At 39.2% G+C, this 562,420-nt stretch overlaps 4 protein-coding genes and 3 pseudogenes across 10 annotated transcripts; 5 read left to right on the top strand and 2 right to left on the bottom strand.

Annotated features, from left to right (window-relative positions):
* The first annotated feature begins 141,701 nt into the window (after positions 1 to 141,701).
* Positions 141,702 to 142,539, top strand: LOC140513945 (putative monooxygenase p33MONOX pseudogene; annotated as a pseudogene).
* A 77,503-nt stretch (positions 142,540 to 220,042) lies between these two features.
* Positions 220,043 to 436,570, bottom strand: ADCK1 (aarF domain containing kinase 1). 5 transcript variants are annotated; one of them, XM_072623681.1, is made up of 12 exons: positions 436,483 to 436,570; positions 379,407 to 379,620; positions 364,085 to 364,234; positions 362,734 to 362,817; positions 320,057 to 320,260; positions 274,182 to 274,340; positions 262,540 to 262,698; positions 251,205 to 251,321; positions 232,575 to 232,724; positions 230,299 to 230,496; positions 224,510 to 224,703; positions 220,043 to 220,951 (listed from the first exon to the last, which is right to left on the bottom strand). In XM_072623681.1, the coding sequence occupies exons 2-12, from the start codon at positions 379,575 to 379,577 to the stop codon at positions 220,780 to 220,782; spliced, it is 1,758 nt and encodes a 585-aa protein (XP_072479782.1). In that variant the 5' UTR covers positions 379,578 to 379,620; positions 436,483 to 436,570; the 3' UTR covers positions 220,043 to 220,779. The 5 variants fall into 5 exon arrangements, with proteins under 5 accessions (XP_072479782.1, XP_072479787.1, XP_072479783.1 ...); XM_072623686.1 differs by lacking the exon at positions 436,483 to 436,570 and adding an exon at positions 376,949 to 377,017 and having other exon boundaries at positions 379,407 to 379,433; XM_072623682.1 differs by lacking the exon at positions 251,205 to 251,321.
* LOC140513762 (large ribosomal subunit protein uL23-like) lies at positions 266,034 to 266,545 on the top strand (annotated as a pseudogene).
* On the top strand, positions 391,812 to 392,671 carry LOC140513761 (small ribosomal subunit protein uS2-like; annotated as a pseudogene).
* Positions 436,328 to 471,550, top strand: SNW1 (SNW domain containing 1). Of its 2 annotated transcripts, none has more exons than XM_072623688.1 (14): positions 436,328 to 436,485; positions 438,950 to 439,103; positions 443,996 to 444,157; positions 454,532 to 454,627; positions 454,717 to 454,823; positions 456,488 to 456,592; positions 456,705 to 456,774; positions 457,696 to 457,761; positions 463,135 to 463,251; positions 464,905 to 465,046; positions 466,435 to 466,531; positions 469,038 to 469,155; positions 470,558 to 470,721; positions 470,818 to 471,550. In XM_072623688.1, exons 1-14 carry the CDS (start codon positions 436,472 to 436,474, stop codon positions 471,014 to 471,016), a joined length of 1,611 nt encoding a protein of 536 aa, XP_072479789.1. In that variant the 5' UTR covers positions 436,328 to 436,471; the 3' UTR covers positions 471,017 to 471,550. The 2 variants fall into 2 exon arrangements, with proteins under 2 accessions (XP_072479789.1, XP_072479788.1); XM_072623687.1 differs by lacking the exon at positions 436,328 to 436,485 and adding an exon at positions 438,758 to 438,810.
* On the bottom strand, positions 471,547 to 477,455 carry SLIRP (SRA stem-loop interacting RNA binding protein). The gene is made up of 4 exons (XM_072623691.1): positions 477,307 to 477,455; positions 473,159 to 473,217; positions 472,015 to 472,122; positions 471,547 to 471,662 (listed from the first exon to the last, which is right to left on the bottom strand). The coding sequence occupies exons 1-4, from the start codon at positions 477,392 to 477,394 to the stop codon at positions 471,630 to 471,632; spliced, it is 288 nt and encodes a 95-aa protein (XP_072479792.1). The 5' UTR covers positions 477,395 to 477,455; the 3' UTR covers positions 471,547 to 471,629.
* A 67-nt stretch (positions 477,456 to 477,522) lies between these two features.
* On the top strand, positions 477,523 to 518,171 carry ALKBH1 (alkB homolog 1, histone H2A dioxygenase). 2 transcript variants are annotated; one of them, XM_072623689.1, is made up of 6 exons: positions 477,523 to 477,687; positions 482,392 to 482,500; positions 492,287 to 492,449; positions 509,287 to 509,377; positions 515,699 to 515,892; positions 516,917 to 518,171. In XM_072623689.1, the coding sequence occupies exons 1-6, from the start codon at positions 477,523 to 477,525 to the stop codon at positions 517,353 to 517,355; spliced, it is 1,161 nt and encodes a 386-aa protein (XP_072479790.1). In that variant the 3' UTR covers positions 517,356 to 518,171. The 2 variants fall into 2 exon arrangements, with proteins under 2 accessions (XP_072479790.1, XP_072479791.1); XM_072623690.1 differs by lacking the exon at positions 477,523 to 477,687 and adding an exon at positions 484,954 to 485,066 and having other exon boundaries at positions 482,390 to 482,500.
* The last annotated feature ends 44,249 nt before the right edge of the window (positions 518,172 to 562,420 follow it).

The following is a 562,420-nucleotide window of genomic DNA, read 5'->3' as shown; positions in this document are numbered from 1 at the left end:
ATTACCTTAGTTTCCTCACCTGGAAATTTGAGGGATTAAACTAAATAACACTAATTTAAAATACTATTAATAAATAACTAAATAATAATATTAAGGAGGATGATTACAGCCAAGAGTATTTTGGAGTATTGAAGTTTGGAAGTCTACTGTTCAGATCTCACTCCTGGCAATTACTAGCCATGTGCTCATGGGGAAAAAAAAAAATCACTTAAACATTTTGAGCCCTAATTTTCTCATATGAAAAATAGAGAACAGGAGTATAGAATACAGGACAGAGTCAGTCTTAGAGTCAGGAAATTTCAACCTGCCTCTGATACTTACTGGCTATATGACCCCTGGACAGGTCATCAAACATTTCTTTATTTTAGGTAACTCTCAAAAGCAATAAGTTGCAAAGAAGGTTAATATCTGCAATAAGAGAAGGAATTTCCTCACAAGGAGTTTCATATATCAATCAAATCCAAATATATGTATACATATATATATATATATATATATATATATAGAGAGAGAGAGAGAGAGAGAGAGAGAGAGAGAGAGAGAGAGTCCAAAATTTATATGGTTATCAAGACCTAAATCACATACCTCACACAGGATTGTTGTAAGGATAAAATAATTTATATAAATAGCTTTTGAAATTTTAAATTACTGTATAAAAAACAAAGATTATAATGTTTACGTAGGCTGTCCCAAATGTGTTAGTGCAGTATTAAGCTATTAGAGCTTAATTTCTAGCTATTGGAGCTAAAAACTACACTATGACGTTTGAGCCACATGTTTGAGTTTTTTTAAGATTTATACTGTTTCTTTTCCTCAAAATTTCAAGAAATAGTGTATTAGTATCCCTATTTTACAGATAAGGAAATTGAGGTTGAGAGAGACCAATGCCAAGGTCCTTCGCCTCAGAGATACTAACACTCTAAATGATCTTGTTCCAGTACTCCATGATTCTATGATATAAGGAACACAAGGATATCTATTGAGCCAAAACAAAAGAGAATTTGTCTGGACCATGTCTTCGTCCTGACACCTGTCTTGTTTGCCTCCCAAAAGCAGTTGTAAGAAATAAAAAGTACACATGTAGTTACTCTACACTGACTAAGAGAAAAGGAGAAGCCAATGATTCTACCATATCCTGCAAAGAATTGAGGTGATTTAGATTTTTCCATAGGCCAGACATCCCCCAAGGGGTTAAGGTTTAAGCAGCAATTGGAAAGTGAAGAAAGTGGCTGAAGGATGAATTCGATTCTGTTTGATCATTTTTTGTAAATGTCTATTAAGTGAAAAGGCAACTAAGATAGCACAGTAGATATAGCACAGGGTTTGGAATCAGAAAGACTCCTCTTCCTGAGTTCAAATTGGCCTCAGAGACTTCCTTGCTGTGTGACCTTGGGCAAGTCTCTTAAGCCTGTTTGCCTCAATTTCCTGATCTGTAAAATGAGCTGGAGAAGGAAATGGCAAAGCACTCCAGTATCTTTGCCAAGAAAATCCCAAATAGGGTCCAAAAGAATCACTGAAAGGAACTAATCACAAGAAATAAATAAAGATAGATAGATAGATGGATGGAAGACTGAATGAATGAAAAAATTTCACCAAAGACTTGGAATGCAAAAGGAAAAATGAAGCAGTCTTTGCCCTCAAGAAACTTACATCATACTAGAATGGAGATTTTAAACATTTTTGGAGTCATGGACCCCGTTAGCAATCTAGTGAAACCTTTGAATACTTCGCAGGATATTGTTTTTAAAGGCATAAAGTAAAATACATAGGATTGAAAGGAAAATAATTATATTGAAATCATGTTGTCAAATATTAGAATAAAAAAGCTCAAGGACATCATAATAAGAACCTTTCTACTAGAGAGATATAGCATGTCCACATATAAGAAAACTCAAAGCTTATACTAAGAAAATAGAATTTAATTTGAAGGGAGGGGAAAGGAAAGCTCTAACAGCTGTTGAGCTCAAAAAAAAAGACCTCATGAAGAGAAGAAAGTTTTGCTTACATAAGTGAGTGTGTGTGTAAGTATGTGTCATCTGTCAGTGTATCTAGGACATCCAACCTCTCTCTGAGAAATTCGGTACAAAGATTTTTTTTTCCCATTCTACCACTTCCCTTCTTATGCTAGATGGATTAATTTTGGTTTTTTATTCCATGCAATAAAAATTATCCATTTTATCTTTGGAAATTGCTTCTGTAGCTTACTTAGTTATATATCACCCTTTTTTGCTATCTCACGAAAAATTAGCATCCAAAATAGACTCCTATACACCAAAATATTTATAGTAGCAAATTTTATGTTAGTAGTAATAATAATTGTTTCTACAGTGATCTTTACGTGCCAGGCACTGTGCTAAGAATTTTACAATTATTATCTCATTTGATCATAACAACAACCTTGGGAAAGAATTGGCAACAAAATAGATGATCATCAATTCAGGAACGCCTAAATGAATGGTGGCACAAGAATGGAAGTGTGGCACTATAAGAAATAATGAATATGATGAATAATTAGAGCAGCTAGGTGGAGTACTAGGTACAGAACAGAGCCTGGAGTTCAAATCTGGCATCAGATGCTGGCTACCTGTATAAGTCACTGAGAAAGTCATTTAATCTGTATTTGCCTTAGTTTCTATACGTATCTATCAACTGAGAATAATAAGAACATCTACTTCTCAGGATAGTTATGAGGATTAAGTAAGGTAATAATTATAGAGCACTTAGCCCAGAGCCTGGCACATGGTAGGTGCTTAATATTTTTTGAGTGATTGAATAAAGAGAAGCATAGTAAGATCTATATGAAGTAATGCTGAGTCAATTAAACAGAGCCAAGAAAATAATATACAAAATAACATCTATGAAGACAAAAATATAACAAAAACCAAAAGTGAATGCTAAAAAATTAAAAGAATGTGTATGTTCCCAAAGAAAAGATATGAAGAGATAGCCCCACAGACACACCATCTTTTTACAAAATGAAAGATCTATTGATACTTCAAACATTTTTTATATATATTGACGAATTTTGTTGAATTTTTTCTCTTCTTTTTCTTTTTTGTCCTAAAAAAATATTATTACTTGAGAAGACTGTCTGGGAGCAAAGTAAAGGAAGGACATTCGGGATATTTCTGTAATGCAAAAAAATTAAAATATATCCTAAAACATTTCTTTTGCAAAAGGAAGAAAATAAAATATTGTAATCAATCAGAAAAAATGACCATCACAGGCACACTTCAAACAAATTGTGACATGGAATTTCATGATGAAAAATTAAAGCATGTATCAAAAATTTCCATATATACAGATATGTATGGAAACTGAGTTCAATACAAAATAGAATTTTTAAAAAATGAATGGCACAGAAATGAACATATTACACATCAAAAATATTTTTCAATGTAAAAACAAAAACACAGAAATAATATATCTGCTGTGAAAGAAAACAGTTTGCTTTTCTTCTAATTTTTTCCTAATAAGCTCTTTAATACTCAGGGCCTATACCCATTTTCAATTTACTATGGAATATAGTATAAGATGCTGGTCTAGGCCTAATTTCTGCCAGACTCTCTTCCACATTCCTGGCAGTTTCAACCAAACAAGAAGTGTGTCTCTAAATAAATTATGATTTCAAGTTTATCTACCACTAAGTTATTAAGTTAATTCTATTTCTTCAGATTCTCCTTTGTCTTATCTATTCTATTGATCTACTCCTATTTTTAAATTTTTTAAATATTTAATTTTTAAAATTAAATTTAAATTAAATAAAAATTTAATTCATTTTTTAAAAATTAAAACAATACCAGGTATTTTTGATTAATGTTATTTTATGACATAGTTTGAGATCTGGAAGTGCTATTCCCCATTCATTCCTATCTTTTTAATGACTTTTCTTAATATTTTCTTTTTAAAGTACTCTTTGTTGTATGAGATAGCTCCCTTTGAGAAGGAGGAGAGGATTGCATGAAAGGAAATTTGACAATGTAAAAATAAAAGATAACATTAAAAATTGTTTTTAAAAAGGAAAAAGTTCCACATAGAAAGCTGATCTGATCCTTGGAAGAAGCTAGGGGTGGCAAGAATCAGAAGTGAAGAAGGAGGACATTCCAGACATGAGGGATAGTAAGTACAAATGCTTAGAAATAGAAATATGGAATGCCAAGTTTGGGAATATATAGATGTGGGCGACTTTAGCTGAGGCATAGAATGTGTAAGGGGGAGGAACTCTGAAAGGATGATATAGGACCAGATTGCAAAAGGCTTTAAATACAAAGCAGAGGAGTTTGCATTTTTATGCTAAAGGCAATAGAACACGTTGGCCTTCTGGAATACAGAAGACAGAATGGTTAGCCCTATAGGTATAATTAAATTTGGCAATTATGTGGAGAATGGAGTGGAACAGAGAGACAGGAAGCAGAGAAACTAAGTAGCATAATACTGAAATGTCAGGAAGAGAAATGATTCGATAGACTTGAACTCAAGACGGTGTCCTGCAGAGAGTAGAGGAAAGCAATAAATGAAAAACTATGTTGTGGTAATAGAATAGAACTGACAACACATGGTAACTGATTGTAAGAGGGGACCCTAAAGAACCTAAGATGACAGATTAAAGAAAACTCTGAAGCCACACTTTCCCAACATTCCACTCCAAATAACTTTAACATAAACACCTCAAGTAGAGTTCTGGAGGGACAGAGACAACATCAGGGTTAGACATTTTTCCAGGCCAGTCAATTTAGGAGGTCAGAAGAAGAGATCTGTGACAGGGGTAGAGGTTGGTCTAGAGCCAATGTGGATGTAACACCAGCGACTAGACTAGGTGGTGGTAACAAAAGCAGGAGCAGCTTCAGGGGCCAGAAGGTAGGGGACCTCACAAATAGCCAAAAAAGGATTACAGAGGACCCTGGTATTAGCACTACATCCTGCTGGGGGTTGTTTGGCAACTCCATTGTCTATATCCACTTCCAGATAGAAGTTCCAGGATGCGGAGAATCACTTTCAGTCTTGGGGGAATGGGGACCCTTATGAGTATTATCACTTAAAGACCCAAGGAAAGGATCAAGGGCCACTCCAGGGTTCAGACAAGGATAGCAGTGACCACACCTCTAGTTGGATCAAATCACCTTGGAAGCATCCAAAATTCCCAAACCCCAGAACTAACTGCAAAAACAACAGTGCAAAAAATCCTAAAGCTTGAGACAGGACTTCTCCCCACTCCACCCCCCAAACACCATGAACAGAGTCCAACTTTCACATAAAGTTCAAAGTCAAAAAATAGAATAGGAAAATGAGCAAAAAAAAAAAAAAAGAACCTAACCATAAAAAGCTACTATGGTGACAGGGAAGATCAAGATACAAGCTCAGAAAAAGGCAATGATGTCAGTATAAGTAGAGCTTCAAAGAGAAAAAATGCAAATTGGACAAGTCCAACAAGAATTCCTGGAAGAGCTAAAAAATGTCTTTTCACCAACTAAAAGTGGTAGAAGAAAAACTGGGTAAAGAAATGAGAGTAAGGCAAGAAAGTTACAAAAAGACAATTAAAAGCTTGCTGAAAGAGGCACACACAAAAAAAAATCCTGAAGAAAACAACACCTTGAAAGAAAGAATTGGCCAAATGTTAAAAGAGGTACAAAATATCACTGAAAAAAATACTCCTTAAAAAGCATAATTGGCCAAATGGAAAAAGCTCACTGAAGAAAATGATTCCTTAAAAATCAGAATTTAGTAAGTAGAAGCTAATGACTCCACAAGACAACAAGAAAAATGAATAATTCAAATATTGATGAAATTGGGTGACTTAAAAGATGCAAAAAATCTCACAATAAGATGAACATAAAAAGACTGGTACATTGAGAGAGAAAGATAAGGTTGCTTTTTCAACATAAGATGTTTAAGATGTCTAAAATAGATCTGGGTGAAGATGTCTGTCAGGCAATTAGTGAAGCCAAAAAAGAGTGACAGAAGCAAGATATGTAAATTTGGAAATGGCCTACATGGATATAACAAATAAATCCAGGGGAACTCATAAGATTGTCAAATCAGCATATATAGCATGAAAAGAAAAGGTCCAAGAAAGAACCTGAGGATATCTACACAAAGTGGGTGTATCATGCCAAAAGGAGACTGAAAAGGAGTGACAGGTTAGCAACGAGAAAGAGTTAAGAGCAGTACCACAAAAATGGAGAGAGGAGAGAATGCCCAGGAAGAGGGGGTGGTCAGTGTCAACAGCCACAGAGAGATCAAAGAGAAGGTCTTTAAAAAAGCTATTTGATTTAGCAACTAAGAGATAAATAGTAAGCTTGGAAAGGATAGTAAGCTTCAAGTGTTGAGATCAGAAGTCAGATGGCCAACAGGGAATAAGAGATAAGGAAGCAGACCCAAGGTACTCAGATGACCTTTGTCAGGAGTTTAGCCACAAAAAAGAAGAGATACAGGACAACACTAGTCTCAAGTGAATGACAAAGAAGGCTTTTGAAGGATAAGAAAGATGGGGTATTTTTAAGTAAAAGGAAAAGCACCTCTGAAAAAAGGAAACTAAATTTAAATGAGCCTAGATGATAAAATGAACTGGATGGGATGAGATAGGATGCAAAGGGGGAGGATGGAATGAGTGGGTATGAGAGGAGATGGGATGGAAGGGGAGGGCAGGGGAGGAGGTAGAGTAGGATGGGATGGGATGGGATGGAAATGGGATGAGATGGGATGGGATGGGATGAGATGGGAGTGATAAGGATGAGAGAGAATGAAAATGGAGGGATGAGATAGATTGACATAAAGTACAGAAGTACAAAGGCTGCCCATGGCAAATAGAAGGGTCTCCAGACAGAGAATGAACAAAGGAAGGTTGGTATAAAGGGGATTGAAGGCATACAGCTAGAGAGAAGAGGCAACTCACAAACTCATATTTTCTTTTTTTTCTTTTTTCAGATAAATAGGAAGCAGCTTCCATCATAGAGAAGTAGTAAGAACACCTTGAGAAAATAGTCTGTAAAGAGTTCAGGTGATTAAACAAAGAAGAATACAGAGATTATTCTGAAGTCAAGGCCTGATCAAGCTTAGGTCACGCAGGTTTTGAGCTGAGGCAGCCTTAGGAATCTCTTCCTCTTGCCCCATTGCTTTTGGCAGTGCAGTAAACAAAATCAAAGGCAGAGGGCGGGGGTAACGGAGGAGTCAGTTTTAGCAAAACACAAGCAAGAAAAGGGCAGGAATTTCCATAGGAGAGGATGATATAAGTTCGGAAAGGTTAAAATGAAAAGGATCAGTATTTCAGAAGGAATAAATTCCAAGAACAAAATATGATAATGAGAGAATGGAAAAAGTAAAATGACTGGATATCGGAGAACTAAAAATGAGATTGCATGGAAGAGTAGAAGGATGAGAAAATGAGAAAAATAGAGATAAGAGTATAAGAATACTTAGGAAGAGGTCTGCTTTAGGTCTCTTAGGCCTACTATTAACGACCATCTCCATCACTTTTCTTACCACCCAACACAAACAGCACAATAGATACAGCACTGAACCTGGAGTCAGGAAGACCTGAGTTCAAATCCAGCCTCAGGCACTTACTAGCTGTGTGACCCTGGACAAGTCACTTAACCTGTTTGCCTGCTTCCTCAACTATTAAATGGGGATAATCACATATTTAAAGGGTTCTTGGGAGGACAAAATCAGATGATTTTTGTAAGCACTTAGCATAGTAAGTGGCAAATAGTAGACATGACATACATGCTTATTTCCTTCTCATCTTCATCCTATGTTAGTAGCTTTCAGCGTTTCCATTGTCCATATTGCAGTGCTCTCAGAATGGACAATAAGCTCCATCTATAAGAATCCACAACGTGAAGCCACAGCATCATAGGATTTGAACCTCTAAGGATTATAAAGACCATTTCAACTCTCTCATAATTCAAATGAGGAAACCAAGGCCCAGAAAGGGAAATGACTAGTCAAAAGTCACACAACAACCTGAATCATTCATTTGTGGAAATAACTACACGAGCATATACAAAACAACATGAAGACGTTCAAGCTTCACAAAGCTGACAGTTAACAAAAGCCCTGTACAAGTGACATTTCTTATTTGTGACATGCAGTAGACATAAACCTACAGGCCAATGCATCAATCACATAATACATGTACATACAGGAGAGTGCACATCAGCAAAGTACTCACTGAAATTAAATACAGACTACATGCAAATCCACTCTGTCTCTGCAGCACAGAAATATATTTCAATAGCAATAATGAAGGACATCATGAAAAACACAACAAGATCAACTGGAATGCTGTAAAGATTTTCCATTTCTGAATGATCTGACTATATTAATAATGCTTCCTCTGCCTCAACTGTCTCTTCATCCTGGAACATCATTACTCTGCACTAGCCCCCTGCTCCCACTGGCGAGTCCCATTCAGCAGCCTCCATTGTAGGGACAGCTCCAGGACAACCATGCTTCATCTCTCTCCCCTCTGTGCTTCTGACTCTACAGACCTTGATATCATGCACTTTTTTCCTCTCCTCCTCAGCTTTTCAACATTCTTCCCTTTATTTTTTTCACCCATTAGAATATAAGCTCAGCGAGAGCAGTGGAAGAGGACAATCTTTCTATTTACTTATACTTGTATCCTCAACACTGAGCCCAGTGACTAGCATATAGCAAGCAAGAAATACTTCTTTCCTTCCCTCTGGTACTCCTGATACATTATAAGTAAGCTTAATAATTGAGCTAATGATAGTGACACTTCTACCATGACATTCTGAGCTTTTGGATAGTTGAATACCAATAACCCATTGGCCAGATTCTGACTCCAAACTGGTTCTCTCAGTGACCCATGATTGTCCTCTGGCCCCTAAGACTACACAACTGCTGATTAGGGTAAAATGGGATTACCTCTGAGTTTAGACCTCCCTCCTTACTTAAATTGCACGCTTCAACAGTTTTAGTCAAAATTTTAGATTTTCTAGATATAACGTCTCTTCACTCCTAGGAACATATTTCTCACCAATTTCCTTTGCAAGCTGATCTTCAATATTTTGGGGCTGCTGATTTAATGGAATAGTTTTCATCTGAGCATTTTTTAATAGATCATTTTAATCAAGTGGATTGCTTGTTACAATTCTTTTACAAGTCAGATTTTGCTTAATAGCAACACAGTTTCTTCCTTAGTTAAGATTTCTTACATTTTGATCATTCCTATCAGGTTATCAAGCATCTCAAATATCCTCTGAATGTCAATTTTTTTTCTCAAATATTAGCTACTTGGCTTCAATTCTAGAAAACAAATGTAGACCTAAAGCTGTCCCTTATTTCCCTGGATAGCTTCCCCAAAAGTGATTTTCCCCCTCAGTTGCATTTGACACAGTTATGGCCAAAAAGTCCATAACTCAAACAGAAAAACAGTTCTAATTTCCATAATTGGATCTGTACAGTGTGGTTCCTATATCTTATCCTTATGAGTTAGCTAATGGTAAAGTCATACTTTCTATCTTCCCTAGCCCCATATATAACACTGGTTCTTGGAAACTCTGCCAAACTCATACCAAAGCGTTGCTCTTCTTGGTGCACATTTCACTGTTATGTAGTGAAGCCAGAGTTATGAAAAAAAGACTTTTGCTACTTTCTCATTTGTACTGTGCCAGTAGTGACCTTACATCTGATGGTCATGGTCTCTAGTCTCTTGTCCCCTGGACACTCTATGTGGAAAGTGACAATCTGCCATTACGCATCAAATAAGATTCTCTATAGGTTCTTTTCCTTGAGTCTAGCCAACCAGAGGTGATATATTGCTTGGCTTTTATGGTCCAAGCATGAGAAGATACCCTAAAGCGAGGCTGAGCTCAGTTTTCCCAACTTAAGGCATTTCTTGCTGCTTGGAAATCACAATCTGTTCCTAACAACTGTTCAAAATTTGGCACCTTTAGTTCAAAATCAATATCAATTCCCAAGTTTATCTTCAGCTCTCTAGGGTGTACCCTACGCTTGAGTATTTGCTTTATCCTGATCATATCTGCTTCCTCCAATTCTGTTACTCTATCAGTCTCTGTAGTTAACTGTCCACATGATTTACAAACTCTAAGGGGAAAGGAAGGGAATCAACATTTATATAATTCCTACTATGAGCCGGGTACTGTGCTAAGCAATTTACAAATATCTCACTTGATCCTCACACCATCCAGCAAGGCAAGTGCTAATGTCATTCATCAGTTGAGAAAACTGAGAATAAGAGAGGTCATGACTTAGCCAAAGTCACAAAGCAATAATCTGAGGTCACATCTGAACTCAGGTCTTCCTGACTCCGGGTGTAGTACTCTACATATTGTGCTACCTAGTCACCTCTAAAAGGCTTTCACTTTTGTGCTGAATGATAGATTGAATGAAATGACCATGTGCATCCTATGGTATTCCACCATGTCTCTAATGTCTTTCTAGGATCTCCAACCATCTTTGCCCTGTGATTTTCGGTTTTTCAGTCTTTAAACTGTACAATTCCAGCTGTACCTTTAAGCCTTTCTAGTATTATATATCTCCTTCTCAGTTGAGGCAGCTACTGATGTTATAGTGCTTCAGTCACATTTCAGACACAGATATCCTATGTTTCTTCTCAAGAGGGACATAAATCCTTTCTCAAGAAATCCTGAGCCAGGCCGGTGGTTCCACTGTAGTGTAAGACTGTATAATGGAAAGTCTAGAGGCCTATCAGCAACTGTTTCTGCTTCTAATCCTTTATATGGCTTTTTCTTCCAGAACAGTCTTGATAACCTCTCACATTGATTAACAGAGTTTTTAATCCTATGCAGTATCTTCTCACCCTCAGTGAGAGGGCTGATAATCAGTTTCCAAGTCTTTTTTTTTGTGGAAGCACTTAGGGTTAAGTGACTTGCCCAGAGTCACACAGCTAGTAAGTATCTAATGCCAGATTTGAACCCAGGTTCCCCTGATTACAGGGCCAGTACTCTATCCACTGCATCACCTAACTATCCCCCAAATCATTTCTGAAATGCCTGTCTTACTAGTAATTTTAGAAAGGTAACATTCTCAGATAACTTAGAGAAAGTAGATATGATTTTATCTTTCTTTTGAAATTGCTTGGTGAATATTTCACATTCTCCAAAGGATCCACATCTTGCAAAATACTCTTATTGTTTTTATTTCTTAGTTTTGGGGGCACTCCTTTAACTGGGTACTATGTATGGCTCTATTTGCCTTGCTATACCCTAGATATACCTTCAGATAAAACAGCTGAATTCCTCCTATCAACCTCCATACTTAAAATGGGTAACTAAATACAAATATTAATACTAGTAATACTAAATAATAATGACTAGATAGAAATACTTCAGTATTCAAAAAACTAAAGGTATCCCAAAGAAATGGGTCTGATTTGGAAACACACTGGAAAATTGACTATACTCAACCTCACCCCAAATTCCCAATATAAACCAACAATTTTCCTTGAGGGAATCCCTGAAATGTTTGAGGATCCAAGACCAAGAGTCTCAGAAGGAGAATCTCACCCAAAGTTCTTTACCAATAAAAAAAAAAAAAGCAGCCAAACACATCCTACCGGAGCCCTTACCATGGAGAAATTCATCCTGTTCCACTCCACCTAACTAAAGGTTCTGTCCTCAGAGAAGTAGTTACTATTATTCTTACTGCTCTAAATTATCTAATGATAAACTCAGTGTTGGCTGCTATTGCTGCTGCTGCTACTACTACCACTACTACTACTACTACTACTACTACTGCTACTACTACTACTACCACCACCACTACCACTACTACCACACCACTTCTACAACTACCACTGCTACTGCTGCTGCTGCTATAGCTCCTGAGCCCCCAGCAGTGTTTCACATTAGCAAATTAAACAGCTGACTCAAATAACTCTCACAAAAATCGTGGAATCTAAAGGCAAAGCAAGAATACTATACGATAATCAATCCATAATCCGAAGGCACACTTTCTGCCAAATCCAAACAACATAGTGTCCAAAAGGACAGGAGGAACAAATGTTAAGGTATGACAGAAATGTGGCAACACATAGGGAAAAATGTGGCTGAAATAACTCACAACTCTGTAACTGCAAACCTCAACATCCATTTTCTTTATTGGGGATTGTGCTCACAAAGTTTACTGATGCACTCTGTAAGGTATCTGGAGGCTGTGAAAATGGAATAGGTGGCTAGGCCAGACCAGACTGCTCCTTTGTTGGGTAGGCTGCTCTTCTACTTAATCAGGCCACATGGCTGCTGAGGCTCTCTGCTCCCCTCCCTATCCTGGGCCTCTTTGTGTCATTATTTTTATGCCATTTTTCAGCTCTTGCAAAAAGGGAAGAAACCTGAAAAGGTGCAGTGGCTAGAGATCTTGACCTAGACTGAGGAAGACCTAAATTCAAATCAGGCCTCAGAGAGTTGTAGTTGTATGACCCTAGGTGAGTGGTTCTTGATGCATGTCATAGTTCCTTGGCTACTTTGGACAGCTAGATGACTCAATGGATAGAGCTCTGGGTCTGTAATCAGAAAGACTTAAGTTCAAATCTGGTCTCAGACACTTCCTAGCTGTGACCCTGGGCAAGTCACTTAAGCCTGTTGGCCTCAGTTTCTTCAATTGTAAAATGGAGATTATCTCACAGAGATGTTGTGAGGATCAAATAAGATAATATTTCTAAAGGGCTTAGCATAGTGCCTGGAATGTGTTCAATAAACATCTGTTGAATTGTACAATTTGGGAGGTCCAGTAAGTAGATGTGAAATGTCTGGAACGAAAGGCTGGCATCAACCTGTGAAAGGTTTTTTTTAACTGGTTTTCGTTTTCACTTTTAAGTCAAACTTTGGAATTCATTTAATCCTAGAAGCAAAAAAGCAACTGACACTTTTGGAACAGGTGACATGTTTTCATCTGTGCTTTGTGAATCAATTTGTCCTCTAAGTGGAAGATAGACGAGAAAAGGAAGACACCAAGTTGGAAGATTTAAAGGTAGTAAATGGAAGAGATGATGGGGGCTTTGTGAGTGAAGAATAAAAAGCAGTGATGTGACATGTAGTGTGGAGGTAGAATTGTGCTGAAGAAAATAATTCATATTATATAGAATTCTGCATTTTTAAATTTGGGTCTGCCAGAAACAATTTTATTTAATCTAACATTCATCTATATCCAAGCTACATCTAGTTTAGAGAGGAAATGCTCAAAATGGAAGTCTCCTCATCCCTATAGAAATCTACCCCAAAACAATTTCAGGTAACATAAGTAGGAATCTTGAACCAGAAAAAAGATAATTTTATGTTAACTTCAAGGATTTGTCAAGTAACCAAGTTTGTTGTGGTTGTTCAGTCATTTCAGTCATGTCTGACTCTTTGTGACCCCATCTGAACTTTTCTTGACAAAGATACTAGAGGGGTTTGCTATCTCCTAATCCAGCTCATTTTACAGATGAGAAAACTGAAGCAATCAATATTAAAGTGACTTGCCCAAGGTCACACAGCTAGGAAGTATCTGAGGATGGATTTGAACTTAGATCTTTCTGACTCCAGGGCCAGAACACTATCCATTAAGTTGCCTAGCTGCCCAAAGTACTCAAGGAACTATAACATGCAACAAGAACCACTCCCCCAAAGAGATGAATAGGGATCCACCACCAAGAGATCTCTATTAAGAATCTAACTGAATATTAGTTAATTTAAAAAGTGAAAAAAAAAAAGGCAGTGAAACAGAAACTTCAAAGGCCTCAAGAGGTGGTATCCTTAATGGTCAAGCAGAGGCCACATGACCATTTCCAGATAGTGTATGATAAATGACTCTTGGCTCCCCACTGATCTTTCAAATTCTGTGTCCCTCAACAGAAGGAAGAGCCTTTACTCAAATCCATGCATCCATCCTGCCTCAATTTGGTGCCTATTGGCAATACACCTCCTAAAAATTTGCACATTTGACTCCTTATCTTTAAGAATTTTTCATTGACTCGGTAAAAATGTTTTAAGCAATTAAAAAGGAGATTATTGATAATCTTAGAGAAAATAGTTTCTGTTTAATTTCAGGTTCCAAAGTCAGATTAAAAGGGGAAGAGAAGTGAGTGGGATGGGACAAAGAGAAGGTGAAGAGCACAGGGAGCTTTTGCCAGTAGTTTATGTACATTGTCAACTATGAAAATAGTTATGATTCTAGCGGTAGTAATTTCAGTAGTTTATGTTCATAATAGTTCATAGTAAATGATGAAAAATATATACAACAGCTTGAAAGGATAGTGAGATTTCTTGAGCAATGAGAAAGCAGAAAAGAAACCGAAGGACAAGGAGAAATTGAAAAATCATGAAGAGATGGAGAGAAGGGACAAGTTCATAGAGTAGCTAGGAGAGGATGATCAAAGTCCCAAAAGAGAGACTGACCTCCCCAAGAAGAAGGACCTTTCTTTATTGCTCAAGAGAAAAGAGAATGCAGGATGTTAAAGTCATTGAAGTATATAATTAGGAGATTATGATAGACTACCTTGCAAAGTAACTTGAGGACAGTAGGTGGCCAGGTTTTGTTTTTGGAAGAAAATTATGATTAGGTTTGAAACAGGTACCCAGCTGCCTAAAGTCCAGATTGGATGGTCTTTACACTATACATACTGGGCAGCCTTGTAGCTATACCACTCAACCACTCACTTCTTTTCACTGGAGAGAACCCAGCATCTGTTTAGTACACTCCCACATACTGTTTTCACTGAGTCCAATACACTAAAGCTCCACAGTTAACTTTTACTATTGAGCTAATTTTAAGGCACTAAATTCCTATAATGACTTTATTTAGAATATTCTTTATTAATATAAGGGTTTGGGTACTTGGTCTCACAAATGCAGGGCAAAACAAAAAGCGTTAGTAGATCTTTTTTTAAAGATATTTACCTACTAGTCAGGAACAGATAACAATTTATGAACCAAAATTTTAAAATTATTATCCCATTTTATAATATAGCTCAGATGATCATATTGGAATTGGAAGAAATAACATACTTGATTCAAGATACAGAATCAGAGAAAAATTTTTAGACATGGCCAATGCAAGAATATTTTGCTAGATTATGCAAATTTCTTACATGGATGTGAAAGTAGGTAGCAGCTAGATAGTGCAATGGCTAGACCACCAGATCTGGAGTAAGGGGAACCTGAGTTCAAATCTGGCTTCAGATACTCATTAGCTATGTGACCCTAGGCAAATCACTGAATTCAATTTCCTCATCTATAAAATGAGCTACAGAAAGAAATGGAAAACCACTCCAGTAACTTTACCAAGAAAATCCCAGATGGGGTTAGTCCCCATTGGTTGACTATTGCTTGAATGAACTGATTGAATCAATCAGTTGATTGAATTGATCCTGATTACCTCAAAAAAAAAGTGGTTGGTTTTTGCTAATGAGGGAGAAGGATGGGGTAGGGTTGGAGAAAGATAAAATATTAATTAAAAATGAAGTTTAAAAGAAAAAGGAAATACCATACTTGGATGGCACTATCTCATAAACATTCTTTACAGACATTACCTAATTAACCCTTGCATAGCAATGACTTAAAACATAAATACCTTTCAGGAAACAATAACACTGTTTCCCCTTCAGTACTAAGGGTCCAAGAATTAGTGACTTTCCACTGAGGTGATTTCTGAGAGGAATTGTGATCTCACCATTTATTAAGCACCTTCTGTGTGCCAGAAATTGTGCTAAGCACTGGGGACACTAAAGGAGGCAAAAGACAGCCCCTACCCTAAAGGACCTCATAATTTAGGGAGAGACAAAATATAAATACATGCAAAGCAAGCTATATACTGGATAATTAGGAAATAATTAACAAAGGGAAGGCATTAGGATTAAATAAGATTGGGAAAGATTTCCGGAAGAAGGTGGAAATGTAGTTAGAATTTAAAGGAAGCCATCCACATCCACAGAAAGAAATATGGCGTCTGAATGCAGATCGAACCATGCTACATTCTCTTTTTTTGTTTAGCTGTTTTTTTCTTTTGCATGGCTCCTCCCATTCATTCTAATCCTTCTACACATCATGACTAACGTGAAAATATGTTTAGTAAGAACGTACGTGTACAGCCTATACCAGATTGTGCGCCATCCTGGGGAGGAGGGAGATGAACAAGGAAGTGAATGTTAAAAATTAAAAATAAATAAAATTTTTTAAAAAGAATTTCAAGAAAGTCGCAGATGCCAGCAGGTATATTAGAGGAGAGGGAGTGTCCAAGGCATGGGTGACAGCAGAGAAAATGTCTGGAGAGATGGAGTGTGTTATTTGGAAAACAACAAAGAAAGAGGCCCATGCTAGTGCATCAAAGAATGTCAGAGAGTAGGATGTAAGATACTGCAAAGATAGGAAGGGGATAGGTTATGAAGGTTATTATGCCAAGCAGAAGATTTTGTATTTGATCCTAGACACTCAAATGTAAAGCCCTTTACTTTTATTCAAAAAATCAGTTAGACAAGTAAAGAATTGGTTTAAAAAAAAACACTTGGCTGAACAAAATTTAATGTGAAAGGTATCAAGAGTTTTAGAAGAATATTATCTCAATGAGCAAACTGTGTAATATGAAGAAAAAAGCTGCACTTGTACTCCCGTGGTACCATATGCACCCCTAACTGACAGGACCCATTTAATTTTGTAAACGATACTGTAGGAAGGACACTGGGAAAGAGAGACAAGTCCAGAGGAAGGGAATTAGGATGGTGAGTGGTTTGGAGATGATGCTAAGCAAGCAATGGTTGATTGATGAAACTAGGAATGCTTAGCATGAGGAGAATAATTCAGAAAGGACACAATAATTCTTTTCAAATATTTGCAAAGCGATCATACAGAAGGATGTAAATTGTTCTTCTTGGCTCCAGAAGCTTTTAATGAGTGGAAGTTACTGAAGGGTAACTAGCAGCTTGATGTAAGGAAAAAACTTCATGTGAAGTAAGTTCGCCTTCTGTGGAGGTCTCCAATCAAAGCTGGGTGGGATGGTGTATAGAGGAACCCTCATCAGATACAATGGTCAATGCTTTAGATATGAACAGTGTACCCATACATACCCAGCCAAGGTTAATACAGAATACAGGCTGGATAAGATGACCTCTGAAAGCCCTTGTGAAACCTGAAATACTGTGAATTTTGCATTATATCAGCCTCATTAAACTGTTCCCCCAAAACTGACAAAGTGTTGAGACGAGACCAACTTTGTAAGTTCCCCTCTAGTCTAACGCTGAATGACCAATATTATTTCAACTCCCCTCACACCTAATCATGGCATAGATCAAACAATATTCTCTAAGTATTTTTGTAATTATAATAATGGCTAATATTTATATAGCACCTACTATGTACAGCCAGGTCCTGTGCTAAATGTTTTAACAATTATCACATTTGATCTTTACAATGACCCTTTGAGGTAGGAACTATTATTATCCCTATGTTATAGTTGGGGAAACTGAAGCAAAAAGAAGGTAAAGGATTTGCCCAAGGTCACAGAGGTAGTGTCTAAGGGAAGTTCTGAACTCAGGTCTTCCTAATCCCAGGTCCAGAATTGTATCCACTGCACCACCTAACTGCCGTGCACCTTTAAAAACAAGTGCTTAACGAATGCTCACTATTATCATTAAATCTCTCTGACTTTGTAGTGCTAGACTTTGAGGTAGACACTGCCAAGTATGACTAATCTCATTTAAGAGGGAAACTTATGCTCAGATATTAAGACTAAATGACTTATTCAAGGTCACAAACTCTCAAATGGTTATGATTTCATCTATTAAGGTATTCTCACCAAGCTATAAATAGCAGTCGATCAAGAATTTTTCATCCTATGTAAATGTCTTGTCTATTTCAACCCACAGGTTGATTAAATAGGCTCTCTCCCAATGTGCTTTTCTAAATCTCCCTTGAAATCATAAGGATACTGATGGGACTCATAAGCTATTTGTTGGTCATCCCCTGTACTTTGCACTATAATAACTCTATCACCTTTTCATATATTTCTTTGATATTCTTTTATTGAGATGATATCAATGTATTCAGATGGTATCAGCCTCAAAATTACATCTTCCGACCTCAAGTCTATTGAACATATACTGCCTTTCATTATAGACCTTTGGAGGAGAAAAAAAAAACCCTTCTTCAGCTTGAAAACTACAAACAGGACAACTGATTGCATAGAAATATCATTATGCAACTTGTACTCATCCTGCCTTTTTACAAACACAGACCTACATTGATCCTATTTCATCAATTAGTTTATATCTCTCAACTTTCCTCCCCTTTTCCCTTTAAATATAATTATTGCATGATTACAAAAAGCTGAAGCACAGCAAACTAAAAAAATTAGCAACATTAGGTCACTGAACTGAAGATATTAAGCACAAATCCAATCAATTCAACCCCATGCAGACAGAAGTATTATCCATTTAAGCTATTCCAACTATACCTAGCCTTTTATATCAATGAGATCGAATACAATATTATAAAGTAGGTTATCCATGGTTTCAAAGGGAAAACAGTTGACCTTGAATTAACGGTTTATTTTTTGAACTATCACGAGGTTTCTAGAGAAACTCCCATCCCTTCTAACTGCCTCTTCTTCAGGTGAGAATGGATGAGTTTTTCCAACAGTTTGGACAGCAGAAGGTACAGCAAAGGAAGACAGATGTACCACTAGGCAGTAGCTTAATTTTGATTTCCTCTCAAACCCAGTATCAAGGTAGCTGATCTGCCAAGAACAGGAGTCACATGGGATAGTTCCATATACTGAGGAGATGATCAGTACTCATCATCTTCAATGAGCATTTATTGAGTCTTCATGTGTGGGATGCTGGGTTAAGCACTACGTAAACATATATAAGAAACGGTTTCAGAGCCCAAGGAGTTTACACCAAGGAGGTAATATAAACATATGAAAAATGAATTATCAAAGTCCTGTCTTCTGGGGATATTTCTGTGATTTCCTAATAGCTTATGCTATTAGAAAGCAATTTTTAAAATATAAGCAGAAATGTTTTTTTCTGTAATCTCCTATTATTCTAAGTTATTTCATTTTGTAAAAACAGCTGAATTCCTATTCCTCTCCAATGTTGTACCTGTCACATAAAGAACATATAGACTATTTTAAAAATGCAATGCAAAATAAGTGCTAAGTGCCAAGGAGAGTAATGATTGTGGTTAGCTGGTAACACCATGGGAGCCTTCATGGAGAAAATTAGTCAATTTAGACCAAAACAAGAAAAACAGGACAGAAGAAACTTAAGAGACTATGGTAATTACAGCTAGAAGGAACCCTAAAGGACACAGAGTTCAAACCACCCAACATATAGATGAAACTAAATCACAAAAAGTGATTTACCGAAGTCACAAAGTAGTTTGTATATAGATATAGAGATGGACAACGGTTGGATGGTTGTCCTTCGTCTTGGAAGAGGACCAAAATGATATCACCATGATAAAGTGAAATTTCTGCATTCTGCTGTGGCTGATCAGACCAATACGAGCTTGGAATGCTCTACCACAGGTTGGGCACAGATAGGTCTTGTGAATATTTGGAATGGATATCCCAATTGCAGATCCTACATTTACTTTGTACTGTCTCAATTCTGCTTTGCTCAAAGAGCACAGCACCTTTTTTGATGTGGGCACACCATGCTGACCAGTCCCATGCCAGTGTCTCCCATGTTGCAGTCAAATTCAAAGCTCTTGAGAGAGTCCTTGAGAGTGTCCTTGTATCTCTTCTTCTGACCACCTTGTGATCACCTGACCCATGCAAGTTCTCCAAAAAATTGTCTTTTTGGCAAGCATACATTTTGCATTCGAACAACATAGACAGCCCATTGGAGTTGGACTCTCTGAAGCATAGTTTGAATACTTGGCAGTTCAGCTCAAGCAAGGACCTCAGTGTCTGGTACGTTATCCTGCCAAGTGATCCTCAGAATCTTCCTAAGACAGTTCAAATGGAAGTGATTCAGTTTCCTGGCATGGTGCTGGTAGACTGTCCATGTTTCACAGGCATACAACAATGAGGTCAGCACAACAGCTCTGTAGACCTTCAGTTTGGTAGTCAGTCTAATACCTCTTCTCTCCCAAACTTTTCATTGAGCCTCCCAAACACTGAGTTAGCTCTGGCGTGCATCAACCTCATCATCAATGTGTACATCCCTGCAAAGTACACTACCAAGCTAAGTGAACTTATCCACAGCATACAAAACTTCTCCATCTGTTGTAACCAATGGTTCCACAACTGTGTTTCCTTGGTGTTATTAGGTCAAAAAGTTCACCACCTTCTCAGCAGTATATACCTAAAGAATTGCTTTAAATATTTAGAGTAAGTTACTTATAGGTAACAAAGCTAGTCTGTGTCAGGAGCAGGAATTGAATTCAGGTCTTCCTAACTTCTAGGTTACCTTCCACAAAGTCAAGATAAAAACTGAGACTGACTCCTGATCCAAGGCTCTTCCCATTAAACCAATCTGCATGCATAAGAGATCATTTCTAATTAAAGATGGAGAGCGAGAATGTCCATGTTTTGGAGAACTAGTAAATTAGGCTGGTTTTTATGGAACAAAATAATAGCTAGAAATACAGTAAATAGAAAACAGATTCCCAATGCTATTATGCAAAGGGAGCAAAAGTAGTGCCCTAAAACTCAAATGGGTTTTGGGTGTTTTGATTTGGTGGGTGGAGGAGGTAGCAGAAAGCAGAGGAAAAAAAACTAAAGATTATTCCTTAACACTTATAAGAATGTTAGATCTCTATTAAGATCATAGAGCTGAAGGGACCTTAGGAGGCCCTTTATTTTACAGATGAGGAATCTGAAGGTAGGGGTTAAAAGATTTGTGGAAACACATGATATACTAAAGATCTAGGGTAGGATTTAAACCCCAAGTCTTTCTAACTCCAAGTCCAGTGCCCTATTGATTCATTCAGCTTTGCGTCTTCTACACTCTCCATTAAAGACCTCTACTCAGACCACACGACTTTCTCATTTCACTTAAACAGATATTACTTGTGTAATATAATTTACCTGAATTTGTGTTATTCCCCTTTCTAGATTTGAAAATTGAAACCTTAAATTCCAAAAAAAGCTACTATTTTATCTTGATGTATTCTGTTTCTTGATCTGCAAAATGGAGATGCATAAATGGAAATGCATAAAGTTCGATCTTTCAGAGTTGTATTGAATCACAATGTATATTATAGAATTTAAAGGATTTTCTAAATCATTGGATAAAATCCCCATTGCAACACTGGTACTAGTTGTTGATGTTGTATCCAATTTCTCCCATCTCTAATCCCTTGTAATAGCTCTCAAATTATTAAAGTCCATTATCACTCCTCTGTATAAGAAATCTCCATGGTTCCCCATTAACTTTTAACTAAAATATAACTTGTAACTAAAATGCAAAGATCCATCTGGCATTTAAAGACCTTTACAATCTGCCACTAAACAATTTTTCCAGGGTCACTACTCATTAAATCCCTGAACATACAACCAAAACTGGCCTTCATCTGATACAGGAAATTCCATTCCCTGCCTCTAATTTTCGAAGAGGGTACTCCCTATACCCTAATATTTTCTGCCTCTTGGAACTCTTACCTTTTTCCAGTACAATCCAATTATCACTTTCACTAACATGACTTTCCAGATTTTTACAATTGTTATCATCCCTCCCCCACCATAAATTGTGGGGGCAAGGGACACATGGTAATATTTAACAGCAGAACACCTCCTACAAATAGAACTTGGAATACTTCAGGACCTGCCACTATATCATTTTTGTGTCCACAGCTGGTAGCAGACTGCTTGACATATAGTAGGTAATAGATGATTGATGAAACTAGAGATATATTCAAGTAGTGGAATAAAAATGTCAACTACCATTACCATGTATTTCCCCCAGGGCTTAGCAAATGCATACTGTGCTTTATAAATATTTGTCGAACAAGTGAATGACTTAATTTTAAAAGAGGATGGAGAAGTATTTAAACTCAAAGAAGTGGATCAGCAAAGGACCTTGGGATATAAATTTGGCCAAATTACCACCATCTAATTTTACAAATGAGGAAAATGAGGTGGAGAGATTAAATGACTGGGAGAAAGATAGAAAAGGCAGTTTCTCCTTCACAGCTTAAGTCTTAGAGAGATCTGGTTACTTTTAGTCTAAACCCCTTGTTGATCCAGGATGCCTAATTTCCCTGACCAGCTCAGGAATGGTTAATTCATCTCCTAAAATCTATTGTCCAAGTGTTAGATTGCCCTTCCTTATGAACAAAAGTGGAGAAAGAAAACATCCAAGAGTCCCAATTGATTAAGGGGCACTTGGACTCATTCAGATACTTACTATGTTATAAGGGATTGTTAGGACAAAGTAAGGAGTACTTTTAAAATGTCATTTCCTAAGCCTAGAAAATTTAATTGTTTAGTTAGGGAAGCAGGACCCATACACATCAGTACAACTAAGGGGCTTAAGTGGGCAGTAAATAAAAACATGCTAACATCTAAGAATAAACGGACTTCTCAGAGCTGGGGTAGACAGTTATGACTTCAAGGAGATAGATCTTAAGGCTGGGCCTTTGGAGTTCCATAGGTGAATGGTAGAGTCATCCCAAATGGGGGAAATTTTAAGAACAAAGAAATGGAGGCAAGAATGCTGGTGGTGTTCAGGGGATGAGAAGTCCCCGGAATGGATTAAGTGAATTAGTGCCATGGTGTGGGACTTAGGATTTGAAAAGTGAAATTAGAACCTGAATGCCAGTCTAGTAGGGTTTGAACTTTATGCTTGAAGGCAATAGGGCTTGAAATCCTATTGAGCAAGACGATTGATCCCAACAACTCAGAAAGATTATTCCACAGGGCAGATTGGCAGTGAGAAGAAAAGAGAACAGAGGTGATGAGGACTTAAATGAAGGTAATAACAAAAGAACCAGACAAGGAGACAAAATAGCAGTCTTCATACAGGAATATCATGTGGAAGATTAAGAATTGGGTGAGGAGGGAAGAAGCAGCACAGAACTAGAAACAATTGTCACAAGTTTTACAGAGCAGAACAACTGTTATAAAGAAAACCTTCCTACTGTAACATACATTATAATAACAAAATGAATGCATTAGAAGGTAATAGAGTCTCAATCACTAAAGATCTTCAAACAAAGCTGAATCATAACGGTTTTTATTTATTACAAGGTGAATTGTAACTTTTTATTAAGTTTCAACACCATGAAGAAATTTCTATACGTAAAAACTTGCAAAAAACTGTATATGAAACTGAATTCTACCTCATACCACTTGCTTTAAATATATAATTCTACACTTTCATTTCAAAACAGTTCTACTTGTCATGTTGGTTGTTGAATTTCCCTTGTGTGATTTATACAAACTATTACAATAGATCTTTAAGACTAAATTTTTCTATTATCACATTATTATAATTCCCACCACCTTTCATTAACCTCCCTTTCTTTCTCCCAATTAAGAACACGAAAAGAGGGGTGGGATGAAATAGGAGAATTGAAACAATTAAATCTACAAAGTGGCCATGTCTAAAAATGTATGCTTCTTTTTCCATCTTACGTCCATCCCTGGTCTGAAGGAGGGTAATGTCTCTAGAGTACTCTCAGGTCTTTCTGGAGACTTGAGTGTTCAGAGTTTCAAAAGCTGTTTCTCTTCGCATTGTTGTTGTACTGCTTTGATTCTGCTTTATTTCACTTTGCATCAGGTCATACCACCCAGGATTCCGTGAAATCACCTCTCTTCTCCTATGGTGGAATAATATTCCATTACATTCACATCACAATTGGTTCAACCATTTCCCAACTGTCTAAGAAAGAGGATACCTAAAATACCTCAGATTCTACTTTCTACTTTTTAATTCCCACTTCAAGATCAAGAAAGTTTTTTCTTGTGACTCTTACCTTCTCAGTATTTTCCTCCTCCTTAATGACCTCCTTGTTACCGTTATTATTGATTTGAGTTTGATAAAGCTTCTACACTAAAACCCTTCAATCTCCTTTATCAATTTATATGCACTTCTCATGTATCCCAATTATGAGAAGTAGAAAGCCTCACCCTTCCTCCTTTCTGTTGCATTTATTTTACCCTCCCTTGGTCTCATCATTCTTAAAACCCTAACCTTAGAACTAGTCCACTCCCTCCAATATCCTCTGAAGCCATTTTTAAGTTTTAAAAGGCTACTTAAAATGTCTTCCTCCCCATTCCTCCCATTAAAATGTTAGCACCATACATATATCATGTGGCGCCTTCTAATTATTTCAATAAAGTTACCTTTCTAGATTTCTCTGAAGTCATGTGTTTGCATTCCAAACTTCCTACTCAGCTCAGGTCTTTCCATCAAAAATTCTTCAAAATCTTCTATTGTGTTAAATGTCAATTTTTTCCCATATAGGGTTAGGCCAAGTTTTGCAGGGTAGCTTATTCTTGGTTGTAAGCCCATTTCTTTTGCCTTTCTAAATATTGAATTCCAAGATTTTCTCTCATGGATAGTTGAAGCTGCCAGGTCTTGTGTGATCCTCACTGTAATTCCTTGGTACTTGAACTGCTTCATTCTGGATTCTTGTAATATTTTCTCTTTGACATGGGGGTTCTGAATTTTGACTATGACATTCCTGGGAGTTTTTATGTGGGGATTTATTAGAGGAGGTGACCTATGGATTCTTTCTATATTTATTCTGCCTCCTGGTTCTAATAAATCTGGGCAATTCTCTTTTATGATTTCTTGAAATATAGTATCCAAACTTTTTACTATATCAATATTTTCAGGGAGCCCAATAATTTTTATATTATCTCTTCTTGACCAGTTTTCCAAGTCAGTTGTTTTTGTCACCAGATATCTTACATTTTCTTCTTCAAGTTTTTCAATCTTTTCATTTTGTTCTAATATTTCTTGCTGTCTTATGGAGTCATTGATTTCTGTTTGATCTATTCTTGTTTTCAAGTACTCCACTTCTTGTCTAATATCTACCATTTTCTCTTCTAAGTTATCTATTCTACTTCCAATTTTTCCCTCCAGGTCTTTAATTTCACTTTTTATCTCTTCCTTCATTTCTTCTAGGAATTCACGTAGTCCTTGGGGAAAATCCATTTTCTCCTTTGAATTTACGTTTAGAGTTGTTATGGAATTGCTTTCTTCTTTTGGAGGATCTCTAGGCCTGATACTGGTTAATGTTTTCATCTTTAATGTATTTATCTCTCCAGGTTTAGTTTCTGAACTGAGGTTTTGTGAGAGGGCCATGTTTGATAAGCCACCCATGCTAAGTTTTGGAGTGACTTTACCGAGGCCGGGTCTTAACACTCTCACTTCCATGGGTTCTTGCACTGACTTCCACATCCTAGGATTAGGCCTTGTTGAATTTTTGAGGTTTAGAGCTGAAACCTCAGCACTCTAGCACTTTCAAGCTCTCCACTCCGGGGATTTTGCAAAGGAAAAAGTGCTTTTGTGGGGTATGGTCTACGTGAACCCCTTGGTTAGACTGGGAGATGTAGAGCCTAGTTTTTTGTTCCCACGCCCTTGTTTTCTAATTTCTGTATTTTCTTTTATTTGTTTGTTTGTTTGTTTGCTTGCAGTTCACAGGTGGAAGAAATCACTGACTTTTTGTTTCTCAGCTCACAGAAGACTTTGTGGATTGCTGGAGTAGATATGCAGAAGGTAGGTGGTCTGCCTTGAGTACCAAAATCCAGACAGCTGATTCTAGATGCTAACTTGTTGGAAATGTTGGAGAAGGAATTCTTGTCCAGAAATGAGCTGGCTTAGATGACCTCTTCGAACTATGAGACTCTATGATATATGAAATATAAGAAAAATTATAAAGGAAAAAAAAAGGTTTGGTGATCCGTCTGGATTTTTGGGTCAGGGCCAAGAAAAGAAAAATATCCAAGATGATGACAAACATGCAGATATTTCTAAAGGAACCTTCATTTCTTCTAGCATAAAATACCTAATTCATTTCTACTTGAAATGGGAAGTACAGTGACTATATTAATGCAAATGGAGAAAACTGAAATTCCTCAGAGTTCAACTGTCTTTTTAATGTTCTTTTCATTTATAGTATTCTAGTCATTGTGTCTATTTCTCATTTTAACTGGAAACATACTTGGTGTTCTTTTGCTAAAGGAAATTTAAATGCTACCTCAGAAAATATCTATTTCTGTCTAGAATAAACTTTGATAGACTACCACCCCTGATTCTCTCACTAGGACCTTGAGAAACTCCTACTATGAACCACCACAAACATTTTAGGTGCAAAAATATTCTTGTTTAGGTGTTAGGAGATGCAAATATATTTACATTTGTATAAATGTACATTATAATTATATACTGCACCTAATATTCTCTAACCTAAAACAAGATACTAATCCAGCTATCTAGCCTATGTAGCAGGCACTTCATGCTTATTTTATTGAATTCTCTTTGATCCTCATTCCATAATATTCAAAAGAAAACAGATAATGAAACACATCTCCCTCTTCTCAGAAGTGATCCCTCTCTGAAGAAATCTTAGTTACAAAGGAAAATTCAATGATGTAGAAAAAGTAGATGGGAGCAGTCATGTAGAAAATTATGTTAAAAATTAAAAAGGTATCAAAAATATTTTAAAAGAAATAAAGGGTCAAACATTTGGACTGCTTTATTTCAATCCTAAGGGTTTCCTGATTATAATGGCACTCTCTGTCAGGGTAGCTTCCACAACAGTCACAGGCAGAAAAAGAGATCGCAATCTCCCTGGCAGACACCTAACCTGGTAATACTTCCTCTTCTCCATGAGAGAGCTGAGTTACCCAATAGTCAACTGCAAGTCATATCATCATGGTCCTCTTCAAAAATCACAACCTGTGAGGAGACTAAACTTCCTGAATGGGGGGGACCCAGCTAATTGGGTAACTCAACTCATTCTCTTCCTCTCCTCTCCAAAGGAAAGTAAATTTTGGATCAACTTTAAAAGAATTCTGAAGGAAACTCCAAAAATACTCCCTTACTGGGCATTAATTTCTGCACTCTTTTCTCCATTCCTATCTCTGCTCCTGTCCCAACTCAATTCAGTCTGTGGTTTCCCACCCCCACTATCCAAAAAAACCTCCAAGTAAAAAGTAGAACTCCAGTCCATGTCTGTTTTGCCAAGTCTCCTCTACAAACACCTTTTCTTCCTCTCAGTTTGCAAGATGGCCCACATGACTCGTCCCAGCCCCAAAAGTTGCTCCTCACCTTCTCACTTCTCTGTCCCAGGCCCCTTCCTGACCTTGAACCACGTCCTTGGCCCTGCCTCAGTCAGCCCATATCCTGTGGGTTTGTTTGACTCCCTTCCCTTCCCTTTCCCTCCCTGCCTCCAAATCAAGACTAGATCTTTCTTTCAATCTCTCCACTCCAGGGATTTTTCAAAAGAAAAAGTGCTTTTGCAGGGTATAGTCTACATGAACTCCTTGGTTAGACTGGGAGATGTAGAGCCTAGTTTTTTGTTCCCACGCCCTTGTTTTCTAATGCCCGTATTTTCTTTTAATTATTTATTTGCAGTTCGCAGGTGGAAGAAAACTGTGTGCAGGTACACTCCATGAATGGAACTTTCACATGCCTGGTACTAATTTAGCAGTGGTATGTGACAAATTGTTCACCACATGTCCTCAGTCTCATCTATAAAATGAGATTGGATTGAGTGATCTCTAAGTATCCATCCAACTCTAAAAATCTTTTCATTTTATTTAACTTCTCCATCTACCTATTCCATTGTTAGTTAACATAGCTGGTCTAGTTTAGGCAACCCTCTGTTGTTGATGTATAAAACCAGGGCTGACTGAACAAATGATATAATGGAAGATTTGTTTTATCCGGCATTATCACTGCTCTGAATAGTCACCTCCCTATAAAGTACACTACAAAACTTACCTGGGGAAGAGACCAATCAATACCTCAAGTTTATCCCTCCACATCTATCTACTAGACCAGATGCTTTGCATAGTAATATAGACTCATCAACTATTTGTTCATGTTAGTGCTGTTGTAAGAGAGAAGCCTTTTTACTACAGAACTGGTGGATTAGGTAGCAGGCAATCTCTAAGGGCTGGTGGGGAAAGGGAGGGAGGGGAAGCCTAAATGTCACCTTTCCATAGATGATGTCTATGACTCATGCTATCCTTCAGAAGGTAGAAAAACAGCCCTCCTGGGCCCCTCTTGACTAAAGGGAGCTCAGTGCAGGGGCTAGAATTTATAGGTGATGAAGGAGATTGTTGAGAGTGATTTAAGAGGAGATTAACAAAAGCCTGATGTGGAAAGCCTGCCTCAGAGCCTGGAAGAAAGGATGGAGAGGCGCTGAAAAAAGCTGAAGGTTACAAACACTAAGAGAAAGGCAGAAAGGGAGAAGAGGAAAGAGTGTCAGAAAAAGTCCAGGAGAAAGCTGCAAGGAAGCACCATAGGTATCTCTCCATCCAACCTCACTTGATCTCACCAGCTCCCTTGGACTCAATTAATTATGTGCTGGTGATCTCAAACCTACCTTTCCTGCTCCAGTTTTTCTGCTGACCTCTAATCTCAAACTCCATTGAGCACCTCTCTAACTGGATGTACAATAGATATCCTAAATTCTTTATATGTCCAAAACAAAACACATTATCTTCAGCCCTAAATCCTCTAAACTTTCTTATTCCTAGAGGGATAACATGATTTCCCCACCCTATCCCCAGTGTCTCAGGCTCAAAACTTAAGGAGTCATCCTGCATTCCCCACTAACTCCCACCCTCTCTAATCCAAGCTATAGCCAAGGCCTATCAATTCTACCTTTGAAAGATCTAACACTACTCCCATCACTAGAATAGAGGCCCTTCATCACCTCAAGCCCTGATCATAGCAACAGCCTACCTGTGGATCTCCTGCCTGAAGTCTCTCCTCACTCCAATCCATCCTCCATTCAGTCCCCAAAGTGATTTTCCTAAAGCATACATCTGATTATATCACCTCCACAACTCAACAAGCTAGTGGAGTCAGCAAGGTGGTGCAATGGATATAGCACCAGACCTGAGGTCAGGCAGAGCTAAATTCCAATATGGCCTTCAGATGCTTCCTAGCTGTACGACCCTGGGCAAGTCATGTAACTCCATTGCCTCCAAAAACAAACAGATCAAAAGAAAAAAAGAATGCCAGCTTTCTGTTGCCTTCAGAAGCAAATACAAAATGCATCAAAAACCTTCAGAAATCTCACCCCAGCCTAATTATCCATTCTTCAAATACCATCTTTTATAGGAAGCCTTCCCTTACTCCCTTAATCTTAGTGCCCTTCCCCGTTAGTTATTTCCTATTTATCATGTACAGACCTTGCTTTGTATACATGTCTGCATGTTGTTTCACCCATTAGACAGTAACATTTCTTTTGCCTCTTTTCTCAATGCCTGACACATAGTAGATGCTTAATAAATGCTGATTCATTGATTGAGAAGTTGGCTTTAAGAACTCTGTCCAAGGTCTATTCATAAAGATGATCAGAGTTTATCTTTCTTATTGCATGTACATGAGAAAGCTGAGGGACTGGGATTTTTTAAGTGACTCACCCAAGTGCACACAGTAGAGGCAGAATTCAAACTCAGGTCTCAAGACTGATTTCTAAACCTGTCTGACCCACTATACCACATAGTTGTTTCTTGCCCTCATTTTTTGAGAAGGCTGATACCCAAAACACAAGCTCACCAGTCCAAGTTCACAAAACAGGCAAGACTACAATTTATAAAAGCTAGCATTAGGGAAGGCTGGTGAATAGAGCACTGGCCCTGGAGTCCTGAGGATCTGAGTTCAAATCCAGCCTCAGACAGTTACTAAATGGGTGATCCTGGGCAAGTCACTTAAACCTGTTTGCCTCCAAAGAGCTAGCATTTAGTTATTTTAAAGTCACAAAGCATTTCATATGTCTGTATGTATGTGTGTATACATATGCATATGTATACATATACATGGTGTATACACACATATATATAATATATATCTCTCTGATTTTTACAGCAGCCTACCTGTGAAATACTATTAATATCTTTATTATCATCTCTATTTTGTGGTAAGGATTGAGGTTAAGTGACTTAAAGACTCACACAGCTCTCTTAGCCAAGATTCCAACCTAGGTCTTCCTGATTCAAAGCCCAGCATCTGCCATTTTAAGGCTCTTCAATCTGAAACCAGTGCCCTTTTTCTTCTACCGTGATGAGTCATCAACCCTAGCTTCATATTATAGCCCTTTTAAGTTTTCCCAATTGTATTTCTTATAATAACCCAGTGAGGAAGTAGGGCAGATATCCCAGTTTTGCAGGTGAGGAATCTAAAATTCAAAAGGCATCAAAAACTTGTTTTTCAAAAAATAGAATTGAAGAATCAAAGATTTGGATCGGCTTATGTCATAGCCATACCTTTTGCCTTGCCCCTGGTTTCCTTACTACGCTAGTGGGCATCGTGAGTCAAGGTATTAGTCTCCACTTTCCCCATGTCAGGCAGAATTGACACAAAAGACCTTTATCCAAACAATATCACCCAATCCAACCCCTCTACTCCCAGTTGAGAAAGCCTTGTTGACCGGGAATAGTCAAGTTTAGGACCCTAAAGTGAAGGTGAGATTTAATTAGGTTAGTGACACAGGTCACAAGTTATAGCTCCTCTAATTCTACAGCCATTGCTGTAGTCCACTAAACCATACAAATTCTCCAAAGGAACCATGTCTGCCTTAGGAAAATCAAGAATAATCAATACTGGTTATCATGACCACCCGTCATATTGCTTAGCTAGAGTGGGTTCCATCCATACCAGTTTGGAGCTAAGTGGTCATCTCATCTCCCTTTGTTCTCCCCTATAAAAAATGAAAGCTTAGTCAGAGGGAACCCAGCAGATTCCCTGTGGGTTAAAAAGTATTTCCCCTGGGCATTAATACAACAAATATTATGTATATGACAACTTCAGACCTTTCTGGTAAGACACAGAAATAGATCTAGAAGCAAGCCAATAGAATAAGGAAAATAAAATATAAAATGAGCACAAGGGAGGAGAAATAAGTATCTAAATAGCACCTACTATAAAGCAGGCACCGGTGCTAAGCTCTATGCAAATACTACTTCACTTGATTCTATTAAAAACCATGGGAGGATAAGTACTGTTTATTTTTACAGTTGGGGAAACTGAGGCAAGCAGGTTAAATGACTTCCCAGAATCACACAGCATATTTGAACTCTAGCCTTCCTGTGTCCAGGTCTAGCTCTCTTCTATCTATCTTGCCAGCTAGCTGCTGCCATAAAACAATGTAAATGGAAAGGACAAGAAAACAGAAGTGAAAAATATTAAGTGACCTAGCTTAAATCTAAAGACTAGAGGAAATAAATGCTAAGTGGCAAGGAAATCTATGTGACCCAGTGGATAGAGCCCCAGTCCTGGAGGAAGGAAGACTCATCTTCTTGAGTTCAAATCTGACCTCAGATACTTAGTAGCTGTTTGACTCTGGACAAGTCACTTAACCCTATTTGCCTCAGTTTCTTCATCTGTAAAATGAACTGGAGAAGAAAATGACAAACCACTCCAGTATCTTTGCCAAGAAAAGCCCATCCAGGGTCACAAAGAGTGACAAAAAAAGAACCTTTCTTTGCAGAAGTGGATGCAGAAGTGGAATATTGCCCATGTTGTCAGATGTAATTGATCTGATGACATAAGATCATATGTAGATTAAGAGGGAAGGTCTCAAGTCCCACTCCTCATTTTACAGATCAGATGAGTGAGGTTGCACTTGGCTCTCACCCAAGTAGTAAGCATTAGAGGGGGTTAATTGTTGACTGGTTTTGCTGACCTCTTCATTGGTAACTTAATACAGCAATTAAGCACTTTCTTTAAAAGTACTTAAATTTATGAAAAGCAAAAAATGAGATGCAGAGAGTACCTAATTAAGTAAGACTGAGAGACTTGCTAGGATCACTTCAGTTTGGATTTGAACAAATATCTTTCCTGAAAAGCTGCTTTGTTGTTCCATTCTAAGTCATCTATTTGTTCTTCAGTCATTTTCGATGGTATCTCTAATTTTCTACAGAGAACTTAGCATTCTAGTCTTAATTGATATTCAGCATATTTGAACACATCTCATATTTTTCTACTGTTGTTCAGAATGTTGTGTCACTTCAGTCATGCCCAATTTGGGGGGATTTTCTGGGCAGATACTGGAGTTGGTTTGCCATTTCCTTCTCCCGCTTATTTTATAGATGAGGAAACTTGAGGCAAACAAGATTGATTTAATGACTTGCCCAGGGTGGTCTCAGGGTCTGAGACCATATTTGAACTCAGGCAGGTGGGCTCCCTGACTTTAGGCCTGACACTATCCACTCAGCCACCTATGTGGTTTTACTGTTTCTGACAAGTACAATGTAGAGAGAAATAGTGTCATTCAAGGTTTTCAACCAACAAGCATTTACGCCTGTAAAAATAATTTTCCTGCTTTTTAAGCAACTCACATTCTAATGAAGACAATAAAATGTGCAAAACAATGTACATACAAGACACAAAAAACATAAATGGAATGTAATCTTAAGAGTGAGAGGACTATACAAACTTCCAGCATGAGATTAGGAGAGCAGGTATGATGGTCAGCCAGTATAAAGGCCAATAAATGGGAAGAGGAGATGGGAGTGATTATTGGAAGAAAAAGCCTAGAAAGATACTAAGTTGAAAATGACAAGTTTCAAGAGCCTTACTTGTCAAAGGATTTTATATTTTCTCCTAAAGTTAGCCAAATACACCTACACTTTAAAAACATCACTTTGGCAGCTGTGTGGAGGATAGACTAGAATGGACAGAACTTAAGGAGAGAGACCAATTAAAAAGCTATTATTAACTAGTTTGAGCTAAAGATGATGAGAGCCAGCAATTGGGTGAATATTGAAGAGAAATACTGTACATTGTGAAAAGTAGATTTAATAGATTAGATATCTGGGGTGAAACTGAGAATAAGGAGTCAAGGATGACACAAGATAGTGAGCCTGAGCCACCAGGAGGATGGGTGGTGTCCTCAACAACAGGTAAAGTAGGGGAAAGAGGATGGGGGTGGGGAAGGGCAAGATAATTGAGTTCCATTTGGGACAATAAGTGTGTTTTCCTTTGTGTGTGTACATATGCCCCCAAGATGCCTATGCAACACATCCAGTTCAAGATGTCCAATAGGTGATTCTAGACTGGAGTTAGAAAAGTTAAAGCTGGGTGTATGAATCTAAGACATCTTCATTTGTCCATGGGCATTGACAGCGATTAACAAAAATGCTAAGAGGAAATAAGCAATAAAGCCTGGGACAAACCCAGGTCCAAATTCAAATGTGATCCTTTTCAGTTACTGAGTTTTCAATGCCATACATACGTAAGATTGGTTTAAGGAACATTCCTCCTATCCAGGAGAATAAATGAGATGCTTCATCTTTTGCTAAGACAAGTTCCAGATGTCAAGCCCTACTCTCTAAAGACTTGGTTTATATGTTCAGGTTGGATTTCCTGAACTGATTTTCCATTCTTTTTTTAAATTTAGTTTAAAAGGGATGGCAGGACAGTTGGAGGAATGAAATTCCGAATGTGACCTTAAAACAATACGTCAATTTTTTAAAGTATTTGAGAATAAAAGGATCTCCCCAAAATGCCAATCTTCATTAGCTGAGCTAATGAAGAAGAAATATCCAGTGTTATGAGAATCCCCAAAAGTACCTCACTGATAGGTCATTATGTCATGCCAGTCCCTGAAAACTGAGCAAACTGTAAAGATTTCCTGGTATGAATGCTTGTCTGGCTGCTACTTTTACGCAGGAATAGATCTTCTGCAGAGTTTGGCCAGGAATTTGGCCTTTTGAATTCACAGGGAAAGTCATGATTTCATTTCCATTTTCAAAGATGTAAGGAAATTTAAGTGTCTTAGAGAGTGAGAAAAACAGTAAGTATATAGAATGCTTTGAACTAGAATGAAACACCAAGAGACAGAAACTCTCTTTGTTAGCTAAAACTATTTGCTCTTGACAGAAAATCAGATTCCTTCAATTTGGTCCCAGGTTCACCTTCCCCTCCCCACCACCAACCCAAAGTCTCCAAAATAAAGCAAGACCGGATTTAGGTCCAAGGACAGACAGTCCGCCTAGAGGATATAGCTGGCATAGTGCTTAAAACACTTACCAAGTTATTCAACAGATTCCCACAATCTATTGTTATCCTCCTCCACTTGAAGCTAAGAATGGAAGTCTCACAGAAGTTTTAGAAGCAATTGTACTGGGTCCCTCAGTTAAGTGTTAAAAAACTGAACCAGGATTCAATTCAAAATGCTTTAAACTGCATTCAAAGCCCAGGTTTCAACACTCCATCCAAAAGTCAAGCCATTGAGCCTCCATATTCATTTCTCCCCTTCCCCCTGTACCCCAAGGCAAAGGTGTTAGCATTTGTCAGGTTTTGTGTGCATTGGTTTGCAAAAATGTGTGCTCTCCATAACATTGTAAACTCCTTGAGGACAGGAATTATCTTTTACCTCCTTTATTATCCTTAGTGCTTAAGGTAAGCACTTAATGTTTACTGAATAATAGAGATCCTCTCCCACCCATCCCTGGGTCAAGGAACCCTCCAAACACTATTCAGATGTCCTACCTGGGATAGTTTGGATTAAGGGCCACTTATTCAGTAGCAGGTTTTCTTGGCACAGATAAGGGAGTGGTTTGCCATTTCCTTCTCCAGTGAATTAAGACAAAAGGAGGCTAAGTGACTTTGGACCACAAAAGCAGAAGCTCTTTAAAATGAACAGACACTGATAAACCTGTCTCTTCATAGGTATGCAAATATTATCACAAACCCATTCGCTAGAGTTGAGGGGGAAAAACTGATCTCATATGCCAGTGGTTAAATCCTTTTGACCCTTATCTCTAGAGTAGGTTGTTTGGATATCTCTTAGAAATAGTGGTGGGGACCGCTTCTGGCATGGTATGCAGATCATACTGAACCCCACCCCACCCCCATCCCCCAGTTTGGTTCCTAGGCTAATTTTGCACTTGATGGTACTCAGAGAGCTGAAACCTTTAGAATGATCCTGGATCTGTCAGCCTCCATCATTTTCAACTGGGGCTTCAGGCTTCTACAGAACTGGGTTGCTTTCTTCAACACTGAGCAGCTCCAAGGAGCTCTTGAATTCACTGTTTTGCATTTGGCTCCCCATCTTCCCTCAGTCTCAAACTTGTTTCCTCTCAGTTCCTTTTTTCCCCTCAAGGCTTATTTTTCCCTCCCATTCTAATACTCTTTACTTACCTTTAACTACTCAAAAAGAGTGATCTCATAAAAGTTCCTCCTCTCTGATGTCACAGGAAGAATTCCTATTTCCTGTTGGGCAGATGGAAAATTGTTTAAACTCTTAATTTTTTTTTGATCAGGCCTATCAAATCATCGGTACAGAAAATTAATGTTTAATACCTTCTCTATAACTTAAACTTCCAGAATGTTGCTGGGCACATGGAAAGATTAAGTAACTTGCAGAAGGCCTTGCTCTTAAGAAGCTCAGTTATGTGTCAAAGAAACTCTAAAGCTAGTTTTATCCATTATTTCATACTGATAGTAAGAGGCTAGTTAAAAGATTATTGAACTGCAGGTCACCTCTTAATATTTTGACAAGTTTACCTCCAACAAGAACCCAAAAAACCAAAGTTAGGGGCATTCAGGGTTTTGTCCAAACATGGGGAATTAGAAGGGTACAAAATTTAGAAAACACAAAAATTAATGCATGTTCTTTAGTAGGGTAGGAAACTGGGGTAGAGGTGGGAGGGAGGCCGCTCAGAAACTGGGCAAGGTGTGCAAAGAGGTTCAATTTCCAGGTACCTTTGGGAGAAGAAAATTATGCTGAGATGCCTCCACTTTCCCTGATCCCAAAAGGAAAATTCCCATTCTAGTGTATGGGAGTCACCCCCATAGATAACCTTTCCCCCTTCCTCCTTTCTAAAGCAAATTAGCCCCTCTCACTCTACCCCTCTGGAAGCAACAATGTGGCTCCTCAGCACAACACTCCCAGTAAGGCTAAGTAATAATCCCTACTACCTTCCCTGGTAAGGTCACCAGTCTTTCTGGAGTAGGAAAAAAAAAATCTTCCAATTGAGATTCTATAACTAAAGCCACTTAGAGTAACAAAGTTTCATTCCCAACTGAATTTGTGTTACCTCTTTTACATGGTGAGCTACAATGTTCATTTCAGGGCATTATTTCACAAGCAAGTGGTAAAATTGCTAACTGGGGGTCTCAGAAATAAGACAGATCTTGCCTACAAAAACCTAAACCGTCTTTTTAAAGATAATTGGAATCAGATTCATAAGAAATTAAGTGACTTACCAAATTCAGTTCCCTCAAGGAGTAAGAACGGTGATTTTTCTGAGACGAGAAAATGGAGTAACCATCGCAAGACTTTTTAAAGCTGAAATTGACCTCACTGCCTTCTTCCTTAGACCAGGTAGTGTCTTTTAAGTCTCTGCCTCTCAGGAAAGGATGCCCTGCACTCCTTTCCCCCCAAAGAAATTCTTTCTCACAAAGTCCCCAGCTACAGGCCAATAGTCTTCCTAGGCTCTAAGAGTGTTACCCAATCCCTTTCACTTGTCAGTCTCAGAAAAAGGAAGGAAGATCAGATGGGTGTGTTTCCCACTCTGGGAAGGTTCCTTAAGCATCCCAGTAATAGGCTTAAGCAAAATGCCCCGCCCTTATTTGCTCTTCCCAAAATGTAAAATAGACTATAAGTTCCTCTAGGGCAGGGTGAGTCTTAGCTTTAGTATCTGCATTCTCCAGCTTGAAATAACTAGGAGGTAAAAAAAAATTTTAACTTACTAAAACTCCCTTAATAAATGCTTTTTCATCAACAAGCATTAATCAGGTTGACTGGTAAGAGCTGGGGCTAAGTACTGGAGACACAAAGAAAGGCAAGAAAACAGTCCTAGCTCTTTTGGAAGCTCACAGAAATAAAGCATAAAAATTTATTGGTTAAATATTCCTAATAGTACATTTCCCAGAGCAAAAACAGAGGGGGAAAGGCAGGGACCAGCCTTCAAATGGGGGTGTCTGAACACCTTGGGGTATTTGTTGTTCAGTCAGGCCCAACCCTCCATGACCTTGTTTAAGATTTTCTTTGCAAAGATACTGGAGTGGCTGCTGCTTCCTTCTGCTCATTTTATAGATGAGGAATCTGAGGCAAAGAGGGTTAAGTGAGTGACTTGCTGAAGGTCAAAGTTAGGAACTATCTCAGGTCGTATCTGAGCTCAGGTCTTCCTGACTCCAGGCCCAGCATTCTATGCTCTCCAACACCTACCACCTAGCTACCCAAAACCATGGTATATGGAGGTTATTTTATTGCCATGTATGTAACCATAGATGAGGAAGTCAGAATAATAATTTAGATTTATAGGAAGTGATGCAAAGGAAAAACCAAGAGAACAATACATAAAATGACTTATAAATAATATAAATGAAAAAAGGCATTAAATCTCATAGTAAATTCAATAACCAACCTTGTCTCTGAAAACACTTCACATCTCTAAGTAGAGAAGCTAGGACTCCAGTTAAAATATTGTGCTTACTATGAAATCTAGTCACTCTCCTGGTTAGTTTGGTTAATTGTCTTCCTTTTTTTTTTTTTTACAACGGAGAGTTCTAGGGGGAATATTGAAAAATGACTGTGCTAATAAATGTGTGTGTTTGTCCTTCATTGCCCAAGAAGACCGTGCCATCAGAGACATGATGACATGACTCGCACTTGTGACTTTGTTTTGAGTGAGGGAGGGCTGTGCAGGTCACCAGTCTCACTTCTCCTCCAGAGCCATCTGAATCCAGTGACCAGATGTTCATCAGGATGACTGGAGATGACCCAGGATGAGGCAGTTGGGGTTAAGTGACTTGCCCAAGGTCTCACAGTTAGTGAGTGTCAAGTGTCTGAGGTGAGTTTTGAACTCAGGTCCTCCTGACTCCTGCACTGGTGCTCTATCCACTGCACCACCTAGCTGCCCTGTGCTAATAAATGAGAGGCCTCAGGAAGACTGCAATTATATCCAATTAATGAATTAATTAAAAGGTGAGTAAGAAAACTGCGTTGGTATCAGTGGATAGGGATCTCTCAGTACTGAGCTTCTATGGCTGACCCCCACACCTGGAATTCTCTCCCTCTTCTCCATTCCATCTATAGACCTCCCTGGCCTCCTTAGATCCCCAACTAAAATCACGCCTGCTTCTTGGTACCAAACCCCTATTAATTCTAGTGCTTTTTTCTATTAATTTTTCCTATTTATCCTGTATATATTCTTCGTATTCATATCTTGTATATATGTTTACATGTATATTTGCTTCTTTATATATATTTATTTACATATTATTTCCCCTGTTAAAGATTGTAAGGTCCTTAATGGCAGGACCTGGTTTTTCGCCCTTTTTTTGGCCATTTTTTGAATCCTCAGCAATTGAGTAGGTGTTTAATAAAGGTTGGTTCATTGATTGATTGCTCTCTGTTAACCTGCACATTAACCTATCATACACTCACCTACCATTTGATACTCTTTTTACCCTCTCCCAGGTGGGAGAATAGACAAGTTTTTTTTGTAGTACAGTTTTGTACAACTCTGTGACCCCATTTAGGTTTTTGTTTCTGGCAAAGATACCAGAATGGTTTGCCATTTCTTTGTCCAGTTCATTTTTAGAGATGAAGAAACTGAGGCAAACAGAGTGTTGAGTGACTTGACCAGGGTCACACACAGCTAGGAACTCTCTTGAGGCCAGATTTAAACTCGGAAAGAGAAGTCTGCCTGACTCCAGGACCTGCAACTGTGTTCACTATGCCACCTAGCTGCTTTATGGTCATCTAACTTGACACCCAGAGATGAAAAGAGAGTATGACATCTCCAGTTGCAATTGGTCTAGAAAGTCACATGCGCAAAAGAAAATTGGGCACAAAATATTTATGAAATAAAATGGCACCAGACTATAGAGAGCCTTGATTCCTAGACAGGAAGTCTGTGTTTTAACAGTTAAGCAATAAGGAGTCAACCAAATTTTTTAACTGAGGAGTGAGACAGATCTGTGTAAGATTATTTTGGCAGCTGTGTGTGGAGGATGAATTGAAGGGGGAGAAAACTAGAGACAGCTAGCCAGACCTCAGACAATAAGCACTTATTAGGCACCTACTAAAAGCCAGGGTGAGGGAAGAGCCAAGAGCAGGCATGAGCAACAGCCAAGGTCATCATCCAACAGCCCTCCCTCTTGGGACCAGGGTCACCACATCGATCAAAGGCAATCTCTCCTTGGCTGACTTTCCAGCTGAGGGGGAAAATACAAATTTTCCATGTTATATGGCAGGAGGAGATTATCCCCCCAGGAGTTCGAGGACACCTCCACTATCTATCTCTATAAAGGTAAAGGGAATTGATTGTGCTGTGACACTGGGGGCGGGGGGGAAGGGGGGGAGTGTCTCTCTCTTAGTCATTGTTGCCAAAATTCTTACCAGCATCCTCCTTAATAGGCTGATCCTTCACCTGGAAGATGGTCATATACCTGAGAGCCAGTGTGGCTTCAGAAAGGGCCAAGGAACAGTTGATATGGTGTTTGCTGCCCGAGAACTTCAGAGTAATTCCAGGAGCAGAACAGAAGTCTGTACACAACATTTGTAGATCAGACCAAGGCCTTTGACACTGTTAGTCATGAGGGCTTATGGAAAATTATGTCAAAATTTGGTTGCCCAGAGGAGTTCATCAGTATTGTATGTCAATTTCATGAAGCCATGTTTGCCTGGGTTCTAGATAGTGGACAAAGCTCTCATGCCTTCCTAGTCACCAATGGAGTGAAACAGGGCTGTGTGCTTGCTCCCATGCATGATGTTTTCAGTCATGTTGTCAAATGCTTTCAATGAGGATGAACACGGTATCAAGGTCACCTACCATACTGATGGCAAGTTCTTCAATTTGAAAAGGCTACAATCCAAGACCAAAATGGAGGGAGTATTGGTGCAAGATTTTCTGTTTGCAGATGATTGTCCACTCAATGCATCCTCTGAAGCTGAGATGCAACAAAGTATGGATCAATTCTCTGCTGCCTGTGCTAATTTTGGCCTAATAATTAACACCAAGAAAACACAGGTGGTCCATCAGCCACCACCACACCATCTATACATGGAACCATCGATTACAACAAATGGAGAAATTTGGAATGCTGTGGATAAGTTCACTTACTTTGGTAGTGTACTTTCCAGGAATGTACACATTGACAATGAGGTTGACACATTCATTGCCAGAGCTAACTCAGTGTTTGGGAGGTTTCAAAGAAAACTTTGGGAAAGAAGAGGTATTAGACTGACTATCAAACTGAAGGTCTACAGAGCTGTTGTGCTGACCTCATTGTTGTATGCCTGTGAAACATGGACAGTCTACCAGCACCATGCCAGGAAACTGAATCACTTCCATGTGAACTGTCTTAGGAAGATTCTGAGGATTACTTGGAAGATAAGGTATCAGACACTGAAGTCCTTGCTTGAGCTGAACTGCCAAGTACTCAAGCTATGCTTCAGAGAGTGTAACTCCGATGGGCTGGCCATGTTGTTCCAATGCAAAATGTGCACTTGACAAAAAGACTATTTTATGGAGAACTTGCATGAGTCAGGCGATCGTATGGTGGTCAGAAGAAGCGATGCAAGGACATTCTCAACGTCTCTCTCAAGAACTTTGTATTTGACTGCAACATGAGAGACATTGGCACAGGACCACTCAGCATGGTGTGCCCACATCAAGAAAGGTGGTGTGCTCTTTGAGCAAAGTAGAATTGAGATAGCATCAAGTGTTTATGTGCAAATTTGGAGTAACCACTCCAAATATTTGCACAAAGTATCTGTGCCCCATCTGTGGTAGAGCATTCTGGGCTCATATTAGTCTGATCAGCCAGCCAGACATGCTGAAACTTTGCTTTATCATAGTGATATCATTTTGGTCCTCTTCAATATTGAAAGACAACAACAAACCAACTAAATGTCAGGCACAGCGTTAAACACTGAGGCTACAGAAAGAGACAAGACAGTCCCTCCCCCCAAGGAACTCACACTCTAATTTGAAAGATACCAACCAATTATCCACAGACAAGCAATATTCAGAATAAATGGGCAATAATTAACAAAGTGGGATTAGGAAAAGCTGTAGAAGGTGGGATTTTATCAGAGACTAGGAAATCAGGAAAGTCAGGAGGCAAAAAGAGGAGGAAGATTTTAGGCATGGAGTACCACAGAAAATGCCCCCCAAAAATGTGGAATGTCTATCTGTGGAACAGCACTTGAGGAGTACTGGGGGGGAGGGTGGAGAACTGGGTCAAGTTAGATTGTGAAGGTCAGCTAGGAGGCATTGGAGATAAGAGTGCATGGCCTGAAGTCAGGATGATCAAAGTTCAAATCTAGTCTCAGGTATTGACTTAGGGTAAGTGACCTTGGGCAAGTCATTTAATCTCAATTTGTGTCAGTTTCCTCATCAGCAAAATGAGGTTAATGATAATGTCTGCCTCTACCAAGGGTTGTTATTTGTAAAGTGCTTAGCCCAAAGCCTACAATGTAGTAGAAACAATATAAAGGTTAGCTACTATGATCATTTGAACACTAAACTGAGGATTTTGTCATCATTTTTGCGGGCTATTTTTTGAGTATGGGGTGATCATGACTGGAGGCTACTACCAGAGTCTATATAAGAGGGGATTAGAGCTAGAAATAGATGCCTCTTCTCTTCTTATAGCCAAGGATACTGAAAGCCCTTTTAGCTCCATGGAATGAAGTATTGGTACTGGATTTGCATAACCTTTGAAAGCCAAAAGTAACCTCCATGTCATGAGTATCAATATAGGGCTTTTGTGGAAGAAAATTGTAAATGTATATAAAGCTTTAAGGTTTGTGAAACACTTTTGTCATGATCACCCTGTTATGAGATAACACAAACATTACTATTCCCATTTTACAAATGGAAATGCAATTACACATGAGGCTCAGTTAAGTGACTTGCCCAAGATCACAAGGGCAGTATCAGAGACAAAATTCAAACCCAGATCTTTAAGTTCAATGTGATTTCTAGTACACAGAGCATTAATGCTTGCTCCAGAATATATACAGTAGGGAGAGGAAAAAAAGGGGGAAGGATAAGTAAGATAGAACAGTCCCTCCTCTACTGGTATGACTCAGAGGCAGGCCTGGACTTCTTGTCACCTTGTCAACTGCTTTTGCAATACCCCATTGTACCTATTCTAAATACAGCACCCTCATGCAGAAAGGCAAGAAGACATCCTCAGGGACACAAGAGTTAAATCTTAGGTTGATGACTAGTCATCCCTATTATGTCAATTCTGCCCCCTTTCTCTTCCCCTCCCCCCACTCTCTCTGTGCTCCCCTGAATCCCTCCCAACAGCAGCTGAATCAATGTTTGACTTGTACAAACAGCAGTCTGACTGCAATTTGGAAGGGATTCAGCTGGGGATTAAGTCAAGGCAGTGGATAAAAATCTATTACCCAGCAATATTTATTCTACATGCCTATGGCACTCAATGTCAACTCCTGGAACATCACTTCCTCCTCTCCATTCAGAGAAACCATACTCAAGGGTCACACTAACCTCATTCATAGAATTGTAGATTTAGAACTGGAAGAAACTATAAAGGCCATTAAGTTATTTTCCTCCTACCATTTTGCAGATGAGGAAACTAAGGGAAGAAGAGGGTAGTGACTTGTCATGAGGACCAAAGCTAGTTAAATGTCTAAACAGAGATTTGAACCTAAGTCCTCCTGACTACCACTGCAGGGCCATATTTGTTTCTTCAGGGCCCCATTGGGGGTTTTCTTGGCAAAAATACTAAAGTGGTTTGCCATTTCTTTCTCCAGCTAGTTTTTTTTTACAGATGAGGAAACTGAGACCAACAGGGTTAAGTGTCTTTCCCAGGGTCAGAGAGCTAGTAAGTGTCTGAGGCCAGATTTGAACTCAGGAGGATGAGTCTTCCTGATTCTAAACCCAGTGCTCTATCCACTTTGCCACCTAGATACCCACAAGGCCTTATAAACAATTATATCCCTCTTCTAGGGTGCTTGGGGTGAAATCAGAAAAGGTTTTCTCTCTTTTAAAGGGCCTGTGAGATGAAATGTCCTGATCATGGAAACTCACTGCAGAAACAAGGTCCCTTCTATCTGGAAGTATGGGTCTCGGAGAATTTTTCCCTTGCATCTATCCAGACAAAAAGAAACTCCGATAACAGACGAGATAAAATTTATAGTATTAGAACTGGAAAGGAGCTTAGAGATTATCTAACACTAAATCAAGTCTGTGCAGACAAAAATTCTTTGTTCAAGGTCACAGGGAAGAAATAAAAGCCAAGACTGTAATCCAGAGCCACTGGTTCATTCCATCACAGTTGCCCTACTAACCCAACAAATACTGGTTGAGGAGACACTTGATGTTCGGAATTTCACTAATATGAACAATTGTAAGACATCATGTCTGCCCTCAGGAAGCCTACAATGTAGTTGGGGAAGCTACTGTATATTAACTAATCTGAAAGCATTATAAAAGATTGTGGTTATCAGAAAGGGGAGGAAAAAACATTTATTAAGTGCTTAATTAATACCTAGAGATTACAAATACAAGCGAAAAAGAAAGTCCCTGGCCTCAAGAAGCTTATGTTTCAATGGGGGAAGACAAAATAAAAGGTAGCTGAAAAGCAGGAGTGTTAAGGAAAGTCAGGAAAAGAACCAGGAGGGAAAGAAGGCAGGTGAGCCTGAGCCCCTCACACAAAAGAGGAAGAACTCACCCAGTGGGAGAGGAGACCTCCCTTCAGAGGAACATTAGCAGGGGAGTAGGCCTCAGAGGTGGTCCCAGGGCAAGGAGGTCCCTGGGGATTGGCAACAAGGCAAGAGAAAGCAGTAGAGGCGTAAGTCTAAAGTCCAGAAAGGCAAGAACAGGGCCGATAGCAGAAAAATTAGGAAGGGAAAAGATTGATGTAGTCCAAAGTTTGTGAGGGAAGGCATTGTGGAGGAATGAAACTTGGGATGGGCCTTGAGGAATGGTTTGGATTTACTGGGGTCTAAGGGAGTGAGGATGGGGTTTCATGATGGGAGAGGAATAACAAGGACATGCTTTGGCTTTATATATCCCATTGGAAGACTCTGCTCTTATGACAGGTATAGCTGTGGCTCATCCATGGCTGCCATCATCTCCACTCCCACCCATCCTCCCCAAACATACATGTTTCTTTCCATACCTCATCACTTTTTAACATGAAAGAGCATATGAAGAGTCCTGGAAATTGCTGCAGAAATAAGAATAATATTTAACACAATAGCACACACATAACCTGTATCAGATTTCTCTGTTGGCAAAGGGGGAGAGGAAAGAGATAATAATTTGGAACTCAAAATCTTATAAAAAATGAATGTTGAAAACGATCTTCATATGTAATTTGAAAAATGAAATACTATTTACAGTTTTACAAAAAGAAATATGAACAGTAGTGGCTGGCTATTGTGCCTTAGTTTCCAGGACATAGCAGGCTTGGAATCAGAAAGATCTCTGAGTTCAAATCTTGCCTCAGGCACTTACTTACTCTATGACTCCAAGCAAGTCACTTAACTGTTTGCCTTATCTATAAAAGGAGCTAGCTTAGAAAAGGAATTGGCAAACCACTCCATTATCTTTCCCAAGAATACCCCAAATGGGGTCACAAAGAATCTGACACAACTGAAATGACTGAAGGAGAGTCTCCAGTGGTATAATGATCAGATAGGAGGTTCAATAGATGGTGATGGACACAAAGCAAAGATGGAAAGTGTCTCAAAGATAGAGAAGCCAAGTATGAGCAAAGTCCAAGCCTATAGAAGTTTTGCTTCTTTAGAAGATCAGGCCATGTTTTGAGTAATAGAGTATAAAGGAAAAGTCAACATAGAATGAGGGAATCCATTAGATATGTAAACTCCTTAAGGGCTGGGACTTTTTGACTCTTTTTGTATCCCTAGCTGTAGTTTCTTAATAAATATTGATTGATTGACTGACTAAATAGTCAACCCACAAGGGAGCTACCTTCCCAGTATGCTGCATCTCTTAGTGAAAATATCATCAGATTTGAGATCAAGGGATGTCCATTGGTTTCCCAATTATAGTGTCTTAATAAGTGGGGCCTTAGCCTTTTTGGCCTTCCATTTGCTCATCTTTAAAGTGAATATTAGACTAGACATATCCCAAGGTCCATTGCAGCTCTAGAGGAGCAATATTATGTAAGATCAAAATCCGGCAATGTCAAGCAAAATCCTACAACCAAATTTTCAACTACTTCCCACTAAACAGTGTTTGAGCATTGTAGCACCTCTCTTTACCTTTTGTCCTGAGGCAAAAAAAAAATGGTCTACTGAGATCACAGGACAAAGAGCCCAGCACCTTCTTGAACTGTCCAAACCCTGACATTGTGTCCCACACTTCAGACCATGCCAGGACTGGACAAAATAGGCCCACCACTTTGAGCAAATACCCATTGCATTAGAACACCTGTATCATTTTCTCAAGCAACGTAGCTTCATGACAGGCAATTATGCAAATTAACAACCTAGATCGTGGGATTCAGGTCTGCCCAGCCCTCCTAGAAAAGTTCAAGCAACCTTGAAACTTATGACAAAAGGAGTAGTTTCAGAGAAACCTGGGAAGGTTTTTATAAACTGACTGATGCAGGGTGAACAGAACCATGATTACATTAAAGACAAACAACTTGGAGAGATCTCTGAGAACTCTCATCATTGCAAAAAGCATCCATGATTCCAAAAGACCAATGAAGAAGCATGCTACCCATATCTCCTGATAGAAAGAAGACGGACTCAGAGTAAGAAATACTTTTTTTTGACACTGCCAACATGGGCATTTGTATTGCTTGACTATGCATACTGATATATGCATAGTCCAGCACTTAGAACAGTGTCTGGCATATATATCAGGCACTTAATGATGTTTATTGATTAATTGGTAACAAGGATTTTGTATTTTTTTTCAGCTGAGAAGGGGATGAGGGTGAGGGAAAGGGAAAGGGTAGCAAGAAAGAAGAAAAGATCATTAACATATTTATTTTAAATGTACAGAAGAACAGAATAGCAAGAACAAAAAGAATTCCAGCAGAAGGGCTTGGAAAGTTTTACATTTAATTTATAATACTTAAAATAAACCACAAAATGTTTTTATTTTCATGTATAATCAGTCTTTCTTTCCTACTATGTCTGATCAAAAGGTAAATTTATTTGGTATTTAAATTCAGAATTTTTAAAATTTTGCAGATTTTTAAAAAGACTACTGAGCAAATGTCCAAATGCCCCCTTAGTATTGTGTAATCCCTAAAACATCCCTGTGAAAGAAAAGAGATTCTCCATACCCAGAAGAGCCATGACCTGTCTTGGGCCACCATCTTTCTAGCACTGCAGGTGACACCCACTGGGTTTCCTAAACCACCCAGAAACACTAGCCAGGTGCATCTAACTTTGGTGGAACTACAGTGTTCCAACAAACTTGCCTATAAATAGATTTCTGAAATGCAAGGCTTATTTTCCCAACGATTTTCATCATAAGATCAGACATACAGTCCCACAACAGAAAGAGAAATCCTTCCAATTCATTCACAATGGAAAAGTTCCAGTAATGCTTTTTTTCCCTCTTTTTATTTTTTATTTTTTAAAGAGACGGCTGTCTGGGTGGGGTGAGGAGAGGAAAGAGAGGAGGGATATGTCTTTAAAACAAAGTTATAATGGGCCCTTTTTCACTTTAATTCTTTACCTGCTGGGAATTATACCCAGACCCTCTCCCCACTCCTGGCAGTGAGATGTTCTATCCAAAGCTTAACCTTTCCTTTGTAACGTTTTGGGTTCCTTAGTGATAAAATGGCAAAATTTTGCCAGTGAGATCCTTTTGCCGGATAGGAAGGAGGCACTCAGAATGAAGTGACTTGTGTGAGGTCACAAAGCTACTAGGTATCTGAGGCCACATCTGAACTCAGGTTCTCCTGACCACCAGGACTGGTGCTGTATTCACTGGACTACCTAGCTGCATCCTCCCTACCCCCAATAAGATCAGAGATATAAGGCTGAAAAGGGCTTCAGAGGTCATATGGTTCAACATCATTTTAAACTGAGAAAACTGAGGTCAAAGGAGGTTGTGACTTGCCTAGGTTCACACAGGTAATAAGCTTCAGATGGAGGATTTGATACCAGATCACCTGCCTCTAGAATCAATGCTTCCCCAGTACCCAGTGTCTCCACCTATCTAACTTCAACCTCAAACTTTTGAGGATTTGGGTTAAGTGGGGGGAAAAACCATCGCCTACCTGATTGGTGCTCCAAGTTCAAAATTCAATACAGTAAATTAACTTATGAAAGAGATTAAGGTACCTCTACCAGATCATTCTGATCAAGAAAAGAAGGAATTAAGTAGATCTTCCCCATGCATAATTGGTATGTTTCTATCTTTTAGGAATTTTTTGATGAGGCCCGAGGTAAGAAGGTGCTTTTCTGCTAAGGGAAAGTCAGCATAAGTCTGGTATACAGGAGCCAAAATGTTTTTTTAAATATTTTCCTGAAGGCCTGACACTAAATGCTGAGTTAATAGAAGGCTCAGGCACAGACAAAGATGTGTTTTGGATGAGTTTAGATTGGAGATGTAAATGGAGGAAAGACAAAGTGTGGGGGGAGGAACCAGATGGAACCAGGAGCTTCTATGTGATACCTGAGCATCAAATGTTTAGTTTGCAACATGAACTGGAGCAAGTGTATTCTCAAAACATTGTAGGCTTTGGACAACACAATAAGCCCCAGCTGGTGCACTCAGCTATAGACAGGGAGGTGAATGAAGGAAGTAGGGGTGAGAGCTCTCCATTTAATGGGGTTTAGAAATAACAATAGTAAACATTTATACAGTGTTTTAAGATTCACAGAGCATGTGGCTCAGAAGAAAATGGAAGGCAAGGTTAACCTGCCCACAGAGAAGCAGAAATGATTTCGCTTTTTGTCTAGTTTGGCACCCCATAATAGAAACCTCAACCCTAGACTTTGCTTTTGACACGATCTCTTAGACCAGGCCATGATTCTTAGTTTTACCTCCCCCAGGAGCCATCACTGGTCCTCTAACTCTACAACTTCACTACTGAATTCTGGGGTTGGGGTTAGGGTTAAGGTTTAAACTCCACCTTCACAGGAGAGTCTCAGTTCAAACAAAGGTATCCATCTTTTTTATGTACAATCAATCCATTTCCTGGCCACTGGAAGAAACTTCTAGGGGAAAACTTTATTTTATAACTATTTTATATATTTTTTTAATATTTTATATAACTTTTTTATCATTTCAAATTATATATTATATCCATATATATTATAATTTTTATTTTATCATTTTTATATCTATGTAATTATTTTATAATTTCATATTATACAATATATTATATTAATTTTATAACTATTACAATTATTTCTAAACTAGGTTTAGAAAAAGCCCTTTAAATGTCTATTCAAAGTTGGTAGCAAGCTAAGCAGCAGGACTAAAATTTACAGTGCTATGTAAATGTATCTGTTGTTATTCAGTCACTAGGAAGGCAGAGAAACCAGAAAACCAAGTCAAAAGCTAGCAGGTTTTGTGCCTGGGGCAAAAGAGGAAGGGAAAGGGTACTCCCCAAAGGTGGAACCATCAGGTAAAGAACGTCCTTTTCTACAGTCTGATAGAGGGAAGGGGACAGAACTGTAGAGAGTTTGAAAGGTGGTCACAGTGACTTTTAATTTCCCAGATGTTAAGAGGGGAGGAGTGTAATCAGTCCTGGGACCTTTCCTGCCTTGGAACTACTGAGTATATAGGATCACAGATTGAAGCTGGAAAAGAACTGAGAGACCATCTAATCCAACTCCTTCATTTGTCGATGGAAAAAACTAAGGCCCAGAGAGGAGTCAAATAAGTAATCACTCTGTTAACAAACATGTTTACTCTGTATCAGGTACTGTACTAAGTAAGCACTGGAAGAAACAGACATAAGATTCATTTATAAACCCATATAAGACTGCATGCACTCTCAGGGAGGGAGGGGAGAGGAGAAAATTTAAGACTTATGGAAGTCTTATGGATTGGTGAAAACAGAAAACAAATTAATTAATTAAATTTTTTAAAAATGATTCATTATAATCTTATTTTTCTACACTATTTCATATATAATATATTATATATAATACTCCTTTTAGTTCCAATTTGTTAATGAAAAACTTTTTTTGAAAAATGTTTTAAAAACAAAGTCTCTGACCTGAAGGAACTCAGCACTCTGGAATAGTCCAAAAAAGCCTTCATGAAGCTCCACAGACAACACGACATTTCCCCTCTCCATGTCTGATTTTTAGCTGCCCAATATGCACTCTCTCTTCGTCTTTGCCTCTTAGAATCCCTAGGTTGTTGAGTTCTATTAGTTGTGACTGACTCTTCCTGACCCCATTTGTGATTTTTTGGGCAAAGATGCTAGAGTGGTTTGCCATTTCCTTCTCCAGCACATTTTACAACGGAGGCAGAACAAGTGCCCAGGGTCACACAGCTAGGGAATGTCTGAAGCTGGATTTGAACTCTGGAAGATGAGTCTTCCCAGAGCTCTGTGCACTATGGCACCACCTACCTCCCCTTGGAACACTGAGTTTCTTTCAAAAAACAGCATAGGTGCTGCCTTCCACGTAAAGCTTTCCTCATCCTCGGTTACTAGTGCCTTCCCTCGCCAAAAGAATTATGGGTTTTTTTTACATTTTCATAAACATGATATATGTAAATGTCGTTTCCCTAACAAAATGTAAACTTCTTGACATCAGAGGCTGTTTCAATTATGCCATTTCCCAAGAGTCTAATAATGTAGGAATCACTTAATCAACACTTGTTGACTGGTTAGTTGGTGGTCAGCTGCTTTTCCCAGGAAAAGGCACTAGGAAAAATGATAGGTAAGACAAAAGCACCTTTCTTAGGTAATTAGATTAAGAATGGTAATCACCCAAATCATTATACAGAGATAACTGATTTAGTTTATATGACTGCTTCTGCCATCTACATGGAATCTTTCACTGAGAAAGAATTGCCATGGATTCTTACAGGGCTGTGGTCCAGAAAGAAATAGAATGATGACTTATCTTATCTTAATCAGCTCTTTCGAAGTGTTAACCCAAAATGGCTTTTGCACATGTGATCTTTCCTAGTTTATAGATTCCTATAAATGTTATCGAAATCATGTTGGTGCTAAGTCACGCCAGGGGAGCAAGAGTAAGTTTGAACAGTTCTCTTGCTAAGCCAGAAATAACTTGGATATTATTGTTAAATTAAATAAAATGATTTCTGACAGACTTGACCCTAAAAAACACACAGATCAGTATCGATGCTTTTTCTTCAACACCTGCCTAGATTTTCTCTGAGATAGCAGAACTGTCAATAAGATTACCTTCCATATGTCTCAGGATGTTTCTTTTAAGTACTAAGGAATCTGACTAAATTCCTAGGACATCAAAAACTTGGCAGAAACAAGGATATTTCAAGAAGATTTTCCTGGAAAAGGGCTGGCTTTGGAGCCAAGACCTGACTTGTATCGCCTGCACTTAACACAATATTTGGCACTTAATAATTTTTTTTACTAACTTGAAATCCTATCTCTGTCACTTCTTATCTGTGTGATCTTAGTCAGGTGACATACTCTTTCTGGTATTTAATTTCCTCATCTGCAAAAATGAGGAAGTTTCCTAATGAATCAACATTCGTTAATGTGTTCCAGGCACTGTGCAAAGAACTAGGATACAGAAAGAAATGTTAAGTTCTCAAGGAGTTCACAATATAATAGGAGTTAACATACAAAGAAAGATATAGAGACAAGACATACACACCCATACATACATACACACATGCACACATACAAACACACATATAGACAGTTTTATATGTTATAGGGAATATATGATAAATAGGAAATGATACAGGGAGGGGATTAGAATTAAGAGAGGGTGGAAAAGGCTTCCCATAGAAGATGAGATTTTACTTGAGACTAGAAGGAAGCCAGGGAAATGAGTACACAAAGATGAGGAAGACGAATTCCAAACGTGAAGGACAGCAGGACAGTCAGGTCAGCGAAATTGAAGATGGAATGTCTTGTGCACAACAGCAATAGAATTAAGAAGTCTTTTAATGAGAATGAAAGAAGAGAGTGTAAAAGGTGGTTTGAAATTTAACATTAAAAAAACTACAATATAATTGTCACAAATTTTACACCTTTTTATTTTGGTGAAAAAAAGTGGAGCAAAACCATTATGTGAAGCTTTTTAAAAATGTGCTGATATTATTTTAAAATCACATTTATTTCTAAACTGTCTTTGGTGCAAGATTAGGATACATGGAATACTCGTGAATATATGTTAAAATTGAATAGTACAAATAGACACACATCGTTTCTTTGTGACAGTTTCACAAACATTTTCCCAGAATGAAAAAAAAAGTTAACACAATAGTTGTTATTGATTTGTGCATTATAGTAGAAATACTACACTTGAGAAAATTTATTACAGTGTTGCAAAGTACTGGCTCACAAAATGCAATCTTCTATGTCTGAAGATTCTGTGTTATCATTGGTTTTGTTTTCTGATGCACCATCCTCACTCAGCACCACTCATTAGATTTATTTTGCCATCACTTTGCCACAGTGCAGTGATCTTCAGATCCATCTAGTACATTCAAAATTTCAGTCTTTTTGAAGCTTTTGACAACTGTTTTGTGTGGTATAAGGTCTCAATTCTTAATTACCCATGGGCATATCAGTTCCAAGGAAGGCTTAATCAACTGGTGATCACAGCTCATCTTCCACTCATTATAGAAACAGCACAAATGGTCTTTTTTATATTTTTTAAATTTTATTAATTTATTTTTGGTTTTCAACATTCACTTCCATAAGATTTTGAATTCCAAATTTTCTCCACATCTCTCCCCTCCTCTCACCCCCTAGACTGTGTGCATTCTGATTACCCCTTCCCCCAGGTTGCCCTCCCTCCTCTTATCCTCTTCCCTTCTATTTTCCTGTAGGGCAAGAAATTTCTATACCCCATTGCCTATATAATTTATTTCCCAGTTTCATGTAAAAACAATTTTTAACATTCATTTTTAAAACTTTGAGTTCCACATTCTCTCCCTTCCTCCCTCCCCACCCATCCTCATTGACAAGCAATTCAACATAGGTTATTTATGTGTAGTCATGCAAAACACTTACAAAATGGCCATGTTGTGAAAGAAGACTAACTATATTTCCCCCCATCCTGTCCTACACTCCATTTATTCTATCCTTTCCTTTGACCCTGTCTCTTTTTAAAAGTGTTTGCTTCTGATTGATTACCCCCTCCCCCAATCTGCTCTCCCTTCCATCTTCCCCTCTCTCTTATCCCCTTCCCTCTACTTTCCTGTGGGGTAACAGATTTCCATACAAATGACACAAATGGTCTTTAAAGGATTTGTTTACACATACATCCAGGGGCAATAAGATAGATATAAGCCTATCAGGAATGTTGCATCTTATTTACACAGGGAAGTTGCTTCACTTTGTTCAAAATGTGACTTAGGAAACTAAAATGAGCAGAGTCAGCTGTTTCAGTTGTGCACCAGGTCTTCTGTTCCACAGTTTTAATCCAGTCAAACCCACGTGCTAAGTCCATCTAACCCTTCATTTGCAATTGTACATGAATTCCAAGGAGGAAATTGCGTTCCCTTAGGCATTGTTTTCCTCTTGAAAACTATGTAAGCCGATAACTTTCTTCCATCAGCTGTAACAGCAAGCATTATTGTGCACTGTAATTTCTTGTTACCAGTGGTTTTCATAGATATATTTGATGATCCTTTTAGTGCCACAGTGCTGTGGCAAGGCATTTTGAAAAACACTGGAGTCTGATCAGTATTACCAATTTAAGAAAGTGAGTATGAAGTTTCCTGGTGCACACGAAAGCTTTCAACTCTGTCAGTGTAATCAGGCGGCAACCTTTGACATGTGATTCTCCTTCCCACAGACAGATTGCATCTTCTCATGAACCTCATAACTCAGTCACAACTTGCCTTAAACTGACTTATAAGTTGTGTTTGCATGCTACTTACAGTGCCTTCATTTGAAGCATCTCATAAGATATACTGCAGCTATTATTATGGATTTCATTGAAATACACAAACACTTCTTCATAGATTTGTGGAAATCTGACTGTTTTAGGACCTCTAAACACGCTTCTGGAAAGGTTTGCGGGTTTTAGCTTGTCTTTTAGTTTCCACCAGTGTCGCACCAACTTTTCACTCACTGAAAACTGTCTTTCTGCAGCTCAGTGTCCATGCTGCTCATCAAACACAGTCACTTTCAGCTTGAAGCCCACAGAAGAGTTTTTATATTTACTCATAATTAGAAAGAAATGCTTCACACATTAATGTATAGCTGACAGATGAACTGTACAGTTTAGCTAGCTTGGGAAGATGCAAGTCTTATCATATCATGTGACTTACTCATGGCAGTTGCAGCAGTTTTGCCTGCATGCCTTGCACCCACAGGTTTTCATTGGGTTGGGGGAGGATACCATTAGTACTACAGTAATCTAAACAGACCACGCCAGTCGGCTTTCTGAAATATACTGAGAATTCTAGGCTCTTGGCTCCCAATGAGCAGAGATAATATGCCACAGGTGAATACACTGCTGCTGTTTACCTTTTAAGTGGCATGACAAAGACAAACAGAATGATATCATGCAACGATTATATGATGAAAATTTATAAATCAATTTTTGGACTAGAAAACATTGTGTAAGGATTGCGTAGTGAAATATGTTAAGAGCTTAACAACTGGTCCATCACTTCCTGGCAAATAGAGAAAAAATAGAAGGTGTGTCAGATTTTACCTTCTTGGGCAGAAATTAAAAGATGTTTGTTCATTGGAAAGAAAGCTATTGCAAGTCTGTACAGCATACTAAAAAGCAGAGATATCACCTTGCTAACAAAGGTCCACATACTGTACAAAGCTGTGGTTTTTCCTGTACTAATGTATGACTGTGAGAGTTGGACTCTAAGGAGCACCACAGAATTGACACTCTTTGAATTGTGGTGCTGGGAAGACTTTTGAGAGTCTCTTGGACAGCAGGAGGTCAAATCAATCAATGCTTAAAGAAATTAATTCAGACCATTCATTGGAAGGTCAAACACTAAAGCTGAAGCTTAAATACTTTGTTAACATAATAAAATAAGACCAGAATCATTGCAAAAGACCCAGATGTTGAGAAAGAATGAAGGCCAAAGGAAAAGGGGACAGATGGCAGAGTATGAGATGGATAAACAGATAGTATCTCAGAAACAACATGCATGAACCTGGACAGAGTATTGAAAATAGTGAAGGATAGAAGGGCCTGTTGTGCTGTGATCCATGAGGGTCACAGAGTCAAACACTAGCAAACAACAACAACAGTGATGATGGATCGCAGAGTAAGTGAGGGAAGGAGAGAAGGACTAAGGTGTTAGAAGCCTAGTAAAGTAGGAAGGGGCGCCAAGTTAGGATGGACTTTTAAAAGCCAGGCAGAGCACTTTATATTTAATCATAAAGGCTCCTAGGGAGTTTAAGGGAGATTATTGATTATAATCCCTTGGACATCTGAGTAAAGGATATACTTGAGGCAGAGAAAGCAACCAGAACTATTGCCATAGTCCAGGATGAAGTGATGATGGCTTGGATACAGACTGGTAGAGAAGAACAAATACAGGAGAAATTAGGAAAATAGAAATGACAGAATTTGGCAACAGATTACATCCTTATTAGAAGGGGGGACAGGAATAAAATAATCACGGATGGATGGCACCTAAAGGTTGGGAACCTGGGGTAACTAGCAGGATGGTGCTGCCATCAACAGCAGCTAGGAGATTAACAAGTTTGAGTTTGAGGGAAAAATGAAAGTTGTGATTCTGTGAAATAGTTTTCAAGCAACCAAGGCAGAAGGTAGTGAAGCACCTCAATGGAAACTGATTTCCTTGAAAGCTCAAGGTAAAGCAGTCAAGCAGAAATGATTCTGATAGGTGACCTGTTGTAAAGCTAAGTACCTTTTTAAGTTACCTTCTTTCTATTCAAAGAAGACTTGTTTTAATAGTGCATGCTGGTTTCATCAGGGAGAAAGATTCCAATGCCTTCACAAATACCTACACAAATGAATAGATACCCCAGAAAATCATTTCTCTGAAGCATTACATGTATTTCCGTACTAGATTTAATACTAAAACTCACAGGATAACCTTGGAAAAGTCACTTTATCTCGTTGGTTCTTGGTTTTCCCATCTGCCAAATGGGGATAATAGTAATTTGTCTTAATTATCTCACAGGGTAGCCGCGAGAACCATACAAGGAGAGAGATTCAAAAGGACTTTGAAAAATTAAAATCACTGTATCAACAAATGTGATATTATAAAAGTGAGCCATAAGCTTCTGTGAAGTTTCCAGGCCCCTCAATCGCTTTTTAACTTTCTTTCCAGAGGTTTTCTCATGGGTTGTAATTAAGTCCTGACCCTTAAAGCACCCAGAAGCTAGAGATTCTAAAAAGCATCATGTAAGAAGGGATTAGAAATGATTGAGGCTGAGAGTGTGGGATGCAGTGATGCCATGGAATGATTGCTTCAAGGAGGAGATTGATCAGTCCCCAGGGTTTGGAAGTTCCTGTCCATCCCCAGACCTGATGACAATGTTAATTAATGGCACTTTCAGCTTTGGAGTGCTAAGCTAAGTGTGATGGATGAGGACTGAAGAGGGCTTTTTTCTACCCAAGGGGCCCAGTTCTCTTTAAGAACAGCACAGCTGGCTTAGCTATCTGACCAGGCAGCCTGCTACAGTTTAAAAAAAAACAACTGAGGCGGGGAGGGATCCCAACTACACTCTGTTTAAAAACCTCTCTATTCTATGAACAAGAAAATCTGCTGTCCTTTTATCAAGAACACCAGAGAATACAGAATCTCATTTTAGGTTCTTGGTTGTCATCCTTTTGCCCTTACCTGGTATCCTAGGGGCCCAATGCCACAATTAGGGGAAGACTACAGGATCTTAAGTGGATGCTAGGAAAGGATATTCCTTAAAGTCCAACTTCCTCATCGAGGAAAACTGAAGTCCTTTGAGGGTAAATGACTCACCCAAAATCACACAGGATAGTAACATGAGGAACTAGGATTTGAACCTATTAAGGTTATTGCTATTTGTTCAGTCACATCTGACTCATTGGGACCAATTTGGGTTTTTCTTGCTAAAGAAGCTGGAGTGATTTGCTATTTCCTTTTCCAGCTGAGGATGAGGAAACTGAGGCAAAGAAGGCTAAGTGACTTACAGACAAGTGTCCAAGACCAGATTTGTAGCCAGAGTGTGCAGAGTTTTAAATGCCAAACAAGGGAGTTTATATTTGATCCCAGAGGCAAATGGGAGCCACTAGAGGTTATTGAGTGAGGAGATGACTTAAGTCAGTTGAGTTGATACATCAAAGAACATTTTGGCAATTATATGGAGGTTGGATGGAAGAAGATAAATACTGAGGCAGGAAAACAATCAGTAGAGTTAGAAATATTGTGCTAAGCAATGAAAATATAAATTGAAGACAAGATCCCTGCCCTTTACGCTGTTATATTCTAGTTGGCTGTCTGTTACCTTCCAAATAAAGCAAAATACCTGATTTATTCAAGGCTCTCCACCTTTGGATCTTACCAGACACATTCCTTACCTTTTTACATGTTCTACATTCCTTACCTTTTTACATGTTCTATATTCCAGCTAAATGACTATTTTCCATTTCTTACATTTGCTCTGTGGAAGCCTAAGACAAAACTCTTTTGTTCATTCAACTAAAATATTAAAAAGTAAATGTGTCTCCAGCATGAAATTCTTTCCAGACTTTTCCCAGTAAGAAAAATGTGTAGAAGGTCAAGAGTAAAAGATTAAGGCTTATGAAAAATGGATTAAAAGTGGTAATCAAATTTAAAGAAAAAATACCTCTAGTCAAGTTTAAGATCAAGGCCTTCCCCAACCCCTCAAGGGACTGGTATTAAGACCTATCAAAGTGGAGGCAAGTCAGTATGTGCCAAGCATTGTATTAAGCACTGAGACTGGAGTGGAATGGAGAGAGACTTGAGGCAGCTGAGATCAACCAGCAGACTATTGCAATAGTCCAGGCAGGAGATAAGGAAAGCCAGCAACAGGGCTGTGATAGCTTCAGAGGAAGGGTTAAGTACAAGAGACCTGATGAAGGCAGAATTGAAATACTTCAAAGGTAGTAATGACAAGACTTGGCAACTGAATATATGCTAATGATAATAGCTGGCTTTTATATAGCACTCTAAGCTTTTGGAAAGCACTTTACAAATATCTCATTTTATCCTCACAGCAACCCTAGGGAAATGATGATGATTCCTATGTCCTCTATAAACTTACAGTCTTAAGAGAGTTGGTTGAGTCAGAGAAGATAAAAACTTGCCCAAGTCATACACAGCTAGTATCAGGTCAGGGCCAGTCATTAAATATCTATTTGCATGTTGTCTCTTCTATAAGATTATAAGCTCCTTGAGGGTAGGTACTCTTTTTTGCTTTTTGTTTTTTGTATTTAGCACAGCACCTGGCACATAGCAGGTACTTAATATAAATGTGTGAATTGAACACACAGGTCTTCCTAACTTTAAGGCTGCATGTATCTCCATCCATTACCCCATTATCCATTCAGTACCCACTCTTTCTTTTTCGCTTTCTCAATTAATTTTTACCACTTCCTTCCTCCCATTCGATTGAAAGTTGCTTAAGAACAAGATTTTGTGTGTCTTTTCTTGCTTTCTCCAGCATACAAGGTTTTCAAGGCTACTCATCTACCTGTGGTGTCCACTTTCACCCAACTCTCAGCTATGGCTCCATGAAACTGTAGCATGAACAGCAACTATACCCCAGTAAAACATTCTCCAAAGATGGGCTAAACCAGATTGAGGGTAACTGGCAGCCCTCAAACCCACTGGTGAGTTAGAGGGATATCTACCCCGTGTGTGAAGACTTCTCCGAGCAGAATGGGCAGATGAGAACAATTTGTTCCAACAGCTATAAAGGAGGCTGAAGCAGGAATTACAGAGCACTTAGAGGTTGGTCAGACATCAAAGTCACCAAGGTCATCCACTGCATCCCTGGCTATCACTACAGGTCCTAACTTTTGTCTTTCCACTAAACTTATACGACTTTGAGAGTGTGAGGCTGTCAACTGTGTGCAGCCCTGCTCACTTAAATCTAATTCATGCACAAGTCAAGATATTACCCCCTGATGGCATTGGTCCTCTTCAAGAACAAAGGACAGAAAACAGTACATGACAGTGCATTTGTTTAGATGTTTAATATTTGTTGCATTGAACTAGGCAAACAAGATGAACATGGAATGAGTGAGATTAAACAGAATCATGTTTTATGCATTTTACTTTACACACTTAAAATCAAGATTCTGAAAAGGAGTCCATAGTCTTCATTGGACTGCCAAATGGTTCCATGACACAGACCCTTAACAAGCCCTGCTCTAAGAACCCCTTCAGCCCCTCAGTTCTACATGCATGCATCTCTATTTTGTCTTTCTTTATATCCAATCAAGCATTTGGCACTGTATAATGGATCTAGTGGGCAGCTAGGTGACACAGTAGATAAGACTAGACCTGAATTGAGTTCAAACCCAGCCTCATACATTTACTAGCTGTGTGACCCAGGGTAAGTCACTTAACCCTGTTTGCTTCAGTTTCCTCATCTGTAAAATGAACTGGAAAGGGAAATGGCAAACTCCAGTTATCTTTGCCAAGAAAACTCCAAATGAGTTCCTGAAGAGTCAAACACAACTGAAAGGTCTGAACAGAACTGGACCTAGTAATGGGGTACAGAAATCTATCTTGCCCTGCAAAAAAATAGAGGAGATGGGGATGAGGAAAGGGAGGGGTGTGATAGAAGGGAAGGCAAATTGGGGGAAGGGGTAATCAGAATGCATGATGTCTTGAGGTGGGGAGAGGGGAGAGAAGGAGGGAAAATTTGGAACTGAAAATCTTGTGGAAATGAATGTTGAAAACTAAAAATAAATAAATAAATTTTAAAAAAAGAATTGGACCTAGTAGCCATTTAATAAAGGTTGGCTGATTAAACTCCCAATTTATAAAAAGCTTTAAGATTTATAAAGTGTTTTACATATGTTAAGTCATTTGATCCTCACAATGCTATAAGGATAGCATATGTAGGAATTATATTCCCATTCCACAGCTGAAGAAGTAAGATCCAACACTCTTTCAATTACACCATATACAGTCTTTAAAAAAAAAAAAAAAGCCTAGTTAGGCCAAGACTCTGTATAGATTTAGCATTGTTGGCTGACTGAAGAGTTAGGCAGGGGACAGAGCAATCAGGACTGGCAGAGAGAGAATCCTGCCAGGTAGGGAAGGAGCAGAAGAGACAAGGGGCAGGAATGGAAATGCAAGAGAGAATCAAGACAGCTAGTCCTCCTGGGCACGTGTTCAGTAGAAGCATTTCTCCTGGAGTCTCATTAGCAGAGATTAGCAGAGATACAGAAGAAATGTTGATGAATAGCATAGGCTGAGAAATTCCCATTGGGCCTGGAGAACAAGTATCTATTCATTCAGACTCTTTACCCAGCCTTTAATCACATCATTGCCCTTGAAGCCACTTGAGTTCTTTATCCAAATCTGCTAGGGACGCTGTTCTTCATGGACCCCAAAGGACTAGCTTGGGATGGAGCTGACTCCCATATTTCAAGTCCCAGGGAGACAGATAGAGGTCCAAGAAGGGAAGTGAAATGATCCCACTGGTTGGCAGTACTCTCTCCCTTCTCAAATAATGGTAAATACAATTACAATTATGTCGCATTCCCCATAAAAGAATATAAGTTCCATGAGGACAGGGACTGTCTATTTTGTCTTTTTTTAGGTACAGGGAACTTCCAGATGAGGAAAACTACGGCTTAACAACATGGGTTGGCACCTTTCCTGCAACTTCTAAGTTGCTGAGAATTGCCTAGATACAGTAATGTCAAGCTCCCTGCAGCACTGTATTAACCTAGAAAATCACAAGTTAACATTGTTTAATTGCATTTTTTATTTATTTCGTCAGACATTTCCAATTGCATTTACATTGTAACCAGTGATTCTGGCCTCACTTGGGAAGTTTTGCAGGAGCTAGTTTGACATCTCCCTAGAACACTGACAGGTCAAGTGACTTACCCAAGGTAACACAAGCAGAATAGGTCATAGGTCTTCCTGGACCTGGATTCTTCAGTCAGTTCTCTATCTTATTTGGGCTACTACTTCTCTCCACTGCTTTTGTTGTTTTTTAGTAGTCTTCCTGGTCCCATTTGGGGTGTTCTTGGCAAAGATACTGGAGTGGGTTGCTATTTCCTTCTCCAGGTCATTTCACAAATGAGGAACAAACAGGGTGAAGTGACTTGCCCAGGGTCACACAGCTGGGAAGTGTCTGAGGCCAGATTTGAAATCAGGTTTTCCCAATTCTAGGGCTGGCACTCTTTCCACTGTCACCATCATTTTAACATCCCTAATAATTCCTTGCACAGTAAAAGGCATATATTAGGTACTTAATAAATGCTTGTTGGAATGGATTAGACCTATTTGAATTTTGATATGCTTGACATACAGCCTTGAATAAAAATTAGCAAATTCACAAGTTAGTATGCTGTTTGCACTTGTCTGAAGGAGGATAAGGATTTGTTAGCTTAAGGGAGATTCTATACTTGATTATAGCAGTCTTAGTACATTGACAGAGAAACATGACAGCACTAAGTCTGAGTCAGTAAGGTGTTTAGAAAACTCTCATGGCCACTAATAATGAAGACACAATTTACTCAAAATAATCTGCCTTAATTGTAAACAGAATCCAAAGTAGCAAATCTGTTGATTGTACTTCCATGCTATTATAGATTTTCCCAGAAAGACATTCAGTCATTTTTAGCCAAGTACGTAAAGCTGAGGTGGTACTATCATCACTGAATGGCCTTGAAGTCCCATCTCTTTCAATAAATTTCTATCAGCTTCATGGATGAGGGTTCAAGCTATCCAACCCTAACCCAAGGGCTGAGACTGAAAAAAGAAAAAAGCCTAATTAACCTGAAGATATCCAGAACAGCCCACCACATCATCAATTAGACCTGGAAGAGACCTCAAAAATCATCTAATACAAATGCACTCATTTTACTGATGAAGAAATTAAGACTCAGAGAAGCTGAATGACTCCCCAAAGTTATACAAGTAATAAGTGGCAGAGTTACAACTTGAGTATAAAGTGTGATATTTGTAAAGTGCTTTGCACGCCTTAAAGTAGTATTAATGGATATTATTGTTATTATTAACCTAGGCCCCATGGTATTCATAGAGACTGCACTTCCCACTGCATTTTTATAGCACAACATAATATAAACATTTCCAGCAAGGAAAATAAAGGCAAGATGTTTAAAAGTGACTTATACAGGATTCAAATTCAGTTCTTGACAATTCTAAGTTTCCTTCCTTCTCCAAATCCCAACCTCCCTTCAAATTATTGTGAAAACCAAAAAACCCTGGATTTGTGCAGAACTGATCCAAAATTCCAGTTTGGAATAAAGACTCTAACCTAGATGACAATGAAGACTTACCTCCAGGCCTGAGTCAGGAAGGCTTGCCAGATCTAAGACTTGACTTAGTCAACTTCTGATTCTCTTAGGTCCTCAAAAAATAGGAAGCTTCAGGAAAGGAGATAGGAGATCAGAAATTAAGACATCAAAACACACTCTCAGAAAATTAGCAGAAATGACAAATTGTAATTACTGTTGGAGGGGTTGGGATTCCGGGAAAACAATTTGAATATAAAAATAAGATGACTAAAATAGAGATCTAGAGATCCCACAGCTAGGCATATACCCTCCCCCCCCAAGGGGGGAAAATAATAATAATAAAATATTTGTAGAATTTTTTGTTGTAGCAAAGAACTGAAAACAAAATAGATGTAACAAATTGTGAATATAATAAAATATATTACTGTGCTATAAGAATTATCAAATAGGATAAATATGAAAAAGCAAAGAATCATGCAAGAGATGCAAAGTGAAGGAAGTAGACCCAGGGAAATAATATACACACTGACTACAATATAAGTAGAAAGAATGAGCACGGGTGCTGCGGCCAGCGCAGTCGGAAGGGTCCGGGGCTCACAGAGCAAGGATGAAAAGACAGGCGAGACACAACAGTCTGAACAAGCTGAGTTTACTCAAGACACATTGAGCCAACAAATCAGACGGGTCGGGGTACTTATATAGTAAAAAACCATAGGGGTAACGATGGAGGCATGAGAACAGAACAGATCGGGATTAGTAGCAAGGGGGACCTCAGGGCCTCTTTTCCTGGAATATGATCCTGTATAGCAGGAGCCTGGATTCCTGGAACTTCAACACCCGAATCCAAGGACGTGCACCTGAGAACAACGTCCCACTTAACTTCTCCCTTCAGCTCTCATTCTCCCTTGGAGGAGGGGAACTCTTGATCAGGGGCTCTTTCAAACCCCTCAAGGTTCTCTACACACCACTAAACAATGGAAGCTGAATGTTAGGAGATTATAAAGACTAAATCCCACCCCCTCCATATGCAAGAAGACACCTTTCCCAGTCTCCCTAGGAGAGTGGGACACAACTGGGAAAGATCTCTACAAAAAAAGGCACTTAATAAATTATTGACCAAATAGAGCTCTTAATTAACTTATTTAAAGCTATATAAATGTCAACAATTGTTACTACCTTTCAAGTTCCACCCCAAGGTTCAGGTCCTCTTTAAAATGACCACGCAAACTTTATGCTTGTTCTTAGAGCTTTGCATGATGTCTCCTCTATTAAGGGAGAGCTAACTAGATCATGAAACTGTAGATTGGAAGTAGCTGAGACCAGGAATGGTTTTTGTTCTTGTGTGTCTAGCCTCTCTGTGCTTAGCACAGGGACTGGCATATAGTAAGGCACTTAATAAAAAATGCTTATTGGTGTGCCTTAGATAACTTGTCAAGAATGGCCTCTCCCACTTTGAAGACCATTCATAGACATTTGCTGTCTGCACCATACATTTTGCTACCTCAGTGGAGGACTGTTGTGTGTGTAGGTCTTATCTCCTGAAATAGACTGAGCTTCTTGAGGGCAGGGATCAAGTCTAAGTGACAGTGGACACTTCTGGACTGGACTAGGATAGAATTTGGATCTATCAAAAAGAATAGACAGAAGATTTTTTACAATTCCCTCTACTAAAACTAGGATGCTATATGGCAAAGGGATCAGGCCTGTTCTTGAAAAGTAGCAAGTGAAATATCCTTTCCTCTGAAATTATGTCTACTCAGTATATCTTATATATACATAGTTGTGTGCCTATATCCCCATAAAAAGGTAAACTCTTTTTGTGGTCTCTTCAGCGCCTGTGTATAGTAGGTATTTATTTAAAATGTTTACAGACTCGAAAAGACAGGAGAGGAAATAAAAGCAAAGCTGTGAAATAACAGTATTATTTGGTGGAGAAAAGTAACCAACCTACTGAAGAGATTAAGTTCTCCAAACTGTCTGAAATGCTCATCTCATTTTATTAAAAAAAAAAAAAAATCTCTGAGTCTCCTAAAAATCAGAGAAGAGTTTGAGGAATGAAGACCTTGCCACAATATCTATTGACAAAAAAAAAAAACAACCCAACAGGCTAGGGGTACTTGGGCAATATGAATACATACAAAAATCAACATATCTTGATATTATATTACATAGCCTGGGGGAAAGGATCTAATGTGCTTATGCAATCTCTGAAATTTTATGGAAAAAAGAGAACAAGGGGTGCTGGCCAAGATAGGCACCCTCTCCCCAAGCCAGGAAGCACAGTGATTCTGGAATCCTAGACCATTAAAACTAAGTGAAAATTATTTAAGAAACCACAAGATGAATGTCTGCAAGTGCTTACATGGGACCCTCACCTGCAGAAGCTAGAAATAAAACCCCCAGAATTCATTATTCTGCACAAGTAATACTTCCGTACAAAGTGTAAAATTAGGGTCATATCAGTCCCGCCCAATTTGCAATGCTAGTTACTCAGTCCTACCTTTACAAGTGCTGGCTGATGTCTGCTCTGCGACTTTCTTTCATTTTCATATGGTTATGACCAGAACAGCCAAAATTAAGAATAGGAAGCCTGAATGGGGATGAATATGGGAGAGGGGAAGGATAAGCATTTATACAGCACCTACTGAGTGTAAGGAGTATCATCTCATTTGATCCTCACAATCCTTCCAGGTGTAGATGCTGTTCTTATCCCTACTTTACAGTTGAGGAAACTGAGGTAAAAGAGGATAAGTGATATGCCCAGGAACACACAGCCATTAAGTGTTAGAAGCCAAGGGAAGGTTTCCAAAAAGTCTTTGAAGACTAAAAGGAAGAGACAGAATCAGTTTAGACTTCTGAGGGAATCAAGGAAGTTGGAGAACAGGTTAGTCCCACAAGGTTCCAATAACTCTTTCAAGTCATTCCTGAACCTTTTAGTCATGGAAATCTGAAAGGCTAGGAACTTCCACTGGCACTAGTCTTTTGTCAAAATAAGATGGAAAGATTTTTGAGTCAGAGGACCAAGGAAAGGTTTAAATCCTGGCTTTGTTATTGAAGGTATTTCTGAAGCCCTTGGCAAAGTCAATTAAAGGTGTCTTCTACCACTAAATCAATGGTCAATCACTTGACAATGGGACTAAAACTTGATTATCCAGACAAAATAGCCTTCAGCTGACTTTCAGCAACTCATAAAATGTCTCCCCCTACTCCAGCAGCACCCTATTTCTTCCAGAACCAAATATAAAATCCTGTTAAATTTTTAAAGCCCTTCCAAAATTGGGCCTTTCCTAACTTTCTAGTCTTCTTATAATTTACTCCCCACCTTTGGGTTCTCCAATAACAATATATCCTTTCTTACAGTTTCTTGCACAAGTTACACTATCTTCTGACTATGCCTTTTTACAAGTCTCATGCCTGGAATACTTTCCTTCCACAACTGTCTCCTAGCTCCTCTGGCTTCCTTCAAGACAGCTTGAATCTGATAATATTTAATATAAATTTTAGACTTTAATAAGGGCCAAAGTTTGAATTAAGAAAGAGCCTGGACCTAACAATCCCCTTTGTTTAACTTAGAGGACACCTTTTGATGTCAGGCAAACAAATGGGACCTCCTTACCAGACCCTTCTTCTGGCATCTTAGTGACAAGGAAAAACACAGATAACTTGAGTTATAACTTCAGCTTTGTCAACTCTGTTAAGATACCACAACTTCAAAGGCCTGTTTAGGGCAGCATGTCTGTCATCCGGGTGATGGGACTTTTTCCTTATCTTAAATCACAGAGACATGCTATGGAAAGAAGATGCCCATAGCTTGGGATCATAAAACCCAACTGACGCCACTTGGTTTACAGTGTGTTTTTCTAAGAGAACTCCTTTCTCACGGCAAAATGTATATAAGCCAGAAGATTTCTGTACTGGGGAGCCAGAACATTTTTCTGGCTCCGTAATGCATTATGTTACCATTTTCTTTAATAGGGACTTGATCAATTAATTAAATCATAAAATGTATGCATTTAGCCTGTTGCCTTTTCTTTAACCAAGTTTTCAGGTCAACAAATCCCACCTTTCCTAATAGATATCCCTTACCTTCTGCCACCAGGCAATACCTTTCCTCTAAAATTATCTGGCTACAGTTTTTATCTTACATGTAAGTGGTTGTGTGTATATATCTTCATTAGATGGTAAACTTTTTTGGTATCCTCAGGGCTCAGCACAGTGCCTGGTACATAATATTCATTTAAAATCTTTACTGACTTGAAAAAGGAGAGGAAAATTCTTTAGAGTCCCAGGGACACCATAATTTTTCAGATATTTTAAAAAATGATCAGATCCATAAACCTAGGGGTTTTAAAAAATATTTTGAAAACTGTATTTCAATATAATTTCAGTCCTGCTTTTTCTGCGTTTAAAAACTTTATTCTGCAATACATTCCATAGACTTCACCAGACTGCCAAAAGGAGTCCAAAACACACACACACGTGCACGCACAAACACACAAGAGTCTGCAATATCTATCAACCTGGGAGACCAGGTTCAAACCTTGAATTCTTCAACAACAAAAAACAAAGTTCAACTTAAAAAGAAATGTAGTCAAGTAAATATCCTCTCATGTGGCAGATAAGAAGCCTAGAAAAGGCTAATCAGGGCTTCAGACAAGTTTTGCACTTGCCAGATCTAAAGAGATAGGGATCGGGAACAGGACAACTGATTTTCCATTAGGTGTAGTCAAAGTTAACAAGCACTAATATAAAGTACCTACTGTGTGCCTGGCAAAGCATAAGTAGATCATAGTAGTTTTTTCCCTACCATTAACTTCAGGTGTAACCAATATTGTTTAAAATATATTTTAAACAGGGGCTAAGAAAAATCTAAGAACATTCCCAACATGGTGTGGCCATATGCAAGCACACACACATGTGTATATAAGTGTGTATGTATGCAAGCAGAAACACATGCACAGAATAAATCAAATTCCCATGTTAATCGAACTTACCCCTTAAGGATGTGGAGTCAAAATTCCTTTCCCAAGCACCCTTCCAACCAGAAGCCAACAAGCAGTCTAAAGTCAGCAGCCTAGGAAAAGAAAAGAACAAGAGAGAATTCTCCCAGGATCTAACCAAATTGTATTTCTCGAAGCTTGTCTGTGGAGCCCTCCAGTCCAGAAGACAAACACCTCTCGTAGAAGGGGTAACTCAAGAAGGAATTTACATATGTATTGGCAATAAGAAAAGGAGAGATTTTAGCACAATCAACCTTATTCAAAAATGTCAAAAACCCTAGAGGCTTCTTTAACTAAATGGATACCAAACCTTAAGGCCACCTGCATTTTTCTTACTGACGTTTGCACCAGAACTCCAGTATTCTCCACTAGTGAAGTGAATTGCCAGAGAGATCAGTCTTCATGGAAATATCTGCAAAGTTCATAACACTGAAAGTGGGAAGATATCTTAAAATTCATCTAGTCAAGTCCTTTTATAGAGATGGAAAATATGGCCAAAAGAACTTATCAAGTTCCCACAGCTATAAGTAACAGGCTAGGATTCAAACCCAGGTCTTAAGACTCCAAATCTATTTATTGCTCTCTACATTCAATCTAGACACGGCATCATCGCTTTGAATAATGGTACAGTTACCCAGTAGATAAATGGTCAAAGGCTATGAACTTGGCAGTTTTCAAAAGCAGAAATGCAAACTATCAAAAACCACATGAAAATGTTCCAAATTACTAATAATCAGAGAAATATAAATTATAACAACTGCAGGGTTTCAGCTAAGTGGATCAGGAGATTGAGTGCTGACCCTGGAGTCAGGAAGAAATGAGTTCAGATCTGGCCCCAGACACTTGCTAGTTATGTACCTTGTGACAAGTCAATGTACTTCTGTTTGTCTTATATTCAATGGGGTAGTAGCATCTATTTCACTGAGTTGTTGTGAGGATCAGATGAGATACTTATAAAGTGTTTAGAACAGTGCATGGCACATAGGGGGTGATATATAAATGGCTGCCTATTATGATCAGATTGGCAGAAATGACAAAAGATGAAAATGACAAATGTTGGAGGGGCTAAGACAGGCTCACAAATAAATTTACTGTGAATGAATGAAAAACATAAAGTACTTGGATAGAGAGCAGGGCCCGAGTCAGGAGGACCTAAATTCAAATCTGGCCCCAGATGCTTCTTAGCTACGTGATCCTGGGCAAGTCACTTAACCTCTGCTTGCCTCAGTTTCCTCCTCTTTGAATGGGATGGGGGAAGAGGGGTCACTAGTAGTTGGAAATATTATGAAAGGCTTCTTCCAATGGTGTCAGTTTAGCTATGTCTGTTTCCCAAAAAAACTAAGAATTCTAAGGGGATTAGGAGAGATCTTTCTGGACACAGGCACCAGTACAAAAGTCTGAGAGCCACAAATAAGAATGCTATGTATAAGAAAAAGTAAGGAGTCCAGACTGACTAGACCATAGAGTACGTGAAGGGGAGTCATATGTAATAAGGCTAGAAAAAGGGATTGGAACCAGGATACTCCATGAGTGAATAGGATTTACTATATAGATAATAACTAGCTTTTTGTGGTAACAAAGAAATGTAAACAGTGGATGCTCATTGGATAGAAAGGGCTAAACAAATTGTGGTATATAAATATAACAGAATAATGTTGAACCATATACTTTGGGCAAGTCACTGAAGCTCAGTTTGCATCATTTTCCTCAACTGTAAAATGGGGTAATAGCCCTATTTCACAGGCTTGTCGTGAGAATCAAATGAGATTATATTTTTAAAGTGTTTAGCAAAGTGATAGTAGAGGATATATTTTTTAAAAAAAAGCCTAGTAGAGGATATATAAATGCTACTTCCTCATCTTTTTCTAATTAACGTTGTTAGATTGACACTGTTGTAGAAAACGCTGTCGGTAATATGCTTTTGGTGACGCCATGAACAAGTCCAGTCATTCTGGAAAGCAGTTTGGAAATATCCCCTAGAGGGGTATTCAGCTTGTCAGAACCTTTGACTTAATGATCTATACCCCCAAGGAGATCAAAGAAAAAGCAAAAATATAATAAATACAAAATAAATACATTAAAATAAAATAAATAATATAAAATAATATAAAAATAAGTAAATATAAAATAGATATTTTTAAAATGTACAAAAATATTTATAGTAGCTCTTTTTGTGATGATGAAGAATTAGAAACTGAGGGGATGCCCAGTTGGGGAATGGATGAGCAAGACTATTGTGCTGTAAGAAATAATGAAGGGAATGGTTTCAGAAAAACCTGCATGAACTACCATGAGGTGAAGGGAACAGAGCTGGGAGAATAATTTGCACAGGAACAGCAGTCTTAAAAGGTAATCAACTCTGAAAGACTTAGTAACTGATCAGCACAATGAATGACCCACCACAGTTCCCAAGGACTCATGCTGAAATATGCTATCCACCTCCCAATAGTAAGCTGATGGAATGAGAGTACAGATTGAAGCATATTTTTATCTCTCTTTTTCTAATTTTTTTTTTGGAACATGGCTAATGTGGAAATTTGTTTTCAATGACAATACATATTTATAATGGGTTTTGTTTTTCTTGACTTCTCATGGTGAGGAAGAGGATTTAGAACTGAAAAAAAGAACTTTTAAAAGTCTCAGCATTTTAAATAAATAAATAATATTGTACCATAAGAAAACACTCATATGTAAATTACTTGGGAAAGAATACCGTATATGAAAACTACTGGGAAAACTAGAAAGCAATTCAGCAAAAATAAAATTTTGTTCAACATCTTACATATATATGACAATAATCACAAAATGAATAATATTTTGACATACTGAATGTCATAGTTGATGATATGACCTGAATACTAAAGGTCATACCATCAACAAATTAGAAGAGAGTTGGATCAAATACCTTTCAGTTATAAATAAGGGGATGTTATTGAGTGAAATCAGGTTAAGTGAAGACCCCTCAGCATGAATTCCCCCAAACCCCCACCCTTTCTGCCAAAGCTAAAATAACTAAGTGTCCCCCTTAGGCAAATAAAATGCTGCAGGATGGAGAAGAACCACCAAAGCTCTGATCACATCACTATTCTTCCCTTAAGTTCCATATTTGGTAACAAAAACCCTCTTTGGTGAGTAAGGATCCTTTCCGTATTCTTTGTCTCTGAGGTAGATTCCCTTGCTTTGACTGTATGTCTGGATTCCCAGCCAATGGGAAGAGAGACTGTATAAAGCTGTACTCGCTCCTCTCAAATGCACTTCTTTGCTGACACCACCCATAGTCTCAGGGGAAGTGCCCCTTCTCATAAGATTGCAATAAATTCCTTTTTGCCTTCTACCTTGAGAAGCCTCTGAGTTTAATTTGAGTAAGGGTCACTGTATCTCACACATTCTTAAATAAGCAAGGGATGAATACAATCACAAGTAAAATAGAATCTTAATTACATGAAATTGAAATTTATTAAAGAAAAAAATGTATGCAACTTTGATAGGAAAGCAATGGTGAACTGGCAAAAAAAAATCTTTACATCAAATCTCTATTAACAGTCTACTATCCAAGATATTTGGGAAATTAACACAAACTGATGTTGCAGGTACAAAAGTTGGTAGTTGACCTGGAAATTTGACTAAAGAAGGCAAAAAGGCTGGGTGATATGTTAATGAATATTGTTTATTTCCTTCAAGCTAGTCTAAGCAATAAAATTTGTACAAAGAGCCAAACCCAAGTTCTGACTGACTGAAACGAGAATGACCAGGGTAAAGTCTGTTTTAGGACAACCCCAGCATGTCTGTGTCCTTCAGATTTATGGTCTCTACATGAAAAAGGAATTTTCTTAATTGAATTAGCTGTAAATACAATAAGATAACAGAGTTGACAAAGTGTCAATTGAAATGACAACTCAGGATATCTGTGTTTTCTTTATCACTAACATGCTATACCATAGGATATGGAAATGTTGAGGTTCAGGGGTGCTGGGGCCCCTGAAATACCGACCCATCGGGTCCTGCTCAAATGAATTTGACTCAAGCCTTCTTAAAGCCAAAGAAAGCAAAGTTTTTTAAATTCGACACCTTGGGTTGACTCTTAAGGAGCCTAAGCATTTGTAACACTCGTATTCACAAGCGGGCCAGATAGAATCCCAGCTACACAGACTTTGAGCTGGATTGAATCTGAACCCCTTCATAGAGACAAGATGGAACTTAAATACAGAAAAGATTGTAGGAGGAATCTAGGGGTGGTCTAAGGTGATGGTAAGAGGGGTATAGGGAGGGTCTTGAGGAGAAGTCCAAGGAGGGAGTGACTGGTCAAGTGTTGGAAACAGCTGGAGGCAATCAGGAGATATCAGACAATGGAGGGCCTGGGTCAGAAGCTGTTGTCATCAGGTAGTCTGGGGTCCCAGGGATGGTCTCCATAGATCAAATCCAGGGAGAATCCTGATGGGACTGGCTGGTAATAGGATCAAAGGGAGGAATATCAAAAGAATGCTAACTAGAAGATAGAGAGTATCTGGCCTGGGAGAAATGGAAGGGGAATCCAACGAGCTCCCCCCAAAGACTTTCCGGGGGCCCTTCGGACCAATGGGACAAAAGCCCTCCAGATCCAAGGGAAAAGGGTCTTGGCTTGGGCTTGTACCTCATCAGAAAAAGTCCCATTATTCAAGATAGTGTCTCAGGATAAGGGTCTCATAAAGAATGTTGTCAGTCCCATCTGGCTTTGTTGAAATAGGAAAAGGTATTCTCTGAGTTTACTCTGGCCCTTATTGAGGTTACTAAATTGATATTAAATGATTATCAATAATAATAGTATAAAATTTCATTAAGAACTTTGAAAGCCAAAATGAAGAAAAGCCCCTTGTGAGTAACAGTTGTACATAGGTCAGTTGATACTGAGATATAAGTAAGTGTTATTCCAAAAGGATGGAATTGTTAAGATGAAGTCTCTGAGAGAAAGGGTAGAAGGTCTTGAAGTACTAGGGCTAATTGCAATATTTCAGTGGGACCAGAAACGCTACGCCAAAGTCACTGTGGCTTGGAAAGAGGAGGCTCCACAAAACATGTAAGGAGCTCTTTAGAAACTGTGATTTTTATTTTTCTTCTTATTAAATTTTATTATGCCATTCCTCCTCGAACACTTGGATAAATGAAACCTATTTCCTGTTAATACTAATCTCACTTGGCTAAAAACCCGACTCATAGAATGATAATATTAAGAAAGACTCTTTGATTTAAAAAAAAAATAAGAAACAGAAATGGAGTTTGAGTTTTCCAAAGTGATTTAGCTGTTTGTGGAAGGTTTCTCCTTCTCCTTGTTAAGTTTGAAAAGTAAGGTGAACTGAGTGACAATTGTCTGCGCCAGTCTACTCTCAACGACCTAAGACCTTAGTGAATGTTGACAAACTTTTCAAACCTAGATGTGTTTTCCTTCTGATTGACATGAAAATCAGACGTTGTTTGGACCTCTCCTACCAAAGATAACACAATTCCAATTAAAAGACATTTTAATGAGAAGGTGGGTTAAGAGTTCTGGGACAGCTAGGTGGTAAAGTAGGTAGAGTACTGGACCTGGAATCAGGAAGAGTCATCTTCCCCAGTTCAAATCTGGAATCAGACATTAGCTAGTTGTAGAATCCTCCTGGGCAAGTCATTTAACCCTGTTAGCCTCAGTTTCCTCAACTGTAAAATGAGCTAGAGAAGGAAATGGCAAACCACTCCAGTATCTTTACCAAGGAAACTCCAAATGGAGTCAGAAAGAGTCAGACTGACTGAAAAAATGACTGAACTGTGGGTTAAGAATGCAGGGGTGGGGAACCTTTGGCTTCGAGGCCACATGTGCCCTTTTAGGTCCTTGGGTGTGGTTTTTGGACTGAGACAGAACAAATTCTTTTATTAAGGGGATTTGTTCAGTGAAGTTTGAATTCAATCTAAGGGCAACACTCGAGGACCTAGAGGGCCACTAGGGCTTTAGAGGCTGCAGATTCCCCACTCCTGGTTGTCACCTCAGCTCCCATTACTTCCATATTGGTGGGAGTAATCCTCAGGTGATAAAATTTGTCTGCAAAGGTGGGTGTAGCCTGCTCTTGCTTTGATTTAATCAAATTAATTTGAGTTAAGTGGGTGGTAGGTGAGGTTACAAAGGAACTAGTATTTGAATTGTGGTGGGAGAGGTTGTTAAGGTGGACAATACCAGGGCGGAGATACAAATTAAAATAACAGAATTGAGACTCAAAAGACTAGAGGCTATTTGAGTTTAAGTGTGGGAGTAATTAACAGACAAAAACTAGACCTTTAAATTAGTTTCTCTCAGGATTGAGGGTGAAGGGTGAAGTTACTGGAATAAGGAGTAGATTCACGTGGCATGAGAAACTATTGAACCTATTGCAGTTTGACTATGTCTTAAAAATAGAATTAAAATCAATTTTCAATTTTAGACCTTGAACTTTTCCTTAACTTTGTGACATGTAAATCTTCTCTCAATCAATCCATTGTTAATGCTTTAAATGTAATTTAATTTGTAACCTGGTTTAGTTTAACTATAGTCTGTTTAACTAGGTCTGTTTCCTTAAGGGATGTATGAGATTATGATTCTGTTGAATGGAGTTTCTTCAACTTTTATGGTTTAAGAGCATATCCAAGATTACTGTATTTCAAAAAGTATCTTCTCTATCTTTGGCATAATTTTTGTCTATGAAATTATTAGAATCCCAATATTTATTCAGGATAATTTTTCTGAATCCTGAACCTGAGCTTAAGCATAATAAAACCTAGGTTTTTACTTCTATAACTCCTGCCATGTGATTTGGCAGCAGTTACCTATCACATGAATTCTATAGGGAAAATATTCTTTCCCTAACAAATACTGACAGTCAAATTTTTATTATATACCAAAAAACTTTCAGTGAGTCAATAGAGTACCCCCGTTTCTATTGGACTTCTAAAAGGAAAGCTGCTAAGGGAAGGTGCAGCCTGCTGAGATGTTAACATAGGTGGAAACGCATCATTTTGAGTCTCAATCATGGTATCTAATATGGAGGAGCATCTTGTGAGATATTAAGTGTTCTTGGGAGTCAGTACCTACTTATATCAGCTCTTATGCCAGTTGTCATGTGTAGGGCTAGATGGAAGCCCTTGGAGTTGTCTGAACTGCCTCTTGTAATGAATGAACAATAGTGAATAGGAGTGGTATGGTTTGAGGTTTCTGGGAAGTCTGAAATATTGGGATACAGGGTGGCATCCTCCTGGAAAGAACTCATGCATTCAAACCATCTTCCAGTCCAAGGGCATGGTTTATTGTAAAGCCAACAGAAGCAAGGGAGATTCTTGGGGAATCTGCAACTTAATGGGGGTGAGACTGATAACTTATACCCAAAAAAGGGACAGTGAAAAGATCTGGTTGGGATTAAGGAGTGGTAAATATCTTGGGATGGGCTGGGTGCAAAGTGAAAGAAATAAAGTAGCATGGGGTGGTCAAGACTGACAGTGAAAGGACAATTAATTATCTAGGTGGGTTGGGGTGGGTCAGATTTCTTGGGCAAGAAGCCAGTGATCTGGGCTGCTGAAATGTATGGGAAAATTCAGTGACTTTCAAAGACATGGTCTTTTCCTTTTAGGGGTCTAGGTCTCATCACCCCATCAGGAGGAAGGTGAAAGATATTTCTTCTTTAGAAATAGAAAGGCAGCTAGGAGGCCCAGTGGGTAAAGTTCCAGGCCTGAAGTCAGAAAGACTCATCTTCCTGAGTTCAAATCCATGCCTCAGTTTTCTCTTCTGTAAAATGAGCTGGAGAAGAAAATGGCAAACTACTCTAGCATCTCTGCCAAGAAAACCTCATCCTCCTAAGTTCAAATCTGGTCTCAGACACTGTGTGACCCTGGGCAAATCATTTAACCCTCTTGCCTCAGTTTCCTCATCTGTAAAATGAACTGGGGAAGGAAATGACAAACTACTCTAGTATCTTTGCCAAGAAAATCCCAAATGAAGTCAGAAAGAGTCAAGAGCAATCCAACAAGAAGAAAATAGAAATTAAGGAGGTTGGAGTACTTTTCTATACAAACTTCCCTTAGGTAAATCCTGTGAGGTCTGTGAAAAAGGGAGATAAACCTGTAACTACCGATAATAATACTGGTATAATTAATACCAATATTAGATAGTACCAATAAATTACTGGGAGCTGAATGAAATTTAAAAACTGATGATTGTGGTAGTTTTACTGTTCTGTTCAAGACAATGAACCAGGTAGCCCCAACACAGCATGAGTGATGTGGGTTGGTTGGTGTTGCAAATGCTGTAGCTAAGAATGGTCAGGAGTAGTTTATTTTTACTTGGGAAGGAGCTAAGTAATATCTTCATCCTCCTTCCTCAATATTACTTGATTTTCCTTCATATTGCCAATTTGGTAGACAGAGGCACGAAGGCATTAATATATAACAGAATATTGACAATGCAATGTTGACTGGGCCTAATGAAGTCTTGGTGGCAAAAGTCCCAGAAAACTGTTGGCTCATAAGTCAAAGGAAGAATGGGAGATCAAACCTGCAAAAATTCAGAGTCTAGTCCTCTCAGTTAAGTTTTGGTGAATACACTAGACAGAAAGAATTATGATGATTCTGGGTGAAGCAAGTGTCAGACTGACACTTGCCTTCCCTGCCCCTGTAGTCTAACAATGGAATTTCAAAGAATTATTAGACTCTGTGGGTTCTAGAGAGTCCCTATTCCTTACCTGGGTATTTTGAGGGCTCCCATAAGTTGATCATGTGTCTCTTTCAAGTAGGATTTGGAACAAGATATAGAGTTGAAAGATGGTAATCTCTCTTCCAGGGTCTTTACAATCCAGTGGGTTTTGTATTCTTGGAGGTCTGCATCCATAGGATCAGGCTGAGGCTTTGCCATACACCAAGAAGTGACCAGATTAAGTGACCCTTAATTTCTGGAACTATAAACTGCCCCAAAGTGATTACTTGTTGTATTGCTTCTGAAAAAAGAGTTGCTTGTCTGTCACTGGGCACTAGTTGCCCAATTTATAATTAAAGTAAATAATAATAACAACCTATTTGTTAATAAATAATATAGTTTTATTATATGATACTAGTATAATATAATAAACAACAATAAAATGAATAAATAAAAGATGGTCAAGTAATTGCCCATTGTGTTTTTCTTATTACGATTGTACAATACACTTGGATGGTGCAAGATGGTTAGGATATAAGAGGTTTCCATTGTTAAATGGAAATACTACTTTTGAAGTAGTATTATCAAGTGTTAGCGCCCTTCATGAAAAGATTGTGGTTTTGCTGGAGGCTGAGACCTCCAGTGCCAGCTCAATGCTTTGACTCCCCTGCCTACAAGGACTTAGGTCTTGAGGAAAACTATTTTGTCTTATTCACTGATAGCTCTTCCTATTATGAGAGAGCTAGACCTCATCAGCTTCATCCAGTAATGGAGAATACTTTGACTTATGGAGATCCTGCCAAGTCCTCCCATTAGGCAGAACAATAAGTTGATTACTGAGTATGTGAAAAAGACTTGAAGATTTTTATTTACACTGATTCTTGGACTATGGCCACGGGTCTAGCTGAGTGGTCTGGGTCCTAAAGAGAATAGAATTAGACAATGGAAGTCTCTCCTCTTTGGAGTCAAGACATAGAGGAATTTTGCTGACTTCCACTACACACTACTGTTTGTAGAGTCATTAGTTCCCATGAGAGGAACCATCCTACTAAACCCAATAATCAGGTTGATATCCTTACAAGAATGGCAAAAATTGTGGACTGAGTCCATCAACATAGACATGGAGACGATGATGCTATTTTGCAGTAGGTAGAAACAGCTACAGAAAGGGATGTACTGGGGCCAGATCATACCTGGGAGAGCTGATTGTTATATTTTTAATGTGGACATCTACATCTCAGAAGTCATCAAATACTACAAGTCAGGGCTTAATTTATTGTTTCACTGATTGTCTAGCCTTGAGAAAGAGATGGAAAATATTTCAATAATGCCAATTAAACTTAAATGTATGTCTGGAATTTTTTTTTCAGAGAGCTGGTTGTTAAATATTTACCAGCATGCCCATACAGCTATGACTCAAAAACACTCACTGGGCCAGTTGGAATATTTACCCTGGATAGTTCGGTATGCTATGATCTCACATGGTTCTCACCTTTCCTCTGATCAGCAGCTGACTCTTTTCGACCACTGCAGAGCAAGAAATTTATTCTCACTGCTCTTAATATGAGATCAAAGTGTCAGTTAGGACCAGGATCGCAGCAGCCACAATCAGAGTTTCTCCTTTATTATTGAGACCCCTGCCTCATTTCTTCTTCTCAGGAGGTTGGATTCCTTGCTATCACATTAACTGGGTTTTCCACCTTCCATATGAACCTCAGGCAGCTGGCGTGGTTGAATATTGGAACCCACTTTATTACTGTTTTGGGAGAGGGGAAGAGAGGCAAGCAGGATTTAGTGACTTGCCTAGGGTCACACAGCTAAGAAGTATCTGCTCCTGGATTTGAACTCTGATCCTCCTGACTCCAGGGCTAATGCACCACTTACCTGCCCCTGGAATAGACTTAACAGGCAGCAGCTCTGTCATTACACACATGATTATCAGGTCTAGGGATCTCACCTCTCAGAAGCTATATCTTTGATAAACTATTACTAACCTAGAAGGAAAGGGTTCCCTAGTCCTGTGGTCTCTTGGATCCAGCCTTCAGGAAAGCTCACCTGATAGGAATGGATTACTTTGGGCTTCAAATTCTGCTTCTCTCACTATCGGTGAGATTTCAGGGGAAATCCTTGACTGAATCCTTCTCCAACTCCGAAACATATTGAATAGATAGACTCAGGCAAATAATTTAACCTCTTTGAGTTTCATTTTCCTTATTTGGGAAATGGTAATGACAATAATAATATAGTTCATCTTTACATAGCCCTTTCATATGTAGATTCCCTCACAACTTCCTATAAGGTACATAAAATCCCATTATCTTCATCAACAAAAATAATCATCAGAGATCAATCCATCAAAAAGCAGCTGACATGAAGCGTTTTGTAAACTCTAAAACGTATTTAGATTTAGGATCACAGATTTAGATCTGGAAGGAACTTCAGAGGCTGTCTAGACAAACCCTCAATTTACAAGAGGCCCAGAAAAGGGATTTGCCCAAGGTCTCACAGGCAGCATTCAAAGACAGATTTTGTTTTTTTAAACTCAAAATCCAGCACTCTTTGTGGTGAACCACTGGAGTGTTTGTTATGAGTAAAGAAATGGAGCGCTTTTCTGGGATCTTGGGGCCCCAGAACTTAGACTTATACTGATCAATTTAACACCTTTTCAGGCAGATACAGGAAGTAATGCTCCCAGAAAAAGTCAATGTGGGATAGAATAGACCAAGCATATTTTCTTCATCTGAAATTTTTTTTTTAAAGATTCAGGATAAGCCAATACAACCAAAATTAGAAAGAAAACAAAAAGCTGGGAAGCAATTTTTGCAACCAGGTCTCTAATAAAGGCCTCACTTCTAAAATATAGAGAACTGAGTAGAATTTATAAGAATAAAAGTCATTCCCCAGTTGATAAATAGTCAAAGGATATAAATAGGCAGTTTTCAGAGGAAGAAATTAAAGCTATCTATGGACATATGAAAAGATGCTCCAAATCGCTATTTATTAAAGAAATGCAAGTCAAAACAATTCTGAGGTACCACATCACACCTATCAGATTGGCTCACATGGCAAAACAGGAAAATGATAAATGTTGGAGAAGATGTGGGCAAATTAGAACACTAACGCTGTTGGTGGGGTTGTGAACTGATCCAATCATTCTGGAGAACAATTTGGAACTAAGCCCAAAGGACTATAAAAATGTGTCTGCACTTTGACCGAACAATACTGCTTCTAGGTCTGTATCTCAGAGAGATCATAAAAACAGGAAAAAGACCTACATGTACAAAAATATTTATAGCAGCTCATTTTGTGGTAGCAAGGAATTAGAGATTGTTGACCTGAAAACTTTGTTAAGAAAAGGCAACATGGCTAAATGCATACATTTTATGATTTAATTAATTAATTGATCAATTCCCCATAAAGAAAACAGTAACATAGCGCTATGGAGTCAGAGGTGACTCTGACTACCTAGTACAGAAAACATCTGTCTTAAGTACATTTTGCCATGAGAAGGAAACTCTCCTAATTAAGCAAATCATAAATTCAGTAAGACAAGACAATTAACAAAGCAATGTCAGTCAAATCTTGAGATTCCAAGCTGGGTAAACCATATGTCCCAGGTGGTAAGGAAATCCCACCACTAGTAAGTGGCAGGCTTCCTGCCCCAAACAGATAACTGACACAGGAAAGGGCAAACAATGTTCAACAGAAACCCAGGATGCCTATTTTTTCTTTACCATTAATATACCATAACATAGTATGTGTCTACAGATAATAAGATACAAAGGAAAGTCCCATTATTCAAGATATGTCATAGGTTAAAGGTCTCCCAAGGAGTGCAGAGTCAGCTTTGGCTGGCTTTTGCTGACATAGGAAGAGGCATTCTCTGAATTTGCTTCAGAGAGAACAAAGAGATTATTCCAAAATTTTATATTAAACATTATCATTCCCTCCTTTTGGTCAAAGGCAGGCCGAAGGCTTCGCCTGTAGACCAACAAAGATATGAGAAAAAAAAACCTCTAAATAACCAGTAGTGTGAGAGTTTATTCTTCATGCAAGTCTGGTCCAGGCTCTTGGAAAAGTTGTCTATGTCTGATGGCATCTTCTTCAGGCCTCTTCAGAATTGGAGGGCATGATCCACTCAGGAGCAGGAGCAACAGAGGTGACAGATGGATCCAAGAGTCTATACGGAAAACTTGACAGGGTCTCCCAGAAAACATGGTTTGATAATTGAAATGAAACAATACAACATAGTTAACATGGCTAAAGACACTTAGCAATAGTTCAGTTTCCCAGCCATGCAGGGCTAGGTTCAAACAACACAACGAAGTTTTTTTACAATTCACAAATTATATTTTTACATTAAGTCAGGTACAGATTAAAACTTAGATGGCTCACAATAGACTAGTTTTGAAAGGGAGATTTACATGTCACCAATATAAACAAGAAAATTAAACATGAACCATACAAATCAATGCAATTATTATTTCAAAGTTAATTAACATTAAGTTCCTTGTATCCCAGTAATCCATTCTTAATTTTCATTTAACTTTGAATCCCAGATTTCTCATGTAGTTATCTGATACCTAGATATCTTTTCTTTGACAATAGGTTTTATTCTTGAGATAGTTCAAAAAGAGAATTCTGCTTTTCTGGTTAAGATCTAGAAGTTCCCAGATACTTCTGACAATATAAATTAGTACAATTACAATTACAATTACAATTTGTTCTCCACTTTTGAAATTTCAGAAAATTTTGGTTCACATTATTTACTGTTTCTATCTTTACCTAAATCTTGTACCTGGAATAAGAATCTTTCAAAATGTGAGGGTTCAACTATGTAACGAACTCATCTGCCTTTTAACTTATTGGACAGATATTTTAACGGAGAATATATAATTTCATTTATTTTACTACTATCCTATACAAATTTTATGCAAAAATCCAAATTTGAGATCTTATTATCAAAAGCATGACAAATTTTAGAAGTCAATGATATACATTTGCATATTTTTTCCTCAAAATTTGCTACTCTATTTAATTAGACATCTATTACATTACATCTTTGTCTTATTACCTGATTTAATCATTTCCTTGATGTTATCTCTATATTATTTATTTATTTGTCCAGGAATATAGGTTAAAGTTGTAAGCTATTCATTCCTGCATCCCATTATAATAACTCAGAGATGCTCCAATTTCCATTTATTATTTGATAGATTTAGTATTGTACTTTCAGAACTTCTTGATTATAAAGATTTGCTATAAAGAAAAAGAGGGACAATGTTAACAGAAGGAAAGGATCTCCTTAGTTCTGGTTGATTCCAGGAATAAGCCATTATCTGACATGTAATCATGAGGTTACCAGGTGCTGAAAGCAGGGCTTAGAGGTAATCAGGTGGGGAATTTCCTTTCTCAGAAAGGAAATAGCACATTTGGAAAATAAAGTTAGGAAGATCCTACCTAGGCCATGTCCAAGGTCGTCTTCAAAACCTTTCCAAGCATCCACCATTAGCCTGCAGCACATGTCAATTGGCTTTATGATAACTTAGACAAGTATTCCTGTAATCAGAACTTCAAACAATAGTAAATTGCAGTCCCAGTCTTATATAGCAAATCAATATTGGCTGGTATCCTTCAGATAAAATATTTCCTCACACTTTAAACCATCTGAAATTGGCACAAAAGTATCCAGAACAACTATCTAGGAGCAAGAGGGGTTTAGAAAACCCATATTTATTCCCAAATCTTATCTACCTTTCATAGTTTCAAACAGAACTTAATTTATCTTTCCAAATCTCTCAATCCTATTCTTCCACTTGCTTTTACATTTTAACCATAAGACAAGATAGCTCATAAGTTATTACTTTTTTGCTAGCATAACTGTACTGGAATCTCATTCCAGCTTAAACAAAACAAAGAGGTTAATGACTAAATTTATAGTTTGATGGAATTATGTCTTTGCTTCTCAAGTTGTTATTCTTCCCTAATTATACTCACTCTGGAAGAATGAGATACTTCAGGAATTAAATCTTTTGCATATAATAAATTCAAACGCAAACTTTAACTCTAACTTAGGCCATAGAATGACTACATATTCAGATCAAAACAGCTTAATTTAACAGTATATTATTTTGAAGCTTTAGTAGGCCTTCTAAGAATCACACATGATCTTTCAAAACATTTCTTCTAAAAGTATTTCCCTTCTTTAAAAACAGCTTAAAATTTATTCTAATGTTCACTAAACTCTTATGAAGAAAACTAGTTGGAAACTTTTAAAATGCTTGATATCTCTTTTTTTTTTTTTAAGCAAAAATAAACCTTTAAAACTGGAATTCATTAAAGCTGAATTGTTACAAAAATGTTCTTAAGTAATATGAATTTCCAAAGTATTATAACAAACTGAATTCTTAATTATTGCAGTATTCTTAGATATGAGACTGACTCACAGAAAAACACTGTTGCTTTTAAATAGTTTACATAAACTTCTGCATATGTTCTATTTTCAGATAAAAATAATATTAGATTTCCCAGCAAGATTACACAAAAGGCTCACATGTTTTGCTGGTCACTTGTTATTGACCACAAAAATTTGCTATAGAAGGAAAAAGCAGGGACATGTGACATACCAAATATGACAGGATAAAACATCCTTTACTATGTTTGAATTCAGATGGGAGTGAAATTTTCCAATCATGCAGTATCTGTTTCATAGCTAGACTCAGGAATAGGGAAACTGAGCCAGGGGGATCCCATCCTAGATTGAGTTTAGAATTGTCCCCTCGGTGTTTAGTCAGGTGAGCAATATTTCTTTGTGGCATGTGTCTCAGATACTGATTTAATGCAGAAAACTATACCCAAATTCAAACTCAAAACCAAAAATAGTTATGGTCCCAAATGCCTTTTCCCTTAAACAGCAAGTCTGACTAATCACAACTTAGACTCAGATAACAGTTATTTCCACTCTCTTGGAGTTACAATAAACAATAAAGATTTACCAGAACACACACACATAAGGGATTCCATTTAACATCTTTCCTTCCCAAATTTAAAACTTTACTGATGTAAAAGCCAATTATTAAAAATTTTCTCTATCTATTACAACTTCTGTGCAAGTAATATTCATAGTTTAGAATTTGCATTAACCAACCAAATTCCTTTACTAAGACTGATGATCTTACCCACAGGAATGGGAGGACTGTTCTGAATGAACAGAAGGAATTTAAATAAAGTTTTCACTCCATTGTGGGACTGTTCTGAATGGGCAGAGGGAATCTAAATAAAATTTTCACTCCATTCCCTCCTTTCCATACACAGGAATCACTTAACAATTTTAGATTTCAGTATTAAAACAGTAATCCCAAATAACTTAGTTAACAATCCTACAACTTCATAGAAGATAGCCAAATTCTTTAGCTTTAACTTTTTTAACAGACAAGGGTGAAAATACCTGGTTTTCTAAATGGCTATTACAAAACGTTATAAGACAAAGTTAGCAGGAGTGATAAAGTAACATAATTGATGTTACACAATTTTCCCAACATCTTTTAGTTTCAACAAAATTCAAATTAAAAATTGCTTTGTCTAACACTATTTCTAAATTACAGTGGTCACTCAATTTTCACAATCTAAGAGAAATTCAGAAATACAATCCTAGAAATACAGTTTTAACACAATAATAACTGCAGATGGTATAATTTGCATTTCTAGAAATTATTGATCTTATTACTTTTAGCAATTAAAACCACTTCAAAGGTAACAATTACATTTGAGAGATAATAATGTTGTATGTAACATATACCAGTCATTATGTTAAGCATTTTACAATCATTTTATCATTTTGATCCCATAACAACAAGCACAATTATATTTACAAATCAGAAAATGGGTCAAACAGAGATAAAATACTTTTTGCAACTGAACAGAGAAGTGAAGCTTACCAAGAGCAGAGAAACTGATGTCCCAGTGGTGACTTTCGCAGGCAGAGTTTAGAGAATGCTCGCTACAGGCCTGATTCGTCCACGTTTACCAATCCCCCCCAAAGCAGCAGAATTTACTGAGCCCAAGGGGGTATGCAGCTGCTGGGAAAGTGTGGGAGGAATGTGTAGGACATTTGCAAGCTTTACCTAGAAAGGTGGGCTACTCACAATCTTAGGAGTTATTTCAAATGATCAGTTCCCGAAATATTTGTGATTAATTTCACAACATACAAATCTGCTAAAATGATTTTATCTAAGATGATCTAACTTTCCATTGTAATTCCAGGTTGGCCAGACCAGAATGACAAGGAAAAGTTTCAAAGTTTTGTTTGTTTACTTCCCTAGCTGCAGCCCTTGAAGTCTGGCTGCTTGCACTTAAATCTTACAAGATAACACACTCATTCACAGCACACATGATACGCACAGGGACATACACCAACAGACAAACTGACAACGGGACAAATACAAACGTAGCTCACAAAAAACAACCCAGAGAGAGAAGGCAATTAGAAGCTTGCTAAAAATCCCCATCATGAATTGGCTATTATCATTCTGAGGAAAGGATGTTGCAAGAATCCAAGGTCTGATAATAAAGGGGAATCCTGCAGCCTTTGCTCAGAGCACCCCTGTGGTCTTTGGAGGGGTGGGAAGTCTTGGTGCCCCAAAGTTTCTGACTGTCTTAAAGAAACAGGCCCCATGGGAATAGGTTCAGGCCTCTAGTTCTTAGGTGGATTGTAACTGTCCTCTTCAGGACCAGAGCCCTTACGGGAAAGCGGGGAGGGGGAATGGGGAGGAGGGAGGCAACAGAGGCTTGAACTTCCTCAGGTCTAAGGTAGGGGAAGGCGAGGGGGAAAGATTGCATCTAGGTGCCATCAGTTTCCCCAGATCAGAGGCCTTCAAGGGGAAGGGGAGGGAAGAAAGGGGTGAGGAATAGGGCGGAGGGAGTGAAGGGAAGGACAGACTGGAGCCCTTGAAGACGAAAGGATTTTTGCCAGGACACGGCTAGGTGCTGAAGCAGCTCCCAGCCTTAGAGGGAAGATGCTTCCTGTCTTTTGTTCTCTCTCAGCCAAGTCAGCAAGCCCAAGATGAAACATTCTCGCTGCTGGCTAGTTGTTTTGTTGGCCTTTCTTAATTGGTTGTAAGATAAAGTAACTTTGACCGGTCCAAAAGAGCCCTGTGGTAGCCAACGTAATTTAGGGCTATCTTTAGTTGATTGACACCTGTACTAAGTTTCCTGAGATCGATCGCCAGAGGAGACCTAAGTAATACAAAGAGATTTAACGCGACTTGGTCTCCGGTCCCCAGAGTTTCCTTTAAAGGGAATTTAATCAATTCCCTATTAAAGAAAACGGTAACATCCACAGAGTTTTCTTTAAAGGGAATTTAAAGTGAGAGTTCTTTGGAAGCTGGGAATGGAAGGACTTACCCCGACCCCGTCAAGGTCCAGGACTCTAGGAAAAATAGTTCCTATTGGCGCCGGAGTCCTGGCGTTGGCGAGATGAGGAAATGTCCGTCCTGTTCCTCAGTTCCAATCCACGTTTGGGCACCATAACTGTTGACCTGAAAACTTTGTTAAGAAAAGGCAACATGGCTAAATGCATACATTTTATGATTTAATTAATTAATTGATCAATTCCCCATAAAGAAAACAGTCACATAGCGCTATGGAGTCAGAGGTGACTCTGACTACCTAGTACAGAAAATATCTGTCTTAAGTACATTTTGCCATGAGAAGGAAACTCTCCTTAAGCAAATCATAAATTCAGTAAGACAAGACAATTAACAAAGCAATGTCAGTCAAATCTTGAGATTCCAAGCTGGGTAAACATATGTCCCAGGTGGTAAGGAAATCCCACCACTAGTAAGTGGCAGGCTTCCTGCCCCAAACAGATAACTGACACAGGAAAGGGCAAACAATGTTCAATAGAAACCCAGGATGCCTATTTTTTCTTTACCATTAATATACCATAACATAGTATGTGTCTATAGATAATAAGATACAAAGGAAAGTCCCATTATTCAAGATATATCATAGGTTAAAGGTCTCCCAAGGAGTGCAGAGTCAGCTTTGGCTGGCTTTTGCTGACATAGGAAGAGGCATTCTCTGAGTTTGCTTCAGAGAGAACAAAGAGATTATTCCAAAATTTTATATTAAACATTATCAAGATGAAGGGGACGTCCATCAATTGGAGAATGGCTAGAAAAATTGTTGTATATGAATGTAATAGAATACTACTGTGCTATAAGAAATGATGAGCAGGGAAACTTTAGAAAAACCTGGAAAGACTTATATGCACTGATGCTGAGAGAAGTGAACAGAACCAGGAGAACATTGTGTACAGTAACAGCAACATTGTATGATGATGATCAACTTTGATAGACTTGGCTCTCCTCAGCAATGCAAAGATCTAAGATAATTCCAAAGAACTCGTGATGGAAAATGCTCTCCACATTCATAGAAAGAACTATGGAGTATAAATGCAGATGGAAGCAGACTATTTGCTCTCCATTTCTTTTGTGGTTTTGCTTTGTTTCTTCTTTCTCATGGTTCCTCCTATTAGTTCTAATTCTTCTTTACATCATGACTCATGTGAAAATATGTTTAATATGAATGTATATGTAGAGCCTTTATCAGATTGCAAGCTGTCTTGGGGAGGGGGAAGGAAAAGAAGGGGAGAAAATTTAAAACTCAAAATCTTATGGAAGTGCATGTTGAAAACTAAAAATTAATTTTTTTAAAAAAGTTTTAGAATACCATTGCATCAAAAGACTAGCAACTGATTTCCCACATCCCCAAGACTCCCTGCCTTTCTCGGCCTATCCTGTTCTTTGGTGCTGCATTGCAGACTTTGGAGAAGAGAAGAAAACAAAAAATACTCATCCCTAACCTATATGAGCAGATATCACTGTTAAGAGAGAAATTCCATACCATCCATGTGACCTTTTAAAGAAAGCAGGTTGGGGGTAGCTAGATGGTGCAGTGGATAGAGCACCAGCCTTGGAATCAGGAGGACCTGAGTTTAAATCTAGCATCAGACACTTAACATTTACTAGCTATATGACCCTAGGTAAGTCACTTAACCCTGATTGCCTGAAAGAAACCAGGTTGGGAAGACTTAAACAAACTGATACAAAGTGAAGTGACCAAAATCTGGAGAACATTGAACACAGTAATAGCAATATTGTAATGATAATTAACTGTGAAAGACTGAGCTATTCTGATCAATAAATACAGTAATCCACGACAGTTCCAAAGGATTCATGATGAAAAATGTTTTTCACCTCCTGAGAGAGAACTGATGAACTCCAAGTACAAATTGAAGCAAATTTTTTTCTTTATTTTTCTTGCCTTTTTCCCCCACTTGGCTAATATGGAAATATGTTTTACGTGACTTCACATGTAGGTTATTATTTAGTAATGTCCAACTCTTTGTGACCCCATTTGGGGTTTTCTTAACAAAGGTACTGGAGTGATTTACCATTTCCTTCTCCAGATCATTTTACAGATGAGGAAACTGAGGCAAACAGGGTTAAGTGATTTGCTCAGGGTCACACACCTAATAAGGCCAGATTCAACCTTAGGACTTCCTGACTCTAGGTCCAGTACTCTATCTACTAAGCCACCTAACCACCTTAATAAATCTTGAAGCAGAAAGAGGTATCACGGAACCTCTCCCCTTAAGTCCTAGCCTAAAAATGCAACTTAATTTTTATTAATTTTTAGTTTTTAGCATTCACTTTTATATGATTTTGAGGTCCAGATTTTTTTTCCCCCTCCCTCCAAGGTAGCAAGCAATCTGATATAGGTTATACGTGTACAATCATAGTAAACATATTTTCACATTGGTCATGAAGAAGAATCAGAACAAAAGGGAAAAACCATGAGAAAGAAAAAAAAAGCAAAAATAGTATGCTTCAATCTGCATTCACACTCCATAGTTCTTTCTCCGAATGTGGATAGCATTTTCCATCATGAGTCTTTTGGAATTGTCTAGATCATTGCATTGCTTAGAAGAGCTAAATCTATTCAAGTTGATCATCATCATACAATGTTGCTGTTACTGTGTACAGTGTTCTCCTGGTTCTGCTCACTTCTCTCAGCATCAGTTCATATAAATCTTTCCAGGTTTTGCTAAAGTCTGCCTGCTCATCATTTCTTACAGCACAATAGTATTCCATTACATTCATATGCCACAACTTGTTCAGCCATTCCCCAATTGATGGGCATCCCCTCAATTTCCGATTCTTTACCAGCACAAAAAGAGCTGCCATAAATATTTTTGTACATGTGGGTCCTTAAAAAGTGAGGCTTTAAGTACAAGAAAGGAACTTGCTTTAGGATGTCAGTTGATTGAGGATAGAGAGTGCTTTTGCTTTTTCTTTCACTCTAGTATTTAATGTAGTACCTGACACATAATAAGTACTTGATAAATTCTTGGTTGAATAATTGATTGGAAAACCAAAGAGAATCTAGAGAAGAGTAGAAAATTTGGCCTTAATTACACAGCATATGACTGGGAGTCTGAATATGTAACTTGGTCCCAGGCCCCTAGAATTGAAAGCTAGCCACATGGCTACAATCATCCACACCTGCTTCCTTCTTCAGCAGGGACTTTTCCCCGCAAGATAAAATTTGACAACAAGGATGTAACAAAGAGAGATAATATGCTTTCATCAAAGAGGTACTTTGTACTTTGAGACCTGGTATAGGAAGTAATGGAACCCACTGGTGTCAGTGAGTCAAACCTCATCGTGAACTGGAATATTCATTCCAGAGACAGTGTTACAACAATTTCCTTGTCTCAGAAAGGATTCTGTAGCATTAGATGGTGTTTCTGGATGACATCTAGTCTTACGCTGGCTGCCTTCTTCCTGATCACTCCACTATAGGCTTGCCAATATCTACTGTCTGTAGTCCTTCTCTAATATTTGCTTCTAGCCCAGGCCATGATGGTCTGGCCAGCCCATGATATGGAGTCTGACTGTCCACTGCAGTCACAAGGGCACAAGAACACACAGGAACATGCTCAGTGACTTTTTTTGTTAGATGAAAGGCAGGGTTTCCTTCCTAGCCTGAGTTAAGGCTCTGGGAGGCCTTTCTGCTGAATCAGGTAAACTTCTAGCAGTGGAACAGGGAAGGCAAAATTTGGGACCCTGGTCTAGTTTTGATGACTCTAACATTCCTGAAACATGCATATGAGGAACTCATAATCCTGACCCATAACACCAGCAAATCAGTAACCAGCCACAAGCAGACAGGTCTGTTGTTTGGTTCAAGGCTTAGGATAAGTTTGCAGACTTTAAGGGCTATTTGGGGACAAATTCCCTTCTATAAGAAAATCATGTGGTTGAAAACAGGCAGATGTAAAGCTCTGCTTTCCCAGGCTTTAGGTTCCACTGTGAGATTAAACACTGGCTGAAATGTACATTTCAAACTCTACAAAACTGTCTCTAACAGATCACGAGCTATGATGACAGATGAAGGAAGATACACTTATTAAGTGCTTACTATGCACAAAGCATTATATGCTTAGCGCTGGACATACAAATAGAAAAGCAAAACATCTGATCCACCTGGAATCAACATGTATCACTGAGCTGCATCTGTAACACTATAAGAAATGGATTCATATGGGTCCCCATAGCACAGAGGAGAGCAGCCAGGTGGCACAATGGATAGAACACCAGGTTTGAAGTGATCTTTCTGAGTTTAAATCCGGACTCAGATACTTATTAGCTCAGCAAACCATCTTTGCCTCGATTTCATCATCTGTAAAATAAGCTGGAGAAAGAAATGGCAAACCATGCCAGAATCTTTGCCAACAAAACCCCATACAGGGTCCGAAAGAGTCGGACATGATAGGACTGAACACAATAAAAGCACATAGGAACTAGTATATTGTACCTGCTTTCTCCCTGCTGAGACCTTTGATGACATTTAGATGTAAAGTGCTAAACCCCTCTTTTGTGATATATTATTGGAAAAAGCTCTGGTCTGTTAACCAAAAACAATATTGCAAGTCCATGAGACACTGTGTTGCATCTAGATTTATTTTAAGAGAAATGAACACACATGTGAAACCCTAGGCAAATCCAAAGAGTTCATAATCTAAACAGAAATTTGCATATGTGTGAAACTGAGACACGGAGAAGAGAAGAGAAGAAATAGAAATCTCCACCTAAATGGGAGTGGTAGGGAAGGAGAAATCATGAATAATTAAGATGGCAAAAGCGGCATTCTTTTCCCTCAGGAACTGCTGGACCATGAAGATAGGATGGTCTGCTTACTTGTAAGGTCCCAGCTGCCCAGCTAGTCTAGTGTAGACTGACTGACATGTGTCTTGATTCCCAAGGACACACAGGGAGCCCATCTTGGGGTGCAAACATATTATGTCAGATCAGGAGGAGCTTCATCTTTGATACTTTCAGGGCCACCTGCATACTCGGGGTCCAAAGTTTCTGGAAGATACGGCAACTCAAAAACACAAGGTCAGGAGACCACTTAATATTCTTTAACAGGTCTAAGAGTCATAGTAAATACAAACAGAACAGCCCACATTTAGATAGCACCAACAAGACGTCAGTTCAGATTGTAGCTTTTCACTTTAACCTCTCTGGGTCTCAGTTTTCTCCTCTGTAAACTGGGGGAAGGGGTATACTATATAGCCTCTGAAGTTCCCTCCAACTATAATTCTATGAATGATCCTATAATTCTATCATGTACTAGCTATGTGACCAGGGACAAATCACTTAAATTCTGAGCCAAAATTTCCTCATTTATAAAACGGGGATGTGCTGGACTAATTATCTTACGGTATAGGTTTTTGAGCTAGAAGGTACTTTAGAAATCATCTAGTACAAATCCTTCATTTTACAAATCAGGGAGAAAATTTCGTAAGGCTTGAAGTGATTTCTCCAAGATGACAAAGCAGAACTTGGATTTGAGCTCATGTCTTCTGATTCCAGACTAAGTGCTCTTCTTAACATTGTTCTTATAGGTCCAAGACACCCTTTTTGCATTTATGCCTGATTAGACGCCTTCCTTCCATCTTTTGTACTTTTTTTTTATTCTGAACTAATTGGAGAGCTCCTAATGCAACAAACTTTTAAAAAATGTACCACCCAACATTTCACAATGTATACTAAGATAAGCTCAAACTGGCTACATGATGTAAACATAAAGGGTGATATCATAAGCAAATTAGAGAGCATAGAATTTTGTCAGGTCTATGTATAAGGAAAAAAATTTTTATGTCCAAACCAAAGGTAGAGAGCATTATGGGATATAAAATGAATAATTTTGATCACACTAAATTAAAAAGGTTTTAATGACAACTCTTGAAAAGTGGAATGGTATGCCTCAGGAAGCTTTGCCTTCATCAAATAAGGATGAGATTGATGGTGGATAATCTCCTGTTAGGAATGTTATAGAGAGAATTTCTCTCTGAGGTCCTTTCTAACTCTTAGATTCAATGATACAAATACAATAAAGATATATTGTTGGACTATACCTTCCTTGAGAGAAGGGTCTTTTTTTCTTTTGTTTGTATCTTCAGCACTTACTTTAGTATCTGACATAATAAATGCTTAATACATTAAAAAAAAATTTTTTTTAAGGTTTTGCACAAACAAAACTAATGCAGCCTAGATTAAAGGGAACCAGGAAACTGGGGGTGGGAGGATGAATTTATAGCAAGTTTCTCAGATAAGGACCCCATTTTTCAAATGTATAGAGAACTGAGTCAAATTTATAAGAATGCAAGTCATTCCCCAATTGTTAAATGTCAAAGGACGTGAACAGGCAATTTTCAGATGAAGAAATCAAAGCTATCTATAGTCATATAAAGAAATGTTCTAAATTACTATTGAGTAGAGAAATGAAAATTAAAACAACTCTGAGGTACCACCTCATCCCTATCAAATTGACTAATAAGACAAGAAAGAATATGACAAATATTGGAAGGGATGTGGAAAAATTGAGACATTAATGTACCATTGGTGGAGTTGTGAATATTGTAGAAGAACTTGGAACTATGCCCAAAGGGCTATAAAATTGTACATATCTTTTGATCCAGCAACACCCCTACTATGTCTGTATCCCAAAGAGATCAAAGAAAAATGATATGGATCCATATGGACAAAAATATTTATAGCAGTTCTTTTTGTGAAGGCAAAGAATTGGAAATTGAGGGGATGCCTATCAGGTGGGCAATGGCTAGACAAGTAGTGGTATATAATTATGATGGAATACTGTTGTACTGTGAAAAATGATGAGCAGGATGATTTCAGAAAAACCTGGGAAGACTTATATGAACTGATGCTGAGTAAAGTGAGCAGAACCAGGAGAACTTTGTACACAATAACAACAATATTGCACAATAATCAACTGTGAATGATAGCTGTTCTCAGTAACATAATGATCCAAGACAATTCTAAAGGACTTAGGATGAGAAATGCTATCCTCCTCCACAGAAAGAACTAATGGAGTCTAAATGCAGGTCAAAATATACTTTTTTTTACTTTCTTCATTTTTCTTTGGCTGTTCCTTTGCGGGGAGGTCCGTATTTTCCTTTGCTACATGGCTCATATGGAAATATGTCATATATGACTTAACATGTGTAATCTATCAAATTGTTTGCTTTTCAGAGAGGAAGAAAAGGTTGAATGGAAGGAGAGAATCTAGAACTTAAAAATTTTTTAAATGAATGTTACAAAAATGTTACATGTAATAGAGAAAAACAAAATAACACAAGGATGAAAATATTTGTACAATCTAACTCACACAGTGGTTATTCCATTCAATAAGCGTTTATTCAGCACCATCTCTATGCAGAGCATGAAACAAGGCACTGCGAGAGATTAAATTTTTAAGTAAGACTTCATCTCTTCCCTCATGGAACATAGACTAACAAGGCAGATCAGGCACCAACAGCATGGGGCTGTGGAAGTATGGAAAGATGTGGAGTGAGAGATGCTAAGCTCAGATAGCTATGACTAATTACTCCCTAGGTCACCTTAAAAGCAATTAGCCTCTTTGGGCCCTATTTCCTTATCTACAAAAAAGGTTAGACTAGATGAGCACTAAAGATTCCTTCTAGCTCTAAATCTATGATTTTTTGAATGTAGATAACTGAACTACGATTAGATTATAAACTCCTTGAGGGCAGAAACTATTTTTTGTCTCTGTCTTATCTCTTCAAAATTTAGCACAGTGCCAGACACATACTAGGTCCTTAATAAATGTTGATTGATTGAATAATCATGATAAGGGCATTAGAGAATTCACAAAATCACGGAACTTTAATTCACTCCAATTAGTAATGCTCTCCTATCCTCAAATTAGCTTGTATTTGCTGTATGTGTGTGTGTGTGTATACTATATATAGTGTGTGTATGTGAGTGTGTATATATATACATATATATGTATGTGTATGTATTTGTGGGTGTGGATGTATGATAGGTATTTAATAAAGATTTATTCGTTGATTGAGGCAGCCTCATGGTAGCAAGACCTGAGTTCAAATTCTGACTTTGAACTTATTAATTTTGTGTCCCTGGACAAGTCAGCTTCTCTGTACTAGCACAATTTTAAGTTTAAAAATTGCACCATAACTTTGATAGATGATAGAGATAATAGATGATAGACATATATGGATATGTTTATATATCAACATATATACATATATGCATGCTACATATTATACATATGTATGTATACATGTGATATATGTATGTATATAGAGAGATGTACTGAAGTCTGCTTTGCTTGTGAGAGTCAATTATTAAATTTCTACTGTGAGCATTTACACCTTGGAAATTAGCAAAAATCTACTCTTCAGGGCTTGATTTAAACATTTTGCAGCATACCACTGCTAAAACACTTTCAGATTTCCAGCATCCTCTCAACCACCCCCATATCCAGTCTTTCACCAACTCCTGTCAATTTGACATTGGCAGCATCTCTCATCTGTACCCCTCCCTATCCCTGACGTGCCATCACTCCAGTGCAGTCTTTCATCACCTCATACCTGGACCAGTGATCCTTTGGTTGCTCACTCTGCCTCAAGTCTCTCCCCACTCCAATCTAGTCTCCACTCAATTATCAAATTGATCTTCCTAAAGCTCAGGTCTGACTGTGTCACTTGTCTATTCAATCAACTACATAAGTACAATATTCTATGCCCTACCCCATGCTACTTCTAACGATACGTTCTAATGACACATTTTCTAATAAATACTCTGACTAATTGTTGACTTGAATGTTTTCATTCTTATTTTACAGATGAGGAAACTGAAGTATAGAGAGTTGGCTCATTTGCCCAGGGTAGTAAAGTTAATAAGTACAGGGTTAGAATTTGAACTCAGGTCTTCCTACTATGGGGCTACCTCAACCAACAAATAAATCTTTATTAAATACCTATCATAAACCCAGTACTGTTTTCAGTCTTATGAGACCTCCAAACAGTACCTCACATTAAAGATTTTATCATCTAGTTTAAGATACATAGCATTTAAAACTTTGAGAAATATTATAACAGTAGGAAGAGCTGACATTTATATCACATTTTAAGACAGAATCTTGGTCTTCCTAGGTACAATAGTCTATGCCCTACCCCATACTATTTCTAATGATACATTCTAATGACACATTTTCTAATGACACATTGGCACAGACTCAGCTTCATAGGAATTCAGAGAAGTGGGGTAAAGGACAGACTAGAAAGATTTCAACACAATCGTTGAATGATTACACAATTCAAAAAATGCTTGTTAAGTACCTTCCATGTGCAGATCTTGAGGCTGGGACTTTCTGTGACAGATTCTAAGACATGAACGACTGTGGCCTCTTTCATCAAGAAACCTACAATCCAGTAAGTGATAGTTAAATATTAGACAACCAACTAGCTAGGAATCTAGAATCCCTTGGAAGTATGTACCATAGGATCTTGGGTAAAAGACTGGCACTCAGAAGAAAATCATGGCAGAAGTTAAATGAGAGATTTATGTCCAGACCTGGACCCTTCTCCCTTCTCCCACTACCATCAAATTTGAAAAGCCTATAACTGTTTCTCATGAGAGTCCCAAAATGCCATTCTGGAGAGAGTGTCTGAAATACTAGATCTGAATTGATTTATTTTATCCCTAAATACACTGGAAAAGTTCACTCTGATTGGATTAACACAGACCTTCTATTTTTAGCAGCTTGCAAGAATGCCTCATATTCTTGCTAAAAATACCTGAACACACTTATTTTAATGTAGAAAAAAAAAAAGAAAAATCAGCCTTTCACCCTTTCATCATCTGATTATCCCAGGGACGATTAAGAAAGAGGTGGGAGAGAGGAGAGAGAAAAAAAGAAAAAAAAAATATTTATATATACATTCTGGATGAAAATAACCCCATCAGCTCCAGAAACCCTACAAAGACCCAGAAATTTAAAAGTAAATGTATTTGGCACTTCTGAAAATGTTAAAGGGATTTCTCCCAAGCATTCACAACAAACTAAGAGGATATCCTTAAGACATTCTGTCCCTTCTATGATTGGCCAATAGTTTTGAGAAACTGATAGTATATTGGCTAGCAGCTTTGAGCACTGCCAATAGTTAGAGTGGGACAACTCAAGGTTTTGCTCCACTCTTCCTCAAGTTAAAATATTTCTATACATTGCCCCATGTCTCAGTCTCGCCATGTATAAAGTAAAGGGGCCCTCACCTAACCAGCAAGTTGCATGAACTACATTCCTTCCAAAAAATAAAGTTTTGGTGATACTTACTGATTTTACATGATTGTCATTTCTAAGTATTTTGCTTCCCCTTTCTAGCACTGGCCTCTCCCTTGTAATAATGAACAACATTTAAGCAATGACGATCAACACAGAGCTAACTGACAGTGAGTGCAATATTCTTGTACCCATGGCCTCCGCTTCTGCTGTGAAAGAGGGAAGTACGTACTACTTTTAATAAAAATGATCTCATTTGATCTTCACAGCAACCCTGGAAGGTAGGTGCTGTTATTATCTCCATTTTATAATTGAGGAAACTGAGGCAGGCAGAGGTTAAATGAGTTGCCTAGGGTCACACAGATAGTAATTGTTGGAAGCCAGATTTGAACTCCAGACCCACCATTCTATCCACTAAAGCACTTGATGCTTGGATATCTCTTATGTGGAACAGAATCACTGAAATGTCATAAACTTGTTCCCATCCTGCTACATGCTAAAAAAGTTTCCCACACATTGCCTCCAAGTCTCATCCTGAAAGCTTTCTCTATGAGATGAACATTTTTTTGAGGGAAATATCAAGTTGTCATTTCCCTGCTGAATTACTGCAGGGTCTCAGTGGAGGCAAATCAGATTATCAAATAGACATTTGTCAAGTGTCTAATGAGTGCTAAGTCCCAAGCATGTTACTATAAGAAAATACAAAGCATGAAATAGAATTGTGAAAGGAGAAAAGGCACACCATTTTAGAAACATATTGTGTGACTAAAATGCCAAGGAGGGTTTCCTGCAAGAATTACAAGCCAGGAGTGAGAATATGAATAGTGTGATTGAACAAACAGTAGAGTTCACAATCTATTGCCCCTTGCTTTAAGGTAACCAAAGTCAACTCCAAAAATTAGTTTTCCTTTTGTGAGAAAACAATAGTCAGTGATTCATTAAAATGTGATAGGGGCGTCTAGGTGGTGCAGTGGATAAAGCACCAGTGCAGGAGTCAGGAGGACTTGAGTTCAAATCTCACCTCAGACATTTGACACTCACTAACTGTGTGACCTTGGGCAAGTCACTTTACCCCAACTGCCTCATCCTGGGTCATCTCTAGTTATCCTGTTGAATATCTGGTCTCTGGATTCAGATGGCTCTGGAGGAGAAGTGAGGCTGGTGACCTGCACAGCCCTCCCTCACTCAAAACAAAGTCAAGTGTAAGTCATGTCATCATTTTTCTGATGGCATAGTCTTCTTCGGCAACGAAGGACAAGCACACACAAAATGCTATAGAATGCTGCTAATTGGCTGTCTACTCTAAATGGGCCAGAAAAGGTATATAAATGCTAAATCTGCTGGTGCAGGCCTATAGTCCTTGCTGGTGGATTGCTTGAGTTCAGGAATTCTGAGCTACAGTAAGACTAAAGATAACCAGGTTTGTGCACTAAGGCAGAAAATGATATGAGAATCCCATGAGAACAGAAGGGCACCAGATTGCCAAGGAGGGGCAAACTTGCTGAGGTTGGGAAAAGCAGAACAAGTTAAAGCTTCTGTGCTGATCGATATTGGGATTGGGCCATGAGTGGATTCTATGCTTCCAATCTGTGCAAAATAGGAAGACTCAATCTCAAAAAACTGAGCAAACCTATTAATTATTAACTGAAATTTTATTATTTTTATTTATTGTAATATATTCTATTAATATTATAATAAAATTAATTACTTAATTCATAATTATTAACCTACTAATTATTAACCAAAAATTAACCAAGACTGTTCCTTAGGTGACTGGCATTGTTGCTACCATAAACAGAGTCCCTAGTGTACTTAGTGTACTGTTATATTACCATAGCAATATACTAGTATACTTGTGTACTAATAAATTTCTTTTCAATTTGGCTATTTACTTTATTGGGCAGCTAGGTGGTGAAGTAACTAGAAGGCCGGGACTGAAATTAGGAACACTCACTTTCCTGAGTTCAAATCCGATCTTAGGCACTTACTACTTGTGTGACCCTGGGCAAGTCACTTAATCTTGCTTGCCTCAGTTTCTTCATCTGTAAAGTGAGCTGCAGAAGGAGATGGCAAAACACTCCAGTATATCTTTGCCAAGAAAACTCCAGATGAGATCACAAAGAGTCGTACAAGACTGGAAAATGACTGAACAACAACTCACTTTATTTAATCTCTAGTCTTCAGTTCATTTGGTGCATGAAATTTTTCCTGAAACTTCCAGGAAAATAAGCTAAGAAATTCCCCAGCAGAATAAAGAATATCAGAGCTGGAAAGAGTCTTAGAGATCACCTTGTCCAACTACTTTATTTTACAGTTGAGGAAATTGAGGCTGAAAGAAGGGATATGATTTATCTACAGTCATGAAACTAATTATTGAAAAAATCTGGGCTAGAAACCCAGGTCTTCTAATGCTTTACATTACACTTATCTCTTTTTCTTCCTGTTATCTTACCTTCACTTATCCCTTTATGGGCAGTATCTCAAGATTGAGCTTTTTGAGGGCAAGGATTTTTCCATTTTATTCTTGTCTCTCCAGCTTCTCACACAGTATATTGCACATAGTAAGCTCTTAAGTAAATGCTTGCTAAATTGAATTGAGTTACCCAGTTAGAATCCCTGCCTTTGAGGAGTTTACAGTGGTAACCAATTATAACCAATCATGTCACTTTGACATAATAAATGAAAAGGGAGAGCCTATTTAGAATTGGAGAACCAACTACAGAACTTTCATACTGCTGTACATAATGGAGATGAGCCCCCCTTTAAGGAGGAAAAACAGACATAATAAATCCAAATTTAGAAAATAAATCCATTTCAAGGTGATCGATCACTTTACAAAAAATAACTTTTGCTAATGAAAGGATTCACTATATAGATCCTTTGATAACAATGGCTAATAATTATGTAATATTTGACATAAATACAAAAACATTCAAGCCTCACAACAACCCAGTGAGATACTGAGACATAATTCCCATTTTACAGAAGAGGAAACTAAAGCTCAGAGAATTTAAGTGATTTGCCCATAGACATAAAATTAGTAAGAGTTAGAGTAAGGATTTGTACAGAGGTCTTCCTGACTCCCCATCCCACACTTTATACACCATTTAAATAGTGGGCGCTCCAAATGTGATTCAATTTATAAACCTTCAGCATCCGTATAATTTTTCTGTAAGAGTGTCAATTGCATTAAAAACACACCCCTGTAGATTATTAGATGCAGTATAAGACTACACCATCATTGATAGAGCCCTAAATAACTTAGGTGCCCATATCCTAAGGCACCTTCTATGCTCTGCTTTCCAATTTAGTGATGCTTTGGCTCACCCAGCCTCCAGTGAATTTTCCAGAGCTCCAATATGATTGTCCATGTGTGTGTGTGTGTGTGTGTGTGTGTGTATGTGTGTGTGTGCATGACTATAAATTTAACTACCATTTGGTTGTCAAGGCATTCTAAAATAATCCCTTACTTATGTTACATGGCAATGGAGTAGAAAAAGTACTGAACTGAGAATCAAAAGACCCAGGGTCTAGTAGTCTTTGCTCTACCCACCTTTGTACTAGTGATTTTAGATGTAGCATCCCTTTTGGGCTAGCTTACATCACACTTGAACTGGAATGCCAACTGAGCATGCCCCAAGGTGGGAGGAAAAAGGCAAAAGCATTCTACAGTACAATTGAATCTGATATAATTCGACAACAATTACTTATTAACTATCACTATATATATGCAAGGCATTATAGTGGAATAAAAAGACCATTGAATTGGGAATTAAAAGATATGGATTCAGATACCAGCTATACTACTTATTATCTGTGCAATTGTTGGCCTATGGCTTGACTTCTTTGGCCTTCAATTCCCTCACCTGAGGTGATTGCAATTATGAATGCAAACATTATGAATATGTTCTATGACACAAAGACATGATGGAAAAAAGTCCCAGCCCTCAAGAAGCTTACAATTTGCTGTAGGGTTCAACATTTAGAATCACAAATTTAAGACTGAGAAGGGACTTGAACATCTAGTTCAAAATGTTTGTTTTATAGGTGAGGAAGCTGAGACTTAAGGCATTTAAGTGGCTTGCTCATTTGGGTAACTTGAGCAAGTTTTTAACCATTGTGACTCTGGTTCCTCGTTTGGAAAATGAACAGATTGAACTCCATCAGATTATAGGATTTAAAGAGATTTTAGAGGTCATGATGAGGTCCAAACCCCTCATCTTCTGGTTGAAACTATGAAGGTAAAACAGTTTCCCCAAGAAAGTAATAGAGCTAAGATTCAGTTGCAAATCTTCTGACTCCAAGTCTAGCGTGACGCCCTGACATCCAAGAGCTGTCTTTAATCTTTGGAAGTGACTTTTGGGATCCCAGCCCATGGGAAGGACTCACTTGGCAGTTCTGCCACATTTGGTGATAACTCTTACTTTATGGGTGCTACCCATACTACTAGATGTCTCTACCAGATGCTGAAGCAGTGAGGACAAGAATGTCCCAGAGGAACTGGAGAAAGTATTTGTTCATTTGTTTTTGCTATATATTTGAAATGACAGTCCCTTTGTAAGAGTTAATTAAAGGAATGTTGAAAATTGCCTTTATATGTAACTGGAAAAAATAGAATACTATTAATTTTTTTTTTAAAAAAGCGTTCAGTGGTGTGAAGTGGTTAAATGGAAATGGGGTGCTAGACACTGTGCTTTAACAAATGGGGAGACAGCTGATGGGGACTCAAGTCAAGGACTGAAAGGGGAAACATCTAACCCCTCAGGGGACCCTCTAAAGAGCAACATATCTTTCTTGACCTTAAGAAAGTGGGGCCAGAGCAAATAGAATTACTCCTTGAGATCCTTCCGCTACCTCTGAAGTAGTACTAGCTCCCTACCACCAGCACTGTGCTCTATGTAGAAGTAACAAGTAGGGAAATAGGCACATTTTAAACAATACCATTAATTTTTATTTCTACTTTTTAAAAGAATTAATCTTTTTGAGGCAATTGAAGTTAAGTGACTTACCTAGGGTCACACAGCTAGTGTTTGAGGTTGGACTTGAATTCAGGTCCTCCTGATTCCAGGACCAGGACTCTAGTCACTGTGCCACCTAGCTTCCTTCTTATTTTTTAACAAGTGAAAAAAAAATTAGCCATGACCACAATGCATAAAGAGAACCAGAGAAAGCAATGCCATCTACACATTTGAGAAATGAGGGACAATAAAGTATAACTAGTTTAGAGTGGGGGGAGATAGGGATAAGGTACATTTTTGTGTCTTAATATAAGTTTTAGGATCCCTGTCCTGGGCAAAAGAATTTCTGTGTGAACCCTAAATGAGCATGGGTGTCCACCCTTTATATAATAATGACAGGAGCTACTCTTGGAGACACGTGAGTTGGAAGGAATCTAAGAGATCAGAGTCCAACTCATTTTATAAAAACCTCAGACCAGAGAAGCTAAGATATACAGATAATAAGTAGCAGAGCCAGAATTTGAACCTAGTTGCTCTGACCCCAAATCCACTGCTGATTATTTTTGGTAATGGATAGAGCACTAGATATGGAGTCAGAAAGATGTGAGTTCAGATTCTGCCACAAACACTAGCTATGTGACCCTGGGCAAGTCACTTAACTCTGACAGTCTCCAAAAAAAAAAAAAACCCACTCAGGCTCAGTTTCCTGATCTATAACATTAGGAAAATAATAGCACCTATCTCACAGTGTTGTCATAAGAATCAAATGAAGTGACAGATGTGAAGTACATCTATCATGCAGATGATAGATGTAAAATGAAAGATGTAAAGATCTAAAATGATAGGTGCATAATAGATGCACACCTTAAAACACTATGCAAATGTTAGTTATTATTATTCTTAAGTGAATAAGGCTCTCTTCCTCACAAGAAGCATGCTCATATTCCAGCTTCATTGCATATAAATCAGATTTTTGTAAATGGAATCATTAAATACATTAGAAGAGATGACTATTTAAAAGAACCCTGGAGTGAATCCTGTGTAATGTTCTAATTTATCTTTTGGGTATATTCAGGGATTTTCATATTAAGACACTTGTTTGCAAAAGGCAGCAAGGGAACAAGCAGGCCCCTATTCTACAGAATCCACTCCTTTGTCAGCTTGGAAGGTTCTTTCTCCCACCAGTCTGAGCTGCCTAGATCTCTCCTGGTGGTTGGGATGGAAAAGAATAGAGAAAGGGAGAGAAGGAATCTTTCCCCAAAATTATTCATCTTTAGCTCTTGCAATCCAACTGGAACCCTATAGGAGAAGGGGAGAAAGGAGGAGCCTGGTCAAGGGAGTGAGTGGAGAAGGAAAAACAGGTTCACATAAAAAAAAAAATTCTTGTCTGAATCTGACATTCTCTGCTTTGGGGAGGAAAGAAGAGGGTCATCTGAAAGAAGCCTAGATTTAACTTAATCAGTTCAATTCAACTCCACAAGTCTTTCTTAAACACTAGTTTCATCTTATCAATCACAAAAAGTTTAAAAATGTTCATTCCCTGCCTTTATAAGACTTAGCATCAATTGAAGAAAAGAAGACCACCTCTCCATTCTCCCCCCTCAAAAATTTGATGTTATTGTGCTATAAAAAATGACAAGCAGGATGATTTCAGAAAAGCCTGAAAAGACTTCGATGAACTGATGGAAAGTGAAAATGAGAAGAACCAGGAGAACCTTGTACACAGTAACAGCAATATCATTATGATGAAGAATTATGAATGACTTAGTTATTCTAGACATTACAATGATCTAAGACAATCCCAAAGGACTCATGATGAAGCATACTGTCCACCTCAAGAAAAAGAATTGATATTGCCTGAATACAGAATAAAACATGCTTTTTTTCTCTTTCTTCCTTTCTTTTTGAATCTTCTTATACAAAATTGCTAATATGGAAATGTTTTACATGATTACATATGTATAACTTATATCAGATTGCCTACTGTCTGGGGAGAGGGGAATGAAGAAAGGGATGTAATTTGGAATCCAAAACTTTCCAAAAGAGTGTTAAAAATTGTTTTAACATGTAATTGAAGAAAAAATAAAATATAAAAAATAAGAAATGATTAAAAAAAGAAATTCAAGAAACAAGTACCATAAGATATGAACAGTACAGATAGTTGGTGCTCTTGGAATTCAAAGAAGAGAAGGATCATGGAACTGGTGTTGTCAGAGAAGGATTCAAACAGAAAGTGGAACTTGAGTTAGGTCTTGAAGGCTATGCAGGAGTTTAAAAAACCTGGACCTACTAATATATTTCCCTAATTTATTTGTGTTTGAGGTTTACAAAGTTAGAGGTAAGAGAAACTAGATATTAGAAATAACAGCTTTCATGAGACAGGTAGATTTGAGAATTTCCTAAAGGTCTTTTGTTCACTCATTTAACAATATTAATTCACCACCTATAATGAGCAATTCACTAAGTTGCTAAAAGAAGACTGATAAATAAATGCATTCTCTGCCCTCAAGAAGTTTCTAAAGTAACAGAGGAAATGAAACTCATATATAAATGCAAAACATCATTGTACTTAACAGGTCTGCCCAGAAGAATAGCCTATAACAAATCGTGTCCAAATGCCCTGAAGGGCAGCACCATGACTATTCAACTCCCCACATATCTGTGGCTCCAGAATGAGCTCCTGTCTATTATTGAAAAGTCTAAGTTGTCCTTCAACAAACTCTGAAGAAGAACCTTCTTGCCTCCCTTAGGTGTGTGCCATTATGACTCAGTGTTTTCTCAGTCAATCAGGAATCACAAATAAGGGAATGTGACCTTGTATCTTACTGCTTGGTCACCAGGCTATTTTCAAGGTTATCTTCCACTGAGTAGGAAGTGGTATTACATAAATACCTATAATAAAATATAAAGTATGGCAAATGCATGAGAGGTATGAACAAAGTTTTAACCATAAAATGAGGGGACTGGACTCAATGACCTCTAAGACCCCTTTAAAAATCATAATTCTATGGCATCCAATCCATTTACTTTCCAGGTGAGGAAACTGAGGGTCAGAATGGTTAAGCAATTTGCTCAAAGTATTATAAGAATTTAGAATACAATGACTATTAGCTAGAGACTGATATGTACTTGGGTAAATGGCTCATAGAACTCATACATCAGTGCATGTATATCTTGGATAGATACTGCAGATGCACAATGAACAAGAAGAGAAAAATGGACTGGGCTGCCTTTGGGAAATTCTTTTAATGACCATAAGCTCCTCCCTAAAACAAAACATCATCTTTTTAACACCAATATTCTGCCATGTTGTCTGACTGCGGTTCATGGAACACCACAGCCTCTGATGAACTCAAGATAAGCCTCACTCAGTGGGCAATGGAAAGATATACAGTGAGTGTGGGTAGACTACACATTAAGAAGTGGGGATCTGAAAGGAGATGTGTAATGAAAGATATCATAGAAACAAATAATAGAGGAAAAAATAAAAGTGAGAGCAAGAGATAACCAGTGGACAGTCTATGACCTTCATTAATATCCTCATGATATCAAAAGACAAAGAGAAATGTGTACCCATGTGCAAACCTATAAGAGGACATATATAAAGGTTGCATAGGATGGGCAGAATTGGAGGGAATAATCATATGAATGAGATGAAGAATTTAATAGAATATTTCAGTGTAGAAGGTAAACATCATTCCCAGTTTGGAGTACCAAGACTCTATGGGGGAGTTTACATTTGCATTGGGCCTTAGCATGCTGTGGGCAAATTCCCTAATTCCATATCTTCTGGTCTTGAACAGAAATTATCTTAGGCATTCCCTCTGTTAAAGGAATCATGGATGTTATGGGGAGAGCTCATAGAAAGTGATCTCTGGGTAGGCTGATCTTCGAACTCTTCCAAACTTTGGGAGAAAAGGGGAGTGAGGTGTGCAGATCCATTCAAAACCATGATGAGGAAACACAAGTGAGGCCAGACTCAACTCCAGAGAAACGTCCACCTCCTCGAGTTTCCTGAGATAATATGGAAGAAAAAAGAATTGGTTTAATGGAACTGGAATGAGAAAGGATGAAACAAACTGTAAGGAGTCAGAACAGCAGACTTTATCTTCTGGGTAAAAGTCCCTTCTTCCTAAGACTATAGCCTCATCCACAGCTGTAGGGTGAGAGACAGAATTGGACCTCAATGAGAACTTGATCCCAGGAGGATGTAGAAGACGCAATCAAGCCAGCAGACCTATCCCAGACATCCCTCCAATGCAGAAGTGGGCCAGGCTAACTCCCCCTGGCTCAGACTCCAGCTTCTCTCTGTCCCTCCCCTGCAGTGTCTCTCAGTTTTGCTGCCGACTTGGGATGTGCCCCTGCTGCTTGAGTTAATTACAGTAATTATACCTGCTCTCTCCTCATCTCGGGTTCGCTTTTGTTCCCAGTTTCCTGCCCGCTCATTTGCAAATCTAATCGCTTTGTGGGCTTTTTTTTTCTTTTGAGAGAGGGAGAGACTAAGAGAAGATAAAGGAGAAGGAATGGTGGTGGTTGGTGGGAGGGGAGAGAGGAAGAAGGAAGAGAAGGGAAGAATGAGGAGGATGGGTAAGAGAGTAAAGAGCATCAAATAAAGGGAATTGTTTTGTGGTGCTTTGTTATCCTAGAATTTCAGATCTAGACGAGATCTAGGAGAGCTAAGGAAAAAGGAAACAAAACATACCTCCCCCCATGTACCCAAACTTGGGGAAATGTAGATCTAATAACCAAGATAACCTGAGAATAGATCTGGTCTCTATCTTGACACACCAGATCCTTCTCAGCACTGTGTGACTAGTTCACACTGGCTGAATTTTGAGGGTTGGGAGTAGTAATCTGAGGAGGAAGAAGACCTACCAAAACCCAGACCTATCATACCTTTCTGGGCTTATAGCAAGTTATGAACCCTTCATGAATTCCAAGAGCCTGCCAAACTGGCCTTAACTGTTCCTCCCAAATAACCTTTTATATCTAATCTTTGTGCCTTTGCATTGACTTTTGTCTATGCTTAGAATGCATTACCTCATCATTTCCAACCCTGGGAATCACCAGTATAATAATCACCAGGGCTGGCAGGTCTGGTGTCACATTTCACTCTTCCTCCCACTTCTTCAATGTTTTCCCAATTTTTGAAGTCCTCTGTACCTCAGTTTCATTTAACTACTTAGCAGTCAGTTAGCTTATGCGAAGGAATATTTATTTCAAAGGTGTAGCAGTAACAAACACCCCCCCTCCCCCAGAACCTGGGACAGGGGCATAATCCCCTCCCCATGCACATAATGTCAGTTCCTACATAACAAAGTCCCACCAAGTGTCAAGATCAAAGTCCTTCTTGGGCTTGATTCTCAGGGACCCTGGCTTTTTAGAGCTTTGCTACTAGGGTTAACTACAATATTCAGCCAGAAATACTTTCTCCCAGGTCACCATGCCTCCATTATTGATCTAAGAAATCCACCTCCTGCATCTAGAGCTAAAAACGACTAATTAAACAGATCAAAACCCGAAGTTCAATTTTCAAGGCCACAAGGCACAAAGGGAAGTCTCTTGGTGGACATTGTAATACCCGGAGTTAATAGATGAATATACGGCAGATAAATGGCACAGTAGATAGAGGACTGGGTTTGAAGTCAGGAAGACTCATCTTTGTGAATTCAAATCCCACCTCAAGATACATACTAGTTGTGTGACCCTGAGCATGTCATTTAACCCTGTTTGCCTTAGCTTCCTCATTTGGGAAATGAGCTGGAGAAGGAAATGACAAACCATTCCAGTATCTTTGCCAAGAAAACTCCGAGTGGGGTCACAAAGAATCAGACACAACTGAACAACAACAAATAAGTGACTTATGATTTGCAAAGGATCAGAAAATGGGAAGGAAACAGAAAAGACAACATGAAGAAAAACTGGAGAAATAATCGTGGTGAATCAATAGGAAAGAGCAATGGATTGGTAGTCAGAAGATCTGAGTCCTGACACTGAATCAAGTCAAATCAACAAGTATTTATTAAGTGTCTGTCATGAAAGCCTTAAAGAAAAATAGAAAAACAGTCCCCTATCTGAGGAAGTTCACACTCTAACGAGGAAACAACTATTTATGAACAAGATACATAACAGGATTGATGGAAGATAATCATTGGGAGAGGCAGAGATCAGGAGGGAAACAATTCCAGGCATGATGGACTAAGTTACTGTGACTTTGACCATGACCTGTCTAGACCTCAGTTTCCCCATCTGTAAAATGAGGGGATTAGATTAGATGGCTACTGAGGTCCCTTCAATCTCTAATGTTGTATGATTTAAATGTTTACAATGTTTGTTTGAAGTTCCTACCAGGTGTCCTCGTTGAATACTGCCTATGACTCGTTTTTTCTCTAGATGTCACATGAAGATGCCAGGAGACCACTTGTGGCTGCCTGTTCTACTGTTCAGTTATTGAGAGCATGACCCAGCTGATCTCTTTCACCTTTCTTCTCAGACGTCTCTTCTGTTAAGGAAGGAGTTTGATAACATTGACCTCACACGTCATGGGATGTGAACTGTTTTGTCTACACTGATTCATGATTCTTAGAGAGAGGTGTTATGGAAAGAGAGACCCAGTGAGTCCTATCAGAGGTATGACAGTATAAGATATCCACTGTAGCATTACTATACCTACTGCCACTATTCTTTACATAGAAACTAGGATGTATTTTTCAAATAAAAAGTGAAATTCTTAGTAAGTGACTCTATTGAAATCTTTATGAATTCTTTAAACTCATCTCTGGGTTGCATGGGTTCAAGGTGGAAAAGGAAAAAAACACAACATTAATTTACAAATTATCTAAAGTGATCCTCCTACTCTTAAAGGTATTTTGAAAGTCATTTCTATGACTAAAAAGAATCAAGTTCATGTGATTTGGAAAATGTTTGCATTCTTCCTTAAGTAGAAAATGCTTTGTTTGGGTTTTCTTTTTGTTTTCTTATAAAATAATTCAAAAAAACTCCACACAGTACCAAATTTTTTCTCCCATGTTGGAAATTTTAAAAGGTACTCAATATATAGCATGAGTCAGGGATGGGACAGGTAATTAATTTCTTCTCACACAAGAAAGACTAAAAGAAAATTTTAAATGATAGAACTTCTAATTGCACATTTACAGAACAGGATTCAGTAACTTTTAAAAAATTCAGTAACAACTTATAAGTACTGTTATAATCTATAGGGAGGTTAAGATTTAAACATCACCAGTATACAAAGCCATTTTTACAAGGCCGTCAATCAGGAATTTTACATTTCACCTCTGCTATGCACTATCCCTCTCACTCTAAACCCAAACTTTTGCTGACCTTGTACTTAGCTACTGCTCTAATCAAGTTTCCCAGAAATTAACAACTATAGGGGATACTGCAGATACTATTCACCTGGACACTGCTACTACTATACTCACAGACCTCTGGACCTTTTAATCTTGATTGGATTAGACATCCATATCAGAGTACCTCTTCACCTAAGATCAAGGAAGAACAAATATAGATAGGAGCAAAGGAACCTTAGTGCAAATCTGTCTACTGAAGTCCTCATTCCACATGAGAAGTGGCAATAGAGTCTCCATGATACCAGGGTAAAGAAATACCCAGTCTTTCCTCCTACCATAGTAGAGTTACATATGCCACTCGGAAAGTCAGATGAAAGTTATCTCCACTTTTACCAAATAGTATCCCCTTGATGATATCATGGGATGAGGAAGGATCAAGGGATCAAGGACCCTTCCCCCATCATCTTAAAAAGCCAAGTCCACTGAACACTGGCTCACCACATGGCTGAAAACAAACCAAAGTTCATCATTCCTCAAACGCCCATCCCCACAAAGGCCACTATGTTGTAACAGCAAGGACCCTGGCATACACAGGAGGACCTGCTGTACAGGTTCTTAGATTTGCTTTTCTAAAAGGAAAACAACTTTTGAGGGGTCAACAACCACTTTAATTAAGCACATATATCATTGGTTCAGGAGAAAAAGTCAACACCTTGAATGTCAGAGAAAATATAAACAGAAAAACAAAGATCAACCAACAGACAGGGCTTCCAACTGTCTGACCCTAAGCAATACATACATCGTGGATCGACAGATAGGTCCAACTGTCTGACATACACACATAGTTACCAGTGAAAACCATCTGAGTTTTCAAAGCCAGGGGCTCCTTAGCAGCTGCCCAGCATCTCTCTGTCCAAACAAACACTTCCAATGAGTAAGCCCCAAAGTAAGACCTCACTTCAGAGCACTTATACACTTCTCAGAGCTAGAGGGCAGGACCCTCTAACCCAATGCCTCAAGAAAAATTAACAATAGGTATTGAGGCCTATTAACAGGCAGGGAAGTTCTTTAACTCTCCCCCCCTCCCATCCTGCCCCCCAACCTTAAATTGCCATTACATATGTCCTTGGAGTCCTTAGAAACTTCCAGGGTGTCTCTGGGTCTATGTACCTGGTGATGGGGAGGAAAGGGAATAGCCCCTTCTATATCAAAATCACAAAGGAATGTAAAGAGTAACATGTCTAACATGGAAAGTGGCTTGTTAAGAAGAGAATATAAGGATTACAGAGAGTAGAATAAAAAGGGAGGATGGTACAAGATAGAAATATAAGAGAGACAGGGTCCACAGGAATAAGTCTAAGGGAGTAGGGTGTGTTAAATAGAGAGGGGAGCTTCAGAATGACACATTGGTAACTGAATCACACAGACTGTGAATGAAGTCAAAGATCAGTCTTTTGCCATACCACTACTACTAACAATAATAATGTTGATTTAATTTTTATCAGTGACTCAGATAAACATATAGATGGTATATGCTTATCAAATTTGTAGATGACATAAAGCTGAGAAGAATAGTTTACCCTATATAAAAAGGTCAGTGCCCAAAAAGGCCTTAATAGGCTAAAAAATTGAACTGAATCTAATGAAACCAAATTTAAAGAGATAAATACAAATTGTACGGTACTGAAGTGTTTTTTTTAATCCAAGCACAAGATGGAAGATGGGGTGTCTAGAAAAAAAATTTGAAAAAGATGCATAGTTTTAGTGATTACAAGACTTGTATCCAGTAAAACTATCCTATATCTCCTCTTTAATATGAAAAGGAAATCAATTCTAGCACTTACCATGCATATGGACATAATACAGAAAATAAATGTTAACTATTTTAATGAATTTTTCAGAAAAAAATTTCTGTATATAACATTTTTAGTATCATAAAGTTGTTAAATGTTTTTCAATTTATTCAATCCATAATTCTTTTTTACTAACACTATTATTTTTGGAATATTGGAATAGTCAACAAGCTTTTATTAAGCACTTACTATAGGCATTGTACTAAGTAGTGGGGATTCAAGTAAAAGAAACGTGGAGATAGTTCTTTTCTTCAAGGAGCTTACATTCTAATTGAGGAATACAATACATAAAGGGGAGCTGAAATGGCATATTAGAGGGAAGGTAGCAGGGCAGTTAGGTAGCACAGTGGATAGAGCACTGACCCCAAAGTCAGAATGACCTGCATGCAAATCCCACTTCAAACACGTACTACCCATGTGACTGTGGAGAAATGATAGAACCTAAGGAAGGAAGGAAGGAAGGAAGGAAGGAAGGAAGGAAGGAAGGAAGGAAGGAAGGAAGGAAGGAAGGAAGGAAGATAGTCCACCAAATGTCTGAGTCCAGAGAGTTAGGAGCAGAACCAAGACAGTAAGAACGGCTGACCTTAGCCTTGCCTCAAAATTGACGTTCCCAGGGAAACTCACCTCTGGGAGAAGGGGGCTAGAGCAGTAGAGAGATGTCCCAGCATGAGAAGACCACAGGCGCTAAGGGACATTTTCAGGGTGAAAAGGCAACTAAGGCACAGCAGCTTGGAGAATTAGAAGTAAAGACAGAAAAGGAACTAGGATAAGACAGTATAATATTATTATCAGATATTCCCCATATGCTCTTGTACCCAAGATTGGGAGTCCTTATCGTGTGAGGATTAGTTAAAGCAACTAGAGCTGTTTAGCCTGGAGAAGAGAATATATTTAGCTTGTTCTGTATGGCATGCGGAATGATAATGTGCAGAGAACTCTTCTTTGTAGATTTCATTCTAAAAGAATGCACTCTGACCTTTTGTCTCTGCATCTCCTTCCTCTTGCCTCTCTCTCCTCTCTCAGCCTTTTCCTGAGCACCCTCTAACTTCTGTCTCATTGTTTTCCTCTAATTCACATATTTATCTCAATGCTCCAATAAAAAAAAATGTAAGCATATATACATATAACAAATGTAAACCCAGTTCCAAAGTACATTGGTATGGGAGTCGCTTCTCATTGGTGGAAATCAATGTCTTGCTTCTGGTGAGGATAGAGTTCATGAGAGTGGGAGAGAGGAGAATTTGATGATTTTTTAGGGGAAAGATCACTGAGTCTCTTTGCATTTTAAGTGCTTCTGCCTTCCAACTTCAAGAGAAAATGGAAGATGTCAACCTCACGACAGGTTACTGAAGGAAAAGACTCTGGAAAGAAGCTGACTTGAGAGGAGCCAGTAGCCTGTATTGCATTCACCAATTTGTTCCACTGGAGACTTCAGTAAACTTCCTCTTGAGTGGGATCTAGGACTCTCCTGGCTGATCTGAGTTGCCTCAATCCCAAGAGGAGACCTCCTTCACTCCTCTTGTCTAGCATATATTCCCTTATGTATACCCTCACTGACTTCTATTTTGCTATTGATTTGGATAAATGGGTTTCTTGGCCAAGTGCTGTGTGTGTTCACTGTAGAACTGGTATTTGGTGGGAAAGAGGTCAAACCTTAGAGATTGGGTCCTCCTACTTTCTGTAATAGTGAAACAGCAACGAGAAGTTAGAGTAAATCTAAAAAAAGAACAACATACATCCCCTGGAATAACAATATTTAAGAGAACAGATAGATATGATTCTAGCCTGATACCACCACCCCATCTCACCCTCTCTCTGAGGCTCTCAAAGGCTGCCCTTTGGTTTCTACTTCCTGCTTCCCCCATCCTCCCGAAAAAATTAAAGTCTCCCTTGGAAAAGGATCAAGAAGAAGAAGCTAGAAATGTTTCTTCTGCTTCCTTTGATCCACACAATGACACTCCCATGCTACATGTGAGAGACAGCCTTTGCGACACATGTAAACTCCAATTTTCTCTTGTCTGGAAAGAGAAACAGTGAGAAAGAAAATGGTGAGAATGCTGAATGTTTTAGCTTCAGCCCAGTACTAAAATGTCAATTGCTTAGATTTCCCATGAAAGTCAAAAGGGAACACACATGGAATTTGTTCCACGGTGACAATCATAATCGCTATCAACGTTTCATTTACACTGGTCAGGTCCCCAGCCCAAGCAGCAGGGAAGGGGAATGCCGCTAAGTATGGAAGGCATGGGAAGCGTTAATTATGTCAGACATTTCTCACTACTCAAGAACCAGTGTGCCTTAATTTCTTGTCTATACCCACATATTCAATTGTAACTATAATCTCATCAATTAAGTGACTTACTTGCTCAGGATCACATAGTATCTAAGTGTCTGAAACGGGATTTGTATCAATATATCTATGAGTATATATAGGGTGTCCCTAAAATATTCCCTCTAACAACATAGATCATAACCCATCCATGTCTGCCCACTCTGTGTAATTTTTGCCCAATTCTTCCCAAATGTTTCACATACAGGGTCCGCTCAGTGTTCTAGGGGCCTTTTTCAATTTCTCTTACCATCACAAGGATACCAATTTGGCCACATGAGTTGTCCATGGGTCATCATTCTCATCACATAACCAGTCCATCTTCTTTTTAACTCATATACCTCTTTGGTGACATGCTTTACCCTGTCTCAACTGTGTAATTCCTTGTTTGTCATGTAGTGCAGCCTACTAACACCCACCATGTGCTTCTCCATTGTCCTCTAGGTGATAATCATTGTCAGTTCGTTGGAGGCTGTTGTGTTTCATGACTCACAGTCATCCAACAACATCAGGAGAAGTTGAGTATTGAAAAAATGGTTCTTTATTGCAGCGAGTTCAGAGTCATTAAAAGAACTTGGCAATTTCCCAAAGTCAATCCAGTCCATTTTTCTTCTTCTGTTCTATTCAGGGTAAAACTCATTGTCTATCTGCAATATATCAGGATGTCCCAAAAGTCTTTAAGGTATTAAAAGCTTAAAACTGCACTAAAACCTTTGGACATCATGCATATATGGACCGGGTCTATGGGGTGTTCAGGGAGGACTAGCACCTCTGGTGAGAGGGTTTGCCAAGGCTTTTTCAGAGCTGCTCATCCATTGTTGGTGTCTACTTGTCACCTAATTCTCACCTTTGCCTCCAAGGAGCTGTAGTATGTGCAGTGGCCACATCCGAGTAAATACTCTTGGCAAACAGGCTAAACCAGGTTGAGGGTGACTGACAGTTCTGAAGCCCATCAGTAAATGAAAGAGTTGTCTACTCCAAGCATGTGAAGACTTCCCCAGTGGAATGAGAACAATTTGTTCTAATAGTCATGAAAGTGACTAAATCAGATGCTGTGGAGTGCTTAGAGCTTAATTAAACATCAGAGACTCTAAGGTCATCCATATCTTGATTTCTGTCCTGACACTGAACTTCAATGACTCTGTAAGAGAGAGTGAAGCTGAAGACATTCTATTTCAGACACTTAACTAGCTTTGTGATCCTGGACTCTGTGTCTTAGTTTCCTCACCTGTAAAATGAAGGGATTGGACTCGATGGCTACTAAAGTCCCCCCCATCCTAAATTTATGACCCTATGGGGTAAGGGAGTTGGCATAATAGTTATCATTGAATATTTGAAGGGTCTTAATCGAGAGAAGATCTGTTCTAAAAGGCCTACCCAACAAGGTAGAAGTAGGAGCATTGGGTAGAAGCTGGGAAGAGACAGATTTCATTTTTATAAAATGAAGGAAAAACTTCCTAATGGAACAGTTTGAAAGGGACAATGAAATTCCTTGGGAAACAGTGGTTTCTCCTACACTGGAGGTCATCAAAAAAAGGTTCCATGATCTCTAGTTAGGTATATCTTAGGAAGAATTCTTTTTTGACTGAATTAGGTAGCCCTGAAATCCCTTTTATTTCTGAGATATTGTAATGGTATGAATGTTTTGCAAAGCCCTCTTTCCTTGGTTGTCAAATATTGTTCTCCTTTTATAAATGACAGAACCAAGTCTCAGAGAAGCTATCTGCCCATAGTCAAACAACAAGTAAGTCTTAGTGCTGTGTCCTGCACAGCAGAGTTTGAACAGGGGTCACCTGTAAGGGGACAGGAGTGCATGCGGGAATAGGAGAGAGCTGTTCAAGGCATAGCCTGGGCAGGCTCAGGAACAAGAGACTGCCGGGAGCCACTTCAGTAGTCCACTTTTGCTTAGAAATTGACGTCATGGTTACATCACAAGATAAGGAGTGGCAAACATACATTTCCTGGGAGAGCACACAGATATACAATGTATAACTTTTACGACCCTTACAACATTTAACTTTTACAACCCATTGTCCTGTCTTCATAATATAGAATTCTATACAATTTACTTAGAGGATTTTCTGCCCAGCTGGGTTCCCAAGGAGGCATGCTTGACCTCACAGTCATGTCCCTGCTTCTGCAGGAGACATATGCCTCATATACAACTTTTGCTGCTTATGAGGCTTGTGAAATCAAGCTGCAGTAGGGTAGAGATAGGGTCGTAAATTTAGGACTGGGAAGGGGGGGACTTTAGCAACTATCAAGTCCAATCTCTTCATTTTACAGGTGAGGAAACTAAGGCACAGAGTTCAGGATCACAAAGCTAGTTAAGTGTTTGAAATGGGATGTCTTCAGCCTCACTCTCTCTTATAGAGTCAGAATTTGAACCCAATCCATCTGATTCCAATCACTGAGCTGGTATAATAGTCTGATGGTAGAAAAGTATGGGGACAGCTGGTTGTTGTCCTTCATTCTCAAAGAGGTGCAAAAGGACATGTTAGAGGCAAGTTAAATTATAGTGTGCCTGACTGTGGCTAATCAAACCAAGATAAGTTCGCAATGTTCTACTATAGGTTGGGCATAGATATTCCATGTGAATATTTGAGGTGGATTCTCTGAATTTATGCATCTCATGTTTCTTTTGAGTTGGAGAACACAGCCTCTTCTTTGATGAGGGCACACCTTGCTGGGCAATCCTATGCCAGTGTCTTCCATGTCACATAATCATGGACACACAGTGGGAACAACTAATGGTGCAGTGGATAGAGGGCCAGACCTGAAGTCAGAAAGACTTAACTTTCTGAGTTCAAATCCCACTTCACACACTTACCAGCTATATGACCTTGGGTAAGTCAATTAACCCTCTTTGCCTCAGTCTCCTCATTTGTAAAATGAGCTGAAAAATGAAATGACAAACCACTCTAGTATCTTTGCTAAGAAAACCCCAAATGGGGTCTCAAAGAGGAAGAGGAACTGAAATGACTGAATAAATAAGAACAGAAAAATATGAGGTATGTTCAAGTAATAGTGAATATTTAATTAGACTAGTATGATAACCTCTCATATAGGAAATTAGATGAATCTAGTCAGTCCAGTAGATAGAATGCTAGACTTAGAGTCAGAAAGAATTGAGTTCAAATCCTAGCTCAGTCCTCACTAGCTTGGTATCCCAGCCAAGTCACTTAATCTCTGCTAGCCTCAGTTTCCTTATCTGTACAGTGAGAATGATAATAATACCTACCCCATAGGGTTGTTGTGAATATCAAATGAGATAATGTGTTATTTGTCCTTTAGTTGTTTGTTTTCCAGGAGTGTCTGACTTTCTGTGACCCCTTTTTCGGAATGGGAGTGAGGTTTCTTGGCAAAGATACTGGAGTGGTTTGCCATTTCCTTCCCCAGCTCATTTTACAGGTGAAGAAATTGAGGCAAACAGGGTCAAATGACTTGCCCAGAGTCACACAGCTAATAAGTATCTGAGGTCAAATTTGAACTCTGGTCTTCTTGACTCCAGGTCCAGTGTTCTGTCTGCTGTGCCACCTAAGCTGTCCTAAACTATTTTTAGCATTTACCTATTATTAAGTGCAAAAGTATGCTGGTGCCAGCCTGAGGACAGCCTTCAAAACCAAGTCAAGAAGCAGCTATATTCAAGGCAATTCAGCCCAGAGTCTACATGCCCTGGGGTCATTGCCATCCAAGCCCATTTCCCCTTCCAATTTTCTGGGTGAAAATTTGGGCAGGGAAATCCTCTCATTCTAGTGAACTAGGCACAGAAGACATAGGATACATACTACTTATGTCTGTATTCTTGGTACGGACCTTATTTTTCTAGGAGGCAATTGGCTTAAGTGACTTACCCAGAGTCACACAGCTAGTATGTGTCTGAGGTCAGATTAGAACTCAGGTAGGTCCTCCTGACTGAAGGGCCAGTGCTCTATTCACCTGGCCATGTAGCTGCGCCTCTAGGTCCTTCTTATATGTGCTTCCAGTACACTAATATACACCTCCATGGATGGTCTATGTGTTTCTACATATATGTGAAGTGTTTTGCAAACCATTACACCATGAATGCTAGCTTTTCTAATTGTTATAACCTGTGTGGCTCTGGGGGCTCTTACTTCCCAGATAAGGATATCCAGTGCCTTTGGAGGAGCCAGGCTTTGGAAAGACAAGAATTAGCAGGAAGAATCACAGATTTGTAGAGGAAGATATAGGGATAGAACTATCTCCTTACATCTCTGAAATGGGAGTCAGGCCACAGGAAACTCATCTTTTTCCCTCCCCCACATTAATGTCCTTCTGATGTCAGTTGCAAAGAGTAAGGTTGCCACCTCCTGGCTAGAAGTCCAGGATAATTCTAACTATTATGATCTTTGTTCAGCCATTTCAGTTGTGTCAGACTTTTTGTGACCCCATTTGGGGCTTCCTTAGCAAAAGTACTAGAGTGGTTTGCCATTTCCTTCTCTAGCTCATTTTACAGATGAGGAAACTGAGGCAAAGAGGTTTAAGTGACTTGCTCATCAGAGTTACCCAACTAGTAAGTGTCTGAGGTCTGAGTTGAACTCAGGAAGATCTAGTCTTCCTAATTCCAGGCCTGGCACTCTATCCACTGTACCACCTAGCTGTCCCATTATGATCTAGATGAATCTAGATAGAGACCTTGTTAACCTGAACAAGGGCAGGTTAGCTGTAAGAAGGCATTCCTTTCAATTCCTAGTGACATCTAGTACTAAGTAATTTCTGTCTCTTGGAATCTTTAGTTTCCTTCAAATCTCAGCTTAAGTCTTACCCTTTACAGAGGCCTTTTACTCAAGCCTCCAGCTACTAGAGCATCTCTCCCTACTCTGCCCCACCAAAATTGCCTTATTTTAATTTTTTTACATACCATTATAAGTATATGATGTTGTCCTTGATTTTAGTGAGGGAGGGCTGTCACCAACCCCATTTTCTCTTCCAGAGCCATCTGAGTCCAGTGACCATAGATATCCATCGTGATGACTGGAGATGTCCAGAATGCAATGGGAGACCCTGGTCCTTTTAGGCTAAGGCCTTTTCAGGTCCTCACTTAGAGTGAAGTAATGCCCATTCAATGAATAGGCTTCTTTAAGAGGTGAGTCAAGGGATGGCCCCTTTAATTAGAAAAAAGAAAAAAAATCAAGCTGGGAGGGGAAAACCCTCAGGGTTGCTGTTCCAAAGAGAAATAGTTACCATTGATATTCACTGTAAGCCAGGAGGGCCCAAAATACAGGCAGGACCTATTGTGGTCCAGTCTGTGAACTTCAGAGTGAATTGGGTTTAAGGTTTTGTGAGAGAAGGAAGAAAGAAGGAAAGAAAGAAAGAAAGAAATGAAGAAAGAAAGAAACAAACAAAGAAAGGAAGAAACAAAGAAAGAAACAAAGAAAGAAAGAAAGAGAAAGAAGGAAAGGAGGGAAGGAGGAAAGGAAGAAAGAAAGAAAGAAAGAAAGAAAGAAAGAAAGAAAGAAAGAAAGAAAGAAAGAAAGAAAGAAAGAAAGAAAGAAAGAAAGAGAAAGAAAGAAAGAAAGGAAGGAAGGAAGAAAGAAAGAAAGAAAAAGAAAGAAAGAAAGGAAGAAAGAAAGGAAGGAAGAAAGAAAGAAAAGAAAGAAAAAAGGAAAGAAGGAAGGAATGAAAAGAAGGAAGGAAGGAAGGAAGAAAAGATGGAAGAAAAAACAAAAAGAAAGAAAAGAAAAGAAAGTTAACTACAAGTCATGACACCATTTCCCTGATGTCATAGTCCTCTTCGAAAACACAGGACAAACACAACTAGTGAGTAGAAGGAGCTGCCCGAATGGGGACTTAGCTAGTTGGGTAACTCAGCTCGTCCTCTCCCTTCGCCTCTCCTTCTCCTCTCCAAAGAAGGGTAAATTTTTATCTCCAGAAGCTGCCCCAGTTAACTTTGGGTTTACTGGCTAGATTCCTTCCTTCCTTCCTCCCTCCCTCTCTTCCTTCCTTCCTTCTTTTTTCCTCCTATCTTTCTTTCCTTCTTCCTTTCCTTCTTTCCTCCCTCCTTTCTTTCTTCCTTCCTTCCTTCCTTCTTTTTTTCTTTCCTTCTTTCTTCCTTTCTTCTCTCACAAAACCTTAAACTCAGTTCACTCTGAAGCTCATAGACTGGACCACAATAAGTTCCTGCCCAAGCTCCTCTTAATGGTTGTATTTTGGGCCCTCCTGGCTTAGAGTGAATGTCAATGGTAAATGTTTCTCTTTGGACCAGCAACTCTGAGGGTTTTCTCCTCCTAGCTTAATTTTTTTTTTTCGTTTTTTAATTAAAGGGATCCTCCCTTGACTTACTTCTTAAAGAAGTCTATTCTCTGAAAGTGTATTGTCTCACTTAAGTGAGAACATGAAAAAACCTTAGCCTAAAAGGGCCAGAGTCTCCCATTGCATCCTGGGCCCTCTCCAGTCATCCTGATGAATATCTGGCCACTTGACCCAAATGGCTCTGGAGGAGAAAGTAAGGCTGGTGATCTTTCACAGTCCTCCCTCACTCGAATTAAAGTCAACTGCAGGTCACGTCATTTCCCTGATGTCATGATCCTCTTTGAAAACAAAGAACAAACACATGCTGCCCCTGCATTCCCCTCCCCTCAAGTTCGTGGAGGACAAAGACTTTTTCATTTTTTTCTTTTGTATCACCAGTGCCTAATATGATACCTGGCATATACCAGATACGTAATAAATGATTATTGATTGATTGTGTACCTGAGTAGGTGAACAATTGGGTAGGTCCTACTCAGAAGCTGGAGGAGGGAATCTGGCCCTGCTCATACCCAGCCTTGTTCAGTGACTGGACTGGGATGCTTGTTTAGCACATCCTGGAAGGGTGTCTTGCCTCCTTTATAAGAGTTCTATTTAGGTTATGAGTTATCTTTACAAAAAGCTGTGTGGTAGAGAATGTGCAAGGAAGACAGCTTACTATAGTTAGAATTATACTTAGAGAACTTGAGTTCAAATCTAGTCTCTGCAACCTGTGCGACCTTGGACAAGTCACTTGTAGTATGTGGTCTTTCTACCTCTAAATCTATGTATGATCTTATGACTTGGAGTAAGAAGACGTAGGTTTACCATGCGCTTGCTGTGGGAGTACATGATTTGAAGCAAGTCATTCAATGTCTCTAAGTCTCTCTTTTCATCTCTTTTTTGTTGGTGTTCACTCATTTCAGTTGTCTGATTCTTCCTGACCTTGCTAGCTCCAAAGCACATTCACTGATGCTGTCTTATTTGCTTCTTAGAACCACACTGTGAGGTAAGTTGTTGTTCAGTCTTTTCGGTACTGTCTGACTCTTTGTGATCCTGTCTGGGGTTTTCTTGACAGAAATGCTGGAGTGGTTTGACATTTCCTTCTGTGGCTCATTTTACAGAGGAGGAAATGGAAGCAAACAGGGTTTAGTGACTGGCAAGGGTCACAGTTTAAATCTGAGTTTAAATCTAGCCTTAGGCACTAGCCCTGTGACCCTTGCCAGTCACTAAACCCTGTTTGCCTCAGTTTCCTCCTCTGGAAAATGAGCTGGAGCAGGAAATAGCAAACCACTCCAGTATCCAACCAAAATAACTGAACAACAGCAAACAGCCTCTGCCATTGGATCCAGTGTTCTTTCCAGCTGGATAGAGTCCTAGACTGGATGGATTATAGTCCCATCAATATAGTATTTAATATGTTAAGGTTTGCCCTCTCAAATAACTTAAATGATTCTATTTTTTCAGGACTTTATTGGTTTGAGAAGAGGAAAGACTGATACAGGAAGTTTTGTCCCCATCTCTCATTATTTCAGGAGTAGCCTGAGAGATGGAATTCTTCTGTAGTTTGGGAGATCCCCCTGAGAGTTGTAAGAGCAGTTACATAGAAGGAAAATCAATTTAAGAGTATGTTCTGGGAGTATATTACATAAGATTAGAAACCAAGTGTCAGCAAGAGCAAATGTGTATATGGAATTTAAGAACTGCAACAATGTATCAGCCACTTTGTCACTACTTATTATTAACCCCTTGCCATCTGACTGGAAGGGAATTATTTAGTGACTATATAATACATAGTAACTATACAACATACAGGCCAGACACTATGCTAGGCCCTTTACAAATATTATCTCATTCAATTCTCACAACAACCCTATGAGGAAGGCACTATTATAATCTCCATTTTATATTTGAGGAAACTGAGGCAAACAGATTAAATGACTTGCCCAGAAGTCACACAGTGAGTAGGCTGAATTTGAACTCAGGCCTTCCTTACTCCAACCCAGATCTTTATCCACTGCCTTTGCTTTTATCTTCACTACTGTACTGTAATCTATTAAATCCAATGACTTTATCTCCAAGTGTTTCTTCCCTGTCATGTAACCCAGTGTTGATTTGTCTCTCAGTGCCTGAGCCTACATTACTCTTTCTGTGGTTACTGTCCAGCCATCTGTACTTTTAACAATGCAGCACCGAGAAGTGACTAATCGGTTTGATAAAGCTACCTTTTCCACTTTCTTTTCTAGGATATCTTTCATAATTTTGGAAAGGAGCTATCAGAAAGCTGATTAATGGAAATGAATTACTCCTTGGTCTCCAAAATACAGTTCTGAGGTATCTAAAAAATAAAATAAATCCAATGGCTTGTTTTGGACTCATTCCTTCCCTTGACTTTTCTGTGCCTTTCAATACCTTTGACGATTCTCTCCTCCCAAAGACTTTCTCCCCCTTTGGTTTTCATGTCTCAGATTTCTCCTGGTTCTTCTCTTGCCTGTCAATAAGAGTGACAGTGGATAAAGTGCCAGGTCTGTAGTCAGAAGGACCCATCTTCATGAGTTCAAATAGCTGTGTGACCTTGGACAAGGCTCTTAATCTTATTTGTCTCAGTTTCCTCATCTGTAAAAAATGAACTGGAAAAGGAAATGGTAAACCATTCAAGTATCTTTGCCAAGAAAACTCCAAACATCAAAGAAAATGAACATATTTATTTACATAGTAGAAAGGAATTAGAGGGTTGGGCATGAAATGGTGAATCTCTATTATATAGTAGACTTTGCTTTTCTTTCTTTTTTTTTAAGTATAGAAACTTTTTAATTTTTTTCAATTCCAAGTTCTCTCCCTCCCTTTTCTCCACATATTGGGAAGGCTAGAGAAATAAAACCCATTATAAATATATATAGCCATGTAAAGCAAATGTGTACATTAGCCATGTTCAGGAAAAAAGAAGAAAAATGAAGAAGAAATATTTCAATTTGCACTCAGTCTAAATAGCTTTTTATCTGGAGGTGGATGACATGTTTCATCTTGAATCCTTTGGAATTATGAAGCGTCATTGTGTTGATCAGAATTACTAAATGAGTCCTTTTTCCTCTTTCTTTTATCCCTTTGGATTATAGAACTACTGGTGACATTGCTGGGTTAGAGGATATTTAGTGTTTAATAGCTTTTTGGGGCATAGTTTCAAATCACTTTCCAGAATGGTTGGACTAGTTCACAATTCTACCAACAGTGCGTTAGTGTATTTGGCTTCCTTTTCTTTTCAAACATAAAATAAATTCAACATGTAACTTTAAAATCTATCCTGTTCATCTATGATTTTCCCCCAAAATTTATTAATTTATTTGTTTTCAGTTTTCAACAATCACTTCCCAAAGTTCCAAATTTTCTCCCCCTTTCTCCCCCCTTCTCCCCCCTTCCTCCCCAAGATGGCATGCAATCTGATATGGACTCTACATATATATTTGTATTAAACACATTTTGACATTAGTCTTGTTGCATAGAATAATTACAATGAATGGAAGAAACCATAAGAAAAACAAAACATTACAAAGGAGAAAATAATCTGCTTCATTCTGCTTTCTGACTCCACAGTTTTTTCTCTGGATGTGGATGGCATTTTGCATCATGAGTCCTTTGGGAATGTTTTCGGTCCTTGCATTGCTGTGAAGAGCTAAGTCTGTCAAAAACAGTCCTTATACAGTGTGGCTGTTACTATGTACAGTGTTCTTCTGGCTCTGCTCACTTCACTCAGGATCAGTTCATATAAGTCTTTCCAGATTTTTCTGAAGTTCATCTGTTCATCATTTCTTATAGCACAATAGTATTCCATTACATTCACATACCATAACTTATTCCGCTATTCCTCGATCGGGGTATAGTTCTTAGCCACCACAAAAAGAACTGCTATAAATATTTTTGTACATGTGGGTCCCTTTCCCATTTTTATGATCTCTTTAGCATATAGCCCTAGAAGCAGTATTGCTGGGTCAAGGGTAAGCATATTTTTAGTCTTTTGGGTATAGTCCCAAATTGCTCTCCAGAGTAGTTAGATCAGCTCACAGCTCCACCAACAATGAATTAGTGTTCCAGCTCTCCCACATCTCCAACATTTACCATTTCCCTGTTTTGTCATGTTAGCCAATCTGATAGGTGTGATGTGGTACCTCAGAGTTTTTTGATTTGCATCTCTCTAATCAATAATGATTTAGAACATTTTTTCTTATGACTATAGATAGCTTTAATTTCTTCCTCTGAGAACTGCCTGTTCATATCCTTTGACCATTTATCATTGGGGAATGGCTTGTATTTTTGTAAATTTGACTCAGGTATCTATATATTTTAGAAATGTGAATTTTAAATATATATTTTTGAAACTTATTTTTTTAATTAACAAAAATTTATTTTCTCTCCCTCCTACCACCCACTCCAAAGGGAAAAAAAGAAAAACAAAACCCTTGTGACAAATATTCATAGTCAAGTAAAATAAATTTCTACATTTGCCATGTCCAGAAAAACATATCTCATCTTCCATCTTGACTCCATCAGTTCACTCTCTTGTTCAGGAAATTTCAGTGGTTCACAGCATCTCTAGGACAAAATACAAATTCCTCTGGCATTTAAAGATCTTTGTATTAGTTTACCTTGCCAGGATGCTTTGACCTTACTCCCCTTCACATACTACACCAGCCAATCCCTTGTGTATTGCACCTCCTCCTCTCTACAGAGATTGTCTCTCATACCTGGATTGTTCTCTCTCCTCACTTCACCCTCTTGGGATTCCTGGCTCCATTGATAGGTTATCTCAGGTCTAGTCAAGGAAACAGGTAATTTCTAAATAAGCATGAGGTTGGCATGATTTCTTCTACTTCCAAAAAAAATTGTAATGATGAATTTGGAAGTTGGAGAAATTGAACTACAACCTCAAGGGTTCTAAACAAGATTCCCATGGTTTGTTCCTAAGGTCCAATGGTACATTCTCCACCTTGACACCACAAACATCTGTGTAGGTTGTGTCAGGACCCCTAATGGCAGAACACCAGCTACTAATATCCAGTGACAATATGCTTTGATCCATTGTATCCATGATATATATGGTTATGACAACTATCGCAAACTAATTACTTTTTGAGAGCCACTCAAAGAATATAGGATATTAGCAAAAATTGCTGGTCAAGGAAAGCAAGTGAAACTATGACACCAGATGACTGAGAACAATCTCATGAGTTAACCCAGTGGACACTACACAATTTGACTTAGCTCAAGGTCCCAAGGTCCCAAGGTCTCAAGGTCTCCTACTATAGGCCTCAGGGACCTGACTCCAGAAAGTGCTCCTATAATTCTGACACAACTATAAAATCACAGGACTGAGAACTGCAAGGGACCTCAGAGACTCAGAGCAATACCTTCCATTTGCAGGTATGGGAACTGAGGCCCAGAGAAATTAAATAACTTGCCCAAATGTCAAAGCCAGGATTCAAGACTGTCAAGTGACACAAGAGAACAGAGTGATAGACTGGAGTCAGTAAGACCTGAGTTCAAATACAGCCTCAGATACTGACAAGCAGTGTGACCCAGGGCAAATCACTTAAACTCTGTTTGCATCAGTTTCCTCAACTGTAAAAAGCAGGATAGCACCTCTTTCACGTTTGTTAATAAGGATCAAGTGATCAAAGTATTTGGTATACTGTTGGTGCTTAATAAATGCTTATCCTTTTATTCTCTAAACCAGGGTCTTTTAACTCCAAAGTTAGTGTGTTTCTTACTATATCATGTTGTCTTCTCTGGACACATTAAAATATATGATAAATTCTCTTGGGAGTGTCATCATTCCAAGAATTCTAGAGCCTTCAAATTGGACAGAACTTCAGAGATCATATACAACCCTTTACCTGAAGCTTGAATCACCTCTACAATTCAATTCAATTAAGGGAACATGTATTAAACATTTGCTATATGCAGAGCACTATTCCATGTGCTACAGATATAAATACCTTGTCAGTACCTAGTTTTTATATGTTGTCTATCCCACCCTCACTCCTACCCCTATCACACATACATGCATGCATGCACACACACACATACACATACACACTACCTTAGAATGTAATGTTTCATGAAGGCAGGAACCACACATTTGCTTTTCTTTGTATCTCCAGTGCTTAAAACAGTGCCTGGCACATGATTAGGGTTTAAAGTGCTTGTTAATTGACTGACTAACTAATGCCTTCCATTATCAGATTACTTTCAACAACTCTGTATATTTCTTGTATGTGCTCCACATTTTGTTCACAGATGATTGTGTCCTCAATGCAGCCTCTCAGGCTGACACACAATGAAGTATGGATCAACTCTCAGCTATTTGTGCTGATTTGGACAATTAACATCAAGAAAACACAGGTGGTCCATCAGCCACCACCACACCATCCATACACGGAACCATTGGTTACAGCAAGTGGGGAAATTTTGAATGCTGTAGATCAGTTCACTTGCCTTGGTAGTATATTTTCCAGGGAAGTACACGTAGGTGATGAGGTTGGCACGTGCATTGCCAGAGTAAAGGCAGCATTTAGGAGGCTCCAAAAGAAATTATGGAAAAGAAAATATATTAGGTTGACTACCAAACTGAAGATCTACAGAGCTGTTATGCTGACCTCATTGTTCTCTGTCTATGAGACCTGGACAGTATACCAAGTGCCACATCAGAAAATTGAACTGCTTCCATTTGAATTGTCTTAGAAAAATTCTGAAGATCATCTGGCAAGATAAGGTACCAGACACTGAGGAATGTTCCAAGCATTCAAACTGCTGCAGAGAGTACAACTCCAATGGGCTAGTCATATCGTTCAAATGCCAAATGCACATTTGCCTAAAAGACTACTTTACAGAGAACTCTCACAGGGCACACACTCACATGAAGGTCCAAAGAAACAACACCTTTAAGGTCTCTAGGAAGAACGTTGGTGTCTATTGTGAGACATGGGAGACGGTGGCACAGGATCATCCATCATGTAGTGCCTGCATCAGTGAAAGTGCTGTGCTTTATGAGCAAAACAGAACTGTGGTAGTTCTAAAGGAGAATTAGATGAGCAGATTTAGAGACATCTCCCTTCTGACTGGTCATTCAGGCTATTTGTGCTCAACCTATGATAGCGTCTTCTGAGCTCACATTGGTCTAATCAGTCACAGTTGGACATACTATACTCTGACCCTGATCTAGTGAAGCATGAAAGATGAACAGCAACAGATATCTTGCAAGTACCTATTTATTGAAAGTTGTCTCCCCCAGTAGTATGTATAGTCCCTGAAGGCACAGACTCTTTGCACATTTTCTCTGTATCCCCAGCACTTAGTCCAAAGCTAGGCACAGAGGAAGCTTGTTAGCTATCTAACATAACTGATTATCTAACCTGTTCCCCTGCTCCTCTTCATTTTCTGCTCCCATTTAGTAGAGGAGGAAACACAAACCCAAAAAAGTTAAGTAATATACCCACCATCATGGAGGATTCAAATCCACATTTCAGGATGCCTATTCTATTGTGTGCTCTTAGCACACATTGTGGATCAGTGTTATGAAGCTAAATGAAGTCCAAGGAGAGAAAGACAGTTTCTAACTGAGGAATTCATGAAAGAATCACAAAGTTTCAGAGCTGAAAGGGACCTCAGAAGTGTCTAATCCAAGCCATACCTGAGCAGGAATCTCCTCTGCAGCATTATTGAAAAGGAAATGTCCATCCTCTATTTGAAAACCATCACTAAACAGGAAGAAAATCCTTCCTCCTCCAGACTTTTGGATGCCTCCAATCTTTCAGATGTTTTTTCCTAGCTCAAACCTTATGTGCCCCTCTGCAATGTTTACTCATTGTTGACCATTCCAACCATTAATCTACTTTCTTTGTCATAAGACACTGACTTGGAGCAGCTAGGTGGTACAGTAGATAGAGTACCCGCACTGGAATCAGTAGAACCTGGGTTAAAATCTGGCCTGAGACACTTACACAGCTGTGTGACCCTGGGCAAGTCATTTTGGAGTCTGCCCCGATTGCCTCAAAAAAAAAAAGAAAAGAAAAAGAAAAGAAAAGATAGTGACTTTAGTATTTGAGTAGGGTCTTGAAAGACAAAGATTTCAAGAGCTAGAGATAGAGGAATTTACATACTAGACATAAGAAGCTATTTCTAGGAGTAAAGTCACAGAGAGGTGAAAATGCATGGGACACCTTGGGGATAGTGAGGAATCTATTTTGGCTTATTTTGTTATAAAGATGATACCAGATCATAGGAGCCTTTGAGTGCCTGGCTACGGAGAGTGGATTTTATCTAAGGGGCAATGGGGAGCTACTAAATGGTTTTAAACAGAGGTGATGACTCCATACATGAGGAAGATAAACCTGATGGGTATGAATGGAGAGTTGGTAAAGAGAGAGATTAGAGACAGGGAAACTGGTTAATAGGCTATCAAAATAGTCCAGGGCCAGTTATAATGATAGATATGGAAAGCAACTGCCTTTGGTACTGGAACTGAAAAGTAAATTCATATAATGCTCATTTTCGATGTTGAAACATGGGTATCCAAGAGTGGAAGCTCTGTTTCCACTTACCTTTTTACTTACTTAATTAACTTACCCGTGATGGGTTTGAGTTTAGAATATGTTGGAACTGAACTTACATCCCTTCAATCAAACAAGTAAGAAGTAAATACCAACTATATGCCAGTCACTGCCCTAGGCACTGGGGATACAAGTACAAAGAATTCAGCAATCCCCATTCAAATAATTCCAATGATCCACCACATTCTAATCATTTGCTACTACTCCCCAAATATCTGAAAAACAGTGGCCTTGCTCAGTGAGGTGTGCTTTTCAAAGAAGCCTCCTGGGCATGAGAGTTTATGAAGCTAAGGATGAGATGGACCTGAATCACATTAGAATTTCCTGTTCGAAACCACATGGAAAGGTGTGTATCCAAGGTATGTGGGGGGGGGGGGGGGGGGCGATGGAAGGTGAAGTAGGCTGGGGTAGAAACAATCAGGAAAGAATTTAAAACAAACTTTGGGCATTTTATGGGAGAGTGGGAAGGTAGGAACCAGAACCTCTAAACTCTAAAAAGAGCAACAGAACAAGGTACAAAATCACTTTTAATTTTAACTCCCTCAGAGGCCTCCATCCCTCACAATTCCATTCTGTTCAGTAAACATATCATTAAGATTGCCTGCTTTGGTCCAATTCTTCTACCCCAGCCGTCAAAGTGCTTTAGCTCCTTCATACACAGAGGCTGATCACCCACCAAGTCCCATGGGCAGTCAGAGGAAGACAGGAAGCTGTAGGTTACTAATATTAATAATCAAAAGAAATCCAAGAGATGGGTGTATGTGTGTGAGAGGGGGTTTGGCCATTCTAAACTTCTTCTGGGAGGTGGATGGTATTTAAGTTAGAAATATTAGACAGGGGGAAGAATAAATAGGGCAAGTGATGAAGCACCCCAAAGTCAGCCACAGCCAAACACAGCAGCTGTAAGATGGCCTCAAAATCAATGCTGCTGTCACCTGGTTTGTGATGGATAGAGCTATATGGAATGAGGCAAGCTTTTTTCCAGGGGAGTCTGGGCCTGGCAGACTAGAAAATAGAGGTCACACTTGCCCAAAAATTTCAACAAGGTGCTCTTTTCTTGGCCCACCCTTGTCTTCCACAGTACATTCCCCTACCCCACTCCACCCTGTCCATCTCCTTGTCCTGAAAGATCTCTGCCCAATAGGAAAATAATCATTAACAATAACAACTTACATTAAAGTTTTCAAAGCTCTTTACAGAAGATGTTCCAAAAGGCTCAGTACAGCTTATTAAAGGATTTTGAAACACCCATTATACATTGTCTCAACTGAGCCTCTGAACAATTCTTCAAGGTAGGAGGGATACATATCATAATTCTTATTTTACAATCAATTAGTCAATTAACAAGCATTTACTAAGCTCCATGTGCCAGACACTGTGCTGTCATATTGCCCTGCAACAGCTTCCTGTTACCTCCACAAGTAAATACAAAATACTCTATTTAGCATTTGAAACCCAATATAACCTAGTCCCCTCCTGCTTCTCCAGTCTTCTTCCTCCCCAACAAGTACTCTTCTACCCAGTTACGTGGGCCCCTTGGCTGTTCTGAGTATAAGACATCTTGGCTCCAGGAATTCTCTCTGGCTGAGAACACTTTCCCTCTTCCACTCCAGCTACAGATTTTCCTGGCTTCCTTTCAATTCCAACTAAAATCACACCTTCTTTAGGAAACCTTTCCCTATCCCTCTTAATTCCAGTGTCTTCCATCTATTAATTACTTCCTGTTTATCTTGTATTGGAGAAGGAAATAGCAAACCAATCTTTGCCAAGAAAACCTGAAATGGGATCACAAAGAGTTGAACACAACTGAAACTACTGAACAACTACAATTTATCTTGTATTATAGCTTGCTTTGTATGTATTTGTTTGCATCTTGTGTCCTCATTAGACTGGGAGCACCTTGAGGGGTCATGGACTGTCTTTTACCTCTTTTTGTATACCCAGAATTTAGAATTCTGACTGGCACAAAGTGCATGCTTAAATGTTTATTGATTGATAGAAAGATTGAAGTGAAATAGTCTCTTCCCTTAAGGAGTTTACTGATGAAAAATTTTATCTTTGTAATTTAGGCAGTACAATGGGAAGCGATCTGACAGAAGTTTCATTATCATCATTAAATAACAATTGAACATTATGAAAAACCTGATATTTTGCTACATCCTTTATTAGCTTTCCAGATTATGAAAATGAAAAACAACAAGTCTTACTCTTTTGGATGTTATGGTGCTTGCTATCCCTCACCAGGAAAGAGAAGTATTTCCATGCTGTTGCTCACTCTCTCTCTGCTTGAGTGGAAAGAGGCAGGGGGAAGGGAAGAGATCTCATCTTTGAGGACTGAGTCCCCATGGCTGTGATTATGCAGATTCCCATGCCACTCAGAAAGTTGAGGAGGTAGGAGCACAGGGGAAAGGGTCAGGGAGGAAATAGAGATGAGGTGCTTATTTTCTTTATTTTTTTGTATAATTTTTATTTTATTTTCAATGAATGAACATTTCTTTTCTCCATCTCTCATCATGCTTCCTCACTGGTTCTCTGGAATCGTGGTTTGGTCATTCCATTGATTAGCTTTCTTAAATCTTCTTAAGTTGCTAGCCAAGGTACTTACTATGGATTCTTTTTGTTTTCCTCAACTGTAAATGGATAGGTTTGGACTAGAGAATGCTTCTTAACCTTTTTTGTGTTATGGAGCCCTTTAGCAACCTGGTGAAGCCTATGGATTTCTCAGAAAAAAAATTTTTTTTAAATGAACAAAATAAGATTCATAGGTTTACAAAGTAATTTTAGTGAAATACAGGTATCAGAATATTTTTTAAAAACGAGTCCACAGACTCTAAGCCGAGAACACCTAGAGATGAGCTCTAAGGTCCCATCAAACTAATGTACTGTGAAGCTCTCCATCTAACCCCATCCATCTCTGATCTTAGGGCATGTTAGCTCTCCTTGTCAGGGAGAATTCTAGTCAGCATCCTGGGAGAACTACACACAGAACTATAGATTTAGACACTTCAGGGAAAGAGATACAAGGAGGTATGTTTTCCCTTTCCTAATCTGGTTATACCTGAGATCTGGGGGTTAGGGGATAATCAGATTTCACAGAAAAATACAAAGGTATTGTAGTACATTGGACCATGCACTTGGCCTGATAAGTGAGGACAAAGGATAAGATGCAAATTATGAAAGTAACAAGAATGTTATAGGAGGCCATCTTGGTCCACTCTGTGTCACAGATATCCAAGCCTACGTCCCACAGTGGTACAGACATCTGAGGGAGGAGGTACTATGGCTGGCTTACCACTACGCTCAAAGTTGGTCCTAAGAGACATTGCATAAGATGAACTGTTATTTACTGAAGTCTTATGCTACTTTCTCCACAGTGTTATCTGACCTATGCTTTCCTTCCTTCCTCCTAATTTTGAACTATTTTCTTCCTTTGTTGTTTAGTCATTTCAGTTGTGTCTGACTCTTTGTGACCCCATTTGGGGTTTTCTTGGTAAAGGTACTGGAAGGGTTTTCCATTTCCTTCTCCAGCTCATTTTACAGATGAGGAAACTGAAGCAAACAAAGTCAAGTGACTTGCCCAGGGTCACACAGTAGTAAGTGTCTGAGGTCAAATTTGAACTCAGGTCTTCCTAACTCCAGGCTCAGCACTCTATCCACCGGGCCATCTAACTGTCCTTTTTCTTCCTGCCTATCCCTTTAGATTTCCTTTCTTTACCTTGTCCAACAGTCTGCTTACCTTTACAATTTAGACCATAATTCTTTGTCCTCCAGGCCTATTCCCTCTCTTCCAGTCATTACTTGCCATTACATTAATTGCCATTAATCACCACCCTATAGTACCCTCAACATCACCTAATCCCTTTGGTATATCTGGACCCATCAGTTTTCTTATCTTCATAGGATGTTATTGAGGTTCCTCAGGATTCCCTAAGGGCTTTGAGATTCAACTGTATTTGACAAAATTGCAACATCTGACTATATTATTAACATACCCTTCCCTAAAGTGATGGCTGTGGATTGTATCAATGAGAAAAGAAATTAACAGGTAAAATATCTTCCCTTTGTTCCCTTTGTTCCTACTGGGCCTTGAAATTAACAAGCACCAAAAGTCACCTAAACATGGTTGTTGTAATGCTAGCATGTCAGCTGGCAAATAGGGTCAGACTAAGGAAAGGGTAAGGAAGAGAAGGGGAGGGGAGAAGGGGAGTTTCGGCAAATCACTTCACCTCTCTGGACCTCATTTTCTCATCTGTAAAGTGATACAGGATGAACTCTGAGGTCTATTTCAGCTTCAACAATTAATAACAAAAATAAAAAAAAACAATTCTCATCCAGGACTTGGGTCTTCCTAATCTAGGAGACCTTTCTTTAGGACCCTGAATGGAAGGGATTTGTTTATCTCATCCAAAGGAATTTCTGTAATATTATAAGTGGGACCCTCTGGGCAGCTATAGAGGGATTAGCTAGCCCTCAGATTACTTGAGCAATAAAGATGTATTGCCAAAGGCTTTTTCATTTGGAACTTAGTCTTGGTCAATATTAACATCTTAGGGCAAGTCAATAAATCCCAGTATCAACCACAGTAAGAGTGTCAATGCCAGCTAACGGCAACTTGGTTTATGGTGAATCAAGACCTAGGACAAAGCTTTAAATTTACTGATGTTTTTTCTGTGGGGTTTGTCGCAGCTCACCCAGCCAGATCGATTCCAAGCACAGTGCCCCAGGAGAGGAAAAGGTTTGTGGTTCTCTAAACATTAGCAAGTTCATTTCACAGCTAGGACTGAGAAGGAGGTGATGGGAAGGTTTTCAGCATCCTGTGTACAAAATCATCCTGTCTTTGAGATGTCCTGGGGGTGCAGGGCAGAGTGACTAGGAAGAGGAAGAGGGGAAGAAAGAAAATGCCTAGGGGAGAAGGAAGAGGGACTTGTGGAATGAGCCTCTGGGCCTCCAGAAAAGAATGTTATTGGTCTTCTGATTAAATTAAGCCCTTAGAAACTAGTCTCATTACTCTCTACCACCTCCCCCATTATCCCCAAATCTCCCATGAGCAATCTAAGCTGCTTCTTCCCTCTGTGGTCCTCGTGTTAAACAATTACAGTAGTCTTAGGGGAAATTTCTAGGTATTTCATTTTTTGAGGTTGTTCCCCATTACTCTGAGCAGCTAACAGGTTCCTAAAGTTGTATAGGGGAAATTTTAAAAGCTAGAAAGAGATCCATCAACTCCTGCTATCAAAAAAAAAAGGCAAGGAATGGTGAGGAATCTGAGGCACATGCATATCTATCTAAACACACATACACACACTATATACACATACATACACAGATACATATGTATACATATGCGTATATATGTATATATACACACACATATATTTGTGTGTGTGTATTTATACACACACATACACACACATGTATATGGTAATACAGACTAGTCTGGCCCTTATTGCCTGGAAGGTCAGGTAGGTTAGATTTCACTGCACTCTGGTAAATTAAGGGGGATTGCTCTCTGCAAATGGTTCTAGCTCCCAATGATGGGGGTCCTCCAAATATAGAGGTTGATCCTCTGAATCCCAGTTTCATTTAACCACTAAGAGTCACATTAGCTTTTACAAATGCTTATTTACTTCAGAAGGTATAATCACAAATATACAAACTTAATCCCCCAACAGAGATGAGAGAACTGCAGCCTCAAGACCACATGTGGCCCTCTAGGTCCTCAAGTGTGGCTCTTTGAGTCCAAGTTTTACAGGACAAATCCCCTTAAGAAAAGAATCAGTCAAAAGGCTCAACCCAAGGACCTAGAAGGCCACTTGTGACCTCAAGGCTGCAGGTTCCCTACCCCTGCCCCAACACATAGGAGGCACAATCTCCTCCCTTCTATATCTGGAGAGGGGAAGACGGTTAAGCTCATAGGTTAATTTAGTTCTGTCAGCCATTACTGAGTTCATTCTAAGAAAAACAAATGAAATTAGGCTGCATGTGCATGTTTATTTCTGTCAACATGTATATGGAGATATACATAGGAGTTCGTGTGGAAAATGAGCCCAAGGATAGATAGACAAAGGGGACCTTATATCTTCAGAGTAATTTCCTCTCACCCTTCCCTCTCTCCCTTTCTCTTTTCCTTGCTCAAGATGCCTTTATCAGTCAAAATTATAGTCCCTACATGTGTTAACCATAACATGAGAAAGGAATGTCTTAATAGGATAGATTGTAAATGCAGTAAGAGAAGTGTCAAAGTGGCCACTGAAATTTTAGTTCCAGGATGTCTGTGTCTCTTCTCTCATTAACATGACATGAGATAACATAGCATAACATAAGAAAAGTCCCATTATTGAAGACAGTGTCCAGTTCAAGGAGCCTTGTCCTTGGTAGCCATAAACAGAAGAATGCTCCTGGTCAGCTTCATCTGACCTTGTAGTTGCTGACACAAGAAGGGGCATTTGGGGTTCACTCAGAGAGCAAAGCAAAAGATGTCTGTTATGCCAGAGCATGGAAGCATTATGATAGGTTAAGCTCAGAGTGGGTTAAAATATCTTTCTCCTGATTGGTCAATCCAGGTTTTAAGTCTTTCTCAGGTGCTGGGGGCTCAAAATGGTTCACAGTTCCTATAGAGCACAGTCCTAGTTCCAAGTCCAATTCCTCCCTCCTTCCCCCTACTCCCCCCTCCCCCATACTCTAGTCCCAGGTACCCTGCCTTCTCAAGACTTCTGTGCCGGGTTAGCTCGCTATACTACCCCAACAGCATTCCCGACTCCAAGATCAACATAGCTTGAACTCTCAGGTCCTATGAAGATCACCTCTGCTACCTGAAACTGAGGCAGACAAAAAACACAGAACAGATATTAACAACCTCAGAGCCATTTTTCAGAAATGGGGAAAAAGAGAGGGAGCAGAGGAAGGAAATGCTTCTCGTCTCATCAGTTTATTTCTTGGAATCTAAGCTATGAGGTCTTCACCCTCTGGATGCAATAGATAAGAGCTACTAAAAAGAGTGCAGAAGAAAGAGAGGGAATGGCTCAAAATCTCCAGTTTTAAAGACAAAGGCAGTTAATCAAAGGAGGTTATTCACACCCACATTGGAATGCACATTGTGATCCATTTCAGGCAAACTGAGAATGCTCCAAAGGACCTTCAAGGGTATTTCCATGTTAGGATAACTGGGCATATCCAGAGAAGCCTGTGTTTTACACACACACACACACACACACACACACACACACACACACACACCACACAATGTGTACATGTGTATACACACATAAATTATAGTATATAGCATATATCTGTTTACATATACACATGTGTGCACATATATGATATACACACAGTGCACACAGTTATATGTATATATATGTGTGTGTGTATATATGTATGTGTATACACACACACACACTTATATACTTACATAAATAAATCAAGGCAGCATTGTACTGACCACTAACAATAAGGCCTCCTTTCTCCACTTCCACATATTTCCTTCAGGCCACATGTTGGTGTCTTTGGATAGACGTCATCACTTCTTTTTCACTTGAAAGCTATAACTTTTATTTTTTATTTTCCTTATTATTAACCATTAAACCATTTTTTTCCTATATGAAAACATTACTAGGGTAAGACAAAGAAGTTTGGGCATAACAGAATCTGTCCTGGTCCCCTTAGTCCACAGGAATGGAACTGTTAATAGCTACCCTTGTTTGCTCCCAAAGTAATTTTTTTTTCCAGTTGAGTTTTTATTGTAATATACTTCCAGGTCCTGAAAGGTAGAATAGTGCCAAATCTATGTTGAAATAATAAGAACAATGTGATAAAAAGCTAGTGATCCTTACGATAAGTAAAATCAGATAGATTATGCAAAGTAATATACTGTTTGCTGCACATAATCAGTCCTTGGGCCTCCATAGACTGTAAGATTCTTTGTTGTTGTTTTTAACCTTAGAGTCCAGCACTAGGCTTTGCAAACATTAGATAGCGAATAAATGCTTGTTGAATGAATAAATCTTATTGAATATTTACACATCAATAACAATATTGTAGATGATCAAGTTCCTTGACAGTAAGTACCATAGCAAGTCAATGTGTACTTTAAGGACCTAGTATCACAGATTCAATCCTAAACCCTACCAACATATAGGTATATACATACATATATATACATATATGTGTGTGTGTATATGTATGTGTATGTATATGTATATAAATCTATGGATGATAGATAGAGATGGATGGATGGATAGACAGACAGATAGACAGACAGAGATAGATAACCTTCTCTGTAACTTATAGTCTTAAAATGCTGCATAAGGTGCTAAGAGATTAAATGACTTTTAAATGATTGCCAAGGGTCACATAATTATTACATATCAAAGGTAGGACTTGAGTCCAAACTCCTTAACTTTTGGATTGGCTCTCTATCCACTATACTACATCACCTCTTGCATCTATGTACATGTGTGTATACATGCACCTACATATACACACATAATATATAATTATCTTTCCATCAATCTATCCATCTATAGAAATATAATATATAGCAGAAGCCATGCAACAGTAGATAAAAACATGGCCTTGTAGTAAAAAATACCTCGGTTCAGGTTCTGCCTCTGACACATAAGAGCTGTGTGATCCTGAGAAAGTCATTTACCCTTTAGGTGCTCCAGACACATCTCAGACTAAAAATATCTGATCTCTGTTGGGAGAGAGAATTTCCTTAATGGGAGTCCCTTACAACAATAAAATTACAAATATAGACTCTTTCCCTCCCCTCCTTCAAAAGTATCTGTTACAGAGCTAGACAGTCTATGGGAATTCAATAAATTGGAAGAGAAGGGCATGCCCATAAATTGGGGAAGGAATGAACAAGTTATGGTATATGAATGTGATAGAATATTATTGTGCTGTAAGAAATGATGAAGGAAATTGTTTCAGAGAAACCTGGGAAGGCTTACATGAACTAACGCAAAGTGAAATGAACGGAAACAAGAGAACAATTCATATAATGGTGACAAAATTGTGAAGACAAACCACTTTGAAAGATTTAGGAACTCTGATTAATATAATGACCAACCATAATTCCAGGTAACTAATAATGAAACATGCTGGTTACCCCCTTATAGAGAGGTGAGGAACTCAGAGTGCAGAGTGAGAATTTATATATGTATGTATATATGTATACCTCACATACATATATAACACATATATGTGTATTATGTGCATGTACATGTGTTCCTTTTGGACATGGACAATGAAGAAATTTTCTTGTGCTTTACTACATGTTTGTAGCAGGGGTTTTGCTTTTTTTTAGTTCTTAATTGGTGGGAAGGGAGATGAAAGGGAGAGAAGGTAGATGTTTTTTATTAAAAATAAAAATTATTTGATTTTATTTTTGTTATAAAAATTATTTTTAAGGCTGTGAAATTGTTTTGTAATACTTTATACATACTTTTGCAGGTATTTGTCTGGGTACATATTTTTATCACCTAAAATGTAAGCCCCTTTGAAGGCAGGGATTGTTTTGTTTTCATATTCGCATTTCCAGGGCCTAGGAAAATTCCACAAAAACAGTAAGAGTTTAATAAATGTATGTTAAATTTAATATTCTTCTTGATCTAAGAGAAGCAAGATATAGTTGAAAGTATATGAGCTTTGGGTCAGGAATGTATGGGCTTAATTTCTGGTTTGATTACTTGCTAGGTATGTATCATTGTATAAACCACCTAATCTCTCCAGGTCTCAGTTTTATCATCTACAAAATGGGGCAGTTAGATGAGCTCTAAAGTGTCTCCTAGCTCCAGATTTCAAGTTTATAATATTAAATTCATATCTGACACAGTCTAGGATGCCTCTTATTAAGTATCTCATGCTTCCCCAGGCAGAGTTCCCAAGATAGAGAACATTATCATGACAAGGATTCTCTCATTATCCTTAGGTGACTTGAAAAGTAGATAGGAAAATGTTTCTGGCACATTGCCACTACAGAGTTACAGCCTGGCTGCTCTAGTTACAAACCACACCACATATTGCCCCTCCCCTCCAAAGAGGCAGGTACCTACTAAGCTTGAAGAGCAAACAGGGAAAGTGGTGTAAGTGTATTCTATCACATTACATTGGTATACCAAAGCCTCAATCAGTGGAAGGAGACAGTAGGAGGCTTTTTTCTCCAGTGAACTCAGTTTAAAAGACAGTGCGCTCTGTTAGTGGGCTAGTCTAGGAGTCATGAAGATAGGATTTCAAGTCTTGCCTGTGATATAACCTTGCTGTGTGTCAAAATAATTCACTTTCGTTAATCTCGCAGAATCCTAGACAACTCTCTAAGACTGTAAATTATAAATTAATTGCTGATAAACATTGGTGGGGAGAGATTCCATTTTAGGAATTCCCCACACCTATGAAATCACAGGTTTGACTTGGGGGGGAAGGAGAGGGAGGAAGTCCTGGCATAGAAACATGCTGCTAAAGTCTTGTAAGACAGGTAAACACACAGAAGGGCTACTAGCACAGGTTCACCCTTGATCTAGTCAGACAAGAAGAATATAGGTTCAGAGAGTTTGTAATCTTATTTTATTCTAGTTTAGTCTTCTCAAGAGGGTTGCTGATAATGGGAGCACCAACTCCTACAGCATTCCCTAATCACCCTTCTCATAGGGACCAATAAGAAGAGGAGAAAGCTACCCTTATGTCTCAATGAGGCACATCGGTGCTCTGTCCTAAATCCCCTCAAGCCTCAGTGGGGGCAAATACAGATTCCCCCCAAACCTTGATAGGGGACAATCAAAGCACATGCAGCATTCCAGTTTGTGCATTCAACCCTAAGGTTTCCCCACTCACTGACCAGTGCCCACCTACTTTATAAGGCACCAGACAAAGAAGATTGTATTGCCAGCAATAGCCTCAGAAGTTTATGTTATCTCACCCCTATATCCACTGCGTAGTCACAGTGGATATTTACAAATTAAGCACACATGTTTATATTATTTGTCATTATGTAATGCTGCACAAGTGTAGTGGAGATGTTTCCAAGCCATGAGCCTGGGAAATAGAGATTGTTATGGTCATGGATCCTAGGAAACTAAACTCTAAGAAACTATAAGAAAAATCCACCTTACTTATACTTCTAGGCCCCAAAGGGAAGGAAAGGGGAATAAGCATTTAGATAGCACCTACTCTTATGCCAGACATGGTTAAGCACTTAAAAAAATTATCACATTTGATCCAAAGGGAAGAAGTATTTAATTATTGATGATGTGGCAATCCTGGTTACTTTATTCAGATATTTATTTCAATTTCAATAAACATTTATTAGGTATGAGGGGGTTAGATGAGCTCTAAAGTATCTCCTAGCTCCAGATTCCAAGTTTATAATATTAGATTCATATTTGACACAGTCTAGGATGTCTCTTATTAAGTACCTCATGTGTTAGCCATTGTATGAAGCACTAGGAATACAAATAAGAAAGAGAAACAGTCACACTCCACAAGGAGCTTACAATGTAATAGAGAAAGAAGCTACAAAGGAGGGGGCTCAAAGGGGTATCCAGTGCAAAGGTATGATGTTTCATGGAGTCAAAGCCAAGCAGAGCAGCTGATGGCAAATGGAATTACCAGTTATCTAGATAGTGTTCCTTTCAAGTGCTGTAAAAATTTTAAGCAATGGTAGTGGCGATGCTGGCTATAATTATTGCTTACCTCCCTCCTCTAAAGTCCCATTAATATACCTCTTCATGACATGGAATTAACTGTATGTTCTCAAAAACTTTGCTAGCAGTGCAAAAGCTCTGGTCATCTTACTAAGCTGGAAAGGCTTTAAGCACGGACTAGGAGTCTATTACCTAACTAAGTGTGAGAGTTTCATCACCAGAAGACTGGTCACCTGGCAATGAATATTCCTGCCATGACAACCCTTAAGGGAGCGCTATCTATGTGGATGGAGAGAATATCAGTAAAAGCAAAGATTTTTTAGTGGCTATATTTTAGCAAAGCCAAGAATGTGCTTATCAGTGCAACATCAAATGCCACCACTGATCTCCAATTTGGGATATACTTCCAACAGTGTTTGCCACGGTTATCCAGAACTGCAATCTGGGTGTCCTGAATCTCAGTCCTGTTCTCTTTCCACTATACTGCCTGCTATTTGTAAAAAACCCATGTCTTCATGAAGCCCCAGTACTCCACCACTTCTTATTGGCCTTGGGGTCCTTAAGGAGCCATCCCTTCCCATAATAGATGGTTCCTCTCCTCTTTGCTGGTTCTGCTACACTGAATCATTGAGAGAAAAACAGTGTGGGGGATTATTTTACTATGGGGTGATCAAAAAGCAGGATTAGACAACCTCTGCTCACCAAGCTCAAAAAATTCCCAAGATGCCCAGTAGATGCGCTAGGAAAGCTTTTGTCAGTACCCAGTACTGTTGGTGAAGCGAAAAGAACTTGGATTGGCTGAGAACCAAAGGCTAGATGTCATAACCAAGTAGGACCAATAATTTGGAAGACGTCAGCAGTAGGAAATAAATAAATAAAGATAAATTCTGGAGTGGGGCATGAGGTGAGTTTGGTAGCAGGTCATAGACAAGTAATAAGTCCATCAACAAATATTTATCAAATGTCTTCTATGTGTAAGCACTAAGGATACAGAGAAATGTCAAAAAATTAGAGGAAACAAACAAAAAACTCAGCCCCCCTTGAGGAGCTATAGACTAAAAGAGGAGATAGCACGCAAACAACTATGTACAAATGATACATAAACAGTATAAACTGGAGATAATCAACTGAAAAAAGGCAGAGTCACTTAGGACCATGGGGCAGGTGACAGTCTTTCAGCAATCTGACCCCAATCTGTTTTATCCTGAGCCCTTTTACTTAGAAGTATGTGTCAGTCTCAGAGTAGTATGGCTTAGTGTGTAAGGGTCCAATACTAGAGTCAGAAAGACCTGTGTGTGACATATATGTGGCCATGTGCAAATCATTTAATCTCTGAATTATCTAGGCAACTCTCTAAGACTCAAGTTGCAGATGAGTTACTGACTGCATCAGTGGAGGAAGTTTCCATGTCAAGACATCCTTACAGGAGCAAAATCACAAGTCTGGAATAATAATGTGTCGATCATGAGGTGTTACTTATGGTTCACCTGCCACCTGCCAGTTTTTCCTGTTCCTTCTAGATACAGCATGTTGCTCCAATCACTTCCTGCCTCAATGGTCATGGTAAAACAAATAATGTGATTAGATGAAATCATAATAATATTCAAGAAAACATTAATCACTTATGTCATAGAGTGCTACATTCTACTCACTTCCCATTTCTGATCCCTCAAGGCAGAAAAATAAACCCATTCAGATTGGAGTACAGCTCTACATTCTTTTACTCTTCCAAGATAAGAGTGGAACTTGACCTGCTCATCAAACACCTCTTGCCTCCTGCCATCAGTGGAAACAAAGGGGATCTCAGTCACTCTTTTCCTGGTCCCAACTCTAGATAAGTACCAACCTGAATACTGGGCTTCATTAAACTTAATGCTGCTTCCTGAGACACTGCAACATTAATCAACAAACACTCATTCAGCACCCTATCATGTGCCAGACACTGTGTTAAATGTTGGGGATAAAAACAAAAAGAGGCAAAAGACAGTCCTTGCCCTCAAGGAACTTATAATCTAATGGGGAAAACAATATGCAATCAAATATATACAAAACAAACTATATATGGGCTAAATAGGAAATAATTAAAAAGAAGAAGCACCAGAATTAAGAGGAGTTAGGGAAAACTTCCTGTAGAAGGCAGGATTTTAGCTAGGACTTAAAGGAAACCAGGGAGGTCAATAATCAGAGTAAAGGAGAGAGAGCACTCCAGGCATGGGGGACAGTTTGATAAAATGTCTTGAGTTGAGAGATAAAGATCAATGCCTTGGTCATTCTAGGATCTCTGTAACAGATTTGGGAAGTTCTGTTCTCAGTCCTTGTAATCTCAACACTAAAAAAGAGATACTGTTCAAATAACACAGAGGTTAATGCCCAAGAGTTCCACCTAAATGTCATAAATCTCATCCCAACAGTGACAAGGAGATAGGTAAGGCATACGTCAACTCCAGTTGTCAACACCATTTACCTTGTGACCCCTAAGCCATTAGTCAGTAGTTTCAATTCAACTCCACACTAAGAAAACCTCATCCCTAGACCCCTGACATTCTTGCTGCCAGACCAGGAAGCATTAGAACACCACAGCCCTGGCACTGGACAACAATACTTTCTTTAGGAAGAACCACTTTATATGAGAGGCTAATCAATGGATATGAGGTTCTGTCCCAAAAGGAAAACATTGGTCCTCTGAGGAACAATCAGATATTTGTCCTCAAAAGAATGATGGAGTGGTTCCATGGTGCCATCAGGAGAGAGATCAGCCAATAAGAGTCAGAACAAGAATCAATTAATATTAGGTAATAAAGACTTCTTGATGAAGGGCATTGAAGCAGATTTTTATTACCTGTCTCACATTTACAATAGAAAATCTACTGTTTTCTCAAGAACTCCCAAGACCTAACAAGCTTGATGACTACAACTCACTTCTGCTGATTCACATGGGCATAAAAGATATTTCCCAGGGGTGCTATCAGCTTCAAATAAGAGAAGGGTTGCAGAGTACTTTGCAAACCTTAAACCACTATATAAATTCCAGTTATTATTACCATTATCATCATCGTCATTGTCATCATCCAATCATATCCATGACAGTCTTCTTCTGTTCTCCTGCTGTACTCAAGCAATGTTTACAGATCAATACGGAAGTGTCCTGGGTTTAACAACTGGGCTTTGGTTATGATTGGGGGGCAAGGTAATGTATGCACATACACTCTTAAATTTAATCTGCATAATTAACACTTCCTTAAGTCAAATAATAATCAACAAAGTAATAAACTGAATCCTGATTTACAGCAAAGTATAAATGCTCACAATGAAAATTTCACAATCGTTTTTGCAATCCAGTTAGAACTGACTCTAACACATTCCTGATAATACCAGAAGGAATCTAGAAAGCAATTTCTCAAGATTATAAAGTCATAGGCAAGAAAATGAATAATTTAAGGGTACAGGATGGTGTTTTCATCACAGTTGCTCATTGAAGGCAAGGAGAAAAGAAAAGTAAAGGTTAATATCTGGTTAAGAAAAACGATGTATGGGCTTCACTCTACTTCTCCTAGTTGAGGTCTGTTTGGGTCTTGGCACTACTTGCATCACAGCCTTGGTTCTCCCAGTGCTTTGGTGCTTAGGGAATGACCAGGCCTGGATCCTTGTTAGTCTCAGCTTCCTGTAGAGCTGTGGACAGTTTTGTTCCCCATTTTTCCTCCATCCCTTCCCACCTCCTCCTCATGAAAACCCAACTGCTATTGAGCAGAGTACAGATGGACTTCCGGGCAAGATGTCTTTGCCAGTTGGAATGTGTCATCAGGCATTCAGCTACCATCATGTCTTGGAGGATCCCACACTGATGACTCTGCCTTCATCTAACATGTGCAGTAAGGTTCTGTGGAACTGGTCATCCTAGATCAGAAGTACCAACAGCTTTCCAAAGTTGAGGAAGGAGAAAATAGTTTCTCTGTAACCCTGTCAAGCTTCCAGTGACCAAATGAAGTCACTGGTGGTAAAGGCCAAGGCTACACACATCATCAAGAATTGTCTAATTACAAAACAGATACAAGAGAGCATCCAGTGCTTTGAGCAACAGGGAGAGTTTACAGATGAAGGATATACTTCCCATAAAAGCCTCACCACAGCAGAAACCAAGTACCACCGTGTGGCAGAGACAGTCCATAAACTGAAGATACAAAATGGAGAAATACAAAAGAAGATAGACTGATCACTTCAACCCCGTCTTCTCCAAGTGATACATTCCATTCTTCTTCCAAGCAAAAGCCCAGAAGTTGGTTTACTCATGAATTTTCTACTTCCTTACCTGTCCTAGATGTCAGCACTATGAACTCTGGAAATGGAGACCTTCATCTGAAAAATGGAACCACTTTGGACCAAGAACCCTTCAGAAATTCAATTCGGATTTTAGTATCCAGTCCTACAGAGGTACTCAGAAGCTATCACCAATGGAACTCATTCAGGTTCAGGCTACTACAATTATAGAAGACCCAGCAGCCTTTGAGCCATCTAAGATGGACCTTCCAGTAATGGAAGGAAAGAAACAACCTCCACAAACCCACAACATCAAGCCAAGAGACATGAATGTATTGGTTCCTTCAGGATTCTAAAGCACTCTTTTCATATGAGTAAAGCTTCTTTCCCTGGTAAACCCACTGTCGTGTAGAGAGGGCATCTTAGACTTTTCTTTCTTCCCATCTACCTTGCACTAGACATAGGAAAGATATCATCCATTTACAATTCTGCCAGGGATAATATTCCTGGAGAGGCAGTGATTGTTTCTGTAAGTATTTGTGCAAAGTTTGAATCTTTCTAATGCAGGAAGACCTATTCTGTAATGTCCTAACACTGATCTGAATGACTTCTCAAAGTACAGGCAGTTACTGATCTATAGAACTAGATTGTGGGAGGCAAGGAAAATAATTAAAATCTAGTAGACTTTGTTCTGCATATTTTATCCAAGATTAAAAAAAAGAAAGAAAAAAAGGTGTATGAGAGTGAATTTTGGATTTCTGGACCAAGGCTTAAAATATAGAAATTATATACTCTTGGTCAATGTCAGAGGGTACCCAAAAAGGGCTGGTTCAAAATGTATTTGCTCAGAGTCCTAAAATTCTAATCCAAAGGGTTTTTAAATGAAAATGACACAGGAGCAAGAAATCATTCTACCCATATCTACCAAGCTTGTTACTGTAAGAAGTATCAGCAATGCAGGAAGAGGAATGGCAGGAGAGACACCCAGAACTTCACAAGAGACAAAATCCAAGAGAAATATCCAGCAATGAAGTCCATGACCTCAGATGTAACAAAGTAAAAAATATGATTTGGCTTTATAGCTCTTTGAGATCAGAAATTTTATTATCTATCTAGTAATTTATTTATTTATTTTTGCCTTTATTTGTATTCCCAGATGTTAGTACAGTACCTGGAATACAGTAGGTGCTTGATAAATTCTGGTTGACTTGATTTGACTTGTTGACTTGCAACTAAGTAGGATGAAATTTACAACTGGAATATGGCTCTGAATGGAAAAACATTATTCAAGAGAAACAGGATAGGAAAAAAGGTGAAGCATAATTGTATATAAAGAAAATATAATTATGTGAAGAAATTCAGAAATAAGAAGGTAGAAGTGAGCTTGGAAACATTTGGGTGATCAGTGGAGGTAGCAACAGAAATAGCATTCTCATTGGAGTATACTATAGACTACCTCAGAAATAGTAAGGAAGGAAGAAGTTGAAGAAACAGATTAGAAGCTTTGGCATAGGTGTTTATATAGTAGGAATAGAATATTTCAGATTTATGGACATCCATAGAAGCACACTTTCTCTGTTTAAAAAAAAAAACCCAGAGCATCTGACAATTTGTCTAAATGATAATGTTATCCTTAGGAAGTTGGAGGAAGCGAAGTAGGGAATGACTATTTTAGAACTGATTCCCAACAACAAGAAGGAACTGGTTACTGGTGTAGAAATGATGGGATCCTTAGGCGAAAGGGACCACTCTGTACTAGAATTTGTGTTAAAGGAAAAGGAAACTGATCATGATCTGACATGCTCTTTAGATTTTAGGAGAACACATTCAAAAGCCTTCAGAGAAAGGCTACACAGGATCCCATATGCTAACATTCTCCAAAGGAAGCCAACTCAAGAATAGGAAACTCCAAAGAACAAGATTCAGAAGACAAATAGAAACAATTCTAATGAAAGAAGAGAGGATCATAGAATCACAGATTTGGTGCTGGAAGAGACCAGACCTTGGAGACTCTCAAGTCCAACTCCCTTATTTTACGGATGAAGAAACTGATTTGTCCATGGTCACACAACTCATAAGGAAGAATCATCTAAAGATGGTGCTGCAGATACTCAGGAAATTCACAGACAGACATAGATTTTGAAAAGACATTTGCAAACCATGGAAGCAAGGGCCAGTAAAAAGGAATGGATAGAAACTATGTCATGTTCTTATAAGAAAATAAATGGGAATAGTCAAGGTAAAAATGACTTGAGGGTGGTGAGAAAAACCAAGCATGACAGAAAGGGATTAAAAAAAACTAAATGAGGAAAAGAAAAGGATTATAGAAGAGTTAGGATCAACTGATTTTGTGGATGTCACTATGATCATGGACAATGGAAAGAAAATAAAGCTTATCAATTCATTTGTTTTCTACCAAGTGAAATGATCTTTGAACTAAGAAAGGACAGAACAGAAATGGTGAATTGGAAGTTGATGCCCATTGTAAGTCAGATATATTAAAAGACCACTTCTCTGACCTTTATGAGCATAAGTCACAAGACTCAGATAAACAACATCTCAGAGTACCGAAAGCACTGGCAGGTACGATCATTGAGCCATAGCCAAGGATCTTTGAAAGATTATGGAGAATGAGAGCGGAACTGGAGGACTAGAGAATGGCAGCTATTGGTCTTCTTTTTAACAACAACAAAAAGAAGGCAGTAGAGTATGTAAACTATAGGCCGGAGATCTTGATGTCAATTCCTGGCAAAAGTCTAAATTCTATTATTAAAGGAATGCTTAGTGAACATTTAGTAAAGGAAGCAGTGGTCACAAGGGATCACAATGACTTCATCAAAAATTAGTCATGTCACACTAACTGAATTCCCATTTTTGATAGGATTGCTAGACATAGATCTATGAAATTTTGGGGTGTAATTTACCTATATTTCAGCAGAGATGAAATCTTTCGTAGTATTCTTGTGGATAAGATGGAGTGATAGAAACTTGATAATAGGTAGACTGGAAAGCGATTGAATAGTTGGACATAAAGACCAGTAATTAGTGTTTCAAAGTCAACTTGGAAAGAAATGTCTAGTGGAGTTTTCTAGGTGTCTGATTTTGGCCTGCTGCTGTTTAAAATTTTTATCAGTGACCTCTATAAATGTATAGATAGCATGGCAATGAACTTGATAAATGACACAAAATTGGGAGAAATAACTAACTCACTGGAAGATGGAGAGGATCCAAATAGATCCTGACAACATTGGACATTGGGCTGAACCTATTAAGATGAAATTTAATAGAAATAAATGTAAAGTCCTACACCAATTCAAAAAAAAGTCAATTTCCTAAGTGCCATATAAGATGAAGGATGTATGGCTGGATAAACATTCATATGAAAAAAAAGAAAGATCTGGGGATTCTAACCAATTATAAACTCTACACCAGTATGACACAGTGGATAGAGCACTGGCCCTGGATTCAGGAGGACCTGAATTCAAATCTGGCCTCAGACACTTACTAGCTGTATGACCTTGGGCAAGTCACTTAACCCCCTCCCCCATTGCCTCTAAAATAAGTGCTAATATGATCTGGGAATCAAGAGAGGTACATTGTCTAGGAGCAAGATGTCTTTACTATGTAAGGCTAAAGTATAGATGTACTCTGCTACCCTGATTAGGTCAGACCACATCTGGCTTAAATATATCATGCTTAATTTTGCCTGCTCTATCTTAGGAAGAACATTAATAAGCCAAAGCACATTCAGTGGAAAACAAATGGGATTCAAGGGGGCTTCAAGATCACATCGTATGAGGAATGATTGAAGAAACTAGAATAGAAGACATACTAGTGGGTATGGTGGTGGGTAGGGGAGGGACATGAGATCTGTCTTCATGTACTCAAAGTACCATCATGTAGAAGAAAGATTACACTTCTGTTTGAACTTGGAGGACACAATTGGAAGCAATGAGTGAAAATTATAGAAAGGCTGATTTGGAATTGATATAAGGAAAAATTTCCTAGCAATTAGAGTATCCCAAAGCAGAATGAGCTGCCTTGCTATGTAGTGGGTTTGCTATTACCAAAAGTCTTCAGGACAAGAATGGGTAGTTACTTGTCAGGTATGTTACAGAGGGGATTATTTTGCAGGAAACAGCTCAGATTAGGTGGCCCCCAAAAGTCCTTTTCAACACTGACTCTTCTTGTAATATAGGGTTCCTTATTCTAGCTGTATGTTCTTTCCATTAAAACACTCTCTGAACCAGAACAGTCTCTTTTTTCTTATCTTTTTTCTTTTTTTAACTCTTTTAAATTTTATTTTTCCAATTAACAAAAATCTGTTTTTTATCCTATTCATCTCCCTCCCCTCACAGGGGGAAAAACAGAAAAACAAAACCCTTGTAACAAATAGGCATAGGCAGGCAAAACAAATCTACGAAAAATAAATGTCAATCTGCAACATCAATCCATCACCTCTTCATTAGGAAGTGAGTCGTGTGGCTCATCATTGATCCTCCAGAGTCACTGTTTTGATCACAACAGAAGCGCAAATTCAAATGTTAGCTTCTCCTTTTCTCCCCTTCTCCCCAGACACACAATAATCGATATACAGTGCACAAGACTTTGCCAGTTTCTAAATGATAAGATTTGGTCACTTCATAAACCCAGGCAGCCCTGAGTGGACAGTTGTTTGCTGTTAGGTTTCCTAACCCCAGCAAAGCTTACTCTGCCTCCCACCTCCATCACCCCACAGCTCCCGGCTACTGTGAGTCATGTGTAATAACAAATGAGTTACCAAAGGCTCTAGCCAACAGCTCATCGTTATCTCCTGGCAGGAGAAAAGCAGTGACGACCTGGAGCTGGGACCTTGTTAGAGTTTGTAATGAGCTGACAGGAAAATATTTCTGCCTGATTAGAATCCCTAATGAGCTGCTGATTATCAAGAGCACTAGTAGGCCAGCCTCCAGCCAGCTCCCTCCCACCTCTAACACTAGGGAGTGGCATCTATCCTCCTCTCTTAGCTTTGCTTGAAGCAGTGAGGGGCTCTTTGCTCTGCGACTCTCTTGCCCCCTGTCAGCAGTAAAAATAAATAAATACAAACAAATGAATGAATGGATAGCCCCTGTTTGCCCATACCTCTTCCTTCCCCACCTCTGGTAAAGTCCAACTTTCCATTCTGGTCATTTTCCCCGGAACTCTTTTGTCAACTGCCACCCACTTTTGTATTCTAATGATGTCACCTTGGCCTGGTCAGCAGGGCAGAGGTGTCACACTGACCCTCCAGAGGAGGTAGTGCAGTGAGACACAGGAGTGCTGACAGAATGCAGATCTTGAACAGCAGCCAGAAACACATTAGACTGCAGACCCAATTCCCACAGACTGTTTAGAGCAGCCTCAAACCAAATGATGTATCAGGTTCAATTTGGGGAATATTTTAAAACCTTATGTTGGTTCCAGCTCAAACATTTCAGAAAATATCTTGATTAGTTTCAGAATGAGCTAACCCACTAGGTAGTCTTTTGTTTTGTTTTGAATTGGTTTGAAGTTCAGGAAGGATTTCCTATTTGGGTTCAGTTTGGGATTCGGTCAATTATTATGGTTCCTTCTGGGTTTGGGGCCCATCATTCAATTAAAGTTTCTGATTTAAAATGGATGAAAGCATTACATTTTAAAAGCTTAAACAGTTCATGTGGGTCTGGTTTAGGAGTCTGAGAAAGAGACAAAGGTTTGCGTGATAAAGTGTGAAACTGAAAATTGATATGCTACTCTATTTTGCACTGTTTATTAGTTATTGATTGCTTATCACAGGAATCAACATTTATGGATCTGATTTGGACTTGATTATATATGCCTCAGTGGTAGAGTTCGTAAGAGTTTAACTTCCCTATTCCTATGGATTACAGCTTGGCCACAAAGACTTAAAATCTGTAAGTTTTTGGAAGGGAGGAGAGGGAAAGGGAAGATGAGTTAATCTGTAAGATGTTTTGCTAGCACCAGACACTCTGGTGTTAGGTGGTGCTTGACATGTACTTTTCAGAGGACATTGGTTAACTCTGTGTTTTTGCTGTAAATCCCCTCTCTGAGTCAAGCCAAATGTAAGCCCACTCTTCATTTTCATGGCAAACCAATTAAAGACTCAGTTTAGTTTGTATCACTGGTATCTTATGTAGCCAACCATATAAAAGAGTCATCTGCCCATCGGAGGAATCCTTGGCTATTGAGGGGTTTCAGGTCCCTTATTATTGGCAATTGCTAGCCTTGCTAATAAATTGATCATACTCAGCACTTTGTGACTCAGTTTCTCTTTATCATAGATTTTTATAAGAGAAGAAGAAAGTTGTGAATACATTCCAAAACTCTAATCTTACCCTCAATGCCTTCAAGTACCAAACATTTATTTTCTTATATATGTTTGCTTTGCATATGCCTACATGTGTACCTGACAGATTATAGACTCCTCAAGGCAGAGTCTGTTTCATTTTCGTGTCTCTGTCTTCAGTTTCTAGTGAACTGGCTGGCATATAACAGACACTTAACACATGCTTATTGACTACTAGATCTGCGAGACAAAGCATAGGAAAGTAGTTTATCACCACTCCAGAGTAGCCATATAGTCTCATATTTCTACTGTACTCTTCATAAGAGCAGATTTCATTCAGTCTGAGTTTTTCTATGGGGTGTATGATTCCACTGAATAGAGCTGCACCCTAACACACCAGGCGACACTCACAGCCATTTTTCCAGGTAGGCTTAGGCAAATGCTCAACGGCCCTTCAGCTTTGTCCATTTTTTCTCAGCAAAGAATTTCCAATACCAGTAAAATAACATGTCCAGAACTTGTAAATATGTTTTATAATTCTTCTGAAAATGAGTCCTGTTGATGCCTTCAGAGTCTTTACATCACAGTCATTGCCTATTCCATCGCTCCAGATTGAACCTTCCCTTATGATAAAGAAAAGCAATGAAATTTAAAAAAAATCCAATATGGAGAAGATGTTTGACAACATATAAACTAGTCCAGGGCCTCAAGGCCACATATGGTCCTCCAGGTCCTCAAGTGTGACTCTTTGCATCCCAACTTCACAGGACAAATCCAGATTTTGTTGAGGACTTAGAGGGTATAATGTTAAGGGAATTTGAAGATCTTCCCTGCCCCTTAATAATATGTGACCTGACTTAAGCTCTGGCTCAGCCCACAGTCTGAGTCACATGAAGCCCATGGTAGGAGAAGCTTGCTGAATAGGTGGAGCAGAAAAGGTGCAACAGGAAGGGAGAGGGAGGTGGAGCTGAGAGAGAAGCAGCCGGCAGAGCAGAGCAGAGCAGCTAGCGTGGGTGAGAGAGGGGCATTTTGCCAAAGGGAACTTGTTTGTGGGGAGTCCTGATGGAGGGAAGGCTTGGGGATGGTGGTCTTCTCCCCATTGGTGATGTGTACAAACTTCCTTGTTATCATGGTGGAATTCACTTTTTGGTATCTGAATAAATATTTTAGTTTCATCTTTGAGGAAGAGAGTTTATATTTTGTGACTTTACCCTGGAGATACCCTTGCATATCCATAGTGGCTGCTGTGGGTACAGCTTTGGCACTACAGAGGGCCACGTGTGGCCTTGAGGCCACAGGTTCCCCACTCCTGATCTAGTCTGTCCTGGTTGTCCTCCATCATTCATCCACAAGTGAAGAGGTACCTGTGAGCTACTCTTCCTGATAACTCAGATCTCCATGAATCAAAATGCTATTCATCAGGCTTCATCTTCTCTAACAGGGCCACCACTAATCTTCCTTGAACCTCTTAGCTTATCACATCACCATCTCTCCTCTCACATAAAGTAAGGAGCCCACAGTTTCCTTGGTTCTTAAAGGGCTTAGCTGTCTTTGATTCAATAATCCCTTTCAGGCATGACGTTAAGTCCCTGAGTGTGAGTGGAAAGATGGGCAAAGGGGATGCCATGCTGTAGTCTTCACCCTTCAATGTTCTCACTCTCCCCGCTCCCTTTTGACCTCCTTACCAGGAACAAAAGAAGACAGCCAATTTATCCCAGAGAGAGGACTCTAAGACTTTTATGGGGTTGACAGATATTTCCTGGGGGCAGTAGAAAACAGTAACAGCATATAGTTATGGGAAGAACACAGACTCTGAAGTCAGAGGCTTGGGTACAAATTCTATCTCTGATGCTTACTATTTGTATGACTATGGGAAAGTTGTTTAACTTCCCTGAGTTTCCTCATATGTAAAATGGAAGGGTTGGGTTAAATAGACTCTGAGGCCCCTTTTAACTCTCAATTTTTTAGAAAACAATTTATTTAAATTTTATTTTTTAAAAATGTATTCATTTTTCATTTTTTCAATGTTCACTTTTATAAGATTTTAAGTTCTAAATTTTCTCTCTCCCTCCCTTCCCCCTTCCCTAAGATGGCATGTAATCTGATATAGGCTATACATGTATAATCATATTAAACATATTTCCACATTAGTCATGTTGTGAAAGAAGAATCGGAACAAAAAGCCACAAAAAAGAAAAAGAAGAAGAAAATACAGTCTGCTTTGATCTGCATTCAGGCTCCGTAGTTCTTCCTCTGGCTGTGGATGGTATTTTCCATCAAGAGTCTCTGGAATTATCTTCGATCACTGCATTGCTGAAAGGTCTAGCTCTCCATTTTTGATCTTCCTTTTTCGTCTTCCAAGTGCTTCACGTCCATTTTCTCATTCAGTCATTACAACAGCCACATGAGGTAGGTTAGGACTCACACTCTGTATTTCTTTCTCACTATTATTAACCTAAATGATCTCCAATTTCCCTTCCAGCTTTAAATTTCTCTAAATCTATGATTCTAGGTTTAATCATGACCTCTTCAGTAGGAAGGAACAGAAGTTGGGCCAAGGTTATTCTTAAACCCAGTGGTTATGGCATTCAATCCTGTTGAGTGGAAGTTCTAGGGGAATGACTAACTTTCTATCGTTCTGAGAGGTGTAGAACAACCTTTGTTCCTAAGATCTACCTGTCTTTGAGTAGCCATACCAACTTGTCAGACTAGAAGTATTGTTGATAGAGATTTACCCGATAAAACTGGTGATTACCCAGTAAAAATTAGCTCTTTGACCTCCATCATTTGAAAAACTTCTCCCTTTCCTTGAATTTGCTACACTTCATTGATCCCTACTCCCATGACACTGGAATAAGGGTGTTACTCCCCTGCAGGAATCCACAGAACCAATGCCTGGCCCTCAGGAGGTGCTTAATAAATGCTTGGATACTGTATGTTATCCAATGCCTAATACTCAGGAAGTACTTAATAAATCCTAGTTGACTGACTGACCCTTTGCATGGAAATATTAAAATAGATAAAACAACATATTTTTAAAAATCTGTTTTGTTGCTATTGATTAATTTCAGTTATGTCCACTTTTTCGTGAGACCATTTGGGATTTTCTTGGCATAGGTCCTAGAGTGGTTTGCTGTTTCTTTCTCTGGCCCTTTTTATAGATGAGGAACCTGAGGCAAATAGGGTTAAGTGACTTTATTCAGGGTCACGCAGCTAGTAAATGTCTGAGGCCAGCTTTGAATTCAGGTCTTCATGACTCTAGACCCAGCACTCTATCTACCCAACTATACCACCTATCTGCCTCAAAGGGATAATTGCACAGTACTAAACTGAGGATTAATTCACATTTCCAATAGGGTCAGTCTCCAGAAGAAAACTCAAGAGTTCTGAACGAGGGGTTTGGATCATTTTGTGGTATCCTGTTGTTGGCATGGAATTCTGACCATTAGTTAGCTAATTACTCATGAAGCACTGACGTAGGCAAAGGCAGACCAGACAGACTGAAAATCACTCTCCTGCCTCCTCTGCATGCCTCACATACCCTCCTTCTGACGTGGAGCCACTGAGTACAAGTTTTTAATGGCTGAGGGATATGCCATATCCCTTCTGACCCTTGGAAGCTTAGCTGTTCCCTCCTCCTCCTCCATTAGTCACATTATTATGGGGGTAGTGAGATTAGGGTGAGGGTGTTATATTGGTGATTCATGCCATCCTTGTCAACTAAGTTCAGTTCTAGACCTCAAAGAAAAGAAGAAACACAAATATCTTCTCCTTAAATCTAAACAGGAGGTTTGTTGTTGACATACAAACCACTGGTAATCCATACAAAAAAGATGAAAGGATCTACATGTTAATGCATTTTTCAGGCCACCCAAGTCTCAGCTGCCCCTTCTGGTCTCTGAGAAATGCAGCATCTCTTGAAGTATTACCAAGTGTCCAGCTCTGCCTAAAACTGCAGGCTAGCTCCAAATGTTCTCAGCATTTGCTTTATACATGGGAAGACAAAGTTAGAGCCATTTTTCTCTTTATTTTTTGGAATAATTTTTCAAATGCTCTGATCTAGGGCAAGCAGACCTCAGGAATTCTTGGAATACACCAATCACATGTAAATTAGATAAGGATACACACAGAAGTTGCCCAAATTCCTTTGTTGTCAGAATCCTTTGCTCTCATGGGTTCATTAGTCATTCTACCTGCTTCTTTTCCCGAGGGAAGGATTCCAGTCTATCTATACTGTATCACCAATACAGGATGCATTTTCCAACCTTCAGGCCTTGTGAAAGTATGTGTAATTTAACACAGTGATTCTCAAACTTTTTAAAAATCATGGCACAGAATTCTTCACTCTGAGGAATCACAGTACACAGGACATTAACACTGTCCACTCTATGTTTAGATGGGTCTAGCCATGCTTCACTGTCTACCCTAGTAATCTTCTTGCCACTTTTCTGCATCTCTCTAGAACAAAGCCCCTGGAGGACTTATCTCTATCAGCTCCAGAACTCCTATTCTGGATCTCTGGCTATTCTGATTGATGAGAACCTTCATGTAGGTTTCCTCAACCATGTTCCATCTTATAGCCCTGCCATTTTCTCCCAAACACCCTGTCACACATTCCTTCCATATTCCCTCCCTCTTCTCCTTACCCCCTTTCCTTCCCTACTCCTTTTTCCAGTTCTAGCACCATATTCAAATCAACACTGCCTTTGCTCCTAGAAGGTATATTTCAACCAAATTTCCAGTGCTTTCACTCATTACCCCTATACTTTTCTAAACCACAATACCTCTCCCTAGTCACCATCTCCTTATAATATGTGCTGTCTCCAGCAACACTGTGCAATGATCAACTATGAGAGACTTAGCTCTTCTCAGCAATACATTGATCCAAGACAATCCAAAAGACTCATGATAGAAAATGCTACCCACATCCAGAGAAAGAACTATGGAATCTGGATGTGGATTGAAGCACACTATGTTCATTTGTTTCTTTCCTTCTTGCGTTTTCCCCCTTTTGTTCTTATTCTTCTTTCACAACAACAACTAATGTGGAAATATTTTTTAGCATGATTGTACAGGTATAACCTATATCAGACCACTTGCTGTCTTGGAGAGGGAGAAAAATTTGGAACTCAAAATCTTATAAAAAATGAATATTGAAAACTATCTTTACATGTAATTGGAAAAAATAAAGTATTGTCTACCAAAAAATTATAATACGTGCTATCTTTCCCTATTACAATGTAAGCTCCTAAGCTCCTTCAGGGCACAGACTGTCCCCCTCTTTTGATGCTTAACAAATGCTAGGATAAGTAAATTTCAAATTAAACTAAGTTATTTATGTTTTCCTGTCTACAAGAACTCATAGCACACAGTATACATTTGAGAAACATTGCTTTAACCCTATTTTAGTCTAAATGATCTCTCAGTATGCAAATTTTACAGCTGGGTAAGAAGCCCCCAGTGGAAGGGGGATATTCTGTACTTCCATTCAACAATCAATAATATTTCATTCTCTCTGAATCTTCCCATAATTTTCTGGTTTTAAACCTCTAGCTTAGAATCACTCTGGAACTGGGTTAGAAAAAGTGTCCCAGTTTATCCAGGTGTTGAGCTGGCGAAATATGGCTAAGTTTAGAAAACTCCTAACAAAGAAACTTTCTCTATCAATGCAGATCAACAGGTAGAACTTACAATCTTTTTTAAAAACAAATCTATCTTGTTTTTAATTTATGGAATAAAATAGGTATTTCCATAACACAGTACAATAAAAATAATAATAAAATAAATAATAATAAAATCGTAAAAAAGTAGAACAAATTGCAAATCTATCATGTATGACTTGCTATTCATTTTAAATATCTAATAAAGTTATCATGTAAATTTCTTTTTTTTTCCTTTTTTTCCCTTTCCCTCTTTCCCCCATAGAACTTATAATCTTAGAGAATTTCCTAGGGCAGAAGAAGTTAAATGACTTGGTCATAGTCAAACATGTTCAAATCCTACCTCAGACATTTACTAGCTTGTGACCTCGGGCAAGATCTCTCAACCTCAATTTTCTCATTTATGAAATGAAATGGTTACATTTCATGGATGACCTGTATGGTTCCTTCCAGTCTGAAGTCTATGATCCTGTAGCCTATTCTTGTGTACTCCTCCTTCGCTTCGAAGAGGACCGTGACGTAAGAGAAATGATGACATGCCTTGCACTTGACTTTGTTTTGAGTGAGGGAAGGCTGTGCAAGGTTATCAGCCTCACTTTCTCCTCCTGAGCCATCTGGATCACTAGAGATAACTCAGAATGCAATGGGAGACCCTGGCCCTTTTAGGCTAAGGCCTTTTCAGGTACTCACTTAAAGTGAAGGAATGCTCATTCAGTGAATAGGCCTCTTTAAAAAGTAGTCAGGGGGATGGCCCCTTTAATAGTAATGAAAAAATAAATAAATAAATAATCATGCTGAGAGAGGCAGGAGCCTCCTCTATGAACAGAAGAAAAGACTTGACACAGTGGAGAAAGTGCTAGACTTGAAGTAAGGGAGATTTGAGTTTAAATCTAGCCTTAGATACTTATTAACTTGACCCTGTACAAGTCATTTAACTTTGGCTTGCCTCAGTTTCCCTCATCTATAAAATGTCAATAGCAACTACCTCCTAGAGCTGTTTCGAGGATCAAATGATATTAATGTTTGTAAAGTACTTTGCAAGAGTAAAGCGTTATACAAATATTTGCTGTTATTATTTTCCAGACTCCAAGGTCAGCCATCATTCTAATTACCACTTCATGTTGCTCCAGGATGTATTAGTGAAAAGGATAACAACAACTCAATTTCTATAGTACTTTCTTCACAACAGACCTCTGAAGTAGGTTGTATAAGCTTTATTATTTACATTTCACAGAAGAGAAGCAAACTTAAAGAAATTAAGTGTCTTTTCACAGGATGAATAATGTCAGTGAGGGTTTTGATCTAGGTTTTGCTTGGTTGACTCTGAGTGGTGGGCTTTTTCTATTATATACAGGGAAATGATGGTGTCTCTGTGTACAAACTAATGTGTCCAGTACAAATTAATATAAAGGTGAACTGAATTGATCAATCACCCCAATCCTCTTAGATAACTAACAAGATGTCCTTTATCAGGTGAGAACATCTCAATTGATCAATCATTCAATCAAACAAGGGAGTACAAAAAGTTCTGAATCATTTTGCAAGGAGCAAAACACTTCTAACCATGGGATGAAATCAAACTACACACACACAGGAAGCATATGGGATTTGATGGAGAGTTTGTTTCAGTCAAAAATCAAACAAAACCTGAAAAAATTTTTAGAGAGGCATTTAATACATCATCCAGCAAAGGAGAGAGACAGAAAAATGTGGTTCCTCTTTGAGTCTCTGTGAGTTACACAGAGTTCAAACAAGAGTACAAGCCAAGGAGCCCAACATGAGAGTGGTTTAAAAAAAAGGCAGTGTTCAGTTGCTTTAGCTATACATCAGTAGGTAAGCATAAACATTCAATGAAATTTGGGCAAAGTCAAAACACAAGCTTTTTGGGTGGACCCAAAATAAGACCTGGATGGGATCTAAGCATTCCTTGGAGCTGTCTTGGGCTTCCTTGGAGCATCTCTGGGTCAGAATGACCCACAGCTCATGCTCTGGGTTAAACAATATCTAGTCACATAATGCTAGGTTCAAGCAATATTAATAAATAATCAAGTATTTTCCCCACATTTGTCATATTCTGTGGTGTCTAAGGAATCATAGAAACCTAATTCAGAAAAACAGATTCAGGTGGCAGGCCAGCATAGGGAACAGAGCAGTTTCAGCCAAGACCCTGAGAGAGAATGATTGGGGTTGGGGGAAGGGAGGGAAGAGAGACTCTGTTTCTATTTGTCACCTCCAGCCCAGGAGAATGATCTCATGAACTTTAAAAGGTCAGAATATTTCAGACTCCTTATAGGTATCCTAGTAGTGTCCCTCAGACAGCAGGGGCTAATGACATCTGTACTGGGAACTAAGGACAAACTAGGTGAAATGAGGAAAGGCAACTTCAGGCTTCTAGGAGCCCAGTCTAAAGCTGCATCAGCCCTAAGGCGAATGTCATGGGTCCCCCAAAAAGAAGTAAAAAAAACTTCCAGAAATCAGGAGCTGTTCATTACTGCTTTGCCACATTTATTTTCCATGCATGATTCCACTTTCCCCTGAACTATATATGTACTGGTGGAGACTACTCCCCCACTTCGGGGAGGAATGTTTGTACCAACTGTTCTTACTACATTACTTTGAAATTTTTATTTAGTCTTTTTCAGTTGCCTCCAGATTTTCCTGACATCTTTGGAAGTGTTCTTGACAAAGCACTGGAGTGGTTTGCCATTTCCTTCTCCAGATCATTTTACAGATGAAGAAACCGAGGCAAACAAGGTTAAGTGACTTGCCTAAGGTGATGAGGCTAGTAAGTGTCTGAAGCCAAATTTGAACTCAGGTCTTCTTGACTGCAGGCCGGGATCTCTGTGCATCACCTAGCTGCCATTAGTAATATCAATGGCCTTTGCTTGGTAAATATCTATTTCTACAAGCTAATTAAGTCTGCCTGCCTAACTGATATCAACTGATAATCAATAGTGGGAGTTCATGAGGTATAGAACTAGAAAAACTCATCCCCTCAGGGTTACTCTCAGGGAAGAAATATCTAGTCATCCTCTGGGGAACTAAGCTGCCAGTTTTAGTGAGGAAGGTGAGAAAGTGAGGCCAGAGCTTGCCTTGTGTTAAGGATGGATATGGACACCAGTCTGAAGGAGGATGGCTTAGATGCCCTAAAAGTATGTGGACTTCCCAGGGGATAAAGAGATGGAGGAGGGAGAGACCAAAATAGATGGCTCCTGTGGTCATTGTCTATAAAACAGGGATGGAAGGGGGAAACACGGGGGGAAAAATGAGCAATGGTCCCTACATCGCATTCCGGGGCTGTGTGTGTGTGGGGGGGGGTAGCTGGGAAGGGATCAGCGAGAAAGCCCCTCACCAATTGACTAAATGAATATTTGAGTGGATTTCCCTTGTTAAACGGGCTATGACCTGAACATTTCCCAAATCCAGCTGTGCGGATGGATTTTTTGGGACATGCACAGAGACAGCTGTCTGTTTTCAAGCCTGCTCTATTCGTCTGCTGCCAAAGTTAGATCTGTAAGAAGCCCCTGCGTTTGGGTTTTTGTTCTTCCTGGGGGCTACTACCGATTGAAAACACACCATTAACCGCATGCTCAGAAGCACCCACTCGACAGAAACGTGAGCTAAAGGAAATAACGACGCATCCCAGGCCAGGCGAGGGAGTCCATCCGGGACGGAACGGAACGGAACAGAAGACGAGAACGAAATGGAGCGGCCGGGCCGGGCCGCCGGGCCGCCCCTCGCGCCCTTCCTCTGCCAGCTCTGAGCGCCATGCCCAGCCCCGCCGTCACGTCTGCAGGGGAGGGGAGAGAGAAGGCTGCTGCGGGGAGCGGGTTATGGGAATGATCCGTGACCACACACGGACACGCTGCAGTCGCCGGCTCCCGGCAAGGGCTGCTCGTGACCTTCAATGGCAGAAAAGCAAGGGCCTCTCCTCTGGGGGCCCCCTGGAAAAGGCCATGTGGAAGCCGGAGGGAATGCCTCCCTCTTCTCACGTCCCCACCCCCCATTGGGGAGGAGGCAGCAGTGGCTGAGGGGCACCTGCCCAGGTGCGCCCAGCTCCCTCGAAGACGTCCTGAGCCAAGCCCGCACGCAGCAGGACGCGCGTGGGGCGCTGTCTGTCTTTCTCTGGACCATGTGTGCCGTCCCTACCCACGCCACCCCAAGGAAGCACCAGAAATTTCTCCAGCTGTGAGCGCTGTAGGGCGAAGGTGTCAGCCGGAGTGGATAGTAGCCCCTGGCTCCTTTACACTCCTGCAGTTTGGTCCTGGAAACCCGAATACCCGGTCTGGGAGATAAGACTGACCTGAGCAATGCTGCCCCCTGGGAGGACGCTCGGGCAGTTTTCGGAAATAAGGAGGCTTGTTGTGTCATCGGGTGTGTCTCTTAGTGGCCCCCAGACCATACTCTCCGGGGACTTTTCTTGGCAAAGATGCTGGAGTGGTTTGCCATTTCCTTTTCCAGTGACTTAAGGCAAACAAGGGTTAAGTGACTTGGCCAGGGTCATACAGCTGTTAACTCAGGTTTTCTTGACTCCAAGTCCAGCACTATTCAGAGTCATCTGTCTGTCTACAAGGAGGCTACTGGGCAAAAAAGCCTTACGTGGACTGAGACGTTGTTCAGGGCTTTCTAAAGCTTTCTCAAAGTCTTCCTGGAAAGAATGCCTTATGGCGTCTCATTACATCTCAGCAATTCAGATTGGGAGCTAGAAGGGACCTCAAGGATCATTGATTATGGCTCCCTCATTCTATACCTGAGGAAGCCAAGGACCTGGATGACACAGGTTTGCAAAAGCAGGTGCAGCATTCTAACTCCAAGCTGGCTGACTCCAAACGAAATATGAGACACACAGAGAGAGAGAGACTCAGAGAGAGAAAGAGAGAGACTCAGAGAGAAACATAGAGAGAGAGGGTGAGAGCGACAGAGAGAAAAAACCAAAGGCTTTTCAGCCCCTTTCATTTTTCGTTGTCCAAATTTTCTTCCTAGCATCGTGATATAACTGATGGGAGTGTTAGACTTGGAATGAGAAGGAGCTGGATTCCAATTCTGCCTTTGATGATAGCTCTGTAATCCTGGACTAGTTTAATTTCTCTGGGTGTTAGTTTTGTCATCTGCAAGATGATAAGGATACCTATATGCTAGATCAATCTGGAAAGATTGTCAGGCATTTAATATGTGCTAATTAATGTATTATGCTGAGGATTTAAGGGAGGGGGGACAAAGAGTCTCTGTTCTCAAATAGCTTTCATTCTAATGGGTAAAATAACATATACAAATCAGAACAAAATCAGAATATAAAATACAGAAAAGAGGGAAGGCAATTTTTGAGGCCATGGCACAAATCCCCCAGGAATGGGGCAGTCTAAGATAGGATGCCAGGGAAATGAGGAGTCAAAGGTGAGGGGACAGATCATTCCAGGCTCAGGGAACTGTCAACGAAATGGGAAGGAGATGGGAGATGGAATGTCAAAGAACAGCAGTTAGATTAGTGTTGGTAGATTGTAGACCATGTTGCTGGTCATCTTTTGTTTTTGAAGAGGACCAGTGATGTCACCAGCAATTTCTGTGTGGAGAATGAAGTAAGAAGATCAGAAGGTAGAAAGGGGCTAGCTATGAAGAGGATTTTATATTTGATCCTCGTGTTGTTGTGATTGTGTGGCTGTGTTGTGTGTGGTTTGTCTTTCATTCTCAAAGAGGACTATGATATCAGGAAGATGATGACATGACTTGCACTTGACTTTGATTTGAGTGAAGGAGGGCTGTGCAAGATCACCAGCCTTACTTTCTCCTCCAGAGCCATCTGGCTCCAGGGGCCAGATATAGATTAGGACAACTGGAGATGGACCAGGATGCAGTGGAAGATCTTGACCTTTATTTTAAAAAAATATTTATTTATTTTAAGTTTTCAACATTCATTTCCACAAAATTTTGAGTTCCAAATTTTCTCCCCATCTCTCCCCTCCCCCCACCCCAAAACTCCTTGCATTCTGATTGCAATATGTCCTCCCTTCTAACACCCTTCCCTTCCCTCATCCCCATCTTCTCTCTTGTCCTGTAGGGCAAGATAAATTTCTTATTTCCCAGTTGTATGCAAAAACAATTCTCAACATTTGTTCCTAAAACTTTGAGTTCCAACTTCTGTTGCTTCCTCCCTCCCCACCAATCTCCACTGAGAAGGCAAGCAATTCAATATAGGCTATATATGTGTAGTTTTGCAAAAGACTTCCATAATAGTCATGTTGTGTAAGACTAAGTATACTTCCCTCCATCCTATCCTGCCTCCCATTTCTTCTATTCTCTCTTTTGACCTTGTCTCTCCTCAAGAGTGTTTACTTCTAATTGCTCCCTCTTCCCACTTGCCCTCCCTTCCATCATCCCCCCCCCCCACTCTGCTTATCCCCTTCTCCCCTACTTTCCTGTAGGGTAAGATAGATTTTCATACCAAATTGAATGTGCATGTTATTCCTTCCTTGAGCCAAATGTGATAAGAGTAAGCTTCATTATTTCCTTCTTATCTCTCCCCTTTTCCCCTCCATTGGAAAAACTTTTTCTTGCCTCTTCTATGAGAGATAATTTGCCCCATTTCATTTCTCCCTTTCTCCTCCCAATATATTCCTCTTTCACCCCTTAATTTTATTTTTTTACATATGATTCCTTTCTATTCGACTGAACTCACCCTGTGCTGTCTATGTGTGTGTGTGCGTGTGTGTGTGTGTGTGTGTGTATAATCCCTCGCAACTACCCAGATGCTGAGAAAAGTTTCAAGAGTTACAAATATTATCTTTCCATGTAGGAATGTAAACAGTTCAACTTTAGTGAGTCCCTTGTGATTTCTCTTTCCTGTTTACCTTTTCATACTTCTCTTGATTCTTGTGTTTGAAAGTCAAATTTTCTTTTCACTCTGGTCTTTTCATCAAGAATGCTTGAAAGTCCTCTATTTCACTGAATGACCATTTTTTCCCCTGAAGTATTATATTCAGTTGTGCTGGGTAGATGATTCTTAGTTTTAATCGTAGTTCCTTTGACTTCTAGAATATCATATTCCAAGCCCTTCAGTCCTTTAATGTAGAAACTGCTAGATCTTGTGTTATCCTGATTGTATTTCCACAATACTTGAATTGTTTCTTTCTAGCTGTTTGCAATATTTTCTACTTGACCTGGGAACTCTGGAATTTGGCTACAATATTCCTAGGAGTTTCTCTTTTTGAATCTCTTTCACGAGGTGATTGGTGGATTCTTTCAATATTTATTTTACCCTCAGGTTCTAGAATCTCAGGGCAGTTTTCCTTGATAATTTCATGAAAGATGATTTCAGGGCTCTTTTTTTGATCATAGCATTCATGTATAATTTTGAATTTGTCTCTCCTGGATCTATTTTCCAAGTCAGTTGTTTTTCCAATGAGATAGTTCACATTATTTTCCATTTTTTCATTCTTTTGGTTTTGTTTTGTAATTTCTTGGTTTCTCAGAAAGTAATTAGCTTCCATCTGTTCCATTCTAATTTTTAAAGAACTATTTTGTTCAGTGAGCTTTTGAACCTCCTTTTGTATTTGGCTCATTCTGCTTTTTTTTTTTGGATCTCTTTTGCCAATTGAGTTAGTCTGTTTTTTAATGTGGTACTTTCTTCAGCATTTTTTGGGTCCCCTTTAGCAAACTGTTGACTCGCTTTTCATGATTTTCATGCATTGCTCTCATTTCTCTTCCCAATTTTTCCTCCACCTCTCTTACTTGATTTTCACAATTCTTTTTGAGCTCTTCCATGGCCTGAACCATTACATATTTATTTTGGAGGTTTTGGATGCAGAAGCCTTGACCTTTATGTCTTCCCCTGGTGGTGAATATTATTCTTCCTCTTCTGAAAGGATGGGAGAAAATACTCATTCACCAAGAAAGTAACCTTCTATAGTCTCACTTTTTTCCCTTTGTTGGGCATTTTCCCAACCAGTTACTTGACTTTTGGGCCCTTTGTCAAAGTAAGTATACTCTGGGGACCTGTAAGTTCTCAGTTCCTACAAGGCAGCACAATCGAGGGAGAGGAGTTTACTCCTCAGTGGTCTCCAGTTCTGCCATCCTAGCACTCCTCCTTATCCTAGGACTGTGCTCAGGGCTGAGATTCAGATCAGCTGCTCAATTCCTCTAGGGGCTTTAGGCAGAACAGGGCTGCCACTCAGTGTGAGATTAAGATCAGCTCAGCTGCTCAGTTCTCCCAGGGGCTTTAGGCAAGGTCAGGGCTGCCTCTCAGGGCTGAGGTTCAGATCAGTTGCTCAATTCCCCCAGAGGCTTTAAGCTGAGACTTCAACAATAGAAGCTGGCTGCTGCCTTCTGGGGCCACCTCCACGGAAGCTGCTGCTGCCTGCTGCTGCTGCTGCCACCACTGCCTGAGACCAGGGCTAGGGGAGGATCTGACTCCCAAGCTCTCTCACTGACCTTTGAAGTGTCTTGGTGCCTGTGGGTTGAGGAATCTGTGAACCTCTGCTGTTGCTGCTGGGGATTTTTCCCCTGAGGCCTGCTGTGGTCCTGCTCCTCCAAGTGCTGCACAGCCAAGGCTGGGCTGTGCTCCACATCCAGTGCCACAGACCTTTCCCTTCAGCCTTCCAGGTCACCCTGGACTGGAAATCTCCTCCACTCTGTTGTTCTGTGGCTTCTGCTGCTCTAGAATTTATTGAGAGTTTTTCTTTACAGGTATTTTGTGGGCTGTGGGGGAAGACCTAGAGTATATGCATCTTTCTACTCCACCATCTTGGCTCCTCCCCAGACCTTGACCTTTTTAAACTAAGGTTTTTCCAAGTTCTCATTTTGGGTGAGGCAAGTGATTAGCCCTGTTTAAGAAGTGAGTCAAGGGATGATCCCTTTGTTAAAAAAAAATCAAACTGGGAGGGTTACTGGTAGAAAGAAAAACAATAGAAATAAGGAGCCACTGGAGTTTTTTTAGGGCAGGTAGGTAGCACAATAGATAGAGCAAAGCACTAGAGTCAGGAAGACCTGAGCTCAACTCCAGTCTCAAACATTTAGTAGCTCTATGACCCTGGGCAAGACATTTAACCCTGTTTGCCTCAGTTTCCTCTTCTGGAAAGTGAGCTGGAGAAGTAAATGGCAAGCCACACCTGTATTTTTGTCAAGAAAATCCCAAATAGGGTCAAGGAGAGCCAGATACAACTGAATAACAACAAAGGAGTTTATTTAATAGAAGGGTGACATGGTGAGACCTGCACATCAGATAAATCATTTTGGCAGCTAAAGGCAGGGGAGAGACTTGAGGCAAAATGATGAACCAGAAGATTATTGCAAGAGTCCATGCATGAGGTAATGAGAGCCTGGATTAGACTAAGTAGAGAGAAGGGGAAGTATATAAGAGATGTGAAGGTAGAAATGACTGTCTTATTTCATTTGATGACCTCATCAGCTTCCATGGATTTAATTATCATTTTTATGGTAATGATTCTCAGACCTATTAATCCATCCCTAACCTTTCTGCTGAACTTCAGTCTCAAATCTTCAGTTGCCTGTTGGGCATCTCAACCTGGATGCCTGTTGACATATTAAACTCAACATGTTCAAAAAAACTTGTGATCTTTTTCCCCACTCTACCCACTTCCAAACATCCCTATTACTGTGGAGGATACTGCCATCCTATTAGTCACTCATACTTTTAACTTAAGTGTCATCCTTGATTCCTCTCTCACCCTCATATCTGATCTGTTTCCAAGACCTGTTGATTTTACCCTTTAATATCTTTCATATATGCCCCCTTCTCTCCTCTGACACTGCATGGTGTGGGCCTTCATCACATCATGCCTAAACTTTTGCAAAAGCTGCTGACTAGTCTCCTTGCTTCAATTCAATTCAATTCACCATGCCAGTCCGCCCTTCCACTCAGCTGTCAAAGTGCTCTTAAAGGGCAGATCTGACCGTACTTCCACTCCCCTTCCCTTCCATATATCCTCAATAAATTCCAGGGGCTACTATCACCTCTAGAATCAAATGCAAAATCCTCTGTTTGAAATTCAAAACTCTTTATCATCTGCTTCCACATACATCTTTCCATTTTTCTTATTCTTCACATCCCTTTTACATACTTTGGGATCCACCTCCTTGCTGTTCCCTGGGCATTTTCATTGCCTTTCCCCAGTGCCTAGAACTCTCTTTATCTTCTCTTCCTAGCTTCCTTCAAATCACAGCTAAAATCTTACCTTCGACAAGAAGCCTTTCTTTATCCCTCTTAATTCTAGTGGTGAGCTGATCCAACTATCTTGGAGAGCCATCTGGAATTATGCCCAAAGAGTTATTAAACTGCTTATTATATATCACTTGACCCAGCAATACCACTATTAGGTCTATTTTCAAAGATGATTAGGAAAAAAGGAAAAGACTCTATGCTATCTAAAATATTTATAACAGCTCTCTTTGTGGTGGCAAAGAACAAGAAATTTGGGGGATGCCCATGAACTGGGGGAATGGCTGAATAAGTTGTGGTATGTGATTGTGATGGAATTCTACTGTGCTAAAAGGAATGATGAACTCAATGATCTTGGAAAAACATGAATACACTTGAAAGAAATGATGAAGAGCAAGAGGAGCAGAACCAAGAAAATATCTACAGTAACAGCAATATTGTTTTAAGAACAACTTTGAGTGAATAAGTCATTTTGACTATTATAAATACCCAAATTAATTCCAAAGGATATATGAAGGAAGACGCTATTTGTGGCCAGAGAGAGGACTGATAAACAGCTGTATAGAATTTTACAGATAGATATACATAAACATACATATACATACATACATATGTGCATGTGTGTGTGTAATGGTAGCCATCTCTAGGGTGGGAGGGAGGGAAGAGAAAAAAAACAATTTTTACTCACTCTGAGTCATCGAAACCCAAACAATACCCAAATGAGGCTTGAGCTGGGAGCTATTCTTGGCCAAAGGCATCTCCTGACTACTTCTTAAACAGGCCTATTCACTGAATGGGCCTTACCTCACCCTAAGTGAGTACCTGAATAGGCCATGGCCTAAAGGGGCCAAGGTCTCCTATGGCATTCTGGGCCTTCTACAGTTATCCTGATGACTATCTGGTCACTGAATCCAGATGACTCATGAGGAGAAAGTGAGACTGGTGACCTTGCACAGCCCTCCCTCACTCAAAGTCAAGTGCAAGTCATGTGATCAATTCTCTGATGGCATGGTCTTCTTCCGAAACAAAAGGATGAACACAACAGCAACAATAATTCTTGGTCAATCAATCTGGGTTTAAGGCACTGTCAAATGGCAACATTTGAATCCCAATGGACTTTATCAAAGCCTGGTTTAGCAGAGCTATATTTTAAGAAGTCATGAATGAGCCTACATGAGACAAAAGACTTAATTGTCCCAGTTTAAAAAAATATATAGAACAAATAAATAGGAAAGAAAAAATCTGGCCCCCAAACCCCACGATATCTTGCAGAGTATAAGCAATCAAAACCACATGTAAGAATATGACACACCATGTGGATAGAGGGAGAAGAGGAGGAGGAGGAGGGAGGAAATAGCTGCATTGTCCAACTGGAACTGGTCAGTTTGGTCCCCGGGGGTAGGGCGGGTGGTTATTTCTACTCACAGATTGTTGTTCATCCTTCATTCTCAAAGAGTACCAATGACATCAGAACGGTGATGTCTTGCCTTGTGAGTGAATTGGACTCACTGTTGTACTAAGGGCTGTACTAAGTTATCAGCTTCACTCCTCCAGATATATTGGAGTTCAGTGGCAAGACATAGGTCAGAATGACTGGTGATGGCCCCAAGGGAAGTTCAGAAGAAGGGAGGATTTGGGAGTCCATGTTTTGGACATGTTGAGTTTGAGATTTCCAACAATCAGTTGGTGATGTAAGACTCAAGCTCAGGAGAGAGACTATAGCTGAACCTGAGAGCCGTCTACATAAATAGAATCATTGGGATTAACAGAAATTGATGCCATCACCAAGTGAGTGATGCAGATAAAAATCCAACAAAAGAGACTGAGGAGATAGAGGAGAGAGTGTCTAAGACAAAATGTGTCCAAAAGTGTCAAATACAGAAAATTTTTGAAGTGTTAAGAAGGACAGAGATCAAGAAGGGACCATTAGATTTAGTGATTAAGAAATCATTGGTGACTTTGGAGGAAGAATTTCAGGGAAATGATGAGGCCAGATTGCAGAGGACTTGTTGCTGTTTGGCCTTCATTCTCAAAGAGGACCAAAGCATTAGGAAGGTGATGCCATGACTTGCAAGTAAATTGAATTTAACTCCTCGCTCAGGAGGACTGTGCAAAGTCAGCAGCTTCACTTTTTCCTCCTGAGCCATCTGGATTGAGTGGCAAGATCTAGATCAGGATGACTGCAGATGGTCCTGGCAGAGGAATTAGAAGAAAATGAGAGGAGAGTAAGTGGAGGTACTGGTTGTTGGCAGTTTTCTCAAGGATTTCAGCTGAGAAAGACAAAAGAATGGTAGCTAGTGGGCATGGTAATATCTAGTGAGAAGTTTTTGAGGTTTGGAGAGACTGGGGCATGCTTGTGGACAAAAGAGGAGGAAACAGTAGAGACTGAAGATTAGAGGAGGGGGATGATTGAGGTTGCTGAAGAAATCAGGAGAGAATGACTTCTACAAGGGTGTTCCTGACTTGGTCAGTAGAAAGTCGCCCTCAACAGAGACTAGAGTGAAAGAGGAGATAGTGGATAATGATGTTAGAGGGATGGTAACCAAAAAGAAGGCAAGAAGAGGGAGCTTAATTGAGGTGAGATCTTCAGCTCAGCTTAGAGGTTGGGGGAGGGAGCAGTATGAGAGACTTAAAAAGAGAAGGAAAGGTTTGGAATAGCTGCTGTGGCAAATAAGATAGAAAATGAATTAAGGAGAAGTAGCAAGATTGCCTTACTGTAAAGAGGGCCCAGTCAAGATTAGTTAGCCTTCAATAAAACATCCAGTCTGTTGGGATTTGCAGTAGATCCAGTTAGCACAGTTTTGTGACTTCCTCTAATTCGCTTCAGCAGCATGTGATTAGGGGGGAAGGACGCTGATGGAGGCAATAATTCAAGGTTGCAGTTTGGCAGAGGACAAGGGAACAAAGGATTTAAGAGTATAAGATAGTGTAGATTTGAACTGGTTCACCAAAGGGTCAAGACTGGAAAAGCATGAGTGTGTAGCCAGAGTGTGGGTGATGAATGGCCTGGGGTAGTACTGAAGAATGGAAAGATTGAAGGTCACTGTGAGTTTGAAAAGTAGGTTTGAGAGGAATAATGCATAAAGAGAGACACACACCTACCCTATGCTGGACTTAGAGTCAGGAAGGACTGAGTTCAAATCTTATTTCAGATATTTACTAGGTATATGACCCTTCTTGGCTTCTCTCAGCCTTTCTTCATCTGTAAACTGGAGATTTTGGGGGGCAGCTAGATGGTATAATGGTGAAAGCACTAGAGTCAGGAAGACTTATCTTCCTGAGTTCAAATCTGGCCTCAGACATTTACTAGCTGGGTGACCCTGGGCAAATCACTTAACCCTGTTGACCTGGAGAAGGAAATGGCAAATCACTTTCATATCTTTATCAAGAAAACTCCAAGGTCACAAAGAGTCAGACATGACTGAAAAACAACTGCACAATGGCAACAATAACAACAAAAATTGGACCGGACAGGGCTCAAATGAGATGATATATGCCAAATCCTTTGCAAACCTGAAAGTGCTATCAAAATGTTAGCTATTATTATTATTCTAGGATATTGCTTTTCATGTCTAATCCTCACCACTAAGCCCATTCCTGCACTCTAAGATTTTGTCATCAGTGCTCAAGTGAAAATATCTACTACAAAGAAAAGGGAACCATTTAAGAGTTTTGAGGTGAGAAGGGAGGGGCTAGATCATTACTAAAGGAAGATCAGTCCATTATTTAGTGTGAAGGATATATTGAATGAATGAGTGAGTGAATGAATGAAAAAGCATTCATTATGCACTCTTATGCTCAAAGAACAGTGCCAGGAACTGGAGATAGAAAGAGGAAAGCAAAACCCTGTCCTCTAGTATTCTCTCTCTTTTTTCCCCTTTTTTTCCCAGAAGTCAGATGGAAAGGCCCAGTGGTCCTCAGGTACACCAGCAAAGCAGATGGCAATGCAATAAAAGAGTATGCTGGTGTCAACCTGAAAGTTTGGTTAAAGAAAAGGCAACAGACTAAATGCTTATATTTTTTATTATTCCCTTTAAGTAAGAGGATCCACAGAGCCAGATATTAAATCTAGCTACTCAGTACAGGAATGGTCAGGCTTAAATATATTTTACCATGAGAAAGGAACTCTCTTACTTGAACAAATTCTAAATTTAGTAAGACAAGACAATTAACAAAGTAGCATCAGTTGGAATTTATGATTCCAGGATGTGTAAATTTCCTCTCTGTAGCATATGTCTCTGTGACATACAATAAGGAGAAAATCCCACCATTCTGGTTGTAGGCATCCTGTCATAAATAGGTCTTTGAAATTGCTGACACAGAACTGGAAATCAAGGGGATGCCCATCAATTGGGGAATGGCTGAATAAATTATGGTATATGAAGGTAATGGAATACTATTGCACTATAAGAAATGATGACCAAGAAGACTTCAGAGAGGCCTGGAAAGACTTATATGATCTGATACTGAATGAAAGGAGCAGAACCAGGAGAACTTTGTGCACAGCAACGACCACAGTGTGCGAGAGTTTTTTCTGGTAGACTTGGAACTTCATTGCAATGCAAGGACTTAAAAAAATTCCCAATGGTCTTTTAAGGCAAAATGCCTTCCACATCCCTAGAAAGAACTATGGAATTCAATTGCAGAATGAAGCAGATCATTTTCTTTTGTATTACAATTTGGTTTGTTACATGATTTCTCCCATTCATTTTAATTCTTCTACACAGGATGACTATAGTGAAAATGTATTTAATAGGAATGTATGTGTAGAACCTATATAAAATTATATGCTGTCTCAGGGAAGGAGGGGGAAAAATCTAAGTTATATGGTAGTGATTGTAGAACACTGAAAATAAATAAAATTAATAAAAAAAAGAAATTAGTAAAGATCAATTGGGGGGGCAGAACCAAGATGGCAGAGTAGAAAGACACATATACTCTAGTGCTTCCCCTACAGCTGACAAAATACCTGTAAAAAATGACTCTCAACAAATTCCAGAGCAGCAGAAGCCACAGAACAACAGAGTGAAAGAGGTTTCTAGCCAAAGGGAACCTGGAAGGCTGACAGGAAAGGTCTATCTCACAGGATGCTGAGCGGAGCAGAGTCCAGCCCTGGCCACATGGCACTGGGAGGAACGGGACATGAACAAACCTCTGGGGCAGAATTCCCAGCAGGATGGGTCCCAGATCCCTCAACCCACAAGCGACAAAGAAAGCTCCAAAGGTCAGTGTGGGAGGGCTTTCCCACCTGAGTGAGAGGGGAACGGGATCCCTCCAGCAGAGGCGGTGGCAGCAGCAGCAGCAGCAGTGGGAGACAGGCAGCTACAGTGGCCACAGAAGCAGCCTGGGTTCATTGTCCAGGTGGCTCAGCTTAAAGCCCCTGGAAGAATTGAGCAGCTGATCTGAATCTCAACCTTGAGCATGGTACTGGGGGTAGGAGGAGCACTAGGACCCTCCTCTTGACAAAGGATTTAGAAGTCAAGTAACTGGCTGGGAAAATGCCCAAGAAAGGGGGAAAAAATAAGACCACAGAAGGTTACTTTCTTGGTGAACAGGTGTCTCCTTCCACCCTTTCAGATGAGGAAAAACAAGGCATACTGTCAGAGGAAGTCAAGGCTTCTGCCTCTAGTACCTCCAAAATGAATATGAAATGGGTCCAAGCCATAGAAGAGCTTGAAAAGTGAGTCAGCAGCTTGCTAAAGAAGAACCAAAAAAATGCTGAGGAAAATAACACCTTTAAAAATAGGCTAACTCAATTGAAAAAAGAGGTCCAAAAAGCCAATGAGGAGAGAAGGAGGCTTTAAAAAGCAGAATTAGCCAAATGGAAAAGAAGGTTCAAAAACTCACTGAACAAAATAGTTCTTTAAAAGAGAGACTGGAGTTCAGGGAAGCTAATGACTATGAGATAAACCAAGAAATTAAAAAACAAAATAGAAAGAATAGAACAGAATAGAAAAAATAGAGGATAATGTGAAACATCTCATTGGAAAAAAAAACAACTGACCTGAAAAATAGACCCAAGAGAGACAATTTAAAAATTATGGGACTACCTGAAAGTCATGATCAAAAAAGGAGCCTAGACATTATCTTTCATGAAATTTTCAAGGAAATCTGCCCTGACATTCTAGGGCAAAATAAAAATTGAAAGAATCCACTAATCACCTCCTGAAAGAGACCCAAAAAGAGAAACTCCTAGGAATATTGTGGCCAAATTTCAGAGTTCCCAGGTCAAGGAGAAAATATTGCAAACAGCTAGAAAGAAACATTTGAGTATTGAAGAAATACAATCAGGATAACACAGGATCTGACAGCTTCTACATTAAGGGATTGAGGGGCTTGGAATAGGATATTCCAGAAGTCAAAGGAACTGGGATTAAAACCAAGAATCACCTACCCAGCAAAACTGAGCATAATACTTCAAGGGAATAAATGGTCATTCAATGATATAGAGGATTTTCAAGCATTCATGATGAAAAGACCAGAACTGAATAGAAAATTTGACTTTCAAACACAAGAATCAAGAGAAGCATGAAAAGGTAAACAGGAAAGAGAAATGATAAAGGACTTTCTAAAGCTGAACTGTTTACATTCATATATGGAAAGATAATATTTGTAACTCTTGAGATTTTTCTCAGTATTTGGGTAGTTGGAGGGATTATACACACACACACACACACACACACACACATACATATATACATATAGATAGAGAGTACAGGTTGAGTTGAATCAGAAGAGATGATATCCATAAAAAAATAAAATTAAATTAAGCATTGAGAGAGGAAAATATTGGGAGGAGAAAGGGAGAAATGGAATGGGGCAAGCTATCACTCATAAAAGAGATAAGAAAAATCTTGTTCAAGAGAGGAGAAAAGGGAGGAGAGGAGAGGGAAAAAGTGAAGCCTACTCTCTTCACATATGGTTTAAGAAGGGAATAACATGCTCACTAAATTAGGTATGAAAATCTATCTTACACCATAGGAAAGTAGGGGAGAAGGGGACAAGTGGGATGAAGGGGATGATAGAAGGGAGAGGAAATGGGAGGAGAAAGCAACTAGAAGTAAACACTTTTGGGAAGGGACAAGGTCAAATGAGAGAATAGAAATAAAAGGGGGAGACAGGGTAGGATGGAGGGCAATATAGTGAGTCTTATACAACATGACTACTATGGAAGTCTTTTGCAAAAAGACACATATATAGCCTGTATTGAATTGCTTTCCTTCTCAGTGTGGTGGGAGGAGGGGAGAGATGGGGAGAAAAATTGGAACTCAAAATTTTGTAGAAATGAATATCGAAATCTAAAAATAAATTTAAAAAAAATCATACACAAAAAAATAAAGAAACCTGGGAAGATATGTATGAACTGATGGAGCATGGAGTAACCAAAACCAGGAAAACACTGATATGGTAAAGACAAATAACTGAAAAAAAATTAGAAACTCTGATTAGTGTAATGATATAATAGATGAAAGGCTCAGTGTAGAATGAGACATGTATGTGTGTATACACACATATACTTACATACATACATATGCACACATTTATAAGTATATGACATGGCCAATACAAATATTTGTTTTACTTGACTCTACATGCTTGTCACAGGGATTTGTTTTCTCTTTCATTCTCAGTGGTGGAGGAGGAGCAGTCAGGGTGGAGGGGGGAAAGATAGATTTTGGATGTATTTTTAGAATAAAATATAATTTTAAAAGATTCACATTCAGACTAAACCATTTATAATTATAATGACCAATCATGGCCCCAAAGAAAAGATGAGAAAATATACCTCTCTTCCTTCTTTGCAAAGATAAGGGATTATGGGTACAGAACATGACATATATGGTCTAACTTGGTTGATGTGTTGATTAGTTTTGCTGCACTGCTTTTCTTATACTTAATTTTTTATCTTTGTTGCGAGAGATGGTACCCAGGGCGGGAGAAGGGAAAAGATGTATTCATAAATAAAGATTGTGTAAAATCCAAAAACAAACAAAAAAAATCAGTTAGCATTATCTCAAAGGTCTAGGAAGGTTTTCAGTATTGTCTCCCCTTCACCACCTCAATATAATTCTATTCAATCCTGGCCATCCCTAGAATTTCTTCAATGGAGGATAACATTTTTGGTTTTATAATCCTCAGGTTTTAAGGGGAAAAGAAAGTAGACAAGTAATTATAATTACCTACTATGTGCCAGGTGCTGTGTTAATTTCTTTACAACTATAGTCTTACCAGTTACAAAGGACTTATAATGGAAAATACTACCCACATCCAGCTTAAAGAAATGATTAACTCTAAGCGCAGATTGAAGCAGACTTTTTCCACTTTATTTTTTTCATGCTTTTCTTCTTTTGACCTGTTTTTTCTTTCACAACTGTGACTAATATGGAAATCTGTTTTATATAATTGTATGTATATAACATATCAAATTGCTTACCATGACAGGAGGGGAAGGAGGGAGAAAAATTTGGAACTCAAATCTTATAAAAATGAATGCTAAAATTATAAAAATTATTAAAAATAAATATTAGAAAAAAAGAAATTGCTGACACAGGAAAGGCAGAGTTGGCAAAGTTTCAATTGAAATTATGACCCAGGATATCTGTGTTTTCCTTACCATTTTCATGCCATAGGAAATGGAAAACGTCCCATTATTCAAGACAGTGTAAGGATCTCCTAAGGAATGCTAAGTCAGCGCCATCTGCTTTGTTGACAAAGGAAGAAGTATTCTCTGAGTTTACTTCAGAGAACAATGAGACTATTAGGTCCAGCCTCTTCTTAATTCAAGCTCTGGCCCTTACTAAAGTCTGAAAATTTATATGAAATATTATCACTGGTAAATGATTAGCAACCAGGCTCTTGGTGGGGAAAACGTGTACACACTTGCTTTTTAAGTTTAATATGCATAATTAGCATTTTTAAAGTCACAATTAGCAAAACAATAAATCAAGTCCCATTAGAAGCAATTGTTGATTTCAGAAGCTTAAATGCTCACATTGAAAATTTCACAATGACTCCTCTCCCCAGCTGGTTAAGTCTGACTCCAGTGTACCCGAAATAGTGATACTTAAAACCAGATTCAAAGAGGGTAAGACAATGACTGGAAAAATATACATGTAAAGAATCATAACCAGCATCTAAAACGAGCACATCTCTGCCAGACTAACTGGAATGATGATGAGGATGATGATGAACAGTGGTCCCAGGGAAGAGATGAGAAAGTGTGCCTCCCTCTCCATCTTGCAGGAATGGTGAACTACGAATGCTGAACATTGTATATACTGTCAGGCTTGGTTGATCTGTGGGTTAGTTTTGCTAAACTGCTTTCTTTCCTCTTTAAAAAAAGTCATTATAACAAGTCTAATGATAATAACAGCTTCTAGGCCCAAGGGGGCTTGGCCACTGTGACTTCCCTTTTCCACTACAATGCTCCTCTGATCTAGACCCTTGCATGGAGTCATTAGGGCCATCAGTGCTGGATAAGCTTGGCCTTGTAGAAGAGGTGTCACACTCCTGCTCCATCACTCTTCAGCTCATTAAACCCCTTCCCCAACACCCTGAGATGATTTACTTAAAGCCTAGGTTTTAGCTCATGTATTGTGTCTTCCCAAAAGTATGGCATGGAAATGAAGTGGATACAAAAGTGCCCTGAGGGTTAATGTTAAGAGTTGCTTTTTAAGTACCTTGTGAGGCCCCTTCTGAGCTTGAGGGCATCCTAAAGTCTCTTTTCCTTCTCTTGGAATACCATAAAACTTTCCCCTCATCCTGGACCATAAAATTCCTTGTCTTCCCCCATCCTGGGTCATAAAATTTCCCCTGTCTCCTTTATCTTGTGTCATCCATCTTCCTCATCTTGTCCCCAAGTCTCCAACCCCCATTAGAAACCCTAAAAATTACATCTTCATTCTACAGGCTGCATAGTTTTCTATCTACATGTTCTTTTCCTGTATCAGTCCCTTTGTTTAGCTCCTTGCTAAATCTCAGGCCCACTGCTTTTGTGTCAATAAAGGTCCCAATTGCTACAGAGAAGGTCCAAGTGAATTCTTTCACATCTGAGCCAGTTTTCTCTGAACTCACCCAAAAGGTATTCAATGTATAATATGTATCAGTTATGGTACAGGTGTTTACAGTTATCCCTTCCACATCTCAACTTTCCCCATAGAGGTTTAGATATATTGTGGGTCAGCATAAGAAATTAAATTGAAATTTTGGAGTAGTTCTGCAGAAGCCACAAATGACATGCAAAGGCCAGCAGATGACACAAGAAAAGTTTAGAAACTCAGAAATGCATAAGATATAATATTGTATAACATCTACACATTTCATCATTTAATACCATAATAATTCAGACTTCTTCTCTGGCATGAAGGGAGGACCAAAACATTTAATATACATTTTCCAGATTGTGGGGGCACACTAACCCCTGCCATGTGGAAGGTATAACTATTTCTTATTAAAAAATATATATTAAGAAAAGACTTGTGGTACACAATGACAAGATTTAACCAATCGGTAATATCACTTATAATTAACTGTTATAATCTGCCAGAAAATTGTGGTAAACTATATAGCAGTTTCCAGAGCAGCTTGATAGGAACTGCTGTATTTTATCTTGATTCTACACTGTATAAATGTAAAATTAAAGCCTGATACATTTGCATAAGACTCTCCTCATTGGTGGTGATAATGTTTAATATAAAATTTTAGAATAATCTCTTTGTTCTCTCTGAAGCAAACTCAGAGAATGCCTCTCCTATGTCAACAAAGCCAGCCAAGGCTGACTCTACATTCCTTAAGAGACCTTTAACCTAAGACACTATCTTGAATAATGGGACGTTTTCCAAATCTTAATATTTATAGACATATACTATGTTATGGCATATTAATGGTAAAGAAAATATAGACATCTTAGGTCGTAATTTCTATTGAACTTTGTTTACCCTTTCCTATGTCAGTTATCTGTTTAGGGCAGGAAGCCTGCCACTCACTACTGGTGGGATTTCCTTATCACCGAGACATATGTTTATCCAGCCTGGAATCCCAAGGCCTGACCAACATTGCTTTGTTAATTGTCCTGTCTCACTGAATTTATGATTTGCTCAATTAGGAGAGTTCCTTTCTCATGGCAAAATGTTTATAAGCCAGAAGATTTCTGCACTGGGTAGCCAGAACATTTCTGGCTCCATAATGCATTATGTTACCGTTTTCTTTAATAGGGAATTGATTAATTAATTAATTAAATCATAAAATGTATGCATTTAGCCTGTTGCCTTTTCTTAACAAAGTTTTCAGGTCAACAGTGGAAAGAATGATCACTTGGCGTTTCCTACCTGAATGGGCAGAGGCAGGAGAGGAGGAACATTTTTCTTGATTTCTATTTTGAGAGAGATCCCTGAAAGAGGTCTATCTTCAGAAAAAGCCCCTGGAGGGATAGAAAAGACTTTTGGAAGCACTAGACTTATAGAGGAACCAAAGCTTCAACATTTCCCTGATTTCCAGCTTGTCTCCCTAGAGAGATGAAAATCTCCCCTTGGGTAAGATGAGAGATTCAGCCGAGCTGAGACATAGCACTACCAGTGAGAGAATTCATTTATTCTGTGTATAGTTTGGTATACTCTAAATGTATAACTTCTGTGGTTTCTGTTTGCTGTCAGCTTAGAAAAATGGGTTTATTCCCTATTCACAATGATCTTTTGTTGAACTAGCATTTGGTGGTAAAGGAATCAAGCCTTCAGATATAGCTTGGGGCACTCTTTCCCCTTTAAGGAATAATGATTTGACTCCAAAATTCATTTCCTCTACAATCACAATACTTAAGGGGTCAAGTGGATATAATTCTAGTCTGGCACCACGATAGAGCAGCCAACCTCAAGGCTGCAGTCTACCACTCCCCTCCAGGCGGGAATCAAGGTCTCCCTTTGAGAGAAATTCAACATTCCAGGGATATACTTCACCTCAAGCCACATTCAGCCAAGCCACATGGACACACACATAGCCTGCATGAACAATGCACACACCTCACACAAACAACTCTGTCTGTATCTTCTGCTAATCCAAGTGAGGGTATGGGCTCATCATTCTGACAGTGGTCATTTTCTCTGGAGACAAAATTCACTTAGTTTGCCGCCAGTAAGGTGATAGATCCAGGACTTCAGGCCTTCCTATACTCAAAAGGTTACCTCCAAGTCTGGACATGTCCATCTCCAGAGTTTGATTAGTTATCTGTTCAGGAAAGAAAACATAAAGCAAAAAAAAAAAAAATGGTCCTTAAACCTAGGCTCACCCAGATGAATCAGCTGCTCCAGCAGGCACCATGATGCCCAGCATTGAAGAGAAAAATCACAAATTTTCCCCTCAACTTTAATGCAAAATTTAATAAAAAAAAAAACTACTTACCACTACTGGACAGTTAAAGGAAGAGCAGTTGAAGGAAGTCTGTTGCTTTTAAAAACTTGACTCAGCATCCTGCACCCCTGAATTAGGTTGGGGCTTGGGGAGGAAAGACCAAGGGACAACCTAGGGTTTGCTACATTATGACAAACTGCCATGTCTTCCTCCAGCAATGAGCCATTATATGGCCACAAGCAAGTAGGGAAGTTCTATGCATTCTCTGTGCAAATCCTTCTTACAAAATGTATAGCTTGCAAATGGGAAAAAAGAAGAGATATGCATAGAAATAAAAGGTTGTCAAAACAAAAGATGTCCATGAAAAGACTGAGTTTAAAAAAAGGAGAATTGAGGATTTTGGACCTGATTCAGAGTGCTGTAGAAGTCACACTACAATTCTAAATGTGGTCAGGGAAGGGGATGCAGGAAGAGGGATAGGGGCATCCAAGCAGAGGGGAGTGAGACAAGAGGAAACCACTAAAAGCAGAATTGAGGATCAGCTGGTATATGTCAGAGCTGGAGCCAGGGAGTCCAGTAGAGTAGGTAAAGGGAGAACAGCGGTTATGTGAACTGAAGAGGAAGGAGTCAAACTAGAAGATGATCCATTATTATTAAAAGATGACCTTGTGATTCAAAGAATCTCTCTTAAACAGACCATTTCATGACTACTCTTCTGCATCTGGAGCAGGTAAAGAAATCCCCTCAATTATGGACAGGGTGTTAAACAAGAGAGATGATAGAGTACCATAGACACACATTCCTTACCTGAATTCGTCAGGGCCCAGAGAGCTTCAAGATGTTAGGAAGAAAGGTTATTGCCCTGTCTCTGGTGTTTTTAGAGGCACAGGAAGGAACACTGGAAAAAGGGAAGTTATAGACAGAGTTTTTTACTATATGGCAGCAGCCTTGTTTTTGTGAATTGACTGCCTGCCTCAAAATTTTGAGACTGACTCTCACCAGATTTTTCTGCATTTCTTATCAAAGTAATAACTTTTAAACTTATCATTATCAGAGTTGTCATGGGTGGCAGCAAGGTGGCCCAGTGGGTAGAGCCCTGGGCCTGGAGATAGGAAGACATCAGTTCAAATTTGGCATGAGGCACCTATTAGCTGTGCGACCCTGCGCAGTTCATTTATCTGTTTGCCTTAGTTTTTTTATCTGTAAAATGAGCTGGAGAAGGAAATGGTCAAGAAAACCCCAAATGAGGTCGCAAAGAGTTGAACATAACTGAAAATGACTAAACAACGACAACAAAATGGGGATAGAAGTAGCATTTACCTTCCAGAATTTTAAATTGTGAGGATTAAATGAGATAATAATTATGAAGCTCTTAGCACAGTGCCTGGCACATAGTAAGCTCTCTCTTTATATATATGCTAGCTATTATAGTTTTAGTGATGTTGATCAAAAATGGAGCATGAATGGTTTGCTAAGTGAAAGATACAGAGTAATAACAGAGAATACTTAGAAGGTTCTTTGTAGTTTACACACATTATCTCCTTTAATCCTGATGACAGCCCCCTTGGGTATGTAGAGCAAGTATTATTATATCCATTCTACAAACAAGGAAATAGTGTCACAGAATTTTCTGTGATTTTCCTGAGATCACACAGCTATTGTGGCAGAGCCAGGATACCAATTCCAGTTTCATCAAACTCCAAATCTGGTGCCCTTTTCATAATACCACCACTGCCTCTTAATAATATGAATATATAATTTCTTAAAACTCATATCTTACAGGAAAGGAATCTTTCTGATTCCAATCTGGCTTCAGACACTTACTAGTTGTATGACCCTCGGCAAGTCATTTAATCCTGTTTGCCTCAGTTTCCTCATCTATAAAATGTGCTTGAGAAGGAAATGGCAAACCACTCCAGTATCTGTGCCAAGAAAAAACACATATGGGGTCATGAGCAGTTGGACACAACTGAAGAAAAAATTACTTGAACAACAACACAGCAAAAACAAACATGAATTTTGCCCCCCCCACATCTGGGGGTCAAAATACCTCCCCTTCCCCCTAATCTCGGGAGAGCTGGAAGATTAGGCCCACAATTTAGCTCAATTCCTATATGACATTAGTTCCACCAAGTTCCAAGTACCTCAAGGCTTATGTAGGACATAGATCCTCCAATATGGATTTCTATTTATCACTATTATTACCACTTCTACTATTAATAGCTAGCATTTATAGAATACTTTAAGGTTTGCAAATTACTTCACAAGTATTATCTCGTTTGATCCTCACAGCAATCCTGAGAGCTAAGAGCTAATATTATCCTCATTTTACAGACAAAGAAACTGAGACAGACAGAAATTAAGTGATTTCCCTCCAGTCATACAAGCTAGAAATTGTCTGGGGCCAGATTTGAACCAGATCTTCCTGATTTCAGGTCCAATGCTCTATCTACCTAGCTGTCTTTCACGTGTTTGTGTGTCTAGATATACCAACTTATGTACACGTATGTATGTTCACACATATAAACACATATTTTATTTGGAGTTGGAAGGAGGGATCTTAGAGGTCATCTACTCCAGGGGTTCTCAACCTTTTTTGTGTGTATCATGGACTCCTTCAGTAGTCTAGTAAATCCTAGGGACCTCTTTCTCAGTATAATGTTTTTAAATGAATGATATAAAACACATAAGGGAAAGCAATATATTGAAATGCAGTTATCATTTTTTTTAAAAAACCTTGGATTAAGGACCCCTCATCTAATCCAATATCTTCAAATGGGGAAACTGAGGCTTGGGGACATTAAATCATTTGCCCAAGGTCACAAAGGTAGGAAATGTGAAAAGTAAGATTTGAATCCAAGTAGGTTGACTCTAGAGCTTTTCCATTGTGCCATACTACTTCCATATTAGTACAGATTTATATTCATACCTTTACCACCATTTATGTACATGTGCAAATAAATGTTTGCATGCATTTGTATGTAAGTGTTCATGCATATCTATATGTACACAAGGACACATATATAAATACATGCATACACATATATCCTTTTATTCATATATGTATATATATATACACACACACAGACACATACGTGTGTGTATTTAGGACTGGCTCTGTAAAATAGAAGATAATGACACTGGAAATCATTCTAAGCTTTTCAAAGACATAAATGACCAAACTGCCTCCTGGCTCTTGAATTATGTTACCCAGAAAGAACTTAATAGCATGTTATTGGCACTTCTCCTCACTGACAGGATTTCAGGACTGAACAGACAAACCAGGAGTGCCTTTACAGTCACCAGCAGGCTCACCCCTGCAGAGGCTAGACCACTGCTAGTTCCAGCTAAGTTCCTCAGGGAGAGAGAGAGAGCCCAGGGCCACTAATCTGATTTAGTGTCTTAGGAATTGTTGAGGTTACAGTTGATTGTCATCATCTGAAAGAAGATTAGGAAAGCTCCTAGGGTATCAGGGACCTCAACCTGGGGCAATAATACAGCCAGATGTGAAGATGTTTCAGGGAACAAACTAATTTTTTTTCTCATTTCACCAGCTGTTGGGCAAGGCTGGTGTGAGAAAAGAGTTTTGTCAATCCTTTCCTTTTCTTTTGTTCCTTTTCCTTTCTTTTCTTTTTGTTTAGACCTCTGATTTCATCTGTGTGTGTGTGTGTGTGTGTGTGTGTGTGTGTGTGTGTGTGTGTGTGTAGGTAAGTGGGTGGAGTCCCAGTGTTGAACTCTCCCTCTACAGGTATAATCAATGTCAATCAATCAATAAGCATTTATTAAGTACCTACTGCATGCCAGACACTCTGCTAAGCTCTGAGGATTTAAAAAGAGACAAAAAGACAGTTTCTACCCTCGAAGAGCTCATATACAAACATAATATACAAGCAGACATAACAGACAAACAAATAGAAGCAAACAAACTCGAGAAGGATAAATAGTAAACAATTAACAGAAGGAAGGCACTAGAATTAAGAGGGGTTAGGGAAGACTTCCTGAAGATGAGATTTTAATTGGGACTTAAAGGAGGCCAGGGAAGCTTGTAGGCAGATAGGGAGAAGAGACTGTTCCATGCATGGAGAACAGCCAGAAAAAAAAATTCCTAGAGCCAAGAAATTGGCTGAGAATGTTTTGTTCGTGTAACAACCAAGAGATCGGTGTCAGTAGATCAGAGAGTCCCTGTTGGGGAGTAAGGCGGGAAGAAGAGGATGGGAAAGGTAGGAGGGGGACAAATTACAAAGGACTTTGAGTGCCAAACAGAGCATTTTGTATTGGATTTTGGAGTGATGGAGAGACACTGGATTTAAGTAAATAGCAACTAATCTGTGGTTTGGTGTTTTAGAGGCTTATCTGGGGCACCAGGAGGTTAAATGACTTGCCCAGGTTTACATAGACAATGTATATATATATATATATATATATCCAAGACAGTATCCAAAAAAAAATTGTGTAACGACCCACTTAGAAGTTTAATTTATTTTATTAACACTTCTCCATCATTCTCTTAAGCCTAGATAACCAATAAAACAATAAACATGCCCTGATTTGTAGTGCTTGCCAATTTCTAAGGTGTAACTCACACTGAAAATTTAACCATTAGCTATTGTAAGCCCGTTCAAGCTGGCGCCGGTATACTTTTGGTTCCAGCCAATTTTCCTCACAAATTTTGTTTCCAGCTAAGTGGTGCGTGCTGTTTATCTTTATGTTCCTTAAGATTAAACTTCCCTGTAAATAGACATTTCTTAAGCCAATTACAGAATATTGTTTATCGATTGCTTTCTTTGATATATTTCCAATGGAGAAACCCATTTATGCTCAATGGAGCTTGAGGTCCCCCTATTCCTATCACAATATCATTGGTTTCAGGTCATGGGGAAAATTAGGTGCTAAAGGGTAAAGCTAAATTCGATTTGTTTTAGGAGGAATATCTTCAGTACATCCTGTCCAGCAATGAGTACATAGTGAATTCACAGTAGTTAGAGGGTCAGATTCTGCTACCTTGTGTAATTATGGGTTAGTTACTTCTATATGACTCAGTTTTTTTCATTTATAAAATAATAGGGTTGGTTTAGATGATGTAAGGTCTGTTCTAGTTCTAAATCTATGATTCTCCTTAAGTCCTACCTTCCCAATACCTGCTTCTTGCTAGCACTGTCTTCTCAAGTGATTCTCCAGTACCTCTCACCAGAAAGTCATTAAAAAAAAAGTCTGTGGTACAATTTCCAATGGTCCCCAAATATTAGCTAAAAAGTAGGAAACAGTTCTTCAGCATGACTTTTTGGACTATCCCAAAATCACAGTCTGGGGGCCTGATGATCGCTATCACCAAATATAAAATTATGAACATTCAACAAGCAACATATCCAAAACTGAATTCATTATCTCTTCCCCCAAAATTTCCCCTCTTCCCTAACTTTCCTATTATTACTGAAGGCACCATCATCCTTTCAGTGACTCAGGCTCCAAATCTTGTCATTCTTGATTCCTCACTCTTTCTCATACCACATATCTAATCATATCTAATTGCCAAGTTTTTTTCAATTTTGAATTGATAATATATCTTGGATTATGTCTCCCTTTCTCTTCTGCCACCACCCTGGTGCAGATCCTCATCACCTCACACTTGGATTGTTGCAATAGATTTCGGGTTGGTCACCCTCTCTCTAGTCTTTCACCACTCCAGTCCACCCTCCACTCAGCTGTCAAACTGATCTTCCTAAAGCACAGGTCTGACCATGTCAGCTCCCTTATTCAGTCAACTTCAGAGGCTCCCTCATTGCCTTCAGGATGAAATATATGTAGGAGACTTCTCACTCTCCTTTATCTCCTCCCCATATGTCAAATCTTGTCATTTCTATTTTCTTGGGCTGGAAATTTGTTTCACTCTGTCATTTTGTGGGTTCTTCTGCTCCAGAATTTGTTTAGAGTCATTTTTTTTGCAGGTATTTGGAGGGCCTCAAGCAAGTTCCTGCTTTTACCCTGCCATCTTGGCTCTGCCCTTCATCATTTCTATTTTCACAACATTTCTTGCATCTGTCCCCTTCTGACTGTCACATACCTACCTTCCTACTTCGAGCCTTCTTTACCCATTTCACTTGGACCACTGTAATAACCTAATTAGTTTAGTATTTCAGTCTCCACAGTATCTATTCAAAACCTTGTCATCTCTCTTCCTACCATACTCCCTCTGTTCACCTTCTGAACCAAGGATCTTGCCTCATATTCAACTGTAAAAATTGAGACCATTCAAGGAATGTATGTTCTATGTTTGCCTTTGTAGGTTATATGTGTCCACATGGGTCTGTCTAGATGTGGTTTAAGGGAGGAATGAACAGAAGTCTCTAGAGCCTCTTCCTCCTACTCTTCTTCAAGGGAGACTTTGATTCCTGCCAGGATAGCAAGAGGAACTTGTGGTCAAAGACTGGCCATTCTGCTCTCCTCAGAAAGAGAGGTTTGGGGGCTAAAATCATATCTATCCACCCTCCTAAATATTGTTAGTCTTGGGGAAATACTTTTTATGTTCAAGCTGAGCTCTTCATTGTCATCCCTTAATGGGAAAGACATGCTCCAAGCTATGTATCTCAGCATTTACACCCCACAGCAGACATCCTTTGGAAGAGTCTACCTCATTTGTCATTGAGGTCTCTTCCTCAGTTTAGGGATAGAATTTGAGAGTTGGAAGAGATCTCAGTGACAAATGAGTAACAGCTCCACCTCTCCCCCTTTTCATTTTTGATAAGACAGACAAGTCACATTGAAAGAGCAGATGATCATGGGTTGGATCACAGGTTTAATTACATTGTCTTTCCCCTAAACATCCATTTTCCAAATTTTCCTTTCATTGTTGAGGGCACCACCATCCTTCCAGTCACCTGGGATCACAGCCTTGGCATTATCTTTGACCTGTCACCTCACATATACAATCAGTTGTCAAATTGCATCATTTTTATTTCCACAACATCTCTTGTATCTTCTCCTTCTACCTGCTCACAAAGGGGCTTCTGGCTTCGTTTACCTCTCACTTGTACTACTGTAATAACCTCCTAATTAGTTCAGCAGCTCACGATCAATAGAGGCTAATCAACACCTTGTTATCTCTTCTCAAGTTTTCCACCACACCCTGTCTGCTTACCCCCCAAGTCATGGACTTTGCCTCTTATTTCACAGAAAAAAATGAGACTATTTGCTTAGATCTTCCTCCTTTCCTCATTTCACATCACTCTAATGTCCTCTTCTAGTCTTCCTCTATCTCCTCCCTCATTCTAGTCTCAGAAGGGGTGGTCTTTCACCTTAACAAGGCAAGGGAAGCCCTTTTAAATGCACACATGAATTCCATCTCCCCTGACTTCTCAGAAGGTTGCCCCCACTCTCATTCCCACTCTCTCTCTTATCTTTAACCTCTCCTTATCTACTGCCTATAAACATGTTGTCCCACCATACCCACTAGCTATTATTTTGTACCTCTCCTCCTCTTTGTGGCTAAACTCCTTGAGAAAGGGATCTACAATCTGTGGCAATTTCTGTTTTCTTTCCTCTCAATCTCTTCTAAACCCTCTGCACTCATTTCCAACATCATCATTCAACTGAAAATGCTCTCTTCAAAGTGACCACTGATCTCTTGATCGCCAAATCAAGTGGCCTCTCTCAATCTTGGCCTCTTGACAGAACAGGACACTGTCAGTCACTTTCTCCTTTTAGATACTGTCTTTTCTCTAGGTTATTGCAATACTTCTCCTATCTCTTTGACTGCTCCTTCTCAGTCTCCTCTGCTGGTTCCTCATCAATGCTATACTTTCCAATCATGGGTATCTCCTTAGGCTCTGTCCTTGGCTCTTTGATCTAATTCTATACTATTTCACTTGTGATTTCACTAACTTCCATGGGTTTGGTTATCATTTCTACGCAGATGATTCCAGATCTATATATCCAGCCAGAGTCTCTCTGCTTAGCTATAGTCATGAATGGTCAACTCCCTCTTAATATATTGTAGGTATCACCAACTAAAGTAGGTGGCAAAGTAGCTAGGCGGCAAAGTGGATACAATGTTGGACCTGGAGTCAGGAAATCCTGAGATCAAATCTGAATTCACTGAAGACACTTAGTAGCTGTGTGACCCTGGGCAAATCATTTAACCCTGTTTACCTCAGTTTCCACATCTGAAATAGGAAATGGCAAACCACTCCAGTATATCTTTGTCAAGAAAACCCCAAATGGGGTCATGAAGAATCAAACACAACTGAAAAAGACTGAACAACAACACCTCCAATTCAATATGTCTTAAAAAGAACTCATCCCTTTACAAACTTCGTTGTCACTATTGAGGACCCCATCATCCTTCCAGTCAACAAAGTCCACAACCTCAGTATAGCCTAGTCTCTTCCTTCTCACTCACCCCACATATCAAAGCCATTACTAAATCTTGTTGTTTCTACTTTTGCAACATCCTTTCTATATAGCCCTCTCTCTCCACTTATATAGCTGTGGTCTTAGTTCAAGACCCCATTCCTTCTCACCTGGACTAATACAATAAATAACCTTCTGGTTGGTCTTCCTGCCTCAAGTGCCTCCTCATGCCAATCCATTCTCCATTCAGCTGCCAAGATTATTTTCTTAAAGTATAGGTCTGCCCATGTTACTCTGTCAACCCTGACCAAATGACCAAAGAGCATCTCTGTTAACTGCTCTTAACACTAAAAACACCAGAGAGCTCACACAGATTATCAAAACCACAGTTAACTCTAAAAGTAAAACAAAATAGAACCAAAGAGCTAACAATAGTTATAAGCAAAAAGCTTTCTTTATTCCACTGGAGAAGGGAAACTAGACACCTGTGTGCTGTCCCATGCCTCCCATTCCTTCTCCCTTCAGTAGAAGACTCTTGTTAGTGTGGATAAATCTCAATATATATTTTAGTGGTTACTCAGTGAGCTGTGGCTCCACCAGTGAAACAATAGGACAAAGTTTGATTCATAGCAGGACTTCATGATTAGAACATGCTTATCTGAGTTCAGGGACCATCTGGGGATGGTAAGAAACAATTCTGGAATTTTGCTGCTGCTGAGATCATCCAGCAGGTGAATACAAAGGATTGCTGCTATGTCAAGCTCAAGGCATGGCTTGCTTGCTAGATCTTAGCTCTGGAAAATATGATAAAAGGAGAGAAGCAAGTAGAGAGGAGGTGGTGTTGGCTTGGGGGTCCTGACAATCTGTACCTCTTGATAAATTCCAGGGGCTCTCTTTTATCTCCAGGATCAAATAGGAAGTCCTTGGTTTGGCATTTAAAACTCTTTATAAACTAGCTCCTCCATAACTTTTCAGTCCTTTGACATTCCATGCCATATCATGTGCTCTATGATCCAACTATACTGGCTTTTTTATTATGCCTTGAATACTATAGTTTATGTCTCATTTCCATGACCTTGCAATAGTTGTCCCTATGCCTGGAGTTCTGCCCCTTCATCTCCAACTCTTAGTTTCTCTGGCTTCCTTGGTGACTCAGCTCAGATCTCACCATCTAGGAGGCCTTATTTGTCCTAATGCTTTCCCCTTTCAGATTACTTTTATTTTCTCCATATATATCTTGGATCTACCTATATATTTACACGTTGTGTCCCTTTTTGGAATGTATAATTCTAATTACATTGTGTGTGTGTGTGTGTGTGTGTGTGTTTGTGTGTGTGTTACTTTCTCTGCATCCCCAACACTTAGCACTGTTCTTGGCACATAGTCCTTAATAAATGCTCACTGACTGACAGACTGGTTGTCCTCCTCTAAACACTGTAGCTTCTTAATGCAATTGCTGTTTAGTCATTTCAGTCATGTGCAACTCTCTGTGATTCCATACAGGGTTTTCGTAGCAAAGTACTTGAGTGGTTGGTCATTTCCTTCTCCAGAACATTTTACAAATAAGGAAACTGAGGCAAAGAGGGTTAAGTGCTGTCACATAGCTAGTAAGTATTAGAGGCCAGATTAGAATGCAGGAAGATGAGACTGAATGTAGATCTGTCCCTGACCCAAGAGGTCCCATTCGAGAGGTCTGTTCTTTAGCTGGTATCTGGAGACTGGTCCACGCCAGGTCCAGGGGCGACAAAGTACATCAGAGAAGGGTGGCATCCAGCTTAAGTGATCAGGCTTCTGCAGGTGAAGAGTATTAAGCCTGCAGAAAACAAATCTGACAAAAGGGGAATAAACAAAAAGCCAAAAAGAAACAAGAAGACAATAACCAGAAGCAGGGTAGATATAGAGTCAGCCATGCTTCTAGAGTCCATGAACTCACTATCATAGCCTCATTTACTACTATTTGTTGTTTTCTAATTTGCAGTCATGGGGCCATCATTCTGACTAGAGGTATGCTTTCTTAATCCGAGTTAGGGCCTGACCAACTTCCTATTCTCCCTACAGGTGTGACAAACTTGGATACAATGTTTTAGGAGGATCTGCAAGGTTAGTTTTCACCTTCCTGCTCAGTCTAACATCAAGTCTTCCTTGATATATTTTGTGTAGTTCATTAGTTGAAAGGTCATCTACTCTTCCAAAATCTACCTCTGCTCTCAATAGAACAGTAAACAATTCTTATCAGTCCCCCAGATATCCATTTCTTTTTCTAAAGCTTTCCTGCCTCCAACTAGAGGTATCATATTTTGTGATCCTATCACCGGCACCATTTGTAGTGCCAAAGTGATCACGATGCCTACGGTGGCCATGAATATCCCAGCACAATTCTGAATCGCAAAATGCAACAGACTCTCCACATGCAAGACAGAACCAAAACATTTACTCAGACACCAGAAAGTCAAATCCATCATAGTAACAAAAATCTATACATAATAACAATGCAGAGAACAACACCATCCCCAAGCCTTCCCCCTTCCAGGCTTCCCACAAACCAACTCCATTAAACAAATCACAAACAAGCTTTCTTACTCACATTAGCCAGTTGCCTGATTGCCTTCCTAGCTCAGACTAGACTTTGACCAATTTCCTCTCAGTTCTTCTCTAGCTCCACCTCTTCTTATTCCACCCTTCCTGTTCCAACTGTTCAACAAACTTGCCCCACCACAGGCTCCATATGACTCAGACTCATGTGATTCAGGCTTCCATGTGACTCAGACAGATCACATGGGCCTATTAATGAATGGGAAAGATCTTTCCTTTTAAATGACATTATGCCACAACATTGCTTACAAATTTTGAACTTCCAATACCCTAATACTTTAAGAACCTAAGTATAGATAGAACCTAAGTCTAATGTTCTAGCCTGTCAACATCTCAGATTTTTATTCTATTATCTTGTTTGGTTAAGGATTCTTAGTATCCCTGTGGTATAAAACTAAATTGAGGTAGTGTCATTTTTACAGTGTTGGCATGGTCCAACCATGAGCAGTTAATATCTCTCCAATTATATAAAGTTTTACTTCTGTAAAAAGCTTTTATAATTGTATTTATATAAATCTTTTGTTTATCTTAATAGGTTGGTTCCTATATATTTAATACTTCTGTAGTTATTTTGAATGGAATCTCTCTTACTCTTGTGTCTTTCTTTTCTGTTGTTAATATTACATAGAAATGCTGGCTATTTTTGTGAGTTTATTTTGTATTCTGCTACTTTACTAATGTTAGAGAAGGAAATGGCAAACCATTTCATTATCTTTGCCAAGAAAACTCCAAACAGGCTTATGAAGAGTCAAATATGACTGAACAGCAACACTTTACTGATGCTATTGTCTGGACTAATTTCTTCTCTGATTCTCTGAGGCTTTCTTCTCTCCTCATTTCTGTTTAGTATCTGGAGACTCCATCAAGAGATGCTTTATCTATAAGCAAGAGAGAGAAAATTCATAGATGATTTCACCCAATAGTCTTCAAATTCAGCTCTCTCATTCAGGATACTTAAGAATAATTTGTTATAGGAGTCAACTCAGACAAAGGGATCCTAAGACTGTTACAGGGTTGGGCCAACATCTACAAAGTGGACTGGGAAAATTTCCGTTGTGCAAGCCTAATAGAATTTGTAGAGATGGTATACCAATTTCTACCTGCCACTTCACATGAAAAATCAGTCAGGAAGCAGCGTAGTATAGTAGAAATAGCATTGTGCTTCAAGATAAGAAGACAAGGGTACAAATTCCAGATCTATCACTTACTAGCTGTGTGAATGCCATGTGTATGTGTGTATACTGTACCTTGTATTGGATGTTATTTGTCAATATCTGTTACTTCTGGTGTGAGCTTACAGATGTTCAAATACACCTCCATCTCATTTGCCTTGATTACATCTCCTGTAGTTCTAGAATGTGGCTATATGAATATAACATGGAGCATACAGGCTAAGATGCAAGTTGTAAATAAAACTTTCTATGATATTCACTGATTTCTGCCTTTGTTGCTGCTGTGGATAAAGAGGTAGGGGAGGGAGGGTACAGGGGCACATGTTCCTGGTGTGTTCAGCCTGATGAGTCATTTATTTGAATTGAAGACCAGGGCAGCAAAGACAATAGATGTGATTACTGTCTTTCCTCTTTCCTCCTTGAGAAATATCCTTCTCTATGCTTCCGTCTTTTCTGATTCTGCATCATTTAGATGTCTCACTTTTATCATTAGCAGAGCCAATGTAAAGATAGGCATGTGCATAAGATGGGTAATGAAAAAGTGAGAAGCAGAGAAGAGCAAAGGGAAAAAATAAAGGCTAATGGAACTCTTGTTATCTCGGAACATTACAGGGATATAGGTAAGCTTACAGGTAAGCAATGTACATCCCATCTTAAAATGTCACCACCAGGTTAAGACAACCACTACAAAATAGGTCAGGCTCAATCACAGAATATCAGTTTTGGAACGAACCTCAGAGGTCATCTGGTCTGGTCTATTCCTGAATAAAAATCTCTTCCACAACATACCTGAAATATTATCATTCAGTCTTGGCTTGAAGATGACAGACTGGGGTATTCTGGAATTGGGTCATAAGGCTAATGAGAGCATATTGTTAAATTTTCAGTTTGAGCATTTATCCCTCAGAAATCAACTAATGCTGCAAGTCAAGATTTGATTTATTATGATTTTGCTGATTTCTAGGCTTAGAAAAGCAATGGAGCAAGCATTAATAATGCAGATGAAACTTAAAAGTGTGTCATGAATGTACATTTTCCCTCCAGAAAGCTGGTTGTTAAACATTTATCAGGGGCAGCTAGGTGGTAGAGTGAATAGAGCATTGATCCTGGAGTCAGGAGGACTTGAGTTGAAATCTGGCCTCAGACACTAGCTGTGTGACTCTGGGCAAGTCACTTAAACCTGATTGCCTTAAAAAGCAACAAAAAAAAAAATTAAAAACTTGTCAGTGCACCCCTATGTGTGTGGGAAAGTTACTACTCCTCGATGCAGCTCATTCCACTTTTGGATAGTTGTCATTATTAACAAATTCTTCCTTACATCAAACTTAAGCTTGAGTCTTTGCACCTTCTACCTTTAGGTTCTAATTCTGTGCCCTCTCCCGGGACCAAGAAGGACAATTGTAACTTTCTTTTATAATTGTTGTTGTTCAAACATTTTGATTATGTGCGAGGTCTGTCAGTTACAACTTTGTAACATCTCTTAAATACACCTCCTTCTCTCTTCGGACACCGCCACCACTCTAGTCCAGGACCTCATCACCTCATTCCTAGAGGAACTATTATTATTGTTATATGTCCTTTGTTCTCGAAGAAGACCAATGACTATTTCAATAGCCTACTAGTGACTCTGCTTGCCTCAAGTCTTCCCCTACTCCAGTCCATCCTCCATTTGACCACCAAAGTGGTTTTCCTAAACTGCAGGTCCAGTCATGTCACCCCACTATTCAATAAATTCCAGTGGCTCCCTATTACCTCCAGGAACAAATGAAAAATGATCTGTTTGGGATTCAAAGTCCTTCATAACCTAGCCCCCTCCTACCTTTCCAGTCTTCTTACACTTTATTCCCCAACACATACTCTTTCTTCCAATGACACTGGCCTCCTGGCTGTTCCACAAACAAGACAATCCATCCCTTAGATTCAGGCATTTTCCCTGACTGTGCCTCATACCTGAAATACTATCCCTCCTCCTCTCTGACTACTGACCCCTCTGGTTTCCTTTAAGTCCCAGCTAAAATTATACCTTTTACAGGAAGCCTTTCATACCTCCTCTGAATTCCAGTGCTTTCTCTCATTTAATTATTTCCTAAATATCTTGTATATAGCTTGCTCTAGGAATTCTCATATCTTCACACTGAACAAACTTGGAAACACAATTTTCTAAACTGTTTTTAAAATCTTCCAAATAAAGAATTTCAACAGGTTTTGAAACCATTTGTTGAAATATTAAAAATGCAACACCTTCTGATTATTTTGCAAGAACTACTGATTGACCTCAGGGAAAATGGAAATTTGCTAACCAAATTTCCACAGGAATCTTTGCATGATTAGTAAATGGGATTGAGAAAAAATGAGTATCATGATTTAGTAAATACAGCCAACAATGAGCTACTTACCATTCAGAACTATGTATGCTTGCCAGGCATCTTTTTCATCTGTGACAGCCAAGTGTTGACATAACTGAACTCAGAACTAGACCTTTGAATCACTGACTCACAAGATATTCAACCAGGATTTTAAAAAATAATGAGCCTTATTCAGTCATCATAGTTGCTCTCATTATTATTGCTAATAATATTTTAGTGAGAGCAAAAAGGTTTTTTGTACAGTTATATCAAAAACAGAATTATTTTTAGAATAATATTTATTTCATCTTTATCATATCCTCTTAAAATATCTTTTTATGTCTATTTTATAATGTACTTAATGTTAGTATAGGGGTTTGTAATACAGTTTATTAGTAGAAATGCATATATTTGGGGTGCAAGTCCACAAATATCTTACCTATAGGGTATGTGATTTTTTTAAAAGTTTGGAGACTACTGTTGTATATGACCACGTCTAAGATGGAATGCAGGTGGCCTGGAAGAGATGAAGCCTAGAATCTGGTAGCAGAAAAACAGCCACCAGAGACTATGACTGACACAGAAGCAACCAGGAGATCCTATGAGAACAGTACAACAACATTCTGTTGAGACTCTATGCCAAGAAGTCAGCAAAGGACCAGGACCAGTGTGGCATTTCATTCAGCAGAGACGCCAGATCTTCAGGGAGCAAGAGTGGACTTTTTAAAGATGTAAGTTTAGGTTCTGTCAGGAAAAAATCTTCAACAATTAGAGCTATATAAGAGTAGAATAAAAGTGGGTGATTTCTCCCCCCTTGGAACTCTTTGAGCAGAAGATGGGTGGCAACTTCTTGGGCATGTCAAGGGGGCATTCCTATCTGGTAGGGGTTTGACTAGATAGCTAATGAGGTCCCTTCCAACTTTCCTACTGATTTGGTGACTTAAACTTTGTGAACCTCAGTTTCCTCATCTCTTAAATAGAAGATGGTAACATGCTCAACAAAAAGTTTGTGAGAAAGGTGTGAGTTCAAGCATCACCTTTTTCAAAGGATGATCTCTATACTTTAATTTGCTGCGGAAATGCAATCTATTATTAATATAGAGAAGCAGCAAAGTATAGTATATGGAGACAAAGCATCAGGATCAGGACCACTGGCCTGTGTTCAAATTTTACTTCTGAAACATATTGACTGTTTGATCCTAGACAAGTCATAAATTCTCAGTGCTCCACACAACTCTCTGTGACTATAAATTTCAGAATAGTTATAGATCTGACTTGGTAGAAGATGTTTCATCTTCAGGAGGTCCCCAAACCAATGAAATTATACTTTTGGACAAAACAGCTTATTATTGGTTTCCTCTTAACAAAATAAAATATTGTTCTGTGATATAGTACAACACTCTCCCCCTCTACACACACACACACACACACACACACACACACACACACACACACACACACACACTGGTCAAATCAATAGTATGTCAGTCAGCCAATAAGCAATCATTAACCACTTAGTGTATGCTAGATACTGTATGTAGGTGGGAATTGTGTGTTTTTTTCTGTGAAGACAATTTCCTCAACTTATCCTATCTGTGTGAGGCAATTATCTTGACGAGAGAAATAATTAACCACCAGTTCTTTGGAATAAGTTGTAAGGATGAGGGCTAGTAGACCCAATAAGGAAAATTAAATTCACTACTCTAGACAGATGAGAGGTAGCAAGGTGTAGCAAATGACCTGAGTTCAAGTCTTACCTCCGATGTATAGTGACAGGCCAAATCACTTAATCTTTCAGAGGTCCCAGATAACTCTGTTTCAAGGTAGGCCTGGGACATTTTGCTGTTGCATATGCAGAAGGAGTATATGAGGTATTCAAGGAAGACTGGCACCTTTACAATGAGGGCTGGTTGCTCATCCACCTTTAGTGTGTGTCTGGCACTCAGCTCTCACCTATGGCTCCAAGGAGCTGTAGCATGAACAGTGGCTACACCTAGGCAAACCATCTAGGCAGACAACCTAAATAAGGTTGAGGGTAATCAACAGGCCTCAAAACTGTCAGTGAGTTAGAGGGGTGTGAAGACCTCCCTGCAGAATGGGTGGATGTTCCAACAACCATGAAAGTAGCCAAAGCAGGTTCTGTGGAATGCTTAGGGCTTGGTCAGACATCAAAGACACCAAGGTCATCCACTGCCTCTTGGGTCATCACCAGTTGTCCTGACTTTTGTCCTGCCATTGGACTTCAATGACTTTGGAAGAGAGAGAGAGGCTGACAACATTGTGCAGCTCTGCGTCACTTAAATCCAATTTGCCCACAAGTCAAGACATTATCTGTGATGTCATTGGTCTTCTTCACAAACAAAGGACAGACAATAACAACAACTTAGAAGAATGTCTGGCACATAGTATTGCATTAATAAATGTTTATTGACCAACTGACAAGATAAATGTCCACCTTGATATACTCAGAAATGGAGATGTCATTGTGCGTCTTGAATTCATCACCTCTCCTTCGGGAGGAGGGCAGCATGCTTCGTCATCTTTGGTCCCCGTTGGAAATTATGATTGGCCATTGCATTTATTAGCATATTTGAGCTGTATCTTAAAGGATACATGTGGCAGAGGTAAGAAGCAAAGCATTCCAAACATGGGGGTAGCCAGTGCAAAGATCTGTGGATCCTTTGTAAGGAAAAGAAAGAAAACCAGTTTGGGTGGATTCTAGAGTGCAGGAGGAGGAACAATGTCCAGTGAATCTAGAAAGATAGGCTGGGGTCAGACTGTGTAGGGCTTTAAAAGTTAAACATAGGAGTTGCATTTTATCTGATAGGAAGCCAGTAGAATTGGATGAGTAAGGGTGTCACATCTGTCATCATGAGTAAGGGAGTCATCTCTATCCTTAAGGAAAAGACTGGAGTAGGGAAGATCTTGAGGTAAGGAATTAGGAAACTATGTTTGCCTGGACAAAGGTGGTAGCTGCATAAGTGGAGAGAATGAGTAATATGGGAGGAATGTTTTGAAGGTAGAATCAGAAATAGTTAGCAGTTGACTAGATATGATAGCGTGGTAACTTGCTCATAATGGATATTGAATTGACTTGAATTAAAAATAGTTCTTACTATTATAGAGTTTACAATTTGGTAGGTGAATAAAATACAAATACATTTATAAATAATTATTAACATGTATTTATAGATAATTATTGATTAATAATAAATTACAGAAAATTATTTTTATATTTATATAAAAGAGATGCAAAACTAAGAGCTGTATGAGTTCAGAAGGGGAAGCTGTAAAGAAGGTGGGGAATTGTATATCATGAATACTTCAGGGAAGAAGTTAATGGTATTTGGGTTAGATTTTAAGGCTAAGTAGGAATTTAGCAAGTGAAGTGGAGAACATTATAGTTATAGGGACCAGTTAAACAAATTATAGAGGGAGGAGAAAGCACAAGGTATGTTTGGGGTGCAGAGTTTGGGGGGCTAGTTTGGATGGAACATAATATGAGAAAGGTAGTATGGGAAGGGTAATAATGGGTTGGAGAAGGGTAATATGGGAAGAATAAAAAGATAACATGAATTAGAATTCAATTCATTCAACAAACATCTATGAGAGATAGTGGAGGGTAGTTTTATAGGACACTGGATTTGAATTCAGGAAGACCTGGATTCAAATCCTACCTCAGACATTCATCAACTATATGAGTGATTCCGGGCAAGTCACTTAACTCCTCTATGCCTCAGTTTCATCATCTGTAAAATGAGGGAGTTGGACTCATTGGTCTCTAAGCTCCTTCTTAGCTCTAACATCTGATTTTAAGAACCTACTATGTGCTGAATACAGTTAATTTCTGGCAGAACTGAAACAATCCAGATCTCCAGGGTCCTAATTTCACCATGCTTCCTCTTCTTAAGATTTAACTAGAGTTAAAAGTAGTAGAGGAACAATGATTTCCCTGATGTTGACATAACTCACATGGCAGTGATTCTGGGGTCCCTTGGGCCCTTATGAAATAAGTGTTGTTTAATCCTACAAATCCAATAATATTAAATTAGCTCATTAAAATGTCCTGAATTTTTATAGTTACTTCCTTTCCAAATTGTTTCACAGATATTATCTTGTTTCATCTCTCAGCAGGTCTGTGAGGGAAAGAAGGGAAAAGGTAGAACTATCCCTAGGTTCTTATTTAATACAGAAAAAAACTGGAGTTCTACAAATTCTTTATTAAAGTTTAAAATACCCCCACTCAGATCTCCTTTCCCAGGGATCTTCTCAGGGAAGGAGTATGGAACTGTGTGCAGAGAGAACTAAGACCTACCACTTTAGAACTAGAATGTAGAAGTCAGATGAGTTAATTAACTATTCCTTTAAAAATTATTATCTTTTCTATCATAATTATTTCCTAATAAATTCCCCCGTACCCAATGAACATTCTCCGTAACAAAGAAAAACAGCTGAACAAGGAAATGACATCTGATAGTATATATAACATTCTATTCCCATAGGCTCCCATCTCCCTCCCTACTGAAAAGAATGTTGTGTATTTCTAAACCATGAATTCTAATTCATGTTATCTTTTTATTCTTCCCCACATTTAATCTGAGTTGATTAAGTTGATTAAGTATCATCCATTGCTTTTTAGTGTTCATAGGATCATAGATTTAGCACTGGAAGGGACCTTGAAGGCCTTCTAGGGCAATTCCTTCATTACAGGTTGGAAACTGATGTCCAGAGAGCTTATTTTCCTTTACATTATTGTGGTCATTGTCTACTTCACTTTGCACTACCTTTTCTAAGTCTTCCAAAGTTTCTCAAAATTCTTTGTACTCGTTGTTTCTTTTGATCCAATGGATGCAATTCCATTACATTCATATGCCATAATTGGTTAAAGCATTCCTCAACAAAGGGGAAATCCATTTTGTCTCCTGTTTTTGGATGCCACAAAGAGTGTTGATATGAATATTCTATTATAAATTGTACCTTTTTCTCTCTCATTGACCTCTTTGTCATATACACCCAAGAGTGGGATTGCTGGGTTAATTGTTTAGTGATTTTGCTTACAGAATTAAAAACTGTTGTCGAGAATGGTTGGAAAATTCACACCAATTAATCAACCAATGATCATTTATTAAATACTAACTATGTGTTAGGAATGGTGCTAGGTGCTAACATCATTCCCAACAGCGTTCTCAGATAAAGGTCTCATATCTCAAATACATAAAGAACTTTGTCAAATCTTTAAGAAAAGAATCATTCCCCAGTTGATAAATCTCCAAAGGACACGAACAGGCAGTTTTCTAATGAAGAAATCAAAACAGTTTATAGTCATATGAAAAAATGCTCTAAGTCATTATTGATTAAAGACATGCAAATTAGAATAACCTTGAGATATCATTTCTCACCCACCAGAGGGGCTAAAATGATTGAAGGAGAAAGTGACAAATGTCGGAGGGGATGTAGAAAAATAGGGGCACTAATTCATTGTTGGTGAAATTGTGAACTGATCCAATCATTTTGGAGAACAATCTGGAATTATATCCAAAGAATTATTAAACTGCCTGTACCCTTTGACCTAGCAATACTACTATTTCTAAAGATGATTAGAGAAAAAGGAAAAGAACTTATATGTTCTAAAATGTTTATAGTATCTCTCTCTGTGGTAGTAAAGAATTGGAAATTGCAGGGTTGCCGATCAATTGGGGAATGGCTGGACAAGTTATGGTTTATGATTGTAATGGAATACTACTGTACTGTAAGAAATGATAAGCCAACAATATATTTGTGTGCATGTCTTTCCATATCTTCTACAATACTGAATGTCTAATTTTTTTTATCATCTTTACCATAGTGAACACTGGAGCTTTCAAGTGAGAAATGCCAACTATGCTGAGCCTTTGTTAAGTACATAGGTTAAATAGTGTCTCAACAGGGAGTATGGATTCCAAGAAGATAAAAGTACTTGTCAGATGACTGCATCCAAAGAATCTTAAAGAGTCTTTTAAGATTAAGTGACTACTATTGGGAATTTGTAAAGAATTATGCAATCATCTCTAAGTCAGTCAGTGATCTTACTTGGCCTCTTGGCTTCCCCAGCTTCCGTCCAGACTCAGCTCAGTGCTACTTTCGGCAAAAGGGCCTTTCCAGTTTCTCCCTGCCTCTGTTCTCCTGCCTGCAGCTGCCAAAGCCTTCCTCTGTGAGATATATTCCATCTATCCATATATGCCTAATTATTTGCACAAATCCCCATTTAGAATATAAGCTCCTTGAGAGCAAGTATTGGGTTTTTTGCCTTTTTTTTGATCTCTAGTGCTTAGCACAGTGCCTGGCACAGAGTAAGTGCTGAATAAATGCTTATTGACTGACTGATGTATTTGAGAAAAAACAAAAGCAAAGCAGCAAAAACAAATCACTAGGATGAGGAGAGGGTATTCCCTACATTTCTCCTAAACTCCGACCCTCCTGTGGGCACCAGTGTTGGTTTATGCTGGTACAAACAAGCTCTTTACACAGCTTCCTGGCAGTATAGAAGACCTGGTTGTCTACTTACTGTCTTATACTAAGCCTATTGTATATGTCAATAGAGATCTTAAGTAAGATTGGCTGTCCCATCGCCCAGATTGGAATTCTTGACTTTGAAGTGGGTTTTCACACATAGGGCAGCAAGGTGGTACATTGGATAGAGCTTATTTTCATGAGTTCAAATCTAGCCTCAGACACTTACTGATATCAGTTGGGCAAGTGATTTAACCCTGTTTGCCTCAGTTTCTCCTTTATAAAATGTTAGAGGAGGAAATGGCAAGCCATTTCAGTATATCTGTCAAAAAACAAGCCCAAAATGGGATCATGAAGAGTCAGACATGACTAAAATGATCAAACAGCAAAAATCACAGATAAAGTCTGCATTTGGAGCTCAATTTCAAGTATAGACTGACAACAATCTATATTTTGTCAAATAAGTGCTAATTTGGATTCTGCCTGATCTGATACAGGTAGCAGCTTTAGCTACCAATGAAGTCAGCCTTCACTATAAGACAGGGAAGGACCCTATTCCATAAGCTAATGTTACTTTGAACTTATAATAATGTTAAGAGTAATGTTAATCTGTAATATCCAGAGAGCTAAGCCTCCATCATGTAAAAATGCAGAAACTGTGGGTGTAGAATATTGCCTGTCCTGTCAGGCTCCATGAATCTGTTGATTGGTCTTGCTGAACCACTTCCCCCTCTTAAAAAAATAACAGTTCTTTGCTACAAGGAATGGTTTGCTAGCTAGGGCAGTGGAAAGAGTATTTTCAGAAATGAAGGGATGTCATATAACTGATATCAAATTGTTTACCATTTTAGGGAGAAGGAAGGAGAGGAAGGAAGGAAGAAAAATTTGGAACTCAAAATTAAAAAAAAAAAAGTGTTAAAAATTTCAACTAGCTGTGTGACCCTGGGTAAGTCACTTAACTGCTGTCAGTTTCAGTTTTCACAACCGTAAAATGAGGATAATAATAGTATTTACCTCAGAGGGTTGTTGTGAGGATCAAATGATATTTGTAAAGTGGCCAACACCGTACCTGGCAGTAGAGGTTTAATAAGTGATTGTTAACAAAGAAAGAAATTAGTGTTGGAGAAAGGCACAAGAGAGATTTTTACAGCAAAATTCATGGAAGAAGAATGTAATTCTAAAAGTGTTAAACCATGGTTTCCTCCTTATTTCCTGTCTAGTTTAACCTCAGGGTTGAAACATAATTCATTAACAGGTTTGAGACCTTTAACAAATTTGCTGACACATCAATGATTTCCCAGTTTGTGGGTAAATTCATATAGCTTGAACCCCTCCACATACTAGTTATTATTACTAGTATTCAGATCATGCTCATCATAGAGACAGGTAGGTGGTGCCATTGATAGGTTGCTGGGTTTAGAGTCAGGAAGACACAAGTTCTAATTTCGCCTTAGATAACTGCTAGATGTAGAACCCTGGGGCAAGTCACTTAACCTCTCTCACAATCAATTTCCTCATCTGTAAAATCAAGAGAGTTGGATTTGATTGCCTGTAAACACTCAATCTCTGATCCAGGGCTACAGTATGTAGACATCTTTGGTACAGCATTGGATTAATTTAGGAAGATTGATAGTCTTCCCTACTGGCTACATTCTGTTTAGTGCCCTTTCCTTAAGCACTCTTTCCTCCTTCTTCCATATACCCTTTCCTTTCTCTCCCAACTCTCCTGGTTTCACTTTGGAGCTATTTTTCCTGATCTTTTCTCACTCTATAGATTCTTCCTTGATGACCTCATCATCTTTCATGCATTCATTTATCACAGATGACTACCACATCTACATATCCAGCTCTCTGTTGACATGATCAGTCGGGATTATGAAGCTCTTTGGGGTAGAGAACTCTACAAAGACCTCAACCCTCCAATTCCAGCAGAGAAAAGACTCCAGGAAGGGAAAAAAGATTTTCAATAATAAGCAGCTAAGCGTTAACCTTTTGCCATAAGTGATCTCTAAGTATGAACTCTCTCTCCCTAGAAACATTATGTGTGAAAGTGGCGAGGTTTTTAGAAGATATTTTTGTAGAGACTGTTTTTTCCATAATACCATAATACATTCCCATTTTAAAAAGCTAATTAACACTGTCTAGCCCAGGGTTGGGGAACCTATGGCCTTGAGGTCACATGTGGTCTTCTAGGTCCTCGAGTTCTGCCTTTGACTGAGTCCAAATTTTATAGAACGAATCCTTTTATTAAGGGGATTCATTCTGTGAAGTTTAGATTCAGTTTAAGAACTACACTTGAGGACCTAGAGGGTCACATGTGCCCTTGAAGTCACAGGTTTCCCACCCCTGGGCTGGCCAATTGTTAATCAATAGTTAGCACACTGCAGAAAATTACCCCCAACCCCTCTGGGTTATCTCTAGGATCATAAAAGAAATAGTTACTCTCTGGGTATCCAACCAGTCAATGACTGAGAGTTAGGAGGGTGAGACCAATAGGGGTGTTATATTAGGATCTAAGATTTAGAGACAGAAGGGAGTTTTAGAGAACATCTAATCTAACCTCTTCATTTTACAGATGATGCAACTGAAGCCAAGAAAGGTTAAATAGACACATAGGCCCAAGGTCACGTAGGTAGTCAGCAGCAACGGTCATTCAAACTTAGGACTCTGACTCTAAAGCTTGGGATCTCTACCTCCCCATAACTTCAAATGCACAGCCTTTTCTAATGTACTGTGCTTACTCAGCTACTAAGTCATTGTTTCCTATAAAATGGGGATAATATTTTCACTGTTTTAAAGCTGCTTTTATGTTTTGTTTGTTACTGTTCAGTTGTTTTTCAGTCACATCCAATTCCTTGTGACCCCATTTGGAGTTTTCTTGGCAAAGGTGTGGATTGGAGTGGTTTGTCATTTCCTTCTCCAGCTCATTTTACTGATGAAGGAACTGAGACAAACAGGGTTAAGTGACTTGCCCAAGGCCACATAGCTACTGAGTGTCAGAGGCTGGATTTGAACTCAGGAATATGAGTCTTCCTGACTCCAGGCTCATCACTCTACCCACTGCACCACTTAGCTGACTCTAAGAGTATTGTGATATGAAAATCTTAGGCACTATTATGTGACCTGCCCAAGGTCACACTGCTAGGTTAGTGTCAAAGCCAGGATCTAAATCTATATCTGGCACAGTGGACACAGGCTAAGGCTCAACAACAAAGCTTCCTGGTCACTAAACGGCATTTTAAAAGGTTCACCTAAGTGGAATCAGTGCCCTTCAGACTGTTTTTTTCAAATTAAATTAATTTTTTTCAGTTAAAAATATGCTTTCTCTCTCTCCTCTCCCTCCCATTCTACACCATTGAAAAATAGAAAAAGAAAAGTCTTTGCAACAAATATGCATAATTAAATCATGCCAGTCATGTACTGGCCACATGTACGTCTCATTCTTCACCATGAGTTCATCAGATCTTGGTCAGGAGGTGGGAACCATGCTTTATTTGAAGTCCTTAAAAATGGTTGGTCATTGTTGTTGATCAGAATTCTTAAGTCTTTCAAAGTTGTTTGTCTTTTCCATATAGGTTGCTATAAGTGTCTCATTTTATTCCATTCTGGAACCTGAATTACCAGACTAACCTGATCCCTACTATTCCTCATTTTTCTTGACTTCTTGGCAGTACTGGACACTATTGATTATATTCTCCTCCAGGATGTAAATCTGGCCTCCGACACTTGTGAGCTATGTAACCCTGGGCTGGTCACTTAACCTCTGTTTGTCTCAGTTTTATCAGCTGTAAAATGGGGATGATAACAGCATCCAAGGTTGTTGTGAGGATCAAATGAGATGATATTTGTAAAGTGCTTAGTCCAGAGCCTAGCACATAGTAGATGCTATGTAAATACTGATTTCCTTCCTACATCCCTCCTTCCCTCTTTCCTTTCTTCTTTCTTTACTTCCTTCCTCCCTTCCTCTTTCTCTGCATTTTTGTAACCCTGATCTCTCTTGCTTCTTCTCCTACCTGTCTGATCATCCCTCTTAGTTTCTTTTACTGGATCATCATCATCCTGACCACAGCCCTTAACTGTGTGTATACACCCAGGGCTCTGCTTTCTATTTTGTCTCTCATCAGTTCCCACGTATAACTATTTTTTCCATTTAATAGTATTTTATTTTTTTCCAATTACATGTAAAGATAGTTTTCAACACTCATTTTTGTAAGATTTCAATTTCCAGTTTTTTCTCCCTTCCTTCCCTCCCTCTTCCTCAAGACAGCATGCAATCTGACATAGGTTATACATGTACAATCATATTAAACACAATTTCACATTAGTCATGCTGTGAAAGAAGAATCAGAACAAAAGGGAAAAACCATGAGAAAGAAAAAACAACAAAAAGAGAAAATATATGGTTCTATCTGTATTCAGACTCCATAGTTCCTTCTCTAGATGTGGATGGCATTATTTATCATGAGTCTTTTGGAAGTTTCTTAGATGCTGAGAAGAGCTAAGTCTATCAAAGCTGATCATCGCACAATATGGTTGTTACTGTGTACAATGTTCTCCTTGCTCTGCTTATTTCACTCATCTCATGGATAATTATTGTTTTTCTGAAAATAGTCTATCGATTGATATCAATATATAAATAGTCTTTATTAAATAAATAGTCTAGGCACTGAGGATATAAAGACAAACAAGTCTCTGCCTTCAGAGAGCTTACATCCATGGATTAAATAACCATCACTACACAGGTGATAGATCTACATATTCAGCCCAGGCCCCTCCTGAGCCATAGTCCTATTTCATCAACTGCTTATTAAGCAGTTCAAACTAGATGTACTATAGACTTTCTAAATTTAATGTGTCTAAAAAGGAACTCATTTTTTTCTCTCAAACTCACCCATTTCCCAAACAGCCATACTTCTGTCAAGTATACCCCCATTTTGCAGTTACCTAAGTTTACAGCCTGTGTCATTCCCCATTTTCCCTCTACCCCACATAGGCAAACAGTTGCCAAGTGTTGGCAGTTCTGCCTCCACAACATCTCTCTCACCCATGCCCTTGTGTCCCTTCACATAGCCACCAACTTATCACTTCTCACTCACATTAGCCTCTTAATTGGTCTACCTGTTTCAAGTCTCTCTCCTTCTCAATCCAACCTCCAGCCAGCCTCCAAAGTGATTTTCCTAAAGCAAAGGTCTGACTGTGTAATTCCCTTACTCAATAAACTCCAGTGATTTCCAATTACCTCTAGGATTAAATACAAGTACATTTAAATTGCCCCAATTAACCTTTCCAGCCCTATCATTCCTCCTGTTCGTGAACTCTATAATCCAGGAAGACTGGCCTTCTTACCTCACACAAGACAATTCATCTTCCATCTCTGTGTCTTTCCCCTGGCTGCCTCCTCTAGTTCTGAAATGTAGTTCCTCCTCACTTCACTTCTTAGAATCTCTAATTTCCTTCAAAGCTCAGTTCAAGCACCACCTTCCTTCATGATCACTACCTCTCCCTAAGTTGCTTATGTCTTTCCTCTTTATACTTTTTTAAAGTTAAACTTTTATTAATGGATTTTGTTTTTTATATCACCATAATTCTCCCCAGTATTCCTCTCTCATCTGCTCCCAGAAAACCATTACATATAACAAATAGTATTTTAAGACAAAAAGAAGAGGAAAAAAAACCCCAGCATAATTAATCAATACATTGGAAAAGTCTGAAAATATGTGCAATGTCCAATACTTCCCACCAAACTTTGGTTAAACCAAAACCCACCACAAATAGCAAATAGTAAATTCATTTATCTAAGCAAATAGCAAATAGAAATGGGAGAAATTCTACATATTAGAATATATCAGAAAACATACAAATGAATAAACTCTTTATAAGGGAGTGGGATGAAATCTGGTTCAACCAAAAGAGAGGTCCTGCTCCCACTCAAAAGCAAAGTCCCTGAAGTCTCTAGGAAGGCAAGTTAGAAACTAAGAACATGTTGAGGACCTAGCTTCTTTTACACATCTGCAAGAGTTTTTGTCATTCTCTTCCCTGTTGCTCCCAAGGAGAATCTCTGAAGCTCTTGTACTAACTCTGCCCCTAGACAGGAACAGCATGGTAGCATTCTCTCTACCAATAAAGAGAGTTGCATACTAAATGCTTCAAGTTTAGCTACTTTGAGGCTGTGCCTCACACCAATTAGTCTGGCAAAGATGAACAAAAAGGAAAATGAGAAATGTTGGAAAGACTCTCTGAAAACAGGTAGCTAGTTCACCAGTTGATGAATCTGCAAATTAGTCCAGCCAATCTCAAAAAGTTTGGAACTGTGCCCAGAAAAGCATCAAACTATGTATGCCCTCTGACCTAGAAATTACGTTATTTGGTTTATATCCCCAAAGAAATCAATGAAAGAGAAGATGAACCCATATGTATAAAAATATCTATAGCAGCTCTTTTCATAGTAGCTCCAAAAATGGAAAGTAAAGGGGTAGCAACCTATTGGGGAATGATTAAATAGATTGTGGTATAGGAATATAATAGAACATTAATATGCCATAAGAAATAATGTCATGGAAAATTTCAGAGAATACTGGGAAGACCTTTATAAACTGATGCAGAATGAAGTAAGCAGAACCAGGAGGACAATTTAATAATGTTGCATAGAAAAATAAGTTCAAAAGCATTTAGAACTCTAATCAACACAATGATAAACCATGAGTACCAGAGAATGAAGTTGAATGTTCTCTTGACAAAGAAGTGAAGAACTTAAAATGCAAAGAGAGATATAAGTTTTTAGCTAGTGTGGGAAGTTGTTTGGCTGCAGTATGCAGCTATATGAGTGTTGCACTTATTTATTTTTATTTGCTCAGTGGGGGTGGGAATAGTGGAAGAGACATTTAAAATTTTAAAACATGTGTTAATTGAAAAAATAAAAATAATGAACTACTTTAAAAAATGCTCCAGACTTGGCTAGAAACCAGAATTATATTAATAAAGTTGTTTTAGTTATATTTTAAGATCCATAGTGCCTAGTTGTATTTTAAACCTCAAAGCTGAAATGGACTGGCCTAAATTAAGCCCAACCTACAATAATTCATTTTTATGAGAAGTTAGGTATGGGGGTGGAAAGGGGAAGGGTAATAGCATTTATATAGATCTTACTATGTGCCAGGCACTGTGCTAAGTACTTTTTCCCAAATATTCTCTTATTTGATACTAAAAGAGACCCTGAGAGGTAGATGCTCTTATTACTCCCATTTTATAGTTATGGAAACTGGGGCAAACAGAGTTAAATGACTTATCCAGGATCACACAGCTAGAAAGTATCTGAAGCTAGGTGTAAACCCAGGTTTTCCTGACTCCAAGACCAGTGTTCCACCACCAACTGCCTCTTCTTTTATGACCAGAGTAGAGAAAGAGGAGAGAAGAGATGATGATACTAAGATGTATAAAGAAACAAAGAAGGAGAATTGAGAGAGCTCATGATGGATGACCTCTAAGGTCCCTTCCAACTCTCAATCTATGATCCTATAATATTTGTTAGGCAGTGTCTTATACTATTGCCTCATGTATTATTAATGCATCTCAGTACCCTTATTATTATCTCATGTATTATCACCTGTATGCAGACGACTCCCAAATCTATTTCTGTGTGCTGTGACCTTTTTCCTGAGTTCCAGACTCACATTTCAATCTGCCTATAGGGTATCTTCTACTGAACGTTCCACCAGTTAAAGTTCCTCAACTTTAACAAATAAAAAGAAAAACAGCTTATCTTTTTTTCCTAAATCTATTTCTCCTTCTGATTCCACCATTTCTATAAATAGCATTCATCCCATTTGCCCATGTCTCCAGCTTTGGAGACTACCTTTGACCCTTCTTTCTTTCTTTTCTCATACCCTGCCATGGTCCATTCTAGCTCTGGAATATCTCACATAAAAGTCTCTTCTACTTTGAACTAATCTAGAATTTCATTGACATTGGTCTTTATGTCAGTATCTTCCTAATAGTTCTTCTTGCCCTCATTCTCTTGCCCCTCCAATCAACCTTTTATACCTCTGCCAGAATAATCTTCCTTATGTATGGATTTGACTGTTTTACCCCTCTGTTCAAGGCTATCTATTGGCTTCAAGGTATAGTTCAACTCCTTTGCTAGTATTCTAAGCCCTGCCAGAATCCGACATCATCCTACCATTCCAACATTACCTTATTTTATTTCCATCTATATAACCATTTATAGTATATAATAAGTTCTGGGTCTTATTCTTCCAATTCCAACTCATACTGGCAGGTCAGGTCCCCAGAGCATGGCTACTGCCCTGAGAGTTGTGGAGTCACCTTGAGGAGCTTAGAGGGTTTTCTTTCTACTGCTATAGATAGACAGGGTATTTATTAAGTACTTACTGTATGCCAGGCACTATGGCAAGTGCTGGGGATATGAATACAAGCAGATAAGACAGCTTCTATCCTCAATGAGTTTACATTCTAATGGGAGAAGACAACACCTATAAAGGAATTGGAAAGCAGGAGTGGAGAAGGGTGGGGAGTGGAGCCAAGATGGTGGAGTAAAGGCATGGACTTGCTAGAGCTCTCCCCCAAACCCAGCCAAAAACCAGTAAAAATTACTTTAGACAAATTCTGGAGCTGCAGAACCCACAGAATGATCATGTGAAGCAAATCTCCAGCCCAAGAGAGCCTGGAAGGTCGACAGGAAGTATCTATGGTGTAGCGCAGGGAACAGAGCACAGCCAGCACCAACAGGTTCTGAGCAGGCCTTGAGGGGAAGGAATCTTTGGCACCTGTGATGGTTTTCAGACCTCATGACCCCAAAATGTTGAGAGCAAATTGGAATGTCAGTGGAAAAAACCTGTGGGACCTGTGTGACAGAGTAGAGTGGTCTGGTCCCAGCTCCAGAGTGGTGCAGGGGGTAGAGGGGCCCTCCATAGCCCCAGCAGCATCAGGGGCAGTGGTAGCTGCTGTTTATGGAGGTCTAGGCTCACAGATTGTGGGGGAATCAAGTGGCTGACAGTATGCCCCCCCACCCCCACTGGAAGCAGAGATCAGCCTTGACAAAGAGTTCAGAAGTCAAGTAAATGGCTGGGGAAATGAGCAAAAACCAGAAAAAAAATCAGACTACAGAATCTTACTTTGGTGACAAGGAAGATCAAAGCATGCAAACAGAAGAAAACAAAGTCAAAGCTCCTACATCCAAAGCCTCCAAGAAAAATATGAATTGGTCTCAGGCCACAGAAGAGCTAAACAAGGATTTTTGAAAATCATGTAAGAGAAGTAGAGCAAAAATAGGAAAGAGAAATGAGAGTGATGCAAGAAAATCATGGAAAAACAAGTCAACTGCTTGCTAAAGGAGACCCCAAAAATGCTGAAGAAAATGCCACCTTAAAAAATAGACTAACCCAAGTGGCAAAAGAGACCCAAAAAGCCAATGAAGAGAAGGCCTTAAAAAGCAGAACTCACCAAATGAAAAAGGAAGTCCAAAAGGTCACTGAAGAAAATAATTCCTTAAAGATTAGAATAGAGTAGATGGAAACTAATGATTTTATGAAAAATCAAGAAATTATAAAACAAAACCAAAGAAATGAAAAAAATAGCAGACAGTGTGAAATATCTCATTGGAAAAACAACTGACCTGGAAAATAGATCAAGGAGAGATAATTTAAAAATTATTGCACTACCTGAAAGCCATCATCAAAAAAAGCCTAGACATCATCTTTCAAGAAATTATCAAGGAAAACTGCCCTTATATTCTAGAACCAGAGGGGAAAATAGATATTGAAAGAATCCACCAATCACCTCCTGAAAGAGATCCAAAAAGAGAAACTCCTAGGAACATTGTAGCCAAAATCCAGAGCTCCCAGGTTAAGGAGAAAATATTTCAAGCAGTCAGAAAGAAACAATTTGAGTATTGTAGAAATACAATCAGGATAACACAAGATCTAGCAGCTTCTACATTAAGAGACTGCAGGGTTTGGAATATGATATCACAGAGCTAGGATTAAAATCAAAAATCACCTACCCAGCAAAACTGAGTATAGTACTTTAGTGGGGGAAATGGTCATTCGATGAAATAGAGAACTTTCAAGCATTCTTGATGAAAAAATCAGAACTGAATAGAAAATTTGACTTTCAAACACAAGAATCAAGAGACGCATGAAAAGGTAAACAGGAAAGAGAAATCATAAGAGACTTACTAAAGTTGAACTGTTTACATTCCTACATGGAAAGATCATATTTGTAACTCTTAAAATTTTTCTCAGTATTAGGGTAGTCAGAGGGATTATAAACAGGGGCACAGGGTAAATTGAATACAAAGGGATGATATCTAAAATACAGCAAATTAACAGGTGAGAGAGGAATATACTGGGAGGAAAAAAGGAGAAATAGAATGGAGCAAATTACCTCTCACATAAAAGAGACAAGAAAAAGCTTTTTCAATGGAGGGGAAGAGGAAGGAGGTAATAGGAAAAGAGTGAACCTTATTCTCATCAGATTTGACTTAAGGAGGGAATAACATGCACACTCAATTTGGTATGAAAATCTATCTTACACTACAGGAAAGTAGGGGGGAAGGGTATAAGCTGAGGGTGGGAGATGATAAAAGGGAGGGAAAATGAGAGAAGGGGGTAATTAGAAGCAAACACTTTTGAGGAGGGACAGGGTCAAAAGAGAGAATAAAATAAATGGGGGCGAGATAGGATGGAGGGAAAAATAGTTAGTCTTTCACAACATGATTATTATAGAAGGGTCTTGCATGACTACACATGTATAACCTGTATTGAACTGCTTATCTTCTCAGTAGGGATGGGTGAGGAGGGAGGAAGAAAGAGAAGTTAGAACTCAAAGTTTTAAAAATTAATGTTAAAAATTGTTTTTGCAGGCAACTAGGAAATAAGATATATAGGCAATAGGGTATAGAAATCTATCTTGCCCTACAAGAAAACAGAGGGGATGGGAATAAGAGAAGGGAGGGGTGTGACAGAAGGGAGGGCAGATTGGGGGAAGGGATAATCAGAATGTATAATGTCTTGGGGTGGATGGAGGGGAGAGACAGGGAGAAAATTTGGAACTCAAAATCTTGTGGAAGTGAATGTTGAAAACTAAAAATAAATAAATACATATTTTAAAAAAGAGTGGGGAAGGGCGAAAATGGTTCCCCTAAGGAAGCAAACAGATAGAAATCTGGAGAGTGAGCTCAGATGTAAATGAGGAGAAACAGTACTAGGGTCTTTCCTAAAATGGCTGGTCATGAGTACAGAGTCACAAATCAAGAAGGCAGGCCTCATAGTGGAGGTTTGCATTATATGTCATGAACCCCATCCCATCCCAATGCTTGGTCCCGTTATCAATTCCAGATAATGTTCCCCTAATATTATGTCAATAGTACCCCAATATTAATTTGGCCTATTGTTATTTCTTGCTTTACTGAGAAATTATAAAAAGAACTTGCCAGGCCTAGAGGCCTGTGGGCTACCCGAGTCTTCCCTTACCTCTATCGGAGGTCTTCGGTTGGCCAAACCAGATGCTCGTATGAGAGAAAGGACGTTCCAGAGTCGAACAAGGGTTGAGCTTTATTTCAGGGTCTAGTTACAAGTGCAGGGGAATTCTTCCTTAGGAGGGAGTGAAGAATCTCCCAAGGAGGCAAAGATCTTACAATAAGAGATTGGAAGTAGAAGTATAAGTGGGGAGAGAGGGGGAGGGAAGAGAAGAGAGAGGAAAAGAGGAGCCTTGTTGTCCTCACACGTGGCCCCTCCGCCCAAGAGAACTTTCAGGCTTTCCTGATCCTACTTAAGCTCTCCAGCCGCATAGTTTGCATCTGAATACCGTGCTGTTAGGTGTGCCCAGATCCGGGACAATCTCGAGGGCGGGGAGAGCTCTCTCCCATCACGTTTCTCACGGGAAGAGGTGGAAATACACGAGATAGCTCGGTTCACCTCGATTCCCAGTCGTTTCCTGGGGGGGCCTCGTGAGAACTCTAAGATTTAGAAGTTCCCACCTTTACCCGCCCGAGACTGTCCACATGGAATTGAGCTTCCATTCCCCAGCAAGAACTGATATACAAAATCTTCCAAAAGCAGCAACACCCCCTCCTCTACCACCTCCATATAATGAGGAAAGTGAGCTCAAATTTAGAGTGTATGCTATTAAATGTTCCTTTAACCAAGTTCATTTTTAGGTGTGGCATAGCTGGTGGATGAACTAGGTTGCTCCTTTGAGTGCAGGATTCAGAATCTCAAATGCCAAGATGACTCACTGCTTGGCTCATCATGAAGGTAGCCCCTCTGTACTGTGCTGGCAATAGACTTGGTTGCTGTGGTAATGATAGACTGCTATGGACTTCTGCTGCTGGATCTCTGGTTGCTTTTCCAACTTGTTGGATCTCCAAAGGTCATAGCCTAGACCAGTGATGTCAAACTCAAATAGAAAGAGATCTTTGTTGATCCATATTGACATAGAAAACCAAAAATTAACATTATCTATGTTGTACTGTATTTCTATTTTTTTTTTTTTGTTAAGCGTTGTTCACCAATCCCATTTTAATCTGATTCTGATGCACTCAGAAATTTGGGGGAACATTTTGGCCCACAGGTTGGGGTTTGATACTTTTGGCTTAGATGGCTTCATAATGACCAAGTGAGAGAGAGGGCCATGAGGACCTTTTCCTACCCAGAGGCCCAAAACAGTTCATCTTATTCATCCAAAAGCCTCCAGAGCAAGTGAACAGGTGACTTTTTCTGTTGAAGCCTTTTGTATGCACCCTCAGTTCCTGCTCAGCAACCAATCAAAAGGCCTTTCATCATCATGCAGTAAGCAGATAGGGAATTGTCAAGGAATACTTGCACATGCTCTGGAGTGTGAGGCACTTCTCGAGGTTAGCTCATTAAGCCTCTGCTTGGATTAGCTCATTAAGCCTCCGCTTGGATTGTCAGCAGATAGTTTATGCCATGCATCTTCCAAGGCCAGTTCCCATAGGTAATGACCTATCTTCTAGACAAAGATGACTCTGCATTGTCCAGTTAAAATGAGATAGTATTTTTAAAATACTTAGCAGACCTTAAAACACTATATAAATGCTAGCTATCATTACTGTCCCCTGAACGCATCCTACAACCTCCAACCACATTGCCTTTACTCATATCTTCTAAGCTTGAGAAGTCCATTTCTTTTTGATCCTACAGAATTCTTAACCACTTTTAAAATTTCAACTCAAATGCTACCTCCTCCATCAAGTTTTCCCTGATTGAGCAAGTCAATGATGATCTCTCATAGACCTCACCCATCAGCACTTTGCTTTGTATTTCTCTAAAGTATTAAAAGAAATTTTTTGTTACGTTTAAGTTCCAAGTTGTTTCCCTTCCTCCCTCCGAACCTCACAATAGAGAAGGTCAACATTTGACACAGATGTATATGCGAAACTATGCAATGCATAGTTCCATATATCAGAAAATAATATCTTCCTTCATAGGCCCTTTGTAGGTTATTTGAATATTCATATAACTCAAAATAGCTTAGTCTTTCATATCTACTCTTCAAACAATATTACAGACACTTGACACTCACTATCTGTGTGACCTTGGGCAAATCACTTAACCCCAATTGCCTCATCCTGGGTCATCTCCAGTCATCCTGATGAATATCTATCTGGTCACTGGATTCAGATGGCTCTGGAGGAGAAGTGAGGCTGGTGACCTGCACAGCCCTCCCTCACTCAAAACAAAGTCAAGTGCAAGTCATGTCATCATTTCTCTGATGGCATGGTCTTCTTTGGCAAAGAAGGACCAACACACACATTACTATATACAACATTCTCTTGGTTCTTCTCATTTCACTCTGCATTATTTCAAGCAAGTCTTCCCAATTTTTCCTAAGAACAACCTGCTCATCATTTCTTTTTTTCCTTTTTTAAAAAAGTAATGTATTTATTTTTAGTTTTCAACATTCACTTCCATAAGTTTTAAATTATCTTCCCCTCCCTTCCAAAGATGGCATGCAATCTGATATGAACTCTGTATACATTCCTATTGAATACATTTTCATATTAGTCATGTTGCATAAAAGAATTATAAAATGAAATAGTCTGCTTCGCTCTGCATTCCAACTCCATAGTTCTTTCCTTGGATGTAGATGGTATTTTCCATCATGAGTCCTTTGGAATTATTTTAGGTCCTTGCATTGCTGAGAAGGACTAAGTCTGTCAAAACCAGTCTTCATACACTGTGGCTATTACTGTGTACAATGTCCTCCTGGCTCTGCTCACTTCACTCAGCATCAGTTCATATAGGTGTTTCCAGATTCTTCTAAAGTCTGCTTGCCCATCATTTCTTATAGCACAATAGTATTTCATTACATTCATATACTACAACTTGTTTAGTCATTCCCCAATTGATGGGTATCTCCTCAATTTCTAGTTTTTGGCCAACACAAAAAGAGCTGCCATAAATGTTTTTGTACCTGTGGGTCCTTTTCCCATTTTTATAATCTCTTTGGAATACCTACTTACCATTTCTTAAAGCACAGTAGTAGCCCATCACAATCACATACCACAATTTATTTAGCCTTTCCCCAATCAGTGGGTATCCCCTCAATTTCCAGTTCCTTGCCACCACAAAGAGAGTTTCTGTAAATATTTCAGAACATACAGGTTCTTTTTCTTTTTCCTTGATCACTTTGGGAAATTGACCTAACAGTGGTATTGCTGGGTCAAAGGCTATACACAATTTTATAACTCTTGGGCATAATTCCAGATTGCTCTCCAAAATGGCTGCATCAGTTCACAGTTCCACCAATAATGCAATAGTGTCCCAATTTTTCCACATCCCCTCCAACATTTATCATTTTCCCCTGTGAGGTGGTATCTGAAAGTTGCTTTAATTGGCATTCTTTAATCAATGTTTTAGAGCATTTTTTCTTATGACTATAGATAACTTTGATTTCTTCCTCCAAAAACTGCTTGTTCATATCCTTTGACAATTTATCAGTTGGAGAATGTCTCCTATGCTTATAAATTTGAGAAAGTTCTCTATATATTTGAGATATGAGACCTTTAACCAAGAAACTGTCTACAAAATTTTTTTCTTCAATTTTTCTTTTCTTCTGATCTTGGTTATATTGGTTTCATTTGTATAAAACCTTTTTAATTTAATGTAATAAGAATTCTCCAATTTATATCTCCCTATTCCATTTATTTGTAAATTCTACTCATCCATAACTCTAATAGGTACTATGTTCCATGTTTTTCTAATTTACTTATGATATCTCCTCTTATGTCTAGATCATGTATCCATTTTGACCTTATTTTGGTAAATGGTATAAGATATTGGTCTATACCTAGTTTCTACCAGACTGCATTCCAGTTTTCCCAGCAATTATTTTTCTTTTTACCAAATAGTGAGTTCTTGTCCCCAAAGCTTAAATCTTTACATTTATCAAACACAAAGTTACTATAATAGTTTACTACTGTGTATTGTACATTCTTTTCCAATGATCCAGCATTCTATTCCTTAGCCAGTATCAAATAGTTTTTGATAATTACTGCCTTATGCAGTTAAAAATCTGGCACTGCTAACCTCCTTCCTTTACATTTTTAAAATTAATTCCTTTGATATTCTTGACCTTTTTTTCTTCCAAATGAATTTTATTATTATATTTTAGCTCAAAATAATTTTTTTTTGGTAATTTAATTGGGATGGCAATGAATAAATAGATCAGTTAAGGTAGAATTGGCATGTTTATATAATATTGACTTAGCCCACCCATGAACAATTAATATTTCTCCAATTATTTGCATCTGATTTTATTTGGATAAAAAGGGTTTTATAATTATGTTCATATAATTCCTGGGTTTGTCTTGGCAGTTATACTCCCAGGGATTTTATATTATCTATGATTATTTTAAATGAAATATATCTTACTATCTTTTTTTTGCAGGACTTTGCTGGTGAAATATAGAAATGCTGATGATTCATGTGGATTTATTTTATATCCTGCTACTTTGCTAAAATTATTGTTTCAACTAGCTTTTTAAAGTTTGAGGATTTTCCAAGTATTCTATCAGATTGCAAAATTTTTAAAATTTCTTTTTCTTCTCTTATTGCTATTATTTTTAGTACAATATTGAATAATATTCATAATGGGTATCCTTGTTTCTCCTGACCTTACTAGGCAAGCTTATACCTTATTCCCCTTACAAATAATGTTTGCTAATGATTTTAGGTAGATGTGTCTTATCATTCTAAGGAAAAGTTCCTTTATACCCTATGCTTTTAAGTGTTTTTAATAGGAACTGATGTTGTATTTTTTTCAAAAACTTTTTCCACATCTATTGGATATGAGCATGTGATTTTTGTTGCCTCTGTTATTGATACAATCAATTATGCTAATAGTTTTCCTTATATTAAACCAAACCTGCCTTCCTGGTATAAATTCCACTTGGTCACAATGTATAATTTTTGTGATACATTGTTGCATCTCCCAGCTAGTGTTTTATTTTGGATTTTTGTATCAATATTCATTAGTGAAATTGTTCTATGATTTTTTCTCTGTTTTTACTCTTTTTGGTTTAGGTATCAATACCATATTTGTTTCATAGAAGGAGTTTGGTAGGACTTCTTTGTATATTATTTCAAATAATTTAATGTCAAAATTAGTTAATCTTTAAATGTATGTAGAATTTACTTGTAAATCCATCTGGTCCTGATGCTTTTTCCTAGGAAGATCATTTATGAGTTGTTCAATTTCTTTTTCTCAAATTGGTTTCTTTAGATATTCTATTTCCTCTTCTGTTCCTCTGGGCAGTTAATGTTTTTTTAAGTATTCTTCCATTTCACTTAAATTGCTAAATTTATTGGCATATGATTGGGCAAAATAATTCATAATAATTGTTTTAACTCCCTCTTCACTAATAATGTATTAACCCTTTTCATTTTTAATACTAGTGGTTTGGTTTTCTTTTTTAAAAAATCATATTAACCAATGGTTTATATATTTTAAAAATATTTCAATAAAACCAACTCCTAGTTTTATGTATTAATTAAATTGTTTTCTTATATTGTTTTATTAATCTGGCTTTTAATTTTTAGGATTTTCAATTTGGTGTTTAGGGATTTTTAATTTCTTCTTTTTCTAATTGCATACTCAATGTTTTTTTAATTGCATACTCAATTCTTTCAAGGTTGTTTATAATATGGTTGTTATTGTATAAATTATTCCTCTGGTTCTGTGCACTTCACTTTGCCTCAATTCATATATCTTCCAAAGTTTCTCTGAAATTATCCCTTTCAACATTTCTTACAGCACAATAGTATTCCATTGCATTTGGGCAGCTAGGTGGTGCAGTGGCTAAAGCACCAGTACAGGAGTCAGAAGGACCTGAGTTCAAATCTCACCTCAGACACTTGACACGCACTAGCTGTGTGACTTTGGGCAAGTCACTTAACCCAATTGCCTCATCCTGGGTCATCTCCAGTCACCCTAGTCACTGGATTCAGATGGCTCTGGAGGAGAAGTGAGGCTGGTGACCTGCACAGCCCTCCCTCACTCAAAACAAAGTCAAGTGCAAGTTATGTCATTATGGTCTTCTTCGGCAATGGAGGGCAAATACATTCCATTGCATTCATATACTATAACTTGTTCAGCCATTCCTCAATTGATTGGCACCCCCTCAGTTACTAATTCCTTGCCACCTGATGCATGCGCGCACGCGCACACACACACACACACACAGCTACTTTTTCTCTTTGTTTGATTTCTTTTGGGGGTATGGTATTAGTGGCACTATTGCTGGGTCAAAGAGGATGCACAGTTTAATATTGTTTTTGAGCATGGTTCCAAATTGCTTTCTAGAATGGCTGGACCAAGTCATAACTCTACCAACAATGCATTAATGTACCTATTTTCCCATAGTTCCTCCAGCATTTGTCATTTTCCTTTTTTTTTTTGTCAACTTTGCTTGTATAATGAATGTGAAGTAGAACTTCAGAGTTGTTCTAGTTTGCATTTCTCTAATTATTAGTGATTTAGATCCCGCAGCCCATTAACTGGTTGCATCTCACAGCTTGATAATTAATTGATCCAAATATGGCATTAGGAGAAAACAGTATCCAAGTCCCAAAAGATTGTTTGGATTGTTTAGGTGCCAAGAGTGGCTGTGCAAAGAAAGCATTAGATTACAAGTCAGAAAATTTGGATTCAAGTTTCACCATTGCTGCTTATTAATTGTGTGACTCTAAGACAAGTGACTTGATCTCTGTCCTTGCTTTCCTAATCTGGAAAATGAAGAAGCTGCACTAGATTATTTCTAAGGACCTTTCTAGCTCTTAAATTCTATATTGACAGTTAAGGAGAGGTATCATAGTGCAGTGGATAGAGAAGTGAACTCAAATCCAAGGAGACCTGGGTTTTCAAACAACAGTGGCTTTGCAGCTAGAGGACCCAGACCCAAAATCCTCCTCTTATGCATACTAACTAAACTTACTTTACCTCAGGAGGAAAAAGTACATCTTCTGAGGTCTCAGTTTCCCCATCTACAAAATGGAGGGTTAGGGTAGATAGAAGGTCTCTCTTCACTCCAAATATATGTTGCTAAGAACTAACCTTTTTAAGATCAAGAGGTAGCTCTATTTCCAAGGCCAACATCCCAACTGTTGCACAGGGAACAGCCTTTTCTTGGACTGTCAACCCACACTTTTTACTGAAGCTAAATTCACTAAAACATCTCTGTGTTAAGGGAGGGGAAAGGCCTCAGAAAGTCAGCCTCTGCTGCTTTCCTGATAGATATTATCATTGCTTCAGGCGAAAAGTGGCTGCATTTTATAAAAAAGCACTAAGCTCAATCATCTGTCAAACCTTATGGCTTCTTCTACAGGACGGAGAGAAGGAATCAGGGAGGGGCTCAGGCTGTGGAAGCGAATCTGATACCATTTCAGAATCACAGCAGGTAGCTCTGAGAAAAATTCTCTTCTCAGGTCCTCTGGGCTGCACAAACCACTCCACCCTGGGGCTAAGCCTGGGGGACAATAGGCAGAAACCTCTTTTTCTAATAAAATTCACTCCAATTGACTCCCAGAGGGATAGGACAAAAACACCAGAGAAGTTTTGTTAGCGTTACATCTAATGCACTGATTGTGTTACTGACGACTGCTGCTATCATAGTACGGCATCCTAGCCCCTTCTAGACCGTAAGAGCCATAAAGACAGCCCTCCTTCCCATAGCACACTGGGACTTGATAAGAAGCTCTTCCTGACCGTCCCTCCCTCCCCCTTAGTGTCTTTCCTCTGTGGTTATCTCTAATTTGCCCTATATCTTGCTTGCTTGCTTGCTTGTGTATAGTTGTTTGCAAGGCTTTCCCCTTCCTCACCTCCCACCCCTCACTTCAATTAGAGTGTGAGGTCCTTGAGGGCAGGAACAGTTTTTTGCCTTTCTTTGCAACCCTTTTGCTTATCACAGTGCCTGGCACATAGTAGGGATTTAATAAATACATGCTTGATTTGACTTTGTTGCAAGTGCTTTGCAAAAACCTGTTACACTGAATTGATGAGTCCCATTTCCCCCCAAGTCCCAGGGATTACATTGGGTATAATAAACTCTTCTCAGGTCGACTCCACTGCCCCCTACTCCCCTGCCCTCCCACATTCCACCTACTACCTGAATCTTTATTCCCTAAGTAGTTTCCTTTAAAGCAGGGCTTTTAATATCCAATTCAGGCATACAGATTTGTCAAAAGAACAAACACAAAATGAACGCTGTTGCTTTCTGGCATGCCAAACCCACTGACAACCTTTGAAGTCTTCCAATTCCAGGATAACAGAGTCAGTCAATCCCTAAACAGAAAGAAAAAAAGACAACTTTTCTTTTTTTGGACAGGATTCTGGATTTCATCAGCACAGGGAGCTCCAGATGAAGGATCCCTACCAATGCAGACACTGAACCTTCTTTTGAAACTCATCATAGTCATAATGGAAAATTTTCTGGAAGCAGTGAGAAGTTATGTGACTTACTCAGTCACACAGCCAATATGTTTCAGAGGCAGGACCCGAACTCAGATCTTCCTGATTCTGATGCTAGCTCTCCAATTTTTATACCACGTTGCCTCTAAGGTAGGTAAAGACTATCAGGACCAATAAAGCTCAAAACTCCTAGGGACCATGGAGGCCACCAAAATTTAAAATGTCACAAGTATTCTTATGATTAAAAACAGGCTTTTCAAAAGTTTTTCCAAGAAGCTCAGAGGCATAGTTCTTGGTCATCTTGAAATGACGGCCCATCCTATATAAAACTGCAGTGCGCCACAGGGGAGAGAATCTCAACTCCAAAATTGACTCCCTGTGTGACCTTGAATAACTTACCTGCTCTGTCATCTGTAACATGAAAGGCATCTCACTCATCTCTCCTTTAGTCTATTAAACTCGAACCTCAAACTCAAATGCCACTAGAATAAATGGACTAAGTGATAAGGTTCCTTTCATCTCTGAATCTTATTACCTTTACAGTAAGCTGAGAGCTGGAGTCCAAATCCAGGACTATTTTTTTTGTTCCTGAGGATTTAATGAAACAGAATTAAAAGGTTCAGGGAAATTCTCTTCCCTTGTCGCACAATCTGATATCACCAGAAGGAAAGAAGCAATATTTATTGAGGATATACTATGTGCTGAGCACTTTCCCACTATTATCTCATCTGTTCTTCACAACAGCCTCCCGACTTAGGTGTTATTATTATCCCCATTTTACAGTGGAGGAAATTGGGGTAGCCAGAGATTAAGGGACTTGCCCAAGGTCAAGTAGCTAGTAAGTGTCTGAGGTAGGCCTTTAACTCAGATCTTCCTTTTTTTAAAAAAATTCAAATTTATTTTTAACATTTTTTTTTTAATTTTTGAGTTCTGAATTCCCTCCCTTCCTGTCACCCCTCCCCCATCCATCGTAGGGGCAAGAAATGTGATACCAATTATACATGTGAAATCATGCAAAACACATTTCCGTATTTAGCCATGTTGCAAAAAAAACGCAAGAAAAAGAAAGTGAAAAATGACATTTAATCAGCATTCAGACTCCTTTAGTTCTCTTTCTGGAGGTGGATTGCATTTTTCATCATAAGTCCTTGGAATTGTCTTGGACCGCCATACTGCTGAGATTGGCTAAGGCACCACTGATGATCATATAATGTTGTTGTTAGTGTGTATGATACTTCGATTCTGCTCACTTCACTGTGCATCAGTTCACTGAAGTCTTCCCAGGATTTTCTGCAATCCACCTGCTCATTATTTCTTACAGCACAACAGTATTCTTTCACAATCATACAGCACAACTTGTTCAGCCATTCCCCAACTGGTGCACATCCCCTCAATTTTCAATTCTTTGCCACCATAAAAAGGGCTGCTTTTAATGTTTTTGTACATGTGGGTCCTTTCTTTTGATCTCTTTGGGATACAGACCTAGTAGTTTTGTAGGCCTTTGGAGAGAGTTCCAAATTGTTTTCCAGAGTCGTTGGATCAATTTACAACTCCACCAACAATGCATTCATGTCCCTCTTTTTCCAAGAGTCTTTTTGACTCTAGGGCCAGCACCTATTCACTGTGTCACTTAGCTCCCTCTAGAGAGCAGATCTAAAACCTTTTAGGACTGCTTCTCATTCAACAGCTTTCATTGTTAACCTCTACTTTGGATCAAGGCCACAGGTATGATTTCTGGGATTCCCCACTTTATCTTTCAAGTTAAGTTCTTGTATCTTTTTTTCCTATCTCTGCTTTACCCCTGACTCCAATGTGGTATTGTAGAAGACCCTGGTTCAAATTCCGACAGTGATCCATCCTTAGCACAAATTTTATCAACTAAGGCTTAGCAAAAGCCACTTACAGGCAGCAGGATGTAGTAAGCAGTGCTGGATTTGAAGTCAGGAAAACCTGGGTTCAAATTCTATGTCAGACACTTACCCACTGTGTAGCCCTGGGCAAATAATGTGACAGACACTATACCAGGTATAAGTCACTTAACCTACCTGAAGCTCATTTTCCTCATAACTAAAATGAGGCAGTTGGATTTGATAACCTCTAACACTGCTTCCAGTTCTAAAGCTATGTTGCCATGATTCATCTCAGCCACACTAGGAAAGGCCCTGGTGTGGGCAGCTACAACAATTCTTGCTACAGCATCTAATTAGTGGGCATCTATGTGGCATAATGGACAGACCACTGGGCTTAGAATCAGGAAGACTCATCTCATGGTTCAAATCTGCCCTCAGATACTTACTAGCTGTGGCCTTGGGCAAGTCACTGAACCCTGTTTGTCTCAAGTTTCCTCATCTATAGAAATTAGTTGGGGAGAAAATGGCAAACCACTCTCATATCTTTGCCAAGAAAACCTCAAAATGGAATCACAGAGTTGGACATGACTGAACAACATGGTATCTAATTAGGAAAGGCACCAAATGCAGATACATTAAGAAGCTAGTTTGTATAACACTGGAGTTTTTATTGAAGTATTTACTGAGATAGGAAACAAGAGAGGTCATCTGGACAGGGCTTACAGTATAAATGCAGTGTCTTCTAATTCATAGATTCCCTTATCTTAATTTCCTATACCTTCTGGTATGGAATGTTGGGAGGAGAGAAATGCCTGCTTTCTTTCCATCACCATTCTGGGTCAAAGGGGCATCCCAGATAAAAGAGCAGTTTCTTCTGGCTCATCCATCCTGATCCACTTCTGGAATCAAACTGTGCCTCAGTGATGGGAGCAACAGCCATCCAGCAGTGAGGATTCCAGGGGATGAGTGATATGGTTGGCCATATAAAAGGCTGGTGAAATTCTACCTCTGAGGTTCCATTTGTGGGGAAATGGAGCTGTGGTACTCAATTCAACAGTACTCTGTTTTTGAGAAGTGGGAAGTAAACAGCTGGTGTTTTTTCCCTACCCAAGTTTGGCTCCATGAGTCAAGATGAAGGGGGTGGGAGGGGCATTCCACCATTTTAGAAGACACCTGGTGCACTCTATGACCACTATTACATGGTGACAAGATTGATACAGGGCTGGGCTAATGTATCATGGAGTACAACCACAGAGAAGATAATGATCCTGGGAGTTCCTCCACCACATCACTGGAGAGTAGAGAAAGAGTAGAGTTCCCCTTCTGTCTACTCAACCCAGTGTCACTGTAGGACAAGGTGGAGGTGTATATAGTCTGGCCCTCAGTGTGGAGCAGGAGACAGCCAGTAGAGCAGGGTAAAGATCCAGTTTCCCAGCCAAGACCCCCGAACACGCAGGAAGAGTTCATGCAGGTTGATCTGCCAGAGGCTGAGCGACTCCTCAAAAGATATCTGGATCCTCTTGAGTAATGAGCAAGTCTTTTTCTTCTTGTGCCTGAGGGGAGAGAAAAAAGTGGAGGGGGAAGACAAATTAAAGATGGCTGCACTGGTCACCATCAACCTCCTGACCATGATCCCAGCTTGCAGGTTAGCAGTGTCAATATTGTGATGGTCCTTTCAAAATGGGCTGCTGGAGCAACTCTATTTTTTGTCCCTCAGGTTTAATTTTTCAATAAGGCAGAGGTTCTTTTTTCTCTTCAATAAAGATAATAAATTCCCATTTACACAAAGATTCCCTAAAACCCAGCCATCATTAGGACTGATACAATTGATCCCTAGCCCTTCCACCTGTCATATCCACAGCAGAGTATAACAGGTTTGTTTAGGATGTCCTTGAGATACTTCAAGGTAATTGAGGGTTTCGGATCCATTGTCTTCTGGATTCCTAGAAAGGCAGGATAGATTCCCTTCATTTTAAGAAGAACCTCCTAACAATTACAGCTGTCCAGAAATGAAGTGGGCTGCCTCAGAAGGTGTGGAGTTCCCTGTCACTGGAGGTCTTCAAGCTGAGGCCTATCAGGTGCAGGTGGAGGGGATTTATACTTCGGGTAGTAGATTTTCAAATCATTCAAGTCAAAGGTAATTCACATGAGTTTTTGTTCAAAGGTATTTTGTTGGATCTTAGTTCTTTCAAATCTGGCATTCTACTTATGGTCATTCTTGATTTAATTGGTTGAAGTTGCCATTCCTCAATCACTCTAGATAAACAGAAGTCTTGGTCTTGTCCAGGGATAATACTTCTCAGCTAGTGACTGATCCTTTCGATTAGGGTTTTAATATTTAAAAAAATTAAAGGTCCTAGATCCTTCTTCCTTTTGCCACCCAGAAGTATAAGAACAATTCTGTTTTCCAAAGAAGCTTCAGAACTGGAAGGGACCTTCCTCAGTGATTCCCCTAGTCTCACCTCTACCTAAAGCATAAATCACCTCTGTGTATCCCACAGCAAATGATCATTACCTTCCACTTGAAAACTTTCAGTGACTGGAAACTCACTATCTTATGAAGCAGATCAATGCATTTTTGGACAATTATAATTCTTAGGAGTTTCCTCTTTATAATGAGCCAAAAGTCTATCTTGCCTTTCAAGGAATCCAGAAGACAATGGATCTGAAACCACAAGAGATTCTGATAAGTTCAAATTTATGAGATCATAAATTTAAAAGTGGGAGGGACCTTACAAGCCAACTGGTCCACCATTATCATTTTTTAGGTGAGGAAACAGAGGCACAGAGAAGTTAAGTGACTTGACCATGGTCACACAGCTAGTACCTGAGGAAGGACTGGAATTCAGGTCTTCTTGACTCTAAATCTAGAGCTTTATTCCCTGTGTCAACTTTCTATTTGAAGCAGGTTTTTCCCATCCTGCAATAATCTGCAAATCCCTCTCCTCCATTAGAATGTAGGCTCCTTTATGGTACCCACCTGTTGGCACAGAGGTGATAGACTAAAAATGCAGAATGAGGCATGCATTTTTAGATATGACCAACATAAGAATCTGCTTTGCTTAACTATGAATGTTTGTTATGGGAGCTTCTTTTTTTGTTTGTTTTTGTACAACTGGGAAGGAAGTGAAAGGAAGATAAAACAAATGTTTACGGATTGGAAAGAACAATAACAGTTTAAAAAAGAGTGTGAATTCTTTGTGAGCAGGGTCAGTGTCTTTGCTTTCCTTTGGGATTCTCAGTGCTAAGCACAGTGCATGGCATTTACTAGATGCTGAGTAAATGTTTAATGACCAACTGACCAACCAATAAGCCAGGACCATAATGCCAGACTCTGATAATACTCATGTTGGGAGGTGTTTAACTGAAAGGGATCAAAGGTATGAAAGAATGATAAATAAAGCCTCTTATTTCCCATCTCTGGCCCCTACCCCCATATACACGTCTGTTTTCCAATGGCCTTCAAACCCTCCCGTCTTTATGACTCTCCTATGATTGTCAAGGCTACCACCATTCTCCCAGTCACCCAGGCTCCAAACATAAATGTCAGCCTCAACTTCACACACTCTCTATCCTTCTACATCCAAGCAGTCAATAAGTTCTATTGCATCTACCCTTGTAACATCTCTCGTATATGTCCCCTTCTTTCCTCTAACACCCTTGCTTAACCTTGCCTCCATCTTGGCCTGAGCCCCCATTATATCATGCCTGGTCTACTGAAACTGCCTTCTGGTTCGTCTTCCAGCCTCAAGTTTTTCTTCACTCCAGTCTATCCTCCATTCAGCTGCCAAACAGGTCTGACTCCTGCTAACCTTGGTCCCCATCCCCCTCATAAACTATATAACTTGCCCCTTCTACCTTTGCAGTTTTATACTCCACACCCTTCCATGTACTATGGAATTCAGTGACAGTGACAACTTTGCTCCCTATGACACTCCATCTCCTAAATCTGGGCATTTCACTATCTATCCCCCATGCCTGGAATGTTCTCCTTCTTCAACTCCAACTCCTAGTTTCCCCAGTTTCCTTTAAATCCTTCCTAGCTAAAATTCCACCTTCTGCAAGATGCCTTTCCCAAAAACATGCTTAATATGACTGTACATGGATAGCTTATTTCAGATTACTTGCTCTCTTGGGGAGGGGAAGGGAAGGCAAAGAGGGAGAAAAAAATTTGGAATTCAAAAATCTTATAAAAGTAAATGCTGAAAACTATCTTTGCATGTAATTGGACAAAATAAAATGCTATTAAGTGGGGAAAAAAGGAAAAAAAAAGAAGTCTTTTCCAGGCAGATTTCAGAAAAACCTAGAAAGACTTATATGAGCTGATCCTGAGTGAAGTGAGCAGAACCAGGAGAACACTGTACACAGTAACAGCCACAGTGGGTGATGACTGACTTTGATGGACTTGGCTCTTCTCAGCAATTCAAGGACCTAAAACAATTTCAAAGGACTCATGATGGAAAATGCCACCCACATCCAGAGAAAGAACTACAGAATCTGAATGCAGAGCGAAGCAGACTATTTTCTTCTTTTTTTTTGTTTTGCTTTGTTTTTTCTTTCTCATGATTCCTCCCATTTGTTCTAATTCTTCTATACAACATGACTAATGTGAAAATATGTTTAACAGGAATGTACATGTAGAGTCTGTAGCAGATTACATGCCCTCTTGGGGAGGGAGGAGGGAAAGGAGGGGGAGAAAATTTAAAACTTATGCAAGTGAATGTTGAAAACTAAAAATAAATAAATAAACTTTAAAAAAAAGAAAAAAAACCTTTCTAACAAAGAAAGCTATCCCAGAGTGGAATGGGCTGTCTAAGGAAATGGGGTTTCTCTTTCATTAGAAAACAAACAGACATGGCCACTGAGGTTACCTCCAAATCTGTAATTCTCTGGTCACCCTCTTCCCTGCTTTTCTTTCTGAATTTTGGAAGTTGAGAACAAAGAAAAAGTGAGGTGGGCTAAAAAAAGAAAATTTTCTCTGCTCAATGCAGTGTTAAAACCCTTGAGGGGAGTCTCTTTAGTGAATTGATCTGAAGTCTGAAGATGACATGGGTAGTTAGGCTTCTCTTGAGCAAGAATGAAAAAAGGTCCCTGGGAATTCAGAGACTCACGCAGCTAGGGCTCGGGTACAGCATCGAGACATGTTGAGGAAGGAGCTGGCACTGGCCCTGGTAGACAGGGCTGTCTCGATGCCCCGGAGCAGGTCATTAGTCTTGAGGATGAGTAACATCTGCCGGGGAACTTTGTTGAGGAGCTGACTGATTTGTGGGAGATAGGTAGCAGCATTGTTTCGAATCTCCACATCCTGAGAAAGGAAAAAGAAAATCTGCAGTGAGAATCCATGGGTTCAAATGTCATCTCGGCCACATGCTAGCTGTGTGACCTGGAGCTAATCACTGATCACTCTGAGCCTCAGGCTCCTCATCTGCACAATGGGTATGATAATATATATGTGTGTATATATATATATATATATATATATATATATATATATATATATATATATATGTGTGTGTGTATCGATATAGATAGATATATATCTATACACACACACACACACATACATTACACCTACTTAGTCTAATGGACACAGCACTGGATCTAGAACAGGAAGACCTAAATTGAAATCCAGCCTTAGACACTTACTATTATCCTGAGGGGAATGGAGGGAATAACCATTTGTAAGATGCCTACTGTGTGCCAAGCACCACACTAACCTCTTTACAAATATCCCATTTGATACTTACGGTAATCCTGGAAAGTAGGTACTATTATAATTCCCATTTTACAGGTAAGACAAAAAGAAGTTAAGTGATTTGTCCAGGGTCACACAGCTATTAAGTGTCAAGAGGCTGGAATATGAGCTCAGGTCTTCCTGACTACAGTTCCAGTGCTCTTTCCACTTCAAAATCTAGGTGCCTCACACTGTTAACCTCTGTAAGTCTCAGTTTCCTCATGTTCCAATGGAGGGACAAAACAAGTACAAATAGAAGCACACACAGAATCAATATAAAGAGAAGAAATACAAAGGTGCTAACTGCAAGGTGGTTGTTGGTCCTTCGTTCCTGAAGAGGACCAATATGTAAATATGAAATATGAACTACAAGGGAGTTTTCAGAGGCACGGTGGGCATTAGCATTTGGGGGGATCAGGAAAGATTTCAGGTACAAGGTGATACTTCAGCTGTCTCCTGAAGGAAGAGAGAGACTCTGTAAGGTGGAGTTAGGGAGGAAGTACATTCCAGGCACCAGCACAGAAGAAGACTTCGTGAGGGACAAAGAGAAGGCCAGTTGGGCTGGCTCAAAGAGTATAGGATGGAAAATCTATCTAGTGAGGTTGGAAAGATAGTTTGAGCCCAGGTTGTGAAGGACATTAAAAGCTAAATAGAAGATTTTATATTTGATCCCACAGGTAATAGGGAGTCACTGAGGTGATTGAGTAGGGGACCCACATAGTTAGATGAGCACCTAAGGAAAAACATTTTGGCAGCATGTAATGGTAATTTAAATGGAAAGATCTTTCCCATTCATTAATACGCCCATGTGATCTGCTTAAATCATATGAAAGCCTAGCTACATGTGGTGGGAGGAGTTTGCTGAATGGGCAGAACAGGAAAGGTGGAGCAGAGATAAGAGGAAATTTGGTCAGAGACCAGCCAGAGCTAGGAAGGATGCAGGCAAGCAGGCAGCTGGCTAGTGTGAGTTAAGAGAGCCTGCTTGTGATTTGTTTAATGAAGTTGGTTTGTGTGAAGCCTTGCAGGGGGAAGGTTTGGGGCTAGTGGTGCCCACTACATTATTAGTGTATAGATGTCTTTGCTACTATTATGGATTTGGCTTTCTGGTGTCTGAATAAATGTTTTGGTTCTGTCTTCCATGTGCAGAGTCTGTTGTATTTTGCGATTCAGAATTGTGCCAGGATAGGGATATTAATGGCCACTATAGGTGCTGTGAATATCACATTGGTGCTACACAGTAATGTGAGGGATGAGATGGAATAGGGAGAGAAGTAAGGCAAGAAGACTAATTAGAAGGCTATTGTAATCATCAAAGTGAGAGGTGATAAGAAACTGAGCTAAGGTGGTAGCTATATGAGTAGAAAGAAGGGGTGTAATATCAGAGATAATAATGGAGGTAGAAATGGCAAGATTTGGCAACTGACTGGAAACGGCAGGGGGAGGGGAAAGTGAGGGATAGTGAAGAGTCTAGTATAATACTGAGGTTATGAAGCTGTCAAACTGGAAGAATAATGGTTCCTTCAAAAGAAAGATGGAGGCTAGGAAGAAGGGAGGGTCTGGGGGTGAGGAAAGTGTAGCATCCAGCTTCTGGACCATACTAAATAGGGTAACCAAGATCTCTTCTCAGCCTTCTTGTAAACAGTCATAATTATGTAACCTTGGGGAAAATCATGTAACACTTCTTTTGCCTCTGTTTCCCCATTTGTAGAGGGACAATAATATCTGATATTAGGTATTTAACAATAATCACAATAATAGCTAGCATTTATATAGCACTGGAAGATTTGCCAAGGACTTTACAAATATCTCAATTGATCCTCACAGCAACTCTAGGAAGTAGGAGCTACTATCCCCATTTTACAGATGAGCAAACTGAGGCTGATAAACGTTAAATGACTTGTCCAAGGTATCACACAACTAGTAAATGTCCAAGTCAGGATTTGAACTCAGGTTTTTCTGACTCCAGGTCCAACACTTTACCCACTTGTTTGCATAAGGATCGTTTTTTTGAATTGCTTAATTAAAGTGAGGAAACGGGGCCAATACCATCCCCTCCATTTTGAGAGAATCATAATGTGTAAAAGGACACACAAAACAGGCAGAGCATTACTCTACTCAGCAGTGATTTTGGTTCATTCATTCAATCAACCAATATTTAATGAGTACCAACAATGAGCAGTATATATTCAGAAAGCTTCTACCCCACCCCCACTTTCCAGCCCATTCTTCTTAAACTGGTTAACAGTCATTGGCCCTTTAAGAAACATGTGTGTACTATTAATGCCTGAGCTGCTCCATGATTTGAAATTTCCTCCAGGCATCTGCTATCAGACTGGAACATCTCAGCACAAAGTCAGACATCCAAAAAGCTAGCTAGTGCTCTCACTCTCTGTCTCTGTCTCTGTCTCTCTCTCCCTCTCTCTCTCTCTCCCTCTCTTTCTCTCTTTCTCACATGCTCTCTTATTCTTGTTATCTGTTTTTTTCTTTCTCTCTTTGTGTCTCTCTCTCTGTCTCTCCCCCTCTCCCCCATCTCCTGCTACTCTCTTATCCCAAACCAACCACAGCAACACCACCTTTATGCTAGGATAGGCCAATCAAACAAAACCAGAAATAGATCAGATACCCCTCCCCCCAACCCCACTCAGACAGCAGAGACTTAAAGCAGGAAGAGACATTAAAGGTACATAGGCCTTCTTACTATTCCTTGAACAGGACCTTCCATCTCATGACTCCAGGGATTTGCACTGGCTGGCCCCCATGTCTAGAATGCTCTTCTTCCTCACCAGTCTCTTGGCTTCCACAGTTTCCTTTAAGACTCAGCTCAAAGCCTACCTTCTAAAGGAAGTCTTTTCCAGTCCCCAATTCTCATTCCCATGTTAGTTCCTCCCAACTGCTAGTGCCTTCCCTTTCTATATATATCTAGATCTGTCTAAAGAGATATGGAGATGGATATCCCATTTGTACATAGTTATTTTGTATGTCTCCTCCAGTAGAATGTGAACTCCTTGAGGTCGGGGACCCTGTTTTTGCCTTTTTTTTTTTATCCCTACCACATAGCACAGTGCCTGGCACAGAGAGTGACCAAATGATCCAGTCTAACACCTTCCCTTGCCAAAATCAGAGATGACCAGACTAGGCTCTCCTGAGACCTAGAGAAAATTCACTTGGAATCTGGGGGTGGGAAAAGGATATCAGGTTCCATGGGAGGCAGAGCACAGGATAGGTCCTAGGGAAGCCCTCAGGAACTATACCAAATAAGCATAAGAAAGACATATAAAACTGCCTCTCCATGGCAGAGAAGGATGCAAATGAAAACAAAGGCCTATTGGCAGAATTCAAGGCAGGAGAAGATGTTTTCTCTCTGTAATCTTACAGTCAGTTGAAATGCAATTCATGTACATGAATAACCTATATTAAACTGCTTACTGTCTTAGGTTGGGGTGCAGTGAGGGAGGGAGAGGGAAAACTTGGAACTCAAAATTTTTAAAAAAATGAATGTTTAAAATTATCTTAAAATGTAACTAGGGAAAAAACAAAATAATATCTAATTTTTTTAAAGAGGCATACAAAAAAGAAATACAATGCATATATATACGTATAAACTCATGGAGGAAGCAGCTTTTAAAACAGTTATAGGAGATCTTAGGATTACTGATCCTAGAGTTGAAGTGGGCCTCAGAAGCTATCTGCTTCAACCCATTTATTTTACAAATGAGAAAACAGACTCAGAGAAGTTTTTATAGGATTACAGCTCTAGAACTATAATATATCAGGAATGTTATAGTAGTAATTAGAATATCACATTATATGCAATATATTGCAATTATTATATTACGTAATATAATACATAATTAGGTAATAACATGTAATATATGTATATAGTACATATAATACAATACATAAATATACAGTTATGACGTATAATAATTATATAATGATATAAATAAAAACAATACAGATATTTGATATGGTATGATATGATATGCTGGATCTCAGAGGTCACCGAGTCCAGCCTCCTCAAGTTGCCACATCACAGAACTCAGTCTGCTCCGTTTCCTCATCTAGAAGCAGGAATACGAGAAGCACTTAGGTCTCAGTGTTGTTGTCAAGATCAAATGGGATAATGTTTGCAAAGTACTTTGCAAAACTTTACAAGTTACATAAATGCTTTCACAGAAAAGTAATTCAGTGACTAAGTAGCCCAAAGTCACCCAGGATATGAACCCAGAGCCCTATAGTACTGCACCATCTAAGGTCACACAGGACACAAGCTTCAGAGGATAAGTAAGCTTTGGTTAGGCAGAGTCCTGCAGAGATCAAGACTGCAGATGGTATGGTCGCTTTCTCTGGAGTTAGGTGTAGATTAGGATTGTCCAAGCAAGATGGGATGAGGGACTGAACTACGGTGGGTCGCATGAGTAAAGAAAGAGCATTGGGGGCAAGAGCTATTATGGAGAAAGAACTGACAAGACTTGGCAGATGAGGAAGAGTAAGGAGTCAGGGATGACTTCTAGGCTATAAATCTGGATTAACTGGAAGGACAATGGTGACCTCAACAGAAATAGGAAAGTTCAAAAGAGGAGTGGGTTTTGGGGAAAAGATAATGAACATACTTAGTTTCAGATGCTTATGGGACATAGTTCAAAATGCCTGATAGTGGTTGATAACAGAAGACTAGTCTCTCAGGAGAGAGACTAGGTCTGGATACAGAGATAATAATAGGAACACCAGCTAACTGTACTTAGTGCTCTGAGACTTGAAAAGAACTTTACAATTGTCTGAGGCAGGATTTAGCTATCTACTTAGATTTGGGAGTCATCTGTGCAGAAGTGATCATTGGGTTGATGAGCTCATCGGGAGAGTACAGAGGAGAAAGATCCAGGACAGAGCACTGGGGTTTGCCCACAGTTAAGTGGGGCAGAATATAAATCATGATCAAGCAAAGAAGCAGGTCCAGCAGGTAGAGGAGCTAAGAGAAATAATGATATGCATAAGCTTAAAATTTTCCCTTTTCCTCTTAGCCCTCATGGTTCCTTGTTCCTCTTATAGGAACCACAAAGGAATCAGAGAATCCTCCACCTGACTTCAGGGCCTTCCATCTATTCCAGAGACCTGGCTATAGGGATAACTAATTCTCCCCACTGCTGGAGGAGGGCAAGGACCTACCTCATTGGCAGTGACTGGTGCCCGGCCAATGCCTTTGTTGACAGAGTCCCAGGACCGGGCTGTCAGCATACAGGCAAACAGGGGATACAGTTCCCCTGCCCCTAGCCGCTGGCTGTATTTCTTCACACGCTTCATGTCTGCCTTGATCAGGGCCTGCCAGAGGTGACAGTAATCCAGGCGAAACTCATCTGTCAGGATCTGCAGTCAGGAATGGAAGCAACAGGAAGTAAACGTCTCTGTCCCTCATAACCCCAATGGGAAACAGCCCCAAATAACCCACCCTGGAGTCATGTCTCTCTGAAGATATGGCTGGGATGGTGGTGTCTCTTCATTCTAGACTCAATATCCAGCAGAAATGATGGTGAGGCAATTAAAGGTCCAATTTCCCCTGAGTTTTTCAAGGGACCACGAATTTAAGAGTAAAACTGGGGAACTTGGAAAAAGACCAGGAGACTCCTGGTAAAATCTCCCAATGCCATCCTAAAACCAGAACAATTCTCAGGCCACTGGGGATTTATTTGTAGAGATCTACAAAATGGAAAGCATACTTTCCCTTAATGCTTCTGTCCAGATAGTAAGAGACCTCCTGTTTTCCAGAGGTAAGGCCCAGAAGCAAGTTGTTCCCTGAGTTTGGCATAACAATAATCCTTTGCACTCACCCCCTGTATGTTCTCACCCTTTGACAAAATTTACCTAATTGTTGTATTGTTTTGACCAGCACCAGGTGTTCTCTGAGCTCAGAAAGTTCTGGTCATGAAACCCTGCTATGAATCAAACTTGTTTCACTGTTGCTGCTACATCTCATTGTCAGGGCTGCAGCCACTGGTACATGTATTGTGATTTGGCCACACTAAAGTGGGTCCCCCCCAACAGGGGCAAGGTCCTGGCACATATGTCTAATCTGCCTCCTGGCTTGCAAGCCATTTCCCTCACTTTAAAATTAAACATCTGTTTGATTCCTGACTCTCCTATCTCTACCCTGCTCTGCTTGGCTCTGGCCATCCACAAGTTAGAGGCCGGTCTGGTCCAGTTGACACTTTCCTCAACTCTATATACACACACAAATGGTCACCCCGACCTGACAGAGAGAAGGTGAAAGACAGGATGGGATTTCAGCCTAAATGATCCTAAATAATCATGTCCCATCTCCGAGAGAAAGATAATTTAGGCCAGGGGAACCTATCACCTCGAGGCCACGTGGCCAGTGTGACCCTTTGACTGACTCCAAACTTCGCACAACAAATCCCTTAATAGAAGAAATTGTTCTGTAAAACCTGGACTCAGTCAAAAGGCCGCATCTGAGGATCTAGAAGGCTACATGTGGCCTCATGGCCACAGGCTCCCTCATCCCTGATCTAGGCCAGTCTCCATTTTGTAGATAAGGAAACAGGCCCAGAGAGACTAGTGACTTACTCACTGGGGGTCAAACATCTAAGTAGCAGAATTTGAAGCTGTGTCTAATGACTAAATCCAGTGCTTCTCTCGCTATATCTCATTTCACTACCAAATGAATGATGGCAAATCTCTGATTTCCCAGCCATTTTTCAGACAAGGTTGGACTCTTAGGAATTTCACTAACTTTGGGTAGGAGCCATTGACTTGAGGCATTTGTCCTCATGGCATTCAGCACTTAACGGAGCACCAGTTTTACCACTGTCTCCTGGAGGCCTCATATGCTTCATATTAGGGTAGAACAGGCATTAGCCTATGTCACTACTCATCTCAAAAACCTTCCTTGGTTCCCTACTGTCCACAGGACAAAATAAAAATCTCTTAAACCTGGCATTTAAGACTTATCACAATCTTACTGCAACCTCCCTTTCAAGTATTTATTTCACCGTTCTTTTTGTCTACTCACATTCCAGTCAAGTTGAACTCCATGTTCATTTTTTTTAAGGCAACCAGGGTTAAGTGACTTTTCCAGGGTCATGTAACTAGTAAATATCTGAGGTCACATGTGAACTCAGGTCCTCCTGACTCCAGGGCTGGTATTGTATCCACTGCAGTATCTAAATGTCCCTCTTCTCCATTCTTGAAACTCACTTAGTCCATTTTTGCCTCCATGCACTCATGCAGGTCATCATCCATGCTGAGAACATGTGCTTTTGTCACTTCCACCTGCTGAAATACTTCAAGGCTCATCTCAGATGCTACCTTCTTCCCTCATCCTCCAGTTAAAAATCAATCTCTAGTAGAGTGGTGTTTGTAGAATTTAGGAGATAGTGAAACAATTCCCATCTTGGCTCTGAGGGTGGATTGGGGGTGTTCTCACTCACCTGGTACAATCCATGATCCAACAAAATAATCTCCACCTTCCCCGTTTCTGGACACTTCCTCACCAGGACATTGCCTGGGTGTGGGTCACAGTGCACAAAGCCATTGACAAAGATCATCTCACTGTACATCTTTCCCAATTGTCGGGAGATCTGAAAAAGGAAAAGGTTAGGAATGAAGCTCCCATTGGACTGGGACTGGAACACTTCCAAGTGGGGCCTTCCATTTTATTCCATCCAATCCAGTTGGTTAATAAACATTTATTAAGCACCTACTATGTGCAAGGCACTGTCCTTAGCAGAAGGAGGGGACAAAGGGACTAGAAGAGGTTGAGCAGAAAGAGACAGGTTTCGTAGTGGAGCTGATGGCTGGTAGTCCTTGAGATGAGGGTGTAAAGAGCAGGAGGGGGAAAGAAGCAACATTCAAATTCTTCTTCTAGCGACAAAAATTGTTCTCTGGGTTTTTTTTTTCAGTCTTATCCAAATCTTTGTGACCCCATTTGAGATTTTCTTGGCAGAGATGTTGGAGTGGTTTGCCATTTCCTCCTCCAGCTCATTTTACAAATGAGGACACTGAGGCAAATAGGGTAAAGTGACTTGTCCAGGGTCCTTTTCTAATCCTCACTTCTCTCCCTTCTATTGTACAACTTTCTTCTATCTCTCTCCTCCATGCCTTCCCTTCCCGACATTTCAAGCAAGTCAGAAGGCACAGTGGGACATGGGGGGTGGGAGTGCTAGGTTTCTTCCTCATCTCAAGTCCTATGCTTCTACACCTACATTTCCTCTCCTCTTCCTCTTACACTGGTGAGATGGAAATTTAGTCCTAAATCTTTGCACGGAGAAGCCCAGGGTTGCAGAAACACACGGACACAGTGCAAAAGTGAGGCCTGGGGCTCTTAGGGCCAAAGGAGTGGCAGAGAAACCATTTTCCAAAGAGCCTACCTGGTGGGGGCAGGGGTCAGAATTAGAAGGTGAGAGACAAAAGGCAACCATCCCTCTTGGGCTGCCAGGAAGATAAAACCCTAGTCCTCAGGTCCACCAGGGAATAGCTCTCCAGCTGTTCACCAGGCCATGGCTTAATCCCCAACGGATTCTCAGCTCAGAAGAGTCTGGGCCAGATTCTAAGGGGTGAGCAGAGCACAGTGCTTTTCTTTCCCTCCATGTATCTCTCTCCCATGCCCTCCCTTCCTGAGTCCAATGCTAATCTGATTTATGATGCCTGCACAGATGAAATGACACTGGAGAGGCCATTTAAATCATTCTGTCATTGCTGCCTTCCCCACCCCCAGTGGCAGCCTTCTTATCTCTGCTCCCTTTTTATTAAAGCTAAAAGCCTTTCTAGAGCAAGGAAACACTCCCCCAGAATACAACCAACTCTGGGCCCACAGCAGATCTGTCCATGTGTCTCCCCAGAACAAACTGATGTCTCTGTAAAGCAGTCACTGTATCACATACTTTACTCCTTTTCCTTCATCTCTGGACTCAGGTGGATGCCTTAATGATTTACACACACAGACACACACACACAAACACAGACTCAGTTGGATGCCTTAATGATTTACACACATACAGACACACACCCAGCTCAGTTGGATGCCTTAAGGATTTACATACATACGCACGCACGCACACACATACACATACACACACACACACACTTGACTCAGGTGAATGCCTTAATGATTTATACACATACAGACACACACACACACACACACACACACACACACACATCCTAGGAACACCAGAGACGCCAGAGATTAGTTAAAATGAAGCAAAGAATCAACTTGGGAAAAACAAAATAGACAATATGCCTCAAATCCTAACAGCGAGGTTCTAGAGAATCAAACATCTGGCCATATCCTGCCATATCATCACAATGAAATGGTCAAGCCTGGCAGTTGTTAGGGTTTCCAGGCTTCAAGGCTCAGCGCACCTCCCAGGAGAAATCCTTCCTCACTCCCAGTGGTGAGTGACCTCTCTTTCCTCATATTATCTTGTATTTACTTAGCTGCTTACCAGCTGTACCCCCAGTAGAATAAAAGCTCCCCGGGGACAGGGATTACCTTTTATTTTGGTCTTTGGTGTCTACTACATGGTAGGCCTTTGATAAATGCTTGTTGAATTTAACCGAATTTGCTACTCATGCCTGGGTTCTAATAGTGGTTACAGTAATCAGTGTCCAGGCAGAGAAAGAGGAAAAGACCTCCTACTATTATTACAGGCAGACCTATTGAGTAATAATAGCTGTTTGCCTATTTCCCAGAGCTATTGGTTGAAACTCAATGAGATAATGGATTCGAACAGGTCTGCCTGTGTGCATCACATGGTGGTCAGAAAAAGCGATACAAGGACACTCTCAAGGTCCCTCTCAACTTTGGATTTGATTGTATGACATGGGAGACACTGGCACAGGACCACTCAGCATGGCATGCCCACATCAGAGAAGGTGCTGTGCTCTATGAGCAAAGCAGAATTGAGGCAGTTCAAGGGAAACACAGGATGCGCAAATTTGGAGTATCTACCCCCAATGTTCTCACGTGCTGTTTGTGCCTGACAGAGCATTCCAAGCTCACACTGGTCTGATCAGCCACAGTCACATACACTGAAACCTGACCAGCATAGTGACTTCACTTTGTTACTCTTGGAGAACAAAAGACAACCAACCAAACGATATACGTATATAGCATTGTGTATATACATACACATATATAGCCTCATATAGGATAGGCATACATACAGCCTATACACACATATAGCCTCATATGTGTATACACACATATGTGTGTATATATGTATGTGTGTGTGTATTAGCATCATCCATGTGTGTCTGTTGGTGAATACATTGACATGTGTTTGTAATTTTGCTGAATGTGCAAATCTGAGGCCACCATTGTGAGGGTGTCTCTACCAACCCTACTCCCCCTGGGAAAATTTATGTAAAGCCCTCTGTAGGTCTCTGTGTGGTTCTTCTATGCATTTATTTTTGCTTATTTAGCTAATGCTAACTGTGAGGCCCGCTCTTTTTAACTCCAGCTGAATTGCAATGTGTCAGAAAAGTAATAACTAACTGAACTATATCTTCAGTTTTCTAAAAAAGTTTTTCAAATTGCCTCCACTCCACTATCTCATTCACTCTCATAACAACCATGCACAATAGGCAGGCCAGGGGCTATTACATCCTTCTGACAAATGAGGAAACCGAGGCACAGAGAGGTAGTGACTTATCAAAAGTCACTGGACTCTTATTCCTGTGCCACACTGCTCCCTGTTGCCACAATGGTCCCCACAGACCTCTAGCTTGGAGCAAACTTCATTAGACGAAAGACTGGTCAAATATGCTTTTCTTCCTTATGATGACTGGAAACCTGACCCCTGACCCATAGCTTCAATTAACAGTATAACACATAGCCTCTGGTCCAGCAATTCCAGATGCTTCCCTATCCCTTTCCAGACTTTACCTGTTTACCTTCCACCTTGGGGAAATTTCCAGGGCTATTCTGATTAGTGACTTCCTAGCCCTGATGTTTCCTGAAGGCCTCTAGCCATGATCACTTCACTCCTTGCTGGAAGCAACTCCGGTCATCCTGAACAATATCTTGCCACTAGACCCAGAGGGCTCCAGAGGAGACAGTGAGGCTGGTGACTACACAGCTCTCTCTCACTTGCAAGTCATGGAATCACCTTCTGATGTCCTAGTCCTCTTTGAGAAGGAAGGACAAACCAAAACCACAACTTCCCTCCCTGCCCCACTCACTCTTTGGCTTTCTCTTCCTCCTCGCCTTGCCCTCTCCCCCTGCTTTCCAGATCCCCTTTATGTGTTTGTCATCTCTCAACAGGATATAAGCTCCTCGAGGCAGGGACCATTCTATTTGCTCATATTAGTATTTCCAGCTCCTAGCACAATGCCTGGCAAACAGTAAATGCTCCAGCTAGCTGTGGATCTATTTAGCTATAAATAAAATAGAGATTATAAGAATTGCACTCTCTACCTCACAAAACTTGTTTTTAAGTTTTTGTGGGAAAAAATGCATTGTAAACCTCAAGTATTTAAAGTTTACAGCAGACACAGGTGCCATCTAGCAGGTACCTGCTAGGTTTCCATAGAAAGGATAACCAAACAGAGTTCATTTTGTGGTATGGCTAAAGAGGGGTGATTGGGATGATTTGGAGTTGCCTCCAATTGCCAGTACTGGGCTCCGTGCTTTGGGGATATCCTCAGGGCTGAAAGAATTAAGAAATCATGCATTCAGAAGCAAACCATGGAGGATGGATGCTCCAGCAACTACTGCTGAAAACAGAATGAGATTTGTTGATGTACAATCAAAGTAACACTAGGTTTAGCAGTCAGGCCACAACTCACACACCATATACATTCTTCACATTCCACAAAGTCTAACAGGCTTCCAACACCACCCCCCCTCCTGATTTTTGTTTTCTTTCAAGGCAACCCTAGATAGAACCATAATATTATAGATTTAGAGCTGGATGTGGAAGGGTCACCATTGCCCAATATTCTTCATTTTATAGACAGTTCTGAGATAGTCACCACTACCCACAAGACCCAGAACATTACAGGGCTTCCTAATTAGATCCATAATCACTCAAAAGAATTCAAAAGAGTCCAATCTAGCTATCCCCATAGGAAAAACCACATATATAAAGAATGCCTTTTGTCCAGATGATGATACACAGCTGGAAAGACAAGCTGTACGACTTGTCTATCAGTAAGTATCTCTTGAGCAGACACTGAAAAGGGATAATGTACTAAACAAAAGGAGAGAGGGTCAGACTGCCTTTGGGAAATTACAAAGTTCTTTTCATGACCCTAAGCTGCTTCTTGAAATAAAGGCCTATCTTTATTTTAAAAAAATTAATTTCTTAAATGAACAGAAATCCTCTCTCTCCCTCCTTTTCTCTCTGTCTTCACAGTCAGAGTCTCTCTCTCTCTCCCTCCCCCCCCCTCCCCTCTCTCTAAATGACAGAGTAAGAAAAACAAAACCTCTATTCCCCCATCCGTCATGTCCAAATAATATGGATGTTCCAATCTGCACTGAGTCTATAACCCTTCAGGAGGTGTGTAGCATGTTTCATCTTGAGACCTTTGGAGTTGTGGTTGGTCACTGTGTTAATCAAAGTTCCTAAGTCTTTCAAAGTTGTTTGTCTTTACAATATTGAAGAAGTCCCTTAACCTCTCTTAACTTTAGTTTCCTCATCTGTAAAGTGGTTAAATGTGTCAATATTTTTTTTAAAGGAAAGATTCAAATTATAGAAAAGGAAAGATTTTTAAAGGAAAGATTCAAATTATGGGCCCATGGGCTTCATTTTGATTGTTTGAAAAGAATTGGGGCTGTTTAGCTGGGAGAAAAGAAGACTCAGAAGATATATGCTAGCAATCTTCCTGATATCTGAAAGGCTTTTAAGTGAAAGGGGATTAGATTTGTTCTTTGTGACTTCAGAGGGCAGAATTAGTAGTATGTGGAAGATGAGGGAGTTGATAAAAGGAAAAACTTTCCAATGATTTGAGCTGCATCAAAACAGAAGGGGCTGCTTTGGGAAGCAAGAGGCCCCCTTTGACTGCAGGTCTTCAGGCAGAGGCAGGATAATGATTTTCAGTCATGTCATTACAGGGAATCTTGGTGAAGTACAGGTTGGACAATTGGAGATGGAGACAATTGTTGGATCTCTGAAGGGTCTCTTCTAACTGAGATTCTGTGATTGCATGATTAGATGTTCTCTGAGGTCTCCTCCAGCTCTAAATTCAATAATTATTTGAAATGACTTGCCCAGGGTCACATAACTGGTTTGTGGGAGAATCTGGATCAGAACTCAGTATTCCTTATTGTTTGTCTAGTTCTTTTTCCACTATGCCACTTATGTTCACTTGAACCAAAGTTTATCTGTATAACAATACTTGGGGAAGCAAAATCACATTCAGAGTAATTTATATCACCTCATGCCTCCCTAGAAAGAGACTATTATCTACTAGGGACCTCATCATGAAATAAGTTTCTTGGGTGCTCTACATGAGAAACTCATCCTCTTTGAAGGATCTACTTAGTAAGATCTACGAAGCAGGTAGTAGACTCATTAGGACAAAGAGGCATGCTGCCAAGGCAGAAGAGGGTTCTTCACAGTAATTTGAAAATCCTCCTGACCCTTCATAGATCAGCTCTTGATGCATCAAGGATTCAAATGCTAGGTAATATGACTGGATATTTCTGTCCTATTTCCAATAGCCTTGATTCATGCTTTGGAACACAGCTGAATAAAAAAACATTAGCATGCCAAGATGCCTCTAGAAGTCGAGTGAATGTATCAGGAAAAGAATTAGGTGCTATACCTATCTGAAGGCAGGGGAAGGGGAAGAGATGATTTTTCAAGGTTCTATGGCTCATGATTCTACAAGGAATCCATAGGTCAAGGTAATAGTCATTCAGAGAAGATATTTTGTCTGAGTTCTGTTGGGAGACCAATGCGTATTTGGCTAACCAACAGCATTAACCTCGCACACCAGTACATGCTCCATGGAGGTGACAATTCTCTTAGTTTTTCTTAGTAAAAAGAATGTGCCACTCATGTAAGTCATTTTTAAGTAATTACACAATACCATTCTTCTGTAGCAGTAGGGGGAAAACAGAAGTCTATAAAAAGGCTGAGTAAAGAATTAATTTTAGTAAATAATATTTAAATCAAGGAGTTATTTTTAGATTTTTCTCAAAACTTGAACTGACGGAAAGTCTTTAATTATTTCATAACGGCTTGGATTAATTTGTAACCACCTCCCAAAGGATAGTCTATTTTTGTTCTCTGGAGCATCTTAGAAGCAAAACCAATACCATCAGGGGAAGAAGTAAGCTAGGAAACACGAGCGCCAGGAGTGCCTAACACCGGCTCCTCTTAGGTAAGTCTCTTTCATCCTTTTCATCGCAGTTTTCCCCATCTACAGAATGGGTGCAAGGACTCCTCCCTACGTATCTTCCAATAATCCCCCACCTTTCTCAGCAGACATTTAACTGGCAAAATGAGGAGGAAGGCTAGGGGCTATAATTATATCAGTTGCTCTCAGCTGCTACTGCAGGGAACCCCCTAGAAATCCATGTGCTGTGCTGTTTCCCATAAAAATTGCCAAGCTTTTCAAGAGCAGTTGGAAAGAGGTGAGTGAATACTGCCATTCTAGCACCGTAAGTGGACAGAGCCTTTATATTTTCTCACCTGTTCGGATTCAACCTCCAGAGCATCTCCTGATGCTAATCGCTGCAGAAAACACAGAGAAACTACTACCCAGTTCCACAATTTCCCCCCGCGCCCAGGGGAGAAGCAAGGGAACATGAGAGAATAAATGTGGCCTGGCTGCTGCTCAGTTTTTTGGTTTGGTTTTTTTTTTTTTTGAATGAGAGATGCCCCTGTCTCCCTTGAGCACAGAGTCCTCAAACTTTGTGTCTTCATCAATCTTAATGAAGAACTAAGAAAGTAGAGAGTTTGAGGTCCCTGTGCTCAAGGGAGACAGGGAAGTAGGCAGCAAAAGGAAGGCGGACACTCCAAGGTTTCCAAGGGAATAATGACAGTAGCTTATATTTAGATAGTAACTCACCTACATCACTGCATTTGGTTTGCACGATAACCTTAAGTGGCAAGTAATGTAATATCCTCCTCCTCCTTTTATACTCGGCTTGCCCCAAATTACAAAGGTGAACATGTAGCAGTGCCTAGATCTGATACTAAGACGCCTCAATTCTGCTTCAGTACCTTCTACTACATAACTACGATGCATGGGCATATTCCTGCTGGAGTCCTTCATGGGTTCTTCCCCTACTGCATGCAAGCTTAGCATCTCCTCAAAAGAAACACAGGAACTCATGACTTGCTGTATGTACTGTAGACCCTCATCTCCTCTCTTAATCTAGATCCTCATAGTCATAGGTCGGTAAGCCAATAAACATTTATTAAGCACCTACTATGTGCCCAGCAAAAAGAGTCAAAAGACAGTCCCTGCCCTAAGGAGCTCACAATCTAATGAAGAAGATACCATGCAAAGAATTATGTACAAACAAGTTATATACAGGATAAATAGGAAATAATCAAGAAAGGGAAAGACACCAGAATTAAGAGGGATGAAGAAATGCTTCCTGTAATAGGTGAGATGTTAGCTGGGACCTGAAGGAAGCCAGGGAAGCCAGAAGGTAGAGTGAGGAGGGACAGCATTCTGGGAATGGAGGACAGTCAGAGAAGATGGCCACTGTGGAGAGATGGAGTGTCTTTGTCTGAGTAAGAACATGCATCTAGCAGGAATGTTATCTTTTCAGTGGTTCAGTTATTAAATGTATGGCTCAAATCTCTTAATTTCATCCTTATCAAATACATATGTAGTAATGAGAAGGGTCTCATTAGCACACTGAGCCTCAGTTTACCCATTTGTAAAATGAGGAGGGGGTTGGACTAGGTGACTTCTAAGATCCATTGGAGCTGGAAATCAATGATCCTCAGATAAGTCTTTTAATTCATGGAAGACAGGAATTCAGAAGGGGTTAAGCACCTGAGCAAGGCCAGAGTAGTAGTATAGTATACAGGGTGGGGAACCTGTGCTCTCAAGGTCACACATGGCCTCCTAGGCCCTCAAATGAGGCCTTTTGACTGAATCCAAGTTTTATAGAACAAATTCTTTTATTAAGGGGATTTTTTTCTGTGAAGTTTGAGTTCAGTCAAAGGGCTGCACTTGAGGACCTAGAGGATCACATGTGACCTTGTGGCCAAAGGTCCCCACCCCACTAGGGTAAGGAGTAAGAAGGCCTGGGTTTGAATCCCAACCGTGTCCACCTATGTGATCTTGGAAAGAATCATTTAACCTCTCTGGCCTCAATTACTTTATTTATAAAATGGGTGCAGAGCACCAGATGACCCATGATCCTAGGAAGAATCAGATTCAGAAAAACAAAGGTTCCTCCTGGAATGTTGTTGCTTATTTGGGAGTACTGTGCTGAGAGACACAAATTTTTTAAAAATTTATTTTCAACTTTAACACCAACTAAGAGGAGTCTTTCTATATACAAAGCATAAAAGAGAATGAAAAACAAGATCATTCATACAGCTATAAATTGTACCACCTATAGCTTGGTTCTGCCTATAAGCATGTAACAAATTCAATCTGTTATTTTCAAAGCTGTTCAGCTTTATCTGTGTTTCCTACTGACCTTCCTTCTGTTCTCTTATATGCATTTTTAAAAAATGCTCCCATAACCTGCTTTCTGAATTTTTTTTTCATTTTTATAACCCTATTGCTAGCCTGTATCTCCATCTCCCAACTTAATATCCCAATTTCTTCCAAAAAATTTTTTGAGAGAGAAAAAAAAAATCCTCCTAAGAAACCTACTCAAGCAAAACAAATTTCCATGTCAGCCATGACCAGAAATATATGTGTCTGAGGGACAGAAGTAGAACATCTCTTTCTGCTTCAGGGTGGTTCTGCCTTGTGAGTAGGAATTATCATCCTTTTCCTAGTCTCCTTACCAGACTACTTTCTTCCAGAGATATCCAGTGTTACAATAGAATTGTCCCCTGGTATGGCCCCAGTCAGAGCCCTCCCCCAACCCACCATCCCCAACTCTCTCCTTTTTCTCTTTGCTAATTTCACGCAAATTAAATTGTTCTCCAGTACCAGCAGGATCCTAAACACACTCACTGAAATCCAATTAACCTTCGATAAAGGTCCGCCAATCAATAGTAGCTCTTTGGCTCAAGGAGGCAATATTGAGCCCAGAGAAACAAGCTGCAATCCGACCTTTACTCTTAACAAGATCAATGAGAGTCACTGTCGCCAGCTCTTAAAGTAATTGGCAAATATGATCCCTGGATTAGGCCCTGAAGCGATACCTGCTCTTGATCTAAAAAGACAAAAGCAGATGGAGGCCAGAACAGGCAGCCAGCTTCCCCAAGGGCCTGTGACAGGCAGGTGATGAGGCTCCAGGATGAATCTGCCACATCCTCCAGAATGCTGGTATTTCTGGTGGATTCTGGGACTCTGAAGTCAGTCTGAGGAGAGACAGAGCAGGGCAATGCTTTCACCCAGACTTCTCTCATGATGATGGTGATAATAAAAATAGGGGATAGGCCCTGGGCTTATGATTTTATTGATATGTGGAGCCCCCAGGTGAGTAAATTTCCTACAATAAGGCACCTTCTCAGTAGCTGAGAGTTATACAGAATTGCCTGGAGCAGAGGTATCAAATATACTGGCTGAATGCTGCCCTAAACACTCCCTAGTAGGGTCTGAACCAGATTAAAATGTAATTGGGAAATATTTAGCAAAGTAAATAAAAATACAATGAAACATAAATAACATTACATTTTAAAACCAAGTCCACATGCAGTCCACAAGGATCCTTCGGTACAGAGGAGTGGCCTTGTCTCTACCTGACTTGGACACCACTGGCCTAAGGCACCAAGAGCTCACACAGTTAACATTTCTAGAGTACTTACCATGTGGCAGGCACTGTGCTAATCACTGTGTGATTATCATTTCATTGGATCCTCACAATCCTGGGAGGCAGGTGCTATTATTATCATCCCCATTTTATAGAGGAGGAAACTGAGGCAAACAGGCATTAGAAGCCTTGCCCAGGCTCCCCCAACCAGTGTGTACCAGAGGCATAACTTAAATCAAGGTCTTCCCAGCGTGGAAGGCAGGTCTATCCACTCGCCATGTTGTCTCCCTGATAATAATAAAGAGCTCACATTTATTTAGTACTCTGAACACTGGATTTGGAATCAGGACTCGGGTTTGAATCTCAACTCTGCCCTTTACTACAGTGTGTGACTTTGGGAAGTCACTTTACTCTTCAGGGGTTCACTTTCCTCCTTTGTAAAATAAAGGAACTGGATGATATGACTTTTAAGGTCTTTTCCGGTTTGAAGTCTATGAGATCATGAGAAAGATGGCAATCAGTCAGCAGAGACCTGCAGGAGTGGATCAGCCCCCTCAGGCTGGCCTCGTTTCATCTTAGCCCTAGGAGCTAAGCAGGACTGGGCTAGGCTAGGTTGCTAGTGGGATGGGACAACTCAAGTGAAATGGGGTGGAAATAATTTGACAACTGACTTAGGGGAGCCCAGAACCAGCCCCTCAGTCAGTCAACAAACATATGTTAAGCGCCTACTATGCCCTGTGCTAAAGGCTGGGTATATAAAGAAAGGCAAAAAGCTGTCCCTTCTCTCAAAATGCTCATAATTGATTGTATGAAGACATAAAAACAAACTCTATACAGGATAAAATGGAGATAATCACAGAAGGAATGCACTAGCATTAAAGGAGTTTGGGAAAGGCTTGTGATAGAAGATGGGATTTTAGCTGGCACTTGAAGGAGGCCCAGGGAAACCAGAGGTGGAGAGAAGGAAGGGCATTCCAAGCATGGAAGACACACAACAAAAATACCTGGAGTTAGGACATGGAGTGTTTTGGGTGAGGAACAGCCAGGAAGCCATTAGACTGAAAAGTATGTTGTGAGGTGGGAGAGGAGAAGAATGATAAAGTATAAGAAGACTGAAAAGGTAGGAACAGGACACGTTATAAAGGGCTTTGAATGGTAGAACTACTTTTTTCTTTGTTTTTGTGAGGCAATTGGGGTTAAGTGACCTGCCCAGGGTCACAGAACTAGTAAGTGTCAAGTGTCTGAGGCCAAATTTGAACTCAGATCCTCCTGACTCCAGGGCAGGTGCTCTATTCACTGGGCCACCTAGCTGGCCCCTACTTTGTTTTTTTAAAGAGTATCTTCTCATTATGATATCAGATGCTGCTGCCTCTTTGTTCCCCAATGCTTTTTGGAGGTAATCAAGGTTAAGTGACTTGTTCAGGGTTGGGGTTAGCTACTCTGGTATTAAGAAATACCCATTTGAAAGCTTCATCAGTAAGTCTTAGCTAAAATGAAGTAGGTACCATCTAAATATCTTTATACCATCGTATGATGCTATACAATAATAAGAGCTAGCATTTATAAATTGCTTTTAAGGTTTTCAAAGCACTGTGCATGTTCTCTCATTTAATCCTGTGAGATTGGTGCTATTATTAACTTCATTTTACATCTAGGGAAACTGAGGCAAAGAACAGTTAAATGACTTGCCTTGGGTCACACACCTAGTTAAGTGTCTAAGGAAAAATTTGAATTAAAGTCTCTCAGACTCTGAGATTGCTTCACTTGGCTGTCTCTATGAGACTCATAACTTACTTGATTATATCTAGTAGGTTGTTTCATCCCTAAAACCCCTCACACCCTCTCAGGGTTTACATGATTATCTTCTATAGAAACTTCAGGGTGCCAAGATGATGTCATTGGATACAGAAACTCTGGAACTACAGCATGGGGGAATGTGTGCTGTCTCTTTATTCTGTGACTGACTCTGGTTAATGTTAAGTCAGTTAAGGATGGGCCATGTTTAAAAGAATTTAACTTGTATGTTGCCTCTCAATCAAGCAAACTACCATAGCTCAGCAATGATTAGTGGTATGTCTCCCTTTTCAGATACTAAGGATACTGTATTCTACAGTATTGGACAAAGGAATCAAAGGGCTTGAATGTCCTACCCAGAACATACTCACTGCAGGTAAGTGACCTGAGGATTGCCTTGCAAACAGGACCTCGGAGTTTTGCATCTTAAGGATCACAGGACTTTGAGATGGAAGAGACTTTATAGACTATCAAATCAGATTCCCTCATTTTACATAATTTTACAAATTTTATAGGGAATTTACTCACCTAGGGTTCCCTGTACCAATAAAATCATAGGTCCAGGACCTAGCCCCTATTTTTATCATCACCATCATCATGAAAGAAGACTGGATAAAAGCACTGCCCTGCTCTGTCTCTCCTTGATCTGACTTGATCCTAAAGTCAGTGGATTTGAGAATCCACTCAAATATCAAAATTCTAGGGGAAATGGCAACTGAGGCACCAAGAGGCTAAATGAGAATTTCTCTAGGAGCCTTCCTGATAACACAAATCCCAAGTGGTTTTTTGGAGCTAGTAAAAATCTAGAGTCAAGGTGGGGATGGGGAGGCTTGTAGGTGGCACAGTGGATAGAGAACCAGCCCTGGAGTCAGGAAGACCTGTGTTCAAATACAGACTCAGACACTTAACTAGTTGTGTGATCCTGGGCAAGTCATTTAACCATGATTGCCTCACTTTTCTCATCTGTAAAATGAGCTAGAGAAGGAAATGGCAAACCATTCCAGTATCTTTGCCATGAAAACCCCAAAAAGGGTCACAAAAGAGTCAGACACGTCTGAAAAACAACTAAACAATATATATGTTCACTTTCTCTGCAAAACAGTGTAAATTTTTTTGAGAGCAGAGTTGTCATTTTTGTCTTTTTATTTCTAACATCTAGAAAGAATATTATGCCTACAGTAGGTTTTAAAATAAGTGATTATTTTTTTTATTTTTAGTTTTCAACATTCACTTCCATAAGATTTTGAGTTTTAAATTTTCTCCCCTTCCCACACGTCCCCCCTCCCCAAGACAGCATGCAATCTGACATAGGCTCTTCTTATACACTCATATTAAACATATGTTCACATTAGTCATGATCTAAAGGAACCACAAGAAAGAAGAAACAAAACAACAAAAGAAATGGAGAGCAAATAGTTTGCTTCCATCTGCATTCAGCCTCCAAAGTTCTTTCTCTGAATGAGAATAGCAAAGTTGTGTTGCATTGCTGAGAAGAGCTAAGTCAACTCAGTCATCATACAATGTTGTAGTTTCTGTGTACAATGTTCTCCTGGTTCTGCTCATTTTACTTAGTATCAGTTCATATAAGTCTTTCCAGATTTTTCTGAAGTCTGCTTGCCCATCATTTATTATAGCACAATAGTATTTCATTACATTCATATACAACCACTTGTTCAGCCATTTCCCAGTTGATGGGCATCCCCTCAATTTCCAATTCTTTGCCACAAACAGAGCTGCTATAAATATTTTTGTACATGTGGGACCCTTTCCCATTTTTATGATCTCTTGGGGATACAGTCTTGGAAGCAGTATTGTTGAGTCAAAGGGTATGCACAATTTTATAGCCTTTTGGGCATAGTTCCAAATTGCTCTCCAGAATGCTTGGATCAATTTACAACTTTACCAACAATGCAATAGTGTTCCAATTTTCCCATATCTTCTCCAATATTATCATTTTCCTGTTCTGTCACGTTAGCCAGTTTGATAGGTGTGAGGTGGTACCTCAGAGTTGTTTTGATTTGCATTTCTCTGGTCAAGAGTGATTTAGAGCAGTTTTTCCTGTGACTATAGATCGCTTTAATTTCTTCCTCTGAAAATTGCCTATTCATATCCTTTGACCATTTATCAATTGGAGAATGACATATTCTTATAAATTTGACATAAATTTCTCTATGTATTTTAAAAATGGGGCCTTTATCAGAGACACTGCCTGTAAAAATTATTTCCTAACTTTCTGCTTCCCTTCTAATCTTGGCTGCACTGGCTTTGTGCAAAACCTTTTTAATTTAATGTAATACAAAATCTTACAAAATTTTACATTTCATAATGTTCTCTATCTCTTGTGCGGACATAAATTCTTCCCTTCTCCATAGATCTGACAAGTAAATTATTCCTTGCTCTCCTAGTTTGATTATAGTATCAGTACTACATCATGTACCCATTTTGACTTTATTTTGGTGTAGGGTGTAAGATGTTGGCCTATGCCTAGTTTCTGCCGCACTATTTTCCAGTTTTCCCAGCAGTTTTTGTTAAATAATGAGTTCCTATGCCAGAAGCTAGAGTCTTTGGGTTTATCAAATAGTAGATTGCTATAATCATTGACTGTTGTGTCTTGCATACCTAACCTATTCCACTGATTCACCACTCTATTTCTTAGCCATTATCAAGGTAGATATTTAATAAGTGTTTGCTGTTGCTGTTGCCAGGTCATATGGTTCATTCTCACAGCATGTAAGCTTCTTGAAGGCAGGGATTGTTTCATTTTTTTACTTTGTATCTGTAGCACCTAGCACATGGCCCAGCACATAGCAAGCAGTGAATAAATGCTTGCTGATGGACTCATTCATTCATTCATTTTTTCCTAACCTATGATAGCACTTTCATTATAGAAAGTCTACTCTTGTAAATTAGGATAGAATGAGGGAAGGCTTTTCTACCCTGAGGAAGCTAAGTGGCTTGAATGGAGTGGATAGTGGACTTGGGTATAAGAAGACTCTAGCCTCAGACTCTTACCAGCTTTATGACCCTGGGCAAGTCATTTAACCATTTTTGTCTCTCTCAGGCCTGAATTTCCTCATCTGTAAGATGCGGATAATAATAGCACCTGCCTCACAGGGATGTTGTGAAAATCAAATGGGATAACACCGGTAAAGTATCTTGTAAACCTTAAAGCACTTTATAAATGCTAGCTGTTATTACGATGCAGGGCAGCTAGGTGGCAGAGTGGATAAAGCTTTGCACTTGGAATCAGGAAGATTCATCTTCCTGCGTTCAAATCCAGCCTCTGATACTTACTAGATTGTGACCCTGGACAAGTCATTTCATCATTTTTGCCTCAGTTTCCTCATCTGTAAAATGAGCTGGAGAAGGAAATGGCAACTCTAGGATCGTTGCCAAGAAAGCCCCAAATGGAGTCACAAAGAGTCAGACGTGACTGAGCAACAACAATGAATTATTATGATGACCCATCTCAGCTCACTCTTCCTCCAAACCCCACTTCCCCACGTGTCTGAACCATAATTGACATGATCACTGATTTAGATCTAGGAGGAACCTCAGAAACCACCCAGTCTAACCCCTTCAGTTTACAGATGAGGGACTAAGACCCACAGAGGTTAGGTGAAATATGATTTACACAAGGTCATGGAAGTCATAAATGGTAGGGTCAGGATTTGAACTCAAGTCTTTCGACAACTAATCCATCTGGATGTGTCAAGAGCAAATTGTGCTCTCTATGCTATATTTCTATATCCCACTATCAGCTTCCTAACCAGCAGCAAACACTCTCAGTCATGAACCAGCAACAGTACCACTAACAGATCATGTAGTGTTTGCATTTGTCTTTAAAAATCAAAGCCTCCTCCGATTAAATGCCATTACAGCCTTGCACCAGTGAGAATCCAGAGAGATTAATGTGCTTTGGGAGCAGCTTTAATGATAATCCTGCCAGAGTAGGCATTAAGTAAATGTCACCAACCTGTTTGGAAAAGGAGGGAGGGCCTGGGGATCCTTTCCATTTCTGAGGCAAGAGGCTCAGCCCACCTTTAAGGTCGCCTGAGAAAAAGCTGAGCTTAGCCAAAGCTCCTTCCTTTTCCCCCACCAAAGCTAGGGATTATTTATACAGGGTGGTAAGGGAATGAGTGGATGTATCTAAGTGCACGTGAAACTGTGTGTATATAAAGATGGATATTGCATCTATGTGCTCAGACTACCTGGGACATCCCAGCAGCCAAAGAACTGTGAGTCAGATGTGTTCATGGAAATAAGCTAGTCAGCACATGTGAGACACACCCCTCTCCCTCTTTCCCCAGCAGGATACCATCTCCCTGCTCCCCCAGGCTGGCCCCCAGTTAGGGTCTGAAATCAGCAGGATATGGAAGACTGGGCCCTGATTAATTTTGGACAGTTTTCCCCTGATGTCATAGAAAGGATTCCTTCCCAGCTCATGTTTGGATTATATGACCAACTCCAAACTCTAGTGATTCTGTGACCTTTGGCCTAAGGTTTCTTCTATCACATACCCTCACTCTTCCTTCTTCTCCTACCCTCTTCTCTCACTGAAGACAAGGTCCAGGATAACTTCCCCCACACACTGGGGGAAGGGCACACTAGTAAGAGGTCACAGTGGGCCTCAGTGATTCCTGGCACTTAGTCTACTCCTCAATAGTTCTAGTCAGTCAATAAACATTTATTAAGCACCTACTTTGTGCCAGGCACTGTGCTAAAGACTGGGAATCAAAAGAAAGGCAAAGAGACAATGTAGGATATACAGACTATGAATGCAAGATAATCTTAGAGAGAAACCGATGACAAGAAGAGGGGAAGGAGGGTAGACTGGAAAAGTATAAAGGAAGTGGGTTATGAGCTGAGTCCTGAAGGAAGCTAGGGAAACCAAGAGTTGGAAATGAAGAAAGAGGGCAATCTAGGCAGGGGGCACAGTCAGTGCAAGAGCACAGAGATGGAAGATGAAGTATAGTGTACAAGGGAGAGCAACAAGGCTAATATCACTGAGTACGTGGACAGGGGTAAAATGTAAGAAATCTGGAAAAGCAAGAAGGGGCCAGGTTGTGAAGGGCTATTGCTGGAATGCCACTCCAACTTCTCAGGTTCAATCAGGAAGGCTACCTAATGAATTCCATTCAAGAGTCATCTAAGTGCAAGTCATTATGCTGGAGTAGCTTTTGCTACTCCATACATAAAATTTTTGCTATTAGTAAGTTGTTTCAGTTATGTCTGACTTTTCATGACCCCATCTGGAGTTTTCTTGGCAAAGATCCTAGAGTTGCCATTTCTCTCTCAAGTTCATTTTACAGATGAGGAAACTGAGGCAAACAGGATTAAGTGACTTGCCCAGGATCACACAGGTAGGAAGTGTCTGAGGCCAGATGTGAACTCAAGTCTTCCTGACTCTAGGCATTCTAACCACTGTGCCCCATAGCTGCCTCAAGTACATAAAACTATAAGGATATAAAAATAAGATCTGATGCAACAGTGTCTAGTAAAAAAGTGGCTAGCCTGGGTGGGAAAACAACCATGTTATAGTGAAGTAAAGACTATGGGCTATATGATCTCCAACTCTCTACTCACACTCCCAAGAACCAGGCTGTGTGTTGACAATGATAAGGATGCCACAGGGGACACTCAGCCCTGCTTTATGTGATTAATGTCCCAGATCCATCCACAGAAGCTTAGTTAGCCTAACTTTCTCAACCTCAACAGAAACCTCTCAGACCTGTGGTTCCTTTTTTCACCTGGTGTCTCAAAAATCTCTGCTGTGGAGGTGAGGAAAGAAGACAGATTGCTTCTGCACTCCAGAGAAGGACAGATGGGCAGAGTCCAACTGATTTCATGCCATTGTTCTTGGGTAGCTAGTCAGATCTGTGGGTCATCAATGTCAAGTGAAGAGAAATCAAGGCTCACCTTACAGAAGGAAAAGTAGCAGGGGCAGTACACTGGACAAGAAAGGCCTTAGAGACTGCAATGTGCCTTCTTATGTTTGAAGAGGGGGAGAGAGACAGAGAAAGAGAAAGAGAGACAGAGAAAGAGAGACAGAGAGAGAGAGAAAAAGAGAGAGACAGAGAGAGAAGAAGAGAGAGAGAGGAAGAGAGAGAGGAGAGAGAAGAGAGAGAGAGAGAGAGAGAGAGAGAGAGAAAGGCTCTGTGTGGGGTCTTCTCTACCCTGGGGAGCTGAAAGGGCCCCTATGTGAAACGTGAAATAAATCACATTTTCCAATTTGATCTCCGAATCCCGATGTGTGTCCTGTAGCTTGATACAGCCATCATGTTCCTTCTTCAGGCAACAGTTCAGTAACGTAAGGCAGAAGGATCTCCAGCTGTGAGTCTGTAGTATGGCTCTAAATTGGGCACCCCTAGGCCAAAACAAAGCCCTCGCCTTCTCCCCTCCAAAGTGTTCTTCTTACCTCATTGACATCAATCTGATTCTTCTCCATGTAAGCCTTATCGTTGACCTGTCCACCTTCTACAAATTCCATCAGGAGGACTCGTCGAGTTGATAGCTCCCAGTAAATGCGAGGGACCTAAAATGGGGCCAGATGATGGTCAGAGAAGTCTTTGGGGAACAAAGGAAGCGAGTCCTAAGAGGAGACTCCAATGGGGCATGGCAAGTAGAAAAATGGAAGGCCTCTCTTTATGGATAGAACAAAGGAGGCCACACTGAGCCAGCAAAGGAAGGAAATACATCACTAGTGGGGAATAAGGCACAAAGAAATGAGATCATGGTGAAAGGATATTTTTAACTGTCTTCCCTTTAGCTTGACTCCACATTTCTATTAAGATGATCCCTTTTCAGTACTAGAAAAGGAAGCACTGGTAACTTTCAGACATTACTGTGGAACACAACCTAGGATTGGAAATTTGAAATCCTAACTTTTAGATTTATCTCACTGAGCAAGTGGGGCAGCTAGGTAGTGCAGTGGATGGAGCACCAGCCCTGAAATCAGGAAGACCTGAGTTCAGATCCCACCTCAGACACTTACTAGGTGCTTGACTTTGGCACAAGTCATTTAACCCTGCTTGCCTCAGTTTCCTCATCTGTAAAATGAGCTGGAGAAGGAAATAGCAAACCACTCCAGTGTCTTTGCTAAGAAAACCCCAAATGGGTCACAAAGAGTCAGACATGACTGAACAACACTGAGTGACCTCAGACACATTGCTTAATACATCTGCCTCAGTTTATCCAGCTATACAATGGGACTATTGGAAAAAAGACTTTCCCATGGGCTCTGAAAGGAAATGTTGTTTAAGGGATGATATTTCACACTTAGTCCAACCATAGATTCCCCCTGAACTTGGCAAGAAGCTGAATTTCATCAAGGTCCATGGTTATCACTGCAAATCCTTCTGTAAATACACAAAAAAGTAAATATACCTATGTAAATATAAGATTATAGCTTTTGAACGGAAGGAACTAAGAGGCCATCTATATTCTAAACTTTGCTAATGAAGAATCTGAGACTGAGTAAGGTTAAATGTCTTGCTTGTTCAATCAGCTAGAAACTGTCAGAAGTAGGCTTTGGGCTTAGACTTCAAGTCCAGTGTTTTATCCACTAAGCTTCAAAGCTCCATCCAAGCTCTGATTTCATGAATACGGGTATTCCCTCCAAAGATACAGATTACAGCATATTCATTACTTATCTCATACGATTCTTATCCATGTTCTTCCAAAGATACCCCACAGGGAATCTACCCAATATGCTGAAGGCCTTCTTTTAGGCTTCTTTACATTTCAAGAGGAACATTGGAATACTCAGGCTATCTATGGGTAATATTTGGTTGAGCCAATGACCAGTTCACTTTCCCTTCAAGCTGTACCTTTCTTCAGCGATATCCCTTATACCACTTCCTAAGCACAGGTTAATTAATCATTGGAAATATGCCACAGTTGACTTGAATACAACATGTGTCTCCATTGCCTTCTGGGTCACCCACAAATTTAATTCCTCATAAGTTGTGATGGTCTAAGATCTTCAATCAAAGCATATCACTGGGAGAACATCTGTATTCATAAGGGAAGTAAGGGGAGTTCTTTGCACCTGGAAGCAGTTTAGAATTGTTAACAGTGTTAAACAATCTCTCAAATGCAATGCGGACTACTTTCATCTTCCTAGTTCAACTATGGGCTCAACCTACTTCCATCTGAAGTGCTTGTCCAACTGATGTGTTAATGCTCTAACTCAACAGCACAGTTATTCAACGGCATGTCACAGTCTGGACAAAAGGCATTTCTCATTCACTTAGGTTTTGTTTTGTTTTTTCTGTGAGTGTTGTTTATACCAAATTCCTTTAAATAATCATGGATCTCACTGAAGAGACTTTTATCATTTGGGGTAGTCTGATGAAACAAGCACATTATAAACAGGGGCATTTGGAGGATCTCAGCAATTATAAAGAATCCTTCCTTCCATTTGGACACTGGGACTCATTTGAAATGAACTACTGACCAATGGAGTTACTATGGTTGTATTTGAAAAAAAACCTGTAGGACCTTGCAATAGCAGTTTGAACACTGACCAGCATTCTGGGATCTGTAGTTCAGAGCAACATCTCTTCTTCATAGCCCTGAGTAAAAATCTGAACTACTGCGATCTTTGAGCAGGAAGAAGGGCTTTAGTCACAATTTTCAAGACAGCAGAAGGTGCTGGGACTGTATGAACAGAGCCAGAGAAGAAGCAGTGGAGGAGGCAGCATTCTTTGCCCCTACCTGGGACTTAATGAAATGATCAGGACAGAGGGGTGATGAACAATGAGAAACAGAGTACATTTTTAAAAGTTTGAGAGACATAATTTCTGGGTAATCAATCATTGTATTAATAATGCTAGCATTTTATTAATAAAAGGAATGGTCATTAGGCTGTCTTTCTCTTGGACTAAATATCACCATGACAGCACACTCATATGTGTTTATATGGCCTTGTAAAAGTGGATGTTCCAGAAGATGGTAATCAATTCTGATTGGTTACCAATAAATGATAGATGGACTTTACAAAAAGAAGTGGGTTGACTCCAGTGAGGGACTGGGAGAGTGACAAAGAGACTCAGGCAAATTAGAGTAGAACACAATGGCCAGGAATTCATTTTAGATTAAAAGTCTGATCTAGTTGGGTGGAGTAGCAAAACTCAGAATGCTAATCCTACCTTCCATCAGCCCTGTCCTTCAGAGAGACTGGGCTTCAGACAAGAAAATAGAACAGGGAAAAAAGCTTGGGTCTCCTCAATTTTAGTAACTGCCTATTAATGAGAAAGAAATAATCACTACTCTCAATAAAGAGACAGATAAAGGCGAGTTAAGATATGAGAGAGATAGAAAAGATTACAGTGGATCATTAGGTCCCTGCTGGCCTAACAAAGAACTGGGATTGAAATTACCAGTTATATTCACCTTTAAAGACTGAAGCATGTTCCTAAACTTCTACTATTTCCACAGCCACCTCCCACTGTATCTATATAAATAACAGATGCTTTCATATATTCTTTTCTTATTTCTTTTTATCTAAGATGCTAACTGTACCCTGATTTTGCTCCTTACAAATACCCATGATTAGACAGAAAGGTTTATCTTACATGTCTGTAGAATGCAGGTATTCTGAGAAAAGAGAAGTGGAAGAAACCAGGGACTAGCTGGAAATATACAAAATTTAAATTAGGACAGAAAACTAAAGCTCTGTACATGTTAGGAGTTTACTTAACTGGAGGCCGAGCTATTATGATTTTGTCTGACTTTGTTGAGTCGTTTCGGTCATGTCCAACTCTCCATGACCCCACCTGAGATTGTCATGGCAAAAATACTAGAGTGATTTTCCATTTCCTTTTCTAGCTCATTTTACAGATGAGGAACTGAGGCAACAGGATTAAGTGACTTGTCCAAAGCCACACAGCTAGTAAGTGCCTGAGGTCAAATTTGAACTGAGGTCCTGCAGTCTCCAGAGCTAACACCCTAACGACTGAGTCACCTAGCTGTCCTTTGTCTGACAGAAACTCCATAACATAGCAGAGAAAGAGACCAGATGGACTTGAGGGCCATTATACTACTCCTAGATTAAAAGTGAGGTAATTGTTATACGTGGCAGATTAACTCTCCAGTCCCTGAAGTGAGAAGAGAGGTAGGCAGAGAGGAGAAGGTGGTACCCAAAGTGAAAGTCATACTCTGAACTGGCCCTGGGGGAGGATTCAGTTCCACTGTTTTCCAGAATAGAAGAGGGGTTAGAAATGAGGGCTCTTCCCACCACAACAGCTGGATGTTATAACTTTAGCGGACACCTCTGATATTTCTAAGAGTCTTTAAGGCTGCATTCCACTCTGTTGGGTCAAATGCTTTTTTTCATCAACAAATAAGAAACACAGATCTTCTAATTGTTTGAATGAAGACATGGTATCTAAGAAAGACTTCCTTCTTTTAATTTCATCAAAGATATTCTTTACACACATAGAGATAATTGTCATAACTATTTTGTAGCAATGAGAAAGTAGCATAGGAGACTATTAAAAGGCCAGTTACCAGAGACCTCATCCCTCTTTCCTCTCATTGTCTGGGGCTTAAAGGAAGCCAGCCCTAAGGATGAACCTGCAGCAGTCAAAGGAAACCGAGGCCTTGCTTCCCTTTTCCTCCACTTTCTTTCTCTTCCCTCAAAAATGGGGACTACATTTCCAATGAGTTCCTGGGGCTCCAAGGTACCCTAGATAGCGGATGGGTGCTATGGGGTCTCTTGGAAGATACAGCCCTTAATTAAACTAAAGTCAGATAAGGGTTGGGGCAGGAGAGAAGTGGTAATGGAGAAGGAAATCCAAAGGAGTTGGAGGCAAATCAAGGAAAAAAAATTAATGATGAAATAAAAGTTAGACAAAGAGGTTACTGTTACTGAAATTCTTACAATTCCGTTTTAGAAATATTAATACCATCTGTGATTTTTTTTTCTATTTTTTGGGGGGGAATAATTTCCTTTTCTGAGATAGTTTGTACAGTGGTCCCTCACTGTTGTCAAGATTGTCTGGTGTAGGGCTGTCTTGGCTATGCCTCCTCCAGGTGTCTCCAAGATCAGGATGCTAGAGAAGAAGCCTTTTGGTTTGGGCGTAAATCCCGAAGTTTCTTCCTTTTCAAACATTAGCGAGTTTTACCCTGGCCTTGGACCTGACATAAAGGTTGATTCCAACTCATAAACTAGCCCCTCCCATCTTTTGACCTTGTGGGAAGAAAGGTAGAAGCCAGGAAAGGCAAAATCAGGAAAGAGCTCAAGGAGGGGAAAAGAATTCAAGGAAGTAACCAGTGTAATACGTACAAAGAATACCTCCCACTGAAACTGGTTAAGTCATTTAATACATACAAATCTTGGTGTTACCAATGGGAAAAATAATTCCTGTCCTAAGATGCCATGAAATAGTATGACTACAAATGAGATAACAGATGTGAGGTACTCCTCCTTACCTGAAGGCTTCTAACAAGCCAGGCTGGTGACACAGGAATCATTCTCTTACTATTTTGCAAATTGGAACCCTAGCTCTTTGTCCAAAGAAGTGGATCTCTGTGACCCCTGAAGCTTAAAATTTACACTTGGCATTTTTTACTGAAGAATTACAGAGTTTTCCATAGCTTCCAGATAATGAGAAAATACATTTTGTTTTTAAACAAAATTGCCTCTCATTCACTTGGGTAAAACTATTAAAGAGGCACTGTGGTATAGTGGAGAGCCTGCTACCTTTGGAGTAAGAGGTCCCAGGTGTGGTGTCCAAATCTTAGTTCTACTACAGTTAGTCCTTTCACACTGTGACTTTCCCCATCACAGTTTCTATATATCATGGGTTGGCATAAGAAATTAAATTGGAATTTATTCTGAATTTTGTGGAAGCCACAGATGACACATAGAGGCCAGCAGATGACAGAAAAAGTTTAAAAACTCAGAAATGTACAACATATTTGTATAGCATTGTATACTATCAACATATTATATCTTTTAATTCCATAATAATTCAGACTTCTCTGATAGGGAGGGCCAAAAAAATTTTACATGAATTTTCCAGATCACAGGAATTCCATGCCCTTAACTCTCATGATATGGAAGAGATAATTGTACTTACTACCTGTGTGATCTTGGATAAGTCCCTTAACCTCTCTAGGCCTCATTCCTATTTGTAAAATGAGGGGACTGTACAAAATGGCTTCTAAGGTCCCTGCCAGATCTAAACCTACACTGGAAACCTCTATCTGAGATCCTGAGACTTTGAAAAGAGAAAATTAAAACTCTAGAACTAAACTTCACGTGGATAGCCAGCAAACAGAAAATGCCAGATAAATAGCACTGAACATAAAGAGAAAATGAGAGATTTGAGAGGTTCTGGGTTTTTAACACAGGCCATCAGTTGCCTAGATATGGTCTACCACCACACATTCTGCACTTCATTTATATCTTTCCCCCCAAAACCCAGTTTCTTTTTAAACACAACTCCTTCCATCCTGATGGGTAGGATGAATCCTCTCATTTCAGCCTGTTAGACATATCAGATGTGGGAAATAAGAGGATTTGTCATGGAAACTCAAAGAGAACTGTGATTCTCAGTGGATGTGACACTAAAATGTCTATAAAATGCTAAATTGCTCACTGCTTAGTTAAGAGAAAATTGGCTTGGCAGAGGTAGAGAAGGTCAAGAGCCTTGCCCCAAGATCCACAAACAGGTGGGAGGGATTGGAGCATGGTATCAGTTGAGGCACACTGACTGCACCCCAACATCTTTGTTAAGCTACCCTCCCTTCCTCTGTTGTCTCTGTCAAACTTCCTAATGGGAAAGATAATAAGAGAGTCAAAATATGTGACCTTGGTTAAATCACTGCCCCTCTTGGGCTATTAAGTTTTATCATCCATACAACAGGTTGGATCATGAGAAGACAGGAGATGATACTACAGCAGGATCAGATGAAGAAACAGGCAGTGCTTAATCTGATGAAGAAAAGACTTGGGGAAAAAATGATACGTATCCTCAAATATCTGAAGAGCTATCAGTGAAATTCGGATTTAGTTTATTCTAACTCTAGATAATAGAAGGGGTGAAATAAGAGAGGTAAAAGTTACAGAAAGATAAGTGTTTCTCAATAGAAGGAAAAACTTCCTAATGATCCAGGATATCCAAAAGGGTAAGAGATTTTTTTTTCAGGAAGTAGTAAGTTCCTTATCAATGAGGTGTTCAAGCAGAGACTGAACAAGCACTTGTCAAAGGTGTTTCAGAGGGGATCTCTCTTCATGGACAAGTTGGATTAAACGAATTCCCTTATATCTTTGAGATTCTAGATAATGTCTGAGGTCCCTCTTCCAGTTCTATATCCTAAGATTCCCTATAGTTTTAGTAAGTCATTTAACCTCTCTGTGACTTAGTTTCCTTATCTGTAAAACAAAGAGGTTGGACAAGGTGATTTCTAAGATATCTTCAGCTCTGAAACTCAAAAATGGAAAAGACGAAAACAAAATGAAAAAGAAAAAGGAAGACCTAGCTCCCCCACCCCACCCAAGGAAGGCTTTTAGGCAGAAGTCATGTAACAGTGAAAAGATCAGCAGCTGTAGAGACAGAGGACCTGAGTTCAAATTTCACCTCTGCTATTTATTATTGATGGGATATTAGGCAAGAGCCTTACTCTCTCTGGGTCTCAGTTTCCTCATCTGGAAAACAAGAGGGTTGGTGTAGATGACCTGGTAAGCCTTCTTCCAGATCTAAATCTATGAACCATAAGCTTACTTTGGGAGGAAATATACTGTAGTTCCTTCCTATACAGAGCTCAAATTACTTACTAGATACTAGACCATATGACTACAACAAAAAATAGTGTCACATTCTTCCTTTTCTTAACTTGGGAAATTTTATAAATCCACATATTGGCAAATATCACCCTGACTTATAGAAATCTACACCCATCCCCATACAATACATCTTTACAACAGGCTTTTTTTCTTCCTAAATTGTTCTTTTGTCACAGGAAAAAAAAAACACAACTAAATACACAAACCTTCAAAAATGTTACATTTTCTTAATGTAGGTAGGCCAAAAAAAAAAATCACAAAAAAGGTGATTGTAATTGAAAATACACGCAACTGTGGGATGGGAGGAAGATGACCAAATATTCCATCAGCACAGGAAACTTCCCAGCAGAAACCCCCTCCACAGATACAGATGGGTAACTCACATTGCTTTTCTGAATTCTTCACCTTCACTACTTCTTAGGAACACAGTGATATTCTAGTATATTTAAATTCCTCAGCTTGTTTATCTATGCTCTAAGCCAAGGATTCTTAAGCTTTTATGTTATGGAATCCTTTAGCAATCTAGTGAAGCCTACAGACTACTTCACAGAATAATGCTCTTAATAAACAGAATATAACTCATAGGCTTACAAAGGAAATCAATTATAGGTTTTTCTAGTTTTTTTAAAAAAAGATTATTTATTAATCTTTAACATTTACCTTTTTAAAAATTGAGTTCCTCCCACCCCCTCACCTAATGAGAAGGCAAGAAGTGTAATATCAATTATACATGTGAAATTATGCAAAACATACTTAGAGGAAATTAATGATAGCGAAAATAAAGACGAATTTTTTTTTTATATCCAAGTTAAGAGACTCACTGACATCTATTCACAGCCCCCCTGGGGGCTCTAAGTTAAGAAACTTTGCTTTAAGTGTTGGGCATATAGTTTGTTTCCAACTTTTTGCTGCTATAAATCAAGTTCTTATTAATGAACATTATTGTGCAGATGGATCTTGTCTGTCAATAATTTCCTTGAGGTACAATCTAGTACAAGGATCATCAAATAAATGATTAGGAACAATTTTGTAGCTTTTCTTGTATAATTAGAAATAATTTCCCAAGATGGTTGAACCAATTCACAGCTCCACCAGCAGTGAATCTGTTGTTGTCTTTCATTCTTGAAGAGGAACAAAATGACATCACTATGTTGGGGTCAAGGTACAATGTGTCCGACTGGGGCTGCTCACACCATACGAGCTCAGAAGGCTCCACCACCCATCAGGCACAAATAGATCACATTAAATTTGCGATGAATTAGCATGCCAGCAAAGGCTTTCTCCTTCCTTCCTTTTCCAAACTGCCAGGGAGTCTGGGACTCTCCACTGATGATTCATCCTCTTAACAAAGAGGGAAACATGAAATATCTAGTGATTTCTGAAATGTCCAGTCCCACAGCACAGGACCAGTGATTCCCAACTTTTTGAGAGCTGTTAATACTCATCATTTTTTCATTTACTTCCCTACAGTTGCCCTTCTTTCAAAAATGCCTTCTGGCTTCTATTGATTTTTGCTATTGTTAAATTAAGGTGAATGAAAATTAATTTAGAGAATTCTCTCGAGATTACTGAAATCTCTTTGGGAAGCTGACAGAAATTTGCTATAAACAATATTCTGAAAATCAGGTATTTGCCAGTAATTACCTTTTAATTAGGGATACTTACCTTTCCTTCCCCCCCTGAGTATTCACCCTGGCTTCTCCCTGATGCATCTCTGATTCTGTCCATATTCCAGAAGCATGATAAGCCTTCTCATCTCCCAACCTGACCCCTAATTCTCTAGCCATCATCTTCCACCAGTCCCAAATTGTAGTCACCCATGCCCAGACTGTAACCATTCCACTCAACTTCCCCTTAAGCTTCCTGCCCCTTGCGCCATCCTTCTATTTGGAAGGTGTGTATAACTGAGATTTATAGCACTGAACTAAGGCAGTTATTAAGTCCAACATAAGCATGGGAAGACGCCTCACACACTGAGAGGTAAACTCTTTGCTGAGGCTTAATTACTCACAGATGTTTCAATGAGATGCCAGTATATAAAAACAATTTATCTCCAGCTTTAAGAGCTCAACTGGGTTCACAGCACAAAATTCACTTCCCACTTGTTATGTGCTTAGGCAAAATTAATTACTCAGGAGCTAAATTCCACTACCATCTTTGGGGTAGTGTTCATGTTTTGGAAGCCACAGTTTAAGTCAGTAGATTAATTATTTATCCATTTGGCATCCTTGGGTTTTTTTCCCTTAAGCAATACTATTATTATAATTACATCATCAGTACAGTTATGGCTTTTTGGCCCCAGCTGGTATGTGATTGGCTGTTTCCATGGGGACAGTAGAGGGTTCTACTTGTCAGTCTCCTAGTAACAGCTCTGATGGGCACCCTGCTTGCTCCAAGGTGTGTGTTTTTGTGGAAACCAGTTTTTAGCTAACCTATGGTGATTTCAGGGCTGCTCCCAAGGGGTTCTGTCCAATTGTTTGGATTTGGAGGGACAGGAAAAACTCTGTATTTCTATCCACACAAACGGCCAAAGGAAGGACAGCCAAACAGACTGGTGGTTACCAACCCACCAGAGAGACGACATCTGGACATATCTAGCCCGGAGCACACACAGCAATCTGAGTTCTTCCCTGATAAAGTACTTTCCGGTTTCTTCCAAAATGTACACACAACCCCAAGACAAAAGTAGAATTCAGCTCCTGGATAATTAGTTTTGCTTCTCCTCCCAGACGATGATAATCACCGTAGGTCTGGCTTTTTTAGCTCTAATGGCAAATTCAGGCTTTTCAAGCATCAAGTGTAGCCAACTCTTGGACCATTCTCATCTATTCTGAATGGTCTTGGTGAGAAATAAAGACCACTTCTGAAAATGCTAGTTCTCATAAAGTAGTTTTTAGATAGCTTGGATTAGGGCAAGACAGATCTTTCTTCATTTCCTTGAGCTGACTTGTCCAAGCTACTGATTGCAACAATGACTTCCTGGAAGACCCAGGTTAAACCCCAACTTTTGCCTCAGAACTTTTCCAGTCTTCCCTCACACGCCTCGGAGAACGTGATGATTATTTCGTTTTTGTCCTTCTGTCCTTGTGGGGCTAGTCCAGTACCTTACGCGTTGCTGCTGTTGCTGCATAGTCATTTCAGCTGTGTCTAAATCTTCATGACCCCATTTTGAGGGTATTCTTGGCAGAGATATTGGAGTGATTTGCCATTTCCCTCTCCAGCTTATTTTATACATGAGGAAACTGAGGTAAATGGAGTTAAATGACTTGCCCAGGGACACACAGCTCATAAGTGTCTGAAGCTGAACTTGAACTCATGACTCTAGGCCCAGCATTCTATCCACTTATACAATCCTTTTTACTGTAGACTTAGTAACTGCTTATCATATTAATTTAGATGCCAGAATTGAGTGAGCTACCTATTTTGACTTTATCAAAATAAAAAGTTAAACTGCAAAAAAAATACAATTATTATGTGATAAATGCAACAGAGTAACTCAAAACCAAGTGCAAAATACGAGATCTGAGGGGGAAGGTTGCTGCTGACTGAGGATGAGGGGAAAAGGTGGTATTTCAAATGAGCTTTAATACATGGGTAGGAATCTGACAGGTGAAGAGGGCCAAAAAAAAAAAAAAGATATTTCAGATAGAGGGAACATCCTAAGCAAGGACTGCTGGAAAGGGACCATGATACAAAATGGCTAAGAATATCTGACTTAGAATCTTTCCTACAAAGATTCAAGTCTGCTTCCAAAGTATTAATCTATTCATTATCTGAAGAAGGCTGCATTACACTATTTCCATTTTACAAATGGGAAAACTGAAGCCAAGAGAGGGTGAGTGACTCTTCCCAGGGGGATGTCAGTAGCCAATGTACAATGAAAAGTCATCTCTGCACTTTGAACCCAGCACCCTTCTCATTTAGACCATTTGGCACTCAATCTCTCCTTCATTCCTACCTTTAAGAATTCAAAGCGTTTAAGCATTTCGGCCACTTTCTCTGCATTCCTCCCTTCATTGAGGAAGTCTAACTCCAGAGGCAAGTTTTTCTTTGCTTCATCCACCAGCCACATGAACTCAAATTCAGGAAACAGTTGCTTCACAGCTCCGACGAGCACCTGAAATCCAAGGAATCATTTTTAGCCAGTCCATTTTCACCTGGCCAGGAAGAGAGACCTCTCTCTTTCACTCCTGCCCTTTCTCTGGACTAAACTATAGGATAACTCACTCATCACATTGAAAGCATTCAAAGGGAAAAACATAGGGGAAATAAAGAAAAAGGTGAGGAGTAAGTACCAGAGAGAATTCTTTTTATACTTAAGGTCATATCCAAAATCTTTATTTTATACAACAAAATCTTTCACCAAGGTCTATTAAACACACACACACACACACACACACACACACACACACACACACACAGAATCACCTTTTGAAAAAGCTGGGAAAAACTCTAGAGATCATATAGCTTGGTCCAATCACTGAACAGATGAGGAAGCTAAGGCCCAAGGAGGGAAGGTAGTTTGACCAGAGTTGTCTGTAAGTCTTATAAGTAATAATGACCAATATTTATAGAAGCTTTACAATTTACAAAGTGCTTTACATGAGCTCTCATTTAAGCCTTACAACTACCCTGTGTGGCTAGTATTGCAGGTATACGTAAGGCCCATTTTACAAAGAGGGAAGTTGAGGTGCAGGTTAAATCACTTATCCATAAGTATCCCTAACAGGATCTGAATCTAGACTTGCTTACTCTAACCTAATTTATCCCCTATGCCTACTAACAAGGGCAAAATACAGTGGTAGGTGAGCCTCCTCTACGTTTTTGTTTTTTGATATGCCATACTTTATTTTTTCTTTTTTAAATTCATTTTAAAATTCTGAGTTCTAAAATTCTCTTCAGCCTCTACCCCACCCACTGAGAAGACAACCTGATGACCATTATACATGTGAACTCATGCAAAACATATTTCCATATCAGCCATGTTGCAATTAAAAAAGGAAAGAAAAATAAAGAGAGTGAAAAAAGTGAAAAAAAAACATGCTTCAATTTGCATTCAGAGTTCATCAGTTTTCTCTCTGGAGGTGGACAGCATTTTTCAACCTTTAGAACTGTCTGGGATTACTACATCAGAGTCGTCAAGTCTTTCACAGCTGATCACTGTACAACATTGCTGCTCCTGTAGACAATGTTTTCCTGGTTCTGTTCACTTCACTTTGCATCACTTCATATACATGTTCCCGGGTTTTCCTGGAACCACTCCCCTCATCACTTCATAGAGCACAATAGTATTCCATCACAATCCTATATCACAACTTGTTCAGCCATTCCCCAAATTGATGGGATTCCCCTCAATTTCTAATTCTTTGCCACAACAAAAAGAGTTGCCATAAATATTTTTGTACATTTTGTACATGTACGGAGCATTTTTCTTTTTCTTTGATATCTTTGGGATACAGACCTACTAGCAGTATTGCTGGGTCAAAGGCTTTGCACAGTTTTATAAATTATCCTCCAGAATGGTTGGATAATTTCACAACTCCACCCACAGTGCATTAGTGTACCTATTTTTCCACATCCTCCCCACCCCCAGCATTCATCATTTTTCTTTCCTGTCCTGTTAGCCAACATGATGGGTGTGAGGTAGTACCTCAGAGTTGTTTTAATTTACATTTCTCTAATTAATAGTAAGCTAGAGTATTTTTCATATGACTATTGATAGCTTTGATTTCTTCTTTTGAAAACTGTCTGTTCATATCCTTTGACCATTTATCAACTGGGGAATGAGAGTCTATTCTCTGCTAAATGCATCTCCTCCTACTTATGAGTTATCCTTGCTCAAAAATTATGTACTTCTGGAATAAGAGAAGTCTGAGAAATTACAGTGTAGGGCTAACTATCACAGTGCATGGAAAGTCAGTTAAAGGAAGAAATCAATGCACTGCTCTGTGAAAATCAAGGAAAGACAGAATGAAGAGACATCCATCCCTTCTCCTATCAATACTCTAATCCCTGATGAGTGGAGATTGAGAAACCAAGCACAGGACTCTGGGAGCAGTTCTGACATTCTCCAAAGAGGATATAGCAGATATAGGAGAAGGCTCTGCTTCTCATTCATTCTCTTTCCTTTATCTTTTCTGGTTCCCTAATCCATATCTTCTGCAAGTGTCTTATTTAGCCACTCATCTAACTTTAGATTCAATTCTAGAGGCATTTAATGAACACAGCATTAGTGCAGTGAGGCCACTTTGACTCACCTTCTCCAAAAGTCTTTCTTGATTAGCACTGCCCCATAATGACATTCCCTTTCCCTAACTTTATATACGTTCTATATCACTTTTATGGTAAGCTTCCTCCCTACTGCACTCTTCTTCATCAAAATTATTATCGCTCATTCAGATTGTAACCAAATAATCAAACTCAATCATTCTACTTTTGAAGCTCTGGATAGGGGACAAAATGGCAGAATTTCGGAACAGTAAGCTATCAACCTTTCTTGACAGAATGGGGAAGTTAAGTCTTCTCTCCTGGTAAAGATTCCGGTGAGGTAGATACTAGGAATGTTACTCATTTCACCAATGAGGAAAACAAGTCTCTGAGAAGTTAAATACCACAGCCACACAGCTAAAAAGAATTTGGAAATAGGATTCAAATCCAGGTCCCCTAACTCAGATTCAGTACTCTTACCCCTGTATTGTTACTAAAGTTTTGAGTGGGGATGGAGAAACTTTTTTTTATTTGATTAATCAAGAAACATTTATTAAGCACCAACCATGTGCCAAATACCATTAAGACCCATGAAAGAAAAAAAAATGTAAGCACAAGAGACACATATATTCAAATAGCAAGCAATAATTAAGACCCACACAAATCCAAAATTAGTCCCTAGAAAATATATCAATTCAAATATGACCCAACTGCCTTTTTTTTTAACCTTTTCTTTTAAACTATCTACCATCCCTTCTAGTCAGTGGATGAAATTACAACCATAATATTACAACCAAAATTACAACCATCAGCTAAAAATGCTTTTTCAAGAAGCTGAAAGCATGGTTGTCATGGTTCTATATTTTTTAGAGATATTTAATGCGCTCTGACAAAATTAAGGAATAGTCTCGATCTTGATTCTTGGGTCATAAATTCAGAGCACAATATGTATGTACAGAGATCTGGGAAGTTGGGTCATATAAAGGGCATGGCAAATGTGTTTTTTTTGCCTTAAGTTAAGTATTCTGGGGAGAGGGAACTTAGTCATTAGTGCCTTAAGTGGTACCTAGGTACCAGAACATTGGACCTGGAACCAGGAAGATCAGTGAAAGGAACTGGTATAGGAACCCTGTTTCCTTCCTTCTTTCCTTCCTTCCTCCCTTCCTTCCTTCCTGAGTAAAGGAAGAGGGGAGAGTTAGCTCTATAAGCTCATGAGAAGCACCGCAGAAGACCCTTTCCCCCAAGATGGCGCCAAAGATGAAGAAAGAAGCCTTTGTCCCCCCAAGACAGAAGCCAAGTCCAAGGCCTTGAAGGCCAAGAAGGCAGTGTTGAAGGGTGTCCATAGCCACAAAAAGAAGAAGATCCGAACATCCCCCACCTTCCAGCGACCCAAGATACTAAGACTAAGAAGGAGGCCCAAATACCCTCGGAAAAGTGCCCCTCGGAGAAACAAGCTTGATCACTATGCCATCATTAAGTTTCCCTTGACCACTGAGTCTGCTATGAAGAAGACTGAGGACAACAACACCCTAGTTTTCATTGTGGACATCAAGGCCAACAAACATCAGATCAAGCAGGCAGTAAAGAAGCTGTATGACATCAATGTGGCCAAGGTCAACACACTGATCTGGCCTGATGGAGAGAAGAAAGCTTATGTCTGGCTTGCTCCAGACTATGATGCTTTGGATGTTGCCAATAAAATTGGAATCATCTAAACTGTGTCCAGCTGTCTCACTGCACCTACAATAAAAAGTTTTCCCCTGAGGAAAAAAAAAAAGGAAGAGGAAATTGGGATGAAAAGGCACTGTCCTGCCCATCACTCAAGAATAACGAGGATAGACCTGTTTTAGAGCTCTGGTCAAGAGTAAAATTGTAAGAGGAAGATGGAAGGCGATGGTAATAGGGTTTGTGCCCATACTATCTTACACAGGCAGGAAACATCATGAAGTCCAGAAATGCTATGGAGAGGTGGATGAGATAGTAGTGGCTAAGACCTAGCTTCTGGACAATTAGATACCCCATAGGGTAGTTTTCATTTAGATATGAACAAGGTCCCAGGACATACACCCAGAAACAGAGTTTAATTTGAACTTTTAAAGCAGGGGTTATTAACCTGGTTTCTATGAATGTGTTTTAAAAAATATTTTTATACCTGTATTTATATTTTTATAACTGTATTATAAAAAATATAACTATTATAAAAAATTGCATTATAAAAATTATAAAAATATTTTTGTAACTGTATTTCAATATAATTAACTTCCTTTGTATCCCATGCATTTTATTTTAAGCATTTAAAAAGCATTATTCTGAGAAGGAGTTTATAAGTTTCACTGGACTGGCAAAAGTCTCCATGACACACAAAAAAGGTTAACAATCACTGTTTTAAAGGGACAAATATCAAATAAGATGAAAGAACCTTAAAGATGATCATTGACTGCCCTTCTCTTCCATGGAAAGTCATCACCAAATAATACCGACTAATTACTTGCCTATGTGCCCAAGAAATGCCCTCTATGTGACCTTATTCTCTCTACATTTATTCTAGGGCAGGACTTTGTACCATTCAATCCAACAACCTTTCAAGAGAGCTGTCAAGCATCTGAGTTGGTCAAAAAGATCTTTCCTACCAAACAAAAAAATGAGTAGAGCTCTTCTTTTAAAATATCAACATCTTTTAAGCAGGTTAAGTCTATCCCTCATTATTTTTTATTTAACTTTTCAATTAATAAATATTTGTTTCCTCTTCTTCTTCCCTACCCCTATTTAAAAGAAAAACAAAACCTCTATGACAAATAAGCGTGGTCAAACAAAACAAATTTCCACAGTTTATGTCCAAAAACATATGCCTAATTCTGCACCACGAATCCATAATCTATTAGGAGGTGGGCTCATCATCAGTGATAATGGTCACTGCATCACTCAGAAATCTTAAGTCTATAATGTGAAAATGTGTTTAATAGGAATGTATGTGTAAAGCCCACAATGTCTTCTTGGGGATGGAGTGGGGAAGTAGGGGCAAAGAATTTGAAACTTATGGAAGTTAATGTTGAAAACTGAAAATAAATTTGGGGAAAAAAGAAAAAAGAATCCTTAAGTCTATCAAAATTATTTGTCTTTACAATGTCATTGTTATTGTATATATTGTTCTCTTTGTTCTACTTACTTTACTTCAGTTCATACAATTCTTCCCAGGTTTCCCTAAAAACCATTCTTTTGGACATTTCTTACTACACAATAGTCTCTATTACATCTATAATTTTTTCAGCCATTCCCTAAATGATGGTCATCTCCTTAGTTTCTAATTCTTTGCCATTACCACCACTACCAAAAAAAAAAAAAAAAGAGCTGCCTAAATATTTTTTATACAAATCAGTCCTTTTCTTTCTTTGATGTCCTTAGGGAATCCTACCCCTTGTTATTCACACCTTAATGCCATAAATTTCCATCAGACTGCTTTTCTTCTAGGGTTGATGGGAGGCCCATTTCAGCCCAGCTAAAAAAAGGTTTAATAACTTCTGGTTTACAGTGAGGAAGTAACTGTTCCATGATGATAATAGTAAGGCATCATGGGTCATCTCCATTAAAAAGACAGAGCAGTTGTCATGGTAATTTAAATGGAAAGATCTTTCTCATTCATTAATAGGCCCATGTGACCTACTTAAATTACATGGAAGCCTAAGTCACATGCAGTGGGAGAAGCTTGCTGAACTGGGTGGAAGAGGAAGGGTGAGCACAACTGGGAGGAAATTGGTGAGAGCAGTTGGAGCAGTTAGAGAGGACACAGGCAGGAAGACAACTGAGGCTTGTGAGTGTTTGTTTGTGGGAAGACCCCAGCAGGGAGATGAAAGTTTGGGAATGGCTTTGTCTCCTGCAGTGCTAATGTATTGACTTCTTGGTTCCCATGAAGGATTTGGCTTTCTGGTGTTGGGATTTGGCTTTCTGGTGTCTGAATAAATATTTTTCTTCTGCCTTCTTTATGGAGAGTCTGTTATACTTTGCAACTCAGAACTACGCTGGCATATTCATTGTCACTGTAAAGTGCTGTGAATATTGCCTTGGCAATATCAAAAAAGATTCTTGGAGGGGTTTAAGAACCCAAAGACCTGAGGTGAGTCCCAACTCTAATAATTAATAGCTATGTAACTCTGGAGAAACACTTAATCTCTCTGAGCCTTGGTTTCCTCATCTGTGAAATGGGGATGATAATCTTTGCACCATCTACCTCACAGACTCATAGAATCAAAGCTCCTGTTCAAAATAGGTCTATCCTAGTTATTCCTAAGCAATGCGCAAGGCAGCTCCTTTGCATTCCAATTTCCTACTCCTTTGTTCAGGGAAGAAGGAAGGAAGGAAGGAAGGAAGGAAGGAAGGAAGGAAGGAAGGAAGGAAGGAAGGAAGGAAGGAAGGAAGGAAGGAAGGAAGGAAGGAAGGATTTATTAAGTGCCATCATGTGCCAATAAGGAGCTTGGAAGGGACCTTCAAGGTCAACTAGTCCAACTTCATTTTGTAGATGAAGGAACTGAGGCTAAGAGGCAAAATAACTTGCCTAAGTTAACTTATGATTTTTTTTCATATTTAACTACTTCCCTTGGTTTCTATTTCTTAAAGGGGGAGAAATACCAGAGGCAGAATTTGAATCCAAGTGTTCTGACTCCCAAGTCAGTGACTCTTCCCACTGTGCCACACTGCCTTTCCTTCACAGGGCTGTTGGGAGGAGAGGGCTATACTCTAGTAGTGAGACACTACCACGACCCCCATCCTCGTACTCCTTTCAGGCGCAACTCCTGAGCAGTCAGGAGTGCTGGTGCCTGGCAGCTGGCCTGGCTTCTGCTGTGCCTTAGGGAGAAGGAACTGCTCTGTACTCCAGACACACCTCGCTTGGGGATGTGACTGCCAAAGTTTTTGATGCTTATCTCAGGGAAGAAGAGATGCCAGACAGTTATTATTGCTATTTGTATAGCTGTTGTCTTTGACTGTCCATTATTCAGGGAGTTCCTTAGTGCATACAGAAAAAAAAAAACACAAAAACAACTTCTACCTTCTATACCCAAAGTTTAGAAAAAGACAGCTGGTATGGGACAACTTCCAGCCCCATCATCTTCCTTCCACCCATATCCTACCCTACCCTCCCCCTACCAGGGAAGCTGGTGACCTAGCAGTATCTGCGAAGTCAGTGTCTCCAGATTCCCAAGGAGACCATTATGGTAAAGAGTGAGGCTTCCTCTCCAAACAGCTTCTCTGGAAGAGCCCAGTATTCAAGAGGGATGTAGACAAAGAATGATTTGATGAGTTATGTATCCAAAGATGGAAGCTCTCTAAACCTTAACCTCCTCATCCGTAAAATAAAGTGGTTCAACTAAATGATCTCTAAGGCCCTTCCCAATTTCAATATTCTAGAATGTTTGAATGTCTGGGCAAATTCTTCCTTATCAAAGAAGCATGACAAAGTCAAGAGGTCAAAGGAACCAGTAAACATAGCCCAAATTCTCCCCTTTCACTTCCCTCCTCGACTTCCACTCCCACCAGGCTCAGCCAGATTTGGGGATAAATATTTCTGTCAATGTTGCTACTGTTCTTCCAGTGACCCAGGTTCAGAAACCAAAGTCATCAATCTCTGGCTCTTTCCTTTCTTTCATGCCCTGCCATCGGTCAACAAGTTCTGTAGATTCTTCTTTCAAGATGTCCCTTTTTCTCCATCCCTTTTGTCACCACCTTTGTCCAGGCCCTCACCACCTTGTACCTGAATTACGGTAATAAATAGCTTCCTAACTGGCTTCTAGCTTCCAGCGTTTGCCCCCTCCAATCCATCTTACATGATCTTACACATCACAGCCACATTCATCATCCTAATGGACCACTTTCATCATGTTCCTCCCCTACCCAAAAACCTTCAATGGTTCCCTACTGCTTAAAAAATAAAGTTCTGGGCCCAGTCTCCCTAACTGAACCTTCCTTGCAGTCTTCTTTTTTAAATCTCTTTATCTGGAATCTCATTTTATGGATGCCTTTGGTTTCCATATCACATTCTTTCCAAATATAGCTCTTCCTCAGCCCCCCAGCAAGCCATCCCTTGTAATAAATACTTAAAAGAAAAAAAGGATTTTAGTAAAATGAACAAACCCATTAAACATGTCCGAGAGTAAGTACACCATTCCACACCCATGATCCCGCCATCTCTGCAATGAAAGGAGAGAAGGGAATTTTTCAGCTCTTCCCCAGGGCCAGGCTTGTTCATTATGAGTCTGCCACATTGTTTTGTTTTGCTTGCTGCCATTAACTTTTCTGTTTACATGGCTTTAATCACGATGTGCACTTTTTTATTCTGCTTACTTCACCATGTATGACTTCATCACCTAAGCCCTCTCATGCTTCTCTGCATTTCCACATCCATGGCTTCTTACAGTACGATAACATTCCATTACTTTCACATTCCACCAGCACACAGGCAACCACTCTGTTACCAGTTCTTTACTACCACAAAAAGGGCTTTCTTTGTTCAATGATCTTTTTGGCAAAAATGCATCATGGAACCACAGATTCGTAGACTCAGAGCTGGAAGAGATACAAACATGTTGTGGGTAGGACTGAGAATTAGGTCAACCGCTCTGGAAAGCAATTTGGAATTATGCTAAGAGAAACACAGAAAGAGACAGAAAGATAGAAACAGAGAGAAAAAGAGAAAAAGAGAGAGACAGAGAAAGAAGGAGAGAGGGAGGGAGAGACAGAAAGCTTTCTTTGGAGCATATAACCCCAGAGAGGTTATTTACTCCAACCACTTCATTTTATAGATGAGAAAAACTGAGGTGAATAGTCTAAAGTAGCTTGTCCAAGGTCATACATGGAGAAGTATCAGAAACAGAATCTGAACCCAGTTCCACTAATTCCAAAGCTAGGTCTGTGAGCATAGACATTTTAGTCAAAATTTTTAATACATTTTCAAATTGTTTTCCAAAATAGTTTCACCAGCAGATCATTTTTCAATGACTATCCCACATCTTTTGTCACCTTTGCCAAATGGTGGGTTTTCATTTGCATTTCTCTCTGAGGAAAATTAATTTTAATGCTGTATCATTAGATTATTAATATTAATTTGTAAAATTTTCTTCTCTGTTCAAAAGGCCCACTTAATGCTAACTTAAAGAGACATTTCTCCTGGCCTATTCTAGCTAAGGAATGTGATCAAATTCCAGTCATTCCAAGGCTTAGGCTCCACTGCTTTGTTTGTCCCATAAACAGAAGCCAGTGGGAATTAAATCCAAGCTACCAAAGGGCTACTTTTATGTCCCTGCTTTCTAATTAAAGTTGGGGGTGACCTGGATTACAAAGAGGAAAGAAACTAAGCCAGAGATACGGATTAGGAAGATTTTTCTAGCCCTGGTTGCTTGAGGTCACATGAATCCCAAGACCAAGCCAGGTTCCCCAGCTATTCTCCTCCCCACAAGATGAAGTAATTGGAGGAGCAGAGAACTCAGCCCACCTCCTCATTAAATATACACCCATCAGGAGTGCCTTTTGCTTTGCCGGCTCCTCACACCTTGAATACTCTCCCTCCTCACCTCTGCCTCTTAGAATCCCTGGCTTGCTTCAAGACTCATTTCAAATGTCACCTTCTGGGATAGTTTCAGAGAAACCTGGCAAGACTCCTTCGACCTGAAGTAAAGTGAAGTCAGCAAGACCAGAACGATACTACAAAGACAAAGAACTTACAAAAGCCACATAAATAGGAATCAAGATACATATGACCAACCACAATTCCAGAGGACTCATGATGAAATGTGCTACCCATTTCCTAATAAAGAGGGAAAGAGGGATGAACTCAGACCTGCAGATGGAAACTTTTTGGGAGGTTGGGGGGACGCAGGGAGGAAGACATGGCCAGCGTAGGAATTTATTTGCTTCACTCGACATTAGTAACAGGTTTGCTTTTCTCAGTGGGAATGGGGTGGGGGGAGATGGAGGAGTATCTTCACAAAAATAAAATAATTTTAAATTAATTTGAATTTTTAAAAAAAATCTAATGCTGCCTTCTGTAGAACGCTATCCTCTCCACAGTTACATTAGATTTACTTCACCGGTATCTTCTATTGTCCAATTTATGTACACGTTATCTCTCCTATCAGAATATAAACTCCTTGGGGACAGCAGTTATTTTTGCTTTTTCATACTTATGCTTTGCATACCTAGCTAACTTAGTAAAGTGCCTGGCACAGTAGTGGCTAATAAAATTTAAATTTAAAATTTTTAAATAAATAATAAATAAAAATAACATTTATTTATTAAACTTGCAAAGACATTTAGATAATAAATTAATACATTAATAAAATTAAATAAATTACAACTAAATTAAAGCATTAATAAAATGCTTCTTGCTTGATTGATGCATTGGGTTCTTCTTTACTAGAGGTCTGCAAGTGGAAACTGGTTGCCCACTTATCAAGAATGTTGTAGGGAGGATTCTTAATCAGGTAATTAATTAATGAATGACTTAATTCTTCACAACTGATCAGATTAGGTGATCTCTGAGGGTCCCTTCGAATTCTGAGATTTTATGAAAATCTGATAGATTAAAATAACCTTCTTAAGGGATATATATTAAGTCTGGGGGAAAGGGGGAGAGAATCGTTTGCATTCCCCATTCCTGGAATGTTTGTTGCCTTTGCATAAAAACACTTTACATGTTTTTTGTATTGAACTGAATTTTATGTGTGTGTGTGAGTGTGTGTGTACGTGTGTGTGTGTACAGATGGGCAAAAAAGATAAATTAGGGGCTGATTTTTTAAATAAGGTTTCTGATTCACAACATAAATTATTACAACTCAAGGAAATACTCTTTTTGAATCTTTAATATATATTAAGCTTCAGCATATACCTTCAGAGATCCTGGCACCATCTGTGGGCAGGGCCAATGATATGGCTAACCTTAATTTTCTTCTTTCTTTCCTCCCTCTTTTCCTCTATGTCAGGCCCCAGCTGTGATTGGCATTAACTTTACATTTTATTACAATTCCAAAAGATACATGGAAAATGCTATCCACATCCAGAGAAAGAACTGATAGTGTCTGAATGCAGATCAAAGCATACTATTTTTACTTTGTTTTTTTCATAGTTTTTTCCTTTTGCTGCTTCTTACACAACATGAGTACTGTGGAAATATGTTATACATGACTGCACATCTATAATCTATAGCAGATTGCTGACTTCTTGAAGAGGAGAAAGGGACAGAGGGAGGGAAAAATTTGGAACTCAATCTTTCAAAAAATCAATGTTGAAAATAGTTTTTACATGTAATTAGAAAAAAAATACTATTAAATAAAAACAACCAAAAACACTTAACATCTTATTTACCAGTAAACCTATATGATTGGGAGGAGGAAGAAAAATGATTCTCACCTCCATCAGCAGAATGTCCTTGGAGCTCTGGGCTTGTACCTTTGGGTGCTGGACTTTCACTGCCACAGTTCTCCCATCATACAGCACAGCCTTGTGGACCTGGGCAAGAGAGGCAGCCCCGAGGGGGGTGTCCTCAAAACTCTGAAAGAGGTCCTGAATCTGTTCAGAATGTAGAAAGAAGAATGAAAAGAGTGAAAGAGTAACCCAATTCAAGCTTCATAAGCCTTCTAAGAGAAAGGAATTATTATTAATAACTCTCCTTGGCCCATAGGTCTTATCTGTGGCCACCCAGGATCCTCTGGTTCTTTCCAATAACGTAGTCTTTGTTCTGGGAAACATTTGGAGCTAAAGACAAAGGAGGGGCCAGATCTTTACCATCTGTATATAGGTGACTCCTGAGCTCCAGTCCCATATCACCAACATTTTAAATTGGATGTCCCACAGACAACTCAAGCTTAACATGTAATTAACCTTCTCCAAAAACTCATTTCTCTACTGAATTTCCCTGTTACTGCCAAAGGCACCACCTTCCACTCACCTTTGTTATAATTTTTGCTTCCTCACTCACACTTATCCCACCTCCCAATCCGCTGCCAAATCTTGTTTCTACTTTCCCAACGTCTCTAGTATAAGTCCCTTTCTCTCCACTCACACAGCCTCTACTTCAGGCCCTCATCACCCCCTGCACAGATTATAGCAACGTCTCTTGGTAGGCCACCTTGCCTCAAGCTTTCCTGACTCCTCTCCATTCTTCACATAGCCAAAGTGATGCCTTTAGGATCAAATATAAAGTTTTCTCTTTGGCAATTTGTGTTTTTTTGCAATCTGGCCCCTTCCTATCTTTCCAGTGTTCTTGCACATGACTCCCTCTCTACACACTCTAGGTCTCACCATACTAATCTGTTTGCTTTTCCTCACACATGATGCTACAGTATACCTTTGTACTAGCTGTAACGCATTCTCCCATTTGGAATCTCTGGTTTCCTTCAAAATTCAGTAAACACCACCTTCTTTATGAAGCCTTTTCTAGTGCCCTCTTTTCCAAAATTTGCACTCATTTTGTATATGTACATATATATATGTGTGTGTATACACACTATATATGTTCCGCGTGTATATATATTCTATGTATATATTTTCTATACATATAAATATATGTGTGTTTTGACACTGTTTAGTCATTTTAAGTCATGTTTGACTCTTGTGACTCATTTTGGAGTTTTCTTGGTAAAGGTACTGGAGTGCTTTGCCATTTCCTTCTCCAGCTCATTTTACAGATGAGGAAACTGAGGCAAGCAGGGTTGAGTGACTTGTCCAGGATCACACAGCTAGTAAGTGTCTGAGGTCATATTTGAACTCAGATCTTCCTGACTCCAGGCCTGGTACTCTATCCATTGTGCCACCTAGCTACTTATGGGTGTGTATGTATGTGTGTGCATAAAAAGTAAACATGTATATGTTGTTTAAAACTCCATTAGAATGGAAGTTCCTTGAGAGCAGGGACTTTTGTCTTTGCATCCCTAGTGCTTAGCACTGTTGCTGATAAATTGCAGGTGCTAAATAAATGCTGGGTGGCTAGGCAGCACAATGGATAGAGTTCTGGGCCTGGATTCAGGAAGACCTGAGTTGAAATCTGGCCTCAGATACTTCCTAGCTATGTGACCCTGGGCAAGTCACTTAACCCTGTTTGCGTCAGTTTCCTCATCTGTAAAATGAGTTAGAGACAGAAATAGCAAACCACTCCAAAATCTTTGCCAAGAAAACCCCAAATGGGGTCACAGAGTCAGATGTGACTGAAACGACTGAACAACAAAGAAATGCTTGTTTGTTAAACTAGTTTTATGTGTCTTATGGTTTATGTGAAAAAGAAAAATTATTTCTGGGTTACCCAGAACTGTGTATTATCTCATCATATGAGCAATTTATCATTATCTACTGTTTCATGATATTAGGCCCCTCTCCTTAGTAATAAAGTGATGATGGTATGTGTGGCCTTGGATAATAATCAGACAGGATGAATTATAGTTCTGCTCGTCTGGATAACTCTGAAATCCCAGACTCTAGGCATAGAATACATATGTCATCTCCCTTCTCTAAGAAGTGGCTGTGGGGAATGCATGTGGCCCCATCATCCCAGAAAAGGCTCAGACCAGTCTTATGAAGAACTCTGGGCTGACAGCCAAGAGGCTCCACTTTGGTTCTCATCTGTAACCTTGACTCACTGAACATTCTCAGCTAAACCTCTTCTGTCCGTGTCCGGGTTTCTCTATCTGGAGAGGGGATGCTCTTTGATCTCCCATCCTCTTCTCCCTCTGAGATACTTGTAAGAGAAATATGACATTATAAAAGTAGAGAAGTTACTAAAGAGATCTTATTTATTGATTTGAGTGAAAGGCACCCTTGATAAGGAGTCAACAAAATTCTTGGTTTCTGGTCATAGTCCTCCCACCATTGAACAAATCACTCAGCCTCTCTGAGCCTCTATTTTTTCATTTCTAGAATAAGGGGATAAGATTAGACAGTTTCTACTGTCGTTCCCATTCTGTGATTCCATTAATATAGTATGTAGTGGGCAGGCCCAACTCAGGCCCATTCCCTGTTTGTTTAGGTTTGATACTGGAACAAAATGAGATACTCATAGGTTGTTCAAGAGTTAACAAAAGGAGTACAGAAAGGCTATTCAAAAAGGATACCTCACTTAGCCTGGGTAGACCTACCTCTCCCTGGCCCCTCCCCCTTGAGTATATACAGAAACCTATCTGGTCAGCAAGCCAGAGTATGGTGACCCAAGAGGTCTTGGCAGATGTTGCCAAGTCTACAATAAATGCCTCCATGTTTTCTGGGGCTTTAATGCCCTAAAGTGACTAGAAAGTGACAGGAAGGTACAACAATAGAGACTCAGTTTTAGTTTTAGCTTCCTGCCTCAGTCAAGTTTGGAGAATAACCTTCTTGCTTTTTAAGAAAAGAAATGGATTCAGGAAGACCTGAGTTCAAATCTGACCTCAGACACTTAGTAGCTGTATGATACTGGGCAAGTCACTCAACCCTGTTTGCCTCAGTTTCCTCATGTATAAAATGTGCTGGAGAAAGAAATGGCAAACCACTCGAGTATCTTTACCAAGAAAACTCCAAAATGAGTCACAAAGATTCAAACATGACTTAAAATGATTAAACAACAATAATGACAACACACATACATTTTTCAGAAAATAACCTATATAGGGTTAGTGAAGGGGCAGCTGGGTAACATAGTGGATGGAGTGTGAGACCTGGAGTCAGGAAGACTCATCTTCTTGAGTTCCAATCTGGTCTCAGACACTTACTAGCTGTGTGACCCTGGCTAATTCACTTAACCCTGCTTGCCTGAGTTTCCTCAACTGTAAAATGAGCTGGAGAAGGAAATGGCAAACTACCCCAGAATCTTTGCCAAGAAAACCCCACATGCGGTCATGACGACACAAGTCGTAAGACACGACTTAAAAACAACAGAACAAAAGAAAAAGAAAAAAACAAAACCTGGGAATAATAATAGTATCCACCTCACTGGGCTATTAATGAGGATCAAATGAGATAATAAACGTAAAATTCAGTCAGACATGACCCCAGTAACAACCTATATGGGGTGAGGATGGCTAGGGAAAGTTATGAATCCTACTGCAAGGTAAAAACAACCCATAAGAAAGGAAAGTGACCCTTTTAATTTTTCAGTATTTCTGACTTCCCAGAGGCTAGGTCAGGCCAAAATTTCCATCTCTTCAATCTTAACTCGCTGAGGAACAGAGCAGACATTTAGAGCAACCTAAGGTGTCCAATGCCTTCTTTCCCTCGCCCCATATTGTTGCTGTCTTTATCTCTCTCCCTCTCCCTCCTCTGGCTGCAGAAACCTTATGCCCCTGTCATCCTGTCCCTTTGTTTTGCCAAGTCACACAGTTACTCCACTAATCTCTCCTCATAAATCATTCCCTTCAACCATTTCATCATTTTTGTGGCTTTTGCTGACCTCCTTCCCATTTGTCAACATCTCACCAGGGAAGAAGGCTCTGGCAACAGGGAAAGAAGGCCAAGGATCTGTGGCTAGTAGAACAGGATGGCATCCCTCCATACGAAAGGATATGGGTCCCAAAGTCAGACTCTGGGTGGCACACGCACACACACACACACACACACACATACACACACGCTTATTCCTCTGTACAGTGGCAAATGTGCTGGATTTGGAGTTAGAAAACCTAGATCTAAATCTAAATTCTGTCATTTACGAATTTTGTGACCCAATCATTTTTTGGTACCAGGTTTATTGGCAGACAGCATGTATCTCACCTCATCTACTCTCAAATAATAGCAATGGACTTTTAAGGTTTTATACAATACTTTCCTCATGACAACCCAGTGAAGTATATAAAGCAAATATTACCTTTGTTGAACAAATAATAAAAATAATAATAAATAATAGCTAGCATTTATATAGCTCTTTAAGGTTCGCAAAACTTTTCAAATATTATCTCATTTTATCCTGATGACAACCCTTGAAGGTAGGTGCTATTATTATCCCCATTTTACAGATAAGGAAACTGAGTCACTGGGAAGTTGATGATTTGCCCAGGGACATACTGCTAGTAAGTATCTGAGGAAAGATTTCCACTTAGCTCTTTCTGATCCGAGGCCCAGCACTCCATTCACTGGGCCACCCTGCCACCATAACAAAAATACCAGATGATGAAAAATAAGAAAACTGAGAGACAGGCTTAAATGACTTAGTAAGTTTCAAAAGCAGAACTCCATTCCAGAGCTTTGCAGTTCAAGACTAGTGATTCCCAGTGTTCACAGCTACAATCACCCTATTTAATTGAGTATGCCTGGGAGCAAGGATTCTCATTGTAGGACCCAGGATTTGAGATAGGAGGTCCTCTGGATCATCTCTTGGTAGCCTTACTCTACTCACTGCTTTCCCATCACAGAAGAACTAGATCAGGGCTTTCCTTTCAACAGGATAAAAGCCAATTTTTCAACTCATTTTGTCTCCCAGTCACCATCACTCCACGCTGATGCCCAACAGCTGCTGGTGAATCTCAGAAAGAATAACTACAGATTTGGAAGTCTCCAACAAAGTAAAGGCATTTCCTGTAGCCTCTATCAGTTCATAGTTCCTGGGCCTTTAAGAAGAATCTTTCTATGAACAGGATGGGAACTACGGATATCCCTTCTTCAGCTTCAGGAGAGAAGGATAGAGTGCCCTGCTCCCTTTCTCACTTTCCACCTTCAACAGGAAGAAAACACTGGGTAGGAACCAGTAGGACAAGGGGACAAGGCATTTCTAGAAGAGCTAAAAAAAGAAAGACTATCATAGATCTAGAAGAGCCCTACGAAGTCATTTAATCCAACCCCTTTCTTTTGCAGATGAGGAAACTGGGAAGTTATGGCTTACCCAAAGTCTCACAGGTAGGTAAGCAGAAAGAGGCAAGACTGGAACCTGGTACTCTGACTCTAGAGGCACCACTCTTTCCACTTCACAGAGGTGGTCAAGGAGGCAGCTTGGTAGAAGAGTGCACTGGATTTACACTTAGGGGAACTGGTTTCAAATCTTGGCTCTGCCACTTGGGACATGTGTTTTCAGTTGTGTGACTTGGTGACACTACTTGGTCTTGGTGACCCCATTTGAGGTTTTCTTGACAAAGATGCTGGAGTGGTTTGCATTTCCTTCTCCAGGTCACTTTCCAGATGAGGAAACTGAAGCAAACAGTTAAGTGACTTACCCAAGGACACATAGCTAGTAAGTATCTGAGGCCAGATTTGAACTCAGGAAGCTGAGTCTTCCTGACTCCAGGCCCTGCACTCTATACTATGGCACCACCTAGCTGCCCATAGTACATGTGTGACCTTGGGCAAATCACTTAACCTTTCTGGGCCTGAGTCTTCTCTAAGGAGAGGACCTTGACCTAGATGAGCTCTCAGGTTGAAAACTAGGATCAGATGACTTCTGCAAAGTCCTGGCTTTTCCCATTACACAATTTGTCCCAACCCAACAAAAAAGTGTCTTCTCAGACAGCACTAGGTCCCAGGCAGAAAGCACTGTAGGGTAAGATGGAAAAAGGGCTTTCCAGCAGGTATTGTACTTCATTCCTCACCTCCTGGCAGCTGTTCTCAGATTTGTAAAGACCTGAGAGAGGAAAGGGACTTCGGAGATCTATATTCTTCATTTCCTGGAGGCTGTGAAATCTTCAAGATGGAGGGGACCTTAAAGATCATCTAATTTTTCCTGGACTGGAGAAATAAATCCCCCTATGTCTGTAGAACATCAGCCAAACCAGCTCAGAGGGGTCCACCAACTGAACAAAGTTGCAAAGCCCTTGGCTAAATCCATGGAGGTATTTTATAGTAGTACAAGGAGGGCAGCAGGGCTGCAATCAGTCTGTGCACAGGCAGGTGCTGGAGACTGGATGGCCCCGTGACATTTCTCTAGCGCTCACATCCAGCATAGGATCACAGTTAAAACAGGGAGGTTCCGTGGAATATCAGGACAAAACCACAGGCTCAGAACTGGAAGATCTGGCAATGAGTCCTGGTTCCACTGTTGTGAATCTTGGGCAAAGTCATTCAACCTTTCACTTGCAAAATCAGGATCCTGACCACCTACCTCACCTGATAATTATTGTAAAGGTCAAAACAAAATAATGTATAAATAAAGTGCTTTGTTTCCATAAAGTACCATACAAATTTGTATTATGTTAACATCTTAATATAATGTTTTATATAATATGGCACATAATGTTACTTTTGTGGTTGACCAGTCAGAGTCATGTCTGACTCTTCATGACCCATTAGTCCATGGGGTTTTCTTGGAAGAGATACTGGAGTAGTTTGTCATTTCCTTCTCCAGTTCACTTTATGGATGAGGAAACTGAGGTACACAGGATTAACTGACTTGCCCAGGATCACACTGCTAGTAAGAATCTAAGCTCAGATTTGAACTCTGGTCTTTCTGATTCTAGGCCTGGCATTCTATCCACTCTGCCATCTAGCTGCCCCATATAACATTATATCCCTATATATTATAATAAACTAGATACAGTGTAAGGGAAGTAGAGTTGGCCTCAGAGAATAGAAGACACAGATTCAAGTTCTGCCTCTGATCCATTCTGGCTGTGTGACCCTGGGCAAATCATTTAACCTTGTCCTACACAACTCTAAAACTATAAATTGCAGAGAAGGTACAAACAGCATTGATATATGGTAGTTTCCACACAAGGAAATCTCTTTCACTATGAAAGGTCCTCATTTCTCTCTAGCCTACAATCAGACTTCTCCATCTCATCCCTCTCCCTCTCCTTTTTCAGCTTCTTCTGATGTACTGTCTTCTCCATAAAAATGTAAGCTCCTTTGCTAATATTTTTATTCCCAACCATTACTACTGTGCCAAGCACATAGGAAGCATCTATTTAATGTTGGTTGACTGACAGTCTGAAATCACAGGTCCAATCCAATACATAATTTTTATTAAACATTCACTTTTTCTGAGTTCCAAATTCTCTCCTTCCCTTTAGCTCCTCCCCCACTCACTGAGAAGGCAAGCAACAAGGTATCCATTAAACATACAATACTTCAATTTAAAAAATTAAATTAGAATGATGAGGGTATACTAGGAACTACCCACAGAGGGGTCGAACGAGGACTGAACTGGAAATCCTGAGATATATGTTGTAGGATTATAAGATTATAGACATAAAGGTAAAAGGCACCCTTGGAGTCCTCTAGTCAAATTTCCTTATTTTATTTTTTTAATCTTCTTTAAAAATTGATTTCAAGAGAGGGGCTTCTGAGAAGGTGGTGGAGTAGGTCAGAAAATTCCAAGCTCTCCAGAGTTCCCCGGCTTACAAGACAGAACAGTGCCTCAGAGTGAACACAGAGCAGTAAAAATAAATAAGAGTAGGGCAGAACAGTGGTCCTTCTGAGAACAATCTGAGACCATCAGAAGAAAAATCCCAGGACAAGGTTTGTGAAGAATAAACACTTCCAGGCTATTTCCACTTAAACAAGAAAAGCCCTGGGGTTAACTGGGAGAATAAGGTAGAGATCTTTGGGGGGGGGCAGGTAGGTCAAGTAATAGGAGGGCAAGGTAGCAGGTAGAAGTAGAGGAGTCAAAAGGATAGGAAATAAAAGATATGCACAAACATAAATAAAGATCAGGAACAGAATTTGTTAGGGAAAAAGGTATAGGTGTGGTAATCATGATCTTGGACAAAGTGAAGGCTAAAAAAGATTTACTCAAAAGAGGAAAAGAGGGAAACTATACAATGCGTCAGCCATACTCATCAATGTTGTTCTGTACTATTTAAAATAACCAGACAGTATAAGGCTAGAATACCGCTATGATTTAGGAAATAATGAGTTAGTAGACTTAGAAAAATGTGGAAAAAGTTGGACTTATGAAGGAAGAGACTATCCACCCTCAGAGAAACAGTGGGCAAATAAGTATAGTATAGTCTTACCTAGATGCTTATGAATGCATATGTCCATATAGGAGTATGATTATAGATATCTAAGTTAAAGTACGTGAGTACATGTACACTTATACAAGATACATATATATCTTCATGTGTATATAGCTGTGTGTGTGTGTGTGTGTATGTGTGTGTGTGTGTATAAATATATCCTTGCTTATTTGTAGCCTTTGGGTGGGGAGAGGAAGGGGAAAATAGAACAAAGTAAAAAGAACAGAAGAAAACTTACAAGGGCAAAGAAAAGATGGACAGCTCAGAACACAGTGTGCCGTACTTATTATATAGGCTTTCTTGAAATGGAAATTTACTGCTGTATGTTTTGAATCCTCCCAAGTTCTACCGTACATGTGGCAGTGCTTTTTTGCTTTTTGCTTTTGTATTTAAGTGTCAATATTTAAGTTTATAATGTTTCTTTTTCTTTTCTTATTGTGTATTTAAGTTTAAAATAAATTAATAAAAGAAGAATACAATTTATTTCATTCATGTAGGGGAGCTCTAACTTCTACTGTTGATGGGGTAGTGGTGCTTGGAGTTAAGACCTGAGTTTAAATCTGGCAGCAGACACTTATGACCTGTGTGATCCTGGGGAAGTCACTGTAACTGCTGTCTGTCTCAATTTCCTCAACTGTAAAATGGGGATAATAATAGCACCTATCTTTCAAATGATTTTTCCTTCTTTTCCTCCTTCCTCTATCCCTCCTTCCTTTCCTTCCTCTCTCTTTTTCTTTCTTTCTCTCTCCCTCCTCTCCCTTCTTCCTTCCTTCCTGACAACTTACACTATTAGGAGAATTTCTTTGGGCCCCTGAGAAGTTAAATGATTTGATCAGTCTCAAGCTACTATGTATCAGATAAAGGTCTTTCTGACCTTGATGATACAGGAAACTAAGACCCAAGGAGATTAAAATGACTGGCCCAAGGTCATAAGAATAGGGAGTGGCATATGTGGCAAAAGAAACCAGATCCACTAACTCCCAGTCCAGAGCTGGTCTCATTATACCTCACTGTTGCACAGTTCCAAGGTCCTCATGTCCAATCAAAATCCTCTCCCCACTAATGACTTAAAGTCAAAGCCTAGAAGAGATTCCCCACCCACCCATTACAGTGTTCACCACGGATTCCACCTCACAGGAAGGAATAGGGGAGGGGCCAGTGCTTCAGGACATACTACCACCCTCTGCCTCCAACAAACCAGAGTTACAGGAATTAGCTCCAGATCCCTAAAATGAGTCAATGGTAGAAAAGGGAGAGGGAGAGCAGTCACATAAGTCCTTTGAGGGTCTGGCTGGTGTGTGTCTACTCTATACACTACCCACCTCTTATAAGTAACACTCTTCCCTTCATTTTTCAGGAAGTCATACCCCGCCCCCCGCCAACACACACACACACACACACACGCACAATAATTTATTGCTAGTGCCATGTTCCTAGCTGCCTTTATAAAAAGGTAATTAAAGACTGGCACAGCAGCCTATAATTAAATATGAATAAAACGTCTCCAAATGGAACCTTGATGCAAGGTGTTCTTTGGAAATGCTTTATGCTGATGGACAGCAGGGAAAAAAACAGAAGGCCAGGTCCCTAAAATCGGATTTTTTCCTCCAGTACAGCTAAAAACAAATGCCCCCTCCACCCAGTCTTTCAATTCAGCTCCCCAAATCCTTTCAGTAGCAATCATTAGCAGAAACAAACTGCAGTATTTACAACAATTAGATTCAAACTGGCCCTTGGCTGCCCCCCAGTCATTCCCCAGAAGCTTGCCTTGATTTCTTCAGGTTTCGCCTTTCCTTCTCCACCCCCCAAACCTCCCACCTTCCATCCTGGCGGCAAAATCAATTAAATAAAACAACTGCATTTTAAAATGACTAGGTTTTTTTGGTTTTTAATTACTGTTGTTCCATGATTCAAATTTATCGACGTCCCTGTCTGCAGAAAGGAAAACAATAGGAGAGAAGCTGCTCTCCATCCTTTCCTCTACCCTCTACAATTTTTGTGAAAGTAGAAAAAATGCTGAAGTTTAAAAAATAAACGTTTTATTCCTCTGAGCCTCATCAGGGATCTCAGCTAGTTTACAAAAAAGTAAGCACAGAATGGAGAGGGCTACCCTAAGAGGATGGAACCTTTCACTTCTCTGTCCCAGTCACGTTAAGAGCACCTCCAGGAAGCAGACCATCAGAAAGACGCGTGAACTCCTTGACCCGAAGGAGCCTTTTTTTTGTTAAGTCTTTTATTGTATCCTTAGAAACTGGCCTATAGCAAGCACTTCATAAATGCTGACTGGCCATACAAATTCCCACAGAGTCACATTAATTAAGCAGGGTTTCTGGGGTTATTCCTCTGAATTCCCAAGGTCTAAAAGCATACATTTCTCCACTGGTATCTGAACAAATATCCAAATGCCTCATTTTCAGGATTCGAAGAGACTCAGGGATTATCTAGACTAACCCTTCCTGAAACATGCATCTTTTCTATATCTTCAACAACCGGGTTTCCAGTTCCTTATAGAACATCAAGGCTAGGGAACCCATTTTCTCCTGAGGCAGCTCGTATCATTTATATAATAGTTCAAATTATTGGGAAATTTTTTCTCCTATTGAGCCAAAAATCTATCTCCTCATGACTTCCACTCATTAGCCATGAAGAACAAGTCTAATTGTTCTTCTATGCAGCAGAGAAGAGTAGAAAAAAACAATGGTTATGGGTTCAAATCCTCTGACATTTACTACCTAAGTAACCTTGAACAAGTCACTTAACCTCCATGGGCCTCAGTCTTTTTATCTGTAAAATGAAGAAGCTGGACTAGCAGCCTTTGAGGTCCCTCCCAGCCCACACCTATGACCCCTCAAATATTGGAGACAACCACCAGATCCCTCTTTATATCCTTCTTCTTCAAGATAAATATCAACCAATCCACATTTGGCATGGTTTCTAGTCCTCCATCTTCCCATCCCAGTCACCCTCTTTTAGTCAGACTCCAACTTGTCTCTCTCAAAATACTGTGTCTAGATGTGTTTTCAGCCAGTTTGGGAGAACTCAAGAGGCGGTCATTACCTTCTAGGACAAGAGTTCAATGGGTCCATGGATTCCTGAGGGGTTGTGGATAAACTACAGTATGTCCATGAGCTAGGATAGAAAAAAATGCATCTTTATTTTCATTAGCCTCTAACTAGAAGTTAGCATTTTATGCCATTATGAACTTTTTAAAGAAAGCATTATTCTGAGGAGGGTTCACTAGACTGCCATCAGGGTCCATGATGAAAAAAAAAACGGTTAAGAACCTCTGACCTGTTCAGGGTAGCTGGTGAGGGGTCTCCTGATGTCCTCTATTCCTACCAACTGAGTCACTCTCTCCCCTCACCTGTCACCTCTCAGAGAGCAATAGGTAAGTGAAGGAAGGGAAGAAACACCCATAATACACCTCATAGAAATTGAAGGTAGCTTGGCTACACCTAAATAAAGTGACATGTTAACCAGAGGCAGAGATGAGCCTCACCCGCTGGGTACAAATGGTTACCACTCAGGGGCTGAATAAACTGTCTGCCTCAGGCAGCAGCAGTTCCCAGAAACATACTAGGCAGGTTACTATGGCACCAGCAAACAACATCTGCCTGGTGATGTCACAAGCTGGCCCGCTACCTGGCTCTCCCCACTCCTGAATCTATGCCAGCCATTATCCGTTTGAATCTTGGGGGCCAAGGGGTGGGGGGGGAAGAGACAACTCCCTTTCTGCCTCAAATGGAAGTGATGAGCCATGACACCTCCCCACCCTCCATCCCTACATACACACACATGCTGGACCTGACACTGACTCTGCGGCTGTGTTTAGGATCACAGACAGCAGTGAATCTCAAGGAAAAACAGTGCAGGAGGAGAAGGCTTCTCTGCTTTCAGTATATCCCCTCTTTACCTTTGCCACTTAGGGTCCCTCCCTTCTGAGATGCAGCTCATCTGAGATACACCATCTTCTGTATGAAACTGACCTTGATCCCTCAACTCCTCAGAGCAACTGCTAGAGTCCTGCCTCAAAAACTACCTCGTGTTTTACTACTGTGTGTGTGTGTGTGTGTGTGTGCGCGCACGTACATTATGTGTGGGTTTCTTTAGTGTATATATTTGTTAACTCTATATTTACACTGTTTAAATTTCTATATTTACCTGTTCTTTAGTTGTTTCAGTCATGTCCAACTTTTTGTGATCCCATCTGGGATTTTCTTGGTTTGTTTTTTTTTCAAAGGTATCAAGAAACATTTATTAAAAATGGAGCTCAGAGGAGGGAAGACCTTCTATGTTCCTCCCCTGAAGGAAGGTGAAGCTTCCAGCATAGCCACCAGAAGGACTATGAGCAGGTCAGAATGAGGCAGGACCCTTATAGAATTCCAAACTTTGAACCTTGAGGGCTGCCTCTCTCCTGGCCATGTGACTTCATATTCTCCTCTGATAGGCTTTCCTCAAACAACTTATTGAGCATGTGCGATAGTTTTTTGACCTTCACCTCACTGTACGAAGTCACACCCATGATCAACCAGAAATGTGGAAATAAAACTTAACTTCCTGTTTCCCACAAACTCCCCCCTTTTCTCTTTATTAAAATTTTTTTCCACATCTAAATCCAATCAATACCTCCTCACTCTCTTTCCCCTATGAACTCTTCCCTTCTATCTCCCCTTTACACAAATATGGGAAGGGAGCAAAGTTGACCAACGCATTGACAAATTACAAGGGAGCAGTCCCCTTGTTATAAGTACAGATACAGAGATTCAAAAGGAAAAGGTAGATCAATGAATTGTCCATTTAGAAGTTCCATCTCATACAGCAGTCTGGGAAGGAACATTATCTGATGCAGTTTTCTGGTCTGGATGCTCGTTCAAGCCATCTTCAGCACAGCATCTCGGCATCTTCTTATAGAAATCCACCCATCTGGGATTTTCTTGGCAAAGATACTGGAGTAGTTTGCCATTTCTGTCTCCAGCACATTTTACAGATGAGGAAATTGAGGCAAACAGAGGTTAAGTGACTTGCCCAGGGTCACACAGCTAGTAAATATCTGAGGCCGGATTTGAACTCAGGTCTTCCTCACTCCAGGATCAGCGCTCTATACACTGAACCCCTGCTGCCTCCATTTACTTATTTTCTCTCTCATTAGAATATAAGTGCCTTATCAGTAGAAATTGTTTCAGTCTCTGTACTTGTATCCTCAATGCCCAGCACAGTGCCTGGCACACAGTAGGCACTTAATAAATGCTTGCTGATTAACTGCTATGAGCTTTAGAGCTACAAGAATCTTAGAAATCAAGTCACAGACTCATAGTAGGTTCACAGATGGGAGGAATTTCAGAGGACATTGAGACAAAACCCCTCATTCTGTAGATGAGTACACTGAGGTGCAGAAAGGTTCAGTGAGTTGCTCAAGGTAGAACAGCTCATAAGAATTGAGGCAGAATTCAAATTTTAGTCTTCCTCACTCCAAGTCCAGTGCCTTATCCACTATACCATGCTACCTCTAAAGTCAACATTTCTCATTTTACAGGTCAGGAAACTGAGGCCCAACAGAGATTAAATAACTTATCCAAGGTTACACAAGTAGAAAGTGGAAATTTCAGAAAATATGAACTCAGGAATTCTAACTCCAAATCTGTGGGTTTTTTTCACCATATACACCATTGGGTTTGTTATGTAGCCCCATGGATAGAGTACTGCAAATCTGACCTCAGACACATACTAGCTGTGTGACCCCTGGACAAGTCACTTAACCCTGTTTGCCTCAGTTTCCTCATTTGTAAAATGAGTTGGAGAAGGAAAGGGCAAACCAGTCCACTGCCTTCACCAAGAACATCTCAAAGGGTCACAAAGAATTGGACACGACTGAAATGACTGAACAACAAACATTACGTTGCCTCTTCCTCCCTTTGATTCTCTTTCCTCAGGTCCCAAGTGATTCTCTGGGTCTCTGTTGCTCTCCCCTCTCCTCCCACTGAAGATTGGTTTATCCTTTCTCCCATCACTTGAGGGCTAGGCTTTCTGTACCTTCCAAGGTGGACAACAGGATAACATTGAGCTGTGTCATGTCCCAATGGGAATAAGCTGAGTCATCTGCCCAGGTAACATATATATGTTTTCATTAACAGTCCTGAAGATTATTCCTACACCACCACCACCCCCAATCATTGCCTGACCCATTAATGATCCAAAGAAATGTCTCCTTCAGCTACAGTTCTTTCTTCATCATAGCCTACATGAGAAGTGGGGGGTGGAAAGGTGGGGAAGGAAGTAAAGAGGAAGAACATACATTTTGGTAAATACTGCTCCCACTTCAATATTCTAATTTGTCTTTACAGTTGTCTATGTATTTATCTTACTCTATAACAATAAATTTAGAATCCTGAAAAGCAAAAATTATATCATCTATTTCATCTTTGTACTCTTAGTATCTCACACGGTGCCCTGCATTTAATAGCAACTTAGTAAGTGGGGAGCCCATATTCTCTATTGATAGGTGTCAAGAGAAAAGTAAGCAAGGATTCCAGCATCTTAGATGAACCACACCCCCCCCCCACCATGATGAATTTATGGAAAGATATAAACAAAAAGAGGAACACAGGTTGTGCAGGCATGGAGAGAACACCCACATCTATGAGATCTTGGTTCTTTTTGAGTGTGTGAATAATAGATTTTTATTGGATTGGGAGATAAACTAAAGAGAATGTAGATTGGTGGAGGAGTACATCTTGCATACTGGGATGAGGAGGTGAAGAGAAGGAAATTTGCGATACTTCTCCCCAACTCTAAAAAACAATTCAAGTCTCTCATACAAACAGTCAAAGCCTCAGCATTGGGGTACATACCCCTAGTTCCCTCCTCAGAGCAATTTATTATAATAAACAATAATAACAGCTTAGAAGTATGTAGCTCTTTTCTTTCAAAAAAGCTTGTATTATCCCTAGGGTACTTACTGAACAGGCTGACATTATTACAGGCCCATTAGCTATTATTTCTGAGAACTCAGGAAGGAGGGGTGAAGGGTCTGAAGGCTGGGGAAAGGAAAACATGGATCCTGCCTATTCTAAGGGCTGACCCCCCAAAATTACAGACTAGCAGCCTCAACTGGATTACTGGGGGAGGTTGGAACAAATGACCAAACCTCTGATTTTCCAAAAGCCTCAAGAAGTCAGGGTCCTACTTCTGTGAAGGGCAAGGCATGTGAGATCAATCTCATTCTTTCCCAAGAAAGAATGGAAGGTCCAGCAGATAAATGGGGAAACAATCGAAAGCTTTCAGAGTGGACCCTACATGACACACTAAATAGTCAATCAGTCAAATAGGAGTACTCTATTGGGGGAGGGAAGACCACACAAGTTGGAAATCTAGAGTTAAGAAGATGGGATATACTCAATTTCAAAAAAAGAAAGGAGGAAGGAAGGAAAGAAAGAGGGAGAAGGAAGGAAGGAAGAAAACAGGGTTCCTATACCAGTTCCTTTCACTGATCTGGGTTCCAGTCAGTGTATCAGTCCAAAGTGCCCAAGCTCTTATCCCTTTCCACAATTTACATGTTATTTTCCATGTCAAGATGCACACAAATATGTATGATCTTGAGCAAATCACCCAACCTCTCCAAGTTTTGGTTCCTTCACCTACGAAATGATGATAACATCTAGAATCAGAGAATTTTAAAGTGGGAAGGAACCTTAAAGATCAAATCCAACTCCCTTGTTTTATAGACAAGGAAAACTGAGACACACAGAAGGACTTGGCCAAGACTACATGGCTAACTGGTGGCAAAGTGAGGACCAAAGTCCAGGTCTCAGAGAGAGGAAGCATGGTACAGTAGATACATCATTTCTCTCTAGGCTGACTGCAGACTCAGCACTGTAGGATTTGGCCTACCATGGTAGAGAAATCTCTTGTTCTAGAAGCTCATGCCACCCTTTACTGGTTCTCTCACTGGAATTACCCTTCTGCCCCTGTGGGCACTCGTTCTGATTGGCTGGTTCCAATGTTCTAAGAAAGAGGCCCAGGCCATCCACACCTTCATTCATCTCTAGGCTACAGTCCTGACTCTCCACTGGACTTTGCCTACTATACTGGCTCTGAGTACTTTCATCCCTCTCATTTCAGCCCTTATGCACTCTCTTCCTCCATTAGAATGTAAGCTGCTTGTGTTTGTATTGCTAGCACTTAGTGCTAAGCACCTAGCACGCAATAAAATATCTAACAAATGCTATATGTTCTAAAATGGCAGCTCTCTTTGTGGTGGCAAGAACTAGAAATTGCAGGGATGCCCATCAATTGGGGAATGGCTGAATAAGTTGTGGTATGTGATTGTGATGGAATACTACTGTGCTGTAAGAAATGATAAGCAGGCTGGTTTTAGAAAAACATGGAAAGACTTGCATGAAATAACGAAGAGCAAAATGAGCAGAAGCAAGAGAACATTGTATACTGTAACGGCAATATTGTTTTGAGAACAACTTTGAGTGAATATATCTTTTGGGTTCTTATCAATACTCAGCTGAATAATAAATAACTTAGGAAGGAAAATGCTATCTGCACCCAGAGAAAGAACTGATAAATAGACATATATATCTGGGGTGGGGGGAGAAAAAAAGGAAAAAAAGTTCCATGATAATTTTATTATATATTTAAAAGAAATAGCAAGTTATATATAATAGATTTGCAGTTTCATGTACAATCATCTTTTTTTCTATTCAACTATGTTATGAAAATGATTGTTTTATTTCTTAAGTTCAGAATAAAAAATATAATTTTACAAAAATAAATGACTGTTGATTTCTTGTTGACATCTGGAGTCAGAGGGGTTGAGTTTGAATTCTAGCTTTGTTACCGCCATTGTGACATTAGACAAGTCACTTAACTTCTCTGGGCCTCAGCTTTCTATTTATAAAATGAGGACATTGGATTATAGGACCTCTAAGGCCCCCTTCTGGCTCTAAATACTGCGCCAAGCTAACAAGAAGGTTAAGCATAGTGTCTTAGGTCACTCAATAAATGCTTGTGGGCCCTAGGAATATGCACCTGTAGGAATATTCTTTTAAGATACAACATGATGTGTATCTATCAGGGTTAGTTAACCTGAGGAGACATACTGAGCAAGTCTCCAGAACATAAAAGAACAAAGGATATTTCTCAGCTTTTTGGTATTCTATGACACGCAAATATATGCAAAATACACAGATGTGCAGGGTACTGCCATGGAATCCTCCCATCCAGGCCACACAAGTAGGCACTGAGTCTTTCTGTTTGTTAACTTCAATTGTCCAGACACTGTCTTCTGCCCATGTTGGAAACATTAGGTCAAATCTGGCATCTCAAGGCAACAAAACAACATAGGTTTATTTAGCCCTTATGAAGTGCCAGGCACTGTGCTAAGTTCTGGGGATCAAAAGAGAAGTAAAAAGAACAGATATACTTGCCCTCAAGGCTCTTACATTCTAATGGGGGAAGAAAATATCGTACACAAAAAGAAGCTTAATAGCTGGGGGCAGGGAGAACAGTAGAGGTCTTATGAACTGAGGAACTCTGGGCCCCGCCTCCAGTTCAGGCTTCTTTGTCCAGTTTTTCTCATCTCCTACCCCAGCCATCTGTATCACCAATAAAGAAGCAAAAATGTCACCCAATGTGACTGTTGGAGTTATTAAGATAGGAAAAGCTGAAAGATTAGATTTATGACAGCCGATGGTGGATTATGAAGAATAATTTATCAAATGTCAGCTCCCGCAGCCCACAATTTACAAAAGGGCTTGGTTAAGCTGGGGAGATCTGATTGGACCCCCTCTTCTCTCCTACTTAGCCACTAATGAGTGACAGGTCTAACTGATAGCTTCCAAAACTGGCTGTCAACCCTGAGTATTTATCTATTTTTCATTAATAATTATCATCACAACATTTCCATAGAGTCGATCCACCCACAGCTCCTGGGGAGCTCTGTCCACTTCACTCCAGGACTCTTTGCCAGATTTCCCCATGTAACAACTCCTAGAGTGCTCAGCATCCCCTGAAACAGGTTCAAAGCAGGAGGTGCCAACTGACAACAAGTAACTGGGGGGTGGGGGGTGGGCAGAGGAAAACTGGAGCAACTGTAAGAAGATGAAAACTGTACCCTTAATTGGATACAGGAAAGTGGCAAGAGACCAAAGTACGGTAGGGATAAAAAAAGGAGAAAGGAGGTAGGAGGAAATGAGAGTCTCACAAAATAGAATCCTAGAGTTGGAACAGAATTTAGAGGTCATCCTTTCCTGAACAGGAAATCCTTCTAGAGCATTCTAAATAAGTGGTCCTACAACCTAAAGGTGCAAGCATCCAGTGATGGGGAACTAGCTACCATCTGAGGCTGCCCATATTACTTTTGGACAACTCTAACTGCTAGGAAATATTTCCTTATAGCAAATCCAAATCCTCCTTTCTCCAGTTTCTACCCACTGCTCCTGGTTCTGCCTTCTAAGGACAAGCACAAACAATAGAATCCCTCTTCCACATTACTTGAAATTGGCTATTATCCTCTTTTGTCTGTGAACAAGGAGCCCCAGGTCCTGCCCCCTCTTCTCTCCCTATGGTTGCTTCCAGAGTCGGAGGCAAAGGGATGTGAGCCTACTGGGCAGTGTTGATGACTGAGTCAGCCACTGGTGGGGCCACCATCAGAGTCCTAATTCCACTCCCTGAGAATGACTCATGGTCTTCCCATCACCTCATTCAACTCATCCAACATAAAGAGGAAAATTAAACTGAAAAGTACACTGAAATGCTTTTCCCTGCTATCCCCCAAAAGATCCAATGAAAACACACATAGGACACAGCTTTAGAGAGGACAGATTTAGGATGGTGGTGTTCTCTCTCATCTACTATCAACCACAACAATGACAACAATAATAAATATAGCACTTTTAAGACTTACAAAGCACTTCACATATTTTATCTCATTTGATCCTCACAACAACCCCAGGAGGTAAGTGCTATTATTTTCATTCCCATTTTACAGATAAGGAACTTGAGGCAGAGAGAGGTCAGGTGATTCGCTCAGAATCATACCACTAGTAAGTGATATGGACAGCAAGCTCCCCATCACTGAGACAGGACTCAAACTCAGGGCTTCCTGATTCCAAGTTCAATATACTTCTTCATTCTCTTTTTCTATGTTTTCCTCTCTACATTTCCTCCTGGTCTCTATCACAACATGCAAGAAAACATAATGTTTTCAAAGGTGTTTTCCAGTATTTTTCCTTTCTACTATCACACATTTCCAATTTTTTTCCCTTACCCCCATCCCAAACTGGACTATTCCCCACCCCAGCAGCACCCATTCCTCAGTTCAGCCCCTCCCTTGGCCTTATTCCTTGCCTTCAAATCCCTTCCCAAGCTCACTGTTTCAAGCTTGCTTTGGGTTCTATTTCAGCAGCAATGTGTGTAAGATGGCTGATTTACCCTCCTCACAGCAGGATCTGCCAACCTATAAATCACTGAGACATCCCGGCCTGTAAAATGGGCTTGTTCTTACAACTCTATGAATAGGAAAGTAGGCACAGCTGGTCTATTAATAATCAACATAAAAAATAGATTAGTACGTTAGAGATAAAACATGATTGTCTTTACGGTTAACATAAATCAACCACAATTAAGGTCTGGACTCTTGCTGCTGCTGGGCACAGTGTTAATGTTAAGAGAGTAAAGTCCTGGGGAAGGCAGGTGGTGGGGCCGGTGCTTCTACAGGACAAAGCAACCAACCCTTTACAGAGCTTCTGAATCTCAGAAAAGCCTTCTCCTCAGGTCTCCCCAGTTGTCTGAAAGGGTTCAAGGCCAAAAGAGTATTTTGGACTCAGAATCAGAAAGCCTGGAGTTTGAATTCTACATCAGACACTTCGTAGTTTATGACACCGGGCTTAACTTAACCTCTTTCTTAGTCACTTAAATCTGTATCTCAATTTCCCCATCTGTAAAATGCAGAGAATAATAAAACATTTAGTAAACCTTAAAGGGCTGTAGCAATAATATTATGTTTGTGTGTAATAATATAATAATTAACCTAATATATAACATCAACGATAGAATTGCTATAATAATAAACTATAAATCACAGTACAATAAATAATATTTAGTATTGCTGTTGCTGAAATGGGAAGAGAGGTAACAACACCGTCCTTTTCTAAGCAATCTCCCATGTGTGTCATGTCGTATTCTCACTGGATCTTTGGAGGGACGACAGCATTTCAGAGCCTGTCCAAGGAAAGACTGGTATGGGATCATGAAAGGGGCACTGTTTTAAGAGTCAAGACAGCAGGGTTCTAGTTCCAATTTTCCCATTAACTTGCTAGATGACCTTGGACAAGCCAGTTCAACTCCAAGAAGCCTCATTTGCTTCAGCTATAAAATGGGCATAAGAATCCCGACCTTACACGCCTCACAAGGTGGATCTGAGAACCAAATAAGGTAACATGTAAAAGTGCTTGGAAGAGCACAAAACAAAGAGCTTACAAACCTGGATCAGACTGCCTGCCCTCAATCAGCTGATTCTGATGGGAGTGACAACACGCAAATAACCACATACAGATACATACAGCGCAGATGGAAAGTCATCTCAAAAGGAAGATGCTCGCTACTGGAAGTGGTTCCTGCATGGCCCTATGACAGCAGGGTCATGTCTAGACACACCTGATCTCCAGGCCTCCAATTCTAGTCCTTAACTTCCAACTTTATACTTTCTCCCAATGAGACAAATGGAATAAGAACAATAATGATGATGATAACTCATATTTAGATATCATTTTAAGGTTTACAAAGCACTTTCCTCACTACCCCACAAGGCTGATAATGACTGATATGCCCCTTTGAGAGAGATGAAAAGAGTGGTTCATGGTCACATAGCTAGCAAATGTCGGGGGCAGGATTCACATTCAGGTCTTCTAAGGGAAGGAATCGGGCACAGTGGAAAGAGTTCTGTGTCTGGGGTCAAATCCCACGTCAGTCACTACCTGTTTGATGGTAAGCAAGTCACTCTGACTCCCTGGGATTCAGTTTCCTCCTCTATACATTAAGAGGAGGAACACAGTAGAATGTAAAGAGCTCACTCTACAGTCAAGAATCTCACCTCTGAGGCTATCCATATGATCCTGGGCAAGTCACCTCACCCTCTCCTCCTTTCCTCCCCAATCTTCCACCCAAACATCACATCTCAGTTTCCTCATGTAAGAAATGAGGTTGGACCGGATGGCTTCCTTCTAGCTGTAAAATCTAAAATGATCCTACAACTCCAAGGCTAATTTAGTGAGTATATATCTTTCCATTATACTTAATCTCTTTCTACCTCAGTTTCCTCATCTGTTAAATGGGAGGCTTGAATGACAACAGACTTTTTAAAAATTGATATCAGGTCTTTCTCTGAAAGTAGATAGCATAGTTCATCATTAGTCCTTCGGAATTGTCTTGGATCACTGTATTGCTGAGAATAGCTAAATCATTCACAGTTCTTCATCAAATAATACTGCTGGTACTGTGTACAATATTCTCCTGGTTCTGTTCACTTCACTTTGCATCATTTCATGTAAGTCCAGGTTTTTCTGAAATCATCTTGTTTGTCATTTCTTACACTACAACAGTATTCCATTACATTCATATACCATAACTTGTTCAGCCATTCCCCAATAGGTGGGCATCCCTTTGATTTCCAATTCTTGGCCACTACAAAAAGAACTGCTATAAATATTTTTGTACAAATAGATCTTTTTCCTTTTTTTTTTTTGATATCTTTGGAATATTGACCTAGCAGTATTGCTAGATCAAAGGGTATGCACAGTTTTATAGACCTCTGAGCACAGTTCCAAAGTGCTCTCCAGAATGGTTAGACAAGTTCACAACTCTACTAACAATGCAGTTTTTCCACATTCCTTCCAACATCCAACATTTTCCTTTTCCATTATATGAGCCACTCTGTTAGGTGTGAGATGGTATCACAGAGTTGTTTTAATTTGCATTTCTCTGATCAATAGTGATTTGGGCATTTTTTTCATATAGATATGATATCATATAGATAGCTTTGATTTCTTTGTCTGAAAACTGCCTGTTCATATTCTCTGACCAATTGGGGAATGATGTGCAGTTTTATAAATTTAACTTAGTTCTCTATATATTTGAGAAATGAGGCCTTTATCAGAGATACTTGTTGCAAATTTTTTTCCCCAATTTTCTGCTTTCTTTATAATTTGGGTTGCATTGGTTTTGTTTGTGCAAAATTTTTAAATTTTATATAATCAAATTTATCTAGTTTACATTTTGTAATGCTCTCTATATACTTTTGGTCCTAAATTCTTCCCTTATCTATAAATCTAAGAGATAAACTATTCCATGCTCTCTTAATCTGATTATGGCATCACCCTTACCATGTACCCATTTTGACGTAATCTTGGCACAGGGTATGAGATGTTGGTCTTTTGTCTCTGCCACGCTGTTTTCCAGTTTTCCCAGCAGTTTTTGTCAAATAATGAGTTTTGGTTCCAAGAGCTTGGATCTTTGGGTTTATCATATACTAAATTTTTATGGTCATTTGCTATAATTTGTACCTTATTATATTAATATATTTGTACCTTAACTATTTTACTGACCCACCATTCTATTTCTTAGCCAGTACCAGACTGTTTTGATAATCACCATTTTATAATATATCTTGAGACCTGGTACTGCTAGACCACCTTTTTTTTTGCATTTCTTTTTCATTGATTTCCTTGATATCCTTGAGCTTTTGTTCTTCCAGATGAATTTTGTTATTATTTTTTCTAGCTCTATAAGATTTTTTTTTGATAATTTGATTGGTATGGCACTGAATAAATAGATTAATTTAGGCAGAATGCTCACTTTTATTATATTGGCTTGGCCTACTCATGAGCAATTAATATTTTTCTAATTGTTTAGATTTGACTTTATTTGTGTGAAAAGTGTTTTATAGCTGCGTTCATATAATTTCTGGGGTTGTCTTGGCAGGCAGACTCCCAAGTGTATTATATTGTCTACAGTTATTTTAAATGGAATTTCTCTTTCTATCCCTTGCTGTTGGACGTTTTTGGTAATACACAGAAATGCTGATATGGGATTATTTTGTATCCTGCAACTTTGCTAAAGTTGTTAATAATTCTAAGTAGTTTTTTAGTTGATTCGCTAGGATTTTCTAAGTATAACATCTTATCATCTGCAAAGAGTGACAGTTTTGTTTCCTCATTGCATATTCTTATTTCTTTAATTTATTTTTCTCCTCTTATTGCTTGCTATAGCTAACATTTCAAGTACAAGATTAAATAACAGAGGTGAAAATGGGCATCCTTGCTTTACCCCTGATTGCACTGGGAAGGCTTCCTGCTTATCTCCATTATAGATAATTTGCTTGCTGATGGTTTTAGATAAACACTACTTATCATTTTAAGGTAAGCTCCATTTATTCCTATGTTCTCTAGTATCTTTAATAGGAATGGGTGCTGTATTTCGTCAAAGGCTTTTCTGCATCTATTGAAGTAATCATATGATTTCTGTTGGTTTTATTATTGATACGGTCAATTATGTTAATAGTCTTCTTGAACCAGCCCTGCATTCTTGGTGTAAATCCCACCTGGTCACAGTGTATGATCCTTGTGATGCAGTGCCATAATCTCTTTGCCAGTATTTTATTTAAATTTTTTCTTCAATATCTATTAGGGAAATTGGTCTATAATTTTTTTTCTCTGTTTTGGCTTTTCCTGGCTTGGGTATCAGTACCATATTTATATTGTAAAACGAAATCTGGTAGGACTCCTTCACCTATCTTTCCAAATAGCTTAAACAGTATTGGGATTCGTTGTTCTTTAAAAGATTGGTAGAATTCACTTGTGAATCCATCTGGTCCTAGGGATTTTTTCTTAGGAAGTTCATTGATGGCTCATTCAATTTCTTTTCCTAAGATTGGGTTATTTCAGTATTTTCTTTCTTCTGTTAACCTGGGTAATTTATACTTTTGTAAATAATCATCTATTTCATTTAGAGTGTCAAATTTATTTGCATATAATTGGGCAAAAGAGTTCCTAACAATTGTCTTAATTTCCTCTTCATGGATGATGAGTTCACCCCTTTCATTTTTTGATACTAGTAATTTGGTTTTCTTCTTTTCTTTTTTTAATTAAATTAACCAATGGTTTATCTATTTTGTTGTTTTCTTCTCAGAAAACCAGGTTCTAGTTTTATTTATTAGATCAATGGTTTTATTAGTTTCAATTTTATTAATGTCTCCTTTGATTTTCAGGATTTCCAATTCGGTGTTAAATTGGGTTTTTAAAAATTTGGGGTTTTTTCTAGCTTCTTTTTTAGTTGTATGATCTGCTTTTCCTCTGTTTTACTGAGGTAAGCAACTGGAAATAGAAATTTTCCCTTAAGTACTGCTTTGGCTGCATTCCATAAATTTTGGTATATTTTTTCATTGTTGTCATTTTCCTTAATAAACTTATCAATTATTTCTATGATTTGCCCTTTGACCCACTTGTTTTTAGGATTAGATCATCTAATTTTCAATTAATGTTTAATTTCTCTTTCCATTGTCCATCATTGCATGTAATTTTTATTGCATTATGATATGAAAGGATGCATCTTCTATTCCTGCTTTTCTGCATTTGTTTGTGAGGTTTTTGTGTCCGAATTTTTGTGTAAGTGCCATGTTCTACTGAGGGAAAGGTATATTCCTTTCTATGCCCATTCAAGTTTCTCCTGAGAGCTATCATATTTAATTTTTCCAGAATTTTATTCACCTACTTAACTTTTCTTGTTTATATTATATATATACATATATATATTCTATATTATTCTATATTCTAGTTCCGAGAAGCAAAAGTTGAAGTTCCCTCACTAGTATAGTTTTATTGTCTATTTCTTCCTGTAACTCATTCAGCTTCTTCAAAATTTAGATACTATACCATTTGGTGCATATATGTTTAGTACTGAGAGGGCTTCATTGTCTATGATACCTTTCACCAAAACATAGTTTCCTCCTTTTCTTGTTTAATTTGCTTTTGCTTTGTCTCAGATCATGACTGCTACCCCTGCTTTCTTCACCCAGGCTGACGCATGATAGATTCTGCTTCAGCCCCTTACCTTTACCCTGTGTGTATCTCTCTGCTTCAAATGTGCTTCTTAGAAATGTGTTGTAGGATTCTGGTTTTTAATCCATTCTGCTATCCACTTCTGTTTCATGGGCAAGTTCATCCTATTTACTGTAATAGTTATGATAACTGTGTATTTCTCTCCATGCTATTTTTTGCTTGTTTATTCTCTCCTCTCTCTAATCCCTGACCCCTTCCCTCCTCACAAGTGTTTTACTTCTGATCACTGCTTTCCTCAGTCTACCCTCACTTTTTCAATCCCCTGCTTCTCTTTTGTTATCAGTATCCCTTTTTACTTCCTTGTAGAATAAGAAAGATTTCTCTATTTGAGTGTGTATGTTATTCCCTCTTTGAACCAATTTTGATGAGAGTAAAGTTTAAGCTTTGTCTGCCACCCAACCCCTCCCCATCTTTCTCTCCATCATAATAGCTTTTTCATGCCTCTTTTATGTGGACAATTTGCCCCATTCAATTTCCCCCTCCTTCTTCTTCTTTCTGTGCAATTTTCTTTCTAATTTTTCAAAAATTATTTTCTTCGGTGAGCTTTTGTACTTCCTTTTCCATCTGGCCAATTCTACTTTTAGGGAGTTATTTTACTTGGTAAATTTTTGTGCATCTTTTCCCACGCTATTGACTCTTTTTTCATGATTCTTTTGCGTTACTCCCATTTCTTTTCCCAATTTTTCTTCTACTTCTCTAATATGCTTTTTAAAATTCTTTTTAAGCTCTTTTTAAATTATCATTCTTTCTGGGCTTGAGACTAAATTATACTTTTCTTTGAGGCCTCACATGTAGCCATTTTACCACTACTGTCCTATCACCATAGTAACTTTCTATAGTCAAGCTCTTTTTTGGTTTTTGCTCATTTTTTTTCTGAGATTTTTTTGGGGGGGCAGTGTTTGGGCTCTGGTCCCACACTGTCCCAAGCTTTTTGTGGTGGGGCTCTGGGTCTTACTGTTGGCTTTCACTGGGCTTCCGGGTTTAGCTACCTATTTTCTCTGGAGGGTAGAATTCCCTTTTGGCTTGTACTAAGGGGTGAGGTCTCCATGTTAGCCTCCCCTGGGTGCAGGATTTAGCTGCTTGCCTGCACCAGGGTAGGAGCCTTTCTGCTGGGTTGCTAGGGTAACAGAGTCTTTTTGGTGGCTGGCCCTGGAGGAGAGCTCTTGTTGATAGGTTGCTATGGAAACAGGGTGTCTCTGATGGTAGGCCCCATGGGCAGGGTCTCAATTCTGGCCAGCCCCAGGGCAGGGCTTCAATACTGATCAGCAGAGGGGTCAGTGCCTCACTGGAGGTTTATCCTATGATGCAGAGAATGCTCACTTGCAAACTTGGCTGTTAGTTTGCAGGAGGCTGATGCCTGGTTGGTGGATAACTCCAGGCTTGGAGCCCCGCTGCAGGCCCCCTGCTGTGAGGCTGGCTGCAGCTCCTGGACCCAGGTAACTTTCCATTCCAGTGACAGATATTTCCTGCTTCCCTGTTCCTAGGTCAATTCTGAGGCAGTTTTCCAGCTGTTTGGGGGGAAATTTGAGATGCCTTCAGAGAGTTCTTTCCTCACTCTGCCATCTTCGCCCCAGAAGTCTAACATTTACTTTTTAAAATAATGAGTTCTAAATTCTCTCCTTCCCTCCAGCCCCTCCCCCACCCACTGAGAAGGCAAGCCCAATGTAGATCAGGCATTCTTCACTTTTTTTGTATTGTAGATTCGGGGGGCAGTCTTGTGAAGCTTAATGGACTCCTCAGAAAAACGTGTAATAAAAAATAGATAGGATTACCAAGAACATCAATTGTGTTAAAATAAATATGTATTTTTTTCTCATCCAAGTTCACAGACTCCCTGAAGTCTATCCACCGACTCCTTTTGGGCATCCACGGACCCCAGGTGAAGAACCCCAGTTGAGGTGATTCATACATAGGGCTATGTCCAGCTCTAACATTCTAGTACTCTTGTCCTCCATCAACATGATTTAAGCAGTATTTGCACAGGTTTAATAAATCAGAAGCTCTGGGTCAGGCTAGCCTATCTCACGCTCACCCTCAGTACAACTCTAGACAAGCACCACAGGAGAAGGGTAGGAGAAGACATAAAGCATGTCGTGGAAGGCATGTCCCCACCATCATGGGATACTTCACATGGTATCATGTAATCAACAGTGCTTCCCAGTTTGCAACTTTTACTCAATAAACTTTTATGAAGTACTGCCAAAAATGAGTTAACACAAACTATAATTAAGAATAATTAAGTTCATTGGAGGGTAGGAAGTGGGGAGGGACAAAAGTGCGCAGATCACAATCAGTCCTGGGCAAGATGCTGACCAAGCCCCCAGGAAGCCCCAATCACTGCCGCACTGTTAGTGAATCCCAATCCCTGACAGGTGACACACTTGAACCAGAGTGATCAGAAGGAGGATGGATAAACGAGGCCACCAAAAAGTCACTTGTTGCTTCTCACGCAAACTCCTCCACCTTCCATTACCTGCCAGCTCCTCATACCTGGAACGTGTTCCTTTCTCACTTTTTTCTCTCCTTTACTTCAAAACTCAGCTGAAGGACTGCCTTCTACATGACACCTGCCTTGATTCTCCCAGCTACTACTACCCTCCCTACCAAGATACCAGATGGTTTATTTTGAACACACACACACACACACACACACACGGTCATCCCAAGTAAATTACAAGTCCTTTGAGGGCAGGGACTATTTCATTGTTGTCTGTATCCCCAGTGTCTACCACAGCACGGGGCACGTAGTAGACACTTAGTGAATGCTCACTGATTGACTGAAAAGTGGGGACTAAAGCAAGAGACATTCTGCAGGCTAGAACTGCCAATGAGCTAGGAAAGAAAGCCCCAGACAGCATCTCCGCCACTCCTTCTCATTGACTAATGCAAACCCATTTGTTCTGGCTGACATTAATGCCTCTTGCCATCCATCTCCGACTCTTTCAATTACCTTTTTATGGCCAAAATCTTTCTCATAATTGATAAAAATCTCCTTTTGATGTCCTGCATTATTGGGGGCTAAACTGTTTTTTTTATTCCTCATTATGTTTTTTAATATAAATGTATTTTTTATTGATAGCTGCTGGAAAAGCAGGAAGAGAAAAGAATGTGCCCCCCCTTCCTCCACCCTCACTCCCATCAGCTCTTTATCACTTGGTCTCCTCCATTCTGTTTCCACCACTAGATATCAGCACCATGCGCCTTCAGCTTTCTGATTACACTGGAGAAGTCAGGGAGGGAGGCAGCGAGGAGGGGGAGGGGCATGGATACAGAGAAGGGACTGTAAGGGACAAGCCTGATCTCTGAAGAGGCACCTATGATGGGAAGCTAGAGAAACAAAATGTAGAGACAAGCAGGGTCATCACAATGGGCTGCATTGGAATAATCTGAGCATAGTAAAGAAGGAAGTGACCAAAGCGCGAGGGGGGACTGGATAAGAGGTGAGCAGCCCTGGCAGGTTTCCCTGGGAGGGGAAGGAGTACAGTCTGGCACAGTGCATAAAGCTATAGACTGAAAGTCAGGAAGATCTGCATCTGACACCTGCCTCAGATGCTCAGTAGCTGTATGACCCTGGGTAAGTTCCTTCATCTTGCTAAGTCTCCTTTTTCCTCATCTGCAAAATGGGCATAATTACAGTGCCTACCTCTCCAAGTCTGTTGTGAGGATTACATAAGAATGTATGAAAAGAGGTTTTTGATCAATTAACAGGCATTTATTAGTGCCAATTATAGGCCATGCACTGTGTTAGATAGTGGGGATACAAACCTCAAGGCACAATATAAATGCTGGCTATTGTTAGCAAGATAGCAATCAAAGCAGAAAGCTCTGAGGAATGAAGGGGAACTGGGGGACAATGTAATGGGGAACTAAAAACCCCTTGAGTGCAGGGATTGGTTTTTATTTTGTCTTTGTACCCCCAGAACCTGGTACAGTGCCTTGCATACAGTAGCCCCTTAATAAATGCTTGCTGTATTGGAAAATGAGTCAGTAATGTGATGTGTCAGTAACAAAAGCTAATTCAGTTAATTTTAGTGTTCAAAAAAAGGGATGCCCTAAGTCCTTCTTGTGCTCTACAACTGACAAACTGTAGGTGGGCCAGAAGGGGCCAACCAAGATTTGAAGGGATTCAGAACTACATCATCTGAGAAATGGTTGGGGGCAGTAGAGATATTTAGACAGAGGGGAGACTTAGAAGGCAGATTTACAGCTGCCTCCAAGTATCTGAATGGTTAGCATGGAGAAAAAGGGATTAGACTTAATTCTATAAAGGTAGCTCCAGTGAACAGAAGGAAGCTACAGCAAGGCATATTTTGGCTTGTATTAAGGGAAAACCTTCAAAACAATTAGAATTGTCTGAAATGGGCTGCCTCGTAAATGTCTGTTAAATGTGGAATGAATTCATCAGTGAAAGAAATGAGACAATGAGCTCCCCATCACTGGAGATACTCAAGCTAACTGACCACTTTGGGGGATGTTGCGGGGGTTCTTCAATTTTGTGTGTGTCATGGAGTCCTTTGGCAGTCTGGTAAAATCTATGGGCCCCTTTTCAGGATTATGTTTTTAAATAAATAAAAATGTATAGGACTATAAATAATACATTTATCAAAATATTTAAAAAAGCAAGGCCCCAGGTTAAGAACCTTGATGTAGAGGATGTAATCTATTATCTATATAATCTATATTAATCTATTATCCTAATCTACTATCCATATCTTTGGCACCAAACCCAAATAGAAACAGGGGCCACTAAACTGTGCATAAGGCCACATGTTGACTTAGTTTTAAAATGTAATGTTATCCATGTTTTCTTGTGTTCCAATTTATTTCGTTAAGTATTTCTCAATTACATTTTAATCTGGTTCACACTGCACTTGGGAGTGTTGTGAGCTACACAAGGTAGACCAGGCATGTTTGACACCTAGAACCTAGAAGACTTTGGAGGTCCTTCCTACATCTAACACAAAATGAATTTTATTTATGAATTTTCATCTATCACCATCCCACTCTGCAGGTACAGGACTTATCTGCCACCCTTTCTGAACCCTTTCCTACCTCTTTCCCTGAAAATTTTTTTCCTGCCTCTAAGAATAGAATTCTTAGCTGTGAGTCTTTTTGTGGGAGAAGTACGCGAGTCATTCCCTCTTAATGACCTACAGGAAAAAGTTACTCTCCCATCCTTCTCTCCAGGTGGCATGGCTCCTCGCTGGCTACATCAATGCCCCAACTTTACTCACGGAGGAACAACGTGCTTTCTAAGTACTTATTACAAATCTGCTTTTGGGACTCTGGGCCACACCACACTTGCCCTTCCTGGGGGCATAAGGTAGAATACAAACAACAGCAAAGCCCTTAGTTCCCCTAAAGTGTTAGGATCTATTCTTAACAACAGCAATAAACACCTAGGTATTGAGTTGCTGGCAGCCCCTAAGGGGAGTAAAGGGGAGCCTGAATGTGAAGCTAAGAGGACTGCTTTTAAAGACAGGGTGTGAGATAGGCCTATCAGGAGAAAAAAAAAGGCATATTTTCAATAGATAATGAGGAAATCAGAAAGCCAAGATAGCAGGAGCTACAAAGAGAAAAACTTAAGAGACAGAGTGGTTTGGTGGAGAGGGTTGCTGGACCTGCAGTCAAAGGGCCTAGGTTCAAATCCTGGCTCTATCACTTACTACTTGTGTGATCTAAAGCAAGTTAACTTCTCTGGCTTTCATTTTCCTCTCTGCTAAAAGGAAGGCTTTGTCTTAGCCTTTAAGGTCACTTCCAACTCTGAATCCATGAACCTACGAATTGACCACAAAAAAGAGGCCAGGACACCATGTGGGGAGTCCAGGGTCACATTCCTAAACCAACATTTTAATTATGCAATTCACTCATTCAAAAATTTTTCAGAATAAAGTACAGACTTTGCAACCTGGCAACCAGGGGCCTCCATGATCTGTCCCTATTAAAATCTACTGAACTCTTATCTTGCTCTCCTTTCCAGAGTGAACCCTGCACTTTAATCGTGAGGGTTTTCTCACTACTTTACAATACATATTCATTCCCACCTTATACTATTGATCATACTGTTGTTCCACCAATTTTTAGTACATTCTTCGCTGCCCACAGATCTTTCCAAATCCTACTCAACAGTCACAATTTGCTGAAGTCTTATCTCTTCCACTGAAACCTTTCTTAACTACTTCAGCTTAGATCAATTTCCTCCTTCTCTGAGCTTCTACATCAAGCCTGGTACCTCCATGATTCCCCTCGTTTTGACTTTGCTCATGCCGTTCCTTCCAGTAGGCAAAGAGAGTGGGCTAAGTGTGTTAGCACACAAGGCAGTACTATTGCCTTCTTCTTTGAGGTAATCTTCCCAATAGAAGGAAGGGAGGGAGGAGTTACTAAGTTTTAAGTGCCCAGGCACTGGGATACAAATATCTCATTGGATCCTTACCAAAACCGTGCCAAGTAGTTGCTAACATTATTCCCATTTCACAGCTGAGGGAACTGAGGGAACAGCTAGTAAGTATCTGAGGCTGTAGCTGAACTTGGGTGTTCCTAATATAGGACCAGTGCTATATCCACTGTGCCACTGAGCTACCTCTACATTTCATTACCAATGACAATACTGGGGCGTTTCCTCAAGGGCAAAATGAAGAAGCTTGATGAGATGTTATCTAAGGTCCCATCCAGCTTCAAAGCTATAATCCTATGAGTTCTTGACTATAACACTAGTAGGCCTTCTACTTGCCCCTCTATGGTATGACCTCATTTACTCTCCTGCTATTAGCTGTTGAGTCATTTTCAATTATGTCCAACTCCTCATGGCAAAGATACTGGAATGATTTGCTATTTCCTTCAGTAGCTCATTTTATAGATGAGGAAACAGAGGCAAACAAGGTTAAATGATTTGCCCAGGGTTACATAGCTGGTGTCTGGGGTTGGATTTGAACTCATGATGATGAGTCTTCACATTTTCAAACCCAGTCCTCTGTCACTGAGTCCCCTAGCTGCCCCTTCTGCTATTAGACAGAAGGCTATGGTCTGCTGGTTAGCCATGTTAGTGACTAAACACCTATGTGATAATAAACTATCATAGACGTTATGGGGAAATAGGAGAGAAAATTCCTGATATTGATTACACATGAAGCCAAATCTCATGACAACAAATGCCAATGGAAGAAGAATATTGGTAGAACAACAAAAAAATCCCAACCACCTACTTTTTTCAGACTATATTCAATGCAGAGCAGCATTCCAACAATTAAATAATAACTTATTAATCACCTACTCTGTGCAAGGCATTGTCCTAAAAGTTAGAGATAAAAGATAGGAGATAGATCCTGCTACTCTCAAATAATGTGGGAAGGAAAATTACACAAATTACTATGGTGCAAGGAGAATAAGATAAGCATAAAGAAGCCGAGGGAGAATAGTATGAAAAGTCTGAAAAGAGAGAGGTCTCTTTCACCTGAGATGAAGAAAGATTTCATGAAAGAGGTGGCATTTGAATTGGCCCTTGATAGAACAGAAGGAATTCAAGACATGAAGATGGCGTGATGAATTATCTATAATGTTGTTTTGTACTTTGTGATATGTAAATGCAGTGTTGAGTATGTATTATTATTCTATTTAGTTATTATTTTTATTACTATTCCCAGTGTTTTGTTTTTCTCCTCATGTAAAGCAGTCTACCATTCACGACTTTGCATTATAGGCTTATTCAAGATGATATTAATGTTGATTTTGATGTACTCTCAAACAATTTTTCAGGGGAGTGAAAAATTTTTGGCCAAGGGGAGAAATGTAGAGGGCATCAATAAAAGCCTCTACAGAGATATTGTTACTCTACCTCTAGGAAGCAATATCATCCTCAGACTGTCAATTTAAATCTCATTCTGGAGAGAGTGTGAGCTTTCATGGTTGAAAAGAGACTGAGGTACAAAGAGAAAGAGGATGAAGAAAATCTATCTTTCAAAGAGTATTGTAAAGGGAACTCTGGAAAAATTCTGCCTGGAAGAATGGCATGAGAAAAGGTATGGAGACAAAAGAAAGTGGATAGAAAGTATGTAGATTGACTGGAATACAGAATGCACACAGGGGAGTAGTATAAAGTAAGGTTGCACAGGAGGCTGGAGCCAGATTATAGAGAGCCTTGAATGTCAAAATAAGTATTTTATGTTTTACTTGGGGAAAAAAAAGTCTCTGAAGATCTTTGAGTCCAGGGGTGGCATGATCTTGGCCATATTTTAGGAAGACTTCTTAGAGATAGGTTACAGAACAGAAGAACTGGAGTCATTTAGAATGCTGTTATAATAAGTTAGGTGAGATGAGATGAAGATTTAAACTAGAACAGTGCACTGGACTGCGGAAGAGAGGCCAAATGCAAAATATGTAGTAAAGGCAGAAACTACAGGACTTGGCAAAATGACTAGATGCTCGGGGTAAGGAAGAGAAAAGAGTTAAAGATGGATCCAAAATTATAACCCAGAGAAACTAGGAGGATGGCCTAGCTTTCATTAATAGAAACTGAGAAGCCAGGAGTAGAGGGATAGGTTTAAGAGAAATGGTCCAATCCATTTCCACAAGCTTTTATTAAGTACCTAAGGGAACGGAACAGGTTTAAGAAGGATAATCTAATCACATTCAACAAGCATTTATTAAGCACTGCTATTTATCTGTGAGATCCTGGGTTTAGGTGCCGGAGATATAAAATCAAAATTTAGAGGGATACAAAAAGTAAAGAAAAGTGCATATATGTGGTTATTTGAAGAGAAGCAGAGCCCTCTCAAGCAGGAGGATCAGATAAAGCTTTCAATAGGAGGGGGTACTTAAGATGAGGCCTGAAAGTCATGGATTCTAAGAGATAAAGGGGAGGAGGAAGTACATTCTAGGGGTGGAGGATGACCTATGCAAAGACAGAGAAGCAGAAGACAGAATGTTGAGCTTAAGGAATAACAAATAGGCTACTTTATTTGTAAGAAAAATTTGACGGGGGATGATTTAAAAATATCCTTGGGAAAGCAAGCTTGAGACAGATTGTGAAGGATTTCAAATGCCAAGCTGAATAATTTATATTTTTATACTAGGGGCAATAGGGAGCCATTGAAGTCAGACAAATAGCCAACAAACATTTATTAAATACACCAGGTACTGTGCTAAGTACTGAAACATGCAAAAAAGAGGCAAAAGACAGTCTCTGCCCTCAAGGAGTTAACAATCTAATGAAAACAAAAATGGCACTTAAGGTTTTTAAAGTGCTTTACAAATATTAATCCATTTGATCCTCAGGTTATTTTTAGATTTTAGTGCACTGTTTTTAGATTTCGATTTTAACTCAGGTCTTTCTGTTTCCAGGCCTGGTGCTCTATCCACTATACCACTGGGCCACCCTAGGTGCTATTATTATCCCCATTTCACAGAGAAGAAAAGTGAGGCATGTAAAGGTCAAGTGACTTACCCCAGCTCACACAGCTATTAAGTGCCCGAGGCTGGATTTGAACTTCTGACTCCAGAACTATAGCTTGCTCTACTGTACCACCTAGCAGCCTCTTAAAGGTTCTTGAGCAGGGGAACGACAGGATTAGACATGTGCCTTAGGACCTGCACAGAGGATGGACTGCAGAGGAGAGTCCCATTAAGAAATTGTAATAATTGAGAAAGGTGGTGATGAGAACAGTAACTAGGGTGATGGCTATCCAAGCGGAAAGAAGAGGAGTGATGCTCCAGATGTTGTGGAGGCAGTCAGTAAGACCTGACAAAGTAATGGAGATGACAAGCAAGGTGAGGGTGCTGGGGAGAAAAAGGAAGGGCCAAGGATGACGTCAAGGTTTCAAATACGAGTAACTAAAAGGGCGTTAGTACCATCAACAGAAACAAGGAAATCTATAGGAGGGTTGGGGTTAGGGTTAAATACAATGAGTTGCACTTTGGGACAATGTTAAGCTTGAAGTACTTACAGAATGGCAGTGAGGTGGCCCAGTGGATAAGAGAGCCAGGCCTGGAATCAGGAAGACCTGAATTCAAATCTGACCTCAGGAACTTACTGGCTATGTGACCTTGGGCAAGTCATTTCACCCTGTTTGCCTCAGTTTCCTCATCTGCAAAATGAGCTGGAGAAGGAAATGGCAATGTACTCCAGTATCTCTGCCAAGAAAACCCCAAATGGGGTCACAAAGAGTCAGATGCAACTGAAACAACTTAACAGCAAAAATGGAACAAAGATGGCCAGAGAGCACTCCTAGAGTGGGTCTAGGCTGAACTAGGAATGGTGACCAGCAGTGTCAACTAGGATGAGAACTGAGAAAAGGTTACTGGATTTAGCACTTAAGGGATCATTGGTAACTCTGGAGAAAGAAATTTAAGTTGAGTGTCAAAGTTGGAAGCCAGATTACAAGAGGCTGCAGAGTGAGTGGGTTAAGAAATAACTGATTCGATTTCAGATGTGTTGGGTTTGTTCAAAAAAAGACATTGGATGGCCCCTTAAAATCTATTGCAATGGAACCTGACTTTAAACTGCAAATATACACAAGAGGCAGAAAACTAAAGAACATACACGACCAGTTACATGTAATGTGCTGTTCAACAATCCTATTAGTCATCCGTTGACTCCCTAGCAGAGCTGCTATTCCAAACCTTCTCCACCCTTCTCAAGTCACGACTCCTTCCCATCCCTTTATTCACAGGCTTCCTCTATCTTAAAAGTAACCTTCCTCTGACTTTGCTGTTCCTTCTAGCTATTTTATGGACCCTTCCTACTTTCAGAGTCAGACTTTTCTAAGGAGTAGTCCCCACACATTATTGTAATGATGTCATCATCTCCCTGCTGCCATGGTCCTCTTCAAGAATGAAGGACAAATACAACCTGTGAGTGAGCAGTCTCTCCTCTCCTCTCCCCTCCCTCCTTACCTGGAAGTGTTCTGTCCAGGGGAAGGTACACTTCAATGGCCAAAAGCTGCCTTTTTTCATTTGGGTTTACTGGTTAGATTTTTTTCTCAAGACTAAGCCTTAAACCCAATTCACTCTGGAGCTCAAAGGACAATAGGTCTTTGCCCTCCTAGCACAGAGTGAATGTAAATGCTAAATAGTAACAGTTTCTCTTTTGGCCACCAACCCTGAGGGTCTTCCCCTCCCAGTTTTTCTTTTTTTATTAAAAGGGCCATCCCTTGAGTAACTACTTACGGTACCTATGGTATCTCACTCAAAGTGAGAATGTGATAAGACCTTAGCTTGAAAGGGCTAGGGTCTCCCATTGCATCCTGGGCCATCTCCAGTCATCCTGATGAATATCAGGCCACTGGACCCAGATGGCTCAGGAGAAGAAAGTGAGATTGGTGACCCTGCACAGCCCTCCCTCACTCAAATCAAAGTCAAGAGCAAGTCATGTCATCATCTCCTTGATGTCATGGTCCTCTTTGAGAATGAAGGACAAACACAATGGATTACTGAAAATATTCTTTCAAGGGGTACCACTGACTTCCTCCTAATCAACCATATCTGGGCTTTCTTCTCATGTTTGGATTTGGGTTCCTTAACCTTAGCGCATTTAATACTGCTTGCTGTCTCCTCCTTCTTGAAACTCTCTCGTTATTTTGTCTTTTAACTGTATTAACTATCTTGGTTTTCTTCCTAGCTTCTTCCTCCTTCACTACTGTGCTCTTTATTGCAATCTCAAAACAGGCCCCCCCCAATCCTTGTTACTGTATCTCTTTTCTCACTATGTTTCCTCCCCTCAGATTGGTTGACTAAATCTGATTGGTATTCAAGGCTCTTCAAAAAAAGACCCCAATCACATTAACTTAACCACTCATATACAACATTCTAGCCAAACTGGCTTGTTCACTATTCCCAGAACATACCCACACAGACTATCTTCCCCAATTTCTGTCCCCTGCATAACTATATCTATATATGTGTATATATACATATATATATAATCTATATATAGTATACATATAGTCTAGTTGAAGTTATACCTATTCTTCAAGGCCCAGGTCAAAAATCAGCTCCCCTAATCGTTCCCCAGATAGAAATGAGCTCTCTCTCCTTTGACCTCATCTATACGGAAATTCTGTCCAACAGTATATACTGAAAGTAGACTCTAAGTTCCCTGAGGGCAGGGACGGTCTTACCTTTGGATCTGAATTCTTATGCGTACCACAATGTCTAATATACAGTAGATGCTTAATATACGCTCGTTGATTAAGTGATTCTTGTTTGTGTCCTTCCACAAAGCCTCTCTCAAGGATCTACCAAATGCACTGGAGGCTTTCCTCTTTCTGAATTTAGCATTTCATAAGCATACAGCAATATCTGAGCTATCCATTCTGTAGGTGCTACAGGGAATAGGATTCTACACTTGGATCCATGAAGACCTGAGTTCAAAGTCTGCCTCAGACACTTAACTGGCTGTGACCCTGGAAAAAACATTTGGCCTCACTCAGTTGTCTCACCTACAAAATGAGAGTAATAGTCCTATCTCACTGGGTTGTTGGGAGGATCAAATGAGATCGTCCATATGAAGTACTCTGTAAACTTTAAAGCGTTATGTGAATATTAACCATCATCATTATTATTTCCCTTGCTCTTGATTGATCATCCTCTCGCCTCCTTTTGAAAATCATGGACAATATCCTTTATACTACTGTTTCTATTCAAGTTGTCTTTGGCAGTATGAAACAGCCTACTCCTAGCCTACTTACCCACTGTGTGCATTTCCACTGCCCTTTGCATTGTCCATAATTTTAAGCTTTTAGAATCAAATAATGTTCCATGAGTCATATAGTATCATTCATATAGCATCACCAGAAGACTGGTTTAGTGCCAAGGAACAGCTCATTAAATCACTAAAAGTGGTGTGCAATTTCCAAAAACACACCAGTCTTTTCCTTTTCTCCTCTTCCAACTGGAGATATAACTCACTGCCCATCTGAAGCGTCTGTCAAAGATATAAGTACTGCTGCTTTCATTGTGGTATAGAGATGACCCCAAGTTCTTAAAGAGTATGCCCACAGGCATAAGCTCTGGCAGGTTTTACCAACCATGGTCCCAGGAACAGATTTCGTCTGATTTCTAACACCAACTCAGTTAAATACAGAGAATCTCATTAATCAATCAGCTGCAAGAATGCATTAAGTACCTAGTAAGGATAAAAAGACAAAAATGAAATTATCACCATCAGGTGATGAATTCTTTGGCCATGAAACTATATTGTATTACAGTTATTATGTTTATGTACATGCCTTATATCTCACCTATTAGATCTGTTCCATGAACTCTGGGATTTTTATCTCACACTGTATGCTACACATTGCAGTTATTCAATATATTGCCAATGAATTAATGAAGAAATAAATATATAGGGATACATCTATATCTATCTACTTATATGTACATACAGTTTGGAGCCTTATTTAAATAGATCCGCTGAATTGGGTACTTCTTCCAAAGGCACATATGACAATCCATTCATACTTTCTTGTCTTGGGTGACTTTCATCCAATTTAAGGAGAGGAGGAAGAAGGTAAAACAAACACAATGGAGGTCATTCTCTAGGTCTTTTGACATCACATCAGTACCAATGAAACATTCACATGGAGTCCATCTGTTAAACCTCACTCTCATAACATAACTGGTCTATCTCCCTTTCTAACTGTGCATCTCCTAGATGATACTTTTAAGCCATTTTATACACACAGGTCCCTAGTGGCAACATGCTGCCAAACATGCCTCCCAGTTGCCCTCTGGGTCACTTACAATTTTTGTTCCTCAGAGATGACCATATTCCATGATTTGTAACCATGTAGCAGCATGCAGCCACGTAGCATATAGAAAAGGAAAGGAGTAATTAATAGTGACTTGTGTGACTGCCTGTGCCAAATACTTGGAGAAGAAGGTATACCAATTCTGCCTCAGCTGTCCATGAATGAAGCTAAGTATTCAGAGGTAAAAGGAGAGGAAGATTTTTTCCATTCAGAGCTGAGTGAAAGTTAGCTGGACTCTGGTCCTATGACGGTCTTCTTCAGTGTATGGAAACAAGTCAGCCCCAGCTTCACAAGGCAGAGAAGATGAGGAGGGCATAAAAGTGTCCAGAAGCCTCAATCTTCACGTACCTTAGCCTGGCCCTACACTTCAGCAGCACAGCTGAGGGGGCTATATCATCCCAACCCAGGAGGTGAATTTCTTTCCCATGCCCTCCATCCAGTTCCCCACCAACCTACTCTCAAACATGAGCACCATCTACTGGTCAATATGCTCACAGCAGCTGCGTCAGCTGACCACCACACTCCATCCACGCTGAAGTCTGGCTCAGAAGACACATGGCCACAGGGGTCACTTCTCTGGCCTTGGAGACACAGGTTCTAACAAGACCGACATTTATATTTAATAAGAAAAGAGAAGAAGTGTGGCTTCTTGGTGCAACTATGGAAGATTTCATGTATGGTCACTTGGACTCATGCATATGTGCAAACCCTCAAGTCCGTTCTTTCTGGGGTCCAGTTCCACCTGAAGAATACTCTTCTAAATAATTTCACACATTACTCAGTCATTCATGGTGTAGCAGAATGAGCAATGGGCCTGGGAGGCAGGAGACCTAGGTTCTAAGTTCTGACTACCATTTATTAGCTGTCTAACTCAGGCAGGAATTCTTACTCATGGATAAATTATACAGACCAGTGGTATCGAACCCAAATAGAAGATGGAGGCCACTAAATGGTACCTAAGGATCGCTGTAGGCTGCATACTGACTTAGAAGAACACATATTAACATTATACATGTTCTATTGTATTTCCTAATTACATTTAATTTGGTTCCTGGTTATATGTTTGACATCTCTAGTATAGACTCTATGTTACAGCATTAGCTAGAGATGGATCCAGTGGAAAGAGTAGCTCGGTGGCTCAGTGGGTACAGCACTGGGCCTGGAATCAGGAAGACCTGAATTCAAATACAGCGTCATACATTTACAAGCTGTGTGACCCTGGACATGTCACTTAATTTCTGTTTGGCTTAATCCCCTGGAAAAGGAAATGGTATAAAGATACTGCAGTATCCTTGCCAAGAAAATCCATGGGTGGTACGGTCCATGGGGTCAACAGCCACAGAAAGCAAGAAGAATTTGAGCCAGAGGACCTAGACTCAAAGCATACTTCTACTATTTGTGACCTCATGTGACCTGGGTGACTAACAACTTCTTCGAGTAGATGGCTTCCCTGGCCCCTCCAGCCCTGACTCCACCTTGCTGCGGTCGCTCATCCTTCATTTTCAAAGAGGACTGATGACCTCACAGGTAAGGCCCTGACTTGCAGGGATACTGGAATTAAGTGAGGCACAGGTGTGCAAAGGCATCAGCCTCACTGTCACTTCCAGAATCATCAAAGTCTAGAGGCAGGACAAAATTCGGGGCAGCTGGAGATGGCCCAGAATGCAGTGGATGAGATTGGCATCTTCAATGCCTGACCAAGCTCTAAGTGCTCCAGAGCACTTCAGCTGCCTTCAACCTATGAAATCAAGGAAGTCTACAGTGTTCAAGGTAGGCTTCCTGTAGCAAGTGAGGTTTGATCTGGGCCTTGAAGAACAGGTGGGATTTTGACAGATGGGAAAGAGGAAGAAGTATATCCCAGGCAGGGGGGAACAACATGTATTGTTCTGCAAAGCACAGAAGTGGAAATGTTCTAAGAACCAGAGTTGTTGTTGTGTTCATCCTTCGTTTTCAAAGACCATGACATCAAAGAAATGATGACATGACTTGCTCTTGACTTTGTTTTGAGTGAGGGAGGGTTGTGCAAGGTCACCAGCCTTACTTTCCCCTCCTGAGCCATCTGGATCCAGTGACCAGATATTCATCAGAATGAATGGAGATGGCCAAGGATGCAATGGGAAACCTTGGCCTTTTTAAGCTAGTCCTTTTCACCTACTCACTTAGAGGGAGGTAATGCCCATTGAGTGAACAGACCTCTTTAAGATGTAGTCAGGGAATGGCCCTTTTAATGAGCCAAAGGAAATAATAACAATCAGACTGGGAGGGAAAGAGGAACTGTCATTATTGATGATCACTCTAAGTCAGCCATTGGGCAGGGACCTATTGTCCAACCTGTGGGTTTCAGAGTGCACTGGGTTTAAAAACCAGAGTAGAAGAAACTAGAAGAAAGAACTGCTCCTTGTCAAGATTGGGAAGTACCTAATCCTGGGGTAGTGGAATAGGCAATGGACCTGTGTTCCTTGTTCTGGGATAGAACAATGGCCTAGTACTATCTAACGTACTTAGGTAATTCTCTGGGGGCTGGGTCAAGGCAATTGCTTCTGTCAGAGGCAGCCCAAGGGACTCATAGGATGTTAAAACTTAAAGAGATTTAGAATAGCATCTTGTCCAACTTTCTCATTTTCTAGAAGGGAGACCCCAAAATGTTATGTGACTTGTCGAAAATCACACAGATATTTGACAAAGCCAATTACAGAACCTGTTTTCCTATTTCTAGTGTACAACAGACCATCTCCCTTACCCCAAATTAACCCCTATAAATCTCTGATCTCAAGCACCCTAAGAGGTGGCATCCATTCTACATACGTTCTCCTTCCCTTGCCTTCATTCTAGGGCTTTATGCTTCCAAGGCACCAGGAGTCAGGAAGCAGTATGATACAGCACCAAATGGAATCATACTGAATCCACTAAATTGTAAACCTCAATTCCCCTAGGGGGTAAGGGCCTCAGCCCCTATCCTACTTGTTTGGGTCTTTGGGAGTAGGAGTGACTTGATGTCAGTCTTGACTTTCCTGGGAAGCGCAATGGTCTCAGGACAAGTCCTGAAGCAGTGCTAAGTCAACACAAACCAAAACAAATAAAAACAATGCAGGTAGAAATGGACCAGGATTTGACCCTATGAAGTCAGCATGCCACCCTGAAATAAGGAGGTTGCCCCAACCTTTCTAGAGACAGAAGAGACATGCAAGCCAGCCTTCAGCTCTTTCCTTAATGTTCATGAAATTATAGCCTACTACCACAGAATCTAAGACTTGGAGGGGAATCGTATAGGTCATTTAGTCTAACCCTTAAGGGAAACATAAATTCATTTTAACTCTTCCAAAAAGGTAGTCATCCAAACCCTTCTTAAAGAGCCAGTATTTCACTGCTTCCTAGGAGGTAACACACCAAAGTAGAAAAAATGCTAGGAAGGAAGTAAGGAGGAAAGGAATGGAGAGGAGGAAGGAGGAGGGAAAGAGGGAGGGAGAGATGGATGGAGGAAAAGAGGGAGGGAGGAAAAAATATTTGTTACATACTTACTAAGTTAAGCAGTGTTTTAAGCTCTAGGAACATAAATACAAGCAAGTCAAAGAGCTGCTATTCCAAACAGGAAAAGCTAGAGCTGGAAAGGGCAGGGTTGGCCAAGGGCAACCTTGGAGAATGCTAGGAAGTGGTATGGTATCCTGGTTTCTGAGCATGGTAAGAGAAAAAGTTCACTGTGCCTTCCCAGAGTCCCTGGCAGAGGAATCCCCAAATTCTGATGGGAAGTGAAGGAGAGTCAGAGTGGCTACTGCCTGGTCTGGAGTTGTCTGGAGAATGACTTAAAGTCATGGAATACCTGGATTCAGAAACCAACGTCTGATACTGTAAAACCCTAGGCAAATCATTCAGCTTCTACTGGCCCCAGTTTCCTCATCTGTAAAATGAGAAAGCTGGACTCTATGGCCTTAAGGTACCTTCCAATTTTAAATCTAAAAAGCAGATGAGCCAAGCCAGCCCATTTTATTTTTAGACAGTTTTAAGATTAGGAATTATTTTCTGTTATTTATTTCTTGTACTTGCAATCTTTTCCATTATAGCTTCTACTCACAAGTCCTATTTCTGACCTCTGGGTTCAAGCAGAATTGGATCCCTCCTCCATATGGTTGACATGGTCCCTAGGACCAGGAATTAAGTCACAGCCTTAAAGCTGGATGGAACTTTAAAGACCACTGAGTCTGACTCTTTCATTTTACATATGAGGAAACTGAGGCCATTAAGTACCTCATCCAGGGTCAGAGAGCTAAGTGTTTGAGGTAGGATATTTGAACCTATAGACACCCATAACAGGTTAATATAGGTATGAAACTTATTATTGGGGGAGGGGAGGCTATTCTGAATTTGTTCTTAATGATGGGAAGCATTCACCAGAAAGGCAGGACTTCTGGAGAACTGTTGGAGGAGGGAGGTGGAGACAAAACATCTTTATCCCCCGCCCTGACACCCCCACATTCACCTACCCTGCTTCCCACAGACTAGGAAAATGTCACCCAATTCAACCCACCCAGGCAAAGTGTGTCAGCAGGAAACAAATGTCATCTCCCTAGGGTGGAGGAGAAAAAAACATCTTCGGGGAGCCAGGGAAGAGGGGAATGTGTAAATGAGGAAAGGTAGGGCCCAGGAGGGGGGAGTGAGGGGTTTCTGAGATCCCTAGAATCAGAACGGGGCGGGGGGGAGAGGGGGGTGGAGCCTTAGGGACTTCTGAAGGGACCACCATTCTCTCCCAGGTCTGAGACGGACTTTGGATGTCTCCAGAGGCAGGATGCCTGTGAGCACTACCTGATCAGAGAGAGTCTGTGATAGAGCCTGGCAAAGGAAGGGACTGGGATAATGAAGACAAGGCATCCCTAAAGACACAGCCTGGTTTCAGTGTCCTTTTACAATGTCAAATTCCCTTGTATGAAGAGAGCTAGGGAAGCACAGCCAGCTGGAGAAGAGGCCTGATTTCCCCTCTGACCAGTCCTGTTTGCAGGCACTCAGAGATGCTGGTTATATCCTCGCCTAGCTTGAAGAAATCCTCTATTTTCAAAAGCTTTTCTCCCTGTGTCTCATGGCCCCTCTTCTGGAAACAAAGCAGCAGGGATGAGTGTGAAAGGGTTAATCCCTTTTTTCCCTTCTCTCCTTCTCCCTCACACCCACCCCTCCTGTGCTGCCACATGCGAGCAAAGACACGATTTACACTGTTATTAAAGTGATTTATTTAGTTTTAATTTGGGGGTGAAATTGGTTCTGCTGGAAACAGAAGGCTGACAGGCTTGGCAGGAGGCAGAGCAGTTCGTGGGTAGGCACCATGCCAATCCCCTCCCCTCTGCCTGTGACCCCATGTTCCTGACCCCCATCTTCCTGACCTACATCCAGACAGACATCTTCTCCCCTCTCTCAATCTCTCCCAAATCACCAAAGTTTAGGCAAACATTCCTTAGGTACCAGAAGGTCAGAAGGCCAATCAAGTTTACCTCTTATGATCTGGGTCCCTCAAGTTTCAGAATCAACAAGTTTGACTGTCTCACATGCCCTAAATCTTTCCAGGCCACAAAAGTCATCAGACTTGGAGATGTCTTTGTCTCAAAGTCTACTGTCCACCAAGCACCAGCTTGGCCTTGACCTGAGGAGCTAAGACTGGCCTCAGACGGTATCATGAAGTCAGAGACACTTGTCTTTACTTCTCCTTCCTCATTCACTTTCGGCCCCTTCTTCTCATAACTCTTTCTACCCCATCTTGTTCTTAGCTAAATCTCAGCTAAAAATTATTGTTGTTTGATCATTTTTCAATCCTCTCTGACTCTTTGTGACCCCTTTTTGGGGATGTTTTCTTGACAAAGATATTGGAATGGTTTGCCATTTCCTTCTCCAGCTCATTTTACACATGAGTAAGCTGAGGCAAAAAGGGTTAAATGACTTACCCAGGGTCACACAGCTAGTAAATGTCTGAGGCTAGATTTGAACCTAGGAAGATGAGTCTTCCTGACTCCATACCTGGCACTCTATCCATTGCGCCACCTAGCTGCCCCAGCTAATAATAATTAAGATATTAGTTGAAATTAACTTAAGGTATCACCCCTCTTAGGGATATTCACAAAACCAAAACTGGCAACTTCTATTCCTGGGGTAAGTGGGCCAAGGAGAAGCTCAGCTGGGGGTTGCTGCTGGGGTAAAGAAGTATATATGGGAATAGTACAAGGTTTCCAAGCTGAAGAAGGAGGAAACCGGCCCTCTGGTGCCCTATGGCTATTGCATTATTTTCCTGAGGCAAAACCTGGGTCAAAAGTCTCATTCTTAAAGAAAGCCTTTAAGATGCAAAAGAATTTCAGGTAGGTAAAGAGTGAAGAGAGGTTTTGGAATGGGAAGAACTCTTCTTTCAGCTTCTCAAACAATATCAACGGGCCCTGACCAGGAGTACTGGAAAACTAGTAAGAAGCTGAGCCAGGATTCAAAACTGTATCTTCTGACTCTAAGTCCTGCAGCCCTACCCTATTCCAGGTTCTCCCACAAGCGCCAGTGCATACCTCTTTGCCCAGGTCCTCTCGGATGACCTGCTGGATCTCTTGCATGCTGCTTTGCGGGGCCTGGCTGTGTAGGACCTTTAAGGTACTTGTGTATTCCTCAGGCAGCAAGTAATCCAGGGCCCCTAGATGCTGGCCCACCTTGATGAAGGTGCCTCTGTTTGCACAGCAGAGTTCTCGGAGGCGCTCAGCAGAGCGACGGTGTACCTGCCAAGAGATGAGGCAGGGTCAAGATCACAGAGTATATAAGTTTGTAACATTCTCTCTGCTTTCTCTTGCCCTTGAATACTCTCCATGTTGCCATAGAGGGAAGAGTTCTGAAGTCTAGTCAGTCACTCAGTCAGACAGTTGACAAGCGTTTATTAAGTACCTCCTATGTGTCAGGCACTAGTATCAGAGAACCACAGTCCAAAGCCAAGGTCAGCTACTTGCTGTCTGCTTGACCTTGGCCACGTGTCTTAAATTCTCTGGGCCTCAGTTTCTTCAAATAAAATGAGGGGATTGGAATTCTAGGTCTAAATCTATGATCTTACGATATATTTCCCTGTGTTATGAGTAGAGGTCTAGGCAGCAATAGCCCTCAATCTCAAGAACAAAATTATGAGGGAAATTTATGAAGCATTTCCTTATCCCCTTTGGTTCCCTGTCTTTCCAGGAACTCTGGATCTTCCCTCCTAATCCCTCAATGCTCAGAATCCCCTTCTACAATATCTGACCTACAACTGGTCCCTGAGGTAGTCTCATTTTCAGATTTCCTATATCAAAACTTAGCTGCCAAGAGCCCAAGTTGACAATTAGCTAATCTGACAAACCAATTCCTCTTAATTTCCTAATGAGCTAATTAACTATCCTTTTTATATATAACAGGACCATCTGGTAACCAAAGGAATGATCCCAATGTTGGAAAATTTAAGTACTAAGTTAGTGGAAGGCAAGATATGGAGTTATTTGGGGGCAAGGAGTTTTTCAGCTCCCCTTTATCATACCATACTGATTTTTATTCTGTTTACTGGTAGAGCTGGCTATGTCTATTTGATTCTTGCACTGTGTATCTGCAGCCTTCACCCCTGACCAACCAAAGTTTTCAAAGCTTTATAAATATATCTTGATCTTGAAGAGCTAAGAGACAAGTCAGCATACATATAAACACAGTATGTAAGAGATCACTGGGTGTTATGGGGTAGTAGAAGTCTCTTGTACAAATTAAATCAAATCCCAAAATATATACTGAGTATCTACTATGTACAAGGCACTATGCTGAGAGTTATGGAGGATAAAAAGAGATGTAAGACTCAGGTCTTGCCCCTAAGGAGCTTACAGTCTGTAGGGAAGAGGGAAAAAAGAGCCACAACCTATGAAACAAATAATTTTGTTCAGTCATTTCAGTTGTATTTGTCTTTTCATGACCCATTTGGAATTTTCTTGGGGAAGATATTCAAGTGGTTTGCCATTTCCTCCTCCAGCTCATTTTACAGATAAGGAAACTGACTTAAAAGGGTTAAGTGACTTGCCCAAGGTCATATAACTAGTTAGTATCTGAGGCCAGATGTGAACTTAGGAAGATAAGTTTTCCTCATTCCAGGCCCAACCCTCTATCTACTGTACTCACCTAGCTGCCCATGAAACAAATAATATAAAATTTAAATAACAGATCAAGACAATCAAAGAGATATTACAGGGAAATATAAAACTAAAGTCAAATGAGAAATAGAGATAAATATTTTAAGAGTTCAAAAGCAAGAGAGATTACTTCACTTTGCAACAGTCAAGGAAGGTTTCATGGAGGTGATCTGTCCACATTCTCTTCAAAGGCAACAATTACATGCTATATATCCCAATAATACGCAAAATCCTTGAGGGAAACTATTCTGTTTGTAAGACCAGGGCCTAGTACAGTGATCTAAGATTCGTAAGTGTTTGTTGAAGTGACTATACCCGGGTTCAAAGAATGACCATGACTTTCTATAGATGTCAGGCCAGTTATGGCTCAACTCCACATGAACAGGTCTAAACTTGCAGTCATTGTGTGTCCTTTGTTTCTGAAGAGGACCAATGACATCATGGTGATGCCTTGACTTGTGCATGAAATGGATTTAAATGAGGTGGAGTTATCAACCTCATTTTCTCTTCCTGATTCATCAAAGTCTTAGTGGCAAGAAAACATATGAAGATTTCCTTTGGCAGAATGGGCAGGTGAGAAACTTGCAGTCACTAAGACTGTCAATAAGGCAGTCAATAAAAGAGAAATGAAATCACTAACTCACTGATTTGGAAATGGAAAGGACCTCAGAAGTCACAGAGTCTGATCCTCTTTCATTTTATGGATGAGGAAACTGAGACTCAGATCAAATGAGAAAATATCTGTAAATATTTGATCAAAGGATATCTGCATATTTTGTATGTTTACAAATGAGATATTTGTAAATGACTTAATACAGTGCCTACCCCTACCCCTACGCCTTCCTTATGCAAGTAATAAGCTGCAGAGACAAAATTTGAAGCCATAGTCTTTGACTCTAAATTCAGTTCTCTTCCCACTGTGCCATACTGTTCCTGTCCTGTACCTTGGGACCTAGTACCCAAAGGACATAATATGCCCAGGAAGAGCCAAGTTAGGCCTTTAACCAATATTTTCAAAACAGAATTCAAGGTTAAGAATTTGCATTTTATCCTATAGGCAATTTTGGACTTTTAAAATTCCCTTTCTAGTTCAATCTACCTTTCTGGACCATAATACAGTCTTATAGTCCCACTGATCTGGCTTACTTGTTCTCTCTCACATACAACATTCCATCTTTTGTCTCCATGCCTGTACATAAGCCATGCCCCATGTGCCTAGAATGTACTCCCTCCTAAGCTTGGCTTCTTTGAATCACTTGCTCTGAGAGGGAGCCAAGATGGCAGAGAAAAGGCAGTGACTCACCTGAGCTCTCCCCAAAACCCTTCTGAGCACCTCTAAATAATGCCATAAAACAATTCCTGGAGCAGCAGAACCCACAAAAGGACAGGGTGAAATAATCTGCCAGACAAAGACAACTTAGAAGGTCAGCAGGAAAGGTCTGTTGCACCAGAGTGAGAGTGGAGTACAGTCCAGCAGGTGGCACCAGAACAGGCCAGGCCCCTGCAAACCAAGAGCAGGCCTTGGGAGTCACTGAATCTGCAGTGACAGTGGCTACATCCGGAGCTCTCAGACCACAGATGGTAAAGGGGTAGAAAAACTGATCAGAGGGAGATTACAGGGGTCTCTTTGCCAGCACTAGAGGCAGGACTCTGTTGCTTTGCCTATACTTGGATCTGGGTCACAGTTCTCAGTGCAGTCCCAGGGCAAGGATGCACTAATGGTGCACTAATACACCAGAGCTCGTGAGCCTACAGTGGAGCAGAGACCTTCCTCACAGTTCCAGGGCAGAAAAGAGTGCTTGTGGTCACAGACCAGACCACAGCACAGAGCAAAGCAGACCAGAGCCATAGGCCAGGAGAGAAGTAAACGCCTCTCCTTAGATCATACCACCTTAGAAGAACTGAAAACATACAAGTCCCTGGAAGTATCTCTGAAAATAGCTATACAAAAACCCTGAAGCTTAGGACAGTGAACCCTCCACCCTGGAAGCAGAGCCTCACTTTAACAAAGAATTAAAAAGTCAAGAACAGACTGGAAAAATGAGCAAACAGAAAAAATTTCTGACCAAAAAAAATTACTATAGCGACAAGGAAGATCAAAACACACATTCAGAAGAAAACAACAAAATCAAAGCTCATACTTCCAAAGCCTCCAAGAAAAATATGAATCAGTCTCAGGCAATGGAAGAGCTCAAAAAAGATTATGAAAATCAAGCAGGAGAAGTAGAGGAAAAATTAGGAAGAGACATGAGAGTGATGAAAGAAAATCATGAAAAAAAGTCAACAGCTTGGTAAAGGAGATGCAAAAAAAAAAAAAAAAGAATACTGAAGAAAACAACACCTCAAAAAACAGAGTAGGCCAAATGGTTAAAAAAAAAAAAGTACAATAAAACAATGAGAAGAATGCCTTAAAAGGCAGAACTGGCCAAATGGAAAAAGAGGCACAAAAATTCACTGAAGAAAATCCTTAAAAAGTAGAACTGGCCAAATAGAAAAGGAGACACAAAAGCTCACTGAAGAAAACAATTCCTTAAAAATTAAAATGGAGCAAAGGGAGGTGAATAACTTTATGAGAAATCAAGAAACAATAAAACAATACCAAAAGAATGAAAAAATCTGAGACAATGTTTCTCCAATCTCATTGAAAAAACGACTGACCTGGAAAACAGATACAAGAGAGAGAATTTAAAAATTATTAGGCTACCTGAAAACCATGATCAAAAAAAAAAGAGCCTGGACATCATCTTTCAAGAAATTATCAAAGAAAACTGTCTTGATGTTCTAGAACTAGAGGATAAAATAGAAATAGAAAGAATCCACTGATCACCTCCTGAAAGAGGTCCCAAAATGAAAACTTCCAGGAATATTATATCCATATTCCAGAGCTACCAGTCAAGGAGAAAATATTATAAGCAGTCAGAAAGAAAACAACTCAAATATCCTGAAGTCACGATCTAGCAGCTTCTACATTAAAGGATCAGAGGGCCTGGAATATGATATTCCAGAGGATAAAACCAAGAGTCACCTAGCCAGCATAATTGAGTATATTCCTTCAGGGGAAAAACTAGAAATTCAATGAAATAGAGGACTTTCAAACATTCTTAATGAAAAGACCAGAACTGAACAGACAATCTGACTTTCAGATACAAGATTCAAGAGAAGCATAAAAATGTAAACAGGAAAGGAAAATCATAAGGGACTTCATAAGTTTAAACTGTTTACAATCCTACATGCAAAGATGATATTTGTAACGCATAAGCCCTTTCTCGTTATTGGGGCAGTTAGAAGGAATATATATAGACAGAGGGCACAGGTGTAAGTTGAATATAAGGGATGATATCTAAAAAAATAAAATTAAGGGGTGAGAAAAGAATGCACTGGAAGAAAAGGAAAGGTAGAATGGGGCAAATTATCTCACATAAAAGAGGCAAGAAAAAGCTTTCACAACAGAGGGGAAGATGGAAGAGTGAATCTTACTCTCCATAGAATTAGCTCAAAGAGAGAATAACATACATACTCAATTGGGTATGGCAAACTATCTTACGCTACAGGAAATTAGGAGGGAAAGGGAATAAGAGAAGGTAGTGGGGGAGTAATAGAAGGGAGGGCAAGTAGTAGTCAGTACTACTGGGGTAAGCAGTAGTCAGAAGCAAAACACTTTTGAGGAGGGACAAGGTGAAAGGAAAAAGAGTAGAATAAACAGAGGGGAAACTAGGATGGAGGGAAATACAGTTAGCAATCATTACTGTAAAAATAAATTTAAGCAAGTTTCTCTGATAAAGGACTCATTTCTCAAACATATAGAGAATTGAGTCAAATTTAAAAAAATAAGAGCCAATCTCCAATTAATAAATGATCAAAAGATATGAACAGTTTTCCCATGAAGTAATCAAAGCTATCTATAGCCATATGAAAAAACATTCTAAATCACTACTGAGTGGAGAAATGCAAATTAGAACAATTATGAGGTACTATTTCATACCTATTAGATTGACTAATAGGACAGAAAAGGTAAATGACAAGTGTTAGAGGGGATGTGGGGAAAATTGATGGAGTTATAACCTGATTCAACCATTCTGAAGAACAATTTGGAACTACATCCAAAGGGCTATAAAACTATGCATATCCTTTGACCTAGTAATATCACTATTAGGTAAGAGATTTTTTTAAAAAAGGAAAAGAACCTACATGTACAAAAATATTTATAGCAACTCTTTTCTGGTGACAAGGAATTGGAAATTGAGGGGATGCCCATATATTGGGGAATGGTTGAACAAATTGTGGTATGTGACTGTGACAGAATATTATTGTGCTATAAGAAATGATGAGCAGGATGTTCTCAGAAAAACCTGGAAAGACTTACAGAAGCTAATCCAAAGTGACACCAACTGCATACAAATTAACAGCAATATCGTGAGATGATCAGCTGCGAATGATTTAGCTACTCTCAGCAATACAATGATCCAAGACAACTCTGAAGGACTTCTGATGAAAGATGCTATCTATCCCCAGAGAAAGAACAGATTGAATCATTTTTTTTAACTTTATTTTTCTTGGGGTTTTTTTGGTCCATGTTTTCTTTCACAACATGACTAATATGGAAAAGTGTTTTGCCTGACTACACATATATAACCTATATCAAATTGCTTGCCTTCTCAATGAGAGGGTGGGAAGGGGAGGAAGGGAGAGAATTTGGAACTCAAAGTTTTAAAAACGAATGGTAAAAATTATTTTTACATGTAATTAGGGGAAAATAAAATACTAAACACATGTATATACACAGAAAAGAATCCCTTGCTGCCTTCCAAGCTCATCTCAAATGCCAATTCCTAAGTGAGATCCTTCCTGATCCTCCCAGTGTCTCTTCCCCATCAATGCTGGATGTATTATATGGGTACAGGTTGTTTCCCCAGGCAGAATGTCAGTTCCATGAGGACAAAGATTGCTTTGTTTTCATCTCTGTATATCCCATACCTAACAGAGAGCCTGGCACCTAGTAGGCATTTAATAAATGCCTGACGCTGTAGCATCATCCCAAACCAAATGAGGTTTTCAACAAAGAGGGAAGGAATACAATTCCTTCTCTATTCAGTCAAGAGAAGAAAAAGAAAACACACTATTCACACATGCACCTGGACAGTTTATCACAGCACAGAAAGTTCAGGCTATTATGGGTAAATAGCTTTTATGCAGCTTGGATAATTGTCCTCAACACTACGGCACCAGCAGAGGAGAAATGTGCCATTACCAGACCAGAGGAAAAGGAAAGATACAGGGAAAGGGCCTGAAGAGGCCCCTACAAGGCATCAGTTTCAGAAGAGGCGACACTAGTTTCTTCCAGCAGGAAGGTTAGCATGTGGTCCTGCACAGGGACACAGAGACTACTCAACAGAACCAAGTAACTCCCCAAGGAAACAGATTGCCCCAACTGTTTGGAGGCCTTTTTGTTATCTCCTGGGGGGCCTCCAGGAGCCAGACTGTGATGTGGAAGTGAGACATGATCTCTGTCCTCTAGCTAGGGAGACCAGTCTAACATATTTGAACAATACAAGGCAGTATATAATTAAGTGCTAAATTGTATAGGCAGTAACTGAGGAAGGAGCACAGAGAAAGGGAAGATAGGTACTGTGGTATGGGGGGAAACAATCAGACTCAGAGTCTGCAGACCTGGGTTCTCTTTGGAAGAACCTCACCATCATCAGTCTCAAATCCCCACCTTTCTCATCGACCAAATGAGGACTAGATTAGCTCCAAGGTTCCTTCCAAATCAAGCACTCCATGATTATCAGAGAAGGCTGGTACACATAGTATCACAAGAAGGTAGGACTTGAGCCAAACCTTAGAAAATGAGTAGGAAAATACTAGAATGTCATTTATTTTAGAGCTATGGAAACGAGGTGGTTAAATCAACATAGTTTAGTAGATAACCCAGTCTCAGAGTCAGGAAGGCCTGGGTTCAGTTCCTGCCTTGGACATACAACAACCATGTGACAACTTACCTCTCCAAGTCAATTTGTCTCTCCAAGTCAACTTGTCCCTCAGTACCCCCAAGGAGACTTCTCTAAGCTACACTGTGACTGTATAAGTGGAAATAACTTTCTAGGAGTATGTAACACTGATGAAGTCACAAGCATGCTCAAAAACAGAGAAAAAGAAAAAAAAAAGATGAAAAAACTTGCCCAAGGGGAACCACATGACTGAAGGCCAAAAAGGAAGACCTGAAAGGAAGAAAGGGAAATAAGGGCTGGTGAGGAGGCAAAACTGTTGTGTCCATCTTCCTAGGAAAGCCTCACCATAGGCACTTGTCTCTGCTAACTCATGGCTCTCAAGGGCGTTACTGTCAAATCCCTTTAGAGTCCTATAAGCTAAACGAAAAAAAGAGGTTAAAACCAGGACTGGCCTCTGTTCCCCTCCCATTCTTACCACAGGCCAGTTCCTGAGTGGGACTGACTGTTAAGACAAGGTAATAATGGTTTCTGAAACACAGAAACCCTCTCTGATTACATTCTTCCAAGACACTTAGTTGTGTCTGACTCACATATTGCTTAGAATATCAGCTACCAGGATCGAGACCTTTGAAAATAAATAAACTGTAGTGAATTTTATCCAAAGCATATACAAAAATAAAGGAAGATATTAAGAGAAAAAAACAAAGTAGAACAGATACATACCACCCCCCAAAAAAGGAGGGGGGAAAGATGAAGCTTGTGAGTGATTATAATACATCTATAAGCTGTGGTTAGGTTCAATGATTATAATACATCTGTAAGCTGTGGTTAGGTTCAAAGGAATATTGACTTTAACATAATAGAGTCCACACTGAGGGGCCACGTTTACACCCACACACTATCCAATGTCTGGCACATTCTGGGTGCCCAATAAAAAGAGATTGATGAAGGCAAGGGTTTAGTACTCATAAAAATAGAAATCATGAAACCAAGTAACTGGAGCTAACTTCCACAGTATGAATGAATGAATGGATGGATGAATGGATGACATAAAGCATTTATTAAGTGCTTACTATATACAAAGCACAATACTAAGAATACAAATGGAAAAATAAGACAATCCTTGCTCTCAATGGCCTCACATTCTAATGTTCCTCTATTAGAGTCTGTAGATAAGATTGAAAAGTCTCATGAACCTTAGGGTACAGTGGCAAAGTAGATGTTAATGCCTCTCCTTTAGTGTTATTTCTATTCATGGCACACTGGAGAGAGCACTTGGCCTGGGGTCAGGAACACTTAAGTTCAAATCAGACGCTTAGTAGCTGTGTGATTCTGGGCAAGTCACTTAATCTCTGTCTGCCTCAGTTTCCTCAGCTATAAAATGGGGATAATAATAGTTCCTAACTCCCAGGGTTATTGTGAGGATGAATATTTGTAAAGCACTTGGCACAGGTCCTAGAACATAGTAGGCACTTAAATGTTTGTTTCCTTCCTTCCTTCCTTTTGACAGTGCCAAGGACTTTGTTGGCAAGAACTTTCTTTTCTGTGTTGGCTGTGGCTGCCATGCTTACAGGACCAGTGGCCAAGCTACATCTCCACAGGAGCTGCCCCTCAGGCCGAAGACTGGGGGCACTGGGTTAGAAGCATTGCTATTCCTAATAAGAGGCAAATTCTTTCCAACTTAAGATGGAATCCAACCAATTATCTAAGACCAACTTTTATATGCAATCACTTAAGTGGATTTTCACGCTGCATGTCACTAACAAAAGGGATGCCACAATAACTCTGTTTAGAGCCAAAGCTCAGAAATTGCAAAGAAGTATGTTTATGCTTGATATATGGAAAAACTGCTTAATAATGAGAGTTATTCAAAAGTAGAACAGACTTCCTCAGGAGGCAGTGAACTCTTCACTGGAAGTCTTCAATCAAAGGCTGGATGAGCACTTGTTGGAAACACTATAAAAGGATTATTTTTTCAGGTATGGCTTGGACTGGATTACTCTTAAAGTCCTGCCTACCTCATATTCTGAGAAGTGAGTACTGAGCACCCACTGGATATATACATGTCACTGTTTAGTCACTAGGATAATCAATCAGTCAATGAACAAATCTTTAATAAGCACCTACTGAGCACCAAGAGTAAGACAAATCCCCTGCTTAGAGTCTAGATGGGGAGACACATACTTGAAAAGAAAACAAACACAAGGTCACAGCAGTTAAGTGGCAAGTGAGTAACACAATCAGTGCTTCCTACAGGAGGGCAAAGGAGGGTGGGGTTACTGGGAATTGGGTTGGTCAGGGTTATGGATCATAGATTTAGAGTTAGAAGGGACCCTGGGGGGCATCTAGTCCAAATTCCTCATTTTATAGATGAAGAAGCTAAGGTTAGTTAGGTGACTTTCCCAGGAATTCAGAGCTGGGATTCAAACCCAGGGCCCCTAACTCCAATACATTTTTAAAAGACAGCAATACCCCTCCCCCGCAAAAAAAGTCTTCAACTGGAGACTTGTACTGAAAGCTTTTCACAGAAATCAGTGTTCTCATCCCCTCCCTATGTTTTGTCCTGTCCATCTACTGCAGAATGCAATCACAACAGGCAGATAACATGTATAATTATTATGTTCTGCCCTACACCTAGCAAATTGTTGGTGCTCAATAGCTATTATTATATGAACTCACTCCTACCATACACCCACTCGAGTTCTCTCCCCCCAGAATCTCTCTATGCTCACTACTCAGCACACAACCACCCAGTTCACTAGTCCGCCTCGAAACCTACCTTCAGCCTTTTGTTTGGTCAGACTCTGTCTGGATGGAAGATGCCACTAGCATGGAACCCCGCAGCCTATCCCAAGCAGAGGCCAGTCTAAGAATCTCTGCTGGGTGTCCATCCTTTCTTCCCTCCCCATCAAATTAGCACAGAAGCAGCTGGTACTGTCTCTCTGCCTCTGCTCCATCTTCATTTTACTCTGAGCTCGATAATTTGCCTTATGATTATCTCTCATTACCAACGACCTTGCTGTAATGAGTTTTAATCTGCCTCATATTAATTAAAAACATTTTCATTAGCCAGCTTGGTGTGGAGGGAAAATAGCTAACAGAATGGGCTCAGTGGGCTGGAGAAGTGTTGCTCCTATCCCATTTCTAAACATCTGAAAAAGGGGAATACCCAAGTCTTGAAGAGTAGCTACAATGATCAAGCTGGAAAAAATAGGGTCACCTAAACTGGTCATGGAGAAATTATGGCCACAGTTCTTGCTGCTATGTCTGTATCTAAAAGAACCATGAGCATAATTTTAATTTGGCATAATTTAGATGCCAAAAACCCCTTCTCCTTCATCTCCCCTTTAATGGAAAAGTCTAGACTGGACATTCTATCACTGAGACTTCAATATAAAGCCAATAAGGTAGTATGTGGCACCAAGAACCCCTATCTTTCCAATTCCCACAAGAGGGGAAAAACAAAGATGCCAATATATGTTTTTTATCACAAAATTTAACTTCAATCCTTTCCCTTCTCTGTTCCTGGAAAGAAGGTGGTTTTAGAAGCCTTTTCCTAACTACCAGACCATGTCCTGAACTGTACTTTAGGGAACAAAGTTAGACTCTTCATAACTTGAATCTTAGGATCTCAGAGGGCATCTAGTCAAACACACTCATTTTTTACAGATGAGGAAACTGAGGCCCAAAGAAGTTAAGTGACTTGTCCAAGATCAAAGAGGTAATAAGTAGAAACTTGGGCTGTCAAGTTTCAAACCCCAGTTTTCTGATTCTACTGTACCATCTTGTCATTCCTGTGAGTGGTATGATCAGATCTGCATATAAGTGAGATTAATCTGACAGCAATGTGAAAGACAGATTAGAAGGGGTAGGAGACAATGTAGAGAAATTTTAAAGAAATTTGTTCCAAATATGATTCTGCCTCTAGGGGACATTCTCTTCAGTCTAAATATATACATCTTTAGAATGTTATCTACAAGAAGACTTAAAAATAATAAAAGCTTTGTCCAAGAAAATAACAAAAACAAGCAAAAAACTGATTTAAATGCACAGGCTCCCCTTTAAAGCTCCTTGCTTTAAAGCAATTATACCAACAAATTCTGCTTCACTCAATTAATCCCAGGGCCTATAGTTTCTGTTTTCAGTTGTGTCCAACTCTTTGTGACCTCTTTTGGGGTTTTCTTGGCAAAGATATTGGAGTAGTTTGCTATTTTCTTCTCTAGTTCATTTTACTGAGGCAACTGATGAGGAAACTGAGGCAGAATTAAGTGACTTGCCCAGGGTGACACAGCTAATAAGTGTCTGAGGCTGGATTTGAACTCAGGAAGATGAGCCTTCCTAATTCCAGGCTCAGCACTCTATCTATTTTGCCACCCAGCTAGCTCCTCAATCCCAGAGCCTAGCAACTATGAATTAATACAATAGAATGCAATAAAAATTAATTAAGTAGTTATCTAGAAGAAATGAAACAAGAATTTTTAAAAAATGGAATAAAAGTTCTGGAGGTAACATTTGGAAAGAAAATAAATAGCTTAGAAGAGAAAGTGGGAAATCTTACCTGAGCAATGGACTCTCAGAAAACTTGAATAGACCAAATAGAAAACAATGACTTCAATGATATGCAAGAAATATTGGAACAAAATCAAAAGACTGAAAAATTGAAGAAAATGTAAAATATCTGATATAAAACAACAACTGATCTAGGAAAGAGATCAAAGGACAGATAATTTAAGAATGACTAGACTCCATGAAAACCATGATAAAAAAAAAGTCTGGCCACTGTCTTTGAAGAAATCTTAAGTTAATACTGCCAAGATTTATTAGAATTTTAATATTAATTTTAATTTAATCCCCTTAATAAAAAGATTTGTTCTGTAAAACTTAGCCTCAGTCAAAAGGCCACACTCAAGGACCTAGAAAGCAATTTGTGGCCTCGAAGCCACAGGTTCCCCATCCCTGGGTTAGACATACAAAGACACAGGTGTAACATCTATAGATATAACATCAAACACATTAGGAGAACAGGTGGGATAGGAAGGAGGAGAGCTTAAGAGGGAAGATAATTAAGGAAGGGAATAGATACATGCAAAAAGAAACTTCCTGATCCTGAAAGGTTGATTAAAAAGGCAAAGAAGGTTCTTGCCAACAAAGTCCTTGGTGCTATCAAAAGCTCTGTTACCGAACAGGAAATGCCAATAGATAATTTCAGAGAATCCTAGATAGCATCTTGACCTGATGCAGAATGAAATGAGCATTTACAGGGAAATAATTTATAAAAGTGCAGCAAAACTGTAAATAAAAATAACTTTAAAAGATTTTAGAACCCTAATCAAAGCAATGAACAAACATATCCAGACGACCTATGATGAAATATGTTAACCACCTCTTGACAAAGAGGTCATCTCATCATTTCTTTGAGTCCACTGACTCAAAGTGGAGAGAGAGATAAACATTTTGGGGCATGGCCACTATATGGATTCATTTTGTTTGACTATGTTTATTTTTTCTAAGGTTTTTTCCCCTGAATTTCTCTTAGTTTTCAAATGGGAAAGGGCATGCACACACACACATATACATATACCTGCGCATGCGCACGCACACACATTTTTCCTTGTAGGAAAGAGTGAGTAGCATGGATGGGTTGTGATTACATTATTTTTTTCTCACAAACCCAACCTTCTTTTCTGAACTTCTCTATTTTCACAGAGGCCCCTACCATTCTTTCATGCCTCCCAGGTCCTCCAACCTCATTTTTATAGTGGACTCCTCACTCTGTTAACTTCTTTCTTCAAAGTTAGCAATGATGTCTTAATTGCAAATTCTGATGGTCTTTTTCTCAGTCTTCATCTTCTTAATCTTCTCCAGCATTTGATACTATTGTCCCCTTAGATGTTTACTATCTCCTCTCTGGCTTACTATGACACTGTTCTTTCTCTTGGTCCTTCTACTTCTCTGACAACTCTTAACCAATCTCTTCTACTGATTCATTATCTATATTATGCTTCCTACCTATGAGTATATTCCATAGGCTCTGTCCTGGGTCCTCTTTTTTTCTCTACTTTCTCTTAGTGAACTCATCTATTTGCATGGGTTTAATTATCTCTATGGAGACAAATTCCAGATCTACATTTCCAACCATATTCTCTCTCTTGACCTCCAGCCCCACATCACAAACTGCCTATTAGACATTTTAAACCAGATATTTTGTAAGTAATTCAAGCTCAACATGTCCAAGAGAAAACAAAGTATCTTTTCTTTCAAACTTGCCAAGCTTCCAAGCTTCCTTACTTCTGTCAAGAGGACCGCTGTCCTTCTAGTGACCCAGATCTGAAACCTTGGTATAATCCTTGGCTCTTTACTCTTCCTAACCCTACATATCATCCATCAGTTACCAAAGCTTGTCATTTTTATCTCCACAAAACCTCTCAAATATATACCCTTCTCAACAATCACCACCCACAATCTAAGTCAGGACCATTTCACCTGGCCTATTCCAATAGCCTCAAATCTCTCCCGTGTCCAATTCATCTTCCACACAGTTGCCAAACTAATTTCTCTAAAGTGTAGATCTGACCATGCCATGTTCCTACTCATTAAACTTCAATGGCTTCCTATTACCTCCAGAATCAAATATTAACTCTTCTGTTGGACATTTAAGCTTTTTACAACTTAGCCCCTGCCTGTGTTTCAAGTTTTCTTTCTACTCAGTGGGTATCTTATATGTATCTATTTATATACATGCTGACTCATCAATTAATATATAAGTTCTATTTTTGCCCCTTTTTATTTCCTCAGCTCTTAATACAACGACTGGCATATTGTAAGTGTTTAATAAATACTTGATTAATTGATGTTCTGTAGATAGAAAACAATTATAAAGCTCAAAAGAGAGGTTGGGGCTGAAGATATGTGTGTATGTGTGTGTGCATATATGTATGTATGTAGATATATGTATATATCTACACATACAGAAAGAGAGACAGACAGACAGACAGACAGAGAGATGGGAATTATAAGCACAGAGGTAATAGGTGAAACCATGCTGCCAAATAAGATTAACAAGGAAGAGAGTGTATACTGAGAGGAAAGGCAGATCAAAGTCAGAACCATGGAGAGCACCCACCTTAAGGGAAGAAAGCACAGAATTAGTGAAGGACAGAGAAGGAGAATAATAGATTTAGAGTTAGATTAAGAGATGTAGGAGAACCAGGAAAGAACAGTGTATCTAAAGCCAAGGAAGTCTAACATAGTAGTTACCTATGGAAGCTACTAGAAGGAAGATAAGGAAGACTGAGAATCTCACTTAAAAAAAGTATGGGAGAGCTCAGGGATATTTGCAGTGACCTGCATAGAGAAGATACGGTTTATGCTTCTAACATGGCTAAGTGATTATTATTAACCTGTGCTCAAAATGCACATTGATTGATTTCCTAGTAGGGAACATAAAAGGGCTAAAGGAATGCCTGCCTTCATTCTCTCAGTTGTGAAGGAGAATAAAGAGTTCTTACAAAGAAAAAAAAGGTGGGGTGGGGGACAGACTTCAATGTGAAAAGAAAGTACAAAATCATCTAAATAATAATTACATATATTTTTGTTGTTTAGTCATGTCTGACACTTTGTGACCCCATTTGGGGTTTTCTTGGCAAAGATACTGGGGTGGTTTGCCATTTCTTTCCCCAGCTTATCTTACAGATGAGGAAAATGAGGCAAACAGGGTTAAGTGACCTGCCCAGAGTCACACAACTAGTATCTGGAGTTATATTTGAACTCAGGAAGATGCCTTCCTAATTCCAAGCCCAGGGCTCTATCCACTGTACTAATGACATATATGGAAAACTTTAGAGTTTGCAAAGTCCTTTAAATACACTCTCTTATCTGACTTGCAACAACTCTATGAAGTAGATGCTATGGTTATCCTATATGCAGTCTAAATAGGAAGTAATTAACAGTGGGAGGTCACTAGAATTAAGAGAGTCTGCATTAGTGATAATTTCATTCTGAAAAAAGGCGATAGGATCAATATGGCAATATTCTATTCTGAACATGACTCTCACTTTCAAGGAAGAAGTGTTTGTAGGGGTGGAAATGAGGGTAACTTTGGTACTGGGGAGGTAAGAAGTAATGACCACTCCCATCTTAGGACAGGTGATAGAAAAGTTAAGGACACATACCCTAGACTTTAGGAAAACAGAGTTCGAAAGGTTCATTTGAAAGCTAATTAGGATCCTATGTTCTTAAATTCTGCAGGAAATAGTAGTTTAGCAGACATGGGAATTCTGAAGGGATGAAATTCTGGAAACACAAAGAAAAACATTTCTATTGAGAAAGAAAAAGAAGAGTTGTCTCAATTTATGAGACTGATATGGACGCACAAGGGATTCATCAACCAACTTAACATTCCTTCTAAAAGACACATAGAGAAGATGGAAGCAAAATTAGTTAACAGAGAATGAATAGGAAAGTCTGACCATAATCCTGTAAGAATATTATCAAGAGTGTGAAGGGTGCAAAGGAGCTGAGGCTAGGGAGGAAAGCAAGGATTGTTACTCATTTGTTGTTTTTTTAGCTCTGTGGGGGAAAAGAGGAGCAAAGAGCCAAGAAGGACTGAATGAGATGACAAGAACAGTCAACAGAGAAGGACAGAACTGTTTATTTTGCTTGTTTTCTCTGCCAGGTCCAAACAATGACCTTCAGCCTGGGGAGGACAGAACAAAAATAGCTAATAGGGAGTTGATAGCCAAAAGAAAGAAAATAGCAAGAGAGCACTTAGGCCCCTTAATGAATTCAAGTCACCTGGCCCAGAAGAGCTGCATCATAGTGTACTATCAGATTTATCTTTGAAAGACCGTGAAGAATTGGAAAAGTACAACAGGCCTAGAGAAGGGCAAATGTCTTGGTTTTTATAAAGGGAAGATAATAAAATCTGCAACCTATTGGCTAAGCAGGTAGGTGGCACAGTGAATAGAATGCCAAAATCTCATCTCTGAAACTTCCTAGCTGGGTGACCCTGGGCAAGTCACTTAACCCTGTTTGCCTCGTTTTCTCATCTGTAAAATGAGCTGGAGAAGGAAATGGCAAACCACTCCAGTATCTCTGCCAAGAAAACCTCAAAAGGGGTCATGCAGAATCAGACAAAACTGAAAAACAACTAAATAGCAACAAAAACCATAGGCCAGTGAGCTTGACTTTGATTAACAGAAAAATTCTAGAATGATCAATTGAAGTAAAAAACGAAGAAATAATTGCAAAGACTTAGAATGGCTTCACCTGGGAAACTAGGTGATATAATTGAATAGAATGTTAGAATTGGAGTCAGGAAGACCTGAGTCCAAATCTTTCCTCAGATGCCTACCAGCCATGTAACCCTAGAGAAGTCATTTAACCTTCAGTTGACTCATCTGTAGAATGGGAATAATAATAGCATCTACATCAGATGGTGGTAATCAATCAATCAATAAACATTCATTAAACACCTAGTATGCACCTACAAGACACCGTGCTAAGCACCAGTTACAAGGATCAATGAAATGACAAATGTAAAGCGTTTTTGCAAATCTTAGAGTGCCATATAAATGTTAGATATTAGCTTTTCTCGTTCAGCAATTCAACAAGTATTTATTCACTACCTACTATGCACAAAGCACTATGCTAGGTACGTGGTATTCAACGACAAACACGACCATTTCCCAGTGAATAAATTATCAAAGGATAAGAAACAAGCAGCTGTCCAAAACACTGTCAACTATTAGAAACTTTATGAAATATTGTTCCAAGGCACTAATAATAGGAGTGCTATCTAAAACAACTCCAAGGTTGGCAAAAGTGACAAAAGAATGAAATACTCTATGTTGGAAAGGCTGTAGGAAGACAGACACACTAACATACTGTTTGTACAGTTGTAAATTTGTCTCAATTATTCTGGAAAACAATTTAGAATTATGCTAAAGTTAGCAGGATGTCCATATGAATGAAAGAATAAATGAAAAGGCATTTAAAAACATTTATTATGTGCTAATTATTTGAAAGGGGAGACAAGGAAGAGCATTTTGTTCTACAAAGTCATCAGATGGAAAGGGAGGGTGGTAAGCTCCTGGTTACATGGAAGGGAGTGAAATATGGTCAGGGGTCTAGGACTAGGTAGATGGGTAAGTGGGCTCATACCCAAGCTAACATGGCCTTTGAGTGGGAGTTCCTGCAGCAGCAGGGAGATATGACAGGAGAATGGTTGGGGTAAAGTTTGGTCAGGTATCTGGTCCTTGCTACCCTTTCACCTTGAGAACTCATTATTAGGCATAAATGCCAAGGAGGTCAAATTCTTAAAGAAAGGTCTCATATACTGATAAACATTCAAAGCAATACTTTCTGGGACCCCAAGAACTGGAAACACAGTACATGTCCATACATTAGAGAATGATTAAGCAAATTTGTGGTTGCATTATAAGGAAGGACAAATAGAAAGAACTGAAAGAAGCATAAGAAGACTTATAAGAACTGATGCAGAGTGAAGTAAGAGGAAAACGACATACACAATGACTACCACAAAATACACCAGAAGAACAACGACAACGAGGGAACGAAGCGCTGTGTAATTATAATAACCACACTGGTCCCAGAAGAACATTGAGAAAATCCATCTCCCTCCACTTTTTGCCTTTCCTGTGAGAATACCTTTAATTTGCCCTTTATATACCTTGCATCTACATAGTTGTTGACCTGTTGTTTCCTCCGTTAGAATGTGAGATCCTTGAGGGAAGAGAATGGTTTTTGCATTTCTTTGCATCCCCAGTCCTTAGCACAGTGCCTGGTAGGTTGGAAGAACTTAATAAATGTTTGTTGACTTGACCTGAATTGATGTTAGGGAATACTATCAGACACAGTTGATGTGTGGATTAGTTTTCTTGGACTGCCTTTTCTCTTCATTTGTTTTCATCTTTGCTTCAAGGGATTGCTCTCTGGGTAGAGAAGGTGAGAGCGATATGTTCAGAAAAGAATATACTATGCAAACAAAAAGCATCAACAAAAGTTAGATAATATTTTAAAGACATTTCTTCCTACCTTCAAAGAGTTTACATTCCACTGGAAAGATACAACAGATAAGTAAATACAAAATGTAAGTAATACAAAGTAATTTCAAAAGGCAGCAATTACTAACCACAGACTGAAGAAAAGCCTAGTGTAGAAAGCAGTACCTGAACCATATCTTGAAAGATCCTTCTCCATGTGACGCTGAGAAGATAACTCTGTCCAGAGTATGTGACCAAAACCTTTCATCGTCCTAACTAGTTCAGAGCACATGATACTCACACAACAAAAAAAGGGACCAGATATCTAGCTACAAAGACAGCATCTTTGCAATCCTATTGTTTTGACAATTACCTGGAAAGATCAATAAAGACTTATTTAGGATATACTAGATAATAAGGGCTGGCATTTATGTAACACCTTAAGGTTTGCTAAATGCTTTACAAATATTATCTCATTTTATCCCCAAAACAACCCTGGGAGGTAGGTGCTATTATTATTCCCATTTTACAGATGAGGAAAGTGAGACAGAGGTGAAGTAACTTGCCCAGGTCATACAACTAGTAAGTGTTTAAGGCCAGATATTAACTTGGGTCTTTCTGACTACAGGTCCAGAGCTCTGTCTGCTGCAGCATCTCATTGCTCCTCTGGCAGCCAGACTACAGAAACCATAAGCAGCAAGAAATTCACATTATCAAACAATCCCATAGCACCAACTACATGGTGATTGGGCAAGAGCTTCCCTTCTAGGACCTGCTGATGGGTACAGGCAATAGTCCTACCATATTGAGACCACTCTAAGGAGTGGTTGTTGTTCATCCTTTGTTTTAGAAGAGAATCAACGACAATATCATGTTGGGATAAAATGGGGGCTGATGGGTAATATCTTGACTCGCATGTGAACTGGATTTAAGTGAGGTAGAGTCGCATGATATCATCAACTCCTCTTCTTCCAGAGTCATGGAGGCACAATGCTAAGACAAAAGTCGAGTGACAATGGCCTGGGATACAGTGAATGACCTTGGTATCCTCAATGTCTGACCAAGCTCTAAGTCCTCCACAGAACCTGATGCAGCTGCCTTCATGGCCACTGGAACAAACTGTTCTCGTTCACTCATTCACCAAGGAAGTCTTCACATGCTTGGGAAAGAACATGTGAAAGAGTGATAAACCTAGGGAAAAAGACTTTTTGACTGAAGGTTCCCTCTGGAGGTATGAATCAATCTGCTACAGATGTCCAGGAGGTATCCAGGGGATATCACAGGGAACCAGATAAACAACTAGTTACTCAAGAATGATAGAATCTCAACTTGTAAGAGGCCTTAGAGATTACTAGTACAGTACCATACTTTCTCTTTGTATACTGACTTGGGCAGGGGAAAGGAGGAGACAGGACCTATGAATTCACTGATGTAGGAATTACCCAGTGAGGAAATTCCCTCTACAAATGCAGGTTAGTAAAAGTTATCCAGCTAAGATTCTCAGAGTGCCCTGTGGCAGAGAAATAAGTGATTTGCCTATGATCATACAACTGTGTCATAAATAGAATTTGAAGATAAGTCCTTCTGACTTGAAAGCCGGCTCTTCATTCACCAAATTGCAAGAAGAAATGAATGAAAACAGGAGACATTAAATATAAATTTTGAATACTTCCCAAGTTTATCTAGGTTTTGCCATGAATAGGACTGATTTGATTTACCACAATAAATATTTATTAAGAGCTTACTACAGGAAAAGCACACTGCTAGACTCAAGATAGAAATATAAAAACTAAAACCAGCCCCTCAAAGAGCTTATATTCTAACTGGTCTAGCAATTAGCACAGTGCCTGGCATACAGTAGGTGCTTAATGAGTATTTGGTGCATGATCGACTAGTTTATATAACATTTAATCTTGGTGATAGTGACCAGCATTAAAGCTATTAGTGATTTTTGGAAAATCATGGAGAATGGGAAAAATGCCACAGTATTAGCAACTGGAAAATGTGGTCCCAGTTTTAAAGGAAGAAAAGAGGGTAGATTCTTCATTGTGCTTAACTATAATTCCCAGAAAAATCCTAAAATGTATTATTAAAGAACTGGTTTATGAACATAAGAGGAAATAGCAATCACTAAGATCCAGCATAAATCTATCAGTAACAAGTGATTTCAGACTAACCTCATTTCCTTTTTTTTTTAATGGTTATTAAGTTGTAAGTCAAAAGAATTCCATAGATATAGTATGCTTAGATTTCAGCAAGGAATCTGATAATGTCCCTCTTGGCACTTTTTTGTGGACAAGGTGTAGCACGGATGACAAGATGGTTAAGTGGATTTGGAAATGGTTGAATGCCTTGAGTAAAAGAGTTTTGACTAATGGACAGATGTCAGCCTCGAGGGAAGTCACTAGTAGAGTACCACAGGGATCTCTACTTGGCCCTGTTTTGTTCAGTGCTTAACACTGGCATGGATGCAGCTGTAGATGGCAAGCTTATCAGATTTGTGAATGACACAAAACTCATCACACCACATCCAGGGTATAGTGTTCCTTTCTGGGCAGCACATCTTAGGAGGATACTGACAAACTGAAAGACATTCAGTAGAGGCAACTAAGATGGCAAGGGAATTATGCACTATGGACTATACAAAGAATAGTTGAAGAACTAGGACTTACCCTGGAGAGAAGATTGAAAGGGACATGATAGTTGTCTTCAAATATCTGAAAGGCAGTCATGTGAAAGAGGAATTCAATTTCATCTGTTTTACCCACCCCTCAACCCCCAAGAACTATGAGTGATGACTGCAAGTTGCAGAGAAGCAAATTTAGGCTTGAAAGTAAGGAAAAACTTCCTAATAATTAGAGCTGCCCCAAAGTAGAATAAGCTGCCTTGGAAGGCAAGGAGTTTCTGATTACCAGAAGTCTACAAATGGAGAGATGGTACACAGAATATAAGGAAATCTTTGAAATGAAGACTCAAAGTGAGTGGTGGGACTGGGAAGTCTTCTTGCTATAAATAAAATTTGAGCAGAGGCCTAAAAAATACCAGGAATGTCAAGAGGTGGAGGTGAGAAGGGAGAACATTCCTGGCATGGGGGACAGCCAGCAAGTGCAGAGACAAGGAGATCAGAGATGGAGTGTCAAATGGGAGGCACAGCTGGTAGGCTGGTAATCATTGAACAGTGGAATGTATGAGAGGGAGAAGGCTGAAAAGGTAGGAAAAGGTCAGATCACTCACTATGGCTATAAGATGCCTTCGATTGTTTAGGAAAAGGCACAGCTATAGCTATGTGGGTAACCAGTGGGAGGGGGAGGTCTTCTCTTAAGCTATTGTTCCACATGCTTCACCAATGTGTGGTCTATGCACCACACACTGTGCATGGAAATAGGGTGGGGGAAGTAGGGCAATTGTAGTCTGTGTCTCAATTCTAATTCTACAGAAAATTCTAATGCTGAGTTTGGCATTTACCCCTGGACAAGACTGATTGATTGATCGATTGATTTTTTTTGTCCCAACCTGTGACTTCATTAGATTAGGGGACTCCTATTCTTATGGATATAAGTTCATAGTACTTAAGGTTAAGGAATTTGCCTAGAGTCACACAGCCTGTAGGTTTCAGAGGAGGAACTTATATAGCAGCACATTAGTTATTGTAGTTTGTCCTTCATTTTCTTTCTTTCTTTGGGGGGGGGGGGGAGGCAAACAGGATTAAATGACTTGCCCAGGGTCATACAGCTAATAAATGTCTGAGACCAGATTTGACCTCAGGTCTTCCTAACTACAGGGCCAGTTTTGTATCCATCATACCACGTAGCTGCTCCTTGTCCTTCATTTTCTTTTCTTTTTAAAATTTTTCTTTATTTTATTTTAAATTTATGGAATAAAATAAGCATTTCCATAACACTGTATAATAAAAAAAGATTACATATGAAATTGCAAATCTATTATAAACAACTTGCTATTCCTTTTAAATATATAATAAAGTTATCAGATAAATGGGTTTTTTTTATTTTTTTCTTCCCTCCCCCCACCCTAGAGATGCCTAGCATTAGACTCAAATGTTGTGTGTGTATGTATATGTATGTATGTGTGTGTGTGTGTGTGTGTGTGTGTGTGTGTGTGATCAGTTTTTTTCTCTGGATGCAGGTAGTGTCTTCCTTCATATATCCTTTGTAATTAATTTGGGTATTTATAATAGTCAAAAGAGGACAAATGACATAACACACAATGTCCTGTGATAATCATTTAATACAAATTTTGGACTTTACTAAGGGCCAAACCTTGAATTAAGAAGAGTCTGGACCTAACAGTCTCTTTGTTCTCTGAAGCAAACTCAGAGAATGCCTTTTGCTATGTCAACATAGAAAATGGGGCTGACTTAGCATTCCTTAGGAGACCTTTAACCAAAGACACTATCTTGAATAATGGGACTTTTTCCGTATCTTAATATTTTGTGGACATATACTATGTTATGGCATATTAATGATAAAGAAAACACCAACATCTTGGGTCATAATTTCAACTTGAAATTTTGTCAAACTCCGTTATCTCATTGTATTTATAACCTATGCAGTTAAGAAATTCCTTTCTAACAGTCTAGTGAATCACTCATGGAGACCATAAATCTGAAGGACACAGACCACCTTGGATTGTCCTAAAACAGATTTAAGCCTGGTCAATTTTATCTGAAGTAGTCAGGTTCTAATCCTGGCTCTGTAGATCTACATAACCATTACTTTAAAGGGAATTAAGAATAAGAATAAAAATGTATGCATTTAGCCTGTTGCCTTTTCTTTAACCAAACTTTCAGGTCAATACCTGACTTGTATGTGAACTGGATCCAAGTGAAGCAGAGTTGCATGAAGAGGTCAACCTCACTCTCTCTTCCAGAGTCAGAGAAGTCCAGTGGCAAGACAAAAAAGTCAGAATGACTGGTGATGGATGGTAAGGGATGCAAAGGACAACCTTGGTGTCTTTGATGTCTGATCAAGCTCTAAGTGGTCCACAGTGCCTGTTTCATGATTGCTGGAACAAACTGTTCTCATCTGCCACAGACTATCTTCACATGCTTGGGGTATAAACACTTCCCTAATTCACCAACCCGGTTTGTGGCCCCTTGGTTACCTTCAACCTGGTTTAGCCCATTTGAAGAGATGACTTACTGGGATGTGGCCACTAAGCATGCTACATCTTCTTGGAGCCACAGGTGAGAGAGAGTTGGGTGAAAGGTTAACATCAAAGGTGAAAGAGCAGCCCTAAAAAGGGTTCAGCAAGCCCTTACGACAGAGGTAAGGTTGGGGGGAAGGAATGGAAAGGAGGAAGAGAGACACAAGATCATCCAAGTGTTCCTAAAATCCCATCATTCCACCTTCTTACTTGGAGCCAAGAAGCCTCCAAAACCAACCCTCTATCCACACTACCTCTCAAAAATAATAATTAATATTTATACAATCCTTTAAGATTTGCAAAAAGCTTTCCTCACAACAACCCTATGAGGTAGGTGGGAGAAATATATTATCATCTACATCTTACAGATGAGATGCAAGCATCATTATCTCCCATTTTGCCAATGAAGAAATCAAAGTGTCTAAACTCCAACTTCGGAGGTCACATGACTTACTCAAGGTCATAGAACTAGTAAATGCCAGTGCTGGGACTTGAACAAAGAACTGATGCTTCTGGAGCTTTTTTCAAGTGATACCAGTAGTAATTTAGGTAAAACATAATCTAAGAATTTGTAAAGGCATTTGACCTAAGACTCTTGTCCCATCCCTTTCAGAGTGAATGGGTGTGTAGGTTTACCTCATAAGGAGGAAAGGGAAGGGAAGGAAAGCATTTATATAGTGTCTACCTCATACCAGGAACTGTGCTAAGTGCTTATTATGAATATTCTTTCATTTGAACTGATAAATACTTAATATGTGCTTGCTGACTGAATGAATCTTCAACAGTAAAATTTCTGCTATCAAGAGCATATCAGTAGAAGGTGTGAGGGAGGGAGGGAGGGGAGACCATCCTAGAGTCCTCCCCCAAACTCTCTTACTCTATTTAGGCTTAAAGATTTAAGGCTAGAAGGGGCAATAAAGGTTATCTAATATAATCCCACCCCCCATTTTATACATAACAAAAACTGAGCCCCAAAGCAGTTAAATGATTTAACACATAGGGAGTAAGTGGAAGAATCGGGATTTGAACCCAGTCTCTCTGACTCCAGGTCTTTAGAACTCAGGCTTTCTGACTCCAGGTTCATTGTTTTGCGTGCTGCACTTGTATAGAAATGCTCACACACACACACACACCCTCTATTTGTCTAAAGGGCTTCCTTTCCCTAATCCAGTTGCCCAAAAATCTGTAGGCCCTAAGAAAAAACCTTCCCTCCATCTGCCCCTCAATCAGCCACACTGAGAGGCTGAATAATTAATTTGTTCCCAACAATTTCTCTGCCAGCTGGATGCAGAGTATTTCAGGAATGGCAATTACCTCTGGTGTCAAAAGGAAAATGAATGTTCAGCCATCAACAGGACATGGTGCTGGCAGTCGCTTTCCCATCCCCCACCTGCAACTATCCTTCGAGTTAGGGGCTGGACGTAGGAAGGAAAGGGTAGCCCCTGTTGGGCACATTCCCTTCTTTGCTGAGAAGCTTGAGACTCAAGGGGGACAAGGTGGCAGAAGGCATCTGAGTAGAATGGACACAACTCTGAACTGCAGTCAGAAGGCTTTAGAAGTATAATTAAATTTACACACTTTTGTAAATATATCTAATACACATATGTATATATATACATATATACACATTTTTTATATCTTTGTTCTTTTATAAGCAAACTGTTCTGCCACTTAATTAGTTGTATTTTAACTTTCTTGGCCAATAATCTCACCAAGGTTCCCTTGGTTTATCTATGAAATGGAAATGACCTCTTACCTACTTCTCAAATTGCTATGAACATTCAATACTAATCATAATTATCATCATTAACAACTGACATTTATATGATGCTTCAAGGTTTTCAAAGCACTTTACATATATTATCATGTCTGAACTTCACAGCAACCCTGTGAGTGAGGGAAGGATTATCAATATTATTTATTATTCCCACTTTACAGATGAAGAAACTGAGGTTAGGTAATTTGCCTTAGTGCTGAGCTGTGTGAGCTAGTATGTGTAAATTGTAAAGCACTAAACAAAAGCAAATTATAATTCTGATTAGAAACCAACCAGGCAAGGCTTGGCCCTAATCATTGTGCCTTCTGTGAGTTTAACTCTGGCCTCAGACACTTACAAGCTGTGTGACTCGGGGCAAGTCATTTAGCCCTGTTTGCTTCAAGTTTCCACATCCATAAATATGAGCTGGAGAAGGAAATGGCAAACCGTTCCAGTGTCTTTGCAAGAAAACCCCAAATGGGGTCACAAAGGGTCAGATACAACTGAAAACGACTGAACAACAATGAAGAACGAGGTCATTATTAAATATCAGGCAATCCCACTCAAAGCTAGTATTAGGAAGAAAGGAACAAGCCTAAATCTTGGATCTAGGCACCTAAGCATAATGTCTGGTATTATGTAGTAAGTACTTAACAGTACAGCATAGGGGCAGCTAGGTGCAGCAGTGCATAGAACACTGGACCCAGAATCAGCAAGACCCGAGTTCGAGTATGGTCTCAGAACTTTACCTAAGCCTGGGGGTAAGTGATTTAGCCTGTCTGCCTCAGATTCCATATCTATAAGATGAGGATAATAGCACCTACCTTCCAGGGTTGTTGTGAGGAGGATCACCTAAGATAATATTTGCATAGTGTTTTGCAAACTTTTAAGTGCTATATAAATATTAGCTATTATTACTATTAAATGATAATAAATGCTTATTGACTGGGCAGGAAAGTGGAAGGGACACATACATATGTATATATATATATATATATATATATATATATATATATATATATATACATACACACACACACACACACACACACACACACACAAAATGAAATTTGATAACTCATATTCTATTAGGTTGAATCCTACAAATGAGGGGCTACCAATTTGCACCGAGAGCTTCATTGTAGGAGCCCATAGCTGCAGAACAATCCCATTAACTCAGATTTGTCTTTTTTACCCCTAGAATTTTCTGTAATTCAGATACATGGGCTCATTATTTGGTCAAAAGCAGACTGGACAATTTTTTAAATCACATTTTAAAAACATAAATTGGTTTAGACATTTTTTTAAACTTATTTTGCAAAAACCAATACACTATATAATAAATTATTAAATATTTATTGAGTACCTACTACGTACATTCAAACAATAAGGGGGAAAAAAGTACAGGGAAGGGGAAGGATAAGTAGACCGGTGGGGAAAAGGACTTGCTCCTACATCCTTTCTTCTTTAATTAACCACACATATGTCCCATTAGATCAGTCAACAATTTATATATTAAAGCAATTTTCTTACGTTAATTGGACATATGTCTCACAGCTCTACAAGGAAAAGTCTATTAAGAGTCTTGCTGCAACAGGCAAGGGTTTTGAGGGGTTTTCTAGGAGCAAGACAGAGCTGACTAGATTTTAATTTGGTCAGAAAATAGTTGCTTGGGCTGAAACCACAGCAAATAACAACCCAGATTGTACAATCACATTATTATTGTTGCTAACAAGCATTTCTATCCCATTAGTGCTGCAGCATGGTTTATTAGTTACTGCATTCTATACTTCTATAGGTTCAGTGCTAGCCATTTTAAAGATGTAGTTATTAAGGCACAGACATGACTCCTTGAGCCAGGGAACTTTCACTGTCCCTGTTGCTTAGTCCACTGAACTAGAGTGCCTGTGACTTTGGAATGCAGAGGCCAAGACCAAAGGTCTAAAGTGAGAGGGCTGTGTGTGTCTGTCCTTCGTTGCCAAAGAAGACCATGCCATTAGAGAAGTTATGACATGACTTGCACTTGACTTTGTTTTGAGTGAGGGAGGGCTGTGCAGGTCACCAGACTCACTTCTCCTCCAGAGCCATCTGAACCCAGTGACCATATTCATCAGGAAGACTGGAGATGACCCAGAACGAGGCAATTGAGGTTAAGTGACTTGCCCAAGGTCACACAGCTAGTGAGGAGTGTCAAGTGTCTGAGGTGAGATTTGAACTCAGGTCCTCCTGACTCCTGCACTGGTGCTCTATCCACTGCACCACCTAGCTGCCCTAAAGTGAGAGGGAGAAGATGGGAAAAGCAGTAGTTTCTCATGGGTAAAAATGCTATCCAAGGTCCCTATCACATCAATAAAATCTACAAGTAATGCAGCAGCTTCAAATGTGTTTAATTTATTCTGCCCCCCATCCTCAAGGACACTTATAGCCTATGCCAGACAGATGACTGTCCTTCCTGCTTATCTCTGAAGACCTTTGCCTAAACCCCTACAAAAGGAGATTCTACAAACTCCCTTTACTCCACATACTCCAATGTTAAGCAATTTTTACCATTAGGAAGTCCTTCCTCATGTCTAACTTGAATACTTCATGATGCTTGTTGGACTAGTTTCACTTGCTCTTTTCTCAGAGAAATGGAGAATAGCTGGACTGTCCCAGGAAAAGATTCTAAAAGTAGAAATCGTGAACTTGAAATAAAATTGGGAAGAGAAATGAAGCTGGGGGTAAGCAGCTGGACAGAGGCAGGGCAGGAGATGGAAAAGGTACATCTGAATCAAAACGTCCCCTATTCCTTAAGGTTACCAGTCATGTCTTGCTAAGGGCTAACCCTTCAATTCAGCACCTTCTCTCCTTCTACTAGACCAGGGGAATTCCTGAAGGACAAAGGGAAAAGGACTGATGACTCTGGACTGTCCTGAGCCAGTGAACAGAAACAGCATCACTCCAGGGAGAGATGGAGGAGACTGCAGTTTGGTCCCCAGTTGAATTAGCCACATCTACCTAACTGCACTCCCAGCATCCCTCCCCAAGAGATATCAGCAGAGAACAAGGTGCTCTGATAGAAAGATGCAGGCATCCTGCCTCAAGGCAGCTTGTTTTACCTCAATGCAGTCATATGTCACGCTGAGGAAAATGTCAGGAATTAGCTAATTGAGATAATGGAGTTGATCAGGTGATTTGGAGAAGCTAAACACATTGAGCAGTTAGTTCCTAGGGAGCTAGAAGCCCAGAGGGATACATTTTGCATCATAACAACTTTATCCCTTAGTCAAGGATTGCTGCTCCTGAGTGTGGACAGGGAGTAACTCCTTAGCAGACACCTTCAAGCTGGAGCTAGCCAGACATGAGAAAATCAGCATGGGCAGGAGGGTGAAAGAGAGGCATGAACAAAGATAGCAGGAGAGGGACCACAGGGCATAAGACATTCCTCAGAGCAAGGGATATTTGCTTTAAATGAGTGGAATCACTAGGGTTTTGCCAGAATCTGAGCATCCTAAAATGTAAACAGGAGTTTATCTGCTTTGATTTTGACTGTAATATAGACCATAAAACGATCCAAACTTGAAGGGGAAGGGAGAGGAAATGGGGGAAGAACTAGAGTCCAATGCCTCCCCCCTCCTCATACCCAGATGACCAATGCTGGAAGTAAGCCATCAATAAGTTTCTCAAAATTTGATGGAGATAGTAGGAGCCCAACCTTATGGAATCTTGTTGGAATCAGAAAAGACTATGGAATATCATGGAGAAATGGCCAATTGATTAGTTTGAGTACTTTTGATTTTGTGACATTCATCCAACAAAGTCCAGAGAGTGGGTTCTCATCAGCTTGGTCCTAAAGTGACCTACCGTAAGGGATTAAAACGCTTCTGCTAAAATGATCCCCAGATGGAAGAAGACAAAATGGTCTTTGAATATTCTAGTTTGCCACCATGACATGACAGAAGGATTGGATTCAGAATCAGGAAAGCCTAGGTTCAGAACTTACTTTTGACATTTGCTAGCTATGTGGCCAGGGGCAAATACTGTCCATGGGTGGCATTAGAGTCCAGCAGTAGCAGGATATAAGGAACCCTTCCTTTCCCCCCAATCCAATCCCCACTACTACATACTCACCTCAACCCCTATTCCCATTTCTGCCTGAGGTAGGACCTCATCAACCTTCAGGCCTACCCCCTTTCCCAACAGTGATAGGTGAAAGACCATTTGCTTTGCCATTGCATCCCAAAGTTCCATCAGGCCTTACTGTCATCCTTTGCCTTCCAGACTCTAAGGACCATATGCCCTTTCCATCTGCCCTGAAGCTGACCCTCTTATGCATATTATCACCTCTAATTAGAATATGAGCTCCCTAAAAGCACAGAAAGAGCAGCCAGGTGGCACAGTGGTTAGAGTACCAGGCCTAGAATCAGGAAACCTGAGTTTCCTGAGTTCAAACCTGGCCTTAGACACTTCCTAGCTGGGTAACCCTGGACAAATCACTAACCCTGATTACTTTAGTTTCTTCATCGGTAAAGTGAGCAGGAGAAGGAAATGGAAAATCACTCTAGTTATTAAACCTCAAATGGGATCAAGAAGAGTCAGACATGACTGAAAAATAATAGAAAAACAACAAAAGCACAGACCCCCTCATTTTTCTATCTGCATCCACATTGCTTATCACAGTGTTTGGCCCATAGTTAGTCCTGAATAAATGCTTTTTTTACTCCATGCCATTAAACTTCCCCTGAACCTTAGTTTTTCCTGCTGCAAAATAGAAATAAAAATACCTGTGATACCGTTGTCAGCAGGTTGTTGTGAGGTCACAATAAGATAATGCAAGTAAAGCATTTTGCAAACTTTAAAGCACTATTATGACTAATATTATTAAATAATAATTTTAAGTAATTATAAATAACATTCAATAATGTCTGTTAGCATTCATTGATATCAACCTCACACAAACATGGGACGGATTCATGGTCACAAACTAAGGCAACAATGAGCTTAAGTCAGCAAGTGAATAGGATCACACTAAATTTTTTTTTGCAAAGCAGATACTACTCAAAGCATAAACTACAAGGACCACTCAGGAGAAATATGTGAGGAGAAAAAACTGTCCAAGAAGGGTAAAGACAGGACCAACATTTTGACAGGTGTTCTAGGAAATATCCCAAAGAAAGTCATCACTGCAACAATTTCCTTCATACACAAGCTGTCAAAAGCTGCAGATTGCTTTGTGAATTACTGATACATACTAAACTGCTATATGGTAGGTGACAAAGCAGTCAGTCAGTCAGTCAACAAACACTTAGTAAGCACTTACTCCGCATCAGGAATGGGGCAATTAGGTGGCCCAATGGATGGAGTAGCAGGCCTGGAGTCAGGAAGACTCAGCTTCCTGAGTTAAATCTGGCCTCAGAAACTTATTAGTGTGTATGCGTGCGTGACCTTGGACAAGTCACTTATCCCTGTCTGCCTCAGTTTCCTCATCTGTAACGTGAGCAGGAGAAGGAAATGGCAAACCAGTGGTTTTTGTTAAGAAAACCCCAAATAAGGTCATGAAGAATCAGATAAGACTGAAAAACTAACTGAACAACTGACTGATATGTCAGGGATTGTACCAAACTCTGTGGATACCAAAAAAAGGCAAAAGGCAGTCCCTGTCCTCAAGGAGCTCACAATCTAATAACAGTCTGTCAACAGCCTGAAGGTACAGGCTCCTTTCTTTTTTTGAAAGATAACTTGTATTTTATTTTACTTTTTAAATTAACAAGCACTTTTTTTCTCTCTCTCTTTACCCTCACTGGAAAAAAAAAAAAAACCTCTTTGAACAAATATAGTTACATGTGTAGCTAAATAAAACAAATTCTTCCATTGGCCATGCCCAAAAACATGTCTCCTTCTGCATCCTGAGCCCATCACCTCTCTGTTAAGAGGTAGATAACACGTTTCATCTCAAGTCCTCTGAGACTGTGGTTGGCTATTACATAGCTCTTAAGTCTTTTCAGACTTGTTTGTCTCTACAATATTATTGCTACTGCATAAATTTTCCCCTACTACTTCTTCTTACTTTACTTAGAATTCACATTTCCCAGATTCCTCTGAAACCTTCCCTTTCATTATGTTTTATGGCACAGTAGTTTTCCACTACATTCATATCACCATAATTTCTTCAATGATTTCTCGATTCTTTGTCACTAATAAAACAGCTGCTACAAATATCTGTGCATAAATGGATCCTTTCCCTTTCTCTGATCTCTTTAGGGCAGGCCTGTACAACCTGTGGCCCGCAGAGTGCTTACTGCCCACCACCAGCATGCCAAAGGATTTGGGGCCCTGCCACAAATGTAGAGGTAAACATCCCTTGTGTGTAGAGGGAATCCTTTGCCTGTTGTAAGCAGAGGCAGGCTGCAGGTTGTGCAGGCCTGCTTTAGGGCACGGGCCTAGGAACAGACCTAGGATAGGCACAATTTTGTGACTTTTAAGTCACAGTTCCAAATGGGTTAGATCATTTCACACTTCCACCAACAATGCATTAATGTTTACTGTAACCCTTCCAATATTTGACAATTTCCTTTTTTAAAATCATCTTTTCCAATGTAATGAGTATGACATAGAACATGAATTACTGTAATTTGCATTTCTCTAATTATTAGTGTAGCCCAAACCTCAAAGGCCATTGGTATAGAACTTGCCCCTCACTGATACAGATCAGTAGCATCTGGGCAGAGCTGGTGAGAATGAGAAAGAAGAGACATCCTGCCTGGCCTGGCTCTTCAGTCTCTTTGGGTGCTTCTGGCTTTCAGCTCCAAGAGAGATGATGAAGGATGCCAACCTCACTTCAGGTTGCTGAAGGAAGGAAAAGACTCTGGGAAGAAGTTATCTTGAAAGGAACTGACACTCTCCATCATGCCCCTACCTCCAGCGTGCTACACTAGAAGATTTGGGGATTTCCCCTCTGGGTAAAATCTAGGACTCCTTCTTGGTTGAGTTGAGTTGAGTTACCTTTCTCCCAGTGAAAGCGCTCCTTCACTCTGCATTGTCTGGTATAAATCCTCGTATTCACACTTTCTTTGATTTCTGTTGTGCTATTAACTTGTATAAATGGGTTTCTCTCGTATTTGCCACACATGTTCCCTCAAGCTCTGGATATAGAGTTTGGGCCCCCAAACTATTAAGGAAAAGGACAGCCATCAAAAGTTTAGATTGAATACAAAAATCACATCCCCTAGACGAATAACATTTAAGGGAGTAGACAGATATAATTCTAATTTGGTACTCCCCTCTCCGAGGAAAGCAAAGTCACAGCCTCTGCCCCAGACTCTCCTTGCAGGAATTAAAGTCTCCCTTGAAGGGTTGGGGAGAGGAAGCTAGAAGTATATTTATTCTGCCTCCCTTCAAGACACATGCTATGAGTGGGGGACAACTCCACTATCTTAGTCATTTGGAGCGATTATTTTTTTCATATGGAAAGAAGGAAACAAGCATTTATTAAGTATACACTATATGCCAGTCAGTGTCCTAAGTATTTTACAAAAATTATCTCATCTGATTTTCACAACAACCCTGGCTTTCCAGGTACTGTTAGTATCCCCATTTTACCGTTGAGGTAACTGAGGCAGATAGAGGTTAGTAACTTGCCCAGAGTTACATGGCTAGCAAGTGTCTGAGGCTGGATTTGAACTCAGATCTTCCTGATTTGAGGCCCAGCACATTATACCACCTAGCTGCCTCATATGGTTGTTGATAACTTGGATTTCTTCCTCTAAAACCTAATTAGGTATCTTTTTTTAAGCAGAGTTGACATTCTCCAGCCCCAGGGATATAAATACTTTCCTTGAGAAAACAATACTGTCTCCCCAGTAGCACCTCAAACAATACTAGGCACCTAAAGAGAAACTGCTAGTACACTTGAAACAGGACTAGTCTAAGAGTCAGGAGACCTGGGTTCAAATTCTGACTCTGACTCTAGCTGGTTACCCCTTAGGCAGATCATTCCAACTCTCTGGGCCTAAGTTTCCTCATCTGTAAAATGGAGATAAAATCATAATGGTTTACTTTACCTCACAGGATTGTTGGGAGAAAAATGCTTTGTGAACCTTAGAAAGCTACAGAAATTTTAGCTATTATTGCTGCTGCTTCAGTGTCTAACCTATAGGCTGAATACAGCCCTTCTGAACTTTAAGAAGGGAAAAATTCCATCTAAAAATTTTAGTTGATTTTCCCTTAATTAGCTAGCATATATGAACCAGGAGGCCAGTAGTGCTTACCCATGTGCCAAATGCTACTACTACCGAGTAAACTAATTACTGCTAGGTGTCCTCCTAGCAGAGTTAGATCAATTAATAATTAACTGCACATGCAAAAAATTCATACGGTCCATACTCATGGGGATTTGTGATCACATAGTATACTACTGAAAAAAACCTAGACAGCTGTCATATAGTACCAAGAGCTCTAGATTAAGAGATCTAGGGCCTAGTCTTTGTCCTATAACCTACAGCTAGGTAACCTTAGCCAAATCGCATCACCTCTGTAAGCCGTGTTTTCCTCATCTACAAAATGAAAAAGATAGAGTAGCAATCACTAGCATCCCTTCAATATCTTACACCCAGAAAACTGGCAAGGACAAAAGATGGGGATAATTATTGTCGGAGGGGCGGTGGAAAGACAGGTACAGTAACACACGGTTGGTAGAGATGTGAACGAGTTCATTCTGAAATCAACTTAGAATTATGCTAAAAACACCCATACTCACTGCTAGGCATATGCCCCAGAAAATCAAAGACAAAATGTGCACTGAAATGTTCATAAGCAGCGCTTTTTGTTGTAGCAAAGAAAAAGAAACAACGTAGGTACCAACAGATTAAAGAGTATCTAAATAAACTGTAACAGATGAATATAACAGAGTATTACTAAACTATAAGATACAATGAATATGAAAAATTTAAAGAAGCATGGGAAGATCAGTGAGAACTGATACAAAATGAAATAAGTGATATACCTAGGGTCACATAGCTAATAACTGGCAGAGCTGAAATCTAAAAACTGATTCCAAATTGAGTAATTATTCTTTTGTCTACCCCATAGCAGTTGGTTAGTCGCTTAATGTATTTCAGTAATTCACAAAGAAGTCTACAGCTCTTGGAAGTTTGTCTGGGAGGAATGCATTCTATCATCCCCATCCAGGTCTTCTGTTCCCCTAGAACCTTGGACTCCATCCCTGGGGCTCTAACAGGAGAGACTTTACCTTATCTTGTTCCATGTCAGTTCCTAGCCACCTACACATCATGCTCTCCCCTCTTTCCAGGTCCCCTTTATGTGCTGGCTTCCCCTATTAAAATGCAACTTACAGTAAGGAACTGTTATGCTTGCTTATATTTGAATCCTCATTATTTAAGAAAACAAAGCACATAATAAGACTTAATAAATTTATCCACATTCTCCTCCTTTTCTTCTCTCTCTCTCCCTTCTTTTCTCCCTCCCCTCCCCTCTGTTCCCTTCCCCCTGTTTCCCTTCCCGTCCTCCTCTCCTCTCTTCTCGTTCTCTCTTCTTCCTCCTTCTTCTCTCTCTTTCTCCCTTTCTCTCTCTTCCTCCACATCCTCATCTCTTTGTTATACCCCAACACTAGCACCACAGGACACAGGCTTGAAACCTAACATAGTGTCACTTCTCCTTTAAGAGTAGCTATCAATGAGGCCCCAATGAGCATTAAATAGTTGGGACAGTAGACCACTCATCTACATCCTAGATAAAGATATTCTAGGATAGCAAATGAGAAACAGACAGATGCAGAAGGTGATCATGATGGAACATCCCGGAGGTGAATTAAGAAACTTACCACCTCTGGCCAAGATAGCTGCCTCAATCGCTAGCAGACCATCAGGTTCTCATATACCTACTACAGCAAAAATCTGAAATTCACACCAGATCAAATGATGACCAAGAAAGCCAATGGGAAATTTTAGTAAGTGGTTTCCTCCACCCCAGGTGTGCACAAAAGTCAGCCAAAAACCTGCAAGTGATAGGGAAAGGGGCTACCAGCAAAGCCAACACCAGCACAAAAAAAAACTCAACCTGGCTTCTCAGGAAAAAACAGAGAGACCAGAGGTATGTGCGGCCTGTAAGACTCTGTATTCACAGGATGAAAGAGCAGAGGGACCCCTGAGAAAGATCTAAGGAGGTTATAAAACCCCAGGTGGAGAGAAAGACGCAGGACAGGGACCTTGGAAGCTATAAGCAGAGGCATTAACCACAACTGCAAAGGAGAGGTCAAATCAAAATGACCCAGGTGTTTCAAGGTCCCTAGGAACACTTGTATAAAGGTTCCTGAAGACTAAGGGCTCTGAACCTCAAAGATCCAGGGTTGCCTAATGAAGGGAGAAGGAGGACAGTGCAAGAAGGCAGGGACCCAGGGTGTGACAAAGTTAAGTCAACCATCCAGCAAGGTTAGAGGTGAATCCTGGACCTAACACAGAGACCTAATCAGGAACTAAATTAAATCTAGAAAGATAGTTAGATTAAAGGAAACATTAACTAGAAAAAAAATTATTGTGCATCAAGAGTTCCCAAAAAGAAATATATAGCCATGACCAGTACAAATAGTGGCTCAAAGGAAAAAAAAATAGATTTTCCATAACGAAATATGAATACATAGAATGAATGTATTCTATGAATACATAGAAGAAATAAAGCAGGAGTTATAAATAAATAAAAGCTCTATTGGAAAAATTTAGAAGAAGAATAAATAGCTTAGAAAGGAACAGGGTAAAACCTTACCCAAGTAATGGAATCCCTGAAAACTAGAACAGACTAAATAGAAATTAACAGCTCTATAAAATAGCAAGAAATATTAGAACTAAATCAAAAGGCTTAAAAAAGTTAAAGAAAATTCAAGGTACCTTCCAGGTATTCATGTATGGAAAATCTATCTTTACATGTAATTGGAAAAAACTTTAAATACTAAGTTAAAAAAAAAAAAAGGAATTTCACAAGGGGCAGAGCCAAGATGGCAGAGAAACAGCACAGACTTTCTAGAACGCTGCCCCCAAGCCCAGCCAAATATCTGTAAAAAATGTCTCTAAACAAATTCTAGAACTGTAGAACTCACAAAATGATGGGGTGAAGCAAATCTCCAGACCAAGGCAGCCTGGAGGGTCGCTGGAGTGCCATGCCGGGAGCAGAGTGCAGTCCAGTGTGGGCCAAGCCAGTACAGAAAGGACTTAAGCAGGTCTTGGGGAGACTGAATCTCTTACACCTGTGGTGGGTTCCAGACTTCATGATCCCAAAACGCTGAGGATAAATTGGAAGGTCAGTGGAAAAAGCCTGTGGAACCAGTGCAGGAGAGTGGAGTGCTTTGGCCCCAGCCCCTTGGCAGCAGAGGGGGAAGGGAGCAGAGGAATCCGCAGCTCCAGCCTCTGTTTCTGGAGCTCTAGGCACCCAGATTGTGGGGGGATCGAGCAGCTGACAGTACACCCCCCCACACCCCCACTGGAAGCAGAGAACTACCTTGACAAAGAGTTCAGAAGTCAAGTAAATGACTGAGGAAATGAGCAAAAACCGGAAAAAGAATCAGTCTATAGAATCTTACTTTGGTGATAAGGAAGACCAAACCATGCAAACAGAAGAAAATAAAGTCAAAGCTCCTCCATCCAAAGCCTCCAAGAAAAATATCAATTGGTCTCAGGCCATGGAAGAGCTCAGAAAGGATTTTGAAAACCAAGTAGGAGAAGTAGAGCAAAAATTGAGAAGAGAAAGGAGACTGATACAAGAAAATCATGAAAAACAAGTCAACTGCTTGCTAAAAGAGACCCAAAAAATGCTGAAGAAAAAAAGAATTTCATGAGAACAGAGAAGTCAAGTGACTTGCCCAGCATCATACTGCTAGTCTGGATCAGAGGGAGGATTTAATCCCAAGTGTCCCCAACTCTACCATTAGCTCTCTATCTAAAACACCATGCTGCCTCTCATGGTTCACATGTTTAATTAATAATACCTGGAATTTGGACAATCCTTTTCTTTTGCAAATATGTCTCTCCCTAGCTAACTATCTGTCTACTGCTTGTAAGGAAGAAAGTTTTACTTATTATGATCCTTTTATCTGAGAAAGATAGCCACTTGCATACTTTGCATTACAATTCAAAGGACCTGGACCTGAATCCAAACCAAAGATTTCCTTAGCTACCTATGGAGTAAGACACTAAATATTACCCTTTTAGAGGTAAAGGAAGGGAATGGATATCTTTACATTCTTAGAATCTCTGCCTAGTGGCTAGATACCTTGGGAATTAACCATCATGATCATGATCATGATAATCATTATTGGTAAGAATATTAGACAAATCAACCACGAAAAGTTACTTCTCAGAAGCTTTTGGCAATTCAAAATTAATAAAGGAAGTAATATTGTTGGAAACAAAAAGAATCATTGGTCCTTCTGAAAACCATGATTTATTAATATTTTTAAAAGCCCAGACACTGTTTTTCAAGAAATCATAAATGAAAACTGTCCACACTTCTTAAGACCAGAGGGCACAGGGAAGTAAAGAATCTACGAATCGCTTTCTGGGAAAAAAAGGAAAAGTCCAAAGAAAAAACCCAGAACACCCACATGACAGAAAAAAATACTGAAAAGAAGCAGAAAGAAGCAGTTCAAGAACCAAGAAACCAGTCAAGATCATACAAGACCTGGCAGCTTCTACTATAAACAAGAGAAGACCTTGGAAGGGAGCAGAACCAAGAGAATAATCTATTCAAGCATAACAACATTGTAAAGAAAAACATCTCTGAGAGACTGAAGAACTCAGATCAATGCAGTGATAACAGCATCTCCAACTACTTGACAAAAGGACACAACGTGCAGAAAAGAAACATTTATCTTTGGACATGGTCACTATGGAGATTTAATTTGCTTGACTTTGGTGTCTTGTTATAAAGGGCTTTTTTCTTTTACTCAGTTTTTATTGGGGGACAGGGGAAGACATCTAGGAAGAGGGAGAGTTGGCGATGATGACTCCAATAAAAGAGCCATTGGAACATTTTTTTAAATGCACAGAAGTTAACAGAAGTTCAGAAAGAAGTACAGACAAGCAGGGCAATCTGGAAAATAGCTTCCAGAATTATATACTTTTTTTAAGCAAGCAGTATAAAATAGCAATTCACAGCTCTGTATACAATCCTCTTTTTGTATTCTGCCACAAAAAATGGATATGCCCTTTTGTTTGGTGTTTCAATTTGAAAAAAAAATAAAACATTTTTAAAAGACTTCACACACACACAAAAAGACTTCACAGATACAGTGGCTTTCCTACTCTCTCCTGTCCCATGATTCTACAACCAAGGAAGCTAAAGGCTTCTTCACATATGCATGTGTATGTGTGTGTGCATGCACACACGTGCACACACACACACACACACACACACGCTCTTACATGTTGCCTTTAATCAGAACCTAACAGTGTTTTGCATAGAGCAAGAGCTCAACAAATAGAATATTTGTTGATTGATTCGCTCATTACCTTAAAGACCAAACAGAGCTATGCACTCAGTGGGTGCTTAATAAATATTTGTTGTTGTCGATGATGATGATGATGGTACCCCCAAAGGTCATTAACATAATAGTCATCCAAATTAACTCCAGCAGGGAGCTTTCCAGGGTCGCCAATTAAGAAGAAAATAAAGTGAAAATATTTTCAGAGTCAACAAAGCACGGAGGGATAAATATATTCTAATCCTATAACATCAACCTGTAGTCTAGGCTATGCTCGTTAACTTAACTATTACACATATACACCTAACAATCCCCAGGGGCATGAGGCCAACTAGAGAGATCCACAAACTACCATGAGGACCGCAGGTCCATGTATCTTCCCTGTTCCTAGCAGAGGGCCACTGATGGTAATGGTGCATGTTCAAATATAGATCTTCTGTAATAAGACAACTCCCAAAATTAACTTCTTCACTGAACAGATAAGAAGCTTCCAAGGTCAGCTTCCAGAAAATCTGCTTCTGGTTTTCCTCCCTGCTTCAACTAAATAATTCATGGTATAGAATTAAGCATTACTTTGAACTTGATTGAAGTGGAGATTGACAAGAGCCACATTCCCACTCTTATTTTTTCTTTATCCAGATATGTGATTTCAGTGGTATAGGGAACTCCCAGTGAGGAAACATCCTCTCCCAATGAAGATCAACAAATGTTCTGTGACTTAAAGTCTTAGAAAGAGAATCTAAGTCCTAGAGTCTTAGTGAATCTATTTTTCTCTTCACCAACCTACCTCTCACACACTCATTTCAGAGGTATAGACACTGAGGCTGCTAGAAAAGGACAAGTGAGATGGTATTTGCAGCACTAACCCTACCTAACAAGTGAGTCTCTCACTGGTCTCGTTCAGCCCCAGGATATCAGAACTTGAACCCTTTTTTTGGATTCATAAGTCCTTCAGTGGCTGCCATAGTTCCTTAGAGTGCATAGTATTAAAGAATCACTGAGTTGAAAGGGAACTTACAGACATCTAGACCAACCTGTGTCTAAAACAGGAATCTCCTTTACTCTGTGCCTAAGAATCATCCAATCTCTACTCAAATGCATCTCCATGAATAGGGAACTCACAACCTAACCACACTCTGACGGTCAGAAATTTCTTCCATATGCTGGACCAAATCTGCTTTGCTACAACACATACCCACTGATTCCAGTCCTGCCCCTCTGGAGACACATGGAAAGAGCCAAATCTCTGTTTGTTAGAACAGCTCTACAAGTATCTGAAGGTAGCCATCATGTCCCCAGGAAGGCATCTCTCTTTTCAAGAATAAACAATTTCAGCTCCTTAAAACATGGCTCTTATGATGGTTTAACTGGAGTCACAGACAAACTCTGGTTTGTCAATGACCCTTTTACAACAGAACAAATGGAAATTAAGCTTTGTATTCTAGCTGGTACTTGACACAGTGTGGCTACCACATCCCCAGAAGGGGATACTATACTCCCTGCTGCTTTGCTGAGTCACAGAGATGCTGCCATATTGGTGCCAACCTTGGAAGTGTTTCTCTAAGTCACTGCCTATTCTATCTACTCTCCTGGCACCCAGGACCCAGAAATGCTGGCTTGACAGGTAAGATAATTACGTTTTACCCTTCAGCTCTTTCCTTTATCGGATACACTAGGAACCGGATAAGCACACTGACTTAGGAAGGCAATTCTATAGTTTTCAACCCTATTTTTCAATGCCAACCTATTCTTCATTTATCAGACTGTAGCCTCCATTTACCGATGCTCCCCAAGACTATCTTGTACCCTAAGTCTTAAATAGCTCTCTTACTCAATGCCAATTATCCTAAGTCTCCCCATCCTCCATCTCCTTATCTGATGCCAGCCTGTATAATTCCTCACTGAATCCCTGGAGACTTGTCAACTGCTGCAGAAGATGGAACTAAACTGTCCTTCAGATGACTCCTACAACTACAGATGCAACTTCCTGTCAACATCACCTCCTCTTTGGGTTCTCCTAAAGCAGAGAATTCTCTTGTTTTCTGTCCCCAATGCTGCAAAACACCATTGGGGGCCTGAAAGCAGATGTTGAGTTGAACCACAAAGTGTGTAACACCAGCAGAAGAGGGGAGCAGAGTACTCTATGGCTATAAACCACCAAATAGGTGATACTGGCAGAGTGGGGGACAGAGGATAAAATGGAGAGGAAAATAAATGGAAAGCAACAGTCCCCAGATAGATATGCTTAGAGATCAATCTACTGTAAGAGGCTAGAGTATGATCACAGTATTGCAGCAGTTTTACTCAAGCACATTATCCAGCTGGGGGAATGAGAAGCAACTGCATCTCTGACTTGGATCACAGTTTTAGAGTTAGAAATCGATCCACCCCCAACCCCATTATATTACAGAGAAGGAAAATGAGGCTCAGAAAGCTTGAGTGACTAGCCCAAGGTCCCATGGGTAGTAAGGGACAGCTGATGACACAGTGGAGAGAGCTCTAGGTCTAGAGGCAGAAAGATCTGAATTCAAAGTCAGTCTCAGACATTTACTATGACCCTGGGCAAGGCACTTAACCAATATCTGCCTCAGTTTTCTCATCTATAAAATGGAGAGAATAATAGCATCTCTTTCCCAGGGTGGTTATGAGGATCAAATGAGCTAATAACTGTAAAGCACTCTGCACAATGCCTGGCACACTGTAAGTGCTATACAAATATTAGCATTTCTTATTATACTACTAACCGTGTGACTTTAGGCAAGTTACTTAATCTCTGTTTGCCTCAGTTTCCTGAGGAATGGGGATAACAATAGCACCTGCCCCTCAGAGTTGCTGTGAGGGTCCACTGAGATAACATTTGTAAAGCACTTAACACAGTGTCTGGCACACAGTAGGTGATATATAAATATTAGCTAGTAGTAGTAATAGCAAAAGAAGTAGAAGTAGTAGAGGTAGTGGTGGTGGTGGAAGAAGAAGTAGTAGTAAATGGCAAAAGCCAGGGTTCAAACCTAGACCCTTTAGCTCCCAATCTAGTGTTCTCTCCACTAAGTAATACTGTCTCTTGACAAGTTCCATTCTCTACAATAAATAGGACAATTCCCTATTCTTTGCCACTCCACCCCTTCTGTGGCCCAGCCAGGTTCCTGGAGTTTAACTAGCACATACCAAGTTAGGGAATAAAGAGAATGCTCAACCCCTCTTGCTTGCACAGACTGGTCCTCACATACTGGGCATACAGCGACAGCCTGGGACCCCAGTGGCTTGCAGGCAGCTCTAGTGCAGGATTCAGTGGGAAGGAAAGTAATTAACCTCTCTCGATTGGTTTTCACTGACAAAGCAGTTCTGAAGCCAACAGAGTTATCTTGGGGACAGAGTCTTCATCTATTCAGAGCCATCCCAGGCACACACTGTCCCCAGAACACACACAACCAACAAGAGTGTATCAGCACCTCGGGCAGCTGCCTCTTAAATTAATAAAGCAGGGCACCATGGGATACAGCTTCCCCATCAGCATGCAAATACTGTAGGGTGGAGATGGAGAAAGTCCCCTCCTCCTCCCATCCTCACATTCCAACCTCCAGTCACCACCCAGCAGACTCTCTGTCCCTGACTCCAAACCTGCTCTTCTCCAGCCAGAAACAGTACTAACCATTTGGTCTATAGGCTTGAAACCTTTCCAAGGGAGGTACCATCTCAGTCAGGTAACAGAACTGACAGTTGCTCACCTTAGATTTGAGCTGGGCATACTCCTCTGAGCCATAAGGAACACTCCGAAGGGAAGTGAGGTAGTCATAACTGATGACAGCAGTCTGTAAATCAAGGAAGGACATACGCATTCTTAGTGCCCTGACACAATGTATGTTCTAACTTGATATTGTTACCCGTCAGGTACCACATGATTCATATGGCATGTCCTCACCTCTAAAATACATTTACCCCTCAGACCTCTACATGATGCAAACAACTGACTGTGCGTTCATATACTAATAATAACGAACATTTATTTATATATTGTTTTAAGGATCCCATTCTATCCTTAAAACAAAGCTGGGAGTGTAAGTGTTATTATTATCCTTATTTTACAGTTGAGTAAACTGAGGCTGAGAGAGGCTACATTACTTGCCCAGAGTCATGCAGCTATTAAATGCCTGAGGCAAAATTCAAATTCAGGTCATCCTGACTTCAAGTCCAAAACTCTATCCAATAAGCCACCTTTCTGTAGTTATTGTTCAGTCATTTCAGGTACAGCTGTACCTGACTCTTCATAACCCCATTTGGGGTTTTCTTGGCAAAAGCACTGGAGTGGTTTGCCATTTTTCTCCAACTCATTTTACAGATGAAGAAACTGAGATAAGCAGAGTTAAGTGACTTACCCAGGGTCATATTGCTGGCCAGATATGCCAGATATGAAATTGGGAAGATGAATCTTTCTGACTCTAGCCCCAGCACTCTATCTATTGGACCACCAAGCTACCCAATATGCCACCTAGACAACAGAGAGCCCTACTATGCGCTAAATACTGCACAGGTATTTAAGAATCACAGATTCAGTTGGAAGAGAGACAGCTATGTGGCATACTAGAAAGTGGGATGATACAATGATCCAAGACAATTCCAAAAGACTCATCATTATGGAAAATACTATCCACATCCAGAGAAAGAATGGATAGAGTCTGAATGCAAATCAAAACTATTTCCACTTCCCTTATTTTTTTGTAGTTTTTCCTCTTTTGTTTCTCTTTTGTTCTGTTTCTTCTTAGACAACACAACTAATATGGAAATGTTTTATATGATTGTACATATATAACCTGTATCATCTTAGGGGGGAAGGAGGGAGAGAGGGGAAGAAGAAAATTTGGAACTGAAAATTTCATTAAAAAGTGAATGTTAAAAATTGTCTTTACATGAATTGGAAAAAATAAAATACTATTCAAAGGGAAAGTGTGCTGGCATGCATACATTTATATGATGTTTCTATAACCATGCATATATGTGCATGTCTGTCTATGTAGATAATCTTTCCTAAAGTCTTTACAATGAGGCTTTAGGAAATTCACTCCCATTGAGAAAACCTACCGTGGCTACAGCTCTGCCTATCCTGACTGCTCCAAAATCATTGGGGTCTAGGTACTTGTTACTATAAAGGTAGAAGCCAGAGGAAGCCAGGGCCATGCTGGTCCAAGAAACAATTTTCAGTGCTCTCCTGGCCATATTGTCTGTCCACCCCTGAAAAAAGAGAAAGCAAAAGAAACCATATGTATAGAATGATTTTACATATACATGCATATTTATACCTAATGGTAGCCATCTCTAATTGGGGGGGTCAGGAGGAAGAAAAAAATTAAGTTTACATGATAACTTTATATATTTAAAAAGAATAACAAGTTATACATAAAAGATTTGCAGTGCCATGTGCAATCATCTTTTTTATTATACCATGTTATGGAAATACTTGATTCCATAAATTAAAAATAAAATACCTATTTTTTTTTAAAAGACCAGAATGCTTCTTTTCTTCAATGAAGAGGTACCTAGAACAAGGTAGTTAGAATAGCTGTAGATGGGTCAGGAAGACTGGGTTCAAATCTCACCTTAGATACTTCCCAGCTTGTAACCCTGGGTAGGCCACTTAACATCTTTGTGACTCAGTGTTGTCAGTCATAAAAATGCAAGGGCCAAACTTAATAGCTTCTAAGGTTCTTCCCAGCTTTAAATCTATGATCCTGTTTCTGTGATCATGTTCCACACCTAGGCAAACCACAGCAAAATGATGGAAAGTCAAAGTCATCTATCCATAGAAACGTGACTTCAGACAAGGCTGTCTGGTAAGAATGGGCAAACTAAGCCCTGCACATCTGGTCAACTTTCCAGATGTTTGGGGTTTTCCAGAACCAGACTTCCTGACTCCAAAAGAGACCCTCTATCCACCATGTCATTTTGCTTCTCCTTGTCCATGGAAATAGGGAAACATTGGCATGTATATGGGAGAACACTGGCATGGACAGACATGTACCTCTCCTTTCCTATGTATAAGGATTGTTGGCATGTAGAAACATGCACCTCTCTATTCCTATGCATGAAGATGCATATACCTTTCCAATACCATATATAAGAGGGAATGTTGGCATGTAGAGAAATGTTCCTCTCCAATTCCATGCATACGAGGGAACACTGGCATACAGAGGCATGTACCTCTCCTTTCCCATGTACATGGAGGAATGCTGGCATGTAGAGGCATCTTATGTGGCTACGTTACTCAACTAGGTGCATGTGTAGTTAAATTTACTCCCTTGTAACAAAAACAAAGGAACATGTTCAATAAGGCTATAAACTTGTTGACAGGGACTATACTTTTTACTTCCTTGTATCATCCTTCACAGTCATTAGCACAATGCCCTGCACATTAGAGGCCTTTCTAAATGCTTGCTGATTTGACTGACTTCATTAATCTAATCACATGTTGATATGACGGGCCCCAGAAGCAAATCAATGCTCCAGGAGATATAAGCCCCTTCCCACCTGCACCTCACATCTTACTCTCTTTCTCTTGCTTGTTCTGTCTGACCAGTGTCCTACTCCATGGTGTTGTTCAGTCATTTTTCTATTTGAGATTTTCTTGGCAGATATATTGGAGTAGTTTTCCATTTCCTTCTCCAGCTCATTGTGCAGATGAGAAACTGAGGCAAACAGCGTTAAGTGACTTGCCCTGGGTCACACAGCTAGCAAGTGTCTGAGGCCAGATTTGAACTCAGGAAGATGAGTCTTTCCTGGCTCCAGGCCCAGTGCTCTATTCACTGTGCCATCTAGCTGCCCTCTTCCATGGGCCCTGGCAATTAATTTACTATTTCTCTTTTCATGCCTAAGAGGGACCGAGGCACAGAAATCTCACACTAGGCCTAAACTCTGGAGCTGAAGCTACTGATGAGGAGGAAGCCCTAACCTACCAGTTCTCCAAAACACTAATCCAAATTTTTGCTGCTGTTGCTGACGTTCAGTTGTTTCAGCTGTATCTGACTCTTTGTGACCCCACTGGAGGTTTTCTTGGACATTCTACAAGTCTTTAGGACAATTTTAGAATTATGTGTGGCTTAAACCTAGAGTACTTGTGTCTCACCCTGTGCCTCAATTCCCCCTCAAACACCAGCACATTCAACCTTTCTCCCAGCCTGATCCATCAAGTAGTATTAATAAAAACAACTCACATAGTGCTTCAATATGTCAATGCTTTGTTTAGATAATAATAGTGCACATTTATGAAATGACTTACAAAATTACTTCATGTAATAATCTCAATCCTCATAGTTTACTGAGAATAAGCATGACACAGTGTAAAGACGGTTGACCTTGGGGTCATAGAACCCAAGTTTGAGCCTTGGTCCTGTCATTTTATACCAGTATGACCTTGGTCAAGATCCTTAATAACAGCTAGCATATATCGAAAGCTATTTTATTTATGTATATAAAGCTATTTATATCCAAAGTTTGCCAAAAAACTACATATGTTATCACATTTGAACATCACAACAACCCTCTGAAGCAGGTGCTATTATGATTCGTGTTTCACAGATGAGGAAATGGAGGCTGAGAAAGGTTAAGTAATTTGCCCAAGGTTCCACACCTAGTAAGTGTGTGAGATGGTATCTCAGTTCAGGAACTCCTGACTCCAAAGCCAACACTCTGTCCACTTCCCCATCTAGTTCTCTGTGTCATCCTTCACAGAAAGATGCATGCCTCAGTTTCCTCACCTGTAAAATGAAACACTTGAACTAGATAACCTATATGGTTCCTTCAGCTTCAGCTCCTCACATGTGATCCTGGGGCCAAACGAAGGCATTCATTAAGTACCTACTTTATGTCATGTACTGAGTAAGGCTCTGGGGATACAAAGATAAAAATGAAACAGTCCTTGCCCTCAAGGAGCTTATGTTTTATCAGGAAGTATTGCAAGGACTTCTGTGCTTTAATCACTTAAACCTGCACTCTGACTTCTGGAGTCACCCAAATGCTCAAGAACTAATGCAATGAGGAAATGAAGTCTGAGAGATTTAAATGATTTACCTAAAGTTCCTCAGCTAAACAGCAGTCAGGATTTAAATTCAGGTACTTGACAACAAATAACAGTGGTTTTGCTATCACTGAATCCTACCTCCCAGTCATAAAGGCTGTTATTCCTTTCTTTTTAAAAAAGGAAATGTTAAAAAAAAACAAAACACACACTCAAACTCATTAGTAAAAACCATCCTAAAGGAAGCAAGGCTGCCAAGTTCACACCCCCCACCTTCCTCCTCCTCTCACTGCTGACACTGCTGACAATTATTATAAAAGAAGGTTTAAGGAGCTAATTGGCTTGAGTTGTTTACCTAGGTTTCATTTATTGGTCCAAATGGTTGGGATCAGTGCCCTGCACTGCAGGAAAGGGGTTAGGCTTTTTAAATGCCCTTTTTTAATTGAAAAATAAATTTAAACCTTGCTTTCAAGGACACGCTTTTTTGTTCCACTGAAATCATAAAATTCTCTCTATTCCCATGTCACTTTACAAAGACTTTTTAATAAGCCAAGCCTACATTTCAGAAGTATTCCCCAGCAATTTTATGTGGAGGGACAAAAACATTCCTTCACTTCTCAAATAAAACCCCAGCTGGTTCTAGACCTAGCTGTTTTTTAAAAAATGGTACAGCAGAAAATGCTGGAGGGGCTGTGGGAAAACAGGTACATTAATGCACTTTTGGTGAAACTATCAACTGGTCCAGACATTTTGCAAAGTAATTTGGAACTGCTCTTAAAAAAGTTACTAAATTATGCCCTTTGCCCCAGTGATACCACTTCTATGTATCTATACAGCAAAGAGATCAAAGAAAAGGATCCTTATGTACAAAAATATTTGTAGCAGCCATTTTGGCAGTGGCAAAGAACTGAAAACTGAGGAGGTACCCGTCAAAGAGGGAATGACTAAACAAGTTAGGGTATATGAATGTGATGGAGTACTACTGTGCCATAAGAACTGATGAAGGGGATGGTTTCAGAAGAATTTGGAAAGACTTGTATAAACTGAGGTAGGATGAAGCAAGCAGAGACTGGCAAACAAGTTATACAATAACAATCATGTAAAGACAAACAACATTAAAGGCATTAAGAACACAATGACCAACTAGGATTCTAGAGAACTCATGACGAAACGTCCACTTCTTGACAGAGGATTTGGGGTACAAATTAAAGATGATTTTTAGGGGGAAGGGAACATGGTTAATGTGGAGATCTGCTTTGCTTGACGTCTGTTACACGGGTTTCTGTTTTCCTTTCTTTTTCACTGGGGGGAGGTGAGAGGAAAAGAAGATGGATTTTAGTTAGTAGGAAAAAATAATTAAACAATTACATGGTAGATAGAGCACTGGATTGGGACTCAGAGGGGCTGGATTCAAATCCTAACTCATATTTACAATGTGATCTTAACCTCTCTAGGGGTCAGCTTTTCTCATTTCTAAAATGAAGGCTAGATGAACTCTGAGGTCTCTTTCAGATCCAAATCTATGAATAATTATGACAAACTCATGTAATAAAATCACAATAAACTGAAGTTTCTTGACCTTTAAGGGTTACACAGTAAAGCTCTTAACATCTTAGTGAAGGTAATGATTAGCTTCATGTCAAACGAAGAAATGGTGGCTCAGAAGGTTAAAAGATCTGCAGGTACACGGCTCATACACTGTCAATTTAAACCTAAGGAGCTCTTCCACTATGTCATGTCCCTTCCTCCGACCTCTGCCCCAAAGCATCCCCACTCCACCAACTCTCTACACTTTTATCCAATGATGCTGCCTGATGAGGAGGACATTATTCTCATTTTACAGATGAGGAAACTGAGGGAGACATAAACTAAGTGACTTGCCTAAGGTCACTACTAATGGGAGAGATCCTAAGAAGTCAGTGATTAGAATCTACCAGGGTAGGAAAAAAGCATAGGAGGATTGTACAGTTCACATTCCTAACAAACAGCTGGTCCCTTAGCTGAAAATGACATGTGAAAATGAGATTTCAATCCTCATCCTCCAGACTTCATAACCCTAAGGACAAACTACACTAAAAGTTTTGACTTTATTTTCTTTTTCTAATAGTATTTTTTTTCTATTTACATATTAAGGCAATTTTTAACATTCTTTTTTTTAATTTTGAGTTCAAAATTTTCTCCGTCCCTCATCTCCCCCTGCCTCCCAAGATGGTATGCCATTTTATAGAGGTCATATATGTGCAATCATGTAAAACATTTCCTTATTAGTCATGTTATAAAAGAAGAAACAGAACAAAAGAAAAAAACAAACAAAAAAAAAAGCAAAGACAGTGAAAATAGTATGCTTCAATCGACATTCAGACTCCATTAATTCTTTCTCTGGATGTGGATAGCATTTTTCATAATGAGTTCTTTGAAACTGTCTATAAAGGATCATCATACAATATGGTTCTTACTACGTACAATGTTCTCCTGGTTCCTATCACTCCATTTTGCATCAGTTCATGTAAGTCTTTCTAGGTTTTTCTGAAATTCACCTGCTTATCATTACTAACAGCACAACAGTATTCCATTACATTCACATATTACAGCTTGTTCAGCCATTCCCCAATTGATGAGCATCCCCTTAATTTTCAATTCTTTTTAAACTACAAAAAGAGCTGCTATAAATATTTTTGTACAAATAGGAGTTCTGACCTTTTCTGCCCCAGCCCCTCCTTATCAGGAAGGGGAATCTTCTCATTTAAGAGTTTACCAAGTGCTTTATTCTCTCCAAACATAAATCTATCTAGAATTTGGGCATCCTCAGAAAAGGGAAGACTTATGCTTCCTCCTGTGGTCTGCTATGACAGAATGTTGCCAACTGTTTCAAAGAGGATCATTAAGTTCTCAAAAAATAACTTATTTTCATTGAATATCACAATCTGAGAGTCCAAAGGGAACTCAACATTCATCTAGTCCAAACAAAAAGGGTGCAGCTTCACTATAAAATAGCTGACAAATGGACATTCAGTCTTTGCTTAAGAACCACCAGTGATGGAAAACCATCTACCTGTTGGGTTCCATCCCACTTTGGGACAGCTCTGACTGTTGGAATGTTCTTCCTGACATCAAACTTAAATTCTCCTCTTTGCATCTTCCACCCACTGCTTCTGGGTCTACCCTCTGGAGTCAAGTAGAACAAGTCTAACTCCTCTTCCATATACTTAAATACTTCAAATACTTAAATATAACTATTATATCCCACATCCCATCCTCCACTCTTCTCTTCTCCAGGCTAAACAACCCTAGTCCTTTCAATTGATCCTCAAATGACATGGGTTTCTTCACCATCATGGCTGTGCTCCTCCCAACACTGCCCACTTCATCAATGTCATTCTTACACTGTTGCCCCCACAATTAACTACAACTGAATTCTATCTTATGAGATTCTGCCCGGTGTTTTAGCCTGCCAAGATCTTTCTGTATGCTGGTGATTGTCTAATGTGTCAGCTCTCCCTCTTAGGTTTATGTCATCTGCAAATATGATCAGCACACCATGTACGCCTTTATCCAAATCACTGATAAAAGTATTAAATTTTGATTCACAAATAAAATTGGGCCAGATTATACCTTTTTTGTGAGCAGGAAGGGAAGTAACATTACAAAATATAACAATAATAAAGGGTCACAGTTTCCAAAAGGCTAGAAATCCCATTAAAAAAACCTGTGGATCAAAGTTACTAGCTGATGAAAAGGGCATCAAAGGGGATGGTCTCACAAATGTCAAGAGCCCAATAAAGCTAAACCGGGACAACTGATCGCCAATTAGTTCCCTTTTTTGTTCTATATGGTAGGACCTCTAAAGAACTTGCTGATTTTCAAGCTGCCTTTCATAAGCAGACATCATGCTAGCAGAGCAAAAGAGCCCATAAAGGGAAAGGTTGAGAATTTATACCACTATGACCACATTACTTCAATTAAGATCCTACCTTGCTAACTTCATCTTCCTTCCTGTCAAGGAGGACTAGCTCCTCCAGTGTGAGGGCTTGCTGAGCTCCTTTCAGGGCTGTTCATCCATCTTTGGTGTCCACCTCTCACCCAACTCCTCACCTGTGGCTCCAGGAAGCTGTAGTATGAGTAGCTGCCACATCCTGGTCAAACTGTCTTGGCAAATGGTCTAAGCCAATTTGAGGATAACCAACAGGAATCAAACCCATGAGTAAGTTAGGGGGATGTCTACCCCAAGCATGTGAAGATTTCCTCCAACAGAATGGGCAGATGAGAACAATTTGTTCCAATGGCCATGAAGGCAACTGAAGCAGGTGCTGTGGAGCACTTGGAGCTTGGTCAGACATCAAACATGCCAGTCATCCACTGCAACCTGGACCATCACCAGTCATCTTGACTTTTATCTTTTCCCTAGCCTTAACTCTAGAAGTGAGAGTGAGGCTAACAACTCTGTGCAATTCTGTATCACTTAAATCTTAATTCACTCTCAAGTCAAGACATCACCCCATGATGTCATTGGTCCTCTATGAAAGAAAAGAGTGAACAACCCGCCAGCTTACTCTGAATTACACAAGCTGGTTTAAAAATCAAACACCATCAATATCCTTTGCTCCCCACTGATGAAGTGTGCTGCCTTAGGCCAGGTACACATGGGTCCTCAATGCAAGAGACTGAATCAGTGAGGCAAATAATCTTTTTAAAGCCTTTTACTAAATAAAAACAAATATTCAACAAGTCTATGTTGGCACAGCTCTCCAATTCTCTGCTTATAGGACACAGCCATGTCAATAACAACAGCAGCCCATTGGAATAAGTAATTTGCCAAATCCAAAGAGATACTTTCTTAATATTGGTCTATATGAGTCCCCAAAAAGGCATTTGGCCTATTGCCCTTAGAGTCACCATCACTGAAGGTTAAGCATGCTCTTAAAATCATTAATTAATGAGGCAGCTAGGTGGCGCAATAGACTTGGAGTAAGGAAGAACTAAGTTCAAACTTGACCTCAGACACAGTTAGCTGTGTGACGCAGCTATGTCTGCCTCAGTTTCCTCATCTGTAAAATGGGGATAACAGCACCTACCTCCCAGCACTGTTGTGAGGATCAAATGAGATAATTGTAAAGTACTTAGCACAGTGTCTAGCACATGGTAAGCTCCATATTAATACCTTGTAGCCCAAATGCCCCTAAAACAAATAATGCTTAAGACATTCCAACCCTCTAGTCTAGGTCTTGTAGTGGCCACACCGGGACCATGAGTATATATTATACCTAAAAATCAACAATCTAAACCCTGATTCTAAATATTAGTAAGGAAAACACCTAACAAGAATAATCTAGGGCACACTCCCAAAGAAGGAAAAAAAGCAATCATAGTCAAAAACTTCTCCCCAAAAAAGTCTGAGCAGTTGGAGCATAACCACATCACAAGCTGGCTAGAAGGCTGAAACACAGATAGAAGCCAAATGAAGGATAACACCAAGATAGCAGTGAACAGGAATAGAAAACTAGCCTTCAGAATCAGAACAACTCAAAGATATTTCCCCTCCAAAATATCTGCCAAAAAACAAAAAATGCTATCTAGAAACAAAAGCTAAGGGTTAATAATAAGCTTGCTTAAGAATTGTTACTTGGCCTGAGAAACAATCTACGAACTCCCTGTTCTGCTCTGAATCTCACATTCCCCAGGCCTGTGGTTGGGGGACATTTCAGGTGATATCAACCCTCTAGGCAAGTGAAACCACAACCTGTGAACCACAGAGTAAAGATCCCCAAACATCTCCAGGGGTACCATTATCCATGCTTAGACTTTTACCCATTTTAACATGGACTAGTACAACAGCAAGCAAAGTAGGATTTTTTGCCGTTTTTCTGGATTGAGTTTTAACCAATCAAGTTTTAGCCAATCAAGAATCTTTGATTGGAAATGGTATATATATATATTGTATTGCTTGGAGAGAGAAGCAGAGCTGAGAAAAGCAGAGAGAGAAGCAGAACTGAGAGACAGAAGTGAGCATGAGTGGGCTAGGGAAACTTGCTTGTGGGGAGGCCTACCAGAAAGAATGTATATGATGTCTGGAGCCCTGTCTGCTTATTTGTGTTAATTCTTCAGACAGAAGCCCTGTCTGTTGGTCTTTATGAGTGAATTGAGATGATGGCGCTGGTAATGTATATAAATATTGTTATAGCGCTGTTAAGCTTTTTTTTCTTAGAAATAGAACCGGAGGGCAGGAGACGCTGGAGCCTGCTATCAGGCAGAAGCAGGAAGAGTTTGGAATGGAACAATCTGCCTGTATGTGAATCCAGCCAAGAGCTGAGAGCAGTCAGCCCATGGAGGAGCCATGGGGTTTGGAAGTCAGCCTTGACTCAAGATGAGAGAGGACTTTACTTGGACACTGTGTATTGACTAAGGAGATTGTTCTCACAGTAGATTAGGGGTGGATGGTGTGGTATTTTCTGCTACCCCTTAAGGAGGCATCATGCTAGGGAAGACCCTCGCCTGGGATGCCCTAACATCGGGGATGCAACAATACATGCTATGCGCCACATGACATGCTGAGTGTTATGAGATACACAAAAGTATTGGATGATATGTTTTGCTTAAAGATGTTGCTATGAATGTCATGCTTTACTTTATTGAACAATGTTTAGTTTATTGTTGAATAGAAAGTTCATTATACTACGTGATTAGACCCTTAAAATTATTCACACCAGCGGTCCTCAGGTGTGCTGCTGTGATTGGTGTTACAACCAGGCAGAAGCATTAAGTAGTCAATACAACCTCCCCTATCTCTTCCTCCTCAGTCTCTCACAAATGGTCTAGTTTCATTATTTCTTCCTCCACTGCCAAGATCTCCATGGCTTTCAACTACTCTACAACCACTACACAGGGAACAAAGACCACTGTTTAGTTAAAAGTGAGAAGATAACCAGTAGTATGTGCTTCTATTAGAGTTACATATATCAATCTAAATGCACAACGTGGATGGATTTGTTAGGTCTGTGGGGGCTGATTCCAATTCAAGCTGCTATTTCATCAGCCCAGCCCATCATAGTAGGAAAAATTAGCAGAAAAAAATCATGGGAAGCACCTTGATTTATCCAAGTCATCCAGTACTATTAACATTTAGCAGTGCTGAATGATGGGAGGGGTGGGGTTACATGCAGTAGGGGGAGGCATGTACCTTCAAGGAAGACATGGACTTTAAAAAGAATGGGCAAAGTACAGGAATGTGCTGAAGCCTGACCTAATCAAAGGCTGTAACATATAATCAATGAGGTATGCCAGAGCAGAAATGGAGTGAAAGATGTCATCAAGAAATTGTAGGATAGGGAGAAAAGATGGGCTGGTCATGTAGCAAGGGTGAAGGATTGAAACAAGTGGACATTCAGAGTGCTTAGATGGTACGGTGGCTAAGTCAGCAGAAAGCATTTTGGGTGAACCCCCTTTGACAAATTTATGGACAGAAATCACACAGGGTATTAGGCATGAATGGATTAAAACTGGCATCACTAGAGGAATTTTCTACTCAATAAGATCACAGATCCTCTTGAGTTATGTGTCTATACTTATATAAGTACATTTGTTTGTTCCATAGAATGTAGACTCCTTGAGGGCAGTGACTATTTTATTTTATTTTTTATCTGTGGTCCCTAGCACTCAGGGTGACCCATAATAGCACTAAATGAAAGCTTATGGGTTGACCGATTGATTGATTATACTGTCACTGTCAAAACATCAGGATCATTGCCCAGTATCACAGCTGCATTCGCTGGGGTTCAGTCACTCTGCCTTTCTTGCTGTACTAACACCAACACTAAGGAATAACATAGAGAGACAGTCATAAATGACTATATGTTGGGAGGCATACAGAGTCCCATTGCAACATGGGTTGGCCAAACATTCTTCTTAGATTAACCTGTTGAAGCCAACCTGGAAAACATGTTATGGTGGTTACTCCAGTTCCTGATACAGAGCAGTTTGATGCTACCTTGCCTTGTTCACCAGGGAGTTTTATCCTCTAGGTAGAAGAAGTGGCAGAAAAAACAGACCCAGTTCTCTCAAGACCTGGCTTCCATGCAAATGTCCCCTTAGTAATAAAGGCAGTGGAAACTGAAATACATAAAATAGATGATATAAAGCCAAATTGTCTCTAAATAGACCAGAGTTGGAGCATTTCATAAGCTGTCAGTAGGTCTTTAACATACAAATGAGCTGTTATGGTATTTCATCCAGGTAGCTTAAAAGACCCTGTCAACTGTGAAATATGTCTAAGGATGAAAAACATCTTATATTATTAAATCCTTGGCTAATGAATCACCTGTTCTGGTTTGTCTTCCTGCTCCTTTGCCTTTTACCTGACTTCTCATTTGGTCTTACCTAACTTGGAGTCTGAGGTGCTAAACAGCCTGAATCCTAATCATTAGGCCGGAGTGGTAGTTTTGGGGTGGTTCACATGGACTCACTGTCCTCCCATCAAGAAGCTTTATTTGAACAAAACTCTCCTTGAGAGTAAGGCCCATGTCTTATACACCTACATGGCCCAGTACTTGGCATAGTACCTGACACACACAACAAACACTGAAAAAATACTGACTGACTGATTGATTGTACTCCTTTGATAACTCATAGAACCCAGCATAATACCTTGCCTATGTAAAACACTCAAAAAATACTTGTCGATCAACAAATTGATTTTTGAGATTTCACTCCCTTGGAAAATGTAATCAAATGGATTTTAGAAAAAGAAAAGGAATTGTTTGAACCTTAGAAATTTGATTCTATTAAACTAAATTTAATTCAATTCGGCAAACATTTATTAAGCTACCATTAGATGCTGAGGGCCATACCAACTTTAAATAAGAAATAGTACTTGCTGTTATGCAGACTATAGTCTACTTAGAGGATATGATACACAGATAACTGTAACTCAAAATAATGTAGAATAAGCATTAGAGAGGTACAAACCAAAGTGCCATGTAAGACCTGAGACAATCAAGAAAAGACTCTTAGAGGAGATGGCAGCTGAAATGGATTTTAAAGGATGAGTGTGAATGCAATGGGCGAAGAGGAAAGGGAGAATCCTTCCCGTAAAAGGAAACAGCATGAGTAAAGGTATGAAGGTGGGAAAGTTCAGGTTATGTCTGGGGAAAGGGTAGTCCAATTTGACTTGAATATCAAGAAAGAAGGCAAGAAATATTGTAAGACTAGAAAGATAGGATGATGTCAGATTATGGAGAGCCTTGAATGCCAGACACAAATTTAAACCTTATTGGGTAGTTAAACAAAAGTTACTGAAATTTTTGAGTAGCAACATGAGCACATTTATGTATTAGGACAATTTGTCCAGCAATGATAACAGTAATAAAATAACAACAACACAGGAGAGCATTTATATAGTGTTTTTTAAGGTTTGCAAAGCACTTTAAAAAAGATCATCTCATTTGATGCTCACAACAACGCTGGGAGGTAGACGCTATCCTTATCCCCATTTTACAGATAAAGAAACTGAAGCAGAACAAGTTAAGTGACTTGTCCAGTGTCTCAGGTTGGATTTGTACTCTAGTCTTCCTGATTCCAGGTCTAGCACTCTATCTACCCTAACACCTAGTTCCTTTTAATAAGATCTATACAAGGGGGATCCCTGGCATTCACTAGCAAATAGCCAATCATGGCAAGCAAACTGTATTATTGCTAAATCAATGACAAGAAGTGTATCAGTGGTCCCCTATTGCAAAAGAAACCCCAATGGGCCATGAAATGGAGACCAAGAGTCTTGGTAACTCAATAAATGAGCAAATAATGAATAAAAGTGAAACCCATCCCTGGGGTAGAGCTAAATGGAGTAATGACCACTTGTAACTAGTAAGTCATTATAGAAGAAGTTTTTCAATCACTGATCTCTGGACCAGCTCCAGAAAACAAGAGATATAATCCCACATTACCTCATTCCTTCAGTCACTCGGTACCATTTTCTAAGAATGATGAACTGGAAGCGTCATGCCCTCTTGTCACTGAAAAGGGAAAGAACTTTTAAGAAAACCAAGGAGGCCAGTGCCATAGATCTAGACCAAATGTCCAGACCACTGGGAAGATGGCGGAGAAGAGAACCAGAACAATACATAGGCCAGGTTGAGAAAGAATGCTTTGGTTTGTTCCAAGGATAAAGGAGAACTCCAGGCAGGTCGTTAAAATCCAATGATGGTTAACAAACAGTAGGCAAACTGAGAGGCCCAACCAAGGAAGCAGAGTTGGAACAGGACAGTGCTCTGTGTTTGACTCTGTGAAGGATTGATTGAACACAGAAGCTATAGAACCGTAGAATTATCAGAGCTGAAAAGGACCTTAGAGATCTAGTTTCTCAACCACATATTTTGCCTGTCAATACAATAATTTTTCAGGTGACTTGGAGATAAATGGATTTCTGAAAGTAGGAAAAAGATCCAAGTGCTCTTTTGTTCTTTAGAGGATCTGGAAAGTGAGTCGTATATCTAGAAAAAGAACAAGGGAAAAATAATAGCATCTCATATTTATATGGCACTTTATAATTCAGTAGCACATAAAATGCAAATCCTTCTTTGGTCAGCCTAAGGCTAATGCTCAGGAGAGCAGAGGTGAAGTCCTAGGCTGGCCGTGATCCTAGGTTCTTGCAGAAACTCTTGGCAGATGTATCAAGGATTCAAATACAGATCTGGTGATAAACTGTGTCTATTATCTGAGGCAGGCGAAACAGATATCATTCCTATCTTATAGATCAGGAAACTGAGGCTCACATCAGTTAAGTGACAGGTCACATATCTTGCAAATGGCTGAGCTGAACATGAATGAAGGTCTTGTGACAAGACGTGTGTGCAAAGTGTCATCCAATAGCACTGTAATAGGTGCCAATGGAAGGCTACCAACTAGAGAAATGGCATTCATAACCTTTTTATATCACATATATACGCATATATATGATATAACCTTATATATCATCTAAAAACAATTTTCTAGTGAAGACTTCACTAAAAACAGCCCACTTAAAACCTTTAAATTAAAAGACACATTTGTTAAGCATTTTCTATGGATATGGTGGTGGATTAATCAATAAAAGTGATTGCCATCAAGAAGCTAACTATAGAAACAGAGAGAGAAGAAATATGTTCAAGTACCATCCAGTCTACTTCGGTCCATACCGCCCTTCCCTCTGGGGCAGTCAGAGACACAAAGTTTAGCTCTTAATTGACTACTGTGCGCCAGTTTTCTTCATCCAGTTGTCCTTGCCATGTTTTTAGCCTCAAAAATACCTGCTGACTGACTAATTCTTGAGGCACAGATTTCACCTCTGGCAGAGGTTAAGGACCTATATAAGTCACTAGAATCAAGTAAGTATGAAAAGAACTTTACAATTCATCCAGTTACCTTCCCTATTTTTGCAGGTGAGGAAACACTCCTGAAGTGCTTAAGTGATTTGAGCAAGGTAATAGGGCTAATCAGAGCCAATCTAGGGGGGGAGAGAAAATACATGTTTGCTAAGTGGAGGAATAAAAAAAGGAAAATAAGTTACCATAAGAGTAAGTTAATAAGTGTGCAACTGTTACACATACATAAAAAGAAGGCTGAACTAAAATTCAATTCAGTTCTCCTGCCTCCTAGTCCAGGGTACCCCTTTACTCCTCCTAAGTAGTTCCATCTCTGGTACTTCGGCCCTTCAGAGGCAGTTGCTTTTCATTTTATTTTGTTCTACCCTATACTTCTGTAAATCTGGGATCCCATCCACGTGGGCTACTTCTTCCATCTTTGCAGACTGCCGCCCCATCCACACCTGTCCATCCTGCATGATGGACAGTCATGGGTCATCAGGACCAAAGAATTCACCACTCCAGTTACCCAGCCTAAAGAAATCGTACAGAATGTTCTCTTGGCAGCAGGTATTGCTAAGCTGGTCGCTTCGTCCCTACGGGCCTCAGTTTCCTCTTTTGTAAAACAACGGGTATGGGGCTAATCTGAGAGTGTGCGCTGCGATACCGGGCTTGGGTGCACTGAATCCTGGGAGTCACCTCCAGGAGACTCTCTAGGAGCTCCCAGATCAATCACCTTAGGGCCGGACTTTGAAATCCCCAGTGCCCCGCTGGGACTGAAGTCCTCCAGCTCCCCAGCTGCTGAGCGGCCGGCCAAGGGGACCTGTGGAACCTCCCGGCCGCACAGGCTCAGCCTCGTGGGGGTAGTTAAAAAAAAAAGAAAAAAAAAAAAGCACGTTCCAAATTCTACGCCCGCTTTCTAGTAACCCTAATTCTGTCCAGTCCGGGGAGAGCTGGAGAAAACACCCATCTCTTCTCCTCTCCTTCCCTCTACCTTGGCTCATCCAGAGGCAACGAGGCCCAACGCCCAGCTCAACTAGCACAGCCCAGAGCGGTCACTTACCGGCTTCCCCCAACCGACCTTTCGTTTTCTATGCTGGGGAATCCAGAGGTCCTCCTCTCCAGACACTCCCCCCACTTCTCTGCGCGTACTTCGACCCACGGAGTGGCAGAGCCTGCTGGGAGATGTAGTTCTACTTGGGTCTTTAAACCTCGCTTGGAGCCCCAAGCCCATAGAGAGAAGGAGGTCTGGAAAAAGCAGTACAACCTGGATGCGACTGGATCGTTTCGTTGTGGGAGAGAAAGGGAAGCACAAAATCAGTGTATTAAGCCGTTCTTAAATACGCTTAACCTGCAAAGCTGTGATATTATCTTAAGTTGTTTATCGCTCCTAGTTCCTTAAAAAAGGGGGGGATGCCTACAACAGGTATTAAATAAGTGTTTGTTGAATGAATTGATTTAACTTAGCTTCCAACTTTGGACGACATTCAAAAGAAGAAGGGAGAATACCTCAGAAGATAGTATAAGCATGTTTTAGAGGAAGGTTTTGCAGATATTTTAAAAAATTTTTTACCCTAAAAGGAGAGAGGAACTTTGTCGAATACGATAGATTTGGGGGTGGCATTGCTATTACTAGAAACTTTTATGATATTAAAGTTATTATTTTTAAAGGGTTGTTATTTTTTTTTTTTGTCAATTGCAGCTTTACATTTCAGGTAAGATCTCAGGAAAAAGTAAGAAAACATTTGCTACTGTACTCCTGCTGGGCTGATCAATAAGAAAAGCTCTTACCCTCAAGCAGCTTGTAATCAGAACAGGGAAAGGAGGAAAATGTTAGCCACTTCTGTTTGACATGCGTCCCAAATGCATGTCATTTGTCTTTTACTCCACCGGGTTTGGGTCTTGGTGGCAGAAAGTTTTGAGTGCCAAGTGGTTAGTGGCACTGAAGACAGAGATAATGATGGTATGTAGGGATTTTTGGTCTTTCCTAATAATAATTAAAAGAGTAAATGATATTTATGTAGCATATTAGAGTACTTACATACTCATGACAACCCCACAAGGGTAGTTGCCTCAGATATCTTTCTTCCCATTTTATAGGTAAGGAAACGAGTTTAAAGAAGTTGAATGACTTGTTCTTGCCACTAGGAAATAAGAAATACAGGTAAAGGGGTATAGAAAGTTATCTGGCCCTACAGGACAAAAGAGAAGATGGAGACAAGGGCAGAGAGGGATGATAGAGAAGAGAGCAGATTGGTGATGGGGGCAATTGGAATGCTCGGTGTTTGGGGGTGGGGGGAGGGGACAAAAGGGGAGAAAATTTGGAACCCAAAATTTTGTTAAAATGAATGTTAAAAGTTTAATTAATTAATTAATTAATTTAAAAAATAGTTGAATGACTTGACCATGCTTACACTTCTAAAAGGTGTCAGAATATTTGAAGCCAAATAGCCCCCCAAATCCATCACTCTATTCACTATGGATTTCATAGTGTCAACAGGTATGCCAGGAAAATGGCAGACTACATGACAAGATGGTAGGCTGCCAATACCAAAGTATTGGTGTAATGGATCCTGGTCTATTAGACTGCTACTGAAGTTGGGAAAATCTGATTTCAGATCCTGTCTGGCATTGATTGATTTGCTATGTGACCATGAGCAAGTCACTTAAAATACCATAAATATGTATATATAATATACAAATGCATGTATATATCTAAATTTTATGTTATACTTATACTTAATATAATAATATATAATTATGTAATAGATCAACAATATAAAAATAAAGCAATCAAGTTCTTTAGTTCCAAACCAAGCCTTCAAAAATGTTCAGCTTTAAAAATAAGGTTGACAATACTGACCGTACCTACTTCACAAATTTGTTGTAAATTTTATGATAATATATGTAAAACATTTCTCAGATTTTAAAGCCTGATAGAAATGCCAGATATTGTCATTACAGCCTGCATTTCATGCAAATTGTAGCTTCTCACTTAACTGAGTTATCGATTACCACCACATCTGCTACTTTGAAGTAAGGTATGTAGTGACTGGAGTTAGGCAGAATAATGTTAAAGGAAAAATATCTATTTTCTGAATTTATGTGATAGGTTTTTGTTGTTTTTTTTGTTCAGTCATTTACAACTCTTTGTGACCCTATTTGAGGTTTTCAAAGTGGTTTTCCATTTCCTTCTCCAGCTCATTTTATAGATGGGGAAACTGAGGCAAACATGGTTAAGTAAGTTGCCCAAGGTCACATAACTAGTATGTGTCTGGAGGCCAAATTTACCCTCATGAAGATAATTCTTCCTGACTTCAGGCCTGGTGCTCTATTCACCTTGCCACCTAGCTGCCCCTATGTGACAGTTAACTGCTGCTAAAATATATTTATCATAACACAGAAATTATAAAGGTTAAAACTTAGGGTTTATTATTGTACTCAAGCATAGGTTCAAGCCTCAGAAAAAACCAGAACAATCATTGGAATTCTAAACAGGCTTCTTATGCACAAAATTACATCAGAGTGACAGAGAAAAAATTCTTTTACATATTGTAATCTTGTACATTCCTCTCACACCATAAAAGTTAAAGAAAAGGTAGATCTATAAGAGCATATTTCCTTCAACATCCTAAAAGTGGAACAAACTTAAACAGAGTCAAAATCTCATATATCCCTTAAGGAAATGAAGTTCATCAAAACAAACTCGATAGGTAAATTAAGTCAGGTTACAGATTAAACTGCATTTAAAGGGCACACAAATTGGCTAATTGAGGGGAAAGACATACAGGTCATCAAGACAACCAGGAAGATATGCAGTCATGGGAAATTCTTCCTTTAACAATTAGTTCAGGGAACTAAAATTAAATCACTTTGACTCCCTTTTGATTTCTATCTGAGGAACATCAATTTTCCCTTATTTCATGAGTCAGATTTTAATCAGGTAAGGTTAGGTAGATGAGTGAATGGACCACAAGTCTTAGAATCAGGAAGACTCCCCTTCATGAGTTCAAATCTGGCTTTAGATACTTACTAGCTGTGTGACCCTGGACAAGTCACTTAACCCTATTTACCTCAGTTTCCTCATTTGTAAAATGAGCTAGAGAAGGAAATGACAAATCACTCCAGTATTTTTACTATGAAAACCTCAGATGGGGTCATGAAGAGTTGGACATGAATGAACCACAAAAACAAGGTTAATATTAACAGAAGATAGACTTTTAGTTCGTCAAAATTTGCAGGATATATAAAACAGGGGAAGAAAATAAAAAATTCCCAATATAATAGGTAATTCTCTAAGTTCATTAAGGGAAAAATGGGATAACCTTCAGGAATTTTTAAAATATTATCTTCTATGAATGTATTTATTTTAATGCCAGAAAATTCTCCTCTCTACGGCACAGGGACATGTATTTTGTGATGTCCATTCACACATATACAGTGAGGATTTACACCAGCCTGGACACTTTCAGTTCAGTCATTTGTCAGTCTTGTCCGACTCTTCATGATCCTATTTGGGGTTTTCTTAGCAAAGATACCGCAGTGATTTCTTTCCTTCTCCAGCTCATTTTACAGATGAGCAACTGAGGCAAATGGAGTTAAATGACTGGCCTAAGGTCACACATCTCAGAAGTGTCTAAGACCAGATTTGAATCCTGGAAGATGAGTCTTCCTGACTCCAGGTCCAGCACTTTATCCACTGTGTCCCAAGCCTGGGCATACGATGAAGAGAATTAGACTTTAAAAAGAATCCCTTTTGTTGATGGAATGCTGCCCAGTACAAATGAGACAGTACAATTATACCTGTAGCTCAGCAACGGTGATTTTGTTGTACTGCTGACGATTATAACTGTAAATTTCAGCAGGAGGAGGGAAGAGGTTTAGTCTAGCCCCAGGCCAAAGTGTAAAAGACTAGAGGTTTATAGAGGTAGACCATTTGACTTGTATCAATAGCAGCAAGGTAGGTGGGCAGTGGGAATGAGCTCCTTAAACACAGAAACGCAGACAGACACAGACACAGAGAGATACACAAAGATCACCTGATGGAGGAAGCACGACAGCTGCAGGAAGAAAAAAGTGCTATGGACTTCACAAAGGCACCAACCTTCAAAGCTTCCCAGAGACCTACACTGAAAGTGAACTTCATGAGGACCTTACAAAGGAAGGGCAGCTAGGTGATACAGCAGATAAAGTGCAGGCTGGAGTCTGGAGGACCTGAGTTCAAATTTGGCCTCAAACACTTCCTAGCTATATGACCCTGGGCAAGTCACTTAATCCTGTTTGCCTCAGTTTCTTCATCTGTAAAATGAGCTGGAGAAGAAAATGGCAAACCACTCCAGTATCTTTGTCAAGAAATCCCAAAATGAGTCACAAAGGTTTGGACACAACAGCACCACTAAACAACAACAACCCACACCCCTCCCAGACTCTGTTTGTATAGGTTCAAGAATTTGCTCTGGACTTTTAGAGGGAATGTTTTACACCACCTGTTTTTTCTTTTTTTTTTTCTTAATTTTATTTTTCATTTTTAACATAGTTTATAACAGATAAAACAATTCAAACTTTTGGTCAGGTAATACTTCTTTTTAAAGCATTATATAATATGGACCACAAAAAAAATTTTTTTTTAAACATTAACCAACTGAGACACAAATATGTTGCTAACTTCACAAGCTCTTGACCTCATTGTCTCCACAGTATTCCTAAGAATTAAAGGACCCTGACTTATGGTTGACCAACTGTTTTTTCCATATCATCTTAGTAAATACCTTTGCTAAAAGGCTAATTGTTTGGTTGATTACTGATGTGAAGCAAACTGGTGCAGAGTTGTGAGTAATAATGCTAAAAGCCAAAGCCCCAGGGTTATTGCTAGAATTGCCCTCCCAGGAGGTAGTTCACCAAAGCAACTAGAAATTAAGGAAGTAATCGCAGGGGGATCCTACACATATAACTCTATGTGTAGTGAAGGTTGATTTGGAAGTTGCACTCCAGGAAACACGCATGACAATGGGCCAGATAGGTGAGACAGTAGATAGAGTAGGGGACCTGGAGTGAGGAAGATGCATCTTCCTGAGTTCAACTCTAGCCTCAAACATTTACTCCTGTGTGACCGTGGGCAAGTCACTTAATCCTGTTTGCCTCAGTTTCCTCATCCACAAAATGTGCTGGAGAACGAAATGGCAAACCACTCCATTAACTTTGCCAAAAAAATCTCAAATAGTGTTGCAAAGAGTCATACGCAGCTGAAACGACTGAACAACAACGACCAATAGGGGCCACCCCAGGAAATGTGTACCAGAGATCCCTTAACAGCTTCCAGGAACTACAGAAACATGTGTAACTTAATGAAGTAAAGTGGCCCTTTATTGGCCACTGATTGGGAAGACTAGATGACTCAGGAGATATCTGAAATTAAATTACTCATTCAACATCATCCCCTTCTCTTTCTGGCTGCAGATCCTAGCAGAACGATTCAGATCTGTCCTGGGATGATTGGAGGGAGAGTCTGGCCTTCATCCCACCCCATCCCAGAAACCTGATGACGACTCCCACACAAGTGGACCTTGGAGCCTCTGCTTCTCTTTTTCACTTTGTGTTTCCTTTCCTGAGTAAAGGTTAATGAACAGGGATCTCAAGATGGAAATGTCCAGCCTTGAAAGCAATCTTAGGAGTCTGAGAAATTGGAAATTCTAGGTTTCCTTATCAGTGATATCTGTCAACAGAAAGATACCTCTCACAAGGGGAAGAACACAGTTCCTGGTCTGGTTTGCCAGAAAACACAGACCTGGAGGGAATTGTTTGGACAATACAGAGCCAAAGTGAAATGCAAAATGCCTATTCAGCAGTTCCACAAATTAATTTGTCTTCTGTTTGTTTTCAATCTCCCAGAAGAGTATAATGGCAGTGATGCTACTAAGTCCTGTTTTAAGTCTTTCTCTCAGTGCTCCCTTGTGGGTGTTGGGTTTTTGGGGTTTTTTTAGGCATTGCTTCTGTATAGAGCAAATCAATGGCTGTCCATACCTGGTTCACGGTGACAATTAAGTACCTTCTATTCCTCACTTGGGTGGGGGGAGGGAAGATGAGGGAAGGATCTTGGATGTGAGCCAAAACTGAACTTTAAGTAATGTTTTTCTGGGGCACCATGTTGGGGATGTAACAAGCCAAAAAATGTGAGAAAAAAAATCTGACCCTTTTTTTAGGTGCTCAGGCTCCCCCAGAACCAAACCTGGTGTGTCTTTATAGGTCCAAATCTATGAGGGGCATTTATCAAAATGCCTCAAGGAAGCTAGGTGCCACAATGGTTAGAGTGCTGGGCCTAAAGTCAGGAAGACCAGAGTTCAAACCTAGCTTCAGAGACTTACTAGTTTTGTAATTCTGGGCAAGTCACATAACCTCTCTCTGTCTGCCTTAGTTTCTTCAACTATAAAATGGTAATACTAATAGCTCCTACCTCCCAGGGTTGTTGTAAAAATCAAATGAGATAATATTTGTAAAGAGCACAGAAAAAGTGCTTAATAAATGTGTTTTTTTTTTTTACCCATCCAGTCTCTTAATGAAGAGGGAAAGGATGAGGTGCCTGAATCCCTTGGGTACAGATTTGATTTTTTTGGATAGATATACAAAAGTAAAGATAAGGCAATAATATAAAATGCAAATAATAAAATTTATAATATATATGTTATAATAATTATAAAGTATAATATAAAATATTTTAAAATATATAAGGCAGATGATACTTGGCTTCCTCTAAGAGAGATTCTAACTCTTCGGGATATTCAGGAAAGATGATGGATAAGAGGTGGAGCTAGATCTGAATTTCAAAATAAGTTAGGGATTAAAAGAAATGGAGATAAGGGGATTTTGCTTCCCACGTAAATACACAGAGACCAGAGATAGATGGAATGTCATATGTGAAAAACAAGAAATCTACTTTGACTGGATTGTAGAATTATAATAATCCTCTAAAGGGAGGTTGGAGTTAGGTTGTGAAAGGCTTCAAAAATCAGACAAAGGAGTTTGTATCTGCTTTTAAGGACCATTGAGAACCACTGGAGCTTACTGAGCAAGGGAGTGACATGTGGACTTGTGCTTTAAAAATATAACTTTGGGGGGTAGCTAGGTGACTCAGTGGATAGAGTACCAACCCTGGAGTCAGGAGGACATGAGTCCCAAGCTGGCCTCAGACACTTACTAACTATGTGACCCTGGGCAAGTCACTTAACCCTGATTGCTGTGTGTGTGTGTGTGTGTGTGTGTGTGTGTGTGTGTGTGTGTGTGTGCCCACGCATCACTTTGGCAGCTGTGTGAAGGATGGATTAGAAAAGGGGAATGACTCAAGAGAGGCTATTGCAATAGGCCAGGCTAGAAGTGTTGAGTGTCAAAACTGAGGTAGTCCTGTGTGAGTTGGGGAGAAGGGGACACATGTGACAGATGTTGTGGAAGTAGAAGTGACAAGATTTGGCCCTGGATTAGATACATGGGATAAGAGAAGGTAAGAAGTAAAGAATGATTCTCTAGGTGTGAACTTGGGTGAACTGAAAAGTACCAAACTCAAAATAGCAGCAGAAGTCATAAAGGAAAATGAGAGGCTCATTTCAGATTGTGCTCAAGAAATGCTGCTCCTGTGCTTCTGAGATAGTTAAGGCCTAAGAGTGGTGTGCTACAGCTGGCTCCTACCAGCTCTCAAAGCCTATTGCCAAATTTTCAGTGTGAACATTTATACAAGTTCTTGGAATAAGTGCACAAGAAATCAGAGCTACAAACCAGGACCTGATTTATCTTTTTGGTTGATTGTCTATACCTAAGAAAGTGATAGAGAAACTATTTATAATAATGATTAAAGTCAAAAGTATGTTCTGCATCCATTTTTTTAAAAGACCTGGTTGTTAAACGTTTACCAGCACACCACAATCTAAGAGCATGATGTGGGCGTTTCAGAATATTGTCCAAAAAAAGATTAGACTCAAAGATGCCTAAAAAAGGCTTGAAAGAGACTATATACTCCAAAAATTCTCATTTTACACAAGCAGAGGCAGAGGCCCAGTGATGGGAAAGAATTTATCTTGGAATAAAATTCTGCCCCACGACACTGACTAGCTATGTGGCCGTGGGCAGACAAGTCACTTAATCTCTCTGAGCCTCAGTTTCCTCCTCTGAAAAATGGGGTTAATGATATCTTTCACATCTACTTCATAGACTTGCAAAGAGATTCAAGCAAAATAATGTATGCCAAGACTTTGAAAACTGCAAACCTCTTTATAAATGCCAGCCAGCATCATTATTGTTGCTGTTGCTGTTGTTAGTGGTATAGTGAGTTCTCTGGCTAATTCTTGTAGAACAAGACTACCTATATATCCTTCTTAGTGTTCTAGAGTTACTGCTGAAGGGTTGGAGATGTGTCTTTTTTCTAATGTTATTGGCTTGACCCCTTATTCCAATATATTGCTTCACTTAGCCTCCAAAGAATAGTATGCAGTTCTGTTTAACCGACTAACATCAGTTAGCTTTTATAGGTAATTACTTCAAAGCTATTGCAAGAACAGAAGGACAAATATTCCCCCCACCCAAACAGCTGGGGAAACACTCTCCTCCCTCCCACTTCAGTTTCTGAGAAAAGTTGGACTCACAGCCTTAACTCAGTTTCTGCATAACATTAGTTCCACCAAATTCATGTCTAGAAGCAACACAACTGCTGGGTGAATGCTTAAGGAACTCAGGTATGGCTGGGCAATGTGCCAAACGTTACTTCTGGGGTCCTCAAAACTATGGCTGGATGGAAAGCCCATCACAGATTCCATTTGTAGACTTGCTGGTGGCTCTCTACTGATCTTTTGAAACTCACAAGGTTGTACCTTCCAATTTCTTTCTCTAAAACCTGCTAGCAGGAAAAATAAACTGAATCAAAAAGCAGAGGGTCACGTATTAGTCTTGGGTGGGGTGGGCCCAAGGCCATAATGCTACCAGGAGAGAGTCAGACCAAAAAACAAACCAAAAAAAGGAAGACATTCTAGTCATGGCACTGAATGCGTTATCTGTTCTGGTTATGAAGTCAAAAGAGGCACCTCTTCACCACAGGGTAAGAAGACTATAAGTCATTACAGAATGTCTATGAATATTCCAAAGAAGCATTGCATCAGTATTCTGTACATGCTAATAAGGTCTGAGCTCATTGACCAGTCCCCATTGATTAGTATCTAAAGTTCTTACACGCAAAGATCCATGGCGGTTTTTTATAACTATAATAATGATGACAATAATGGTACTTTATGATAATGAAGCATTTTCACATATATTACCTCACTTCATCCCCACAACAATCCTGCAAGCTTCACAGCACAAGTATTATCATCCATATTTTATGGAAGAAGGATTCGAAACCAGGGAGTTGAAGGGACTTTCATGACTTCTGATTTCAAGTTTCAGTGTTCTTCTGGATCACACCTTTGTGATCCAGAAGAAAGAAACCTAGAAAAAGGCATGCCATGTGGCCATCCAGAGGGAAACAAGAAAAACCAAGGACTTGATTCATTGGATCATAGATCTAGAATTGGAAGGGACCTCAAAGGCCATTTAGTTCAAACCCACTCATTTTATCAAGGAAAAACTGAGGTCCAAGGAAGTTACATGACTTTCACACTTTATCAAAAGTAGTGAATTTCAGAGGTAGGATTTGAATGGAAGTCTGACTCCCAAGTCACTGTGCCATACGGTTCAAGATCAATAAGGAAGGCACAATGGACAGAGCACTAGCCCTGGAGTCAAGAGGACCTGAGTTCAAACAAGGCCTCAGACGTTTATTAACTGTCTCTTACCCCTGATTGTTTCCCTCAAAAAATATAAACCAAAAAAAAGCTCAATAAGGTAACCTCAAAAAGTAGAACACAATTTAGTTGAATGTAGAACCATTGTTAAATTAATTAGCTTGGGATCCCAAAGAACTTCTTGGAAATATGGGCTAAATGCAGTAGTTGTCTGGCTTAGAGAGGAAGGAAAGTATAAGGGCCATGAAGAAGGACTGTTACAAGGAGGGAGGAAGGCTTGGGCTCAATTCTCAGCAGCAATCTAAAAGACAAACAAGGCTCTTTCAGGGGATAAAGTGAAAAGCAGCAGAGGGAAAGCATGTACCTTGTGAAGCAAGAAAGGCAGTTCTGTATGCCCAAAGGGCTATAAAATTGTACATACCCTTTGATCTAGCAACACCACTAGTAGGTCTGTATCCCAAAGAGATAAAAAAAAGGGAAAAGGACTCGCACATACAAAAATATTTATAGTAGCTATTTTTGTGGTGGCAAAGAATCAGAAATTGAGGGGATGCCCATTGGTTGGGGAATGGCCAAACAAGTTATGGTAAATGAATGTAATGGAATACTATTGAGCTATAAGAAATGATGAGCTGATGGACTTCAGAAAAACCTGAAAGATTCATATGAGCGAAACGAACAGAACCAGAATGTTGTACACAGTAGCAGGAACACTGTGCAGTGAACAACTTGGATAGACTTGGCTCTTCTCAGCAATACAAAGATGTAAGACAGTTCCAAAAGACTCATGATGGAAAATGCTATCCACATCCAGAGAAAGAACTACGGAGTCTGAATGCAGAGTAAAGCAGACTATTTTCTCTCTCTCTCTTTTTTTTTCTTTCTGATGGTTTTTCCCTTTTGTTCTGATTCTTCTTTCACAACATGACTAATGTGGAAATAGGTTTAATATGATTGTGCATGTATAGCCTATATTAGATTGCATGTTGGCTTGGGGAGGGGGACAGGAAGGTAGGAGGAAATTTTAGAGCTCAAAATCTTATAAAAGTGAATGTTGAAGGACTGTGGAAGGAAGGAAGGAAGGAAGAAAGGAAGGAAGGAAGGAAGAAAGGAAGGAAGGAAGGAAGGAAGGAAGGAAGGAAGGAAGGAAGGAAGGAAGGAAGGAAGGAAGGAAGGAAGGAGTGAGGGAGGGAAGGAGGGAAGGAAGGAAGGAAGGAAGGAAGGAAGCAAGCAAGGAAGTCAGTTCTGGGCACTATGAAGAGGATAGCATAAGATTAGGTTCCTACCCCTCAGAGAGCATTTTATGAGTATTTTGTCAGGAAGTTGATTAAGTAGACAGTACTTTTTCTTAATATGATGGGAAGAACACTAGATTTAGAATCCTCAGACTTAGGTTCAAATCTCAGTTCCACCACATGCTAGTTGTGTCATTTTGGGCAAGCTACCTAATCTGTGGGCCTCAGTTTCCTTGTCTATCAAATAAAAGTACTACCTGCTCTACCTGCCTCCCAGGATTGCTGTTAGGAAAGCATTTTTGTAAATCCAAATGAGCTATATAAATGTGGATACTTTTATCATGTTTATTAACAAATTTTATTATTATTATAATAATTCATTTATTTATTATTTTTGATATTTTGTACTTTGCAGTTGAAGAGAAATGAAGAGAGAGGGAAAAAAAGTCTTGAAGCTCTTCCTAATGAACTGACATCACAGATAATTATTTATTTAACTGACTCTGTGGATGTTACGTAGTTCTTCACAGGATCCGTGGTTTCTAGGATTTGTGGAATGGAAAGCTAAAGGGATTTTGTCAGTTTAAGGGTGGGAAGGAGGTTGGCTGACTAGGAAAGCTTTTCCCAACCAGAGAATGGAATGTCCTGGAAAAACCAAACTCTCATCCTGCCCTGGTTGCCCTATGTTCAGGCAAATTTTCTAATCTTCCTTGGGAATCAGTTGTATTATCTGCTAAATGGGTTAGAGAATACTGATTTCCCTTGTGAGAAAGCTTTAAGAATTCATTCTTAAAGGTAATTGTAGAGTTCTGTGAAGGCAAAAAGACTCAATGAATTTTTAAGACCAACTTTTGAACTAGTGTTGCAAATAATTTCCATTCAATCCAGCAAACATTTAGTAAAAAGGCAGCTAGTACTGAACTTAGAGTCAGAAAGACCTCAGTTCAAAGCCTGCCTCAGATACTCACAAGGTGACCCTAGGCATGTGCCTCAGTTTCCTTGGCTGTAGAGTGGTGAAAATAACAGCATCTACCTCCCAGGGTTGTTATGAGGATTGATTGAGATAATATTTGTAAAGTATTTTGCAAACTTTAAAGTGCTATATAAATTCTACTTATTATAAATACCTACTATGTGCCAGGGTAACTAGGTGGTAATTAGGTGAATAGAGCACTGAGTTTGGAATCAGGAAAACTCATTTTCATGAGTTCAAATCTAGCCTCAGACACTTGATAACTCTGTGATCCTGTGCAAGTTACTTAGCTCTGTTTACTTCAGTTCCTCATCTATAAAATGAGCTAGAGAAAGACGTAACAAACCACTATAGTATATTTACGAAGAAAACCTCAAATGGGATCACAAAGAGTCAGACATGATTAAAATGACTCAACAACCTTTCCACGCTGCCTCGAAGAGGGTACCATATGGCCTTGTTCTTAGTTTCCATCGTAACTTTAAAGGGAAAATTTCACGATGTCCAGAGCCCTAGATGTCTTGCAGATGAAGGAGGAGGATGTCCTCAAATTCCTCGCTGCAGGAACCCATTTGGGTGGCACCAATTTGGACTTCCAGATGGAACAATACATCTACAAAAGAAAGAGTGATGGCATCTAGATCATAAACTTGAAGAGAACTTGGGAAAAGCTTCTGCTGGCAGCTCCTGCCATTGCTGCCATTGAAAATCCAGCTGATGTTAGTGTCATCTCATCCAAGAACACTGGTCAGTGGGCTGTTCTGAAATTTGCTGCTGCCACTGGTGCTACACCTATTGCTGGACATTTCACATCAGGCACCTTCACTAACCTGATCCAGGCAGCTTTCAGGGAGCCCTGCCTCTTGGTGGTCACTGATCCTCGGGCAGATCATCAGTCTCTGACTGAAGCATCATGTTAATCTTCCAACCACTGCACTGTGCAACACAGACTCCTCACTGCGCTATATGGACCATTCCATGTAACAACAAGGGAGCTCACTCAATGAGTCTGATGTGGTGAAGTCCTGCGTATGCGTGGTCCTATCTCCTGGGAACACTCATGGGAGGTTATGCCGGATCTTTACTTCTACAGGGCTCCAGAGGATATTGAAAAGGAAGAGCAGGTTGCAGCTGAGAAGGCAGTGACAAAGGAGGAGTTTCAGGGTGAATGAACTGTACTTGCCCCAGAGTTCACTGTCACTCAGCCCAAAGTGGCTGATTGGTCTGAGGAAGTACAGGTGCCTTCTGGGCCCTTTCAGCAGTTTTCTACTGAAGACTGGAGTGCTCAGTCGGCTACTGAGACTGGTCTGAGGCTCCTGCTGCTCAGGCCACAGAGTGTATAGGAACTATCACAGAGTGATCTTAAGTTTTACCCCAGATGCTCTAATAATGTTGGAAAAAATGCTGATGGAAAATAAACATTGGTTTCTTACAAAAAAAAAGAAATGACTCAACAATAACTATGTGCCAGGCACAATGTTAGGCACCAAGGATATAAAGAGAATGTCTGACCACAGAGTTGACTTTTTCTTCAATGAGTGTAGGGATTGAGAGGACTGAGAGGGATTGAGAGGAAATGACAGAAGAGGTACCATAAATGTTGAAAATGCTAGACTCTGCCCTCAGATATTATTAGAGACATCCTTTGAAACCAAAAATTTACTGCATCCTCCAAATGGTTTCACTCATTGGAAAGTTGGCTCTTCTGTTACTGATCTTGAAGTTTCTCCTACTTTCCTATTCCTCCTTACCTACACCATGAATAGTAAAAGGATTGGTTCCTTCCATTCCCTTATCCAAACAGATTTTATGAGGCAAGCTGATCTACCAGCCCTCCCATTTAGTGAAGAAACTAACATCACTTCCAAAATAATAGGTCCCTAAAACTTTGTGATTATCTAGTAATACAGAAGACAGCAGGTAAAAGGTGGAGATGGTGGATGGGAGGGCAGTGGCAGTGTTGTTTGTCTGATGGGGTGCTTATGATGCCTGGTGATGCCTCTTTTTCAGTTCTTTAGTGGAACTGCTAGAAGCTGAAATGCTGATAGACCAAGAAAAGAAAAAGAAAAAAGAAAAAAAAAACAGAACAACCCACAAGAAAGCAGCCTTTTGTCCAACAACAATGCCCAAACACAACTGCGGCGAGCAATTATGAAACAATAGCTAAAAGCTTTCTATAATTAGAGCCAGAAACCATCAAGAGTGATCAGGGCTTCTTTGTCTGCGCTGACCCTCTAGACCCAGGAAAGGTCATGTGAGATGGATGCTGTGGGTCTTGGTGTCTTTTCTAGTTTGTCTTAGGGAATTAAATTTCAGATCATCCTTCAGTTGCCAAGAAAGGGTGACAGCAGGGATAGAGAGAACCCCCTCAATAGACTAGGGAGGAGATTAGAAATGTGAATAATGCCAAACACCAGCCCGATTCTGAGGAAGAAAAAGGACAGAAAGCCAGCTCTGCTGGCTGCAGACCCTTTGGCCCTGGAATGGGGATGAGGGAATAGTGGTTAGCTTCTTTGATGGGAGGGGTAAGCACCAAGCTTTAGTTTGCCTTCTCCCACTCCTACAGTTATCCCATATTATCTTTTTTCCTTTTGTTAAAATCTCTAAGTATTAAAAGAACCATAGCATAATTGGAATGAAGAAAGCAATGGCCAGCCTGTAAGCCTTCCTGAGAAAATAAAGCCCAGTGCTCTAAACTGTAATCCTAACAGAGAAAATAACTAGAGAAATAAACCAAATCACATGAAAATGAATTAGCTTATTTTCAAGGACCCCTGCCTTTTGTACTACCAACAGCCAAAACTGGCTTTATACAATTAGGTAGTAAGATTATATATAATATTTGTACATATATTATATATCTTACAATTATAAACACAGTCTTGGCCTGAAGGGATTGGGCACTATGCCCTTGCCCTTTGCACTAAGAAGTCCTCAGGGCTTGACCCATGCTTTCAGACTGGGTTTGGGCCTGATAAAGTAAGGGTCAGACTCCTTTTCCTGCACTCTGATTTGTTATGCCCCTCTTCTGGTGTTCTGGGGAAAATTTATTTAAACCTTTGCTCATCTCGGGTCTTTCCAATGTGAGGAGTAGAAAAGTAATCCATGGACAATCGGAGTCAGGTATGGAACAATTGTCTTCTACATAAGAAAAATGCTTACCACACTGAAGAGTTACAAATGCACATAGAAAGACGTTTTGGGAAGATTGAGATTTGAACATGAGAACATGAAACAATTTGTCAGACTACTGAATAGTTATTACATTTCACCTAGGCTCTGTACTGTCTGAGCAGTTCCCTTCAGATCAACGGCTTCTGGTAAACCAAGCCTAGAATTACACTCCTTTCCCTATCAATAGTACCTTACTGTATCACCAAGGCAATATTCACAGCACTGGTGGTGACTGAATATGCCAACATAGTTCTCAATCGCAAAGTATAACAGACACTCCATACAGAAGGCAGAAGAAAAACATATATTCAGAAGCCAGAAAGCCAAATCCTTCATAGTAGCCAAGAAGTCAATACGCATTAGCATTGCAGGGAACAGAGCCATTCCCAAGCCTCCCCCTCCCATCCCTACCTACTTGCTGGGGCTTTCCCACAAACAAACACTAGTAGTAGTGCCTAGTAGTCTGCTTGCCTGTGTCATTCTCTCTCTCTGCCCTAACTGCTCTCACGCACTCCCTCTCAGTTCTGTTCCACTCTTCCGGTTCCACCCATTCAGCAAGCTCCTCCCACCACATGTGACTTAGGCTTTCATGTGATTTAAGCAGGTCACGTGGGCCTATGAATGAATGGTAAAGATCTTCCCATTTAAATTACTATTACACTTACCTAATAGAAAAACTCCTCAGTTACAGAATTTGAGAGTTTGAAGGCACCTTAGCAGGCACATGATCTAACCCATATTTGAAAAGAATTCCCATGATAACATATGCAACAAATGGTCATCCAATTTCTGCTTAAAGACCTCCAAGAAAGAAACCAACCATCTCCCAAGGCAGTCCATTCCACTTTTGGATAATTCTATTCATTAGGAAGTTTTTCCTAATATCTAGCCTAAATTTTTCTCCTTGTAACTTCTACCTATCGCTCTTATTTATGCTCTCTGAGGCACCCCCCCCCAAAAAAAACCCAAACAAATCTAACCCCTCCTCCTCAAGTATTTGTCTTTCAAATACTGGAAGCCAACTACCATGTCTCTGCGGAGTCTTTTTTTTTCTCCAGGATAAATATCCCTTAGTCCTTCAACCCCCTATTGCTAGTTAACTCTGAAGACACAGGATAGATATGCCTGCTGAACTCGTAAGATTGCCTTCAGGGATGGACATATCCATCTTAGGATGGTTGTTTGGCTTCCTATACTGAAGAAAGAACAGAGAGAGATGAGGCAGCCCCAAACTGAAACTCAGAACTGAAACTAGGCAAGACGTTTGCTTGAGTGGAAAGGCAAGCCCTCCACCCACTTTTCGTGGGAGCACAACATATCACATGTGAAGTGCTAAAAGAAGAGACCCAGGAGGGGAGATGCTCCTTAAAAGGTCCACTTAGTCATTGTTATCCCCAAAGTACCTGAGTCCTTTAGAGTTACACATGACTAGCTAATAGCAGCTGGGTATCCTCACTATCCTCAAAGTACTCAAACACCAAAGTAGTACACATGGTTGTCCAGGATCAGTCAGGGAACCTTTGCACAGGTCCTTTACATATATACGTGTGTACGTTTGTCTTTGTTTAATATCTTGGTTTAAATAATTTGGGGCAGTTAGGGTTGGTGCAGTAGATAAAGCACTGGGTCTGAAGTCAGGAAGACCTAAGTTCAAATCTGGCCTTAGATGACAAAGAGTAGGAAAGGATTAAAAACAACCTAAACACCAACAAAAATAAATAATATAATTATAGTTTTATAAAATAAAACCAAACCAAAACATTATAATTCACGACTGAATCCGAAGAGCAATCATTAATGTCAAAGGGACAGAGGAGGATGGAAGTGATGAGGGCTGGAAGTGGAGTGTGAGACCTCCACAAAGTCTAGGGTTGCATCTGGAGAAGAATTCATGAACTCAAGCATTGTTGAAGTCAAGGTAAAGATTTTTTGCGCTTTTCAGCCGGCAAGAGTTCTTAGGGAACCTGCAACCTTAAAGGGGTACAGGGAAAGTTTATTAGGATATTCTATAGTATCCTTTGTGCCAAATATGCTCACTAGGTGTTTTAGGGTGGGATTAGGGAGTGGTTAGGGAGGGTGGTCAGTTCTTAAAGGAACATGCACTTTTGATATCTACTGCGCAGGTATTTAACCCAAAATTCATCGGGAAATAGCCCAAGGAGGGGTTACTTGGAGGTGTGGTTTTAGGCCTGAAATGTCACTAAGTCAACCAAGGGTCAGGGCTGACCAGGAAAAATCAGGCTTCTCTCGTCAATGTCTTGTTAGATAAGATTAGGATAAGGGAGCATAGGTATGTCTAAGTCTAGGATACATGTGATTGGTCAGTGAGTCGTTATGACCCAGTGCACAGCCTGTTAAGCCAATACACAACTGGTTAAGTCTAATGAGTTCTATAGGAGCAGGAAGTGAGACAACAGTTGTTGCTAGGGCAGCCTGTGACCTTGGGCTGGGGAGAAAGTGCTAGAGAGAAATGTGATTTTTAAAGAGAAATGTGATCTTTTGAAATTGGGGCCCAAGTACGTGCACCCAAGCACCCCATCAGAAAGATTTAGCCAATAGAGTGCTTGGGCCTATGAGGTTTAATTTATTTTATCAGTGAGTTGGGTAAAGGCATAGATAACTTCCTTAACAAACTTACAGGTGACATAAATCTGAGAGAGAGAGATAGCACATTGGATGACAGAGTCAGAAAATATTTTAATAAGCTACAATCTGGGCTGCTAAAACTAGTTAATATGAAATGTAATAGAAATAAATAAAAAGCTTTACACTTGCATCTTCCCAAGCATTAGATGGGAAAAGCATGATCAGTGTTCAGTTTATGTGAAAAGGATGCAAGTGTGGGGAACCTGCAGCCTCAAGGCCTTGTCTGCCTTCTAGGTCCTTGGGTGTGGCCTTTTAACTGAGTCAAAAGTCAAGTTTTACAGAACAAATCCTTTTATTAAGGGGATTTGTTCTGTGAAATTTGGATTCAAAGGGCCGTACTTGAGGCTGCTGGCTCCCAATCCCTGAAAGAGTTTTGTTGCATTCAAAGTTAATATAAGGAAACAATTAAGTATATCCTCCTTAAGTGGGGCAGGCCCACTCTCTCCTCCCCTACCTCAATCCCTTTAAAATCCCAATCAAACTTTAAAAGCAAGCACTGCAAAGCGTTTGATGCCACAAAATTAAGTTCTGAATGTGACACAGAGAGCTAACAGAACCATTCCCTTTCTTTCAAGACACAGTATCTTGGCTGCCAGGTTGCTCCAATGCTGGGCTAGGTCAACCAAGTCACTATTCAAGGTTGAGCTGGTTCACCAAGCTCAGAGAAAAAAATAAGAAAGAAAAAAATGTTTAAATGTCTCCTTATAGTAGAGAACTGCCTTTCCATTTCCTTTGCCTCATCTTCATTCACAGTGCCATCACCCTACACATTTAGACTTCTGTAATAATCTCCTGACTGATATTCCTTTACCCAATAAGACTAATCTTCCTAAAACACTAATTTCATCAACCCATCCTGCCCCTCACAAACAAAACAAAACAAACAAAAGTGGTTTCCCTTTGCCTACGGAATGAAATCTAAATTCAGCTGACGTTCAAGACTTTCTGTCATCTGGCCCCACCCTATTTATCCAATTTAAATAGCTAGTTCATCAAGCTCAACTCCTGCCAACCTCTGGTATGAATGCTAGTTTGTAGACCTCTGGTGGGTCTTCCAACTTTCCAAAACTCGTTTAAGTGTAGGAAAAAATGAAACCTAGGACACAGAAAACCAAGAGCCCTGTGTTCAAGACTACCTAGGCCCCTAAGAGTTCAAAGATTCCAAACTTCTCTCCCTCTCAAAGAAGTGCACTGTAGCTTCCCTTAACTGCTGCCAGGAAGAGCCAGACTTAACTTGCTTGCGCTTTTTTGTTAGTGTACTCAGTTCCAATCAATTAAAATAGTTAATTAAAGACTTTTCTTTATCATGAAGTAAACAAATGGGAAATAGTCAAATAATACCTGTGTGTGATCTGATGTGGAAGGCAGATCTCTCCCATGCCTGCCTAGAGTCAGGGTTCTCAAACACCCACCTGGACTGGCAACAGACAGAGTAGAGTGCACATGCCCAGAGGACTAGGCAACCTTCCCATTACACCTGTATCTATATTTACACACACACACATATGGGTATATATGTATACATACATACATACATGTTGAGGTCAGGGAACCATAATGTTGAGGTTTGGGGTGCTTAGGACCCCCAAATACCAACCACTCAGGTCCTGCCAAAATGAATTCGATCCAAGCCTTCTTTCAGCCAAAGTTAAACAAAGTTTATTAAAGATTCACCATTTTAGGCTGACTCTTAAGTCTCACCATTTGTGAGGCTTGTATTGACGAGTGGGCCAGATAGAATCTCAGCTAGATAGAATCTGAGCTAGATTAAATCTGAGCACCTTCACAGAGGTGAGAGAAAACTATATACAGAAAGACTGTGGGAAAGATGTGGGGGGTGGTCTAATAGTCTGGTTTAGGGAGGAGGGATTTAGGGAGGAGGGGTTTAGGGAGAGTCTTGAGATGGAGTCCAAGGAAGATCTTAATGGGACTGGGGTGACTGATCTAAGGTGGGAAACAACTGGAGGCAATTGGGAAATAACAGACAATGGAGGGCTGGGGTGGGAAGCAGGTGGGGCAATCCAGAGGTAACAGATAATGGAGGGCCAGGCTAGGTCAAAGATAACAGATTTTGGTTAGAAAAGCCAGATTAAGTGGGAAGATTCAAGGAGAGTTCAAGGAGGTTACCAGAGTCTATACTCTACACTCTATACCCTACTGTATAGAGTAGGGTATCCTTTCAGCTGTCTCAATTCTTTTTTCCCCATAGAATAGAGCACTTTCTCTGATGTGGGCACACCACATTGAGTGTGCCAATGTGCCAATGTCTCCCATGTCACACAATCAATTCCAAAGTTCTTGAGAGAAATCTTGAGAATATCCTTGTATCGCTTCTTCTAACCCCATGCAAGTTTTCCATAAAATAGTCTTTTTGGCAAGCCTATGTTGTGTATGTTTTGCATTGGAACAACTTGGCCAGCCCATCAAAGTTGCACTCTCTGAAGCATAGTTTGAATGCTCGGCAGTTTAGTTCAAGTAAGGACCTCAGTATCTGGTACCTTATCCTGCCAGGTCATCTTCAGAATCTTCCTAAGACAGTTCAAATGTAAGCGATTCAGTTTCCTGGCATGGTGATGATAGACAGTGAATGTTTCACAGGCATGCAACAATGAGATCAGCACAACAGCTCTGTAGACCTTCAGTCTGGTAGTTAATCTAATATCTCTTCTCTTCCATACTTTCCTCCTGAGCCTCCCAAACAATGAGCTACCTCTGGCAATGCATGCGTCAACCTCATCCTCAATGTGTACATCCCTGGAAAGTACACTACCAAGATAAGTGAATTTATCCACAGCATCTAAAACTTCTCCATTTGCTGTAACTGATGGTTCCACACATGGATGGTGTGGTGGTGGCTCATGAAGCACTTGTGGGTTTTTTTGGTGTTATTAGGGCAAAATTAGCACAAGCACAAAGAATTGATCCATCAGCTTCAGAGGCTGCATTGAGTGCACAATCATCTGCAAACAGAAAATCATGCACCAACACTCTGTCCACTTTGGTTTTGGCTTGTAGCCTTTTCAAATTGAAGAACTTATCCATCAGTATGGTAGTTGACCTTGATGCCATGTTCATCCTCATTGAAAGCATTTGTCAACATGGCTGAAAACATCATGCTAAAAAGCATGGGAACAAGCACACAGCCCTGTTTCACTCCACTGGTGACTGGGAAGGCACAAGAACATTGTCCAGTATCCAGAACTCAGGCAAACATGCTGCCATGAAATTAACATACAGTATTGATGAACTTCTCTAGGCAACCAAATGCACATATACATACATATATACATATATATTTTTTATTATTTAATATTTAATATATAATTTAATATTATATATTACTATATATTATATAACTAGCTATACAGGAGGAAGAGTTATATAGTGAGGAAGAACAGCTTTGTTGCATCACTCCACTTAGATCTTTTCTATGCAATGATTCCTGCATGTGGGGACTTGTTTGACAATTTTTTTGCTCAGGTGTGGATTGAACTAAAAGGCCTCTGAGAGCCATTCTAACTCTGAGATTTTGTGATTCTCTGACATACAACCTCTGGGGGATGCTTCCTCATCCCTCCGGTCTTTCTGGCTCCTTTGAAGCAGTCAGATGCTCTTACTACTGGAATGAGAAGTTCAGGGGTTACATGGAAACATGTTGATATTTTGTTTGTATTTTTACAGGATAGTGGAGAAAGATGAGGAAACCCTTTTAACTTTCTGAAGGCTTTCAAGAAAGACCCAACATACACCTAGATTTTTCTCTTTTGGGTTAAAGAAGCAGTTAACTAGAAGCAGCAGCCATGATGGAATAAAAATGATCCCTTCAGTGAAAGTGACTCAGGACTTTGCTCTCACATTTCAAAACCTCACCTCCAAGAGGGAGGGTGAGAAGTAGAACCCCACCCAAGGACAGTAGTCTAACTGGAGCACCTCAACTGAGAATGGACAGATGGCAAAGCAATGCCACCATAGTAACTCTGAGATGCTGCCACGTCCTAAACTTGCTCACAAGCTCCCCCAGGTGGTTATATAGGAATAGAAACCTTCATTTTTTATCTTTCTCACAGACCATCCCATGCCAATTAGTTTTGTTGATTCTTCCTTTAAATGTCTCCTCTGTTTATGATGAAAAATGCCATATCCCCCAGAGAAAGAACTGAGGGAGTCTGAATACATATCAAAGAATCCTTTTTTTACTTTATTTTTCTTAGGTTTGGTTTGGTTTTTTTTTTGGTCTGTGTTTTCTTTTGCAACATGGCTAATATGGAAATATGTTTTACTTGACTGCTCATGCTTGCCTTCTCAAGAAGCACGAAGGGAGGGAGAGACTTTGGAACTCAAAATTTTTAAAAACAAATGTTGAAAACATTTTTTATATGTAATTGAACAAAAAATTAAAATAAAAGAAAAAAAGTTTAAATGTCTCCTTATGGTAAAGAATTTCCTTTTCATTCCCTTTGCCACATCTTTGTCCACAGTGCCTTTACCTTACACATTAGATTTCTGTAATAATTCCTTTAGTGTCTCTTCTTTCAACCCATCCTACGTAGTACCACAAAATTAATCTTTCTAAAATGCTAATTTCATCAACTTATTGCCCTGTACAAATAAAAATCAACAACAGTGGTTCCCCATTGCCTTCAACATGAAATCTAAACTCAGGAATCATTCAAGGCTTACTATAACCAGACTCCATCTCATTTATCCAATTAATCTTCTTCTGCTCTTTCATAAAAACTATCATATAAAAACTCCCCATTAAAGTTGGTATCCTCACTGTCTCTAATAATAGCATTTATAGAACCTAATATGTGACAAGCATTTGACAAATACTATGTCATTTGCTCCATACAACAACCCTGGGAGGTAGGTGCTATCTTTATCATCCTTATTTTGCAGCTGAGGAAATTGAGGTAAATAGAAATTAAGTGACTTGCCTAAGATCACACAGCTAGTACGTGTCTGAAGCTGCATTTGAACACAACTCTTCCCATTTCCAAGTCTCATGTTCTACCCACTCTACCACTTAGCCACTCTGTTTATGCTCTGCTCACTCCTGAACCCAAAACTTTGTTCCAGATATTCCCTCTAACCTTCTGGAGTACCAGTTTCTACATGAGATCCTCCCCAATCTCCAACCCATACTGGTTTCCCTCATCTCTAAACTCCTACAGCCCTCATTGTCCATATCACTTACAGAAAATGTCATTAGACCCTTAGCCTTCATAGAACAGTGCTCTGGCAAGAAGTTGTCTGGCTGCTCATGACCCCATTGGGGCTTTCCTTGGAAAAGATATTGGAGTGGTTTGCCATTTCCTTCTCCAGCTCATATTCCAGATGAGGAACCTAAGACAAACAGGGGTAAATGACTTGCCCAGGGTCACAGAGCTAGTAAGTGTTTGAGGCCAAATTTGAATTCAGGAAGATGAGTATTTCTGACTCCACTCTATCCCCTGCACCAGCTAGTGCACAAGACCAGTAAGATAATTATTCTAGGTATTAGTATCTGAGACAGAGGTAGAGGAGATTAAAAAAAAAACAACCCTTACTAAAGCCTCAAATTATAAGAACTTATATACCTTAATGCAATGCAAAAGTAGTCATTGTTGGAAAATATGGTTCAAGAGTAAGAAACAAGAAGGGCCTCATACCTATATATCATAAATACTTTCTTCAAGAAAAATCAGAAGAGATAGGACATGGTGAACCATCACAACATAACAAATACTTTTAAATGACTATAGTTTAGAAAACAGGAAATGACTGGTCACTGATGTGGGAGTCATTTCCAAATTAGCTATGTACAGTCCAAATTAGAAGAAAAAGGAAAATGAGGTATGGCATGCAGTTGAGGCAATTTCAACTTAGTTTACTTAAGCAGTTGATATTGAAAAATGGGGAATGAATTTTAAAAATAGACATTAATATAGACTACCGTCATTTCCAAAAGAAGTTCAAACTTTATAAATTAGTTATGACAAGGATGAGACCAAAAGAGCTTGGAGAGCTCCTCAGCTAAGCAAACACAACCTCCTTGCCAAGTGAAGACCTATATAGCAGCCAAGGGTGACATCAGTTTAAATATTAATGCTTTTGTAAAGTCTTAAAGAGGAATGGCTAAAATAATTACAACAGTTAGACAGAGCCTACTATGTGCCAACCACTTTACAAATATCACCTCATTTTTTCCACACAACAACTCTGGGAAATAGACACTATCACTGTAATCTCCATTTTGCAATTGAGGAAACTGAGGCAAACAGATTAAATAGAATATTAATTGGAAGCAAATTGTGGAATATTAATGTGTTATAAATATTATTGTACCTCAAATAATAATGGATATGAATAACTTAAAGAAATATTAAGGCTTTTATATACTGATGCAAAGCAAAGAAAACAAAACTGAGAGAACAACGTAAACGACTTACACATAAATATGAATGAAATAGAACTATAAGCAAAAACAAGCCAAATGAAGCCAAAATGTAGCCAAACTCAGATTAATTGATACAATCAATTTTAGCCCAAGGAAATAGATAGACATTTTTTTCCTATTAGTAGAAGGATAGAGGACTATTGTTTATTCTGTCAGATGCATTTTTTTTGTCAGTTAGTTTTACTTAACTTTTATTTGTAACAAGGAAGATTCATTTAAGGGCAGGGTATAATCTTAGAAAATGACTGTGAGATAAAAAAATAAAAAGCATCAATAAAATTTAAATTTTTTAATGAAACAAAATTCTCTAAAAATCTTAAGTAGGAAGATGGTGGAATATTATGAAAAGTACTGCCTCATAAAACAGCAGGAAGCCGTAGATGGGAAAGAAGATGATGTAAAACCTTGCCAAGAAATTTAAACTAAGCCAGCATTTAAGGAAGAAACTGGCAAGAGACTAAGAAACAAATAAAAATGAGAATGGTCTGTAAAGATTTCTATAACAAATTATTTTCTTCATTCAGATCTCTAATATCTAATCCTTGGTATTCTGCACCAGAAAGTAGAAATGGAAATAAAGAAAATAAAGGTAGAAAAGTCTTCAGACTAAATCACACACATGCAACAGAGGTCTGTGCTAGAGGCAACACAATTTTGAGGGTGTTGAGTGTTGACTCAGAAACATCACTGGGGCTGAGCAAGTTGTGGTACATGAATGTAATGAAATACTATTGTTCTACAAGAAATGATCAACAGGAGGATTTCAGAAAAACCTGGAAAGACTTAACATAAACTGATGCTGAGTGAAGTGAGCAGAAGCAGGAGAGCACAGGACATAGTAACAGCAACACTGTGCGATGACCAGCTTTGATAGACTTATCTCTTCTCAGCAATACAATGATCCAAAACAATTCCGAAAGACTTATGATGGAAAATGCTGCCCACATCTAGAGAAAGAACTATGGAATCTGAATGCAGATTGAAGTATACTATTTTCACTTGTTTCTTGTGGTTTCTCCCTTTCGTTCTGACTCTTCTTTCACAACATGAATGATGTGGATCATGTTTTTGTCCTTCATTGCCGAAGAAGACCATGCCATCAGAGAAATGATGGCATGACTTGCACTTGACTTTGTTTAGAGTGAGGGAGGGCTGTACAGGTCACCAGCCTCACTTCTCCTTCAGAGCCATGTGAATCCAGTGACCTGATATTCCTCAGGATGAGTGGAGATGGAGATGGCCCAGGATGCACTGGGAGAACTTGGGGCCTTTAGGCAAAGGTCTTTGTAGGTACTCACTTAGGGTGAGGCAAAACCCATTCATTGAATAGGCCTGTTTAAGAAGTAGCCAGGGCACGCCCCCTTTAATGAGGTCAAGAAAACAAAGACATCAGGCTGAATAGGAAACAGCAACATAACCCTAACCCTAACCCTTCCCTTCCCTCCCCTTCCCTTCCCTCCCCTCCCCTCCCTTCCCCTCCCCTCCCCTCCCCTCCCCTCCCCTTTCCTTTCCCTGTCCTCTCCCCAAACCTGATGTGGAAATAGGTTAACATGATTGTACACGTTTAACCTATATCAGATTGCTTGCCGTCTTGGGGAGGGAGAAAAATTTGGAACTCAAAATCTTATAAAATGAATGCTGAAAACTATCTTTACCTGTAATTGGGAAAAATACCATTAAGTGCAAAAAAAAAAAAGGATTTTTTTTTTTTAAAAAAAGAAGTATCATTGGGGCAACTAAGTGGCTCAGCGGATAGAGCAGTGGCCCTGGAGTCAAGGGGACCTGAGTTCAAATCTGACCTCAGACAATTACTAGCTATGTGACCCTGGGCAAGTCACTTAATCCCAATTGCCTCAACAACAAAAGAAGAAGAAAAAAAGTTCACAGCAGTTTCAACCACTTCAGTGCCAAGGTTTCTTGAGGCAAACCAGGACCCATTCTCATCTCCCCACATTATGTGACTTTCAGACTTATTTTCCTTTTCAGTCTGTTTTTCTGGTTCAAAAAATTCAAGAATTTGATCTGAACATATATGTATGCACTTTAGAAGATTATTAAACAAACACATACTCTCTCTTTCTGTAATGGCTCTATGCCCATCCTTCACTGAGTTTGACATTCCCATCTTTCGATCACATAACAAGCAGCAATAGTCAGATGAACTCATAGTAGATGTCCACCTAGTTTTTTAATAACAGTTCCAATTGCCAAAAAAATAGGAAGAAACATTTCAGATTTCCAAATTCTGGCCACTTTGGCTACAGTCAAGAGGTGTCCCTCCCCACATCCCTCTTATCAGTATGTTGGAAAATAAAAAGTAAGTGGTCAAACAGGTAAATGAGGAATGAATTTCTCATTGGAGGCATACAAAGAGAAGGAAGTCTGACTGGCTCTACAGTCTACTGATTCTGCCCACTCTCACTAGCACCCACATCTGGTCACTGCTTTGCTCTGCTGTCCTTGGCTCATGGTCATCAGCACATCAGGTTTGGTCCTGTGCATCTGTACAGGACCAAAGCTAACCTGGTTAGCTCATCTGCCAAGATAGTTTTATGGGGGTGACTGCTGTGTGTGCTACAGCTTCTTAGAGCCACAGGGGACAACTGGATGACTAATTGTTCTCTCCTCTGTTCTCTACTCTTACCCCTACCCAACTGACCTCCAATGTTCCAACAAGCAGGTAGGAGTCCTAGCTAAAACTGATGATGCCAATCTGAACTCCCAGAATGTTACTTCATCTCCACATGGGCACTGCCCCTCTATGGAAGTCCTTTCAGGGTCAAGACTATAGTAACTTAGGGAGCTCTTGGTAATACCTGCCATCTCACAAGTAGATATTTCCATCCTACTAAATCTCCATGGTAACAACCCTAGAAGAGGGGCTACCTGTGCCAAATCAAAGGCTACACATATAAGGGTCCTTGAAAAATGTTAATGACAAAGATAACTTTGCCAAAACTCTGACTATTAATATCAAGGCATAAGGCAAGAGATGTATTCCTATCAAGAGTGCTTGCCATCATCCTAGAAGATAGCCAATGAAGGATTCAAATTAAAAAGGGATTCTCTGTAGATGATAAAGTCCTCCAAATATTGCTCCTTATGGAGAACACCATGCCAATTCTATTAAACCCCAGAACATTGCAAAGCTTTCTAAATAAGATCAATAATCACTCGAACAAATTTATTGTGACTATTAACATAGCAAAAAACAAATAAATGAAGAATGTCTAATTTCAGGTTATGTCATATAGTTTGATTCATTATTATATGATGGTCATTCAGCACATGTATTTTGGACAGACTGCCAATGAGCAGGGCCCATAAATGACTATGAGAAGAATAAGTTAGGTTGCCTTTGGGAATTATGCAGTGTCTCCTTTCTCCAGAGATTCTCTACAATACTTAGGGCAATCCAACAACTTGCGCAACCATTTCCTAATCGATGGGCATCCCCTCAGTTTCCAGTTCTTTACTACCACAAAAAAAAAAATTGCTACAAAAAGTCTTTGTGTACCTGTAAGAGTTTGTCTTACTTAGGATTAATCCCTACCTTTATCTCCTCTCCCTTTGATTTCTTCCTGTCCCTTCTTCCCTTTCCTTCCTATTTTCCTGTTAAGTGAAATATCATTCCATACCCAGCTGAGTGTGTGCATGTGTGTGTGTGTGTGTGTGTATGTGTGTGTGTGTGCATGTATGTGCACACTCATGCATTCTTCCCTTTTGGCCAGTTCAGATGAAAGTGAGGTTCAAGTGTTGTCTGCTTCCCCATCCCTTCCTCCTTTTTCATATAGACTTCCATTTGTGCTCACCAATAATATGTGATAATTTTCCCTTTCCTTCCTTTCCCCTTCTCTCCACTACCAATTCTTCTCCTCTCTTTTCACCTTTCTTTCTAAGAGCATCAAAACATAACAGAATCACTCCCAGGAACTCACTCAACTTAAACTCCTCCTAAGACCCTTGATGATGATAGGATTCTGAGAAGATGCATGAATCATCTCCTTGGGGTATATGGAGTGTTGAGGAAGGAACCACTTTTTCAGGGATTTTCAGGGCTATTCACCAACTCTGGTGTCCAACTACTCATCCAATTGTCCCCTGTGGCTCTAAGTAGCTGTAGCACACACAGCAGTTACCCCCATAAAACTATCTTGGCAGATGAGCTAACCAGGTTGAGGGCAATTGACAGGCCTCAAACCCACTGATGTGTTAGGGGGATGTCTTCTCCAAGCATGTAAAGACTTCCCCCAGAAGAATAGCTAGATGAGAACAAATTGTCCCAAAGCCAAGAAGGTGGCTGAAGCAGGTGCTGTGGAGTACTTAGAGCTTGGTTAAATATTGAAGACGCCATGGTCATCCACTGAATCCTGGGCTATCACTAGTTATCCTCTATTTCATTAAAGATTCATTTTTTCCACTGTGGGTTGATTAAACTCAGTTTTGCTAGGTAAGTTATTTTTGGGATTAAGCTTAGATTTTTTTCCAAGCTTTCTGTTCCTTTAGAGAGATGACTGCCAGATCTCCTGTGGTCTTGACTGTGGCTCCTCTCTATTTAATTTTTTTTCTTTCTAGCTGTTTGTAATATTCTTTGGCTCAAAACCTCTGGATCTTGGCTACAGTCTTTTTGGGAGTTTTCATTTTGGTTTCCTTAGAGTGGTGACAAGTGGATTTCCATTTCTACTTTGTCTTTCTAATAGATTTGGGCAGTTTTACTAGTTGGCACCTATTCCTGCACCTTCCGCAAGGTTGGGCCCCTCATTGTGTGTCTGGAACCTTTTCTTGTCTTAATATACAGCCTCAGTCATTTTCCAGTTCCCATAATGTATCAAGTGGTATGCTCTTGGCTAGATCTGCTTCCAGTGTCCACAGACCTCTCTGACTATCAATGCAACTAGAAAAATGATTTCTTAAAATATGATATTTATGACTCATTTTTTAAATCAATCTTTTTTCAAGTCAATTATTTTTGCTATGAGATATTTTACATATTCATCTATTTTTTCAGTCTTTTGACTTTGTTTTTCTTGTCTCATGGAGTCATTATTTTCTCTTTGCTTCTTTCTAATCTTCAGGCAGGGCATCTAGGTGGCACAGCATATAGAGTGCCACGCCTGAAACCAGGAAAATTTAACTTCCTGAGTTTCAATCTGGCCTCAGACATTTACTAGCTGTGTGATCCTGTGCAATTCACTTTACCGTGTTTGCCTCAGTTTCTCATCTACAAAAAAAATGAGCTGGAGAAGGAAATGGCAAACCACTCCATGCCTTTGTCAAGAAAAGCTCAAATGGGGTCAGGAAGAATCCGACACAACTGAAAAATGACTGAATTTTCAGGAAATTTATTGCTTGAGTGAAGTTTTATACCTCTTGTGCCAACCTGTTAATTTCTTTTCCAATTCTTTCTTCCATAATTCTTATTTCTTTTCAAATTTTTCCCTTAAATTCTAGTGCTCTTGTAAGGAAGAATTATAGAAACACTTTTCAACTCTTTTAAAAACTCTTGCTTTGGTTCTTGTAATGGCAAGTAAAATAAGATCTTTTGCTATTTTTGTTTTAGTATAATGAATAAGTACAATGCCTATTTGAATGTGATTAAGGAGGATCTTTCCCATTCATTGTCAGGCCTGGGAAGATTCGTAGGGAGGTCCACAACTTCTGTTAATGAGGCACTGGTTCTCAAGGGATGAGATGCCCTCTGGTTCTAAAAAGTGTATAAAGAATCTGAGGTGGGGCTTTATTTTGGGTCTTACTCACTGGAAGTGTTTATTTGGCCAGATGAGGACTCTGGGAAGCTGCTTTGAGAATCCAAATGTCTGTGCTTCCCTCTCTGGTAACTATGGTCAGACAATTGTATCTATCTGTTGAATTATAGTCAGACAGAGGAAGCCATGCCTATTTTCTTTTTGATTTCTCTGTATTTTCTATGAACTTCAGGGTGCTGACTCCCCTGAACTAGGTGAATGATACATGTGTTTGCTTAAAGGAATGATACGTGTGCTTGATTAAAGTGATTGCTAACCCTTCAAAAGTTGCCTTTCCTTTTATGAATGCAGATCTAAGAATCTGTGATAGTGGACCCCCTGTGTATGTTGGGGTGCTTACTGATACAGTTCTTCTAAAAATTCTAACTAAACTTTACTCAAACTGTACTTTTCTTCCTGACTTTGTACTTTATGTTAGGACTGGGCTGAGCTCTGCACGCTTCTAATTGGAATTTCTGGGTTGAGTTTGTGCCTCTTTCTTGAGCTATTTTTGAGTGTTCCGTTATTCCAGGATCTCAGGGACAGCTCAATCTAGGGATCAGCAAGCTTTCAGTGCTCCCAAAGTGGTGTGATACAGAGCAAGTCTGATTGTTCTTCTCATGGTCTTGATGAGGTTCAGGGGTGATCAGGAACCCCAAAATACCCAACGGTCCGGGTCATGCTCGAATGAATTCGACTCAAGCCTTCTTAAAGCCAAAGAAAACAAAGTTTATTAAGGATTCGCCTAATTGGGTTGCCTCTTAAGGAGCCTAAGCTTTTGTAATGCTTGTATTCACAAGCAGGCCAGACACAATCCCAGCTAGACAGAGTCTGAGCTGGATTGGATCTGAGCACCTTCATGGAGGCAAGGTGGGACTTAAATACAGAAAAGAGTATAGGAGGGATCTTGGGGGTGGTCTGGTGGTCCAGGGTGATGGGAGGAGGGGTTTAGGAAGGGTCCTGAGGAGAAGTCCAAGGAGGGTCAAAGGCTGGAAACAGCTGGAGGCTATCAGGAGATATCAGACTAGGGAGGGTTTGGGTGGAAAGCAGGTGGGGCAATCCAGAGATCTTGATAGGGGCAGTATGGGTATGGGGTTGATGGGATCAAGGGTGGGGAGTGCAACAGAGACCTGAAATGATAATGAAAAGCCCATGGGCTTCCTGAGACTGCCGGAACAAATGGGAAGATTAGATTTGAGTAAGAAAGGCCAGATTAAGTGGGAAGATTCAAGGGGAGCTCAAGGAGGCTCCCAGAGTCTGAACCTCATCAGTCTGAGCTCTACAAATTCCTGATCTGGATTTGGATCTGATCAACATACCTATTGGCTTGCTTCTGACTGGAGTTCCAGCAAACTGCTGCTGAAATCAGCCACTATCAGAGAAAACTGCTGGATTAATGACAGAAATTGAAGTTCCTCTTTGATCTGAGATTCCTGCCCTACTTTCAGATTGAGCTAGGGGCTAGAACTGACCCCACTCTTCTAGTAGGGGTCAGAGCCACAGAGTTAATGCTTTCTTCTGAAACTTTCTTCTGAACTTGTTTCTTTCTCAGTATCCACTCTAAGGCTCACAACTGCTCCTTACCCTAAGTGTCACCTTAGGAGCTGACACTCCTAGGCACAGGACTCCTTCTCAATCAGCTCTGGGTCTGTGATACAGAAATAGATAGTGAGCCACAGAGTTGCCTGTTGGCAAATATTCCTGCCCCCTAAAAAAATACTGGGCCCTCTTTGTGGGTGTGGGACCTTTTCTTGCCTTAGTGCATAGCCTCAGTCATTTTCTAGTGCCCATATTGGAATGTATCAGGTGGTGTGTTCTTGGCTAGACCTGTCTGCAGTGTCCTAGGCCATCTTGACCTTTGTCTTGCCATTAGACTTCAATGACTCTGGAGGAAAAGTGAGGCAGATGCCTTTGTGCAGCTCTGTGCAACTCTGCCTCACTTATATCCAATTAGTGCACAAGTCAAGATATTACCCTCATGATGACCTTAGTTCGGTTCAAGAAGAAAGGACAAACAACAACAAGGGTTCCGCATGAAGTCTCTACACAGAGAGAAGGACTTCTAGAGCAGGTATTGTGATTTAAGCCTTGTCACACATATTTCTTATATGTGTACCTCATTACTATTATAGTGTAAGTTTAAGTTTGCTCCTCCCATGGATGCTGTGTGTTTTTGTGTGAAGGAGTGAACCATTTTGTATTAACTGTCTTTACCATGTTGTCTGAGCATAGTAGTAGTTGCCCTCTGGGGACCCAATCTGCCAATTCAAGCAGAAGTTAGGGGATGCTCCTATAATAATAATAGTAATTATTATTTCTTCTCCTCCTCCTCTTTCTCCTCCTCCTCCTTCTTCTTCTGTCTTCCTCTCCTTCTCCCTCACCTTCTCTTCCTCCTTTTCCTTCATCTTCTTCTCTTCCTCCTCCTCCTCCTACTGTTACTTATTTTTATTTATATTTTTTCAAAACACTGGCACAATTCACTTTTTGTCCTATACAGTTTTCATTTTTCTGAAAAATAGGCTTCTTCTTTTTTTTTTAAAGAGCCCATTGTGCTTTAAATAGAGTTACTTGACTACTCCTTCAAACCTAAATCACTCTGGCTGTCATTGAATGGCCAATAATAGCCCCAACTCAAGCCTGTGTAACTTATTGTTTAGTTTTTGATGGCTTTAATTGAGTGTAAATAGCAATTATTTCCTGTTCTGAACTGAAACTGAGGGTCTTCCCTTCCTAGAATGATAGTTTTGTGAAGGAAAATTGAGCCATCTTTTGTCTCAACTCTTACCTAACCCTTAGTCATTGAATGGGCATGGCCTTGAACACACTGAGACCTGGGAAAGACCTTCATTTAGAAAGGCCAAGGTCACCCTCTGCATCTTGAGCCATCCTTAGTCATCTTGACCCTTGTCTTACACAGGACTTGGATGACTGAAGGAAAGAGGGAGGCTCATGCCTTTGCACAGCTATGCCTCACTTATAACCAATTCACACACAAGTCAAGACATCACCCTCATGATGTCCTCAACTCATTGAGAAGGAAGGACCACCACCACCACCACCACCAACAGACCTGTGTCCAGTGTCCACAGACCATTGTGACTCTCTATGCCAACCAAAGTTAGAAAAATGATTCATTGTGCTTTTTTTTTCTTGGATTCACTGATCAGGACTTGCTTTGGTGCATTTTCTAGGTCTTTGTGGAAGAGTTGGGAGAGGGGGACACGTGGAATTTCTTCCAGCTACTCTGCCATCTTAGCTCTGTCTCAATAATGTTTTTTTTCCCCAAAACAATTTTATTTTTCCCTTTTTTACTTAATCAGAGAGATTTTTGAACCTGTTAAAGGGATTAAGGCTTAGACTACATCTCTACAGTTAGTTTAATACCTCAGTACTTTGTGATTACTTTGGGGGCCTTTTGTGCAACTAGTCAGAGAAAGTAGGACAGGATTCCCATCTCCCTTACAAATAAATATTTGCTGAAATACACACACACAGACACACACACACACACACACACACACACACACACACACAGACACACACACATACACAGAAGCAGTGGAGTTGAATGGAAAGAACACTGGGTCTAGAGTCAAACAATCTGGGTTTAAATGCTCCCTCTATTGATTTATTACATGAATAACTAGTAATTTGCCATAGTGGCTAGGGTACGATGCTTACAGTCAAGAAGACCTGAGTTCAAATCCCAATATTTATAATTTGTGTGTCTTTGAGCATGAGGAGATTGAATTGAATAGACCCTCCTAGTTTTAAATCTGTGATCCTACAAATCCTAGTACCTGGGTCAAATCATCTAATCTCCTTGGGCCTCATTTTCCTCATCTGTAAAATAGGGGGCTGGATTATTCAGCTTCTGAGATTTCTTCCAGCTTTACGTTTTTAAAGGGCTTACGCTCTTACTTGAGATAGAGATTTCCAGTTTCACAATTTCAATTTCCTCATTATGCGTTATTTTCCCTTTGTTTCAAAGTTTACAGCAATGTATTCCACTAAACTTTTAATTCCTGTGAGCCAAAGTAGATTACATCAAACCTGGCAGAATTTATTTATTCATATTGAACTGATATTTACATTCCAAAAGAAGACCAATTAAATCTATCTTTACTCCCTCATGCTTTTGTTTCCTGTATTCAGAATGTAACTGAAGCAAACTGAGGAGTAAAGGAAGGATTGGGCGGGGGCATCATTATGAAAGAAGAGTTACCCTTTTGTTTCCAGAACTGATGAGCTTCTTTACTTAATTCATGGAAGAGTTCTTGTTGCATCACCTGGCATATCTCAATATATGGGAAGTCCAAGTTTCAGTGCCTTGTGTGAGTGAGATAGGTCAGAGGTAGGGCACAGAATGTACTGCCTTGCAATAGCATGCCACTGGGCAGATGCTGTGTTCCTTGGACACCTGGTGTTCTATAAATTGTCTCTTTTGGAGGCCCAGAAGAAAAGAGTCAAAACCAGGCCAATCTTAGAAAGTCTAGGACCCCTGTCCTCCAGGTGCATGATGAGGCAATAGAGAAAAAAGGTGCTGCTTTCAAAAGCATTCCAGTAAAAAAAAAAAAAGTTAATATCCTCAACCTCCCCCACCTGTTGAACCTTCTTTTGCAATACAAAAAGAAAAGCAATTCAATGAAACCAATACATTGAACATGTCTGACAGTAAATGCAATATTTGACAGCCATTGTCCACGTCTGAAATCAGAGGAGGAAAGTATATATTTTTTCTTTTTCATCTTTTTTTTGGAGACATTTGGGGTTGACTTGTCCAGGGTCACCCAGCTAGTAAGTATCTGAGATCACATTTGAACTCAGGTCTTCCTGCCGCCAGGGCCAGTGCTCTATTCACTGCACCACTTAGCTGGCCCAGAAGGCACAGTTTCTCAACTCTTCTCCAGATTCAAATTTTACTATTATAATTACATAATATTCGGTTTTGTTTCATTATTAAAGAAGGTTCATTCTTAAAATCTGTGCCATATGTATACTTATATAGACAGATATACAAATACATATATGTATACACATTCTCTTTTCTTGTTACTGAGTTTTAAAAAATTTTGGTTTCTGCAGTAAGGTGGTACAGTAGATAAAACAGAAAGGGAGGGCAGAAGATAAGAACTCCATAAGAGGGCAAATGAGGTTGATGGAGATGACGAACCGAATAGGGATGGCAGAGGAAAGGAGGGCTCTTTCCACTAAGCTATGCTGTCCCCATTAGGATGATCAAAGTCAACTTGACTTTGCAGTGACAATAGAATTCAACCATTTAAGCAGCCAGCAGCAATCCGACTATCCTTATAGTCAGGAATTCCTCCCTTTTAGCATTATTAAATTTCCCTCACCCTCATTCACCTCATCTTTGCATCTCACAGACCAGGACTGTCAATGTCCACAGAATATCTTGTTACAAGAGAAAAAGACAAGGGAAGTAATGTAATAAGTTACTTCAGACATCAGATGCCTGTCTTCTTAGGTTCTCTTGATAGGATGAAAATGATCAAAACAGATGACAGGACTCAGGGCAAGGGGCAAATTGTTCCCCAGCTAAGCTGCTCAATAGGAAAAGGAATAGTTATCTCGGACACAAAGCTCTGGAGTCTCCACTGGCGTCTCAGTTCTTCATATCCCCTGAAGGTTAGCACCACGGTTCAAAAGGAATAATTAAATCTGGAAAGAAACAGGGTCGGGAGGTCTCTCCCAAGTCTAAAGAAGGAGGCTCTGTGTCTGTAGAGCTGGAGAGGCTGACAGGAATGCTCTGACTCAGAGAGCAAATGGATCCTGATGGGAAGAAAAAGACGATATCCTATCTCACAAAACATATGTTCACCTTTACTCCCCTATCCACTTGAGAGTAAGGGCTGAGAAAAGGTAGAAGAGAATGATTCTGCACATATTTCAAGAAGTCACTTCTGGACATTTGGGGCCTTTGGAACAAGTACTAAACAAGTCAGAGAGTGTCTGGATCAGAAGGGACCTGGAATTGATCATACACTCTCATTTTACAGATGAAGAAACTGAGGGACTTGCCAAAAATTGCAGAGTTAGGACCAGGGACTCCTGGTTATCAGCCTACGATTCATGCCATTCATTATAGAATCTATGCTAAAGGTTGTTTTCTATCCTAAAGTAGCATCATTGAAGATATCTATGACATAGGCAGGTCTTGATGACTGTTCATCAAGATATGGAGAAATTAAGAAAAGAAATATACAAAACAGTGGACTAACAAAAAATACTATACATAGCACCTAGCTTTAATCAAATTGGCCTGCTATTTCCCAAACATTATATTCCATCTCCTACCCTCGAGTCTCTGGATGGAGTACCTGGTGTCTACAATGAAATTCTTCTTTGCCTATACCTCTTACTATTCCTAGTCTCCTTTAAGACATGACTTGAGTTCTACCTCCTACAAAGAGGCCTTTCTGGATCTCCCAAGTTGCTAATGCTACCCCTTGTATTTGGAAGATTTCTTTGTATGTATAACTGTAATGTTAATAGAATAGGAAGATCTTTCCCACCCAATAATAGGCCTAACACATGGAACCTGAATCACATGGAATCTGAGTCACATGGAGACCATGGGGGGAGGAGCTTGCAAAACAAACAGGTGGAGCAGGAAGGATGGAGCAGGGAATGAAAGTGAGGCAGACCTGGGAGAGAGTGACGCAGAGCTGAGGCACAGCAACTAGTATGAGTGAGAGAGGGAGGAATTTTGCCTAGGGGAGCTTACTTGTAGGGAGGCCTAATTTGAGGAAAGGCTTGGGGATGGTGGTGCTCCCTTTATTATTAATGTGTACAAACTTTGTTGTTACCATGGTGAAATTGACTTTCTGGTATCTGAATATTTTGGTTTTGCCTTTGAGGAAGAGAGTTTGTTATATTTTGTGATTCAGTCTTAGAAATATGCCTGCATATTCATAGAGGCTGCTACAGGTATCACATTGGCTATATATTTGGCAGCAAGGATGGGGATTGCAAAATATAAAACCTCTACTTGGAGACAGGAAGGCTCTAATGGAAGGAAATGGGTATCCTGGAGGGAGGATTTACCTTATTCCTCCCTGGCAAGAGAATGGGCTAAAAGCACAGGACTTTGTGAAAATGGAAAATCAAGGCTACAGAAGGGAGAACCCAGAGATTTAGAAAGATGTTTGCAGGGAAACAATAGAACTGAGGAAAGAAATGGCAGGTGTGTGTAGAAGAGGGTGGGCCTTGCTAACTAGTCACATTATTATATGTAAAAGCAGAGACAAATTGCTAAAGGAAAAGGTTCAGGTGGAAAACAGGTTAGCTGATTGTGCTACAGCATCTGAACTTTCCTTTAGAAGAGTAAGCTAGGAAATATCAGGTGGTAGAAGAAAAGGCAGCTACGAATGTAGTTCAGAAAAAGAAGAGAAAAGTTAACAACCTTTGCATGTGCAGAGCCTGATAGGGACCCAGACACAGGGGAGGAAGATGAAGCAAATTCAGATGAGGAGACTTCTAGAAATGTGGATGCTCATCCAATACAATGAAGAAAATAGGAGAACCAAGGGGGCAACAAAATGTTTAAGGAAGTAACTGAGGAACTAACTAACTGAGGAAGTAACTCAGCAGGAAGTCACAGATATATTAAGTCAATTCACCCAAAAAATGAGAGAATCATTAGTATCTTGGATGGTGAGAATCAGTGAAGAAGGTGCTGGAGGAGTATGGACAGATAACAGATTGTTTGAAATTCATAGGTATCAGTCAGAATCCTTTTGTACAACAAGCTTTTAGGGATTACCATAGTCAAGGAGGTAACAATGAGTCTAATTTGTTAGCTTTAACTGCTGAGGGATGCAATAAGCAGCATCCCTACTAGAGCAGGCTACTCTATGTGGCCTAGTGGAGCTAGACCCTGCTATTTGCTTAGAGACTGTATAAGAAAGTTAAAGGAAGAGGTAATGAAAACTGCAATAATGGTCAGAGACACTGATGCTTATCATAGCACTCTCAACAATTTTTCATAGAAATATAATAGTGAAGACTGTTCCTCCTATGTATAAACACATAATTCTGTCTGTACTAATTGGGGAAATAGGGCACCCTCTTTCACAGGTGCTAGATAAGATTGCACAGTTAGGTAACTTAGGTGACTGGTGAAAAGATAAGTTTCCTCAAGAGAGAAGAGAAAATAGCCTGCAATTTGGAGTCAGAATAGATTAACAAGGAGAGAAATGTTTACTGCTTTATTGAGAGTAAGGACAGATTATGGAAGAATAGATGGTGTTCTCACTAACAAACTATATAAGATGTACTGGGATAAAGGACTTCATATTAGACAGACTAGGGAAGTATGAACTGCCCCTATAAATCCTCCTGAATCATTGTATCCTAATTCATCACACCTGTAGGGAGAATAGGAAATTGGCCAACTCCCAGCTCAGATTAAAGAAGTACGCAGATAGAATTACAGATCCCATAGCAGTTTAACTATTGGAAAAATGGATCAACCACTATAACTAGGGCATTAATAGATATTGGAGCAGAGGACTCCCTTATATATGGAAACCCTGATAAATTTAAACATGGAACCCCTATTACCATTACAGGACTGTGAGAGGCTGAAATATCAGCCAGAAAAGTTAAACTAATAATGAAAATAGGGCAAATACCTAAGAAAGAATACACAGTGATAATGGTACCTATTCCTGAATACATCATTGGGATAGATATATTGAGAGGTATGACTTTAAATTTGCCTGAGGGGCAATACCACTTTGCAGCAAGGAAGATAGAAATTAATGTGGGTTCACAGACTCCAGAAGCATGGCTGACACTATATTTACCCTGCTTCTGGTAATTGTCTCATTTTTTTGACCTTTGTTTGTTTGCTTAACCTGTTTGATAAATTTTTCTCCTATAGGCTTAGTGCCCTCCACTTGTAGATGACTAACTGCTTAAGCTGGATGTCACCCTCTGTCTACGACTATGAAATGTCACCCCTGAACCTGGCATTGACCAAGCTCTGCATACTGGTCAAGGAACTGACCGCTAGAATGGGTCCTCACGAGGCAGGAACTGCTCTATGTCCAATCTCAGCAAGAGGTAGTTATAGAAGAAGAGACCTTCGCCCCTTACCCCAAGGGATTTTGGGTCCCATTCGTTTGAGGGGGGAATGATGGGGTGCTTATGCCCAAGCCCCCACCCTAAGATACTGTTTTATGTATTTTGTGTTTTCTCCCTTTTACATTGTTATATGCAAGTTATGTTGATACAAATTACCCCTAAAGTCCCATCAGCTTATGTAACAGACATGAAAGACTTTGGGGCTAAAGGCTGTTAATGGGTGGGGAAGATCTTTCTATTCTATTAACATTACAATAACTCAGACTTAAGACCTAGACATTTATATAACACTTTCTCCTTTGGTGGAGAGGATTACTTGTTTCATTTCCACAAGAGGGGCAGAGTTGGCAAAAGCTTGAGGGAAAAGAGTTTACTTCCTGATCCCCAACTTTGAGAGAGGAGACACATGGTGCCAGGTTCTCTTCAGATAGAGGTCACTGGGGGAGCGATTGTTGTTGTTCAGTCATTTCAGCTGTGTCCAACTGTTTGTGACCCCATTTGGGATTTTCTTGGCAAAGATACTAGAATGGTTTGCCATTTCCCTTTTTCAGTTCATTTTACAGATGAAGAAAGTGAGGCCAACAGGGTTAGGTGACTTGCCCAGGGTAATACAGCTAGTAAGTGTGTAAGATGACATTTGAACTCAGATCCTCCTAACTCCAGGGCTAGTGCTCTACCCACTGTACCATCTAGCTTTCCCTACCCCATCCTTGCCAGGGCAGGGGAGAGAAAAGAGAGAGAGAAAGAGAGAGGAAGAGAGAGAGAGAGAGGAAGAGAGAGAGAGAGAGAGAGAAAGAGAGAGAGAGAGAGAGAGAGAGAGAGAGAGAGAGAGAGAGGAAGAGACTCCCAGAAAAAGAAACTAATGTATAAAGAGTTTAGTGACTTGACAATGTTTCTATTTCCAGCTTGCTACATTAGAGACTTCAGAAAAACTCATTCATTCTGTGGATCATCTGGCATATGTGCATCTATTTAACTTCTCTGATTTCTGTTTACTATCAGCTTGGAAAAATGGGTTTATTAGTTATTCAATATTTGTAATGGTCTTTGTGAAACTGGCATGTGGTAGGAAAGATGTCAAGCCTTTAGACATAGATTAGGGCACTCCCTTCCCTATTAATGAATAGTGAGCAGAAAAACTGACTTAAACCAAAAAAAAAATCATTTCCCCAAGACTAACAATACTTAGGAAGTATATAGACATGGTTTTAGTTCAGGATTCCTTTTCTGAGGAGAGCAGAGCAGGCCATTCTGATGGTTCCAGTCCCCTGCTCCACTACTGGCAGGAAATGGAGTGTCCCTTGGAGAAGAGTGGGTGAAATTCCAGAGATATTTCTTTATGTCTCTCTGGGGGCTGCATTTTGACAAATCCATATAAACAGACACATAGCCTAGAAGGGCAATACTACACCATACACACACACATACACACACACGTATATATGTCTATACACACTCTATATTACATATATGTGTATATGCACATATATAAAGACACATGTGTATTACATATCTGCATATATGTGTCTCTTTCAGGAAAATACTAAATGGCATTATTGGTTCTGGCTAGAGTACTACCCATGGAGCATGACTAGATCTACTCCTCTTTCAGTGTGATATCTCTTGTTCCTGTCTTGGATCTTTTGATGGGTCCCAGGTAAAAGACATGCACAACCAGAGGTTTTTCAGTAGGTTTCATGTGCTGCCTTTCTCTCCCCTTCTCTTTGACCCCCTCTTCATGGGAGGAGGGGAAAGGAATGAATCAGAGAGCACTGATTCAGAAACAGCCACCCACTTGGTAGACTTTTAAGTGACTCTACCCTCTGACACTTTCTTCCTTTTTGTCTCTTGAATGTGTGGTATGTAATTTTCTCCCTCTCTAGGATTTCCCAAGAGAGGTAGCAGAAATGGCCATTGTTTGCATGTTGTTGACATGCAAATGTATTTTAGAGGAGTAGGTACTCCTCCAGGTGAGCTTGAGTCAGGATCTTAGGTCCCTGGATGCCTCCTCCTCCTCCTCCTCCTTCTTCTTCTTCTTCTTCTTCTTCTTCTTCTCTCTTTCCCTCCCCCCCTCCTTTCTCCTCTCTCTCCCTTTCTTTCTCTGTTTTTTCTCTTTTAAGGGGGGTAAATATGTTCCTTATTGGAAAAGGAATGACCACAGCACCCTAACTTCTTGGGTCCCATAGTAGTTGTTATTGGTAGATACCATCTCAAGAGCAATTGGGTTTGGTTTACCTACTCAGAAAAGGAAACATGAGGTGCAAAGGCAACCAGGAGACCTGACTCAGGCTTCTCTGGTTTATTCCCTCCTCTCTAGTTGCTATAGGGCAGCAGTTCCCATGATGCCTAAGTGGGAGGACACCAGCCTTGTCCCAGTTGATATGAAAGGAAGAGAAGATTAACTGAAGATAGCTCATTCCCTTTAAAAATCCACTGAGTCATTGACTCTTCTTGCTCTAAGGTCAGTGAGAAGATTGCTTTATCAGAGTCCTTCAGTGTTGAGTCACACATGACCAGAAACAGCCAGGGGTTTTGTCATCGACAAAGAGCCCAAGAGTTAAACTAGACACATGTTTAGCTAAAATCAGAAAGGGCCCTTATTCCCAGGCTCTTCAGCTTTCATTGACATAAGCTAATAGGGCAAGATAAGAAGAGTCCAGAGAGAAATACAACACATTACAAATTACAGCATGATAACTGCTGGAATTTCTTCTACCACAGCAGATTTCAGCCAGTCTAAGTCATACTCTCTAAGTCCTACAACCCAGATCAGTTAAGGCACTTGCTCCAGTCTAGAGCTATCAATGTTGGCAACGAGCTTTGAACCCAGGTTTTCCTTACTCCAAACCCAGCATTCTTGTCGCACCTATATGTAAACATAAGGAGAAAATAAATTGACATGAGAACAGTTAAGAGAGAAACCACTTCTAATAGGGGGTATCAGGGAAAGATTTGTGGTGCAGGTGGCAATTGATAAGGCCTTGAAGGAGGAGTAAGGTATCAATAGGTGGAGAAGGATGTGAAGAACATTATAAGCAATAATGTGGAGGTAATATTGGGGAGACGGTAATCTCTCCCAACTATGTGGCAGATTCATTAGCTTGCTACAAGGCTAGGCCCAATCTTTTCTATATTCTATAAATGACTCTATAATCCAAAGCAGAGCCCAGTGGAGTCACTGGGTTCTCAATAAATGTTTGTTTCAGATGATAGAGGACTTTCTAAGACCAGGCAGGTTTATGGCTATAAGAAATTATGAATTCTCTTTCCTTGAAAGTCTTTAAGAAAAGCATAATAACCTATTGGTTATGGAAATTGTTTTACATGATCACACATGTATAACATATAACATTGCTTACCTCCTCAAGGAGGGGGAGAGGGAAGGATAGAATTTGAAACTCAAAACTTAAAAAACATAGATGTTAAAAATTATTTTTATATGTAATTAGGGGAAAAATAAAATTTTAAAAATTATCTATTGGTCTACAATTTGGTGATGTAAATTTTAAAATATAACACTTTGTAAAAAAATTCAGAAATCTATTTCTTAACCCCTCATTACAACATTGATACTAATGATAATAACAAAAAACAATCATAACCACAACTAACATCTGTCTAGCACTTTAGAGTCTGGAAAGCACCTTCTAAACATGATCTTATTTTATCCTCACAGAAACCCTGGGAAGTAGATGCTATTATTATTCCCATTTTACAGATGAGGAAACTGAGGCAGTCAAAGGTTATACTGGACCAAGATCCTAGTAAGTATATGAGCCTAAGTATGAAGTCAAATCTATGCCCAGTACTCTATTCATTGCTTTTTCTACCTGCCTTTAAAAACCATTTAGAACTGAAAGGGACTTTAGATATCATCCGGTACAACTTCCTTGTTTTACAAATGCAGAAACTACGAACCAGACAAAATCTGGAGCAGAAACTGAGGTCAAGACAGTATGACCTGGCTCAAATCACTTGTACCAGGTCATATGCCTTCAGGAGAGAGAAAATTCCCTTAAAACATAAGATCTTCTAAAGGGTAATATTTGTGCATATTCAATGCTTTTAGATAAGAAGTGAGGTTCATATTTCCACTAGGAGGTTAAAAGTCATGCTAAGGAATCACCATCAAACAGTGATGTAAAGTGGAAATTATAAATGCAAGTAGAAAAAGTAATTGCATTTTCCTAATAATGCTAATGTGCAGAGGTAAACTGGAAAGCACATTGCATTCTTCCATATTTCCAAATCAAAAAGAAACTACAAAGCAGGAAACACAATTTTAGTGGCATTTTAAAATTAAGACCTTCATGTTTGCTTCCAGTATTGTTATTTTCTACATCAGTTGGACTATCAATTTAGCTTTTTGCCATCTTGGATTACAGAACTATTTAGATTCGAGTAATGAGAAAATTTTGCTTCAACAACGGGATACATACATTATAGAATCATTGGGTTCTAGTAAAAATAGAGAGGGATATGTAATCCAGGCAGGAATAAAGCCTGGGTGTGAAGAATGAGAATATGGTGTAATAAGACCACTGTCTCTAAAATCAGGAAATTTGAGTTTGAACTAGGTTCCAGTACTCAATTGTATAGCCATTTACAAACCACTCATCCTCTCAGAGACTAATTTTCCTCAGCTATAAAATAGGTTAGGAGGAAAATGTTTTATAAACTTTAAGTTTATTTATTTATATACATAAATGTGAATTAGCACCACTAATGGCTACATTAACCTTTAGTGTTGATAACGAGGATAACTCTCTAATGATGAATTATTACCATTAATGTTTAACCATCCTTTTAAAGAAAATGACATTCAATATATAACCAAATTTATTATTGATAGAAAAGAAGTTAAGGAATTCATAGGGAGACAAAATTTCTGCCTTATTGCTTATACTATGAGACTGCTATAAAACCTAGACCATGTCTCTTCTTATCACTGGGGCTTCATTTTTCTAAGGATCTCACTGTGACACACTTCTTGCTAACCAGCTACAACAGAGGAGAGGGGTCAGTAGTTGATGTCTCATTTCCTTAATAGTCCCATACCATCTTCAACTTCCATAGCTATTATCCTGGCATTTATTGTCCTTTTTCTTTGACTAGGACCATAGAACTCCTCTAACAATGAAATCTTTTTTATTCCATTCATAGTCCCATCTACTTTGTAGGAAACAGTGTAGTCTAGTGGACAGAGTGCAGGTCCTACAAGTAAGATGCTTTTAAAGGTCCTATAAGTTTCTTAAATCTTTCGTATTGGAAGAAAGCATGACACAGTAGAAAGAGTAAAAGATTTGGAGGGAGGGAGTCTAAGTTTAAATCTCTACTCTAGAACTTATTTATATGACTTTGGGCAAGTTCTTCACCTCTGTGAACTTCAGTATTTCCTCACTTGAAATATGAAGGTGCTGGACTAAATAACATCTAAGATCTTTTTCAGATCTAAATCTATGATCTAACTCTAGTATAGCTCAGCTCCTCTCCTACCCCTGACTTGCACTCTCAGTTACAAGTTCTAGGAATATCCCTCTAGGTGCCTTATCTTTTACTAGTGTAGCTTCAGAGCCCCCATTGGTGTACTTCCCATTAAAAAACCAGCCAGTAGGAGAGAAAAGAATATCTATATTTATCTAACTTCCTATAGATATAGGAAGAAAAGTTAAGTATAGATCAATATAGATATACAAATATAAAAAGACATATATATACATATTGAAATATGTATGTGTAAAGAAGATATATACATATATTTATATATATACATACTATAATCTATTTTATAGCTTAAAATGGCACTAAAACTTTTGGGATATCCTATAGAAACAGTGGTGCATGACATCTTTACAAAAAACAACCATGTGTTAGGACATAAATACCTCACCAAAAACCTAGAAAATAAAAAAAAAACATTAAATGATCTTTAACAGATCACAATGAAATCAAACTATATTCAGTAAAATGCCATTGAGGTAAGAATTAAAAAGTAATTGGACACTAAATAAATTAATCCTAAAGAACTAGAAAATCAAAGAACAAATCATAAAAGCAATAGAAAATTTTACCAAAGATATTTAAAACAATGAGCCAACATAACAAAATTTTTTGGATACAGTCAGAGTAGTGCTTAGAGGAAATTTTCTCTCTCTAGATACTTTCATCAACAAAAGAGAGAAAGAAGAGATCAATTAATTGGGCATGCTATTGAGAAAAAAATTGAAAAGCAATTTCAAAACCTCAACTAAATGTCAAAATAGAAATTCACAAAACTGAAAGCAAAAATGAACAAAAACACAATTTTTTAAAAAATGAAGGTTTTAAAAAAAATTGGACAATTAACTAATTTAATTTTTTTTAAAGTGGAAGACAAAATGACCAGGTTTTGTGTTCAGTTTTTCAGTTATGTCTGCCTCTTTGTAACCTATTTGGGGTTTTCTTGCAAAGATATTGGAGTGGTTTGCTATTTTCTTCTCCAGCTCATTTTAAAGATGAGGAAACTGAGGCAAGCAGAGGTAAGTGACTTGTCCCAGGTCACACAGTAAGCGTCTGAGGCCAGACTAAGTATCAAAAATTGAAAAGGAGAATTCTCTTTAAGCAAAAATAAAGGAAATGATTTGAAATTATTTTGTCTAATTATGTGCCCAAAATCCAACACTATAAATCAAAGGATAAATATTTACAAAAATATTAAACACTCAAATGAACAGAACAAGAAATGGAGAATTTAAATAACATATAGATTTAATTAATTAATTTCATTAATAGAGAATTTTAATAACTCATTAATTTCTTAGAAAAAGAAATTTAATTAGCCATAAATAAACTTCCAAACTGGAGAGGAAGGGAAGCAGGATTGTATAGATTTACAAGTGAATTATATCCCTCATTGAAAGAACAATTAATTCCAGTATCACATAATATGTTTGCAAAAGTAGCAAGAGAAGTGGTTCTACTAAATTCTTTCTATAATACAAAAGCAGTCTTAATGCTTAAACTGGAGTCATGATAATAAAAGATGACAATACTAATAACTAACATTTCTATATCCTTCATATAGCACTTTAAAATGTCCAAAGTGCTTCAGAAATATTATCTTGCTTCATACTCACAATAACCCTGGGAGGTAGGCAACATGGCAAACCGCTCTAGTATCTTTACCAAGAAACTCCAAATGGGATCATGAAAAGTCAGACACCACTAAACAACAAATACGCTTATTCTCTCAATTTCTTTTCTTGTCTTATTATTACAAATAACTTATTTTATTATTAATTTTTATTTAATAATTATTTTAGTTATTACTAATAACCATTGACTCTTATTGTAGCTAGCATTTCTAGTGTTATACAAAATAGTAGTGTGATGATGGATATCTTTGCTTTATCCCTGATTTTACTAGGGAAAAAAATCTTGAAAACAAGTTTTTCTGATAAAGGCCTCATTTCCAACAGATAGAAGGAACTGATTCAAATTTATAAGACCAAGGGGTATTCCCCAATACAAAGAATAGAAACAGGCAGTTTTGGAAGGAAGAAATCCAAACTATTAACAACCACATGAAAAAATACTTCAAATCCCTTATAATACAAATGCAGATAAAAGCAACTCTGTGGTTCTACCTTACAGTCCTCAGGCGGGCTACAGGTCATGGAATTATAGGCACACTGATATATTGTCAGAGGAATTGTGAATTAATAATCTAGCCATTCTAGAAAGCAATTTGAAATTATGTCCCCAAAAGAAATTAAACTGTGCATTCCCTTTGACCCAGCAATAACATTACTAGGCTTATACCCCAAAGTGATCAAAGAAAGGGGAAAAGGATTCATATGTACAAAAATATTTATAACAGAGTTGGGGCTTTTGGTTTGTTTTTATTTTTTTAGAACTGGATACTAAGGGTATGTCTATCAATCGGGGAATGACTACAAATGGCTGTGGGATGTGAATGTGATAGAATACTATTGTGTTGTAAGAAATGACCGTTTCAGAGAAACCTGTGATCAACTGAACATACATGAACTGATACAGAGTGAAATCACCAGAATCGTGAAAGTAACTTACATAATATCAATAATATGAAGCTAAGCAAGGGTGGGAAGATAGTAGGATAAGGCAGGAAATTACCTGGCTCTTCCAAATAACTAAAAATAATGGGTGAAAGTGAATTTTAGGGTGGCAGAAATGATGAAGAGTTGGGGTAAAACCTAAGAAAACTTGAAAGGATGCTAGGAAAGATTTGACTCCTGAGGTGGTGGTCTGGTTAGAGAGAAGTACAGATACCATCTGGCAGATATCAGAGAGTCAGCAAATAGCAAGCCCTTGGGGCAGCTATATAGTCCTCATCCTCAGCTTGGGGAATTTTCACTCCATTGACTGTATGGGGTTCTGGCAGCTGATCAGGGGAAGATCGTGTGGGACTCCCTGCTGGTGCTGGAGGTAGGGCCCAGGCAAATTGATCAGATGCAGCCCGAGGCAGTGGCTGTAGTCACAGGAGTATAGGAGTGAGAACATGCAGGTGAGTGCAGTATACAAAGGGGCAGAGGCATTGCTGATTGTGGTCACATGCAGGAGAGCAGAGTCTCTGGTTTCAGTTCCAGGGCAGAGGGGCAAGATGACACTTGTGTCTGCTGGAGGGACTACAGGAAGCAAGACTGTGGTGACAGTGGTAATGGGGACTCTGGTCTTATCTTAGGGGCAGATAGGAGTATCTGATGACACTCATAGACCAAGGTATGAGCCAGAGGAACAGTGATCACACCTGGCCATGAGCCACAGAACATTGGATAAAACAAAAAGTCAAAGACCCCCAGAGAGAGCTCAGAAAAAAAAAATTAAAAACCCCTGCAGCCTGAGACACTATCCTCCACACTCTGGGAGCAGAGCCTGACCCTAATAGAGAGCTAACACCCAAGAAATAGGCTGTTTAAAAAACATGAGCAAACAAAAGAGAAAGAATCTAACCATAAAAAGCTACTATGGTGATAGAGAAGATCAGGGTTCAAACTCAGAAGAAGACAAGTCAAAACAGTTACTTGTGAAACTTCAAGGAAAAATGTAAAATGGTCACAAGAACAAAAAGAGTCTTGGAAGAGCTAAGAAAGAAATTTAAACATCAAATAAGAGAAGTTAAGGACAAATTGGGAAAAGGAATAAGATTAATGTAGGAAAAGCAAGAATACTATGAAGAGACTCAAAAGCTTATGGAAGAACATAAATCCCTGAACATTAGAATTATGCAAGGGGAAAAATCTAACACATCAAGAAATAATAAAATAAAATCAAAAGAATGAAAAAAATAGAAGAGAATGTGAAATGTCAGAAAAATGATTGACCTGGAGAACAGAATGAGGAGAGATAATATAAGAATTGTTAGACTACCTGAAAGTTATGATAGAAAAAGGAGTCTCGACAACATACTTCAAAGAAATAAAGGAAAATTGCTTGAGGTTTTAGAACTAGAGAGCAAAATAGCAATAGAAAAAAAAATCTATCAATCACCACCTGAAAGAGATCCCAAAATGAAAACTCACAGGAATATTATAACTAAGTTTCAATGCTCCCATATCAATGAGAAAATATTACAAGTGACTAGAAAGAAACAATTTAATGTTGTGGAGCTACAATTAGGATAACATAAACTTTAGTAGCTTCTACATTAAAAGACTAAAGATTATGATATTCTGAAGAGCAAAGGTGCTAGGTTTGTAACCAAGAATAACCTACTCAGAATAACTGAGTGTAATCCTGCAACAGAAAATGGATATTTAATGAATTAGAGGACTTCCTAGTATTCTTGAGGAAAAGACCAGAATCTAACAGAAAATTTGACTTACAGGAATCCGGAGATACAGAAGAAGGTAAACATGAAAGACTAATTATAATTATAAGGGATTTAGTAAGGCTAAACTGTTTACTTCTTATATAGGAAAATAATATTTGTAAATATTAAAAATGTTATCATTACTAGAGTAGTTAAAAAGAATATGTATAGTTAGAAGGCTTGGAGTTGAGTTGGTTGTGATGAGATGATCCTAAAAAATAAATTTGGGTAGGGATAGGTAAAATAGGATGGAGAGAAATACACACTTGGAAGGTGAATAGGATGAACTCACTCATAAAAACAGAAATATGTAGCAGAATGGATCAAAAATCAGAACTCAACAATATGTTGTTTACAAGAAACACATTTAAAAATGAGACACACATAGAATAAAAATAAAGAGCTAGAGTAGAATTTATTATACTTCAGCTGATGTAAAAAAAAAGCAGAGCTAGCAGTCATGACCTCACACAATTAAAGCGAAAACAGATTTAATTAAAAGAGATAACAAGGAAACTATACTATGTTAAAAGGTACCATAGCTAATGAAGCAATATCAATACTAAAATATATGCACCAAATGCTATAATATCCAAATTTTTAAAGGGAAATAGAAATGAATAGAAATAATAAGGAGGATTCAACCTTCCCCTCTCAGAACTTGATAAATCTAACAAAAAAGAAAGAAGAACAAATCAAGGAGATGAACAGAACCTTAAATAAACTAGATATGATAGACATCTGGAGAGAACTGAATGGGAATAGAAGGAAATATATCTTTTTCTCAGCAGTAGATGGTATCTTTACAAAAACTGACCATATATTAGGGCATAAAAATTGTTTAGTTAAATGCAGAAAGTCAGAAATATTAAATATATCCTTTTAAGATCACAATGTAAGAAAAATTACATTTAATAAAAGACTATGGAAACACAGATTAAAAATTAATTGGAGACTAAATAACCTAATCTTAAAAAAAGAGTGGGTTAAAGAACAATTCAAAGAAACAATAAATAATGTCATTAAAGAGAATGATAAAAATTAGACAATATACCAACACTTATGAGATGTAGCAAAAACAGTAACCAGAGGAAAATTTATATTTCTAAATGCTTACATCAATAAAATGAAGAAAGAGAAAAACAATGAACTGAGTATGCAATAGGAAAACTAAAAAAAGAACAAATTAAAAATCTCCAATTAAATGTTAACATCAGAACCAGATGGATTTAAGTAAATTCTACCAATCATTAAAGACCAACTAATTCCAATATTAAATAAATTATTTGGAATGATAGGCAAAGAAGGAGTCTTACCAACCTCCTTTTATAAAATGAATATAGTTTTAATACCTAAACCAGGAAGAGCAAAGACAGAGAAAGAAAATTATAGAACAATTTCATTAATGAATATTGGTGCAAAAATCTTAAATAAAACACTAGCTCAGAGACTATGACAATATATTAATAAAGATGAAACATTGTGACCAAGTAGGATTTATACCAGGAATTCAAGGCTGGTTCAACATAAAGAAAACATTAACACAATTGATTATATCAATAACAAAAATCACATGATTATATCAATAGATGCAGAAAATTTTTTTGAGAAAATACAACATTCATTCCTATTAAATACACTTGAAACTATAGGTGTAAATGGATTTTTCCTTAAAAGGATAAGAAGTATCTATCTAAAACCATCAGCAAGTGCTATCTGTAACAGGGATAAGCTAGAAGCCTTTACAATAAGATCAGGAATAAAACAAAGATGTCCATCATCACCAATAGTATTTAATATGTACCAGAAAAGCTAACAATAGTAAAAAGAGAAAAAAAATAAATTGAAGGATTTAGAATGACCAATGAGGAAATAAACTATCTCTTTTTGCAGACAATATAATGGTATATTTGGAAAATCCTAGAGACTTAACTAAAAAGTTAATTGAAATAATTAGTAATATTAATAAAGTAGCAGGATATAAAATGAACCCACATAAATCATCAGCATTTCTATATGTTGCCAGCAAAGCCCTGCAAAAAGAGATAGTAAGAGATATTTAATTTAAAATAACCATAGACAATATAAAATGACTGGTACTATACCTACCAAGACAAACCCAGGGACTATAGAAACATAGCTGTAAAACATTTTTTACATAAATAAAGTCAGATTTAAATAATTGGAGAAATATTAATTATTCATACGTGGGTTGAGCCAATGTAATAAAAATGATAATTCTATCTTAATTAGTCTACTTGTTCAGTACCATCACAATTAAATTACCAAAAAAATTTTATTGAGCTAGAAAAAAATAATAACAAAATTCATTTAGAGGAACACAAGGTCAAGAATATCAAAAGAACTAATGAAAAAAATATAAAGGAAGAAAGTCCAGCAGTGCCAGACCTTAAACTGTATTGAAAGGCAGTAATTATTAAAACATCTGATATTGGTTAAGAAATAGATTGGTAGACCACTAGAGTAGAGTAGACATATAATACACAGTAGTAAATGGTTATTGTAACCTTGTGTCTGACAAATATAAATATTTAAGCTTTTGGGCTAAGAATTCACTATTCGGTAAAAATTGTTGGAAAAACTGGCAGAAATTAGGTATAGACTAACATCTTTCACGACTTATAAGATAAGGCCAAAATAGATATGTGACCTAAATATGAAGGGAGAGAGCATAACTAAATTAGAAGAACATGGAACATATGACCTATCAGATTTTTGGATAGAATAATTTATGAATAAACAAGAGATAGAGAACAATATGAGATGTAAAACTGATAATGTTGATTACATTAAATTAGAAAGGGTTTATGCAAATAAAACCAATGTAGCCAAGATTAGCAGGAAAGCAGAAAATGGGAGAATAAATTTTATAGACAGTTTCTCAGATAAAAATCCTATATCTCAAATATATAGAGAAGTCACTTACTTATAATATACTTATACTTATATATTATTTATTATAATCAATTTTATAAGAGAATGAGTCATTTCCCAATTGATAAATGGTCAAAGGATGCAAACAGCAGCTAGGTGGTGCAGTAGAAGAAGCACTGGGTTTTGAATCATGAAGACTCATCTTCATGTTTTCAAATCTGCCCTTAGACACTAACTAGTCATATGACCCTGGGCAAGTCACTTAATCCTGTTTGTCTCAGTCTCCACATCTGTAAAATGAGCTAGAGAAGGAAATGGCAAACTACTCCAGTATCTTTGCCAAGAAAACTCCCCAAATGGGGTCATGGAGAATCAGACGTGACCGAAAATGACTAAACAAAGGATATTAACAGGCAGTTTTTGGAAGAAGAAATCAGAGCTATACTTAATCATATAAAAATGCTCTTAGTAATTAATGATTAGAGAAATGCAAATTAAAATAGCTTTGAGCTACAATTTCATATCTATCAGATTGCTAAAATGATAGAAAGGAAAATGACAGATGTTGGAGGTCATGTGGAAAAATTAAGATATTAATGTGCTGTTGGTGAAACTGTGAACTGATACAACTATTTTGAAGAGCAATCTGAAATTATGCCTAAAGACTTTTAAATTGTGTATATCCTTTGACCCTTCAAATCTACTATTTGATCTATTTTCCAAATTGATCAAGAAAAAAGGAAAAGAACCTATGTGTTCTAAAATATTTATAGTATTTCTCTTTGTAGTGGCAAAAAATTGGAAATTGAAGGGATGCTTATCAATTGGGGAATGGCTGAATAAGTTGTAGTATGTAATTGTGATGGAATACTACTGTGCTACAAGAAATGATGAACTGGTTGATTTTAGAAAAATCTGAAAAGACTTGTATGAAATAATGAAGAGTGAAATAAGTCGAATCAAGAGAATATAGTACACCATAAAAACAATATTGTTCTAAGAGTAACCATGAATGACTAAGCTGTTCTGAGTAATATTTAACATTTAAATCAACTGTAAAGGACCTATGAAGGAAGATGCTATCCACTTGCAGAGAAAGAATGGTTCTGTATGGTTTGTATGGCTTTACGTATGTAACATACCTATATCTATATATGTGTCAAATGTTAGCCTCTGGTGGGAGGTGGGAGGAGATGGAGGAAAACAGCTTGGAATTAAAAAATGTAATAAAAAAAACCTCAATAAGCACCTAAAAAAAATAAGCAACTTTGAAAAATTAAGAACATTTTATTATTGCAACAATCAACCATAATTCCAGAGGGCCTATAATAATGCATGCTGACTACTCCCTGATAGAGAGGTGACAGACATAAGACATAGAAAGTGACATGATATTTTTAGATATAGACAATTCAAGAATTTGTTTTACTTGACTGTATATTTGATATGAGAATGGATTTTATCTATTTTTTTTATGGGAATGGGTTGAGAGGAATAAAAATAAATGCTTGTTAATTGATTAAAAAAAGATTGGGTTTTTAAAGAAAGAACAAATAGTCAATAGTCTTAATTATCATTTAGCAAAGGAATTTACTCAAGTTATAGCAAGAAGAGTAGTTATAAAAACATATCCCAATAACCTAGGACTCACTCTTCCAAAAGTACACACAGCTTCCATGGGAAAAGTGTTCTTAAACTCAGAGTACATTAATTTTATATATGATTGGCAAAGGGTAACTCACAACTCCTCATATTTCAGGATTTGGTATTCCTTCTACTCCCTCAGACCTCAAGCATGTAATCATGCAGTTCACAGCTGACTGTGGCATCTGTGCAGGATAGGTAACTCCTCTAGGAGGCTATCTATCCTCTCTGATGCAAAAGCTTTCCCTGCCATCAGTCACCACCACTCTGATAGATGTTTCTGCCAGGACAGTCACAGCCCTCAAGACCCCTCAAAGCTCCCAAGCTCACCTCCAAGCCTGGAGTACATCTTGAGGTTGCTAAGGAATCACCCACTAAGGTAAGGAAATACACAAGGAGAAAATGTAGCCAGGAACTAGTTTATTTACTTTTCCCTCTGCATTATCTACCCTTTGGGCATAGCTGTCATGCTGCTGCCCTGAAGAAAGGACAACCTATTCCCAGTCCTCTCTGGATGTTTCAAACTATGTGATACCATATGGAGAGTCAAAAAAGAAAGGCTGAGCTAGAAGCTGTTTTTTCTTTTAATTAATGTAGTGTTCCTCCTCCCATGCCACTATCACAGTGTGATGAGCTTGGGGTCTCTCAGGGTTTGTTACACTGTACCAAAACACCAAGTCCTCTCAGAAATGGGTTACCACATGGATGGAAGCAGGCCCCAAAGTTTCCATAGGATTCAATAGAACCAGAAAGGGTACCTCTGAGCATGTTCCCCCAAAACACTATGAAATCCGAAAAGAAACTCATTATCTTTTTCCTAAGACCAGACCTCTTCCTAATGTCATAGTTTCTGTTGAGGGTTCGCTGGTCTCTTTTCATCACTCAGGCTTGTGATTTAACCTAAATCCTGGAATTGTCTTTGACTCTTCATTCTCCCCGACTACACTATCCATAGCCATTAAATAGGTTTTCAAATCTTGCTGATTATGCCTCCATATACATCCTCTGTATACAGTCACCACCATAGTTAAGGTCCTCATCATCTTTTATCTGGACTCAATACTGTCCTCCCACTTGAACTCTCTGCCTCTAATTTTTCCCCTTGCCTGTACAAACTTTATACAGTTGTCAAATCAATATTATTATTGCAGTAACATGCCTGATCATGTTACTCTCCTGCTTAAGAAACTCCAGGGGCTCCCTATTGTCTCTAAAATCAAACTCAAATGCTTCTGTTTGGCATTTAAAATCTTTTACAGTCTGCCTTCAGCCTGTATATCCAGATTGATTTCACATTACTCTCTCTTGCAAACTTAACATCCTGGCCAAACTCCAACACTTCAGCCATTTCCCATACTCAACCTGAATTTCCTCATCTGAAAAATATGTGGGCAAAAATAAGCACCTACTTCACAGGGTTGTTGTGAGGATCAAATGAGATAATATATGAGGTATCTTTTGCTTTTGTGCCTTTATGTAAGATGGCATCCATGACTAGAATATAGTCCCTTGTCATTTGCCTCTCTTAGAATGTTTGGCTTTCTCTGAGTCTCAGCTCAAGTGCCATCCCGTATAACAGAGCTTTTTAAATTGTGACTCCATATGGGGTTATGTGGCTAAATGTGGGGGTCACAAAATATCTGGCAAAAGTAAAAGGTTTCTGAATGCACAATGACCCAAAACTAACTCAAAATCAAATGAATGTGAGGCGTTTCTGCCAGCGCTTGTCCATGTTGCATTACACTACTTCCCTGCTGCCTTGGTTCTGAACACACAATATGCATACTTTGCACTGCTCATGTGCATACCATCACTCCACACAATGCCAACGAATATCGCCAAGAACAACTCAGCTCATATTGGAGACTATTGTATGTTATGAACTGAAGTTGTTGTTTTGTTTTGTTTTTACCATACGTACCAAATCATTAAGTGAATTTTGGCTTAGGATAAGGACAGAATTTCCAACAATTTCTGAATGGCCCTAAACATACTTCTGCCATTTTGTACTATGTATTTATGTGAAGTGGTGTTCTCAGCATTGACAATTATAAAATCAAAATATCAAACATCTCTGAAAAACACTGAAGATGTTCTATGTCCAACAGTATCAAATATTCTGCCAAGATTTAATTCTTTATGTAAAAATAAACAGGCACATCCATCTCATTAGTATGTAAATTTGCTTTTCATTTTAGTAAATGGTAAAATTATATGTATACCAAAGAATTGTTATAAAATAAATTTCTTTATGATTTATTATTAATCAATGTTTTATTTGTATCCCTATTTTATATACCTACATGCTCAGAGTTGCATAAAAATTTCTCATGTGCAAAGGGATCAGGAGTAGAAAAAGTTGAAGAAGTCCTGCCCTACACAAGGTCCTTGCTGGTGTCCCTATCCCATAGAATAAATAACTTTATTTTGATTAATCTGTGCATATACTATTTTCCTCTAGTATAATGTATGCTCTTTAAAGACTTGGACTATTTAATTTAGCTTAGCTTAGCACTTAGTACAGTACTTAGCACCTAGTAAACACCGTATACTGTTGATTTGTGTCTTTAGAACCTATTGATATTAATAAGCCTTTTCTGAAAACTCTAGCCCATGTTGATCCCTTGCTGTTGTGAGCTCTCATTTACAGTATTAGTTATTGTTATTACTATTATGGTAGGAAAACCAGAACTTAACTCTTCATTGTTACCACAATTTGTTTCATCTCCTTATCATCAGTTGTCACTAAGAACAAAAGTTCATTAGGGCCCACATTAGACCGTGAGATCCTTGAGAGCAGGGGACTGTTTCTTTTCTGTCTTTGTTTACCCCCGAAATGAGCAGCTTCTGCCACAGTAGGTACTGAATAAAATGCTTGTGGATCTACTGTCTTACTATGTGGTGCTGTCCTCGGTACTGAAGTATTTGTTGTTCTTTGAAGGGCATCCAACAGTTCCTCCAGTATTAAAATATTTCCCCCAAGTCCTGCAGCAGCGCCTTCAATTGTATTATTAGAGATAAGTATTCCTTTGATTCCAAAAAGTATAAAAGCAGCTAGCATTTTTATAGCTCTTTATGGTTTGTATCATAAAGATGATCTCATCCTTACAATAACCCTGAAATGTAGGTGCTATTATTACCCCCGGTTTACAGATGAGGAAATTGAGGTAGAAAGTTCATTGACTTGTCCAAGGTCACACAACTAGTAAGCGTCAGATAACGACTTTGAACTCTGATCTCTCTTGACTCCAGGTCCAACGTTTTGCCCAATGAGTCCCCTAGGTTCCTCTAAAAACATCAATTCCATTAGCTGACAGGTTCCTTAGACCAAAGACCTTGTTAAACTGCTCTGAAAAAGTATCCCACACCAAATAGCGAGACTTCACAATTTGGCTTAGGGCAGGCCTTGAACGTCACACAATGTGGGTGACCTCATGGCGTACGTTCAATTGAAGCGTTAAAGAGAGCTGAATCCGCCCTTGCTCTATTCGCCCACGGTTTCGCCCCGCCCCCTCCCCGCCCTTCGCTCAAAGTACTACAAATCCCAAGAGGCCTTTCGTTAAAGGTGCGTGCGCAGTGCTCTCGCCTTTTCTTCTCCGCCTTCCCCCTAACCCTTTCAGTTGCCTAGCAAACCCCTCCCAGCTGAGCTGCCGCGAGCGCTGAAAGCAGCGGAAGAAGATGGCGCTTACCAGGTGGGTTTTGAGGTCTGTGGGGGAGGAGGGGGTCTGCGTTACGGAAGAGATTCAGTTCGCTTTTGCCTTTTATTCCTCGGCTTCCACACTCTGGGAGGGTGCCGGTCAGGGGAGTAGCGATGCTTTGGGGTAAAGCTGTGGGCCAGGACTTCCCGTTAGCGGCCGAGTCGACCAGGCCTCCCCGGAAGCCGGGGCCTTTCCTGAACACCTACCCCGAGCGCTGGCCGCCCCTAGTCGTGGCTGCCGACATCGGCGTGGCTCACGCTTCCCTGCCCCTGCGCGTTCGAGGATTGCCTTAGTTGTTCTCGTTTCCGAGGGCGAGGGAGTGAAGAGGCCTTCCCTCCTGTGGAGGGAGGTGGAGGTGGGGAATCTGGAGGGAGGTGGAGGTGGGGAATCGGGGCTGGCATGTGGGGACCAGGAAGGGGACGGTGGTTACCGGTGGTGGGAAGGAGCTGGAAGCTGAGGCGGGCTTCCAGCCGCTGTCTGCTCCCTTATCGGTTGGACCTTCTCGGAAAACAGAAGAGTGCCTCCGCCTGGCGAGCTCTGAATTGGGGGTGAGGGGACTCATGGCCAGTCCAGTGGAAGAGAACTACCCCCCCCAGGCAGATCTGAGTCCTGCCGCTTCCCGATGTGGTGGGAGCTGCGTGTGAAGGCGGCCCCCGATTGCCAGCGAATGATCGTTAGTACGTAGTGAGCAAAAAAAAAAAAAATTACGTAGCTGAGACTAATTCCTGAAACAGGTGCTTAGTAAGCGGAAACAATTTTCCTTAAAAACACACACCGGCAAGAGAAGAGGAAACTCGAGGAGAGACTGCGGAAAGTCAAGCCATAAAGGTTTATTGTGTTCCAGGTACTCCGCCAAGCCCTGAGAATACCAAAGAAACCAAGGAGGCCCCTAATCTAGCGTCATCGGTATCCCCAGCTCCTGCCCCTTTCCTGCTGTTCCTACTTAACTCATCATTCCGAACGGACCATAACAGTGAAGCTTGGGAAAAAAACGAGTTACATGGTGTGGTCTGTAGAAAGGGCAATTGAAGAGGCGAACTCTGGTTTACAAGCCTCTTTTACTCTTGACCAAATGTAGGCATACAAAGCAATTGAAGTGTAATAGAATGCTGACTTTTGTGGGCAGGGAGGGAGAAGTACCAAAGGAGTTAGAAGATAGGTAAGGAAAGGCTTCACTGAGGAAGTAGGACCTGAGCTAGATATTGTGGAAAGGGTGGTGTGTGTATAAACACACATAGGCACCCATATGTATACATTTATGTACATATTCATACAAGGGAGATGCCCAGTAGTAACAATATCAGTATTGGCTTAATTTTAAGGTAGGCCGGTGGTTCTTATGTTTTCATTGAATTCGTTTTTGCTAACTTTATGAAGCCTGCAAAGTGGAAATCTTAAACTGTTTAAAATTGAAACTGTTCCCCTAGGAATTGGTTTTCCTCTATCTTTTAAGCATTTTACTTCTTGACTCTGTTCAATTGAATTTTCCAAAGGGTTAAACAGCATGCCCATAGGACTTCTTGTGGATAGTTCCAGTAGAAATTTTTGGGGGAAGTCTGACCTAAGTTCTTTTGATCCATACTATATTAGCATGCAGAAACAAGAGTTGGACTCTTTCTGTCAAAGATAGAATTGCTTTTCTAATGCTAACAGTATGTTTAAGGCAGTGATTGACTTTTCTTTTTATTCTTGGTTGACCAGTATTTTGCGGGACTCATTAAGCCTTTTGTACAGTGAATGTCAAAGGTTTTGTTCCATGTGCTATAATTCATTTTCAGTATAAATACACTGGATCTTTTTGCTTAATAACTTAACATTTATTATGATCAATACACTGGAAGTATAGTCAAAAACAATTCAAGTTGGCACTACTTCAGTTTCTTAAACGTTAATAGCTTTTTTCAGAAAATCAACCTTTTTGTTGTTACTTAAGATTATATATATTCTTGAATTGAACAGGATAAAAAAAGGATTCTTAAATGTACTTTTTTTTTTTTCTCTTAACTGCTACATGCCTATTCCCTATCCTTTTCTTTCTTTGAGGTTTCGACTTCTCTTCCCTGTTTCTACTTGTCCTTCAATATTGGTACTGTAATGATTAAAAGGGAACAAAAAGAAAATCAGTATTCTGGGCAATCATTCTCTGAATGACTGAGGATTTACTCTTAGGTTACAAGAGATTGAAAAACATAGTATAATAGCTATTGTGAGGTATACAGAGACAGTCCTGGTCGTAGAACTCATCTCATTTGCCTTTAGTCAGATATTCTTGATCCCATGAATGAGTACTTCATTATTACCTGGAATACAAAATGACTGGTATTGGCATTTCTACAGATCAGTAGAGATTCTCCCTTTTCATGAAATTAGCCAGAAAAATTTTATTCTCATTATTGATTTGAATGACATAAAGTGTTTTTGTTTGTATTCTAACTTTTCTCCTTATCCTTTTTTATAGCTTTTTACCTGCTCCAACTCAGCTGTCTCAGGACCAACTTGAGGCTGAGGAAAGGGCAAGATCACAGAGATCAAGGCAGACTGCACTGGTCTCATCAAGAAGAGAACCTCCTCCTTATGGTTATCGGAAAGGTTGGATACCTCGTTTGTTAGAGGTAAATATTAGCCTTCATTTTGGATTTATTAAATTGATCAGGGTTGCTGTAGAATTAATGAGTAAGTCTAAACCATGGAGTTTTCTAGCATCTACTTCAGTACTGTTTTGAAATATAGTTGTCTAAAGTAAACTAATTATTAGTATTATTATTAGTAAACTAATAGTGTTTTACCCTTTGAAAAGTGCTGATGAATAGGGAAATAGTCAAGAAGTAGGATGCTTAAAAGATAGAGAAAACAAACCAAACAACCAATTCTTAGGGAAATAGGAGTCCCTAACCCTTCTCACAAAAGGTATGAGCTTGAGTAATGGCAGGAATTAATTTCGTCACAGGTCCAAAATCCTTTGTACGTGCAAAAAAATCTTTATAGTTTTGGTAGGGTAGAGAAGTAGCTCTGGAAGATACTGCAAGTGTTAGGGAAAAACTGGAGTTAGAGTTTATAAGATATTGGAGAGAGACAGGACATTGGAGCCAATCTAGTCCAACCCCCTCATTGCAAAAATAAGGAAATTGAGGTACAAAGGGCATTGTCCATCAGTGGAAAGCAGGTCTGAGCTTAATTCTCTCATCTGTAAAATGGGGGGTGATAATGTTTACAGATTATAGATTATGTGGAGAACACCATGTAAATCTTATAGTGTTACATGTAAACATTAATTCTTATTCAGGAATCTTTGACATGTTGTTTTTAAAAATTGTCTCCATATGACCTGATGCTGAGTGAAAGGAGCAGAACCAGGAGAACTTTATGCACAGCAACAACCACAGTGTGTGAGAGCTTTTTCTGGTAGACTTAGATTTTTGTAATAACACAAGAACTTCCGAAAAAAAAAAAAAAATCCCAATGGTGGACCTCAAGGCAAAATGCCTTCCACACTCAGAGAGAGAAATATGGAAGTCACTCACATAATGTAGCAGATCATGTTTGTGTATGTGTATCTGTTTGTGTATCATGTTCTGATTTGTTATACGGATTCTTTCATTTATCTTAGTCTGACTACATAGCATGACTATAGTGAAAATATACTCAATAGGAAAGTATATGTAGAATCTATACAGAATTGTATGCAGTCGTGGGGAGGGAGGGAGGTAGTGGGGGGTGGGTGGGGAGGGATAAAATCGCAATTGTATGGCAGTGATTGTTAAACATTAAAAAAATAAAAAAATTAAAAAAAAAAAATAAAAAAAATAAAAAATAAAAATTGTCTCCTTCCAGTGGAATAAGCCCCTTGAAGGCAACATTGTTTTTAATTTTGTCTTTGTATCACTAGTCTTAGCATAATTTTTTCAACATAGTAGGCACTTAATATATGATTGTTGAATTGTTGGTGTGAATACTCCCCATATTGTGCCCATTGCCTCGTTTCTTTGACTCAGTATTCAGTCTTTGAAAGCTGATGAATTTCTGTTTAGAATATCTTGTGACCAGTCTGCTGGTGGAACTCTTTAGACTTAACTTGACTGCTTGTCAGACAATACACATATTCTGAATTACCTTTCTAGTTCTTGGAGTTATCAGTTCTTTGCCACTACAAAAAGAGCTGTTACAAGTATTTTTGTATGTATGGGTTCTTTTACTCTTTCTTTGATCTCTTAGGAGTATAGACTTCCAGTAGTGGTATATGACTGAGTCAAAGGGTATGTATTGCTTAATAAATTTTGAGACATAGTGCCAGATGACCTTTGCACAACAAGTGGACCAGTTCACAGCTCCATGACTAGTAGATTAATATATGTTTTTTTCACAGCTCCTTTAGTATTGAGCTCCTTTATCATTTTACATTTTTTATCAATTTAGCCAGTCTGATGGATGCAATGGGTGTGGAACCTCACAGTTCCTTTAATTTGTATTCTGTAATTATTAGTTATCTGGAGCCTTTTTTTCACATGGCTGTTAATAGCATTGATTTCTTCCTCTGAAAACTGCCTATTGATATCATTTGGCCATTGATCAATTGGAGCCCTTATTCTAATAAATTTTAATTAGTTCTTTATATAGCTTGGAAATGAAACCATTACCAAAAAAAATGCTGCAAAGATTCACCCCCCCACCCCAGCTCCCAGTTACCTACTTCTCTAATTTTAGCCACATTTGTTTGGTTTGTACAGAAACTTTTCTTATTTTATATAATAAGGATTTTCCATGTTTGGTTCCTTGTTTGGTCATGAGTTCTTCCCCTATTCATAAGTGTAAATAGTAATCATTGCTCCTCTAATTTGTTTATGATGTCACCATTTCTTTCTGAGTCATGTATCCATTTGGGGCTTATCTTGGTTTTAGTGTTAAATTGTGGTTTATACTTTTCATGTCTCCCAGACCACTTTCTGTTCTCCCCAGAAGTTTTTGTTGAATAGTGAATTCTTATCTTAATAACCTGGTCTTTGAGTTTATCTAAAACTGGGCTTCTTCAGCAAGTAAAATGTAAAATCATGTAAAATTAGGGAGTGTAGCCTTCTTGCATTTCAGATTTCATGTAGTTAAAAAGGAATTGATAATTAACTTCATGGCGTAGTTGAATTTTTAAAAATCTTATTTTAATAGCTAAGATTTCTTAAAGCTAGGTAGAGCAGAATAGGTTTTGAAAAGTCAAACTAAATTGGCCTGTTAATCTGAAAATGCCATGGGCACTTTTCCAGAAGAGTGAATGTTTGGAGAAAAAAGCATCTGGTTCTAGTTTTCAAAATAAAAGCTGTGATTTTCTGGCAGGTTTAATGACCACATAATTCCACAGTCACAGTCCTGAATGTTGATTATAGTGAAAAAACACGATTCTGAATATGTGTCAAATTGTCAGCAGAGTACAAGCAGCAGCTTTCTTGGGTATACTTTTAACTATTTCTGTCTAATTTAGGATAAAATGTATTTCTTTAGCATTCTTCAGTTTGTTTTTAAAATGTTAAAATTCTCTGCAGCAACATACAATAAAGAAAAGTCAGTTATCCAGCATTTTAATGCAATTGTTTTCAAGAACTAGGTACTATAAAAGTACGTCTTTTTTAAAAAAAATTTATTGATATTGATATTGATATTTTTGTTTTAACTTTTCCCAGTTGATCCTTCCTCCTCCCTTCTGAGAGTCATTACTTATAATAAATAATAAAAAAAAATACAAGGAAAAAAGTTTAGCAAAATTGACTGTAACACATCAACTAAGGTAGACATTATTTGTTTGTGTATATGAAGTGTCACCTGTGAAGAATGGAAATACATTATTTCATTCCTTCTTTGGGGCCAAACTTAGTCATTATTCTTTTGTAACATTTCCTTTATAGTTTTTGTCATTCCCTTAATTTACTTTGCCGAAATCATTTTATAGATTATTTTCTTGGTTCTGCTTTACTCTGCTTTAGTTCATAAAAGATGCTTTTCTGTATTCATATTCACTGTTTCTTATGGTACAGTAATAAAATTTCTTTACATTCTAGCAGTTTGCATTCAGCAACTTTTTAGTTATTCTCCCAGAAGTAATTAGGAGGAAAGAAATGAATTTATTAAAAACTTGATATGTCATAGAAACCATGTTAAAAACTTTATAAATATTATCTCATTTGATTAATCCTGGGGTGTAGGTGCTATTATTATCCCAATTTGTAGATGAAGAAACGAATACAGGCAGAGGTTAAGTGACTTGCCCAGGATCACATAGCTAATAAATGTCTGATGGCCCATTTGAACTCAGTTCTTCCCAACTCTAGGCCCAGCATTTATTTTACTACTTTAGGTATTAGTTATATTAAATTTCAACAGATATTTATTAAGTACATATCCTATTTAACATTGCTATGTAAATATAGAAAAACATTGGTTCCTTTTTTCAAGGAGCTCACAATTTAGATTATATAATAGAGGGAGATAAAATATATGCAAATTAAAACATGATACTTCAACCAAAGTGGTGGTCAGTGTTATTGTAGTGATCCTGGGTTCTTAAAGACTGTCGGAAGTAATACTAAGTAGGGGAATATTGAAGAATGACCCCAGTGACCAACTTGACTTATGAGAGCCAGTTACAGCCTGTCCAGATTTAGAGAAATTTGTCACTGGGTTGGCGTGATATACATTTTGGCCACAGCCAATCTCGAAAACCCTGCACTAAGGTGTAGTGAAATTATAATCTTCATCAGTGAAAACAGTGTACAAACTGGTTAAATTACAGACCTTTTAAGTATTGGAAGAAGAATTACATGGTAAATGTGTAGGAGAGGTCAGAATAGCAGGAGAGATTTTAAGAAAGGAATGATCTCTGCTGAGTAAATTGGGAAAATTTCATGGAAAATGTGATGCCAAATTTGGGCCTTAATGGAAGGGGGGGAGGGATTTAAATAGGATTTGGGGGGAGGGGCTTGTTTCAGTCCAGGTACAAATCTTAGAATTGGCTCAGAGCAGGACAAGATCAGGGAACAATGGGTAATATACTATATATGCAATATAAAATGTAGAACGGGGAGTAATATAAAATAAAATTAGAAAGATAGTAAGAAATTTTGGTTTTGTCTTGGCCTTGGAGTGATTCATATTAATTGCTCGCTGTTTTTTTCCTATCATTTTAATGATTATTATATTGTTTCTTAGACTAAAAATGCTGGCTATCCTTTAAAATTAAAGTGCTTGACATGTATAAGACCATTTAATTAATGATATACTGTTTTATTTTAACTTACAAAAAGATCCTTAAGTCTTCATTAGAAAAGCCTATTTATCCTGTTTTTTTAAACTCTTAGCTTTTCTGGAAAATTAGTTTAGCAAGTAGTGCTATTTTTACATGGCAGCTTTGTAGCATTCTTCTAAAAAAAACCTAAGTCTCTTAGCCTGCTACATTTGTCCTAAGTTTGAGAATAATATTGTGTACTCTATTTATCCCCTTCCCTTTTTCTTTTCCACTGTATAGGATTTTGGAGATGGAGGGGCCTTCCCAGAAATACATGTGGCCCAATACCCATTGGATATGGGAAGAAAGAAGAAAATGTCCAATGCATTGGCCATTCAGGTGGATGCAGAGGGAAAAATTAAGTATGATGCAATTGCACGACAGGGGCAATCAAAGGACAAGGTAGGTAATCCGTTGTTTTCATAAATAATGTTACAAAATCTCAGGTTTAAGACATGACCACAGAGGCTATCTGGTTCAATTCATATTTGAACAAGCATCTAACAAGTGGCCATGCAATCTTTGTCGATAACCTCAAGTGGGGAGGGAAGGGATATGGAAAATGAGAAAATTCTTTCTTTTAAACACAAATGTAAAGTGTTACATTCATCTCATTTTTAGAGTTTGGAGACACTTGGAGACAATGTATTACCATCTCTTGTGTATTCAAGTTCATGATTAAAAACAGAATGTTAGGGTTGACTTTGATATATTAAATGATTCTTTCAGGATTTCCAAAGCAGATGTAACAAGTTGTCCTTGACTAGTTCGTTGGGGTGGAGTGAATTATGCAAGCTTCTAGGCATTCACCATGTAGAATTAGGATAGACCTATCTCAAAAAATCAGTCACTTCTAGTTTACCTCATGAACTCAATTTTAAGCCTTTTCCATGTAGACAAAATACTTACTCCAGATGAGAAATCATCACTTAAAAACTGTAAGTCTTGGCAGAATAACTTAGAACCTTCTTTATTGTTGAACATAGGACTATCAGAGAAGTAATTCTCTGCTATAAAGCTTAACCTGTCTTTCACAATAACAGAGCAGGCACCTTCTCCTTCTGCACACTTGACACTGGTATCTCTATTGTTCCTTCTGTGTGATAGCATGCCTCAAGGTTTAATGTTGTTATTGCTGCCTTGAGTAGTGGGTAGGTAGCTCCAGCTTCAAGTGTCATACTGGTAGTGAGCCTCAGAGTGCTGTAGTAATCATAGCTTATATATATATACACATACCATAAATATGTTATCAAATATGGAAGAATTAGAATGTAGTAAAATATGTTAAAATATACAAAACCTAATATTTTTTTCAGGATCTTTTGATGTCTTGGGGCCATTACTATGGAAGTCAGTTTTTGTAAAATACTAAATGAAAATTTCCTTTTGAAATTGTCAAGGCCTGGGAAATGTGGTATCCTTTAGTAATTGATGATGCAGTACCCCAGAAAGCATGGAAGTGTATTTCAAGAGAAAATGCTTGCCTTATCTGAAGTGACCCTGAGTAAATTCCTGTGTCATTCCTTTTTTGTTGTTTAATCTAACAAACTTGGTGTCCAGTTAAGCTTGAAGATGTAGCTTTACTCTATTTATATGAAATGCTAGACTTAATCACTGTTGACAATCTGGTCCTTTACCAGTTTTCACATAATAAGTAAAATATCTGTTTAGTGATAATGAGTTCCGCATTTATCTTCTTCACAAAGCTCATGTGTGCCCCTGGCACCTTACAAGGGTATATTGTATTTTTCAGATAACCCTCAAGTTCTCTGCCTTCTGGGATATTCTGAGCTTCTTCAGCACATTTGGTACTTTAACAGTAGAAATTTTGACTTTATAGTTAATTACCGTAGAGGAATCCTATTCTTTTACAGTGTCTTTCACTCAGCTGTGTGAGATGCAGGAATGTTTTTCATGGTTGCTTAAGGGATTAATGACTTTAGAATACTAGGGTAAGAGGCAATAAATGACTTTGGTATGCTAAATTAGTATTGAGGCTGCAGGTTAAGTTTGTGGTTAGGCCTACTACAAGAAGTCCTTTACTTAGAATTTTTGCCTGCAGTGATTACTGTTTAATACTACTAAACTCTGTATGGTCCTTAATGTTTTCTAGGTGGATGTCATATGCTTACTATTTGGTAATGAAGCATTTTCTTGCCTAACAGGATAGTCAGGCAGCTAGTTGTTGTATTATAGCCTTTCATACAAAAGGAAGATTATTGTCCACATAAGGAAGACATGAATTATGAGTTTTTACAATAGTGTTGGAGTTATTCCGCTTTTACTACCCTAATTGATCCTCTTGTCATTGGGGAAGTGCATAACTAGAAATATGGTCTGTGACCATGGAGCAGCAGAAAACTAACTGATCTGTTTAGGGACTCTTGGTCTCATACCATAATCCAACTGAGTTAACCAGTTTAGATCTAAAATTATTTCATCTATCATTTATTTATATAGAGTGTGTTTATATAATTTGATATAACCTCATTTAATAATTTTCTCTTCCTGTATTAAAATGTGAGTACCATAAGAGCAGTAACTTTTTTTTGATTTTCTGTTTATATCCCTGGTTTTTAATACAGTGTTTTGCACATAGTAAGAGCTTAATAAATGCTTTTTCATTCCTTCATGTTTTCCTTTAGGGTGGATCAACTACATGTAAAAGAGTAAATTCACCTAGGTCTGGAATTTGGTGTGGCATATGGCAACAACTAATGTCTGTAGTAAAGTCAGTCTTTATCCAGTAGTAAGCATAGGAAATTAAAAAGTAGTGTTTTAAAATCAGCACTAAATTAGAAGGAAGGATAAAGCTTTGAAGCTATCTTATGCAATTAAGGCAACTTCTTGATTTAGTCAAACAATGTACTGACATCAAAAAATGGAAAATGGGTGAATGAACAGATATCAGTGCTGGCTATCACCAGGCCCTAAGAAAATTCATCCAATGTCTGTCATTCAGTATAGCAAAAAGACTAAGAGAACTTGAAAGTTCCCTTGCCTAGGAAACACCTCACCATCTTGCTGAATGGGGCGGGGAGAGAGATAATGTTAGCTAATGAAAGCCCTGGTTTGTCATATAAGCTCATCTGTAAAATCTTACTGAAAAAGATTGTAGAAGATCATGCTTGCAAGAAATAGTGGAGGGATGAACAAGTGAATAGAACACTGGGCAGGAAACTCAGTTCAGCAGAAAGTTGTCCAGAGAACATCAAAGTATGAATCTGGAAGGAAGATTAAACTGAAAAACCCCAAACTGAAAAATCTGTAAAGATTTTTACAGCAAACTCTTCACTTAGAGCAATGGTAGAACCAGACTTCAGTCTTGGGCATGGTATGTTAGGAATTAGAATATTGCACTGAAGGAATCCATACAAAGAACTTTTGTACTAGCTGAAATATATACAGAGGGAGGTCTGTGCTGGAGGCAGTTTGCTAAAGAGACTAACCCTCAGGAGGGTACCAAAAACTTGGGCAAAAAAATTGGAACTTTATTATTAATACTTAAAACACAACTTAGAAAATAGCAGTAATTACTGATGTGCCAGTTTTCTTACTCCATCTACAACATCCTTATGAGAATCTCTACATGCCTCAAGGGCATCCTTAGGAAGAGTTGAGAAACAAAGGCACCTAGACTTTTGCTAATGAAATTCTATAGGAGACCCCATCTTTTTTTCCAATTTTTTTCTCACTTTAATAATTTTTATTCTGCCAAAGAAGTCTGAAATATTTATTATATTTTTACATCTGTGTACCTTGATATGGGTTTTGCATATACCTAATTTTTTCTATTTTTAGTTTTCAACATTCATTTCCACAAGATTTTGAGTTTCAAATTTTTTTCCCCATCTCTCCCTTCCCCCTACCCCAAAGCACCATGCATTCTATTTACCCCTTCCCCCAGTCTACCTTCCCTTATCCCCATCTTCTCTCTTTTCTTGTAGGGCAAGATAGATTTCTATACCCCATTAACTGTATTTCTTATTTCCCAGTTACATGTAAAAACAATTCTCAACATTCGTTCCTAAAACTTTTGAGTTCCAGCTTCTCTCTCTTCCTCCATCCCCACTGAGGCAAGCAGTTCAGTCTAGGCTATGTATGTGTAGTTTTGCTAAAGACTTCCCTAATAGTCATGTTCTGAAAGACTAACTATATTTCCCTCCATCCTATCCTGCCCCTCCATTTATTTTATTCTCTCTTTTGACCTTATCCCTCCCCAAAAGTGTTACTTCTAATTTCCCCGCTTCCTCTCATTTGCCCTCCCTTATATCATCCCCTCATACCCCAGTTATCCCTTTCCCCCCCTACTTTCCTGTAGTGTAAGATAGATTTTCATACCAAATTGAGTGTGCCTGTTATTCCCACCTTAATCCAAATGTGATGGGACTAAGCTTCACTTTTTTCCTCTCACCTCCCCCTTTTCCCCTCCTTCTCTTGCCTTTTTTATGAGAGACAATTTGCCCCATTCCATTTTTCCCTTTCTCCTCCCAATATATTCCTCTCTCACCCTTTAATTTCATTTTTTTAAGATATCATCCCTTCCTATTCAACTCACTCTGTGCCCTCTGTCTGTATATCTATCTATCTATCTATATATATATATACGTATATACATATATATGTATAATCCCTCCAACTACCCAAATACTGAGAAAAGTTTCAGGAGTTACAAATACTATCTTTCCATGTAGGAATGTAAACTGTTCAACTTTAGTAAATCCCTTATGATTTCTCTTTCCTGTTAACCTTTTCATGCTTCTCTTGATCCTTGTGTTTGAAAGTCATATTTTCTATTCAGCTCTCCTTTTTTCAACAAGAATGCTTGAAAGTCTTCTATTTCATTGAAAGGCCATTTTTTTCCCCTGAAGTATTATACTCAGTTTTGCTGGGTAGGTGATTCTTGGTTTTAATCCTAGTTCCTTTGACTTCTGGAATATCATATTCCAAGCCTTTCAATCCCTTAATGTAGAAGCTGCCAGATCCTGTGTAATCCTGATTGTATTTCCACAATACTCAAATTGTTTGTTTCTACCTGCTTGCAATATTTTCTCCTTGACTTGGGAACTCTGGAATCTGGCTACAATATTCCTAGGAGTTTTTCTTTTGGGATCTCTTTCAGGAGGTGATTGGTGAATTCTTTCAATATTTATTTTACCCTCTGGTTCCAGAATATCAAGGTAGTTTTCCTTGATAATTTCATGTAAGATGATGTCTAGGCTCTTTTTTTGATTATGGCTTTCAGGTAGTCCCATAATTTTTAAATTGTCTCTTCTGGATCTGTTTGTCTAATAGTTTTTCATTCTTTTGGTTTTGTTTTGTAATTTCTTGGTTTCTCATAAAGTCATTAGCTTCCATCTGCCCCATTCTAATTTTTAAAGAACTATTTTCTTCAATGAGCTTTTGAACCTCCTTTTCCATTTGACTAATTTTGCTTTTTAAAGCATTCTTATCATCCTTGGCTTTTTGGACCTCTTTTGCCATTTGAGTTAGTCTATTTTTATGGGTGTTATTTTCTTTAGCAAACTGTTGACTCACTTTTGATGATTTTCTTGCATTGCTCTCATTTCTCTTCCCAATTTTTCTTCCACGTCTCTTATTTGATTTTCAGAATCCTTTTTGAGTTCTTCCATGGCCTGGGACCATTCCATATTTATTTTGGAGGTTTTGGATGCAGAAGCCTTGACTTTTAGGTCTTCCTCTGATGGTATGCATTGTTCTTCCTCATCCAAAAGGATGGAAGAAAATACCTGCTCACCAAGAAAGTAACCTTCTATTGTCTTACTTTTTTTCCCTTTTTTGGGCATTTTCCCAGCCAGTTACTTGACTTTTGAGTTCTTTGTCAAGAGGAAGGTATACTCTGTGGACTTGTGAATTTCTAATTCCTCTAAGGTGGCACAATCAAGGGAGAGGAGTTTACTTGTCTCCTGACCTGCGCTCTGGTCTGGGAGCAACCACAAGCACTGTTTTCTGAGAGTAGAATTCCCTCTCCACAACCGCCTCCAGTTCCACCAGCCAGCGTGCCTTCTTATCCCAGGGCCACCACTCAGGGCTGAGATTCCAAACAGCAGCTCAATTCCCCCAGGGTCTTTAGCTCCAGGCTCCAGCAATGGACGCTGCCCACCTGGGACTGGAACTAGACCAATGTGTTCCCTTCTCTCTCAGGTGAAAGCTTTTTCACTGACCTTTGAAGATGTCTTTGGCATTTGTGAGTTGACGAATCTGGGACCTGCAACTGCTGTCAGTGGCGCCTTGAAGCCTGCTCCAGTTCTGTCTTTGCTGTGGCATGGCCAAGGCAGGGCTGCACTCTGCACATGGTGTGACAGACCTTTCCTATTGGCCTTTCAGGCTGCCTTGGGCTGGAAATCTCTTTCACCGAGTCGTTTTGTGGCTTCTGCTGCCCTAGAATTTGTTTATAGAGTCTTTTTTTACAGGTATTTTATGGGTTGTGAGAGGAGAGGTGCATCCTTCTATTCCACCATCTTGGCTCCGCCCCCTTAATTTTTAATATTTTTTCCCAGTTACATGTAAAACAATTTTTAACACTTTTTTTTTTTATAATTTTGAGTTTAAAATTGTCTTCCACCCAAATTGTCTTCCCCCATCATTGAGAAGGCAAGCTATTTGATAAAACTTATATATGTGCTTTTGTGCAAAATATATTTCCATATTAGCCATGTTGTGAAAGAAAACACAGACCAAATTTAAAAAAAAAAAACAAGAAAAAGAAAGGGAAAAGAGTATGCTTTGACCTGTATCCAGATCCTATCAGTTCTTTCTCTGGAGGTGGATAATACCTTTCATCATAGATCCTTCAGAAGTGTCTTGGATCATTTTATTGCTGGATTAGCTATTACTCAAGTTTCTTCATTGTGTAATATTGCTGTTTCTGTCTGCAGTGATCTCCTGGTTCTGCTCGCTTACTTTGCGTCAGTTCATGTAAATCCAGGTTTTTTCAAAAGCATCCTGCTCATTCATCATTTCTTATAACACAATAGTATTCCATCACCATCATATACTACAATTTGTTAAACCATTCTCCAATCAGTGGACATTCCCCTCTATTTCCAATTCTTTGCTACCACAAAAAGAGCTGCTATAAATATTTTTGTATGTATCGGTCTTTTTTTTTAAATCTTTTTGGATTTTGGATACAGACCCATTAATGGTCTTGCTGGATCACAGTATATGCAGAGTTTTATAGTCCTTTGGGTATAGTTCCATATTACTGTCATGGTTTAGCTCTTTCACAACTCTACCAACAGTGCTTTAGTGTCCCAGTTTTCCCACATTCCCTCCAACATTTGTCATTTTCTGTTATAGTAGTCTGATAGGTGAGGAGTGGTATCTTAAAATTGTTTTAATTTGCATTTTTAATCAATAGTTTTAGAGCATTTTTTCCTGTAACCATAGATAGCTTTGATTTCTTCACCTGAAAACTGCCTGTTCATATCCTTTGACCACTTATTACTTGGGGAATGACTTATATTATTATAAATTATTGTAAATGACTTGTGTTATTATAATGGATAACAAAGTATTATAAATTTGACTCCATTCTCTCTCTTTATATATAACCTTTATCAGAGATACTTTCTGTAAAAATTTTCCCTAAGTTTTCTGCTTTCCTTTTAATGGTTTTATTTGTAGAAAAGCTTTAATTTAATGTAATCAAAATTATCCATTTTATATCCCATAATGCTCTCTTATCTCTTGTTTGGTAATAAATTTTTCCCTTAGCCAAAAATCTGACAGGTAAACTATTCCACATTCCTCTGATTTGCTTATAGTATCACCCTTTATGTCTAAACCATTTTGACCTTATCTTGGTGGGAGACCACATCTTTATATTCATACAATTGACTGAGGAGTATAGATAGCGTAGTTGTGGAAAGAATCCTGGATTTGAAGTCAAAGAATCTAGATTCACGTACCAGCTCTGCTGCCTTTGACCTTGGGCAGTTTACTTCATTTCTCTGGGCCTCAGTTTTCCCATCTTTGAAGTGATAGGTTTGAATTCCATAGGCTCTTTAAGTTCCCTTCTAGTTCTAAAACTATGATCCGTTGAATACAGAACATTATTCTTATTGTGAAACTAGAGAGATAAAAGATTTTATTAAGCTGATGCAGCATGCCAGTGAAGGCAGCTAGATGGTGCAATGGATAGAACACTGGGCTTGGTAAAAGGAAGACTCATCTTTCTGAAGCCAGAATCTGTCTGGCCTCAGACACTTAGTAGCAGTGTGACCCTGGGCAGGTCATTTAATCCTGTTTGCCTTAGTTTCTTCATCTGTTAAATGAGCTGCAGAAGGAAATGGCAAACCACTCCAGTGTCTTTGCCAATAAACCTCAAATAGTTCAGGAAAGGAATAGTGATATGAAGAAGATATGGCTGAAAAATGACAACAACATCGTGTCAGATATTGTTCAAGCAGTGGGTATATAAATACAAGAAAGCAAGACACTACCCCTCAAGATGCTTATATTCTAATGGTGGAAGACAACATAAAGTTAAAGCAGCTTTTGAGGTGGAAGAAGAGAAAGTCCAGAGAGTGGAGTTGGGAGTGAAGTGTAGAGTATTCCTACCCAGTATTCCTGGGCAACCCCCTTCCAAAATTAGTCTGGGCAAAAAAAAAAATTTTAAATATTGTATTTGACCATCTTAAAGGCTCACCTCCAACAAGATATTTGTCATGTACTTGCTAGTCTTACAAGAGTCTCTAGCAATTATGTAACAATTGAAGTAACTGTCCAAATGTCTGATTCTTAATATCAAGAAAAAAGGACATAAAATAGACATTCTTACCAATAATATTCACTACTATCATGGAGAATATCGAGTACAAAGTCCAAATGAAAGGATTTTTTATAGATGATGTAGTCTTCCAGATATTCCTATTGGAGAATACATTCAACTGATAGCATTAAGTTCTAGAGTCACAGTTTTCTGAATGAGATCCTTAGTTACTCAAAAGAATTTGGGTCTTACTTTGCACACAGAAAAACCAGTAGGTGAAGAATCCCTGTTGTTTATATATATGTATGATATATAGTTGGATAAACAATAAATAAAGCTAATTCTGTTGAGGTAGAGTATATGAGTGTGTGTGGTGTGTGTTGATTGGAAGACTCATCTTTATGGCAAGTGTTATAGTGAGTGGTTATGAGCTATGGAATACTGTTCTAAAGAGTTAATGTTGAGGATCAGCAAAAGAGAACAAGATAGATGCATAGAGGAGTGAGTGGGTTGCAGCCAGTGAATTGCCAAGAAGCAGCATAAAGGATATCAAAGAGATTCATGAGAGGGTGGGAAAATGTATATTGCTTACAGATAGAGAATGGGGATAATTAATTGTCCCTGTATTCAGAAAATACACTTTGAACTTTCTGGATAGAAGTTTTTTTTTAATTTAGAAAGGCATGGACAAGAGTTGCATGGGATGGTCAAACATGGGTAGACTATAGTCTCCATCTTTGAAAAGAGTACCTGATGAGACCATAGATCCATTAAACATTCTTAAGGAATTCCAAAAAACAAAGTGCAATTACTGATAATAGAACTTCAGTGCAAATAACTTCACATCATTCATCCTTGGGAAAAGTGAGCTCAAGCTTAAAGCAATTTCTGTAAAGTCATTTGACCTACTCTGTCTACTTTTAAATGAGCATGATTGATGGGTAGTTGATCCCTTATTTATCAAAGCCTTGCATAGGGTTAATCCAGGATTGGTGGGACCTCGTCAATTGATGAAGCAAGATTGGCTGACTACAAACTTTGGCATGGATTTCTATTTCTATGTTTTAAAGCCATTCAAATCAAAAGGTCACAACCAAGTCAGTTTCATCTATAGTGCTCCTTCACCTAAGTCAGAAAAGAATATACATAAAAGGAAGAACAGAGCCATATGTTTATGGCTTCATGTTTGTCTAGGTGGAAGGAGTAAGCCACCAGTGCTGGTTCCTGTATCTGTCAACTACTGCAGGACCTTGCTCCAAGCTTCTTGCCTGCTTTAGGTGGGAGTATGCCTCCTTCCTTGTCATTCAAGTCCACAGCAATTCCTTCTGTTTACTGGACAGCAGGCAAGGAAACAGGCAAAATTATTTTTGCCATGAAATTTTGATAACTTCTAATAGTTAAGACTTCATTTATGATTTTCATTACAAAGAAGACCCCCATCTGTTATTATATGCAAAAGAAGTTGCTTCAAGACTTCTGAAAGAGATAATAGGTACAAGAATGTATTTACAACAGATATACTTTTTTTTTTTAAGTTTTGAATGTGGACAACATAAGATGACAGGTAGTATATAAATATATGTAGGATTAATTTTATGTTGAATGGAATTGAATTTTGAAAGTTATTTGCTGGCTTGACTTAAGATCTACTGAGCTTATAACCAGTAATTATTGCTGGATATAATTTGCATGATTAATTTCAGGACCTTATAAGTCTTTGAAGATCTGTTAGTTATCACTAACAAGGATGAGTGATGTGTAATGGGTTTCTTTGGGACTATTTATTTTGGAGCCAAATTGATTAAGTGGTCTTGAATAACTTTAATGCACAGAGTCAAGGAAAAGCTACTGACATATCAGAAAGCAGTTTATGTAAATATTTTAAAATTTTCCTTTTTTTTCTTTTAATCTAATAAAAACAGAGTGTCCTAAATTTACTTCTATACAGGAGAGGACACATTCTTTTCTAAAATAATTTAATGAGTTTGCTGCCTTTTTCTTTACTCTTTCTCATTCTAGTTATTTTTAACCCATTTTAGGTCATTTATAGCAAGTACACTGACCTGGTTCCCAAAGAAGTTATGAATGCAGATGACCCAGACCTGCAAAGACCTGATGAAGAAGCCATCAAAGAGGTACAAATTTATATACATGAGTATTTTAAAAAAAAAATTTTATACCTTGTTGATTATCAAGCCACTAAAAGTCATGTTTTTGATTTCAGATTACAGAAAAGACACGGGTAGCCCTAGAGAAATCTGTATCTCAGAAGGTTGCTGCTGCTATGCCAGTTCGAGCTGCAGATAAACTAGCTCCAGCTCAGTATATTCGGTATGAATCAAATGAATGGTTTTTGTCTCAAAGTTTTAATATCATAAGCCTCAGTGATATGGGTGATCTTATTCAGGATTTCTTCCCTAAAAGATCTAGTTGTCCTACTTAGTCAAAATGGGCAAAAAATTATTCATAATTAGTGCCTTAAAGTGCATTGACTCTTTACGAATGCCATTTTTAAGTGATAGTAATTGCTATTTGACCAATAGCATTTAGGATGTTTTTCAGACTATTTTTGTGTAAGAAATTAATCCTGCAATATGTAAATCAACTCAGATATTTTTGTCCAGAAACTTCTCTCATTAAAAAATGCATCTTTTAAGTGTTTCTTAATTATATGTTTAGTGTTATGGTTAACCAAGTTTTTCTTGGCAAGACAAGACATAGAGCTCTCGAAAGAAAATTTAGCATTAGCAAGGACACTATTATTTAACTTCTGTGCTGTAACCAAAAGTTTAAGACAAGTAACTGAGTCTTGTACTGGGAATCTTGTAGAATTTTTCCTCCCTTAAAATGTAGATTCATTGCAGGTATCTTTTTTTAGTTTGTTATCTATGACACTAAGGATTGTGCCTCTTTACCCCATGACAAGAAATTGCATGATTGGAGGTATGATAGAAAAACAAAGGGACATATAGTTGTTTCTACCTTTTTTTCCCTTTAGTCCTCTTACCAATGCTGCCATAGTCTAAACCTGAATTAGTATTCTCAGTGTCATCTTAGACTTCTCATCCTCATTCACTCTCTATAGAGCCAGTTAGTTGTACCATCTCGTCGTTTTTCCCTTCACACAAATCTGTGTTTTCACTCACAACTCCTCACTAGTTCAGGTGCTTATCATTTCTTTTTCTTTGTTTGTAAATAGTATTTTATTTTTCCAATTGTATGTAAAGATAGTTTTCGGCATTCATTTTTTATCAGATTTTGATTTCCATATTTTTCCCCCTCCCACCTCCTCTCCCCAAGATGGCCAGCAATCACTTCTTGCCCAAACTATTGCAGTAGCCTTGTAGTTGGCGTCCCTGCCTCATCTGTGTTTACACAGCTGTCAAAGTGATTTTTACTGAAAAAGAGGTCTTAACTATATCCCTCCCCTCAATAAACCCCAGAGTTGCCTGTTGCTTTCAGGATTAGATAGAAGACCCTTTTTAACCTGGTCCTTTACTACATTTCTAGTCTTCTTTTACTTACTTCTTTGTGTGTTCCGATCCAGACATACTATCCTATTTGCTATTCCTCTAACACTTCATCTTCTGTCTTCATGCATTTGCACTGGCCTTCATGCCTGGAATGGTTTCCTTCCTTCCCTTTGCCTCTTAGAATCCCAGGCTTCCTTCAAGACTCAGCTCAAATTCCATCTTCTGCAGGAAGTCTTTTTGTTAGCTAGTTACCTTCATCTACTTTGTATTTATCTATACATGTTTTCTCTCCTCATTAGATTGTAAGCTCCTTGGGGACAGGGACTGTTTTTCCCTTTCTTTGTATATCCTATCCCCTAGCATAGTGCTTTGGAACACAATAAGCGTGTTGATTGATTATGTTAACTGTTAACATAATTTGTATTCTAATATCAATGGGAAATGAAAAATTACCGCAGTAAAGACTATCTCACTATTGAAAACTGAACAAGCTACATGTTTAATTTCAATGGCATTCTTCAGATACACACCATCTCAGCAAGGAGTAGCTTTCAATTCTGGAGCTAAGCAAAGAGTTATTCGGATGGTGGAAATGCAGAAAGATCCGATGGAACCTCCAAGATTCAAGTAAGTGCTTTATTTGAGGGAATGAACTATTAGAACCATTTTTTGTTCATTCTGAAAGAGAATTTATAGGAGAAATATCATTCACTGATTATAATTTTGTTTCATCTCTTAGAATTAATAAGAAAATTCCTCGTGGACCTCCTTCTCCTCCTGCACCTGTCATGCATTCTCCTAGCCGAAAGGTACTAGTCATTACATTCTCAAGTCCTTTACTCTTGATCTGTGGCTGTGAAACTCAAGATAAGGGTAATATCCCAGAGCCTCTATTTCTTCATTTGTAAAATGGAAAGGATACTTTCACTATCTGCCTTCACTAATGCTGTCTCAAAAGGCCCTGAGAACATCACTCTTATATCACAGTACACAGACGATAAATTATATGATCATAGCAATGACCCTGAGTCATCAAGAAAACATTGTTATTGTTTTCTATTTAAGAAATTAGGGAAATGTGTGATAGATTTTAAAAAGATTTCCAGCTCAGATTTTTAAAAATTGTTGCTTAAAAAGGATAACTCTCAGCTATCTTGAAAATTCAGCTATCTAGAAGGATTAAATCTTGATAAGTTCCAGATAACTGAGGTTTTATGGTATTTTAACTCTCCTGGAAGAATGGATTTGTATCTGAAAGAAATCATTCCCTGCTACTTAGTATTGACACTTTTTAAATTAATACTAGTGTTATAAATGCTGAAAAAATTTGGGGGGTTCTTTTCTGTGTTTGGGGGTAGCCTTGCATTTGTTTAAAAATTTTCTGGGAATACATTTTTTAAAAAAGTATCGATACTTTTTTGTATCACGTTGAATTACAAAAGAAAAAGAGACAAACCAACATAGATATCAACTATTTGACAATATATACAGTTTTCCATGCCCATGGTCTCGCACCTCTACAATGCAGAAAGGGATATTCATTTTCTCAGTTCTTTTCTAGGACCAACCTTGGTCATTTTACAACAGTATTGCTTTTTACAAAAATCAAATATGCACTTTCATATTGTTTATCAGTGAAGTTCTTTGAGGAGAAAATCATATGCAGATTTTTTTAGGTAGACTTTAAATCTAAAAATGTCTTGTACTTTTTTACTTCTTCCTCATCTCAGATGACCGTGAAAGAGCAGCAAGAGTGGAAAATTCCGCCTTGTATTTCAAACTGGAAAAATGCAAAGGTAATTAAGCTGTCATAAAATCAGTCTCTTAATATTATGTCCTACTGGGGAATTTCATGAAAGACTTTCAGCCTGAATAGCATTAGTTTAAACCTCAAGAACTCACTTAGCTGTCCATTTTCAGAATGGAACACACCATTTATACAGTTTGATTTCTTTAAACAGTGTAATGGAAATGTCAAGGTATCAGACTGAGCACCATATTGAATATATTAGCCAGTTTCTGAGAGTAAAAGCACACAGAAAAGGGTTATTGAGAATTAATTTTTATATCCAAAAAAAGCTTGTGTCATGGGGATCAGACTCAGATATCAACTCTGGGATTTTTTTTCCTACAGAAGAAATCAGAATAAAGGTACTACAGTAGGACAGAGGGGCATGTTTCTTTGGCTATATTGTGTCTGTATTTCTTCATGAGATTCATTATTTGTTCATGCTACTATATCTTAGATGTTACTAAACAAATTTTTGCCCTATATATATTTTACTAATTAGCAGAGCTCCCAACGGTCCTAAGAAAGACTAAGAAATTTATTCCATGTTATTCTGTCATCATTATTTTCCTAAAATTGGATTTCATGATTTTATTAAGATTTATCAGTTGTAAGGATCCCTAATGACCTCAGGTTGAGGAGAAACATTTTCTTAACTATGTATATTTGTTACAAGAATTTTGCCTTTTCTTCTTCATTCACGGGGGATGGGAGATGAAAGGGAGAGAAAATAGATATTTAATTTTATTTTTTAAAAACATGGATAAATGCGTGTTGAGTAGAGCCAAGATGGCAGGGTAAAGGCAGGGTTTTCCCTGAGGTCTCCCCCAAACCCCTGCAAATACCTTTAAGAAATGATTCTAAAGAATCTCTAAAGAGCAGAACCCACAAAAAAACTGAGTTAAAACAATTTCCAGCCTAAGACAACTAATAAGGTCTGCAGGAAATGCCTGTAGCACCAGGTGAGAGAGGACCATAGTCTAGCACTGGTAGGCTAGGCCCCAGCAAACCTGAAGTAGGCCTTGGGGCAACTGAATCAGTAGCAGCAGTAGCGGTTTCCAAAACTCTCAGCCCAGACGCTCGAGAGACAACTTAGAAGATCGGTAGGAAAGGTCTGTCACACCTGGGTGAGAGTGGAGTACAGTTCAGCACAGGCTGCACCCACATAGCCCTGGCCCCAGCAAACCAGAAGCAGGCTCTGGGAGTGACTGCATCAGCAGCAGGACTTTTTCCAGAGCTCTTAGCCCACAAACAGTAAGGGGGTCAAACAGCTAGTCAGAAGGAAATTATAGAGGTCTCTGTGCTAGCTCGGAGGCAGGACTCTGTTGCTTTGCCCATACTTGGATCTAGGTAGTGGAGGAGCACTAGCACAGCAGAGCTTGCCACTACAGTGAAGGGGGTAACTCTTGTTACAGTTCCTGGGCATAAAAGAGCACTTGTGATCATTCACAGACCAGACCACAGGCCAGGAGAGCAGTAAACACCTCTTCTTAGATCATACCACCTTGGAAGATCTGAAAAGTTAGGTCTCTTGAAGTATCTCTGAAAACAACTGCACAAAACTCCTGAAACTTGAGACAGTATGTCCTTTACTTTGGAATTAGAGCCCTACTTTAACAGTTAAAAGTCAAGTAATAGGCTGGGAAAATGAGAAAACAACAAAAAAAAATTCTGACTACAAAAAGTTACTATGGTGACAAGGAAGATTAAAACACACATTCAGAACATGACAACAAAAATCAAAGCTCCTACATCCAAAGCCTCCAAGAAAATTATGAATTGGTCTCAGGCCACGGAAGAGCTCAAAAAGGATTTTGAAAATCAAGTAAGAGAAGTAGAGCAAAAATTGGGAAAAGAAATGAGAATGATGCAAGAAAATCATGAAAAACAAGTCAGTAGCTTGGTAAAGGAGACCCCCCAAAAATACTGAAGAAAATAAAATAACACCTTAAAAAACAGACTAGGGCAAATGGTAAAAGAGGTCCAAAAAACCAGTAAGGAGAAGAATGCTATAAAAAGCAGAATTGGCCAAATGGAAAAGGAGGTCCAAAAACTCAAAGAAGAAAATAATTCCTTAAAAATCAGAATGGAGGAAATGGCAGTTAATGACTTTATGAGAAATCATGAAACAAAACAAAACCAAAAGCATGAGAAAATAGAAGACTGTAAAATATCTCATTGGAAAAACAACTGACCTGGAAAACATATCTAGGATAGAGAATTTAAAAATTATTGGACTACCTGAAAGCCATGATCAAAAAAAAGAGTCTATACATCATCTTTCAAGAAATTATAAAGGAAAATTAAAGCTATCTATAATCATATGAAAAAATGCTCTAAATCACTATTGGTTAGAGAGATGCAAATCAAAACAACTCTGAGGTACCACATCACACCTATAAGATTGGCAAACATGACAGAACAAGAAAATGATAAATGCTGGAGAGGATGTGGGAAAGTTGGAACACTAATTCATTGTTGGTGGAGCTGCGAGCGCATCCAACCATTCTGGAGAGCAATTTGGAACTATGCCCAAAGGGCTACAAAAATGTGCATACCCTTTGACCCAGCAATATCGCTACTAGGACTATATCCCCAAGAGATCATAAAAATGGGAAAGGGTCCCACATGTACAAAAATATTTATAGCAGCACTCTATGTAGTTGCCAAAAACTGGAAGTCAAGGGGATGTCCATCAATTGGGGAATGGCTGAATAAATTATGGTATATGAATGTAATGGAGTACTATTGTGCCATAAGAAATGATGAACAAGAAGACTTCAGAGAGGTCTGGAAGGACTTATATGACCTGATGCTGAGTGAAAGGAGCAGAACCAGGAGAACTTTATGCACAGCAACAACCACAGTGTGTGAGAGTTTTTTCTGGTAGACTTAGATTTTTGTAATAACACAAGAACTTCTTACCAAAAAAAAAAAAAAAATCCCAATGGAGGATCTCAAGGCAAAATGCCTGCCACACTCAGAGAGAGAAATATGGAAGTCACTCACATATTGTAGCAGATCATGTTTGTATATGTGTATGTGTTTGTGTATCATGTTCTGATTTGTTATACGATTTCTTTCATTTATCTTAGTCTGACTACATAGCATGACTATAGTGAAAATATACTCAATAGGAAAGTATATGTAGAATCTATACAGAATTGTATGCAGTCGTGGGGAGGGAGGGGGGTAGTGGGGAGTAGGTGGGGAGGGATAAAATCGCAATTGTATGGCAGTGATTGTTAAACGTTACAAAATAAAAAAAAAAAATTATAAAGGAAAACTGCCCTGATATTCTAGAACCAGAGGGTAAAATAGAGATCATCTCCTGAAAGAGATCCCAAAATGAAAAACTCCCAGGAGTATTATACCCAAATTCCAGATCTCCCAGGTCAAGGAGAAAATATTGCAAGTAGCCAAAAAGAAACAATTCAGGTTTCCTGGAGCCACAGAATAACACAAGATACAGCAGCTTCAACATTAAAGGATCAGAGGGCCTAGAAAATGATATTCTGGAGGGCCAAGGAGCTGGGATTACAACTAAGAATCCCCTCCCCCTAAAAAACCAGTATAATTCTTCAGGGAGAAAAATGGGCATTCAATGAAATAGAGGACTTTCAAACATTCTTGATGAAAAGACCTGAGCTGAACAGAAAAATTGACTTTCAGATGCAAGACTCAAGAGAAGCATAAAAAGGGAAACAGGAAAGGGAAATCATAAGGGACTTAATAAGGTTAAACTGTTTACGTTGCTCTAGGGGAAGATGATATTTGTAACTCATAAAACTTTTCTCATTATTAGAAATACATAGGTATGTACATATGTACATATATATATATATATATATATATATATATATATGGACAGAGGGCACAGGTGAATTGAATATGAAGGATATGTTTTGCATGAGTACACATATATAACCTTTATCTAATTGCTTGCCTTCTCATTGGGGGAAGGGAAGAAGGGAGAGAATTTGGAACTCAGAGTTTTAAAAATGAATGTTAAAAATTGTTTTTGCATGAAACTGGGGAAAAAATATTCAAAAAGAAAAATAAATGCTTGTTGATTTGAAAAAAACCCAACAAAATAGTAAAATCTTCTAGAAGTCATTACTCATGAACATAGACATTAATGGTACAAAATAAGCTCACCCAACTATCTCTTAGAATAAATGGAATTTCTTGCTTTATGCTCCAGTTTTTCTTCTAAATTAAGGATTTTTTTACAACTCAAAGTTTAATAAAGTAATGCAATTTGATTTAGGAAAGTAATGACAGAATAATGGGGGTAAATTTCTTAGTCTTTCTTAGGACCCCTGGGAGCTCAGCCAAGTAGTGTATGTGTATGTATATATATATATGGCATAAATTATTTAGCAAAGTCTAGGATGTATTAGCATGAACAAATTATGAAGTTCATGAGACAGTATGGCCACTCATTATACCTGAAGAAATATGCCACTCTCTTTTATGTAGTACCTTTAGCCTGATTTCCTTTTGAATAGTTTAAAATAGTCCTATGATATGGAAAAATAAAGCCAATCCATGTTGTATGAAATTTAAATTGTATTTCTTAAGTTGTTGAAATGAGATACATATTTGAAAACACCACATCTTAAGCTATCTTGTTTAACCGTGGCTATTTTTGATTTAATAGGAATCATGATGATATAATGATAAGAATTTGGTACTTAGCACAATGGGTTTTAGGGTTTTTTTTAGCTAGGTCTCCCTATCTTACCCAGTTTAGAAATGCAGTGGTCACTCATAGACTACTGATCAGCTGTGGAGCTTTAATCAGCTCCAATGCCAGCCTAGGTTCCTTTACCCCTCCTTAAGCATCCTAGTAGACCCCTACTCCCAGGACTTCTCATATTGGTGCCAGATTTAGTGTGGATATTCAGTTGGCTTAATCCTACTGCAGGTCAGAATTTTCAGGTTCATGTGATCCACTAGCCTTGCCTCTTCCCATAGTGGTTGTAGGCATGCACCATCATGCCTGGCATGCATGGTAAGTACTATTTGATAATGGTTGTTTGTTCCATCTTTGGGTGAGTGGTGTGATTAGTGCTTAAGGGGAAGTCTTTTGGCCCCTTGATTTTAACTGTTGTTCCCAGAATGTTGGAGTTACTTTCTAGAACTAGTGAGATTAGGCTAAGGCAGGTACATAGTGCTTACTAAGAGTCATGCCACAAACCAGCTTAAAACAGGTGCTCTTAGGGGAAAAGAGGTATGTTTAAAATACTAAAACATGAGAAAGCTATGAGATGATTATAAGAAAAATGGACTGTACCCAGAGAATGGTAAGAAATTTATGTTTATTTTAAAACAGCATAAAAATGTCTCTCACATAAATGCTTGTCTTTCATACCAGGGCTATACTATTCCATTAGACAAACGTCTGGCTGCTGATGGGAGAGGACTGCAGACAGTCCACATAAATGAAAACTTCGCCAAACTTGCTGAAGCTCTCTACATTGCTGACAGAAAGGTTCATCTCTTAGCTTCATTTTTTTTTTTCTGAGGCTCTGGTATTTCTCATTTTTCAGCTTCCGTGTTCTCTAATAACTAAATTCACCTGCACCATTGAATACTTAGTGAGACAGTCAAGGAATCAGTGGTACTCTACAAAATATTATGTGTCCTAGTTGCCTACTGCTATCATGTTTCTCTACTTACTACTTTCCAGAGTTAGTGCACAGTCATTCTCTCAGTATAGCAGAAGAAATTGAGATACCAATTTAACACTCTACTCTGAAAAGATTGCCACCCCCTTTTCTACCTTTTCATCTGTTTTACTAAACTTATGTAGTCCAAAGCTTTTAAATTTGGTTTGTTTTTTAAAAATTGTTTAAAAGCCATAGTTTTGTTATGAATTAGAAATAATGTTATCTTTGATTTATTATTGTTGTTTTTGTCTTTATCTTTGGTCTCCTGTATTTCTTGGTGAAAATTTTAAGATTGCATATTTCTCTCTTCAAGTACTTTTAAGAAAGCAAGGTTAACTTTCATACCACATAGTGGATATTTTTATTTTTATTTTTTTTACAATGTAATTGACTGCTTGGGAGCTTTAGTTTCTGTGTGCCATGAGAATCAATTTAGGAAAAATCCTTATCAATCCAAATTCTATAAAGAAATAACTGCCATTTATTGTCCCCTATTTTACAAATTAAAAAAAAAGATCAGAGAGGTGAAGTGACTTATCTAAGGTCATACAGCTAGTATATAATAAAGCTTAGTCTCAAACCCAAGTTCTTCTAACTCTATCCTATGCTCTTTCTACTAATTTAGGCCTTCCTGACTTTATATAACCTTGCAATTCATTGAATCATGGCAGTAATACTTATATCAGGTACTAAAAAAAAATAAGTGAATTGAGTTCCACAGAAAATGAAATTAAGTGGTATCAGCTATTAGCTTCAAGCCTTGAAGATAGTATATCATATGTACAGTCTTTAGAAAAGGACATCTCAGTAAGAATATTGAGTAAACAAGATGAGGATTGTGCCTATATACAGATTTTCATAGTAGATGTTATGTAGTTCCCAATCTCCAATACTGTGGTCATGTTGTACTTGAACACATAAATATACCATAAATTAGACCCAGGAATTTTGATTTTGGATTCTTCTTGTAAAAATGCAAGGGTACACATTGGTTTGTTGAGTCGTGCTCCTGGGTTTTATGGTTGTCAGAGTGAAGTAGAGCCCTAAGTTTGCTAACTCTTTTTGTGTTAGCTTGTCTTCTTAAGAGTCAGTTTAGTATGTGCAATGAATAGCATGCTGAGATTGGAACCAAATGATCAAGATTTATAGGATCATAGATGTAGAGCTTGAAGGGACCTTAGAGACAATTATGTCCAATTCTCTCATTTTGGGAATGAGGAAACTGAGGGTCAGAGTAATCGAGTCACTAGCTCAAGGTCTAAAAGTATCTAAAAGTAAGATTTGAACTTAGGTCTTCACAAGGCCGACTCTGTCCACAACACTGAGCTGATGTTGAGCAGTCACATAATTGCTAATGGCTTTAGTGTCTTAAGGCTTAGAATGAGGTTGGACTAGATAGATCTCCAAGGTATCTTTTTAGCTGTATGTGTATTATTCTCATTAATAGTAAACCATAATCATTTGCACTGGTATAGGCTCGTGAGGCAGTGGAAATGCGGGCTCAAGTGGAGAGAAAGATGGCCCAAAAGGAAAAGGAAAAACACGAAGAGAAGCTTCGAGAAATGGCCCAGAAAGCTCGAGAGAGAAGAGCTGGAATCAAGACTCACGTAGAAAAAGGTTTGTCAGCCTCATGTTTAAGGAAAGGGTGTGTGGCAGAATTAATATGAAAGTAGCAGTAATTAACCATTAACAAAAGGGGCCTTATTCTTAGAATTACTTCCTGGGCCATACTTAAAAGTACATCAGGAAGAATAGTTAGCAAATTCCCAAATTGTGTTTATGTTTTCACATAAACTTCCTAAAAGTCATTATTTAAGAAACTTTTTGTCTTTATTACACTTCTTCAGTATATTAAGAATTTGTGATCACATTAATGTAGGTCTTTCTTCCATCAGTGCAGATGGCAATCTTCTCATCATGGGCAATTCTTGACAATGTCCTTTAGATAAATCACCTAACATTCCCTCTCCTAAATTGTATGGTACCCTTTTCAATAACAAAACCAACAGAATTCGTATGATTATCTCAATAGATCCAGAAAAAGCTTTTGACATTCCTATTAAAAACACTAGAGACTATAGGAATAAATAGAGCTTTCCCTAAAATGACAGTTTCTAAAACTATCAGTAAGCTTTATCTGTAATGGGAATAAGCTAGAAGCCTTCCCAGTAAGATCAGGGGCGAAGCAAGGATGCCCATTATCACCACTATTATTCAATATGTTACTAGAAATGTTAGTTGTAGCAATAAGAGAAGAAACAGAAATTGAAGGAATTAAAATAGACAATGAGGAAATGAGACTTATCATTCTTTGCAGATGGTATGATGGTATATTTAGTGAATCAACAAAAAAACTTCTTGAAATAATTTTTACAACTTTTGGAAAGTTGTAGAATTAAAAAAAATTGTGTGGTTACCAATCAAACAGGGCTTCTTAAACTCTTTCCATTCTTGACCCACAGTTTAAGAAGCACTGCATTAGAACGCTAGGGCCAGCCCACCTTTTCTCATTTTACACTTTCTTGATGATATATCACTTATGGTACTTCTTGAGTCAGTCATCATTTGGATAAGTGCTGGAGCCTTCTTGTTTTCCATCATTGTCCTTTGGGGTCTTCATAACATTTTTATATTTCTACAACAATATTTCTATGTAGAGATAAACCTGTTAGCAACCATTTAGTAAAGGCAGTTATGAAGGCAAAAGGTTTTTTGTTTAATAGCACCATTTTTTAAACAAAAAAGTATTAGTGTAACCTAATTCATTCATGAGTTATGTTTATTCTCTGCCTAGACGTTAGTTTTCATATATCATTGTACTTAATGTTTAAAGATGTAACATTGAACTAATTTAGTTTTTATCTGGGTGAGCAAATATGACTAACAGACTAATAATACAGGATTAATTCAGGGGCTAATAGAATTCTTGCTTAAAGCCATAAATTCTTCATATTTTTTGAATGTTACTGGGTATAGTACAGTAACGAATCAACTTCTCTCTACAGAGGACGGGGAGGCTCGGGAACGAGACGAAATAAGACATGATAGACGTAAAGAGAGACAACATGATAGGAATCTTTCCAGAGCAGCTCCTGATAAGAGGTAAGTCTGGAAAAATAAAGTTAAAATTCTTTTTTCATACACTGCAGGCAACTTTTTCCTTTCAACATTGATAAAAAACCACTCTCTGATTTCACGTAATCAAGCATTTTGGAATATTTCCCATGTACAATAAATATAGAGGTTTGAACTGCATAAATAATGGTACCACTTTTGTTTCAGTAATGCTTTAGATTTCTGAAGCATTTTCACATAATCTCATTTGATGTCTCTATATAGGGATATCTAATCCTTAATTTCAGGGAACTTATATTCTAATGAAGGATACATCACATAGATTTAGAGGTATAGATATACAAGAGAGTTCACTACAAGTTGCTTGAGGAGAAGAGGGCATTTAGAGGATCAGAACAGATTTCCTTGCTACAGTGAACACTCAGTTAAAGTTGGTTGAGATTGTAGTATATCCAGTCAACACAGTAGTGTGGCTAATTCCAGCTCCATTCAGCAGCCTGTGAGTAGAAGCAGATGTCTATGCTGGGAGTAATCCAAGGCTAGATTTCCCTCTATGTAACTGAAGTGGAGTAAAGGAGCAGGTCATGGGATTTGAGATTGAAGAATTGGAAGGTTAGAGAGCTTAAGGGAAAATCAGCATGTCTGTTGAATTCCCTAGTATAAGTGCAGCAGAGAGCCAGTAATTCAGGTGCTGAAGGGAGAAGGGAATGGAAGAGGAAGGAGCAAATAGTACAAATATCATGAAGCCACAATCAGGATAACACAAAATTTAGCAGTTTCTACATTAAAGGATTGGAGGACTTGGAATATTGCTATTCTAGAGGGCAGAGGATCTAGGATTTAGAACCAAGAATCACCTATCCAGCAAAACTGAGATAAAATATGAAAAATCTGATACTCAAATACAGGACTTAAGAGAAGCATAGAAAGGTAAACAGGAAATTCATAAAGTTAAACTGTTTACATTCATACATGAGGAAAGGATACTTGTAACTTCTTAGGAGTATGCATAGATAGAGGACATGAGTGTAAGGTGAATATGATGGGATGATATCTAAAAATAAAATTAAAGGATGAGAAAGTGGAGTGTGCTGAGAGAAGGGGGAAGGGAGAGGTAGAATGGGGTAAATTATCTCCCATAAAAGAGGCAGGGAAGAGCTTTTACAGTAGAGGAGGGGAAGAAGTAGGAGGAGTGTTTGAATCTTTACTCACTGGAATTGGCTTAAAGAGGGAATAACATACTTACTCAGTTTGGTATAGAAATTTACATTACCCTACAGGAAAGGAAGAGGGACAAAGGATTGGGGGGGGTCACAGCTGACAGAAGCGAGGAGGATTGGAGGAGGTGGTACTCAGAGGCAAAACACTTGAGGATGGACAAGGTGAAAGGAGAGAATAAGATAAATGGAAAAAGGATGGAGGAGAATACACTAACAATAACTGAAAAAAATTTACAGCATTTCTATGATAAAGGCCTCATTTCTCAGATTTATAGAGAACTGAGTCAAGTTTATAAAAACGCAGGAGTATGAATGCAGATCTGAGTATACTTTTAAAAACTTTTTCTTCTGTATTTTGGGGGGTGAAGTTTGTTTGGTCTGTTTTCTTTTACAGCATGACCAATATGGTTATATTTTGTATGACTACACGTATAAATTTTATCAAATTGCGTGCCTTCTCAATGAGGGGGGAAAAGGTAGGAAAGAATATGGAAGTCAAAAATGTTAAAAAATGAATGTTGAAAATTGTTTTTACATATATTTAGGAAAAAAATATTAAATAAAAGAATGTTTTACATCTTAGTTAGAAGGTAATGTGACTCTTAACAGCCTAAGTTTTATAAATTCTGAAAATGGCATTGTGGATTAAATGTGAGCTCTAAGCACTCATAATAAATTCACTGTATGCTGATTTTTTTTTTTAGTGAAGTTGAGTGAAAATCACTATCTACAGAAACATTGTGTGATTTGAACTTTTAGTGAACTTTTGAGTTATCCCAGTTTTCATTAAGTTCAAAACCCAAAACAGCACTAATAATGCAGTCATTGGCATGTTTTGGTTTTTTTTTTTTTAACATTCTGGTAAGAGGAGAATTAATAGTTTTGGCCACATTAAAGAACTAATTTGGAATTCTTTTAAGAGGTTCAAGTAGTAAACCAAATCTGCACTACATCGATCCTGCAGCAAACTTAGTTCTCTGGTCCAAGAATATAGAATGCATTCCACAGCAGTTATTTCCCAGCATGCACTACAGGCTGATTATTTGCATTCAAGAATTGCATTTCAGACCCCTGTTCTCTTGGTATTAGTTTGAGTTATCAAGAAGGGCAAACTGTAAAACCTTACCTTCTCTAATGATTATGTATTTGAAATGCTATAAGGCTTACCAGCCTGATTACCTAATATCAGAGAATGTGTTCACAAGGCATGAACATTCATTACTAACTGGTTGTTCTTAAACTGAAATACTCAATTTGTTGATGTAATAAATGTTTATGAAGTTGAGTGCATAACTGATAATATTTTAATGCAGGTCAAAACTGCAGAGAAATGAGAATCGAGATATCAGTGAAGTCATTGCTCTTGGTGTGCCCAATCCTCGGACTTCCAATGAAGTTCAGTATGACCAGAGACTATTTAGCCAGCCTAAGGTATTTGAGTTTGCGGGGAAAGGGGGTGGGGGCTGGGGTGAGGTTTAGTACCTCTAGCAAAGCATCATGTGTTTCCACACATGTATGTAATTTTGTTAACATCACAGATTGGATTATGGCATGCATTGGGTGGGGAATCATAATGCTTATTTCTCCTAATAAGCGATTGTGTAGGATTCTTAGTAGTTCTAGGAGATTAGAACAAGAGAGCAGAAAATGAAGTTTACTAGTTCCTTTTGAAAACCCAGTCCCTGATTTTTTATTTCTAAAATGAAGACAGATGTCTATAGAGGTATATCCAAGATATTTTCTCAAAAATGCTGTGTTAGCTTGTTAGCACATTTTTACATGCAAGGTTAGAATTAGGACTAAGCAAGCATAGGACTGAGAGGCAATCTTGTGCAATGGAGAGGATATGACACCTGGAATTGGGGGAGAAGAATGTGTGTTAAACTGCCATCTCAAGCACTTATTTGTGTGGCCAAGAACTTAGACAATTTTTCTAAGCTTTATTTTCTTTATTTTTTGAAATGAAGAGGTGGAACTAGGTACATCTAATTTACTTGGCATTGATAATTGTTCTAAGTAAGTTAATTTTCCAGATTAAAGCTTGCTTCCTAAATAAGCACTGAAAGTTAAAAGCACAACTCTTTAAATGATAGATCTTGTTTCAAATGTATTTCATTTTTCCTTGCCTTATTACACTAATCATTTGTAGGCCACAGGATTTAGAGCTAAAGGAATATGAAAAGTAATAGTTTAGGGCCAGAACTTCCCAATCTCAGAACTTCCCAAATCCAGTGCTCTTTCCTTTACATCACATTATATCAATTTAATCTTTTCTTTTTAATTCAGAGTTCATCATATGAACATTTATTGTACTGTCATAATAGATTCATACTTTGGTCATCTGCCTTGAGTTTTATGGTCTAGAATTAGCTCTTCCATGGTAGATCTGGAAATAACCTCAGACATTATCCAGTCGAATCTTCTTTTATAAAGGAGGACCTAAGGCCTGAGGTTAAAGGATTTATACAGGGTAACACAGGCAGGATTTGAACCCAGGACTCCAGTCACTGTTACTTTGCTGCTTAATTCATCTCTTCCTTTTGTAGCTCTTCCCAGCAGTTATATCATACTGCTATCAATTAAATGGTCTGTTTTCCAGGTTCTGATTTTGTTGTTTTTAATTACTGTTGACTTAGAAACTTAAAAGTGGATAATCTTATTTTACAAACTATCCTAAGTTCTAGGTAAGGACCTGAGAAGAATTCACATGGGTACCTATTTTCCTCAAAGCCTTTTTTACTACGTATTTGTGGAAGGAAAGTACCTATTTGATTTAAACTTTTCTAGATGCTTCATGGATTTTTCTTTAGTCTTAGCATTCATTCTTTTACAGGGTATGGACAGTGGTTTTGCTGATGGAGAAGATGAAATTTATAATGTTTATGATCAACCATGGAGAAGTGGCAAAGACATGGCCCAAAATATCTACAGACCCAGTAAAAATCTGGACAAAGACATGTATGGTGATGACCTAGAGGCCCGAATAAAGACTAACAGGTACTATAATAGCACTATTCAATTCCACCATTTAAAATAGTTGTTCAGAGTAGTAAAAAATTATGACAACTTATGGTCCATTTAATTTTGTCCTAGATTTGTTCCCGATAAAGAGTTCTCTGGCTCAGATCGTAGGCAGAGAGGCCGAGATGGACCAGTTCAATTTGAGGAAGATCCCTTTGGTCTGGACAAGTTTTTGGAAGAAGCCAAACAGCATGGAGGATCTAAAAGACCCTCAGATAGCAGCCGCCCGAAGGAACATGAACATGAAGGCAAGAAGAGGAGGAAGGAGTGAGTAGGGTAGCCTCTCAAAGAGAATGAACTGTTATCCTTAACTCTAATGACAGTCGTCATTGAGGAATTCTGTGTAAATGGTCAGGATGAAAACCAAATCTGGGATTGTAGATCCCACTACTTTTTATTACTAGGGCTGGGGGAAAGGGAAGTGTACTTTAAACTATCTGTTTATTTTTAAAGGGGGTGGGCCATATTCTCAGTGTAAGGTTTTTGCTTCCCCTTCTCAGTCAGCCCATCTTTCCCTACCCATTAGCATTGACAGAAGCTCCATACTCCCCAGTATGCCAAATTAAGACTTATTATACCTTTAGTGACATTAGCTTTGAGGGATTAACATTTCATAGTAGAACCATCTTTGTACATAACCATGCTGAGTAGTTGGGGGAGGTCTCTACATAATGGAGCTGTCCACCACTCGTTGAATGTTTGCCCCCATTTTTTGTGTGTGTGTGTGTCTTATTTTAATTTGGAATGGGAGAGTCAGTTTCTGTGTGGTGCAGCTGTTTTAAATAAAACATTTAGATAAACTTGCCATAGTGTAACATTTTTATTTTACAATTCATCAATACATTTATGCTAATTCAGATCAGCTCCTTCTGCTCCTTCTTATCTCAACGTCTATATTTTTGGCGCTGAACATGGACCTGAAAAAGATGCAGATTAGTGCTGCTTAGGGAAAGTACGTTAAAGTTGAAATAACTTCTCTAGAATTGCTTAAGTTAAGGGGCTGACTCCATAAATACAGAAAGCAAAACAATAATCACAATGTGGTTCTTGTGCTTCTCTGGAATAAAGTTCATCCAGTAAAAATAACATTTATGTTGTGTCACGTTAGTGACACTGTTGAATACACCTACCCATATTTGGTTAATCAGGTCTGCAATACTTTACTAAAATCTGTGTGGCTCCGTGTTACTAACAATATTTTGTAGAGAAGCAAGAAATCTGACTTCTATATTAACATTACCATTAATGACAAAAAAGAAGTGATCTTACTTTGACTCCATCAATGAAATGATTTTCTTGCTGTAATGTTCTTTGAAGTTCTTCTTCTGAAGAAAATCCAATCCAACAACAACCTTTATGAAAGCCCGTTTCTTTTTCCTAAAAAGTCAAGATAAGGAACAAAGTTAGTTTGAGCTTAAATTAATGTCATATAATTTGGTTATATTTAGAATATGCCTACTGATTAGACCAACACCAAACTCTTATCTTTCCATGCTAGTGTAATAGTCCATAATGTTACATATTCCCTAGTACACTCTTATTTGATCAGGTCTGTTAAACTCAAGGTTTTCTTTGATTCTAGATAGCCACAAATTTCTGAAAAGTTCTAAACTCAAGCCACACTTAACAGTCAAGGTAAATCAACATGTGCTGTCTATAAAAATATATTCAGCTATCTATAGTAAAAAAATATATTAGTACGACCTCATTTATCTGGCTCTTGTTTATTATCCACACCTGGTTTATGCTGGCCATTTTGTATTTAAGGACTTCACTACACCCCATCAAAAAAAAGGCTCTCTCTTGACACACACAAACCTCATCTTGAAATGGAGATACTGGAAGGGACATGGCAGCTGTTTTCAAGCACTGCCTTACAAACTATGTTGGTATGTAGGTCTCAATCTCTCAGGTCCCTTGCAGTTCTAAATCCATAATCCTCTAAATACAAGTATAAAAGTAATTTAATGTCTCCTGAAAGTATAAAATGAATGTTTGAAGCTGGGAAAAGCAACATGATTAATCTGGGTAAGATTTCCTTGTGCCTTCTTTAAAAAAAAAAAAAAGTCTCAGACCCCATAACCTAAAAAATTATCAGGACCTGAGTGAAATCCTGATTTGGGGGCTCTAAAAGGGGGAAATAAAGCAGTAGGAAATCAGTGTTTAGTTGATTCCAACATACTACTTATATCTTAAACTTTTTCAGTGGTTCATAATTTTACTAGAATAAGCACTATTACAACTACAGGCTTGTGCTCTAGAGCTAAAGCACATAATTATAAATTAAAGCTTCTTGGATAATCATCTGATTTTATCAATAGACCTTTTGGGTAGATTTATGTCATTACAAACTAATTGTTTATGGATAACCAATCTGTTTTGGTAAAGAATCAAGAAAATAGTTGACACTCACAAATGGCAGGAAACATCTTCGTACAGTACCAAACTGACTAAAGTACTCTTTGACCTCATCTGTGGAAAGAAAAAAAAAAGCATATAGACCAGTTATTAATTTTTAAATTTTCCATCACAGAATTTTATAACTGGAAAGAATTTTAACCATAACCTAGCCCAGGGTGTTATTTCTTGACGGAACTACTTTTCATTTCCTTGAAGACCTTGATGGCCCCCTGTAGGAATAAGATAAAATAAAATCCAGTAGGGTTTAGGGTGTCTGGGTTTCATTCCATGGCAAATCACCTGTAGGTGTGGTTATACATAGATGCTGTCCATCTGCAACAAAGCTATTAACCTCCCCCGGTTGTTCAAAATTATTGCAGGCTCTTACCCCAACTAACTTTTTAGCTTTATCTGAAAATCTGCCCTCTTCTCACCCCCCTTTTCTTTATTTCCTATTCTTCTCTCTAATTGGAATATTGATCCTGTCTTTTCAGGCTACATCTGGACTATTTCAGACCTGCACACTTAGCAGTCAGTAGGGGCCAGAATTAAAATAAGCTAAACTTCTTCAGGCCACAGATAGTTTTTTTTTTTGCAGCTCATGATTAAACTATTTTGCAAATAAACCTTATAAAAAAAGGGAAATTTCCATTAATATCAATTAACTACACTTATTACTTAAGATTTTTATTTATCATGAAATGGCTCCTCTCAGACTAGAGACAGACTGGTGATGGTTGGTTGCCACAGCCACAGCTCACATGACAAACAGGAGAGAGTGCACAGCAGCAACCCAAGAGGGGCAGAGTAGTGACTAGTGGAATTCAGATTAAGCAGAGCACAGACAAAACACTTTGTACATCTTTTCCTTTCACATCCTCTACATCTTTCGCTGGCATCCAGAAATCTTTTGGCTGCCCACAAGTCATATGTTGTGCAGGCGTGCTTTGTTTAGTTAGGGGCACTAGTTTAAAGGATACTGATAAACTGGAGAATATCTAGAGGATGGCAACCAAAATGTGAAGGGTCTTGACCACCTAAGTCACATCACATAAGGGTCACTGTGTAATGGTGAGACTGGAAGGGAACATGACAGCTGTCTTCAAGTCCTACCATACAAAACAAGCCATACCATAAAAAACATGTACATAGGCTGTATTGTACATAAGTTCCTATGCTGTTTTTCCCTATTAGACTAACTCAAGAGCAAGTACTGCTTTTTGCCTTTCTTTATATCCCCAAAGATTAGCACATAGTAGGCCCTTAATAAATGTTGACTGCCATTTGAGCTATTTTGTTTGGTTCCTGGGCAAAAGCAGAAGCAAAAGTTTCTAAGCTATGGGTAGAGTTTAAGTATTATGGAAGGGGAAACTCCTAACATAATTAGAAGTATCCACAAGTGAAGTAGGCTGTCCTTTACAAATGAATGACCATTGCTAGGAATGACATGGGGGTGGGGGTGACTCCCTATATGAATAAGAGGTTGGAGTATAAAGCCTCAGTCGTTCCCAACTCAAGATTCTGTGATTCCACTTGCTGAAATTTTAGGCATACTTTAAGACCCTGCTCAATTCTACCACTTCCATAAATCCTCCCCTAACCACCCCAGCTCAAAGTGATCTGCCTCTTCTGCACTTAGTTGGCATTATTTTTATAGATACATATCACATAATTTACCTTCAATGATCTGAGCTTCTGTTCTGTTAGAGTTAAGAGTCAGAAGACCTATGTTTGAATTCTAGAATTTATAGTATTTGACCTTGGATAAGCCCCAATGCCATTTTTCTCTTTTAAAATGAGCTCTGGACAAATAATATCTCTAAGGTCATCTTCTTGTTCTTTGTAAATGAAAATGCATTTTATTTGGTGTGATGGCAATCAAATTAAGATCTTTTGCTGTTTTTATTTTACTAAAAGTGCCTTGGACTGAATAACATGATCTTCCCCACCCATTGATGAAGCTTGATTGGGGGAGTTGTTTTGTAGAGGGTCCCAAGTACCTTTTGTTTTTTCTATAGAAGCACTGGGTCAGAGGATTATGCCCTCAGGCTCAGAAAAGTGTATAAATACACTTTTACAAATATACTTTTATATATTTGTATATTTTTTAAATATACAAATACACAGGGTGAGGTTTTACTTTAAGGCTTACTGACCAGAAGTGTTTGTTTGGTCACAAGAGGACTCTAGAGAAGCCATCATGGAGCCCTGCTCCCCCCTCAAGCTTTGAAAAACCCAGATGTTACCTCCTCTGTTAAAGATGTATGTATGTTAATGGTCAGACATTTTGGAAGCATGTCGGTTGACTTTTGATTTCTCTCTTTTCTCTGAAGTTCAGGGTGCTGACTTTCCCCCTAAACTAAGTGAATAATACATGTCCTTGATTAAAGTGAGTGTTAACCCCTCAAAGGTTACCTTTCCTTTTACAAAAGCAGATTAAAGAAGCTGTGGTAGGAGGCCCCGCCCCCCCCCCCCCCATGTTGAGGGTGCTTACTGATACAGATGTTTACGTCCAGAATTTTAAAATAAAAAGCACAACAAGACCAACCCCAACTCTCCCTCAGCCAGGCCAAGTCAAGATTAAATTGTGGGGTACCACCTAAAGCCCCTGGGAGAATTGAGCAGATGATCTCAATCTCAGCCCCTAGTGCTGACTTGGTGGAACTGAAGGCAAGGTGAGTTGTGGAGAGGAAATTTTACTACTCGCACATTTGGGGCACAAAAGTTTCTGGTTGCTCCCAGACCAGTGTGCAGGATTGATGGTGCCACCTTGGAGGAACTGAGATCTTACAGGTCCCCAGAGTATACCCTACTCTTGACAAAGGACCCAAAAGTCAAGTAACTGGTTGGAAAAGTGCCCAAAAAAGGGAAAAAAAAATAAGACTATAGAAGGTTACTTTCTTGGTGAACAGGTATCTCCTCCCATCCTTTCAGATGAGGAAGAACAATGCTTACCATCAGGGAAAGATGTAAAAGTCAAGGCTTCTGTATCCCAAACATCCAAAATAAATATTCAATAATCTCAGGTCATGGAAGAGCTCAAAAAGGATTTGGAAAATCAAGTAAGAGAGGTGGAGGAAAAATTGGGAAGAGAAATGAGATGCAAGAAAATCACAGCGAATCAACAGCTTGCTAAAGGAGACCCAAGAATATGCTGAAGAAAAATTGTGGAGCAGCATGGCAGTGGAAAGAATGCCAGGTCTGGGATCGGGAAGACCAAATGAAAACCTGGCCTGAGACAATCACTAGCTGTGTGTCCCTGGGCAAGTCACTGGAACTGTTTGCCTCAGTTTTCTTAGCTAAGCACCTATCTGGCAGGTTCTTTTGAGGATCTAATGATGCATTTGTAAAGATCCTAGCACTGTGCCTGGCACAGTTAGGCCCTATGTAAATGTCAGCTGCTGTTATTATCACTATTATTCTTACTCAGCCTCTTGTTTCTGGTCCTGGGCACATCCTTCTTCATCCTGAGCAGGGCTGAGTCCCTAGTGGTCAGGATGGGGATTTCAGCCCCAGAACTTGGACCCAGCAAAAAAAATGTTAGGTCTTTATTTGCATTACCCTCTGGAGGACACTCAGCATGCCCTTCCCAAGGTTCAACGGCCTGTCAGGGCGTCCATGGCACACCTCAAACGGACCCTGCTCTTAAGGAGCTGCCCCAAGCCCTGGCGGGTGCATCCACCAGGCAGACCACCAGGCCTCCGGCAGCCGGGGTGGGGTGGAGGGGAACCGGGGAGGTTCGGCAGCGGGGGCACGACGGCCCAGGTCCTCCTCCGCCTGCCAGCCTAAACCTGTCGATTGTCCTGGCCCATATTCCGTCCCCAGGCCCTTTCCTTGGCGCTTGCGGTTCCTCGCTAGCCGCAGGTCACTAGGTGGCGCCGGGGACATCAAGTGCGGCACTTGTAGTCCTGAGTTCAAATCCCGGTGCCCGCTAGCTGTGGGACTCCCGGGGCCTGGGTGTCCCTATGCAATGGGAAGACAGCACCTACCGCCCCAAGGGCTGCCAGGATAAAAAGGGACGTCCGCAGGACGCTTGGAAAACGAGAGCGCAGTGTCACTGCCAGCCCTCAGGGGTGGCCAAGGCGCTGGAGCGAGATCGGATCCCCACGCTTCCCCGGCCCCAAAAGCCTCCCGCGCCACCCATCCCCCCCAGCTACTCACTGGCGGCTGCCGTCCAGGGAATGCGGTTCACGAAAACCGTGGCCAAATACCGCACCGCGGGGGAACGCCACGGCACCCGGGCCGCCATGCGGGAAGCCAGCAACTCGCGGACTCAGAAAGCAGGGGCCACGGGCGCGCAGCGCGCCAAGGTGAGGACGCCGCCGCTCCGGAAGTCGCGACAGCGATGTCCTTCCGGGTCAGGAGCGCTTCCGGGGAATGATGGGAACGATGGGGAAGATGGCGGCGCTGGTCGCGGAGCCGGGAGAGGACGCTTTTCGGAAACTCTTCCGTTTCTACCGGCAAAGCCGGCCCGGGACCGCAGATCTGGGAGAAGTGATCGACTTCACCCAGGCTTCCCCCGCGCGGGACAGCGGCCACAAGGTACGGAGAGAAGGGGGCTGGGGCCCGCAGCCTGTCCTCGGGCCTCGTCTTGCCGGCTTTTCTTCTCACATTCGCTCGGGGGCCCGCCCCTCGCGACCTCTCCTAGGCTGCGGCCGCCCGGGCTGTTGTAAGGGACTGGTGCCCAGAAACGTGCCGGGGTCGGCGTCGGCTCTCCGTCCATCCGCGGCGCTGATCGCCACCCTTTCATTCCTCCTTGTCCCGGCCCCGTCTTGCCTCTCATATAGGCGCTTCATAAATGTGGTTGACTTGACGCCCTGGGCGCCCAGGACTTCAAAAAGTGGTTATGTCAATTACTCGGTTACTTCCCGAACACGTGAGGCCTCTGTCCACACCTGGTGGTGCTGAACGGCTTGGTCAAGAACACTCCCCTCCTGGCCTGTGTCACCACCGTGAGTGGGGGAGGCGTGGAGGTCTTCAAAGTCATTAAGCTGGAAGGGACCTCGAAAGGTCATCTCCAGCAGCACAACTCAAGACCAGAGGGTTGAGATCCCTTGCCCAAGGCTGCGTAGGTCATGCATGGAAGAGCTGTGATTTGAACCCCCATCTGATTAAATCCAACCTCCCTTTTGAGGGGATTTATATGTTTATTTTAAAACCGGATCTCCTTGGGCTGCTCTCTGATCATTAGGCTGAATCTCTTCCCGTTGAAGAGATTACAATCCAGTGTTTAACGCAGTGTCTGGTACCTCGTGGGCACTTAGTAAATGTGTATTGAATTGAATTGATCATCACAGTTTTGACCTGCTCTGTTTTCAGCTCTGGATGACTCTTAGGCAGTTTGGTTCTTCTGTCTCCCCCTCTGCTTTCCCACTTCCACAGAGCTCACCACACTAAATTTAGTGCTGATATCTGTCAAAGTCCCCCAGCCCCAGCTGCGGCTGGAATTACAAGTCTGGCCTGCCTTTCTGATTTCTCTTATTAATGCCTTCTGGAGTCATAGACAAGGTCCCTGGACCTGTAAAGGCCACTGATTTCACCTTGAATGGACGATATTACGTTTCCTTGTCTTTTTAGTTCAGTGTAAAAACTATCTAACAAAAGGTTCTGATCAGATCATTCCTCTACTCAGTGAACTCTGATGGCTTTTTCTTGGCCCTAGGATAACTTCTAACAAAAGTTCACAATTTCTTATATGGCCTTTGTTTTTTGTATATTAAAATATTTGTGTTTGATGAAGATTTCATTTCACAATAAAATTGAAAACTTAAAAAACAAATTAAATTCTTGACCGTGGAATGGAATCCAAGGTTCCCCACCACACACACATCAAAGATTCTGTAGATATTTGAGACCTAGACAACATATTTGCAAGGTGGGTCTTGGCATCTACTGATATTTTAGTGTCTGTTTGAAGCCACTTTCTAAATTTCAAAGATAAATCATGGTTATGTTTAACATATACAATAACTTTTTTTATTAATCTAGAACTCAGCTCTTCAGAGATCTAGTTTGGAACCAGAAATTAAACACAAAACTTATCTCAGCAGCCACAGTAGGTGTCACAGAAGTTTATGCACCAAATTTTATGTGCTTTGCTCACTTAAAGTCCATTTACTTGGTGTTTTTTTTAAAATGCAGTTCTTTTTTTGTCATTGTAGTGCTATTGATTCATTTTATTTTTTAATTTAAAATTTAATTTCCATTTCCAAATTCTCTCCCTGCCTTCAGCCCTTTCCCCACCCATTGAGAAGGCACAAATGATACATATGAAGTCATGTAAAACATTCCCACATTAGACATTTTCTTTAATTTTAAATTTTTATATGCAGTTTGTATAAGCTATAAACAAATTGATGTAATGGAACAAACAGCAGACTTAGATGATTTACATTTGAGACCTAGCTACGCAGTGTTTGTTTAAACTTAGGGAAGTCTATTAACCAGTCTTAACTTTATTTTCCTCATCTCTAAAATGGGGATAATGCTTATACTACCTATCCTACTGATTTTTTCTAAGTTTCCTAAATCTCTCCATCATTATGAGCTATCATTATTATGTTTTGAGGGTTTTCTTAGCACAGACACTGGAATGGTTTGCCTTTTGCTTCTCCAGTTCATTTTACAGATAAGAAAACTGAGGCAAATAGGGTAAGTGAGTTGCGCAGTTTCACAAAACTAGTACAAGTCTCTGAGGCCAGATTTGAATTCATCTTCCTGACTCCAGTGCCAACACTCTATCCACTGCTCCACCTAGCTACCCTTCTAGTATAACCCCATAGCCAGTTAAAAGTGATAAACCTGAATTAAGGACACTATATTGAAACATACTGAAAGCCACAAGAAGTGACAGACTAACAAAACAGAGGAAGAAATAGAAACTAAAAAGCAGGAATAATTTAATAAGTACAGCAGTCTGGGACCATTTAGTATATATATGGGTAAGCAACCCTTACACATTTCAATTTGACATGAGTCCTCTCCTGTCCCTATAGTAATAAGATCCGTAATATTTTTTTTAAAAAGACTATCTTCCTTTGTTTCATCCCTTGATGGCTTCAGAATTGTGTTGCTTCTAGCATGCACCTTCTCTTTGTATATGTGGAATAAGCCAACTGCTGTTCCCATCTTTGTTTTCTTTGGTATCATTTCCACTTCTTGTCACATTTTTTGGGAACTGATGTAAACGTCAAAATGTGGTGGGTCCACTGTCATTGATAATGAAAAGAGTTTGTTTTAGAAATCTTGACCAATCCTTTTTCAATTTTCACCTTTGTTGTTTGCCTTTCAGTTATATTCCTAGATGCTCTCAGTAGGATATGGCTTGTTTGAGCTCTGACCATGCTTGCTGTAAATTTTTTCTATCTTCACTACTTCTTTGTGTTTTATATTCGTTTTCTATAAGATTTTCTAATTTAGAGGTGTCAAAACACCATTATTTGGCCCACAACACATCTGATTATGGCCCAAATCAGATTAATTGGAAAATATTTAACAAAACAAATAAAAATACAATAAAACATACATAAAGTTAAGAATACACAAAAGAACAATACAAGAAAGATCTTAACATCACCCATAACCATGATGATGTGGTTACTGATTTTTAGATCATCCTGCAAAATTAAGTCAAATGGGTTTTAGGAAGCATTGCTAACAGTAGGGCTAGTGGAGGTGATGAAGTCCCAGCTGAGCTGTTTAAAATCCTGAAAGATGATGTTGTTACAGTGCTGCACTGAATATACCAGCAAATTTGAAAAACACAACAGAGGCCACTGGACTGGAAAAGATCAGTTTATGTCCCAGTGCTACAGAAGGGCATTGCCAAGAAATATTCAAATTACTGAATGATTGCACTCATTTCACACACTAGCAAGGTTATGCTTAAGATTCTGGAAGCTAGGCTTCAGCAGTATATGAACCAAGAATTACTATAAGAGCAGGCTGGTTTTCAAAGAGGCAGAGGAACAAAGGACCAAATTGGCAATGTTTGCTAGATTATGAAGAAAGCAAGGGAGTTCCAAAAAAATCTACTTCTGCTTCATTGAGTACACTAAGGCCTTTGTGCACATCCCAACAAAATGTGTCAAGTCCTCCAAAAATTGGGAATACCAGGTCATCTTACTTGTCTCCTGAGGAACCTAGTAAGTGTAGGAGTTAGTATTTGGATTTTGAGTCAAAATTCCCCAAGTGTTCTTTCTACCACCCTGCCTCTCTGTGACATGTTCTTGTTATGATTTCAATGTCTTTGGAAGCAATTTGACTTGTTCACTTAATGTTAGATCCAGTTTCATCCAGTATAGCTGTTATATATTCAAAAACCTTATATTTCTTAATCTGTTTAATGAACTATACATGGAAGAGGTAGCTATGCAGAGATCATTTTATCAAGCAGTACAGTAATAACATGGCTGGATAATTATATATGAGCAAAAATGTTCTGAACTTTTGTTTAATCTGTATTCAAAAAACAGCAAGTACTATGCATATTACAGATCTCAGAAATCTGTGTTGGGACATTGTTTCAGTGTAATTAGAGTAGCCTCCCTTCATCTTTCTTTCTCTTCCCTTACGTACATATATTCCTGAGAATTTTGTTGTCTGAGGGATCAACTGTATTTGGCATGCTGAGATTATTCTGTGAGTTACCATGCTCAGGAAATAAAGATGTATGGTCATATGAAATGCCAGAGCATTATGGAAATCTGATAAGTGTCCTTAACCTCAGTATTCTGAGGTACTGTAGTTCAGTAACTTATTCATTATCCTTTATACTTCAGTAAAATGGAAGAAATCACTGGGGGAAAGTGCCAGATTAAAACAATCCAAGAGCCCCAAATTATCTTTTTCCATAGAGTAATAGAAAGTTTCTTCTAGCTACTTACATTGTAGAAAAAGAAAAGCCACTGAAATTTGAGTCAGAAAGTATGATCTAAATTCTCTCCAACACTAACTGTGTGACCTCACAGAAGTCACTTCCTGTCTCTGAGTCTTTTGTTCCACACTGTAAGGATAATAATGCTACCTGTCCTCCCTGGCCCAGTCCCCCAAAGTTGTCGTGTTGGACCGAAGAGGTAACGTATATGAAAAGTGCTTTTTAGTCATAATGCACTATTTATATGTAAGTTTTTCATAACTGTCATTTGTCTCAGAAGCATCTTCTTTGAGGTCCCATGGATAAGTTATTTTCCAGAATGTCATTTTCAACATTTTTTGGCAATCTGACTAATGTTGCCTTCCTGCCAGGTATTCAGGTCTCCACTAAGTGTGTCCTTGGTCACTGAGCAAGATGCATATAGAGCAGGACTTCAGCCAGTCAACAAGTGGAAAGCCTATGGCTTAGAAGGCTATCCAGGTAAGCTCACCCTGCTCTAGATGAGGTACAGTCAGTGAGAAATCAGTTAATGAGGCAGACAGATAACATAATCCCCCTTAAAACTTAGCTTAAAGTTGTCTTTGATTTTTTTGTACCTATGATTTCAGTTGGTATAGGGGTCTCCCAGAGGGACTCTCACCACTAATGCAAGTTAGCACCTTCTCTGAAACTAATTGTCTTAAAGACCTCTCTAGAACACTGAGAGATTAAGTGACTTGCCCAGCAAACAGCCAGTATGTGTCAGAGGCCAATTCAAACCTTCCTGACCCTAAGGCCACCACTCTATCCATTCTGCCACTCTGCCTTGCTTGACTTAGAACAGAGTAGGAATGATTTCATTCTTTTTACCTACATCCCCAGTGCCTGGTCCATAGGATGCACTTAATAAGTACTTGTTGATTGATTGAAATATATATTAAAAAGTTAGCAATCCCTGGCTCACAAGCCAAAGAATATTTGCCAAAGGAAAGGCAAATATCCATAAAAAGTACATTTACAATAGGCACTTTGCCATCTTTTCAGATTTCTGGCTCTTCTCCCTTAGTCAATTCCGTCTCTCTGGCAGTAGAGACATTATGGAAGGTATAATGTTATTTTGTACTTCCATCACAAATTCTGCATACTTTCTATCATTCTTTTTTTCATACATCTTCAGCCTGGAATGACAACTTAAAATAGACACTAGACATTTGAGTTGAGCATAGAATTACAATGTCTGAAGCCAGTAGTCCCAATGCACTGCATAGAATCTAGGATTCTTGCCTGTAGAACTAAGTTGCTTTATTTCCCATAGCTTACAATAAGAGAAACCAAGGTTGTAGATAGATTAAAAATAGAGAAACCAGTAAAGTGAGTAATCAGGTGAAAATAGCATCATTGGACTGTCTTCCACAGTAATTGGGTCCCTGTGTGCATTAATGATTGTAACGTATTTGGGAGAAATGGTTTTATCCCATTTCTAAAAGAAATAGAATTAACTTAGACATAACAGAATTGAATCTATATTTTTATCAGTTGGCCAAAAGAAGAAGGTAGATATATTTTTAGAAGCTAGTTATTCTTATATCTCTGCAAAATGCAAGGACATGGTATAAGTCTGGGTTTATTTTGTCTAGGGTTGGTCTTTTTTAGTTTTATATATAGTAGTACAGATTTCTTTAATGAGATCCTTGGTTATTCAAGAGATTGATTCACATTTCCTAGTTCATAAATGGTCAAAGTATTTGAAAAGGCAGTTTTCTAAGGAAGAAATCCAAGCTACCAGTAACATGTGAAAAAAATGCTCTAAATCACTAATTATTAGAGAAGTGAAAATTAAAGCACTTCTGAGGTTCCACCTTAAATCTGTCAGGTTGACAAAGTTGATAAAAAAGGAAAATGACAAATATTTAGAAGGGCTACATTGGAGAAATACAATAATTCTTTCTTCCTTGGTAGAGCTGTGAATTGGTAGAGCCATTCTGGAAAGCAATTTGGAACTGTTTCTCAAAAGTTATTAAACTATGCATGCCCTGTGACCCAGTAATGCTACCTACTCTCTAGATCTAGATTAAAGAAATTAATGTAAAAGTTCCCATATGGACAAAAATAAATATGACTTTTCTTTTTATGGAGGTAAAGAATTAGAAATTAAAGAGGCACCTATCAGCTGAGATATGGCAGAACTAATAGCATGTGAATGTAACGGAATACTGTTACGCTGTAAGAAATGATGCAGGGTACAATTTCAATGAAGGATGGTAAAACTGATGCAAAGTAAAGTGAGCAGAACCAGGAGAACAATACAGTAACAACACTGTTGAAGTAAACCATTTTGAAAGACCTAAGAGCTTTTATTAATGCAATGGTCAGTTATAATTTGAGAATCCAAGTGATAAAGCATGCTACTGCTTACCTTCTGCCAAAGAAGGTATTTATTATTTAGACATGGCCAATGTGGAAATTTGTTTTGCTTGACTAAACAAACACATTTGCTACAGGAATTTTTGTTTTCCTTTCTAAACTGGGGAAAAAAGACAGGGAGATGGGAGGGAGAGAAAATAGATATTTTAAAAAATACAATATGATTAAAACAAAAAGCCTAAATAGATAAAAAATGGCTATTGCTGCTATTGTGACATGCAGTTGGGATAGTTCATTAAGGTAATCTATCATTAATTCTTTTGGGGATAGACATTGCACATGGAAAATTAGTTGGTCCCAGAATTTTTTTAAAGGGGTGGGGCGTGGGGTGATAGAAAAGGGAACAAGCATTTATTAAATACTTACTATGTGCCAGACACTGGACTGAGCATTTTACAAATATTGTCTCATTTGAAGATTGCTTCATAGGAGGAAAAGAATAGGTTGGATTACTTTTGGGAAATTACGTAGTGCCTTTAAAGCCAACCTGCTTTGTAGCTCAAAGACTCCTTTTTTTTTTTCAACCCAAGAATTGTACAAAGGATGCTAGAATCTAAGAACACAGTACCCAAGGACAATGGACAGATGTATCATGGTCTATGTGGACTGCGGCATATTTCCAGTGATAACCTAAGCTCAAAAAGTAAGAGATGTAGAAGATGTTACAATCAGAAATGGGCTGGTCCTATAGAAAGAACAAGGGATAGCAGATGGGTAGCTTAAGTAACATTGCTACCTACTAAATATTACAGGACCTAGAAGAAAACCTCCAGCATCTTGACTGGATCTTCTTTGAAGGCTCAATGGCAGAATATGTATGAGAATTACAGTGGAAAAAGCCTGATTGGATTATGATTTGTACCAATTCAAATACCCATGTTGAAAAACTCACAAATCATTGAAGTCTTTCTACAAAGGACCTTATGTAAAGTATGCAGAGTGCAGAAATGGAGGAGATAGCTAAAATGATAGCTCTTATATGTCTATTATTATTGTTTTCTATTTCTGATGTTAGCAGTACCTTTGTTGTAGGTTAGCTGAAGAAAAAAATCTGTGATCCATCTTCTGTACATTCTATGTCCACATATGCTTTAGAACTACCCTTTAACTTTTACTCTAGCTTTTTATTTTAGGACTCTTGATGCTCTGCTTTTGTTTCTTTGCAAGATTCTATAACCCTTTGGCTCAGTACTAACAGTTGCATTTTTATTTGCTGCATACCAGATTGTTTTTTGTGCTGTTTGGTGTTTTCAGGCATTCCATAAATATTTGAAATTGTTTTTATAGAATATATTTTGTCTCCTTTCTTGTAGTAAAACCATTTATGTCCACCAGATAGTTGCTTATGGCTTACATAATTAGTTCTTTTATGTGCATTTTACATATCTATCCAAACAGCTTCTTCATTTTATTCGTTTCTTTTACCAGTAGATTATTAAACACTATGTTACCTAAATAGTAGAGTTTTGAAATAGTTTTCATTTCTGTAGTCTCAGTGAAAATCTTTGACTGCATGTGCTTTTCTTTGATACTAACTGATACCCAGCTTTGTTAGACATTTGATGTGTAGTCAGCGTGCTGTACTGATTGCAGAGCAATCTATGATCTGTTGCATGTCATTTTGTGTGGATGTTTTAGGATTAGTCATAAATATAAATAAACTTCTGAATGACTGTCATAAAAACTGTTGCTGTTAAATTTTAGAAGGTTTAGAAGCATAATGTTAAAAATGTCTTCTAGTAATTCCCAGAGATATTATAGAGTTGAGTCTAGTATTGGATGAGTGATTGGGCTAAATGTCCTCTATAAAGGACTTGTGTTTGTATCTTTTTTGGAAGGATATTGTATTCTATTTTCAACAAATTCAGTTAACATTTATTACATCAACCCTGTGCTCAGAACAGAAATTAAACAGCCATTGCTTCGAAGAACTTAGAGTCACCTTGGAGGGGAAGGGAAAAGACAATAGGTTACATGTGTACAAAGATGTAAAGTAATTTCAGGATGGAAAAATCATTACAGGGGATGGCAGGTTGGTAGGGAGATGGCAGGGAGTGAGAGAGAAGGGGAAGATTTGCCAAGAAGTAAGTACTTAGAGCTTACCCTTGAAGAAAGACAAAGGATTCTGAGTCAGTGAGAGGACAATAATCTGTATAAATGAATAAAGGCAAGAAATAAGAGAATCAATTCAAGAAAACTATTGGAACATGGAGTACATATGAAAGAAGTCTGGAAACGTCAATTGGAACCATATTGTGGAGAGCCTTAAAAGCAAAGTTGAGGAATTTATACTTCATCCTAAAGGGCAGTAGGGAATCACTCTTGAAGTTTGAGCAAGATAGTGACTTAGGAAGATTATTTTGCAACTATATGGAAGATAGAATAGAGACAAGAGAAACTAGAAATAGGTGGACTGCTAATAAGGCTCTTAAAGGTTCATGTAAGAATAAGTAAAAGCTTGAACTTGGGTAGTACCTTTGTGGGTGGAGAAAAGGAGATAAATGTGAAAAATGTACAGTTGAAATTGACAGCTAATTAGATATCGTCATGTTTGAATTTCGTTGCCGAAGAAGACCATGCCATCAGAGAAATGATTATGTGACTTGCACTTGACTTTGTTTTGAGCGAAGGAGGGCTGTGCAGGTCACCAGCCTCACTTCTCCAGAGCCATCTGAGTCCAATGACCAGATATTCCTCAGGATGACTGGAGATGGCCCAGGATGCACTGGGAGACCCTGGGGCCTTTAGGCCAAGGTCTTTGCAGGTACTCACTTAGCATGAGACAACGCCCATTCGTTGAATAGGTCTGTTTAAGAAGTAGCCAGGTCATGGCCCTTTTAATGAGGTCAAGAAAACAAAGACATCAGGCTGGGTGGGAAACAGCAACAGTTACTATTGATAATCACTCTAAAGCTAGGGGGGTCCAGGAACCCTTGGCAGGGGCCCCTTGGAGTCCCAGTTTCAGAGTGTAGTAGGTTTAAGGTACTGGGAGAAGACAAGGGAAAGGAAAAGGAAAGAAAAGGAAAAGGGGAAAGGGAAAGGAGGCAGTAAAACCCAGGTCAACTGGGCAACTTTTGGCCATCCAAATTTACCTTCCTTTGGACAGGGAGAGGGAAGGGGAGGGAGACGCAGACAGGAGAGGAGGAGGTGAGGTATCCAGCTAGCATTCACCAGCTGCATCTACTCACAGGATCGTGTTTGTCCTTTGTTGCTGAAGAAGACCGTGCCGTCAGAGAAATGATGACATGACTTACACTTCACTTTGTTTTGAGTGAAAGGAGGGCTGTGCAGGTCACCAGCCTCATTTCTCCAGAGCCGTCTGAATTCAGTGACCTGATTTTGGTCAGGATGACTGGGGATGGCCCAGGATACACTGGGCATCCATATCTATATCTATATATATAATACATAATTATATAGATATAGATATATGTTAGATATAGGAGGTGAGGGAGGTGGAAGGGTTAAGGATTTCCCCAAAAGTGCAAACTTGAGGGTAACTGGGAGGATGGTACCCTCACCAGAAATATGGCATTTTGATGGAGCTCACATTTAGAGGTGAAGATACATTTTATTTTTAACATCTTCAGTTTGAAATTCCTATAGAGTTATCAAACAATAGGTTACTATAGTTATTAACTACTGGGTCTGACTGTATTAATCTACTCTTTGATAAGCCCAAAGACTGTAGCTTTGGGGATAAGAACTCACTTTTTGACAAAAACTGCTGGGAAAATTGGAAAATAGTATGGCAGAAAGTAGGCATAGACTACCATCTTATATTATATACCAAGATAAAGTCAAAATGCGTCCATGATTTAGATAGAAAGGGTGATACCATAAGCAAATCAGGAGAGCAAAGAATAGTTTGTTTACCTGTCATATCTATGGAGAAGGAAAGAATTTATGACCAAATAAGAGACAGAAAATAGTTTGAAATACAAAATTGATTGTTTTGATTACAATAAATTAGAATTTTTTTGCACAAACAAAGCCAATGCAATCAAGAGTAGAAGGGAAGCAGAAAGCTTCCCAGAAACATTTTTCAAAGCCAGTGTCTCTGATAAAGGCCTCATTTCTAAAATATATATAAAGAATTAAGTGAGATTTATAAGAATACAAGTCATTCCCCAACTGAGAAATGGTCAAAGGATGTGAATAGGCAGGTTTCAGATGAAGAAATCAAAGCTATCAATGGGCATGTGAAGAAGTGCTCTAAATCACTATTAATTAGAGAAATGCAAATTAAAACAAGTCTGTGGTACCACCTCACACTTATCAGATTGGCTAATATGACAAAAAAGGAAAATGATAAATGTTGGACATGTGGGAAAATTGGAACATTAATACATTGTTGGTGGAGTTGTGAACTGATCCAGCCATTCTGGAGAGCAATTTGGAACTATGCCCAAAGCGCTATAAAACTGCATACCCTTTGATCCAGCAATGCCATTATTAGGTCCGTATCCCACAGTGATCATAAAAAGGAAAAAGGACCAATATGCACAAAAATATTTATAGAAGCTCTTTTTGTGATGGCAAAGAATTGGAAATCAAGGGGATGGCCATCAATTGGGGAATGACTGAACAAGTTGTGGTATATCAATGTAATGGAATACTCTTGTGCTATAAGAAATGATGAGCAGTTGGATTTTGGAGAAATCTGGCAAGACTTACATGAACAGATGCTGAGTGAAGTGAGCAGAACCAAGAGAACCCTGTGAACAGTGACAGCAGCACTGAGCGATGGCCAACTTCGATAGACTTGGCTCTTCTCAACAATACAGTGATCTAAGGCAATTCCAAAAGACTCATGATGGACAGTGTAATCCACGTCCAGAGAAAGTACTTTTGAGTCTGAATGCAGATTGCAGTATACTATTTTCTCCCTTTTTTTCTTCCTCATAGTTTTTCCCTTTTGTTCTGATTCTTCCTTCACAACATGACTAATGTGGAAATATATCTAATAGTACATGTATAGTCTATATCAGATTGCATGCCATCTTGGGGAGGTGATAGGTGGGGAAAGGAGAGGAAAAGGAGAAAAACATTTGGAACTCAAAATCTTATAAAAGTAGATGTTGAAAACTATCTTTACATGCAATTAGAAAAAATAAAATAGTATTAAGTGGGGGTGAGAATTCCTTTAGAACATTGACAAGGATATATTTTAGGAGATTTTTATTTGTATTTCCTTATTTTTATCTTCTGAATGACAGGCAGCATAAGTTAGTAATTAGGCAAGAATGTGAAAAGAGGGCTCATAAGCCCTTTATGCTTTTAGGAAGTTTCAGTGACTATAGAATAGACCAGGGAGTCTAAATTATGTCCTAGTCATTGGCCAGTGAGCTCAGGGAAAATTAAGGGATGAGAGTCTGAGTTAGGAGACCTCGTCCTCTTCTATAATGAGGCACCTGACCTAGAGTCATCAGCCAAGCTGGGCTTGAAGAAGTTTACTTAGCAATTAATTTAGGTTAGAAAGCTCAGTTATCATTCTAGTCTGCAACTTGATCATTTCATTTATGCATATTTCTAATTACCTTTCCTGACAGTATTAGTTTAGAATTTGTATCTTCATTTTTCTGTTGTTGTCACACTATGAATCCCATTCTTATAATCTGGTGTGGATAGTACAGGAAGCAATGCCAGAATTAGACATTTAGTTATATTGGCCACAATGAAAGAAGTGTGGGAGATGCAGGGTTACAGATGTCAGAATTCAGTGGGGAGTAGGCAAACACAAGGACCTAAGGAGGTATGCTGCTCAGACTAGAAATGTAGTAAAGAAGGGAGGCTTACAAGGTGGTGAAAGGTAGAAGCCCCCTTGGAATCATCTCTGGGCAGAAGCTGGGAAACTTAATCAGATCAACATGGTCTAAGTTGTAGGACTGAGGTCTAATGCTAAAATTCTGATACTTGTATCTCAGGTGTAAAATGAGTAGATTAAAATTGAACCAATTTTTCCCATCTGCTTTTATGTCCTTGGTAACATAGAAATCCCATCAGTGCCATTATGAGCAGCTTAAGATCTTAGTCAACTTACAGGCAACCAAACCGAGAGTTTCTGTCTTCTTACGTTGTCATAGGATCATAGGTTCATATATCTAAGGTTGAAAGAAACCTCAAAAATCATTATTTTAGGAATGAGAAACCTGAATTGAGTGGCAAAGTAGTTTACCTGAAATCATACAGGTGGCAGAACTGAGATTTGAACTAAGGTCCTTTGACCTTATCAGTACTAAATTCAAATTCAATACTCTTTCCACTATACTAGAATACAAGTGTTCATATTGTTCTCCATACTTCTGCTTTATCTGTGGTTCTTAACCTGGATTCTGTGAACTGTTGAGTTTTTTTAAGTTTTTTGATAACTGTAGTTCAAAATAATTGGTTTCTTTCTCATTCATTTGTATTATATACATTTTAAAACATTCTGAGAAGGTATCTCTAGGTTTCATCCATAGTAAGAAGAGTCCGTGACACACAAAAAAGTTAAGAATTCCTGCTCTGTTTTCTGATAAAGTCCTCATCTCTCAAATGTATAGATAAAGGAGTCAGATTTATAAACTTAAGAGCCATTCCCCAATTGATCAAAAAATATGAAGTCAGTTTTCGGATGAAATAATCAAAGCTATTTATAGCCATATGAAAAATACTCAAAATCACTAATAATTGGAGAAATGCAAATTAAAAGAATACTAACAATTAAAACAATATAATACAAATTAAAACAATAGGTACTACCTCACACCTATTAGATTGACTAATAGGACAGAAAAGGAGAATGATAAATGTTGAAGATGATGTGGGAAAATTGAGACACTAATACACTATTGGTGTAGTTGTGAACTGATTGAACCATTATGTAGAGCACTTTGAAACTATGCCCAAATATTTACAGCAGCTCTTTTCTGGTGACAAAGAATTGGAAATCGAGGGGATGCCCATCAATTGGGGAATGGCTAAACAATTTGTGGTATGTGATTGTGATGGAATACTATTGTGATATACGAAATGATGATCTAGATGCTCTCAGAAAAACCTGGGAAGGTAAAGTGAAGTGAGTAGAACTAGGAGAACATTGTATACAGTACCAGCAGTAGGATCGACTGTGGGTGACTTAGCTATTCTCAGGTACAATGATGCAAGACAACTGGGAAGGAATTATCATGAATAGTGCTCTCCATCCCCAGAGAAAGAACTGAATGGAACCTGAATACAGATGGGAGCATACTTCTTTTACTGTCCTTAATTTTCTTGGGGATTTTTTGTCTGTTTTCTTTTACAATATGACTAATATGGAAATATGTTTTGCATGGTCACACATGTATAACCATATCAAATTGCTTGCCTTCTCAATGAGGGGAGTGAGGAAGGAGGGAGAAAATTTGGAACTCAGTTTTTAAAGTGAATGTTGAAAATTGTTTTTACATATAATTGGGGAAAATAAAAAATTAAATGAAAAAAGAATTCCTGTGCTGTGTCAACTTTCTCTGCCTAGGGGAAATGAAATGAGAAATTTGAGTTGGATGTGCCTAAAAATAAAAAATTAGTAACCTAAAAGTGGGTTATTGCTAGTTTCATTTTTAAAGCTTTCTGGGCAAAGCATGGACAAAGTGAAATAAAAATGCATATTTTAGTTGATTTGATATTTAATATCATGAAACACTCACTGCCCTTGAGAATACCCTGAAAAGTGAAAGCTAAAGAATGCATTGCCATCAGAGCTTAGTTTGCCACTCCTATGAGACATGATGGCTCCAGCTGGTATAAAGAGCTGTAACAGAGGTGTTTATGGAGGCTGTCAAGACACGCAAGCAGCTAATAATGGGATTTTCTTTATTTTCTCTTATATTTGTACAGGATTTATTTTTATCCCAAACCCCTTCCTCCCAGGCTATCAGCGGCACTGGGTGAAACAGTGCCTTAAGCTTTACTCCCGGAAACCCAATGTCTGTAACCTGGACAAGCACATGGTTGCAGAAGAGACCCGGGATCTGTGGGGACAGAGTCAGGAGCTCCTGAGGTGAGGCTAATTTCACAGTGACTGGTAAATACTCTCAATTTGAAAACTTTGAGCGCCTGCTACAAATAACACTGCAGCACAGGGGATTGATTGTTTTATTTAATTCCTCATCTGACACTTCCTGATTCTAAGCAAGTACGCCAGTATGTTTTTATTTCCTCAGAATGCATGTAGACGGGGCCTTTGTTTTAGATTTCATTTTGTCTTATATGACAATAGTCATATAAGATCAGTTCTTTGTCCGGTATAACTCTTGCAGCAGTCTACTCACCTTTTAGGATACCGAGGCAGCAAAGCAAACTACCTGGGGTTTGGAACAGTATGTCAGATGTTGATGCCTATTTGCCCTCCTGCTTAGGTAGCTTTTGGCCAGCTTTTTGTCCTTCACTGAGGACATGAAATGTTTCAACACAAGAAGCTAGAGCTAGGTTTAGATGAAGGCGCTCACTGAGCCGTCTTGACAGAGGGCTGAAGTTTAGTGAAAGAGCTTCTTACAGAAGAGATGAGTGAGTTTTGTTTTTGCTTTCTCAGTAGGTGGGGGAGGGGAAGGTAGAAGAGAAAAAATTCAGAAGCAAACATAAAATGAAATTGAATTTTTCAAAAAGGATAGAAAAAAGCCAAAAGAGTTAAAAACCGTTGCTGTATCTGGTGAATGAAATGTATTTTTAAAAACATGACAGGAGAGAGGAAATATAAGTTCTGCCGCTGTTTATTCTGCACCTCTTTTGAGAGTAAAAATTTTATCAATTGTGTTTGTAAACCTGGCAAATTTGGGAATTATTATAATGTACACATAGTCACTTAGCTTGTGAAGGTCCATCAATCTTTTTTATTTTTTTTCCTAGGGAAAAGGAAGATTTCTACTCTTGAGTTAAGCAGGGTGCTGATTGTTTCTCCTCTAACTGACAAGTTATAGATGATAAAAATGCAGTTTATACAAGACAAGATTCAAAGTTCTTTCATGGTAACTGAAGTGGCATAGGAAGACTTCCCTAGAATAAATAGATTTCTTCCTTTTCCATGTCCAAAATAAGTACGGTAATTTGTTTTGTGTTTGACTCCACAGTATCTCTTTTAGACAAAGGTAAAAAAAAAAAGCTTGGTAACAGCCCCTAAGCACTTTTATGAAGCATTCAGCCATGTTAGGAAGTGATCAAATGACTCTGTGGCACATTCACCAGGAAAGAGGAAGCTGTCTGGCCCATACATCCATCATCCTCAAGATTAGTACCTAGAGGACGAAGTAGTGTTGGACAGAGGATAGACAGTTTTTCTGGATCACCCTTGTACCCATACTTAGAATCCTTATTGATTTGAAAATATTTTCTTTTGAATAATTGGATAGAGATTTAAAGCTCTTAGATGCTAGTGTATTTCCAGTGTATTTTTAATCCAATCTAACTATGCATGACATTATGCTAGGCATTGAGAATACAAAGAGAAAACAATAAACAGTAGGACCTTATAGTTTTCTACTGAATGGATACAACATAGAGACAGATAAATATACACAGTCAGCTGAGGAGGGATAGAACACTTTACTATTGGGGGTGAGGAGTGGGGTCTGCAGGAGTGCTTTCCCTTGGGTGGGGGCGGGGGTGCAAGAGCCTTGGAGGAAGATGGGAATTCTTAGAGGTGAAGGTGGAATCCCTGGCAGATTCCTGGGCATAGCCTCTGGTCAGTCACAGAGACAGGAAGTGAAATGCCAGATTTGAACAACAGTAGGTGGTGGACCAGTTTGGCTGAAACTTAGAGAGTGTGAAGGGGAATATTGTGAAATAAGCCAGGATATGTTTAATTGGAGCCAGATTATGAAGAGCTTTAAATTTCAAGATAAGGAATTCATATTTTATTCTAGAGGTAAGAAAGAGCTACCAGAAAGTTGAGATTTTCCTTTCCCCCCCTCAAAAGAAATAGATGTAGGGGTGCACAAACTAAGTTATTTACATACATTATAACAATTCCCAAATTTGCCAGCTTTTGGTGAACAGAACTGACAAAATGAGCCTTTTATTCTCAAAATAGGTGTAGAACATAAAATGGCAGAGCCTGTGTTTCTTTCTTCCCTCCTGTGATGTTTTTGACAATACAGTTCATTCACCATATATAGCAGTGGTTTTTGTAACTCTTGCTTTTCTCTCTTTAAAAAAATTTTTTTTCTTTTTCTTTATTTATTTTTTATTTAAGTTTTCAACATTCATTTCCACAAAATTTTGAGTTCCAAATTTTCTCCCCATCTCTCCCACCCCAAAATGCCAAGCATTTTACCCTTATCACTAATCTGCCCTACCTTCTAACATCCCTCCCTTCCCTTATCCCCATCTTCTCTTTTGACCTATAGGACAAGATAAATTTCTATGCCCCTTTACCTGTATTTCTCATTTCCTAGTTGTATGCAATAACAATACTCAACAGTTGTTCCTAAAACTTTGAGTTCCAATTTCTCTTCCTCCCTCCCTCCCCACCCGTCCCCACTGGGAAGGCAAGCAATTCAGTATAGGCCATATCTGTGTAGTTTTGCAAATGACTTCCATAATAGTCATGTTGTGTAAGACTAACTATGTTTCCCTCCATCCTATCCTGCCCCCCATTTCTTCTACTCTCTCTTTTGACCCTGTCCCTCCCCAAGAGTGTTAACTTCTAATTGCTCCCTCCTCCCATTGCCCTCCCTTCCATCATCCCCCCCACCCTGCTTATCCCCTTCTCCCCCACTTCCCTGTATTGTAAGATAGGTTTACATATGGAAATGAGTATGCATTTTATTCCTTCCTTTAGTCGAATGTGATGAAAGTAAGCTTCATGTTTTTTCTCTCACCTCCCCCCTTTATCCCTCCACTGAAAAGTTTTTTACTTGCCTCTTTTATGAGAGATAATTTGCCCCATTCCATTTCTCCCTTTCTTCTCCCAATATATTTCTCTCTCACCCCTTAATTTCATTTTTTCAAGATGTGATCCCATCCTATTCAATTCACTCTGTGCTCTCTGTCTGTCTGTCTCTGTGTGTGTGTGTGTGTGTGTGTGTGTGTGTGTGTGTAATCCCACCAACTACCCAGACACTGAAAAAAGTTTCAAGAGTTATAAATATTGTCTTTCCATGTAAAAATATAAACAGTTCAACTTTAGTAAGTCCCTTATGACTTCTCTTTGCTGTTTACCTTTTCATGCTTCTCTTCATTCTTGTGTTTGAAGGTCAAATTTTATTTTCAGCTCTGGTCTTTTCATCAAGAATGCTTGAAAGTCCTCGATTTCATTGAAAGGCCATTTTTTCCCCTGAAGTATTATACTCAGTTTTGCTGGGTAGGTGATTCTTGGTTTTAGTCCTAGTTCCTTTGACTTCTGGAATATCCTATTCCATGCCCTTCGATCCCTTAATGTAGAAGCTGCTAGATCTTGTGTTATCCTGATTGTATTTCCACAATACTCAAATTATTTCTTTTTAGCTGCTTGCAGTATTTTCTTCTTGACCTGGGAACTCTGGAATTTGGCTACAATATTCTTTCTACCTGCTTACAATATTTTCTCCTTGACGTAGGATTTGGCCACAATGTTCCTAGGAGTTTTTCTTTTGGGATCTCTTTCAAGAGGTGATCAGTGGATTCTTTCAATACTTATTTTGCCCTCTGGTTCTAGAATCTCAGGACAGTTTTCCTTGATAATTTCATGAAAGATGATGTCTAGGCTCTTTTTTTGATCATGGCTTTCAGGTAGTCCCATAATTTTTAAATTGTCTCTCCTGGATCTATTTTCCAGGTCAGTTGTTTTTCCAATGAGATATTTCACATTCTCTTCCATTTTTTCATTCTTTTGGTTTTATTTTGTGATTTCTTGTTTTCTCATAAAGTCATTAGCCTCCATCTGTTCCATTCTAATTTTGAAAGAACTATTTTCTTCACTGAGCTTTTGGACCTCCTTTTCCATTTGGCTAATTCTGCTTTTGAAAGCATTCTTTTCCTTATTGGCTTTTTGAACCTCTTTTGCCAATTGAGTTAGCCTATTTTTCAAGGTGTTATTTTCTTCAGCATTTTTTTGGGTCTCCCTTAGCAAAGTGTTGACCCGCTTTTCATGATTTTCTTGCATCTCTCTCATTTCTCTTCCCAATTTTTCCTCCACCTCTCTTACTTGATTTTCCAAATCCTTTTTGAGCTCTTCCATGGCCTGAGCCCATTGAATATTTATTTTGGATGTTTGGGATACAGAAGCTTTGACTTTATGTCTTTCCCTGATGGTAAGCACTGTTCTTCCTCATCAGAAAAGATGGGAGGAGATATCTGTTCACCAAGAAAGTAACCTTCTATAGTCTTATTTTTTTCCCTTTTTTGAGCATTTTCCCAACCAGTTACTTGACTTTTGGGTCCTTTGTCAAGAGTAGGGTATACTCTAGGGATCTGTAAGATCTCAGTTTCTCCAAGGTGGCACAATCAAGCATGTACACTGGTTTGGGAGCAGGAGAGATTTTTGTGCCCAGAATCTTAGCAGAGTTTCCTCTTCACAACCACCTGGCCTCTAGTTCCGCCAAGCCAGCACTGGGGGCTGAGATTCAGATAAGCTGTGGAGGCAGGGCCCCCATTCAGTGTGAGATAAAGATCAGCTGCCCCAGGGCCTCTACTCAGGGCTGAGGGAAGAATCAGCTGCTCAGTACCTCCAGGGGTTTTACGATCCAACAAGGGATGTGGGCTACTGTAGGGGCTGCTGTGGGAACTGCTGCCACCTGCCTGATGTGGCCTCTGTGACTGCTGCCTGAGTCCAGAGCTATGGGAAGGCCCTTCTCCCTTCTGTGACAGCTGAAGAAACCCTGTCACTGACCTTTGGGGCCTGTGGGTTGAGGGATCTGTGAACTGCTGCTACTGCAACGGGGGATTCTGACCCAGGCCTGCTCGGGTCTGTGGCCAAGGCTAGGCTGGGCTGGGCTCAGCTCCGCACCTGGTGCGACAGACGTTTCCCGTTGGCCTTTCAGGTCACCCTGGGCTGGAAATCTCCTCCACTCTGTTGTTCTGTGACTTCTGCTGCTCTAGAATTTGTTGAGAATCTTTCTTTACAGGTATTTCATGGGCTGTGGGGGGAGAGCTAGCATATATGTGTCTTTCTACTCAGCCATCTTGGCTCCGCCCCCCTCCTTTTTTTAAAAAAGCAAAGTTTTATGGTTAGGCTTTTCAAAAAATTATTTTGTGATCTCTATGGATTAGAGAGAGTATATATTAGAAACTAGCAGTCCAGTTTCGCAACATCCCTGGTCAGAAGTGATGAGGACCATGTGAGTAGAGATAAAAAAGGGATAGAAAGAAAGAAAGAAAGAAAATAGATATGAAGGCTCCCCATTGATGGAGAGTACTAGACCCCTAGATCCTAGAGACCAGAATGATAGGCATAGATTTATAGAATGATAGATTTAGAGGGGGATCTCAGAGGTTAGCTAATCTAATCACTCTGTAAAATACAAATTTCATCTACAATATTTCTTCAGAATGGTCAGTCTTCCAACCTCTCTTCACATCATCCAGCCTCTCTCAAGGTTGGATAGGCTTGCAGATGTTGAAATTCTGTTTCTGGGAAAAAGTGTTCTGCTACCTACCTTCCCCAGCCTACATTCCACTTCTCCTCAGGGCTTCTGCCTGATTGTTATTGAAAGTAGCCTGGAAACATGAAAGTGCAACACCTTCAAAGCTGAAATTACTTGTAGTCCCTAGGAGTCTCAGTGCTCATGTGAGCTCCCCAGAGACCTTTAGGCCCCTGGCACTTTCTTTAGTGCACTCTCTGGGAGACTATGGTGCATTAGTCAGGTAGTAGTAACTTCTAGGAGCTCCCAGAAAGTAATGTTTCCCTTTTACTTTCACAACTGAGGGAGCAATGATTCAAACAGTTGCTATTTTTAATTCCAGAGAATGTGGAGACAAATCAAAAATGGAGTTCAGTGGATGGCCTGAAGTAAGAAGCAAATTCTTGTGCCAGCATGTGTCTAAAAGCTGATAGTAAACTACCCATTTCTCCACACAGAGGGAAAAGTTTTTTCCCACAGAGCAATTTCCTATTAAACCTCTTCCTGCTGTTGTTTGTTGTGATGACATATTTCATTTTGATTGTCTTTGGTGTTTTTGAAAACAGAGGGCTTTTCTTCAGGTATCTCTGATAATTGTCTGATATCTAAGGTATATAGGGAATTAAGCAAAAATATATAGGATCAAGAGCCATGCCACAATGAATAAGTGAACAAAAGATAAAAATAAGTGGTTCTCAAAAGAAGTACTAGAAACTTAACAGCATCTGAACAGTTGTTCCAAATCACAGAGGGAGAGAAATGTAGATTGAAACAGCGCTGAGGTTTCACCTTATCCAGAAAATTCATAGATAAAAGATGGAAAGAAGCAATTTTGGAAGGGCTTTTACACACTCACTGGAGGTACAAGTCGGTCCAGTTGTTCTGGAAAGTCTGGAATTATGCTTTTAAGAAAGTACCTTAAATGTCCATACTCTTTGACTCAGAGATCTCACTCACTTGGGGCAGTTAGCCCCAAGGAATTCAGAGACAAAAGGAAGGCCCCATATATACCAAAGTACTTGTATATTCATAGTAGGACTGTTTGTGGCAGCAAAGAATTAGAAACAAAGTAGCAGCCCAGTGACAGGAACGCTGATAAAGACAAATGACTATAATGGAATATTATTCTACCATAAGAAACAATGACTATGAAGAACTTAAAAGAAATGTGAGAAAATTTATGGAACAGATGCAAAGTGAAATAAAGATATCCAGGAAAATAACATTTACAGCTGCAGCAATGTAAGTGAAAAGAACAATAAAATAAAACTTGAGTGTGGGCCAAGTTTGCCCCTGTAGAAGAGCTGAAAAAATGTCCTTCCCTTCTCAGAAGAGATGGGGCCCTGGGTGTGGAGTCTTAAATACATTCATATATACTCGATATGTTAGGAACTGCCTTTTTTTTTCCCTGTTCTTGTTACAGGGAATGGCTCGGTGGATGGGGAAGTGGGGAAACTTTTCTAGCAACAAGGATATCAATAAAAATAAATTTTACAAATAAAAGGCCTTTTTAGCGCCCATACATTTTTACCAGTGCAACATCATTGTGATTATCAATGCTTGTATATTCTGTTCTTAAATTCTAGCATAACTTATTTTCATATCTTTTCCCTTCTTTGAAAAATCATAACTTGTTACATATAAAATCACCATCCTCTTATAAATAGCTTTATTTTCTATCTTAGAAATATAAACCAGAAGTCTTAAAAGAGAAATAGAAATGTCTGTAGGACATTTTTGTCTTACTGGAGCCATATTTGTAATAATCATTAACAAAAAAAAACCTCATTACTACAGTATGCCTTGCAGAATCTGATGTGATTTTGGATCCTAATACAGACCTTAAAGATCTTTGAAAGGCTACACTTCCCTAGCTGAGGTCTGAGAGGTATTCTAGAACAGTGCATTCTCTAGCTCTCCACAAGAGGGCACCAACAAATCCTTTTCTTTGCCTTCTCATACATTTTTAACCTATAGTAATCCTCATTTAGCTTTAACTGCAGTAGTTTAATATGCTGCAATTTGCATCACATTTTAAAAAGTTTAGTTGTTAAATAGTAGTTGTTTTCTATAATATATAGACTTGTCTACAGTTGTTTATATCACCATAATACTGCTCAGCTAACTGCAGTTAGTGGGTATCTCAAAACATGCAAATCTTTTTCTTGAATGTGAGATGTTAACATTTCATATTGATAAAAATTGTATTTGTCAGTATGTGTGGTATTCACCATTCCCTTTATCTTTTGCTTCTCCATGTGCGTATGTGTGCACATGCATGCGTGTGTGTGAGTACGCATGCATGTAAGCATCCATCCTGAAATATCTGTTGTATGAGATAAGGGCCATCTCTTTAGAGATTGAGGTAAGTCTTCAGGACGTGTTGTATCTTTACTTATGCTCTTTACACGTCTACTTTTACTATTCCCCCATCATTTATCTAAATCCCATCTGTCCCAAGATGAGTGGATCTTCCATTATGAAGTCTTCTCAGACTACTCAAGCTGTCTCCTCGTAGAGCATAGGTTTTTGACCTCTGCCCTTCTCTGTCTCCCCTTTACACACTCCCCTGCTATGATCCTGATAGGTATAAATCTAGTGTCGTAGATTGCACTGTTTCAGTCTTCTTGCAAGCCCCTACTACTGGGCCTGGCAAAGAGCTTCACTGTCCCTGGCTCATGCTGTATTCAGAGTAGCCTGCCTGGATTATACACTGGCTTTTTATCCTGGTGCAGCTACAGTGCAGGTCTCTAGAAAGGCTTTAAGTTTGTATGTAGTGTCCAGTCCTGTGTCCCTATGTAGTGACCTGTAGGGGTTGACTCTATCCCCTACTGCTTTAACAGACCTGGGTTCAGATCTGCTGGTTTTAGACCCCAATTCCAAACACCATCTTCCTCTTCCCTTAATTGTCTCCTCTTGTCTTAGACCTCACCTCTTTGTGACATCCTGGACTAAATGGAGGACCTTATAGAAATTTCTCTTTGGTTTTCTTTATCATTGTTCTTTCTGTTGCATTTTTAGGACTTATACTAGAGGGTGGAAGAACTAAGTTCTTCCAGGACTGTTTACATCTCTATTTTAGCTGGAAATGAAGTTTCTCAAAACTATAATGCTCATAGTCAGTACTGTACAATTATACTTCTGTTCTTTTCCATAAATGTTGTTTCCTGTTTAGATTTTAAGCTTCCCAGGGACAGATTATATTTTATATTTTTTTATATCCTTCTGATTGGCTTCATACTGTATTTGTCCGATATAACTGCTTAGATTCAGAGATATACCCACAAAGTTATTCAACTGGGCATATCCTTTGACCCAGTGAATCCATTAAGTCTCTAGCCCAAAGAAATTAAACAAAGAGAAAAAGGACCTATGCATACAAAATTATTCATAGCAGCTCTTTTGGTGTTGGCAAAGAACTGGAAACCAAGAGAGTACCTGTCATTTGGGAAATGACTGAACAAATTATGGCATATGAAGAAAATGCAGTGCTCTTATGCTGTAGGGAATAAAGGGAGGAATTGTTTCAGAGAAACTTTGGAAGATTTGTACAAGTGATACAGGGTGAAATGAACAGAACCAGGAGAACAATTTATATAATAACAACATTGTTTAAAGATAATGTTGAAAGACTTAACTTTGATCACTACAGTGATCAACCATGATTCTTAGAGGTTGATGATGAAGCATGCTACATACCACCTGACACCTCCTGATGGAGGACTCAGGGTATAAAATTTGACATACTTTTTTTGAACATAGCCAGTGAAGGAATTTGTTTTGCTTGAAGATTCATGTCTGTTGCAAAGGTTTTCTTTTGTTTTTCATGGGGAAGAGGAGGTGGGAAGGAGAGGAAACAGATTTTTGTTAATTGAAGAAAATTAATATAAAAAATCAATATCAAATTTGAGTTCATTCCATTTGGGAATTTGACAAGTTCATGCAATTTGTCCCCATCCAAGAATCACATTTCAACTGAGATCAGATCTTTTGTTTAAAAGCTCTATAGAAAGTTACCTAATCCTCCAAAAGCTCTTAGTAAAGACAATGATGAATTGTTATTTTTTTCAAATATCTGTTACTTGTTGATTCTCATCCCAGTTAAATGTAAGTAAGTATCTTGAGGGTAGGAACCAGTTTGTTTTTTATCTTTGTGTACCTAGCTTACCTCGTACAGTGTCTGGCACTTAATAGGTAATTTAATAACTGCTCCAGTATCTCTGCCAACAAAATCTCAAATGGGATCATGAGGAGTTAGACATGACTGAAAACAGCTGAACTACAACAAACTGCTAGTTTAGAATATTGTGGGTAGGGAGGGGGGAAGGGAAAAGGATGTAGTCATAGGACTAGCACTGATCCAGCACTTAACACAGGGCTTGGCAAATGATGATCAGTCATGTCCAACTCTTTGTGACTCCTTTGACGATAGCATACCAAGCCCTTTTGTCTTCCACTATCTCCTGAAATCTGTCCAAGCTCATGTTCATTGTTTCCTAACTCTATGCACTTTATCTTCTGCCATCCCCTTTTCCTTTTGCCTTTAATTCTTTCCCAACATCACAGTCTTCTCTAGTGATTCCTGTCTTCTCATTATGTGGCCAGAGTATTTAAGCATCAGTTTCAATATTTGACCTTCAGTGAATAGTCTGAATTAATTTCTTTAACCCTTGATTGATTTGATCTTCTTGCTGTCCAGGGGACTCTCAGAAGTCTTCTCTGGCATCATAATTTGAAAACATCAATCCTTGCATGCTCAGCTGTCCTTGTAGTCCAACTCTCACAGCCATACATTGCTGCTGGAAAAACCATAGCTTTGACTATATGCATCTTTGTTGGCAAGGTGACATCTCTGCTTTTTAATATGCTCTCCAGATTTGCCATAGCTTTCCTACCAAGGAACAAGCTTCTTTTAATTTTATGGCTGTAGTCACCATCTGTAGTGATCTTTGAGCCCAAGAATATAAAATCTACTGCTTCCATTTCTTCTTCCTCTGTTTGCCAGGAAGTGATGTGACCAGTTGACATGTTAATCTTCAAGCCAGGTTTCACTCTCTTCTTTCACCCTCATCAGGAGGCTTCTTAATTCTTCATTTTCTGCCTTCAAAGTGGTAACATCTTGATATTTCTCTTAGTGACCTTAATTCTGGCTTTTAATTCATCCAGCCTGGCATTTTACATGATGTATTCTGAATGTAAGTTAAGTTAGTATAAGTTAAACAGGTGACAATATACAACCTTGTCACACTCTTTTTATAACCTTAAACCAATCATTTCTTCCATGTTCAGTTCTGTTGCCTCTTGACCTGCATACAGGTTTCTCAGGAGACAAGTAAGATGACCTAGTAATTCCCACTGCTTTGAGCACTTGCCACATTTTGTTGTGATCCACACAGTTAAAGCCCTTAGTGTATTTAATGAAGCAGGGAGAGGTGTTTTTCAGGAACCCCATTGTTTTCTCCATAATCCAGTGAATGCTGGCAATTTGGTCTCTAGTTCCTCTGCCTGTTCAAAAATCAGTCTACTCTTACAGTAATTCTTGTTTTCTTGGTTCACATATTGCTGAAGCCCAACTTGCAGAATTTAAGCATAATCTTGCTGGTGTGTGAAATGAGCACAACTGTTCAGTAATTTGAACATTCTTTGAAGTTGCCTTTCTTTAGCATTGGGACATAAACTGATCTATTCCAGCCCAGTTTTCCAAAATTTGCTGGCATATTGAGTGCAGCACTTTAATAGCATCATCTTTGAGAATTGTAAATAGCTCAGCTGGAATTCCAACATCTCCACTAGCTTTGTTATTATGAGCAATGCTTACTGAAGTTCACTTAACTTTGTTCTCCAGGATGTCTAGCTCTAGGTCTGGTTATGGGCGATGTTGATGTCTTTCTTGTATGTTTCTTCTGTATATTCTTGCCAGTTCTTAATCTCTTCTACTTCTGTTAAGTACCTACCATTTTTGTCTTTTATCATGCCCATTTTTGCATTGAAATGCTCCCTTGATATCTCTAATTTTCTTGAAGAGATCTCGTCTTTCTCATTCTGTTTTCTATTTTCTTTGCATTGCTTGTCTATCTTTATATATTGTATTATTTCTTTGCTATTCTCTAGAATTCTGCATTCAGTTGGGTATATATTTTTCCACTGTCTTCTTTACCTTTCACTTCTTTCCTCAGCTATTTGTAAAGTCTCATCACACAGTCATTTTGCTTTCTTGCCTTTCTTTTTCTTAGGAACATTTTTTTTTTATTTTTCATTTTTAACACAGCTCATATCATGTAACACAATTCCAACTTTTGGTCAGGTGATGTGTCTTTTGAAGCATTTACAATGTAGACCACAAACAAATTTTTTTTTTTTAACATTAACCAACTGAGACACAAATAATAACCATGTATGCTAACTTCATAAGCCTAATTGTCTCCACACTATTACTAAGAATTAAAGGACCCTAACTTATTGTTGTTGGTCTAAAGTCCTAAGCCTAATAGCTTAATTTTAGACTTGACCTCGAATGTTCCCCTACCAACAATCTATAGTTTAATAGATCTGGTATTAAGCTTACAAACCTTTTGACTATAGGAAACTGCCACTAAGAGTAGGGACATTGCAGGGAACCAATATCTCCCCAACTTCATGTCAGTTCCAGGCAGGATTAGATTGTCAACTTGCATTCGGTGAGGCATAGAGTCTGCCAGGTGTCAGTGGAGAAATTGAGTCAGGAGAATCCTACCTCAGCCCAGGCTGAACAGCCGCTCTCCCACCCTTCCCATGAGATCACCTTTTTCAGTTCATACCAGCATCTCACAAGCTTACTGGCATCATGGATTGGAGGCTCAGACCACCTTTTTTACTATGCATACCTGGAGTTAGACTCAGAACAGTTCCATAGCATCTTAAAATAGCAAGTTCCAATAACCAGGTTTCAGATATGACTGTAATTTCACATTGGCTAAGGAACATTTTTTGAGGCAAGTCTTAAGTGGCTTACATGTCTTTCTATACCTGTTCTAGTTCCTGCTTAAATAACAATCATAAAATCACATTTACCATTAAAACCTTAACTTTTCCATCAATGCCAAATTTTACCCAAAGTTACCTGCCTCAAGGAGACTTAGACTAAAATTCACTTCCCTAAACTAAAGATGTCTCCAATTTAGTCTCAGTAATTAATTCAGTCAATTCTTTTAATACTTTTAATGCTGATTGCTTTTACATCACTTTGTAACATGTCCAATTTTTCTCCCCATCTCTCCCCTCCCTCCACCCCCTAATACCTTGCATTCTGATTACCCCTTCCCTCAATGAGCTCTCAATGAGCCCTCCCTTCTGTCACACCCCACCCTTCCACATCTTCTCTCTTTTCTTGTAGGGCAAGATAAATTCCTATACCCCATTACCTGTGTTTCTTATTTCTCAGTTATATGCAATAATAATTCTCAACATTTGTTTCTAATACTTTGAATTCTACCTTCTTTCCCTCCCTACCCATCCCCACTGAGAAGGCAAGCAATTCAATACAGGCTATATATGTGTCATTTTGAAAAAGACTTCCATAATAATCATGTGTAATACTAACTATATTGCCCTCTATCCTACTCTGTCCCCCCTTATTTTTTTATTCCCTTATTTGACCTTGTCCCTTCCCAAAAGTGTTTATTTCTAGTTACTCCCTTCTCCCATCTTCCCTCCCTTCTATCATTCCTCTCACCCCACTTGTCACCTCCTCCCCTACTTTCCTGTAGTATAAGATAGATTTTCATACCAAATTTAGTGAGCATGTTGTTCCCTTCTTAAGCCATATGTGGAGAGAGTAGCTTCACTTTTCCTCTCTCCCCTTCTCCCTTTTCTCCTCCCTTGAACAAGATTTTTCTTTATCTCTTTTATGAGTTATAGCCTGCCCCATTCCATTTCTCCCTTTCACCTCCCAGTATTTTCCTCCCTCACCCCTTAATTTTTATTTTATATATTTTTTTGTGGATATCATCTCTTCTGATTCAACACAGCCTGTACTCTCTATGTGTGCGTGTGTGTGTGTGTGTGTGTGTGTGTGTGTGTGTGTGTGTGTGTGTGTGTGTGTACAGTCCCTCTACCTACCCAAATACTGAGAAAAGTCTCAAGAGTTATAAATATTTTCTTTCCATGTAGGAATGTAAACAGTTCAGCTTTAGAAAGTCTTTTATGATTTCTCTTTGCTGTTCTTTTCAAGCTTCTCTTGATTCTTGTGTTTGAAAGTCAGATTTTCTCTACGGTTCTGGTCTTTTCAACATGAATGCTTGGAAAGTCCTCTATATCATTGAATGACCATTTATTCCCTTGAAGTATTATACTCGGTTTTGCTGGGTCCCAGTTCCTTTGACTTCTGGAATTCCAAACCCTTCAATCCCTTAATGTTGAAGCTGCCAGATCCTGTGTTTTCCTGATTATATTTCCATAATACTCAAATTGTTTCTTTCTAGCTGCTTGCAGTATTTTCTTCTTGACCTTGGAACTCTGAAATTTGGCCACAATATTCCTAGGAGTTTTTCTTTTCAGTTCTCTTTCAGGAGGTGATGTGTGGATTCTTTCAGTATTTATTTTGCCCTCTGGTTCTAGAATATCAGGACAGTTTTCCTCGGTAATTTCATGGAAGATAAATTATCTCTTCTGGATCTGTTTTCCAGGTCAGTTGTTTTTCCAATGAGATGTTTCACATTATCTTCAATTTTTTCAAACTTTTGGTTTTGTTTTCTGACTGCTTGGTTTATCTCATAGTCATTCATTTCCCTGAACTCAGTTCTCTCTTTCAGAGAACTATCTTGTTCAGTGAGCTTTTGAACCTTCTCCTCCATTTGGCTGATTCTGCTTTTTAATGCCTCCTTCTCCTCATTGGCTTTTTGGACCTTTTTTTCCAACTGAGTTAGCTTCTTTTTAAAGGTGTTATTTTCCTCAGCATTTTTTTGGTTCTCCTTTAGCAAGCTGCTAACACACTTTTCAAGCTCTTCCATTGCCTGAGTTCAGTTTAAGTTCACTTTGGAGGCCCTGGAGGCAGGGGTTTTAACTTCCTGTAACAGTAAACCTTGTTCTTCCTCATCTGAAAGGATGGGAGGAGACACCTGTTCACCAAGAAAGTAACCTTCTGTGGTCTTATTTTTTTTCCCTTTTTTGAGCATTTTCCAAGCCAGTTACTTGACTTCTAAATCCTTTGTCAAGAGATTAGACTCTCTGCTTGGTTCCCCTGGGCTTTGGGTGGGGGCAGGGCTGTCACTCAAGTCTGGAGTTTAGATCAGCTGCTCCCTACTGCCAGAGGCTTTAAGCTGAGCTGCCTGAACAATGGATCCAGGTTGCTTCCTGGGCTCCATAGCTGTCTTCAGTCTGCTGCCGGGGCCTCTGCCATTGCCTGGGGCTATTGCTGGAGAAACCTGTTGTCTCTCCCCCACTGACCTCTGGAGCTTTCTTTGTTGCTTGTGAGTTGAGGTATCTGGGACATTCCCTGCTAGGAACTCTGCTCGGAGGTCTGTTGAGGTCCTGTTCCTCCCAGTGCCATGTGGCCAGGGCTGTGCTCCGCTCCACTTAGCGTCCTGTGAGATAGACCTTTCCTGTCGGCCTCCTGGGTTACCTTTGGCTAGAAACCTCTTTCACTCTGTTGTTCTGTGGCTTCTGCTGCTCTAGACTTTATTGGGAGTCATTTTTACAGGTATTTTGTGGGCTGTGGGGGAAGCACTAGAGTATATGCATCTTTCTACTCTGCCAACTTCAGGAATACTTTTTATTGCTGCCTCCTGTATAATATTGTGAACTTTCTTCCACAGTTCTTCAGGCACTCTGTCTGCCAGATCAAATCTTTTAAATCTATTCATTGCTTCCACTTCATAAGTAATGTTATTTAGATGATACCTCTCTATGGTCTGATGTTTTCCCTACTTCAGTTTAAGTGTGAATTTTGCAACAAGAAACTAATGATCAGAACCACAGTCAGCTCCAGGTCTTGTTTTAACTCACTGTATAGGTCTCCTCCACCTGATTTCGATATTAAACATCTGGTGATGTTTGTTTGTAGAGTCATCTTTTAGTTTGTTGAAAAAGTGTTTGCTACGAGCAGTGAATTATCTTAGCAAAATTCTATCAGTCTCTGCCCTTCTTCACTTTGTACTCCAAAGCCAGACTTGCCTGTTATTCTAATCATCTTTGGATTTCCTGCCTTAGCGTTCAATCCCCTACGATGAATGTGATGTCTTTCTTCTAGAAGATGTTGTGTCTTCGTGAAACTGATCAGCTTTGGCTTCTTTGGCATCAGTGGCTGGAACATAGTCTTGGATTACTATGGTATTGCATGGCTTACCTTGGATTCGAACAGATTTCATTCTGTCATCTTTGAGATGAGTACTGCTTTTCTCATCTTTTTATTGACTATGAGAGCTGCTCCATTTCTTCTAAGGGATTCTTGCCCACAGTAATGTGTGTAGTGATCACCTGAATTAAATTCACCTATTCCTATCCATTTAAGTTCATTGACATCCAAGATGTCTATCTGCTGTTTGACCACAGCCAGCCAACCTTGGTTCATAGATCTTACACACTTGACACACAGTAGGCACTTAATAAATATGTATTGATTTTATGTGTTTAGAGATTTGCCCTACCAGACAAGCCTCCTCCCCCTAATGGTGGTATAGCTGTACCCTTAGATTTGGTCAGACAAGATGTAATTATAGGAAAAACTACCTTTCTGCTTTACAGAAACCTCCTGTGGTTTGAAAGAGGGAATGTCAGAAATCGAATCAACTAGTGTAAAACTTTAATTATTGTCTCAGTCTCTGTTATCCAAGCTACGTTAGTCAGGGCAAAAAAGGATATGGTAAACCAGCTTTTTTTTTGTTTAAGTTATTTGTGATAGCTATGATTAATTCATACCTTCCTTTTAGCAAGGCTGAACTGGGAATACTGTTTTAACCAAGTTTTCATTTACCCACAGTGCTTTTAGTTCTATTTGGGTAATTAATTATACTCAGCCTTGATTTAGCCTTATTGAGGTGTTTTAGAGAGTTACCCTTTCTTCTTTGAGACTGACCTCTTTTAACAAAGAAATTTAAAGAGAAACTTGGTATCAGAAATGGCAAGAGCCAATTTCAGCTGTTCCACTGACTGTCATTGTTATATTAGTCGTATGGTTTTATCTCTGCCTGTTTCCTTTTCCACTCCTGTGGGTACCAGTATTTACCACTAAACAGCATTTGTGGACACTTAGATCAAAGGACCCTAGGCAACAATACTATTGTTGCAACTTGAATTTTTAAACTCTTTTTTTGTCACTAATCTTTTTAGAAATAAAGACGTGAACAAAAAGAGACCTCGAAGTTTGCTAGAAAAACTACGTTGGGTAACCCTGGGCTACCATTACAACTGGGACAATAAGGTATTAAATTTTTTTTTTTTTTTTTGCCGTTTCTGATCTTTTCTCGTTTCATACTTCTCTGGCTTAAGTGATTGAATCTCCTTAGTAGACCTGAGTTATCAGATTTGATGGTGGATCTTTTTCATTTGTTTTCTCTTAATATCTCTCTTAAAGTTTTTCAAGGAGAAATGGTTATCAGGAGAAAGTAGTTATCCTTCACTTATATCTTGTCTTTTTTAGAAGTTTTCAGAGCTTTCTCTGTTATGACTTTGTGTTATGAATTTTACTTCTCTACTTTTTCAAGAGTAATGTTTTATCAAATAATTATTAAGTGCTTACTATTTGCAATGCAATTTTAAAAAACCACTTCTTGTTCTCAGGGAGTTTATAATCTAATAGGAAAAATAAACCATGTGCACAGGTGATTGTAATATGAGGTAGAATATGCTGATGACTAAAAATGTCCTAGACAAAGCGAAACCTCTCTGCAGATGACACTGCATCTCGAGATGTCTTTTCTAGTGCTTGCTAGACTCTCTTTCACAGCTGTTGATCCACTGGTCCCCATGGACCAGAATGATTTAGAATATTTCTGAGTTAGAAGAAATTAAAATACTCCTTGCTTCCTATTGCCACTTTTATACTCTCCTTCTGTCACTATCCATCAGCAATCTCTCCTCCTTTGAGGATCACACAATCTTAATTTATTACACAGTCTAGATCCTGGTGACTATTATATCCAGCCCCCAGGACATTTTTCCTTCCTTTCCCAAGAGTTCACTGCTTCAGTCACAGTCTACCTCTCCATCCCCAGATCTTGCTCTTCTACTAGGGGACTTTCAGCACACATGTTGATGTACTCTCACATACCCCAACTTTCCATTTCCTTAATCTGCTCTGTGACCTTTTCCCCCACTCCACCTCAGTTACACACAAGAATGATCATACCTTTGACCTTGCCATCACCCACACGTATTCTACTTCATGTTAAGAACTCTGAAATTCTTTTATCCAGTCGTAATCTTTCCATCTCTCCCTATGCCTTACTGCTCCCAAGCCTGTTCTTCCTCACCATAACTTCTAGTTCATTCACTCCCTATTACTTTTCCAGGCCTTTACTTCTGCTCTGGCTAGTTTTAACCCCTCCATGAACACTGTCATGTACTCTTGAATCATTTATTACCTTTTCCTTTCACCAGTCACACCTGCCACACCCCAACTGCTTCTTTTGATTCTGCTCTTGCTGCTGAGTAGACTTGAAAAAAATCATAAAACCAGTATAACTGAGCCCACTTATAAATTCATGTTATTTAGCTTCGACTGGGCAAGGCAGTCTTTCTACTTTGCCCTAAGTAATTTTCTATTCCACTGACCATAGCAGCTGTTCCAAACCTTTCCTTTTCTCTTCAAGCCTTCCATCTACACCGCCATAATCCAGCTTCTCAAATTGGAATCTCATCCCATATGTCACCAAAAAATTGAGAATACTTGACTTTTGCCCTTCTCATATCAAATTCCTTTGACATCGTCCTCCTTCACACCAGTCTCTGATGAAGAAGCAGGTTTTCTTCTTGTTAAGAACAATACTTCTCCACATAACCTCCACATAAGAAGTTCTGTCCTCTTCCCTTTTCTTCTATGTGCTTTCTCACTTGGTAATCTTACCATGTCCCATAGGCTGAGTCATTCTCTTTAAACACATGATTCTCAGATCTGTATATTCAGCCTTTTCATCCCTTCCCATCTTCAGCAGATTTCTTCCACTATCATTCCCATCTTTCTAATTTTCAATCTCTCCCTATGTGTTGCCAACAAATTTGTCCAAGTCTCTCCATCTTAAAAAAAAAAACCAAAACACAAGATCTTCTTGCACTGCCACCACCCTGGTACAGGCCCTCATCACTTCATACTTGGACTGTTGCAAGAGCTTGCTGGTGGATCGCCTGCCTCAAGTCTCTCCCTACTCCAGACCATCCTCCCTTCAGCTACCAAAATAATTTTCTTAAAGTACAAGTCCAACCATGTCACCTCTGTACTCAGTAAACTCCATTGGCTCCCTGTTGCCTCCAGGAGCAGGTACAAAATGCTTTTGTTTGGCATTTAAAGTCCTTCATAACCTCGACCCCTTCTACCTTTCCAGCCTTTTATACTTTACTCCACCTTATTCTTTGATACAAGGAAACTTTCCTCTTGTCAATCCCATGAACAAGATATTCCATTTTTCATCTTTAGGCATTTTCTCTGACTTCTCCATGCCTGGAATATTCTCCCTTCTCAGTTCTAACTATCTGACTTCCTTTAAGTTCCAACTAAAATCCCATCTTTTACAGGAAGCCGTCTCCCACCCCTCTTAATTCTAGTGCCTTCTCTTTGTTGTTTCCTGTTTATCCTTAATAGAACTTGCTTTGTGTGTATTTGTTTGCTTGTTGTCTCCCCATTAGATTGTAAACTCCTTGAGACAAGGACTGTCTTTTGTTTTTTTTAAATATCCTCAATGCTTAGTACAATTCCTGACACACAGTAAGCACTTAATAAATGCTGATTGATAATGGCTTCTTCTTTCCCCATTAGCTACCATCTTATACTTCTCCCCTTTTCAGCTAAGTGCGAAAACGTCTAGTATCTATGCTAATCATAATAGCTCACACTTGTATAATACTTTAAGGTTTGTGAAATACTCTGTAAATATTCTTTTAATTTTTCGTCAGCAATCCATCAGGAAGCATTTATTAAGCTCCTGGGTGTTAGATGCTATCATCATCCCCATTTCACAGATAAAGAAACCGGACAGACAAAGGTCAAGTCACTTGCCCAGGATCATGCAGCTAGTGTGTGAGGTTAGATTTGAACTCAGGACTTCCTGACTTCATCCACTATGCCACTGAGCTGCCCTTACGCTAAGTGCGTCTGCTTCTTCTCCTCTCACTCATTGTCAGCCCTCTGCATTCTAGATTCAGATTTCATCATTCTGCTGAAACCGTTATGTCCATACTTAAGCATTATTTATTAATTGTTAAATCTAATGCCCTGTTCCGAGTCCTTGTCCTTCTTGTCCTCACTGCCTCATTTGACATAGCTGACCACCTTCTCCTGGATACTCTTCCATCTTGCTTTTTGTGTTACCACTTTTTCTTTGGTTCCTTTTCTGCTTGATTACTCCTCAGTCCCTTTTACTGATTCTTCAGCCATATTACATGTACTAACTATGGGTATCTCTCAAGATAAGGCTCTGCCCTCTTCCCTTTTCCTCTCTGTGCTTTCTCTTGGTGATCTTACCATCTCCCATAGGCTCAGTCATTCTCTGTAAACACATGATTCTCAGATCTGTGTACTCAGCCCTAATCTCTCTCTTGAGATCCAGCCCTGCATCGACAACTGCTGATTGGACATTTCAAACTGCATGTCCTTTAGGTAACCCAAACTAGGCATGTCCGAAAGGGAATTATTCTTTCCCTCTTTTTTTTCCATGCAAAACATATTTCCATATTAGCCATATTGCAAAAGAAAACACAAACAAAATAAAACAATAAAAAGTTAAAAAAAAAAGTATATTTCAGTCTGCCTTCAGAGTTTATCTGTTATCTTTCAGGAGATGGATCACATTTTCATTATAGATCCTTTGGAATTCTTTGGAGTCATTGTCTTGATCAGAGTTTGGAGTCATTGTCTTGATCAGAGTTTGGAGTCATTGTCTTGATCAGAGTTTGGAGTCATTGTCTTGGTCAGAGTTTGGAGTCATTGTCTTGGTCAGAGTGGCCAAGTCTTCCACAGTTGCTCATCCTTGCAATATTGCTCTTAGTGTTCTCCTCTTTATTTAGTCTCAGTGTTCTCCTGTTTATGCTCACTTCACTTTGCATAAGTTCATATAAATTTTCTCAGGTTTTTCTGAAATCATCCTGCTTAGCACAGTAGTATTCCATCACAATTATATACAACTTGTTCAAACATTCCCCAATTAAAGAGAATCACCTCACTTTCCATTTCTTTTTGCCATCTCAAAAAGAACTGCTATAAAATTTTTGTACACATAGGTCCTTTTCCCTTTTCTTTGATCTCTTTGGGATACAGACCTAGTAGTGGTATTGTGGAGTGAAAGGGTATGCACAACTTTATAGCCCTTTGGGCATAGTTCCTAATGGTTCTCCAGAAGGTTGCACTAGTTCACAATTCTATCAACAATACATTAGTGTCTGGATTTTTCCATATGCCCTCCAGCATTTTTATTTTCCTTTTCTGTCATGTTAGCCACTCTGATAAGGGTGTGAGGTGGTATTTTAAAGTTGTTTCAATTTGCATTTCTCTAATCAAAAGTGATTTAGAGCATTTTTTCATTTGTCTATTGTTGGCTTTGATTTCTTCTAAAGATTACCTGTTCATTTCCTTGGGCCATTTATCAACTGAGGAATGCCTCTTAATTTGGCTCAGTCCCCTATATATTTGGAAAATGAGACCTTTATCAGAGAAATTTGCTGTAAATTTTTTTCCCAGTTTTCTGTTTTCCTTCTAATTTTGACTGCATTAGTTTTATTTGTGCAAAAGTTTTTTTAATTTCATGTAATCAAAATTATCCATTTTGTATCCTGTGATGTTCTCTATCTCTTGTTAAACTCTTCCCTTATCCATAGATCTAAGCAATACATTTTTCCATACTCTTCTAAATTACTTATGATATCACCCTTAGTGTATAAATCATTTAGCTGTTTTGAACTTATCTTGGTAATCTTTCTTTCTTAACCCACCCTTCTTCTGCACTTCCCTCTTACTCTCAAGGACACTAATATTCTCTTAGACACCCAGGATCCTCAGTGTCAAGCTCAGCTCCCTTGTACTCTCCCCACATACCACTTCTGTTGGAAGTCTTGTATTGACTATCATAATATCTCTTGGCTTTGGCCCCGTTTCTATACCACAGAACCTCTCCCCTGATGCAGGTCTGCATCACTGCATGTCTGGACCATTGTAGTAGCCTTTTAGTTGTTTCTCCAGGCCATCCTCCATGTAACTGATCAAGGCTTTTTCTAAAGCTTAGGTCTGACCTCCTCCTCTACTCATACATAACCTCCTTTACTCAAGTCCAGTGGCTCCCTGTTGTTTCTCGGATCACATTGAAAGCCCTCTCTTTGGTAGTTAAAGTTCTTCCCACCCCAGCACCTTCTTATCTCTCCAATCTCCTTGCACATTACCCTGCTCTATGCACTCCATCTCCCATCTCTGTGCCATTTCACTTGCTATTTCCTATACTTGGGATACTCTCCCTCATCATCTCTGATTCTTAGAATCTCTTTTCTTTCAAGATTAAGATCTACTACCAACTTCTATAGGAGGCCTTTGCTGATCCTGCCAGCTATTAGTACCTTCCCTTCTAAGGTTACCTTCTGTCTACTTTCTTGTCTTATGCATGCATATTGTGTTCCCCATTAGAATGTAATCTTTTTGAGGATAGGGACTGTTTTTACTTTTTCCTTTCATTCCCAGCACTTAGGATATGTGCTCAATAAATACTTGCTGACTTATTGACAGGACCTTACCCTGTCCATAAGGAATCCCTTTTCTATAATTTTCTTCTCTTTGGTTACCAGAACAAGTGGCATTCAAAATATCCCTTGTGCCAGTTTCATTTAGCATGAACAAGGTGATAAGAAAGGATGTACCACTGCTGGTAAAGTTCCACATTAGGAAAGAAAAATTTTTTCGAGACATTGGTTTCTTCTCACATGTAGGTTTGTGTCTGAGCAATCTCTCAGGAGGCTGTAGACATACTTGACCGAGGTAGGCTTAGCCTTATCTCTGCAGAGCAAACTATGATGTTGGAGTTTTCATCAGAACTGTAATGTTGGCAGATTCCTGAATTGTCAAGTCACAAAGGTCTTATGATGAGAAAGGGCATTATGGGGATTTAAATTTTTAAGGAAAAAGGATATGAAGGATCATTGGTGCTGGACTGGTGGCTTGCTTAGTGGTATCAATTCAGAGCCAGCCTAAGGGAAGAAAATACTTAAAGGTACCTCCCCCTATAATTATAATCCAGTAGTCAAATTGCAGAGTAGGCTTCAAGCTATTGCTTGTAATCTTAGTGCCCAGCCAAATACATTACTGCAGTTACACAGCTTGTTTCACACACTGAGAAACCAAAAACTAACAAACTGTGATGTTTGAACTATCTTTATTCCCCTAAGAGCTAGCCCCATCAGAGTACAAGCACATTAGCCACGGAGTGACATGCAAGAATAATGAGTACTGGCATAGATTGTTTTACGGTGCTAACTGATAAAATGCAACAACTTTGTTTTTTCCTAAGTTTTTCTTTTGTCTTTTTTTTCCTTCCTTCTGTTTCTATCAAAGACATATTCAGCTGATCACCACACGCCTTTCCCCCCAGACCTGGCTTACCTCTCAAAACAAGTGGCTGCTGCATGTGGATTTCAGGATTTCCAAGCTGAGGCCGGAATACTCAATTACTATCGATTAGACTCCACGCTGGGGATCCATGTTGACAGATCAGAACTAGATCACACCAAGCCTCTCCTGTCCTTTAGGTAATCTATCTGAAGAAGGAGGTTTGTGATTATCCCTATCTAAAGCTTGCTCAAGCTAAGCATCAAGGTTATTAAATGGTGTTTAATGTTTAACTCCATAATGATCTTTCCTCACAAGACCTTGGAAGTTCGAGGCATAAGTGAAATGAGTTCTCTTTAAGTTAGTAAGCTCTCTTTAAGCTGCATTAGGACTGATTCTTGTGGCTGAGATATAGTGCCAGGGCTCTATGGCAATAGCATGGCGTAAAACAGAGCTTTCCAACTTGTTTGTGTAAGCTGATTGAAAAGTAACAGGCCACTATCCTAGTGTCCCTGAAAATTAGTTTTCAAGTTGTGTAAAGTGGTTATTTTTCACTTACTGTAGTAAGTCAAGAATATGTGATTTTATTAGTGTGGCTGTTGCTTCAACTGATAGAGATTGTACCCTCTCTTTGAAGATGGTCATCACCATCACCATCAGCCATTCAGAACTTAAATGGATCAGTCCTCAGACAACAGAGATTTGTCCAGATTTTTCATTATGTATTAGTGCTGGAACAAAACTTAAAATATAATTGCTTGTTCCTTAAGCCCCACTAATTATGCCTAAAATGAAAAGAAAATGATAAAAATAATAAAATAATTGAATGATCTTTATTAAAATACTTAAACATCAATAAAAATATACCAGCAAATAATATAATAATTTAATCATTTTAAAATTTAAATTTAGCAATTTAGCAACATGTTGTTTTTATTGTGGTGTTGATGGGGTTTTGGTTCATCCTGGGATTTTCAAAGATGCTGGCATAGACCAGTTTATTGTCTATACGACATACCAGGTTTTGGCCATCCCTGCTAAGAGGCTTTAAGCCAGTAGGTCAGAATCTTGGCACGGTTTGTGGAATAGTTGGAGTAGAAGAGTGCAGAATTTAAATTATGGAATGATCCAAATTAAGGTAAATTGCAGTTGCATAGCTAATGAGGAATAGCTTTGCCATTAATCGCCAGAATTCATCATTGCTTTTCCTGTGCTTTTTAATAGCTTCGGACAGTCTGCCATCTTTCTTCTGGGTGGCCTCAAAAGAGATGAAGTCCCCACAGCCATGTTTATGCATAGTGGAGACATCATGGTGATGTCAGGATTCAGCCGTCTGTTGAACCATGCGGTCCCAAGAGTCCTCCCAAATTTTGATGGGACAAGCCTGCCTCGTTGCCTAGAGGTATCACTCCCAGATGCCTTTCCTACAGGTTCAGTTGTAGAACCCTGTTCTGTGGAGGACTGGCAGGTGTGTGCCAACTATTTGCGAACAGCTCGGGTTAACATGACTGTGCGGCAAGTACTGGCCACAGGCCAAGACTGGGAGGACAAAGAAACCAAGACCACGAGTGAAAGCTCTTGCCATCTTGATGATAAAAATAATGAAGCAAAGAGGCCCAGGATGAGCCTAACAGTTGAACATTTGGGCAAACCAAACACTTAGGCAGGTCCAAAGATCATCAGTCACATTTTGTATTGCCATGAGCTTCATCTGAAAGAACTGTGTGAACCTTTGACTAGAAAAAACAAGAAACAGAGACCTGCACATCATTGATTGCACAAGACCTGTGAAAACCTTTTCAGGAAAAAATCCCGGTTTCTCACTTTTATGAGGAACTCACTTGTTCTTATCCATAAGACTTGACACATGATACATACTCCTTACAAGCTCATAAGCTTGAACTTAGCCTAACTTGCCTCCGATGTCCATGGACACAGAAAACATTCCAAAAATAGGCTTCCCTCATGACTGACCCTCTACCATTATTTTTCATGATGATGGCACAAATAAACTTTTGTGTCTATGGGACTTCTAGATGTTGCAGGCTTAGATGAACATTAATTGTTGGAGGGAAATTCACCCACTCCATCCATGAGCCCCTGAGAAAAACCCTGTACCATCCTTCATCCCATTTTTTTACCTGTTTAGATTATGCATTGATTTCCCTTTCATCTCTGCACTCCTGTTCTGGTTTTTCAGAGGAAAACAGTGCACACACCAGACAGTGAAGCTGCAAATCTTATCCTCCAAAAAAAGAAATTAATCAGTAGCTATCTTTTGTGCCCAAGTGGTAAATATATTTAATGCCAGTAAAGGAAACAGCAAGTTTTTAAAAAACACATTTTCTTTAGGACTCCACACTCTTCTCTATCAGCCTTTTAAATGCAATTTTAATTGTCAGAATAAAATTCCAAGTCTCTGTTTTCTTCATGAATAAACTTACTCTGTTTTAAATTAAAGATCACTATCTGTTTTGAAGAGTTTGTATGTCTGGGAATTTTTTTTTCTATATAGCTGTTTTCTGTGTTCATGCTGCTAGAGCCCTCTGGCTGCTTCCCTGCAACGCCTCCCTGCCTTGTTACTGAGTTCTCTTTGTGACACTCTCACATGGGTGGGAGTATGACTTGATATCCTGCAGTAGTTGGATTCTTGTCTGTTAGGAAATAGCGTGGGAAATGCTTGAGGCACTGGGCTTCAATTTTTTAGTCCCACTGATGCAACTCCCTATAACCTCAATCAAGTCATTTTGTCTTTGTGTCTGCATTTTTCATTTATAAAAAGGAAATATTTTCTACCATCTCTGTAAGGGTGTGGCGAGGGTTACAAAAGTTTTGTTAACTTTTTGCTTTTGTGTTGATGGGGTTTGATGCATTGCAGGAGTTATTTAAAACGTTGTCGTTGTCATTTATGGCCTATATGCTAAGTTTTGGCCACCCCTAAGAAAAGGCTTACTTTCTCATTTTCTCTGTTCCTTTTTGCAGTGAGATAAAGCCAATAGTACAGTTATGCAGACATCCTTTGTGGAGTGGTTGGGATAAAGAAGGTGCATAACTTAAATGAGGAAATGATTCAAATGAAGAGAGATTACAATAGCATGGTTATTGCTACTCCTTAATAGAAACGTGGTATTCCAGGACGGTTTTAGTGCTATTACAGCAAGGGGAATATCCCAGCCTACCTGTCTGTTCAAAAGTTTTATCACACACCCCATGCTTGAAATGCATTATCTGCATTTAGGATTCATTTCAGTTTACATTCCCTGTATGCCCTATATTCAGATTTCTTATCCGCACTTAATACTAATGTCAGATGATCCTCTTCTGATTTCTTAGAAGTAACTGAGGAATTTTTGTATATGTAAATAAAGGAGTTGTGATTATCAGAAGAGAAAAAAATATAGTGGATAATTTTTGACCATTGACTACATAGTGTGACCCTTTTCCCCCATTTGGATACGTATAGCTATATAGATAGCTACAGATGAGAGTTAGCCCTAATATAGAATAAGTTATCTGTAAGCCATTTCTTGTAACCTAGACTTAAACCTTAAATTAAAGAGAAAGTTTAGTTTTCATATTGCATCTGCTTGCATCATAGGAAGGAATGATCATACTCCTAGAGGAAGGTCCTGAAACATGTCAGCTCACCCAGCGTCCATGTGGTATCTGGAGAGACAATATACATCTAATTCACCCCCAGAAGCATATATGAAATAACCCATTCACCACACAAGTCACCTACCTCTTGCATTTCCCCAGATCAATCTCTTGCCAAAAGGGTTCCTTGTCAAGAGGAATTCATCCATTAGTCTGTTCTAATAACCTCACCAGAGTGTCTTGCTTGGCCTACACTTCCGGCCTCTTATCCATACAGCAAGCTGACTTTCCTTAGAAGGATCCTTGAAAACTGATGGATTGCCAAATTGGACAGAGGGGCAGCAAAATGGTTTAGCAGCACTGCTTAAGAATTTCTCATTTTCTCTATTCCTTTTTACCATGAGATAAGAGCTGTTCTTATCCTCTTTCTTCTAACACTTAATCTAAAAAAAAAAAGCCTGTTTATTAGAGTAAGAAAAAAATAAAAGTCTAAAACCTTGGATGAATTTGGCTGAGACAAATTAGCATGGTAATGAGTCAGAAAGGAGCCCTAGAGATGGCTATTGATTTCAGTATGATGGAGTTGGTGGAGCAGCGCCGGAGAGAATGCGACACTGCATATGCTTTCTTTTGCAAAGGTTATAATGAAAAGAGCAAATGAAATCACAGTGTCCAGATCCTGCATTTAGGTTGGAATTATATCCCTTTTGGTTCAATTAACTCAATCCAACAAACATTTGTTACACATTCTGTATGCTAGGCCCTAGAGATACAAAGATAAAAATTTAAAAAAACAAAAACTATGCTGTATCTATTACAACAAATACTTACTGAGCATTATGTTCTAGGCACCAGAGATGGGAAACTATTCCTATCTTCAGGAAGTTTATGTTCAACTTAAGAAGTGAAAGATATAGACAAAGACAGAAAGGTTTGAGGAAGGGAGAGATCCTTTAAAAAGGGGAATCAGGAAAGGTTTGGAAGATAGCTAAGAATTCGAAGGGAATTTGTAACTCTTGAAACTTTTCAGTATCTGGGTAGTGGGTGGGATTACACACACACACACACACACACACGCACAGAGACAGAGAGCACAGAGTGAATTGAATAGGATGGGATCATATCTTAAAAAAATGAAATTAAGCGGTGAGAGAGAAATATATTGGGAGGAGAAGGGGAGAAATGGAATAGGGCAAATTATCTCTCATAAAAGAGGCAAGCAAAAGACTTTTCAGTGGAGGGAAAAAGAGGGAGGTGAGAGAAAAACATGAAGCTTACTCTCATCACATTCGACTAAAGGAAGGAATAAAATGCACACTCATTTTGGTATGAAAACCTATCTTACAATACAGGAAAGTGGGGGAGAAGGGGATAAACGGGGTGGGGGGGATGATGGAAGGAAGGGCAATGAGAGGAGGGAACAATTTGAAGTCACATGCTTGGGGAGGGACAGTATCAAAAGAGAGAATAGAAGCAATGGGGGGCAGGATAGGATGGAGGGAAATATAGTTAGTCTTACACAACACGACTATTATGGAAGTCATTTGCAAAACTACACAGACATGGCCTATATTGAATTGCTTGCCTTCCAGAGGGAATGGGTGGGGAGGGAGGGATGAAGAGAAGTTGGAACTCAAAGTTTTAGGAACAACTGTTGAGTACTGTTCTTGCTACTAGGAAATAAGAAATACAGGTAAAGGGGTATAGAAAATTATCTGGCCCTACAGGACAAAAGAGAAGATGGGGACAAGGGAAGGGAGGGATGATAGAAGAGAGGGCAGATTGGTGATAGGGGCAATTAGAATGCTCAGTGTTTTGGGGTGGGGGGAGGGGACAAATGGGGAGAAAATTTGGAACCCAAAATTTTGTGAAAATGAATGTTAAAAGTTAAATAAATAAATTTTTTAAAAAAAAGAAGAATTCGAAAGGGAAGGAGAAGAAGAAATGCATTTCAGCCATGAAGGTGGCCTATATGAAGGCACAGAGAGAAAAGATGAAATGCCAAACATGACCTTGATATATATAGATATAGATAGGATATAATAAATTATTACATAGTGTGTGTGTGGGTGTGTGTGTATAAAATGTTTGTTCTAGTTTGGCTATAACTTAAAGTGAATGAAGGAAAATTATGTGAATTAAGCCTGGTGGATTTCAGACAAGCTGAAGATATTTAGAGGCTATGGTGAGAAGTTTGTGTTTTATCCTAGAGGCACTGAGGAGCCCCTGAAGATATTTGAGCAGGTAAATTATGTGCTCTGTCCTATCTGTGTCTTAGGAAGATAGTTTTGGCAGCTATAGGGGAAGTAAGACAGGGAAGAGACTGGAAATCGATCAATTAGAAGGCTGTCGTAATTATATATGCAAGAGCCATTCCTCAACAGATAAGTGGTCAGAGCACATAAACAATTCTCAAAAGAATTGCAAATACCAACCGTAAGAAAGAAATTTTCCAACTTGCTAATAACAAAAATGCTAATTAAAACAGTTCTAAGGTTTGACGCTACACATCAAACAAACTGGTAAAGATGACAAAAGACAACGTGTAAATATTAAAAGGGTTGTGGGAAGACGGGCACACTGAGGCAGAAGCTGTTGAAGAGGTCCCACCATTTTGGATCAATAAGAAAAATAACAAAACTGCCCATGCTAGATTCCATTCCACAAGAATGTAAAAAAAAGAAAACAAATCAAAGATCTGATATATGCAAAAACTACGATCTTTCTGGTTGCAAACATCCAGAAACAACATGGATGTCTTATCAATTGGTAACTGAAAAAAACAACTTTGATATGTGTATTAATGGAATATTGTATAGTAAGAAATTATTCATATGAAGGATTCAGAGAAACATGGGAAGATTTGTATGAATGGTGAGTGAAATAACTAAAACTAGGAAAATAATAAACGTGACTATAATAGTGTAAAGGAAAAAAATCACTTAAAATGAAGTCAAACATTTGATAACTAAAACATTTCTATGAAAGCCTTGAAGGAAAGATCATGAAACATCATGATCTTTATATATGTTTATAACATTTCTTAGTTTTCTCCCCAGTTTTTGTAAGTCACAGCCGATTTAGGTGAGGCTGAAGAATAATTAAGTTCTAGGAATGTGGGAGGGCTAAAGGAAGGAAGGGGGGAGAAAGCACTTATTAAGTGCCTACTATGTGCCAGACACTGTGCTAATTACTTTACAAATGTTATCTTATTTGATCCTCCCAACAACCTGGGAGATATGTGCTGTTAAGAGGAATGGAATGTATTAAGTATCTTTATAAGGAAATGTCTTACTCCTCAAATAAATACTTATATTTAAGTTAGTAATGGAATATACAAATTTAAGTATTTTTTCTGAATGTTTCATGGTAAGTGTTTAGCCTGACCCGACTTAATGTAAATAGTTTAATATTTAATAAGACCTCATCGATTCAGAATAAATGGGGCTTATCTAGGTTAGTGGAGTGTGATAAGATGCCAAATGTGCAGTTTTATTACTTGTAAGAAGATCGTTTTATTATTTTCAAATTGTTAGTGAATAGAATGCAATTCCATTCCAGTATGTATAAATAGACATAAGAATTTTGCGTAATAAAAAACATCTTTTGAGATGGTGTAGTAGAAAGAATTTTTAACTAGGAGCCAGGAGGCCCAGGTTGTCGTCCTACCCTGTTGATAGCTTGGTGTATGACTAGGAGCAAGTGAGTTAACTTTTCTGGGCTTCAGTTTTCACATCTATAAAGGGGTAGGACTGGATGGTGTTTAAGAGCCCTTTCAGCTCATACTGGCCTTGTTACTGTTCCTTTTGATGGCATTGCATCTCTTCTGTATCCTTAGCATTGGCCTTTGTCTAGGCCTAGGATACATTCCCTCATCACCCAGATATCTTCAAGTTCCTACTTACTTTCACACGGCCCAAGACTCACCTTTCTGTGCAAAGTCTTTCCCAACTCCTCCAGAAGCTAGTTCTTTCCCCCACAAAATTACCTTGTATCTGTTTTGTGTCTATCCATATGTGAGTGTGTGTGTGTGTGTGTGTGTGTGTGTGTGTGCACGCATGTGTGTGTGCACGTGCTGTCTTCCCTAGCCCCAGAGCTTGACATAGTGCCTGGGACATATTAGATACTTAATAAAGATTTGTTAATTGATCGATTAGATCACATTAGCTTGAGAGGTATTGTATACCTAGTAAAATATTAAATATGACTTTAGTCTGTCCAATGTGCAGAATTTTTTTTTTTTAGCATACTGTGGCATTTGTGTGTTCGTGCTTCATTGCTAAAGAAGACCAGGCCATCAGAGACATGATGACATGACTTGCACTTGACTTTGTTTTGATGGAGGGAGGGCTGTGCAAGTCACCAGCCTCACTTCCCCTCCAGAGCCATCTGAACCCAGTGACCAGATATTCATCAGGATGACTGGAGATGACCCAGGATGAGGCAGTTGGGGTGACTTGCCCAAGGTCACAGAGCTAGTGAGTGTCAAGTGTCTGAGGTGAGATTTGAAGTCAAGACTTCCTGACTCCTGCACTGGGGCTCTATCCACTGCACCACCTAGCTGCCCGCTATGGTATTTGCTGTTATTTCAGGTGATACATAGAATTGCTCCACAGAAAGAAGTAAGTCACACACACAAATATTCTCGAGTTAAAGCATGATGTGGTGGAAAGCACTCTAAACCAGGATGGAGAAGAGTTGGGTCTTCTATTTACTGGACCAGTAAATTGGGTTAGTCCCACAACCTGTTTGAGCATCAGTGTTCCTTAATTGTGAAATGAGAATGTCATTATAATTGCCCTAACAACCTCAGAGGCTTACTGCAAGAATCAGATGGCAACCAGCACTGACCCTACATCTCTATTCTAGTCTGAAACCATCAAAGTTGATTTGCATGATCCAGTGGAGCAAGCGCTGATTTGGAATTTCATATCCAAACCTGTATTTCAAACCTAACTTTATCCCTTACAATCTCCCTGTCTAACCTTGGGAATCTCATTTAACCTCTCTGGGCCTCAGTGTCCTCCACTGTAAATTGATGGAATTGGATAACATGACTTCTCAGGTTCTTTCCAGCTTCAAAGCTACTATCTAGCGAAGCTCTCCTCCCTCATGGCAGAGAACAGAAGGCTGTATGCATTTTATTACATTTTTCTTAATTTTTTGTCAAAATCAATCAATACATATTTATTAAGTGTGGGCAATGTGCCAGGCACTGTCCAAAGCACTGGGGAGAGAAAAAGAGACAAAAAACAGTCCCTGACCTCAAGGAGCTTATAATCTTATGGGGAAGACAACATGCAAACAAATATATGCAAAGCTAGCTCTGACAGTATAAATAGGAAATAATTAACAGAAGGAAGGCACTGAATTAAGACCGGTTGGGAAAGGCTTCTGTAAAAGGTGAGATCTTGGAATTTTAAGGAAGCCATGAAGGTCAGTACTTAGAAAGGAGGAAGGAGAGTGTTCTAGTTGTGGGGGAAAGCATTAGAAAATATCTGGAATTGAGAGATAAAGTGTTCATGAAACAGCTGGGAGGTTAATTTGGCTCAATTTGGTAGGAGGAAATTATAATGTAGAAACAAAAATAATCCTTTTTTATTAATATATTCATTTTATTTATTTTTAATGCTCTATAATCACTACCATAAAACTTAGATTTTTTTCCCCCTACGAACCCCCCCCCCCTCACCAAGACGGCATACAATTCTATATAGGATCTACACATACATTCCTATTGAATACATTTTCATTATAGTCATGCTGCGTAGAAGAACTAATATAAATGGGGGAAATCATATAACAAACCAAAACAAAATACACACACACACACACATAAATGATCTCCTATATTCTGCGATTGAATTCCATAGTTCATTCTCTGAATGTGAAAAGTATTTTGCCTTAGAAGATCATTGGGAATTTTTTTTTTCTTTTTAATGTCCTTGCATTGCTATGAAGATCCAAGTCTACCAGAAAAAACTCTCACACACTGTGGTTGTTGCTGTGCACAAAGTTCTCCTGGTTCTGCTCCTTTTGCTAGCATCAGATCATATAAGTCCTTCCAAACCTCTCTGAAGTCTTCCTGTTCATCATTTCTTACAGCACAATAGTATTCCATTACATTCATATACCATAATTTATTCAGCCATTCCCCAATTGATGGGCATCCCTTTGATTTCCAGTTTTTGGCCACTACAAAGAGTGCTGCTATAAATATTTTTGTATGTGGGACCCTTTCCCATTTTTTTGATCTCTTGGGGATACAGTCCTAGAAGCAATATTGCTGGGTCAAAGGGTATGCACATTTTTGTAGCCCTTTGGGCATAGTTCCAAATTGCTCTCCAAAATGGTTGGATGAGCTCACAGCTCCACCAACAATGAATTAGTTTTCCAACTCTCCCACATCCTCTCCAACATTTATCATTTTCCTGTTCTGTCATGTTTGCCAATCTAATAGGTGTGATGTGGTACTTGAGAGTTGTTTTGATTTGCATCTCTCTAATCAAAAGTGATTTAGAGCATTTTTTCATATGATAATAGATATTTTTAATTTCTTCCTCTGAAAATTGCCTGTTCATATCCTTTGACCATTTATCAATTGGGAAATGACTTGCATTTTTGTACATTTGACTCAGTTCTCTATATATTCTAGAAATGAGACCTTTATCCCCGAGATTAGCTATAAAAATTTTTTCCCTTTATACTACATCCCTCCGAATTTTGGTTGCATTGGGTTTGGTTGTGCAAAAACTTTTCAGTTTAATGTAATCAAAATTATCCATCTTGTACTTCATAATGCTTTCTATCTCTTCTTTAGTCGAAAAAAAATAATCATTTTTAATAGTCTAGGTAAGAGGTGATGAAGACAGAGAGGGAAGAGCAAGATGGCAGATTAGAAGCAATCTACCCCAAACCCTCAACATTCTCCTCCAAACAACTTTAAAATAATGCCTCAAGGGGGACGGAGCCAAGATGGCGGAGTAGAAACACACAAATACGCTAGCTCCGAACCCACAGCCCATGAAATATCTGTAGAAAAGAGCTGCCAATAAATTCGGGAACAGGAGAAGCCACAGAACAGCGGAGCGGACAAGATTTCTGTTCCAGAGAGCCTGAAAACCTCTCGCAAAAGCTTCTTCGCACTGCGGACACGGAGCAGAGCCCAGCCCTGCGTTGGCCACCCAGCACCGAGAGGAGCAGATCCGAGCAGGCTTCAGGGACAGAATCTCCAGCAGCGGCGTGGGCCCCTCCACCCACAGGTGACAAGGGTCAGTGAGAGGGTCTCTTCGGCGGGTCGAGAGGGGAGTGGGGAGCCCCAATGACTCAGGCCCCCTTGGGAGGCACCAGCAGAGGTGGGAGCAGACCAGGGCTCCCCAAGCAGGCAGGAGCCTGGATCCATTGTTGAAGGTCTCTGCATAAACCCCCTGAGGGAACTGAGCCCGTGAGACCGCCCTGCCCCCACCTGAGCACCTGAACTTAATCTCACACTGAATAGCAGCCCTGCCCCCGCCCAAAGCCCTGAGGCTGGGAAGCAGCATTTGAGTCTCAGACCCCAAGCACTGACTGGGAGGATCTGGAGGTGAGGTGGGTGTGAGGAGAATATTCAGAGGTCAAGTCACTGGCTGGGAAAATGCCCAGAAAAGGGAAAAAAACCAAGACTATAGAGGGTTACTTTCTTGGTGAACAGGTTTCTCCTCCCCTCCTTTCTGATGAGGAAGAGTGGTGCTCACCATTAGGGAAAGACACAGAAGTCAGGGCTTCTGTATCCCAGCCCACTCAATGGGATCAGACCATGGAAAAGCTCAAAAAGAGCTCAGAAAATTTTGAAAATTATGTTAGAAAGGTGGAGGAAAAACTGGGAAGAGCAATGAAAGACATGCAAGCAAAGTATGAACTGCTTGCAGGTCAGCACCCTGCTAAAGGAGACCCAAAAAAATGCTGAAGAAAATAACACCCTGAAAAATAGGCTAACTCAATCGGCAAAGGAGGTTCAAGAAGCCAATGAGGAGAAGAATGCTTTCAAAAGCAGAATTAGCCAAATGGAAAAGGAGATTCAAAAGCTCACTGAAGAAAATAGTTCTTTCAAAATTAGAATGGCACAGATGGAGGCTAATGACTTTATGAGAAACCAAGAAATCACAAAACAAAACCAAAAGAATGAAAAAATGGAAGATAATGTGAAATATCTCATTGGAAAAACAACTGACCTGGAAAATAGATCCAGGAGAGACAATTTAAAAATTATGGGACTACCTGAAAGACATGATCAAAAAAAGAGCCCAGACATCATCTTTCATGAAATTATCAAGGAAAACTGCCCTAATATTCTAGAACCAGAGGGCAAAATAAATATTGAAAGAATCCACCGATCACCACCTGAAAAAGATCCAAAAAGAGAAACTCCTAGGAATATTGTGGCCAAATTCCAGAGTTCTCAGGTCAAGGAGAAAATATTGCAAGCAGATAGAAAGAAACAATTCAAGTATTGTGGAAATACAATCAGGATAACACAAGATCTAGCAGCTTCTACATTAAGGGATCGAAGGGCATGGAATAGGATATTCCAGAAGTCAAAGGCACTAGGACTAAAACCAAGAATCACCTACCCAGCAAAACTGAGTATAATACTTCAGGGGAAAAATTGGTCTTTCAATGAAATAGAGGACTTTCAAGCATTCTTGATGAAAAGACCAGAGCTAAAAAGAAAATTTGACTTTCAAACACAAGAATGAAGAGAAGCATGAAAAGGTAAACAGCAAAGAGAAGTCATAAGGGACTTATAAAAGTTGAACCGTTTACATTCCTACATGGAAAGATAATATTAGTAACTCTTGAAACTATTCAGTATCTGGGTACTGGGTGGGATTACACACACACATGCACATGCACACACACATAGAGACAGAGTGCGCAGAATGAATTGAATAGGATGGGATCATATCTTAAAAAAAATATAAAATCAAGCAGTGAGAGAGAAATATATTGGGAGGAGAAAGAGAGAAATGGAATGGGACAAATTATCTCTCATAAAAGAGGCAAGCAAAAGACTTTTTTAGTTTGGGGAAAAAGAGGGGAGGTGAAAGAAAAAACATGAAGTTTACTCTCATCACATTCCACTAAAGGAAGGAATAAAATGCACACTCATTTTGGTATGAAAACCTATCTTACAATACAGGAAAGTGGGGGATAAGGGAATAAACAGGGTGGGGGGGAGACGATGGAAGGGAGGGCATGGGGACGAGGGTGCAATTTGAGGTTGACACTCAGGGGGAGGGACAGGATCAAAAGAGAGAATAGAAGTAATGGGGGGCAGGATAGGATGAAGGGAAATATAGTTAGTCTTATACAACACGACTATTATGGAAGTCATTTGCAAAACTACACAGATTTGGCCTATATTGAATTGTTTGCCTTCCAAAGGGAGGGGGTGGGGAGGGAGGGAGGAAAAGAAGTTGGAACTCAAAGTTTTAGGAACAACTGTCGAGTACTGTTCTTGCCGCTAGGAAATAAGAAATACAGGTAAAGGGGTATAGAAAGTTATTTGGCCCTACAGGACAGAGGAGAGGATGGAGACAAGGGCAGAGAGGAATGATGGAGGAGAGAGCAGATTGGTGATGGGGGCAATTGGAATGCTCGGCGTTTTGGGGTGGGGGGAGGGAACAAGGGGGGAGAAAATTTGGAGCCCAAAATTCTGTGAAAATAAATGTTAAAAATTAAGTAAATAAATAAATTTTAAAAAAGAATTAAAAAAAAATAATGCCTCAAATCAAATTTTGGAGTGGCAGAGCCAACAAAGGGTCAGGGTGAGACATTTTTCCAGCCTAAAAAAATTTAGGAGGCCAGCAGAAGTTTGTGATGCTGGAGTGGGAGCCTGTCCAGAGCCCTGACACATGATGGCAGCAACAGCTTTGAGAGCTCTCAGCCCATAGATAGTAAAGGGGTGGGACTACTGGTCAGAAAACGATTACAAGGGCTCCCTTTTGATGGCAATGAGTACAGCTGGCACTGATTGGCAACTTTTTTTGTTCATATGCAGTTCTGGATCACAGTTCCAAAGGGGAGAGGAGCACTGGGGGTGAGTCACAAGAAAGTAAGAGCTCTGATTGAAGATCCTAGGCAAAGAGAGTGCTTGTGACTGCAGGGGTACAGGGGCCCTTCCTTGGTAAAGACAAGAGCACAGACCAGAAAAGCAGTGACCACACCACCTTGAGAGCACCAAAAACTTGTAGACCCACCCCACCAAGAATTAGCTCTGGAAACAGCAGCATGAAAAACCTCGAAACTTGGAACAGGTCTCCTTACCCCAAGGGGAATAGAGCCCAATTTTAACATCAAGTTCAAAGTCAAGAAATAGGATGGAAAAATTAGCAAATAACAACAATAAAAAGAATTTGACCATTCAGAAAGCTGCTACAGTGGCAGGGAAGACCAAGACATAAACTCAGAAGAAGACAACAATGTGAAAACAGCTACAAACAAAAGTGCTAACTGGATTCAAGCCCAACAAGAATTCCTAGAAGAGTTAAAGAATAAAAAATTGTAGAGGAAAAATTGGGGGAAAAAAATGAGAGTGAAGCAAAGAAATAATAAAAAGAGATTTAACAGTGTGGCAAAAAAGGCACAAAAAGTACTGAAGAAAATAACACCTTAAAAAACAGAATTGGCTCAATGGTGAAAGAGTCACAAAAATTCATTGAAAAAAATCTCCTTTAAAAGCAAAATAGGCTAACTGGAAAAGTAGGTACAAAAATTCGTTGAAGAAGAGAATTCCTTAGAAAACAGGATTGGCCAAATGGAAAAAGAAGTATGAAGAAAATAATTCCTTAAAAATTAGAACTGGGCAAGAAGATGCTAATGACTCCATGACACATGAAGAAAGAATAAAGCAAAGTCAAAAGAAAGTAAAATAGAAGACAATAAGAAATATCTCATTGGAAAAACAACTGACCTGAAAAATACATTAAGGAGAGATAATTTAAGAATTATTAGACTACCTGAAAGCAATGATCAAAGAAAAGAGCCTAGCATCATATTTCAAGAAACTGTCAAGGAAAACTGCCCCAATATCTTAGATACAGAGGGTAAAACAGAAATTGGATTCACTTGGAAGCTTCATTTCTAAAGCATAGAAAACTGAGTCAAATTTGTAGGAGTGCAAGTCATTCCTCAATTGATAAGTAGTCAACGGATATGAAAAGGTAATTTTCAGAAGAAAAATCAAAACTATCTGTAATCATATCAAAAAATGCTCTAAATCACTTTGATTAGAGAAATGCAAAATAAAACAACTCCACACCTATCAAACCAGCTTATGTGACAGAAAAAGAAAATAACAAATGTTGGAGGAGATGTGGAAAAATTAGTGGAGTTGTGGGCTGAGTCAGCCATTCTGGAAAACAATTTGGAACTGTGCCCAAAAGGCTATAAAACTGTACATTACCCTTTGACCCAGCAATAGCACTACTAGGTCTGTATCCCAAAGAGATTAAAAAATAAATTTTAAAAAGAGAGAAGAGCCTATGTGTAGAAAAATATTTACAGCAGCTCTTTTTTGTGGCTGGAAACTATTGGAAATTTAGGGGATGTCCAACTAGGAAATGGCTGAACAAGTAGTGGTACACGATTGTGATGTAATACTATTGTGTTATAAGAAATTACAAGCAAGACGCTTTCAGAAAAACCTGGACTTACATGAACTGATGCAAGTGAAGTGAGCAGAACCAGCACATCACACACAGTAACAGCAGTATTGTATGATGATCAGTTGTGAACAACTTAGCTATTCCGATCAATACAGTGACCCAAGATAATTCTGACGGACTTATGATGAAAAATGCCCTGGGGAAAAAAAACTGATTGAATCTGAATGCATATCAAAACATACTTTTTAAACTTCTTTTTTTCTTATTTTTGTGTGTGTTTACTGTAGCAACATGACTAATCTGGAAATGTGTTTTGTACGATTTCACATGTTTAACTGTTATGTTGTTTTCTCAATGGGTGGAGTAGGAGGGAGAGAGTTCAGAACTCAAAAAAAATGAATGTTAAAAGAAATTGTTCACATGTGGTTGAGAAATATTTAATGAAATAAAAATATAAAAAATTTAAAAAAAATAAATGTTATAAAAATAAATAAATATTAAAAAATTAAAAAAATAAATCAGGACAGAAGGAGATGATGAGGACAGAATCAGGGCAATAACTGATGTGTTGTGGAGTAAAATCAACAAGACCTAGCAAGTAATTGAATTTAAGCGATCAATAAGCATTTATTAAGTTTCTCCCATGATTTGGGAGACAGGGAAAAGAGTCCAGAAAGACACCAAGGTTATAAAACTAGGTGACTGAAAGGATGGTGATGCCCTCCACAGAACCTGGGAGATTTGGGACAAGGGTGGCTTTATACGGAAAGATAATGACTTTTTTGACATGCCAATGAGACATCCAAGTGGAGGTGATGTGAGGTGGAGAAATACAGAGATATCTGGGAATCATCTGTGCAGAAGTAGTGGAATCCATGGGAGCTGATGAGGAGAGAATATATGAGAATATGTAAGAAAGGACCCCAAACAGCTGCGTGGCTGGTAGTGAAAGGGATACTCCTTTCCAAAGAAAAAGATCTGCCGGCCCAGGAGCGTTGTCTCCATCAAGCTTCGGGCTGGAGACAATGTCCTGAGAGGCCCTTCCCTCCTGCCTTCCTGCGGCGCCAGATGTTGCTCAGGCTGCTGGATTCTGGCCTAGTTCGGTGGGTTTGGCTTTTTAAATTTTTTTTAATTAACAAAGAAAAGGGTGGGGGTGGGGTGGAGATGTTGTCATCTGGAAATCTCTATGATTTAAAAAGAAAAAAAGTGTCCATTAAATGCTGAGGGGAAAGTGGAGAAGAGAAAATGTTTAGTCCGTCTCCCTCCTGTCTCTCCCCCCACCCCCCACATCCATCTCCCCCTTTAAGCCACATAATTTATTGTTATTCAGTTAAGTCGTGACCCCATTTGGGATTTTCTTGGCAAAGATACTGAAATGCTTGGCTCCAGTTCATTTTACAAATGTGGAAATTGAGGCCAGCAAGGTTAAGTGACTTGTCCAGGGTCACACAGGTAATTAAGGGATTTGAACCCAGGAAGAGGAGCCCAGTGCTGCACCACCTCACTGCCCCTTAGGCACACAATAGCTATTCTTTTTTTTTAATGTTTATTTATTTATTTTTAGTTTTCAACATTCATTTCCACAAAATTTTGAGTTCCAAATTTTCTCCCCATCTCTCCCCTCCCCCTACCCCATAAAGCCTTGCATTCTGATTCTCACTTCCCCCAATCTGCCCTCCCTTCTATCACACCCCTCCCTGCCCTTATCCCCATCTTCTCTCTTTCCTTGTAGGGCAACATAGATTTCTGTACCCCATTACCTGTATTTCTTATTTCCCAGTTGTATGCAAAAACAATTCTCAACATTTGTTCCTAAAACCTTGAGTTCCAACTTCTCTCCCTTCCTCCCTCCCCACCCATCCTCACTGAGAAGGCAAGCAATTCAATATAGGCTGTATATGTGTAGTTTTGCAAAAGACTTCCATAAAAGTCATGTTGTGTAAGACTAACTGTATTTCCCTCCATCCTGTCCTGCCTCCCATTTATTCTATTCTATCATGTTACTTTGTCCCTCCCCAAAAGTGTTTACTTCAGTTCAACTTTAGTAAGACCCTTAGGATTTCTCTTTTCTCTTTACCTTTTCATGCTTCTCTTGACTCTTGTGTTTGAAAGTCAAATTTTCTATTCAGCTCCGGTATTTTCATCAAGAATGCTTGAAAGTCCTCAACTTCATGGAATGACCATTTTTCCCCCTGAAGTATTATACGCAGTTTTCCTGGGTAGGTGATTCTTGGTTTTAATCTAAATCCTTTGACTTCTGTAATATCATATTCCAAGCCCTTCAATCCCTTAATGTAGAAGCTGCTAGATCTTGTGTTATCCTGATTGTATTTCTACAATACTCAAATTATTTCTTTTTACCTGCTTCCAATATTTTCTCCTTGACCTAGGAACTCTGGAATTTGGCTACGGTATTCCTAGGAGTTTTTCTTTTGGGGTCTCTTTCAAGAGATGATCAGTAGATTCTTTCAATATTTATTTTGCCCTCTGGTTGTAGAACATCAGGGCAATTTTCCTTGATAATTTCATGAAAGATGATGTCTAGATTCTCTTTTTGATCATGGCCTTCAGGTAGTCCCATAATTTTTAAATTGTCTCTGCTGGATCTGTTTTCCAGGTCAGTTGTTTTTCCAGTGAGATATTTCACATTGTCTTCTATTTTTTCATTCTTTTGGTTTTCCTGGTTTCTCATAAATTCATTAGCTTCCATCTGTTCCATTCTAATTTTTAAAGAACTATTTTCTTCAGTGAGTTTTTGAACCTCCTTTTCCATTTGGCTAATTATGCTTTTTAAAGCATTCTTCTTCTCATTGGCTTTTTGGACCTCTTTTGCCTTTTGAGTTAGTCTATTATTAAGGGTGTTATTTTCTTCAACATTTTTTTGAGTCTCCTGTTGCAAGCTGTTGACTTGCTTTTGATGATTTTCTTGCATTGCTCTCATTTTTCTTCCCAATTTGTCCTCTACCTCTCTTACTTGATTTTCAAAATCCTTTTTGAGCTCTTCCATGGCCTGAGACCATTGCATTTTGGAGTTTTAGATGCAAAAGCCTTGACTTTTATGTCTTCCTCTAATGGTATGCATTGTTCTTCCTCATCCAAAAGAATGGAAGAAAATACCTATTCACCAAGAAAGTAACCTTCTATAGTCTTATTTTTTCCCCTTTTTTGGGCATTTTCCCAGCCAGTTACTTGACTTTTGAGTTCTTTGTCAAGAGGAGAGTATACTCTAGGGACCTCTAAGTTCTCAGTTCCTCCAAGGTGGCACAATCAAGGGAGAGGAGTTTACTCCTTTCCTGGCCTGCACACTGGTCTGGGAGCAACCAAAAACTTTTCTGCCCAGGGTCTGCAAGTAGAATTCCCTCTCCACAACCACTTCCAGCTATACCATGCCAGCACTCCTCCTCACCCCAGGGCCCCCACTCAAGGCTGAGATCCAGATCAACCATTCACTTCCCCCAGGGTCTTTAGGCAGAGGGCTCCAAAAATGGACACTGCTGCTGCAGTGGCTGCTGCCAGCAAGGCCAGACTGCATTCCCTTCTCACCCAAGTGAAAGAGCTTTCTCACTGACCTTTGAAGTTGTCTTTGGCGTTTGTGGGTTGAGCAATTTGGGAACTGTAGCTGCTGTCAGGGATTCTGCCCCGGGGCCTGCTCTGGTCCTGTGCCTGCCATGCTGTACAGCCAAGGCTGAGCTGTGCTCCTCTCCGAACCTGGTGTGATAGACATTTCCTGTTAGCCTTCCAGGCTGTCTTGGGCCGGAAATCTCTTTCACTCTGTTGTTTTGTGGCTTCCACTGCTCTAGAATTTGTTTAGAATGATTTTTTACACATATTTTATGGGATATGGGGGAGAGCTTTTACAGGTCTATCCTTCTACTCTGCCATCTTGGCTCCACCCCCCTCAATAGCTATTCTTAAACCACAGGTCTGACCAGGTCACCCCTCCAGTATCTCCTATGACTAAATATGTAAAATGCCAACTTTCCCACTGTTTTGCATGTTATAACCCTTCTGGTTCCCACCTCTATTTCCAACTGACTTCAAATTACTCCCTCCTCATGCACTCTGCTTGTATCAGCCAGACAAACCAATTTGTTGTAGGCATTCCATCTCCTCTCTCCCTGCCTTTGAAGAGGCTATCGTGGACCTGATGTGCCTTCTCTCCTCTGAATTCCTGGCTATACTCAAAACTGCCGCCTCTTTGAAAAGGACTTTCCTGTAAGTCCCCCACTTGTTAGAAGGTCCACCTCAGGCCTCTCACTGTGAGCTTGAGCAAATTGCCTACCCTTTTAATGCTCTAGGCCAGAGGTTCTCAGACTTTTTGGTTTCAGGACCCTTTTAGGCTCTTGAAAATCAGAGCTTTTGTTCTTGTGAGCAATGTCTAGTGAAATTTACTATAGTAGAAATTAAAATATCTTCATATTATTAGGAAAATAGTTTTGACCTCATAGTCCCCCTCCCCAGACACATTTTGAGAAGGATTACTGTAGGCAAGCCTATAAATTGCCAAGGCCTGTATTAATAGTGGGAATTTCCTCACCGGGATGTTTCCTATAATAGCACATTTTATATATTACTTTAGAGTTTGCAAAATGCTTTACAAATCATTTCTCATTTGATCCTCACAACCACCCTGAAAGGTGGGTGTTATTATTATCCCAATTTTAAAGATGAGGAAACTGAGGCAAACAGAAGTTAAGTGACTTACCCAAGGTCATACAGCTACTAAATGTCTGAGGTCAGATATGAATTTGGTTCTTTCTGACCTCAGAGCCATCACTGTATTCATTGTGTCACTTCTACTAATGAATTCATAGACCCAGGCACTATCCCTTCTTTTTGTATATATCACTTAATCTGCTTGCCTCAGTTTATTCATCTGTAAAATGGGGATAATAATAGCACCTACCTTCCAAGGTTTTTTCTAACCCTAAATGCACTCTGATTCTAACCCTAAACCTTAACCCTAATCCTAAATGCTCCAGCTAGATAGGTAGGTTTTCGGTGTACCTATTTCTTCTCTCAATAGGATATAAGCTCCTCGAAGGTAGGGTCTGTTTTCATTTCTGTTTTTGCACCCCTACTACCTAGCATGATGTCTGGTGCATAATGTTTATTGACTGGCTGGCATATAGTAGGCACTTAGGAAATATTTTTATCTTTAATGAGGTAAGTTGGTTCATTCTGACAAGAAAGTTTCATTTGCTTCCATCTCCCTTATGAAAATGCTGTATCTTGGCCTTGACTACTGAATTAACCTTAATACTGAGTATAACCAAAAGGAAAAACACTGCTCCTTCCCCTGAGTCTCATTTCTGTGGTCCCCTAGTGACTTCCTGGGCAGATCTCAACAAAGTCAATAGGGCCCTAAAAGTTAATGTTGTTTCTCTTAGCCCTGTGGGAACTCCTAAAATGTGCATGCACATTTAATGTGTGTGTAGATGATTTTGTGTGCAAATATCTCCCTAAGCATGTCCTAGACTGACAGTATCCTTGCTAGTTCAGTGTTGCTGGATTTATTTTCACCTCAGCTGTTGTATCCCCCAAAGGCTTGGACCCCTAAGTGTTAATGGCAATGGTAGCGGAATTCATTTGCTTTCACAGAGAGATATACTTTCTGCTATGCTTTATCTCTTTCTGTTTAACATCAGCTTATTGTTAGTAAGTAAGCATTTATCAGAAGTCACTGGATACAAGGAACAAAACTTTCAGATATTTTGATTCTAGAGACTGGGGAACTATATGGTATAGTGGAGTGAGCCCTGGATTTTGCACAAGAGCATCTAGGATAAGGTCTTAGTGCTGCCTTTCACTTGCTGTGGGAACCTAAACAAATCACTTTACTTTTCTGAGCTTTATTAGCTTTCTATCTATAAAGTCAATCAATCAGTCTACATTTATTAACTACCTAATATATTCTAGGCATTGTGCTGGGGAGCTGAAGATACAGACAAAAACTATGGATGAGGATACTTGTATTCTGTACTTCAAATGGCTGTGGTGAGAATTAAATGAGATATTTTATGCAAAGTGCTTTGGAAACCTTATCAGATATTATCATTATTATTATTACTTCAAAACTAAAATGAATCTTGATTTCATTGTGTTACTCTGTCCATTGATGTAATCCCATCCTTATCTTTTCATCCTGTTTAACTTTTTTTTTGAAGAGGGAAGGCAAGGAAGTTGTGACTTGCCCAAGGTCACACGACTAGTAAGTGTCAAGTGTCTGAGCTAGATCTGAATTCCCTCCCTTCTCTACCCCCTCCCCAAGATGGCAAGCAATCTGATATAGGTTATACATACACAATAATGTCAAACCTATTTCTACAGTGTGGTGTTTGTCCTTCGTTGCCAAAGAAGACCATGCCATCAGAGAATGACGACATGACTTGCATTTGACTTTTTTGTTTCTGAGTAAGGGAGGGCCATTCAGGTCACCAGCCTCACTTCTCTTCCAGAGCCATCTGAATCTAGTGACCAGAAATTCATCAGAATGACTGGAGATGACCCAGGATGAGGCAGTTGGGGTTAAGTGACTTGCCCAAGGTCACACAGCTAGTGAGTGTCAAGCGTCTGAGGTGAGATTTGAACTCAGGTCCTCCTGACTGCTGCATTGGTGCTCTATCCACTGTACCACCTAGCTGCCCCACTATTTCCACAGTAGTCATGTTATGAAAGAAGAATCAGAACAAAAGGGAAAAACATGAGAAAGAAAAAATAAAAGTGATTGATTAGAGAGGTTCAAATCAAAACAACTCTGAGGTACCATATCACATCTCTCAGATTGGCTAACATGACAAAACAAGATGATAAATGTTGGAGAAGATATGGGAGAGTTGAAACACTGATTCACTGCTGGTGGAGCTGTGAGCTGATCCAACCATTCTGGAGAGCAATTTGGAACTATGCCCAAAGGGCTACAAAAATGTGCATACCCTTTGACCCAGCAGTATTTCTTCTAGGACTGTATCACAAAGAGATCATAAAAATGAGAAAGGGTCCTACATGTACCAAAATATTTATAGCAGCTCTCTTTGTGGTGGCCAAGAACTGGAAATCGAGGGAATGCCCATTATTTGGGGAATGGCTGACCAAGTTATGGTATATGAATGTAATGGAATACTATTGTGCTATAAGAAATGATGAATCGGAAGACTTCAGAGAGGCCTGGAAGGACTTATATGAACTGATGCTGAGTGAAAGGAGCAACCAGGAGATCATTGTACACAGTAACAACCACAGTGTGCAAGGAATTTTTCTCGTAGACTTAGCCCATCACAGCAATGCAAGGACCTCAATCATTCCCAAAGGACTCTTGAGGCAAAATGCTATCCACATCCAGAGAAAGAACTATGGAATTGGAATGCAAAATGAAGCAGAACATTTTCTCTTGTGTTATATTTTGTTTTGTTTGGGTTTTTCTCATGGTTTCTCCCATTCATTTTAATTCTTCTATGCAACATGGCTAATGTGAAAGTGTGTTTAATAAGAATGTATGTGTAGAACTCATATAAGATTACATGCCATCTTGGGGAAGGAGGGGGAAAGAAGGGGGAGAAAAATCTAAGACTTATGGAAGTAATTGTAAAAAACTGAAAACAAATAAATTAATAATAAAAAGAATGAATGTTGAAAACTATCTTTCTATGTAAGTGGAAAAAGTACTACTAAGAGCAAAAAAAAGAGTTGCTGTTATTATGTTGTAAACTATCACTCACTATGCATCTCTCTATTGCCCTATAGGGAACCCATGATCTCAGTTCTTCAAAAATTGTATTATTCTATACAGCATCACTGAAACAATGCTATTGGCACTGTTCTTATTCAAATGAGTTTCAAATGTAAAAAGCACTGACTACAAGTGCCTGACCCATAGTAGATGTTATGTAAATGCTTATTCCTTGTTCTTTGCTGGAATACAACACTGATTATTTTGGATGGTGGGGAGTAAATTCAAAGAGAAACAAAAATTTGATAAGCTCCAGGTTGCAATAGTTTTTTTCTATTTGTTTTCCACATCTTGACCTTAGGAAGACACACTATTTCTTGGAAAAATAAAAAGCATTCTGAATTATAAATAAATACTTATTTCCTTCTCCTCCCTCCCTCATTTAGAAACCTCTGCAGTGTTTCCTGGACTCGCTGCAATCAGTACAATGTCACCTACAAACAGGAACATTGGAAGAAGGTGAGCACCAAGGGAACCTCTGATTTGTACCTGGTGGTGGACATTCTCCATGACAGAGGTAAACACTTCTGGTAAGCACATAGCTCCCTGCTTTATGCCTTTTTTGATTATAGTAATCACAAGGTTCTCAAAAGGTCATTGAAAGTTTCAAGAGATCTTTTGAGATTTTAGTATAAGTATGAGAGTGACTTTGCTGAAAGAGAGCCCTTAGTGTTGCATTTTGCTCTACTTAATTGATTTTTAAAATTTAGTATTCTCTGTGCCTTTCAGTTCATTATGTAATAAAGATGTGGTCTGCTGTAGAAAAACATTTGTAAAAACCTGCCAGCTCTCTTCCCATAGTTTCATTTAAGATTTGTTCTCTATGTGTATAGATAATTCTCATAACAATTTTGTAAAATATGGGAAGGCAGACATATTGGTGAATAGTTACTGGTATTTTATCAGTTGTCATTTTTTACATGTGATGGGATTGGGTTTCCTCCCCTTCAATGTTTTAAGAATCAATTTCTCAAAGCCCTCACAGTCACCTCACCTCTTGCCCAGACCTCCACAATGGATGCTTGCCTTATTCTCGCTTTTCTTTACTGTTATTTTTGCTTCTTCACATAGTACACTGGGGGTTGTGACACAAGAGTGCAAAAGAGTTCAAATGTGGTGGATCTACTGAGAAAGAAAAGATTATGCTGCGGGAATCTTGATAGATACTTCTTTTTGAAAAAAATTAATTTCCACATTAGCTGTGTTGCAGAAAAAGAAGCAAGAAAAAAATATGTTCCTTCGATCTGCACTGAATCTATCAATTCTTTCTTTAGAGACAGTTAACATTTTTCACCATAAATCATTTGAAATTGTTGTGAATCATTGTATTGATCAGAGTTGCTAAATCTTTCACAGTTGATTATTGATACGATATTGCTTTCATTGGGTAATTTGTTTTCCTGGTTCTGCTCACTGCACATTGCACCAGTTCATATAAATTTTCTTGGGTTCTTTGAAAACCATTCCCTTCATCATTAGAAAACAATAGTTCCATCATCACTGCATACCACAACTTGTTCAGTCATTCAGTTGATAGATACCACCTCAGTTTTCAATTCTTTGCCTCCACAAAAAAAGAGCTGCTGCAAATATTTTTGTGCATACTATAGCAGCTCTTCTTGACATATACTATTTATCTATTTTTGTCTGTTTGCCTTATCTTGGTCTCTCACCAAGTTTTCTTGCTAAACTTGTTCTCTCCACTACTTTCTGCTATTTTATGAGATAATTTTGCTCATAAGCTACCATCCTGTACTAAGACTTTTTGAAATTGTTTCTTATTATGAATTTGACAAACATAAGCAAATGCGATTTTTTTTCCATATACAAAGAAGAAAGAAGTATATATGAAGCTGCAGATCTCTATTCTGGACAGATTTTTTTTTAAAGTATGTATTAAATTTAATTTTCGGCTCTGACCCACTTGTCTGTTTCTCTTTTGCATTTTCTTCTGATATCTTTCATATATTTTTAAAAGATTTGACTCTCTTTTCTTACCTCTTTTGGCATTTCTATCACTGTTACCTTTTTCTCTAAAACTCTTCCCCCTGTCCCCCATGATAAAGGCCCTCCTTTATAACAAATATATATAGTCAAACAAAACAAATCCAGATATTGGCCATGTGTGTAAATGTATCTCATTCCGCACCTCTAATCCATCATCTCTCTGTCAAGAGAGGTGAAACATAATCCAGCATAAGTCTTTCAAAGCCATGGTTTGTTCATCTCATTCATCAGAAGTCTTAAGTCTTTCAAAGTCCTTTTCCTTTAGTCCTGTTCTAACTATATAAATTGTTCTCTTCTGTTCCCTTCACTTGAAATTACTTCATATCAGTTTTCCCAGATTTTTCTGACTCCATCCCTTTTGTCATTTCTTAAAGCACAATTTTCCATTACATTCCTGTTACATAATTTTTTCAACTTTTCCCCATTGATGGACATCTTTGTTTCCAATTCTTTGCTTCAACAAGTATTTCTATAAATATTATCATACAGATGGATCCTTTCCCTTTTTTTTTTTTATCTATTTGGGGATATATGCCCAATAATTTTAGCTCTTGGTCTAAAGGTATGCACAGTTTAATGATTTGGGAGCTGCAGTTCCAAATTATGATCCAGAATGGCTGGATCACTTCAAACCTCCACCAGCAGTGTATTAGTATGCCTACCCTTCCATAACCCCTCCAATAAGTGTCATTTGCTTTTTCTCATCTTTGTTGACCTGCTAGATACAGAGTTTTTTAAATGTGCTATTATTAGTGCTTTGGAGCAGTGGAGTCAAACTCAAATAAAAAATGGGGGCCACTAAACTATACTTAAATATCCTTATGCATACACATTGACTTAGAAAACCAAAGCTATAGTTTATCATATTTAAATATATTTTATTACATATTTCTTCACTGAATCTTACTCTGGTTCAGGTTCACTGGGAAATGTTGCAGGTCAACATGTAGCTGAAAAGTCTGTCTTGGAGCATTTTTTTTGTATAGTTGTTCATATCTTGCATTTCTTTCTATGAGAATTGTTTCTTCTTATCCTTAGATCATTTGTTGGGGAATGACATCCTCATATATTTGAACCAGTTCCATATTTGTCTTAGATGTCTCTTTACTGGAGAAATTTGCTATAAATATTTTTCCACTTAACTGTTTCCCTTCCAGTTTGAACTACATTGATTTTTGTTTATGTGAACACTTTTCAATTGTATTTCATCAAAACTGTCTGTTTTATCTCCAGTGATCCTTTCTGCCCATTGTTTTCTTCCCCTATGTATAGATGTGAAAGGTATCTCTCTCTCTGATTCTCTAATTTGTTTATATTATAACCTTTTATATATGACATGTATCCACAGGAACTTATTATGGTATATGCTGTGAGGTTTTGTTTTAAACCTAATTTCTACCAGACTGGTTTTCTTTTTCATTAGAAGTTCATTCGTAGATTTGATCAATTTCTTTTTCTGAGACTAGTTTATTTAAATTCTCTATTCCATGTTCTATTCACCTGTATTTTTTATATTTTTATAAATATTCATCCATTTTACTGAAGTTATCTATTTTGTCATCATATAATCAGACAAAATAGTTTGTAATAATTTTCTTTTATTTCCTCTTAATTTTTGTGAATTCTGCTTTTTCATCTTTGATGTTGCATTTTGGTTTTCCTTTCTTTTTAAAAGTCAAATTAGCTAATGGTTTATTTGTTTTTATTAGTTTTTAAAACTATCTTCATTTGTCAGTTCAGTGGGCTTTCTTGTTTTCAATTATATCTCTTCTTTGATTTTCAGAATTTATATTTTTTTCTTTAGTTGTTTTTTTTTACCTGTGGCTTTTCTATTTTGTTTTTTTTAGTAACATACCCAATTCATTGATCTGTTCTTTCTCTCTCTTTTGTTGATGTGTTTAGATGTGTAAATCTAAGTGTCTGGATATATAAATTCACCCCAAAGGATTTCTTTGGATGCATCCCAGAAGTTATCTTATATTGTTCTTTTACTGTTATTTTCATTGATAAAATTATTATTTCTATGATTTATTCTTTGACCCACCAGTTCTTTAGGATTAAATTATTTAGTTTTCCATTCACATTTGAATCCTTTCTTTGCCCTTTATTGCTATTTTTATTATATTGTGATCAGTAAAGGATTGTTGAATATTTGTGCTTTTCTGCATTTGTTATGAAATTTTTATGTCTTGGCATATAGGTTTTCAGGGAAGACTAGTACCTCTTGGTTGAGGGCTGCTGAACCCTTTTTAGGACTGCTTTCCACCTTTGGTGTCCACCTGCCACCCTACTCTCATCCGTGGCACCAAGAAACTATAAGTTATCTTCTCATTGTATTGAAGCAGTAGTGGTATTTGGTAGCCCCTGGGTGTCTGAGCGGTCTTTTTAAGTTTTTTTAATGCTCACCTCCTGGCATGAGGAAGGAACTAGAAAAGGTGCCCCCAAAATTGTCTTTCACCCAACCCTGGCCTTTTTACAGTGGGAGATAGGAATCCCACCCTGAGGTTGAAACACACACAGAAAAATATACAAAAACTTTTGCAAAGATGATTTCACTCACCATCAGTACATGGAATGTACACACGCTTATGGACAATAAGAAATCTAGTAGATCTGAAAGATGAACAGCTCTTGTTGCAAGAGAACTCAGCATGTATCACATGCAGATAGCAGCCTTTAGTGAAACAAGGCTGGCAAACGAAAGCCAACTTACCAAGGTTGGAGCTGGATATACATTTTTCTGGAGTGGCCAATAGTGATGGAGAGTGCCATGAAGCCAGCACAGGTTTTACAATCCAAACTAATTTAGTCAACAAGCTTGTATGCCTCCCAAAAGGAGTGAATGGCAGGCTCATGACAAAACAATTGCCACTCTCAGGAAAGCACCATGCCACCATTATCAATGCACATAATCCCACCATGAATCTTGATGAGGTTAAAGAAAAACTTTATGAAGACCTGGAGACCCTCATCATCATTGTGCTGAAAGGTGACAAGCTTATAATTCTGGGTGACTTTAACACTAGAGTGGGCACAAAGTATCAGACATGGTAGGGGTCTCTGAGAGGAATGGAGTTGGAAACAGCAATGATTACTTACTCCTGAAGACCTGTCCATCTCATGACCTTCTCACCAACACTGTTTACCTAAATGAAATAAAATTTCATGGATGCAGCCTCACAGCAAATGTGGCATTTAATAAACTCTGTCATTGTAAAGAGAAGAGACAGTCATGATGTAAGAGTGACAAAGGCAATGTGTGGCACAGAATGTTGGACCGGTCAGACTTATTCCCTCCAAGCTAAACATCTACATTCAACAAAAGCAGTGGTCCCAAGGCAACACAAATACCAAGAGAGTTATGGTTAACAGATTGAAGTGCTTCTCTGAGCATGAGTAGTTCATTGCTAACTTGGAGGAAAACTGAGCCAATGCAATTTGGCAACAGTGGAGCAGAAAAGGAGTGGGCAGCTTTCAAGAGATTTAACGTATGCCATTCCATTTACTCATCTGAGCCAGAAAACTTGCAGACATCAAGACTGATTTGATGAAAATGATTGGGAAATTCAGAAGCTACTAAGTGAAAAATGAGAACTCCATAGGGTTTACTGGAAGGCTAGTTCATTTATCTTTAAGAAGGCAGAATTTAACCCATCAAAAGTAAAGTGTGAGTGAAGCTTACAGAGATATATAATGATTGGCTCAGTAAGAAGGCAAATGATATTCGGCTTTACACTGATAATAACAAAACAAAACATTTCTCTGGTGCCCTGAAGGCTATTCATGGGCCAAAGACCTGTGGCACATCTCAGCTACTCAACACTGATGGAGCCACTTTAATTAGTGATAAGGGTATGATCCTGAAGAGATGAACTATACACTTCCATAGTGTTCTCAAGAGACTGTCATTAATCAATGCTGAAGTTAAGTTGAAGTCAATCTTTCTCTAGCTGAATTTCCAAATGAATAAAAGGTTTTGAATGCCATTAGGTTCCTCTCACGTGACAAAGTACCTGGTACTGATTCTGTTCCAGCACAGATTTACAAGGCAGGGGATCCACTGCTCATACAGAAGCTGACTGAAATCCTTTGGGTTATATGGCAAGAGGAGATCATCCCCCCAAGAGTTCAAGGATGCCTCCATTGTTCATCTCTATAAAGGAAAAAGAAATAAGTTGTTCTGTGACAATGATGGAGGAGGGGGAGTGTTCTATCTTAGTCCTTGCTGGCAAGATTCTTGCAGGAGTCCTCTTTAACAGGCTGATCCTTCCTTCACCTGGAAGATGATCATTTATCCAAGAGAGAGTGTGACTTCAGAAAGGGCCAAAAAACAGTTAATATGTTTGTTTGTTTTTTCATTTGCTGCCCAATAACTCCAGGAAAAATACCAGGAGCAGAAGAGAGGTCTGTATACAACATTTGTTGATCTAATCAAGGCCTTTGATACTGTCAGTCATGAGGGCTTGTGAGATCATGGCAAAATTTGGTTGCCCGGAGAAATTCATCAGTATTACATGCCGGTGTCACAAAGGCATTTTCTGGATCTTTGGTTTCTGGATAATGAAGGATGCTCTCTTGCTTTCCTAGTGCCCAGTAGAGTGAAGCATGGCAGTGTGCTTGCTCCTTTTCTTTTTAGCATAATGTTTTCTGTTATGTCAGATGCAGCGAGGTGGCACAGTGGATAGAGCATGGAGCCTGGAGTCAGGATGGACCTGAGTTTAAATCTAGCCTTAGACACTTACTATCTGTGTGACTCTGGGCAAGTCACTTAACCTTTTTTGCCTCAATTCCTGGTCTGCAAAAAATGAACTGGAGAAAGAAATGGCAAACCACTCTTTCCAAAGAAAATTCCAGATGGGGTCATGGAGAATCTGAAACACTCAACAACAACAAAAAACATGTGGAAGCCTCCACTAAGGATTAAAAAAGCACCAAGGCCAGCTTACAATGGTAAATTATTTAACTTGAAAAGGCTACAAGGGAAGACTAAAGTGGAAGGAGAGTTGGTACGTGACTTTTTGTTTGCAGATGATTGTGCACCCAATACAGCCTCTGAGGCTGAGATGCAACAGATTATGGATTGTTCTCTGCTACTTGTGCTAATTTTGGCCTGACAATTAACACCGAGAAAACAGAGGTTCTTCACCAGCCAGCACCCACTATCCATACATGGAACCATCGTTTACAGCAAATGAAGAACTTTTGAATGCTCTGGATAAGTTCACTTACCACGGTAACTGTATAGTAGTATACCTTCCCAGGATGTATACATACATGATGAAGTTGATTGCACATGTTGCCAGAGGTAGCCTAGTGTTTGGGAGGCTCCAAAAGAAAATGTGGGAGAGAAGAGGTATTAGACTGACTACCAAACTGAAGGTCTATAGGGATGTTGTACTTACTGCCTTGATGCATACCTATGAAACCTGGACGGTAGAGCAATGCCATACCAGAAAACAGAATTACTTCTATTTGAATTGTCTTAGAAAGGTTCTGCAGATCCCTTGGCAAGATAAGGTATCAGACACTGAGGTCCTTTCTTGAGCTGAACTGCCAAGCAATCAAACTGCTGCAGAGAGCACAATTCTGATGAGTTGACCATGTTGTTCAAATGCCAAACATACATTTGTTTAAAAGATTATTTTTCATTAAAAAATAAAAAGAAAAAAAAAAAGAAAAAAAAAGATTATTTTTCAGAGAACTCGCACAAGGCAAGTGTTCACACGGTGGTCAGAAGAAGTCATACAAGGAAACTCTCAAGATCTCTCTGAAGAACTTTGGAATCAATTGTGAGACACGGGAGATAGTGGCACAGGGCCACCCAGCATGGTGCGCCTGCATCAAAGAAGGCTCTGTGCTCTAGGAGCATTTTTCATTGTTAAAAGCTTGTTTGAACAGGTCAGACTGGAACTGATTTAATTGCACATATCTTCTTCTCATTACTTTTGATCTGGTATTGCTTTTGACCTTTTCAATAACAAGTCATAGCTGATTGTGAGCCAGTCATTTCCTAACTTAATACAGAATCAATTTCAGGTTTTTTGTGTAATGTTATTTGGTGCTAGACACATCTAGCACCTCCTGAAATTTATTTGATAAAGGGAATATCCTCAAATGGATACATGACTTAGGTATAAAGACTGAAACTATAAACAAATTAGGGGAACAAGGAATAGTGTATTTGTCAGATTTATGGAGAATGGAAGAATTTATAACCAAACAAGAGATAAAGAACATTATTAAGTGCAAAATGGATAATTTTTATTACAATAAATTGAAAAGTTTTCGCACAAACAAACCCAATGCAGCCAAGATTAGGAGGGAAGCAGAAAACTGGGAAAAAATTTTTACAACTAGTGTCTGTGATAAAGACCTCATTTCTAAAATATATAAAGAGCTGAGTCAAATTTACAAGAATATAATTCATTCCCCAATTGATGAATAGTCAAAGGATATGAATAGGCAGTTTTCAGAGGAAGAAATTAAAGCTATTTATAGTCATATGAAAAGTGCTCTAAATCACTGTTTATTAGAGAGATGCAAATCAAAACATCTATCACCTGTCAGATTGGCTAACATGACAAAATAAGAAGATGATAAATGTTGAAGAAGATGTGGGAGAGTTGGAACACTAATTCACTGTTGTTGGAGCTGTGAGCTGATCCAACCATTCTGAAGAGCAATTTGGAACTATGCCCAAAGGGCTACAAAAATGTGCATACCCTTTGACCCAGCAGTATTGCTTCTAGGACTATATCCCAAAGAGATCATTAAAATGGGAAAGAGTCCCACATGTACCAAAATATTTATAGCAGCTCTCTTTGTGGTGGCCAAGAACTGGAAATCGAGGGAATGCCCATTATTTGGGGAATGACTGACCAAGTTATGGTATATGAATGTAATGGAATACTATTGTACTATAAGAAATGATGAGCAGGAAGACTTCAGAGAGGCCTGGAAAGACTTATATGAACTGATGCTGAGTGAAAGGAGAAGAACCAGGAGAACACTGTATACAGTAACAACCACAGTATGCAAGGAATTTTTCTCGTAGACTTAGCCCATCACAGCAATGCAATGACCTAAAATATTCCCAGAGAACTCTTGAGAGTCATTTACATCCACTCATCTACATCCAGAGAAAGAACTATGGAATTGGAACACAGAATGGAGCAAAATATTTTCTCTTGTGTTATGCTTTGTTTTGTTTGGGTTTTTCTCATGGTTTCTCACATTCATTTTAATTTTTCTATGTAACATGGCTAATGTGAAATGTGTTTAATAAGAATGTATGTGTAGAACCCATATAAAATTTCATGCCATCTTGGGAAAGGAGTGGGGAAGGAGAGGAGAGAAAAATCTAAGACTTATGGAAGTAATGTAGAAAACTGAAAACAAATAAATTAATAGTAAAAAATAAAGAAAGTATTCATGACATATTTGACTTCTGTAGAGTATAAGCCTTTGGTGTCTTTCATTTCCTAATTCTAAACAATATTTTTCTTTTTTCTCCCACTATCCTCCCCTCATCAGTTACCTAGTATTAAACTTTATATTGACTTGATTAGAAGGATTTTATTGACTTCTTCATAGTATCTCTCTGCTTTTCATCCTTTGCAATAAATGGTGATGAAGAAGCTGTAGTGGTCTATTTGCAAATTTTTATTATGAGCACAGTGATTCTAGATGATCAAGTGCCTCTTAAAATGACATTTCTTATTTCTTTTGGACCTGCAATAAAATATACCCTCCCAACTTGTTTACCTTCTCTTAGCAGAAGTTGTAAGCCAATCTTTCTAGTTTCATTTATAGAAATAATGCCAATATTGATAGTCAGTATTGACTTTCTTCAGTAGTATGTCCGCTGCTGGCCATTAGACAGGGCTTTTACATTTAGATTGTTATATTTAAATTAATGTTTGTAGTTGTTCTAAACAGTGTGGTTCTCTCCACTTTCAGTCCCCTTTTCCACCACTCTGCTATCATCACCATTAAAGCAGGAGGAGATCACTGAAGACTGAAGCCGGTTCTATACTTTTCTTCATTTCATGGTTTGCCTTAGCCATATGCCACCTAATAGTCAGCCTACTACTTATAAACCTTCCATATTTGGGCTGGTCCTTAGAAAGCATACAGTCTGATGCTGGGACCATACTCGATAAAGTGTGACAGCAATAATAAACAGAGCCATAGCTAGCAATCTTTGTACTTGGGGAAGCACAGACTGTTCCCAGGGCATGGAGTATACGATACTCTTTTAAATCAGGGTTCTAGCCTTTGGAACACCAAGAAGCCACTCTAAGGAGTCTGAAGGGAGTGGGCAGGGAGCAGGGCCAAAGAAGAGCTCACCTTGTGTTTGGCAGGCCTTCTGGTTACTTCCTATTTTGAATTAATTCTTCTTGGTAGCTAGGTGCTTTCTTCTATTGAGTCTTCTGCTGATGAGCTGCAGTAGTAACATCCTCTAAATTTCATACCCTGTAGCAAATCCCCAATCACTATGTCCTAGTTTTGGTTCTGATAATAACAACAATGAACAGAGGCTCTCCAGCCTTCTACAGGGAAAGGGTGGGAAGAGAATGCTATCTCTATTGAGTTTCCCTATCTTTGAAGATAATGACTATGTGTGTACTATGCGCTGTTCGTGCGTGCCTTAGAAAACTCTAAATATATAATTAAAGAGCTGACTGAAAGGGTAAATTTAAATCATATATCTCAAAGCTCACGTTCTCTTGGATCAGGCATCAAGTCCACAGTTGTTATGCTAGCTTTATTGTTTTCTTTTTTGGCTAAATCTTCTTGTTCTCTCACTGTTTGTCTGAGGCTGCCTATGATAAGAACACCAATGTGCGTGCCATACTAATAGTGGGACAGAAGCATTCCAATATAGCTTTGCAACTAATCAGGTTAAGATAGTGTTCTCAGAAGGTGACCCACATTTTACACACTCTGGGATTCTAAGCAACACTATTTAGAAATGCACTGTTTGCCCCAATAAAGAAATGGCTAACAAAAATACCCTTGATGTTGTTGCCTGCCCAGCCCAAACCAGGCTTACCTTGTGCTATATAGTACAATGATCTCACTCAATTGCAAAGGGATCCTTATTAATCCCAAATAATTGGGAAGGAAATGGAGCCAGAGATCAGGACATGGCAAGCATGTGACTAAAGGAAGATTAATGACTTATACTTATCAGTGGATCAGTGGAGACTCCGAGTCTCTTTGGAAAAAAAAATCAACTAAAAAGCTTCAGACTCCCCCAACTCATACCACTGTTTCTCCCCTTTGATACTCTCTTGGGGTTTGTTGGAGGGTTACGGATGAGGTTAGGCATCTGGTGCCCTGACAGTCCCTTTCCTTTGGAGGCTAGAGGCAATTGAGGTTCTTTCAGCCAGAAAAATATAATTTAAGGGCTTGGCATCTGGCTGGGAGCAGAGAGCTCTGTTGCCATGGCAATGACTCGCTTCATTTAACAGTAGCATATCCCTGAGTTTGGTCACATCCACATACAGATGCACACAACACCCTGTCATACACCCTTTCCACAATTGTGCACAGCCCCTGGCACAAACCACCCTGCAGAGGATAGATGAGACACAACCCCACTCCCTACTTCCTCTCTCTTCAACACAGGCATCCACATGTCCTGATAACCCCACAACTCTCACAATACACATTTCACATGCTCCAATTCCAGACATACGCTCCCCAAGGACACATACCACCCCTCCAAAATTTCATAATAGGCCCATATGGATGTCTATTGATGTCATGGGATTCAGAGCCGAGAGAGACCCCAGAAAACCATCTAGCACAATCTTCTCATTCTCCATGTAAAGAAACAGGTGCCCAAAAAGCAGAATGTTTCAAATACAAGACTTCTGATTCTAAGTCCTACATTCTATCACCCATACCACACTGCCTAGCCATACACTATTTCCATATCCCTGTCACTGACAGTCATTTCCCTATACCTCTCGATTTCCATATATCTCTCTAGTAAGGCGTATTGAACACATGTAGGGTCAGACTACCCCAGAAAGTATTCTAGAATTCGTCCAGTGGTATAGGGGAGTAGTCATAGGGTTGGAGGAAAGAGAGATGTGCAGATTTCTCTTATTCTGTCCCAGCCCTAATTCTGTCCATAAGATAGATAAACTAGAGGAGGGGGGAAGCAGTAAGGGGTTCCAGTGCTGGTGTGATGTGATGAGGTCACAGACTGGGATGGGGTGATAGCAGTGGGAATGGAGAAGAAAGGATAAAGAGAGGGATGTTTTAAAAGAAGAACCAACAGGTATGACATAGAAGATGAAGGAGAAGGAAGAGTGAAAGATGATTCCAGGTTTCTGGTGTGAGCCTGGATAGGAAGAAGGATGTAAGCTCTTTAAGAGTTGGGATTGTTTCATTTTCTTTTTCATTCTTTGTGTTTGTATCTTCAATATCTAATACAGTACCTGGAACATAATAAGTACTTAAATGGTTACTAAGTGATTAAGTGACTGATTGGTTGACAGAAACTCTGGATTGTGGAGGGCACCCAGCTTGCTGGAAAAGAATAAAGTTTGGAATATGTTAAGATGGAGTTGTCATTAGACTGTTTAAATGGAGATGTTCTGTCAGCAGTTGGAAATGTGGTACTTTAGTGCAGGTGAGAAGTCAGAACTGGAGACGGAGACTTGGAAGTCATCTCCACAGAGATGATAATTGAAGGACAAGATTATATAGAGGAAAGGACAGAGGACTGAAGACTGATAGCAGTACCTCTGAAGATACCCATTCAACCCCTTGGGGATAGGTAGCATAACTGAACACAACACACACTCAGACAAATACGCCCACACAATCAAACTCTAACATACTTAGGCACATTCACATATCCCCATGCACCTCCCCCCCTCCCCAGTCACAGAGCCAGATAAGTGGACATATTTGAGCATGGGAACAGGCCATCATATACCCATATAGTGTCACCATTTTCCTGCTGCAAAGAAACATCTATTACTATAATACCTCTCTTGCCCTAGAATACTTGCATTCTCCAAAGCATAGCTGTGCTCCTAATTCCACCTATTTATGGGAAGATTAGTTTAAATTGATTTCTCTGCCTTGCTCTTATAAGTGCTATCATCTCTACCACACAGTCCCCAAAACCATAGCTCTTCCAGGAAGAATGAGAGATAGCCATTTCCTTTACTCTTCCCTGACCTTTGGACAATCCCTTCCTTCTTCTTTAGGTTTCTTCACTGGAGTCAGGGGAAAACCTCAGACTTGCATAAATGGAGAAAAAACATTTTTTAGGCAAAGGAAGTTCTGTGATGGGATTTGAAAGTGAAACAGTAGACTAAGGCGACTACATGAAGAGTTTCTCTTTTTAAGGTGGAGGGTGAATTGTGGAAGGCCAAAGAAGGATGGAGGGAGCCAATTTTTGAGAAAATCTGAGTCAGAATCTAATCCAAGTTGTAAAATGGGGTCTCTGAAATTCTTGGGGCTCTTGGAGCACTCAGGAGAGGCCCTATGTGCTTAGTTCATAATTCTTCCATGCATAGTGAGCAGGGTAGCCAGTGTGCATCCAAGAGACAGGCAGAGGCATAGGATGGAAAGGGAGAAGGAGGCAGAGATAAGAAGCGATTCAAGGGGAAACAGAATAGATGGAGCTGAGAAATTTGGACCTAAGAAAGCAGAAAGAGACAAGGCTACCGTTACGCCAATTCTGGTAGCAATTTTTCTTAATGAGTGGGAAGGAATAGGAAAGAGACCAGAAAAGAGATTGGAGTATTTAAGACAAGACAAGATGACACCAATGACCACTGATTTAGCACTAGTCAGAAAAGGCGAGTTAGGAAAGAAAGGCACAGAGCTGTTTTTTTAATCGTAGTGGAAGAAACCACAGGTTTTTTTACTTGATTCATTTATAAGAAAAAGATATGAGCAGCTCCTGAAGAAAGATGTGGATATATTCATTATTTTTGATTTACTAGAACAAATAACAAGAGACTTGACTTGATTCTATTCCAGACTCCCTAACACTATAATCTGTAACCTTTAGCAAATTACTGTACCATTTTCTGCCTTAATGCCCCCTTCCATAAGTAGGGATTTATACATTATTTGTACATTATTAAGATTTTTTTGTGATAAAAAGTAGTCAAAGACTTAACACTACTATATACTTCGGGAAAAGGGCTGATCAATTAACATAGGTAATTTTTTTTAAAATCCCCTCTCTTGACCCAGTTAATATGAAGCATCATCATTGTCATCATTGGCAAGCATTTACTCATCTGAAATATGTAAGTTACTCTGTGAGGAAGCAGAGGCCCAAAAAACACTTGGGCAGGACAGATCAGAAAGAGGCAGGTGCGTGAGACTTGCCAGAGAAAAACCAGTAATAATGATACTAATAATAATATCCAGTTTTTTGTTTTCCTCTTATGTGTTTCATCAGTGTGAGAAACTTCTACCATTAATGCAGAATAACAATTCATTTATAACTTAAGAGTCTTAGATTCAGTTCAATACAGTTCATTAAACATTTATATCTACTATGTGCCAAGTACTGTGCTAAGCGCTGAAAATACAAATAAGAAAAAGACAGTGCCTGTCCTCAAGGAGCATACAATCTAATGGGGGAAGACAAGATACAAAAGAAAGTTGAAAAGGAGGTCACCAGGGGAGCACTTGGGGCAGGGGCATGATGTTCCATGGAGTTGAAACCAAGCAGAGCTGTGGATGAAAAATGGAGAGAATTAGAGAATTCTTAGAGAATTTTCTATGAGCACTATGAGGACTGTCAGGCTATGTTACTTACCTGTGGTCACCCAGTTGGTTTTTGTCATTCAACTGGAAGCCAGGTCTTTCCCATTCCAAGGCTGGCACTCCTACCATGCTAGTAGGAATCAAGCCACTTTTTATTGTGCCCTCTAGTTTGCAAAGAGTTTTCAGTCACAGTGTCTCATTTGATCCTCATAATGACCCTAGGAAGTAAGGAAGGAAGATGATTTCACCCTGTGTTACAAATGAGAGGCCCAAAGTGGCCAAAGTCACACAGCACAAAGCTGGGGAGAGGGAACAAGTCTTTTGACTTCAAACCCAGTGACCTCTCCACTCTCTGTGATCCATTTGAATAGGCTGGAACAACCAGTGGTGAGAGAGGAGAGAGAAAAGGGACTGCTCTTCTGGGTGAGATGGAAGAAGAGAAGAGTTATTGATGAAGGACAAAGCAAAGATTTCGAAACCTGCCTGGGTAGTTCTTTATCTCCCCAATTATTCTTCCTGCTGCAATCTGTAACCCACAACTGCCATCCTGGCCCAGTCTTGAGCCATATGTTTCAGTAGTAGCTAAAGAGCTGCAGTGTAAGGCCTGGAGAAAATGAGATACAATATAAGAGATACTTATAAGATAAGAGATGGAGAGACTGAGATACTCAACCCAACTACCCATGACCTAACGAGCTATGTAAACCACATTTAGAATGTCCCCTATTGCATACCTTTCTGCTGTCTTAGCCACACCACCACTAGCACTGCTCTCCCCAGACGGAAGGCATTTATAAAAGTCTGCTGTGAGAATGAATGAGTATTGAGAGGACTGCAACTCTAACGTACTTATCATGTAAGATGGAATTTATATTATCTATGCATTTTATCCCCCTACTAGAGTACGAGGTCCATGAGGGCAAGGACCTTGTTGTGTCTGATCTAAATTTTTAGATGTTGCTCCTTTGGAACCAGGTCCCACCCAGACCAAAGGGTGGTATTTCTTAGACCACGCCTCCCTCTAGTGCCCAATCCTGGGACAACAGCAAAATGTTCTTTATTCCAGGAAGCAAAAACCTGGAAATTAGGAATCAGTTTTGGTTTCCTGTCATTTTCTCAGTAATTTTAGGTCCTCTGCTTCTGAGAGGTTGGGGTTTGATTGATCAAGGCTAAAACACAATTATGCAATAGAAGCTCTTTAGCTGGTGGGGGTGGGTATATTGGGAAGATTAGAAGTCAGAGAGAGAAAAACTGACTTGAATGCAGCAAGCATTTATCAAGTGCTTATTATGTCACCTAGTAAGGGTACAAAGATGAATTAGAAAACATTTCTTGCCCTTAAAGGACTTATTATTTAACAGGATTATTATTAACACAGGCACAGATAAAAATGATACAAAACTGAGAGAAGTCACTCTCAGCAGCAGATTAAGGGAGGCTCCATGTGGATGCATTTGTGTAGGACCTGCAAAAACGATGACCATTTCAATAATAAATTCTTGTTTAATAGATTGTTGGTTGCATAAGCATAGATGAGGAATGTGTACACAGCCTATAATCTTGGGCAAGTCACCTCACCTTCTTAAGTTTCAGTTTCTGTATCTGTAAAATGAAACTAAAATGTGCTCTGTAAGGTTTCTAAAGGTACAGAGGCTCAGAATGAAAGGTGATCCATGAGGTCATCTAATACTAAAACATGGAAATTCACTAGCTCCCAAAATACTCATTCCACTTTTGGACATATCTAATTGTTGGTAAGTTTTTGTTTTTTTACTAATATCAAGCCTAGATCTACCTCTGAAAAATCTATCCACAGTTCCCAACCTGTTCTAGACCAAGAAGAATATGTCAGAATTTCTTCTTCCATATGGTAATTATTCAAATACTTCATTGAAAACAACTATCATATCCCCATAATGTTTTCTCTTCTCCAGGCCAAACATCTGGATTTCCTTTGACAAATCTTGATGTGGCATTCTTTTTCCAGTCCTTTTGACAGGCTTGACAGTTTGTGAAAGTTCTTACAAATGAAAATCCTCCTAAAAATGTGGTGTGCAGAAAGGAACATAACACTCCAAAACTGGCCTGTGTTTAAAGTATTTAGAAAACCGGGGGCAGAGCCAAGATGGTGGACTAGAAAGACACTCTTACTCAGGGTCCTCCCCACAGCCCATAAAATACTTGTAGAGAGGGACTCTCAACAAATTTTAGAGCAGCAGAAGTGGAGAACAACAGAGTGGAGGAGATTTCCAGCCCACAGTGACCTGACAGGCCCATGGAAACATCGGTCGCGCTGGACATGGAGCAGAGCGCGGAGCCCAACCCAGCCTTGGCCGAGCCGGGGCGTGGCAAAACGAGACTCTGGGAGGAGGGCACCTGGCGGCGGAATCTCCAGTCCTAGTAGCAGGGCCTCAGATCCCTTGGCCCACAGACACCAAAGATCAGAGACAGGGTTTAATTGGCTGGCCAGGAAGGGAGAAGGGCTTTCCCATAGCTCCAGCAGCAGGCAGCAGCCACAGAGAGTGCACAGCAGCCCATAGGGGAAGCTCCATTGCTGGAGTGTAAAAACCCCTGGGGGCATTGAAAACCTGAGTCTTACCTCAGCCCTGGGTGGAGGCCCTGGGAGAGCTGGTCTTGGTCTCGCACTGAATGGCAGCCCCGCCCATCCAGCTTATCTGAAAATCAGCCCCCAGTGCTGACTTGGGAACTGGAGGCTAAGTGGCTGTGAAGAGGTATCTGCAAAGATTCTGGGCACAAAAATCCCTCTCTGCATCCAGACCAGTACACGCTTGATTGTGCCACCTTGGAGGAATTGAGATCTCACAGATTCCCAGAGTATACCCTACTCTTGACAAAGGACCCAAAAGTCAAGTAACTGGTTGGGAAAATGCCCAAAAAAGGGAAAAAAAGTAAGACCATAGAAGGCTACTTTCTTGGTGAACAGATATCTCCTCCCATCCTTTCAGATGAGGAAGAACAATGCTTACCATCAGGGAAAAACATAAAAGTCAAGGCTTCTGTATCCCAAACACCCAAAATAAATATTCAGTGGGCTCAGGCCATGGAAGAACTCAAAAAAGATTTTGAAAATCAAGTTAGAGAGGTGGAGGGAAAACTGGGAAGAGATATGAGAGAGATGCAAGAAAAGCATGAAAAGCAGGTCAACACCCTGCTAAAGGAGACCCAAAAAAATGTTGAAAGAAATAATACCTTGAAAAATAGGCTAACTCAATTGGCAAAAGAGGTTCAAAAAGCCAGTGAGGAGAGGAGAAGAATGCTTTAAAAAGCAAAATTAGCTAAATGGAAAAGGAGGTCCAAAAGCTCACTGAAGAAAATAGTTCTTTAAAAATTAGAATGGAACAGATGGAGGTTAATGACTTTATGAGAAACCAAGAAATCACAAAAAAAAAACCCCAAAAGAATGAAAAAATGGAAGATAATGTGAAATATCTCATTGGAAAAACAACTGACCTGGAAAATAGATCCAGGAGAGACAATTTAAAAATTATGGGACTACCTGAAAGACATGATCAAAAAAAGAGCCTAGACATCATCTTTCATGAAATTACCAAGGAAAACTGCCCTGATATTCTCGAACCAGAGGGCAAAATAAATATTGAAAGAATCCACTGATCACCACCAGAAAGAGATCCAAAAAGAGAAACTCCTAGGAACATTGTGGCCAAATTCCAGAGTTCCCAGGTCAAGGAGAAAATATTGCAAGCAGCTAGAAAAAAACAATTCAAGTACTGTGGAAATACAATCAGGATAACACAAGATCTAGCAGCTTCTACATTAAGGGATAGAAGAGCATAGAATATGATATTCCAAAAATCAAAGGAACTAGGACTAAAACCAAGAATCACCTACCCAGCAAAACTGAGTATAATACTTCAGGGGGAAAAATGGTCTTTCAATGAAATAAGAGGACTTTCAAACATTCTTGATGAAAAGACCAGAGCTGAAAAGAAAATTTGACCTTCAAACACAAGAATGAAGAGAAGCGTGAAAAGGTAAACAGTAAAGAGAAGTCATAAGGGACTTACTAAAGTTGAACCGTTTACATTCCTACATGGAAAGACAATATTTGTAACTCTTGAAACTTTTCAGTATCTGGGTAGTTGGTAGGATTACACACACATACACATACACACACACACACACAGAGCACAGAGTGAATTGAATAGGATGGGATCATATCTTAAAAAAATGAAATTAAGCAGTGAGAGAGAAATATATTGGGAGGAGAAAGGGAGAAATGGAATGGGGCAAATTATCTCTCATAAAAGAGGCAAGCAAAAGACTTTTCAGTGGAGGGAAAAAGAGGGGAGGTGAGAGAAAAATATGAAGTTTACTCTCATCACATTCGACTAAAGGAAGGAATAAAATGCACAATCATTTTGGTATGAAAACCTATCTTACAATACAGGAAAGTGGGGGAGAAGGGGATAGGAGGGGTGGGGGGGATGATGGAGGGGAGGGCAGTGGGAGGAGGAACTAATTTGAGGTCAACACTCTTGGGGAGGTACAGGATCCAAAGAGAGAACAGAAGCAATGGGGGGCAGGATAGGATGGAGGGAAATATGACATGACTGTTATAGAAGTCATTTGCAGAACTACAGAGATATGGCCTATATTGAATTGCTTGCTTCCCAAAAGGAATGGGTGGTGAGGGAGGGATGGAGAGAAGTTGAAAGTCAAAGTTTTAGGAACAGCTGTCGAGTATTGTTCTTACTACTAGGAAATAAGAAATACAGGTAATGGGGTATAGAAAGTTATCTGGCCCTACAGGACAAAAGAGAAGATGGGGACAAGGGAAGGGAGGGATGTTAGAAGAGAGGGCAGATTGGTGATAGGGGCAATTAGAATGATTGGCGTTTTGGGGAAGGGGGAGGGGAGAAATGGGGAGAAAATTTGGAACCCAAAATTTTGTGAAAATGAATGTTAAAAGTTAAATAAATAAATTTTAAAAAAACGAAAGAAAAAAGTATTTAGAAAACCTTAAAGAGCTACATAAGTAGTTACTATGATGATGTAGCATTCAAGAACTGGTTTTAAAAATGGTATAAAAGATGTGAATGACTGAGAAAAAAAGATCAATCAGTAGTAAGATTGATCAACATAGCAAGATGGAGGTATAAAAGATGTATAATCTTATGGTTCAGTTGGGGGGTACTACTGAGATACTAAAGAATAGGAAGAAAACCTCTAGCACAATTGTTTTTGTTTTAATAATAATTTATTTTCCCCCCAATTACAGGTTAAATAATTTAACATTTTTAAAAAAAGTTTTCAATTCCAAATTTTATCCTTCCCCTATCCCCTCTCTGAGATGGTAATGGGTTATACCTGTGAAATTATATAAAACATTTCCATATTAGTCATTTTGTACAAGAAGACTCATATGAAAAAGGAAAGAAAGAAGGGAGGAAGGAAAAGAGGAAGGAAGGAGGAAAAAAGGAAAGGAAGGAAAAAGGGAAGGAAGAAAGAAAATCAGCATCCTTCAGTCTGTATTCAGTCAATATCAGTTCTTTCCCTGGAGGCAGACGGCATGCTTCATCCTGAGCCTTTGGGATTATCTTGGATCATTGTATTATCTAGTACAGTTGTTAGATCCTCAGTGGCAGATTTATGCAACAACATGAACATGTTTCCAGGTTCACAACTTTAGAGTCAACTTTGACTCCTCCATTTTCATCACCTAACTCACACAATGAAATACCAAATCCTGTTGTTAATATTTTCACCATTTCCCTTCCCTTTGCCACTTCCTCTCTAGTCCCACTGCAGTCATGCTTAATTCAATCTTTTATCTCTTGACTCCAAGGCTATTGTAAAAACTGGTCTTCCTCCTTCCAGTATATCTTTAGTCTCCTCAATCTCTAGCCTCTTCATAGTTGCCCCAGTAATTTTCCTAATTCATTACCATGATCACATCAACTCTGCTCAAAACTCTTTAGTGATTCTCCATTGCCTCTCACAAAATGTAAGTTTTTTGAGGGCAGAGACTGTTGTTCCATGTTTGTCTTTTGTATCTCCACTATCTAGCATCATGCCTGGCACTAAGTAGGCATTTAATAAATACATGTTGAATTGAATTGTCTCCAGAATGAAGTATAAGTTCCTAATTCTGGCAATCAGACCCCTCTACGATCTGGCTACAATCTTCCTGTCTGCCTTTATTACATACTATTTCCCTGGATATATTCTGAGTTCTAGCCAAACTGGACTACTTTCCTTCCCTTATTTTCACCCTGCCTTCTCTCTTCTCCATGCCTTTTTTGGAGTTGTCCTCCAAACCAGCAATGGTTCTCTCCTCCCAGGCCCCAACTATTGAAGTCCCTCCCTCCTTTCAAGCCTCAACTAGGAAGCTACTTCCTCCAAAAAGCCTTTCCTGACCATCCTTAATGACAGTGGTCTCTCCTTCCTCAAATTTCTCACATGGCTTTTTCTGGATTTTATGTTTGTACTTAGTCCACTAGCTTTTATATCATTATCTTTTCATCTCTTGCCTCCCTTCTCCACAATTCAGTTTAAACTCCTTGAGAAGAAAGCCTGTGTGCATCTCTCTTTGTGGCTTACCACCTCGGACACAGCCTTTCACCAGCAGATGCTTCTTAGAAAATGTTTAATGGAAGATACACCTTTTAGAGGCTATTTTTTCCCTTAAGTCCCATGACCGGGCTTCCTTAGCCACCAGACTGTTTTATCCCTGTCAGTATTTCATGTTTGTATGGCCCATGCACCTAACCTTTTGTATTTTTGATAATAAATAGTACATGAGGGACAGCAGCTGGGGTCAGGGAGAGAGAGAGACTAAGAAAATAATCAAGGTTGAGTTTAAAAAGTTGCAGATTAAATATAGCTATAATAATATTAATGTTTACATAGTGCCCACTATGTGCCAGGCACTGTGCTAAGCATTTTACAATTATTATCTCATTTGATCTTTTCAACAGCCCTGTGAGGTAGGTGCTATTATTATCCCTATTTTACAGATGAGGAAACAGAGGCAGAAATCGGGTACGTAATTTGTCCAGGGTCACACAGCTAGTAAGTGTCTGAGGCCCATTTAGACTCAGGTCTTCCTGACTCCAGGCCCAGCACTCTATACCCTGTACCAACTAGCTGCCCAGATTAGAACTGTTCCCAATCTGTTTGTAGAACTCCCAAAGTATTTAACTTCACAAACCCTCCCAGCTCCCTCTTCCCCTTTTTCTACTTCCTGCCTTTATAGTCTTATAAAGTGCCTTTGTTTTCTTTATTATCTCAACCAGGGAGTCTTCTTTCCTGACTTTTCTGCCAACTTTATGGAGAAATGCAAAATAGATTAGAAATGATAACCGTCCCCACCACTGCCCTAGCTCTCAGCACTGCCCCAAGGAAGTTCTGATCAACTCCGAGGCACCTTATCAGAACCGGCTATGTAAGAACTGACAATGAACAATGTGATCCAGAGTTTACATCTAGGTTTCTAACCTCCTTCACACTATGATTTCAAAGTGGATGCCAGTATCCCCGTGTGACATTTTTCTTAAATATTACACAGCAAAAAACGAAGCCACAGGCACATACAGAGGACCAGACAAAGGCCAATAGGTTTCTGTGCACGCATGGTAACACATACACTGATAGGAATCACCTCATCCTAAGGTGACCAGACATCAGGCTCTGGGCTTTTCATTTCAGCTTTTGGCTTCCTGTCCCTCTCAATGTCCTGTGTTGACACATTTTCTCCCCACCCACTGGGCCTTGACTTTCCTTCCTTCCTTCTCTTTTTTTTATAGTTCAATGAGAGTTCTGTTTATTTACAAAATCAGCCCTTATATTTTTGTATTTTACCTTTCCACACCCTTGGTGCACTCTCTTCTCCTGTCATTCAGCTACCCCTTCAAGAGACTTCAAGGGAAGTGCCATAGTTCTGGGTCCTAGTAATTAAACACAAAGGAGAGACAAGGGGAAAGGGGGAAGGAGAGAAGCATTTACTAAGTATTTGTTGTGTCCAGGCACTGTGTTGAGGGCTTTTCCAATATTACCTCATTTGATCCTCACAACAACCCTGGCAGGTACCATTATTATTCCCATTTTACAGATGAGGAAACTGAGGCAGACAAAGGTTTAAATGACTTGCTCAGGGTCACACAGCTAGTAAGTATTTGGGATTGAATTGGACCGGCCTGACTTCAGGTCCAGCACTTTATCCACTGTGCCACCTCTATCGGCATCACCCCTTTCACCTGTGTTGTTACTAAATCCAAGTCATAATCCTTAAAAACAAGAAGTGCATCCGTATTTGTCTTTGTGCTGAACACAGAAAGACAATTTTCATTTCAGTCATCAGTTAATTTTCCATTTCATTTCCTTATGCTGGCAATCCAGCTCTGCTGGTCATTAACAAGAACCAGAGAACATTAGCCTTTATGATACCTTTCATCTCCCTGTCAGCCTCCTTAGCATCCATCAGGCTAATCCCATGGGGTCAATAGGAGTCTCTTTTTTTTCTATGACTAAATTTTATTGTATTCTAGAATAAATAAGAAACATTGACATTCACAATATCCAGTTCAACTTCTTTAAGTGTGTAAATACTTCCGTAATTCTTACATTTCTTAGCTTCTGTTTTGTATGTTAGTTAATGCCTCTTTTTCTCCCTTCATACTTGTTTGTCTCATTTCTTTCAATTTTCTCCAGGTTAGGGGTATTTAATCTTTTAGGGACAATGTATGAATCTTATGGACTCAGAATAATGGTTTTAAATACATAAAAATCATATACATATATGTGTATATGTATATGTATACATACCCACACATACATATATATACATATTTGTAAGAAAACCAATTGTGTTGAAATAAGATGATCATTTAAAAAAAATATTTCCTGGTTCTCTAAAATCCCTGATTTTAGACTAACTAAGGACCAGCAGGGGTCTCTTCTTGTCCAGCAAGATGATCCACCATATGCAGCCACAAGCAAAGTAATCACAGATGA

Source organism: Notamacropus eugenii, chromosome 7 (assembly GCF_028372415.1).
Source record: "Notamacropus eugenii isolate mMacEug1 chromosome 7, mMacEug1.pri_v2, whole genome shotgun sequence".
Lineage (NCBI taxonomy): Eukaryota > Metazoa > Chordata > Mammalia > Diprotodontia > Macropodidae > Notamacropus > Notamacropus eugenii.
Note: the sequence above shows the minus strand (reverse complement) of the source record. Positions and strands in the feature narration are given on the sequence as shown.

What these genes read in the sequence shown, in the direction of transcription:
- ADCK1 (XM_072623681.1), bottom strand. Translation starts at nt 379,577, where the DNA reads ATGGGCTTGGGGCTCCAAGCGAGGTTTAAAGACCCAAGTAGAACTACA. An exon ending in GAGAGGACCTGGGCAAAGAG is followed by an intron (nt 274,341 to 320,056) that starts GTATGCACTGGC and finishes CATTCTGAACAG; the next exon opens with ATTCAGGACCTCTTTCAGAG. An exon ending in TGTACCCGAGCCCTAGCTGC is followed by an intron (nt 220,952 to 224,509) that starts GTGAGTCTCTGA and finishes CTCTCCCCTCAG; the next exon opens with GCACAAGAAGAAAAAGACTT.
- ALKBH1 (XM_072623689.1), top strand. Translation starts at nt 477,523, where the DNA reads ATGATGGGAACGATGGGGAAGATGGCGGCGCTGGTCGCGGAGCCGGGA. An exon ending in ATTACAACTGGGACAATAAG is followed by an intron (nt 509,378 to 515,698) that starts GTATTAAATTTT and finishes TTTCTATCAAAG; the next exon opens with ACATATTCAGCTGATCACCA. An exon ending in AAGCCTCTCCTGTCCTTTAG is followed by an intron (nt 515,893 to 516,916) that starts GTAATCTATCTG and finishes GCTTTTTAATAG; the next exon opens with CTTCGGACAGTCTGCCATCT.
- SNW1 (XM_072623687.1), top strand. Translation starts at nt 438,773, where the DNA reads ATGAGTACTTCATTATTACCTGGAATACAAAATGACTG. An exon ending in GCTCCAGCTCAGTATATTCG is followed by an intron (nt 454,824 to 456,487) that starts GTATGAATCAAA and finishes GGCATTCTTCAG; the next exon opens with ATACACACCATCTCAGCAAG. An exon ending in GCCCGAATAAAGACTAACAG is followed by an intron (nt 470,722 to 470,817) that starts GTACTATAATAG and finishes ATTTTGTCCTAG; the next exon opens with ATTTGTTCCCGATAAAGAGT.
- SLIRP (XM_072623691.1), bottom strand. Translation starts at nt 477,394, where the DNA reads ATGGCGGCCCGGGTGCCGTGGCGTTCCCCCGCGGTGCGGTATTTGGCC. An exon ending in TCCCTGGACGGCAGCCGCCA is followed by an intron (nt 473,218 to 477,306) that starts GTGAGTAGCTGG and finishes TTCTTTCCACAG; the next exon opens with ATGAGGTCAAAGAGTACTTT. An exon ending in GAAGATGTTTCCTGCCATTT is followed by an intron (nt 472,123 to 473,158) that starts GTGAGTGTCAAC and finishes TTGACTTTTTAG; the next exon opens with GAAAAAGAAACGGGCTTTCA.